Here is a 539,026-nt window from a genome sequence, read left to right as displayed (position 1 = left end):
AACCGATATTCCTTCGGTGCGCAATCCTCACCCAGTTCGACACTATTGTTTCGATCGTGCTACATCGAGGCGATTCTCTACCACTTCGAAGTCTTCGATTCCGGTCGTCGACGAAGGCCTTTGGGCCTACCTAGGACTTGCTTTCTGGCTCATGGAAAGAATCCAATTCAAGAAGTGTCCTCAAAGTGGGTCAAAGTTTCCCCACACCGACCTACATGAGGTGTGCAACCTTTGCCTTTCACCGGAGCACGAGGCCAAAGACTGTTCGGCGTGTACCTCATTCTGCTCCAAGAAAACCATTCGGGACCAACGAGCTCGGAGAACTATGTCTCGCTCGTCATATTGGATCCCCGACGACCTCTTCGAAGATGGCGTCGACCTGCCAGAACACCAGCACGCCGAAGAGAGTATCGAATCCTCAGATGCCGAAGTCTCCGATGTCGAGGACATCACTCCAGCTCAATGGGTCGTAAGTAAGACCGTCGACTCCAACCCCTTCTCGACACCCTCAAAAAAGGCTTCGGTCACACCCTCACCTTCCGGCCCAGGTCACACCGAGACACTGCTTCCTACGCCCCGCCTTCAGGCCCGGCAAAGAATCCCACTAAGCCTTCAGGTGGCTCGGACTCGAGCCAGCCTATTCCCGATGCCAATCTTATACCGACACCGAAGAAAAAGCCATCTTCCTCTACTACGCCGACCGCACCTAAGCACATAGCGCCGAAAACTGGCAGCGGCTCATCGATGCCGAAACAGCACCCGAGCCGAGTAAAAAACCACCCAAAGCGCCAGATTCACACGCGTCTGAGCCAAAAAAACAGGTTCCGGTAAAAGACATTGCAAAAGGGCACACTCCTAAGCCAAAAGACTTTATACCAGCTACTGACTCAGTGCCGAAAAAACCTACGGAGCCGAAAACTTCAACGCCAAAGGATTTGCCCCACTCAGAAGAACTTTTTACACCGCATCCCAATCAGAAAACTCTTGTAAAGGATACTAAAACCGGACAATAGACTCTCAGCTCCAAGAAGAGACCACTTGAGGCGCCAGCACCTCCTCCCCCTCCAAAGAAGGACATTGCAACCTCTCCATTAAGGGTCCCTTATCCACCACCTACCCATATTGTTCCTCCTCCTACACCTCCACCACATCATTCACCTACTAATCCAGATGATGATGTAGACACAGATTCTGATGATATAGGTGGGGGTGCGCACTACCCAGCAGGCACCAATAGTCCTCCTCAGTCACCTAATCCACTGGATGATTACAACTCCCCTGATGTGCCTTACGTCCCACAAGATGATGTATACTGTTATATCCTACATAATTATATAACATGTATTCTAGCCCTGCTGCCTCTAGCTGCTCAGCCAGAGTGTGTCTTGGTCTTAGAATGTTGGTGTGCCTGTGATGCGTGGAATGCCTGGGCGACTGAGTGGGGTGAATGTGGCAGATGGAGATGGGCTGAGCAGCTAGGGAGGCTGCTCCTGGTGGGGCTGGTACCACACTAGGCTGGCTGGAGTCATCTAAGATGTAACCTGATTTGAAGACTGAATAAACAAATATTTAATATACATCCTGGCGTCTTTCCACTAAGGACACAACATTATTTTGGCGACGAGGACAGTCTTGAACCCCAGTGGCTCTTGGTACAGCAAAGCAACTAAGTAACTAAGAAATTAAAGAACTAAAAGAGTAACCAAGAGATCCTACAAGCAACGTCAAGAAAAAACAGAAGGTATTTCCAGGCAAGCCAGCCCCACCAGTGTCCTTCTAATGGACAGCCCCAACGAGCAGTGTCACCACCAACTGACACTTCAGCCTGGGAATACATCTGCAACTGTGAGCTGGTGGAGTAGTGCAACTACAACCTCATCTGGAGTTCCAGCCACTTGGTAATGTACAAGAATGACTGTGAGTTGGATGGGTAACGTCTCTACAACCAGGTGTAGGTGTACCAGCCACATCACGCTAAAGTGTGAAGAGTGCCTTTCAGTAAAGTGACCGAATAATGGTCAAGGTACAGTTTTGGGATGTCCTTTTCAAAAAGTACCAGTTGTTTATGTTCCAGTCACAGCGCTCTACAGAGCCTTCAGTGTCTTTAAGTTTATGGCACTATTTGGGATTCATAGTCTTATAGAAGTAAGATTTTACAATGTGCAATGGCTGCACAGAAATTGTTTGCTGTATGGTGCTTAAATGACAGTTGCAGTAAACTGTAGTGCCTTTTAAACCACAACAAATTTGGAGATCACAGCGGGGACCTCTGCAAAGTCTTGCTGGGCACATTAAATTATTTACAATTGAAAAGATGGGCAGATCTACATAAAGAAAATATTGAAACAATCGATAGTGCAAGAAGGAGCTTGCTAAATTTCGGAGTGCTTGAGATTCATGGAAAGTGGTTTCTCTTTTTAGGAGTGCTGGTGATTTATTCTGTGTACTGCCTCTGTGAACTACTGAGTGAATTTTAAACTGCCGAGTGAGTTTCTAATACCGAGGACATGAGTCTCTCACAGCGGGCGCTGCCTAGTGGATTTCAAACTGCTGTGAGAATTTCAAATACTGGGGGCACGTGTCTCTGACAACGGGCGCAGTCTCCAGCCCCTGCGCTATCTTACCTGCACTCTTCATGTCGTCTTGGATCTGTGTGACGCAGGTGACGGTCTTCTAGTGTTCTGCTTTTTGTTGATGCCGCGTAAGCACAGACGTGCCTGGAGCCATCCGGCGGGACGTCTGCAACGTGCCGCCATCTGTGCGCTGGCGGTGTTCATCGCATTATCCCAACCGCGCTGCCCGATTAACGTCATCCCACACACGGAGCTGTGCTTAGGAGATGGGGGGCTTTCAACTCGGGCCTCATGAAGCATGTGCACTATGCATTTGAATTGTGTCTGGTTTCTTTTCGACACGCTCTTGTGGATTCAAGTAGGTTGGAGGCAGTCTATTTTAGGCATAGTCACTGTATGTCCATTTTTTCGTACAGAGCAGTCATGTCTTTTGGATTACTGTGTAAACTGGTATATGTTACCCGGTTTATTGGTTCGAGGCATGTGGGCTGCTGAATTCATATCTGTGCATAGATCGCCACCTAGTGTTGGGTCTGGATGATTGCACATTGTTGTCCTGGAAGAGTCTTCGAAGTATCACGAGATAGGTGGCTCCTCCCCTGGACTACAGTGCGCATGGGCATCGCCTCCATCCCCAGATTGTTTTTTTCCGCCATTGGGTTCGGATGTGTTTCGGTTCCCTCTGTCGGAACCGATAGTTGTTCAACTTCTACTCGAGACCAAAAGGTCTTTAGGCTGGGCGTCGGTATAGTTGCGTTCGGGTTTCTTCTGACTCTCAGCCCCGATCTCTTGCTGCCCTTCCACGTGCCTTCGGCACGGACGGGCCTACACTACACTCTTGCTATGGAGCGAACTCCGTTTAAGAAGTGCCCGGTGTGTAACTCTAAATACTCACACCTCGATGTGCACCCGGTGTGCAACACCTGCTTGTCGCCGGATCACCGCGAAGACGCCTGCATGGCGTGCTCGAAGTTCCGGAGCAAGAAGACTTTAAAGATTCGTCGAGCCCATAGGCTCCAGGCTCAGTTATCAGCTGCGGCGCCCCCACCAGACGACATTTTTCAGGAATCTGTCGAGGACGAGGACGACGTGCAAGGTTCGGACTCTAATCCCGCATCTGAAGGGGAGACCTACGACGCGGGTGAGGAGAACTTTGCCGAAGTCACCGACGAGGTAGGGGACGACGATCAAGCTTTTACCACGATGGGAGATAGCTCAGAGGAGGAGCATCCCCAAACAGACTCAGGGGTTAGCCCCCTTCATACGGCCCAGGTCGAGGGATCGCCTTCGGGCCTTACCCAAGATCTAACTATGAGTCCTACGTCCCCGCCTCTGGGCCCGGTCACGGACATTTGTGAACCGTCGCTTACTTCGAAGAAAACGAAAGTGAAGCCGACTGGTCCCGCACCCTCGGATGCGAAACCGAAAGCGAAAGTTGAGATGGTCAAGAAGGTTCTGGAGGCGTCAACTTCCAAGAAATTCAAAATGGCCGACTCTAAGAGCCACGCCAAAATGGCCGACCCGAAGCCCTCGGGGTCGGTGCCGAAGGCGAAATCGTCCGACGCGGCCGCATCGGCTTCGAAAGGTGCCGCGGACCCGAAGAAGGCTCCAAGGAAGCGTCAGGGTGACGACGCCCATGGCCATGGGGCATCGGCTCCGAAGAAGGTGGCTGCCGGCGATCAGGCTCTCGACGACGGGGGGTCGCTCGGACCTGTCAAGCCCTCTCCGGCCTTAACGACCAAGGTAGCGGACTCCCTGCAGCGGATCCGAAAGGTCAGTGTGGTTCCCGCTCAGAACGCTGTGGCGCCTAAGCTCCCGCCTAAGCCTGCGAAGGGGCAAACACCAATTCGTTTCACCCTACCACCCAAGACGGCGCCGAAGGCCTTCGCGTCGACACAGGGCGGACACTCGAAGGAGGTACTGACGCCGAAGACTACCTTGGTGCCGTCAAAGCTTCGGCTCCAGCCGCTTGCTGAGGAAGAACGTCGGGAGGTAATCATCGACGCCAACACCGGAAAACTGTCTCTCCTCAAGAGGAAGATCACGACGGAGCCGGCGTTGGAGCATTTCAAGATCCCTCTCAAAAACAAAAGGGACTCTGCAGACTCTTCGACTCTTGTGGAACCTGTGTCCCCACAAGCCCTGGGGCTCTCGCCAACGCATTCCCCCGCAGGCGATGTGGACGAAGAGGATGCCGAGTATACCTATCCGGCGTACTCGGATCCGGAGGAGGAGCGTACCCCTTGGTCAGCCGGAGGCGACACGGAGGACCCACAATCGGGCCAGGACACGCAACTCTTTGCGGCCAAGACGTCCCCGACGGAGGACTCGGCAGCCTTTAATTCTCTGATCGAGCGAGCTGCGGCTAACCACGATGTCGAGCTGCACTCGGACCCGGTGGATGTGGACTTCTTGTTCGACACCTTCTCTGTGGCTGAGAAGACGGTCAAAACGCTGCCGATGCTCAAGGGTGTGCTTAAGCATGCCACGGAAGTCTTCAAAGAGCCCACACGACGCGTGTGGTCAACCCTCGAATAGACAGGAAATATAAGGCGGCGCCGACGGATCCTACCTATATCAGGGGACACTTGCCATTAGACTCCTTGGTTGTTTCCAACGCTCGGAAGAGGGCGAATTCTCAGACGACTGGTGACGCTCCTCCCCTAGACAAGGAGTCCAAGATCTTCGAGGCCTCAGGCAAACGGATTGCTGCACAGGCAGCTAATATCTGGCGAATTTCTAACACCCAAGCCCTGCTTGCACGTTATGATAGGGCCCATTATGACACCTTAGAGGCCATACTGCAACACTTACCTGACCAATACAAGGAGGCAGGGGAGATGCTGATTCAGGAAGGCAAACTCATTACAAATGCATCCATCAAATGTGCACTAGACGTGGCAGAAACAGCCTCCAGGGCTATCAACACCAGTGTGTTGCTTAGACGCCATGCCTGGCTTCGAATTTCGGGGTTCAAGCCCGACATCCAAACTACGATACTGAATCAAACGGTGAATCCTGACCACCTGTTTGGACCAGAGGTGGATGCCACCCTGGAAAAAATGAAAAAAGATACGGAAACTGCCAAATCAATGGGGGCTTTACAAAGTCAGCAGTTTCGGAGTGGTTCCTTTCGCCGCTCAAACTCCAGAGGCACCACAAGGGGGCAGGCATCCCAATCCACCCAGTATTACAAAAGTAACACCCAGACCCCGTACAATAACAAGGGTAGAGGCGGTTACAGAGGCAATAATGTCAAGGGCAGGGGACGTGGAAACAATAGCTCCAGGTCCACCACCACCAACAAGCAGTGACGTCTTGTCACTGCCCCCCGACCATGCAACACCGGTTGGGGGGAGACTTCAGCAGTTCCTGCGGGCGTGGAAGAACATCACCACGGACAGGTGGGTGAGGTCCCTTATCCAGTACGGGTACTGTCTAGAGCTTACTTCCATTCCACCAGACATACCCCCCAAGAAGCCGTCCTATGTCAGGCGAGCATTTGACCTTGTTGCAGCAGGAAGTTCTAGTTATGCTGCAAAAAGGGGCAATAGAGCTCGTTCCATTGCAAGAGCGGGGAACAGGGGTTTACTCCCTCTATTTCCTGATCCCCAAGAAGGACGGATCCCTCAGGCCTATCCTGGACCTCAGGCCCCTAAACTGGTACATACTCTCGGAGCACTTCCATATGCTCACGTTGCAGCAAGTGCTTCCCCTGCTTCAGCAGGGGGATTTTCTGGCTACACTGGATCTGAAAGATGCCTATTTTCATATCCCCCTACATCCTTCCCACAGGAAGTATCTCAGATTCACGATCTTAGACCAGCATTACCAGTTCAAGGTCCTGCCGTTCGGGGTCACCACGGCACCAAGGGTATTTACAAAGTGCCTGGCGACTGTGGCGGCGCATCTCCGTCGCCAAAACGTCCACGTCTTTCCTTACCTGGACGACTGGCTCATTCAGGCAAGGACGGAACAACAGTGCGTGGACCATGTGTCGCGCACCATTCATCTCCTGCACGATCTGGGTTTCTCACTGAACTACCCCAAGTCCCATCTCCAGCCCGCCCACGTGCGGCAGTATCTGGGCGCGACAATCAACACTCTGGCGGCTACCGCACAGCCGAATTCAGTGAGAATCGCCAGTATCCAGGCGCTGATCCAACGATTCAGACCCCAGCACTCGCTTCCAGCGAAGGTGTTCATGCAGTTGATAGGCATGATGGCCTCCTGCATCTCCATTGTCCCGCACGCGAGACTACATATGCGTCCGCTTCAGGAGTGCCTTGCACGTCAGTGGACTCAGGCTCATGGGCAACTGACAGACCTAGTGTTGGTGAGCGGTCGGGCATACAACTCTCTGCATTGGTGGAATCCACAAAACCTTTGCAAGGGCCGACCTTTCCAGGAGCCTGTGCCACAGATTATCCTGACAACGGACGCCTCTCTCCAGGGATGGGGAGCGCATGTGCTCCAATACACGGTGCAGGGACTATGGACACTACAGCAAAGGAGGATGCACATCAATGTGTTGGAACTGATGGCAATCTTCATGGCCTTAAAGGCGTTCAGAGTACATCTGTGCAACAAGGTCGTGTTGATCCGGACGGACAACATGACGGCTATGTACTACATTCAGAAGCAGGGAGGCACACACTCTCCACAGCTGTCTCATCTGGCTCAGAGCATGTGGAAGTGGGCCATTCAGAGGAACATCTTCCTCATGGCAGAGCATCTCCCGGGCAAGGACAATAAAATGGCGGATCTGCTCAGCAGGCACAGCCATCAGATGCACGAGTGGGAGATACATCCATCAGTACTCCAACCGTACTTCCAAAGGTGGGGTCATCCAGAGATAGACCTATTTGCCACAAAGGAGAACGCAAAATGCCAAAGCTTCGCCGCCAGGTTCCCACACCCGCAATCACAGGGCAATGCGATGTGGATGAACTGGTCAGGCAGATTTGCGTACGCTTTTCCCCCAGCACCTCTGATACCGCTGGTGGCACGCAAGCTCAGGCAGCACTCGATGACGCTCATCCTGGTTGCTCCAACGTGGGCTCGCCAACCATGGTACACCACGTTTCTGGAACTCTCCGTGGTACCGCATCAAAGGCTTCATCTCACCCCCAGCCTTCTGACGCAGAGCCATGGCGACATTCAGCACCCAGATCCGCAACAGCTCAACCTGGCGATCTGGCTCCTGAAGTCCTAGAGTTTGGCTACCTCAATCTTCCTCCCAATTGCTTGGACATCATTCGGGAGGCAAGGAAGCCCACTACTAGAGCGTGTTATGCGGCTAAATGGAAGAGGTTTGTCATCTACTGTGCTAACCACAATATTGACCCGCTAGATGCTTCCATTCAAAATATCATCTGTTATCTTTTCCATCTGTATCAATGCAATCTAGCGTACTCTTCCATCCGCATTCACCTGTCTGCTATGGCAGCATACCTCCAGAATAGGCAGCACCTGTCACTCTTTAAGGTCCCTGCTATCAAGGCTTTTCTGGAAGGACTCAAAAGGGTCATTCCACCAAGGACCCCACCAGCTCCAGAATGGAACCTCAATGTGGTTCTTACGAGGCTGATGGGTCCTCCCTTTGAGCCACTGCACTCTTGTGAGCTTCAGTTTCTGACTTGGAAGGTTGCTTTCTTAGTAGCGATTACATCGCTACGGAGGGTTAGCGAGTTGCAGGCGCTTACCATCCAAGAACCTTTCTTCCAGGTACATGCTAACAGGGTGGTGCTCCGCACTAACCCTAAATTCCTACCCAAGGTGGTATCACAATTCCACATTAACCAGACAATCGAATTGCCGGTGTTTTTCCAAAACCCGGAGACACTAGCGGAGCGCATGCTCCACACCCTTGATGTTAAGAGGGCCTTGATGTATTATGTAGACAGGACAAAAGATTTCCGCAAAACCAAACAACTTTTTGTTGCTTTTGCCACTCACCACAAGGGAAACGCAATCTCCAAAGCGGGGATTGCTAGGTGGATAGTAAAGTGCATTCAGATATGTTACGCTAAAGCTAAGCGCACTCTCACTATCCCACTGAGGGCCCACTCCACCAGGAAGTTGGGGGCCTCTATGGCTTTCCTAGGTAACATTCCCTTAGAAGATATCTGTAGAGCAGCCACATGGTCTACCACACATACTTTCACTAAACACTACTGTGTAGACGTACATTCCAAACAGCAGGCAGCTGTTGGTCAGGCTGTTCTAAAAACGCTTTTTCAGACTGCTGCAGCTGGCACGGGCGGCCGCCATTAATGGAGGGACTGCTATGTATTCTATGCACAGATATGAATTCAGCAGCCCACATGCCTCGAACTGCAAATGCTACTTACCAGTATGCATCTGTTCTTGGCATGTAGGGCTGCTGACATTCATATCGCCCACCCTCCTCCCCGGCGCCTGTAGCAGCTGCAGAATTCTTTCATATACATACATATGCTCATAGCATGGTCATCACTCACATTCTTCACTCCATCTCCGCCAATGGCTAAAAACAATCTGGGGATGGAGGCGATGCCCATGCGCACTGTAGTCCAGGGGAGGAGCCACCTATCTCGTGATACTTCGAAGACTCTTCCAGGACAACAATGTGCAATCATCCGGACCCAACACTAGGTGGCGATCTATGCACAGATATGAATGTCAGCAGCCCTACATGCCAAGAACAGATGCATACTGGTAAGTAGCATTTGCATACTCGAGTATTTCCACACCAGTCACTACATAAGTTAATATTCACTTGCTCCTTTGATGTTGAACTGAGGACATCGTTATTGTTTACTCGAGGATTCGCAGTTACAAATGTGCTTTAAGTGGTGTTTATCTCTCTCAATGTTTGCTCTGTTAAGATTATATGTACTCTCACATAATATGTTTTAGTGCATACTTCCACAACATTTAAACTATTGTGGTTGGTGTTGCTCTTCGCTAGGAGAGTGTCTTGGGCTTACAGGGAATGTAACTTTTCACAGGTGTGGTAAATACATGTCTAGCTTTTTGCTTTGTGCTGTTTCTTTTCTCTACTGCAGGGAAAGTGTTTTGTCCCAACTCGGGTGAGAGATCGCTCACCGGCGTGTTCCAGTGTGTCTATTGTAAGGTGTCCAATTGCTCTAGTAGAAATATTTATTAGAGTGTAAGGTGTTTCTTGTACAGCCTTTTTCAGTAGTGTTGCCACAGGTTAAAGTTAGTCTAAGGATGGGCTTTCTTAGTTTAGTTTTTAAAGGGTGGTTTTCACAGTTCCCTTTCCTGAGGGATGGTCGTAGGCTCAGTTTCTCCTACATTAGTGTGTGTATCCTCTTCAAGGGGTTCAGTGCATGGGTCAGTTTCCATTGTGGATGTTTTCAATGGGACAGTGTGTTACTCCTACTCGGGGTTGGTTGTGGGCTCATGTGTCAGTTCCCATTAGTATGTACTTAGGTGATCCCCTACGCGGGGTTGGAGGAGGGTTTGAATCCCTGTTACAGTTGCGCGCAGTACATTGGTACGTACCTTTTTGGTTGGTTGTGTGGGTGACGACCCATTTGTTCTTGTTTCCCTTACTCTTGGGATTGAAGTCGCAGGGTTTTTTATTTTTAGCATTTTTCAATATTATGCTTTTAGCATTTGTGTGGTGGAATATTTACCCATAGCGTAACAGTACTTTATGTTGCAGTGTAAGATTCTAAGTTCTATGTACTGAAATATGTTTGAAATTTTCTCTTTTTAATGGGGATGGGGGATTCTGCTATATATTTGTATTTATCGTATCCATCCTTCCTTTATCGAATGTTTTCTCTTGAGATGTTTTATTGTCATTGCTGCATCCTTGAGATTTGAGATTTGTGCTATTATCATCTTCTTTGATGCTTTGTCCATTTGCTGCATCTTTGGTATTTGTAATGTAATTGTTTTGGACTTAGTCCTCTAGTTTCCTTTTTGTTTTTGTTTAAAGAAAAAGAGGTAATGTTATATCCTACATAATTATATAACATGTATTCTAGCCCTGCTGCCTCTAGCTGCTCAGCCAGAGTGTGTCTGGGTATTAGAATGTTGGTGTGCCTGTGATGCGTGGAATGCCTGGGTGACTGAGTGGGGTGAATGTGGCAGTTGGAGATGGGCTGAGCAGCTAGGGAGGCTGCTTCTGGTGGGGCTGGTACCACACTAGGCTGGCTGGAGTCAACACTGTGTAACTTGATCTGAAGACTGAATAAACAAGTCTTGAATATACATCCTGGCGTCTTTCCACTAAGGGCACAACATATACCCTTCCAGACCTTCCCCACTAGAGGACACTCTAGGGTTTAACCTACTAGTCCAAAGAGCTGCACAATATCACGCACCGATGCAGTAGAGGAGGATTTCCTATGAGACACTTTTGATAACACACAAAGGTCTACTGCCATTTTGCCAATGCTTAAGGGTGTCTTAAAGCACGCAACAGAGGTTTTTAAGGATCCTGTCAGGGCTAGGGTCCTCAATCCTCGCATTGAGAAAAAATATAAAGCTGCCCCTGCAGACCCAGTTTATATTAAAGGCCCAGCCCTATTGGATTCTCTAGCAGTGTCTAATGCACGTAAACGTGCTAATTCCCAGACATCAGGTGAGGCCTCACCACCAGACAAAGAATCTAAGCTCCTTGACGCCTCCGGCAAGCGAACAGCAGCACAAGCAGCTAACATCTGGCGCACTGCCAACACCTAAGCGTTACTGGCAAGATACGACAGGGCACATTGCGACGAACTAGAGTCCATAATGCAGCACCTACCAGACAAATAAAAAAACAGGGCAAATGAACTTATACAGGAAGGTAATAATATCACTAATTCTTCCTTCAGTTGAGCCCTAGACGCTACAGATACCGCCTCAAGGGCAATTAATAACAGCACCCTACTACGTAGACATGCCTGGCTATGTATTTCAGGTTTTAAACCTGAGGTACAAAACTCCATCCTTAATCAGCCATTTGATGAGACACATTTATTTGGCCCAAATGTTGACGTGTCTTTAGAGAAAATGAAAAAAGACACTGATACAGCAAAATCTATGGGAGCCTTGCAGCAGTAAGCTCCCAGACATTCCTTTCATCGCTCATCATACAGAGGCAACACAAGAGGCTACTCCTCAGAAAGTCCCTCCACTTCCTACAAAACCCCTGGTCAATCCACATTCACTAAGGGCTACCAGAGAGGGGGTTACAGGGGTAACAACAATAAAGGCAGAGGCAAAAACAACAACTCCTGCTATGCCTCTATCCCTACTCAATGACTTTCCTCCCCTTCCCCCCCCAACATTTCACTTCTGTGGGGGAAGACTTCAACAATTCTTGCCTGCCTGGATCAACATCACATCAGACCGGTGGGTGCGACAAATTATCCAGTCAGGTTACTGTCTAGAACTAATATCTACCCCCCAAACATACCACCCAAACAGCGTCCAATGTCACAAGAACATCTATCACTGTTAAAGCAAGAAGTAGTATCCCTGCTACAAAAAAGTGCAATAGAACCAGTTCCTCTGCACCAACAAAACAAGGGGGTTTACTTTATATTTTCTGATTCCAAAAAAGGACGGCTCTCTAAGGCCTATTTTAGACTTCAGACGCTAAACGTATATATACAGTCAGACCATTTTCACATGGTCACACTCCAACAAGTCCTTCCGCTCCTGCTGCAAAACGACTTCCTGGCTACTCTAGATCTCAAGGACGCATACTTCCACATTCCCAGTCACAAGGCTCACAGGAAGTACCTCAGATTTGTAATAGACAGGCAGCACTATCAATTCAAAGTACTCCCATTTGGAGTTACAACAGTACCAAGAGTATTCACCAAGTGCTTAGCAGTAGTGGCAGCACATCTACGAAGACAACACATCCATGTCTTCCCGTACCTTGACGACTGGCTCATAAAAGCCAGCTCATACAACCAGTGTGTAGAACACACTCATGCCACCATCCAGCTGCTCCACAACTTGGGGTTCACAATAAACCACACCAAGTCTAATCTACAGCCATCCAAAGTACAAGAGTACCTCGGTGCCACAATAAACGCCTCAACAGCGCTTGCTTATCCCACTCCAGCAAGGATAGCCAGCATGCAAACTCTTCTAACAAAGTTGCAGCTACAACACTCCCTCCCAGCACGAGTGTTCATGCAACTCATAGGGATGATGGCCTCTTGCATCTTCTTAGTACCCCATGCAAGACTTCAGATGCGTCCTCTCTAAGAGTGCTGATCACGTCAATGGAACCAGGCTCAAGGTCACTTAACAGACCTAGTGTTGGTAGACGGTCGGACTCATCACCCTCTGCAGTGGTGGGACACCAAAAACTTTTTCGAGGGACGACCGTCCCTAGAGCCAGTTCCTCAGATAATCTTGACTGCGGACGCATCGCTCTCCGGCTGGGGAGCCCACCTACTGCAACACACCATGCAAGGCAGGTGGACACCACAACAAAAATTACTCCACATCAATCTTCTGGAGTTACTAGCAATATTCCTAGCACTAAAAGCTTTTCAGAAGCAAGTAGCAAACAATGCTGTGTTAGTCCGCACAGACAACATGACAGCAATGTACTACATACAGAAGCAGGGAGGCACACACTCCCTGCAACTCTCTCAACTAGCACAGGACATATGGAGGTGGGCTATACCTCAAAACATATTCCTCCTAGCCCAGCGTTTTCCGGGAGTACAAAATACTATAGCGGATCTGTTAAGTCGTCAAACGCAACAGACCCACAAGTGGGAACTTCATATGCAAGTTCTTCAACCATTCTTTCAGATGTGGGGACAACCTCAAATAGACTTATTTGCCACCCACGAAAACGCAAAATGCTCAAGCTTCGCCGCCAGATATCCTCACCCATTGTCCAAAGGCAATGCGATATGGATGAACTGGTCAAACAAATTTACGTACGCTTTTCCACCTCTACCACTCATGCCACTAGTAGTACGCAAGGTACAGCAGCATTCTCTGACCCTCATCCTATTTGCTCCAACGTGGGCCAGACAGGTGTGGTACACCACACTGCTACAACTGTCTGTAGTGCCGCACCAAAAACTGCACCTGCCTCCACACCTCTTAACACAGAACCGTGGAGAGATCAGACACCCGGACCCAGCTCAGCTCAACCTTGCGATCTGGCTCCTGAAATCCTAGAATTTGGATATCTGAACCTTCCTCCAGACTGCATGAATGTCATTAAAGAAGTTAGACGTCCAGCCACTAGGGCATGTTACGCAGCCAAGTGGAAACGATTGGTAATATATTGTCACAACAACAATATTAATCTCCTAGATCTGTCCATTCAACACATCATAGGATACTTACTGCATCTCCAAAGATGTAACTTAGCCTATATGTCTATTAAACTGCATCTTGCTTCAATAGCAGCATATCTGCAAAACAGACAGCATCTATCTCTGTTCAGAGTGCCTGCCATTAAAGCTTTATGGAAGGCCTTAAAAGAATAATCCCTCCCAGAGTACCACCTCTGCCTGTGTGAAATTTAAACGTAGTTCTCACACGGTTAATGGGACCTCCCTTCGAACCCTTACACAGATGTGAATTACAATTTTTAACGTGGAAAGTTGCTTTCCTAGTAGCTATTACTTCTCTGCGGAGAGTTCGTGAACTACAAGCACTAACAATCCAAGAACCCTTCATGCAAATGCATCAAAATAAGGTAGTACTACGTACTAATCCAAAATTCCTGCCCAAAGTCATTTCCCCATTCCATCTCAATCAATCTGTGGAACTGCCCGTTTTCTTCTCGCAACCACAGTCAGTAGCAGAAAGAGCTCTTCACACATTAGATGTCAAAAGAGCATTGCTATACTACATAGAAAAAACTCAACCTTTTCGTAAGACAAAACAACTTTTTGTGTCTTTCTCACCACCACACAAAGGTAATCCCATTTCAAAATCTGGGATAGCTAGATGGATTGTCAAATGCATACAGATTTGTTACCACAAAGCTAAACGTATGTTATCTGTTCCTCCTAAAGCCCACTCTACAAGAAAAGTAGGGGCTTCAATGGCATTTTTAGGGAACATTCCCCTAGATGACCTCTGCAGAGCAGCTACATGGGCTACACGGCACACATTCACAAAACACTATTGTAGATGTGCAAACAAAACAACAAGCTAATGTGTGCCAGGCTGTTCTCAAAACATTATTCCAAACTACTGCAACAGATAGGGGTGGTCGCCGCTAAGAGTGGGTACTGCTATACAATATATGCACAGTGTGCAATCTGCAGCTCATATGCCTCGAACAGAAAATGCTACTTACCAGTATGCATCTGTTCTTGGCATATAGAGCTGCAGAGTTGCACACGCCCACCCGCCTCCCCGGCTACCCTTGTCTGTTCCAGTATTATCTTAATTAGATACAAATTACATGGGCATCCTTCCTTTTCTTGCAAAGCTCCATCATTTCCCTAATGGCGAAAAACAATCTGGGGATGGAGCCGATGCACATGTGCAATGTGGTCCTAAGGAGGAGGGAGGAGTCACCTATCTCGTGACTTCCAAAGGAACAACAAACTGCAATTATCCGGGCCCAACACTAGGTGGCGATCTATGCACAGTGTGCAGCTCTACATGCCAATAACAGATGCATACTGGTAAGTAGCATTTTCCTTTGTAAAGCACACTAATACCTGTAGGTGTCTAGGTGCTGACTCCCAGAAGGTGGTCCAAGGCAAAAAAATAAACCCGACATCGGTGATGGATGGAAAAAAAGTAGAGAACATTGCTGAGCTAATTGTTAAACACTATGGTAGTGACCCCACCTTCATGGGGTGTCTCCTTGAGCACAGGTGAAATTGCTATGTCTACAGCAAAAACAAAAATACCAATATATGCTTTCTTTACACCTTTTCTTGCTTGAACTTGTTGCTTTTATTTCAACGTTATTTCATGTTGCCTTCCCATTGGAACTTCATATCCCAACATGCATCATGTCTGCATTATATAATACGTTTTCTCCCCTGTAGACACAGCAATTTCACCTGTGCCCAAGGAGACACCCCATGAAGGTGGGGTCGCGACCATAGTGATTATTCATACACTCCTGAGCAGAGAGTGATTCCCAGGAGCACGGCAAAACAGCAGCAAGTATAGTAAAATATAAGCGGAGCATGATCCAACCATTTACTAATTGTTAAACAGCCATGTTTTAAGAGCCTGCGAAAGATAAACAGATTTTTTGAGGTTTTTAGTTTCAGAAGCATCGAATTGCAGACTTTGGCAGTGGCCACTGCAAAGCTCTTGCCTCCCCAGGTAGCTCTTTTGAATGTAGGTACGACCAGATTGGCCTGGGAGGTGGACCTTAAAGTTCTAGATGGGATGTATTGTTGAAAGAGCTGGACCCTCAAGATGAAGGGCCTTAAAGGCTATGCATAGAGACTTGAACACTACCCATTTTTTAACCGGGAGCCAGTGAAGTAAGGGGAGAGACTTGGAGACCAATTTATGTTTTGGTATTCCAAGAAGAAATCTGGCAGCCCCATTTTGGACTATTTGGAGCTTGTCCAGCACTTTCTTGTGGGTGGTCAGAAAAAGCCAATTTTATTAGTCTATTTTAGAAAAGACCAGTACTGTGATCACTGCTTTATGTAGGTCCGGAGGGATGAAAGGGAGAACCTTCCTAAGTGATTTAAACATAAAGAAACACGACAAAGTGATGGCATTGGCGTGCCCCACAAAGGAAAGTTTTCCATCAAATTGGAGTCCAGATTTTTCACTTTGGGAACAGGCGTTGGGAGTGCATCCATTTCCTGAGGCCACCTCTTATGGGACCAAAATGATGGGTGATTGCAAAAAGTAGCACCTCAGTTTTATCTGAGTTCAATTTCAGCCAATTGGACATCTCAACCTTGATCCCTAACATGCAAGTTATGAAAGAATTATGCAGTGTTATCAGGATTTTCTGGGACTGACACTACAATTTGAGTGTTGTCAGCATTAGAGACAACTAAGAAGCCAAGGTTTTTAATCAGAGTGGCTAAGCGAGTCTGTCTTATAGCAATTGAGTCTGAGAGAGCAGACCGGGCATATTTGGCATAATGGTGCATCCTCAGGGATCAGCGTGGGGCCTATACAGAACCGGGCTTTAGAATTAAGATTTAGTAGCTCTTCTCTAGAGTAACAAAAGCCATTGTGGCGCTATGGAGCGAAACAGGTAGGGAGGCTGGTCCTGAGAGCAACCGGAGCACGGACGGGCCCAGATGGGCTTGCCTTTGGTGTGACTTTGGCGCACCAGCGGCGCATCCTCACTGTGGCTCCCATTAAGTAGAGGGAGGGTAAGTCGGTCGCAAGACTACAATGCTGACCAGTCCAAAAGGGTGCCTGTGTGTTTCGGAGAGAGGCGTAACACACCTAATGGCTGTGGGTCAGAGCAGGAGCCCTCTTGCCAGAACAGGTAGGGACCATTTACATTTTCAAGTGTTTTTTTTAAAACCGGGACCTGTTAAAATATCAAGTGGTTGTTTAAAATCCTGAATAGACAATTTAAATATAGGACTCATGCACCCTTCAACATGCGGCAGTGCAGGAGAACACAACACACATAGTGCTGTTAGCATGTGTGGTTGTGGAAACACCTGCTGTATATTCTCCTACCATCAAGTGATGGGTCTGAACATTTGAAACTGACTAAAGATGTTTGAGTCACAAGACCTGCTGTAATTCTTCCTTCTGTCCAGAATACAACAGCATACAGGCTCCACCTCAGATTTTCTTCCTCTCGGATGTTCGGGCTGCGGCTTTGAAGTTGAAGGCTCATACGCATGGATCGCTTTCTTATATTTTTGGTTCTGTTTTGGGATCTCCTACTCCCTCTTTCATCCTAGCGATGAAAACAACGATATTGCTTAGAATTTTTTTTTCCGGTGTCAGTCTTTAACGTCTGAAAAACTTTACCTCACCGCCACCTTGACTTGCTCCTTTCATTCAAGGTTGGTCAAAACTTTCCTCCAGAATGCACCTAGGAGTGTGTTATGGAACTTAAACTATTCTATTTCTGACCTAGGTGCAACACAGAATACCTTAGGGCTTACCACCATGAGGTCTGCAACCTCTGCCTCTCCCTGGAACACAGAGAAGTGTCCTACAGTGCCAGCCTCACCTACCCTTGCAAGAAGACTTGCGGGCACAGGAAGGAGAGAAGGTGTGTCGTGGTGAGCCTTAGCTAGGCCACACAGTGCTAGGGGTTCGCCCTTCTCTGCACAAAGTCCTTAGACCAATAGGAAGAAGTTGGCACGGAAACTGCAATACAAAACAAAGTACTTTATGTAAATGTAAAAAAAATTAAATTGATACTTGTATAGCGCACTACTCACCCACTAGGGTCTCAAGGCGCTTGTACGAATACCGCTTTGGAAACCATCCTGGCTTTCCCTGTGAGGCGTCCACTCCTGGGCCCCCCAAGGTGGGGGCCAGGCATCCTTAGCGTTGTGGGTGCCGTTGTGGAGAATAAGCAAGCTATTGCCCAGAGTTGCAGAGTGGGACTCCATGATTGGAATAGGCACCGAGGCGAGAATTATCAGGTCTGTAGAATTTTGAGCCCAAGACCCGCCGAGGCGGGGAATTGAACCCTTTGCATCAGGGTCTGCCGCTCTAATCATTGAGCCACACTTCTCCACTGAGGTGAAACTACATTCACACAACACCCTTCGGTAGTGTATGAAGTAGCACACTGAACAGAAGGAACATAGACCTTTTATACCCACACAGGGGCTCAAAAGAAGGCGGTACAAGTACAGAAAGAAGGTTTTATGTACATATAAGGTCATACAGAAAATGCACAGTCAACAAGAAGGAGGAGCTAGCAATTGCTAATTCTAGCAAACACATTCGGACAGTTACAGACTAAGAACAGCTGCATGGACAGCTGCAAGCTCAACTGAGCATGTGCAGAGTACAAGAGGCTAAATATAGTTTGTTCACAGGCAGAATACAAGAGCAAACAGTAAGGAAGGAAAGAGCACATGGTGAGCACATGACAGACAAGATGGCTGCCGAATCCAAGATGGCTTCAGCTGAATGCTAACCCCGATCGCTGCCAAATTACAACAGATGACCCTTTTATTTATTTATTTTTTACTTATTTAGGAAGTTTTGTATAGCGCTAGCCAGACCGCAAAGTATCGGAGCTCTTCACATAATTACAAGGCGGTGCAAAAGAAAGCCAAGAAAGCATAGCAAAGTACAATACATTGCAGAGACATTTGAGGTGCACTCCAGGGTAATCCTATCTGATAGTTAAGGAGCGATCAAGGAACAGGATTTTGAGCTGACTCTTGAATTTAGGGAAAGAAGGAATAGTTCTGATGTCGGGGTATAGAGTTCCAAATTTTGGGTGCATTCCCGGCAAAGGACCGATCCTTGGTTTTTTGTTTTCGAGTTTTTAGTGGGATCAGGAGTAGGGTGTTAGAGCTTCTGAGGTTCCTGTTCTGACCCGCTTTTTTAAGTTTGGATGCCAGATATTCAGGTTTGCCAGTGTGAAGGGCTTTGTGGGTGAGGCAGGCTGTTCTAAAGTTTGCCCGCAATTCTATTGGTAACCATTTGAGTTCTTTTAGTGCCGGAGAGATGTGGTCAAATTTCTTTATTCCAGTGACCATTCTGGCAGCCGCGTTGAGGGTTGTTTTCAGAGGAGCCAGATGTATTTAGGGTATTCCGGAGAGGATTGCATTCCCATGGTCAAGCCTTGATAACACCAGTGCTTGGGTGGCTTGTTTGAGATCACTGGGTGGAATGAAAGGTTTTATTTTACTTAGTAGCTTCATATTAAGGAAGGCGCTCTTAGCCGAGATCTTGATGTGTTCATACACAGCATGTAAATAAAAGCACTAGTATTACGCATAGGATGGTCAGTAGCTTCAGGCCCCAGGTAACAAATAGTGTCCAGAACCAGCATGAAAAGGTCCAGGTACCAGTTTCTGTGTGCATTTCTGCCTTAATTTTATGCAGTTTTGAGATTGCATCAAACACTGTAGGAGAGTGATGTGGAATGTAAACACAACAACTGCTGCCGATGATGTGACATGCTCCACCTCTATCAGCCAAAATCACATCAAAAACAATACGATTTTGGAGTGCTACAATCCTTCGAACTTGCAGTTCTTCTGTAATGTTCCCAAGTCCCATAGCTGTCTGATTGGTTACAGCTTCCACAACACGAGTCAATCGTCTTATCTTTCTGCTGTTTAATGCTGCATCCACAAAGGAAAACTAGCCCAAATTGAAATCGACATATTGTTGCAAAGTGGTGTCAGTCTGGGCAACCTCATCAGTACTTGTTGTCCTTTTATATCTGTTCTTAGAGATATCGTTGTACAGCTAAGTCTCGATGATACGATGCAGGTGCCAAAAAATACAGGGAGCAACAAAAAGAACACATAGCATACTCCAGACCATCCAACTGGGAATTGGTATTATCCCTTGTTACCACACACAAAATAAGTATTATGTGAGGATATGAAACTGCTGTTATTGGCACCTTCAATAGTCAAAGTCACAGTACACTCACTTCTCCCCACTGGAATTCTCACAACACTTCCTATACATAAGTCTGCTTTAGCTCTGGTAACACAAATTACAAATGGTCCAGTGTTCTTAATAGTTCTCATATTTGGGAAAACATATGGCATAGAAATGTTCACAGCGCGGTACTCTTTCCATTCCCATTTAGTTCCTTCAGCTTGCGGATTACCATCCTCATCCGGATAACACACTTTATGAAGATGATAATCCTTCCAACTGCCGCTTTCCCTGAAGCAATCAAAAGCGCAAACCAAGCTTAAAAAGAAACAATATGCGAGAAAGGAAGAGGAATAAAATGTGTTCCCCCTTTCTTCTGGTGGGCAGGTATCACCCCACACACCCAACAGTCAATAGTATTTGTGGCATTATGAGTGTGATGCAGCATCTGAATAAATGTATTGTTCAGGTAAGATTGTCGATGCTTCTGCTCATGGTAGGGAAGTGTAAAATAATGATGCTCAACTGGTACTGGAGCGGTGGCAATTAGCAATTGTCAAGCAGGAGCCACTTTCTCAATAAACCAGGTTATAACTGCTATAGCCACCATAGCAACAACAAACCCTACAGCACAAATGATCTTTTTATTATTCATTTTAGCAAAAGTTAATCTCCCTGCAGACATGATCAGTTTGTCGTTCAAAGCAACCGTTGGAGCTCTAAAGTCCTGGGCAGCCGTTGACTTTTTCACCAAGGGTCAAGACGGGTGTCACTATGTAGGACTGATCCCCCCCTTGCCACATCAGTGCTCCGTTTCACCAACTCAGGACGGCTGCTCAACCAGTCTTTTTCAACACTGCAGATTCCTTCCTCAGTCTCAGTTGGTATCGGGATACTACAGGGATCGTGTGGTCTGGGAAGACTCCCTCAGATTCGTCAGGTGAAATAGCGTGGCCTTTCTCCGCTTCCATAATCTCTCGATGGTCGGTCAACACAGCAGGTTCCACCAAGGTAGGCGACACTCACTTGCAGTGAGTGCTATGGACCTGGGGCCTCATTTATGAGGCCTTTCGTCAGTTTTGCGCTGCGGATGCGTCACTTTTTGTGACGCATCGGCGGCGTAAAACATGCGCCTTGTTGCGCTATATCTAAAAAGTGACGCATCTAGGTAGATGTGTCACTTTTTAAACCCCTGCGCCACATTATGCCTGCGTCAGGTATAATGTATGCAAAGGGGGCGTTCCCCCGCAAAAAGCCTCATAATAGTGACGCAGTGAAATCTATGAGATTTCACTGCGTCACTTTTAGGATGCGGTTGCGTCAAAATCTTGCGCCTGCCTCACAGCAGGCGTAAGACTGACGCAAGCCCTTTCACATGGGGCTTTCCCCATGTGAAAGGGCGCATTGCTGGAGTTGCGTCACTTTTGTGACACACTCCAGCAATGCGTCACTTTTGCGCTTACAGATGCGTCAGAAATACTGACGTATCTGTAAGTCCTTGCGACATGATGCGTCATACATTAAATATGACGCATCAATGGTGTCGCAAGGAGTGCGCAGTGAAAAGTGACGCATCGCTGTTTTCACGCAGCGATGCGTCACTTTTCATAAATGAGGCCCCTAGTTCTTTCTTTTTGTCACTCGAACCGCTGTCCTCGTCCCTAGGAGCACCTGCTTTGGTCCTCGCCACCTTGGTTCCAGGCTGTTCGATCTTTCAAAATTCGTGACCATTACATGGTCACCAGGTCGTAGTTCATGGGCCTCATCCGTAGATCTGTCAGGAAGTGCTTCACAAACCTGTTGATGAATAGAGATCAAACTATCAGTCAGCTGTTCCAAGTAATCATTCATCAGAACACATGGTACATCATGTATGGGGCGTGGCTTAGGAACTCGCCAAATATTCATTGGTCTCCCAAATACCACTTCATATGGTGTAAGCCCAGATCGTGAATGTGGCACCGATCTTATGGACAACAATGCAAAGGGGAGTGCATCAGGCCATTTCAAGGACGTGGAAGCCAGTATTTTCGCTAATTTCAATTTCAAACTAATCCTGCTGATTGTTGGTGGTGACTGTTTGATCCCTAATCCTTTCAGGACATGCTCAACAACTTGCCCAATAAAATGAGGTCCGTTGTCACTCAACAAAAGTTTACAAACACCAAATCTAGGGAAAAACTCCTTTAAAAGCACCTTTGCTGTAGTAAGAGCTGTATTATCCTTTGTAGGGTATGCCTCTATCCATTTACTGAAGGCACATACCACCACTAGAACATACTTCAAGTTATTGCAACGTTCAAGTTGGATGTAATCCATTTGCAAAACGTCAAAAGGTGCGGTTGGTGTAGCAAACCCTCCTGTAGGAGTTTGTGTCCCTTTTCCAGGATTATACTGCCAACAGATCAAACAAGTCAAAAAGAGTCAAGTCAAAAGATTTATATAGCGCGCTACATACCCAGAGGGTCTCAAGGCGCTTGAAGAAGGGTGGGGAGTTACTTGTCGAATATCCACGTTTTGAGTTGTTTTCTGAATGCTAGGTGGTTCTGAGTAAGGCGAAGGTCAGTGGGAAGTGAGTTCCAAGTTTTAGCTGCTAGGTAGGAGAAGGATCTACCTCCCATGGTGGTTTTGTTGATGCGGGGTACAGTGGCAAGGGCTTGGTTGGAGGATCGTAGCTGGCGGGAGGGGGTGTAGAAGGATAGTCGTGTGTTGAGGCATTCAGGTCCGATTTCGTAGAGTGCTTTGTGTGCGTGGGTTAGGAGTCGGAAAGTGATCCTCTTATTGACGGGGAGCCAGTGGAGGTTCTTCAGGTGATCAGAGATGTGTTCTTTACGCGGGATGTCTAATATGAGCCTAGCTGAGGCGTTCTGGATGCGTTGTAGTTTTTTCTGGAGTTTTGCGGTGGTGCCGGCGTAGAGGGTGTTTCCGTAGTCCAGTCGGCTCGTGACCAGAGCGTGGGTGACTGTTTTTCTAGTTTCGGTAGGGATCCAGCGAAAGGTTTTTTTGAGCATGCGAAGAATGTTGAAGCAAGATGAAGAAACGGCGTTGACTTGTCTGTTCATCGAGAGTGAGGAATCCAGGATGACGCCCAGGTTCCGTGCGTGGTCCGTCGGGATGGGTGCTTCTCCAAGGGCCTCTGGCCACCAAGAGTCGTCCCAGGCGGAGGGGGAGGAACCTAAGATGAGGACTTCTGTTTTGTCTGAGTTCAGTTTCAGACGGCTGTGCTTCATCCATTCGGCTACTTCTTTCATTCCTTCGTGTAGGTTGGTTTTGGCCGTGTTAGGGTCTCTGGTGAGTGATAGGATCAGTTGAGTGTCGTCGGCGTAGGAGATGATGTTGAGGTTATGTTGGCGTGCGATGGCCGCGAGGGGGCTCATGTAAACGTTGAAGAGGGTGGGACTGAGTGAGGACCCTTGAGGTACGCCGCAGATGACTTCAGTGTCCTCTGACTTGAATGGTGGAAGGCGGACTCTCTGGGTTCTTCCGGAGAGGAACAAGGTGATCCATTCCAGTGCTTTTCCTTGGATTCCGGTGTTTTTGAGGCGCTGTAGAAGGGTGCTATGGCAGACTGTGTCGAAGGCTGCGGAGAGGTCGAGGAGGATGAGGGCGACTGTGTCTCCATTGTCCAGTAGAGTTCGAATGTCGTCTGTTGCTGCGATGAGGGCCGTTTCGGTGCTGTGCTTGGCTCGGAAGCCGGACTGTGAGGAGTCGAGGGATTTGTTGGTTTCGAGGAATGCGGCGAGCTGGTTGTTGACAGCTTTCTCGATGACTTTGGCCGGGAATGGAAGGAGCGAGATAGGGCGATAGTTTTTGAGTTCGGTGGGGTCAGCTGTGGGTTTCTTCAGGAGGGCGCTGAGTTCGGCATGTTTCCAGCTTTCCGGGAAGGTTGCGGAGTTGAGGGAGCAGTTGATGACGTCTCGGAGGTGCGGTGCAATAATGGAGTCTGCTTTGTTAAAGATGTGGTGAGGGCAAGGGTCAGTGGGGGATCCTGAGTGGATAGAGTTCATCAGACGGATGGTGTCCTCAGTGGAGATTGGCTTCCAGTCATTGAGGATGTTCAGGGGGGGTGGGGTTCCTGCAGGGGATAGGGAGGGTTGGTCTCCGGGTTGGTTGTCGAAGCTGTTGTGGATGTCTGCAATTTTGTTGTGGAAGAATGAGGCTAGGGAGTCGCAGAGGGCTTGAGAGGGGGTGATGTCGTTGGAGTTGGCTGAGGGGTTGGTAAATTCCTTGACGATGTTGAATATTTCCTTGCTGTTGTGGGCGTTATTATCTAGACGGTCCTTGAAGGCTGCTTTCTTGGCATTTCGGATTAGTTGGTGGTGTATGCGGGTGGCGTTTTTGAAGGCGTCCTTGGTGCTGGTGGTTGGGTCTTTTTTCCAGGCTTTTTCGAGGGAGCGACAGAGTTTCTTGGATTTCTTAAGGTCATCGTTGAACCAGGAGGCCTTCTTGCTGCCTAGTTTGATTTGTCGTTTTTTCAGTGGTGCTAGGATGTCGGCGCTGTTGGATAACCATTGGGTGAGGTTGGTGGCTGCTTGGTCTGGGTTTGAGGAGTGGGCGGGGGGCTTTTGAAGAAGCGATGAGGAGATCTGGTCGATGGTGATTTTGTTCCAGTTTCTTTGCAGAGTGGATTGTAGACAGGATTGTACTATCCTTTTAGCTGTACCAGCAATTTCTGGATGCTCCCAAACTAGCGTAAGCAATCTCGTTATCGCTAAAGCCCAAACATGTGCCGGCCCATGTCTCATTTGAACCATAGGCTGCAAATAGGCTGCAGGCAATTTCCACTTATTCATCTCTTTATTGCGCCAACAACCCTCATCATCCAACATTCCCTCTTTGGACCATTGCTCAAGTTCTTCTACAGAGGCAGATCTCTGTATGCCTAGTACTTGTCTAGAATCATGCCAACGCTCAGCTTGTGACTTCACTATGTACATAGATGTAGTGCTTTGTTGCATCGCAGTCTCACGAGCTACACGGTCTGCAAAGGCGTCTTATCAATCACTTTCTTGTGAGCGCTACACTTAACAATAGCTATTTTCTTCGGATATGTCAGTGCAATCAAAAGATTATGCACTAATTCTCAGAACATTATCTGCATCCCGTGGGATGTAAGAAAGCCTCTTTCCTTCCAATGTAGGCCAAAATTATGGGCCACTTCAAAAGCATAGCGGCTGTCTGCATAAATGTTCACACACAAATCAGTGCTAAGTTCAGACGCTCGTGTCAAAGCTATTAGCTCAGCTGCTTGAGCCGCCTTCTGTGGTATACGAGCTGTCTCCACCACTGTCTCAAGTGTCGTAATTGCATATCCAATCCAACTGGTAACTTCAACAGGACCCATCAACCCACAGTTCTCCATCTACATCTGAAAGGGGCATATATTGTAAATCAACACGACCCTTTGTCTGTTCCTCAGTAAGGAATGCACAATCATGAGACTCCTGTGACTGAGGCTGAGTCGCTGGATATAGCAACAAGGTAGCTGGGTTTACAGTCGCACATCTCTTCAGGGTAAGGTGAGGGGCCAACAATGTCAATTCATATCCTGTCAAGCGAGCAATAGTCCAGTGTTGCGTCTTGGTTTGATTCAAAAGGGCATCAACCGCATGGGGTACTAGCACCAACAGTTTATGTGACAAAACTATCCCCTCACTCTGGCATATGGACACAACTGTTGCTGCAACTGAACGGAAACACCCAGGCAATGCACGAGCAACAGGATCAAGAACCTCTGAAAAATATGCACAGGGAGGCTGCTTGTCACCGTGTGTCTGTACTAAAACTGACAATGCCCACCCATCTTTCTCGTGTACATAGAGTGTAAAAGCCTTCGTGTAATCTGGAGTGCCTAACACTTCTGCAGAACAAAGAGCTTGTCGTAACTGACGAAAAGCATTGTGGCATTCATCTATCCATGGAAGGGGCACTGGAGTGTCTTTAGTCAAAAGCGCTAGCAGGGGTTTAACAATGTGTTAAAAACCTAATATCCATTGCCTGCAAAATAAAGTCAGACCAATAAATGCACGAACATCTTTCTGAGTAGAAGGCACTAATGTGTCTAAAATTGCTTGAATGCGATCTGTTGTAAGTGCACGCCCCTCCTTAGACAGAAGATGACCTAAGTAGGTAACCTTCGGTCAGCAATATTACAATTTCTTCCATGATTCTTTATGGTGGTGTGTAGCCAGAAAGGAAAGCAAAGACAAAGTACATTTATCACACTGTTCAAGCGTATTAGCTGCCAATAGGATGTCATCGACCTATTGTATTGACGATGCGTACATTTCTATGATACCAAATACATATGTTTTCAGGCCTATAGTCTTCTTTGAGCTACTAAAGGAAGACACCAGCAGAAATCCACAAATTGGCGCACGCTCCATTTTGTGTGTCAGTCAGCTGCAACGTGCAAGCAACGCAAGGCTTTTCCGAGAATAAACATGCCTGCTTCCAGCTAGCTATTGCAAAACCTCACATTTTCAGTAAATCATGTCGACATGACCTGCAGGCCTGGCCGGTCAAGTATGTGCCAAGTCCACGTATACCAGAGGCACAGATTTCACCTTTAGGGGAAAAGCCAAATCTGCTCTTGTAGATGACACGTGGGCAGCAACACCAGGGTATAGACATATTTCGAGCCTTAAAAGGCTATCACACCACATTTGCACTTCACTGATTGGTCCAGCAGGACATAGTCTGATCCAGATTACGTATGCTATGATGCCCATCCTGTGGGGACTTACACCTATAAAATGTCTCTGTTCTGTCATACCAATTGGGCACTCAGTGAGCTTTGCTGAGGTCTCTGTGTGCACGTATATATGATTGCATTCTGATTGGGCTCCCATTAAACCTTGCAAACAAATGTGCTGAGAGCGATTTGTTTATTTCAGTGTTGTCATTGAGCTTTTTATTTTCACAGTTAAATACTGAGCTTTGACAGTATGAGAGCCACTCCTTGAGGCAAAGTGAAAGAATCAAGCTGTTGTTTCAGTGCTTGGCTGTAAATGCTAGGACTCTCAGTATACCCTTGAGGAATTCTACAAAATCTGCACGATCTGTTACTCAAAGTGAAACCGAACAAATATCGGCTATCAGGATGAATAGGAATCGAAAAGAAAGCATTCTACAGGTCTATCACAGTAAATGTAGTTGCTGTTGGAGGAACTAAGGTAAGCAGTGTTGTTATGTCAGAAACCACAGGGTATTGCCGTACTACAATCTTGTTGACTTCTAGAAAATCAGCAATGAATCTGTAAATCCTAGTGTCAGTGTCTTTTTTTTAAATGGGAAGAATAGGACTGTTGCAAACATTATAAGGAACTTCTTCCACAACCCCCACTTTAATCAAATCATGGACAATGCGTATAAGTGCTTCTTCGCCTTCTTGAGAAATGTTATATTGAGGCAATTGTGTCAGTGAAGCGCCCTCCTTGACACTAATATGTACTGGTGGAATAACCATTTGCCCTACATCGGTATCTGAAGTAGCCCACAAAGTACTAGGGAGTGAAGCTAATGCGATGTCCTCTTTCACAAGACATGATCTCTCAATCACGGGGTAGTTGTCATTCAAAATAACACGTACTCCTTTCAGAGAACATCGTATCGTAGCCCTGAAATATTTGGGCATATCAAGACCCACAATATTGTCTGGTGTGTTTGGAGAAAGCAAAAATGGACATGGAGCAGTAAACTTGTCCACATGGAATGCAAGTGGTTGTGACAGTGGGCTAAGGTAAGGTGTTCCATCAAAACCTATCGATGTAATAGTTAAGCCAGACAGGGGAGCCCTTAGAACCAAGGGCTTAGATAAGGAGCCACGAGTAGCTCCTGTATCAACCAGAAACTGATCAGTAAAACCCGAAACATGGCACAACACATTTTAGGTAGGCTCAGAGGCAAAGTTTTTAAGACCTACCGGGATAATATTCTCCAAATTCATTACACATACAACAATATCCCAGAGTCTACACACATATAGAACCATGCGTTCCTCTCCTAGCCAAGGCTGTCTCTATAACCCAAAATATTTGCTGTAACATACGAACCACTCTGGTCTACTGGAACTTCAACTGATTCCTTACACCATCCTAGGCAATCCTATGCATAAGCAGAATCTTTCAAATCAGACGGCATATAATCGGAAATTCGAAATTTATTTCGTCTGTCAAAAGTGTTAAACCCATCCTGTCCACGCATATTAGAATCAACTCTAGCATGATCATCCGTTTCCTCTAGGCCCTGAATATCCTTAGCGATTTCTCGTTTGTCCCCGTCCACGTGGATACTGCTGAGCACGCAGTGCCGGACAATCAGAAGCCCAATGTCCAAATTTCCTACAATACGCACACTGGTCAACAGACAAATTCGAACGAGTATAAGAAGGAAAAGACTAACCAGAAAAAACCACGTCCACCTCTATCATTACCTCTAGACGGCAGACCATACGCCTGAGCCAATATAACCTTCATTTTTAACTCTTTAGTCTTTTTATCCTCACTGCCCTTCGCTTCCAACTCCTGTCGTTCATAATACTGATCCATAGTCAAAAGAGAAACCGGAGAAGAGGTAGAACATGAACTCTGACTTAGGCTACCAGCTATTCGTGGCAACAGGTTGGCAACATATTTATCAACAAACAGATGCCTGCCCGTGTCACCTGTCAATGACTGGCCACTAAAAATTGTGGAATGCCTCCTCAAAGCGTGGAAAGTCCAGTCTATCTTTTTAGGAGGAATAATTGTTTTTAACTTCACTATTATAGCTGCGGGAAGATCTAAAATTAACTGACATGGTTTCAGTGCGGGTTCCCTTTCTACATCCAATCGTTCCAAATCTTTCCATTCCACCCCAAAAGTCGCACAATTATCAACTTTACGAACTGTTCTCCACATATCAGGGGGTAATATCAATCCGAAAAACAGGTCAATATCAGGCAGAGTCATAGTACAAGAGCTAATAGCACACTCAACTTCCTCGTAAAAAGCTGCTGGATTCTTCTGCGGATCAGGTAATGCAGTTTTAAGAGCCATGACATCCGCTCTATTCCAAGCTGTGTAAACCCAATTATAAACAAAATAACCCTTTGCATCAGTAGAATCCTTATCATCACTAGTTCCTGTGCCTCTAGGAGGAACATACAGAGGTCCGGCTTCCCGCATAGGTTTCGCATGAACTATCATAGTCTTATCTGTTCCGGGAGTAGAAGCTCGTGCCATGCTGATCTGAGATGCTTATGCAGCTGCCTCTGCTACCTTTTTCTCCTCTCGCAAACGGACTGCTTCAGCACGTAGTTTAACCAAACATCTGATTGTATCAGCCACCTGAGAGAAGACAAAAAGACCATCACGCATTTGCTTAAAATTGCTTACTACATCATCTGGCTCCAATTCCTCTATGACCTCTGCAGCAAATGTCTCGGTAACATATATCTGTCCCCTTTTCCTGCCAGCTTTTCATTTCGTCTAAATGTTCAGAGGCAGGGGCAACACTACGAACTGCTTTGTGAGCAGCGGACCTAAGCTCAGCTGAACGCTCAGCGGAAAACATAGAACAAGTTTCCTGTGCTTTCTCTTCCTCTGACGGAGAGTCCTCATCTAACTCATAAGGAGCAGACGGACAAGTATACGGAGGTGGAGAACGGTCTAACAAAAGAGAATCATCTTGGGGTGCATTAAGAATCTGATAGAGAGATCGTCGAACAGCATATTGGCCTTTGACCTGTAAATGACGCTCCCTATCTTCTCTCTCTTTAATTTCTTTATTTTTCATTTCTAATGCTTTCACATGAATGCTCTTACGCTGTTCCTTTTCAATCAAGGCTTGCTCGCGCTTCATTCGTTCACGCACTTCTTTCTCCCACATTCGTGCACAGTCAAACATGTCTTGTCTAGACTTTCACTTAAACATACGCTGCTCCACATACTGAATCTTTCGTAAATCAAATGACCCATGCATAGGCCAACGCAACTCAGGATCCTTACGAGTATATTTATTCCATAACGTGCTGTACATTATAGAAGAAATATCATACTTAATATATCTGTCCTTATGGGGGGGCCGGTTGTGCTTCATCAAGTCTCAAACTGGTACCACTACAAAAGCAACACATTCTACGAAGTGTCCTAGAATTAGGCATGCCAAAAATCGTGCAGAATATGCAGTATTATATCCAAAGTAGCACTTAAATTACTCTTGTACGCTGTGCCGTTCAATTCAATCAATTCAAAACAGAGAAATTTCTCCTCAATACCTGCCTATATAAATTGCAATTCATATATCAACTACTCACAAATTCCATATTGGCCAATACAAATTCCAAAAGCCACAGCAAGCGTCGTAAAACAACCTTACCAATCCCAGGCGTCTAGATTCCAACTGCCAAGTTCTTGAATCGACCAAATGGGCACTGCACTGCGAATTAACAGAAGTGATCTCAGTCGAGAACCAGCACCACCTGGATGGTCAGATCAGAAAGAGAAGAAAACCGCCATGGTTTGCCAAAACGCGGGACTCCTCGGGCAATGATCGTCCGTAGCGAGATTCCAATCATTTGTTTCGACCACTCCTTCGGCCATCCAAGTTGCCGATGAGCACTACGTTGGGCGCCAATTTGTCGTGGTGAGCCTCAGCTAGGCCTACCAGTGCTCGGGGTTTGCCCTTCTCTGCACAAAGTCCTTAGACCAATAGGAAGAAGTTGGCACGGAAACTGCAATACAAAATAAAGTACTTTATTAACCTCAAGAGGTGGAACTACATTCACACAGCACCCTTCGGTAGTGTATGAAGTAGCACACTGAACAGAAGGAACATGGACCTTTTATACCCACACAGGGGCTCAAAAGAAGGCGGTACAAGTACAGAAAGAAGGTTTTATGTACATATAAGGTCATACAGAAAATGCACAGTCAACAAGAGGGAAGAGCTAGCAATTGCTAATTCTAGCAAACACATCCTGACAGTTACAGACTTAAGAACAGCTGCAAGCTAAACTGAGCATGTGCAGAGTAGAAGAAGCTAAATATAGTTTGTTCACAGGCAGAATACAAGAGCAAACAACAGTAAGAAAGGACAGAGCACATGGTGAGCACATGGCAGCACATGGCAGTCAAGATGGCTGCCGAATCCAAGTTGGCTTCAGCTGAATGCTAACCCCTATCGCTGCCAAATTACAACATGTGAGTGTGTTACAAAATGCAGAACTGAGAGTTATGGACAATGTTCGGGCTGAAGAGATCTCAAGCACCTTGCAGGAAGAGGCCGGCCCTTCGAACGATCCCCTGGGCCATGGTCAAGAAGAACCCGAGGCCCTCTTCTCCAAGGCATCCAGTGTGGAAGAAGACGTCTAATTCCTGGAGCCAGCACCACAGCAGGATCTAGTCACACACTGCCTGTAAGAGGGTCTCTGCAAAGGCCACTGGGGATATTCCTCCCTCTGATCAAGAACTAAAATAAATCAGGCTACAAGGAAGAGATTGGCATTTGGGGGAAGCCACACATTGGCAAATCACCAACTTGGTGGACCTCCTCTCCAGATAAAACTGGTACAACTGGGAAAAAATGGACGCTCTCATGAAACCTTTCCTGAAGCTCACCACAAAAGGGAGGGAACAGGAGCTGGTCCCAATGGGCAAAGCAAAAAGCAATGCTAATGTACATTGTGCCGCTGATGTGGCAGATTCAATGGCTAGCGAGATTAACACTAGTATCCTCCTTTGTAGGCATGCCTGGCTGGCGGTGTCAAGGTTTATTCCAGAGTGTAACAGAATCTCCTAAATGTAGGACTGAGCATGATTGCTGGGAAGAGGTATGGTGCAGCGACCAGGGCGTCTGACTCCAGAGCACGGGGGCTCAGGGTTCGATCCCCAGCAACAGCGGCAGGTCAGCCAAGCACCATGTGACTCTAGGCAATAGCTCGCTTAGTCTTCCCGACGGCCCCCAGCGCCTTGACACCCCTTGGCAATTGTTTGTGCTTTACAAATACTGGATTTACATTTACATACTGCTGTATTCTGTTCCTAGGTAACCAACCCACAGCAACAAGTGTTCTCATGATGCTTTCTTTTTTGGGTACTAGATTGTGGAACAGCAGCAGAGGGGGCAAGCAGCTGCTGATGGAGGAGGATCTCTAGGGTTGTATGTCAGGGACACATCTTCACAATAAACAGAATATAAAGGATTTGTGCAGCTATGGTGCTTCCAAAAGTAGCGAGCATCTTTTTGGCTCTCAGGTCGATCAAATGCTTGAAACAATCATTGGCAATGCCAATAGGTCTGGCTTATGGAAGTGCCTTTTGTGTCATTGATGAGTTTATGCAATGAATAAGTTATCATACCGGCACTCCAGTACCGGTACTGGACTCTGCACTCATGCATCCATTCATTCATCCACTCACTCATTCTTGCATTCACCCTCTGGCACAATCGCAATAAAACGCACACTGTCATCAACAAATGTAAGATAAAATAATATAAGTTCAAAAAAGAAAATATGATGCTGTCTAAACATGGTGGGCACATGCTTGCAATAACGAACCTAATATAGCATGGGGTGACTGCCTTGCATAGATATTGTACAAAAAAGTTCCAGCATGGCTGCTACATTTGGAAGCAACAGGTTGACATCCTGGACTGCTAAAACAGAGATGCACTATGCACAACTGTATTCCATGATAGCTGTCTGGTTTAGAGGAAGTGGCAGCATGGATGCGACACTGCAAATGAAATGGCCGGCAATGTAGCTACTTGCTAGCAATGACCAGAGAGCTATAGTAGCCTCTTAAGAAAAATTCAAATCAAATGAGCAGAAGCAAAGAAATTAAAAGGGAAGCATAAAAGGAGCACATTTAAAACTAAAGGACAGGCCAACCAGCCCTGACATTGAAGTGCATTCATTGTGAGGTAGATGTGCACATGTGATCAAAAACGTTTGTCATTCACAGGGTAAGAGAGCCAATGACTGATGTGGACTGAACCATTACCCCACACAGGACAATGCCATGGATGGAAGCAGGGTGTAAATGACCCTCAGACAGTTCATATTCCAAGATGATACACAAAGCCTGCCAACCCGTTTCAGCAACCCTCGTCTTTTTTCACACCTACTGCCATGACTTTGTCTCTTTTAACTTCTAATTTTTACTAAACATAAAAGATGGACTAATTGCTGTTTCAATAGTAATGCACCATCTTTGAGTGGTCAACTTTTACCTTAGACAGTAAACAGGTCACTCTGTGTTTATGGAACATACATTATCAAATGGAAAGCATTTACATGAAGAATCTCTATTATTTACAATGCTACTTGCTTGTCTTGACATTACGCCCAAGTGGGCAAACATCATTGGCAGAAATAACCAACACTATTCCCAATCAATTAATGCAAAGTTTCACTCTAGGAAAAACTAAAGCCAAGTTGCAGTTGCCAACCCACTTAAGCAGCAGATTAAAATAGGTTCTCTTTAAATAAGCACAATACATTATATGGGTTCAGCACCTTTCCAATACTCCCTTTAAAATTATAATTGCACTATTTCCAGTCATTTCAAACGTTTGTAGATTTTCCCCATGTCGCCCCTTGTACACAGAACTCCTTCTCTTGTTCAATTTTAAGAATAGGATGCATCTTTTAATTTGTAAATCTCTCTTCAACTTCTCCTTGCAACTCGATCTCTCTAGCTTCATTCATATTTCTACTAATTCTCACTCTTCTCCTAAAAGTCTCTACTAAAACTGTGTTCCACATAACCCTATCTACGCACATTAGGATATTAAATTAATCCAACACTTTTAGTTATAGAACCTAACTCTCTAAATTTAAGAAGTTTCTCTTATTGAAGTTCAACATTTACATCATTTATTTCCTAGAAATCTCGACAAAGAAGAATTGTCACAAAGACACTACACATTAATCCGTAGGAAAGAGGATGTTGGTTCTAGATCGCCCCTTCTGAAACAGAATTAGGCAAGAAAGTACATACATAACAATTGTTCACATTCATGATGCTAAGATACTCCTTTAGCAAACCAGCGTAGGCATTTTTGCTAAAAGTATCCCTAAAAATGCCTCTACCTAACGTTTTTGCAAGAATTATTACTATTAATACTGTGTAAATCAATTCCACATTTGGGAGAAACGTATCTAACTGAGATGTGCAGACTAACCAGAATACCTATCAAAATATTACTATACAAATGGTAAAATATATTCTTAATGCTACACAACAGCTCTTTTTTCATTCAACCATACCTCTGGATAGCCCCTGTCGAAAACAACATGATTCTAAACTGCTAGATAGGGTGTAAAATCCGAAAACTTCAAAATCTTCAAATGTAGTGTTACTAGTAATGTGTTCCATTCTAGAGAATGTTTATGAGAGACCTACTATCTTCAACTGGATCCCTAAGGTACACATTTCTTCTTCGAAAGCAAGAAATTACACTAAAAATAAATAATGTAGGCACTGTTAAAAATAAAATGGTTTTCTCTTCTACACTTAATCAAAAATTATTCAGCCTTGTTTTTCTCAATTTTTATTTCACAATAATTTCATGCAGGCAAACATAAACTGATAGTTTGTCAAATCAATATTTTTGCTCTGGTTGATTTGTGGACTTCAGGTGCTGCACACTTCTTGTTTGGTGTCCCCAATCTTGTAGATCTTCTGGGTACTGGTTGATCTGTCACTGAGATCTGCTTCTGTTTGTTCTGGCTCTGGTTCTGCCACTTCTCCAATTGCTTAAAGGCTTTGGTTTTCCATTGGCACTCCCTACCTCCCTCTCATGCACTCAGGCATAGCATCATCTTGGTGCCCACTTATGACAATGGCTGCATCTTCACTTGCCATTTGATCTATGCCATTTTCGACTGGAACAGCTTATTTACTACTGCCAGTTTAAAAAATGTGAGGTTTTGCTTCCTGATGTGTGTGCTGTTTGTTAATCTTGTGCTTGTTTCACTTGCACAATCTCGTATCTACCCCTCTGGATCCATGTAGCGAACTTGAGTTTGACACTGCGAACCAGGGGTTGGTGCCACCACTTCTTCACCTGCAGTTCACTCTCTTTGTGTGACGCTCATGGATCCGATGTGGGAAGCCGGCACACTTCATAGCAGTATTTGTCACAAGGATCACTTGATAGGATCCACGCCATCTTTAGTCGGGTAGCTCTTGCAAATATAGTTCCTCACCACAGCCCATTCATCGGGTTCTAGGTTGTGGCAGGGTTCTTCTCATGCTGAGGGTGTTATCAACTTCACCTGATGAGAGATAGAGCATACCATCATCAGCCAGACCTTTAAAATAGTCCAGAACAAGATCTTCAGGATTGTTGACAGGTGCAGCTATACCAGGAATCTGCATTACTCTGCCCAGGATCACTCCATGATGTGAGAGGACACTCACTTTATTAGGTCTGCCTCATACGTATTCACAGGAGTGGCAGGGCGATTGACCATTTCAGTGATGTTGAATTGTACACCTTGGACAACTTTAACTTGAGCGTATCATTAATCTCTCAGCCACACCAGATGCTCCTTGTTATAGCTACATTGGAACATTTGTTCTACATTTATTGCCATCCACAAAATTTGCTTTATTTCACTTATAAAGTGACTTCCCTTATCGGACTCTAAGGAAGTTGTCAAACTGTATCTAGGGATCAGTTCCCTCAACAAGAGCTTAGCTTCAGCTAAGCCGTCACACGTTCTCGTTGGGTAGGCTTTCACCCATCTCGAACAAATACAATAACGAACACATAACGCAGTTAAGTACATGAGCGCATTTCCATGGAATCAGCTGCAACCTGATGAAGGGCCCTTCAGACTGGCCAATGTGGCTCAACGTCAAAGCACTCTTTTTACGAATATTCGACTGGTGACGGGTAACACAACGCTGGCAAAAATCTTCAACTACAGCTTTAAAATGAGGATTAGGCCACATTTTCTAAATGTTTGCAACATTCCATCGCGCCCAAAATGTGTGGGTTCAAGAATGAATCTTGACATGTGGTACACAATACAGTTTGGCAAAACATATCTCCCAACAACCAATTTCAAAGGACCACTTTTGTCTTTGGTTCAGCCTGCTGAAACCCACTTTTTCATTTTATCTTCAGGCACATCGGTTTGCAAATTTTTCGATTCCTTCAATGTTTTATTTATTTATGTTTTTTTGAAGTTTTAGAAGTACAAACGACGACAGAATATCTGCATCAACATCATCGTGTATAATCAAAGAGATTGTATAAGTACATGACTTTCATAACAAAAAGAAAATCTCTCCGCTGTACACAGCAAGATGGCCCCACATCGCAGAAGACCTATTCCCCTCTCCCTTTGTGTCCCCATTCTATTTCGATCTCACATGCGCTCGCCATCTCCCTAGAGCTTGTGTGTTATTACATACACTCGCAGGGGATCCCATATGTCACTTGGCCTGGAGGCCAGAAGGAGGAGCTCAGCATATATGAGGGATTGTTCCTGCCACATTATAAGGTCTTGGATCCAGTCCTTAAATTTGGGTGGTTTGCCCCGTCCCCACCTGCAAGCCACCTTTCTTTTTGCCAGCAAGAACCGTAGTGCAGCAAATTTCCTATATGCTGCCTCAATTTCTTCAGTGTACCTCAGCACAGCCAAAATGGGGGACATCGGCAAAGACACCCCTAGCATCTCCCCAAGCGCTTCAAGTTATCATGTCCGTAAGGGACGTCAGAGCACTGCCGTAGTCTACCCCATCATCTCCTTTTTGTCCCGGTTGTTGGTTATTCCTAAGTACTTTACCTCGGTCTGGCACCATACTATAGGGTAATCTAGAGGGTACGGACGGGTAGATATGGTTAGTGGGAACAATTGCGTCTTTGCCCAATTAATTGTGCTTCCCGATATTCCCAACAAAGGCAGTGAATTCCCCTAATATGGGGTTTAAGATCATCTGTCTATGCATATCGATTTCTAAGTGTAACCATGTCATCTTCCCTCTTAAGTGCAGCACAATTCTCAACTGCAACTTCTTTTGGTGCTTGCAACACATTAAGTAGATCCAAATATTTGGCCCCTTCTTAACTGGAGTGCCAGACGACATCATGAAACCCCTTTATTTTATTTATTTATTTTAATTTCTTCTATAGCGCAGGAATCAATCCCGTAAGGGTATCTCCGCGCTTTGCCAGCTAAGAAGATATTAAGTAGAGCAACCTAAAGAATTATGTGGATAGAAATGCTTCCTGGTAGAGAAGAGTTTTTAATGCCTTTCTAAAGGACAGGTAATTTGTGGTTGTTCTTAGGTTAATGGGAAGATTGTTCCAGAGGGCAGGGCCAACAGCAGAGAAAGCACGGTCTCCATGTCTAGTCTTCTTTGTAATGGGAGGTTTTAACAGGGCTTGGTTGCAAGAACGGAGGGACCTGCTGGGCTGGTACAGTACCAAAGACTGGGATAGGTATTTAGGACTTGCTCCATACAGACATTTATGCACCGTACAACAGATTTTAAAGTTGATGCGCTGCCGTATGGGAAGCCAGTGCAGTTCTTTCAGCAGGGGCTTAGAGGGAGTCCTGGCAGGTGCACCCATGACCAGTTATGCTGCTGTATTCTGGACCACCTGCAAACGGCCTACTGCATCTGCGTTGGCTAATGTCAGCAGGCCGTTACAGTAGTCCAGACGACTGGTTACCAAGGCCTGTACAAGTGTCTTTCTACAGGTGGCAGGAAGAAAAGGAAAGACGCGCCTGAGTAGACCAATGGTGTGAAAACATAGACCCGCAATGTGGTTAGTGAGTTCTTTCAGGGTCAGTTTTTGATCCAACTTCACTCCAAGATTTTTAACATGTGGTTTGGGTACAGGTACTGGGCCGAGGTCGAGTGGCCACCAGTCAGGGGACCAAAGGATACTTGCTTTGCCAAAGAGCAAGACCTCTGTCTTTGTAACATTGCACTGGAGGCAGTTCCTCGCCATCCAGTGTGACACCGCTCTCATACCCTCAGCAAAGTTCCCCTTGATTTTGGGGTCAAGGGAGCTGAAAGGGTAGAGGAGCTGGGTGTCGTCAGCGTAGGAAACCGGTATGAACCCATATTTCCGCACAATCTCAGCAAGGGGGGCCACATAGACATTGAACAATGTAGGGCTAAGGCATGAGCCCTGTGGCACCCCCTTCGTGAGCCCCCTTGAGATGGAACGGAAGGGGCCCAGGCTGATAGATTGTGATCTTCCGGATCTTTCACTACAGCTCCCCAAAATCTTGGACCACTTCAAAACTATATTGACTGTCAATGTAGGTGGTAACACTCAATCCAGTGGCTGCGCGGCATGATCTTGTAATACCAGTTTGGTGAAGCGTAATAAATGATGCTTCAGCAATGTATGCTGTTGTATAAACCACTTATGCTTCTGTCAATCTCAGACAAGAACCATCTACAAATAAAAGCAAATCAGTCAATCTGAGTGGTAAATCTTGAATGTCTGGTCTTGGCTTGTCACCAAAACACATATTTACAAAAGAGGGTCCTAGGGAGATAGTATTTAACGACCCCATAGTCCCTGATCCCCAACTGACACTGAAACAACAAAAGAAGGGACTACCGGTCAATGAACATCGAGACAAAAGAGATTGAAGTGAAAATCGAAGGACACAAAGCAATACACATTCAGCCTCACTATGTTGAGATGAATCCCATCAGCCCACCACACTGGCGGAGAATCGTCATCTGGAAATGAAGCTAATTATACGAACAAGTACAGCCCTCACCTCTCCAGGGGGAACCAAGCTGCACTTATTTCACAACTAGTGATTGAACCGGCCAAATGTCAATCTCAGACAGTGGTGCTGATGATTTGCAGTGCAATGAAAAAATAATAATAAATGTGAAAAGTTAAAAATGACTACTGGTCTTGGCTTGTTACAGAATTCGTCTCTTCAATGTAGTCATGGTCACAATCGTCGTCTGTATCTTCCACATCAGGCAATGGAAAACGTGTGGCGGGATTCAGGGTATTGCAACACTGAATTGAAATGGTATCAGGTACAAGGATGATCTGCTAATACTTTGTCAAGTGACTGCTTGTCAGATGCTGAGTTTGAGGACGAGTCAGCAAAATCTCGATTAAATGAGAGACTAGCACAATAAGTGTATAACCCGTCACAATCCCTCCTTCTGCTGAATGGCAGGACGACTAGAAGCAATGCTCCTCCGGCGCTGCGGTGGCTACTGGATCTAATGTAGCATAAAAGTAGGCTATTGGCTGCTTTTACCGGTATACACCCGTTACAACGCAACTTTTACTCCGCACTACCATTACAACGCAGGCATTACAACGCATGACATTACAACGCATTGCGCTGGGGGGCGCTCTAGGATAAGAGGTAAGTTTAATTTACTATCCAACACCTTCCCTAGGGTCCACGGGGACTGGAGTTAGAATAGTAAATTATACTTACCACTATCCAGCACCTCAAAGCGCTATGCGTTGTAATGGTATGCGTTGTAAAAACCGCGTTGTAATGGTATGCGGAGTAAAAGTATGCGTTGTAACGACATACATCCGCTTTTACCATTCATTATGCTGAGTGGGTACTAAAAGTGAGCAACCTTCTCTCTCATGGGAAAATAAATATACTCTATTTCGTGATTAGGCATTCCAAGAGTGGGCGAAGTATAAAAGCTTTGCTTGAGCTCCAAGAAGGTTTTGATGCGTCCATTGGCCCAAGGCGCTCGCCTCACTCTGTAAAGGCTTTGCAACCAGGGAAAAGTTTAGAATCCACTGACAACAGTAGCCAACCATTCTCTGCGCCTGGCACACCTCAGGGCCCGGCCCAAGTAGGCCCCGAGGGGGGACAGCATGAGTAACATGGAATGCACTGAGAGGCCACACCAGTAGCCCTGGATAGAAGCACGTGGCCCAACACACCTGGACACAGTAGAAGAAGACCAGACCACGCACACACAACAGAGCACCATAGATTTCTTAGTCGACAGCAGCGCGAGGGTTGGAGGGGGTACTAGTTTGGGAGTAGGGGGGACAGGAGAATAGCATTGCTAGGAATAGGATCCCTAGTAGCGAACAACGATGAATGGTGAAGAGTACAAACACCAGGAACTATTGTCAACCAGGTCGCGAATACGCTGCGGAACAACCAAGTTATGTACTAATGATGTTTCAATGTATATATACTGATATGCGAAAAGAAATAAAAATGCCAATAAAATCGGTTTAAAAAAAAAAAGTAGCCACCCATTCCCAAAAACAGCCTTCCTTCTTGTTGTCTCATTGGTCGGTTCATTTTAAAAATTGCAGAGGTGCGTTCTGTTGAAGCTGCCTCGCTCTTTTCTCAAGTTTGTGATTGAAGACAGTCACCTCTCGCTGGCAGTATTGCATTTTTGCTACGGATACTTTATAAGCCTTTTCTGCAAGAAGGCTCAGCAGTACTAATGTTTAAGCTTACAAACTTCTTTTGTTTTACCTTTAACCGTGAGGTCATTCATATACTGCACCGTCACTAAATTATAGGACAGACGTAAACTCTCCGAATCTTTCATCAGAATTTGGGAGACAAATGGCCATCTTTAAAGCCCCGTGGAATTTGACATCAGACTATTACTCTAGTTAAGAATTTAAATGCAAAGAGATACTGGCTATTCTCTAGGAAAGGAATTGGGAAAAACGCTTCACGCCACTTGATTATAGACAATAACTCTCCATCCGCAGAGATTTGCAACAAAACGATAGCAGGGGTTGGTACACAGATAACATGGAACTACAGTGCCACAGATGTTCCGCAGGTCCTGTACTGGTCTCCATTTTACACTTGTTTTTTTTTAATTCCCATAATCGTGGAGTTACACAGGTTTCCTAACAGTTCTTTTAAAATGCCAACCTCAGTGATGGGTCCATTCCCACCTCTGCTTCACCAGTACTTCACTTTGATCTGCACTGTTTATCAATCCAGTTTCCTTCCCAGAAAAGTCCCAAACCTTTTCTTTCACTGTGTACCTTAAATCAAGAGGCAAGTCCCCTTTTGTAAGATACAGGACTAACTCCACTCTTGTCTCATTTTAGTTTGAAATCTAGATCCTCATCCTGTGTTTGAGTTTCTTATTCATCCGGTCCAATAAATGACGCAGTTCATTTTGCACAAAAGATTACGACTCAGCAAATTAACAGGACTCGTGTCAAGTCAAGTCAAGTCGGAAATTTGTATAGTGCACTACTCACCCAGAGAGTCTCAAGGCGCTTAAGGGAGAGGGGTTCGCTACTGATCGAACAGCCATGTTTTGAGTTGTTTTCTGAAGGAGAGGTGGTTCTGTGTGAGACGGAGGTGGGTGGGGAGGGAGTTCCATGTCTTGGCCGCCAAGTAGGAGAAGGATTTTCCTCCCATGGTGGCTCTTCGGATGCGTGGAATCGCGGCGAGGGCTTGGTTGGACGATCGTAGTTGGCGGGTGGGGGTGTAAAAGGTCAGGCGAGTGTTGAGGTACTTGGGTCCTAGGTCGTGGAGGGCTTTGTGTGCGTGTGTGAGGAGACGAAACGTGATTCTCTTGTTGACGGAGAGCCAGTGCAGGTCTTACAGGTGACCGGATATGTGGTTATGGCGAGGTATGTCTAGGATGAGTCGAGCGGAGGCGTTCTGAATGCGTTGAAGTCTTTTCTGCAGTTTGGCTGTGGTTCCGGCATAGAGGGTGTTTCCGTAGTCCAGTCGGCTGGTGACGAGTGCTTGGGTGACCGTCTTCCTTGTTTCGGTTGGGATCCAACAGAAGATCTTTCGGAGCATGCGTAGGATGTTAAAACATGATGATGAGACGGCGTTGACTTGTCTGGTCATCGAGAGGGAGGAGTCTAGGATGAATCCCAAGTTGCGAGCATGGTCCGTTGGTTTGGGTGCGATGCCCAGTGCCGGGGGCCACCATGAATCGTCCCAGGCAGAGGGGGATGATCCTAGAAGGAGGACTTCCGTCTTGTCAGAGTTCAGTTTTAGGCGGCTGTTCTTCATCCATTCGGCTACGTCTTTCATCCCTTCGTGTAGGTTGGTTTTGGTGGTGGTTGGGTCGTTGGTGAGGGAGAGGATCAGCTGGGTGTCGTCTGCGTAAGAGATGATGTTGAGGTTGTGTTGGCGTGCGATGGATGCGAGGGGACTCATGTAGACATTGAAGAGGGTGGGTCTGAGTGATGATCCTTGTGGATCGCTCCATATGACTTCGGTGGCCTCTGATCTGAAAGGGGGGAGGCGGACTCTCTGGGTTCTTCCGGCGAGGAACGAGATGATCCAATCCAATGCTTTGTCTTGTATTCCGATGTTCCTGAGGAGTTGTACAATTGTGCGGTGGCAGACTGTGTCGAATGCTGCGGAGAGGTCCAGGAGGATGAGGGCCGCTGTTTCCCCATTGTCGAGCAGTGTTCGGATGTCATCTGTGGCTATGATGAGGGCGGTCTCGGTGCTGTGGTTGGCTCGGAAGCTGGACTGTGAGGGGTCAAGGGAACTGATAGACTCAAGGAAGGCGGCGAGCTGACTGTTGACTGTCTTCTCTATGACTTTGGCGGGAAACGGGAGGAGCGAGATGGGGCGATAGTTTTTAAGTTCGGTGGGGTCAGCTGTCGGTTTTTTCAAGAGGGCGCTGAGCTTGGCATGTTTCCAGCTTTCCGGGAAGGTAGCTGTGTTGAAGGAGCAGTTGATGATGTCCCGGAGTTGGGGTGCTATGACTGAGTCGGACTTGTTGAAGATGTGATGGGGGCATGGGTCGGTTGGCGATCCGGAGTGGATGGAGTTCATCAAGCGGATGGTGTCATCGGTGCTGATCGGGGTCCAGGCGCGGAGGGTGGTGGTGGGGGGCTTCGGTTCAGTGGTGAGGGGAGTAGGCTGGTCGCCAAAGCTGTTATGTATGTCTGCGATCTTGCTGTGGAAGAACGAGGCTAGAGAGTCGCAGAGGTCTTGAGAGGGAGTGATGTCGTTGTTGCAGGCGCTGGGATTGGTGAGTTTTTTGACAATGCTGAAGAGTTCCTTGCTGTTGTGGGCGTTGTTGTCTAGTCGATCCTTGAATGCTGATTTCTTGGTGGTGCGGATCAGCTGGTGGTGTTTGCGGGTGGCGTTCTTGAGGGTGGTCATGCTGTCAGTGGTTGGGTTTCTTCGCCAGGTTTTCTCGAGGGTTCGGCAGTTCTTTTTGGAGTTATTGAGGTCGTCGATGAACTAGGAGGCTTTTTTGCTTCCTGATTTGTTGGGATGGTTTTTCAAGGGTGCTAGTTCGTTGACGTAGTGGGAGATCCATTGTGCGAGATTGATGGCTGCTTGATTTGGGTCTGTTGATATGGCGGGAGGGTTTTGGTTCAGAGATGTGGTGAGTTGGTCGGTGGTAATTTTGTTCCAGCTTCTGTGGGGGACTTGTTGCGGGTGGTGGTGGGTCGTGGTCTTTCTGAAGCTAAAGTGGACGCAGCTGTGGTCAGTCCAGTGGAGTCCAGTGACGTGATTAAAGGAGATGTGCTTGCTGGAGGAGAAGATTGGGTCGAGCGTGTGTCCGGCGTAGTGGGTGGGGGTGTTCACCAATTGTTTGAGTCCGAGATTGGCGAGGTTATCCAGCAGGGTGGTGGTGGTGTTGTCGTTGTTGTTTTCCAGGTGGAAGTTGAGGTCCCCTAGGAGAATGTAGTCATCGGAAGGGAGGGCGTGTGGGATGACAAAGTCAGCAATGTCTTCGTTGAATTGTGTGCGGGGTCCTGGGGGTCTGTAGATGAGGGTGCCTCTGAGTGTGGTCTTGGGGTCGGTGTGTATCTAGAAGTGGAGGTGTTCGGTGGCTATGGGGGTGTCGTCAGAGTTAGTCGAGATGCGGATGGTGTTCTTGTGGACTATGGCGATGCCTCCTCCTGTTTGGTTGATGCGGTCCCTTCGGATGGTCTTGTATCCGTTCGGGATGGCTATCGGGATGTCGGGTGCTGATGAGGCGTTCATCCAGGTTTTCGTGAGAAAGGCGACGTCCGGTGAAGTGGTGTCGAGTAGGTTCCATAGTTCAATGGCGTGTCTGTGGACCGATCGGGTGTTGAGCAGGATGCACTGCAGGTGGTTGTTGTTGGAGCTCTGTTTGCATTTGTGGTTGTAGTGTGGGTCCTGATGCAGCAGAACTTGCAGGATTGGCAGGTGAAGGGTCCATGGGTACTTCCTGGGGCGGCTCGGTGACAGTCATGGGGGCGGCCGGTGTTAAGTGCGGTGAGGGTGGCGGCGTTGTACGTTCGGCGGGAGGGATGGCTTCTGCGGGGGCCAGGGGGTCTGACGCTGGGCGCGGTCCGGGCGTGGACGGGCGTAGACGGGCTTACCTTTGGCGCGCCTTCGGCGCGCATATGGTGCGCCCGCTGCGCGTATGCCGCTCTGACATAAGTGGATAGTGGAGGGGGCGGAGCGAGGGAGGAGCAGCTGTGAGGCGGGAGCAGGGTGGTGAGTGGGGAGGGGATCTGTTGAAGATGCTGTAGGGAGCGGGGGTGGGGCCGCAGGGGAGCAGCGGCAGGTAGCGGGGAGGAGAGACGTGCAGGGTCAACAAAATGGCACCAAACGACAACAAAACAATGCAGGGCGAGATCGGGGGCACAGTCTGGCACAGATACAGGTTAAAGCAGTCTCAATATGATACGATATCACAGTCAGGCACAAATACGATAACACACGCTATCACAGAATGCAGGCGAGATCGGGAGCACAGAATACGATATTACAGGATGCAGGCGAGTTTAAAGCAGTCTCAATATGCTCAATATGATACGATATCACAATCAGGCACAAATACGATACCACACGCTATCACAGGATGCAGGCGAGATCGGGGGCACAGAATACGATATTACAGGAAGCAGGCGAGGTCGGGCACAGATTGGCAGAGATAGATCTCAAAGCAGATGCGAGGATGGCCAGGAGCGGGTGGAGCGACCGGTTCTGACTGGGTCAGGACGGTCACAGCTCTTCACCGCTCGGTTCCTTCCTTATGATCCAGTGGGAGGGAGGAGCAGCTGGGAGGCGGTAGCGGGGTGGCGAGTGGGGAGGGGATCTGTTGAAGATGCTGTAGGGAGCGGGGGTGGGGCCGCAGGGAAGCAGCGGCAGGGAGCGGGGAGCGGGGAGGAGAGACGGGCTGGGTCAACAAAATGGCACCAAACAACAACAAAAACAATGCAGGGCGAGATCGGGGGCACAGTCTGGCACAGATACTGGTTAAAGCAGTCTCAATATGATACAATATCACAGTCAGGCACAAATGCGATACCACACGCTATCACAGGATGCAGGCAAGGTCGGGGGCACAGAATACGATAATACAGGATGCAGGCGAGGTTAAAGCAGTCTCAATATGCTCAATATGATACGATACCACAATCAGACACAAATACGATACCACACGCTATCAAAGGATGCAGGTGAGATCGGGGGCACAGAATACGATATTACAGGAAGCAGGCGAGGTCGGGGGCACAGATTAGCAGAGATAGATCTCAAAGCAGATGCGAGGACGGCCAGGAGCGGGTGGAGCGACCGGTTCTGACTGGGTCAGAACGGTCACAGCTCTTCACTGCTCGGGTCCTTCCTTATGGTCCAGTGGGAGAGAGGAGCAGCTGGGAGGCGGGAGCGGGGTGGCGAGTGGGGAGGGGATCTGTTGAAGATGCTGTAGGGAGCGGGGGTGGGGCCGCAGGGAAGCAGCGGCATGGAGCGGGGAGGAGAGACGGGCTGGGCCAACAAAATGGCACCAAACAACAACAAAACAATGCAGGGCGAGATCGGGGGCACAGTCTGGCACAGATACTGGTTAAAGCAGTCTCAATATGATACGATATTACTGTCAGGCACAAATACGATACCACACGCTATCACAGGATGCAGGCGAGATTGGGGGCACAGAATACGATAATACAGGATGCAGGCGAGGTTAAAGCATTCTCAATATGCTCAATATGATACGATACCACAATCAGGCACGAATACGATACCACACGCTATAACAAGATGCAGGCGAGATCGGGGCACAGAATACGATATTACAGGAAGCAGGCGAGGTCGGGGGCACAGATTAGCAGAGATAGATCTCAAAGCAGATGCGAGGACCCCCTATCTGTAATCTGTTTTTTTGAAATCCCTACAACTTGGACTTCTTTCCCCCAGAGGGATGGGTATCGAACCTTCATCAGTCCACCCGTGCAGCAGGTAGCACCTGTATCGATCAGAAATGATACTGGGGGAATCTTCACCTCAATATGTATATTATGCCCCTCGAGTCTGTCTCTTGGACTGCAGCAGTCATGCAACCTCCACCCCGTCCATCCTCGTGCCTGTGTCTGACTCGATCCAGGAGAAACTCATAGCGTTGCTGCAATTTGCAGAAAAATTACTGCTAATTACTAAAATATTTTGTTAAAAAACCAGGATTCTATTGAGAATGCTGCATTTTATTCTGCATATTATGATTCCTCAGTGGGTCTAAAGGCAGGTTTCCATTGCACTGCCTTTCATTCTGTGTACTCTGGCCAGGAATAATTGACTGTCCAGCCATTCTGAGTCAACTGATTCATTTTTTGAGGAACCATTTGCAACTCATTTTGTACTCTTTCTGAGTTAAATTTACACTCTCGCTTCCATTGTCCAAGCTTTGCACATATGATGTACGCTTAGGTCTACTTTTGATTCTATTATTATTATTTTTGTTATTGTTCATTTGTTGAGTGTGACGTTCACCTGGCAGGCATCTTGGCGCTATCGGGGTTCATCCAAAGGATTCAGGACTGGAATAACCGGTACCAACTCCGTCCTCAATTTATTGAGGATAGAGACATGTTTTTAAGTCTTTGCTGAAACTGAGTAGATTTCTGGCGAGGGAGATGGGCAGCTTATTCCAGGCTTGTGCCGCCTTGACTTGAAAAGCTTCCCCTCCTACCCTGGGTTTCATAAACACGGATACATTTACTAGGTTAGCTGCGTTTGATCTCAGCCCCCTTGCCTGTTTAGAGTAGGTGGATTTATCCTGTAGGGGCCTGGGGCAGATCCATTCCATGCCTTATGGACTATGCACAATGCTTTAAAGATGCCTCTAGCTTTCACTGGTAGGCAGTGCAGTTCTATTAATATTTATTTTGGGGAATCAAACCATGATTTATTCAGAGCTAATTTAGCCGCCAATACCTGTATTCTACAGCCCTTTGAGCAGGTAGTCCGGGATTCCCAGTAAAAGGGCATTACAGTCGTCAAGCCTGCTTAAGATTGTACAATGCACAAGTAGCTTTCTTGCTGGCTGGTGCAGCAGGGGGACCATTTTCCTCCGGTTTCTCACCAGACCCATGGCAGTAGCCACAGTCTTATTGACCTGAGTATCCATCGAGAGTTTCATATCTGTCTGTACTCCTAGGTTTTGCACTGATTCAGCCATGATCAAGTCTGCGGTTTTTGTCCATGGCCAGAAGTTATCTGGAAGTTGGCAGGGAACTTTGTTGGGTGAACAGCATAAGAACCCAGGGGCTCCTTTATGAGCCCTTGCGTCACTTTACGCCGCCGGTGCGTCACTTTTTGTGACCCACCAGCAGCGTATAGAATGCACCATGTTGCGTCATATTTACAAAGTGACGCATCTAGGTAGATGCGTCACTTTGTAAATCCCTGCGCCACATTATACAATTTTCAGGTATAATGTTTGCAGGGTGGGTGTTCTGACGCAAGAAAGTCTTGTTGAAGTCACACAGTGAAATCTATGATACTTCACTGCGTCACTTCTAGGACGCAAATGCGTCAATATCTTACGCCTGCCTCACAGCAGGTGTAAGACAGACGCAGGCACATTTCACATGGGACTTGCCCATGTAAAATGACTCGTTGATGGAGTTACGTCACTTTCGTGACACACTCCAACAAATGCGTAATTTTTGCGCCTACAGGTACATCAGAAATACTGGTGTAGCTGTTACTCCTTGCGACATGATGCGTCATACTGTAAATATGACGCATCCAGCATGTCACAAGGAGGGCGAATTGAAAAGTGACGCATTGCTGTTTTCACGCAGCGATGCATCACTTTTCATAAATGAGGCCCTCAGTTTTGCTGCTGTTGAATTTTAGAGTTTTGTTGCAGAGCCAGTTTGACATTTATAATAGGCAACCGTGGAACTCCTTCAACTGGTTCGGTTCATCATTGTCCAGAGATATAATTAGCTGAGTGTCGTCTGCGTAGTTTATGAATGATAGCCCCAACAATTTTTTCTGAGTTACTAAGGGGCGTAAGTATACATTGAATAGAATGAGGCTTACAGCAGACCCTTGTGTACTCCATGCAGTAGCTCTTTGAATTCTGATCTGAAAGGAGGGAGAGAGATGGCTTGACATTTCTCAGACAGATAGGATTCAACCCGTTTTAGGAAGGTGCATCTACCTCGATTTCCAATTCCGATCAATTGAGTAAAATTTGGTGGTTGACGTTGTCAAACGCCGCTGACAGGTCTAATAAAATCAGGACTGCTGACTGTACCATGTAAACTTGCCTCCGCAGTTAGTTGGTCGCCATTATTAAAGCTGACTCCGTACCATGGGCTGGGCTTAAGCCCATCTATTCAGCTTCGAGTAATTGGTTAGTTTCTAGAAACGTTGCCAGTATTTTACTGGTGGGCTTCTCTACATTCAAAACCGGGTCGGAGAGCTGCGAGTTTGGTCGGAAGTTGCTCGGATCTTGGTTATCCGCTTTTGGTTTCTTTAATATTCTAAGCATTGCCAATGTTGAAGTTATTGACAAAACCTCTACCCTGTGAAACAATATTTTCAGTTTCTATGAATTGAAAATCATTGCTCTGCACACCAGCTCTTTGCATGCCAAGATTTCTGCCTGTAAACAACTCCAAATAAAAACCAGGATCTGATCTATGTGAAACCTTTCTTACCACCTTTCTGGAGAGAAATAGGCTGCACTACCATCAACTTTTCTTTGACTTTTCTCTGTTGTGCATCACAACAATCAATACAAAATGTCACAAACTACACAATCTTTTCAAGAGATTTTGTCTGCCAACACATCACACTTTGCTGAATATGAGAATTAACTTCTGAATGCAAACCCAACACAAACGCTGAGACAAATCCACTAATACCCTTCTTCACGGTGTCTTCAGTCCTGCTATACTGTCATCAATCTCTCATAATATGCATCTATTGATTTTTTTGGCTCCTATGTTGCCCTCTTACTTTCTGACCAATTTATTTCTCTTTATGGAATTTTAATCCTCAGATGTTCATTCACCAGTGTATATTTCTCCATCACAGCAAGAGATGCACTCTGCTGGGGAGTATCTCTTGGAAGCTCTGCATCTGGTCAACCTACTATTCTTTTCACCTCAATCTATATATTTTTAGGAATAATAATCTCAGATAATGCATTCATATCAATCCAAAGCACCTTCACAATTGTAACAATCCTTTCAACCTCTGTATTCCAGTTTTCTGGTTCTTCACTAAGCTTTGAAAAGTCTTTTGTAAATGTCAGAAGATCAGCTCTCATCCATGGAGATCCCGTAACCGCGTAACGCTCAGAATCACTCATCGTGGACTCCTTTGCGTTTTCAGATATGTTTTGTTCCTTTGTTTAACCCTCTTTCTTTGATCAATTCTCTCTAAATCCTTTCAAACTCTCCCACTCATGTGTACTTCTTAAGAAAGCTCTAATATGTGTTCTCGTGCTCACAGCTTTGCATTTCGTCTTGATTCATATCTATTCTACAACTCCTGCATCATTTCTTTTTTATTCATCTGCCAATCCCTCAATCGTTTCATATGTACCACAAACGACTTACTGCTTCTTTACTCAGGAATCTCAATTCTCCCTCATTTTATGATAATATTCTCTCTACACTAATAGTACCATTGACAACTTCTCCAAATTCAACTTTAAGTCTATAAATTTCAATTTCTTTTGTTATTGACGCTCTGTGTGTTAACACTGATTTGCTAGGTCCTCGCAACGAGGTCTCCAGCAACAATCTCCTGGTTCTGCGGTCTTGGTTCATCATGTTACTGAGGTGCTCTTGAATTCAACAAATTATTTAGAAATCCATCCTCATCAGAAGTGTTAGAAAGCGATCAACCTGTCTCTTTTTCAGTTTTAGGTTCATTCATTTCTTTTTGTCTGTTTCTTTAACAGTCGAAGGAACACCGGCTCCCATCCTACCATGTCTTCTCTCCATGCTTTCTTTTGTATATGTCATCTCTCATCCTACCTATTGCTAACTGTGTTTCTAAACTGATCTTCCATCATTTTCTTATGCTCCTTCTCATTGGCCGCATGACCACATTCATTCAATGCCTCCAACTGAGCAGGTCTAGGTTTTGGCTTCTCATTTTTAAATGTGAGAAAGATCGATAACTTAACATGCACAACACACATACATAACACACCTTAAGTATTCAATCTTTCTCACATTAAAAGTGTCATTCGAAGGAAATTGCATATTTTCTTCATCATCAGCAATCGTATTTCAGTCTTTAATCCACAAACAAGAATGAAGTCCTGAATTCAGTTACATGAAATGGGCAGGTGAACCTTCAGGGGGAACCTAATCGCATTCAAAATCATGGAGTTTTCACTCAAAAGTGATAATGACTGCACGTATTACCAATACACGCAACTAACCAATCATAATATGATTTCAAAACGAGACATAAAACATAGGGGCATATTATCAAGGGAGTTTATCTCCGCTTTTTTGGCTTTAAAAGCCAAGAAAGCGGAGATAAAATTATCTCCCTATTACCTAGCTGTCGCTAACACCAGTTAGCGACAGCTAGTAGGAGATGGCGACCATCTTGGGCCCCGCTTTGCATGTCAGTGATATTTATCACTAATGACATGCAAAGTGGGCGTGCCAAGATGTTAGCGACTGGAAACAGTCGCTAACATCGCTATCTCCTATTACCAACTTTTGGAGATATTCGCGCTAAGCGCGATTATCTCCAAAAGCTAACGCCTGCCCTGAGCAGTTCTTAACCATGTTATCCAATGGGAGGTGGATAACATGGCTAAGAGCATTAGCTCGGTAATGCATGAATATCGCTGTCTTTTCAGCGATATTCATGCATTTCGGCCGATTTTTATCGCTTAGGAGATAAACCTTGATAATAGCAAGGTTCCTAAGCGATAAAAATCGCCGCAGCTCGGCGATAAAAATATCACCGCTAAACCAACATAGCGATAATTATCGCTAGTTTTTGGTAATATGCCCCATAATCTATAAACCAAAACAAATGACTACCAGAATTCAGGAAAGGAAATCTAATTTGCAGCATCTGCAGAAAAACAATAAAACACCTTCAATTACACTCAAATAGATTTCTGACCAGCGCTAATCCCTTTATGAGTCAGTGTGTCTGTTTCCTGTGGAGAAAGAAATTCATGACACAAACATAGTTCAATCACAACTCGATCATTATGGACATACAGGACTTCATCCTACAATCTTGACTTGACACCACACACCTTCAACAGACAATTTAATATTTATCTCAGGATTTGGGCTTTTTTAGAATCCACTAACCAACAAATAAAATGAAACCCACATTAAATCACAATATTTTATAAAGCACAATTCAAAACAATTCCAGCTATGACAATGCAACATATATTTAATCTTCACTGCTTTTTGTTGTGAATAAAACACAAATAACATCTGCAGTTTCGCAAGGCAGTCTGCACCACTCTGTGTAATACACTGCGAATAACACACCACCCTATAACAAGCCTTATTTTTACTCACATAAATCAACTGCCTGAAACTTAAAGGGGAGCAGTACATCCACCGGATTCTGGTACCTGAGGCTCCGGTATTCTAACTCTGCCAAGTTAGGGAGTTTGCTAAATCGTCTAGTTTAAAACCAACCAGTTTGCTGAACCATCCTCTGCTACCAAAAGCTGTTGCCACTTTTTGTCATTAAACGGAGAGCCCTAAGCATAAATTAGAAGAAACTCAAGAGAATCCGTGTACCAAAATTCACAGAGCAAAATCCACATTGGAAAATCCACACTGGACAAGGTTCAAGTACAAACCATGATGGTTTATTTAAAATATAGAAATGGGGCAAAAGGCAATGCTTAGGCAATTCAATTCAAAATAATCAAAATGCAAATAAATGTGAATCAGTATTGGCAATGGAAGTTGAGTCCTATTCTGGTTAATAGCCAGAACTAAATATGGTCTAGCACCAAGCAAATAATAAATAAAGAGCAGATAGTCATAGGGCCTGCTCAGTTTAAAGGCAGGAGAAAATCATGAAAACTTTCGGCCTACTTATGCTAATTTAACCACACATTTTATTAAAAACTGAAGGGCATTTTAGGTCTCAGGGCACAAGCAGGGAAACGAGAAAGCACATCTAAAATGTACAGTCTATGACACTGCAAATAAATCTTAGGCCTCCTAATGCCAAGTGTAAAACGCTTCATTATGAAAGTACTACACTCTTACATTATTTCTGTCTCATTTATGTTAATTAAACACATCATTTTATTACTTCTAAATCTGTGCTCTCAAACATATTGTCAATGTTGTGGCCAGCCAATCGAGAAGGGAGTGTCCTCAGGGCCCACCCCACAGGCATATAGCCCATGGGGTCAGGGTGTGCACACCTTGCCCCTTAACATTTTTTAATTCATTTTCAGGACGCGGGGATATTACCTTCTGTAATTGTTGCCACAACATCTTGGTGGGTTAGGGTGCCACCCCGAGCGATTGCCAGCGACGTAGACTTATAGCATGTATCCTCCCATCACCTGTTTTTACATTTATTTTTTAAAGTCAGCCTTGCCTAACCCCACGACTTGGAAGAATGAAAAGCTAGACAGGCCCTGCTGGGTTTTGAACCATTCAGCTGGAAGTTCATGCTGCTATGTTTCTGAAGTGTTTTTGTCAAAGTGCTCTGCAGATCCTTTTAAACAGGCAGTGGCAAGCCCACTTGCATTTCGATTCCAGACTAAAACATTAAAAAAAGGGCTGCTTCACTGAAGACAACCAAAATAAAACTACATTGCTTTCTGTAGACAATGCTATACAATACAGTACTATGTGTTCTGCTTTAGTAACCATATATAATACCTCATTGAAGGATGGTTGTTTTCCGGTTTCATGGAAACATGCCTTTATTAGGCCACTGCTAAAAAGGCTTCAATGGGCCCAAACATATAGAAATTAAGGCCCTATGCATTGCCCACAAGTTAAATACTCAGTCAGACCACATGCTTTGTATCATCTCATCGCACCTTATATTGCCTCAAGAGTATTGCTGTCGAATGATCTCTCCCTCCTTGCAGTCCCCAAAATCTAGCGAGCAAGAGCAGGGGGTCGCTTATTTGGTTGCCTCACTGCCAGACTGTGGGATTATCTTCCTAGACAGGACAGGTCTGACAACAAGTCTCGGGAAGCAACTGAAAACGCACCATTTCAGATAAAGCCTCAGCTCACTCTTACTCACTCTGCTAACTCCTCTGTGTAGCGCCGGGAAGCCCTACCGGGGTAGCTGTTGCGCGATATAAAACCAGCTAACATAACAATGCGTTTATATGATAAGGCACTTAATGCATAATAATTCAGTGCACTTTTGAGGTGTAACAGTATGAGGTCACAGAAATATGCTACTTTGAAGCAGATGCAAAAGTCACTCTGTTAATTTATGTATATTTATAAAGCATTGATAACAACAGGACATTCAGGCAGTTCTACTCTCAAGCCAGACCTAAACATGCTTCAATCTGGAGAGTAACACATGCTGGAAAAGGCTAGTGTGATGATGTGTATGAATGGGGTCCTCTTTTAGGACAAGCATTGGCAAATGTTCATATAAATATAAGCCCCCCGTTGGTCGTTGCACCCGACATGAGTGAAAATGGATAAGACGTTGGACAAATATTCGAGTCTCCACATAGAGTTGAACAACATGATCAGAGCGACAATCTTCAACGGCGGTAACCGCGAATATTTGGGAGGACAGTAAAAACATTTTTCAATAGAGATGGATGACGGACATTTCTGGCAAGCGAATGATGCATTTTTTTATACTGAGCATGAAATTAGCATAAGATTCGGCATATATATTGTGATGCACTGTGGGGAACGTAGTGTAGTTGCACAAAATGGTATGAGTGAGGCTTGGGGAGGAAGTGGGTGGAGTAGGAAGTGGTTAAATCCCAGGTCTGCACACGTGTGAGACGTAATTACTTGCAGCGCGTAACGCGGGTTGAAAGAGGTGAAAGAATGAGCAGGTATGTTAAGCACGAGAACGGGGTTCTATTTCGTTGTATAACCGTGTAAAGATGACATGAAAGTTTGTGTAAAAGGAAGGTAAACATATCATAGTTCTGTTTAGAGGGTGAAATGCACAACAAGGGAAATAGCACCTTTTGAGTAAAACCGCATTAGTTAGGTTTTTTGATGTAATGCTGGTTAAACTTTTACTCAAAGCCTGGTAAAGTGAATTCACTAGGGGTGACAAAGCAGATTGTTTAGGCGGGTGAAGGGTCAACTAAATGAACAGTTTTAATCGAAGTTATGGACTGGGGCAATCGCACGCTTCGTGTATTTATTTGATATTGCCGAGTACTGAATGTTAGACTGCTTGCATTTGAAATGTTTTTTAGAATAAGACTATAAATCAAATATTGATATTATATGTAATTGTCCGTTTACAGTTACCCCTGACGAAGGGCTGGATTTTAGCCCGAAATGCATTGGGTTTGAAAAGAAATAAAAGAATGCTGCTCTGAATCAATCAGTGTATTAGGATCTTATTTCCAAAAGAAGTCTGGATGGACACATGGAAGTATGAGAAGTTTCCGAAATGCAGAACGATAAATATGTGGATTTGATGAATATAATGATAACAGAATGACGAACATTAATGAAGAATTTGCGTAAAATTGTGAAGAGGTCGAATGGTTTAAAATTGAGTTGGATATGGCATCCTCATAAGCAGTGCACCTGGGAGTGGAGCGTGTTACCACGCGCTCCCCATATGCCTTTTCTTCAATCTGGAGAGTAACACATGCTGGAAAAGGCTAGTGGGATGATGTGTATGAATGGGGTCCTCTTTTAGGACAAGCATTGGCAAAGCTAATGGGTTTCACGTTGGTTGACAGTCTTTTGGCTTTCTCAATGCGTATTATGTTTCATCATAGTAATGGAAAACTTTACCATCAGAGAATTTATCTTCAAAAGCCTCCTAGTTGGCCAGCGGGTGCCAGGCGTCACTTCCTCTTTCTTCCCTGGAGCATGGTGTGAGAAGTTGGCCTGATATGTGATGTCCACTATTCTAGTGGGCACCCTGTATCAGTCCAAACAACCCTTATGGTGATGGTTGTAAAGTCAACCTTATAGACCAGCTATCCTAGAGGTACCATGGACAAAGTAGTGTTAGGCTAAAACTTCAGATGGCATGTAAAGCCAGCGGTTTTACCATATGTAATCCCTTGAATACCAAATGAAAGGACACCACACAGGATATATATAAGTCTAACACAACAGCTCTGAACTCTTTATGAGGTCAGAGGCACAAGCACATAACAAGATACTCAATTATCATACAGTAAGTTGCACAATATACAGTAGAGCCCTAGGGGCACTTCAAACCAAATACTAAAATAGTGGTATAAGAACCACGTCACGGACAAAGGATAGGCCTAGGACCTAGGGATTCGCTGGCACTACGCTATACTACCAAAAGATAGGACGCAAGAGGCCCACGGGAGGCGTGTGCAGTGTCTTTACACACACACGAGTTACAATAGAGTTAGAATGGGAACGAAAGAAATGAAAACTAGTTCTTTTAGGACACTTCCGATTGGACTAGGAGAAAGCTAATGAAAACTAGGACACTAGGATAATCAATACCCACAGGAGCACCGGAGTACTGGCGTTACCTCACCCACAGGAAGCGGGTGCAATGGTGTCAAAGTGTGTCGGGTTTCGTCGCTGAATCCTATGGAGACTTGAAGAAAGATGCTGCAGGCGACCAGGAGAGAAGTGTTCGGTTGGATCCAAGGGCGGATCGAGGATGAAGAGTACCTGAAAGCAGAGAGGACAGAGTCTGGGTCAGTAGCCAGTGACCAGGAAGGAACCAGGCGATGTCGCAAAGCAATCAGGTGATGTTGTGAAGCTTGTCTCTGCAGCCACGTGGACCAGGAGGTGTCGACGACAACCAGGAGCTGGGCACGGACTGTCCCACAAAGGATCTCGCTGTCGGCGGTGTCGGCTTCCGGATTGGAGTCAACAAGCCTTGGCTAAAGCAACCCACACAGGAATCAAAGATTGCTTCGGTATCAGACCAGCAAGGTCTGATGTGCTTCTCCTTTTCAAGGAAGCAGGGGCCAGCCTGGAGCAATCAGGCCAGTGGTGGAAAACTGTAGGTTTGTCGACACAGAGACACAGATACAGAGGCCACTAGCCAACGGGTGACTGTGGGGCTCTGTGGTGTCCGTGGGGCGCCCGTGGGGCTCTGTGGTGTCCGTGGGGCTCTGTGGTGTCCTTGGAGCTCTGTGGTGTCCTTGGGCTCCGTGTTGTCCTTGAGGCTCTGTGGTGTCCGTGGGGCTGTGTGGTGTCCTTCGGGCTCTGTGGTGTCCGTGGGGCTCTGTGGTGTCCGTTAGGCTCTGCGGTGTCCTTGGGACTCTGTGGCGCCCGTGGGGCTCTGTGGTTTCTGTGGGGCTCTATGTTGTCCGTGGGGCTCTGTGGCGCCCGTGGGGCTCTGTGGTGTCCGTGGAGCTCTGTGGTGTCCGTGGGGCTCTGTGGCGCCCGTGGGGCTCTGTGGTTTCTGTGGGGCTCTATGTTGTCCGTGGGGCTCTGTGGCGCCCGTGGGGCTCTGTGGTGTCTGAGGGGCTCTGTGGTGTCTGTGGGGCTCTGTGGTGTCCGTGGGGCTCTGTGGTGTCATTTGGGCTCGTGTCCGTGGGGCTCTGTGGTGTCCATGGGACTCTGTGGTGTCCATTGGCTCTGTTGTGTCCGTGGGCTCTGTGGTGTCCGTGGGGCTCTGTGGCGTCCTTCGGGCGCTGTGGTGTCCGTGGGGCTCTGTGGTGTCCTTGGAGCTCTGTGGTGTCCTTGGGCTCCGTGTTGTGCGTGAGGCTCTGTGGTGTCCGTGGGGCTGGCTGGTGTCCTTCGGGCTCTGTGGTGTCCGTGGGGCTCTGTGGTGTCCGTGGGGCTCTGTGGTGTCCGTGGGGCTCTGTGGTGTCCGTTAGGCTCTGCATTGTCCTTGGGACTCTGTGGTGTCCGTGGAGCTCTGTGGCACCTGTGGGGCTCTGTGATGTCCTTGGGCTCAGTGTTGTCCGTGAGGCTCTGTGGTGTCCGTGGGGCTGTGTGGTGTTTTTCGGGCTCTGTGGCGCCCGTGGGGCTCTGTGGTGTCCGTGGAGCTCTGTGGCGCCCGTGGGGCTCTGTGGTTTCTGTGGGGCTCTATGGTGTCCGTGGGGCTCTGTGGCGCCCGTGGGACTCTGTGGTGTCCGTGGAGCTCTGTGGTGTCCCTAGGGCTCTGTGGTGTGATTGCTTTCTTTGTGTAGTCGAAGAAGGCATAGTTTGTTGACAGTATTTAAAATGAAACCCAGAAGAAATAACTGAGCATCCCCCTCCTCTCCCCCGCTCCACACAAGCACTGGTTGGGCCTCAACTGCATCTTCTTGTCTATGAGGTTGATTGGTTTTAAGGAACAGACTCTATGGGGTGAAACACATCCCTTGTTTTTTATCGCATCTAGTCCAGTCTACCACTGAATAGTGGGGCCACCTTCCTGAATTTCTCTCATTAACATTGTTTTCATCTGGTGTTGGTGACGTGTGAATTGTTTACTAAGAACAGCCCCTAACTCATTGTTTTGAACTGCCAGTCCAGGAGTGTAATTGCAGGATGAAGCTGTAGAATGAGCTGAACATGTCACAGAATGAACAGGGGTAGAACACATTCTGATCACGGATCACTAGTGGAATTACTATGGTTTTACAAGGCTCCTTGATGGAGGTGTGAAATGACACAGATGCAAGCAGAAATCACCAGCCCTGAGAACTGGTTTGCTGTGGCTTCCTTTTACAAGTACGTCTCTATGCAGTTCTGTAGACACAGCCTGTGTGTGAGGCGATGCTCTCCACAGGAGGACTGTCTCCAGCCTGGAGCACCCACAACAGAGGCACAAGAAGGCTTGAGCCACCTGCACCCGCTTTTGAACAAACAAAGACAGTGATCAGGAAAGAACCAAAAAGGGTGATTTTAGCTAAAAGGCCCTTCTCACTCTGAACAACAGACTACAGCCGCATTACCCACACCATCTACCAAGTGGCAGCACTACAGAAAGGACCTTATTGAATTCCTATAGGAGTCTTGTCTCCTTTGTCCTCACTTCACTGTCCAGGTCTCCTTCCTCCTACATCTCTTGTGGTACACTTCCACTTTCTGGGAATACAACGTCGCACCCATCCTGTGCCCAGGAACAGGCTCAGGACTTCCACAATTGAACCCACAGGCTTCCATCACTCTGCTTTGCTTATACATACAATGTAAATACTACATTAGCCACATACACAAACACGCACAACATACACTGAAGCTCCCCATTCTCAATGCTCAATTGTTCTCTGACATTCCAAAATCCTTGAGCCTCCTCCTCTGCTCCCCTAAGGTTCGGCCAACCTGCCCCCACATGTCTGCAAGCAACTTCCTCACCCATTTCAGACTCCCATTCAGTTCCACTGATTGTTGTCTCGTCACCACAAAAAAGGAAGTTCTGTCTCATCCTACACTGGCTTATCAATCAATCAATCAATCAATCAATCAATCAATCAATCAATCAATCAATCAATCAGAGGAATTTATAGAGCTCACTACTCACCCGTGAGGGTCTCAAGGCGCTGAGGGGGGGTTGCTACTGCTCGAACAGCCAGGTCTTGAGTTGTTTCCTGAACGAGAGATGGTCTCGGGTCAGCCGTAGGTGGGTGGGGAAGGAGTTCCATGTCTTTGCTACCAGGTAGGAGAAGGATCTTCCTCCGATGGTGGATTTCCGAAAACGTGGGACGGCAGCGAGGGCGAAGCTGGCAGATCGAAGCTGGCGGGTGGGTGTGTAGAATGTGAGGCGGTTGTTGAGGTACTTCGGGCCCATGTCGTGGAGAGCCTTGTGTGCGTGGGTGAGGAGTCTGAACGTGATCCTCTTGTTGATGGGGAGCCAGTGAAGGTCTTTCAGGTGGGCAGTGATGTGACTGCGGCGGGGGATGTCCAGGATGAGTCGTGCTGAGGCGTTCTGGATGCGCTGGAGTCTCTTCCTGAGTTTGGCTGTGGTTCCAGCGTCGAGGATGTTCCCGTAGTCCAGGCGGCTGGTGACGAGGGCCTGGGTGACCGTCTTCCTGGTTTCGGTGGGGATCCATCGGAAGATCTTTCAGAGCATGCGCAGGGTGTTAAAACAGGATGTTGAGACGGCGTTGACTTGCTTGGTCATTGTGAGGGAGGAGTCAAGGATGAAGCCGAGGTTGCGTGCGTGGTCTGTAGCTTTGGGTGCGCTGCCCAGTGCAGGGGGCCACCAGGAGTCGTCCCAGGCAGAGGGGGATGGTCCGAGGATGAAGACTTCCGTCTTGTCTGAGTTCAGTTTCAGACGGCTGATCTTCATCCATTCTGCGACGTCTCTCATTCCTTCCTGGAGGTTGGCTCTGGTGGTGGCGGGGTCGTTGGTGAGGGAGAGGATCAGCTGGGTGTCGTCGGCGTAGTAGATGATGTTGAGGTTGTGTTGGCGGGCGATGGCTGCGAGGGGTCTCATGTAGATGTTGAAGAGGGTGGGGCTGAGTGAGGATCCTTGCAGGACGCCGCAGATGACTTCAGTGGCCGAGGAACGGACCGGGGGGAGGCGGACTCTCTGGGTTCTTCCGGCGAGGAACGAGATGATCCACTCCAGGGCCGCTCCTTGGATTCCGGTGTTGCTGAGGCGCTGTATCAGGGTGCGGTGGCATACGGTGTCGAAGGCTGCTGAGAGGTCAAGGAGGATGAGGGCAGCCTTTTCCCCGTTGTCGAGCAGGGACCTGATGTCATCGGTGGCTGCGATGAGGGCGGTCTCGGTGCTGTGGTTTGCTCTGAAGCCGGACTGTGAAGTGTCGAGGGATCCATTGGTCTCGAGGAAGGCGGAGAGTTGTCTGTTGACGGTCTTCTCGATGACTTTGGCTGGAAAGGGGAGGAGTGAGATAGGGCAAAAGTTCTTCAGGTCCGTGGGGTCTGTGGTGGGTTTCTTGAGGAGGGCGCTCAGCTCGGCATGTTTCCAGCTCTCCGGGAAGGTGGCGGATGTGAAGGAGCTGTTGATGATGTTCCGGAGCTGGGGTGCGATGATGGAGTCGGCTTTGTTGAAGAAGTGGTGCGGGCAGGGGTCGGTTGGGGATCCGGAGTGGATGGTGTTCATCATGCGGGTGGTGTCTTCGGTGCTGACAGGTGTCCAGGTGCAGAGGGTGGTGGTGGGGGGCGCTGGTTCGGTGGTTGGGTGGATGGTCGGTGTGCGGAAGCTGTTAAGTATGTCGGCGATCTTGCTGTGAAAAAATGATGCAAGTGAGTCGCAGAGGTCTTGCGAGGGTGTGATGTCGTTGTTGCGGGCGCTGGGGTTGGAGAGCTCTTTGACGATGCTGAAAAGTTCCTTGCTGTTGTGGGTGTTGTTGTCCAGTCGTTCTCTGAATGTTGTCTTCTTGGTGGTGCGGATCAATTGGTGGTGTTTGCGGGTGGCGTCCTTGAGGGCTGTCATGTTCTCAGCTGTCTGGTCGTGGTGCCAGGCTTTCTCAAGGGTGCGGCAGGTTTTCTTGGAATTTTTGAGGTCGTTGGTAAACCACGAGGCTTTCCTGCTGCCGGGTCTGCTGGGAGGGTTCTTCAGTGGTGCGAGTTCGTCGGTGCAGTTGGCGAGCCACTGTGTGAGGTTGCGGGCTGCCTCGTCGGGGTCCGTTGTGTTGGTGGGCGGGTTCTGGCTGAGGGAGGTGGTGAGCTGGTCGGCGGTGATTTTGCTCCAGCTTCTGCGGGGAACCTGTTGCGGGTGGTGGTGGGTCGTGGTTCTCCTGAAGGTGAAGTGGACGCAGCTGTGATCTGTCCAGTGAAGTCCGGTGGGGTGGCTGAAGGACATGTGCTTGCTGGAGGAGAAGATGGGGTCAAGCGTGTGCCGGCGTAATGGGTGGGGGTGTTCACCAGTTGCTTGAGTCCGAGGTTGGCGAGGTTGGCCAGCAGGGCGGCGGTGTTGCTGTCATTTTAGTTCTCCAGGTGGAAGTTGAGGTCCCCTAGGAGGATGTAGTCTGTGGAGGTGAGGGCGTGTGGGCTGACTAAGTCTGCGATGACTTCGCTAAATTGTGTGCATGGTCCAGGGGGTCTTATCAGCTGGTAACCAGGGCAAACAACCAGCAGCTACATTCTTGACTCCTGGAAGGTACTGAGACATAATAATTGTATTCCATCAAGCTCTCCACCCATCTTTTAATCAGTGGAGTGATATTCTCAATACTTCTGCATCCCAACAACTGGCCAGAGGCCTGGGGTGTGTCCTAAGCACAAATGGCAATCCCTATAAGAAAACTGAAAAATTATGTATCACCCTCATACAAGCCAAAGCCTCCTGTTCAATGACGGAATACTTCTCTTTAGCACCTTTGAGAGAGAGTAAAACAAAGGCTACAAACCTTTCTTCACCATCTTCAACTTTGGACAAGACGGCCCTAAGACCCTTCATTCTGGCATCAGTCATGAGAATAGCCTTTGTAGAGACATCAAAATGACCAAGTGTCTGCATCTTGCCAGTTTAATTCCTAATGAGCTTGAAGGCTTTCTCACAATCTTCAGACCAAGCAAATTGCACATTTTTCTTAAGTTGGAGTCTGATCAGCTGTATTACTGTGGCAACATTGGAAACACTTTTCAAGTAGTACTCCGCAAGCCCAAGAATAACCTTATCATATCTTTGTTGGTCAAAGAAGGTGCCTCAATTATTGCGCTTGCCAGATCTAGCTAATGTCTTCATCCGAAATGGTGTGTCCGAAATATGAAACCGGACGTACTCCAAATTTGCACTTTTCCTTAAGTGTAAGACCACTGTCTCTCAGTCTCATTAACACCTGCTTCAAAATATCTTCATGGCCAAGCTTGTCTGTCCCATACACCAAGTGTCGTCATGGAAAAACATCACTGAATCAATTCCCTTCAACACCTCCTTCATAAACCTTTGGAAGCATACCGCCACTATGCTAACCCAAAAAGTAATCTCATGAACCTAAATGCCGTCACAAATGATTTGAGAACTCTTGAATCCTCATGTAACATCACTTGGTTTTATGCAGCAGAGAGATGCATCACACTAAAGACACAGGTACCCTTGAGCATAGCTAAAGCCTCAGTGACATTTGGCAAGGGCTGGTGATCAACCCAGATGCACTGGTTTAGATCCCTGGGATTCACACACATATTCAGCTTTATACCACTGTCTTTGGTAGCCAGAACCACAGGGGACAGCCATTCTCAAAACTTCCATCTGTAGGAACGTATCTAGCTCCTCTTGCAAGGGCTTTAACATAAGATTAGGTACTCTCCTCACTTTATACAACACAGGCGTAGCATTTTTCTTTTAAATGATCTACTTAAACTCTTATAAGACACCTGAACACCTACCTGACACTTGTCTGTGATCTCCAGTTCCTGCTGACTCCAGCATGATCCAGTGACACCGCTGCTGCCTTTTTAATTTCCTGCTCACCATTTTTCCCGCCAATAGAAACCCCGCCCATCCCAGGACCTACTTAATTCAAGCTCATCTGCACCTGTCTGCGACTGATCCGTGCCCGGGACCATAGACACCTGGACATCCTGCCCCTGAAGATACACAATTAAAACAATGGGGTTGACCCAATGAGTCAAAGGACCTGGGTATCAATTTATATATAGAAACAAAGTGGTCCTTGACACAACTCAAAAAACCAATTGAAGTAAATCTTATTTTTGGAATAGACAGATTAAATCTGTAACTGAGGAGAGGAGATGTATTATTTGCAAAAGACGGTATTAATGCAACAAACCCAACACAAACAAATCAAAAAACAGTTATACTTGATCTCTCTTTTATATAGTAAATTTATTTACATATTCCTAAAATAATTGTTCAAAAGAGAAAACTGCGAGATGCAGTAGGCAAAAGAAAAAGGGGGTGCTCAAGCTAATTGAAGAGAGAAAAAATAGCTCAAAAGACAAAGTTAAGATAATTCTGTACAACTAAAAATAAATTTTTTCCAGTTGAACAACCAAAAGCCTACCCATACACTTATATATACATAGTTTTACCAGACAAAAAGGGGGAACAAGGGCAGGGAAAATTAAAGGTGTAGGCCTTAAAATGATGGGGGCATAATCGTCGACGTTTCGACCCTAGCGCAAAAAAGGGGAAATTCACTGCCTCTGCTGCGGGTCTTCTTCAGGACTGGGGTCAGAAGGGAAGGGCAAGGGGACCTGAAAGGTAATGATATTCAATTAGATTTACTGATTATATAAAAGAATTTCTAATTAATTCAGATAAATTGTGTTGGGTACATTACCGCAAGTAATGTGAAGGGGTCACGTCAACACGACTGGACGGGCCACCTAAAGGGAACAGAAAGACTGACTAAATGCCCATCTCCAAAAGGCACAATCGTCCAGTATCTGTCAAGCCAAATGACAGTTGATTAAATAGACCATGACTCACCTATTAATGATGTATCAATGGATATCCAAGGATGGATTGATAATTGGATGCACAAATTTACTGGGAAATCTGGGTCTTCATATGTATAGTTCTAAACAGAAGAAAAGGGTGCCGAGGGCCACGGATTAATAGTTAGCCACACACCCAATATTCACTCAGCTAGGTAATCGGGGTAAGGACAACAAAAATCACTCACCCATGCCTTTATCCAAAGGTGACTTAACGGAGAGTAAATCGCTCTCCGATACACCATCACCAAGCTCTATGCTCTCAACTCTGGACGCTGAAACAAACTCTGCCACCTCACTGACCCACGCTGGGCGGTAGGAATTTTCATCTGCACCCACTGTCACTTTACCTTCCACAGCACACACAGCATTCTACCAACCAGCCCACCCCAAGCACACCACAGACACCACCTGAACAAAAACACCAACTCTCATGCATCCTACTCCACACACGATCACTGTGCAAGCACACCACCAAGATTTAGCCCCTCAACTCCCCCCTCACACCTGACATCCTCTTCCTCAGTGAGACCTGGTTCAACCCCAATTACACGCCCACCATCGACACTGCAATACTTGAAGGGTACAAGATTATCCACCGCAACCATATCAACAAGCCTGGCGGAGGGATCACCATCATACACAAGGAATCCATCCAATGCACCACCACAAATGAGAACGTCATCCCAGCCATGGAACACCTAAACTTCCAACTTCAAATAGGCAGCAAACCACCATCAGAGGCACTCTCGCCTACTGTCTTCCAGGACCATGGCCAGCCTTCTGCAACTTCATTGCAGCCCTTCATTGCCTGCCTTGCCATACACTCCAACAGTTACATTTTCTTTGGCGACCTCATCTTCCATCTCATTGACTGCAATGACATTAACACTACCAACCTCCTCAACAGCATGAACAACATAGGACTCACTCAATTCTTCCACGACCCCACACACACCGCAGGCCATACACTAGACCCTATTTTCACCTCCAGCGACCGCATCAGGGACAGCCGCACCACGGAATTCACCCGCACCAACCATTCAATTTATTACTTCAACATCACCAGCTCATGGACCTCCGCCCCAATCTGTCCAATGCCCTCCACCGCAGCTGGAGCAAAATCCCAAAGAGCACATGGATCAACGCCCTCAACACCACCCACCCCATCTTCTCTAGAAACCTATACCAGAACGTCAGAAACTTCAACAATTGGATCAACAACTGCCCCAACAGCATTGCTCCCATTGGCAACAACAGTCACAGAAGGTCCACCAAGCAGACTATTTGGTACACTGAACACTTCAGAACTACTAAACAACACTGCAAACTACTGGAAAGGAGATGGAACACAAGCAAGGACATGACCGACAAGACCGCCCTCAATCTCTACCACAGACAGTTGAGAGATGTGAAGAAAAAGGCCTTATCCTCACGCATCCAATCAAGCTCCAATAACAGCAGAGAACTCCTCAACATCATCTAAGAATTCTCCGACCCCTCAGCTGCAACCATCAACATTACCCCCTCACAGGAACTCTGCAACAACGTTGAAAACTTTTTCTACTACAAGATGGCCAACATCTACAGAAACTTCAAACCCCAGCCTAAGCACCTCTTCAAGCAGCACAATGACCTCGCTACCATTACAGACATCCGACAGACCGAATGGAGCTAGCGCACCCCACCGGACACTGCCTCCATCATGAACTCGGTCCACTCAGGGGCCCCTAACAACCTATGCCATCACCACAATTTATTTAAAAAAAAATATTTTTTATGGTTTTCAAAACCAAACAGAAACAACAAAACAGTCGACAGGGTTTAAACCTGATATAATCGTCTACAGAAGGCAAGCGTTATAAAATCAGTCAACAAGAAACATCTAATGCATCAGGTGATGTACATTGTGTGTCGTTCTATAAGTCTCCCGTCCTGGTAGTGGGACAGGACCGAACGCCCTTTGCATCAGCCCTCTATAGTCTGGTCAAGGGAACCTCACCTTCTCCCATTGTTTTGGGGAAGCCCCTGCTTTAGTACATCGTTTTTTCTGCCAACATGCACCAGTCCATATCATTCTTCCAATCATTAACCTCCAGGGACTGTATCGCCCCCTCCCACACTTTCGACTATACTGGTTTTGGCAACTTCTAAGCCAAGGGCCAGCCACAGTTTGCTGTACCTGGGTGCGGGCTCATCCGCCCAGATGTTCAACAAGCAACACTTAGCTGTATTAGGTGTGGGGACCCCCCCTCGCCACATTTTCAACCGCAGTGAAGCCAGAATCAGCCACGTACTCACCACCTTGTTCAATACCTCAATTGCCATGGCCATCTTCCCAAAGGACTGGAAACACACAGAAGTCAATGCCCTACTAAAGTAACCATCGGCAGACCCCAGCGATCTCAACAACTATTGACTGATCTCCCTGCTCTTATTTCCGGCCCAAGTATTAGAAAAAGCCAAAACCAACAACTCTCCTCACAAATGGAACGAAACCTTCTACTCGACTCTTCCCAATCCTGATTCCGCAGCAACCGCAGCACTAAGATAGCTCTCATAGCTACCAACAGCATTGATCGCTTCTCAAATGGAGGAGAGACTGTGGCTCTGATCCATCTAGACCTCTCGACAGGCCATGATACCGTCCCCCACCACAAACTCATCACAAGGCTGCACAACATAAGTAGCCAAGCTGGCCCTCTCAGATGGATCACCTCTTTCCTCACCAGAAGAACCCCAAAAGTCTGCCTTCCCCCTTCACCACCAAACCCAAGGAAATCATCTGTGGAGTACCCTAAGGATCTTCGCTCAGCCCCACCCTCTACAACACTTATATGACACCTCTGGCAAGCATCGCCAAAACCCACGAACTCAACATCAAATCCTGTGCTGACAACTAATCCTCTCCCTCTCCCTCTCTGAAGACAGACAACTTTACTACTGCATGACAGACATTGCTGACTGGATGAAGGACAAATGCCTGAAGCTCAACACGAAATGAAAGAAGTGGCCCAATTAGGGTCACCCGGGTCACTCGCGACCACCTCTTAGCCTTCCAAACAATGAAGAGTTGGTCAGACAGTAGAGAATGCAAACCAAGTTATTTCTTAGTATAGCGCTGCAGTGGATCCCAGTCTGACCAGCCTCGCGAGATGGCTGCCGAGGGACTGACTCCCCCCAACATAACATCAGATATTATACATTTCCAAACATGATGAGAACATGCCCAAACTGGAAATTTCCAGTCAGGCACTAGCAAACAAAGGGGGCACAGATGGATGAGCTACAGTCCTGGGACCGGGTACATGTTATCTTCACTCCAAGGCCATTTCACCCATGCTCGCCATTAGAGTGCAGGTCGGAGGAAGTATATCTAACAGCTAAGGTATGCAATGATAGAGAGTACATTAATTTGTGCAGCTGAAATCGGCCTTGGAGAAACACGAGCAAATGGGCATGGAGACAGTTTTCTGCTGAGGCAAGTAGCACGAGGCAAGAGCTCAGCTTCGATCATGAAACAGAATGGCGGTTACTAATAAAATGGCGCCATGAATGCTAACTAAACACAGAATAAAACATGAGCGAGGAGACAATAACATTTTCAATTCTAACAGACCCTCCTTTTAGCATTCATGCTAAATTGTATTATTGCCATCCGGTAAGGGTCTTTACAATTCTAAAGATAAGCAGGACATTTAATCAGAGGCAATTATTGCTTCCAGAAAGACTAAGATAGAGGTACTGATTTTCAGGGATCCAAAGCTCTCCAAGGGACGCATCCTGGTGGCCCTCTTAACTCAGACCTACTCCTACCTCCACTGACATCACTAGGAACCCAGGAATTGTTCTGGACAACAAGCTAACCATGATGACCAGGCCAATGCAGTCTCCTCCGCATGCTTTTCTAGATATTCAAATGGCTACCCCATAGCTGAAGACGCGCCATCACCCAGTGCCTCATCCCCAGCCGACTGGACTATGGCAACGCTGTCTACTCAGGGATCGCAGTTCGCCTCCGATGACTACAGGCCATACAGAAAGCTACAGCCAGACTCGCCCTGGATGAACCTAGATGAACCCACATCACCCCCTACCTTAGGGAACTGCACTGGCTGCAAGTACAAAAAAGATGCCAGTTCACGTTTCGGACCCATGCACACAAGACCCTAAAGAACTGTGGACCCACCTACTTTAATCACTCCCTGAACTTCTATCAGCCCACCAGACACCTATGCTCCACCTCCCTTTCTCTTACTCTCACCCCGCATTCGACATAGCAGCTGCAGAGGTCGCACCTTCTGCTACCTAGCAGCAAAGACATGGGACGAGCTACATTTTTACCTACAAGCCTCCCCATTTCTTCCAGAGTTACGAAAGTCTTTGAAGACGTGGCTATTCAGCTAATCACCTCGACCCTGCCAGCGCCTGGATATCCGCACAGGTGACAAGAAGTGCTCTACAAATCTACTGACAGATAGACTGATTGATTGGCCAAGTTCATCTCTGAACACCTCAAGAAACTCCTTAACCAATTCCAAGTCAGGGCTGTTACAACTACCTACAAATAATAATTCTTTCACTTTACCATTTCCGTTGTGGTCTCCCTTTCTTCCTTTTCTCCCGTCCCCTGTGATGTACACTACTATTTAATTGACCTTGTTAAATGATTTCCAGTTGAGACATTGTTGTTTTGTTGCAAACTTTACCCGGTCTCTCCTGGGTAAACAGTTCCTCTCCTGTAATTGTTTTTTTTGTCACTTTATGAGTGCCATGGTTATGATGAGAATGTTGGGTGGTGGTTGAGACCGACGGTGAAGGAGTGGACTGTTAACCCCATTGCTGCGGGGCTAATTCCCCTGTGGCGCGGGGGAGGTGGGATGCGAGCGGCAGCATGGTGGCGCTGTGCTTAAGACGAGCTGTGCTCGTCATGGCCACGCCCGCTCAATGGAACGTCCAGCACAGCGGGGGAATTATCTCCGCGTGGGCGTTCCGCGGAGGTCATGACGAGCTCAGGTCGTCATCAGCACAGCACCACCGTGCTGCATGATGAGCTGAGCTCATCATCAGCACGCAAGAGGTTAAAGAAGCAGTGCTGCATGTTGGTGGAATAAAGGTAATGTCTTGGAAAGTACAACTGATATGCTGTTTGAAATTAACATTGGCGACGAGGACCTTTGAGGGGGAGGAGTAGGGCATCCACCAACACCCCTCTGGAATCCTGCCGGGCTGCCTGACTACAAACCAGAGGATTGCCTCCTCCCCCTGAATCCGCCCGTTTCTCTGGTCGAGCACACACACGTTCACTAATCCGGCTCCATTCCGGACTTTGAGCACATTGGATCATCTTAATTCAGACTGATCCAACCTTTGCCCAGACCCCGGGGATTGACGGTCCCCGCCGGGAAATAATTACAGCCCTCATGCTCCTCACTCCAGATTCTCAGTTGTTTTTTGCATAAATTACGCCTCACCCAGACCTGATTATCTCACCCATGGGCCGGACGACTACCATTGATTGTGCTCTCTCTCGGCTGGACCTTTGGCCGCCCTGCATCACTTATTTCTTGCATTCCTCAGCACTATTGTTCAAACTAGTGACCATTGTCCTGAGGATGACCTGAAATTAATCAGGTTGAAACGCCGTTGACTACCCAGCACAGAACTTTGGCGCTGTTGTGGTCAATTTATTGATCCCAAATCTAAAATACTGATTGTATATGATTGTATTATATCATTGACCACTTTGTTATTTGTTCTTACTTTCTCGCCGTTCAGGCTGTTATCTTCTCACCCCTGTGTCACTGCGCCGTCACCTGTCACCAGCACGCCCAGTGCTCACTCGTGTGTTATGGCCACCATACATTTATTGGTACTGTATTGCTGTTACAACTACCTACAAATAAAAATTGTTTCACTTTACCATTTCCGTTGTGGTCCCAATCATAAAGTGAGTCATAGGATAGAATGTAATCACAGACACATCAAAAATGCAGGTTACAAAACCTTGTTTTCCCCATCTGTACCCTTACTCCAACCTCCCTCCCCCACCCCTTCCTGTTTATTTTGCCCCTCTCCCTGCCTGTTATGTTGCAGCCTGCCCCCACCACAGTTTCCCTTCCCCGTCAACCCTTCCAGCCACCAAAAAAACAAATAACAAGGTCAAATACTACTCACATAGGCGAGAGCTATTTGGCTTGGTCAATGTTCCTGAGCTTAAAGTACAGGAAACAAGCATTTGCAATGCAACAGGTCTCGCATTTACGAGTGTTGTAAATGTGATACCTATTGCATTACAAATGCTAGTTTGTAAAAACGCCCATGCAGCGCTTTAACTTTAATATAAGCCGTGCACCTTTCTTTAGACGAGGCGTGTCTAAAGAAAGGGGTGTGGCCGCCATTAAAATGAAAGCGCGGTATGGGGTTACAAAAAAAAAACATTTGTTTTTCAAGTTGACAAACAAATGCTTATTTTGTAAAATGCACCTATGCCGCGCTTTTACTTTTAATGGCGGCCATGCCCCTTTTCTTAGTCTCGGCTCGTTTAAGGAAAGAGACACGGCCAACATTAAAGGTTAAGTGCGACACTTGCGCAATTTAAAAAAAAGAATTACATAAATACTTTTTTTTAAAACATGTAGCTGCGTTGTCGCAGCAAGTAAAGCAAAGGTACGGCTGCCACTATCAGGGGGTGTGCCACACTGTGTAAAAAAAAATAAGGCTATTGCGAGAGAGTGTGTCCTACCTGCAGCAGCAGCCATGCGAAAACTATTAAACAAAATAGTGCTCGCAGGCTGTAATTTAAGCCTACAGAGCAACACCACATGTAAAAGGGATGTCCTCATGAGAGGTTACAAATGAAGACAAGGCGGTACTAGGGAGGGACTAACACGCCTATTAACAAATCAGAAGCCAGCGTTTACGAAGGACAATGACACAAGCCAATAAAAAATATGGGCTCGAGAGTGGCCGGTGCTTCAAGGAACATACCCAAAACAGCTGCCTCGCAGAGCAGCGCGTGCGATGTCCAGGCTCGACCTAGAAAGCGCCATGACGCGGTAAACACTGGCCAGTCGTAGGACGTTTTTTCTTTCGTTTAAGCTGTGCTGCACAGCTTCCCACGCCGCTGTGCAACGTCTAAACAAAGATTAACGACGCTAATCGCTAATAGATCTCGAAGAGGCGGCATCTATTGGCTCGTTTTCTGCATTGCTTCTCAACATTTCCTGTGGGAATTAACCTGGGAAGTCTTTTTCTTGCCCTCTCCGTGACGTTTCACCCCAAAACATTCCAGGAAGGAGCTGAGGTGGATGAAGTTTTCGGGAAATGTTCATGAAGATTCGTCAAACCACGCCAAAGTTATCAGTGAAACCAAACACTGCTCTAACTATGGGACTCTGCCTTGAAGAGAGGAACAGGATTGGGGGGTTCTTAGGCGGGGTTGCACGCGCTGCTGTAAGCCATGTGTGATTGATTCATGACGTCCATGGCACTGTAGACCCGCCTGGCTGCTGGATGAAGGCCTGGGTTGGCCCTGCATTGGCCTCAGCTGCCTCTCGAACCTCCCTTGCCTCAGACTTTCCACAGAGATCCCTCTTCCGAGCCCTATTCCTGCCTTCATGGCCCTCAGACCAGGCCTACCGAAGAGGGCCAGGCAAGGGTAGCAGCTGACCCCACGTGGGCACGTTACTGAACTGCTGTTAAAACGTCAACCTCTATTTAAGTTGTTTATTAACCTTAAAATAGGCGCTATGTTGTTAAAAAAAAATAAGCGCTCTGTCAGGGCTGCTCAGAGCATTCCATGGCTGTCTGTGCGGAGGCAGGGCCCTTTATGACGTCGGTGTGTGCCTGTGACGTCACAGAGGCCGAGAGTGGTCCCGGGCCCCCGGGCAGAGAGTCCCGCGCCAGTGCTGTCTGAGGGGCCGCTGGCTGGAGGTCTGTCCATGAGGGGTCCGTCGGAGTGGACATCAGCATGTGGTCAGCCTGGCTCATCCTCCTCCTGTCCCTGCAGGGCGCCCAGGCCAGGCCAGGGCTGCAGAGGTAGGAAGGGCTGGGGCGGGGGCAGGGAGGCAGCAGGTCGCATCCGAAGGGTGGGGCCACTGCCCGAGGGCTAGAGGTGGGGGTAAGGCGGTCACCAGATACACCCCCGCCCAGGCTGTGTGAGTGTGTGTGAGAGGGCATGAGAGAGTATGTGAGAGGGTGAGAAAGTGTGTGACAAAGAATGTGTGCGAGCGAGATGGGCTGTCTGTGTGGGAGTGTATGTGTGAGAGAGAGTTTGTGTGAGAGTGTGTGTGTGAGCGAGTGCACAAGCGAGTGTGTGAGACAGAGGGGCAGATTTATGAAGGGCTTGCGCCACGTTTAGGCCGCCGTTGCGTGACGCAACGGCACGGAAACGTGGTGCATCCCTGCGCCCTATTTACAATGTGACGCATCTAGGAGATGCGTCACGTTGTACAGTACTGCGCCATGAGGAGGCGTTCCTGCGCAGGGGGGCGTTCCTGCGCAGGAACGCCTCCTGAAAGTGGCTGAGTGAAATATATGAGATTTCACTCAGTCACTTTCAGGGCAATGCTGCGTCAAAACCCTGCGCCTGCTTGAAGCAGGCGTAAGGCTTGAGGCAGCATTGAAAGAATAGGCCCCCCCAGAGCATTGCTGGAGCTGCGTCGCGCTTGCGACGCAACTCTAGCAATGCGCCACATTTCCGGCACAGATGCGTCACGCATCTGTGCCGTTTTTGCCCCATGGTGCCCCGCATCATAAATGCGGCGCACCATGGGTGGCGGAGCTGTGGCGCACTGTGGCGCATGTTAACTGGCGCATCCCTGGGGATGCGCCACTTAACATAAATCTGCCCCAGAGTGTGTAAGAGAAAGTGTGAGAGAGAGAGTGTGTAATAGAGTATGTGTGAGAGACAGGCTGTCTATGTGTGAGAGAGTGTGTGAGAGTATGTGAGAGAGTGTGTGAGAGAGTGTTAGTCTGTAAGAGAGTGTGTGAGAGGGACTGTCTAAGAATGTGTGAGTTTGTGACAGTGTGAGAAAGTGCGTGAGAGAGAATGTGTAATTGAGAGAGGGATCTAAACATATATATATAGAGAGAGAGACGGGCTGTCTGTGTCGGAGTGTGTATGTGTGAGAGTGTGTGATAAAGTGTGTGTGAGAGTCTGTGAGAGAGTGTGTGAGTTAGAGTGTGTAAGAGAGAATGTGTGAGAGAGACAGGCTGTCTGTGTGTGATAGAGTGTGTGGGAAAGAGTGTGTGTGGGAGAGTGTGATGTGTGTGAGAGAGTGTGTGTCTGCAAGAGAGTGTGTGAGAGAGTCTGTAAGAGAGAATGTGTTATAGAGACAGGGGGGCAGATTTACGTTAACTGGCGCTTCCCCAGGGATGCGCCAGTTAATGTACGCCACAGTGCGCCACAGCTCCGCCACCCATGGTGCGCCGCATTTACAATGCGGCGCACCATGGTGCAAGACAGGGAAGATGCGTGACGCATCTTTCGGAGTACGGGCGGCGCATTGCTGGAGTCATGTTGCAAGTGCGACATGACTCCTGCAATGCACAGGGGCCACCCCTACATTGCATGGTGCATAAATTACGCTTGCTTCAAGTAGGCGTAAGGAATTGACGTAGAAAGTGACTCAGTGAAATCTTGTAGATTTCACTGAGTCACTTTCCAGGGGCGTTCCTGCGACGGAACGCCCCCCCTGCACCGGAACGCCTACATGAAACCTGACACAGGTTTCATGTGGTACAGGGCCTTACACCATGACGCATCTCCATAGATGCGTCACGTTGTAAATGCCTCGTAGGGATGCGCCACGTTTATGCCGCCTTGCGTGACGCAACAGCGGCGTAAACGTGGAGCAAGGGCCTCCTAAATCTGCCCCAGGCTGTCTATGTGTTATAGTGTCAGTGTGAGGGAGAGTGTGTGTGAGAGAGATGTGTGATAGAGAAGTGTGAGAATGTATGTGTGAGAGAGACAGGCTGTCTGTGGGTGAGAGTATGTGTGTTGGGTGAGAGCATGTGTGTTAGAGTGTGTGTGCAAGAGAGAGTGTATGTGAGTGTGTGTGAGAGAGAACATGAGAGAGTATGTGAGAGTGTGAGAAAGGGTGAGAGAGAATGTGTGAGTAAGAGACATGCTGTCAATGAAAGTGTATGTGTGTGTGAGAGACAGAGTGTGTGTGAGAGAGTGTGTGAGAAAAGTGTGCAAGAGAGCAGAATGGGTGTGAGAGAGTGCGTGTGAGAGAGACAGAGAGATTGAAGATATGATATTCAAAGTTCACTTTTATAATACTTTAGAATGTGTGTTTGTTTGTCCTTCAGTATTTTTAAACTGTATTTTTTTCTTTTTGTGTTGTATTTTAACAGTGCTTTTCAAATAAGCATTGGCAAGGTCGCTAGCTTAGCACCCTCACATTATTGAGGGAAGACCTTTTGGCTTTGCCAATGCATTTTACTGTAATCAGTTGATTGGTAGTGAAGTGCATGTTTACCCTGTAACAAAGTGTTACAAGGCACAATGTTTCCGCACTGGCACCTCCTATATTACAAACGTCTTATTTACAATCCGGTGGCACCGTCCGTGCGTCACTTTTAATATGGGAAAAAGTGTCTCTAGAACACAGCAGTGCAAATGATTGGGGCCCCTGCAATCTGTGGAGGGTCCCCATAGTCTCATAGACATTCATTAGCTGAATGGGAGGGCCCTTGACGGGTTGGGCCCCGACAGGGGTTTTCCTTCCCCCATCAACCCGCACCGTCAGAGTTGCATTACACCTTTAGGGCCTCATTTACATCAATTCGCTGCAGGGCAGCACTGAGCATCTCTTTGCAGTGCTGCTCTACGTCAAAAGACAGTGCAGGAATGCGCTGTATCTGTGAGACAGGGCGCTTTCCTGTCCTCTTTCACTGCACTGGTGCACAAATGGCTGCCCGGCGCCAAGGCAGGCACCCTGGCACTATGGTGCGAGTGTGCTGCATTGAAATCTGGTTGTTTTTGCTCAGGAAGGGACACCATCCTTCACTAAAACAGCTGTAACGCCGCTCCTTTGGAGGCGCAGGTTTTGACACATTCCAGATGTATGCTATGTTGTGAATCTGGGAACTTGTCAGAAACCATTGCCTTTGAGTGCGAGCACCCAATGCAAAGCACGTGGCACACTCCCCGCGTGCGAGCACCCAATGCAAAGCACGTGGCACACTCCCCGCGTGCGAGCACCCAATGCAAAGTACGTGGCACACTCCCCGCGTGCGAGCACCCAATGCAAAGCACATGGCACACTCCCCGCGTGCGAGCAACCAATGCAAAACACGTGGCACACTCCCCGCGTGCGAGCCCCCAATGCAAAGCACATGGCACACTCCCCGCGTGCGAGCACCCAATGCAAAGCACGTGGCACACTCCCCGCGTGCGAGCACCCAATGCAAAGTACGTGGCACACTCCCCGCATGCGAGCACCCAATGCAAAGCACGTGGGACACTCCCCGCGTGTGAGCACCCAATGCAAAGCACGTGGCACACTCCCCGCGTGCGAACACCCAATGCAAAGCACATGGCACACTCCCCGAGGCATTATGAGACAATGCAGCGCCTTATGCTGCGTTGCCAGACGCCATATCAATAAGCCATAAAAAGCCACTTAGAGTGGCTTTCCGTGGCCTCGTAGATATGATTGAGAGGCCTGCGCCACCAAAGTGTCATTAAAGTGATGCTCTGACGGCGCAGGCAACTTGAAAACGAGGCACTTACGGCCTCATTTACAACAATTTGATGCAGGGCAATGCAGATGATGTGAAGAGCTGTCCTGCATCAAGAGAAAAGGATAAGAATGCGCCCTATCTATGAAATACAGCGCATTCTTGTCCTCTCATGCTGCGCTGGTGCACAAATGGCTGCGTAGTGCCAACGCAGGTCCCCTTGCACCATGGCACAAGGGTGCATGTATTAAAATATGGTTGTTTTTGTGCAGTATGGGACACCTTCCTTCACAACAACGAATGTTACACCCCCCTGGGGTGGTACAGGGTTTTGATGCATTCCCAGATGTGCGCTATGTTGTAAATCTAGAATGTGTCAAAAACCCTGGGTGTTGAGTGGGAACACCCAACGCAAAGTCCATAGCACCCCTCCCCGAGGCAGTGTGAGGCAACGTAGTGACTTACGCTGCGTTACCTTACACTATATCTATGAGGCCATGAAAAGCCACGCAGAGTGGCTCTCTGTGGCCTCGCAGAAATGGGTCGCCTTGCGCGATGCCGGAACGTCAAACCAAATGGTGTTCTGGCGGCGCACTGGGATTGTAAATTAGCCCCTTGGTTTGCAATCCCGTGCCAGCGTTCTCACAGGTAAGAGTTCTGAAAGGTCATCCTTTTTACCACCTGGTTGTGTGAAGAGTGAACCTTAAGAGTGTCCCTTTTAAAGAAGTTATGATGGAAGTTAACGTTCTATAATGTAATTTTGGTAGTTTGGGATAAATCCTAGTAAGGTGACAATGATGTAAGACGGCCGCCATGATATCATTCAACACTCCCATGTTGTGGTTTCAATACCTGTTTTCATAGAAACAAGCGAAGGATGAATCTGATACCAGGTAGGGAGTCCTCATAAAGAATTACTACAATGTTACAAGCTGATGACAGTGGCTACCACCAGGGCCTGTGTGCGGACAGGCGGACAGGCAGACAGGCGCTATCCGCACTGGCAGAAGTATCTTCATTGTTTGCCCTGTAAGGATCTTGTCCAATGCGAGCTGCATAGCGCTGACAGCCTCAGAAGGGCTTGCCTTTGGGGTGCTGCTGACACCTCTAGATAGACCCCAAATGCCCACAGGCGAGGCAGAAAAGCCTCACCCAAGATGGCCGGTGTAATGAAGATGGAAAGCAGACTGAGGCTCAGGTGAAAATACTGCAGACCACCCCCTGTGGAGGTAGACACAACGAACACGCGTATCCTCAGTTCAAATGGAGAACTTAATGCCTCTGCTGCTCTATGAACACCACTTTCTCTGAGAGGCGGGGTCAAAAGTAATTCCCAAATACAAGTTAACATAAAACAACACTGAAGATCTGCTGCCAGCTTCCTGCAGGCACACGGCTCTCTGTTGTCGCAGTATAGCCCCCGCAGCCCTTCTCCTTATAGTAGGAAAGTCCGCCTCATCACCTTTGGCCGAACAATGCACTTGTCCCCAGACCTTATGTGATCAACAGAAAAAAGAGCTTTGTGACTCCCCTCAGAGAGAGGAGGCTTGGCTCCGCCTACATGTTGACCCCTTCAAGTGCTCATGTCATGTCACGCCATGTCATTAGTATTGGAAGGGCGGACATGCCACTGGTGAGGGTCCCCCAACACCTGGAGAAGCAGCTACCCCCCTGCCTGAGGTCTACTTAAAGCTCTATGTCTGAATAGTGCACTCTTGTGGAGAGGAAGCCAGTGGAGGTTTTTAAGATGAGGGATGATGCGAGTGCGGGGTAGGAGGCTGAGTTTGAGTCTGGCTGCTGTGTTTTCGATGACCTAGAGTGTCCAGTTGAGCAGTGTGGGGATTGTGCGTTCACTGACAAAGTCCATCTTGCTGATGATCAGCCCCTGTGTGAGGGTACCTCTAGAGTTCAGCAGAAGCCACCTGAAGTTTTTCTTTGGAGCTTGTAGGTGTGGAAGCAGAAGGAGGCAACCAAGTTTATCTGGCTGGTCACAAAGACTTGCTTGTCAATCTCAATCCTTAAGTTTGTAGTTTTGTTGATGGGTTAGCTGTTCACACTTGTTCGGATGTCCATCTTTCTGAGGTCCAGAGGGAGGTGTCTTTTCCGAAGAGTGACACTTCTTTCTTGTTATAGTTGAGTTTTAGACAGTCTGTCTTCATCCAGTTGGTGACTTCGGATATTCAGGAGGTGAACTTCATCTGGGTGTTGAGGGTGTTAGAGTAGGAGAGAATAAATTGGGCGTTGTCAAGCTATGAGATGATGTTGAGGCCTTGGGCTTGAACAATACTGGCGAGCGGTGTCATGTACACGTTGAAGAGTGTAGGATTGAGCAAGGTTTCTTGGTTGGCTCCGTAGATCTGGTTGGATGCGTAAGAGTTGTAATGGGTCAGGCTGATGGTCTGAGTGCTTTCAGTGAGGATGGAACTGATCCATCGGCGGCCAGTCGATGATTGCTGGTTTTGTGGAGGCGTTGGATGAGCATGGGGAGCGAGTGGGGGTTGAATGCAGAGAGGAGGACAAGAAGGGTGAGTGCTGCATTTCTCCACTGTCCATGACGAGATAGATGTTGTCATTAGCAGCAATGAGGGTTGCTATGGTTGGGTATGAATCGTGACGGGTCCAGGAGGTGGTTGTCATTGAAATGTTCGGCTGGTCTGTTGTTGATGAAACTTTTGCCGGGTAGGGTAGCAAGGAGATTGGTCAGGGCTGGCTCAGGCCTTTGGGTCTGCAGGTGGTTTCTTGATTAGAGGTAGTATGGGGGTGTCTTTCCAGGCATCTGTGAAGGTGGTGGTGTGAGGGTGCCATTGAGTATCGGGGTGATGGCCTCGCAAATGGGTTGAGTCCTTTGGTGAAGATGAAGTGTCGGCATTGGTGTGAGGGGGCTCCTGAGCGGATGGAGCACCTGGTGTCAGCAGTTTCCATGGCGGTGATGGTGGGCCAGCAGCTTGCAGTGGATCCTGGGGGTGCTTGTGTCGTCTGGTTGGAGTTTGGTTAAGTCTAGTTGCGGAGGACAGCTGTAGTTTATGGTCCTGATTTTGTTTCTGAAGTAGTGGGGGAGCTGTGTGCAGAGATCCTGTGATGGGGTGAAGGCCGTGAACTGGCAGCAGCGAAGGAGAATTCTGCAGCACACATAGTAAGACAAAAATGCCTTCAAAGACTTTTTTGTGTGCAGAAGTTGTCCCTTCCTGCACAAAACCAATCATCCCCGCAACGCAGGCACCCTTGCAACAACACAAGGGTGTCTGCGTTGGCGCACAGCTTCTGCTTGCCCGCGGGTGCAGGGGAGGACGGGATTGGGCTGCATCTTGTAGTTATGGTGCCTATCTGCCCTTTTATTTTGACACACAGCAGGGCAGCAGGAAGACTTGTGGCGCTGCGGTGCTTCAAAATATAGTAAATGATGCTCATTTTTTGTTACACAGAATCCCACCAATGACCTTAGTGAAGAGGCCCTTTGGCGGTGGTTACCCCCTCCCTTGCACTGTGATATTTGTTATTTGAACCTCTTAAGAGGGTTGTACACTGCTTGGTCATATGTAATTTTGTACACATTCCTATTTTTTTTACTGTAAGCCAGATGAATGTCTTGTGTGATATCTCATGCTGAATGCAAGATGGCAGTAGAAATGTCTGTAGACCTGATTTGATTATTGGTAAAAATGATGTCAGGTTCAGTAGGTCGATTCAGAAAAGGGGGTGGTAATGAACAGAGTGTCTGAATTAAGCAGACCACTCTTACCCAGTCCAAAGATCAGGGCTTGATCCATCACCGTTTTTTAGCTCACTGCACCATCCCAGCTCAGAACTTGGCTACATGCAAATTAGTCTGTTCCTGTCCCAGTGCATGATGGGAACAGGGCAAACCAAACTACCAAGCCAATTCTTATACTGGGAAGGAGACAAGCTTCCGGGGACAGGTTTCTGGCATTTCAGCCGTTGACGGCCCGGCTTGCTTGAATCCTGATGGTGCAGTGAGCAAGGGACTCATGTCTGAGTATACCCTGCCACACCTATAGTGGCCAAAAACGATTCAGTAAAGGGGGTGGTGATGAATCCGGGCCGAAGACGGCTAAAATGCCAGAAACCGGTCTGCTTTGTTGAATACGTGGTGTGGGCACGGGTCTGAAGGAGACCCTGAGTGGCTGGAGTTCATGACCTTGCGTGTCTTGTCGTCGTTGAGGTTGGACCAGGAGGTCAGGCAGATGGCGCTGGTGGTGTTCACAGGGGAGGTGGAATCTGGCGTAGTCGGGGCTGTTGTGTTGAAGCTGTCGTGGATGTCAGCGATCTTGCAGTGGAAGAAGGTGGCTAGTGAGTTGCACAGTTCTTGTGAGGGCGGGATGTTGTTGGCGTTGGCCCTGGGGTTAGAGAGTTCCTTTACGATGCTGAAGAGCTCTTTGCTGTCATGTGCTTTGTTGTCCAAGCGGTCTTTGAAGGAGGATCTCTTGGCTAATCTGATGAGCTGGTGATGTCTGCGGGTGGCGTACTTGTGGGCTGCGTGGTTGTCCGGTGTGCGTTCGTGGAGCCATATTTTCTCCAGGTTCCGGCATGCGTGTTTGGAGGTCTGGAGCTCGTCTGTGAACCAGGTGGCTCTCTTGCTGGCAAGGCGGGTTGGAGGGTTTCTTGAGCGGGGCTAGGGCATTGGCGCAGTCGTCGATCCACTGTCTGAGGTTGCGGGCTGCGGCGTCTGGGTTGGTGGGGTCGGTGGATGGGTTCTGGGCAAGGGTGAATGTAAATGTAAATGTATTTGAGCTTATATAGCGCACAGCTACCCGCAGTGGGTTTCCCGGCGCTTGCTTAGGGAACCCGTCCTGGTATTCCCCTGTGAGATAACCCCAGCAGGGTATCCACAAGGTGAAAGCCAGCCATCCCGCCGCGAGGGGCCGTTGTGGAGATTAAGCAAGCTATTGCCCAGAGTCGCAGAGTGTGAACTCGTGAGTCGAGAAGGCACCGGAGCGAGAATTATCGAGTCTGTGGAATTTTTTTAGCCCAAGACCCGCCGAGGCGGGGAATTGAACCCTGGTCCAGGGCCGATCTCAGCTTCCGGGTCTGCCGCCTCTAACCCCTGAGCCACACTTCTCCACTCCAAAGGTGGTGATCAGCCGGTCTTCGTGACTTTGCCCCAGCAGCGGCGAGGCAACTGTTGAGTAAGGTGGTGCATGGTTGGTTTCTTGAAGGTGAAATGGATGCAGCGGTGGCCGGTCCAGTGGAGTTCAGTGGTGTGGTCGAAGGCGTTGTGGGTGCCTTTGGAGAAGACTGGGTCCAGCGTGTGGCTGGCGGCGTTGGTGGGTGCGGTGACGAGTTGTTTGAGGCCGAGGTTGGCGAATTTGTCGATCAGGCTGGCAGAGTTGGGGTTGTTGTTGTTCTCGAGGTGGAAGTTAAGGTCCCCGAGGAGGATGTAGTCCGTGGAGGCGAGTGCGTGGGTGATGGCAAGGTCGGCGATGGAGTCGCTGAACTGAGCCCGGGATCCGGGGGGGTCTGTAGATGAGTGTTCTTCTGAGGGTGGTGTTGGGGTCGGTGTGGATCTAGAGGTGCAGGTGTTCGGTGGTGTGGAGGGTGTTGTCTGCGTGGGTGGCGACCTTGACGGTGGACTTGTGTACGATGGCTATTCCTCCTCCAGTTTCGTTGGCGCGCGATTCCTGTGGGTGATCTTTTCCGTCTGGGATGGCTATGGCTATGTCGGGCGCCGAGGAGTCGTTCCACCAGGTCTCGGTCAGGAAGGCCATGTCTGGGGCGGAGGTGTCGAGCAGATCCCAGAGCTTGACGGCGTGTTTGTGTGCGGAGCGTGTGTTGAGGAGTATGCAGCGGAGGTGGTTGGGTCCATTCCTTGGCGGTTTGGTCGCAGGTGCAGCTGCAGGTGCGGCAGGAGAAGGGTCTGTGGGTCCGTTTCTGGGCTGCCTGGAAGCAGGTGTGGTTTTGGCCGGCGTTGAGAGGGTGGAGGCTGCTGGCGTCGTAGTGGAGTATGGTGTTGTGGTGTTCACGGGGTGCAGGGGTTCTGGCGCTGGGCGCGGTCCAGTCATGGACGGGCGCAGACGGGCTTGCCTTAGGCCGCAGCTGGGAGGCGCGTGTCAGGGGATGGTGAATGGGCGCGGGGGAGGTGGGCCGCAGGGGCAGCAGCGGCGGGATTGAGCAGTGCGCACGGGGGGGGGGTGAGGGAAGAACAGCGCCCAGGAATGGGCAGAAAACAAAAACCAAAATGCAGGGCACATGCGCAGGTGGAGCTGCAGCGGGGGGGGCTGAGGGGGGAGAGCTACCTACCTGGAAGGTCAAGACCGGTAGGGAGAAGTAGCATCACTGGAGTCTGTGTATGTTTTGGCAGTGGTCGAGGAGTATGAAAAAACTCTGTTTCACCTGTTGTTGAAGGTCACAGAGAGGAGTCCAAAGTTGAGTAGATGTCCAGGGAAAAAGGATGCATGGAATCAGGGATGCTGGTGGCAGATGAGGAGAGGCAGGTAAGTTCAGTTTTGGGCCGAAGAGATGTCCAGTGGCAGGTTGTTGTTAGGAAGTCTGTGCTTTGTGACCTTCCATGACCAGTGAAAGTGGAAAAAGATGACTGCAACATCAATGAAAATCCAGTGGGAGAATGCGTATGAGGGTGTTATGGTTCAGCATTCTGTTGACTAATAACTTTAATAAGTATTAAAATTCTGTGAAGTATTTGACGCTGAAATTGTTCTAGATAACATTTGAATTAATACCGCGTAATAAGTTGAAAACGTAAAAATTACCACCCATTAGGCATCAATAATGAAAGGTTTTATGAAACAGTCCTTAGGCACTAAAGTTTATAAGTTTTCAGAAAAAAATTTGATCATATGCGTAATAATTCATGAATGCCATATTATTGGAAGCACTTACCTCAGCGGTTATACCATCATATTAGAGAAGCTAAGGGCCATATGTATCAAGCCTTTTGTGAATCGCAAAGGCCCTGCGAATTTCGGCCTTTGCGAATCGCAAACGGCCTTTTTGCATGTTTTAGGATGTATGAAACATTTGCAAAATAAGGAATAGCAAAGTTTTGCGATTCCTTATTTTGCCATAGCATTTAAGGAATCGCAATTTTGCGATTCCTTAAATGCTATGTATGTAGCATTTTTGTGTTGCGAATTATGGTTAAGAATTCGCAAATTACCACCAACTTGTAGTTGATGGTAACTTGCGAATTCTTCAAAAAATGCACAATTTGGCATTTTTTAAGGTGGCATGTGATGCACACACATGCCCATAGGGCATGTATGTGCACCATATGCACACACACATGTACATTTAAGGGGTGCAGCAGGGTGTCTATGAGGCACCCCTGCACCCTTGAAATAATTCTCAAATTGCGATTAGCAAATTGCAATTTCGCAATTTGAGAATTATTTCGCAATCATTCCTATGGGCCTCCTGGCCCATAGGAATGCATTGGGAATTATTCCTTATTTGCGAATTCACAAAATGCGAATTCGCAAATAAGGAAGATTAAGGAATCGCTAAAAAATAGCGATTTTTTTCATACATACCATTTTGCGATTCCTAAATAGCGAGTCCTTAAAAATCGCTATTTAGAAATCGCAAAAGGGTTTGTTGATACATATGGCCCAAAGTCCATAAAATCTCTGCTAATATATAGCATTTTAGGTGTTCATGATAAAACCCTAATAATAAATAAACATACACTCTGATAAGGGTTACCAGTACACTAGGAATAGCATCCCTATACTAAGCACCTACTCATGTTTAGCAGTGTGTTTAGCAGACTGGTCAGATCCTCCCACTTCTACGTCCTGCTGCTAAAGCAACCTACACCAGACCCTCACGACCTCACCCACTACGGCCTATCGGTTACCTACCACATATCAGAAAGATTATGGATGTTCAACTCCAAGATCACAGCAGTGCCGACCATCTCCTGGATGACCACCAGCCAGCCTCCAGATCACGCTGCAGCATGGAGAGCGCCACCACACACATCAAAGATGATGCCCTCTTCACCACACATGAAGATGCCCCTGCCTCCTGATAATGCTGGACCTCTCAGCTCCTTGAACACAGTTGACCATTGCTCCCTTATTCACACCCTGGAGTCACAAATGGGTTTCGCTGCAATGCCCTCCACTGGTTCTCCTATCATTCCAGCCGACAACTGTTTGTTCACATGGGCACCTTCAGATCACAAAATCCCTCCCATGTGTAGAGCGCTCAGGGGTTCATGCTGTCTCCTGAGATCTTCAACCTTTACATGAAGCTGCCCTGTGCTCCACTTACAGATAACAGCATCGCGAGTCACCCATGAGCCAAGGATACACAACTCTTCTTGAAGGTCTCCTCTGCTGCAGACATCCAGTGCCTCAAACACGGCCACTGCCTGGGCATCACACAGACCTGAAGCTCAACCCAACCCAGACAGAACCCCTGTTATTTGCCAAGAACAACCATCAAGATACCTAGCTGAATGACATGAACCTTGATAACTTTGAACCCCAACTCTCACCGAATGCCAAATCACTTGCACTCTCCCTTGACAACAAGGTCCCCCTCAAGGAACACATTGACAAAAAACCAATTAAAAAAACCCACAGCCTGGTACCAACTCTTTCTTCTAAAGAAAGTAAAACTGTTCCTTCCAGAAAGCGGCTTCAGAACTGCTGTTCAAGCCCATGTACTCTTGCATCTGGTTGGTGGTAATGCTGTACGCCGTGTCCTTCCAGATGCCTCACTGACTCCCCTTAGTGGTATCCTGCACAGCACAGCTCAGCTCATCCAGGGGCTGGAGAAATATGATCACATCATCCTGAGGGAACGCCATTGACTCCCTTTGACAGCCTGAAGCATCTTCGCATCTTCAAAACCAGCTGCATCACTTACAAAGCCATCACAGCCTGCACCCCAACGTTTCTTGCAGACAAGCTCATAATCTCCAGGGTCAAACAGGGACAGAAAATAGGCTCATGCTCCAAAATAAAAGTGGTACCACATATCATACTCCTCAAAACACTGGCTGCTGCTTGCAGCCTTGGAACAATGAGAACATCCGTGTGCTCAGTCCTTGTTTGCCAAAAATATGGCTGACCCCTTCTGGTAGCCATGATTCCGCCGACTATGGAACGTCTAAGCAGATAAAGTCCTCCAGGAGGAGTCCCCAAAACGCAAAACCCCAGAGAGAAAAAACCTCTGATGATGACGAGAGACTTCCAAGAGGCCAAATGAGGACAAGATTGGAGGTTGAACCCAGGACTGTAGCAAGACTCAGAGAGGGAAGCATCAGGCAAGCCGAAAGCCAAACACCAGGAAGAAAAGTAAAGGTTCCTGGAAGAGGAAAAACAGGAGCAAGTTCACCAGCAGAGCTTGGAAACACCAGCAGGAGCATGGAAACACCAGCAGGAGCAACTCAAAGAGGAAGACAGTTCTCCTCCTTTTATACCCAAAAAAGAGGAAGTGACATCGAGGAAGAAGTGAGACAGCCATGATGGATAGGGAAATGCTGACAGGAATGAATGATAGGGCCTCCATGATGGATAGGTTTAATAAAAATCCTCCCCCAGGGATTCTGGAAAGGAGAACTACAGAGAGCAGGAAATTGGCCCCAGGTAGAGGCCTCAAGACCACCAGACGGATTAGCAAGGTGACAGTGTCCCGGTTCAACTCCCCAGGCTGCAGACAAGTGCGAAGGGTGTGCCGCTGTGTTAAGTGGGATGCAAGGGAGGCGGTTGGGTGAGCCGCGGAACGATCTGCGATCCGCGGGCTCGAGCAGGCAGCTGAGTCAAGCAGTAGGCGAGGGAGGCGGTCAGGTGTGCCACGCTGTGAGCCGCAATGTGACATCACACCAGTAAATCAGATAGCTAAGAAAGTGGCCTATGTTTTTATTAACCCCTTGCATGCTCATGACAAGCTCAGCTCGTCATGAGCTACAGTGCTCCGGTGCTCATGACGAGCTGAGCTCGTCATGCCCATTAGAACGCTCGCACGCTAGGATAATTCCCCTGCTGTGCTGAACGTTCTATTGAAACGGGTGTGGCTGTGACGAGCTCAGCTCGTCATGAGCACAGGAGCACTGTAGCTCATGACAAGCTGAGCTCGTCATGAGCACCGGGGCGCTGTGCGCGCCCCCCGCCCCTCAGCACAGCAGGAAAATTACCCCAGCAGCCAAGGGGTTAAAAATGGCATATTTTGTTGCATTGCATAGAGAACTGCATAGATTTGAGCTTGCTGCAGACAATGCTTCTTTTACATTGGGGAAACTAACAATAAAAACTGGGCCAGCGGACCATGAACCAGGCACATAAACAGCCACAAAACCGGCCCACACACTGACCTGTCAGATCAGCCCCTTGGTCACTGCCTGGTTTCCCTATAGGACCCTGACCGTCTCCGCTGGCTCTCTGCGCACCTGCAGCCAGGACAACATTACAGTGGGGACTAAGGCGTGTAAAAAAGAAATAAAACAAGACAAAAGGCCATCTGCATCTATGCACCCAGGACCGGGAACAGCATCCTAGTATCGATCAGGACTGCCCCAGGGGCATATTAACAAGGGCATTATCTCTGCTTTTTTGGGCTTTAACGGCCAAAAAAGTGGAGATATTCTTTTCACCCTACTTACAAGTGGATGCCAACATGCATTAGCGCATGTTAGCACCCTTTTACCCGACGCCTCCCTTCGCATCTCTAATGAGATGCAAAGTGGGCATCACTGGGCAGTACAACCTTGTGAATATCGCTGATGTGCACATCGCGATATTTACAAGGCTGCCCCAGCATTTAAGCAGATGCTAGTTTTTGGAAGAAAAACTGTTGTTTCGCCAAAAACTAACATCTGCTAAACTGCAGGCTTACCTATCCCTAACATTGGGGGTGGATTATGCTGGTACGACCACAGGGTCCAATCAGCAAGATTTGATTTATTTGATTTGGGATTTATATAGCGCACGATTGCCCGGGCGGTGTAGGCGATCAGCGGATAGTCAATCTACATCTGGATTATGATAGAGGAATTTAGCTAGCAAATAGCCAGGTTTTCAGTAATTTCCTGAAAGTAAGCAATATCGGGCTGTTCTTGATCTCTGTTGGGAGTAGATTCCACTCTTTCACTGTGCCTAGAATGAAGTTTCTTCCTCCCCAGCGTGCTTTCTTATATTTGGGTGTCTGAAGAAGTCAACTCTGGGATGAACAAAGGTTTCTAACAGGCTGGTACCAAGAAAAATGCTGTCTCAGAAACCTTGGTCCAGTACCCTGCAGAGCCTTGTAAACTAAACAAAGGGATTTGAATTCTGTCCTTTTTATCATGGGAAGCCATTGAAGTTTCCTTAAGCCATGAGCAATAGGCTGGAATTTGGCAATGGTAAGGTTTTCGCCGTTTTGCCGGGAACATCGCTGGAAAACCAGCGATGTTCCCTGCAAAACGGCGATTTCCCCGCTATCGCAGGAATTTTTATCGCCCTGTTAATTACGCTCTACCAGGACGATGAATTCCAGAGATAGACGGTGATAAATAAAATAGCGCTAAGCGAACTTTGCGCTATTTATTGCCGTCCCTTGATGATATGCCCCCAGTGTTGATAACTCAACTCTTTAAAGAATAGTACATCACACTGCATTAACCGTCCACAACTCAGTTTCCTTTCATTGCTCGACTGCCTTTTGGCTAGGCTTGCGCTATAGAAATACCATATAGATACATACATACATCACATATCATGCTTTGGGAACAATGTAGTAGAACATTCAACCGCCGCATCTGGTTTTCCTTACGCGTGGAATGAGTGCACGTAGGAGTCTGGACATGCAGAGGTGCTTCAAAGGTTTGTGGCCGAGGATGAGATTGTCGAGGCGTGCTGGATCAGTGTTAAGTAGTGCCGTTAAAGATGGGTGAGGAGTCTGAAGGGCGCCCATTTGTGTATGAGAAGCCAGCGGAGCTCCTTCAGGTGTGGCGTGAAGTGAGTGCAGCGTAGCGGGTTGAGAGTGATTCTGGCCGCTGAGTTCTGAATGGCCTGCAGCCTTCTGGGGAGTTGTTTGTTGATCCTGGCACAGAGGATGTTCAGTAGTCTACTTCCTTGTGACCATGTTGTGCATGATGGTTTTATTGCTAATTGAGAGATATTTGAAAATCTTCCTCAGTATCATCAGGGTGTGGCAGCGTGAGGCATTGACTGCATTGACTTGTGCCGTCATGTCAAGTTTTTCCGTTGTCCTCTTTACAAGTCGACAAGGTGGGGCATCCCCAAACCCCTACTGAGGTAATGCTAAACATGGTAAAGTCCTGTGCCATGTCTCCCTCCAACATGAGCAATGTCAGGAACCCCAAACACACATCACTAGTAACAACGACTATGCCACATAAGCACCTAGAGTTTTTCTGGTCTGGGATGGGTGCTGTAGGAATGGTTAAAGAGTGTTGCATCATTGTGGGGGGCCCACCGCCTCACAATCAGGCAGTGGATGAAGATGTCTCTTAGAGGAAAGGTAACAACTGGAGTTTTCTTCACACTGCAGGGAGAAGAAGGACGTTCCCGACGACTTCGTTGCCACCCTGGAGAAGGAAGAGCCGCATTTTGGGCTGGTGGATGGTAACTGCTGATGCTCTTACTTTGGTAGTTTTGTCGTTTTTCACTGAGTATTTAAATAATTGTGTTCAGTGTGTGTTTCATGCTTGCTTTCACTGTTTATTGTCATGCTTGGCTATACTGTGTGTTTGCATGCTTGTGTTGTGTTCATTGTGCATGTTCATGCTTTTGTGCACTCTGTTTTCAAGCTTCTGTTCATTGTGTGTTTTCATGCTTATTTTTACTGTGTATGCTCATGTTTGTCTTCACTTTGTATGTGCTTGCTTGTTTTTACTGTGTATTTTCCTGCTTGTGTTAAAATAGTATTTTCATGCATTTGGTGGCCATGCCTTTTCATGCATATATTCACTGTGTGAGATCAGAGAAGAGAAGATCAGAGAAGAGGGTTTTAAGTGAACGGGTTCTATAGGCGCTCTAGCAAAGTGAACGTGAGTATGTATTGCTCAAAAGTATTGGTGCAGGCAGGGAGGGGAGACCCTTGGAAAAAAAAACCCTCAATTAGAGCGCAATAGATACACTCTTACAACATAAATACACAATCCTACGCACTCAAAGAGAATCACAACATCAATGTGTCAGTAAATTCAAATTAGCACAAGAAGAGAGTCTTGTCCAGCGTCGTTTTCATTGGAGGTTCGTGTGTCTCTCCTTTTATTTGATCAGCAGATAGGATAATTTAAGTACAGCCAGCCGACACGTGTTTCGTTGTAGTACTGTACATAAACAGAAACTACAACTCTTCAGGGCTTAATTGCTGAGATGTAAATCCATAGGCCCAGTTCCGGTGATAATTCCAACCCGGAAGGGTAACCTTATGTTGTATGCACACGAAATCAGTCGCCACAGGTTTTCTCAAAATGCACACTGTATACTGCCAATATTCAATCCTTAGGTTCAAAATTATAGCTTGAGTCCGTGTGTCTCCAATGAATAAGAAGATCCGATTTGCAATAAACGTAACCACGGGTGCGTGTGTTACGTGATCCTTTCGGCAGAATCGCCCTCGCGTAACTGGCGTCTCAGACCCGGAAGTGAAACTTCACTCCCGGGTCTGAGATGCCAGTTACGCGAGGGCGATTCTCCTGCAATAGGATGATATCTGGGTTATCAAGATAGGAGGCAGAGCTCCTGGGTATTTGTATCTATTCCTGGGGCCATTTATCTACGTAAGGTGTCCTTTCCAGACCACATCATCAGGTCCCTTTAAGCTGTCTCTCCATAGCTGCCTCAACACCGCCAACCATATCGGGACATTCAATGTGACACATCTAAACCTAGATTCCCATAACAAAGAGAATGTATCTAAAAAAAACAGAGGGTCAAGCAACCTTTTCGATTTATTCTTCCGGTACCCAGCAATGATTTGTATACACATAACCAAAAAAAGAAAAAAAAAACACCCGCTTCCCTGCACGACGCACCTGAAACTGCCTGCCCCCCAACTTTGCAGAGTGCTTGTCATCCCAACCCAACATGATAAACTTAGGTGGTTGGGGCCTTCCTTTCTGCCCACCATGCATCCCCATACCTAATGTAACATGGAGCGCCATCGGATTTGGTAACGTGGGATCAGAGTTCTGTGCTCTGAACAAATAAATGACCCAGCCATAGCCCCCCGCCGTCAGGTGAGGGGAGTGTTTGCTTAGTTTCCAACGCGGCCCCCTCCAGGGTAGATCTGCATCCCACCACCCAGTTATGAAGAACATATCAGCCCCAAGTTCTGACACCAATTCAGCTCCTTTCAATGCAGACATAAGGGTCGTGCATTATTGCTAAAAGTCTCAGCGCAACAGACGATCAGTCCTCCTGCCGCTGCTCAGTCTCACCACCTCGTGTCAGGGCATTTCCCACTGACTGGTTTTCAGCCGTCTCCGAGCCTCTTCTTCGTTACCCACGTCCTGTTCCCCGTTTGGTGCCCTAAAATGGCCTCCATCCCTTGAGCCACTTCTAGGCCTCCTCTGCAGTGATAATGAACTAAGCGTTGCCCTCTGATTCAATGCATAATCTAGCCAGGAAGAGCATAGAATATTTCACCCCTTTCTCTCTGAGGGTCTTTTTCCCTACTAGAAAATTACGCCTTTTTCTCTGGACTCTCAGTGTGAAGTCTGGAAAGAAGATAAGATGTTCATTGTCATTCAGTACTGGTGGAGCAGCTCGGGCCGTTTGGAACACCAAGTCTCAGTCTCGAAAGTGAAAAAGCCAGGCAAGCAGGGGGCGCGGAGGAGCCACAGGTCCTGGATGACCTCCCTGCACTCTGTGAGCCCTCTCTACAGAGAAATACTTGGAGAGTCCCAGAGGCTGGAGATATTTGAGGATAAGGTCCTCCACACACAGGTCTGCAGCTGGTTCCTCTGTGCGTTCAGGGAGCCCTAAAATTCGGATATTATTTCGATGGGATCCACCTTTGAAATCTTCCAGATGCTTCTCCAAGAACTTGTTCGAGGCCTCCAGTTGCTCCACCCGTGTCCTAAGGCACTTCGTGTCTTGCAGTAAAGTCGCCGTTGAGTCTTCCACATCCTTGACTCTTGTTTCCATGTTGCGTAGATCCACCCGCATCTGGGAGACCTCCGTCGTGACAGTGTCAATGTGTGATTCTAGTGCGGTGCAGACTCTTTGTATGGCAGCCATGATATCATGAAGGGATTAAAGGGGCTCCCCTGGAGATTGTGGGGTCTCGGAGGTTGATTGGTCCTGGGAGCTTTCCCGTGTTTCGGGCCCTTTGGTGAGCACACACCTGTCTATTTTTGTTTGATGGGACCCCCATGCGTTCTTTCCACCTATCATGTTGTTGGTGGGGCAGGAGGGTGTCTGTGTGGGGTGGAGGGGGACGGGGGTATTCACTACTGCCTCTCCTTTGGCATCACCAAGGCCTAAGGCAACCTCTCAGGTTTCTCCCCATGTGCCACCTCTCAGGTGTCGTCTTACCATCTCTCACGTTGACAGGGGTGAAGCAGTGTCTTTCTCCTCTTCCTTCTCCATTACCCCAGTAGATGGTGATATCCGGTAGTGTAGATCTGAAGGCCAAGACAAAGACTGCAGAGTACAGGGCACTGTGGGGGCTCAAGTCTTCCCAGCAGAGTACATCTGGCCCTACAGAGTATGATCCGTGCCCCCCCCCCCCCCTTAGCCACACGGGGAGACCATCGGGATGAGGCAAGTCTCGGGTTCCAGGTGTCCCAGCAGTCCCAGAAACAATACTTGCTCACCTCGAGTCAGGCTGGGTCTCGCCATCCAGTAGGCTAAGGCCAGACCCTACTATGACCAGCTGCTGATAAGGGACTCACGTTGTTTACATGGCTCACTTTCCTGTATGTCGGCAGTGGAGGGTTCAGCTTCCTCTGCAAACACCTCCTTGTTCGAGTCTGTGCCTCCCGGCATGCATGGTCGTCCTTGCAGTGTGCAGCTCACAGCCTGAATAGGCAGGGTCGTGGCAATCTCAGTGAGGTCCATAGGCCTGCGGTCCCCGCGCCCATAGGAGGAAATTGGGGCTGCAGCTTCGCCCAAGACACCAGGCCGCTCTGTGACTCTCGCCCCCAGGGTGTCGGAGCAGTAGCTCAGCTGCCTGCACTTGTGCAGCAACACAAACATGGCACCTATCGAAGGAGCGAGACGATGGCGCTCGGATGAATGCATGGATATAGGGGGATTACGGCAGTGGGTCTCAAAGCCACTTCAGAAAGCAGCAATCTTCCTCCACGGTTGGCTACGCCCCTCATTGGTAACATTTGATAATATGTTCAAATACTACTTTTTCTTATCATGTTAAGTTCTACGTTCCCATTTTTCATGGTACTGGAAATGCAGGTAGGCCTCCCAGGGAACTACTTGTAATGCCCGGAGCGTAAATATTTAACTTCCCTTCTTGGAGATTACATTTCCACATTTTATGATAAGCTTTGCTTTCAGAAATGCACACACAATTCAGAATGGCACATTTAAAAATCCTCTCTCTTAACGTTAAGGGTCTCAAACCTCAATAAAACCCAAGACCCTTCTGCAATGGCTAGATGCAAAGCAAATGCATACAGTACTTTTATAAGAAGGCCATTTGTTCATTTGTATAAATGTGACACATATAGGCTGAGATCTCCCTTATACCCTCACTAAAACAGTAGGAGTGCCCATAATATGTGACGTGGCACTCAATTTACTCTTAGCGGAATTCACCAGGCGGCAGACGGCCACAGCCTTTTAATAAAGGGAAAATTAGAAAACAAGAAAATAACTTCTGTGTGTATATATGCCTAAAATGAAAACATAGATGTCTTTATCTCTGGATTATTTCCTCGCATCTCACACTTCACCTGAGGCTTATTGATAGCTAGTGGAAATGTAACGCTATGCTGAATCACGCTGGAGATCGCTCAGGCAAAAATGCTAGAAATATCCATCCTCCACAATCCCTCACACATGTTAAGAAGACTTAAGCCTTGTTGACACATAGGTGTTGATTATGATGTCGTCAGGAAAGCATTGTGACCGAATCGGTTCCCTCAATGCTTTCTGATTGACACAGATCAGGGGAGTCCGAACGAGCGATTTTGATGCATCTGGATGCTTCCGGATACGATTCGGTCAGACTCCTATTGACTTCAATGAGAACCTGTGTTCTGAACGAGAACACAGGCTCCCATTCCAAAAAGGGGTGGTTGAGGAAAATCGTGCCTGCCACACTGACTGACTGATATATTTATAAAACTCACTATTGCCGAGGCGTCTTGGCGCTAAGGTGAGTGAAGACCAGGCAAACGCTCACTGATCTAGAGCTTGGCAAAGAGCCATGTTTTTATCATTTTCCTGAAAAGAGTCCTGTTGGACTGTAGTCGGATCTGTATGGGGAGGGAGTTCCACAATTTGGCCGCTGGGTGTGAGAAACCCTTTCCTCCCCATCTGGCTCTTCTTATCCTAGGGGTACGTACCAGTCCAGCATTGGTGGACCTGAGACAGCGTAGTGGCACATACCGGGGAAATAGGAGATGAATATCCGCAGCTGCTCCTTCATACAAAGCTTTATGCACTAGGCATAGGGCCTTAAACTCCACTCACGACCGAACTGGAAGCCAGTGGAGCTGCTTAATACTAGCAGATGTGGGATGATGCTTGGATAAATCAAGCAGTACCCAAGCAGCCGCATTCTGAAGTGACTGGAGTTTGCTAATCTGCCATATGTCAGCTCTTAAGTATAGTGCATGGCCTGAAAGGGTTGTCCCTTGGCCCGATTCGGAGGTCCCCGGATGAAGGGGGTCGTGCCTCTGCTCCCAAAGTCGGATTTCAACAGCCAATTAATTTCAGAACAACCGATTCGGAAAGGCTGTCCGAATGTGACATCCTAATCGCTCGCCTGGAAATGTGCTTTGTAGAACGCTCCTATTCGGCTCTGTCCGACTTGGTTACTTCCAATGCCTTTTGGAACCGTGTCAGACAGTTCAAATGCTTCCCAGCAATTGTAATCGCTCATCGGGAAACGTGTCCGAGTCGGTAGGAAAGGCGGGTTCCGAAACAGATTTGGACGAATCGAATGCCATTCCGAGCCTTTCCTAACGACATTGTAATCGACCCTTTAGTGTCATTTTCATCCAAATGACAACAGTTAGACATTTTACTCTAAAGTTCATACATAATAAATCAAGAATTAACTACTTATTAGTGCAACATCTGGCCCTGCAAACATTCTCAACTTCCAAAATAGGGGCACAACTACATTCTGATCATGCCCCAGTAGTCCTGACACTGAAAGACTCAATATTCCATAAACTCGCATTCAGTAGAGAAGGGTTCATGACCGAGATGGCTTTTCAAGACCCAGCACTTCGCCATTTCATTAGAGAAGCAATAGAATACTACTTTCAGGAAAATACGGATATCAAAGTTACAATGGACACGTTCTGGGACGCAGTTAAAGCAATGATATGAGGAGAACATATTTCTCATACTTCCATTCTCTTTAAATCGAACAAAGCCAACACATAGACATGGACTGGAACAAAAATGGCACGGCTTAAAAAACAACATACATGATCAGGATCTAGATATATATACAAGGAACTCCAGTCAGTGAGAAGCGTACTGAGGGAATCCTGCGAGGTGAAAGAGCGCGTAGAGTGCTATGAAAAAATCAACAATACTATATAAAAGGCACCAAGGCTGACAGGCTGAGTGACTACTTAAGGGGCATTCTTTTTTCACCACTAGAACAGGAGAATATAGAACAAATGAATGGGCCTTTCTCCCCAGGCGTGGTATCCTAACAAATCTTACTAATAGGTAAGCACCAAAGGGCATATTTACATGTTCTGACGCATCTCTGCAAATCAGTAGGGATGCGCCAGGACAGATGCGTCATGCAATCCTCTCCTTCCGCCATCACAGATGCGCCGCATTTACAATGCAAACAAAACAGGCGATGGACCGAATGTGGATCAATGCCACACATTCACCCCAGTCCAAAGATCTGGGCCCAAATCCATCGTTTTTTTGCACTCCACACCACCCTGGGTTAGACAATGGCGATATGCAAATCAGCTCTGACCCTGTGCCCCATGGGAACAGTCCAGTCCGAACTACAAAAGCCATGTCCTTCCCTTCCTCGAAACCGGTCCGGTCCTCGGATGCTTGATTCCGTTCTGGGAAGGTCATGGCTTTTGTAGTTCGGACTGGACTGTTCCCATGGGGCACAGGGTCAGAGCTGATTTGCATATCGCCATTGTCTAACCCAGGGTGGTGTGGAGTGCAAAAAAACGATGGATTTGGGCCCAGATCTTTGGACTGGGGTGAATGTGTGACATTGATCCACATTCGGTCCATCACCTGTTTTGTTTGCAATTGCCGCCATAAGTGCGCTGGGGATGCCCAGACGTGGGTCCCAGGCACTCCACACCACTGGAGTCAAGCTAGCCGGGCTGATGAGAGGTGTTACCTCGAAACCGGTCCGGTCCTCGGATGCTTGATTCCGTTCTGGGAAGGACATGGCTTTTGTAGTTCGGACTGGACTGTTCCCATGGGGCACAGGGTCAGAGCTGATTTGCATATCGCCATTGTCTAACCCAGGGTGGTGTGGAGTGCAAAAAAACGATGGATTTGGGCCCAGATCTTTGGACTGGGGTGAATGTGTGACATTGATCCACATTCGGTCCATCACCTGTTTTGTTTGCATTTACAATGCGGCGCACCATGGTGCAAGGAAGGGAAGATGCGTGACGCATCTTGTGGCGTATGGGCGGCGCATTGCTGGAGTCGCGTCGCAAGCGCGACACAACTCTTGCAATGCACAGGGTCCACCCATACTCAACGTGGTGCATCACGCCTTACGCCTGCTTCAGGCAGGCGTAAGGATTTGACGCAGCAGTGTCATAAAACTAACTCAGTGAAATCTTGTAGATTTCGCAGCGTCAGTTTTACGGGGCTTTCCTGCGAGGGAACGACCACCCTGCGACAGAACGCCCACATGAAACCTGACGCAGGTTTCATGTGGCGCAGGGCTTTACAACGTGACGCATCTGCCTAGATGCATCAAGTTGTAAATAAGTCGCAAAGTGGCGCATTGTTTACGCCGCTGCTGTGTCACAAAAGTGACGCAACGGTGGCGTAAAAGTGTCGCAAGGGGCTTGTAAATCTGCCCCCAGGTGTTGGTGACTTGAAGGCATCATTTTATTGGGCCTTTAAACACATCATCAGAGAGTCATTGCCAAAAGTCTGCAACAATTTCTTGACATCTTCAACAGACACAAAGAATTTGGTAGAACTAGAAACGATTTTTATTATAAAACCCACCAACGAGATAAAGGACTGTGGATCATATTTACCTATTTATTTATTTAAGAGTTTTATATAGTGCTGGCAAAACCTAAAAGTATCTGAGCACTTTACAGCATTTTTCAAGCATGAACATTCAGTCATGGTACAGTATGCATGCGTTGACGAGGTTCTCATCATTATCAGTATGAGATGGTGAAGTCTAATTGTAAAGTCAGGATTTGAGTCATAATTCAAGCTTTTTGAGGGGTCCGTACATTCCACGGTGGAGATTCCATGGTCGGTTAGTAGTTGTTTCCTGGAGGTGCCGGTTCAGTAGGAATTCTTTTATTTGTCTCTTGAAGCTCATGAAGGAGGGATTGGTTCTGATGTGTACCTGGTGAGAGTTCTGGATTTTGGGAGCATTGCCTCAAAAAGAGCGTGTGAGCACTTTTTGTTTCTGCTTCTTGGGGAGGATAAGAAGAAGGGTGTTGAAGCTTCTTAGATTCCTTGTTTGGCCTGCTTTTGTGAGTTTGGAAAGTAGGTAGTAAAGTTTCATTGTGTGTAAAACTTTGTGGATGAGACCGCAGTTTTGAAACAGCAGCGTGCTTCTACTGGAAGCCCCTTATTAGCGAGGGAGGGTTGTGGTTATATTTCTTTGTTCCAGTAATCATTCTTGCTGCTGTACTTAGAGTGGTTCTCAGGGGGGCAAGGTGTGCTTTTGGTGCACCTGTGAGGGGGGGGGCAATCCTGTAATCTAGTCTAGACAAAACCAGTGCATTTGTGGCAGATGTTTGGTCATTCTTTGTCTGCTGTATTCTGCTGCACACAGAACGAGGAATTTGCATCCATTAATTGTAAAACAATCTTGCCTACAAGTCACTCCATCTCATAAACATGGTGCATCCCTGCCCTTTCAAATTAGCACAGGACAGTGCAACAAAAAGACTTGTGGTGCTGCCCTACGCAAATGTTTTGTAAATGTGGCCCATAGCATTCTGTCACTTGCAGTTTCACTTTTCAAATGTAGGTAAGTCCCAGCATGCTTAGTACTGTTGGCTGAAAAACACCCAATGACATGGGGCCAGTTGACAGCAGAGCCCTCCTTCTCTGCTCTCCTTTCAGTGTTCCTTCCTTCCCTTCATGTTTCCTCACATCCACTCATTCCTTCCCCAGATTACGGCCTTGCTCCAAGATTTCCCAAGCTGCGGAATCGCGCAACAAGGAAGACTGTGGAGGGCCTGGCTCAAGTTGGGAAAAGCAAGCGCGACGAAGCGGACCTGGACGAATACTACTACGATGACCTCCTATGAGAAGTGATGGTAATCCTCTGGTGAAAAGATGTGGCGCGGGCATCAAATATCTTCCAGCTGGACCAGTCCATAGCATCCACCTGGCACCAAGACTGCTCAACGGCCTTCACAGAGGCCAATCGAGGTGTGACCAGGGCCCTGGGCAACAGCATGACCAGCAGGTGCCACGGGCCTCCACGTTGACGAACATGCTCGTATCTGGACAAAGACAGTCACGGGTCCCTGAATTAGACACTTCCCACTGTGACAATTCAAACTCTTGGTAAAAGATGGGAGGCTTGAGACCTCCCCAAATCTATATCATCATCTACATTAAATTACATGAATTAGTTGGTAAACGTACAGTTGATTCTCTGGGTTCAGTGTTCACAAACTTGGGGTTCTGCAATCAAAGTAGGGTGGATTTAAGAAACTTAGGTTCTTTAAAATTAAGTGGTAATGGAAACCCCCCAGATGTGCTGAAGAAGCACTAAGGGTTATATTAACAAGCGGCAGCGAAAAATATCGCGGACCGCTGTTAGCGTTAAAAAATATATCGCCAGCTATCCCTGTTGATAATCGCCATGGTAGCGCATTATTATCTACACTGAGCGCCATGGCGATAAAAAAAAGGGATAGCAGGAATATCGCCGTTTTACATTGAAGAACGCTGGATTTCCAGCGATATTTAATGAAAAACTGCGATAACCTTGGTGATAGTGACTGTGGTGGAAGTCACATAATCCACCTCCCATTACAGGTATGCCTAAATCTGAAAATTAGCAGACTTTAAAAAGCAGCGTTAACCGTGATTAGCGCTGCTTTTTTTTTTATCTCTAAGAGGGATAGTGTGAAGCTTGATAATATGGAAAAATGTCGCTTAGTAACATTTCTCCTATTATTTTGCTCTGGAACGCCCCCTTTGCATCTCATTAAAGATGCAAAGGGAAGCGTAGAGAAAAAGGGTGATAACATGTGACTTTGCATGTTAGCACCCTGTTGTTGCTAGGGAGATAACTTTATCTCAGCTTTTTTGGCTTTTAAAGCTAAAAAAGCGGAGATAAATCCCTTGTTAATATGCCCCTAAGTTATCCATTGCAGGATTCTAAAAGAGTTAAGACAACAGCAGAAGCATCACCTCAGCAGTGGTATCCCTATGGTGAGGAAACTCTTGAGTGTCCTCGGAAGACGAATCCTTCCAACGAGGATTTACCTCCTCCCCCCAAACTTGAGTATTTCCGTCATCACACAACTCTAAAGCAGATCCATAAACCTGAGTACATAACAAAAACAAGAGTCTTGGTACCGCGGCGACATGGCCGAGAAGCAATGACTGGATCCACGAGACATGGGTTCTGCACTTGACCATGTTCTGGTCACCTAGGCAAGTCACTTTGCGTACCTTAGTCCTCTAGTGGTGGAAAAGCTTTTTCAGTCGCAAGTTGCGCTGGGGCAATTTGTGACTTTGCACAAACTGTGCATTTGTGGTAAGTGACCCCAGTTACCATACAGAGTGCGATCATGAGGTTAGATACACCTGGAAATGAATGATCATTTTGTAGGCAGACATAACTGCAAGTCCTGAGCTGAGGACGGGCTAGTGGCCGAGTGACAGGTTATAGGCGCTACCCTACAAAAATGGTTTCATAGACGGCCAGCTCTGAAAAGCCATGTCACGGAATGTATTTGATCTAATGTTTCAAGATGGAAGACCATTTGATGAAAATGAATCATAGAATGTATGTTTGTTAGAACTGCTTTTTCATGTTTTCTAATTGTAATTTATCTTGAAAGTGGGTTGTCTACAGTGGGTTTTCTACATGTACTACTTAGATCTTTTTTCCTTATTATCCCCTAATGTTTCCATAATCTGTAACTAGCAATGCTTTAAATGGGCGGGTACACTCCGGTACGTAGTACCAGCACTTTTTATTTTGGAAGGGAGAGTACGGGCACGTCTCAAGAGAAATGCTATACTTTTAATCGGAGAGTACCGGCACTTCTCAGAAATAAGCAGGTACTCTGCTACAGAGTACCTGCACTTCTAGTTTTTCCATTTCAAGCACTGGTAACTAGGTAATCAAATCACTGTTTGTAAAAAAATACTGCTCTGGCAGGGTCACCTCTCCAATGTCTTACCTCTTTCCACTCCTATTGCCCACCCCATGTTTCTCGTCCAAACTCCTTGTTCTTTAACTTCATCCCTCCACTATTTTTCTTTTTTTTAAATCACTTACTTCAACTAATCTTTAGAAGAGTTGTTCATTTTTCCTTTGCCACCAGCTCCTCTCTTATTAGTTATTTTGTGGATAAATCTTCTGTACTCTATTTACTCCACTAACTGTATCCATACCCTGCTCCCCTCTACATTACCTCAAATATTCTGTTTTAATATAAAAACTGAGGCCCAGATTTACTAAGATTTCATGCAACACAGAAGAGTAAGAAAGGTTGCTGTGCTGCTTGTGTGAAAGGGAGACAGTAGAACAAGATCTAGAACCTTTCTGCTCTCTCCCAATGCTGCCACACTATGGGCTGCCTGGCACCCTTGCGCTGAGGTGCAAGGAGCATTAAGATCAGGAGCGTTATTTGAGCTGGAAGGAGTATCTTCTTGCATAAAACTATCCTTTTAGGCTTATTTCTCTTTTTATGTGTGCTGCAGAATACCACCTGCATCTTGAGCTCAACCCTTGCCCTTCCACTTCTATGTTTGACATCCCCACTCTTCTCTTTGACTGCAACACAGTTCAGAAAAATCAGTAGGCACTCACGCTCAAACTAAACGAGAAAGGGTTCACCCAAGCCCTTCAGCATCCTGGTAGCCAAAGACCACGCTGACATAAGACTGTCCCTTTGCAGACATTAAAAAAATTAAAGGAAAATAGAAAGGAGATGAATATGGATATAGATAGGAGTGTGGACATTGATGTTGGTCTGGATGTGGATGTAGAAATGAATGTAGTTGTAGATGTGGCTGTGAAGATGGGTGTGGATATGGGTCTGGGTGTGGATTTGGGTCTGGATGTGGATGCGGATATTGATGTGGATATAGAAATGGGTGTGGATGTGGAATGGATATAAGTGTTGATATTGATATAGGTATCAATGTAGATTACCTACTGGCGATCGCCAGTAGGTTGTTATAGTTAGGATTGGCTATCATAGGAAATCCGCAACATTCTATTGGGAATAACTCTGGCGCCGGTTGAGGAATTTCCGTGTAATTTTCCAAAATTTTGGCCAGCTCCGCTCCGCTCCTTTCCTAGAAGTTTCGGGGATATTCGTGAAGTGGGGGCTGAGAAAAAAGGGGGGTCCCAAAACGTGTTTTCCCCATGTTAATTTCCATAGGACGGTCTGACAAGTCTACAGCCCGAACCGCTGAATGGAATTACGCCAAACTTGGCAAAATTGTAGGGACTGGTAGGATGTGCCTTTGCTATATTTGCTGAAAATTGCTTCAGTGGTTTTTTTGTAAATTAACTTCAAAAACACATATCTATATGCGCGCTTCGAGCGCTTACAGGTAAGCGTACCAGGGAGCGCACCCGGCGCGCTACGGGAGTGCGCGAGCGGAGCGCACCACTAGGAAAACAGAATTGTAAAATATGTAAAGAATACAGCTCTTTTTTGAGAATTGGAGGTAGTGCTGAAAAGAACTTTTTTTCTTCTTTTTTAAATATTTTTTTATACTTTTTTGAAACGATTTTATATATTTTTTTGTATTTTTTTCAGGGGAAAAACAAAACCAGGGATTCCAAAACTGCTCAAAAGCAGCGGTGTTCCTGTCACTTCATAGCAATGAGTTCAACGCTCTGCTCCCCATAGCAGAGCAGTTCATCACAGTCCACGCATAGAAATTCTATGCCTGCAAAGACCGGCTGCACGTTAGGGATCATTCTTCCATGTAATGTTCCCGAAGCTGTTCCTCCACCAGTGGAGGTGCTGCCGCCATCTCTTCGTGCATTCTCTGCCAGGTCTCTGACACTCTCCCTGGCAAAGTTATTTGGGTGTATCCTTTGGACATGCCTAATTAAGGTGGCATTTCCAAAGCTATATTTCCTATTAGGATTGCCTCTGGATAAGTAGTGCCACATATCTTGCAGGTTACCTTAGCAGCATTAACCTTTTTTTTTCCTTCAGGGATGTCAAAAAATTTCAAAATGAAGTGGTCCTTTGTTTTGTGGTGAGGAGGATCCTCAGGCAAAAAAACATTAGAATCACTGCTGGTTGACTCTTTCAGCCATTGCTGTAGATCAGAAAACTTTGAGAAGCAGATAATGCACAGAACACCCCTTGCTCTCTACAAGTACAAAGCAAAAGTAAGAGAAATGGTTGGGGTTCTCAATATTTGGAAAAAAAATGTTCTGAACCAATGAAAAGTGTTATTTTAAGGTCACATGGCTTGATGCGCTTACGCTACGCGCCCGGAGCACTTCCGGGGCGCTTACGCGGCACGTACGTGGGCGCTTCTTGGAGTGCTTCCGGGGGCGCTTACGCGGCGCGTAGCAGTGACGTTTTGCTCGTTTTTCGGGAATGCGTTTAAAGTTCAAATACGGTTCTTACATATTATAAATAGTACTTTTATATATTATTATTTACTTTTAATACAAAAATTAATTTCTTTTTTCGATCGCTACGCGCTCCGGAGCGCTTCCGGGGCGCTTCCGGGGCGCTTACGCGGCACGTACGTGGGCGCTTCCTGGAGCGCTTCCGGGGGCGCTTATGCGGCGCGTAGCAGTGACGTTTTGCTCGTTTTTTGGGAATGCGTTTAAAGTTCAAATACGGCTCTTAAATATTATAAATAGTACTTTTATATATTATTATTTACTTTTAATACAAAAAGCAATTCTTTTTTTTTGATCGCGATAGGGCGCTCTTGCTGCGCGTACCGGCGCGCGCCCTGGTACGTGTACCGAGAGCGCACCGGTGCACAAATAATAAAAAAAACATATATATGAAAAACATGCAAAAAATAGTTTTGAACAAAAATAGAATTAGGAAATATTTAGAAAAAAATAAAAAAATTAATAGATATAATAATTACCTATCATTAAAAAACAATAATTCACTTAAAAATTGTAGTTTTCAAACTCGTTAAAGTTACGAATTAGCATTTTTAAAAAGTTGCAAATTCACTGAAAAAACCATAGGTTTCACACACGTTATAGTTAGAAATTAGCTTTTAAAAAACCTTTGAAATTCACAGAAAAAAACATAGGTTTCACACATGTTATAGTTAGGAATTAGCTTTTAAAAAACCATAGAAATTCACAGAAAAAAACCATAGGTTTCACAATCGTTATAGTTAGGAATTAGCATTTAAAAAACCTTTGAAATTCCCTGAAAAAACCATAGGTTCACACCAGTTATAGTTAGCTGAACATTTTACTCACACAAAACCATTGAAATTCCCACGTTATAGTTAGTTGGACTCACTATAACTCGCGCGCCCACAATCCACTGCTGATGATGTCACATATTACATCATTCATGACATGGTCAGTGACATCACTGATGACATCTCAAATGACATCACTGATGACATATCCATGTGATAATACGATGCACATCCTCACACTCTAATCTAACCTTTGATACACCCAGTGATAAATACAAACTACCATTATTGAAATTATTGACACACCAATACCAGTAACTACATACGCACTCACTGATTTTGAGGTCTACAAACATCACTCATTCACCCATACAATCACTCATACATACAGTCACTCATCAATAGAACACTATCATATCCACTCATACACCTATACAGACACTCACACATTGACACTCATCCACGGAGTTACTCACACACCTAGTCAGTTATGCAAAGAATCAATCACACTCCCATTTCCTCATCTAAACAGTTATACACACTAAACCTTACTTATTCAAACATACACTAACACATACTTACTCTCTTTTACAATCACTGATACAAGTACACATTGATCCATTCAGCCACTTACGCAATCACAGGCTCCCATGTATAGTCATTTACATATGCCAACTCTCCCAAGCACTATGTTTTACATATGTACTTATTTGGACATGTAGCACTGAGATATCCATTCACTCATGTACATAGTCAACCGCCCATACAGCTGTTTCCACATACACTCCTTAACCCATACACCAAGTGAATCAACTGCTCACACATCTATGCACAGAGTCACACACCTCCCAGGCACTCACACACACACTCAGCCTCACATACAAATACTTAGGCAACCAATCAATAACCCATATAGCCACTCATATAGCTACTGATCAACACATACAGCAGCTTACACAACAACAGACATAATGATGCACACATTCAGACAGTTTAGTCACTAACCCATGCATTCAGTAAGACACATTTAATCACTCACTCATACAGTCAGTCACGCACCTTCTACATCCTTCATCCAGACACTTATACATCCACTCATTCTTCAATATGTAAGACATATTCAAACTTTACAGAAACACACACACTGTATGATGTCATCAGTAATGTCATCAGTGATGTCATTTGAGATGTCATCAGTGATGTCATCAGTGATGTCATTTGAGATGTCATCAGTGATGTCACTGACCATGTCATGAATGATGTAATATGTGACATCATCAGCAGTGGATTGCGGGCGCGCGAGTTATAGTGAGTCCAACTAACTATAACGTGGGAATTTCAATGGTTTTGTGTGAGTAAAATGTTCAGCTAACTATAACTGGTGTGAAACCTATGGTTTTTTCTGTGAATTTCAAAGGTTTTTTAAATGCTAATTCCTAACTATAACGATTGTTCAACCTATGGTTTTTTTCTGTGAATATAGATATGGGTGCGGAGGAGTGTGGCTGCGGATATGGACATAAATGTTGATTTTGATGTAGGTATGGGTATAGATGTAGTTGTGGATGTGGATATAGAAATGGGTGAGGATGTGGAATGGATACAAGTGTTGAGATTGATATAGGTATCAATGTAGATATAGATATGGGTGCGGAGGAGTGTGGCTGTGGATATGGACATAAATGTTGATTTTGATGTAGGTATGGATATAGATGTATTTGTGGATGTGGATATAGATGTAGTTGTGGATGTGGATATGGGTGTGGATGTGGAGATGGATATGTGTTGATATTGATGTAGGTATCGATAAAGATATGGTAGCGGAAGAGTGTGGCTGTGGATATGGATATAAATGTTGATATTGATGTAGGTATGGAATAGATGTTGTTGTGGATGTGGATATAGATGTAGTTGTGGATGTGGATATGGGTGTGGATGTGGAGATGGATATGTGTTGATATTGATGTAGGTATCGATAAAGATATGGTAGCGAAAGAGTGTGGCTGTGGATATGGATATAAATGTTGATATTGATGTAGGTATGGAATAGATGTTGTGGATGTGGATATAGATGTAGTTGTGGATGTGGATATGGGTGTGGATGTGGAGATGGATATGTGTTGATATTGATGTAGGTATGGGTATATATACAGTTTTGGATGTGTGTATTGATGAGTGTAGATATTGATGTAGATATGGATATAGATGTAGTTGTGGATGTAAATATGGATGAGCGTAGATATTGATGTAGGTATGGATGTAAATGCAGTTGTGAATGTGGGTCTGGATGTGGAAATGAATGTAGTTGTAGATGTGGCTGTGGATGTGAATATGGGTGTGGATATGGATGTGTTGATATTGATGGATGTTCAGGTGGAGTTTGGAGCTTTGCTGTTTTCACTAACGCTATCCTTATCTGAAATCATGATTTACTAAGATTGTCAATGGAGATTCTTTCTCCTTTGTCAGTTTTTCCTCTAAGCTATGACCAACTGAAAGAGACACTAGTTACCATTTGTGAATATTATTATTGGTCTGGATGCACCAGTTTGCATATCACTTGTTTTAGTCGATTGGCTTGAAGTTTCGCTAAGATTTTAGGTTCGCGTTTAATAGGTGAGGCCCCGGTGAGGCCCCCTCGCAATGCTGAAAAACGGGCGTCCGCACCCTGGTTTACCGAAGCACTGGTGATCTCACGACGGCAGTGCAAGGTGGCAGAGAGAGCGTGGCGCTCGCAATATAATCCCGCGGCAAAACTGACCTACAGAGCCTCTGTCAAAGCATACCATCGCGACATTCTCATTGAGAAAAGAGGCTATTTTTCTAGGAGAATTGAGACTGCCTCCAATTCTTGCAAGGAGGTATTTGCCATCGCAAGGGAATTTATGGCTCCTCGTGCCTCTCCGACTCAGGTACCCCCTACGGAGGCATGGGTGAGCGCCCTTGCCAATTTTTTTACCTCCAAGATCAAGTTGATTCAGGACTCTTTTCCCTTGAAGGGCCCTGAAGTATCTTACTATTCAGAGGATGGTTCTGCTTTAACAGCGAGTGCAGACCCGGTTCTGGCAGAGTTTCCATCACTTTCAGTATCCTCATCCTTGGACCTGATGGCCTGCCTCAAATCAGGATCACCTCTTGACGCATGCCCGGCCAAATTTTTGGCTAAAATGGCTGAAGTCATTAATCCCATCGTGAATCCTATTTTGAACCGCTCTCTTAGTGAAGGTGTGGTTCCTCAGGCCTGGAAGCAGGCGATGATCATCCCTCTTCTTAAAAAGCCCGGCCTGGATTCGGAGGTGTTGGCTAATTACAGGCCTATTTCGCTTCTGCCCGCCTTTGCGAAGATCCTCGATAAGCACGCGCACATGGTGCTCTCTGATTATTTGGAATCTCATGATTTACTGTACTCCACTCAATCAGGATTCCGCACCAACCTAAGCACCGAAACGGCGCTCCTGGAAGTTTCGGAGGCGATTAAGGAGGTGCTGGATTCAGGTGGCAAAGCGATGCTTGTGATGCTTGATCTGTTGGCGGCCTTTGACACCGCCCCCCATGAGGGTCTCCTCGCCAGACTTTTTGAGATCGGTCTGAGGGGGACGGTGTTCAGCTGGTTTCGATCTTTCTTGGCCGGCCATCGACAAACGGTCTGGGCCTCCTCGAGCTCCGCCGTGATGCCGTCATTGGGTGTCGGAGTCCCTCAGGGCTCAGTGTTGAGCCCAACTCTTTTCAACAACTTTATGACCCCTCTGGCGGCACTGGCGGAGTCTTTCGGGGCCCAGAGCGTTTCCTATGCCGATGATACCCAGCTCCTCTTCACGTGCCAGAAAGGAGCGGATTTTGATGGAGAGAGTATCCAGGGTTGCCTTGGGGCTGTTTTTAACTGGTTCCTGCTTAACAGCCTCAAGTGCAACTCGGATAAATCAGAGGTACATTTTTTCGGCTGCAAGACGGACCCAGACTGGCAGGAATGGTGGCCTGCGAATATGTTTCCTCCTGCAGGCTCCTCCCGGTTAGCCAAGAACCTGGGAATTAAGATAGATAGTGGCCTGACTCTGCAATCCCAGATTCTAGGGCTCACTGGCACATGCTTCGGGCTTCTCCGGATGCTCCGTAAGTTTCTTCCTATACTACCGGAGGAACATAGGAAAATAACGGTTCAGGCCATAATTGGTTCGAGAATGGATTACTCGAACATCCTCTATCTCGGCCTGCCGGAGTATCTGTTACAACGACTACAGGTGGTCCAGAACTCGGCAGCACGGGCCATTTTTGTATTATCCGGCCGTGCTAGAACCTCGGGCCTCCTGCAGTCACTCCATTGGCTCCCTATCCGGAAGCGGATAGTTTTCAAGGCCCTGACCTTGGCTCATAAAGCTCTACATGCTTCGAGAGCAAAATATCTTCAGAAAAGGCTAGCCTTTTATCATCCCGCAAGGTCCCTGAGGTCCGGGTCTTTGTTTCTTGCTATGGTCCCTCGCATAAAAAGAGCACGCATAGGAGGTCGCTCTTTCAGAATGCTGGCCCCGCAGCTGTGGAATACTTTGCCAGTGACACTGCGCAGTACCTCCAATCTGTTGGCGTTCAGGAAGGGCCTTAAAACTTGGCTTTTTACTTTGTAGATATCTGCCATAATGTTAGTTAGGGTTTTTTTCTACTTTTCTGGTTCTTTTCTGTCCGTTATGTTGTGATACAGGTTTACAATAAAGCGCCGGGACACTCTTCGAGTAGCCGTGCGCTATATAAGTCAAAAATAACATAACATAACATAACATAGGGAGATGGGCCTGTAGGACGATCATTCATCTTTGCGTTTCCCCTATTTATGTATAGTAACCAGTGTGGCTACAAGTTGGTTCGAGCGGGAGTCGGCCACTGTCTTCACAGTCTTCAAACATATTTCTGAGATGTGGGGTCAGCTTATCAGGTTTGAGCTTATAAAGCTCGATGGGCAGTCCATTGGCGCCCAAGGCTTTCCCGGACTGTAGACTCCTGATTGCTGTTGCAAGTTCTTCGTTCGTGAACTCACCGTCCAATGAGTCCCATTCTGAGTCTGTCAGCGTGGGTAGAGTGATATCTGCACGAAGCGCAACTGAGTCTTCCTCCGGCAAGTCCGAGCTGCTACGGTATACCATTTTATAATGGTTTGCAAATTTGCAAACAATGTCCTGGGGTTCTGTCAGTACAGTGCCTTGGCTGCTCTTGAGCATCGGGACCAGCCTCTTTGTCCTCTCTTTTTTGCCTAATCAGGCAATACGTTTGCCCGCTTTGTCCCCTTGGTCATACAGTCACTCATCTCGGTCTCTCACTAGGGTTCGGGCCATGTCTACGGCTACAGCTTTGTACTCTGCTATCTTCAGCATTAGTTGGTGATGGGCGTCTTGATTCTTCCCCTTCTCCGCTATCCCCTCAAGTCGGAGGAGATCTTGCTTGAGGCTAGTCATGTCCTTGAGTTTCTCTTTGCACGACCCAGCGATATCCGATAGCTCCTGTCCCCTGATCATTGTCTTAAAAGCCTCCCAGAAGATTGTAGGAGAGTCAACTGAGTTTTTGTTGTCTTGGAAGTACTGATCGAGAGTTTTTGTAAGTGTGTCTTTGATTGTGGCTATTCAGAGATACCACAGGTTTATGGGTGCCACACATCTCACCCTCTTGCCCCGAATGTTAAATGGGCCGTTGCGGAGAGTGGTCCGAGATACCCCTTGCCAAATGTTTGATCTCTCTGACAGTCATGGCCTGTTGTTCGGGCATGAGTATGTAGTCAATTCTGGAGAAAGTTTGGTGAGACCCTGAGTAGTACGTGTAGTGTTTGTGCTCTGGGTGGTGAATTCTCCAGAGATCTGTGAGTCCAAGGGCATCAAGGAACTTGGTGAGACAGTTACTTGCTCTACCAATATCTTGTGGCGGGTGTCGATCTAACTGTCCCGATACACCGGAATTAAAATCCCCTCCCATTACCAGGTGGCCTTCTGGAAGTGTAAGTATAAAGGATCCCATTCTTGAGGGATTGGGTTTGTAAGCCCGGTTGGCTGTAGACTGCTATTAGTATCAGGGTATGACCTTCTCATTGCCCAGAGACCACCGTGTAATGACCCAGTGTGTCAGTCCATGTGTGTTGTATGCTGAACACCAAGGATTGTTTAATAAGAATGCCAACCCCTCTTGAACCTGTAGTAAAGCTTGTGTGCGTCACAAGTGCGTAACCTCACCTATTTAATGCTTTACAAGTATTGCCCACTAAGTGTGCCTCCAGGAGCAGTACGACGTCTGAAGCTTGTTGCTTAAAGTATTGGAGCACAATGCTGCGTTTAATCTTGTCCCACAACCCATTGATGTTCCAGCGGAGGAGCTTAAGACTCCTGTCCCAGTGTGAAGTCATTTATGAAGGGAAGGAGAGCTTGGCTGTGTATCTGTGACATACTATGTGACCCAGACTGGGTGTTGTGTTTGTGTAGTGACCAATAGCGACCCTTCCAACTTCCCGCCACCCAGTACCCCTGAAAACAGCTAACTAAAAAATTAAACATAATAGCCCTGTAGAACTGACCCCCTCTGCCTGCTACCCTGCATTGTAGGTTTGAAACTACCCACATCCCCAACTAGCAGAGCGCCTGTCGCCCAATGAACTGATCAACAATTGCGGGGGATTATAGGGTGACACCGACTCTAGCCATTCGAAGCCCCGCCCCGCCCATCTCAGGAGAGTGTCATTCCGAAGTGCCAGCAGTCCCACAGCGCCAACCCCTTGCATAGGGTCTCTTTCCCTAGTCCCCTTCGGTAAAAATTATACATTACTGTTAGTTGGAGCAGTTCCAGGAGTCTAGCATCATAGGGAGATCAATCAGCCCTCATTGTCAACCAGTGTCCTTGGCCTCACAGATCTCGATCTCCAGGATTGTTGACTTCGCCTATCTGATTCTGACCTCCCATTCATGGAGGGCGGCGAGCGGACATGTGTATCTCTCCAGGTGTCTCCAGAGGTCATCTTTGTCTGTCGCTTGGCCTGCTTGTTCAGCCATGCCTGCACTTCCGACGGGTTCGCGAAGAACCACGTTTTTCCATCAGCTATGATCTTGAGTTTCGCTGGAAAGAACATCATGTACTGAAGGCGTCTGTCACGTAGTACCCTCTTCACCGCATCAAAGGAGCGTCGCTCCTGTTGCAATTTAAGAGTAAAGCCTGGGAAGAACTGCACTGTGGTGTTTTCATAGCGGAGGTCTCCCTGCAACCTTGCTGGCTGCAGGATGGCATCGCGATCTCTATAGTTAAGGATTTTTGCAATGATTGTCTGGGGGCGGCTCATGGTTTCGGCGGTGGGACCGGAGCTCTATGTGCTCGTTCAATCGTGAAGAGTGAGGAAAGTTATTTCGGTTTGAGGTGGTTGAGTATTAGGTCTTCAAGGATGAGGTCCATGCTCAGACCCTCCGATCCCTGCGGGACCCCCACCACTCTGATATTGTTTTGGCGTGCTCGTTCCTCCTGGTCTTCAAGCGGAGAAGTTGATGCACCAACAGTTTTTAATGGTAGACTGGAGCTCTCCCACATTTGCTTCGGTCACTTTAAGTCTGTCCGTTGTTTTGTTCATATCGGTTCGCAGCAGGTTCATTTCAATGAACGCTTTGTCGATTTTTGTCTCAAGTGTTGCGCCAAGGACCTGTATGGCATCCATTATTGATCCGAGGGATGGTTTGGGATCACCAGATTGACCACTTGGGGCCCCATCTAATGGAAGTGGTTGTTTCGGTACAGCGTATTTGTTGAACTTATTTGTTTGCACCGTTGTGGAACCTTTGGGCTTCATTTTGCTGGCACGATTGCCAGTGGCGTTGGATCCTCTGGGCTGCTTTTTCACCATGGTCAGTCCCAGCACTGTCTCCCATGGGGATTGTGGGATTTGAAGAAGGTGGCAGTTACCACTTTCCCTTTGTGGCCGGATAGCTTTTCTGCCCTCTGCATGTCAATAGTGGTGTCTTCTCAGGGGCCTCTTCTCTACCAGGGAGACAGGCCATTCGGCTGTATTCAGCTTCCTGGGTCTTCACTCACCCATGAGGTCACCCCTCCTCCAACACAAAGTCCATGGATAATCGACAGGGCACAGTTATTGGGCATTGGTTTCAGTTCTTGGGGAACTCCACTGTTCTCTTCGCTTTGCAACCCTCTGTTCTGCTTTGGGGGCCACTGCCGCGTGGTGCGATTGAAGTAAGTGACCTAATCAGCATAGTCCGGCTGCGGATATGCTCCTATTTTTCCCTTGGGTCCAGCCCCGGCCCTCCGTCGCTGGTGTCTTAGTGCGGGAGAGAGGCTTGTTATTGGGTCGGTGGAGGTCCCACGCGGGAGGGGAGCGCAGCACACCTCGGAGCGAGGATCGCGCTGTGAGGGTAGGCAGTGTACCCCCGATGTCTGCCTCCAAGTGTACGTGTCGTATGGCTTCTCCGGTGCCTCCTTACAACGAGCACCCGGTATTTTGAGCGGCTTCGTCTTCCACAGGAAAGGAAACGCCCTGTTTTCCAGCAGGTAACGGGAGTGAAGGGGTGGGAGGGGGGACGATGATTCTCGACCCTGAAATCGGCGTTATGCACACAGTCGGGCAGTTCAGGATTGCCGGCTCCGGGGGCAGCCAGTTCGTATCAAGCTCCTAGGAGTCCGGAGAGGGGAGAACCATGCTATCGCCGGCTCCCATCCCCCTCACTGCTGGCAAAATGAGGCGCGCAGATTAGATCTGCGATGGGCCGTTATTGGGGTCAGGGAGGGGGAAGGAATAGTGGGAGGGAGCGCCTGCACGCCCGTACCTTTAATGGATCACTGTTGGGAGGCTTTGCAGGAGGGGATATTTACTCCTTGGACATCGGTTCTTTTGATGGCCTCCGTCGGCTCCTAGCGCCTGGTGACGCAGCCCTGGAATTGGGCGATTGTCCCTCTGTTTTTCCACTGGGTTTTCTGGTGTCGGTTGGGGCAGCCGGTGTTCCACTGGCGCTGCGGGTGGTCCGGCCTTCACAATGTAGGAGTTTTGGCTGATTTTAGGCGTTTTGGGGCATGGCTCTGGCGGAGCTCTTCCTTCAAGCAGCCATCTTTGTCGGCGCCAAGCCACTCCCCTCACGGGTCGTGATCTTGATAAGGCAAAATACTCTTTGCTTCCCCTTAAACATACCTTCTATATAGGAGAGAATAAGTATGGGAGATTTATTAGCTAACAAACGTAGAGCCCAGCGCCAAGCTAAGGATGCTACATCTCTATGTACAAAGGAGGGGGGCCTTTTGGAGGAAGATGTGCCAATTGCCTCTCGCTTCAGGGAAATTACGCTGACCCTTATACAGCGCAGGACCTACCAAAGGCAGCTCATTATTTGCGTAGTGCGAGCATTACTCGCCTGAGAACGGACCAGTCCGCAGGACTTGAACAACCAATTCGAATCAGGTAGGTTATATCAGCCATCTCGAGACATAAGCCCCTTAAATCCCCAGGCATGGATGGCTTCTCTAAGTTGTTTTATAGGACTTTTAACGCCCTGTTAGCCCCCCTCATCACCAGGGTCTTTAACTCATTTAAGGGCCGTGCCACAATCCCAACTTTGATGTTAGACGCCTTGATCGTACTTATCGCTAAATCTGGCAGAGACACAAGGCACTGTGGGTCATATAGGCGGATGTCCTTGCTTAACGTTGATGCTAAGCTCACAAGTATTTTGGCAGCTCGTCTCACCCCATTGATGCCTGGATTTGTGGCCGCAGACCAGGCTGGGTTATCCCCAAGAGACAATGTGCGCTCAACACAAAAATAATCTTACCTCTCCTAGAAAAGGCCCATCAAACCCAGAGGGATGTTATGCTCTTTTCCGCCAAGAAGTCAGTTTGCCTTGTTCACTTGCCATATATGACAACGGTTTTAACACATTTTGGTTTTGGAGAAAGATTTAGGGCCTGGGTTCTGAGCAACTATGGGGAACCACAGGCCTTGGTAAGAGTTATTGGGAGAAGCCCTTCTCCTTTCTCATTCGCGGGGTACGCGGCAGGGGTGTCCTTTGTCACCCATGCTGTTCGCACTTTATATGGAGCCTTATGCTTAGACGGTTAGGGATCACCCTGGTATCACAGGAATGTATTTTGGGGTGAGCAACACTTCATCACATTATATGCGGATAATGTCCTTGTGGCCATTGATAACCCCAGAGAGGCCCTTCCACCTTTTCTAGAGGAACTGAGGGAATTTGGTGAAGCTTCTGGTTTTCATAATAATCTGAACAAATCACAGGCCATGAACCTCTCTCTGTCGCCCGACTCTATAGTCCATATTTGCTCAGAGTCACTAGATCCTGTGTCACCTGGCCCCATTCCCTATCTTGGCATAAAGTTGGTATCTACACCAGATGAAATTAGGACTCTTAACTATTGCACTCTTGATAGGCGAATACGAGCTGACTTGAACCGCTAGTGGCTATATCCTCTCCCTCAACTGGGCCGAATCACGGAGTTGAGGTACTGCTCCCAAGAATTCTCTTTCAGACCCTTCCTCTTCAGCCAATTTAGGGGTTGATAAAATCTTTGCAAACAGCGCTACATCATTTTGTCTGGGCTGATGAATGGCCCGTTATGCAACAGGAATTGAGTTGGTGTCCCCAAAGGGTGGGGGGATTGGGCATTTCAAGTTTGCTTCACTAAGGGAAGTGGTGTGGCGCCGGGGCTAGCGCGACTGACTCCGGAATCTGGGGATCATGGTTCGATCCCCGGCACCGGCGGCAGATTAGCCCAGCACCATGTGACTCTGGGCAATAGCTTGCTTAATCTTCCAGATGGCCCCCAGCGCCTAGAGACCCTTACGGGTGAGTGTGCGTTTTAAAAATGGGGATAATTATAATACTATGTGACGCAACTTCAAAATCTGGTTGAATGATCTCGGGCAGAATCTGAAAAACCTTGGTTATTTAGGGAGTAGACAGTGGCAGGCACCCCACTGTGGAGGATTCCATTCTTGCCCCGTATTCACCGTCCCCCGGGTCTCTATGTGTCTCCAATAACTAGATTGGTCTTGAAGGTGTGGGATAGTCAGACGGCCCAGCATGGCCTCTCATCATTTCCATCTCCCCTTTACCCTGTGGCAGGCAACGCAGATATTTCACCACGTGGCCTTCAAGGTATGGTAGGAGGTGTGTTGCAATTCCTGAGACCAAGAGGTTTCACTATTTGAAAATAAGGCATGGCATATGCATCATCCGGTCAGGAATCTGCATACTGCACCTACCGAGGTATGAAAAGTGGTTCCCCACCAAAGATACAAAAAAACATTTAATTACGGAACTGTACGCTATGTTACTCCACTAGGCCCCCGAATTGACAACCGCAGAACAGGTCAGATGGGAATCGAGACTATGTAGAGAGCTGTCCCCCAAGGATTGGCAGGATATATATCACAGAGCAGGGCATACGGCTAGCAACACTGCCAGCGGGGGAAACTACCATTAACATTTTCCCTTAGTGGTATTTGACCCATGTCCGTCTGCATAGAGGTAACCCAGAGCGTAGCACAGAATGTTGGAGAGAGTGTGGGGCACCTAGGACCCTCTTGCATAGTCTTTGGGACTATTCCCGGCTAGCCCAATTTTGGAGCGAGAATTTAAATGACATCTATACATATTTACAAACTCAATTGCCTAGATTTTCAGCATACATTATTCTAGATCTTCCCAATACACTTACATTTCCACTTTAATCTCGCAGAGCTGACAAATGGGTCTGGCATTGGGGGTGGCACATCAGATGATTACTGTAAATTGGGGAACTGATAGGGTGCCGACTCGCCAGGGTTGGCTTCACCGTATGCGGCATTTGGTGGGGGTGAAGAGGCTCCCTGTGACTCTTAACTGCACAGGGTGATGCTTACAGAGACATTTGGAGGCCATTCATTTTACGTTTTAGTTTAGGGGACTGACCTGTCCTAGGTTTCTCAGATTGTTCTGTTTGACTGGAGCAGAAGCTACACCACCGGGGGGGGGGGGGAATCCCATCTTCGTAATCTTCTGTATGCATGTTGTTATTCATTAACAATCTTCATTATGTGGTGAGTGACCGAGTGGGAGGCATGGGGGAAGGAGGGCGTGGTTGGGATCCATTTAAAATGTGTTTGAAATTTGATAATTCAGGGGACACCCCTCTTAGGAAGCAGACATTGCATTCGCTGAATTTACTGCCACCTTCCTAAGTCAAGTGGCTGCTCTTCTTATGGGAGTTAAATCAGGGTCCCCTTATGACCCCAGCTCCCCCAAGATAATCAACTTGGCACCAGAGATAATAGCAACTAATCTGTATGATATCTTTACCATAATGTTTTCAAAAGGTGTGCTGCCTTCGGTTTGGGAAAAAGCCTCCATCCTCCCTCTTATAAAAAGGCTGAATCAGCTCTACTGACCCCAATAACTATTGGCCTATATAACATCTTCCCCTCGCCGCTAAACTCATTGAAAAATCATGAACACAGAACTATGTAAATGTATCCAAGATAATCATATCCTACACTCGATGCAGTTTGGGTACAGACCAGGACACTGTACATAAACTGCCCTGGTCAAAGAAACGGAAGAGGTAAGGATACCTCTAGACAGAGGGGGTCCTGCTGCCCTTTTTCCCCTTGAACTATCGGCCGCGTTTGGTACGTTGAACTATAAGACCTTGATTCACTGTTTAGCAAATATAGGGATCAAGGATATAGCCCTTTGCCTGCTCACCTTCTTTCTTTCCGATAGGAGACAAGCCCTAGCTCTAGGAAAATTTGAGTCAACACTCTTCTCTCTGCCATGTCCACAGGGATCCTCACTTAGCCCAACTCTCTTTAATCTCTATGTATCTAAGCTGGCCCCACTTATCAAAAGCTTTAATCTGGATCTCACCTCCCACACTTATGACACCCAATTGGTAGTCGCAGCCTTCAAAAGCGATCTGACTGGACCTCAAACATGTCAAGAATGTATCAAAGCAGTCAGCCTCTGGATGAGCAAGCACTGCTTGAAGCTAAACTCAGGGAAAAACAGAGGTGATTTTATTTGGGAACCTCTCTTTTACCGGGTCCCCAACCTGGTGGCCAGTCTTGTTGCCCCCCCAATCCATGTCTCCAAAGCCAAAAATGTGGTGGTATCATTGATGAAAAACTCAATCTCAAAGCCCAAGTCTCATCAGTGAAATCCTCATCCAGTCATACCCTCAGAATAATAACAAAATGTTTAACTTATATCCCAGACAATACCAGGAAAAACTTGATTACTGTTTGGCTCTCTCAAAGTTGAATTATTGTAATAGCCTCTACATGAATCTGAAGGAAACGCATGGCAGTAAACTTCAGTGAGTGCAGAATACCGCAGATAGAATGATTCTGAATCTCCCGAAATTCCATTCTATCTGAAATCTACATTGGCTTCCGAAACGCAGCTGGGTAAAATTCAAAGCCCTCTGCCTTGCAAGCAAACGTCTCTACTATACACAACCAGAATTTCTGAGGCATGCCTTTCCGATGGTACATTCCTAACAGATCCCTGCATTCTGCAAGTTCCAATACCCTAGTGAGTGATCCCCAAAATCAGGAAGCCTAGGGGAGGTAGGAACTTAATATTCAGTACCACAAAAGTTTAGAATAGCCTTCTGGCCCACATCAGAGCCATCTCATCACTTCTCGGTTTTAGTTAGGAGATTAAGACTTGGCTTTTTAAAAACGAAATGCGCCATCTTCAGCATGCACAGGTTCAGTTTGTGTCAAGACACCCTCGGGTATTCGCAAGCTTTATAATTCCTCTTAACATAACATAACATTTGCTATATTAGGAGCGCACTTAGGTGCTATCTCGCTTATGCTACTGACGTTTACTATCTTTGTAAAGCAACAACAAAAACAAATTTGAACCTAAAAGCTGTAAGTCAATAAACCTATTTGGCTAAGTTTTTCACCTGACTGATCAGATCTGCACTTTTAGCTCTGGAAATATATAATTAGTTACACCCATCTGGGTAGCTACCCTCTAGGTGCACACAGTCAAATCTTGGCTGGCACAAAGGTTTGGCCCTTCCATTAGGTCATAAAATTAAGCAATCTGAATCATCGTGCTACTGCTGATACTAGCAGTCATTGTAATATAAACTGTTGTTTTCTTTGATTGCAAAGTGTTTGAAAAGTCTATTGAAATTTACAAAATACCAAATCTATTTCAGGGACTCTACTTCCTGCTAGGTGGTTGGTGCCCTCGGCTACCTGGGCTTTCATAAGAAGCACTAGGGTCTCCTGCTTTTACTCCTTTCTTGGTTTGCATTGTACTCCTCATAAAGTATTACAGAAATACAGTCCTCAGTTCAGAAATGCTTTAAGAGCAAACCTTTTTGTCTTTTGGTTGGAAGCCACTGCTATGTTAATCATGACTCATGAGCCTGAAAAGTACCTATTTCGGTCCAAGGCTAGACATGTAAGTTACAAAATAAGTCAATCTACAGGTTCTCACAAATTGTTGTAGTCAAAAAGAGAAATGGAGAATAAAGGTTATGTATCAAATTGCTAAATATCAATCAAAGTTGAATGTTATGTCTTCACCAAAAGATTTGTGAGAAGCCACCTTGAAGGAACGGAAAGGAGGTGAAATCAGTCACTTTACTCTACTTTGGATTTAAAGACAGCATCTTGTCCAACTAACTTGAAGGAGAAATGAAAGTCAATTACTTTTGTTTTACTAGGTGTGTTTACATTTCTAAAAATGTATTCTGGTCTTGTGCCACCATTCTCAATATTTCAGCTCTTGATGCATGTTATGTTCCATAGATTAGAAGTTGTCATCGGGAAGTTTTGATGTAAATGAAAATATCACAAACACAATTTTTTTTAAATCTTTTAAGTATACCAATGGAAAAATAAATTGCAATGAAAGAATGTATGGTTCTATGTGCATACGGTGAGTACCTTGGCCATGTCACTAGTAAGTAGGATATTAAACAGAATGGTACATTGTAGTATTCTAAATAATAATAATGATTACACTTAGTTGACTCCCTATTTATTACTCATATTTGTCTACCCACCAGGTAATGATTTTTATCTGTAACAGTTCTAACTTTTTTCTCACAACCTCACTTGGATTAACAATGTTAATGCTCACATTCAAATCCACCCTTTCGCATGAATCCCTATAGCCTACGAGCCAAAATTGTAATTCAAATATTGAGAGATCTCTATTTCTGTGTCTGCGAGCCAATATGCCACATGTATTATGGCATGAGTAATGTACCTGAATGATGGCTAATTGACAGAGTATGCTGTTGGGTGAGGAAGTATGTAGCTCTGCAGACATATCTCTTTGGGAAACTTACTTGTAGCAAAGTGTGTACATCTGCAATTGTATTTGTTATCAGTTCATCAATACATTTCCAGAGTGAACCATAAAAGAAATAACGACACAGGACACAGATGCTGCATGAGATGAAATTAGTTTTATACTCTTTTAATAAACAGCACTTCTCATCATTACCAGATAACATGTACACACCTCTCCAGGGCGTCTGATCAGAGTGGGAATGCAGATACATTGGTCTTACAGTCAGGATGCAATAAGAGAGAAGGCAGAGAGGAAAGAATGGGTTTCCGTTCAATTTCTTCTTCACAGTCCATTGACGCTGATGAAAGGGACTGCAGCCTTGCCTTATAAAGCACTTATTGACATGCCAAGCACCTCTTAATAATCTTAGACTCTGATTGTTTGGAAGCAGAACCTCAAGCAGTCTTTATATGTATACTGATCATTATTGTGCCATGTGGAACTCAAATATAAACAAACTGCCAAAGATTCCGAGGAGAATCAGTCATGATCTCTGGCTAGCGATGCTAAGTAAAGGTATTTGAATATGACAGCAATTGTGTCGCCTTTAAGTGGGCATCACTGACCATTAAGTCATACTTCATACTAATATAGATTTCAGCTTTTGATAACACACCCACACAGGCACATATTATATATTAGCAGAGTTATGATGCTGTGATCGGCAATGCTGCAGAAAGGTCCTGCACAATAATTGCTACTCATTCTTTCATCAATGCAACAAAAACCCACCTCTCTCATTCACAAGGAGATGAGGGATTACACTTGCCTACCGCCCTTTCCCAAGAAAGAGAGGGTAGAGGATAGACAGGAATTTACCTTTCAACAGAAACTGAGGTAAGCATTCGACTGGACCTTTGCTTCAGATTGCTGATTTCAGCATTATGACCTTCTCTTAATTTGAAACACTTGTGCCTGTGATCAACGGCGAGTCCAATAAGCACAGTTGGCTTTTCAATGTTGTGCGCGTGGATAACGCCATATTAGTAAGAATAAACGTACTCCAATACATTATGTTATTTCATAGTATTAGAAACAAAAATTGCATTTCTTAACATACATTTGGGTCTTATTTAAACCATAATTTGACATTTTCTTCCAGCATTTAGTGAGGCGGATAGATGCCTCACCCTCCACTTTCTGAGCAGTAACACATTGATATTAGAACTGTCTGCTTACACATCATCGAAGCATCCTATTATTTCCCATGATACTATCACCATCATTCTGTCCCACAAGACTTGTTGTATTGTTTCAATGGGCCTTCCAGTGAATGCTAGTGCTTCACTCCTATACTGCTCCTTTGTTACAACACTGACTCCATCCTAAATAAAAGTGTCATCCTTACCTTATAGAGGAACTTGAAATTCAAATCTCTCTCATTAAGAAACATTTCAAATTCAAGTTTAAAATGCACTGTCCTACAATTCAATTCTATGGGGCTAGTTGTTAAACAGGTTATTTCAATCCAGTTCACTAGGGCTGGTTATGTGTAAATATGCAGCCCCCTTACAATGCAGTCCTGTGGGGGGAGTTAAAGTAGGTAGTCCTTACAATGCCATCCAATAGACGCCTGTAGCGTTTCTCCGCACTGATCAGTAATCAGTTCCATTTTCTCATATGATATGGTCAATGCCATCACATCTGGCCAAAGACCATCACAACTGCATATCTGAACCCCACAATGTGTCTGGTCCGACTCACCGATACTTCAGTCGCAAGGGTTCTGGTGGAAGCGGATTGGCTACAACGGAGCTGGCCCATATGCGGCATCTAATTTAAGTTGCTACCTCCCATGGCATGGAAGCACCTATTTGTGCATCTCCGTGTGCAATGGGGGTACACCTGCAAGGCTCTGCCTTTCTGTTGGCTGTGCATACCGAACACTGGGGTGTCATTTCAGAAGCACCCTCTGGGCAGCATAGGACAGGATGAGGCACCAACATATCACCTGTATGTTCGGCCTTTGACTGCTATCTCCTCCCTGTGCAGGTTCAGGTGTTTTTTCTGTGGTTGCTTGGGATTTTTGTGGGTCTGGGTGGACTGTGGACACTCGGGTGAGGTCCTCACCCTCCCTAGGAGTGAACATTGTGCTTTGCTCTCTTCCAGAGTCCAGGAAGGAAGGATCCAGTGGGCGAGGGGTGCATTTGCCAGCTTCAGAGGCTGGTGCTTGTGCTATATCACCTTTAGGTTTGTTGCACAGACACAGACCTTCCATACGCTCAGATTGCTCCCCTGACCTTGTCCTTCCATTTCTCCAACCCCACATCTTGTGCTGTTGTCCCTTCGATGCCCTCAGCCTTCGCCGTGCTGCATTCACGTAGCATTCATCCTCTTCAGCAGCAGACCACTCCTCAGGCAGCCTCATTCCTCTCTGTAATTCTCTCATGTCACACTGCATGTCTGTCCTGTTCTGCACTCCCAAGCACACCCACTCCATCCCCAAACCCCAGTATCAGCAGTAAAGCCCTCTGCCATGGGCAAAACACCGCAAAGCTCTCAACCAACACAAATTCCGTAATGAATCCCCTCTCCAATGAAACTTTGATTCAGCACCCTCCCCTTTAAAGGTCTCCTACAGCACAATGTACCCAGTAAAGCCTTCTTGCCATCGCATCCCTCTTCCCAGCTCTGGGCCAGTACAACTCTCTCCCAGGTCAACCCTCTCACCATTACATCTCTCCTCCCAGTACTTTCTTCATATACACCAGGACTGCACTGTCCCCAGTACACGCTCTCCTAAGAAATGGCCCTTCACTTAGTTGCATTACTGAGACCAGTAAGATCCCAGACAGCCCTGGCCACAGTGCTAAGACCACCTTCAGCGGGCACCAGTTTAGACCATGACTCCATCACTGACAACGCCATCAGTGAATGCAGGAGCCGAACACAGTGTCGGCTGCTTGAGTTGTATACAATCCAGGTCACAGATACAGCACTGGATGCTTAGTGTGTACAACGCTGGGCACAGGCGCAGCGCTGACAATGACAGCAGTATATACAGGCTCCACTTATAGTACTGAGGCCTCCCTTATTGTAAACAATCCAGGCCACATGGGCAATTCTGGGACAAAGTATGTTGCTATGTACAGGCCGCAGCTGAAATGGTGAGATCACCTTTAGTATATACAGGCCGGCCCACGACCGCAGCGTCGAGGCTGCCTTTAGAGTAAAAATCCCATGCCGCAGCCGTGGCGGTAAGAGCACCTCCAGTGTATAAAATCCACCACGGCCGCAGCACAGAGACTGTCTCCATTACAGATAATATGGACTGTGGGTCCAGCAAAGTAGATTCAGGAAAAATATTTTACATCAGATGTACCAGTAGATCACCAGATGACCGTCCTCCAGACAGTCATTCCCTACTGAGAGACGCAAAGGCTCCCAATCACGCGGTCACCCCCACTGGTCAGCACGTGCGCAGCCACAAGAGACAGCGCCCCTCAATGCGCGCTCACAAGACCCCACGCAGCTCCCAGGGAGGACCGTAGCCGTGAGGCCAGAACCATGTCTGCGGAGGTAAATCCAATGCGGGGTTCTCTCTGCTCCCCTTTCTCTAACCCTTGTTGCCCAGGCCTTCTTAGCACATCTTAGCTTCTCTTCGCTTTACAAGCAGCTCTGTCCATGCACAGCCAGCCACTAGAACACATTACACAGTATGTACATGGACAGGAGCCGAGCACCCCTGCCGTCTGTCCAGCGCCTACTCTAGGTAGATGTCTTCTGTGGGACAGGTGTACTCCACAAACTCCTTGTAGAAGAGCTGGAAGGCCTGTCTGTAAGAAAAGGAGAAGGGAGACACGTCAAGATTGATGCTATGAGGGGAAACTAACATGATTTCACAACAATAAAACCTCGAGAACTGCTGGTGAGAGCATCAAGCCATATAAGCTAATGGGTTTGCTCTGTAATGTCTGAGGAAGAAAGAATCAATGGAGCTATACAAAAATTTAATTCTCGATTTCTAATATACAGCCTCTATGTGACACTCACACATACAGTCACTATGCATAATGTGGCCTAAAATGAAGTTTAATTGGCTAGTAAATGCATCACAAGGGTGAATGAGGAACATTCTACCTACCTGTAACCATTGGTTTGCTGTTTGTTCTCTTTACTTGCAGCGCACTCTCCTACCATGAAGAGTTCACAGTGGATTATTACACCTTGTCTTTCTTGAACCCATTTGTTTTGGCTTCATGCATGACACACATGGCTTGTAATCGTGACACCCTGAAGCTAATGATATATCAGGACTTCATCTCTATCTCAGATTATAGGTATTTTGCCCTAATCTGTCTTTCTGTTGCTTAGCTTGTGTTAACAGCTATCTTTCATGTGTGAATCTGCAACAAAGAAAGCTCCAAGCCAAGAGCGACTGATAAGATAAATGCTACTTACCAGTATGCATCTGTTCTTGGCATGTAGAGCTGCGGATTCACACACTATGCATAGATCGCCATCTGGTGTTGGGCCCGGATGTTTGCAGTTTGTTGTTGTCTTGTTAAAGTCTTTGGAAGTAACGCGATAGGTGACTCTTCCATTGGACAATAGTGCGCATGGGCATTGACTCCATCTTCAGATTGTTTTTTTCCGCCATCAGGCTCAGATGTGTTCCACGCGTTCCAATTCAGTATCGTTACCGAGTTAACTTTCGACACGCAATTCTAACCCAATTCTTCAGTATTGCCTCGATCGCGTTTCCCTTTTGACGCGCATCTCCACAAACTTCTACTTCAGTTTCAGTCGTTGAAGCAGGCCTTCATGGCCTAGCTGCGCCATCAGGCCTTCGTGGCTCATGGAAAGGACTCCCTTCAAAAAATTTCCTCAATGTGGAGCCAAGTTTCCACATGCTGATCTGCATGAGGTGTGCAACCTCTGCCTTTCACCTGAACACAAGGCCAAAGACTGTCCGGCTTGTGTCTCTTTCCACTCCAAGAAAACCTCAGAGATCGTAGATTGCGAAGAAGTATGGCTCGATCATCAACAGCGATGCCGGACGAAATTTTCCCGGAAGGCATCGATGTGCCAGAGCAGGAGCAGATGGAAGAAGGCACCTTCAGCGACTCCAACACAAGCAGTCCGACACCGAAGACATCACCACGGGGCAACGGGTCGTAAGTACTGACGTCGACCCTTCCCCCCGCCTACCCATCCAAAGGCTTTGGTAACACCTTCACCTTCGAGCCTAGGTGCACACTATGACAAAACTTCCCACCTTCGGGCTCGGCAAAGAAGTCCACAATTAAGCCTTCAGGCCACTCGGGACCGAGTCAGCCTTCCGTCGGTGCCAAAACTCCATCATCGGCACCGACCAAAGAGAAACCGAAAGAGAAACCAAAAGACAAACCATTGTCTTCCTCCACTCCGAAGCCTGGTTCTGCACTGGCGCATTTGGCACTGAAACCAAAAGACACTCAAACTTCGGATCCGAAAAAATCCTCGGAACCAAAGAAACCACCGGTTCCGAAACATACATCGGAACCCACAAAACAACCGGTTTCATAAACACCCGACACCTCTGATCCGAAAAAATAATCAGAGCCAACCATGCAACCGGGTCCAAAAACGCCAACCAAACCTTCGGAACACACAAAAACTCCTTAAGCCAAAACAAAGGAGCATAAAACGACTCCAAAGACTGTGCCACATAAGCATCTGGACCCCAAAAAATGGGCACCGAAACACCACGCTTCCGAGGAACAACTTTTTGAACTGATCCTACACTCTGGAAATTGACCCACAAATAGGTCATCTTAGGATTAGTCCTTCCAACAAAAGAAAAATGGACAAACCTACACCATCTCCACTTTTCTTAAAGAAAAGAGACATTGTCACCTCTCCTTTAAAGATCTCTTCTCCACCTTCTCCACAATACATTTCTCCTGTTCCATCTCCAAGACCAATACAATCTCCTCCACCTCCAGATGCTGATGATACCACTGGTGACGAAGGAGATAAGGAAGGAGATAATGAACCTCTAGAAGAGCCTATTCATTACATCCCAAATGATCCATGGGAAAATTATGGCACACCAGATGTTCCTGGTGTACCACAGGAGGATGTCAACCCATCTAGACCATCCCCTCCAGAGGATACTATAGGTTTCACTTAGCTAGTACACAAGGCTGCCCAATACCACGGGGTAAACTTACATACACACCCCATAGAGGAAGACTTCCTCGTGGACATGTTTACAACGTCCCAAAAGTCCACCTCTATTCTACCAATGCTAAAAGGGGTAATTAAACACGCTCCTGAAGTCTTTAAAGACCCCGTAAGGGCTAGAGTCATTAACCCTAGAATAGAGAATCAGTACAAGGCTGCCCCAACTGACCCTACATACATTAGGGGACACCTTCCACTAGATTCCTTAGTTGTTTCCAACGCCAGGAAAAGGGCCAACACTCAAACATCAGGCGACGCTCCACCACCTGACAAAGAGTCAAAACTATTGGACGCATCTGCCAAACGAACAGCGTCACAAGCGGCCAAAATATGGAGGATTGCCAACACACAGGCTTTACTAGCCAGATATTATAGGGCGCACTATAACGAGCTAGAGAAGCTACTACAACACCTTCCAGATGATTATAAGACAAAAGCCCGTGATCTTATACAGGAAGGTAAAATAATAACTAAAACCTCCATTCGCTGTGCTCTAGATGCCGCAGATACAGCCTCCCGAGCCATAAATACCAGTGTCCTTTTATGCAGACATACCTAGCTAAGGATATCAGGGTTGAAACAAGAGGTTCAGACTACCATACTGAACCAACCCTTTGACGAAGAACACTTATTTGGGCATGCGGTGGATTCATCTTTAGAGAAGATGAAAAAAGACACTGACACCGTCAAATCAATGGGAGCCTTGTAATCGCAAGCTCCCAGGGGTTCCTTTCGTCGCTCCTCTTATAGGGGTGCCTATAGAGGCTTCAACACAGATAACGCCTCAACTTCATATAAAAGTCCCACATAAACCTCCTCTACCAGAGGTTATTACAGAGGAGGCTACAGGGGCAATCACAGCAAAGGTAGGGGTAAAACTACCAATACTCGTACTGCCAACACCTCAAAACAATGACTTCCCGTCACTTCCCCCAGATTCTACTCCAGTCGGGGGGACGATTAACCCAGTTCCTACCTGTCTGTAACAATATCACCACAGACAGGTGGGTGAGACAAATGATCCAATCTGGGTATTGCCTGGAGCTCACTGCTACTCCCCCAATACACCACCCAAACAGTGTCCCATGTCAACAGAACATTTACCGCTTCAAAAACAAGAGGTGCTTTCCCTACTGCACAAACATGCAATAGAGCCAGTTCCCTTCACCATCAAAACACAGGAGTTTACTCCCTGTACTTTCTGATTCCTAAACAGGATGGAACCCTGAGGCCCATCTTAGACCTCAGACCATTAAACCTATACATACAATCAGACCATTTCCACATGATGACTCTTCAAAAAATCCTTCCCCTACTCAAACAGGGCGATTTCCTTGCCACTTTAGATCTCAAGGACGCCTACTCCCACATTCCCATTCACCCGGCTCACAGGAAATATCTTCGGTTTGTAGTGGACGTTCAGCACTATGAATTCAAAGTTCTCCATTCGGAGTTACCACAGTACCCAGAATATTCAGAAAATATCGAGCAGTGGTAGCAGCCCATTTAAGAAGACAACACATTCATGTCTTCCCATACTTGGACGATGGGCTCATAAAAGCCAAGTCACATACTCAGTGTGTACGTCATACACACACCACAATCCAACTACTGCACAACTTAGGGTTTACAATAAATCACCCAAAGTCGAACGACCGATAACAGTTATTTCTGTGTGCAGTATGTGTCCACTGCGCATTCCCACATGGTGCACAGACTATAAAGCAGTAACTTTATACACCGTAACTGGTAGTGCGAGTGAATGGAAAGTAAATAATGTTTTTTAGGGATGTATGACGTTAGAACGCATACGTTTACCACGACCTACCATTACAAAGCGGTCGTAACAACGAAAGTTGTTACCACGCATTGCGCTGGGGGGGGGGCGCAAAATTAAATAATTTAATTTACTACTCCAACACCAGTCCCCGTGGATAGTAGGGAAGGTGTTGGGATAGTAAATTAAATCATTTCCTATCCTTGAGCGCCCCCCAGCGCAATGCGTAGTAACAACTTTCGTTGTTACGACCGCGTTGTAATGGTAGGTCGTGGTAACGCGCGCGTTGTAAGTGTTGCATACCGTTTTTTAGAATCTCTGTCTGTCCGATTAAAGCATCTCTACTAACGTGATTATCGATGCTTCGTAAATGTCTACAGAGGACCATGGAGCTGCTCTACAAATGTCAGCAATCAGGATGTTGGCTGGTGTGGCCTTTGTTACTCCCTTATAATGTTTAGGATGTGGTCTAGTGGACCTTGACAAGTATGATGGGCGCATGCAAAGCTTGTTTTGTATGTAGGATACATCTGGCCGTATAGTACAAAGGGGCAGATTTACAAGAACTGACACATCTGCATAGATGCGTCAGTTTCCTTGCGTCACCTCCAAATGTCCTTACGTCACCATGGATGCGCTGTATTTACAATACAGTGCACCATGGCGTAAGAAATTACAGATGCGTCGAAAATTCTGATGCATCTGATGGAGGAAAAGTGATGCAACTCCGGCAATGCGCCAGAGAAGATGAGTAGGTCCCATGTAAAATGCCCTGTGTCAATCAATCCTTACATCTTACGTCGTAGGGAATTTGACGCAGTGAAGGCGTAGAGTGATGCAGTGAAATCTTGTAAATTTCACTGCACCAGTTCTACGTGGCTTTGTAGCATGGGAACGCCTACCCTGCATACATTATACCTAGTGCAGGTATAATGTGAAGCAGGGCTTTACAACGTGAAGCATCTCCCTAGTTGCATCACGTTGTAAATGGGTCGCAACTTTTACGCCGCCACTGCGTCACAAAAGTGATGCAACAGCAGCACAAAGTGACGCAAGAGGTTTGTAAATCTGCCCCAAAATATTTACAGACTCGCCAACTCACACAGTGCCACCATGTGTCACACGAGTTTGTCTCCCTTCACACGGTCACCCGGTGAGGAGCCAAAATCACACGTTGCAGGGTAAACAAGCTGAAAACCACTATAGACTGTGGATTTCCAGCTCCTTTTGAAAGGCTGTAAGCAGCCGAAGTCCATAAAAGGAGTGAAAACACCCCAGGACGTCAGTGACAGCCTGATGACCCTTTTGTTTTTTTTGGGAGTGGGTTGTGCATTTTGGTGAGGGGGAGGGTGCCACCTAGATCTCTGCACCAGGCCCTCCCCCTCAAAAGCCCGAGCCCCTCCTCACACAGTGAAAATATGTTGTAAGTTGGCAGGATGCATTTAGGGCCCAAATTATAAGTTGGCGGTAAGGAAACTCCAGTCGCAACTGAGATGGAGTACCCATCCCGCCAACATTATGGTCTTCTCACTAAATTTCAAAGCCGGCGGACGGTAGTTTTCCGACAGCTCTGAGAACTTTGCTATATCTCAGCAAACCCAATTTAGATGGTAGGACATATAGCTGTTTTTTTACTGTCTGTCACTGCCTGGAAATCCTGGCGGTAAGGGGCAGTGAAAACATAGAAATGCCCCCCATGCCATGAAAGATGACTCCCATGAAGAAGGGGCATTCTTTTTCTTTCAAAAACAAAATCACACTTTGTTTTTTTTTTAGGGAATAAAAAAAAAGTTGTAACTTTACTGTATGGTTCTGTCATGTTTTACGGAGCCTGACGCCACAGTTACAATGCATTGACGGCAGTTCCTGTGAATGTTAGAAATGTCCGCCAGCTTGACGGGCATTTCCTAATTCGTTTGCCAGGACCTCTGCCAGGACGATGGAATCAAGTACTCGGCCACCCTGGCGGAGGATGGCCCGGCCGCCTATAATTAAATTGGGCCCTTAGAGCAGAAAATGTAACACATGACAGCCTTGCTAGCATGAACGATGGGCAAGGAATGTACTGACGTGTTTTATGGACAAGGGAACACTATTGTCTGATTAATGTGAAATGGTGACAGCCTTTGGTTGTGAGTCACTGACTCTACTTAACCAAGTGAAGACCACTGAAGATGCCATCTTTGGAGAGACCTCTAAGGCACAAAGAGTGAGTTGGTGGCCCGGAGACTTTTGAGAACAACTTTTAAATCAGATGAAGGAGTGGGAACTCTTCTAGGTGGGATCACATGTTTTAGACTTTCCATGGAGATCATAGAGGGGTGTAGCTTCAGGGGGTATTTGGGCTGTTACCCCCCCCCCCCTATTACATTTAATAAATGTGCAGGAGATTTCTGTCAGGCATGGTGAGGTGTCACCTGGGATTTTTAAATACTCACTCAGACAAAAACCATCGCACACTCTTCTGTTTTGAAGGTCTTAAAACATGGTTATTTAACAAAATCCTGTGTTTTAAGCACCCCTCACATTCCGCAGTCCTTTCTTTTTCCATTGGTCCTAAAGCCCCCGTGCGCTGCTACGCATATAATGATTAACATGATGTGTCGGAGCGATTGTCAGAAAATCTGAAGCTCACACCCTATCAGTCCTACGGACCAACCTACGCCCCTGGTCATAAGTAGTAACGCCAATGAAATCACACTATCCTTATAGTATGATTGGTTCATACGGAGGTAACGAACTGGCCGGAATTCGTGTCTGAGGTGGTTTATTGTAAATGAGGTGGGACCGCTGCTTGATTGATCCCTCCAGAAAAGCATGAATGATTGGAACGGTAGAGAGTGACACCTCTTTTCGCCTTCGTCCATTCAGAGATGGCGGCCACATGAAGTCTAACTCATGAATGTCAGAGCCATCGCCTTCGGTGCCAAAACCCAAGTACTGCCGCTCCCAAATCCTGAGCGGGGCTCTCCATAGATGGAACTCAACATCATGGCGTAACTGGCCCATTGCTTCTCTTTTCAAGTTTATGACTTACAAACACAACAGTCCAGACACCTTGTATTGTTGTGATCCAATGTGAGTCATAAATTACACCTTGTAGCCATGTTTACCAACAGGTACAAAAAACACAAAGCCGTGCAGAACCTAAAGGACGTTCTGTCCTCCATCCAAAACACAGACAAATCCCAAAACCCCATAAAAACAGTGAGAAACAATCATTCTTTCCAAACTTATTACACACAACGTGGTTCCTCCCTATGGTGGAGTCTGCTGTGTGGTTTGACAAATCTCTGTGATTCTTCAGTGTTTTTGGTCCTTCTTTGGTGTTATTTCTAGTCTCTTCCTGCGCGTACGATATAAATCCAATGGTGGAAAAGAGAGTCTAAAGATGGCGGCCGGCGGTGGGGCACTCTGGGCTTACTATCTATGTCATAATAAGTGACCCTCACTTTACCAATGGTAACACCCTAAAATAATGCTTATTTTCAATTTTTCTGGACTCGACCACTACATGTTGTAATAATGTGTAACAAATTATTGCTGCAAAAACGGAGACTTAACGATGCAATCAAGGGCATATGTAGCTGCAATGTGAGGCCTGCGGGGATTATATGTTCTCTTGTCACCGTCCTGAATAATGCAGCACTTTTTTTAAGGAAAGCCCACTGTGATTTAGGATATTGGTGGGCTGAAACACTGTACCGCTTCCCAGAGACCGCCCCTGGCCTGTGTGCTATGGCGCGTCCGTCTGCTGCCACGTCCATGTGCCGACAGGGCAGCGTTTCCATATTTTGCTACACTGAAGCATCTCTTGATGAGCAAGAAGTCAGTGGAATGAAATGCATCCAATAGGGTGGTATTGACACTAACATTCTAGTCAGTCAAACTGTTTTTGATCTACATGAACTATTTGAAAATGAAATTCGCCCACTACTCTGTGCTGAAAGGCCTCACCGATCCGCAGGTAAAACAGTTACATTTCATAAGAGATACAGTTTGTGAAAGGAGCTGGGAAGGGATTGAAGACGATGGTCGGTAGGAGGAGGTATCTCCTATCAAGTGTAAATTGTATGAGCTTTAAGTGTAACATTATGCTTTAGTAATGTTTCTGTTAATTTACAAGTAGGGTCCATAGGGGCAGGCGGCTGGTGGTTGTAGGGGGAGAAGAGGAAGGGTGGTTTTCCTGTGCTTATGCAATGTATAATAATGAATTCTGATTGTCAAATTCCATATTCAGGTGTTTTGTTTAAACATGCAGTTCTTTTTATGAGCTAAATACATGTTTTTAATTTGAAATTTTCTACCTTAGCCCTAGAATATTTACATTTTGAATTAATAAATCACTTATGTTTGGCGGATTCGATGGATAAAATGTATTCTTTTTATAGCTCTTACTTTTATTATTCAATTGAGCAAGGTCGGACTGAGGCGAGCGGTATCCCCAGGGAGTTCTGCTCCACCAGATCACAAGTGCTCCAGTGCGCCGACACCTGAAATGAAGGACTCTAGGATTGCTATCACTGGTCGGCCACAGAGACCTCTGGGTAGAGGTTGGAGGTGGAGCTGCAGTCTAGCCTCTACCCGACTCCCCTCCAACGCCAACGGAGGAGCACATAAGGATCTGCCTGACCCCCCGATGCTCGCCGGACCCCCCTGCACTCGCGCCCTCCAGCCCCTGAAGACCACGATCTTAGCTTCAGCACCTCTCACAGCAAGTGACAAATCTGGCCCTATTGACACAGGAATTGGCGATGGGCATGCAGAAAAGCGTACAGGATTCTAAGCCCCACATGGTTATTTTACATACTGGGGACCAAAACTCGCAATGGTTGTGCTTAGGGCTGGGGATACTGATCAGAATCAATAGTTGCTGTCTGGTTTTGGCACAGCCTAAATCTGGCCATCTTGTGACAGGCCCGTTACTCTCTGCTTTGTGTTGGTGACTCTTGAATGTGGTTGGTACTAAAGTCTTTGAATCTGCTTGTGGCACTCTCTGAAACTGTATGACAACATCACTGCGTCTTCTCAAGGCGTAGGCAGCTTCCTTGACACGGGTCAATGATGCCGGGACGAGTCCAGGGACTGAAGTTAGGCTTTCTCAGCACCTCAAATGCCACCGGGTGTAGAGGTTGTGAACACACAGTAGACTATCCTTAGTGTATCCTTATGGTATCCTTAGCCCATCATTAGCCCTTCTTGATTCAGGATTCTTGAAACAAGATTCATTAATCTTAGGGCAAGAGGACACTGTGGAGGAAGTCCTGGTGTTAGGCTATTTGCCATCTTCGGGCTTGTTCTGGTCGATTAAGGCCACCTACACACCTTGCAGGACCTTCTGCTGCCAGGCTAGTAAGGCAGTCTAGGGCCACCTACGCACCTTTCAGGACCTTCTTCTGCCAGGCTAGTAAGGCAGACTAAGGCCACCTACGCACCTTTCAGGACCTTCTGCTGCCAGACTAGTAAGGCAGACTAGGGCCACCTACACACCTTTCAGGACCTTCTTCTGCCAGGCTAGTAAGGCAGACTAAGGCCACCTACGCACCTTACAGGACCTTCTGCTGCCAGGCTAGTAAGGCAGACTAGGGCCACCTACACACCTTTCAGGACCTTCTTCTGCCAGGCTAGTAAGGCAGACTAAGGCCACCTACGCACCTTTCAGGACCTTCTGCTGCCAGACTAGTAAGGCAGACTAGGGCCACCTACACACCTTTCAGGGCCTTCTTCTGCCAGGATAGTAAGGCAGACTAAGGCCACCTATGCACCTTGCAGGACCTTCTGCTGCCAGGCTAGTAAGGCAGACTAAGGCCACCTACACACCTTTCAGGACCTTCTGCTGCCAGGCTAGTAAGGCAGTCTAAGGCCACCTACACACCTTTCAGGACCTTCTGCTGCCAGGCTAGTAAGGCAGTCTAAGGCCACCTACGCACCTTGCAGGACCTTCTGCTGCCAGGCTAGTAAGGCAGACTAGGGCCACCTACACACCTTGCAGGACCTTCTGCCAGGCTAGGAAGGCAGACTAGGGCCACCTACACACCTTTCAGGACCTTTTTCTGCCAGGCTGGTAAGGCAGACTAGGGCCACCTACACACCTTGCAGGACCTTCTGCCAGGCTAGTAAGGCAGACTAGGGCCACCTACACACATTACAGGACCTTCTGCTGCCAGGCTAGTAGGGCAGACTAGGGCCACCTACACACCTTTCAGGACCTTCTTCTGCCAGGCTAGTAAGGCAGACTAAGGCCACCTACGCACCTTTCAGGACCTTCTGCTGCCAGACTAGTAAGGCAGACTAGGGCCACCTACACACCTTTCAGGACCTTCTTCTGCCAGGATAGTAAGGCAGACTAAGGCCACCTATGCACCTTGCAGGACCTTCTGCTGCCAGGCTAGTAAGGCAGACTAAGGCCACCTACACACCTTTCAGGACCTTCTGCTTCCAGGCTAGTAAGGCAGTCTAAGGCCACCTACGCACCTTGCAGGACCTTCTGCTGCCCGGCTAGTAAGGCAGACTAGGGCCACCTACACACCTTACAGGACCTTCTGCCAGGCTAGTAAGGCAGACTAGGGCCACCTACACACCTTTCAGGACCTTTTTCTGCCAGGCTAGTAAGGCAGACTAGGGCCACCTACACACCTTGCAGGACCTTCTTCTACCAGGCTAGTAAGGCAGACTAGGGCCACCTGCACACCTTTCAGGACCTTCTGCTGCCAGACTAGTAAGGCAGACTAGGGCCACCTACACACCTTGCAGGACCTTCTACCAGGCTAGTAAGGCAGACTAGGGCCACATACACTCCTTTCAGGACCTTCTGCTGGCAGGCTAGTAAGGCAGTCTAAGGCCACCTACACACCTTTCAGGACCTTCTGCTGCCAGGCTAGTAAGGCAGACTAGGGCCACCTACACACCTTTCAGGACCTTCTTCTGCCAGGCTAGTAAGGCAGACTAAGGCCACCTACGCACCTTTCAGGACCTTCTGCTGCCAGACTAGTAAGGCAGACTAGGGCCACCTACACACCTTTCAGGACCTTCTTCTGCCAGGCTAGTAAGGCAGACTAAGGCCACCTACACACCTTGCAGGACCTTCTGCTGCCAGGCTAGTAAGGCAGACTAAGGCCACCTACACACCTTGCAGGACCTTCTTCTGCCAGCCTAGGAAGGCAGTCTAAGGCCACCTACACACCTTTCAGGACCTTCTGCTGCCAGGCTAGTAAGGCAGACTAGGGCCACCTACACACCTTTCAGGACCTTCTGCTGCCAGACTAGTAAGGCAGACTAGGTCCACCTACGCACCTTTCAGGACCTTCTGCTGCCAGGCTAGTAAGGCAGTCTAAGGCCACCTACACACCTTTCAGAACCTTCTGCTGCCAGGCTAGTAAGGCAGACTAGGGCCACCTACACACCTTTCAGGACCTTCTGCTGCCAGACTAGTAAGGCAGACTAGGTCCACCTACGCACCTTTCAGAACCTTCTTCTGCCAGCCTAGGAAGGCAGTCTAAGGCCACCTACACACCTTTCAGAACCTTCTGCTGCCAGGCTAGTAAGGCAGACTAGGGCCACCTACACACCTTTCAGGACCTTCTGCTGCCAGACTAGTAAGGGAGACTAGGTCCACCTACGCACCTTTCAGAACCTTCTTCTGCCAGCCTAGGAAGGCAGTCTAAGGCCACCTACGCACCTTTCAGGACCTTCTTCTGCCAGGCTAGTAAGGCAGACTAGGGCCACCTTCACACCTTGCAGCAACTTCTGCTGCCAGGCGATTGTATGATTTTACAACACATTCCGTTGTAACGCATGCCTTTACCACGCATGCGTTACAACGGAATGCAGTCACCACGCACATCCTTTATCACGAAAATAACTTTTACACGCATACTTTTACAACGATTTTCGTTGTAAAAGTATGCATGTAAATGGTATTTCCATGTTAACGGATTTTCACCCTAAAAATGAAGTTTTTTATTCTTACTCTCCGCTACACCACCCGCTCATTCCTCCTTACCTCTCCTCTTCCTTGTTTACCCATGGAACGTTGTACGTCATTAAGAGGAAGCGGAAGTGTTTTTCTGTTTCCTCTTAAGACGATGTTCTCCTTCTCATCTTTTTCTTTCACAAACAGGTGCGTCTTTTTCTTTTTAAACCCATGCTTTTATTTTTTGGGGGGAGACCCTCCCAAGCCCCCCCTTTATTTTTTTTTACTTTAGCACACATGCCTTTACTACGTTGTTCGTAGTAAAGGTATGCGTGGTAAAGGCTTCTCGTTGTAACCACGCATGCGTTGTAATGCATGCGTGGTTATGGTGTACGTAGAAACGGCCGCGTTGTAGTGGCCGTTTCCCCTGCCAGGCTAGTAAGGCAGACTAGGGCCACCTACACACCTTTCAGGACCTTCTGCTGCCAGGCTAGTAAGGCAGACTAGGGCCACCTACACACCTTTCAGGACATTCTGCTGCCAGGCTAGTAAGGCAGACTAAGGCCACCTACAAGCCTTATAGGACCTTCTGCTGCCAGACTAGTAAGGCACACCAAGGCCACCTACACATCTAGCAGGACCTTTTACTGCCAGGCTAGCAATGCTGACTAAGGCCACCTACACACCTTTCAGGACCTTCTGCTGCCAGGCTAGTAAGGCAGTCTAAGGCCACCTACGCACCTTGCAGGACCTTCTGCTGCCAGGCTAGTAAGGCAGACTAAGGCCACCTACACACCTTGCAGCAACTTCTGTTGCCAGGCTAGTAAGGCAGACTAGGGCCACCTACACACCTTTCAGGACCTACTTCTGCCAGGCTAGTAAGGCAGACTAAGGCCACCTACGCACCTTTCAGGACCTTCCGCTGCCAGGCTAGTAAGGCAGACTAGGGCCACCTACACACCTTTCAGGATCTTCTTCTGCCAGGCTAGTAAGGCAGACTAGGGCCACCTACACACCTTTCAGGACCTACTTCTGCCAGGCTAGTAAGGCAGTCTAAGGCCACCTACACACCTTTCAGGACCTTCTGCTGCCAGGCTAGTAAGGCAGTCTAAGGCCACCTACACACCTTTCAGGACCTTCTGCTGCCAGGCTAGTAAGGCAGTCTAAGACCACCCAAACACCTTTCAGGACCTTCTGCTGCCAGACTAATAGGGCAGACTAAGACCACCTACACACCTTTCAGGACCTTCTGCTGCCAGGCTAGTAAGGCAGTCTAAGGCCATCTACACACCTTTCAGGACCTTCTGCTGCCAGGCTAGTAAGGCAGTCTAAGACCACCCAAACACCTTTCAGGACCTTCTGCTGCCAGACTAATAGGGCAGACTAAGACCACCTACACACCTTTCAGGACCTTCTGCTGCCAGGCTAGTAAGGCAGTCTAAGGCCATCTACACACCTTTCAGGACCTTCTGCTGCCAGGCTAGTAAGGCAGTCTAAGACCACCCAAACACCTTTCAGGACCTTCTGCTGCCAGACTAATAGGGCAGACTAAGACCACCTACACACCTTTCAGGACCTTCTTCTGCCAGGCTAGTAAGGAAGTCTAAGGCCACCTACACACCTTTCAGGACCTTCTGCTGCCAGGCTAGTAAGGCAGACTAAGACCACCCAAACACCTTTCAGGACCTTCTGCTGCCAGACTAATAGGGCAGACTAAGACCACCTACATGCCTTGCAGGACCTTCTTCTGCCAGGCTAGTAAGGCACATTAAGGCCACGTACGCACACCTTGCAGGACCTTCTGCTGCCAGGCTAGTAGGGCAGACTAAGACCACCTGCACACTTTGCAGGACCTTCTGCTGCCAGGCTAGTAAGGCAGACTAAGGCCACCTACGCACCTTTCAGGACCTTCTGCTGCCAGACTAATAGGGCAGACTAAGACCACCTACATGCCTTGCAGGACCTTCTTCTGCCAGGCTAGTAAGGCACATTAAGGCCACGTACGCACACCTTGCAGGACCTTCTGCTGCCAGGCTAGTAAGGCAGACTAAGGCCACCTACACACCTTGCAGGACCTTCTGCTGTCAGACTAGTAAGGCAGACTAAGACCACCTGCATGCCTTGCAGGACCTTCTTCTGCCAGGCTAGTAAGGCAGACTAAGGCAACCTACACACCTTGCAAGACCTTCTGCTATCAGGCTAGTAGGGCAGCTCAGAATAAAGTTCTGTATCTGCAAGGCGGGTGGGTACCTCACGCAAGCTACGGTGTCCTCAAGACCTCTCAGTCCAACTCTGTGTAAACCATCTGGGCATCTTTGGAGCAGCACCAAACCTGCAAGGAACCACCCAGGTAGTCCACGGACCAGTACAGCCCAGCTACAAAAAGCAAGAGAGATGGTGCTAGCATCTGTAGAATTGCTACCAGTTCACCACAAGCTGCACACTTCAGAGTCGGGAGAGGTTCACGAGAAAACCAGAAGGCATGAAACCTGTGGCACGGAAATGTCAAAAGAAAAGCAAGAGTGAGAAAGACGTGCAGCAAGGAGCAATGTCTTCTATCCCCCCTACAGGCCCATGAAGCAGTGGGGCACAAACAACTGGAATGTACAAGGAATGAAATGGCCAGTGCTGCACATGGAGCTGGCTTCTAAATTAAATATTCCTTTCTAGGCAAAAATGTGCAGTGGGCCTCAGCCCAAGGCTTCCATAGGGCAACAGGAACTGGATTACAAGTAGCATGGGGCTATGAAAGTACCTACCTTGTCTGCTCTGACTACTTACTTTCTACTCACCTCTACATCTCCTCTTCTCCTGTCGTCTCCCGCCTCCCTAGTTTTCAGCACTCTACAGCTGCCTGCTGAGGCCCACAACATCCTCAAAAATAGATTACCAATCATGGAACAGGGTAAAGTCTGGCAAAGCTTCAACCCTCAGAAAATGACAGAACAGGTGTGACTGGTGGCTCGTATTGATACAAATCCACCTGTAGCACGAAGCACACTTTTCTAGCCAGTGACACATGACAGGCCAGGCTCATTTCTTGGGACATAATGGAAAAGACTTGATTAGTGGCACATGATAGGAAAGGTGCACTCATCACTCCTGAGGAGACACGTGTGATCTTTGGCACTTACCCTACTGACTCAGCAAGAGGTTTGGTGGATTCCTCCGAGACAAAGACGTGGCAGGCGAAGCGGTGATCAGCTGGGTGTTTGGTGATGAACCCAAAATATCTGAAGGAAGAGAAAGGAGAAATTATGAGAAAAGGTGGAGTCATGAGAAGAGGCGGAGTCATGAAAAGTTGTGGAGTCATGAGAAATGATCTAGTCAGAAGAAATAGGAGAGTTGTGAGAAGTGGTGGTGTTGTGAGAAGTGGAGAAGGCATGAGAGGAATTAGATTAGTGAGATCAGGTGGAATCATGAGAAGAGGATGAATCATGAGACAAGGAGGAACCATGAGAAGAGAAGGAATCATGAGAAGAGGATGATTCATGAGAAGAGAAGGAATCATGAGAAGAGGATGAATCATGAGACAAGGAGAAATCATGAGAAGAGAAGGAATCATGAGAAGAGGATGAATCATGAGACAAGGAGAAATCATGAGAAGAGGAGGAATCATGAGAAGAGGATGACATGAGACAAGGAGGAATCATGAGAAGAGGGTGAATCATGAGACAAGGAGGAATCATGAGAAGAGGAGGAATCATGAGACAAGGAGAAATCATGAGAAGAGGAGGAATCATGAGAAGAGGATGACATGAGACAAGGATGAATCATGAGACAAGGGGGGATCATGAGAAGAGAAGGAATCATGAGAAGAGGATGAATCATGAGACAAGGAGGAATCATGAGAAGAGAAGGAATCATGAGAAGAGGATGAGTCATGAGACAAGGAGGAATCATGAAAAGAGGAGTCATATATATAGGGCGAGCCATTAGAACATGAGTAGTGATGAGAATGGATGTACTTATGAGATAAAAACCATTAGGGACCGTGGATATCACAGCTTTCCAGCTTGAGGGCATGTGGTGGTCAGAGCACACCAAGACCCGGGGCATGGGGTGGTCAATGCTTTCCACATGTGAAGCCTGGGGCTATCACTTCTTTCTAGTCTTAGGGTCCAGGAAGCCCAGACTCAGGGACAGTGGCTACTGCATCTTTGTGTCTGGGAGCTCAGGCTGGCCTGGTTTTACACAGCAGGAGGCCTGACGTTGTAGAAAGGGTCAGAGCCTGATGGCCCAGGAACAGTTTTTCAGCTTTCATATGTTCTGGTCCCTGGAGGCCATCTGCTCAGATCTAAGAGTCTGGGGCAGTCACAGCTTCAAAGGCTATTGTCCTACAGCTGAGGCCTGAAGCTGTCATGGCTGCAGAGGCTGGAGCCGCAGAACTGGGACAGCCTCAGATTCTGAGCACTACAGCTGTCAGGGTCTCAGAATCCGAGGGCCCAGACCTGCCATGGCCTCAGAACCTCAGACCTTAGAATCTGAGGGCCCAGAGCTGCCACGGCCTCAGAACTTCAGACCTTAGAATCTGAGGGCCCAGAGATGCCAAGGGCTCAGAACCTCACATCTTAGGATCCGAGGGCCCAGAGCTGCCATGACCTCAGAACTTCAGACCTTAGAATCCGAGGGCCCAGAGCTGTCATGACCTCAGAACTTCAGACCTTAGAATCCGAGGGCCCAGAGCTGCCATGACCTCAGAACTTCAGACCTTAGAATCCGAGGGCCCAGAGCTGCCATGACCTCAGAACTTCAGACCTTAGAATCCGAGGGCCCAGAGCTGCCATGGCCTCAGAACTTCAGACCTTAGAACCCGAGGGCCCAGACCTGCCATGGCCTCAGAACATCAGACCTTAGAATCCAAGGTCCCAGACCTGCCACGGCCTCAGAACTTCAGACCTTAGAATCTGAGGGCCCAGAGATGCCAAGGGCTCAGAACCTCACATCTTAGGATCCGAGGGCCCAGAGCTGCCATGACCTCAGAACTTCAGACCTTAGAATCCGAGGGCCCAGAGCTGCCATGACCTCAGAACTTCAGACTTTAGAATCCGAGGGCCCAGACCTGCCATGGCCTCAGAACCTCAGACCTTAGAATCCGAGGGCCCAGACCTGCCACGGCCTCAGAATCTCAGACCTTAGAATCTGAGGGCCCAGAGCTGCCATGGCCTCAGAACTTCAGACCTTAGAATCTGAGGGCCCCGACCTGCCACGGCCTCAGAACTTCAGACCTTAGAATCCGAGGGCCCAGAGATGCCAAGGGCTCAGACCTCACATCTTAGGATCCGAGGGCCCAGACCTGCCAAGGCCTCAGAACTTCAGACCTTAGAATCCGAGGGCCCAGAGCTGCCCTGACCTCAGAACTTCAGACCTTGATAGTCAGAGCTTTACTAAAGGTGGAGAGGGATAGAGAGAGCGAATGTGTGAACCTGCAAAATAACAAAAAAAGGAAAGTAGAGATTGAAAGAGGTACACAGAACATCCTAGATGGTGGCAGAAATGAAAGATGTTATACTGTCTGTAGTTTGGGGCAAGTACCCCCTTTGAACACTTTATTGTATCTGAAGGTGGGAGTGCAGGGGAGTGATGACTGTGCCATCATCACTGAAGCTCCCTCAAGATGCTAAACAATGTTAACCCTAATCGCCCTGTATGAGCTCAAATAAGGATAGAGAGAGCGGAAGGTAGTGAACATTTGTTGATTCTGTTGTCCTTTGTTTAAAAGGGAAAGGGGTTTGACATTTCTCTTAGGAACCCCAGAGCTCAGCATAGTGAAAAGCAACAAGAATCTAACAGCTCAAGAGCAATGAAAAACCTCACAGTTTGTTTCAAGAAATGACAAACAAAACAGCTATGAAGGTTAAAGAAGCACTAAACCCCTTTGACAGAAGGGAGGATGAGAAGGGACCTCAAAAGCAGAAATCACCCCACTCCTTTAAATACGAGGGCTTGTGACCAGAACAGATCACGTCTGAGCTTCATGACTTATCTTGGACTCGGCAGACATGGCCTTAAGCACAGTGTCAACACACAAGTATAGGCACAGGCTGTTCCTACATCAGATCAAAATGGTTCTTGCGTATCTCTGCTCTTTTACCAGAATTTTTTTTTAATGTCTGTTGAAAGATATCTTCTTGTGGTGACTTTTATGATAACGAGGTGGGTTCCTGACTTCTCATCCAATGAAAAGGGCTGGTAACCACATTGCTACAACTGTTGTTTACTATGGAGAGAGAAACTGGCAAGAGCAGAAGTGTGATTGTCGCCAAACAAACAGGTATTGGGACATACTCGATGGGCCTGATTCACAAAGGTAAACTGAGACAAAAGTAACTTTACGACTTTCGGTATTCACAAAGGGCATTTACGAGTAGTAAAGTTAGACTTTGTGAATTGGGCCCAATGTCTTTGAAAAATTAGACTGTGTTGGCTAACACAGTGGAGGGGCGAAAGGCCAAGATAGCTAAAGCGACTGATAAATACAGAAGACCTAAAGATACCAGGAAGGAATGAGTGACAAAGGTATAAAGGAAGCAGAGGAGAAAGAAAATAGAGAAGCAGCTGAAAAACAGACTAGATCATAGGAAGGAAAGAAGATGCTTCTAAAAGGAAACAAGTATTAAAGGAGCCATCAAAAGAAACAGACCCACATGTACGTAGATCTTATCTTGCGAGTTCCTAATAACACATTTTTGTGTTTCACAATTAGGAAATCGCAAACATGTATATACGAATGTGTCCTTTACACATTTAGCGATTCCTAATGGGGTCACAATTGACCGACCTCAACAATATTCATGAGACTGGTCGCAATTTGAGGGCTATTGAGAATCACTAGAAACACCGTGATGGTGGCCTGCAGAGGTCAGCAGACCGCCATATCTGGTTTTACTTTTAAATAAAGAATCGTTTTTGTTTTTGAAATGCAGCCTGTTTTCCTTAAAGGAAAACGAGATGTGTTTCAAAAACATAAAATGAAACATTTCAGTTTAATTTTTAAGAGCAGGCATTGGTCCCTGGGTCCCAAAGAAAAAAGGGTCCCCTTACCGTTTGCGACTGGGTTATCACCTACTTGAAGTAGGTGGTAAAATGTGAATGTTTTGCGACCACATTTCGGTTGTAAAACATTCCAACTACGCCACTGGGAGTCGCTATTATGAAGGGACGCCATTAACACGCCCCTTCCTGATACTGAATCGCTATTCCATTATGTGATGCAGTAACGGGTTACCAAATGACAAAATAGGGTACTGTACATATAAAAAGGCTTTTATATGGTCGCAAACAGCCTGAATCTGTGAATCGGCCCGTTTGAGACAACAAAAAAGCTACGTACATCCGCCCCATAGTGGGTGAAGTGAGAAAGTCGCGAGGTGGAATATTTTGAGAGCGGGACGAGAGAGAAGGGTGGAGACTTACTTGTTGTTTTTGGGATGGTAGCCACAAAAGGAAATGTTCTTTAACTGGAAAAAATGGCTGCACTTGTTCACCTGCTGTAAGAAAAACAAAAAGACAGGGCAGTGAATGAGGGATGTAGGTACCCACACTCTCTCCGACTCAACAATGATTACTCAGAAGCGTCCTCCACACAAGCCCTCCACACCCCAAAAACTCCCCTACATTCTCATGAGTATTAGCACATCTAGCTGTTTTACACAATACTACACTCACAAGGAGAGCTCATCAGAAAGCAGAAGTAAAGACAAGGGAAGCTTTCAGTGGTGGGAAACCAGGCAGGAGAAGGTATGCCATCTATGTATGCATGGGGGGCCAGATGTGTCCCCCGGAGATAGAACACATAACAAATACCCTCCATACACTGGTTCTTTCCCCTCACTCTGGGGGGCATTTACATCACTGTCTAACATCAGATGGGTCATCGTTACCTGAGCAGCCCTTGCAGCACCATTTCCGTTTTGGCCTTCCTATTGAAAAGCTGTTCCTATTGGCAGCGCGGCTGGTGGGGGCTCCACCATCCGGAACACCACAAACCCCTGCCCCAGTGGGTGTTGGTTAGGAGGGGTGGGTGGACGGACTCAGACCTCCCATCACCGCCCACTAGTCATTGCTCCCAGTTGTCTTTGGTTATCACACAATCTCTTCCTCACACAATAATCAGGGGTGGGTTTTAGGGGTTCTGCATAAAGGACTTTGCAAGTTTGAGCAGAACACCAGGTAAGGACACATGTTGCCAAAAAAGATATTTTTCTAGAAATGTGTCCCATAGTGCCTAGAAACAGCAATACCTGAATTGCTTTACTTTAATCTAGACGTAATATTCTCCAAATGCTTTGTCTCCAGGGCAAAGACTCGCACTCCAGGCCAGAGACCGACTCTCCACAGGGAGGCACGTGTACGTATGTATGGACTTATGTGTGTATGTATTTATGTATTGTAGATAGGGTTGAGTGCTAAACTCTACTTTGCTGTCGAAGTTTGCAGAGTTTTCATAGAGCGGAGTTCTGGAAAAAACTCTGTGAACCGCCGCATGGCGGAGTTTTTCTCGCACACAGCTTGCCAATGGTAAGTTGCAGACCACAAGCGAGAAAAATTGAGCGCTAAGACAAGTCCTGGCACAATTTCTCAATGCGGGCGGTCGCAGCAGGTGTCTACCGTTTATGTTCAGAATGCTGCTACTCGATCAGAAAATCAAGCAGCAGAAAGAAACAGCGCCCTCTGTCGCAGCACGTGGTGGTGCTCGCTCTGATTTTACAGTGTGGAACAAGCTCCCGGTGCTAAAAATCTACGAAATTCCCCCACTTCCCAAACTACGAGGATTCTCGCAGAGTTTTTATGTAACTCCGCGGAGAAAAACTCTGTGAGTTCCACCCAACTCTAATTGTAGGTATTTGTGGAGGGGCCAGAATCCCTTCAGCTGCAGAAGTGACTGTCTACATCCCTTGGAGGCTCAGGTAGGAATGCTGCAGGTGCTGCAGCAAACCCTGAGGGAGAAGCTGCCAAATACATCACCAGTGTCCAAGTCTAAAAGAGTATGAAAAACCCTTAATCTGGGTGTATTTTAGGTATAGAAGACATGCATTCATGGTGGGCATATCTTGGTGGGACAAACCATTTTATCCGAGAAGTGCGAGGGGAGCTGGGGAGTGATCTAGATAAAGCGGAATGGGAGAATGGTCCATTCCAGTGTCATCATTTAACCTTTTCTAGTGCGCTCCTTCGGCTATTGCCTCGAGGAGCTACATTCTCCTATCCATCGGACTTACAGTTCATACCATGGATTGGGAGGTCCATGAATAAACTCTGCACTGCAGGCAGGCGGCTAGCCCATCAGAAACAAACCCCATCTGGCACTTCATCCAGTTAACCAGAGGCCTCTGGGTTTGCCTGTGCATCTACTTGCACCCTACGATCCCTAAAACTGGAGGCGCATTGAAGCCTACTGCTCACCCGCGATGCTGCAGCATGTCCACTCATATTCAGGCATTATGCTTTAATTGCAACAAAGAAGCCCATATCCACAGAGAGAACTAAAGACCTGAATGTTTGAATGATCAAACCTCCACGCAGCAGCCAACAGCGCCAGCGCCTCGAGAGCCTTGCGGGTGCTACGCCGCGCTTTATAAATGCATGACTGATTGATTGAAAGCAGTCCAATGCTCCTTATGGACAACACCTATATCTCCTCATATGCAGCCCCCAACTCCATGGGGCCCTGGTCTGTAGCACCCCTCACTTCCAAACCCAGATGAGCACAGAGTCAGGATTGGCTGGTGACAGGGCGCAGGTCCATTAGGAAAATAAACATATCGGGCATACAAAAACATTTACTTTTAGGACCGATGCATCTTACCATGGCTGTACACGGAGAATGTCAATCTTTGGGTGGCAGGTGGGTGTTAAGGGAGTATGGCAGAGAGACTGGGGAAGTTGAAAGGACAGTTGTCAATAGGATCAGAATTGCTGGAGGCCTGGGAATGAAGTGTGACCAGTAACTCTCTCTTGCAGGGAAAGCATGATTAGGTGACTAAACTTGGGTATTCATTTTACATGAGGTGTCTATCTAAGATCTGTACTTTCTTCTTTTGTAAATTAATAAGTGATATGACGTGATTTACAATCAAAGTCATTTCCGTGGGAAAGAATCTGTCAGACTTATCACTGAATGACCGGTTAGTCCAGCTCAACAAGCGATGCACTCGCAGGTCAGCTAGGAGTGATGGCTGCTGCTGGCATAGTGGACAGAGGATTCATCTGGCACACCTGAGACAAGTGCAACACCTTGGGACTTTCACAAAATGTAATGTACCCTAGGGCTTTTGGATGGATCCTTTTACTTCTCTCTCACTATTATAAGACACAGTAGCAACTCTCAAGGAATCCAGAAATGTACAGAACTAAGAGCCAGTGTGTAAAACCAGAGACTGAAAGCAGAACAGGTTCAGGATTAAAGGACTAAACAAAGTGAGCATGTGTGGTGTGCAATGCTTCAGCATTAAAAAAAGCCATATAAAAGGAAAAAAGTAGACAACAACCACATCGCTGACAACATAGAAGGATGATATAACAAGAAGCATCGCCAAAATGAGAGAGCGACACAATTGGTTTTGCCAATGTTTGACTGTCCATGTTAAAAGTATGGAAAGTGACAGCGATAGAACACTCCCGCCATCATACCTCTCCCACGCATCTCGCGCTCTCCCCTTGTTCATCATGCTGCATACCTCGTTCTTAGTGGAAATGGTGAGCCTTACAAGCAGACTTGAATGATATGCCCCTCAGGCGAAAGTTGGCGGGTTAGAGCTGCATTGCGAGCTATGGTACCTAGACTGCAGCCTCATGATCGCCAAGACACCGGGATTATACCTATAAGAGATCAGGCCTTGCCATTGTATTTCCTGTTATCCTCATCAGCTTACACTGCATGTAATGTCTCTGAAAACAACCTAGATTGCATGACACTAATGGACCCCATGTAATGGCACCCGTCCTTTGGCTGCAAAGATTGGGTATAATACTGTGAAGACGACAGCTGATAATGTTATTGAGATATCAATAAAAACATGTTATAAAAAAAAGTATGTAAAGCAATTAAAACATTGCTTCCTATATCTTCAAGATGGCCGCCCCTCGAGAATGATGCAACGCACATTGCATAACACAGTATGACAACCATCTTGAAAGTGTACGAATCAATGCTTGGCTGTTTTTCACTCTTGGCTATTCCAATTCTGGTGGTTTGACATTAGTGACGCAAATGGCCACAACCGCCATGGAGAGTAGCAACCACTAGGAAGTGCGAAAAGACCCAGGGCGTAGTTGAGGCTACTATCTAGAGCCTGGCATGCAATGGAGGAGTGTCAGCAATAAAGGTGCTAGTGGAGAGACTGGGTATCAACCATGAAACCTCAGCCCCCCCTCCGACGCATCTGCCTGCATGGGCAGCTTCTCCCCATTCACAGAGGTAGAAGTTGCAAAAACAATGGGGGAAGCTAAGTCAGGGTCTCCCCTTGACCCCTGTCCCCACTTTGTCTTCGCCCAGATTAATCTGCCCATACGTTACCCAGCTATTCATTAACTTGCTGGATACTGCAGTATTTCCAGAAACATGGAAACAGGCTGAAGTAACCCCCTTCTGAAGAAAGCAGGAACAGACGTGCGTAATCCGTCAAATTACCAACTTATTTCCCAACTGCCGTACCTCTCCAAAGTCATGGAAACATTGGTTAATAGACAGCTGTCGAACTATCTTGAGTCAAACGATCTACTAGACAACTCCCAAACTGCTTTAGAGCCACCAACAGCACGGAAGCAACCCTCCTAGCCGTGTCAGACAATATAAGATCTTTGGTTGACCAAGGGAAAGCCGCCGCCTTGATTTTATTAGACCTATCGGCGGCGTTCGACACTGTCTCACACAATCGCCTACTGGAGATTCTTCATGGAAAAGAAGTTGATGCTAAAGCCCTTCAATGGCTGAGCTCCTTCTTGAATACTAGAATGCAGAGAGTACAAATCAGGGCGTTCTCATTTAAACCAAAACCCATCAGCTACGGTGTTCCACCGGGGGCATCACTGAGCCCCACACTTTTTAATGTCTATGTGTCATCTCTGGCAAAAAATCAGTCAGAAGTGCGGCTTTGGTATCGGCTCCTACGCAGGTGATACTCAACCGCTGCTAACCATTGGAGAACAGCACGAGAACACAAGACTAAAACGGAATAACTGTCTCTCGGAGATGGCAACCTGGATGGCAGAACACGGTCTTTAAACTAAATGCAGGTAAATCTGAAATTTTACTCTTTGGAGGAGCCAAACCTGTCTGGAACACCACCTGGTGGCCCCAGACACTGGGGGATGCCCCAGTTCCAAAGCAATGCAAACAAATCTGGCGGTCCTCATGGACAATACCCTATCCATGCAGAACTATGTGCGGGTTCTCTGTGGAAGAAGCTTCGCGATGTTGAAGCTTCTAAGAAGGCTATTTCCTTGGATCCCCCCAAGAATTTAGGAGAACTGTCACGCAGGCATTACTTACCAGCAGATTGGATTATGGTAATTCACTATTTGTGGGCATGCCAGACTACCTTTTCACACGACTACAGGTGGTGCAAAATGCTGCTGCCAAACTGGGATGTAACAAAGACAGACTCAGCTCATCGTCCGAGTGCCTGAAACTACTTCATTGGCTGCCAATGTGCCAAAGAGAGACATTTTAGCTGTTCAGCTACACAACAAGGCCCTTCACCAACGGGGGCCTTTTATCCTACAGTGGAAAGTTGAATTTTATGTACCCACTAGGTGCTTATCATCCCGGTCCCTAGCTCTATCATGAACAAAACGCATTAGGAAAACAAGAACAGGGGGTCGTAGCTTCTCATACTTGGCAACAAAACCCTGGAATGACCTACCATAAGAACTCCGCCTCACAGAGGACTATCTTGTCTTCAGGAAAAAACTCAAGACTCACTTGTTCTCTGGAAAATAATACTGGCCAAATTCATGAACCAACCAGTTACACACCAGAAGCCCGAGCACAGCACCATGATATCCTCAAATACAAATAAAGAGAACATCCAGGGCATCAGAAAAGCCACTGTCTGGAGCATGGCGCACTGCCACGGAGCATCAGGACGGAGGGTGGAGTGTGGAAGGAGAGAGATTAGGTGAGTCAAGGGAATCAGTAACGAGTGCGAGCACGCGCTGAAAGCCAAGAAATGCACTTCCATGGAGTGCTTAACAAGCGAAAAAATAAAATACAAAAAACAAAAATGTAGTTGTATGATATCAGAAGTAGGAAGCTGCACCCTAGCCAATCAGAGCAAGTCTATAAATGCTCTACTCAGAGGTCAACCACAGAATAGGGAGAAATCCACCTAATAAAGCTCAGGGAATTGAGACTGACAAGAAAGCGATCTTATCACGAGCAAAAGCTGACTTTGTGTGCTACTGTGTACAACAGCACTGTCTGCAACAGACAGCAAGAGCTGTCTGTAGCAAGACTGCAAAAAAGAAAACAAAGGTTATAGCAGCCTGTCAGTAAATTGAAAGGGGTAGGCACAGGATCAAAAAAGCCTGTGGCAGGAGCAAGCCAGAAATTAGAAAAGGAATCTCATCTGCACCCAACCAACTCATCAACGTCATCTCATGACAAAAAAAATATACATAACAGGCATCAAAATGAGAGCAGAAAACATAGTGAGAGCTAACGTGAGACAGCCTAAGGTAGCTGGCAGATGAATGGAGAACCAGCAAGTTCACAACCCTCTGGAAGTCATCCTACTTGCCTACAAAAATAACATTTAACAGAGACAGATCGACCAATGATGGCAGGCACACGTATGAGTGACTAGAGGAAGATCCAGCAAGAACAAGTTCTGGCAAAAAGGAACTTCTAAGGTGTCAGCAGGGCAGTGGTACACAGCAGTAACACGATAAAAGACCCCACCACACCTCTTCAACACTTCGAGTGCTTACCCAGTATGCACGCCAATGAAGAGAACCCTTCCGTTTGTAAGCAGAGCCTACCACTACTCTTCAACACTTCGATTGCTTACCCCAATTACACGCCAATGAAGAGAACCCTTCTATTTGTATGTTGAGCCTACCACTCCTCTTCAATAACACTTTGATTGCTCTCCCCACATACATGCCAATGAAGAGAACCCTTCCGTTTGTAAGCAGAGCCTACCACCCCTTCAACAATTTGATTGTACACCCCACTTACACGCCAATGAAGAGAGCACTTCCGTTTGTAAGCAGAGCCTACCACTACTCTTCAAAACTTCGATCCTTCACCCCACATACATGCCAATGAAGAGAGCACTTCCGTTTGTAAGCAGAGCCTACCACTACTCTTCAAAACTTCGATCCTTCACCCCACATACATGCCAATGAAGAGAACCCTTCCATTTGTAATCAGAGCCTACCACTACTCTTCAGTACTTTGAGTGCTTACCCACATACACACAAATGAAGAGAAGCCTTCCATTTGTAATCAGAACCTCTCCCTCCTCTTCAACACTCCGATTACTCAACCCTCATACACGCCAATAAAGAGAAGCCTTCCATTTGTAATCAGAGCCTATCCCTCCTCTTCAACACTCCGATTACTCAACCCTCATACACGCCAATAAAGAGAAGCCTTCCATTTGTAATCAGAGCCTATCCCTCCTCTTCAACACTCCGATTACTCAACCCTCATACACGCCAATAAAGAGAAGCCTTCCATTTGTAATCAGAGCCTATCCCTCCTCTTCAACACTCCGATTACTCAACCCTCATACACGCCAATAAAGAGAAGCCTTCCATTTGTAATCAGAGCCTATCCCTCCTCTTCAACACTCCGATTACTCAACCCTCATACACGCCAATAAAGAGAAGCCTTCCATTTGTAATCAGAGCCTATCCCTCCTCTTCAACACTCCGATTACTCAACCCTCATACACGCCAATAAAGAGAAGCCTTCCATTTGTAAGCAGAGCCTATCCCTCCTCTTCAACCCTCCGATTACTCAACCCTCATACACGCGAATAAAGAGAAGCCTTCCATTTGTAATCAGAGCCTATCCCTCCTCTTCAACACTCCGATTACTCAACCCTCATACACGCCAATGAAGAGAAGCCTTCCATTTGTAAGCAGAGCCTATCCCTCCTCTTCAACACTCCGATTACTCAACCCTCATACACGCGAATAAAGAGAAGCCTTCCATTTGTAAGCAGAGCCTATCCCTCCTCTTCAACACTCCGATTACTCAACCCTCATACACGCGAATAAAGAGAAGCCTTCCATTTGTAATCAGAGCCTATCCCTCCTCTTCAACACTCCGATTACTCAACCCTCATACACGCCAATGAAGAGAAGCCTTCCATTTGTAAGCAGAGCCTATCCCTCCTCTTCAACACTCCGATTACTCAACCCTCATACACGCCAATAAAGAGAAGCCTTCCATTTGTAAGCAGAGCCTATCCCTCCTCTTCAACACTCCGATTACTCAACCCTCATACACGCGAATAAAGAGAAGCCTTCCATTTGTAATCAGAGCCTATCCCTCCTCTTCAACACTCCGATTACTCAACCCTCATACACGCCAATGAAGAGAAGCCTTCCATTTGTAAGCAGAGCCTATCCCTCCTCTTCAACACTCCGATTACTCAACCCTCATACACGCGAATAAAGAGAAGCCTTCCATTTGTAAGCAGAGCCTATCCCTCCTCTTCAACACTCCGATTACTCAACCCTCATACACGCGAATAAAGAGAAGCCTTCCATTTGTAATCAGAGCCTATCCCTCCTCTTCAACACTCCGATTACTCAACCCTCATACACGCCAATGAAGAGAAGCCTTCCATTTGTAAGCAGAGCCCACCACTCCTCTTCAATACTTTGAGTGCTTACCCACATACACGCCAATAAAGAGAAGCCTTCCATTTGTAATCAGAACCTCTCCCTCCTCTTCAACACTCCGATTACTCAACCCTCATACACGCCAATGAAGAAAAGCCTTCCATTTGTAAGCAGAGCCTATCCCTCATCTTCAACAATTTGATTGCTCACCCACATACACGCCAATGAAGAGAACCCTTCTATTTGTATGTGGAGCCTACCACTACTCTTCAATACTTCGAGTGCTTACTCGACTTACAGGCCAATAATGAGAACCCTTCCATTTGTAAATGAAGCCTACCACTCCTCTTCAACACTTCAATTGCTTACCCCACATACACACCAATGAAGAGAACCCTCCCATTTGTAAGCAGAGCCTACCACTCCTTTTTAAACACTTCAATTGCGCACTCCACATAAACAACAACCAAGTGAGCCCTTCTATTTGTAAACAGAGCCTGCCACTCTCCTACAAACACGCTGCGATGGCTTACCCCACATGATGCAGATAAAGAACACTTCCATTCTCGCTTTACCGTGCCACTTAAGATGCGACACTCCTTGCTGTATAGCGAGGTATAGCTAGGATTACGCTACATAATACCCACACATACATATGTACATACATACCCAACATGAAAGAGAGGACCAAACATCCTGAAAAACTCAGAAGAAATGGAAGGAAAAGGAAACGCAGCTTGGTTCTAAAATCTCATTATTCACAGCAGCCAACCACGGTGCAATTGAATCTCAAATGCGACAAGTTGTTAAGTAGATTCCGGCTTTTGAATGTGAAACAATTTGGTGTACCTTAATCAGAGGATGCAATTATTTAAAGAAATTCTAGCTTAGTACAAATGCCTCCAACACAAGTCAAGTGTTGAATCTTAACTATGAGACTCAAATGACACAGTAACAGAAATGGCAAAATGAAAGGCAGTTTACTGGTCAATTTTTGCAACCGTATGGGAAAGGATGTGTTGATGTCACTGAATCGCCCATGAGAGCCTGTTGACTTTAATATTTTGTTTGATGGTCCAGTATTGTGTTTACAACATTTTCATTGGTATTTTTCCATTAACAGTTTTTTACAATGACAAGGTACAGTTTAAGTAGCAAAACTCTATTACACGGATAGAGCATGACAAGATTTGGTAATAAACTTAAAAAACATAAATGCCATTATCTTTTACCACATCTGACATGACTTAAAGCTCAAGATCAGGAGAAGATTTGGCAGTGAGACACAGACGCTTCCATGAGACATGCCGTCACGTTAATATACATTATGAGATTAATTGCAGAGTCTGTTCTTTGGGATTGAACATCAGTTGAATAACCATGGTTAGTGTTGGAGCGGGTCTGAAGTCGAGCAGGGAATATCGTTACAATTTAATATCATAGCCAAAATATCTTGGACAAACATATTGACAGGTATTAAAGATTTGCTGCACATAACACCATATATATGCATTTTCGATGGTAAATATAGATGTGGAGTTAAGAACAGTAAATCTATACTCCCTAGAAGCACTTACCTTTCGATGTTTTGGCTCCCATATTATAGTCTTATAGCCCGGCGTAGCGGGCTATACCACCTATTAAAGGCCCGCTCCAGCATTCTTTAACAAGGGAGCTGGACTTTAATAGCCATATAGCCCAGCTACGCAGGGCTGTAAGGCTATTAGAATATTCTGCCACTATAGGGCAGAATGTTCTAATAAACCAAACAAAGGCTTCAGGGAGCGCGAGGGGATTGAAATCCCCTTAGGCACCCCGAAGCCTTTGTTTACAGCCAGACTGTGAACAAAGAAACATTGGAATGTTGGAGCTCCGGGCTTATCCCAGCCATTATAAGCCCAGAGCGACTCCATTATTTTCAATGGATCTTCCAAAATTCCAATGTTCTAGTATAGCCTTATAGCCTGCCGTAGCGGGCTATACCGCTATTAAAAGCCCGCTACAGCGTTAAAGGCACGAGCCGAAGGGAAGGGACTTTAACAATGGAGCTGGACTTTAATAGCAGGTATAGCACAGCTGCGAAGAGCTATAAGGGTATTAGAACATTCTTCCACTAGAGGGCAGAATGTTCCTACAAATAAAACAAACGCTTCTCTGAGTTTGTGGGGTTTAAATTCCCTCGGGCTCCGAGAGGCCTTTGAAAACAACATTGGAATGTTGCTTTGCGGGCCTTTACTGGCCAGTGAAATCATGGAGCACTCCATTGTCTTCAATAGAGCCTCCAACATTCCAATGTTCTAACAAAGGATGATGCTATTCCTGCTTATCAGTTCAGACTGCAACCCGTAGTTCTTCATTTTAGGTTTATAGTGTCTCTGTGTATTTAAAATTTAGTTTGTTGGCCCTTGCATTCATGGGGCCAAAGTCTACCTCAAAGGGGTTCAGAAAACCCAACCTACCAATGCCAAAAAGAAAAGCAAAAACATGAAAACATGAAGATGAGAAAACAATATTAAAATCTAAAAACAATCCCACGTATGACAGCAGTTACCAGGAGGGCACATACTTCATGGTAAAACTGACAAATAAAAATTAGCCTACTATCTCAAGGAATTAAATTAATGATGTTAAATACATTGGGGCCATTCACACAGGTCAATTTACACATTAATAAAACTACACGTGTAAATTTACTCATACTTTGGAGTAAATGTACTGCTTTTGATTATTCACTATTTCAGAGTGTGAATTTACTTGAAGGTTTAGACTTACTCTTCACTCTCGAATACCAGGGGGTGGAGCCAAATTTAAAAATGTAAACTTACTGCTTGTAACTTTTCACACATAGGCAGAGATCTCCCCCACCGTGGTGGAGATCTAAACCATCATGGTCGAGATCTACACCGCAATGGTGCAGACCTAGACCACCATGGTGGAGATCCCTGCTCCTGTAGTGGAGATCTAAACCATCATGGTGAAGATCTACACCACAATGGTGCAGACCTAGACCACCATGGTGGAGATCCCTGCTGCTGTGGTGGAGATCTACACCACAATAGTGCAGACCTAGACCGTCATGTTGGAGATCCCTACTGCTATGGAGGAGATCTCCAGAACTGTGGTGGACATATCCCCTACCGTGGTGAGAATCTCTCTGTGGAAATGAATAGGAAAAATTATTAAAGTTCATTCATTAAACAAATATATATAATGTGCTGTAAAATATAAATGTAAAATGAAAATAGGTATTTTTATCTTAGTACTAATAAAATACAATTTTAGAGGATAAAACCTCTTCAAAATAAATGTGTAGGGGTGTGGCCAAGATGGCGTCCGAGTGAGACGCTTTCTCCGGTCTCTCCGGCGCCGGGCCGAACAAAGCCACTTATAGCACGGTCCTGGTGTGGCTGCCCGGGTCCTGTAGGGTGGCGGAGGTGCCCCCAGCACAGCGGAGTGCAGCGGTACCGCTGGAGGAGCGGTGTGACGCTGAGGACGCCTGCCGGGATCCCTAGCCTTTGGGGCCTACGAAGCACCGGCCTCCCGTGATCGGGGAGCCGGCTTGGTGACTGCGGCGCTCGCGGTGCTTGGCGAGGCGCCGCCGGACCGCATCCAGAACCTGCCGGCGGTGGGAGCGGAGCTCCTGCCGGCAGGGAAACGTGCCTGGACTTTGGAGCCCTGTCGGAGAGGACGGCGAGGACGGCCGGGAAGTTGCGGTGACTCCGGCGGCAGGACGGAGGAGGTGCGGTGAGAGCGCCGCGGAGCATCCGGGCACGGCGGGCCACCGGCGGGTGGCGCAGTGCGGAGTGGAGTGGAGCTACACGGGGCCCAGTACTGCTGGGGGAACGAGCAGTGCAAGGACAAGGACGGGGCCCAGCAGCGGTGTCAGCGGGGTGAGTGCTTCCCCAGGGAAGGCGGGAGCGGCCATATTGCCTGGGACGACGGGACCTGGCGCTACACACGGCAGCTGCGGCGCTGCTCTGGGCAGACGGGCGTGGGCTGGCTGGCCATCTGAATTGGTCGCGTGGAGCCACAGTGACCTGCATCGAGATCCACGGCCCAGCGTAGGTGGTGGAGGGCCGTCTGGACCGCCGAACCCGTCAGAGGGACGGATTGCTGGGGCCGGACTGCTGCGCTCTTGCACATGGGAACGTCTGGGTACCTCAGAGCCTGACGCGGTCCCATTATAGTTTCCTTCCTGGAGACCACGACGTGGACGGCGCTGATTGCGGAATGGAGGGTGCCTGCATTGCCCTACCTAGCCCTACCTCCTAATCACACGCAGTTAGTTGTGGGGACCCCCTAACCCCCCCACGTGTGGGCCGCCTGCCTTGGATCTGCCTTCCGCTGAGCCCTGGACAGTGAGGGGGCACAGTTTGAGCTACCTGGAGGGAAGTGTTGCGGCTCGCGGGCCCCACAGGCTCCCATAGCGTCTGCTACCTGTCGGACTGGGGTGGTCTGACCTCCCGGTCTGCGTGCCACCAGCCGAGATGGCTAACGTGTCGCGAAAGGGGGGTCGTCAGGGTAAGGAGGGTGCCTCCAAGTCCTCTCAGCAGCCGGCATCCCCGGGGGCCAGTAGCTCGCAGAAGGTGTCGGACGACGAGGCGCCAGCTACTAAGGCCTTCATGACCGAACTGTTTGCATCCATCAAGGAGGATATTTCTGAGCTCCGGGCTCAATTGGCTTCTGACCTGCGGGAAGTGCGCAGGGACGTGGACGGCATTGGCGAGAGGGTGGCGACCCTGGAAGACCATGATCTGAGCATGGCTAACGATGTGCACCTGCTGCAACAAGATATCATCCGCCTCACCGAACAGAATCTGGACCTGCAGTTGCATACGGAGGACTTGGAAAATCGTTCCAGGAGGAACAACATCCGCATCCGGGCGGTGCCATGGGATGGCGAGGCGGGAGACCTACGTGGCTACGTCCGGGACTTGTTTTTACAGATTTTGGATGAGGAGGAGGTGACGGAGATCGAGATGGACAGAGTACACAGAGTGGGACTGCCTAGGCGCGGTGGGGGTCCCCCTCCTGACATCCTCGTCTGTGTTCATGATTTCCAACTCAAAGAACGTATTCTCCGCAAGGCTAGGGCCATCTCGTCTTTGCAATTCAGGGGCCATGCACCTCAGCTGTACCAGGACTTAGCAGCCTCCACACTGCCGAAGCGGAGGGAGTTCCGTCCGGTGACTTCCTTCTTGAGAGAACGCAACATCTCCTATTCGTGGGGCCACCCCTTCAGGATCATCTTCCGGTGGCAGAATCGGCTGGCACAGATTAACACTCTGCAGGTAGCAAAGGACCTCTTGGGTCTCCAGGATGACCCTCCTTCACAGGGAGCGAATGCCTCGCCGACTCGGAGACGTCGTCGCTCGTCCTCTTGGCATAGGGTGGGAGCCTCCCCAGACCGGCGGCGGCCGGACCGCGCTTCTAGTCAGCAGGAAAGGGTCGACGCAGTGGCCTCGGTGGCCTCAGCCACGCTGGCGGATTCGCAACTCGGCTCTGGAGCGGCTTGATCCACCACGGATTTGACTTGACCAGGTTCGGCGCCGGAGGGACATCGGAGTTCGGTCTGGGGAATGGATGTACTTTTTGGGGAGACACCCCGGACCGTGGCCGAGGGGGTCGATCCTTTGGCACCCCTGCTCCGCTTCCGGTTGGGAAGACCTCTCCGGAACCTTGGACTACTGGACTTGATGAGTATTCTGATTCTCCTTTATGATTTCCAATCCTGTTGTTTGTTGTTCCCTTCCTTATGGGTAAGGTTTGGTGTTGGGGAGGGTGGGGGTTCAGGGGCAGGGAGGCTCCAAGACTTGCACTATGCTTGGTTTACTTGTCTGTTGGGGTGGGGCTGGACTGGGGGTTGTTGGGATCGGTGGGGGGGGACCCGTGACGGGGGGCTGAAGGGGATGTTTGTGGTGTGTTTGCGGCTAAGTGCGTACTCTACTATTGGAACTATTGTACTGCGATGGATCGGGAAACTGCTAGGTGTCTGTTGTCTGAGGGCGGGGCTGAACGAGGGATGGATGGCATTTGGCATACTGAGAGCGACTTCTGGGGTGTATTTCCGTCATGCCGCTTAGTATAGGGTCGTGGAATGTTAAGGGCTTGAATTCGCCACAGAAACGGCAGAGAGTACTGAAGTATGTGATGGATCATCAACTGGATGTGGTTGGGCTACAAGAAACCCACTTGGCTCGGAAGGATGAGTTGAGGCTCCGCCATAGGGCATACCCCATTGTGTACAGGTCCTCCGCAGCTACGAAGCACCGGGGGGTGGCGCTTCTGTTCAGAGCTTCGTTGCAGTTTCAACCGGTAGAGGTCCGACACGACAAGGAGGGCCGTTGGCTGATGGTTAAGGGGCACATTCAGGGCAGGCTGTGTACATTTGTGGTGGTGTATATACCCAATGCGGGTCAGAATAAGTATTTGCAAGAATTGCTGGTAAAGATTGGGGACTTTGCGGGGGGACACCTATTTGTGCTGGGAGACTTTAATCTGGTGTGGGACAGGGACCTCGATAGCTCAGGGGGACGTAGGGCAGACACGGGGGTCTTCTCGGAGGCCACGCAGCAGGGGGTGGGGGAGCTGGGTTTGGCAGACGGATGGCGCTTTTTCCACCCCTCCATGAAAGACTACACATTCTTTTCACATGTACACCACTCTTACTCCCGCTTGGATTACATTTTTCTTAGCCAGTCTCTACGGGGGAACATACTGGATGCCGCCATTCTCCCGATCTCGGTGTCGGACCACGGCCTCTTGGTGCTCACTCTTCGTTGGTCGCCACCCGACACCGCGAACCGGAAGTGGTACTTCCCGGCGTCGGTGGTTAGGGACGAGGTTTCTAACCAGGCCTTGCGCCTGGCCATCCGCGACTTTTTCGATTGCAATCCACCGTCGGATACCTCTCTGGCGACTACGTGGGACGCCTTTAAGGCGACGATCAGGGGAACGTGCTTGGGCCTCAATTCGCAACTTAATACCCTGCGTAGAAAGGAACGGGACGCACTGGAAGCCGAGGTGCTTGAACTCGAGAGGGCTCATAAGCTCAATCCTTCGAGGGTGACCCTACGTCCACTTACGGCGGTTAGGGGCAAACTCAAGGCACATTATGCGAATAGGGCCGAACTTACCCTCTTGCGCCTAGGGCGGCATTCGTACTCTAGTGGCAACAAGGTTGGCAGGCACTTAGCCCGGCAATTGCGGGACAAGAGGGAACGAGAATACATTGGGGGGATCAGAGACTCCACAGGGGCTCTTTGTCATAGTGACGGGGCGAAGGCGGACGTATTTGGCCGCTTTTATGCCGATCTGTATAAGGGCGAGGAGCTGGATGCGACAGCGCAGCGGGAGTTCTTGCAGCGCTTACCGCTTCCGCAAGTCTCCAGGGGGTGGAATGATTTGTTAGAGGCCCCGATCACGAGGGAGGAAGTCCTCTCAGCCATTCAAAAGCTGAAATTGCATAAAGCCCCCGGCCCGGATGGGTACACTGCTGTCTTCTATAAAACCTTCGCGACTGAGGTGTGTGATTTTTTAGTGGCCCTCTTCAATGACATGGCTGCGTCCGGAGTGAATGCCGGGACTTTGGCGGAGGCGGTGATAACGGTCCTGCCGAAGCCAGGGAAGGATCCTGAGCTCTGTTCATCCTTTCGCCCCATAGCCTTACTTAATATCGACGCGAAGTTGTACTCAGCGATCCTAGCAAGTCGTCTTCAGGACTTGTTACCGGCGATTGTTCATCCGGATCAGTCCGGATTTATCAAAGGCCGCCAGACGCACGACAATACGCGCAGGGTGATTCATCTCATCGAGAAGGCGAACAGGTTCCGCATTCCGGCGGTATTGGTGGGCCTTGATGCGGAGAAGGCCTTCGATCGTGTCGACTGGAGCTTTCTCTTTCACACGATGCAGGCGTTTGGGTTCTCCGACAGATTCCTCACTATGGTGCGGGCTAATTTCTGTAGCCCCCGATCGAGGGTGGCGGTGAACGGACACCTGTCGGCATTCTTCCAGCACTCACGAGGTACCAGACAGGGATGCCCCCTCTCTCCCTTATTGTTTGCGCTCAGCATTGAACCCTTGGCGATGGCGATCCGGGAGCATGAGGGGGTGAAGGGCATTCCATTCACTGGGGAGCAGCACAAGATCTCTCTCTTTGCAGATGATGTTCTACTGTCGGTGGCTGACCCCGCTACTTCTCTCCCATGCGTACGGGATATATTGCTGGCCTTCGAGGGTGCGGCCGGCTTTAAGGTGAACTACGGCAAATCTTACGTCCTGAATTTAACCTTATCACATGCCGACGTTGCCCAGGTTAAAACATCGACGCCACTGGCCTGGGCCTCGGGCTCGATACTTTACTTAGGTGTCCACCTCACTCCTACGGTGGGGGGCTTATTTGCAGCCAACTTCCCACCCCTGCTGGCCAAGACGCGGGCTGAACTGGAGAAGTGGAAGCCCAAATTCCTGTCGTGGCTCGGTAGGGTGCATGCCATTAAAATGGTCCTTCTCCCCAAATACTTGTATCTTTTTCAGGGCCTACCGATTCCATTGAGCACTTCCTTTTTTAGACAGCTCCGGACGTTGATCTTGAAATTTATCTGGCAGGGAGGCCGAGCACGGCTGTCGTTTACACTCTTGCGACGGCTGCGAGATGACGGGGGGGTCGGCCTCCCCGATCTACATCTCTACTATAAAGCTGCCCAACTGAGAGTCATGGTAGAATGGTCACAGCAATTTTCCGACAAACATTGGTTGCATATGGACCGGAGCGTGACTGGCCGGTCCATTTGGGATCTGGCCTGGAAACCCAGGCGCGATCGCCCGGTGAACGCGTACATTAGTACGCCCACGGGGACCACACTGAAGGTATGGGACTCCCTGGCGGGGGACGAGCGATGGACGACCTTTCCGTCTCCATTCACTCCGTTACACTTTAACCCAGCGTTCCCGCCGGCACTAGCCGAGGGCCCCTTTGACGCGTGGAGGGAGGGGGGGTGCCGTGCACTGCTCCATCTGTTCCACGGCTCTGAACCCCTGACATTTGAGAATTGCGTGCGAGATTACCAAGTGCTGCCAACCGAAAAATATAGGCATTTACAGCTGCTCCACTGGGCCACATCGCCGGGAGTTCGGGAGGCTGCCACGAGGCCTCCTTCTGAATTTGAGGCCTTTCTGCTGAAAACATCTACCATGAAGGGGGCTATCTCCTTTCTATACCGTTTGTTGCTTCGATCAGCCCTTTCCCCTAGACCGCGCTACATGGAACAATGGGAGGAGATGGTGGGGAGGGACATTACCGACGGAGAATGGACGGCGTTGTGGAAGGACATGACGCAATTTAACCACTCAATTCTCCTGCGGGAGGCTCATTTGAAGACACTCACGCAATGGTATATGGTCCCCGCCCGACTTCATCGTATCTACCCGGCCGTTTCGGATAGATGTTGGAGAGGCTGTGGGCTACTGGGGGACTTCCGCCACATTTGGTGGGATTGCCCGATCATCAAACCCTTTTGGGACGAGATTTTATCCCATATCAAGGATATTTTGCAGTATCCCATCGATAATTCTTTGGCTTTCGTACTCCTGGGCCTGAGGGATCCTGGCCTCGAGCATCAGACTCGCGCGGACAAGAAGATTCTATGGCTTTGCCTTGGCGCTGCCAAGCTCACACTGGCGGCGGCCTGGAAACGCAAGGAGGCACCGGCGATCTCACTTTGGCACGCTAGGCTGTGGAGACTCCTGAGTCTTGAGAGAATGGCGGACATCTTCCTAGGCAACTACAAAAACTTTAAGCACATATGGGGTCCCCTGGTGTCCTTCCTTTCTGCTGGTTTACCCTCGGCAGTGTGCCCGGCATCGTTGAGGACACTACATTTGTTTCAGTTCTAAGTATGTGTGTTGCATGAGTGAGGGGTGAATGAGGCACCGTCACGGGTGGGAAGGGGGGGGGGAGGTGGGAGGGGAGTTGAGTTTAGGTTCCGCTGTTGGGATATTTGTGCTGCTGGGACGAGGCTTAGTTACACGGCTTTGGGACTTTGGAATTTCTACCAGCTGGATCAGGAGTGTTCCCCGCATTGGGGTTACTTAAGAGACTACGTCCCTCCTGCAGATGCTGGAGCATGGACTCTACTTGCTTCTCCTGCATTGCATTATTGCCTCGTCTTGCTTTATTGCTTCCCACTGTGTGGGATCATCTATGCACCCAATGCGGTACCTTTGTTTACTGTTTTTTCTCTGTGTATTGCAAAATAAAAATTTTACAAAAAAAAAAATAAATAAATGTGTACTATATAAATATTTTAAATATATTAATCTATTTAATTAAATTATTTGTTAAACACAATAAAATAATACACTGTACCTATCAATTTTATTTTAAATTAAATTATGTTCAGTAAATGTAATTAAAATTGTGTTTAAATGATGTTAATTATATGTTAACTTTTGAAAAAAGTTTACATTCTTTTAAAAATAAGTTGACTGTTATTTTTAAATTAATAAAATAGTTAATTATGCATTCTGTCACATTTCTAACTAAAAAAATGTATATACACATAATTTTAAAGTTGAAATATTGCAATTATTTCAACATTATTTCCTTTGGGGTGTCCTGTCAAGTCCCTGCCTCCATTATTTTTTATGGTACTGTGTTGCAGTACCTGTAAGTGGCCTTGTGTCCTGCAAGACTTACTCCAAGACTGGGCTGGAGTACATCTGCTACAGTTTTGTGCCTTTAAGGCAGTTGTAACTGGAGAAGTGTAGTTTGTGAATGGCAATGGTCTTACACTTTTGTAGGTGGGCGTTTATATTAGAATGCCCCTCCCTAAACCCCTCTTTACCCCTCCCTAAACTATTTCTTACACCTCCATAAGCCCCTCCCACTTAATAGAAGATATTTCCCATTTTCCTCCACTCCCTCAGTCTCTCCCACCTTTACTACTAAGTAGTAAACTTACATGTAGACAGATCTCAATGGAGGAAATATATGGCAGGGGGAGGGGTAAATTTCCACCTGTAGATTTGTGAATTCCATTTTGTAGTAAGTAAGTAGTACCACTGAAGGACTACTTTGCGTTGTAGAAAACACAGTTTTTGAATCGGGTCCTTTGTGTCGCCAAGGCACACATGTAACCTACTAGGAGAGAGGGCTACTTGATGCTGTGTTTTGCAATGCTCTGTCCGCAGTGACATCCATTTTAGTTAATGCCGTGGCTGCGACCTTTACTAAAACGGAGCTACCGGCACGCAGGGCCACAGAAGAAGCTGTATTTAATAAACAAAGGGGCATGGGCTTACATGTATTACAATGAATGAATGAATGAATGAATGAAAAAACATTTATATAACACACAGGACTGACATTACTAACCCTTGTAGCTGTTGACCTAAAAACTGTCAAGAAATGGCCCAATTAAAACAACAGTATGTATAACTGTTTCCAGAATCATCATGGGCAGTGCATCCCAAATATGCAGATCCTAAATACAAAAACAAGGCCTTGGTCAAATAAGCAGATACTGCTCTGCTCCTTTCTCCCCAGAATTTAGCACAAGTTGAACACTAAAGCACCTTCGAGTCTCATAATGAGCTCAGCTTATTGTGTTTTTATCTAGGAACCTGAATCAATATTACCATTTTATGCCCTTGTACGGCTATAATCAATAATATCCCTATAATGGCATAAGAATCAGATCCATATTTCAGTAAATCGCCTCTGCAGTCCATAACACAGCAGAAGCTACTTCCTTGGATTCCTAGAAAGCACAACGAGTTCTTTCGACACACCAAACCTCCAGCAACCTGGGAAATCCCCACTTGCTTTGTTTTGATTTGTAATAGAACTCCTGCGAGCACTGTAAGAACGGCCAGTTCTTAGTGACATCTTTATTGACGTCTTATGTCCAAACCTTACGTCAAACTCGGCACCTTTCAGGTATAAATATACCAAGGTTGCCTTAAGCAAACACACGGTGGTGGTTCTGGAGCAGAGCAGCTAATCTACTTGCCGAGAGCCCAGCAGACGCGGAGAGCCCACCGTCGCTGCCCCTCCTCTTTGACGTGCTGAGAAAGACGCTGTCTTTTCTCCTGCCGAGAAAATCCAGCTCTGGCGTTTCCAGCCTACCCTTGTGGGTGACTGGGATATCGAGTCCTGAGAGAGAGATACCAGACCTCCTACATTCTATTCCCAAGGTACAGTGCTGACTAAACCCTTAGAGAGAATTCTTGAACCAGATTCTTGGCAAAACCAACTTAACTTAAACTGCTACTTACTTACTCCTTCCCACGTATTAGGCTTAGGTCAGGTACACCGGGGTAGGCGTATTTTAGAAGCACCAGTTGAGCACGTTAGCCAATGTATATATGTATGTATATATTTTATCCATTTTAAAGTGTCTTATGGCTAAGAAACCATATCAATGCTTTTACAGTAATATTTCATAACACTCCTTTTACTGTACGTACTTTATTTTATATTAAGTATTGCAATTGTGGCAATTCATTTCTCTTACATGAGAAGGAAGACTGCTCAATAAATAATACCTATTATTGAAAACGCCCGTCTCTCTATTCTCTGCACTCTGGTGAAACTAAGAATGCACATCTGACTGAGTGAAATAGCTGTCTATTGTTTCACACGACTCTAGAGATGTACTCTTATTCTGGGGGAGCAAAGTTGTCATGTTTATGCGGTTGTCGGAAGCTGAATCCCTTCTTTTCTGAGCCAGGGAAGCTGATCCCTTCCTATTCATTCAAGAAAGTTTCCAGTGACCTCTGAGCTAGCTGGCGCAAACCTAAATTAAGTCTAACATAGTCAGTAGAGACCTAGAAGACCTCAGTCCTACGTCTACACTGCGGTTTATGTTATTCCAATGCGCAGAGCCTATTGGGAAAATAGGAACTACACTACAAGCTCGTCATGAGCCACGGTGCTCGTGTGCTCATAACGAGTGAGCTCGCCATGACCGTTAGGAAGCTCGCATGCTGGCCAATTTCTCCTGCTGTGCGAGCGTTCTAAGGAATGGGTGTGGTCATGACGAGCTCAGCTCGTCATCCGGACACGAGCACCGTGGCTCATGACGAGCTGAGCTCGTCATGAGCACGGTGCCGCTGTGCGCACCCCCCTCACTCCCCAGCACAGCAGGGGAATTTGCCCAGCTGTGAAGAGCACAGATGCAAGTCACACACACTCCTAAAGCTGAGCTGGGCTACCTAGAGCAGTGGTCCTTCACTGGGAGAAGTATGCGCTGTCTGAACATGATAGCACCATCGTCATCCCCACACTGGTGAAAATGCTGAATCATATATAAAGTATACGTAGATATAAAACATGTTCATGATGGCTCCAACAATGTCCGTGCCCTAAGAGGAGGCAGATGGAGGACCGCTCTCCAAAAGAAGCGGGACCCACAAAGAAAGAAACTTTATTCATCATGGGTGATCTAAGGTTTACGTCTCATGGTGCTATTCACGATGGAGCCAAGATTTTTGCCTTCCGCAGTACAGAGATGAGCTTCATAAAAAAATGAGGTCACTGGTCTTTGCTAACCTCTGTGGAAGCTTGGATCGATTTGAAATGACTTTTGTCTTGGCTGCATCGAGTCACAGGTTCCTCATCCTAAACTCAATGACGTCAAGGAGATAGGAGAGACCTTGGCCTCTTCAAGCAAGACCCAAATGGACACAGAGAACGACCACCGTGTGGACCATGGCAGACCGGTCCAGAACGAACAACAGCGACCCGCCGCCGTGATTAAAAATCTCCAGTGTCAACCCAGACTACTATAAGGGCCATCTTGGTGCCTTCACCTGGCCTTCAACCACAAGAATCATGATCAGACATTTATTCTCATGAAAGTGCGTTGGAAATGGCCTCACCGCAATCTTTAACATGAACAGAGAGATGACTGTCCGCTGGTAATGACGGTGAAACAGAAACAAGCACAAGGCAGAACAACGTTGGTCATTTTATGGGGAGGGTGGCTGCTTTTTAATATAAGAATGACTTAAACTCTTGCATCACGCCAAATCATCTAACCTGAGACGAGTTCTATCCAACAAAGGGCGGTGGAATTTAAAATATTGTTTTATGCAAAAAATGGAACCCAACACATATCCAATCCGTTTATGGCATCTCAAAATAGGAGCCGTCTACATACTAAGTTGTTATTTGCAATACCTATATTTTTACGCTTATAAGGCAGAAGTCAATTCTGAGTATTGAAAATAGATAATTGTGGTTAAAACGACAGTTAATTATGCTGAGATATTCAAGATTAACCTGCGTTCTCTTACCATACAGACAAAGAAGTGCTGAAAAGTGGAATAACTTGATCTTTCTCATTCATCAGGAGATGCAATCTAATTCAATGATCCACCGCTGCTTGCAGGGAGGTGTTTTATAAAAATGATTCTCCCTCTACCCTGGGCCCCTTGTTTTTAGAGCGTAAGATACAAACTGGCCAGCATTGCACTATGGGTCACATCTTCACACGTTCCTGTGGTTTCAGAAATGATCCCGTTTTAAATAATAAATCTCCGCAGACATCTTTCATGTTCAATTCAGGACTATGACGGAGGCCTTCAAAGATGGGAAGAGTGGAAATCCTTCTGGCAGATTCTAGAAGGATTTCACCTTCAGAGGCGGGCTGTAGGCATGTTGTGGTGCACCGGTACACCATCACGGTTCTCAACGGCAGCAGCTGGAGGAATCACACCTTTTCCTTGATTCAATGATAGAAATGCCCTGGGAGCCTCCAGCTGCCCAGCTCTAGAGCCCCTTTTCTTGAATCTGAGGCAGTTTTACCAAGGCCGCCAGAAGACAAGGACCTGGAAATAAATGCCCAGTTCATTCTAAGACATTTCTTGATGGCCAGCATACGGTAGGTTTGAGGAGGCAATGCTATAACATAATATATGATCTAAATCCTATGCCTCAACAGGCAGCAAATGAAACAAAAGATAATATATAGCAGAAAGATATAGAATGGGAGGAAATGAGCAAATCTCTTACAAAGTACACTTAGGGGTCTATTAGGATGGCCGGCGGATCGCCACCGCCATACCGGCGGTGGCGATCCGCCCCCCAAATCACCCCGCCGGACGACCTTTTACCCTCTGCCACATTAGCATGGCGGCGGTACAGTGGCGGACGGAAAGACTGTATGCTGCTTTCCCGCCGGGAGGCATGCCTACCAGGCGGAAGAGGCTGTAACATGGTGTAGGAGACTTCAATGCCTTTCCATGGCAGAGACTACGCCATGGAAAGGCATGCAGAGTTTTCTATGGGGAGCAGGGGGCAGCACTTGGGGGGGTATCCTTGGTACCCCCAACATGGGCATGCACAAGGTGGCAGGCACTGCGCGGTGCAATGCACAACATGCATATATTGCATTGTGGCGGACGTTGCTTACAGCACTGCCCGCCACAATCTGATATATGTGGGATGCCACCGCGGCGGTGGCGGCATCCTAATTGTTGGTGCAGGACCACCGCACCACTGGCGGCCGGCCCCAGCACTGCTAGGGTGGTGGGCGGACTGGAGTCCACCCGCCATCCTAATAGACCCCTCAATGCATAGAGCGATCGCACGGCCGCTGTGAGTCTCTTGACAAGGGCTGAAACCCTATTAATGAAGATTATCAGGACAAAGCGGATTACTTTGAGGAACATGCCGTCTTTTTTGTCTAAAGACATTTGATATTTACAATTTCCTTCCTGGTGTTCAAAGGAATAATTCTTTATTTTTTGTTTTTATAGATCACAACTCGAACATGGAGGTAACCGCGCTGAGTGAAACAAGAACAACAATGGGTTAAATAAACCCTGTACATGTGTCCACAAAAAACATAGGACAGCTGGATGCTAACAAGATAATGACGATGTAAAGGGATCAGACTGATCGAGGAACAGAAGGAAGAGAGCGGTGGAGGAAGAACAAAAGAGACAAAGACCTGCTGGGGATGGGATAGAGAGAGGGGAAGACATAAGGTCATCGAAGACATGGAAAACTGCTAATTTAATGTAGAAAGCAGTGGGAGGGACTAAGGTAGAGAGATGAAGAAAGAGGAAGATCATTGGTTGAAAGAGTGAACCAAAAGGGACCACGCAGTGAGAAAGAGAGACTTAAAAGGAAAAGAGGCAGGAGTTTACGTGAAGAGACCGGGCAGTGGTGTTGAAGCAAGATACAGAGATAAGCGGGGGTCATAGTGAGGGATGTTGAGATAGTGGAGTCTGGGGATGATAAAAAAGGGTAAGGTGGACCACGGAGGAGAAGAAATCAGAGGAAAGAATTGCTCCTTGTACCCGGAAGGCTCTGCCACCTCACCTCTCAAGACTACCTTCAGGGACTACCCACATGGGTTGACCCATACACCAAAGAACTCTCCAAGGAGTATACTTTCTAAATTTCCGAGCCGAGATGCTTTTTGTGTGTTTTTGTGTGTGATGCATGGTGCAAGCCAATCTGAAAGAGATGCTCTTGGATACTATCGACCAGTGATGTTGACGAAGAGAATTTGATGCATCGTCAAAGTTCTTAAATCCTCAACGAAGAGTGCACTGATTCACTCTGAATATAGTGAAGACGCGCAACAGATTTCTAAGGCAATCCCAGGTAAACTGGTTGAGGTCGTCTGCCTCTAGAGTCCTGACGTCTGTCCTATTATGGCTGTGCAACTTGAGCTATTATCACACAATAGAGAGGTGGAGGAAAGACTCCTGTACGTCCCTCCAACACAAAACTAGTATATCACAACACGGCACGGTGCTAATACGATAAACCGAAGTATCACAAGGAAGACAATTTGCTAGATTCTAGGAAAGTGTTATATATAGCAGGATTGTGATTAAATGGTAAAGTTATCCTTTATGGAAGAGGATGTCTCACACACATAAAAGTGTCATGCTTCACCATCGGCATCCCCTCCCCACCCTGGTATGATAGTACCACAAGGCTGGACTCGACCTCCTCAAAGACTTCACGGTAGGAGGGAGTTCTTGAATAAAACTACTGGACAAAGCGGGATTCAGATACTCTAAAAATTCCCTAGAGTTCCTTGGTTATCACCTTTATTAATGAGGATTCGAGGTATGTCTAAAAATATTATATCGGTAAGTAGACAACAATGACTCAAACACGTCTTATAATCGCCTGTGCAACCCTTCCTGCACTTCACTTGGAGGATGGCGAGAGCGGGGAATCAAAGGCCTCTCAGTGAGGCAGTGTAGGGCGAAAAAGCTCTGAACTCACACTCAAACAACAGCCTCAATAAATCACCATCCAGCCCAATGCTCGTCATTTTAGAAAAGAAAGTACCTTTAATAATACAGTGGTACAAAGTCCTCAGCTACATAGAAATCAGATTAAGGTTAAATTATCCCATTCCTAGGCTCATGCTGGTATACTGAACCCACCCTGGTGTCCTGATCTGATCTCTCTGGTATACTCCAGTGGCCTGGGTGGCCACCTCGACAAGTCGGGTTAGGCAACAGTAGACAAAGCTGCAGGTTTACTTATTACTCATCTCTTGTTAACCGGTGCATCAGTTAATACAGTTCTTTAGTCCAAAAGAGTCTTACAGATGGGGACATTTCTCAATCGCAGCTTGACTTTGCTCATGTTCACAGCCTGTCAATCTATCCATCTTTCACTATTTGTAGAATGCGGCTAAACATCTGCGAGGGTATCCTGTCCAGCTCTGCAAGCCGTGCCTTGCCTTTAGCTGCTCGGTGGAGGATGTGTCTCGGTGGGCGCTAGAGGTTGTGTGCATAAGCCTATGGGATGGGCATCTTTGGTGGCATCACTTTGACTGCGGCATGGCGGCGTTCCTCCTTCTCTCTCGTGGACCACTTCAGGTACCGGCTTGGGTGCCTGAACGAGTGTCTTCTTGCCTTCAGCAGTTGTCGCCCAGAGTGGGTAATTTTTGGCAAAGTCTGCTTCTGGACTGTGGCAGAGTTTCCTCTTCACTGGTGACAGCTCCTCTGAAGTTGTGCTGTACAATGGTGGCGTGCGGTGTTGTTCCATGTGGAAACGCCGTTACTCGACTAAGATTGTGTATATACATACAGCATCTTGCAGCCATTCATCTGTTTGTTCACAGACTTTGGTCCAAGAAACAAGTACAGGGAATTAACTTTCCTACATTACAGTACCTCTTCTGCAGCAGTAACCATAGATCCAGTACATGGTACTAGGCAGTTGTTCAATACGTTTTATAAGAGTCTTTCCTCACAGCCATAATTATTCTCGTCCTGAAGATGGTCTGATGGACTACAGCCGAACAGACCGAAACGTCGACCACATCCTCTATTGCTAAGAAATTTTGTTATTCTGGAGCAATTTGTATTCTCATTAGAGATTTGTTGCTTATGATTTAATTGGAATAGTTGTGCAGTCATGTATTGTTAGGTCAATTTAATGTTACTTCTTTCCATGACTCTTTGCTGATTTTATTTACTTGTACTCCATTTTCTAACAAAAATATATAAAATAAGATATATTTTTCAAACTACTAGGGTTTCCCGTGTGTTTCATGCTAAGATTTCTTTTTCTTTGATGTTGTCTAATGACACTTTGGCGTTTGTTCCCTTAGGACTAACTCCCTGATTTATCTTTGAATAACAAAAGATCGTTGTGAATCAAATCCCTTGTAGGCTTTGTTTACCATTGATATTACTGCCCAAGCCTCCAAGGGTACATTGGGTTCCCCAAACTGTTGATTGTACAATGGTGGCAGCAGCCCTGGCCTGCACTACGGTGACGCAGGGCTACTCAGACACAGTTCATCACTAGAACCACGGTCGGAATGACAGGTGACCCCTCACCACACAGGTTGATTCCGTGGTCACAGTGGTTCGGTGGCTCCTTCTGGGTTGCCACATCCCATGGGCATAGCTGGGCATCTCCTCCTGGACAGTCATTCTTCCAGCAGGGCCCGGCACTATCGTTCCTTCTCTGAGCTGGGAGGCAACTTTCTCAGCTGTAAGCAGATGCACAGCTCCCCGGGCACGTTGTAGTCTTCAGGTGATGTAAAGTAAAGTAAAGTAAAGTATGAAGTCTTATATAGCGCACGACTTACCCTGGGGCATCTCGGCGCTTGCTTAGGGAACCCGTCCTGGTATTCCCCTGTGAGATAGCCCTGGCAGGGTATCCACAAGGTGAAAGCCAGGCATCCCGCGGCGAGGGGCCGTTGTGGAGATTAAGCAAGCTATTGCCCAGAGTCGCAGAGTGTGAACCCGTGAGCTGAGAAGGCACCGGAGCGAGAATTAACGAGTCCGCGGAATTTTGAGCCCAAGACCCGCCGAGGCGGGGAATTGAACCCTGGTCCCGGACCGAACTCAAGCTCCAGGTCTGCCGCCTCTAACCCCTGAGCCACACTTCTCCACACCATATCCTTGGGAAGACTAGCTGTCAGTCAGATATCAGCCATGGTTCCTCAGTGCTATGAGTGGCATGCCCTTCCGTGGTCCAGAAGAACTTGGAACTGAGACAAAATGGGGCGGCTCGAGTCCCACGTTTATAGTCCAGATGGGGAACGCAGATCCATTGTCTAAGGTCCTGGAATAGGTTTGAGGAGCGTCCCTTTCAAATGCCATTTTCAGCCTGCTGTGCAGACGCAGCCTTTCTGCAACGTGATGGTTCTCACAGCAAATACACATGATGCTCGCTCCACACAGAAGTATCCAAACAAAGGGCACAAGTAAGTGTGAATAACGTGCACCTCACTCCAGCTTTCTAAAAGCAGCAGGGACAGGCAAAAGGGCAGACCCTGCCTAGGTACCTTCCCACCTTTAACAACAGACTCTGCTGCCTTCCCTCTTTACCCCACGACCTAGCACATGGCAGTGCTCAAGAAAATCTACGAGCAATACCCTGCTAAAAGATGCTTGTAGCACTTCTAATGGTAGTCCTGTCTTCATCCTCTCTCACTAGTTTCTGGGTCTCCACCCTCCAACCACAGACATGTAGGGGACACATTTCAACTGACTTGGGAAGCTGTATCCACCCTATATCTTGTGTCCTGCTAAACCAGGGACAATCCAAAATGGATCCTGTGGGCTCAGCCAACACACCCACAGTGCACACAGTTTGACTGTCATGTATGTGGCACACATACACATTGTACACACGCACTCAACATGCACACAGGATGTCAACGCAATGGCTTGGGGGTTACTCTGTGGTGGATCTTGAAGTGATGTGACTCTGAAGTTCTACTTTTATGTAACAACAATCTCAGTCCCCAGTCTAAGATGGAACCCTGTAGGATAAAAATCCAAAAGGCCTGTAGATTCCACATAGGATAAGCGGGCAATAACAATAGTAAACCTATAAGATGACTTTATGATATTAAGCATTAGCCGGAATGATATGACAAGCTACCCAACAGACATCTGCTGGTGAGTGAGCGGTCTTACATTAGTTATAAAGCTTGTCTAGCTCTGTTGACAAAGGTGTTAATCTGTCAAAACATTTTACATTATTACTGGTCACAACCAACGTTGTTTCCTGGCACCCACTTTAGTGGAGTGCCGACTGGGGACCTGGGAGGATAGAGAATGTGAGCTAAAAATGCAAATACACGGGCTTTCAGTTTTCATTTAAAATTCATTTAAATGTATTGTTCTACATCATTATTTTGAAAGTTAGGTCCAGAGGTGAACTCCGAGAGTGGTCACCAGCAGCCCAGAAGAAGGGCAACCGAGAGAGCATGGCCGAAACCATCTCCGTGCTAAGGGCCAGATTTAGAACTTAGTGTATGGGTTACTCCATCACAACGGTGACGAATCCTCGCCCCAAAAATATCAATCCCATAGGATATAATGGGATTCATATTTCGGCAGAAGGGATATCGGACACCGCTGTGATAGAGTAACCCATCCGCCAAGATCTAAATCGGACCATCATTCTCCGTGACAGCCAGAATGTTGTCCTTGAAGAATGAAAGGCTTTGAATGACGGACATCAGAGAGCGGACATCATGAGGCCCAGGTACCCTCTTGCGGGAGGTGGCGATGGGATGGTGCCAGTTTTCATGACTCAAGCTGTTCAGGGAAGGAAACCTGCGTCATCTGAAGACAGCGGCGAGTGGGTTTGGGACAGAGATGACGTGTTTATTGATTTTATTGTAGGGACAACAAAGATGATACTCGTGAGTGAACCTGCATGAAACTGAGATGCTTCACTCACTTGCTTTTACTTTATGTTTCAGACAAGATGTCGCAAGTGAATCATTTGTCGGCAGTTGCACAAGAAGACCATAGATCTGATCTCCAATTCCTTACGTGCGTGAACCTGGGGAAGTCACTTCATATCCGTGCATCAGTTTGGTTATTTTCCTGAATAAGATTGCTTACACTTGACCTAAAGACTGTTTGAAAGCACACTATACATAACTGGGCCTACACATGTACATTACCTGTACAGCTCAGAGTAGAACCAATTGCTGAAGAGGTGTGGGTGTGACAAGACCTTTTGTGACTGTGCAGGTTGGTCTCTGGTTTGTAATGCTGCTGATGGTAAGACTGCCCTGGCAGGTTTTGGCTTACTATTTCTGCTAGTAAGCAAACTTATAGCCATAAGGCGTGGCGGTGTCGGGAGTGGATGCAGGGTTGAGGCAGGTCTTGGTGAGGAAGACGATGTCAGGGGTGAGGGAGGTGATGGTGTCCCAGATTTCAGTGAGTACTCAGATTGCAGAGTAATGGGGCATAAATGCCTGGATCGACAACTGGTGGTCCCCCGCCATCGGAAACCCTCCAACCCCCACGGACCACGTACACAACCTGCGAATCATCCTGGACTCCGAGCTCAAAATGGACTGCAAAATTAACTCCGTCTCGTCTTCCTGCTTCCACACCCTCCGCCCCCTTCGTAAGACCTTCAAATGGATCCCGCTCGAACACAGAAAGACTGTCACTCACACCCTGGTCACCAGCAGACTCGACTACGGCAACGCACTCTATGTCGGAATAAATAAAAACCTCACCCGCAAGCTACAGAACATCCAGAACGAGGCCACAAGACTAGTCCTCAACCTGCCAAAACACTGCCACAGCTCCCAGCACCTGCGCAAACTCCACTGGCTCTCAGCTCTCGAGCCGAGTGGTCGCTCCCCTGCTACTGGTATCGTTGTGTTATTATTGCCTGCATTGTGCCTCACCTGCCGATTTGCATTTTTTCTGATTGCTACATCGCTGTTTTCGCTCTGTTTAATTAGCCTGCTTTGTGCCTCGCCTGCCGCTTTTCACTTTGCCATTTGTAAAAGCGCCGCTTTTACTCTGTTTAATTAGCCTGCATTGTGCCTCGCCTGCCCCCTTTCACCTTGCTGACTGTTAAATCGCCACTTTTGCTCAGTATAGTTAGCGCTATTTTGTCCCTGTTTAACTTTGTAGCGCGTTAGCCCCCAGCGCTCCGCTGCCATTTTGTTTGTTTGTTTGTGCTCATCTTTGTAAACGCGCCCCGCCTCCCAGCTGAGCCGCCCTCCCACAGACTACTTCCAGCGCTCCAACCCCACTTAGCGCTGTGACTCGCTCTCAGCTCTCGAGCCGAGTGGTCGCTCCCCTGCTACTGGTATCGTTGTGTTATTATTGCCTGCATTGTGCCTCACCTGCCGATTTGCATTTTTTCTGATTGCTACATCGCTGTTTTCGCTCTGTTTAATTAGCCTGCTTTGTGCCTCGCCTGCCGCTTTTCACTTTGCCATTTGTAAAAGCGCCGCTTTTACTCTGTTTAATTAGCCTGCATTGTACCTCGCCTGCCCACTTTCACCTTGCTGACTGTTAAATCGCCGCTTTTGCTCAGTATAGTTAGCGCTATTTTGTCCCTGTTTAACTTTGTAGCGCGTTAGCCCCCAGCGCTCCGCTGCCATTTTGTTTGTTTGTTTGTGCTCATCTTTGTAAACGCGCCCCGCCTCCCAGCTGAGCCGCCCTCCCACAGACTACTTCCAGCGCTCCAACCCCACTTAGCGCTGTGACTCGCTCTCAGCTCTCGAGCCGAGTGGTCGCTCCCCTGCTACTGGTATCGTTGTGTTATTATTGCCTGCATTGTGCCTCACCTGCCGATTTGCATTTTTTCTGATTGCTACATCGCTGTTTTCGCTCTGTTTAATTAGCCTGCTTTGTGCCTCGCCTGCCGCTTTTCACTTTGCCATTTGTAAAAGCGCCGCTTTTACTCTGTTTAATTAGCCTGCATTGTACCTCGCCTGCCCCCTTTCACCTTGCTGACTGTTAAATCGCCGCTTTTGCTCAGTATAGTTAGCGCTATTTTGTCCCTGTTTAACTTTGTAGCGCGTTAGCCCCCAGCGCTCCGCTGCCATTTTGTTTGTTTGTTTGTGCTCATCTTTGTAAACGCGCCCCGCCTCCCAGCTGAGCCGCCCTCACCCCTCCCCCCCCCACCATCCATTTATGGCCAATGCCCCCACGCGCAGCGTCCACGCGCTACGGCCACGCCGAAGGTGCGCCAAAGGTAAGCCCGTCTACGCCCGTCCGCGCCTGGACCGCGCCCAGCGCCAGACCCCCTGCCCCTCGCGCTGCCCAGCCCTCCCGCATTACCTATGATGCCGCCGCCCTCCTAGCCCTTAACCCCGGTCGCGCCCCCAACTGCGTTCAAGCCGCTCCTGGACGCACCCATGGACCTTTCTCATGCTACTCCTGCAAATTCAGAGGCACCGACAACATCTCCGCTACAACCACACATCAGACTCCCGACCCCAACCACTTACAATGCATCCTTCTCAACACCCGATCGGTCCACAGGCACGCCATTGACCTATGGAATCTACTAGACACCATTTCTCCGGACATCGCCTTCCTTACGGAAACATGGATGAACGCTTCCTCCGCACCAGACATCACCATTGCCATCCCTGAAGACTATAAGATCACTCGCAAAGACCGCACCATCCACACAGGAGGAGGAATCGCTATCGTCCATAAGAAATCCATCCGCATCTCAACCAGCTCTGACGCCAACCTCGCCAACTCTGAACACCTTCACTTCCAGATCCACATCGACCCCAAAACCACACTCCGAGGCACTCTCCTCTACACACCACCAGGACCCCGCGCAAAATTCAGTGAAGACATCACGGACTTCATCACTCCACACGCGCTCCCCTCCAAAGAATACATCCTTCTGGGAGACCTCAACTTTCACCTTGAAAATATCAACGACCGCAACACCGCCACCCTCATGGACAACCTCGCCAACCTCGGACTTAAACAACTGGTCACTTCCCCCACCCACACCGCAGGTCACACACTCGACCCCATCTTCACATCCAGCAATCATGTCTCCTTCGGCCACACCACGGACCTCCTCTGGACTGACCACAGCTGCGTTCACTTCACCTACAACAAACCAAAACCCAACATCCACCTCCAACCTACCCTGCAAAGAAACTGGAACAAAATCACCACTGACCAAATCTCCGCATCGCTCCTTCAAAACTCCCCAGCCCCCTCTTCTAACGCCAACGAAGCCGCCGCTAACCTCACCCTATGGTTATCCAACACCGCCGACACCTTAGCACCACCGAAAAAACGGCAAAGCAAACCTGGCAGCAAGAAGGCCTCATGGTTCAACGATGATCTCAAGAAGTCCAAGAAACTCTGCCGCTCCCTTGAAAAGGCCTGGAAAAAAGACACAACCACCAGCACCAAGGTCGCCTTCAAAAACGCCACCCGCACTCACCACCAACTGATCCGAAAAGCCAAGAAAACAGCATTCAAGGATCGACTTGACAACAACGCCCACAACAGCAAGGAACTGTTCAACATCGTCAAGGAATTTTCCAATCCCTCGGCCAACTCCAACGACATCACCCCCTCTCAAACCCTCTGCGACTCCCTAGCATCATTTTTCCACAACAAGATTGCGGACATCCACAACAGCTTTGACAACCAACCCGGAAATCAACCCACCCTACCATTTGCTGATCATCTTACCCCCGTGAACATTCTCAACGACTGGAACCCAATCTCCACTGAGGACACCATCCGCCTGATGAATTCAATCCACTCAGGATCCCCCACAGACCCATGCCCTCACCACATCTTCAACAAAGCAGACTCCGTCATAGCTCCGCACCTCAGAGACGTCATCAACTGCTCCTTCAACTCCGCCACCTTCCCGGAAGACTGGAAACACGCTGAACTCACCGCCCTTCTGAAAAAACCAACAGCGGACCCCACCGAACTCAAAAATTACCGCCCCATCTCGCTTCTCCCATTCCCGGCCAAAGTCATCGAGAAAGCTGTCAACAACCAGCTTGCCGCCTTCCTCGAAGATAACAAATCCCTCGACCCCTCACAATCTGGCTTCCGAGCAAAACACAGCACTGAGACCGCCCTCATCGCAGCAACAGACGACATTCGAACGCTACTAGACAACGGAGACACAGTCGCCCTCATCCTCCTCGACCTCTCCGCAGCCTTTGACACAGTCTGCCACAGCACCCTCTTACAACGCCTCTATAACATCGGAATCCAAGGAAAAGCACTTGAATGGATCACCTCGTTCCTCACCGGAAGAACCCAGAGAGTCCGCCTTCCTCCATTCAAGTCCGAGGCCTCTGAAGTCATCTGCGGCGTACCACAAGGATCCTCACTCAGTCCCACCCTCTTCAACGTATATATGAGCCCCCTCGCGGCCATCGCACGCCAACACAACCTCAACATCATCTCTTACGCGGACGACACTCAACTGATCCTCTCTCTCACCAATGACCCCAGCACCGCCAAAACTAACCTACACGAAGGAATGAAAGAAGTTGCCGAATGGATGAAACAAAGCCGTCTGAAACTGAACTCAGACAAAACAGAAGTCCTCATCTTAGGTACATCCCCCTCTGCATGGGACGACTCCTGGTGGCCGGAAGCCCTCGGAAAAGCACCCATCCCGACAGACCACGCACGGAACCTAGGCGTCATCCTGGATTCTTCACTCTCAATGAACAGACAAGTCAGCGCCGTATCTTCTTCCTGCTTCAACATTCTTCGCATGCTCAGAAAAACATTTCGCTGGATTCCCTCCGACACAAGGAAAACAGTCACCCACGCTCTGGTCACGAGCCGACTGGACTACGGAAACACCCTCTACGCGGGTACTACCGCAAAACTCCAGAAGAAACTCCAACGAATCCAAAACACCTCAGCCAGGCTCATATTAGACCTCCCACGCAACGAACACATCTCTGGTCACCTTAAAGACCTCCACTGGCTACCCGTCAATAAGAGGATCACTTTCCGACTACTTACCCACGCACACAAATCACTCTACGACATCGGACCAGACTGCCTCAACTCACGACTGTCCTTCTACACCCCCTCCCGCCAACTACGTTCTTCCAACCAAGCCCTAGCCATTGTACCTCGCATCAACAAGACCACCATGGGAGGCAGATCCTTTTCATACCTGGCTGCTAAAACATGGAACTCACTCCCCGCCTACCTTCGCCTTACCCAAAACCACCTAGCGTTCAGAAAGCAACTTAAAACGTGGATATTTGACAAGTAATTATCCTTCCCTTCCCAAGCGCCTTGAAACCCTCTGGGTATGTAGTGCGCTATACAAATCCTATGACTTGACTTGACTTGACTTGACACTGGCTCCCCGTCAAGGTGAGAATCACTTTCTCACCCACGCAGACAAGGCCCTCAACGGCACCAGACCATCTGACTCATATTCCACGCACCCCAAAGGACCCTATGATCAGCCCTCTCTCCTACGCCGTGGTCCCCTGCACCAGACGACCAGATCCGGAGGCCACTCCTTCTCCTTCCTCGTGGCCAAGGCATGGAACGCCCTTCCGCCCTTCCGCTCCACCTCAGACAGACACATCGTCCCCCATCTTCGCAAGAAACCTCAAGACCTGGCTCTTCGACAGACTCCCTCCTTGATGGAATGGAACCTGCACCTCCCCCCATCTCTAGCGCCTTGAGACTCTTACGGGTGAGTAGTCATGCTTCAACAAACCCCTGGTTGATTGAGCAGTAGGCATTGGAGCTGCCTTGCTGCAGTCAGGGCTTCTCAGCAAAGCACATGCACCAAACGTCGGAACCATTGAATCCTCTGTTACCAAGAAGGATTATTATTGCAATAACACATCATGAATATGGCAATAAAACAGTCTCACAATAGTCTGAACCTAGTTCAAGTTCACTATTAGTGGGTGAACAATCCAACGTTTGGTGAATTCTGCTTTACACTGATAGGAAGTGCCAATATCGAAGGATTAAAATGGAACGTTGCTATGAGTGCTTGGCTGCCGCAAGCCAGTGATTTGTGTGGTAACTGAATGCTGAGCAGGCACAATTTCACATTTCCCCATTTTATACCGAAGCACTAACAGGGATTGCCTGTGCTAGACCCACACAAGTGCCCTGTCACAACGACTGCCCCCTGTTTGCAGAGTGTGCTTTGTCATGATATCACACTCTGATGCACCATCACTAACCCCCCTTACACGTGCTACCTTGTCGTCACTGCAATCTCATTCTGTATAGTCCCACCTTTATTTCTAACCCTCTTTACCCTATTTCTATTTTGCACAGTTACATAAGTGGATTAGGTTAGGACGATATTTCATGTGATTGGATTTTGGCAAGCATGCGTTGCGGCATCTCTAATGGGGTCTCTGCTGCTGAACAGATTAGAATGGAGGCGTCTCAAGCACAGCTAGAGATTGAATCAGATAATTGGGTGGGGAGCCAGCTCCGTGGTGCAATAAGAAGAAAATACATGTCAAGTCTATAGACGCCTCATTATATCTCTAATGCTGGCTATGATGTGCCATGACTGAGGCAGGCTGGGAAATGTAGTTCCAACACTGGAGATATCCCCTAGTGGATTCTCCCGCTTCTAAAAGCTATTACAGGTCTTTGGATGAGTTAATGGGAGCAGATAATGTCTCTAGTGACAAGTTGCCTCTCCGTGCAGGGATCAATGGGCTCAGAAAACTCTACTCTGAGCACTTAAATGATAAAAGCAAAAATCCTCAAGTGTCCCGGACATATCCTTCCGAGGCTCAGCAAATCAATATAAGTCGCTTCCAGCTGCACTGGAGCGCAATACCACATCCGGTGTGCTTGCGTCTGGGCTCTCTGCGCAATCCATACAATTGTATTAATACACTGAGGGGCACATTCATGAGGCTTTCACGCAGCGCAGCTCGGCAAGCCACCCTGCTGCGCTGTATCAAGGTACAAAGGGCAGGAATGTGTCATATGTAACACACTATGACACATTTCTGTCCTTTCCTTGCGCTGTCGCACGTCTGGCTGCCTGGCGCTTATGCCAGCACCCTTGAGCCATGGTGCAAGGGTGTCTGCGTTGTAAGCAGCAATCGTTGGTGTGCAGGAAGAGTACCTTCCTTCGCAGTAACAATCCCCTGAGGCATTTCCCCTTTCTATGTGTGCTGCACAATGCAGCACATATAGAAAGAGGAAGGAGGAGAAACAAAGATATTTCTCCGTGTTACGCCTCTCCTGGGAGGCATAGCATGTTATGGCATCCCCGGGTTTACCTCTGATGGTTAATCCAGCGTTGGATGCGAGGGAACACCCACGCTCCACCCATGGAACGCCTCCCTGGAGCAGAGTAATGCAACGCTACAATATCAAGCCGCAGGAGGTGGCCTGGCGAGGCTCGATCAATTAAACTTGGGAGTTGCGTCGCTCTTGCCCCCGTTGCGTGGCGCAAAGGTGATGCAACTCCCCCATAAATATGCTCCTATGTCACTGCACAGCTCTGCTTATGCATCCAGGCCTTCGTTTATATCGCACTAAAAACATACAGATTGGAGCTAAGAGTTATGCAACGCACTCAAAAAGATCCTTTTAAATATATTTCAAATCCCATCATTTTTAGATAGTGGAGAAAAACTTGTCAACATCATTAAACAAAAATAAAACATAAAATACAAATACATAAAAACAACTCAATGCATATGATCAGTTTTGTGAGGAAGGTGCAAGGCTCACGAAATGTCAACAATGATTTGATGTACAACGATGAGTCGGTGTAGCTCCTTTTCAGTTCTGACCCATATGTCTCTGCACTGCTCCCAGATTACTGACCATCTCACCTAACCGAGGGCTCTTAAACACAGTTTTGCTAATGTTGTCTCTGTTTCTTTTCTAATTAACTAGTCCCCTTATTTCAGGGAGCCCTGAAACCTTTGTTGCCCAGGCACTTTGCAAATTCTTTTTTTATTTAATTTCTGATACTTTACACAACAATAACACAACAAATAACACAATATGTGATAGATTCAGAGGTGTGCAAAAGGGACTAGACAGTGTGTATGTGGGAGCAGGATGGCTCTGGTTGTAGGAAAGGGAGAGATTAAGACGTCGCTAGTAAGGTATGCATGTTCAGAGATTATTGGCTGCCAAAGGAACAATCTTTTGTTTAGTCACTTTTACCGTGTCTGATTAAACAAGAAATATGAAATAACAAAGGTTATCTGTCAGGCATCTCGCTGACTCGATCAGTGCAGGCAAACCCTGTGTCAAGAACAAGAATCTGAATCACACACGTTCAGGAGAATCCTCCCCTTTCCCTCCACGACTGGGGCTCAACAACCCCCTGTTGGTATCTCAAGAGCCGAACCCCAAAAAGTACAAATAAAAAAAGGATCAGGAAGCTTTACCTGAACTGAACAAATACAAGGCCCGATTCACAGAACTATGTTAAGACAAATTCCTAAACTTACTACCATTTACTCATTTTGGTATTCACAGAAGACACTTACTCATTTTGAGTAACAACTTACTCATTTGGTATTCAAGAAATGAGTAAGTGCCTTCAGTGAATACCAAAATGAGTAAGTGCCTTCAGTGAATACCAAATTGAGTAAGTGCCTTCTGTGAATACCAAATTGAGTAAATGACTTCTGTGAATGCCAAATTGAGTAAGTGCCTTCTGTGAATACCAAAATGGTAGTAAGTTTAGGATTTTGTCTTAAGTTAGTTCTGTGAATCGGGCCCGCAGATCACCAGGGACCTGTCCTGAGATCCATTCACTGGCTGCTGGTGGGATCCAGGGCCAAGTTAAAGATTTGAGTTCAAGGACTGGTGGCGAAACAGCCTCATATGCCTATAGAAAGTGGGCCCATTATATATCCAACAGAAGGTAGGATCCAGCCACCCCTTCATAGTCTGCTGAGCATAAATGCGACCTCCAGTTTCTGGGAACACAGACCTCCATAGCCAATTATCCATCATTGAGTGACAACTGGAGCCTTTCCAGCTCATGAAAGAGCTGAAATCATTCCTCTTCAGTCAAGTTCTTAGAACTGGAATCATCTTCCACCCAAAAAACATAAGGTAAGACTGGCCGTGCTGATTCTACTTTCATCAAAGTATCACTGGTTTTACAAGGGGGTTGTTGATCTCTTGATTGATCTCTAGATCCTTAATTCATTCTCCAATTTTCCATCTGATTCCATAAAGGGTTCAATTTTGCAAATGTTCATGAGACTTGGAATATCTGCACCATTGGAACTAATCAGATATAACAATGGCTGTCGTCTTCCTTGACCCTTACCTTTTCATCTGTACAAGTTGATTGCCCCTGCAGCCACCAGAGCTATCATAGCTTAAATGTGACTTACCTGAATCTAAATACATTTAATTTGTATTATTCCTTATTTTACTCATCAAAGTGCAAGAAATAAATACCATGCAGCTTGCACTAAAGCCCGTGCCCTGTATGTAAACACCACTATTATGAAGGCAACTAATAGGTCAAAAATATTGTTCAACACTGTTAAGGAATTAGCAGGTGCTCAAACCACAGCAACTGCCCGTCCATTAAATGAACAACAATGTCAGGATCTCGCCACATTTTTCTCCGAGAAAATTGACAAATTAATCACTGACATCAATAGCAATAAAACACCCCGCAAGATCATGAGGACTTTGTCCCCACAGTCAAAAACACCTTGGATCACTGGCCTCCCATCACAATTGACACACTTAGATCCATTCAAGACAATTAAATCTGGCTCCCCTTGCGACCCTATTCCTATTAAAGTACTGAAACAACTGGATGCCCCCTCTCTGGAAATCATGGTTAACACGCTGAATTCCTCCTTGGAATTCTCTACAGTTCCCGCACTCTGGAAACACGCCATGGTCAGTCCACTACTGAAGAAACCTGCCGCAAACCCAGAGCTGCTATCTAATTACAGGCCCATATCACTTCTTCCCGCCTTTTCCAAATGACTGGAAAGACATGTCCATTCTTCCCTTACTCATTTCACTGAGGAAAACTCCCTTCTCCACCCGTCACAGTCTGGCTTTCAAGCAGGGTTCTCCACAGAGACGGCTCTGCTCGGAGTCACCGAGAATATTCGGAAACTCCTTGACGACGGTCAAACGGTCGCACTCATTCTTATGGACTTGAGTGCGGCCTTTGACCCCAAATCGCACGAAGGCCTACTAACCACACTAAGAAAAAATAGGATCGGTGGTGCTGCTTTAGAGTGGATCAGATCTTTTCTGACCCACCGAACCTTCCAGATCACATCTTCCTCTGCGCATTCTGGAATTTTCAGTGCGCCACACGGAGTGCCCCAGGGCTCTATCCTAAGCAAGCTGTTCTTTAATCTTTACCTTAGACCTTTGGCCGATCTAGCGGCGCGCTCACGACTTACCCTCATGACCTACGCCGACGATTCGCAGATAATTTTTTCTCTGTCAGAATCTAGCCCACTAGCCCCGTCACTTCTCAATCAGGTTCTTCACAACATTTTTAGCTGGATGAGCACCAACCAGCTGAAATTGAACAGAAAACAAACGGAGATCCTCCTGCTGGGTAAACAACGGGACCTATGGAACTCCGTCCATTAACCTTCCCAGATGGGAAACCTCCCACCACCAGCCTCTCAGGTACGCAACCTGGGGTCATTTTGGACAGCTCCCTTTCTATGAAACAACAGGCCAACAGAGTTGCTGGCCTCTGTTTCACAATCATAAAGTGGCTTAAGAAAATCCTGTGGATGCTGCCCACCTGCACCCAAAAAACCGTGGTCAATGCCCTCATTACATCTAGGCTTGACTATAGAAACATCCTGTACCTTGGCTCAAACAAAGCTGTAGTTTGGCGGCTACAACTTGTCCAGAACTCTGCCGCCAGGCTGCTATGCAGAATTCCTAAAACCACCAGTGTGTCAAAATGCCTTCGTGACCTACACTGGCTCAGAGTAGAGAACCAGATTAGATTTAAGGCTCTCAATTACATGTTTAAAATAAAGGCAGGTACGGCACCTAAATACCTGCAAGCTTTAGCCCACCCCTACACTCCCAAAAGCATTTTACGGTCACAATCAGCAGCCAATTTATGTGTACCCAGGTGTAAACTTGCAAGCATGGGAGGGAAATCCTTTGCACAGCTAGGACCTAAGCTCTGGAACGCACTCCCTCCACACATACGCAAAGAAGAAAACTACGCTAGGTTCAGAAAAAACATCAAAACCTGGCTGTTTGAACAATAACTTGAACGACCATGCGAACCTTCTACCTTTTTCTTCTGTGCTGTGTCTCGGCGCTGGGAAACCCTTTTTGGGTAGCTGTGCGCCTTATAAGTGTAAAAAATAAAATAAATAAAATACTCATGTTCTCGTGAGGCTTTACATGTGACCGATAATTCTACTGATCCAGCGGTGACTTCGGTGACTTTCTCCGGTGACCAGCTGTGAACAGCTACTGAACAATCTTCCTTTGTGCTGATGTTATCCATACTCTAAGTCCTCAGAGCTTATGTATATCTCACACTAATCAAATGCACCAATTGCTGAAGTAGACAACAATGTATTTGAGCACAAGAAAACAATGGGCCCGATTCACAAAAGTCATCTCGGACACAATCCTAACTTTACGACTTTCGGTATTCATAGAAGGCATTTAGGAGTACTAAAGTTAGGATTTTGTCTCAGTCAATCTTAAATTTTGGTCTGAAGTTAAACTTAAGACAAACTTAAGTTTAACTGAGACAAAATCCTAGACGTAAAGTTAGGATTTTGTCTTAGATTACTTTTGTGAATGGGGCCCAATGTCTTTAACAGAAATCTGTTTCAGCCTTGATGCAGCCCTGGAAAAAATTGTCAAGTTGAGGGATCGCCAGAAGGTCAAGGTGACCCTGAGACTCTAGTGCTTTTTTATTACATAAAATTATTTTAATCACCCTTACTGTAATCCTGTGACTCAATGTCTGAAAACTCTTGAGCAACTCCTGCCAGAACCTCCAGCCACACACTCTTGAATTTTATCACTAGCAAGAGACAGAGAGCTCTGGGGTTTTCAGTGGATTTGGCTTCGAACTGATTATGGGCCAGATGTACAAAAATTAGGAATTTACAACTTAGCGAAACGCAATTAAGAAATTGCAATTCCTAATGTAAGAAGACTTTGTACTATTAAATATCAGTTTCGAGTGTGTCGCAAATCAACCTAACTCATGAATATTAATGAGGTAGGTTGCTATTTCCTCTCATCAGGAACAATAGCCATCACCTGGATGGTGGCCCGCTGCGTCAGCAGACCACCATATCTCGGATTGCTCTTTATTAAAGCAATCTTTTTTTGTCAAAATCCATCTTGTTTTCCTTAAAGGAAAATGAGATGTGTATAAAAATAGAAAATTAAACTTTAAAGTTTTGTTTTTGAAGAGTAGGCAATGGTTCGTGGGACCACTGCCTGCTCTTCACAAACATTTTTGTTTACATTCTCAAAGAGGAAAGGGTTCTTTGTGAACCCCTACCCATTTCCAAATGTGTTATCATCTGCTTCGGATGTTGATAAAATACGACGGGAATTTAGTTGCAAAACATTAATACATACTAATCAGGAATTGGAAGAGGCGCCCTTGACACGCCCCTTCAAATTACTGATTCGCAAAGCCAAATTGTGATTTGGTAACTTCTAACCTAGTAGCATTTTGGCTTTTGTACATTTCTAAATCTTTTTTTGTAGTCGCAAATGGCCTGATTCTAAGAATTGGGCTATTTGTGACCTACCGAAAAGTTTTGTATATAAGGCCCTTAATGCTTTGTGATTTCCGTTACCCTGGTTCCTTTGATAATATGTTTCTGGAATGCTCTTATTTTAAGGCTTATACTACTACAAAGGAAAAAAAATGTATTTGTATCTCGCCATTTAAAGCCTCTTGGAAGGTGGGTTGGGTTGGGTTGGGGGGTTGGGTGGGCAGAAGGTCATTGGTGACGGGTCTATCACCGGGCTGGTTCCTTACCTTGGCCTGGTCCCTGGGGTCATCCGATACGACTACGATCTTCACTCCACGCATGCTGATCTCCAGGACGCAGCTGGATGGGGGGTTGAAATGAACCGTCAACCTCCGGGAATTGGCAATCTGCAGAATTCAAGGACACCGGCTGGTTATTACCTCTGACATATATCTGGTTTGTGAAGTCAACTAAAGCGGTCGAGCCTAAGCACCCATAGACACAGCACAGGCTTGTGGGTCTCACTAAAGTGGAGTCTAGGAAAGAGGAGAAGGTAAAGCCGAGACGAGGCCCGCGTGTATGCAACACAGGCTTGAGTGACACACTGAAGCAATATGAGCAAGAAGCACAGACTCTTGGGGAGGCGAGGCCAGCGTACTTGAGCGACACACTGAAGCAATATGAGCAGGAAGCACAGACTCTTGGGGAGGAGAGGCCAGCGTACTTCAGCGACACACTGAAGCAATATGAGCAAGAAGCACAGACTCTTGGGGAGGCGAGGCCAGCGTACTTCAGCGACACACTGAAGCAATATGAGCAAGAAGCACAGACTCTTGGGGAGGCGAGGCCAGCGTACTTGAGCGACACACTGAAGCAATGTGGGCAAACAGCACTGACTCTAGGATAAGCGAGGCCAGCATACTCGAGCAACACACAGAAGCAATATGGGCAAGAAGGGTAGGGTCTAGCACAGACGAGGCCCGTGTGTGTGCAACACAGGCTTGAGCAACACACTGAAGAAATATCAGCAAGAAGCACAGACTCTTGGGGAGGCGAGGTCAGCGTATATGAGCGACACACTGAAGGAATAGGGGCAAGAAGCACAGACTCTTGGGGAGGCGAGGTCAGCGTATATGAGCGACACACTGAAGGAATAGGGGCAAGAAGCACAGACTCTTGGGGAGGCGAGGTCAGCGTATATGAGCGACACACTGAAGCAATATGGGCAAGAAGCACAGATTCTATGGGTGGTGAGACCAGCGTACCTGAGCGACACACTGAAGCAATATGACCACAAAGCACAGACTCTTGGGGAGGTGAGGCCAGCGTACTTGAGCGACACACAGAAGCAATATGAGCAAGAAGCACAGACTCTAGGGGGGGTGAGGCCAGCGTACTTGAGCGCGACACAGAAGCAATATGGACAAGAAGCACAGACTTTGGGGGGGGGGTGGTGAGGCCAGCGTACTTGAGCAACACACAGAAGCAATAAGGGCAAGAAGGGTAGGGTCTAGCAGAGACAATGCCCATATGTGTGCAATACAGGCTTGAGCGACACACTGCAGCAGTGTGGGCAAGAAGCACAGACTCAAGGGGAGGCGAGGCCAGCGTGCTTGAGCGACACACTGAAGCAATACGAGCAGGAAGCACAGACTCTAGGATAAGCGAGGCAAGCATACTGGAGCGACACACTGAAGCAATATGAGCAAGAAGCACAGACTCTATGGATGGTGAGACCAGCGTACCTGAGCGACACACTGAAGCAATATGGGCAAGGAGGGTAGGGTTTAGCACAGACGAGGCCAGCATGTATGCAACACAGGCTTGAGCGACACACTGAAGCAATATGAGCAAGGAGGGTGGGATCTAGCAGAGATGAGGCCAGAGTATATGCAGCAAAGGTATGAGAGATACACTGAAGCAATAAGGGCAAGAAGCACAGACTCTAGGGGGGGTGAGACCAGCGTATATGAGCGACACACAGAAGCAATATGAGCAAGAAGCACAGACTCTTGGAGAGGCGAGGTCAGCGTACTTCAGCAACACACTGAAGCAATATGGGCAAGAGAACAAGGTATAGCAAAGCTCAAGGCCGTGTGTATGCAACACAGGCTTGAACAACACATAGAAGAAATATAGGCAAAGAGGGTAGGGCCTAGCCGAGACGAGGCCCATGTGTACGCAACACAGGCTTGAGCGACACACTGAAGCAATATGGTTAAGGAGGGTAGGGTCTAGCAGAGTCGAGGCTCCCATATATGCAGTACTTGCCTGAACAACAGACTGAAGCATAAGGGCAAGAAGGGTAGGGTCTAGTAGAGACGAGGCAGCGTATATGCAACACAGGCTTGAGCGACACATAGAAGCAATATGGGCAAGAAGCACAGATTCTCGTGGAGGCGAGACCAGCGTACTTTAGCGACACTGAAGCAATATGAGCAAGAAGCACAGACTCTATGGGAGGCAAGACCAGCGTACTTGAGCGACATACTGAAGCAATAGGGGCAAGAAGCACAGATTCTGGTGGAGGCGAGACCAGCGTACTTGAGTGACAAGGAAACACTACGAGCAAGAAGCACAGACTCTATGGGAGGCAAGAACAGGGTACTTCAGCAACACACTGTAGCATTATGAGCAAGAAGCACAGACTCTATGGTTGGTGAGACCAGCGTACCTGAGCGACACATTGAAGCAATATGAGCATGAAGCACAGACTCTATGGGTGGTGAGACCAGCGTACCTGAGCGACACACTGAAGCAATATGAGCAAGAAGCGCAGACTCTATGGGTGGTGAGACCAGCGTACCTGAGCGACACACTGAAGCAATATGAGCAAGAAGCACAGACTCTATGGGTGGTGAGACCAGCGTACCTGAGCGACACACTGAAGCAATATGGGCAAGGAGGGTAGGGTCTAGCACAGACGAGGCCTGTGTGTGTGCAACACAGGCTTGAGCAACACACTGAAGAAATATCAGCAAGAAGCACAGACTCTTGGGGAGGCGAGGTCAGCGTATATGAGCAACACACTCAAGCAATATGACCACAAAGCACAGACTCTTGGGGAGGCGAGGCCAGCGTACTTGAGCGACACACAGAAGCAATATGAGCAAGAAGCACAGACTCTAGGGGGGGTGAGGCCAGCGTACTTGAGCGACACACAGAAGCAATATGGGCAAGAAGCACAGATTCTATGGGTGGTGAGACCAGCGTACCTGAGCGACACACTCAAGCAATATGACCACAAAGCACAGACTCTTGGGGAGGCGAGGCCAGCGTACTTGAGCGACACACAGAAGCAATATGAGCAAGAAGCACAGACTCTAGGGGGGGTGAGGCCAGCGTACTTGAGCGACACACAGAAGCAATATGGGCAAGAAGCACAGATTCTATGGGTGGTGAGACCAGCGTACCTGAGCGACACACTGAAGCAATATGACCACAAAGCACAGACTCTTGGGGAGGCGAGGCCAGCGTACTTGAGCGACACACAGAAGCAATATGAGCAAGAAGCACAGACTCTAGGGGGGGGTGAGGCCAGCGTACTTGAGCGACACACAGAAACATTATGGGCAAGAAGCACAGACTCTATGGGTGGTGAGACCAGCGTACCTGAGCGACACACTGAAGCAATATGAGCAAGAAGCACAGACTCTTGGGGAGGCGAGGTCAGCGTACTTCAGCGACACAGAAGCAATATGAGCAAGAAGCACAGACTCTATGGGTGGTGAGACCAGCGTACCTGAGCGACACACTGAAGCAATAAGAGCAAGAAGCACAGACTCTATGGGTGGTGAGACCAGCATACCTGAGCGACACACTGAAGCAATATGAGCAAGAAGCACAGACTCTATGGGTGGTGAGACCAGCGTACCTGAGCGACACACTGAAGCAATATGAGCAAGAAGCACAGACTCTATGGGTGGTGAGACCAGCGTCCTTGAGCGACACACTGAAGCAATATGGGCAAGGAGGGTAGGGTCCAGCACAGACGAGGCCAGAGTATATGCAGCATAGGTATGAGAGATACACTGAAGCAATAGGGGCAAGAAGCACAGACTCTATGGGTGGTGAGACCAGCGTACCTGTGCGACACTCTGAAGCAATATGGGCAAGGAGGGTAGGGTCCAGCACAGACGAGGCCAGAGTATATGCAGCATAGGTATGAGAGATACACTGAAGCAATATGAGCAAGGGGGGTGGGATCTAGCAGAGACGAGGCCAGAGTATATGCAGCAAAGGTATGAGAGATACACTGAGGCAATAGGGGCAAGAAGCACAGACTCTAGGCCAGGTGAGACCAGATAACTTAAGTGACACACTGAAGCAATAGGGGCAAGAAGCACAGGCTCTAGGGGGAGGGGAGGGTGTATGGGAGATGGACAGGCCTCTGTTTAGAGTGGCAGAGTGGGTGAAACATGATGAAATGGAACATGGCTCAGAGCAATCACCAGTGGCTGAGACCAACGCAAGCCTTCTATCCATCCCCTTGTTCTTATACATATACGGGGCAGCAATAAAGCAGTTACATCAGGTACTGTTTAAACGCTCACACTACAGTGCATGAGAGATACTATCCTAATACAGGCGGTGCAAGGAAGAACGGGCCCCTGTATTAAAGTGGTATATTTACAGTGCAAACCTAGTCAAAAAGCATGTGCGGACCGAATTCCTATTGTAGGCGTTGAGGGCAGGAGTTGGGCCTGTGCTGTCTTAATGCAGATGTTACGCAGTAGGGCATGGGAGGTGCTGTCCTAAAGCTGGCAGTAGAAGGGAGGACTAGATCAAGTGCTTTGCTAATGCTGACAGAGCACAGAAGGGCATTGCAGGAGCTGTCCTAATGCAGGCACGACAGGGCAGGAGCAGAGCAAGGGCTGTCCTAAATCTGACACTACACAGTAGGGCACGGCAGGAGCTGTCCTAATGCAGGCACTACAGAGCAGGAATAGAGCAAGGGCTGTCCTAAATCACACACTACACAGAAGGACACAGCAGGATCTGTCCTAATGCAGGCACTACAGGGCAAGACTAGAACAAGGACTGTCCGAAATCTGACACTGCACAGAGGGGCATAGGCGTTGCTGTCCTAAAGCTGGCACTAGAAGGGAGGACTAGATCAAGTTCTTCGCTAATGGTGATGGAGCATAGAAGGGCAAGGGCTGTTCTAAATCTGACACTGCACAGTTTGCCATAGGAGCTCCTGTCCGAATACAGAGATTGCAGAACAGGACTGGAGAAACCACTGTCCTAATGCTGACATCGCACAGTGAGGCATGGGAGGTTCCGTCCGTATGCAGGCACTGTAGAGCAGCCCTAGAGCAAGTGAGGCACTAGTACTCACTACGCAGGACAAATGTATGGAAGGAGCTGTTCTAATACTCACAGTGTAGAAGTAGACAAGAGCAGGCACTATCCTAATACAATAATGCCCAAAGATATGGCAGGAACTGTGCATATGCTAGTGCTGAACTGCAAAACTGGCAAAGACACTATCCTAATGCTGACACTGCAGGGCAGGACTAGCACAGGCACTATCCTAATACTGACACTGCAGGGCAGGACTAGCACAGGCACTATCCTAATGCTGACACTGCAGGCAGGACTAGCACAGGCGCTATCCTAATGCTGACACAGGGCAGGACTAGCACAGGCACTATCCTAATGCTGATACTGCAGACTGGACTAGCACAGGCGCTATTCTACTGCTGACACAGGGAAGGACTAGCACAGGCACTATCCTAATGCTGACACTGCAGGGCAGGACTAGCACGGGTGCTATCCTAATGCTGACACAGGGCAGGACTAGCACAGGCACTATCCTAATGCTGATACTGCAGACTGGACTAGCACAGGCGCTATTCTACTGCTGACACAGGGAAGGACTAGCACAGGCACTATCCTAATGCTGACACTGCAGGGCAGGACTAGCACGGGTGCTATCCTAATGCTGACACTGCAGGGCAGGACTAGCACAGGCACTATCCTAATGCTGACACTGCAGACTGGACTAGCACAGGCGCTATTCTACTGCTGACACAGGGAAGGACTAGCACAGGCACTATCCTAATGCTGACACTGCAGGGAAGGACTAGCACAGGCACTATCCTAATGCTGACACTGCAGGGCAGGACTAGCACAGGCACTATCCTAATGCTGACACTGCAGGGCAGGACTAGAGCAAGTGATGCACTAGTATTCACTACGCAGGACAAATGTATGGAAGGAGCTGTTCTAATACTCACAGTGTAGAAGTAGACAAGAGCAGGCACTATCCTAATACAATAATGCCCAAAGATATGGCAGGAACTGTGCATATGCTAGTGCTGAACTGCAAAACTGGCAAAGACACTATCCTAATGCTGACACTGCAGGGCAGGACTAGCACAGGCACTATCCTAATACTGACACTGCAGGGCAGGACTAGCACAGGCACTATCCTAATGCTGACACTGCAGGGAAGGACTAGCACAGGCACTATCCTAATGCTGACACTGCAGGGCAGGACTAGCACAGGCACTATCCTAATGCTGACACTGCAGGGCAGGACTAGAGCAAGTGATGCACTAGTATTCACTACGCAGGACAAATGTATGGAAGGAGCTGTTCTAATACTCACAGTGTAGAAGTAGACAAGAGCAGGCACTATCCTAATACAATAATGCCCAAAGATATGGCAGGAACTGTGCATATGCTAGTGCTGAACTGCAAAACTGGCAAAGACACTATCCTAATGCTGACACTGCAGGGCAGGACTAGCACAGGCACTATCCTAATACTGACACTGCAGGGCAGGACTAGCACAGGCACTATCCTAATGCTGACACTGCAGGCAGGACTAGCACAGGCACTATCCTAATGCTGACACTGCAGGGCAGGACTAGAGCAAGTGATGCACTAGTATTCACTACGCAGGACAAATGTATGGAAGGAGCTGTTCTAATACTCACAGTGTAGAAGTAGACAAGAGCAGGCACTATCCTAATACAATAATGCCCAAAGATATGGCAGGAACTGTGCATATGCTAGTGCTGAACTGCAAAACTGGCAAAGACACTATCCTAATGCTGACACTGCAGGGCAGGACTAGCACAGGCACTATCCTAATACTGACACTGCAGGGCAGGACTAGCACAGGCACTATCCTAATGCTGACACTGCAGGCAGGACTAGCACAGGCACTATCCTAATGCTGACACTGCAGGGCAGGACTAGAGCAAGTGATGCACTAGTATTCACTACGCAGGACAAATGTATGGAAGGAGCTGTTCTAATACTCACAGTGTAGAAGTAGACAAGAGCAGGCACTATCCTAATACAATAATGCCCAAAGATATGGCAGGAACTGTGCATATGCTAGTGCTGAACTGCAAAACTGGCAAAGACACTATCCTAATGCTGACACTGCAGGGCAGGACTAGCACAGGCACTATCCTAATACTGACACTGCAGGGCAGGACTAGCACAGGCGCTATCCTAATGCTGACACAGGGCAGGACTAACACAGGCACTATCCTAATGCTGATACTGCAGACTGGACTAGCACAGGCGCTATTCTACTGCTGACACAGGGAAGGACTAGCACAGGCACTATCCTAATGCTGACACTGCAGGGCAGGACTAGCACGGGTGCTATCCTAATGCTGACACAGGGCAGGACTAGCACAGGCACTATCCTAATGCTGATACTGCAGACTGGACTAGCACAGGCGCTATTCTACTGCTGACACAGGGAAGGACTAGCACAGGCACTATCCTAATGCTGACACTGCAGGGCAGGACTAGCACGGGTGCTATTCTACTGCTGACACAGGGAAGGACTAGCACAGGCACTATCCTAATGCTGACACTGCAGGGCAGGACTAGCACGGGTGCTATCCTAATGCTGACACTGCAGGGCAGGACTAGCACAGGCACTATCCTAATGCTGACACTGCAGGGCAGGACTAGCACAGGCACTATCCTAATGCTGACACTGCAGGGCAGGACTAGCACAGGCCCTATCCTAATGCTGACACTGCAGGGCAGGACTAGCACAGGCACTATCCTAATGCTGACACTGCAGGGCAGGACTAGCACGGGTGCTATCCTAATGCTGACACTGCAGGACTTGCACAGGCGCTATTCTAATGCTGACACTGCAGGGCAGGACTAGCACAGGCGCTATTCTAAGGCTGACACTGCAGGCAGGACTAGCACAGGCGCTATCCTAATGCTGACACTGCAGGGCAGGACTAGCACGGGTGCTATCCTAATGCTGACACCGCAGGGCAGGACTAGCACAGGCACTATCCTAATGCTGACACTGCAGGGCAGGACTAGCACAGGCACTATCCTAATGCTGACACTGCAGGGCAGGACTAGCACAGGCCCTATCCTAATGCTGACACTGCAGGGCAGGACTAGCACAGGCACTATCCTAATGCTGACACTGCAGGGCAGGACTAGCACGGGTGCTATCCTAATGCTGACACTGCAGGACTTGCACAGGCGCTATTCTAATGCTGACACTGCAGGGCAGGACTAGCACATGCGCTATCCTAATGCTGACACTGCAGGGCAGGACTAGCACGGGTGCTATTCTAATGCGGACACTGCGGGCAGGACTAGCACAGGTGCTATCCTAATGCTGACACTGCAGGGCAGGACTAGCACAGGCACTATCCTAATGCTGACACTGCAGGGCAGGACTAGCACAGGCACTATCCTAATGCTGACACTGCAGGGCAGGACTAGCACAGGCACTATCCTAATACTGACACTGCAGGGCAGGACTAGCACGGGTGCTATCCTAATGCTGACACTGCAGGACTTGCACAGGCGCTATTCTAATGCTGACACTGCAGGGCAGGACTAGCACATGCGCTATCCTAATGCTGACACTGCAGGGCAGGACTAGCACGGGTGCTATTCTAATGCGGACACTGCAGGGCAGGACTAGCACAGGCGCTATTCTAAGGCTGACACTGCAGGCAGGACTAGCACAGGCGCTATCCTAATGCTGACACTGCAGGGCAGGACTAGCACGGGTGCTATTCTAATGCGGACACTGCAGGGCAGGACTAGCACAGGCGCTATTCTAAGGCTGACACTGCAGGCAGGACTAGCACAGGCGCTATCCTAATGCTGACACTGCAGGGCAGGACTAGCACAGGCGCTATTCTAAGGCTGACACTGCAGGCAGGACTAGCACAGGCGCTATCCTAATGCTGACACTGCAGGGCAGGACTAGCACGGGTGCTATTCTAATGCGGACACTGCAGGGCAGGACTAGCACAGGCGCTATTCTAAGGCTGACACTGCAGGCAGGACTAGCACAGGCGCTATCCTAATGCTGACACTGCAGGGCAGGACTAGCACGGGTGCTATTCTAATGCGGACACTGCAGGGCAGGACTAGCACAGGCGCTATTCTAAGGCTGACACTGCAGGCAGGACTAGCACAGGCGCTATCCTAATGCTGACACTGCAGGGCAGGACTAGCACGGGTGCTATTCTAATGCAGACACTGCAGGGCAGGACTAGCACAGGCGCTATTCTAAGGCTGACACTGCAGGCGGGACTAGCACAGGCGCTATCCTAATGCTGACACTGCAGGGCAGGACTATCACAGGCGCTATTCTAATGCTGACACTGCAGGGCAGGACTAGCACAGGCACTATCCTAATGCTGATACAGCAGACTGGACTAGCACAGGCGCTATCCTAATGCAGGCACTAAGCAGAGGAGCTGCTGCTCGTGTTTTTTTCGTACAGGCTCATACAGTAAAGCAGGATAACGGTGGCTGCTGTTGTGTCAGTGCTGACACCCTAGCGAAGGTGCTGCCTTAATGCTGTGAATGCAGTGTATGGCATGAGGTGGGGATCACACTGTAGGGCAGGCACCGCTCATGCAGAAGGCCGTCAGCTCTCCAGCGACACTCAAGTGAATGGCATAGAGTGTGCGGTCCTACCGTCACTGGCACCATAGGCCAGGCCCTGCATTGCCCCACCCTGACCCTGTAGGCACCCCAAAGACTTCATCTATCCTGCAGGGCTCATGTCCTACCTTGCATCCTTAGTTATTACCTTCTGCATCGCGGCACACATCACGTCATTCCCCTTGTGATACGGAACTTGCACGGAGCCCAAAAACTTCACACGGAACTTCTCGACCCAATCGCTGCTCTTTACTGTCGCTGCAAGAGAGAGGTGAGAAGACCATAGTGTAAAGCAGACGTGCCCATATAGAAACGTGTGCATCACTCATGCTTATCCCAGGATTATTCACTGGATTTTATAAAATTTCCATGAAATGCTGGCAAAGCCCAAACTCTAAACAGTCAAGAACTAAGGCATCCATCAAAAGAATATCAATATATGCAACCGCACAGAGGGCTGGATAATCACAATATTTGGAAGAGTATCTTCAGGGGTTTGTAGAACAGTCCTTGGAATATGAGGTAGCCTATTCCTTCTCTGAAAAAAAACTTTTGCAGGCGAAAATTCATGGGATATATTTACAATAAGGTGGCGGTGCGTGGTGTTACTCCAAAAGGAGAAATGCTGCGCTGTGATAGGTTCAAACCCTAGGGATGCACTGTATTCACAAGAATGCGGTGCACCCCTTCGGTACCCCTAGCGCTGGCGCTAAAAAAGCTGCCTAGAGCCAGCGCGGGCACCCAAGCGCCGTTTTGCAATTGCTTATGTGCAGGAAGGGGCCCCTTCCGGCACATAAACAATCTTAACAGGTGATTTGCTATTTCTATGTATGCAGCAGAGTGCAGCTCACCTGGAAAGAGCAATATATGAGGAGAAATAAAACATCTCTCCGTGTATCTCTTGCTTAAGACCAGGTGTTTCCCAGCCTTCTTTTCGGTGCTACCCCAGACCTTATAAATAGGAGGCAGCTCCAAAAAGCAATGGGTGTTGAGGCAGAACACCTACTGCAATAACCATTACCTGCCCCGTTCACGCGAAGTGGTGCGTGAATATGGGCATTATTTACAAGGTGGCATAAGGTGAAGGACTTAAGGCCAACAGAATGTCCCAAAAAGTAACGTTCTAGTGGCGCTACCTCCTTGTAATTATGCCCCTATGTCTCCCTTCCTAGACTGCTGATCTTCTAGTACATGAACAGCCAACTGTGGGAGCCTCACAATCTGAGTCTGTACCCGCCCACACGACTACGGGTAAAAGGGCGGTACACGAAGGGAGGCATGTGATTGGCCGCTTAGCGTCCTGCACATGAACATCTACTGGAAAATTATCAGCAGTGCTGACTCTGACCAAAACAGCACCACAAATTGCACTGAAGACCACAAACCACAGAGGGGAGCAGGTGCACACTTTAATTTCCAAGACGGATGTACATAAACATTGCCTTTGTTGTGGTTTGCCACAGAATATTCACTTTCTAAGAGAAGACCTCACAGCTCTGCTCATGCACAGTTTGGATGTACAACCTGCCTTGGAAGAGGCTGCTGACATTTTTAGTTGTGGACAAAAAGGTGGCCTGATACCTCCAATAGTTCCAGGAGTAAGAGAGTTTCCTGTACAATGACTGAGTTAGCGGCACTGTCCCGAGTGTACAATGACCCTCCGCAGATCCACACACTTCTGCTGAAAGATCTCTTTCATGTGGCAGAAGCAGCTCTCCAGATGAAGCGTCTTCTCCTTGATATATTTACACTCTACAAAGACGCCTCCTTCACACCACAAATGGCGGTGTTCGCGACACTTGGGACAACCATGGAGGAGTAAACTATACATGTCTACCTCCTAGAAATCCCTATTGGGGGCTCTGAATGGTACTGATCAGTTGCTTGTCTTCAGAGATGCTGGTCAAAGCGTCTCATAGTTGTATACTTAGGGGCCGATTTATTTATGGGACGGCCAGCCCGTGATCCACCAGGGGAACGGAGTGAATTACTCCATCCCCCTGGTGGTGGGACCGGCTGCCACATTTATAAATAAATGACTGCGAAGCAGGCGGTCATTTATAATGCATTGGTAGGAAGCGCCGTCATGGCGGTTACTGCCAATGCAGTTCCCTGGTGCAGGGCTGTGATATGCTGATGAAGCTATGCACACAACAGTTTTCCCTTTTTATTTTCAAAAAGAAAACAAACTGGATTTTTTTTAATGAAAATTAAAAAAATGTATTGCTGCCCATGCCACAGGAGCATTATAAGCATTTCATTGTCCCTCACCGTCAGGGTTTGCCTGACCACGACAGACACTAAAAAAACAGGTATATGTCCGCCCACTGTGATTGGGAGGGCCGACATACATTAATTTTTCCGACAGCCCTTACGAGCCGGTTTGGCTATGGGGGTGACGGAGTAGAAGCCACCATGGCCAAACCTATGGTCCTCCCACATCTGAATTGGGCTGGCAGACCATTACATCAGCCGCGAGGATGCTCCGTCATAGTTGTGGTGGAGTATCCTTACCACCAACATATAAATCAGCCCCTTCGTTGTTAAGTGGTTTATAAATGATTTTACAAATACCCTAAATTCTTGTGGAGGGGCCATATTGGGTTAGAACACTCTTCAATTTAATGCAATGGGGGACATCAGAAGGGGGAAATGTTTATTCAGTACCATTAAGACAATCAAGTGAATTGTATTAATGCCACCAGTATCATCCATGTTAAGGTTTCTGACAAAATATGTGATTAATTATAGGGATATTTGTCGAATATGTGACGAAACCTCTTCTCCTTGTTTACTATTCTCAAAAATATGCACTTCACTTGGGCTTCTCGTGAAGAATATCCCAGTGTAAGATGGACGGCCGGCTTCTAATGGAAAGGTGTGGTTCCATAAGCAAGCTTGCTAGTTTTGTACATCTTATATTTCTGTGGACAGCAATTCATGGAAAGCAGCTCAGTACCTGTCATTTGATCTTGCTCCTTGGTGACTTCAATGGCGTAGTATGCAGGAAAGATGCCCCGGTTGCCCGTCCTCATGTTGAAGGCTTCGTACCAAAAGTCTTCAGCCTGCACCTCCACCAGAAGTGGGTCGTCCACCTCCAACTCCAACTCGTCATCGTGGCGGGGGATGAACCTGGAGAGTGTGGGCGAGAGCAGCAGTGAGAGAATCAGGCAGGGTACCAGCGGGTGGACACTGTGGTCCACGTCACAAGTCGTCTCTTGATACCAACAGAAGCTAAGACATGATGCTACGAGACATGGGTCCTTTTGCATGGGGTTTCACCACAAACGTCCCTGGTGGTTGTACCATACTGCTATCATGGCTAGGGGACATGGCGATGGACGCCTGATCGATGAGAGGACCCTACTCTGCCAGGCCGTTGACGGATCCACCAGCCCAGTCCAGCCTACGAGTGGGACCATCAATCTTTCTACATAGTGGCGGCCATGTTGTCAGTCACTGTGTGGGGAAAGTCTAGCCTGTGCAGAGAGCAGATCAGGCTACATTCCACCTACACCTCACAAACACTCATCAGACCCTACACCTCACAAATGCTCATCAGAGCCTACACCTCACGAATGCTCATCAGAGCCTACACCTCACGAATACTCATCAGAGCCTACACCTCACGAATACTCATCAGAGCCTACACCTCACGAATACTCATCAGAGCCTACACCTCACGAATGCTCATCAGAGCCTACACCTCACGAATGCTCATCAGAGCCTACACCTCACGAATGCTCATCAGAGCCTACACCTCACAAACACTCATCAGACCCTACACCTCACAAACGCTCATCAGAGCCTACACCTTACGAATGCTCATCAGAGCCTACACCTCACGAATACTCATCAGAGCCTACACCTCACGAATGCTCATCAGAGCCTACACCTCACAAACACTCATCAGACCCTACACCTCACAAACGCTCATCAGAGCCTACACCTTACGAATGCTCATCAGAGCCTACACCTCACGAATACTCATCAGAGCCTACACCTCATGAATGCTCATCAGAGCCTACACCTTACGAATGCTCATCAGAGCCTACACCTCACGAATACTCATCAGAGCCTACACCTCACGAATGCTCATCAGAGCCTACACCTTACGAATGCTCATCAGAGCCTACACCTCACGAATACTCATCAGAGCCTACACCTTACGAATGCTCATCAGAGCCTACACCTCACGAATGCTCAAGGATGCCTCACACAAAACTAAAGAACTAGAAATGCTCTAGTTAGATCTCAGGAAACCGTTTGCTATGAAACTTTTATTGTAACATATATAATTTTGCAGATACTATGAAGTCTATTTTTGTTGTTCTTGTTATTCTTATGTGTTCCTCTTTGTAACTGTGTTTATGTAAACTGCTAGTATGCAGTGTGAATTTGTGCATTTCCAGAGTACTCAGCTGGGTCATGTTTGTGCTGAGAAAAACGGCAAAGATAAATAACTACCTAGTCAAGACTCTACATCTATGTGCTTTTGAGAAGAGGAACCTTCTGCAGGATTTCAAGAATTGTTCCTCTGATGCAAAGGGTCTACAAAAATGGTATAGAACATCAAGACATGTTCCCATTTTGATCCATTGTTGACATCTGCTGGGATCCTTCATGTGAAGCAGAAGGCTTGGCGGAAGCAGGGGTACGTGTAGTAGTACATTCTTCCTTAGTGAGTGTAAAGTGTGCCCTGAATCAATCTAGTGAACGAGTGACCGAGTGCAGCAGGCTCCAGCCCGGGAATCATTATTTACAAGCGATGGTTCTTCCCAGAGCTGAGGTTCCAGGCCATGGTCATCTTCCAGGGCTTTGCTTGTCTCAGATTCATGACATGGTTCTCATACTGGGTGAAGACCTGAGCAATAACCGGGCACTCACCTGAAGACTGCGCGGTGAGTTTGTTCTCTCTCTTCCCCATTAATGATGCAAGAGAAGAGGCCGAAGGACTCTGCACCTGGATTGGTCAAAGAAGGAAACGTTAGCAACATTCAAAGTTGTAAATGAGGGGTCTGTATGGAAAGGAAACTGGGAGAGAGCAAATGTAGTGTTAGCAGAAAGACTTAACACAATCTTTTCCAGCAGTATACCAAGATGTGAGTACAATGGTGTTCAGAGAACACACGTTCACCCGTGGTTTGCACAAAAACCCAATTCCAGTACAGTACATAGACAACATTTTGTGCCATAGTTTGCTCAAAGATCACATTCTAAGTGTGTCAAAAGAGCACACAAACTCACCCCCAGTTTTCCCACTAGGTATATCCTTCACTACTCTGGCCAACTGCCCTAACCACGTGGTTTATGTAGACAAAACTCATTGCTTTAACCCCTTAAGTGCTGCTGACGGCCAATGGTCGTCAGCAGCGCTACCTCCCCAGTGCTGCGCACGACCATTGAACGTCCATTCAGCACTAGTTCTAATAGACAGCGCAGCACTGGGGAGAAATGTTTACACGCAGCTAAGGTGTTAAATACCCAAAATGCCATTCAGTTGTGCACACAAGGTAATCACTGCAACAAACATTTGCAGTGCACTAAACACTCCACAGGATCACCTGCTGTGCCCCCACTCAATTTGCTCAAAGGAGTCAGACCACCAGTACAACCTGTCTGATCACAGATTCACCCACTACTAATCCACACACCTCTAACTAGTTGTGTATGCCAGGATGCCTGCCACTCCATTCTCATTAATGTATCGTGAGTGCATTCACTGGCAAAACGTTCAACTGCTCCATCCATATATAATAGTGTGCCCAAGTTTATCCAGCGCATGCACAACAACCCTATCCACATGAACACAGCCCAGTTATTCACTCAGACACCAACTGAATATGTTTAATGACTCACACATTCATGCTATTACCAAACACATGCTTCACCAAAATGTTCACAAAATACAGTCCCGTCTGTATCTGTCCCAATATTCTATAAATAAACAACACACTGATCTTCAACAAGTCCACAAATGCCAAAAAATTATGCATGTGCACACGCCCTTGGTCCTATTATGGCACATCCGATAGTGTGGATAAAACACATATATGCATCTGTTTTATTCACAGCAGTCGCAACTAAGGTTGCACACACAGAAACAAAGGGATAGGCACAAACCCAAATATGGAAGAAATCCCATTCAATTGGTTACACCGTTCACATGCCTACCCCTACTATTCCCAACACATCCATTTAGTGTTGGCAGCGACCTACTCTGGATTTATCCACAGGTACCATCCAGTGGAGTACATGGAACACACACTTGTGTCTTTCTCATAGTGTACGTAGACCTCGCGCTCACCAGTAATAATCCAAACACATCCATTGAGCGTACCTGCTCTAGACGTATTCAAAGGTACCATCCAGTAGAGTACTTGGAACACACATTCGTGTCTTACCCGTAGTGTACGTAGACCATACGCTCACCCGTAGTAATCCAAACACACCCATTGAGTAAAGGCCCAACACCTGCTCTAGACGTAGCCAAAGGTAACATTCGGTAGAGTATGTGGTACACACACTTGTGTATTCCTCATATTGTGAGTAGACCACGAACTCACCTCTACTGTTCCCCACATATCCATTTTGCATTGGTCCCACACTTGCTCTAGACGTATCCAAAGGTACCATCCAGTAGAGTACGTGGATCACACATGCGTCTTTCTCATAGTGTACAAAGATCACGCACTCACCACTAATATTCCAAACACATCCACCTGCTCTGACAGTATCTAAAGGTACCATCCAGTGGAATAAGTAGATGAGCAATACCCAATGAGCAATACCCAATGAGCAACACCCAACGAGCAACACCCAAAGAGCAACACCCAACGAGCAACACCCAACGAGCAACACCCAACGAGCAACGCCCATCGAGCAATGCCTATTGAGCAATACCCACTGAGCAACACCCAACGAGCAACACCCAAAGAGCAATGCCCATCGAGCAATGCCCATAGAGCAATGCCCATCGAGCAATGCCCATCGAGCAAAGCCCATCGAGCAAAGCCCATTGAGCAATGCCCATCGAGCAATGCCCATCGAGCAATGCCCATCGAGCAATGCCCATCGAGCAATGCCCAATGAGCAACACCCAAAGAGCAACACCCAAAGAGCAACACCCAACGAGCAATGCCTATTGAGCAATACCCAATGTGCAATAACCAATGAGCAACACCCAACAAGCAAAGCCCAATGAGCAATACCCAATGAGTGCACCTATCACAATCTCAGGCTGGAAAATATGGGTCTTTTTACCCTAGCGATGAGACACCTTCATTGCAAAAAGTTACTTGGGGCAGGTTACGCTGCGCACCAGAACAAGGGATGTCCTGGTGTTGGCTATTCCGCATTCCTCCTGGTAGTAGAGATTTGAACTACCCCTGGTGTCAGCCCTTACACAGTGGAAATACCTGTGGTATGCCTTGAATTCCGTTACACCTCCAACGCTTGTAACTCTAAGCGACAGAGATTAGGCATGTTTGGATGAACACACAGTTTACAAGTAATATTAGAACACCACACTAGACCCTCATGAAGATTTGCGCAGAAGTCAATGAGTTGGCAAAGTCTGTACTCTCGAATCCAGAGACCCCGGACCCGTACAATCATGCGGGGCTGTGGACAGCTGATGCATCCAGGTCGCACCCCACCTTCTTTGAAACGTGGAGGGCAGAATATTCCCCTTTGCGTTCGCTTGCCTGCTCTTTCGTCCTCCTCCCTACCAGCACCATGGCACCAAGGATAGGCAACACTCTATTTTCCCATCTACTTCAAGCACCATTGGCCAATAACGCTGTGCTCTTGGAGGCTGGTAACCGTCTATCTGACGGTGCAACAGAGCTGTAGACACTGCACTCTCCAGCAATCTACAGTTGGTAATCACCACTCTCTACAAACACACTCCAAGGCACAAAATAGTTAGATTTTCTTTCTGAAATGGTTATTCTTATCTGGGTGCACTTCAGTAGACCTACTACATAAAGTGACTACAAAATCTTCTTAGGATAAGCCTAAACTTCTTGCCAAATCTGGAACTTCTGTACTCTCATTACAAGACACACCACCGTAGACCTGAATCTTCGGTGTCTTCATAGAAACACATTCTACAAGGGGACCTGTACGAAGATTCACGGGCTGGTACCACACGTAGTTCTCTAACTGTTCTGCGGTGTGTGATTGGCGCTACAGAGGCATCCCTTTAAAAAGTCCTATAGTGATTGGTTTATTCGGTGGGCTCATACGTGTCAAACACTACAAACCCTTGTACTCGGGCAGGTGCCCTGGTTGGGTGAAGGATCCTCTTCAGATCTTCAAATGCCTGGATCACCCATTCTGTGAGAAGTGATCCATTCCGCACCACCCTCTTGGTGAACATATGCACCCCCAACCACTAGAGGCCGGATCAATGCACAGCAGGTGAATCTACAATGGATTCACACTCCAGAGTCTCTTTGTCTCTGGGTTTATAGATTCCTTTGAGTTATAAGTAAGGCTCCGTGTTTTCAGTTTTTACTGATTTTTACAGATGAAAACAGACAGAAATTCATCTATTTTCCTGACTGTACTTAATTTTTAATATGGATAAATATGGAAAATAGGTTTTATTTTGGACGATTCTCATTACTGTCGATCATGAGTCCTAGGCCAACAGCTGTGCAGATTGACAGGCAGGAAAGCTACAAAAATTACAAAGATTTGTTAATGCAGCTGAAATAACTGCAGCAGTTCAGTGGTTTAAATGTCTGCAATACAAATGATTTCCTAAGACTGTATTATACTTAGGGCTCCCTGTTTTCCGTTTTTACTGATTTTTACAGATACATACAGACAGAAAACATTTATTTTCCTGTCTGTATTTATTTTAAAATGTGGATAAAAACGGATATTTGGGTTATTTTTTGAGCGATTCTAAATGCTATCAATCATGACTACCAGGCCAATAGCTCTGTCGATCTAAAAGAAAGAGGGTTAAAACAATAAGAGAATTTTAGTGAAGAGCCTTAAACAGCAATATATATATGCTTGTATAAGAAAGCATGCACATTTTAATATCACGTCTGTGCATATTTTATCATCTAAGTGTGTTTATATCACTGAAAACGGTCAGTCCTTCAGGCATGAGAGCATATTTATCAGACAAATAAATGTGGAAATATACTCATTTCAGATTCATTTTTTCACCAAACCCAAAATATATATGTTTAAATACAGATAAAATTAGCAAAAAAATAAATATGGATAAATACTGAAGGAAATGCCCAAAAAATAAATACCATAAAACCGGGAGCCCTAATTATACTGTGATTGGCTAAAACCCATTGGACATTCAAGCAAGATAAAACGTTTGTCGATTAAATACATTTGGAACTATACCCACTGCAGCTTCATTTTTTACACTAAGTGCAAACTAAATATGGATAAATACAGATAAAATTGGCAACAAAAAAAATGTACCATCTTCATGTGGGTGCAGTGGACACGTGTCATTTTTAATTTTACAAAAACAGTCTTCCAAAAAAAGGCAACTGTTGCAGGTTTCCGTTAGTTGAGATATCTTGACTGAAAGGGGGGGGGGGGGGATTTGAGAGGGGGGCATGCGACGGCTAAACCGAAAATCGGCCTTCTTGACAGGGTGTCCCCTGCCTGAAAGAAATGCAAACAATTGTAATTGGTTCATCTGCAAATGTAAAGGCTGCTTGGAAGCCGGGGTTGGCTTGAATTGATGGAGCCAGTGCAGCTTTGTACGACAAAGATATATTCTTTTTCAGAGGTATTGTACCAGCTGAGTTCTGGAGTGTGTGCTGTTCATGGACAGCTACAAAAAATGTTTGCTCTCGGTACAGTCTGATTGCCTATTACTAAAATCTATATTTTGAAAACAGTTTTGTCTTTAAACTAAATCTTTTTGACCAATTTGGATCAGCTTAATTTATTCTGTGCTATAATGCCGCACACAGAGGGGCATATTTGCAATGAAATGTCAGAGTGCAGAGCTGCGCCAAATTTGGCAGCGCTGCGCTCCGACATTTCCAAAACGCAGGCATGCGCCACAATTTCAACAATACAACGCACCCCTGTGTTTTCCCTAGCGCTAGCACTAAAATGAGCTCCCTAGTGCCAATGCAGGCACACTTGCACCATAGTGCAAGACACGTGCAAGGGTGCCTGCGTTGCAGAAATAAATGTTTATATGCAGGAAGGTGTCCCTTCCTGCACCAGATCGTGGTTGCCTTAGTCGCCTCACGACTAGACTATTGCAACGCGCTCTACGCGGGCATCAATAAAGACCTGATACAACGCCTGCAGACTGTCCAAAATGCGGCAGCCAGGTTTGTGCTTGATGCACCCAGCTTTTCCTCTGCCACAGCAGCTAGGAAGAGCCTGCCTTGGCTCCCGATTCAGGCCAGGATCTCTTTTAAGATCCTGTGCCTTGTCTATGGGGCCCTGTCTGGCGAAAGCTCTGAAGGCATAAAATCTCTGCTGGTTCCATACGCTCTCAGCAGAAACCTTTGCTCCGCCAGCAAGAATCTTCTGTTTGTCCCTCGGGTTCGCAGAGCCAGGTGGGGAGGAAGGGCCTTTTCCTCCCTAGCCCCTAAACTGTGGAACACCCTCCCCCCTGAACTGAAAGCACAACCCTCTATCTTGCTTTTCAGGAAAGCATTAAAGACGTGGCTCTTCGCCGAGGCATATCTGTAATCTGGCACTTGCCTCCTATATTATAATTATTCTTTGTTAGGCGCCTTGATGGCCGCTGGGCTAAGTTGCGCAATGTAAGATGTCTTTCATTCATTCATTCATTCACTTAAACAATCCAGAATGGCGATTTGCTCCTTCTATGTGAGCGGCATTCTGCAGCACGCATGGAAGTAGTAAATCATCATCATTTAATGATTGTTTATGTGCAGGAGGGGACACCTTCTTGCACATCAACACTCAGTAATGACGTTTTGCACTGTCTAAGGTTACTGCGGAATGCAGCACATATAGAAAAAGCAAAAAAGAGGAGAAATAAAATAATTTCTCCTCGTTTTGCTACTTTAACACCTGCTCTTGCGTGGCGTTAGTTTTTGCAGCTGGCTCAGATTTACACCTTGTTGTAAATCTGGGGCAGTGGGTGTTGTTGTGGAACTCCCACAGCTACACCCATTGCACGCCCCTTTTACGTTAAGGGATGCATGTAAAGGCGCCGTATTTACAAGGCGGCAGTAAGCCACAAAATGTGACTTAACGCCGCTCTGTAAATATGGAGAAGGGCATAGCGCTACCAGAACATCGCTAAAAGTGACGTTATGGTGGTGCCATCACCTTGTAAATATATCCCATAGTGTTTTAAGTCACTTTGTGGGACCTCACAGCTCTAAAATGCAATAGTCCGTATTTCCCACTTAATCAACCAGGAGCTATTAACCAATGGAGGTTTCCTAATTAAAAATACTGCATTTCCTACAGCTGATTAGTTTAGATTGCATTTATTTTTCATTTGCGTTTGCCTTCCTTTATATGCAGTTACCTGAAAGTTACCAGAAAGTGAACATTTTTTTACTTTTTAGTGACTCCTTTGACACATGCCCCCAGGCTTACAGACCCCACCCCCATTTCACAAATCATCACAATTCCACCTGCCATAATGCTATGTATCTTAGGGAGGCCCTCATAGAACCAACGCCATACCAGAAACGAACTTCACTTCCAGTGAATTCACGAAGGTCAGCGCTCTAGTTGCTGATCTACCCCTATAAAATCCTCATGCCGATTCCCGACGCGCAGCGCGCGTGATTAAACTCAGACTATCTGTGTGGCTGAATCTGTAAGCAGGAGCACCTGGTAAAGGGCTCCGTTGATTTCCTATTTGTCTTCTTGAATACCATTTGTTTTTAGACCAGCGCAAAGTATTAGGAGTGTAATTTACGTAGGAGTGCCTGGCAAAGGGCTCCGAGGTTACCACTCTTTGCTTATTTTATTATGCGGTTTAACTCTGTTATTTCACTTGCACAAAGAACTGTTTCAAGTCACTCACCAGTCAACTGCGCTCTTTCCCCAGTCCACCACTGAATATTCAGCTTGAGGGGAGGGAAGCTTACGCGCATACCGGAAACAAACTCCACTTTCGGTGAATTTACGAAGGTTAGCGCTCTAGTTACTGATCTCCTCCTGTATAATACTCATGCCTATCCCGATACGTAGCGGGCGCGCCAAAGGCGTGCCAAAGGCAAGTCCATCTGCGCCCGTCCGCGCCGGGACCGGGCCTAGGGCCACCCCACCTGGCTCTACCACCTCAGCCCTGCCCAACAAGAGAATATAAGCAACTTCAGAACTATCACCTTGCAATAGATGCACACGCCTGCTCTTGCATACAGTTAGGCTCGCTAAAGAATCGCACTTCCACCGTCTGCCCCAATTGTGCATTCAAACTGGAACCCCAGATTATATCTGCCCCTTCTCAGGTTCTCCCCTCGAATTCCTGTCAGGAACACATTCAGGCAGCACTCATAAACGCGCGCTCTTTAGTATAGAATAAATATGAGATATCTGATCTTCTAAAAGACCATGATCTGGATTTACTCTTCATCACGGAAACATGGACCGATCCCTCGTCCGGACCCGACCTTAGCGCTGCTACCCCTAATGGTTACGTAGCTTACAGACAAGACAGACCCATTAAAAAAGGAGGTGGACTAGCGATAATCTATCGCAACAAATACACAGTTAGGATAGAGACCATCCCCGCTCTGGCCTGTGAAGCCCTGAACTTCCTTATCATGCTCACCCACTCCCTACCCTTCAATGGCATCCTGCTTTACCGCCCACCGGGCACCCGGGCAGTTTTTCTCTCCACTCTGAGCATAATGCTTGAGCCCTTAGCAGGCGAACCTTCGTTCACTATCCTAGGTGATTTCAATTTTCACCTAGAAAACCACCTAGATAATGACACTAACTCTCCGATATCAGAACACAAGCAGTAGGCCTCACGCAACTGGTGACAAGCCCCACGCACTCAGCGGGTCATATACTAGACGGCCTGTTCTCCAGTAATCAATCCATCTCCTTAAAGAGCATTCTACCATTGGTCTGGACTGACCACTGTGCTATTCTATTTAATATACAATGAAATAAAAAATATACTTTAATTACCACACCGCACTCACCCACATTTTTTAAGGCTTGGAACAGCATAGATCCTCATCTCCTTAAATCACACTTGCTCTCCACGCAACTAGACCATACACTTGACCCTGACCCCGCCTCATCGAATTACTTAGAATGGTTTCACAACACTTTTAATTTCCTGGTCCCACTAAAAAAAGCTTCCAAAAATCGTCTTTCTCCTTCTGCTCCTTGGTTCTCGGAGGCGCTCAGAATGGAGTAGCAACGATGTAGAAACCTTGAGACACTGGCGGAAAGACTATGGTAATGACGAAAAAATCCGCTACAAAGATGCGCTCTGCAAATATAAATCCATCATAGTGAAGGAGAAAAGTAAATTTTACATTGGACAAATAGAATCCACTCAAGACTCCAACAAACAACTATATCAGGTAGTAGCCAAACTCTCAGGGCAGTTATCCAATCTCTCCATAACCCCCTCGCAATCTCTATGCGGCTCACTGGCTAGCCACTTCTTTGAAAGGTCAACAACATCTATACCAACTTCTCCTCTCGACCCAAGAAAAATGATCAGCTTTCAAATCCTGTCTTCTCTGAACCTTCTCACTCTTTCTTAGAATTTGACAGCATCTCACCAGACCAGATTTCAAACCTTATCTCCACTGTTAAATCAGGATTGGCCAGCGACCCCTGCCCACTCGCAATTTTGAAACCCATCACTGATCTTATAGCACATAGCGTCTCCAACATCTGCAATGCAATGTTCAAAATAGGCCTCTACCCGCTGACATGGAAAAAAGCCATCATCAAGCCTTTGCTCCAAAAACACAGTCTTGACCCTACCGACACAAAAAATTAAAGACCCATCGCCAGCCTCCCATTCCCAGCAAAAATCTTCGAAAAAGTCATGAACTCCCAACTATTTACCTACATCGAGGATAATAACCTCCTGGATGAGACGCAATTCGGTTTCCAGAAGGACAATGGAACCGAGACAGCGCTTATTAAGGCATCAGAGGAGATTAGAGTCATACTGGATCGGGGGGTGCAGCTGTCCTTATTCTGCTGGACCTCTCAGCTGCATTTGACAGGGTCGACCATGCCACCCTGATCGATCGTGTCACAAACATAGGTATCAGACACACAGCCAGAGCCCTCCTGACCTCCTTCCTTACCAACCGCACCCAATCAATGAGTCTTGGGATTTTTAACTCCCTACAATTTGCCCTCCCGTGTGGCGTGCCACAAGAATCATCTTTGAGTCAGACATTGTTTAATATTTATGTGTCGGACCTGGCCAGAATCATCAAAGCTCACGGGATGGGGCTTACGTCCTACGCTGATGACACACAGTTGGTGCTCGCAGTAACGATGGAGGGGCAGTAGCAGCCAATTTCTAGGAAGGCATGTTGGCCATCAGCAGATGGATGGCCCATAACTATGTCCCCACTCGGTCTCTACGCTCATCTGACTGTAATTTCTTGAGAGTGCCCCGCTTTCAGCGAGTTTGTCTGGGAGGCCAGTCGCTTGCTGTTGTCGCAGCTCGGACTTGGAACACCCTACCTCTACCCTTGAGATCGATTGAAAATGTCGTTCCTTTTAAGAAGGCACTCAAAACTTATCTTTTTAGAATTGCCTATTAGCTTTTATAATTCTTTTCCGATGGCCACTTGCTTGTTTTCTTTTTCGCGCCAGGATACTTTGGTAGTAATAGAGCGCGCTATAAAACAGCTAAATAAAATAACTGCCTACAACTCAACTCTGGAAAAACAGAAGTCATGATTTTTGGCAAACTGTCGCCAGGCTGGTCCCCCTCCAGGTGGCCACCAAAATTAGGACCCCCTCCACTACCGGTATCCAAGGTCAGAAACGTGGGCGTTATCTTCGACGACAAGCTGTCCTTTGTACCTCATGTCAACTCAGTGGTCTCTTCATCCTTCCAGAAACTGAGAATGATAAAAAAAGCTCCTACCATTCCTCCCACTCAGCGCTGGAAAGACACTGGTGAGCACTTTAGTCATGTCAACCACAGATTACAGTAATGGTCTCCTCATGAATGCACAGAGCAAAATTCTCAAAAAAACTACAACTAGTCCAGAACTCAGTGGCCAGATTCTTATCAGGAACCCCGAAATACAAACCAATTTTAAAAGTGATCAGACAGTATCACTGGCTTTAAATAAAAAAAACACATTAAATTCAAGGCCCTCTGTATTGCGTACAAGACATCGCGTCACCTCGGACCTCGCTTCTTGAAGGATGCCTTGGGTGCTTACATCCCTAACAGGACTTTACGGTCTTCCACAGCCAACCTACTAAGGGTCCCCCGCACAGAGACAGTCGCATAGGGTGACAGACGATTCACTGTTGCCAGTGCCAAGCTATGGAACTCCCTTCCTATACACATCAAATCTACCCCAACTCTACTTACCTTCAGGAAACTGACAGAAACATGGCTATTCAGCTAATAGTCCATTGTCTCTGGTTTTTTTGCTCGCAGTCCACAGCGCCAAGACACCCACAGGTATTTGCGCGCTTTACAAATCGCCCCAAATTTGTTTTTCACCATGAACTCATTTTCTTAAATTGCCTTCCCTTTCACACAGTAACCTTTTACACACACTTGTGTGCGTGTCAATGTTGGGTTAGTTTTTCTGTAACTGCTTTGCTTACAGATTTGGCTACGCCCAACATTATTACGATTCCTTGTAAAACCCGCACAAGGCCTTGAAACACATTGTGCAAATGTTGTTCTATTTTTCATCGATGGGGCCACATGGCTATCTATAGACCAAAACAATGCTGGCATGCACAGAACTCGCAAGCATGCTTTTCATTATAAATAAACTTGCATTTCCGGCTTTTAGCTAGAAAGCACTTTTGCTGACATTGGCAAGGACTCTCTCCACGCTGACGCTTTGGCCGAGCAGCTTGCTGATTCTCTCTGCGGGGTTGTCCAGTTTGTGACCACGGTGGAGACTTCCAATCTTTCCCATCAGGTAACAGGGGTTGGATCATCAAGTACTGGCATTATAGGCAGCGCACACACACACGCCCTAGACACTTAGGTTAGGGACTGCATAGTAGGAGCACGCCTACATTTCTAGACTGTTTTATGTGCCTGCGTATATCCACTGCATTAGCACGATGGTGGAGCTTTATATTCTGTTCACTGTCTTCATGTTTCTAATCACTTTCATATGTTTCTATTGATTATTGCAGCACATATAATATATAAAAGAATCCTGTTGGTTCAATAAAACATTGAAAACATCCCACTGTGAATTCCTTGTATAATTCTCTGAGAAAAAGAGAGCACAAGTGACTGAGCAAAAGGGTTCTAGATCTGTTATCATGATTCCTGGGGGATCAGGGTTGTCAGGTTCAGTGGTTGCCAGATCCATTCGCTCCCCGTTTAAGTTTAGAGGTGCCTATGGTGGCCCTGTGAGCTGGCTGACCTATAGGACAACACAGGGGGGCACAGAATCAGTCTGGCACCATTCCGACGATAATAATGTACAAAACGCACAGTTCCTACCGTAGGGCGGAAACTGCATGACATGGAACCGCCAACACGTGTTCAGTTCTTATTTGTATGGATTGTCTGAGTAATTCAATCATACCTTCTCAGAGGCCCCTACTTACTTCTAAACTGGAAACGTCCGTGGTGGTAGGTAACATCCTCCTCAGCTGAGTAGGTATCGCTGTAGGCTGTTCAAGCTTGAACTCTTAAAGGATCTAAATCCTTTTGTGTTACCATCTCTGTTATTTATTTCATACATTTTAAATAATGGCTGATAAAGATGAAGGAGCACTTAGCAGAGAACTGCAGACATGCAGTTACTCAGAAGCTATTACAACACGGTCTCGCAGTTGCAGGCGGGCATGTTGTCTTCCTGGTAGAGACTCACAAAGCTTTTAGGACAGAGATGTTCTATTCCTGGGTTACATTCCCGGCTGCACATGCAGCCACACGATTATTTCACACTTACAAAGAAGGTGAAGTTCCAAATAATTATACACAAAGGAAGAAATTAATGTACCTCTCACTTACCAAGAGCATATAAATAGTTTTAATGGTGCCCTCCCAAACACTCCAGAAAACGGTAGACTCGGTCCTCTCAGCAATCAGGGAGAAACATGGCCAGTCTCATACGGACACACACTGCATACTAATGTTGATAACTTAACAGCATCACAGGGGCAAACACTATACAAAGACCTACTAATAATGTACAGATGTCTTACACAGTTCGTTATGTGAACACTAACACTTAATCCTGCTCAAACTGCACCACCATCATTGGTTATCCCGGGCATCAGCAAAACAAACTTTAAATGCTGTCATGGGAAAACTTCCCACCAGACAGAGGAGATTCCGCTCTGGATTGCACAAAGAAAAAGTTAGCTTGGAGCAGAATTTTCCCATTAGGGCCCGCATGAGAAAGACAGCATATTGACAATATGCTTGACAATGGGGATGGCTCCCCCTGCGGAACACTGTGCAAATTGGGGTACAGTCTTCACTGCAGTATATACCATAACACATGATACCCCCTCCCTGGCTGTTTTGCCTGAATTGCTGAAACAGCCCAAGAATGACCAAGAGGCAGCACATGCCCAGGACTTGGGGATGAAACTGATTAACAATTTTGCTGCATTTTTCGCAGTTATGTTAAGGAACATAAAAAGGGAAGCAGCAGCATTGGCTATATGCCAGCGACTACAGGATTTGACTCCTGCACAGCAGGACTACAAATTACCATTTTTTTCAAAGAAACCTATGCTACGCTACGAAGAGATAATTTGGGGGCCAGACCTGGAAAACCACAATTGCAGAGTAATTCTGAAAAGGACGCGACTCTTCAACAAACAAGAAGTGGGACAATAAACAAAAAAACAAAGATAAGACAAAAACACTGGGTGGATCTCCTCAACAGGAAGCCATTATAAAACAATATAATCTCTGAAACCATGATAATATTAGACCACCAGACAGGTATCAGGATACTGATTTACGTTCATCTCATTCCTTTCAGGAGTCATCCGATAAAAGTTCGAAGAAAGGTGGACGTCAGAGAGCAAATTCGAAGAGCACATGAAACAGAAAAAAGGACTCACAATTCCCGTGTCACTTCATAGTTAAACAGGAAGACAAACAGAAACCTTCCAAACCTCAATTCAAAACTAAAGGTAAGACATGCCCCGGATATCGAGGACTCTGCTTCTGAGCGGGGAATGGGCAGTAACAATGGTAGACAGCACAACAGAAGTCACAATAGTTTCCAGGAACATGATGGACTGTCTGGTGGGAGCAGTGCTGAGTGAACACATCACGTGACACTCGGTATCGTTGTGCTGCTTTTGCTCTTGAAATCTGCCTAATTCCAATTGCCTGCTGTGTGCCTCCTTGCCGAGTAGTTCTATTTGCCATTTAATGAATTATATCAGCCGCTTTCACTGTTTGTGCGCGTTTTGACTAGCGCCGAGTTGTTCTATTTGCCATTTAATTAATTATATCAGCCGCTTTCACTGTTTGTGCGCGTTTTGACTAGCGCCGAGTTGTTCTATTTGCCATTTAATTAATTATATCAGCCGCTTTCACTGTTTGTGCGCGTTTTGACTAGCGCGACGCTGTGCTCCCCCCTCCGCCTCCATTTTGTTGTTGTTGTGATCCCTGGAGCCCGCCCCGCCTCCCAGCTGAGCCGCCCTCGCCCCTCCCCCTCCACTATCCATATATGACAGTTCTTCCCGCGCGCAGCGTTCACGCGCAGCGACCGCGCCCAATCCACGCCGAAGGTGCGCCAAAGGTAAGCCCGTCTACGCCCGTCCACGCCTGGCCCGCGCCCAGCGCCAGACCCCCTGGCTCTCGCGCTGCCCAGCCCTCCCGCATTACCTACGATGCCGCCACCCTCCTAGCCCTGAACCCCGGTCGCGCCCCCAACTGCGTCCAAGCCGCTCCTGGACACACCCATGGACCTTTCTCTTGCTACTCCTGCAAATTCATCGGCACCGACAACTCCTCCGCTACAATCACACCACAGATCCACGACCCCAATCACCTACAATGCATCCTTCTCAACACCCGATCGGTCCACAGGCACGCCATTGACCTATGGAATCTACTAGACACCATCTCTCCAGACCTCGCCTTCCTAACGGAAACATGGATGAACGCTTCCTCCGCCCCAGACATCACCATTGCCATCCCTGAAGATTATAAGATCACACGCAAGGACCGTACCGGCCACACAGGAGGAGGAATCGCTATCGTCCATAAAAAATCAATCCGCATCTCAACCAGCTCTGACGCCAACCTCGCCAACTCCGAACACCTTCACTTCCAGATCCACATCGACCCCAAGACCACACTCAGAGGCACCCTCCTCTACAGACCACCAGGACCCCGCGCAAAATTCAGTGAAGACATCACGGACTTCATCACTCCACACGCGCTCCCCTCCAAAGACTACATCCTTCTGGGAGACCTCAACTTTCACCTTGAAAAGATCAACAACCGCAACACCACCACCCTCTTGGACAACCTCGCCAACCTCGGACTTAAACAACTGTTCACTTCCCCCACCCACATCGCAGGTCACACACTCGACCCCATCTTCACCTCCAGCAATCATGTCTCCTTCAGCCACACTACGGATCTCCTCTGGACTGACCACAGCTGCGTTCACTTCACCTACAACAAGCCAAAACACATCAACCACCTCCAACCAACTCTGCAAAGAAACTGGAACAAAATCACCATCGACCAGATCTCCTCATCGCTCCTTCTAAACACCCCAGCACACTCTTCTAACCCAGACCAAGCCGCCGCCAACTTCACCCTATGGTTATCCAACACCGCCGACACCTTAGCACCATTGAAAAAACGCCAAAGCAAACCTGGCAACAAGAAGGCCTCATGGTTCAACGATGATCTTAAGAAGTCCAAGAAACACTGCCGCTCCCTTGAAAAGGCCTGGAAAAAAGACCCAACCACTAGCACCAAGGACGCCTTCAAAAACGCCACCCGCACTCACCACCAACTTATCCGAAAGGCTAAGAAAACAGCATTCAAAGATCGTCTTGACAACAACGCCAACAACAGCAAGGAACTTTTCAACATCGTCAAGGAATTTTCCAATCCCTCGGCCAACTCCAACGACATCACCCCCTCTCAAGCCCTCTGCGACTCCCTAGCCTCATTCTTCCACAACAAGATTGCAGATATCCACAACAGCTTCGACAACCAACCCGGAGACCAACCCACCCAACCATCTGCTGAACACTCTCCCCCCGAGAACACCCTTAATGACTGGAACCCAATCTCCGCTGAGGACACCATCCGCCTGATGAACTCCATCCACTCAGGATCCCCCACAGACCCATGTCCTCACCACATCTTCAACAAAGCAGACTCCGTCATAGCACCGCACCTCCGAGACGTCATCAACTGCTCCTTCAACTCCGCCACCTTCCCGGAAAACTGGAAACACGCGGAACTCACCGCCCTTCTAAAAAAAACCACAGCGGACCCCACCGAACTCAAAAATTACCGCCCCATTTCACTCCTTCCATTCCCGGCCAAAGTCATCGAGAAAGCTGTCAACAACCAACTCGCCGCTTTCCTCGAAGCCAACAAATCCCTCGACTCCTCACAATCTGGCTTCCGAGCAAAACACAGCACTGAGACCGCCCTCATCGCAGCAACAGACGACATTCGAACTCTACTGGACAATGGAGACACAGTCGCCCTCATCCTCCTCGACCTATCTGCAGCTTTCGACACAGTCTGCCACAACATCCTTTTACAACGCCTCAGTAACATCGGAATACAAGGAAAAGCACTTGAATGGATCACCTCGTTCCTCACCGGAAGAACCCAGAGAGTCCGCCTTCCACCATTCAAGTCCGAGGCCACTGAAGTCATCTGTGGCGTACCCCAAGGGTCCTCACTCAGCCCCACCCTCTTCAACGTATACATGAGCCCCCTCGCGGCCATCGCCCGCCAACACAATCTCAACATCATCTCTTACGCGGATGACACTCAACTAATCCTTTCTCTCACCAATGACCCCAACACCGCCAAAACTAACCTACACGAAGGAATGAAAGAAGTTGCCGAATGGATGAAACACAGCCGTCTGAAACTGAACTCAGATAAAACAGAAGTCCTCATCTTAGGCACATCCCCCTCTGCATGGGATGACTCTTGGTGGCCGGAAGCCCTTGGAAAAGCACCCATCCCGACAGACCACGCACGGAACCTAGGCGTCATCCTGGATTCTTCACTCTCAATGAACAGACAAGTCAGCGCTGTATCGTCATCCTGCTTCAACATTCTTCGCATGCTCAAAAAAACATTTCGCTGGATCCCCACCGAAACCAGGAAAACTGTCACCCATGCTCTGGTCACGAGCCGACTGGACTACGGAAACACCCTCTACGCAGGTACCACCGCTAAACTCCAGAAGAAACTCCAACGAATCCAAAACGCCTCAGCCAGAATCATATTAGACATCCCACGCAACGAACACATCTCTGGTCACCTGAAAGACCTCCACTGGCTACCCGTCAATAAGAGAATCACTTTCCGACTACTAACCCACGCACACAAATCACTCTACGACATCGGACCAGAATGCCTCAACTCTCGACTGTCCTTCTACACCCCCTCCCGCCAACTACGCTCTTCCAGCCAAGCCCTCGCCACTGTACCTCGCATCAACAAGACCACCATGGGAGGCAGATCCTTCTCATACCTGGCCGCTAGAACGTGGAACTCACTCCCCACTCACCTTCGCCTTACCCAGAACCACCTAGCATTCAGAAAGCAACTTAAAACGTGGATATTTGACAAGTAATCCTCCTCCCCTTCTTAAGCGCCTTGAGACCCTCTGGGTATGTAGTGCGCTATATAAATTCTTTACTTGACTACTTGACTTGACTTGACCTGATACCAGGGTGTGTCCCACATCGTTTATACGAAATACTACCCCAATAGGAGGGGGACATACTCAGAAACATCAATGTTCTCTTTTGGGAGGACTTAACCTATGGTTGTAATATTCTTTTGGCTGAAAAGGATTGGCAACCTTATTTTGTAAGAGACTGTCCACGCGGGGAACTGGTAAGTTTACCTGCCTTCTCCAACCTTGTTCCAGAATCAGTAAAACATTCATACGCCCGGCATTGGCCATTAGCACTGACTCTAGAGTTATACCGCAACCATGTGGGGTGAGATGACGGTTTCCCTCATCATGAGAGCCCATTGAGGATGACTCCACAGTCTCAGTGAAAGAACCCAATTAAAAATTAAGCTAAAAAACAAATTTGGGAAATCCTCGAACAACTTGAATACTAAGGTGTAATAGAAACGTTCACCTCGTCTATGAGCAACCCTTTGTTTCCAGTAATGAAACTGCACCATTCGTATCATCTACTATTAGATTACAGACACTTAAACACAGCTACTCGCACATTTGCAGTACAAAATGCACAGAGAACAACATTGTGCAGAAGAAATACAAAACAACAATAGATATTGTGAATTGTTTTTTTCTGCCAAACCATAGCACCTGGAAGTAGATGTTTGGCCGTCTTCTGTGCTCTAGGCTCAAAGAGGCAATTCTGCTGATTGCTCCAGGGTTTTAAGAATAGCTTCAGGCTGTTCGCAACCCGAGTAAGAGAACTACTACAAACTTTTATCTGATGGATGAGGACCTTTTTGAACACTTAATCGCATAATTAATGGATTTGCCCACGTGGACTAAAAAAAATTGATACTTGTATAGCGCACTACTCACCCGCAAGGGTCCCAAGGCGCTTGTACGAATACCGCTGTGGAACCCATCCTGGCTTTCCCTGTGAGGCGTCCACTCCTGGGCACCCCCAAGGTGGAGGCCAGGCATCCTTAGCGTTGTGGGGGCCGTTGTGGAGATTAAGCAAGCTATTGCCCAGAGTTGCAGAGTGGGACTCCATGATTGGAAAAGGCACTGAGGCGAGAATTATCAGGTCCGTGGAATTTTGAGCCCAAGACCCGCCGAGGCGGGGAATTGAACCCTGGTCCCGGGCTAGACCTCTGTATCAGGGTCTGCCGCTCTAACCATTGAGCCACACTTCTCCACTCCACAAATTCAATTTAAAAAAATTAAAAAATGCCCATCACAATGTCTTTTTTCTGGGATACAAGCTGTCAAGTGAGGGCAAAAGCCTAGTGATACACTTCCCAGAGAAATGTGCATTGCTTCAACCACCAACTGCATTGAAAATACTACCATCCATAAGAGGATTCCTAAATCTTGGCAGAACATACATCACAGATTACGCAGAATGGGTCAAACCATTCTACGACTTGATAAGTCCATATTTTTTTTGTTTGTACATAATGGACACAGGAACATACAAACATTTTACGTTCCGTACAAGCTGACATGCTAGCTTCCAAACATCTACACACACGTTTGAACACTGCGAACCTAGTGATCCGAGTTATTGCGGGAACATCAGGATCAACGAAGGTGACACGGTACCGAAAGCATATAAGTCACATTTATACACCAATGATGAAATGCTTTTGCATCTGCTGAAAAAATACTCCCAACACTACAGACTGCTGTAGTGAGAGAGTGAGCCTTGACTCAGGGTAAACCCACAATTGCCGTGACCCTGGTGCCGGCCTTAATGGCAGTCACCAAAGCGAGCATTCCAAACGCTAAACCACAAAGCAGACATCAACGATGAATAAAATAGGCTAACTCACTCACTGTAACCGATGTAGACTACAGATTTGATTCTACACTACCAATGCAAGCCTTTCAGCGTTATGAATAAGAATATCCTCTGCCTAATGAAAAATGCCTCTAGATCGCTAAAATTACATCATATATACTGATGAGTCTGCCCAGCCTGCTGTAGGGACAAAGCAACAATACCCAGCTGCATTTCAATCGTAAAAGGCGCATGAGCGACGGAGAACTCCATTCTTAGAAAATCTACACGCAGTAGCTTGTTGAATGCACAGCGCAGCTGGCAGAACCAAAGGCTCTAATACCGGCACTAAGAAATATGGATCATGGATTCCCCACACGTATAGTGTGTGATTCGTATTACTGTATCCAGTCCTACAATGACTACCTACACGATTGTAGCCAGAATGAATTCAGTGATTCAAAGGGTTGCATAATAAAGCACAAGCTGCTTTGGGAGAAGGTGGCAAAGCTCAAAGATTGCTTGCCACTGACTCATGTCACTCATAAATTGAGTCATCAACGAGTTGACGTTCACGTTGCAGGGAATTCCACGGCTGATGAAGCCGCAAAAGCAACAGTTCGTACTGCTGCAGTTGCTGCAATCACTTGTTCTAATACGAGGAAAGACAGAGACATCATGGTGGGTGTCAAAGCTGAAAGCGACGGCACACACCTGCCGAAAGGCTTTCCACTCAAGTACTCCTACAAGTTAAATGCACAAAACATACTCTATGCTCACATTCCTGTAGAGGGGGATAGAGTAATAGCAAACACTGATCGCAGACTGGGGTTGATACTAGCTGCCCATGAGAGTCTGGCCTCTGCACATGCGAGGGTGAAGGCTACAATTTCATTATTGGAGCTGTGCTATTGGTGGCCAGGACTTTACAAACAGACCGTGGACTTTATCCTTAAATGCGACATCTGCCAGCAGATGACGGGTTCCACGGTAGCGTGTCCCCCCCACAGACACCTCTACTGATTTCAAACAAGCTGTCAGTTGTGTTTATTTGGACCACTGCTGCCCCCTACAATCAGATGAGGCTTACCAGTCCATCTTGGTGGCAGTGGATTCCTGCTCTCGATTCCTGTGGGTTTGGCCACAGCGGTTGGCTGACGCCTGAACTGTTATAAAGGATCTGCAAGTCTTTATTGGGACATACGCAATTGGCACATTACATTCCGACCAGCGTCCAGTGTTTATCTCTCTGGCTTACAAAGAGGACATGGGAAGTTTGGGTGTGTCCTTGAGTTATTCCTCACTCTATCATTCTGATGAGAATTCGGTAGTGGAGAGGAAAAAACGTGACTTAACACAGTCGTTAACAGCTAGGGTACTAGGCTCAGGTCACAGTTGGGTCCATTCCCTATATGGACACCAGACAGCACTCTACAACATGCCGAGAACATGCCTAGGTAGTCGGACCCCTCTGAAATCCTCTTTTGGCTAAAGATGTGGGTCTCTGACCTCGACAATACCAGCACAGTGGTGGCAGAAACACCATTTGAAATCAATTAACGTTAGGCTCTTATGCTGTCGTTGTTGAGGTCTCTACAAGCTACAGCTACAGCTTGCTGATATCTCAGCAGGGGTGTCCAGCTCGAGACCAAGACGGGGACTTATATTCATTCCCTTCAAATAACCCGGTTGGATCATTCAGTGTGGGTATTCCTGCCAGTGCACACAAACACACGCCCTAGACAACTTGGGTTAGGGACTACATGGGAAGAGTATGTCCAACTTTTTAAATAGTTTTAAATGCCTGCATATATTCACTGTATTAGCACGATAGTGTAGATTTTTATTCTGTTCACTGTCTTGGTGCTTATAACCACTTTCATCTGCTTCTGCCTATTGATCATCGCAGCTCATGTACTCCATACAAGAATAACATTGGTTCAATAAATATATTGAAGAATGTCCCATTGTGTATTCTCTGTATATTTCTCTGACCAAGAGTGCATGAGTGACTGAGCAAAAGGGTTCTAGACCTGTTACCACAATACCTGAGGGGTCAGGGTTATCATGATCAGTGGTTGCAGAAACCATTTGCTACCCAACAACGTCTAAGGGGGCGTATGGTGGCACTGGGAGCTAGCGGGCCTATAGGACAACATATCCTGAGGAGGTGCATAGAATCAGTCTGGTACCATCCCAAAGGTTATGCTGTCGACAAACAGGCCGTTCCTACCATACGGTGGAAACTACATAACAATAAATATGGCCCTGGTCACTACAGACATACTAGGTCAACCACCACACTTTGAAAAGCTTTGAGAAAAGTAAAGCAATCCTTGCGCCTAAACCACATCTATGCATTGTTAATATACACTCTCATTGCAAGAGTACGAGAGACATAGCCCAGACACACAGCCATCAATGACAGGCCACAGGTCCTTGTTGGTGTGAATGAGTTGTGAACCTGTGCATTTCATTCAGGAGTACCAGGGCACACCTCAGGCAGAATGGCAGGGCTCTTTGGTGTTGTCACTCCATATATTACAGTGTCATCCTTTTGCAAAGTTTGTTTGCAATATCAATGCATAGCACCTTAAAGTAGTTACAGCATATTGTAAATTACATTAATTCTACAAATAATGTCTTGTTTGCTCTCACTTCTCCACTTTTGAGTAGACATTACTTCATCACTGCTAAGCCTTTGCATGGGAGTGGTGTGTTGAAACCGGATTTTACGTGACATGGTGTTTTTAACTACTGGTGGCGCTGAGACGATGCACCTTCTCAGGATGGGAGGTTGTGCATTAAAGTCCCACCTTGGTGTATTCTGAATAAAGAGTTGGGACAGACAGTGAACTTATAACATGACAAGAGTCTTCATAATATGCATCTGTAATATGACTGCTTCATTTGACTGCTCTTTAACTAAAAAAAACATTTCCTGTAGTGCATTTTAGTCAAAACAATGCTATAAAAAGACCCGAAATCACTGCCTTTTTCTTTCTTCTTGCTGCTAAGACATCTGAGCATTTACAACCTAATCAAATTCCTTTTTGCAACATTCTCAGTGCTATTTTCTGTGTGTGTGGTACTTTCAGGACATCGAGGATTGATATTCACGGAGTCTCTTGGACAGCAGTGGATTGAAACTGGATGTAAACATTTTCAGAGCCCCACCCCTTTTGGGTTGCTATGTTAGCGCCTCTCTGCCTCATATGGTAGCGCCTCTCCGCCTCACGGTTAACACGAAAGCTACCCAGGTTTTTCAGCTGAAGGCCGGATCCAGAAGAGCATTCTTCAGCTGCTTTTCTTCAGGACTGGCCGGGGACTCATGATGCTTTCCCCCATTCCTTAATAATCCAGATGTCTTGCACACATCTACAGGCAACATGCAAAGGTGGTTGAGGTGATTCCCTGTTGGAGATCTCAACCCAGGTTCCCTCTGTCACTGGAGCTTCAGTGGACCGTCCGGTGATACTTCCGATGTCTCCTCGCATTTTCCTGAGTCCATGGGGCCTGATGCACGGTCTAGTAGTAGCCGGAAGGTCGAGGTTGGTGGCCCGGAATCTCTCAGGGCATTTGTTGATTTGTCTGGCATTTAAGAAGTTGCTTCCAGGTTTATTGAGGCCTCTTGCGCTAGGGACCTCTAGATCTTATAGATCGGCCTGGCATTGTTGGTACAGCTGCTGTTTGGAAAGGAATCATGAACCTGTTTCAGGGGTATGTAACTGTTACCACGGATTTTTTACAACGCATACCATTACCACGCATACATTTACAACGCAGGTCATTTTACAACGCATACCTTTACAACGCAATACACTACAACGCACATACTATTACAACGCATACCATTACAACGTAAGTATTATTATAGGTAAGTTTATCTTTTTTTAAAACATTTTTTAGTGGTATTTGGTTATGGGGTACAGGGGTATTTTTAGGTTTTAGGGCTGGGTTTGGGTTTTGGGGTACAGGGGTATTTTTAGGTTTTAGGGCTGGGTTTGGGTTTTGGGGTACAGGGGTATTTTTAGGTTTTAGGGCTGGGTTTGGGTTTTGGGGTACAGGGGTATGTTTAGGTTTTAGGGCTGGGTTTGGATTTTGGGGTACAGGAGTATTTTGAGGTTTTAGGGCTGGGTTTGGGTTTTGGGGTACAGGGGTATTTTGAGGTTTTAGGGCTGGGTTTGGGTTTTGGGGTACAGGGGTATTTTTAGGTTTTAGGGCTGGGTTTGGGTTTTGGGGTACAGGGGTATTTTTAATATATATTTACAAATAATAAAATTAAAATTAATTTCATTAATATAATTATTTAATAATTAAATAATGAATAATTTTATTTAAAATATATATCAATATTATATACTTACCTATACTTACGTTGTAATGGTATGCGTTGTAATAGTATCTGCGTTGTAGTGTATTGCGTTGTAAAGGTTTCCGTTGTAAAATGACCTGCGTTGTAAAAAATCCGTGGTAATGGTATGCGTGCTAAAATGCGCGTTGTAACATCATATATCCGTTTCCGGAGATGTGGTGACAGTTCCTACCTTTCTGTCCTCTTTGGTGGCCACCTCCAAGTCTTACAGAACAGTCAACTGCTATTTCATCAGGGCATATTTGGGTAAATGGGAAACCAGTTGGGGAACATCTACTGGTTTGTAGACTCCCGAGAGACATTAGGTTTACTCACCCACCAAAACCTAGATATTCAACGACGTGGCAGGTTAACAAAGTTGTCGCTTTGTTTGAGTCTTGGCCAGATAATAATTATTTGTCCTTCAAACGCTTGTGCTAAGTTGGTTGCACCTTTGTGTCTGGCGTCTTCCAGAAGGGTCTCAGATGTTAGAGCCTTAGATATGCATGAAGTGAGTTTTACACCGGATGGTGTCTAGTACAATATAGCTTGACACACTAAGTGTTCCGTGAAACACATTCATTTTCCTAGGTTTTCCCCACACTCTAAGCTTTTGGAGTATTGTGAGATCCTTTCTGCATATATATATTGCACTAAAGACCTCAGAACAGGGAGGCTGCAGCTTTTGATTTCTTTGCTTAAACCTATTCTTCTGTCTTCCCAAGTAGATGGGTTAAGTATGTTTCGGTTCTCGCTGGAATTGAGATAGATAGTTATGGTGCGCACTCTGTTAGCAGGGCAAGGGCATCTAAAGATTTTTGGGCTGGCTCTAGGTTGGAGGATACCCTGAGGGCTGCAGATTGGCCAAGGGTATCTACATTCTATACTCTTTATTGCAAACCATTCAAGCATGCATCCGCAAAGGTTATTGATTACTTTGAACATGCATAATATGAAGACTCTTGTCCTGTTATAATTGCAGACTCTCCTAGCCAGCTGTGAAGGAGAATCCTGATTTTATTAACGCCAAGAGGCACACATTATCCCTTCCTCTCTTCCCGCCCTGATATATCTTGTGTCTTCATGCGTTAGCTCCACCACCAAGCCAACCCTCGGCGGACTGGGATTGGATGTGACTTTTAGGATTTTCCATGAACTTCTCAAACCGATCATCTTGCCTCGAGGGATGACGCACTTTGGCTGGGACTGGGGATACTTTTGTTCTTTGAGGTGCTCCGGTACATTCATGGACTTTAATACTTTCCTTCTCGTATAAAAAACAAGCATTTGCAATGCAATCAGTCTCGCCTTTGGGGCCTTAAATGTATTTAGCTATGCAGCGCATTAGCCCGGGTGCTGAAAAATCGACTGTTTTTTAACATGGAGGGAAAGTAAGCACCAAACTGCGTGACACGCCAGTTATGGGAATGCATGGAGAGAAATATTGTCATTCAGCGGGAAATGGTATAGTCCAAAGCGCTGTTTTTAATATAAAATCAACGCCTTCAGTGGTCATATCACTGAAAATGCAATATTGAAAAAATATATACTTGTCTACGGGTGCTCGTGGAAGACAATTTCTATGGACTGGAATCTAGAGAATGTTGGAGTGATTCTGGTATTTTACTGACCTCTGCTGGTCATTTTCTATCAGGAAAGTTAAATAGAGGCAATTGCCAGAAAAATTAAAAAAACAAAGTCCCTCAGCAGAAAGCAATTCTGGTATTTAACTGTCCTCTACTAGTCGTTTTCTATCAAGACAGATAAATAGAGGCAGTTGAACAAGCAGAAAGCAATTCTGGTATTTTACTGACCTCTACTGGTCTTTTTCTATCAAGATAGTTGAACAGAACAAAAAGCCCCTAAGCTAACGCAGACAAGTCCTAGGGCTGATCTCCAGAGCCCGCAAAGTACATACACATATAAGTATATACTAAAGTATATACAAGAGGTCTCGAATGCGCAACATAAAAATGGAAGAGGCTGTGATTTTATATCTTCATATTTTTTTGATTTCCTGTTTTACTGAAATGCATTATGGGAAATGTAGGTTTTTTTTTGGTAAAGAGCTGTCCAATAAAGCAGTAAGAGTAGAAATGCAAAATATGCTCCTCTTGTCCATAATAAAATCAGGTCTCTGCTTCACAACTGGCTTGGAGACTCAGCCCTGGTCTGTTGAAGATTGTTACACATCCCAGCAGGGTGTGCTAATAGCCCTGGCATGAAAAGATTCAAGATGTGTTTCTGTTCGGGTTGGTTGTTATTGTTCACATTGATTTACCCTGTTGAAGTAACGCATGTGGTGCAAAATGCTTTGGCTAAAGTGACTTGGATGCCAGATATATGGGGAGTTCTATCATGTGGTTTTACGAAATATTCGACAAAAATGTTTTGTAATATGAAAATAAACATATGTGATATGGATGAATACATAGAACCAACTTTGTAAAACAAATAATATTTTGAAATGATTACTTAAAATTTATTTTATTATACAAAAAACTCAATTTTGCAATAAGTGTGCACAGATCCTCCTGTATCAAATATATAGATTCACAATGCACGTGTGATGCCTGGTGCCAAGGCCTAGTGTCAAGTCCTAGTGTCAAGATTCAGTGCCAGGCCTCGTATCATTGTCTAATGCCAAGGTCTGTGCCAAGGTCTACTGCCAAGGTCTAGTGCAAAGACCTAGTGTCAAGATTTAGTGCCAAGGCCTTGTGACAAAGTCTTGTGTCAAGGCCTCGTGTCAAGGCCTTGTGTCATTGTCTAATGCCAAGGTCTACTGCCAAGGTCTAGTGCAAAGGCCTAGTGTCAAGTCCTCGTGGCAAGGTTTGTGCCAAGGCCTAGTGCCAAGGTCTTCCCAGCGCACCCACGTGAACACTGGAATGATAAATGACACAGTAAATGATCAAAGGAAGATAACTCTAAAAATCAAGAGTGCTCCGCCAAACCCTAGTGGGTCCTTGTAACATCAATACGGTGCATTTCACAGTAGCGATGTGCGGAACACCCACCTTTACATACATCGACTTCACAACACGAACAAATTTAGCATTTAAAGGGGAGTGTAGGTTTACTATTCTTAACTCCCCCAGAGTGCATGCTTACGGGGAAGTGTAGATTTACTATTCTTAACTCCACATCTATTTGCCTTAATAGTTCTTTGGTCGCCAACATTGTGGAGTAATATTAAGCACAGTTTGATATTTACATTTCGATTATATAGTAAAACACTGTCATTCCTTCTCAGTTTTGACAAGGTTAGAGATTCGCAGTGGGTCGCACATGCACCCACCTCATCAATATTCATGAGGTAAGTCACAATTTGCGACGCATTGTGAATGGTTACAATCACAGGGATGGTGGCCTGCTGGGTTCAGCAGACCACCATGTCTGTGATTGCTTTTTAAATAACTCAATATTTTTTTAGTAATGCAGCCCATTTTCCTTAAAGAAAAATGGGATGCATTTCATAAATAAAAATGAAATTCTACTGTGGAATGTAGAGCTGACAATGAGGAAGGTGACAATGCTGTGGAGCGGAGTGGTGAAGGGAGTTCTAGGTGTGAGACATTCTGTTGAATCTGCTGGAGGTTATTGTTCATGACGTCAACTGAGAAGAAACCTGTCAAGAAAACCCAGAGGGATTGCGCCTATTTACTAAAATGTTTGGCGACGAGTTGGTCCTGCGCAGAGGGCAGTAAGGGCAACATAACCGCCACCTCTGGAACGCTGCTATTCACCTTAAAATAGCGCGACAACGTTTTATGACAAGATCCATAATATTTTACATCGTGAACATCAAACTGTACATTTTTATTGCTGTTTCTTGGAAAATTGCAGTAAATAGGCACAATCGTAGCGGGTTTTCTTGACAAGTTTATTCTTAGCTGAAGTCATGAACAGTAACCTACAGCAGATTCTACAGAATGACTCAAACCTCGAACTCCCCTCACCACAGCTTCACCACCTACCTCATTGTCAGTTCTACATTCCACACATCTCCTTCCTTTTAATATTTAGGCAAATAAGACCTAATCAACATCCCATACATAGGTAAATAGTTTCACAGGTAAGAAAAAATTGCATAAGAAATGGAAAACAACATATCAAGAAATCTAAGAACATACCACAAACATAAACAGTAGTGATAAAAACCTCTCAACGTTATCATTTGTAAGAAAGTGTGAACATAAAATAACAAGCATACAACACAGCCTAAATAGTGTCTAGCCTTACTCCTCCTGAGCTACTGACCTTGCACAAATTTCCAAAACTCCATTCTCTCCCATCATCCAGCTTTGCAATTGATCCCTTCACTTGCATCACCTTCTGTGGTTGAAAAAACAGGCTCTCGCCCTTTCTCACAAAACCAGTCTTTCTTTCTACCACCCAATCTCAACTTTTCACATCCAAATTCTTCACACCCTTCTGATTGTCATAATTGAGCTTGTTACAACTCTGAGAATCAGAAACCTTCAATCTCATTTCCCCAGGGTCAGATCAAAACACCTGATCTTTCCCTTGTAGCCACATTGGAGATTTCTTAGTTTCAGGTTCCCTGCCCTTCAAGGCTATGAATGGAGACACACCCGTAACCGAATGAGGCTTCACCCTACAGGCCCACACCATCTTTTGCAATTTAATCTTCCATGTCAATCCATTTGCCAAGGACAATTGGATATTTTCCATAATAACACAATTTACTCTTTCCACTAACCCATTGGCCTGTGGTTGGAACAATGCCACCCTGCCATGTCTGATACCTACATTTGCAAGAAAGTTTGCCATTTCCTACCTAACTGAACCCCATTATCTGTAACTAATACTCTAAGTATTCCTTGTTCTAAGAACACCTCTTTCGAAAACTTCACAAAATGCTAGTAGTAATCTGTCCCATGGAGCTAGGGTCTACAGACAAACAATTTGCTATGGAAATCTGCGGACACAGCCACAAAGTGATCACCCCTTCCAATGTTTTTCTATAGATTCCAAAAAATCTATAGCCACGTTTTCCCTTGGCCGAGCTGGGAGTTCCACACATCCAAAGGTGGTTGTCTAACCACTTTAAATTTATCGCTATTGCTTCAGGCATGGCAATCCCGAACTGCATCGTCCACGGCTCTATCCATTTCTGTCCACCGGAAAGACTGCCTCAACCTCCTTTTTGTAAAACTCCTTCCCAAATGCCCCTCATGGACTATCCTAATCAACCTTGCTCTTAACACACTGGGTGGGACTATGCGATTTCGCCTCAGTAGCTTATCACCTTGGATACTAAACTCATCCTTCACCATAGCATAAGGTTTGACATTATCATTTGATTGATCAAGATCTTTCAAGTCACCTATATTCAGATTCACCAAATCCTCATACTCTTTGTCATTCTCAACAGCCTCTTTCCACTCATCTTGTCCAAGTACAAATTCACCATCAACACAAACTACTTGATCTACCATTACTTGCATAAAGGAAATATTGTCTACTGGCATTCTTGACAAACAGTCAGCAATCATTTTCCTTTTGCCTCGCACATATTCCACCACAAAATTGTAGTCCATAACAGATAACGACCTCCTCGAAATACGAGGTGTCACTTCCTTCCAAACCCCGACCCCACATAAGAATATGTAGAAGGGGTTTATGCTCGTTTTGAGCACAAACGGCAAACCCCACAAATAATACGTGAAGTGATTCATCCCCCAACAACAAGCTAAAGCCTCTTTTTCAATAACAGAATATGACTGTTCTGTACACTGTAGCTGTTGTGACGCAAACCCAATAATCCTCTCCCCTTCCTCAGCAACATTGCTAGCATCAGTTGTCACAATAGTTTTCCTGCAAGGTTCAAAATTACCCAATTTTGGTGCATGAGCATGGGATTGCTTCACCTTAGCAAATGCATCATCACACTCCGGCACCCATTCAAATACAATTCTTTCCTTTAGCAGCACCCTCATAGGTTCTACCACACCTTCAACGTTTGACACAGGAAAGGCCCAGTGCCATGGCTCTCATGAGCACGAGAAGGAAACAATACCATCCAGAGAAGGACAGCTGGACTAGCGGAGAACTTACAAGTGTCTAGCCAAACATTCCCTTTGAAACAGAAATGATTAGGATACCAAATTCTGTTAGAATAAAAAGCTTTCGGATCTGTATATTAAATGGACCCATGTACTATTCTGAATTACTTTGGATTATACTGTAAACTAAGATGATGTATATTTCAATGGAATTGCTTTATCTGGAATGAGATGTCTGAGACATCTCGTAAATCACCATGAATGGGAATCTAGATCTTTCTGTAGCCCTCTTCTATCACCCATGAGGACCAGGGAAACCAAACACTCAGAGGCACGTGTGATGAGGGAGGCTGTGTGTGAGGTACATCACTGTCCCATACATCGAGTCCTCCCACCACCCACCACATCGCCCTGGCAGGCGGTAACTCACTGGATGAACGCGACCGTCCACTCATGAAGACATTAAGGAACTTCTTTGAGAAGGGGATGTCGGCCTCAGGGGATGAGTCCTCCGACGGGCAGACTGAGTCCCTCTTCAGTACGTCCTCCTCATACTCCTCGCCAATGGCCGACTCGTAAGGCGAGGAGACGCAGTTGTCATAGACGGTGCCAGAGTCGCTCTCGTCACTGTAACCTGTGTAGCATTGTTTCAAACTGACCAGCTCCAACTGGACATTTTCATCTACCACAAGAGTGTACTTGACTGAGTCATAGGACAGGGCACTGGTGTCAGAGCTGACCGAGGCCCGCTGGGTGCCGTAGGAGGAACGGTGCCCGTGGCCACCATTGCAAGACACCTTGGCCATGTGGCCCTTTTCCGGCGAGGACAGGTAGTCCAGGACCTCGTCCTCCTCGCTGATGGAAGAGTTGGGTTTCCCTGACATGGACTGATAGTTCGACGTGTCAATGTCCGAGCTGGTGGACATGCGGTTCTCACTAGACTGTGATGGGAAGCGACGTTCCAGCTCCAGGGGGTCAGAGTTCTTTTGCACCGGTGTCAGGTAGATTTCTTCTGTGGCCTCCAGTCGGACATCGGCCTGGTACCGGATGCGGTCGCGATGGGCTTCCGGCACTCTGGTGGGACAGCTTGCACCAGGGTGGTGGTGTGGCTGCTGCTGGGTGTGGTGTTGTTGGTGGTACGTTGGGTGAGGCGGCCGGATGGGCGCTTGGTGCTTCTCGGGGGCTCTGGAAGTTGCGTTGGTTGTGGCCACGGCACTCTGTGTAGCTGCACTGCGGCGGCAGGGGCTGTCTGTGGATGTTCCCCGGTCTTTGGTGGATGCTGCACTGCTCCGGATGTTCCCTTCATCACTTAGGCAAATGTGCTCATGAGGTGAGGACTGCTCCCCTAAAAAGAGGCAAGAAAATAAATTAACTCACTAGTTAAGTCAAGTCTATCCTATATAATTCCTCCTGTTTAGTAGGCACATTTATCAAACTCTCCTTCAGACCAGACACAAAAATACAGAACTAGATGTGGTTGGACTGCTTTCCCTGGAGCGTTGACAAAGGCCGTCGTTAAGAGTTAGGGAATGGAAGAGTTAGTAATGAGAGGGGAAACATTATATGAAAAATAAAAGAGTAGAAAAACCGTAGGCTGGGTGCCTTATTCACAGTGTTTAATTTGAGCCAGTGGTTTCCAGTGTTCGGCACCGGCAATTGATTGTCAACACCGGCACTTATGACAGTCTGCCACATGGTGACGCTGTTTGTTATATTTAAAATAGACCACAATACCAGTTGTTCATTAATTCAAAATACATTGAAAATGACGCCCAAGACATTCTTAAAGCTTTGGGGGCCTGGGATAGTTTTAATTGTCACCCTTGTAGGATTGTGAGGTTAGTAGTTAGGTACTGTCATTAGCAGCGCTAGATAGGGGGCATTGGGCATGCAAGCGGTAGTGATCTCCTGACAAGGGCCCCATCACTTATTGTTTTACAAATTAAGCACTGCTTATTCCCTGGTATTTCCTGGGCTTCAGGATGTTTGTTGCACTGTCTCTGTAGTTTAACTACTTTTGAGGGGATCTCTGTGCAACGGTGGTTGTATCTGTGCCCGGGATGCTCAGTGTAAGAGTCGTTGTGCTAGGGTACCATTTCTGGGGGTACCATTTCATGGGATATTAGTGTAGTACGTAAAGGTGGCTTATGGGGACTCGCAGCCGGGGAATGCTGATTATACATTTTGGGGGGCTCTTTTATTGGTTCCTCTGGGTCCCACATATGCATGGACTGTAAAAGTAAAGAGGGACCACAGATAACGAGCATTTGAGCGCGAGAGGAAGGGGCGACTCAAGAGTGCCCCAGAGGGGGTCTCTCTTCTGGAGGAGCAGCATATGTTTTACTTTGTCTTGTTAAGATGCTTCTTGAAGGCTTGAGGGCCATTTTTGGGAGGGTCCTGTAAGAAATGGTCCAATGGCCTGATTTCTATTGGTCCTGGGGGCTGTGCTTGTGGAGTTCAATGGGTTCCTGAAGTCAATGGCCCTGGGTAATGAGGGGTTACAAGGAAAGTTTGTGGGTATCTCTCGGGCTCTGAGCGATATCAGTGGATGCGGAGTCTTGTTCATGGGGGTGGCGCAGGTTGGATGTTTTGTTTGAAAGGTGTATCTTGGTTCATAAGTGTTGCTTTTCAGTGTGTTCCACTGCCTGGTACTGCGGCCTCTGTGGCCTGTGTGTTATTTTTTGGTATTGAGTGGTGCCTGGATGCCTCTCTGGTCAGAGACCTGCAAAGGCTAAACTTGTGGGTTCCAGGGATTGTTCCTTGAAAGGGTACCATGGGCTGCAAGTGTTGTTAGTGGCGGTCGACTAGTCTGTGAGTGTTTGATGGGGTAGCCTGCCCTATGCTTGCTGTCAGCTGGTTTGTGAGGGCTGTAAGTGTTGTTTGAAGTGTTGCATGGGACACAAATGTTGTTAGTGGAGGTTGACTGGTCTGTGAGTGTTTGATGGGGGTTGCCTGGCCTGTGAGAGCTGTGAGCTGGTTTGTGAGGGCTGTAAGTGTTGTTTGACGTGTTGCATGGGACACAAGTGTTGTTAGCGGAGGTTGACTGGTCTGTGAGTGTTTGATGGGGTTGCCTGGCCTGTGAGAGCAGTGAGCTGGTTTGTGAGGGTTGTAAGTATTGTTTGACGTGTTGCATGGGATACAAGTGTTGTTAGTGGAGGTTGACTGGTCTGTGAGTGTTTGATGGGGTTGCCTGGCCTGCGCATGTTGTGAGCTGGTTTGTGAGGGCAGTAAGTGTTTTGTGACGTGCTACATGGGATACAAGTGTTGTTAGTGGAAGTTGACTGGTCTGTGAGTGTTGAATGCGGTTGCCTGGGCTGCACATGTTGTGAGCTGGTTTGTGAGGGTTGTTTGACTTGTTGCATGGAATGCAAGTGTTGTTAGTGGAAGTCGACTGGTCTGTGAGTGTTTGATGGAGTAGCCTGTTCTGCTTGTGCTGTCAGCTGGTTTGTGAGGGTTATAAGTGTTGTTTGGGATACAAGTGTTGTTAGCGGAGGTTGACTGGTCTGTGAGTGTTTGATGGGGTTGCCTGGCCTGCGCGTGCTGTCAGCTGGTTTGTGAGGGTTGTTTGACGTGTTGCATGGGATACAAGTGTTGTTAGCGGAAGTCAACTGGTCTGTGAGTGTTTGATGGGGTTGCCTGGCCTGCAAATGTTGTGAGCTGGTTTGTGGGGGCTGCAAGTGTTGTTTGACGTGTTGCATGGGATACAAGTGTTGTTAGTGGAAGTCGACTGGTATGTGAGTGTTTTATGGAGTTGCCTGTCCTGCGCGTGCTGTCAGCTGGTTTGTGAGGGGTATAAGTGTTGTTTTACATGTTGTATGATAATGGGATACAAGTGTTGTAAGTGGAAGTCGACTGGTCTGTGAGTGTTTGATGGGGTTGCCTGGCCTGCACATGTTGTGAGCTAGTTTGTGGGGGCAGTAAGTGTTGTGTGACGTGTTGCATGGGATACAAGTGTTGTTAGTGGAAGTCGACTGGTCTGTGAGTGTTTGATGGAGTAGCCTGTCCGGCGTGTGCTGTCAGCTGGTTTGTGGGGGCTGTAAGTGCTGTTTTACGTGTTGTATGATAATGGGATACAAGCGTTGTTAGTGGAAGTCGACTGGTCTGTGAGTGTTTGATGGAGTAGCCTGTCCTGTGTGTGCTGTCAGCTGGTTTGTGAGGGTTGTTTACGTGTCGCATGGAATACAAGTGTTGTTAGTGGAGGTTGACTGGTCTGTGAGTGTTTGATGGGGGTTGCCTGGCCTGTGAGAGCTGTCAGCTGGTTTGTGGGGGCTGTAAGTGTTGTTTGACGTGTTGCATGGGATATAAGTGTTGTTAGTGGAAGTCGACTGGTCTGTGAGTGTTTGATGGAGTAGCCTGCCCTGCGCGTGCTGTCAGCTGGTTTGTGAGGGTTATAAGTGTTGTTTGACGTGTTGCATGGAATACAAGTGTTGTTAGCGGAGTTCGACTGGTCTGTGAGTGTTTGATGGAGTAGCCTGTCCTGCGTGTGCTGTCAGCTGGTTTGTGAGGGTTATAAGTGTTGTTTGGGATACAAGTGTTGTTAGCGGAGGTTGACTTGTCTGTGAGTGTTTGATGGGGTTGCCTGGCCTGCGCGTGCTGTCAGCTGGTTTGTGAGGGTTGTTTGACGTGTTGCATGGGATACAAGTGTTGTTAGCGGAAGTCAACTGGTCTGTGAGTGTTTGATGGGGTTGCCTGGCCTGCAAATGTTGTGAGCTGGTTTGTGGGGGCTGCAAGTGTTGTTTGACGTGTTGCATGGGATACAAGTGTTGTTAGTGGAAGTCGACTGGTATGTGAGTGTTTTATGGAGTTGCCTGTCCTGCGCGTGCTGTCAGCTGGTTTGTGAGGGTTATAAGTGTTGTTTTACATGTTGTATGATAATGGGATACAAGTGTTGTAAGTGGAAGTCGACTGGTCTGTGAGTGTTTGATGGGGTTGCCTGGCCTGCACATGTTGTGAGCTAGTTTGTGGGGGCAGTAAGTGTTGTGTGACGTGTTGCATGGGATACAAGTGTTGTTAGTGGAAGTCGACTGGTCTGTGAGTGTTTGATGGAGTAGCCTGTCCGGCGTGTGCTGTCAGCTGGTTTGTGGGGGCTGTAAGTGCTGTTTTACGTGTTGTATGATAATGGGATACAAGCGTTGTTAGTGGAAGTCGACTGGTCTGTGAGTGTTTGATGGAGTAGCCTGTCCTGTGTGTGCTGTCAGCTGGTTTGTGAGGGTTGTTTACGTGTCGCATGGAATACAAGTGTTGTTAGTGGAGGTTGACTGGTCTGTGAGTGTTTGATGGGGGTTGCCTGGCCTGTGAGAGCTGTCAGCTGGTTTGTGGGGGCTGTAAGTGTTGTTTGACGTGTTGCATGGGATATAAGTGTTGTTAGTGGAAGTCGACTGGTCTGTGAGTGTTTGATGGAGTAGCCTGCCCTGCGCGTGCTGTCAGCTGGTTTGTGAGGGTTATAAGTGTTGTTTGACGTGTTGCATGGAATACAAGTGTTGTTAGCGGAGTTCGACTGGTCTGTGAGTGTTTGATGGAGTAGCCTGTCCTGCGTGTGCTGTCAGCTTGTTTGTGAAGGTTGTTTGACGTGTTGCATAGGATACAAGTGGTGTTAGTGGAGGTCGACTGGTCTGTGAGTGTTTGATGGAGTAGCCTGTCCTGCGTGTGCTGTCAGCTGGTTTGTGAGGGTTATAAGTGTTGTTTTACGTGTTGTATGATAATGGGATACAAGTGTTGTTAGTGGAGGTCGACTCGTCTGTGAGTGTTTGATGGAGTAGCCTGTCCTGTGTGTGCTGTCAGCTGGTTTGTGAGGGATGTTTGACGTGTTGCATGGAATACAAGTGTTGTTAGCGGAGGTTGACTGGTCTGTGAGTGTTTGATGGGGTTGCCTGGCCTGCACATGTTGTGAGCTGGTTTATGGGGGCTGTAAGTGTTGTTTGACGTGGTGCATGGGATACAAGTGTTGTTAGTGGAAGTCGACTGGTCTGTGAGTGTTTGATGGAGTAGCCTGTCCTGCGCGTGCTGTCAGCTGGTTTGTGAGGGTTATAAGTGTTGTTTTACATGTTGTATGATAATGGGATACAAGTGTTGTTAGTAGAAGTCGACTGGTCTGTGAGTGTTTGATGGGGTTGCCTGGCCTGCACATGTTGTGAGCTGGTTTGTGAGGACTGTAAGTGTTGTTTGACGTGTTGCATGGGATACGAGTGTTGTTAGTGGAAGTCGACTGGTCTGTGAGTGTTTGATGGGGTTGCCTGTCCTGCGCGTGCTGTCAGCTGCATTGTGAGGGCTGTACGTGTTGTTTGACGTGTTGTATGATAATGGGATACAAGTGTTGTTAGTGGAAGTCGACTTGTCTGTGAGTGTTTGATGGGGTTGCCTGTCCTGCGCGTGCTGTCAGCTGGTTTGTGAGGGTTGTTTGACGTGTTGCATGGAATACAAGTGTTGTTAGCGTAGGTTGACTGGTCTGTGAGTGTTTGATGGGGTTGCCTGGTCTGCACATGTTGGGAGCTGGTTTGTGAGGACTGTAAGTATTGTTTGACGTGTTGCATGGGATACAAGTGTTATTAGTGGAAGTCAGCTGGTCTGTGAGTGTTGGATGGGGTTGCCTGGCCTGCCTGTGCTGTTGGCTGATTCATGAGGGCTGTTTGACGTGTTGCATGGGATACAAGTGTTTTTAGTAGGAGTCTTGAGGGAATTGGATGTTGTTTTAGGGGATAAAGCTTTATGTGTTGTGTGCAAGAGTTGTGCTGCCTGTGAGCTTTATTTGAGGGGGGCCCAGGGTGGAAGGTGTTGTTAGTGGGGGCATGCATGCTGCCAAGGGCATTAGAAGTGTTCTTTGTGATACATGTGTTGTTGGTTAGAGCCATGTGCACTGTTAGCTTTGTTTTTAGGGGTTCCCAACTCTGCTTGTGTAGCTAGTGAGGGTGTTGTGGGCTGGGAATCCTGTTTGAGGGGTTCCCAGGGCTGCATCTGTTGTTAGTGGAGGGTTTGCATGCTGTGAGTGTTGTTTGAGGGGCTCCCATGGCTGTATATGTTGTAAATGGGGGGTTTGTAGGCTGTGAGTGTTGCATGAGGGGCTTCCAGGGCTGTATCTGTTGTAAGTGGGGGACTTGTAGGCATTGGGTGTGTTTGAGGGGCTCCCAGGGCATTATCTGTTGTTAGTGGGGGGGTTGTAGGCTGTGAGTGGTGCTTAAGGGGCTCCCAGGGCAGTATCTGGTATTAGTGGGGGGTTTGTTGGCTGTGAGTGTTGCTTGAGAGGCTCCCAGGATTGTATCTGTTACTAGTGGGTGGGTTTGTAGGCTGTGGGTGTTGTTTGAGAGGCTCCCAGGGCTGTATCTGTTATTAGTGGTGGGTTTGTAAGCTGTGAGTGTTGCGTGAGGGGCTTCCAGGGCTGTATCTGTTGTAAGTGGGGGACTTGTAGGCATTGGGTGTGTTTGAGGGGCTCCCAGGGCATTATCTGTTGTTAGTGGGGGGGGGGGAGTGTAGGCTGTGAGTAGTGCTTAAGGGGCTCCCAGGGCAGTATCTGTTATTAGTGGGGGGTTTGTTGGCTGTGAGTGTTGCTTGAGGGGCTCCCAGGGCGGCATCTGTTGTTAGTGGGGGGTTTGTGGGCTTTGGGTGTGTTTGAGGGGCTCCCAGGGCGGCATCTGTTATTAGTTGGGGGTTTGTAGGCTGTGAGTGTTGCTTGAGGGGCACCCAGGGCTGCATCTGTTATTAGTGGGGGGTTTGTAGGCCGTGAGTGTTGTTTGAGAGGCTCCTAGGGCTGCATCTGTTATTAGTGGGAGGGTGTGTAGGCTGTGGGTGTTGTTTGAGGGGCTCCCAGGGCAGTATCTGTTGTTCGTGGGGGGTTTGTAAGCTGTGAGTGTTGTTTGAGAGGCTCCCAGGGTTGTATTTGTTATTAGTGGGTGGGTTTGTAGGCTGTGGGTGTTGCTTGAGGGGCTCCCAGGTCTGCATCTGTTATTAGTGGGTGGGGGGGTTGTAGGCTGTGAGTGTTGCTTGAGGGGCTCCCAGGACAGTATCTGTTGTTAGTGGGGGGGGGGGGGGATTGTAGGCTGTGAGTGTTGCTTGAGGGGCTCCCAGGGCGGCATCTGTTATTAGTGGGGGGTTTGTAGGCTGTGGGTGTTGTTTGAGGGGCTCCCAGGGCAGTATCTGTTGTTCGTGGGGGGTTTGCAGGCTGTGGGTGTATTTGAGGGACTTTCAGGGCTGCATCTGTTATTAGTGGGGGGTTTGTAGGCCGTGAGTGTTGTTTGAGAGGCTCCTAGGGCTGCATCTGTTATTAGTGGGAGGGTGTGTAGGCTGTGGGTGTTGTTTGAGGGGCTCCCAGGGCAGTATCTGTTGTTCGTGGGGGGTTTGTAAGCTGTGAGTGTTGTTTGAGAGGCTCCCAGGGTTGTATTTGTTATTAGTGGGTGGGTTTGTAGGCTGTGGGTGTTGCTTGAGGGGCTCCCAGGTCTGCATCTGTTATTAGTGGGTGGGGGGGTTGTAGGCTGTGAGTGTTGCTTGAGGGGCTCCCAGGACAGTATCTGTTGTTAGTGGGGGGGGGGGGGGATTGTAGGCTGTGAGTGTTGCTTGAGGGGCTCCCAGGGCGGCATCTGTTATTAGTGGGGGGTTTGTAGGCTGTGGGTGTTGTTTGAGGGGCTCCCAGGGCAGTATCTGTTGTTCGTGGGGGGTTTGCAGGCTGTGGGTGTATTTGAGGGGCTCCCAGGGCAGTATCTGTTATTAGTGGGGGGTTTGTTGGCTGTGAGTGTTGCTTGAGGGGCTCCCAGGGCGGCATCTGTTGTTAGTGGGGGGTTTGTGGGCTTTGGGTGTGTTTGAGGGGCTCCCAGGGCGGCATCTGTTATTAGTGGGTGGGTTTGTAGGCTGTGAGTGTTGCTTGAGGGGCTCCCAGGGCTGCATCTGTTGTTAGTGGGGGGTTTGTAGGTTGTGGGTGTTGTTTGAGAGGCTCCTAGGGCTGCATTTGTTATTAGTGGGTGGGTGTGTAGGCTGTGGGTGTTGTTTGAGAGGCTCCCAGGGCGGCATCTGTTATTAGTGGGTGGGTTTGTAGGCTGTGAGTGTTGCTTGAGGGGCTCCCAGGGCTGCATCTGTTGTTAGTGGGGGGTTTGTAGGTTGTGGGTGTTGCTTGAGTGAGTTCCATGGGAATCTTGAGTCGTTACAAGGGGGTCTTGTGAGCAGTACGTTTGGATGAAGGGGATTCGAAGGGCTGCATGTGTTGTTAGTGGTGATCGTATGGATTTGAGTGTTCGAGTGGGTACCCACGAACCCATGTGTTATTAGTAGGGGTTATGTTTGGTGCAAGTGTTATTTGAGGCGTCTTCCAAGGATACATGTGATGTTAGCGGGGGTTGCGTGGGCAGTGGCTGTTGTATGAGGGGGGTGCATGATGTGTGAGTGGGGTTGTGCACTATTTGAGGGGGTTATCAGGGGTGTAGGTGTGTTTATAGGGTCAATGGAGCAGTGATAGTTGCTTGTGGCCTTTATAAGGGCTCAGTGTTTTATTAGAGGGACTCTTATGGGCAGTGAGCGCTATTTGCAGGAGCCCAGACTGGCTCTTGCTGTCTTCTCGAGGGGTCCTTTGGTCTGTGACTGGGGGTTTGATTACAAGCATGCTGTCGGCTATGATTGATAGATAGATTTAAGTTTCGGTCATGCTCCTCAGCAACTGGCGGAGAGGGTCTCATAACACACTCTTTTGTTTAAAGATTTTTAGAAGATTTAGACAAACATCAACAATTCTGAACGTGTGAAAAGAATACAGGGCAGAACCCTGAGTCCCAAATCTGGGCATAAAATAATGCTACAATACTACTACAACAGCAGCTTGTACAGCAATGTGAATAATTATACAATCGTAGGAAACAAATAGAAGTGCAAAACACAAGCATGGGGTCAAACTTCACGTCTTGTGTCGCACGTCACATGTGGTTTTCTGGTATTGTTCAGACCACCTATAAGTGAACCTATAACCAATCTTAACAATGCACATAGGATAAGAAGCCAGAAGGATAAAGCGACTGTTGACGACCGCACAATGTGAAGTGGGGAAGCTGGGATTAGAAACGCAGTGATGAATCGCAATTCAGCAAACATGCTGTGCCCTTGAGGAAAGGACATAAAATAGCGGGAGAGCATAGGTTGCTGCCCTCGGTACAGAGATGCCACTCTGCACCCACTCACCAGTCTTGAGTGGCGACGAGGACCGCGACACCCGCTCCTGCCAGCTGTTCTTTTTGCCCAGAGAGTTGTTGTTCAATGTGTCCTGTGGGAAAGAAGAAAGAAGCATTGTCACTAGTCACAGACGAGAAGGAGTCAACAGGCTCATTGTGCCAAGAAGCAATCTCTGTGCTCAGCTTCTCTTCTGTGCGGCTTCCCCAGTGCCATCTCTCTCGTACCAGGCACCATCTTCACCGGCAGGCCTTGCTCCCTCTGCCCACATCACCACAGCCCTACCCTTGTTAACTCTTTGCTACCTCTCCTCACCACAACAAGATGTCTGCTTCAGACTCCAACAACCAGACCACTACTCGTCCCAGCACTTTCACCCAAATCTCTTCTCGCTCCTTCTCACTCAACGAGGTCTCAGGTCAGTCGAGTTGCCTCAAAAATCTCTGCTCATGCCAGCTCCATCAAAGAGACCTTTGACTTGTCAAGAAGGTCTTTGCTGAGCCCATTCATTCTAGAGGACCTCTGCTACCCCAAGTCCAGCAAGATCACTGCTTTGCACTGGCTGCCAGTGACCAGCAGAATAAAATTCAAAGCACTTACGCTAGCGTTCAGATCTCTGCATGGCTCCTGCCCAGAGTATTTGAAAAAACGCCTCCCAAGATATGCCCAAACACGTGCACTTCGGTCCAACTGCCGTGTTCAGCTGGTCGTCCCACGATCGAGAAAGGCTCGACTAGGCGGTCGGACTTTCTCTGCAAACGTCACCTCTCTTTGGAACACTTTACCTCAAGAAATTCAGCAGGCTCCTTCTGAACCTTGCTTCAAGAAGCTGCTGAAAACGTGGCTCTTCACCCAACCCAGCTAGCTTCCTTTTTTCTGCCTCTAGGTCAACTATGCTCCTCTAGCGCCGGGACACCTCCAAGCGAGGTAGCTGTTCGCGCTCTATAAAATGCAGTATTATTATTATTATTATTATTATTATTATCTCTGCTCAGTACAGAATCCCCAATAAGATCTATGCTCAGTTCAGATTCCACAATAGGATCTCTGCTCAGTTCAGATTCCACAATAGGATCTCTGCTCAGTTCAGATTCCACAATAAGATCTCTGCTCAGTACAGAATCCCCAATAAGATCTCTGCTCAGTTCAGATTCCACACTAGGATCTCTGCTCAGTACAGAATCCCCAATAAGATCTCTGCTCAGTTCAGATTCCACAATAGGATCTCTGCTCAGTTCAGATTCCACAATAGGATCTCTGCACGGTTCAGATTCCATAATAAGATCTCTGCTCAGTACAGATTCCACAATAAGATCTCTGCTCAGTACAGATTCCACAATAAGATCTCTGCTCAGTACAGAATCCCCAATAAGATCTCTGCTCAGTTCAGATTCCACAATAGGATCTCTGCTCAGTTCAGATTCCACAATAAGATCTCTGCTCAGTACAGATTCCACAATAAGATCTCTGCTCAGTACAGATTCCACAATAAGATCTCTGCTCAGTTCAGATTCCACAATAGGATCTCTGCTCAGTAAAGATTCCCCAATAAGATCTCTGCTCAGTACAGATTCCCCAATAAGATCTCTGTTCAGTTCAGATTCCCCAATAAGATCTCTGCTCAGTTCAGATTCCACAATAAGATCTCTGTTCAGTTCAGATTCCACAATAAGATCTCTGCTCAGTACAGATTCCACAGTAAGATCTCTGCTCAGTACCGATTCCCCAATAAGATCTCTGTTCAGTTCAGATTCCCCAATAAGATCTCTGCTCAGTTCAGATTCCACAATAAGATCTCTGTTCAGTTCAGATTCCACAATAAGATCTCTGCTCAGTACAGATTCCACAATAAGATCTCTGCTCAGTACAGAATCCCCAATAGGATCTCTGCTCAGTTCAGATTCCACAATAGGATCTCTGCTCAGTACAGATTCCACAATAAGATCTCTGCTCAGTACAGATTCCCCAATAAGATCTCTGTTCAGTTCAGATTCCCCAATAAGATCTCTGCTCAGTTCAGATTCCACAATAGGATCTCTGCTCAGTTCAGATTCCACAATAAGATCTCTGCTCAGTAAAGATTCCACAATAAGATCTCTGCTCAGTACAGATTCCACAATAAGATCTCTGCTCAGTACAGAATCCCCAATAGGATCTCTGCTCAGTTCAGATTCCACAATAGGATCTCTGCTCAGTACAGATTCCCCAATAAGATCTCTGTTCAGTTCAGATTCCCCAATAAGATCTCTACTCAGTTCAGATTCCACAATAAGATCTCTGCTCAGTTCAGATTCCACAATAAGATCTCTGTTCAGTTCAGATTCCCCAATAAGATCTCTGCTCAGTTCAGATTCCCAAATAGGATCTCTGCATGGTTCAGATTCCACAATACGTTCTCTGCTCAGTACAGATTCCACAATAAGATATCTGCTCAGTACAGATTCTATAATAAGATCTCTGCTCAGTACAGATTCCCCAATAAGATCTCTGCTCAGTCAAGATTCCACAATAGGATCTCTGCTCAGTTCAGATTCCACAATAAGATCTCTGCTCAGTACAGATTCCACAATAAGATCTCTGCTCAGTACAGAATCCCCAATAAGATCTCTGCTCAGTTCAGATTCCACAATAGGATCTCTGCTCAGTACAGATTCCACAATAAGATCTCTGTTCAGTTCAGATTCCACAATAAGATCTCTTCTCAGTTCAGAATCCCCAATAAGATCTCTGCTCAGTTCAGATTCCACAATAGGATCTCTGCTCAGTTCAGATTCCCCAATAAGATCTCTGCTCAGTACAGATTCCACAATAAGATCTCTGCTCAGTACAGATTCCACAATAAGATCTCTGCTCAGTTCAGATTCCACAATAAGATCTCTGCTCAGTACAGAATCCCCAATAAGATCTCTGCTCAGTTCAGATTCCACAATAGGATCTCTGCTCAGTACAGATTCCACAATAAGATCTCTGTTCAGTTCAGATTCCACAATAAGATCTCTGCTCAGTACAGAATCCCCAATAAGATCTCTGCTCAGTACAGATTCCACAATAAGATCTCTGCTCAGTACAGATTCCCCAATAAGATCTCTGTTCAGTTCAGATTCCCCAATAAGATCTCTGCTCAGTTCAGATTCCACAATAGGATCTCTGCTCAGTTCAGATTCCACAATAAGATCTCTGCTCAGTAAAGATTCCACAATAAGATCTCTGCTCAGTACAGATTCCACAATAAGATCTCTGCTCAGTTCAGATTCCCCAATAAGATCTCTGCTCAGTACAGATTCCACAATAAGATCTCTGCTCAGTTCAGATTCCACAATAAGATCTCTGCTCAGTACAGAATCCCCAATAAGATCTCTGCTCAGTTCAGACTCCACAATAGGATCTCTGCTCAGTACAGATTCCACATTAAGATCTCTGTTCAGTTCAGATTCCACAATAAGATCTCTGCTCAGTACAGAATCCCCAATAAGATCTCTGCTCAGTTCAGATTCCACAATAGGATCTCTGCTCAGTTCAGATTCCCCAATAAGATCTCTGCCCAGTACAGATTCCACAATAAGATCTCTGCTCAGTACAGATTCCACAATAAGATCTCTGCTCAGTACAGAATCCCCAATAAGATCTCTGCTCAGTTCAGATTCCACAATAGGATCTCTGCTCAGTACAGATTCCACAATAAGATCTCTGCTCAGTTCAGATTCCACAATAAGATCTCTGCTCAGTTCAGATTCCACAATAAGATCTCTGCTCAGTACAGATTCCACAATAAGATCTCTGCTCAGTACAGAATCCCCAACAAGATCTCTGCTCAGTTCAGATTCCACAATAGGATCTCTGCTCAGTACAGATTCCACAATAAGATCTCTGTTCAGTTCAGATTCCCCAATAAGATCTCTGCTCAGTTCAGATTCCACAATAGGATCTCTGCACGGTTCAGATTCCACAATAAGTTCTCTGCTCAGTACAGATTCCACAATAAGATCTCTGCTCAGTTCAGATTCCACAATAGGATCTCTGCATGGTTCAGATTCCACAATACGTTCTCTGCTCAGTACAGATTCCACAATAAGATATCTGCTCAGTACAGATTCTATAATAAGATCTCTGCTCAGTACGGATTCCACAATAAGATCCCTGCCCAGTTCAGATTCCACTATAAGATCTCTACCTCATTTGATAGGACCTCTGCTCCCCCAGGTCCCTCAGCGAGATCTCTGCTCAGCTCAGATTCCACTATAAGATTTATGCTGACACCAACGCACTCAGGGAGATCTCTGATGGATCCCCTTCTCAACACTAGCTCTGCAAGTTGAAGTCTTACAACAAGATCTTTGTTCATCTCAACTCCCTCTTGAGATCTGCCAGGGCAAACGCCCTCCACAACATCTCCGCCATGGCCGGCATCCCTAGAAATCTCATTATTCGAACGCCTGCACAAGAGCTCTACTCACTGGAAATTACTCTTGTCATCTCCTAATTGCAAACACGTTCACATGGTGCCTGCTCAATCCTAACCCTTACGGCCTTCATTGCGTGTAGACCATCAACAAGCCTTGCCCTCACTGCAAAGCCCTACAAGGCCTTTCCTCATTATAATCTCTCACTCCAAGCACATCAAGGGCTCTCTTTAACCCGCACATCCACAAGGCCGGTCCTCGCTCCAAAGCCCTCATGCCCTCTCCTTCCAAACACCATCTTCTTTCACTCAGTGGGAGCCTCACAGAAAGTGCTTGAAATATGCGAAGTTTGAAAGATAAATGGAAGTTGGTGCCAAGAGACCAGGGAAGTACAAAGTAGAGGACGAGGACACCTGAGGATATGATGGTAGAAGGGCAGGATGGAGAAGAGGAAAAACCTGAAATGAGAGGAGGAGAATACTTAAGAATATGAAGGATGGATCATTGAAGGAGGGCAACCTACAATCAGAAAGGGTGGGACACCTGAGAGAAGAAAGGAGGAAAGGCGATAAAGAGGGCGGGAGTGGAGGGCTCAGCAGAGATAAGGAGGGAAGGTGAAGTGGGCACTCTAGGGGAAAAGAAGGGGTAAAGAAGGAGTACACAAAGAGATAAGTGGGAGGATGGGGAGGGCATACCTGAGATAATGAGGGGATAGGTGAAGGGCACATAAGAGAGAAAAAGGGCGAGAGTGAAAGGTAAAATTGAGATACTACAGGTGGAGTCAAGGTTCAAGAGGCGCATACCTAAGAAAATTAAGGAGGGAAAACTTATGAGACATAAGGAGCGTGTAGAGTGCACACGTGAGATAAGGAGGGAGGGTGAAAGAAAGACACCCCCAGGAGGACAAAGGAGGGATACAAGGGAAGAAGACACACATGAGGGAAGAGGGGAAAGAAGGAATACCTGGGAGGAGAGAGGAAAGGTGAGCAGGGCAAAACTGAGGAGGGCAAGACGGATAGAAAGGAGAGTATATCTGAGTAAATGTAAATGTGTTTGTATTTATATAGCGCCTTCTACCCAGAGGTCTCGTAGCGCTGTATTCATACCGCTGTGGAACCCTTCCTGGCTTTCCCCTGAGATGTCCACTCCTGGCCACCCCCAAGGTGAAGCCAGGCATCCAAGCGCTGCTGGGGCCGTTGTGGAGATTAAGCAAGCTATTGCCCAGAGTCACAGAGTGGGACCCATGATTAGAGTGGGCACCGAGGTGAGAATGATCAGGTCCGGGAAATTGAGTCCAAGACCCGCCGAGGCGGGGAATTGAACCCTGGTCCCGGGCCAGACCTCTGCATCAGGGTCTGCCGCCCTAACCATTGAGCCACACTTCTCTGAGTGACGGCGCAAGGATGATCAGGAGGGCCCACCTGAAAGGAAGAGGAAGGTAGGGTGAGGAAAACACATCTGGGATAAGAAAAGAGATGGATGAGAGCCCACCTGAGAGGTTGAATGAATAAGGATAGAAGGTCTGATAGAAGAAGGAACCATTAGGACACACATATGAGGAGGAACTAGGGATGAAGGCGCAGAAGGAAGTTGGAGAGTCAACATCTAAGAATGAACGGAAAGTAGGAAAGAGCTGGAAGAAGAAGTGAGAGGAAGGTAGTCCTGGGAGAGGGGATTTGTGCAGAGATGCATTGCTGCTTGGCATAGTCAGACCAGAGTCAGAGGGAATAAACACCCAGTGCACTCCCGTTCCCTGACAGTGGCTTCCACCCCGTATCAGACCCAGGCCTTCATGGTGCCCCTAGTGGGCCAGTGGGCCAGGCTGCATTGCAGGCAACAGAGTGCCCTCTGGTGTCTGTGGAGCAAGGGCTCCCTTCCTTGCTAGGGGGTGAATGATAAATGAATCAGGAGAATGCTGGTGCTCTGGGATACAGGACTTTTTCACAGTGACATCAACAAAGCTAGCTTTTCTGGAACCCTGCTAGAATTATATACAGCCATGCCTTAAAACCTCCTTTCCTGAAGATATAAGTTCTCTGAATGCAACTTTACACAAATGTAAGAATTAGATGACCTGCAACCACCTCACACTAAACATTCTTAAAATAAACCCCTCTTAATTTCACCCCCCCCCCCCCAAACATTCACTCAACTTTGCAGAGTGGTTGAAACATGTAACATCCCTCAATTGCATCCCTCAGGCCATTAACTCCATGAAATCACTAGGGATAACACTTGACAAGAATTTGAACATGCGGGGACACATCAGCACTGCTACCAGAGTAGCTAATTTCCAAATGAGAATCCTCAGGAAAATGAAACCCTTCCTCCCCTTCGAGGTTCACGCCCTAGTTATCTCCAGGCTGGACTATAAAAATGCATCCCTCTTGGTCCTGCCAAGATCAAAGTTGGCCCCCCTGACGGCTTCACTTAAGTCAGCTGCGAGGCTTATTACCTGATCCAAACCCTACAACCGCATCACACCAGATTTGGGATCTCTACAGCGGCTCCCTCTTGAGGCAAGAATTCAACTAGAAATTGCTATGTACACACTTGAGGGAGGGACCCAAGGTGGATTCTGATATATAAATACATTTTCAAACTAGCTATTGAAGATTATTTTAAAGTTTCCCCAATATAAATTAACTGCCCTTGAAAATCCGAAAGCTCATTGGACAGAGCTCTAATGAACGAGGATGAGACCGTTTTGGGGCATAAACTTTAACCAACACAATTGTTACATTTTCATTAAAAGGTCCCACAATGATCAGTCTGCCTCATTATCTATAAGAGATGGTCCCCAAAGAATATTCCACATTTGGCCTCCATTGCTGATCTTTACCATACAGCGCGTGGAGGAATTGGTTTGTCACGGAAATCAGTGTCTACCGGACCCATGGGCAGGGGGGTCCTCACAGCACAGAATCAGGTCTGAGTTGATAGGTGAGCTGCCAGGCCCAGCCAACAACGCTCCTGTGGACCCCCCGACCACGTGTTTGACTGAACTCTCAGCCAACAGGAAAATGAGTTCTCAAAGACAGAAGCTGCGTCCTTCCAGGGGTCCATCTTGCCCTGAGACGCCAGCAAATTAACAAAAGCAGAAAGTGCAAACAAAAGAGCGCCACCGCATTTAAAAATGGACACTTCAGCGACTCGCTCAAACTCAGACTCACACCTTGCCGATGACCGGCGAAAGACCTACCTTTAATAACTGACCACCAGCTCACCATAAGAGGGCAACTGAGCCTCTGCATCCTGTTTCCAAACACTCAAGATGCTCAAAAAGATTTTCAAATTACATCCTGCAAACACTCACAGCGGCATCACTCAAGCTCTCATCACCAGCAAGGGGACAACGGCAACACACTCTGTGCTGGAAGCAACGTTCAATTGACCAGAGGGCTCCAGACCATACAAAGCTCAGCGGCCAGGCTCACCCTTAGCCTCTCACCCCACACTCACATCACTCGCACCTCAAGGACGTCCACTGGCTCACAATCCACAAACGAGCAGTCTACAAATGACTCACACACACACACACAAAGCTTAGGAAACCGAAACGTTGCCGTGAGGCCCACAAACTTGTTCTCACAGATGCCCTGGCAGGCACTCCACAAACTCTGGATATAGCGGGGTCTATTTACGAGCCAGTTTGCGTCGCTCTTGCACCCACACACCATGGTGCAGGAGCGACGCGGACCGAACATGTGTTTTATGAAGCCACGCAAGGTCACTTTGTGAGGCCCTGAGTGGCTCCATAAATCTGGAGTGAGGCAACGCAGCACAAATCGGTGCGTTGCCTCACTCTGCCCTGCTAAGGTGTTCCATTGCCGTTGCGTGGGTGTTCCCACACAATGCCCATGGTTTTTGACACATGCCCAGATTAACAAGAACTAGTAAACGTGGACAGGTGTCAAAAACATACGCCTTTCCAGGAGAGGCGTCACAGGGAGAAATATCTTTATTTCTCCTTGTAGGAAGCTGGCTCTGATATACTATACCAAAGTAAGGTGTAGTGTGCACAGAGTCCAGGGGATCCCCAGAGGTACAGCGGAGGCTAAATCTGATAATCACTAACAGCTCTCTTTGTGGTAGTGTGAGTGAGCAGTTAGGCTTATCGGGGGGCTGGGTGTTAAGGATTTACTGTATTCACTCAATCAAGGACTGATTACACACAGAATCCAGACCAATTACGTATGAATAAAAATGGTATGCTTGTGTTTTATTTGTAGAACCAAGCAGGACTTGGTACAGGTAGGTAAAATATACTTTTAATTGTAAAACGTCACACAGAAATGCAATTGGGAATAGCTTTGCAATCTTTACAGGTTTGTATATGCTTTAAAAACAGTTTCAATTACATAGAAATTACTTGGATTACTTTTGCATTACTTTTGGATTACATCGACTACTCAGTGATATGCATAGATATCACACAGTGGATCCTACAAAACAAGGTAAGTAAGACTTTTTCATGTATAAGTTACAGTTACTTTTCCCTCATACAAACCACAGGTCAACACAGACAATTTTAGGAACAGAAAACTTGTAACATTGGTTCCTATGAGAAAAAGAGTGTTAAAGGTTTACAGGTAAGTAACCGACTTATAAGTATGAGTTTTGGGGGTTAGGGCTAGACTTCCCCAAGGTCCAGTTAGACACTCAAATTGCACCATCAGCGGTACTGGTGCGGCCGGGTGCAGAGTGCAGAGGCCCAGTGTTAGCCAATGGGGCTAAGTTGGCCTTTGGTTAGGAGCTGTTTACGAGCAGGTCACTTGGGTGTGGGAGCTAAGCTCCTGGGGCTAGGATCAGCACTGCAGAGGCAAACAATAAGCACAGGAGCTGCAGCGGCATGGAGGCGCCCGGGTGCAGAGTGCCAACCGGACGTCGGGAGGCCTGTGGATTTCAATGGAGATCTCCGGTTTGGAAAAGATGCTGCAGACTCAGTCAGAGAGGTGTCCTGGAGGCGGCCACCAGCAGGAGAGGTACTTTGGGATATTGACGGATGCATGGACACCATTGGCTGGGCCACCCAAGGGCGTAGGGCATCGGGCAGGGATGTTTTTTGGCGTTGGGTCTTCTTACCAACTTCGGTCGCGGGCAGGGGGACCCTTCAGGTTGAGGCTACAGGTGTCGGTTTGAGGTTTGAGGGGGGCCGGGAATCACCAGATGCCAGGTCAGGATCGCTGGTAAGACCTCCTCGGGGTGTTGGGCCACTCGAACTAGGGCTGTGGGCGTCCGGTGCAGAGTGATGCAAAATCGCAGAACCATCTAGATCCGGATTCTGTGAGTGAGACTTTGTTGAGCAAATCCGGTGCTCACAGGAGCCACAGTCTTTAAGACGGGTGCAGGGCTGGTCCTCCGGGATCTGGGGGCTGCTGGCTGCAGGACACGCTGGGGTTTCCACTGTAGGCAGGTCGAAGTTGGGACAGGCCATTAGAGCTGGGGCCAAAGAAGTTGGCGTCCTCTTCTTCCTAGGCCAGCATGGCTCTTTGATCCTTCTTTTTTCGTCCTACAATCTAAGCAGGCAAGGTTTGGGGTTTCCCCTAAATACTAAATGTAGGGGTGTTAAAGGGATGTGCAGGTCAGGATCAATTGGTCTCGTCTTTGGGGTGGGTACACACCCTCTAATGCCACCCACCAGTGGGAGGGTTCATGAGCCTATCCCTAATTTGTTTGGTCCCCTCATCTTCAAGATGTATTTGTAAAGTGCACGTTCACCCCTAACGGTATCTTGGCGCTGAATAACAGATGCTTATTTTTACACAACTCAATGGAACTCAGATGTGTGCTTTACCTCGCCTCCCCCACCTGAAGAGTGTTCTCCTCTCCTCCTAACTTGGTTTTCAGGTCGATTTGCCCACACAAAATGGGGGTCAGAACCGGTGGGAACCAGTTGATGGGGGCAGCAAAAGGCAGGAATGGATTACTAAGGCGGCAGGCCTTTGAAGCTTCCCTTTCTTGGACGCAGCCCATCCTGGGGGAGGAGGCATGACACCCCTGGCCAGAATGGGCTTTGCTTCTGGACCCAGAGAGTGGAGGCCCTCTACCTAGGGGTCCAGAAACCTGTCTGGTGGTGGCAAATAGCGGGCAGTAATTCAGGAACCACACCAGGGCTCGTCGCTTTCATGGCGCCATCTCTGAGATGCCCTCTTAGTGAATTTCACATTAAATCCCACACTGGCATCAGTGTGGGGTTACTGTACTGAGAAATGTACTACCAAACTTCCCAGGTTTCAGTAAAGCCATTATGCCACTGTACCCTCATCTGAGGGCTAGTGCACCCCGTTAGAGGGGTGACTTAAATAGGCCTCAGGCAGTGGGGTTGCAGGCATGGCACACAGGGATGTGTGCCATGTCGCCTCTTCACTTTTCTCTACACCAAAACATGCAGCCTGTAATAGCAGTGTGTGGGTGTTAAGGTACAAGACCTCTAAGGGTGGCACAATACGTGCTGCAGCCCTTGGAGGACTTACCTGGTCACAGTGCCATTGATACCCATGCTACCTTTTACAAGGGGCTTACCTGTGGCCAGAGATGTGCCAATTGTGCGTACAAAGGTACAGTTTTGAGGAAAGAACACAGACCCTGGGAACCTGATTGGAAGGGACTCAGGGCACATCTGCAGCCCGCATTGAAAGTGGAATATTCATCTTAGGATTGTTTTTGTGCAGGAAGATGTCCCTTCCTGCACTAAAACAATCCTGCATGCAGCCAAGGCACCTTTGCACCGTGACGCAAGGATCCCTGCATTGGCTGTAAGCTGCCAAAAGGGCCCCAGCGCAGGGGAAAAAGCTGGAATGCGCCATACTGTCTTAAAATGGCACACTCCTGCCCTTTCCCTGTCCTGCATTTCAGAGCAGCAAGGGGACTTGCTGTGCTGCACTGCGTGACAAGTCGGTAAATAGATCCCCACGTGTCATACTGTCCCCCTGTGCGGCCAATCATTTAATTAATCAAACAGGATTTACAAAGCGCGGCTAATCTCCCGCGAGGGTATCCGGGCGCCGAGAACAGAGCTGCGCAGGAGTCCAGTTGGACAGCCAGGTCCCGAGTCCTGTCCTGAATTCCAGAAGAGAGGATTAGGCCAGACGGACTACTTCCTTAGCAAGAGCTTCACAGCGCTTCACTGCAGAGCTGCACCTCACTCTAAACTCACCATGTGGGTGTCAGACTTCCTGCATGCAGATAGGCACTTTGTAAGCAACTGTGACAGCCACTACCTATATATAATAGGGGGTGTTACCTTCTTTCATAACTTACAGCACAAAGAGCCACAATAATGACTATCACATGATAGCCAATCGCTGATATGTTTATTTAGTTTACAGAAATAATTACACATGTGAAAAATTGCAAAACTGAGTACGCAACTGTATGTTGTGTAGTGCTTAAAATATAAGCACATTCACATTTTTAGGTCTCGCCTATCCCATTCCGCAAGGAATGGATAGTCGAGAATTATAGGAGGCAAAAAACGTTCGGAATGGATAGTCGAGAATTATAGGAGGCAAAAAAGTTCTCAAACAATCGGGCGGATTTCAAACAGTTCACGTGAACACAAGCACGCGCATTTCCCCACATCAAAGCCATCAGCCTCCCTCCCACAGGCTTCCCCAGCATGCGCAGTGCGTGCTGGCCTCAATTCTCCTCCCCCCTGATTGCTTTCACTTTCACAGCCACTTCAAAGGGATCCTTCCCGGCCGCTTTTATTTTCTTTCGGCGATGTTCTTGTTCTTTATTGTTGCTACCTTTGTTGCCCCTAGATGGAGGAGTGTCCACTCAACCATATTTCTTGATGCCGCCCTTCAACTGCTTGGCGGATTTATCAACCCGGCGTTGGACCGACATTCATCATAGCTGTCTGTCTCTCCAACAAGTGAGCTTTCCAACTTTAGGGATTTCTGCCGTCCTTCCCCTGTGTAGCGCTTTCCCTGCACCATTGTTGCATACTGCACGTAGAAGTAGAAGCACTGTTTTCATGTATAATGAGCGCTCTTCTTCTTATCTTTCTTCATAGACACCTTGTGACTCTGTGGAGCTGTTGTTTAGATTTTTTATGTGCATCGTATCCATTTCTTCAGTATTGCTGTGTTAATTACTATCTCCTGTCCTTTTTTACCAAACGAACATTACCTGCACCTTGCGGTAAGATGTTGTTTGCATGCACCTTTTTTCTCATGATTCCCCTTATTGTTGAATCCTTTCTTAAGTATTTGCAATCATTCTTTTAGTAGGCCCCTGCCTGGATCTCTTCTTCCATTAGGAAAGCTGTTTGATTGTTTGTTGTGTGATTCCCATCCCCTACCCCCCAACTCCTTCCTCAGCTCTTAATTTGCCTTTCACGCGGCCGCCTAACCCCGCCCCCTCTCCATCATGCAGCATGAGAGCCCGCTCTGCCAAGGCTCCCCTAAAGGGTGGGCCCCCGTCCGTCCTCAGATAACTCCCCTTGCTTATTCAGTCACTGTTTCTGGGCATCTCGCCATCCCCCCCCCCCACACTCCCTGCAATATCCCCTAGGGGGACGCAAAGAATTAGCCTCACTGGGAGTGCCAGTTAGGGTGTCCGTAGCTGTGGTCCTTGGAGCGGGGTTTTTGAGTTTAATCTCGCAATAACTCCTGGGACCTGAAATCAATAGTGCTTTTCTTGTAAGAATACCTCCAGCGGTGCTAAAGGACGATCTCTGAATAACGCCTGACTCAGCACAAGTGTTCCCATGACGGTTCTTTAACACCATGGCCTTGATAACGGGTGGAAAGTGAAATCGGAACTCAAAGTAATGCAGAGTTTACTGCGTTTGATTATCGGGTGTGATAAAACTCTCCAGTGTTGTTATATTCCGTAAAACATACTAGGGTAAAAAAAGCCTGGTGATTGCTCGTCCAAGTGGCATTTGGCGTGCAGGCATCGAGTTATGCATGTTCTGTACTATTTCTGAGATGGAACTCGGAATAGAAGGCATTTACCGGACCCAGCAAATACCTCAAGCCACGGAGTCAGGTTACCTCACAGAAGCACGACTGATGTCACCTCAAGGTGCTGCGCGACCTCAGAGTCAGGTGACACAGGGACCAGTGTGCAGCATCTCTAGCCTGAAGGCAGGGTCGGGCTGGGCTAGAGGGCAATCAGACTGTGCCTGATGGGCTGGTGTGTGGACCTGTTTTATGGCCAGGTGGACCTTTTTTTTGTTGATTTCCCTGATATGGCTTCAAACATTGCCCGCAGCAGGTACAAATGAATGCTGTCTCACAAACCTTGTTTGATGAGTTACCAAAGCGTGCTTGGGAGAGAGCCTACATCATGGTCCCTGGCTTTGTTTCTTAAATCTGTGAAGATTGAGTGTTATAGAGAGACCACTCCAGATCTATTTATTAACTGCAATATCTTTATTGATGCAGGGGAGTGAAAGCTGTTTCTCCCAAAAGTTTATGCAGTGCAGATTACCGGAGGGCACAAGGCGCCAGTGAAACCAATCGTGCTAAAGTCTGGCCAGTCACACCCTCACCACGACTCACTAACCTTCCAGTATTCACCACACCCTCGCTACAATGCCCTACCACTCACTAACACCCCCTCTCACTGCAACACACTCCACTCAAGTACTCACTAAAACGTCACTGAAACACTCCTGAACTCGCTACAATCCTCACTGCAACAAGCTCCCACTCCACCACTCACTAAGACACATAACCGCTGCAGCACTCACTGCAACACTTTCTCCAACTCACTGAATCCTTTACTGCAACCTCTGGTCGAACCTCACCCGCTTCAGTTCCTTTCCAACCCTCATTGCACTCTCCTGGCCTTCCCTCTGCCTGCATCGATCGTCCTACTCCAGCTCACTGCACACTCTTTCCTTATTAAAGCTTGTTACAAATTGTTTAAGTGACCTGGTAACTGACTGTGATGTGATTAGTTATGTACCATTTTATTCTCGCCTCCTCGAATAATAAACAGGGCGGCATGCATGAACACAGCCAATGTTCAGCTCGCTGCTGTCAACGCTGCTCCTTAACAACATAAGAATATATATATAGACTCATGGGTGGGAACGGTTTATTCCATTATGAAGAACAATCAAAAGATGTTCCCCGTTCTCTGTAGTAATATTGAAATTGCCTAGTTTACTTTAATATTTGTTATTATTAAAGATTAGGAGTTCCAAATAAATGCACTGTATCTCACGAGCTATGAACTGGGACAGCTAACCTGTTTGTTTTAGGGACCAACCAGATCTTTATTGAATCTGAATTGTTGGTACTTGCCTTTTTTTTCTGTAGATTGATCTAAAGATTCCGATTCCTCTGTAGCATACGTGGATGTTTAGTGTGACACACCACAATTCCCATCACATAATTACACTCCACATAATACCACTCAACGCAACATAATTCAACTGTACATAACAACACTGTACTCAATAACATGCATGTACCCACCTCACAAACCACTGTCGCATAGCAACAATCCACTTGAATACACTCCAGACTATGCCACATGATTCCAATCTGCATAATTCCATTTAAACACCAGTTTCACATCATACAATTCCACTCCGCATAATTCCATTCCACATAATTCAACACCAAACCAGATCATTCAAAACAATTAGACAATGCCACATGGTCCATTCCACATCATGCCACAAAATTCATCCGCACACCACAAAGAACCATTCCACATAATTACACTTCATGACAGTCCCACTCCACATCATTTCAAAACTCTACCACATAATTACTACCCACATAGTTCCACTCCACACCATGTCATGATTCCACTACACAAATCCACAACTAACCATTCTAATCCAACCCACATTTTCACTCCATATATATCCACTCATAACACATGGGTAAAATGCATTGTCTATTTACAATGCCAGTAGCCTAAACTCTAACAAGGATTTGCAATGCAATAGGTCTCGCATTTGCGAGAGTTTGAGCTGTTGGCATTGTAAATGACAATGCCTTTTATTCACTTGTTTTGAAAACCTGCAACAAGTGCGTAAACAAGCACTTTGTACTTATAGCTCTTGCTTATGAGAAGCAAAGCTGGAAGTCTCTTTTACTGACAGCCTTGCTTCTCGTAAGCAAGGACTATACGTACAAAGTGCATGTGCATGCACCGCTTGCAGGTTTTCAAAACAAATTAATAAAAGGCATTGTCATTTACAATGCCAACAGCTCCAACTCTAGCAAATGCGAGACCTATTGCATTGCAAATGCTTGTTACATTAGTCAATTCCCCTTTCAAACAATTATTGGCAAAGCCAATGGTTCTGGGGTTGACTGACTGTTTGCATTTACCAATGCTTATTTTGTTTCTAAATCGTCCAAGACGTTCTATGACGTATGATAAGAAGCTCTTCAGTTTAACTTTAATCTGAGCTGCAGTCCATCGGCTGAGCTGGGCTCCCTTCTCTGTGCTTCTATAGTGCCGATGGACGCAGACAGACAGCATTTGTGTCTGGCCGTGTTTTCATGAGAAAGCATATTGAGCCCTGACCTCCTTGGCTTTGCCAATGCTTGTTTGGATGCCTGCCCCTCCCCTCCAGCTCTTGCTGCCATCTTGAATGACGTATGAACACCAGATTGCTCTAATAATCAGAAACAGAGCTCCCAAATTGAAAATGACGCATCCTTTCTTCCCGAGACCGAGTGATCTGCGGGAGCCTGGCTGACTCGCTGCTGCCCCCTGCAGGCATGTCGAGGCTTGACCCCGCTGACTCCTCCTTTTGAGGATGGTGAACTAAGCATCTTTGACTTTGGTTCAAAGAAAAACTCAAATTATTAAAATGGTATTCAGTGCTGCTGCCTGCTACATTAAAGCCTGGATTGGCATAATTGTATAGAATGAAAGATACTGGGCAAATGAATATGACACCCGACTCCTTCCCTGCCCCCCCCCCCCCCCCCCTCCCCTCTGCTGAAAGCAATAGCAGTGCAGGAGAAATTAATGCAATATCTGTGCATGGAGCTGTCTGAACCCTTACAGGGGCACACATATTGTTGTGAGGCAGTTTTATAATCGTATAAGACAAGCATTTGCAATGCAATAGGTCTCGCATTAGGAAAGTTTGAGCTATTGGTATTGTAAATGAATTTTTTTAAATTTATGTGTTGGTTTTGAAAATAGCTAAATAAATAGCTTTGTCATTTACAATGCCAATAGTTATAACTTTCGCAAATTTGATGCCTATAGCATTTGTAATGCAACATATGTTCTATTTACGTGACTTAGATGTATTGATATTACAAATAACAATGGCATTTAATTTTTTTAAAGTAATTAATACTTTAATAAAAGTGATTGTAATTTATAATGGCAATAGCTTAAACTTTTGTAAATAACTTTTGCGAAGATTACGCTCAGTGTATTTTATTGTGACGAAAATCCAAGAACAGAAGTGAAATATTAACATCTTTTTGTGACATTTGTAATAAAGCTTGCACCATTGAGAGAACATATTTGAACCAGTTGTTGTTGAATGGTTGCACAGATTGATGCTGGGGTGGTGTTGAGTTGTGCTGTGGTGGTGCTGAGTGATGCTGTAATGGTGCTGAGTGGTGCTGTGGTGGTGCTGAGTGGTGCTGTGGTGGTGCTGAGTGGTGCTGGGATGGTGCTGAGTGGTGCTGTGGTGGTGCTGAGTGATAATGTGGTGGTGCTGAGTGATAATGTGGTGGTGCTGAGTGATGCTGGGATGGTGCTGAGTAATGCTGGGGTGGTGCTGAGCGATGCTGGAGGGGGGCTGAGTGGTGCTGTGGTGGTGCTGAGTGGTGCTGTGGTGGTGCTGAGTGATAATGTGGTGGTGCTGAGTGATGCTGGGGTAGCTCTGAGTGATGATGTGGCGATGCAGAGGGTAGAAAGGCACAAAAAGCAGTCTAACAGAGGGAAGAAGGGCAGAAAAACAAGGTGCCAGTCCAAGGTTCACTTATCACAGACATTTGCTCTGACAGTCACCATGAATTTACACTGCCCTCTGGTGCTGCATGCATTACATATTCAGCTACGGACCATCACCTGCCTTTTTTAGCGTTCATGACATAGCGTCATACATGGGGGTGTTTATATATGTTATAGATATAGCGATCTGAAAAGGCAGTACGTAATATGTTGGCACTTTACAAAATAAACGTAGCAATGAAAGAGAGAGTGTGAGGAGTAAACAGAGCTAAATAGACTGGGACGGAACAGAGAGATGCCGAGAGAAAATAACGAGATGCAGAGAGAGTGTCTGTGTGAATGTGTGATAGAGGGAGGGAGAGAAAAAGAAAAAAACTAAAGACGAGAAAGGTAGAAGGAGAGAGAGACAGGAGAGTACAGAATAGGTAGTGGAAGAGAGAGATGTCAACGGGCAATATGCCGCTTGTAAATAGAGAGGGAAATACATGTGTGATATGCAGGACTGTTCTTTGTCACAAACACATGCTGACAGTGCACACTGCGCAGTTGCTGGTGGAACTCAACCGCTGTATCACGACATCCTGAGGATGTGGATGGACATTAGAAGATGACTAAGAACATTATAAGGCCCTCGGCTGGCTGAGGTGCACACTGTAAGCAAGGAGAGGGCTGGTACCAGTCCAACAGGATGTGAACAAACGTGGCTCACACAAACAACGCTTACTCTAAAGGCGCCAAGATAGTTTCCCGCTGCTCGAGGGTGCTGCTTGCCAGATTGGACAACACCAGTAAAATGACAACAGACTAAGTGCATCTGTGAGCCGAGGCTTCGCTAGTGCAGCTCGCCCATTTTAATAATGCATTATCCTTTAAAGAAAGCAGGTTTGGGCTCAGGGTTATTTTCATTGCAAAACGTGAATACTTTCCGCATAACTATAAACCCGCGCAAGATCATCGAAGAGGAGATGCAAATGAGAAGGCACGGACAACAGGCGGGAGGGCGGGGTAGAGATGGCACGGACAACGGGAGACAGGGCGGGGGAAAAAAAGGCATGGGCAACGGGAGGGAGAGCGGGTGTGGGGTAAAGAAGGCATGGACAAATGCAAACAAGTACCATGTGAGGGAGCAGAGAAACCAAACCGGAAGAGCAGGAAGAGAAGGTGCACCTGGGCATGGTAACAGCAGCAACAAAACACAGAACACGCTTTCAAAACAAGCATTCGTACCATCACTTGCCCTTTTTAGCCTTCATGACATAGCGTCATACATGGTGGTGTTTATATATGTTATAGATATAGAGATCTGAAAAGGCAGTACGTAATATGTTGGCACTTTATAAAATAAACGTAGCTATCATCCAATCATGGGCAAAGAATTCTGTCATCTTTACGCCGGCTGTAATGTTCCAACTGCACATGAGAGGGAGCAATAGCATTATACATACTTCTCAACCCTCTGCGACCTTGATAAGTGACTGTGTTGATCCACAGTGAACGCGCTGTTTTCGTTTCTCATATGAGTTCTTGCTTATCGGATTTACAAGCTGTGTAATGATTCCGTGCAAGGGAACGCTCGAAGCAGCAAAGAACTCGACCTTGAGCCATCGGGACGCCACTTTAGGAAATAGCCGATGACGTACTATCTCCGGAGAACATGATCTGTAATCCTCAACACCACACCAAGCTTTCACAGAGCTGGCTCGGCTCCAGTACTGTTTAAAATGTAATCTGTTCATAGCGACGAGTTTTCAGGTACTCCTGACCCCAGACTACTGTAATACCAATCACAGGTTGTGTAATACCCAGTTCAACTGCGAGCAGGATGAACAAACAACAAGCTCTTGGCATTGCTGTGGGGATGGGTGGAGGAGAAATGCGAGACACGGCCTGGCGGCCGTGAAGTGTGAAGCAGTGGGCGGGGGGAGGAGAAATGCGAGACACGGCCTGGTGAAGCAGTGGGCGGGGGAGCCCTTTGAAGTGAAGCTCTCCGAGGGAAAAGCGCGTGCTTGTGTTCACGTGAACTTTCGGAAATCCGCACGATGGTTTGAGAACGATTTTGCAAACTAAAATTCTCCCCTATCCATTCCTTGCGGAATGGGATAGGCAAGCCCTAATAAACCAGGTACCCCTGAGAAAAGTGAAAATTAAAACCATGAAATAATTTCGTCCCTCTGCCCAGGGCACCTAAGTTGCTTGTGGCGAAGTGTCAATGGATTCCCAGACCAGTGGGGTGTTTCTAATTGGAGAATCACTGGGTCCAGAGCACAGGGGTCTTTGCAGAGTAAGGCTCAAGCACCTGGACACCCTAGCGCATGATTAGAGCGCTATACAAATAGACATGACATAATATAATGGGTGTAAGGGGCTCACAGCCATCCAATGAGGCCAATGAGGTGATTGAAATTGAAGTTACAGGGGGCCCACAGGATCAAATGGTCTTTGGATGGAAGATACATTTATTTATTTATTATGCAATTTGTATCGCGCAAACTAAACCCGAAGGTGTCAAGGCGCCTATCAAAAACAGATCAAAAAGTTTGCAGAGCACCACTACAGGTATACATAGGATAATGAACCCCTTAAGGTGTCTGCGAAGGAACATACATAGCATAAAGAACCCCTCAGGGTGTTTGAATGGAAAATACATAGGATAAAGAGCACCTCAGGGTGTTTGGATGTAAGATACACAGAATAAAGAGCACCTCAGAGTGTTTGGATGGAAGATACAAAGGATAAAGAGCACCTCAGGGTGTTTAGATGGAAGATACACATGATAAAGAGCCTCTCAGGGTGTTTGGATGGAAGATACACAGGATAAGGAGCACCTCAGGGTGTCTGGATGGAAGATACACAGGATAAAGAGTACCTCAGGGCATTTGGACGGAAGATACATAGTATAAAGAGCACCTCAGGGTGTTTGGATGGAAGATACACAGGATAAAGAGCATATCAGGGTGTCTGCGATGGAAGATACATAGGATAAAGTGCACTTCAGGGTGTTTGAAATGGAAGATACATAGGATAAAGAGCACCTCATTCTGTTTGTGATGGAAGATACAAAGGATAAAGAACACCTCAGGGTGTTTGGATGGAAGATAAACAGGATAAAGAGCACCTCAGGGTGTTTGGATAAAAGATACATAGGATAAAGAGCACCTCATTCTGTTTGCGATGGAAGATACAAAGGAGAAAGAGCACCTCAGGGTGTTTGGATGAAATATACACAGGATAAAGAGCACCTCATTCTGTTTGCGTTGGAAGATACAAAGGATAAAGAGCACCTCATTCAGTGTCCGATGGAAGATACATAGGATAAAGAGCACCTCTGGGTGTTTGGGATGAAAGATACATAGGATAAAGAGCACCTCAGGGTGTTTGGATGGAAGATACACAGGATAAAGAGCACCTCAGGGTGTCTGCGATGGAAGACACATAGGATAAAGAGCACCTCAGGGGGTTTTCAAATGGGAGATACATAGGATAAAGAGCACCTCATTCTGTTTGTGATGGAAGATACAAAGAATAACGAGCACCTCAGGGTGTTTGGATGGAAGATACAAAGGATAAAGAGCACCTCATTCTGTTTGCGATGGAAGATACAAAGGATAAAGAGCACCTCAGGGTGTTTGGATGGAAGATACACAGGATAAAGAGCACCTCATTCTGTTTGTGATGGAAGATACAAAGGATAAAGAGCACCTCATTCAGTTTGCGATGGAAGATACATAGAATAAACAGCACCTCTGGGTGTTTGGGATGTAAGATACATAGGATGAAGAGCACCTCAGGGTGTTTGCAGTGGAAGGTACATAGGATAAGGAGCACCTCAGGGTGTCTGCGATGGAAGATACATAGGATAAAGAGCACCTCAGGGTGTTTGCATTGAAGCTACTTAGGATGAAGAGCAACTCAGGGTGTTTGTGATGGAAGATACTATGTATCCTATGTATAAAGTGAATCCATGATTATTTTTTGTGACTGAAGATGGACTATGAAGCAGGCAGTTGGGTTTGGCAGTCGGGGTCCATGTAGCGGAATACGGTCAGCCTTGTGTAGTGAAGCCGGTGGCTGATTGGGCTACCCTGGAAGCCTTTGTAAAAACTTGGTATTGGCTTTATTGGTCCTTCCCAGGCCCTATTAAAACGGGAAACGTATGTAATTGTGGTTGTCAATCGGTATGCCAAGTGGCCAGAAATAAAAGTGGTTGAAAGTATCAAGACAGATGTTTTTGGAAGATGTTTTCTGTGTTTTCTGTAGGGAAGACCTGCCCAAGTATTTGGTTTCAATTAATGGTCTGAACTTCAACCATGAAAACTCTTCTGATTACCTAACTATGTGTGGTGTAGTACACAAAATTAACTCTGTTTATCATCCTGAAGCTAATGGGCAGGTGGAGCGTTTCAATCAACTAATAAAAGAAGTCATTTATTTTGCTATGAGTGGAAAAATTAATTGGACTAAGGTGCTTCAAGGCACTCAATTGGCTTCTAGAACAACACAACACAACACATGACTCGGTGACGTTGTTCTCCATTTAAGTTGAGTGGGTGTTAGCTTGGATCTCTACTGCAGGGCTCGAAAAATCCCTAAAATGGTACTAGTCCTGCAGGACTAGTACCTTGAAAAATCTCGACCTAACTGCAACCTACATGACCTTTGCCTCTAAAAATGTGACAAGATAATAAGATTTAAAGGCATCTTTATTCCTCATTAACTTTATGAGCAATAAAAATGTGTTTAAATCTTGTTATCTTGTCACATTTTCTCAGTTTTCACAGAGGGCAAAAGTTAGTTTGTCTTCCTACTCGCCAGAAAGGGCGAGTAGGACCTAAAAACAGCTTGCCCTCGTTAAATTGAGCTCGCATATGCGAGCGGTCGAGTGGATTTTTCGAGCCCTGTACTGACATGGTTGTTGAAGGAGAAAGTGAAGGGTTTGGATGCGTCTTAAATGGAGAAAGTGTGTGTGAGACGGAAGCTAGAAGAGTACAAGGAGATGGAGTATTACATGGATAGTAGAAGACTTAAATTGTCCTTATCTCTCTCTGCTGAGAGAGAAATTGTTAGTATTAAACATCCTGAAAGGAAAAGGTCTTACTCATCACGGTATGTAGGTTAGTATGACAAAAGTTCTAAACTGAGCAGGTAAGGTGGAAGGTGGAGTGGTATGGAATCTGAATAGAGTAACTGTGTTCACGAGGCAGACCAGGCATGAATTTGGGGGATAAGTCTCCATCTAGGGTGTTTTCTAGTGTGCTTCTTCTGATGGTGTTATTGGTCCTGAGAATGGCTCTAACCTTGCCCGGGTAGTGAGACTATGGAAGATTATTACTCAGAGTGGTTTGGAGTGTGAGATAGTCGCAGTAGTAGGAACAGTTCAGATCCTGTTAAGTTCAATGATTTTGTTATCTCCCATTTAAACTTGTTGTTCTCGATTTATATGCTTAGTTAAGTTTCTGTGTTCCCCAGTGCCACTTACTTGGGTGAATGTGTGTCAGGATTGTGTTATGTTTTGTCTGTTCTGTAAAGCGTGTTGTGTGCTAAGGATGAACTGTTTTATCAGGGAAGGTGTGTGATATGTGTGTTTAAGGAAGAGGAATGTGGAGTGAGAGATGTGTGTTTGAAAGCTGAACAGTTCTTCTAAGGGATAGGAGTCATGTGAGCTGCATTGTCATTTTGTTCTTTTACATTACCTGAATCTGGAAATAAATCATACATGTGCGGTACACCTCATCTTTCCTTTCCCCACATCCGGCAAGAGCCATTTCTCCCCGCCCTGTTGTGCCAAAGGCTCTTATTATTATTATTATTAAGGAGTTTTATATAGCGCTGGCCAGACCCGTGGGTATCAGAGCGCTTTACAACAGATTCAAGGCAGGAATCACACAAAAAGGCATAAGTATACATATTGGTTCATAGGGCCCGGCGTGCTGTGCAACATTGAGGTAAGGAAGTCCTGAGATAACCTCGATGAGTGCAAAATGTCTTGGGCTGATCTCTTGTGCTTTGTTACCAACATGCCTCCTAACTGAGACAGCGAAGAACAAAAGGCAGACTTGGGCACATGAGGATGTGTCAACACAAAGACCGCCCAGATGGCCAGCTCCATTTATTTTAAGCACCTGATTCAGTTATCAAAGGTATTCTCCACATTACTTTCCAAATGAAGAACGCCATAGAATCCTTTCAGAACTGAAGTGAACAACTTGTGTTTTCGGACAGACCATGTTAAACACTCCATCCACATTCTGGCCGTGGGCACAAGGACATTGACCAAAACGGTATCATAGGAAGAGGACCAGTGTAGCGGCTTGAGGCTGTTTTGCCCCAGTTTAATTCACTTAAATGGGTGTGGTCTCTTTAGAGTGACCCTTTTGCCAAAGGGGTATAGTTGAAGATTGTGAAGTGCCCACACTGTAGATAAATACGCACAATAGTGACTTTACACTCCAGGGGCTCAGGGCTCAAGCTCACAACTGTGGCATCCTACCACCTACCAGCCCTGGTACTCGCCAATAACCACACCACACATGGAGTCTAGTTGTACACGTCTTTATTCTGCTGCGCGCTAGTCCGAACTCAACCATCTAAGCCGGTCTTCAACTCATCCCTCCAAAGCTTACATCACAGGCCTACAGTCTACAGCGGGAACCAAAGTGCTCCAGAGTTTCTTTTTTCACAAAACACTACAACAATGAGATGTCTCGCAGCCAGAGAGCTTAGCATGACACCTTCACATGTGCTGTCCTACACCTGTCCCTGCTGTCCTAGGGTAGGGTGGGAGCGGTCAAGTGAAGAGGCACCGCGGCACCTGTTTAAGCTGCGTGAGTGCATTCTTGCAGGATGCTGGTGAGATGGCCACTGGAGACTGACCAGTCTCAGTTGTCCTAAAAAAAGATGCTGCGATGGCTTTGAAGGGAAAGAGACAGTTTCTGATCTCTCCTCTCAAGTTTAACCAATGAACAATTGTCTCTATGTTGTCTCTTAGGAATTCCAGTGTATCTCCACCCAGGAGACATTAGGAGACTCAAAAAGAAAAGATACAAATGCATTTTTTGCAGACTAAGCAATAAGGGCAGTGATGGAGACCCCTTGGAGGGAATAGGCCGAGTGTTCTGAATTTAAGAATTAGTTGAGTCACCATGTAGATGTCTTCAGTTTCATCAGAAACTTGCCGATCAGGTTCCGGGTGGTTGCTGAGCCTTTCTTGACCCTAACAGGGCATCCCCCGTGTCACCCTGTTCAATTTCCTACATTAAGAATAAGTGCACGACCAGTCCTGGCTCATTTGGGACGATCGCTAAGAGGGTAGACCCCAAAATGTTGTGATAACATAACATGTGTATTTGTAAAGCGCATGTTTGCCCGTGGGCACCTTGGTGCTGAATAACAGATGTTTATTGTTACCAAACTCAATAGTACTCATTTGATCAACTTCAGAAGGATGAAAGGCTGAGTGGACCAGCTGGGATATGAACTTGTGGCCCGTAGAGTGGACGCATTAGTGGGGAGAGGTGTGGTGCAGCGGCCAGGGCAGCTGACTTTGGAGCACAGGGTTCATGGTTCGATCCCCGGCTCCGGCGGCAGATCAGCACCATGTGACTCTGGGCAATAGCTCACTTAATTTCCACGACGGCCCCTAGTGCCTTGAGACCCGTAAGGGTGAGTAGTTTGCGCTTTACATATACGAATTTTATTTGTCCACTGAGGCGCCAGACCCGCCCTCACAACGGATGGGTGGCCCTCAGAGCCAGCCTCTCGAGTCCTGCGGCTTGCAGCAGCCTCGGTTATGGGGGGATCTGATAGGTGTCTGCAAAGTCTGAAGTTGTTCAGCCACTGTTGGTTGAAAAGGTACACACTAAGGCCAGTTCTTCGGTTAATCAGGCGGACCGAAACCCTTCAGTGTGGACCTGCAACAAAGTGCTTTAGAGCAGCCAACTTTCAGTAGAGGACGGTTGTTCCCCTGGGTTGACAGGAAGTCCTATTTGCGATGCCAGGTCATCAACAAGAGATGTGTCATTGGATGCTGACGAGGAGAGAACAGAGAGGGAGCCGAGGAGGACGCAGATTTAGACAGATGCCAACATCTGCTGCATGAAACGTCATCACTTCTCGAATCCCGCAGGACTGCGCCAGGGAGGAGCATCCACAGAAGGACCATTCGATGCCCAAGAATGGACAACAGGCGGAGCTGAGGGGACAGGATCGACAAGGGCGCACCACTCTGCTTTTCAAGAGACACATCCGGATGGGTCTGGGGTCATTGGCATCCATGTCGAACCCATGTGTAGAGGTCATGGGAAGGTCAGTCTGAAGCCCAACTTAAGATCACTTAGTGGTGACTAATGTCATCTCTAGGCAAACAATCAGTAGCCTGTCTTGGGATCACAATGTGAGTGCAGGTGACCAGTTGAACAGGCGAGCTTTATGTTCTGCATGTTTTATGTTCTGAGGGTTCGCTGAAGACCCCGCTGAAAAGTGCTGGTACTGCTATTAGTAGTCTAACACCGCTGTGAAGTGTTGGTACTATAGGATTAAGAGTATGGCAGTGCTGCAGAGAAGTTGTAACACTGAGAATAAGTGAAGATGATACACTGGGACCACGCCAACAAACATGGAGGGGCCATCACCATTATCCACAAACAATCAATCCGCTGCACCACCAGCGAAGACGGCACCACATCGATCATGGAATCCCTCAATTTCCAACTCCAATCTGCCGACAATACAACCGTCAAAGGCTAATTAACCCCCAGGACCCCACACCAGCATTTGCAACACCATCACAGACTTCACTGCTCCATTTGCCATTGAATCCGAGCACTACACCTTCCTCAGAGACCTCAATTACCACCTGGATGACCCCACAAGACACAAACTCCGCCAGCCTCCTGGAACGAATGGACAAGATTTGCTTCTCCCAGTTGGTTACAGACCCCACTCACAGAGCAGGACACGCTCTGGAACCTATCTTTATGTATATTCACGTCCAGTAACAATGTCAACATCAAGCCACAACACAGAACTCACCTGGACCAACCACTCCTTTATCTACTTCACAATCACAGGATCACCCGCACCTCCCACAACTCTCCCAGCGTCTCCTTCCACAGCTGGAGCAAAGTGACACAAGCCCAATGGATGAATGTCCTCAACACCTCCCAGCCCCGCATCACAACCAACCTGGTTGTGGTTCCCGGCTGGGAACAGGCAGTCGAGATCTTCAACACTTGGATCACCAAGGCTTCCGAATGAGTTATCCCCATCAAACCAGCCAAAACCTGCAGTTCCACCGAACAAGGCAGCTGGTACACACCAGAACTCAGCACAATGAAAAGCAACTGAGAAGAAGGCACACTAGCAGAAACAATACGAACCAAGCCACCTTCATGTCTGCCCTCAACAAATGCCACCAACGACTCATAGACGCAAAAAAGATGCCCTTGCAGACCGCATTGAGGCAAGTGCCAACCACGCCAAGGAGCTCTTCACCATTGCCCAACAGCCACCATGAACAGGATTCCTCCGGAAGAAGCTGGCACTAAAATGAAGTACATTGTGCAGAGAGTCCAGTCGATCTCTTACTGGTACACAGAGGCAAAAAGTAGATAATGCTAACGCTCTTTTTGTGGTAGTGTGGACGAGCAGTTAAGCTTATCAGAGGGTAGTGCTAAGCATTTGTTGTACTCACAAGAGGCAATAAATGAGACAAACGCTCAAATAAATTAGAGACAAATTTGTAAAAATAACACTGATTTGTAAATAATTTTTCAGAACTTAGTTCTATGGTAAGTATGCTTTAAGTTAGAATTTTTAAAAGTTCACAAATAAGTCACTGTTATGTGCAATTATGCACAATCGAAGTCAATGGGAAAAACTAGAAAAAAGCATATAAAATCACAAAGCGAGTTCTGGCGGCTCACCTTCTGGATTTAGGTAAGTAGCCAGGGCAGGCCCAATGTTCCCGTAGTGGAAGATCCAGAGCATCCTGGATTTGGCTGGGAGCAGGGCGCTGAGGTTATTGGTAGCTGGAGTGCTACAAAGAAGGGGCCACCTGAAAACAAAGAGGGACTTAAAGGTAAGCCCCGGGGGTCCTACTTGACGGAGCGGGTCGCAAGGGCCACAGGACCATGGGAGCATAGCTGGCTCATCGTTACCCAGGCCGAGCGTGCTGGGTGAAGAGTAGATAGGGCAGTCAAACGCCGTGTGTCGAGATGGTCCACGCAGGCAGAGGCAGGCGGGTTGCAGGAATGAATCCGTGAAAGCTGGGTGACTCACAGAGCAGGTCTCAAAGTCCCTCGAAGGATGTCTGCATCCAGGGAAGTTGGAGTTCGGATTGGACTCTTTCTTCTCAGTCTTTGGTGTACATGGTCTGGTTCCCTGGGTATTGGGATGGCTCCGGTAGGTCCTGGTGTCCTCTCACTTGCTGGAGGACAGAACTGACCATCCTGAATTGCTGTACCTCTTCTGGCTTGGGTGCTGCATCTGAGTCACCGGGGAGCAGCAAGGCGATAAACCGGACTTCACGCTTTGGTGGCTGCAGGGGAGTAGCCCCTCTACTCCAAGGGAGGTTCTCTGTAATTGGTCGAAGACTGAAGGTGCTCTAGGGATCTTGGAGGCCTCACGGTTGCAGGACAGGACAGCACACCATGATTGTTGACATATGAAAGCAGCTGGTCCGTCGAAGGGACTGTGGTTCAGTCAAAGAGCCAGGTCTTGAGGTCCTTCCTGAATTGAGGCAGTGACGCTGATTTGCTGAAGTGGAGAGGGAGGGTGTTCCAGGTCTTTGCTGTTAGGTAGGAGAAGGATCTTCCTCCTTCAATGGTCTTGCAGATATGTGGGATGGTAGCCAGGGCCAGTTGGGCGAAGCAGAGGTGGCTGCGTGGAATGTGAGGCGATGGTTAAGGTATGAAGGTCCCGGTTCGTGTAGGGCTTTTTTGGCGTGTGTGAGGAGCTTGAAGGTGGTCCTTTTGCTGACTGGGAGCCAGTGGAGGTCTCACAGGTGTCCGGTGATGTGGCTGCTATGGGGGATGTTGAAGATAAGTCTGGTGGAGGCTTTCTGAATGTTCTGCAGTTATTGAGGAGTTTCTGGGTGATGCAGACGCAGAGTGAATTTCCGTAGTCAATTCTATTGCTGAAGAGTGCATCGGTGACCGTCTTTATGGACTTGGTGGGGATCCACTAGAATATCTTTCGGAGCAGGCGTAGCGTGTGAAAACAGGATGATGAGACGGCGTTGATTAGGCGGCTCACGGTGAGCGGGTGTACAAAATGATGCAGAGGTCTCACTTGTGGTCTGTTGGTGTTGGAGGGTCAAGTGCTGCGGGCCACCAGGAGTCGTCCCAGGTGAAGGAGGTGGAGCCCCTGATGAGGACTATGCTCTTCTCTGAGTTGAGCTCGAGGCAGCTGTTCTTCATATCCAGGTGCAACAGCCTTCAATCCGTTGTTGAAGTTGTTCTTGGCGACTGTGGGTTCATTGGTGAGGGAGAGAATCAACTGGGTGTCATCGAGGTAGGAGACAATGCTGAAGAGAGTCAGGCTCAGGGAAGAGCCATGGGGCACTCCGCAGCTGATCTGTGTGAGGGACGGTGTAGAATACTGCCGAGAGGTCCAGGAGGATGAGGATCTGCAGTTTCGCCTCAGTAGAGGAGGGTGCGGATGTCGTCTGTGGCGGGGAGGAGGGTGGTCTTGGTGCTGTTGTTTCTTCAGAAGATAGATTGGGAGAAGTCCAGGATGTGGTTCACTTTGATGAACTCAGAGAGTTGGGCGTTGGATTTACTCAATGACCTTGGCTGGGAAGGGAAGAAGAGAGATGGATATGAATGGTCTGTCAGGTCGGCAGATGGGTTCTTCAGCAAGGGGATGATATGCGTGTTTCTAGTCTTCCTGGAAGGTTGCAGACGTGATGGAGCAGTTGATGGCGAGGCAGAGTTCGGGGGCGATAGTGGTGCCGGCTGTGTTGAAGATGTGGTGAGGGCAGGGGTCTGAGGGTGCTCAGGAGTGGATGCTCTTCATGACCTTGAGGGTGTAGTCAGTGGTGAGGGGAGTCCAGCACAGCAGGGTCTGTTGGGGTCCATTGTTCAGTGCGATGGTTGCAGGTGGGGTGGGAAGGTCTTGGGTATTGAGGCTGTAAAAGCCGTTGTAGATCTCCTTAATCTTGTGGTGGAAGAAGGTGCTGAGGTTGTTGCAGAGGTCTGGGCAGGGTGGGATGTCTGCTGTCTCTGCTGGGTCTGGCAAATGTTTTGACCACGGCGAGAGATGGTTTACTATTGAGTGGGTTGGTGTTGATCCCTTCTTGTAGGGCTGCTTTCTTTGTTGTTCTAATGAGGTAGAGATGTGTCGTGATAGGGGTCTTGAAGGCTGACTGGTCTTGCTGCTCCTCCATCTCTTCTCGAACCATCTATAGGTGTGCCTAGACTCATGAAGGGTGGGAGCAAAGCAGCTGGCTTTCTTGGGGTGTTGTTTGCCTGGGGCTCTCTTCAGAGGAGCCAGAGTGTTGGCGCAGTTGGAGGTCCATTGGTGGAGGACCAAATATCTTAGGGTACAGGGAAGCCATCATGGTGCTGGGGAACTCGTAATGACAAGTAGCTAGCCCATGTACTCTCTATGGCTTCCCTTTGCACTTACAATATAAAAAATGGCTTAGATATTGTAAGGCATGCTGATATGTCTACACATGGGATATAGTGCACCCTGCCTTAGGGCTTTAAGGCCTGCAGTAGGGGCAACTTACCAATACCTCATGCTGTGTATAAGGGCATGGCACACAGGGCTGTGCCTAAATACATGATAGAATGTACACCCACTTTCTTTCCAAGGTTCATGATTGCTCCAGGCATAACTAATAACCTCCGGCATGCAGACTGGGTTCATTCTCTGCCGCACGGCCATGTGCGTATAAATCCAAGAAGAGTGGAGAGCAATTGCACCCCATTTCCAACCACACAGCGACATCATTCAGTACTCAACAGACTCCATTTTAAATTTGCTCATAGAGAAAGTTAATAAACATTTGAAGAAAACATGGAGTAAAATCGAATAAAATGGATAATCAAATTTAAAATGGAGTATGTTGAGTACTGAAGGTTGTAGCTGTGCAATTGGAATTGGGGCACATTTGCTCTCCACTCTTCTTGGATTTACACATGGCTGTGTGCCATGTTGATTCTTCGGTTTTCACCAAGACACGCAGCCTGCAGTGGCAGTGTGCATTTTCTTGGTGAGGGGTCACTAAGGTGGCACAATTCTTGCAGCAGCCATAGAGGACCCTCTTCAGTACCCAGGCACCACGGGTACCATTCACTAGGGACTTACAGGGGATGCTGAAGTGGTGCCAATCATGGTACAGTTTTTAGGGGAAGAACACTGGTACTAGGAACCTGGCAGCAGGGACGAAGTGCACCTACATTTGAAATCACATCATGCATCAGGCAAAAAGTGGGGGCTCACCATGTCAACAGAGACACTTTCCTACACCCTCCCTCACAGGAACTCTGCCACGATCTTGTAAATAATTTCCACAAGATATCCACCATCAACAGTAACTTTGAGTCTTCACTCCAACGGAAGCCGGCCATGACTAAAATCTCACTGCACGGGAACAGCTCACTACACTGGACATCCCAGACATCTTGAACCATCCACTCAGGAGCATACACCTACCCTTGCCCACACTGCCTCTTCAATCTAGGAAGCAATGAGATCAACCACAAACTCACCACCATTCTCAATGCATCCATCACCACAGCCACCTTGCCCGACACATGAAAACATGCAGAGGTCAAAACTCTTCTACAGAGTCCCTCTGCAGACTACAGTGATCTCCAGAACTACTGCCCCATCTCACTGCTCATATTCTAAGCCAAAGTCCTGGAGAAGGCCATCGACCAACAGCTTACTGAACACCTGGAGAGAAACAACCTGTTAGATGACTCCCAATCAGGTTTCCCAGCTAACCACAGCACTGAGACCGCCCTGATCGCTGACACTGATGACATTCCCACCTTACTCGAGAGAGGGGAATTGGCCTCTCTGCAGCTGTATCCCACCACACAATCAACTGATTGTACCAAATTGGAATCAAGAAAAACGCACTCAGAGGGATTGCATCATTACTCAAGGGACACATGCAGAGAAAACGCCCATCCCCTTCATCTCAGAATCCATGAGCACCAATTACAGCATCCCTCAAGGCTCAGTCCTCAGCTCCACCCACTTCAACCCCTACATGACGCCTCTGGCTGACATTGTCAGAACCCATGATATCAACATCATATCCTACGCCAACGACACTCAGCTCATCCTCTCACTCTCAGGAGATTTATTTATTTATTTAATTATGAGATTTTTAGTGCGCAACTACTACCCTAAGGTGTCTAGGCGCAAGACTAACTTTAACAACTGCATGAACAAGATTACAACCTGGATGAAGGACAACTCTCTGAAGCGCAACATGGACAAGAACTAAGTGCTAATCTTTGGGAACCATGCCTCCCTCTGGAAGGATACCTGGTGGTCTGCTGAACTCGTCCCATCCCTACACCAAAAAACTTTGCCGCAAACTCTGCATTATCCTGGACAGCAAACTCACCATGAAACGCTAGATCAACACCATCTCCTCTGCCTTCTTCCATGTTCTAGCATGCTCCAAAGAATCTTCAAATGGCTCTCCATAAACAAGAGAAAAACGGTTACAAAAACCCTAATAAATAGTTGTCTGGACTACGACAATGCACTGTACACAGAAACCCCCATGGACTTATGAGAAGGCTTGAGACGATTCAGAATTCAGCAGCCAAATTGATCCTCATGCTCCCCAAATGGACCCACATTACCCTGCACCTGAGGAACCTCCACTGGCTTCCAGTACAGAAGAGATGTCAATTCAAACTACTGACACACACCAACAAAGCCATCCACAACAAAGGGCCAGCATACATGAACCACTGCCTGAACTTCCACCAACTATCCAGAAACATGTGCTCCGCCTCTCTCGCCCTTGCACAGGCACTGCACATCGCTCAAACCACAGCGAAAAACGCTCCTTCTCCCACCTCACCGCCCAGTCCTGGAACGCCTGAACATCACCCGCTCTGACGGACTTCATGAAGAGACTCAATACCTAGTTCTTCGACTAGCCCAACAAGCCAGAGTCTGGTTACCTCCACGTGTGATAAGCCATGCTCTACAAGTACTGATTGATTGCATGATTGATTGATAGACTATGGAGCCCTGCCAAGAAGGGCTGGTCCTGCAACACTAAGTATGGCAATACTGCTAAGAATTGCTATCTTACATCCCACTTAAGATAATCTATGTATTGATATAGTTTCCCTACAACTTAAGTGTAGCTATCCCTCAGCCAGTCAGACTCCAACTGACATACCTGGAATGCTAGCTCAACAACTAGAATCTAGAACACAATTACATTTTTTCTTCCAAATGACATAGACATGACATAGCTTGCAAGCATCTAACATTTTCTCATCCTTTATAAATTCAAGGAAGCGTCACAACATTTTCATAGAAATAGATTTACATAAACTCACTTAAGAAGTGTAAACTATAGAAACCATGAAGCCTGGAATGTTTTTAGAGAAAGGTTGGGCCATTTAAAAGGGTACGTCCACAAGGTAGTGCTGAAGTCTGATTCCATACCTGTTCAACACAAGGTACAGAGAATTCCCCCAGCTGCTCGAGCTGCAATTGAGCAGATGTTAGAAGAAATACTTTTAAGTGGAGTGATTGAACCGGTGGAGACGTCCAGATGGATATCTCTGGTTGTAATCACAGAGAGCTCCGATGGGAAGTATAGGTTTTGTGTTGATCTCAGGTCTCTTAACCAGAGTGTGGTAGTAGACTTACCCATTGCCGAACATAAACAAATTAATATTGGCTTTGTGGGGTGGAATGTATTTTTCTAAAATAGATTTGAAATCAAACTGCATGAAGAATCCAAACCTCTTACAGTTTTTATCACCATGGAGGGTACTTTTCAGTTTACACGGATTCCATTTGGTTTATTATGTTTGGCCGCAAGTGTTTTTCAAAGGATGGTGAACGAGGTGAGGTGGTCAAGTGTATGAGCAACATCCTATACTTCCAGGACGACATTCTGATATTTGGTGATTCGATTGAACAGCACAACATGGTCCTCAAGTAGGCTTTGCACAGAATAGTAGAAGCAGGCTTGTCTCTCTGATGTGACAAATGCAAGTTTCTGGTTGACCAAGTGGAATATTTGGGTTACAATATTACTGCAAATGGAGTAAAGCTTAAAGGGAATTTGTTAAATGCAATAGGTTTATCTCCTTCAGCTGTTCATTAGGGTCTTTCCTAGGCCTCATCGAATATTATTCCAAGTTTGTTCAAAGATTTGTTGATAAGACAGAATGCTTTAGGGTACTGTTAAAGAAATGGGTCAGATTTGTGTGTGTGTGTGTGGGGGGGGTGATCATCAGATATGTTTTGATCTCATACAGAAACAAATCTATAGTGCTGGAATCCTAACACCGTTTGACACCAAATTGAAGTCTGGCTTACTGTTGATGCCAGTGCCTCAAGTATCGGGGAAGTTCTCTCACAAATCAATGACAAACATGATAGAACAGCAGCATTTACTTCCAGTACCTTGACCACCCACGAGAGAAATTACTTGGTCATAGAGCGTGAGGCGCTTGCAGCAGCTTGGGGGGCTGAATATTTTTGAACTTACCTGTAGGGAACCAAGATTGTTTTGTGAACAGACCACAAACCGCTAGTAAAGGTTCTGCATCTAGGAGGAGTGCTGCTGAGAAGTGGTAGCACTGTACTCTGAGTATGGCAGCACTGCACAGAAGTGCTGGTACTGTGACACTGAGTATGGCAGCGCTGCACAGAAGTGCTGGTCCTGTAAAACTGGGTATATCAGCATTGCACAGAAGTTCTGGTACTGTAACACTAGGTATGGCACCCTGCTGAGAAGTGCTAGCATTGTAACACTGAGTATAGCAGCCCTGCTGATAGCTGCTAGCACTGTAATACAAAGTATGACTGCATAGAAGTGCGGGTACTGTAACACTGAGTATGGTAGCGCTGCATAGAAGTGCTAGTACTATAGCACTTAGTATGTCAGGCCTAGTGAGAAGTGCTAGTACTATAACACTGAGTATGGCAGCACTCCTGAGAAGTGCTGGTATTGTAATGCAAAGTATGGAATCCCTGCCGCGAAGTGCTAGCACTGTAATACAAACAATGGCAGTGCGTCTGAGAAGTGTTAGCACTATAATATTTTTGTATGGCAGTGCTGCAGAGAAGTGCCAGCACTATAACACCAAAAGTAGCTGAGATGAGATGAGATGTGCAGGCACCATTAGTAGCATAGCAGCAGCTCTGTGAAGTGCTGTCCATATTAGAAGCATAGCAGCTCTGTGAAGTGCCGGCACTATAATACACAGATCTAGGTGGAGAGGCTATCACAGGGTACTAAAGTATATCTCAGCTCAGTAGCCCGTCCGCCGCCTGGCACAATGACCCACTCGCCCCGCTCCTAGCCCCAGTCCTGCTTGGGAACGGTGTCACGCTGAGCTCAACGCCTCAGCGGCCCCCACCCCGGCCTCATGAGGTGAGAATGTATCTTAGCTCAACCTCCTGCCCCCCCACACCCCCTGTTCCTTCTGTTCCCATCTAAGCTCATCAGATCTTAAGCCTTTAAGTCTAGTCACGTTTCTTAAGCCCTGGCAGCCAAGGAGCTGGTCGAGGCCTGTTTAGAACAAGCATTGGCAACGCCCTTAGGTCTGGCCCATGAAACCTTCTTTTAGCCAGGCTGTGCAGCACGCTGCATTTATTTAAAACATGCGACTGCCCACAAAAGGACAGAGACTATTTTTTTCTTTTTATTTGCCGTTCACTGATGGATCAGTAACTAAAAAAAAAGTTGTGTTAAAGCGGCTTTTTAAGAAACAGCACGAAAGTGCTTATTACAAAAAGCATGTGAAACTGATGAGCGGGATGGGGTGGAGCGAGAAGCAGCACAGCAGAGGGGGGGGGGAGAAGTAACATGAGGAGGAAAACGCGAATACCAACAAGCATTGGCATAGCCAATAGGCCTCGCCTTTTGGACCTTATAAGTGTTTGGCCAAGCAGCACCTTACCCTGTGTGCTGTGCCACCAGGGATTGAAGAGCTGTACAATTATTACACACGCGTGTGAAAGAAAGTGCTAACAGTTTTATGGCTAAATATTGTCCGTATTGTTTTTTTTAAAGTTTGATATATGGTAGGAATACCTAATATTTAAGGCTCCCTGCTTTCCGTTTTTACGGATTTTTACAGATAAATACAGACAGGAAAGGTGCTTTCTGTGTGCATTTATTTTTAAAAGTGGATAAATACAGAAAATTTACTTCTTTTTAGTGGCTCTGTGCTGTCTTTGATGAGTTGTAGCCCAACAGCTGAGCAGATGGACAGCACGGGGAATTTAAAAAACAGGATGACATTTGTTTAAATAAAGGCATGTGGCAAAATACATTTGGAGTATAATGGTAATATTTGGAGATGTATAGCTACGCAATATTTGGCAGCTTAAATAGTTAAATCACAACAGACATCAAAGTATGAGTGTGCTTCGATCAGTTAATTACATATGGAAATGTACAGTTTTGCAACTTCATTTATACACACACAAAATAAATATGGATAAATACATATAAAATAGGGAAAAAATAAATATAGATAAATACAGACAGAAATGGTAAAAAAAAAAAAAAATACCATAAAACCGGGAGCCCTACTTATATAATCTGTTTAACGCAGGTTAGCCCCGAGGTACACCTAACGCTACAAAGGGCGAAGTAGGCGCGGGACGATCTCGCATGCGCATTACACCGAGCTAATTGCTGTAACTGGGGTTTGAACGTGTACAGGATCTTAACGGAAATAAAAAGAGGACTAACAGAATTTATATTGCACCACTAAATGATATACACGTAACTGCCTTAATTCGAAAGAGCGTTAGACTAAGGTGTGGTACCAAGGAAAAAATAGAACACGCATCAGGAAGCCACAATGGTCGTGACCAAGAGGGCAGTATGGTTTGGAAACTTGAAAACCGTCTAACTGGACTACATAGAGCAAATTTGAAGCTGTGGAAGGATGCAGCTCATCCAATCAGTGGCAATGCTGAAGAGCTGAATAAACAAGAAAAGGGAGGAAGGTCACTCAATAAGGAACAGGGAAGAGGGGATATGCAAGAAAGCCATTAAATCATGACCACCGGGCGGACCCAATGTCCGCCCTAGGTACTGCATTGTAGACAGCAGGTTTATGACAAGAAAAGCTGAACCTATCTGCAGGTAAGACAAAGCAAGAGATAGAGCACTGAATTCTGGTTTGCATTTTCCAAATTAATTTTCAACATTTTTTGCAAAACAATTTTAGGTTTTGCACGGGGCGATAATCTAGCACTTTAGTTTACTTATTTCAGTTGAAGCAACAACGACCACAGCTCCCAGAAAGCATCACACTATCGAATGGAGGTTAGGCGAGGTCACGGTACTGAGCAGCCCCAGGGTAGGGAAACTTGACATTACTCACCCAGTAGCAGCAGGGAGCCTGCAATGGTCATCTTGAGGAGAAGGTCTGTGCTGCTTCCAGTCGTCTGTATTCCTGCTGAGAAATGCAGCCTCCTGGTCCTTGGTCAGCTGCAGTCTCCCTGACTCTCCGGTAGGTACCGCCTCCCTTGGCTCAGTGGTCAAAGTGCAGGCTCCAACAGTGCCCTCGGCTCTCAGGACAGGTGCAGCCTCCCGCAGTGCCCCCGGCTCTCAGGACAGGTGCAGCCTCCCGCAGTGCCCCCGGCTCTCAGGACAGGTGCAGCCTCCAGCAGTGCCCCCGGCTCTCAGGACAGGTGCAGCCTCCAGCAGCGCCCCCGGCTCTCAGGACAGGTGTAGCCTCCAGCAGTGCCCCCGGCTCTCAGGACAGGTGCAGCCTCCAGCAGCACCCCCGCCTCTCAGGACAGGTGCAGCCTCCAGCAGCACCCCTGCCTCTCAGGACAGGTGCAGCCTCCAGTAGCACCCCTGCCTCTCAGGACAGGTGCAGCCTCCAGCAGCACCCCTGCCTCTCAGGACAGGTGCAGCCTCCAGCAGCACCCCTGCCTCTCAGGACAGGTGCAGCCTCCAGCAGCACCCCTGCCTCTCAGGACAGGTGCAGCCTCCAGCAGTGCCCCTGCCTCTCAGGACAGGTGCAGCCTCCAGCAGCACCCCCGCCTCTCAGGACAGGTGCAGCCTCCAGCAGTGCCCCCGGCTCTCAGGACAGGTGCAGCCTCCCGCAGTGCCCCTGCCTCTCAGGACAGGTGCAGCCTCCAGCAGCACCCCTGCCTCTCAGGACAGGTGCAGCCTCCAGCAGCACCCCTGCCTCTCAGGACAGGTGCAGCCTCCAGCAGCACCCCTGCCTCTCAGGACAGGTGCAGCCTCCAGCAGCACCCCTGCCTCTCAGGACAGGTGCAGCCTCCAGCAGTGCCCCTGCCTCTCAGGACAGGTGCAGCCTCCAGCAGCACCCCTGCCTCTCAGGACAGGTGCAGCCTCCAGCAGCACCCCTGCCTCTCAGGACAGGTGCAGCCTCCAGCAGCACCCCTGCCTCTCAGGACAGGTGCAGCCTCCAGCAGCACCCCTGCCTCTCAGGACAGGTGCAGCCTCCAGCAGTGCCCCTGCCTCTCAGGACAGGTGCAGCCTCCAGCAGCACCCCTGCCTCTCAGGACAGGTGTAGCTCCCAACAGTACCCGCAGCACCCCTGGTTCTTCGGTGAGGTGCAGCCCCCAGCAGCGCCCCTGGTTCTTCCTGAGGTACAGCCCCCAGCAGCGCCCCTGGTGCTTCGGTGAGGTGCAGCCCCCAGCAGCGCCCCTGGTTCTTCAGTGAGGTGCAGCGTCTCCTGGCTCTCGGGCCACATGCAGCCTCTATCAGACCCCATGGACTCTCTCACTAAAGCAAGCTGCCGCCTTAGCAGGCCTCCCTCCACCCTTCAGGTACAATTAATGTCCCTCTGGTGTCACGAGGGCGGGAGCTCCCAGCAGGCAGCCGCTACCTCCCCATAACAGGCAGATCTCCTCTAGAGAGTCCCGAACCGGAGATCGGTGCATTTCACAATCGGCACCAGCTTACAGACTCACTGTTTGAAGATCTCCCAGTTTCTCCCAACATAAAGTGTGGGTACAAAACTCCCTTTCCCAAGAGAAATTGGCATCTCGTACCTAAGCACTTTGGCCAGTCTTGAGAGCAGAAAGCTCTAATGTTATAATCCAAAAGAAGTCCAGAAGTAGGCAAATTGTAGGTTATAACTAGGGGTGCGTGGAATTTACATAGTTGCGCTACGCAAAGCTCCGCAAAACAGTAAAAAATCTCTGCAAGCACGTAGTTCCGCGAACACGCAGAATTGCTTGTTCCGCCCATTCGCAATGCTTTTTTCCTGTTCGCGAACGCTGTTTGCATGCTCAGGGGGAAATATCTTGCAAACACGAATTTTGAAAGCGCGAGCAAGCAAAAAATTCCTTGAAGCCGCGGATCGCGGAATTTTTGGCAATTCTGTGTTCTCCGCGGAACGCTAAATTACCCAAATTCCGCAAATTCTGCGAGCGGAACGGAATTTACTGCCCAGGCCTAGTAATAACAGGATGATTTATTTACGTTAAGTTACAGATAAATATGATGGTAAGTAAGATAGTTGATAGCCCTACCAGGAGCGGCCTCCCTGCTGCTCAGCCTGCACACTCCAACTGACACTCAGCGCATCACCAGGCACCCATGCATTCCATGACATCACCAGGCACCTGTGCATTCGGTGACATCACCAGGCGCCCGTGCACTCCATGACGTCACCAGGCATCCGTGCATTCCATGACATCACCAAACATCCACCATTCCATTCCATGACATCACCAAGCATCCACCATTCCATTTCATGACATCACCAAGCATCCAGCATTCATCCTGGCTGAGCAATGGGAAAGAAGTAGATAAGGAAAAGGAAAGGCAACAGTTAATACCACAACATATCGCCTTTCCTTGTAGAAACAAAAGAGAGAAGCAATGCAAAGAACAAAGTCAATACCTATAACCAGAATGAAGAAAAAGGCGATAGAACCACATGCAGATATGTGGAAATATGAATTTAACCGACTAAAGATAAAACATAGATAGAAGGTTGCAAAATCAATAAATACGTAAATGTCACCAAATAGTAGATATAACATTCATAATATCATAAATGCATTAACACATGAAAAGAGTAGATGGAACAAGACTCCAAGAACTCATAAAACAATAAATAGAACAATACTAAATCAGTAAGTATATAGACATCACCAAATTATAAATAGAACGCTCCTAAGGTCATAAATAGATTAACGGCCAGATTCATGAAACGAAAATTGGCTCGCAAAGGGCCAGATTCTGAAAATCTGGTCCTTTGCGAGCGCAATTTTTGAATTTGGGATTCATCATCCCAAATGCAAAAATCGCTATTGTAGAATTCGCAAATTTGCGAGCAATTGCATTTAAGAAATCTCTATTTGAGATTCCTTAAATGCAATTCATGATACATTTAAAAAATGCGAATTCGCAATTTTAGGCCGCTATTTACCGCGAAGTCAAACCTCGTGGTAAATAGCGGAAACTTAGAAAAATGCACTTAAGTGCATTTTTCTAAGTTGTATGTTACACACACACATGTTCTTGGGACATGTGTGTGCGTAACACCAGCGTCAATGTCATTTCAGGGGTGCAACAGGGTGTCCTTTGGACACCCCTGCACCCTTGAAATCGCAATTTCAAAATGCGAATCGCTAATAGCGATTTGCACATTGATATGTCTTCCCATTCATTCCTATGGGACTTTAGGCCCATAGGAATGAATGGGGAGTTAATCCTTATTTGCGATTAGCAATTAGCTAATCGCAAATAAGGAAGCTGTAGGAATCGCAAAATAAATTGCGATTTGTACATGAATCCCGTATTGCGAGTCTGTAATAGCGATTCCTTAATAATCGCTATTACTGACTCGCAAAACGGGCCTTTGATGAATCTAGCTGTAAATCATTAAAAAAATACATAAACACTACTCCCGAAAGCAATAAATGCCTTAATATCTCTCTCACCCATCCCCTTCCTAACAGAACTAAAGATACAAGCACACCGCATGCACCCACACATACATACCCTGCTGGTACACTATAAACTCTAGGGCACTCAACCCTACAACACAAACACTCCGCTGTACACCTAACAGTACTTCACTTCTCAGGCAACACACCTCAAAGTACACACCCCTACACGCAGCAGTCGGATACACAACTCTGTAACTCAGTATCAAGCACACAACCCCACAAAGCGTCACAGGGACCATGACACTAAACTCAACGAAACTCAGGACCCACATGCAGTACAACACGAGTGGGTTAAAAATCACCGATAGCCTCACTAAATTCCAATTGCATAAATAACAGCACAGTCACAATGAACAAGGCAGCAACATGAGCACAGCTAATAACAGTACACCAGTGGCTAGCAAGTAGAACAAGTGACCTGAAGAAATGAGAAAACAAAGCAATCAGCAGCATGGCCCTGTAAATAAAGATAAACAAGCATATCATGTCCTGACATCACAAAAGCAAACTTCATTATTTCAATAATTAAACAATGCTGAGTAATGCAGAAACATATGAAACTTTCCCATTCTTCACTGCGCCGCACTGGTGAACACGTCACTAAAAACAGCAGAAAGAAGTGAACAAAAAACAGCAGGAAAGAATCAATGTTCTCCAGCAGCCCAGGCACAAAGATGTCAAAGTGCTATTATAATAACTTCTACACCTGGTACACGGACCCCGAGAGGGAAATTAGATCATAGCCAAACTCCATCACCTTCCTAGCGAAGCGTTGCCAAGGAAACTAAAGTTTCACAACCTGCAAAAACCTGCGTGCTCACGTACTCCAGGAAGTCACGAGACCAAAGAAGGCGCGGAAGGAGCACCACGTCGCGTCACGAAATAAATAGAACTAGTTACCTTGCGCTCGCTGCATCGCCAACTCTGCGATGCTGCAAGCGCAAGGTAAATTGTTTTATTTATTTGTTTACTAACTTTACTCCTGGCCGTCGTATGTCAGACTCTACTACCCCCCACCCTGTTCCTACCCCGCCTCGCCGCAGCACTCCCTCTGCGAGCCGCCACTGTATGAAGCGCTACATAAAACATGTGCACGCAGGACCGGACTGGCCGTTGCGGGCACCGGGCAATCCCCCGGTGGGCCGCATGGGTGGGGGCCGTTTTGTTACAGGGCCCTGTAACAAAATCAGCAGAAAACCGGCCCTGGCAAAGAGAGCCGTCGCACCCCCAAACCCCCGGGGTGGAAGGGGGCGGACGGGCACTTTGCCAGGACCGGTTTTGGTTCGCAGGTCGGCCCTGTGTGCACGGAGTAGCTGCTTGGTTGACAATTCAAAAAGTACTTTGGGTCTTGCAAGGACTAGAACAGGACTTTAAGTACATAAACATTAAACAAGCATTTGCAATGCAATAGGTCCTGTATTTGCGAGAGTTTAAGCTATTGGCATTGTAAATGACAATGCCTTTTATTTATATGTTTTGATAACTAACACATAAATAAAAGGCATTGTCACTTACAATGCCAATAGCGTAAACTCTTGTAAATGCGAGACCTATTTCACTTCAAAGAAACGGCCGCCATTGTCCCAGGCTGCGTGGAAAGTGAAAGCCCGCATGGCGCACTGAATGTTTCAGGAAAGCGTGTTGTGCCTGCAGTAGGAGAAACTCAAAATAAAAAAATAGTGTTTCCAGACGTACCGTGTAACTAAAGTAGTAAAAGGGCCGGCACTCATGGGAGGTTACAAATGAAGACAATAAGGTACTAAGGAGGGACTATAAAGCCTAGCAACGAATCAGAAACCTGCATTTACATAGAACAATAACACAAGCCAATGAAAAATATGGGCGGTGCGTCAAGTCCGTACTCGAATACAGCATGCCTCGCAGAAGAGTGCAGCCCAGGCTCGACCTAAAAACAATGCAGTGCAATGCAATGCAACACAATACGTGCAATCTAATACTGACCCACACACTGTGGCTTCAAGAACATGCCACAAAGTAAGTCAACCACAAAATGACAAACCCAACCTGGCTTTGGGCGGTCCTGCTCCATGCCCCCACTAAACTCCTTCAGACGCCATGCCCTTCTTGCCACCCTTACCCTGGGCCCTGGGCATCTGCAGGAAGAGTGTGTGTGTGGTGGTCAGTTTGGATGGGTACTTCACGATGCCACTCCTGACCCCCCATGCGCGCTGACCCCACGCCCTCCTTCTAGGGTTCAAAGCGCTGTGGGAAGAGATTGGTGACAGGGGCTCCTTGGACCAGTACTGCCCCATGCCATCTGTACCCCGTTGCCCCATGCCCTCCTTCTCACTGGGTCAGGGGCACCTGCGGGAAGAGGTTGAGGGGGGTGGTTCTCTTGGGTCTGTACTGCTCCATGATGCCCCCTGTGCCCCATGTGACGACCCCATGCCCCGGGCCCGCCTCACCTGTGCACCTGCGGGAATAGGTGGAAGGTGGTGGGTCTCCATGCCCCCTGTGACCCCATGCCCGGGCTCCTGTGCCCTCATGTGACCCCAAGCCCACATGGCATCCTTCCTGAACCCTCATGTGACCTCGGGCCCCCGTGCCTCCCTCACTGGGTCCTGGGCACCTGGGGAAAGAGGTGGAGGGTGGTGGGTTACTATGCCCCAGGTACCCATATGCCCGACCCCGTGCCCTTATGTGACCCCACGCACCCGTGCCCCCTCACCTGGGTCCGGGGCACCTGCGGGAAGAGGTGGAGGGTGGTGAATCTCTATACCTCTGTGCCCTCATGTGACCCCCACACCCCCGGTACCCGTGCCCCCCGCTCCCCCGTGCCCTCCTCACCTGGGTCCTGGGCACCTGCGGGAAGAGGTGGAGGGTGGTGAGTATCTATGCCCCTGTGCCCTCATGTGACCACCCCCTATGCCCCAGCCCCCGTGCCCCCTTGCCCCCTCACCTGGGTCCGGAGCACCTGCGGGAAGGGGTTGAGGGTGATGGGTCTCTATGCCCCAGGTACCACCCTGTACCCTCATGCCATCATGTGTCGCCCCAGCCCCTGTGCCTCCCGTGCCTCCTCACCTGGGTCCGGGGCACCTGCGGGAAGAGGTTGAGGGTGGTGGGCCTCTATACCCCTGTGCCCTCATGTGACCCCCACGCCCTCGGTACCCGTGCCCCCCGCGCGCCCCTGCCCCCTCACCTGGGTCCTGGGCACCTGCGGGAAGAGGTTGAGGGTGGTGGGCCTCTTGGGCCGGTAATGCTCCATGGCGCGGGGCTCGGTGCGGGGCTCCGGGGGCTCCTCGGGCGGCTCGTCCCCGGCGTCGATCAGGTCCAGCTCCAGCATCTCGGCCTGGATCCGGCCCGCAGCGCCCCCCGCCGGCCGCGGGGGATCCGCCATCACGTGCGCCTGGGGAGAGAGAGGGAAGCGGTCAGCACCAGAGGGGCACAGCATCACATGGGGGGGGCAGAGACTGGCACCCGAGGGAGAGAGTGCAGCGGTCAGAACGAGAGGAGCACAGCATCACAGGGCGGGGCAGAGGCTTACAGCGTGGCCGGGGCGGGGGGGGGGGGGGGGGGGGGGAGAGAGAGAGAGAGAGGGGCAGTGGACAGAGGCACACATCATCACAGGGAGGGGCACAGATTGGCACCAGAGGAGGGGGCAGTGGACAGGACCAGCCTCACAGTGAGGGGGAGGGACAGCCGGGCATCATGGGGAGGAGGGATGGGGTGCTGATGATTCACCCAGCATTCACCCGGGTGGAGGGGGAGGGGGGGGGGTCAGACTACATGACATCACCTGGGAGTCACACTGCATGGGATCGAGGGGGCTGTTTCATGCAGCACTGTAGAGGAAGGGATACAAAGTGACATCAAACGGTGGGGGGGGGGGTTGGGGGGGGGGGGGCAGTGCACTGCATGACACGGGGAGGGTCACAGTACATTCCACCGGGGTGGGGGCAGAAACACTGGGTGGCATGAACTTTGAATAACGCTTTATGGACTGAAGGGGGGCACTGCCAGGGGCGCAACTAGACCCGAACTTTGGAGGGGGGGGGTAACACTCCCAGCCAGGGCTGGCCCTAGCTCTGGTCGCACACGGTGCAACAGTCTTTTTTGGTGCCCCTCCCCCATTTCTTCCACTCACCAGCAAGGCCCCTCGTCTCTCTATAGCACCCTTCTGACAAACATTTCATTTTAATATAGCTCTACCGTAGCTCACTAACACTCAGTTCCGAGATCTGATTGGTACACGCTCTTTGTAGCAGGCACATTAACCCTCTGCGCTGTGCGGGTGGCAGGAGTGTCCATGTGACTGCGCGGTGAACGATGAGACAGTGTGAGAGTAGGGTAAGAGGAGTGACTGCAGGGTGAGTGAGGTGACCATATGGATTTGGGTGCCGATGTAGGTGCAGGGTGGGACGAACGAATGCATGGTTAGTGATGGGCTTGTTTGAGTGAGATTACAGGGTGAGCAGTGGGAGGGACAGGTGAGTGAAGTGTGACATGAGTGCAGAGTGAGTAGTGTGCTTGTGTGCCTGCAGGGTGAGGTACAGGGTGAACAGTGCAAGTACACTCTGAGTGATCATTGTTAGTGCAGGGTGAGCGGGTGAATGGTGTGAGTGCACGGTGATCAGCGTGAGTGCATTGTGAGTGCAGAGTGATCACAATGAGTGCAGGGTGAGCGGGTGAATGGTGTTAGAGCACGGTGATCAGTGTGAGTGCAGAGTGATCATTGTGAGTGCACGGTGATCAGTGTGAGTGCAGAGTGATCATTGTGAGTGCACGGTGATCAGTGTGAGTGCAGAGTGATCATTGTGAGTGCAGGGTGAGCGGGTGAATGGTGTGAGTACATGGAGTTCAGTGTGAGTGCATTGTGGTAGCTCTGAGTGCAGGGTGAGCGTGAAAGTGAAGGGGCGAGAATGAGGAGTGAGTTGTCTGAGTGCACGGTGCATTCCCAGACACTTGAAGTAACTCAGCTTGTTATTGACGTCAGCATAGGGTTTCAGATATAAGTTAAACTATTGCTATTATGGCATTAATCGGAGATCAGGGTGGAAGAAAAACATATTGTGCTCATCCTGCAACAAACTCCCAGTCTTGTGATTAGGGTTGCCACCTCATTATTTTGATGTCCCAGACGGAACAAAAATAAACACCTAAAGCTGTATTTTCAGCACATATCTGTACATACTTCGAACAGAAAATATAAATAGAAAGCACTTTTAAATGTGTTCTAGGGCTGCCTGCATGATCCATGACTGAGAATTAAAGGGGACAAAGACAGAAAAGTCACGTTACGGATGTGGCCTTATGGCTAGAGTGGTCAACCTCAGACCTGGGGAACCAGGTTCGAGTCTCTGCAACGACAAAAAAATGAATGTGTTCATCTGTAATGAAACTGGTGCTCATGTAAAGCGCTCGGATGCCTCGGGTCTAGTTTGCGCTATAAAAAACTGACCAAAGGAATACATACTTTTTTATTTATAACCCTATTTAGTGTCAGGACAGGTGTTTGTGGGCTCTTTAAACAACAATTAGCTGGCATTTTTGGCAACCCCACTTCATCTTCCTTTTGATTAAATGCATTCTCACACTACCGCAGTAAATGTAAAATACAAACGTAAGGACTAGGCAGAGTGGGGGCCCAGGTGTACTGGAACCAGAAAAAAAACACTAAGCCTTGGTAACCAGTTTACAAAGGTATGTAAATATCTTCAAAGACCTGTGAAAAACTCGGGTGTGCTGGAGATAAAACTCCAGACACTGCCCAGCCGAGCCCCCAGCAGTCTGGGATGAGAGACACGGCGGGGGTGGGGGGGAGGGGATGAAGCCCTTTCAGCCCAGTGGGCGTTTTGCACCTGGCATGACGTCAGAGTAGGGGGGGTTAATTTGATGACATCAGTTTGGGTGTCGTTTTTCGAACCGTACGACCTCACTCGTGAGCAGGCAGGGAGACAGCGCCCCCAGGTGGGAGGCAGAGTGAATATTCATATATATTCATTCTGGCGGCAGCGCCCCCCGGCGCTGTCACCCTCATTCACGTTCCCTCTACATCCGGGGCCGCCCGTCACCTTGTATTTATATTATTTGTACGGCTGAAGATACCCCGGGTGTCAGATTCATTCACATTGGGGGAGGCGAGGGCTGGAGGAGGGTCACTGACAGGCGACTGAGCGCTGGTGACAGACTACAGAAACTGAGTGCACCGGGCAGTCAGGGCCGGCTGGAGCGCTGGGGGCGCCCTGTGCGACAATGTCTGTTGGCGCCCCCCAATGACCACCTCTGCCACGGACTCCCTCCCCAACGCCTACATCAGGCAGCACTACAAGGTGTAGTGTAGGAGTGACGTCATCGATACTGGTTGGCAGTGTAGTTTAAGAGTCCTTATTCTGGAAAAGCACAAATTCAGAATTTAAACTGTAACACCATTATTAGGGGTTCTCTTTAATAACAAGAATGCTTTCTACCCAAATGAACCCTTTTGGCAAGATTAGGATAGTGAAAGACTGGCCCCCAAAATATAGCTCTAACATTTACCCTGCAGTTTCCACACAGCTCCTTGATGACAGCTAATAGCTCGATGTTCTATATTAGGATTTTGACTTAGAAACAACAAGTAACAAAAGGAGCTCTCTCACAGAAGCAGTGACCCACTGACCTATTTACAGTACATGCACTTTGTTATCAGCATGGTACACGTTCTTAGCAGCAGGCGTTTTAACCCTCTGCCCTACCTTTGAATGAGTCAAAACTTCCACTAGGCAAACCTCAGGTCTCCTTCCAGGAACAGATAAATAACAGAGTTATCTTGACATTTTAATTGACGCCTACAAAAATTGCTGGAGGCCAGGAAGGCACGTGCCAGCAGGTTGGTGCGTTTAAAATGATAATATTACTTGTAAAAATGACGCCCCCACCCCAAGTCAGCGCCTGGTGTGGTAGCACCGATCGCACCGCCCTAGATCCCGCCATCGGCACAGTGAGAGGCTACTGAGCACTGGTGACAGGCCTGTGCACACAGAGTGCACGATGCACAGTTACAGGCTACTGAGCGCTGGTGACAGGTCTGTGCACACAGAGTGCACGATGCACAGTTACAGGCTACTGAGCGCTGGTGACAGGCCTGTGCACACAGAGTGCACGATGCAGTTACAGGCTACTGAGCGCTGGTGACAGGCCTGTGCACACAGAGTGCACGATGCAGAGTGACAGACTACTGAGAACTGGTGACAGACCTGTGTACACAGAGTGCACGTTGCACAGTTACAGGCTACTGAGCGCTGGTGACAGACCTGTGTAAACAGAGTGCACTGAGGAAATATAAATTTTGGTCATGTTATGTTCCCTATCGTGTACCCCACCGACTCATGTACCAGCTTAAAGTATATGTAACTTCCCTCCTGGATCAGCTATAAAGACGCAAATACATTTGCGTCCAACGTTAACATGTCCACTTTCAGACCCACCCTGAATGGGTTGAATAGTCCGTTCCTAAGTATGCCATGCCAACGTCTTTTTGTGGTGTACTTTCATGTTTTTCAGCTCTGGCTGAGTAGGCCCTGAATTTCTGCCATCAAGCCTTCTCTGGCTTCTGACTCCGAAAGCCTCAGCCCAGGCTGCCTCTGCACCCGTGAACTCTGACTTACTTCCAGCGCGGCCCAGCGCGGCCCATCGCGCTCAGCTCAGCCTGCTGCCTGCCAAGACTGACTTCAACCTTCGAATTATCTGATCTGCTCCTCGAAGATGCATTCCTGCCCACTAGTTTAAGTAAACATTCCCCAGCTGCAGAGCCAAAGGGCCGGCCACGCTGTCTTATGCAAGTAATTCATAGCTCCCGTTACCATGCTACCATGGAAGGCCCAGGCCGCCACGCTTCTCATGCAGACACTCAGACGCTTATACACGCACTCTCAGTCAGTATAGAATAGTTTCTGCCCCAGAGACCTTTTCGCCCAGATAACTCAGTTCCTAAAACATCAGATATCAGATATGATAAAAGCACAAGTTGATCTGACATGCCAGACTTCTGTCTCTTTCCGTCAGTTCAAATGTCAAGTCTCCAGCACCCTCCAGCTTCACGTCAATCACACGTCATGCAGCTGCGCGCGCATCCAAGTTTCCAATTTCTGCTGACATTGCAACATTTCTGTTTAGTGCCACCCACCTGTGACACCTACCTGTGACGTTTCTAGCACACACCTCCAGTTCACGAATAGTCCACGCCTCCTGATTACGTACTAGTAACACGTGGATACTGTTATCTTGTCTTCTCTCAGCTGTTACGCCTACTGTACTGTTTTCTATGACATGAATTGAGTATATAAGCCATGTATTGTCAATGAAAATGCGCTCTATCCCTTCTGACATCCTTGTGGTGGTCAGAATATGATATCCTGGTCATGACCATTCCTTTTCAAGGAATAAAACCCCTAAGAACTCTAACACCACGGACTCTGTCTTCTTTCTTCCGATCTGAGTTATTATTGATTAAGTACTTACCTGCATAGAAATTAAGATGGTAAATTAATTATTTACATCATTTTGGCGCCCGAATAGGGACCCCTCCCCCACCTCACGCGCCGGTAGGTGCGTTGCAAGCTCTGTCCCCTGCCATCAGTTAGAAGGAACTTACGCGTACCGGCAGGATTTCCTGCATCTCCCTCTGGCCCACGGAGGTGACGAAGACTGCGATCAGTGCCCAGACGAGGCGGTGAGGAGTGCGGAGGATCCCGACCAGAGCCTAGCCGAAAGAAGCAAGGTCCGAGGTGTCAAGAGGCCCACCAAGTTTTCCGAAGTTTTCCGAAGTGTCGAGTCGAGTCCAGTCGAGTTTTCCGAGGCCTTCTGTTTTCCGTGCTTCCCGGTGAGTACCATTGCTGGGACGTATCTAGACGGGTTTGGGTACACAAGTCCGGTCTGCACTGTTTGAGACAGTGTATCTGTACTGTTTAGCAGTATATCCGATGATTACAGTTCTTGCACTGTGCTCAGCAGTGTATCTGTACTGTTTAGCAGTACATCCAGTGTAGGGGGGTAGTAATATGTGCCTTTAAATGTTTTTCCATGTAATTAATGTCGTTGTATGAGTGACTGTTTTATTGTGTATTATTATGTTCTTGTATGACTAGCTGTACCCAGTATTAAGTAAGCAAGGATTGAGCATTCAGTACCAAGTAAACAAGATGCCGTTTTTTAACAAGTTAAAGCAGATAGGAACTAGGAAAGGGATACTAGAGGAAGAAATCCCTATCCCCCCTAGGGACACTCCAGGCAACTTTATGTACCATAAGCATGGCATAGATGCCATATTATATCTAGATTTATGGGCCGACTATACTAAACATCTAGACGAAAGACACAGATGGCCCGTTACCGGAACATGGGATGCCGAGTGCATCATGAAGGTAGAAGAAGCATTATGGAAGAAGAAAGCCAGACAATCTCAGAAAGACGCCATCGAATTTTGGCGTAAGGAATCACATAAGCGTGCTGAAAAAGCACTACGTAGAGAAGACAGACTTAAGGAATCAGAAAAAGCCCAAGAAAACGAATTAGTTACTGAGGGGATCCGAGTAAAAATAGAACAAGTAGACCGTGCACGAAACAATCTCGTAAACGGTATGTATCTCGCGGCCGAGGGTTCACCTGAGGCCAGTTCAGAAATACCGAAAAATCTGCCGCCACCATTAGTTCCAACTAAAGTTATGCATAAGACCACTAAAGATATATTCCTGAATTCTTATCTAGAAGATGTAGCACCCGCTTACACCAATCTGCCTGTTCGTGCCCTGCCTACTGACAGGGAAGGGGGTGGTAACCCGCCCCAAGATCATATTCCGCCAATACCACGACAGGTTTCCTCTGTTCCACCAGCCCCACCACTTCCTGCACTTAAAGTTGATCTACCGAAACCACTTCTACCTGATCCTACTAAAAGACAAATTCAAGTTCAGATACAGACTCCGCGGAGAGATAATGCCCAAGCTCCCGCCTCAGGGGGTGCGGCAGGGGGTCTTCAAACACCGCCGTTAACACGCAGGTTACAGCTCGCGGATTTACGGAATCCTTTTGTGTTCAAATCACCTCGCCTTGACGCATTCAAAGAAAATCTTTCAGTTTGCAGATACGATCCAGTGCCTGGTAAAGACGATATAATGATGTTGGCATCACTACGGTTGAGATCTGCTACTGATTTCCTGCTGTGCTATGCAGGAATGAAGGAGCGCCTAGATAGAATATATGAGTTTATTCAGACCGGGAAAGACCCTGACAGTATTCAGGATGCCATGGAGCGTCAGAAAGTTGACGTTCAAGCACAGATACTACGATTTTTCATAAATTGTCTGATAAGAGAACGAGACAGGCCTGGGACAGATCAGAGTGAATTAGATGCACTGAACAAGTGGGGTCAAAACATATCTGAAGGAAAGCACGACAAGGGGACTTGCATAGCCAGTATGTACAAGAAAATTAGAAAAGCAGTGATAGAAATACACCAAAAAGAGAAAGAAAAGGCTTCCTCCGAGGAGGAAGAAGAACCTGAGGAACCAGAACAGATTACAGACACTATAGCATATGTAGGTAAGGGAACTTACCTTAGGAAGGGCATTCGTCCAGAAAGCAAGAGAGTTTTCCTCTCTGCTTTAACCAATCCGAATTCTTCCGAACATCAGTTCCAGGAAACTGATAAAAGGCTCTGAGAGAGAATGGGGTACCACGTACTCAATTCTATGGATGAACAAGAACTAGCCCGGTCCGCCATACTATGGGCCGAAAATCCAGACATGTATAATGATGATACATTAGCGCAGACATTTCTGAACCTCTCCCCAGACGAGCAGAAATTAGCAGGTGTGTATATGATTCAGCACCTCCTCACGAAATACAGAGACCAACATTCTGATCCAGGTCCCTTACATGAAACATTAGAAGCACTACTCATGGATAGGTGGAGAGGCCTAAGTACCAAGTTAATACAAATAATTCTAGAACAACGACATAAATATAACGCTTTCATAAGCCCTGAATATGCTCCCGCTCCGCCCCCAGAAAGGAAAATGTATCACATGCAACGCCTGAGTGGCATTGAAAGTCAGAACCCCTTACGAGAAGTACACCCGGTTATGGGTGAAGATCATATCTTGAAACGTGTGTATGTACACACGCCGCTGACTAAATTAGAGCTGTTAGAAATGAAGAAACTAGTCCCGTGTCATGATAAAGACCCTGCAGGTTTTCACCGAGAGCTTAAAGACATGCTACTGATGGGGGATTACACATATGAGGATATCATGAAAATGTTGAAGGTACTGCTGCCCACGGGCATCTACGAGAAATTAAAGGAAAAGGAATGGGAGGTGGGGGACAAAAAGATTGCATGGGCAGAAATAGAAGACGAAGAGAGTAAACGTGTCCCAGGGGTAGGCCTTGGGGACAAAACTAAAGCATTACCCGGTTTGATAGTACAGGTCTTGCCAAGATTATTGACAACTAGAAAGGAGGATTGGGACGCCATCTCGTCCTGTAGACAGAAACATGATGAAGATACTAGTGACTTCTATTCAAGATTCGAGAAATGTTTCATTATTAATAGTGGCCTCAAACCAAGTAGCGAGTCATATCCGCATCTTTTTGTATCAAAATTAGTCGAGAACTCCCTACCATTAGTTAAGAACCGTGTATACAAGGTTGAAAGTACATGGCAGGCAAATACGCCATCCCAGATGTTACAGATGCTCCAATATCATCAGAACAGAATTAGAGAAGAACAAGATCAGGAACAGAAACGCATGAAAGACACGAAGATGAAAATGTTAGTAGCCCAGACGGTCCCAGCCGACGGTCAGAGAAAGGGTGGGACCCAGACAAGTCACGCTACAGCTCCCGTTAAAGGGACATGTAATTATTGCAAGCAGCCAGGTCACTACGTACATGAGTGTCCAGTCCTGAAACATAACATAGCAACAGGTAAAACTAAAGAGAGACCGCATCCACCTAGACAAGATCAGGTTCAGCAACAGACTTCACAGAGTGTACAGCCCATGCAGAATACACAGCCTATGCATGCTTCATCGCACACAGCACAGACAGTAGCAGTACCACAGCCCACTGCCGCGACTCAACAAGTTTCCCAACAGATGTACCAGTATGCCCAATCTGCTTACCCTGAGTATCAACGATACACTGAAACAGCCTAGAGAGGGAATTTGGCTTGCCTCTTATTGAAATTCCTGTAGATCAAGAAGGTCCTTATGTACACAGTCAAGTATTGGGAAAAGACAGAAAGTTTTTAATTGACACAGGGGCAAGCCGCACAACAATCAGTCACAATGAAGTCCCAGGGGCACCCCTCTCAGGCTCACAGAATGTTTCCCTTGGTTTTTCAGGACAGCCCATTGTAAATGAAGTGTCAGAACCAGTACCCTTGGTTGTGGGTCCATTATCACGAGTTACAGACTTGCTACTTACGAAATCATGGCCAGAAAATCTGTTAGGAATTAAAACATTGAAGGCTCTAGGAGCCATAATATGCTGTTCCCTGGAGGGGGTTAGACTCTTTCTGAGGGATTTCAAGGGTCATTATGTTTTGCGAGAATTCGATGTCAGATTGAAAAATGTACCAGATCACCTGTGGGCAAAAGGCCCAACTGATGTAGGTTGTATACATATCACCCCATACCGTGTTACACTCAAGACAGGAGTTGTACTACCCAGAATCAGACAATACAAGTTACCACCCGATGCTGTAGTGGCTTTACTGGAAATAATTGAGGAGCTCATTGCACAAGGAGTGGTCGTAGAAACCGACTCCAATATCTGTAATTCACCCATCATTCCAATCCTTAAACGTACTGATCCCAATGCACCGCCAGTATATCGGCTGGTGATTGATCTTCGAGAACTGAATAAATGTATTGTACCACAGTACCCTGTGGTCCCCGATATCTCTTCCCTATTGACTGCTATTGATTCAGAAGCAACGTTCTTTACTGTAATTGACCTCAAGAACGCTTTCTTCAGTGTACCTATTGATCCGGAGAGCCAATATCTCTTCGGATTCAGTTTAAATGGACGAAGTTTCAAATTTTCCCGCGCACCTCAAGGATTCACAGAAAGCCCCAGCATCTATAGTCAAGCACTGAAAAGACAACTAGATTGTATTCAAATGCCAGTTAACACCGCTTTACTGCAATACGTCGATGATCTGCTGATCACCGCACGAAGTGAGCCCGAATGTGAAAAAGCATCACTGACAGTTTTACATTTCCTGGCAGACAAGGGACACCAGGTGTCTCCTTCAAAGCTACAATTCTGTGTTCAGCAAGTTGTGTACTTGGGTCACTTGCTGTCCAAAGTGGGGAGACAGCTCACTCCCGATCGCATTCAGTTAATTGTAAATATGCCACGGCCCCAGACACAAAAGGAAGTGCGGGCCATTATAGGCCTCACCTCGTATTGCAGACAATGGATTCCTCAATATGCATTTCTGGCTAAACCACTCATCCAGTTAACGACACAAGAGGCAGCGACTTCGACTGTCCTCCCTTGGACTCAGGAACACACACAAGCCTTTGAAGAATTAAAGAAAGCCTTATGCCAAGCACCAGTTTTAGCGACACCATGTTACAGCAAACCGTTTACACTTTTTGTTACAGAACGTGATGGTACAGCGTTGTCTGTCCTCACTCAAGATCAAGCAGGTTCACATAAGCCTTGCGCTTATTTTTCAAGTACATTGGATTCAGTAGCCCAGGCACTCCCTGCGTGCTTGAAGTCAGTAGCAGAAACAGCGTTAGCAATAAGACAGAGCGATTCAATTGTTTTAGGCCATCAATTAACAGTACAAGTTCCACACTCTGTAGAGGTTCTGTTAAACAGAACCCAGACTCAGCACTTGACTATAGCACGACTGACAGGTTACGAATTGACGCTATTCCAGCCACACATAGAAATCAGACGCTGCAGCATTCTGAACCCCGCAACATTGTTACCCTCAATTATGACAGATCCAGCCCCGCATGATTGTATAGAGATCATTAATGCAGTAACAAAGCCCAGACGAGATTTAACAGATGTTCCACTGACAAATCCAGACCTGACACTTTACGTGGACGGTTCATGCATGAGAACAAATACAGGAGAATTAGTGGCTGCGTATGCAGTGACCACTGAAACTGAAGTTAAAGAAACACACCGTATTGACATACTGTCCGCCCAAGCGGCAGAGCTTATTGCTCTGACCCGAGCCTGTATACTAGCCAAGAACAGAAATGTCAACATATACACTGATTCCCGTTATGCGTTCGGAGTTGTACACGACTTTGGCATGTTATGGCAAGAACGAGGTTTTCTGACCTCGCATGGTGCCAAGATCCAACACGGACCCCTCATTCAAGCACTGTTAGAAGCAATACATCTGCCTTCTGGCATATCCGTCATGAAGTGTAAAGCACATACCAAAGTCACAGACTCTGTTTCCCAGGGTAATGACCTGGCAGACCAGACAGCAAAACATACAGCACTGACTCACACCCAGACAACTGATGTGACAAAGACAATAGTACCGACAAAGTGTATGGCAGTTAAGGATCCCGCTCTAGATGTAATCGATATTCAGACACATGCTACCGCAGATGAAATAAAGAAGTGGACTGAACTAGGAGGGATCCAGACAGATCAAGGTTGGATGACGAAGGGAAAATCTACATGGTTTCTCCCTGACTCTATGGTTCAAGTCATAATAAATACAGCACATAGTCCAGCACATCTAGGAGAAAAGGCGATGTTAGACAGTTTACAAAATCTCTGGAGCAATAAACACTTACGAGCAGCCGCAAAACAGAAAGTGCGTACTTGCATGATCTGTTGTCAGTTTAACCCAGGTAAAAGCGTCCCTGTAGAGCAAGGTGGATTTCATCCTCCCGATCACCCTTTTGAAGTCCTCCAGATGGATTATATCCAGATGAACCGTTGCCGAGGATTTAAATATGTCCTTGTAGTTGTTTGTGCACTTTCCCGTTGGACCGAAGCCTACCCAGTCTCAGATTATACTGCTCCGACCACTGCCAAGCAGCTGGTTCGTGAATTCTTCCCACGGTACGGTTTGCCTCGTGTCGTGTACTCAGATAACGGACAGCCTTTCTCGTCCGAGCTAATGAAGCAAGTTTCTTTACTGCTAGGATACCAGTGGAAATTCCATTGTGTCCGACATCCCGAAGCTGCAGGCCTTGTAGAAAGGCATAACCAGACACTAAAGATCCGCCTTGCAAAAATATGTCAGGAGAAAGGGGTCGACTGGATAGTCGCCCTGCCCGTGGCACTGTTCTATATGAGGATGGTTGCCCATTCGAGGTCAGGACTATCCCCGTACGAAGTGGTCTTTGGTAGACCACCGAATATGTGGGGAACGCCCATTCCGAAGAAAATCACTGATGTTGATTGTAATATGTTGACAGATTACCTTGCCTCCTTGATGTCTGCACTCCAATCATGTCGTTCACAGGTTGCCGCAGCCTTCCCTGACAACACTGATGTAAAGTCACATGATGTCAGTCCAGGTGATCTGATCCTTATAAGGAACTTCGACCGGAAAAGTCCGTTGGAGCCCCGCTGGAAATCGCCGAAGACCGTTCTACTTACCACGAGGACAGCGGTGAAGGTTGAGGGCAGGAAGGGGTGGGTCCACATGAGCCATGTTAAGCTGTGTAATGAACTGAAATCCGACCCAGGCTCATCCACCCCTTCCAAAGACTGTATCGAGCCCAGTGACTTTAAAACTTCCGAACGAGAGAAAACTCCCCAAGAGGAGTACAGACTCAAACTCCGATCTAGCAAGTCAGACAGTTTAATTGTTTAAGTCCTCCCCTAGGTGAATCGGTTAAATAGTTTCTGACATGTATTCCCTAGATCGAGATAGAGAGAGAGAGAGAGAAGTCAAGAAGCGTACATACTGCAAATCACTGCGTAGTCACTGTATAGTGACATTGTTAATAATGTTTTTTCTAAGTTTTCTGATAATAGTTGCAAGTATACTTCTCCCTATCTACTACCCTATTTTCAAGCGTGAACAATCTGCTTACAATGTCTCTGCTGAACATTCTTTTAGCAAGTTACCTCCACATGAACTCTCTTACAGACTTGCGCTGCGCAACAACACATTCATTAGTATGCTACATCATTCCCATCAGACTAACAATGCTACTGACTGCTGGATATGTGGCCGACTCCCTCCCTACCAGAATTACAAGGGAGCTCTGCCCCTTTTTCCGTACCCGTTCACTCACAATGGCTCCTGTGGTGCTTGGTTTAAAATAATTAATTCCTTAGATCCTGATATTGCTGTTTTCGATGGGGGCTGGGTTTGGGGAAACTTGAACTTGGTCCTGCTCGACGTCTGTTACCCTGATAAGGAGGGCCTCCCCACTAGAATAGGAACTGATCTAGAAAATGAAGTATATGGATTAGGTAATTACACAATTAGCCTTATGATTCTTACTGTTGAATCCGAAGCCGCACCAGTTCTACCCGTTATGTCAGTATTACCAGTCACTGGTGAATTATGTATCAGAAAGAAAGGTTCAGTACACTTAGGTCATAGTAAATGCACTACTGTGGTCGAATTCAGTGATCATGGTAAATCGTCCTTTAAAGCTATCAGTCATTCTTATTTTGTTTGTGGTCATACCGCATACATACGCCTACCTCCAGATTGGGATGGTACCTGTTACATTGCATTCCTTCTGCCACCTGTTTTCCTAGCTCCTCCTGATTACCACAGAAACACAAATCTAGTAAAGAATAGACTCAGAAGAGATAGCCCACTTGTCGACTACACAGAAACGGCATGGGAACAGTACACCGATTTTAATAAAGGATTCTTTTTCTTTTTAGGACCTGTTCAAAATAGTAAACTAATACGTAAATTAACTAGAACACTTGAAGCAGTAGTGAATGAAACTGCCTCCGCCCTAGGTAACTTAACCGAAGAGCAGTCCGCCATGCGGGTTGTTGTCCTTCAGAATCGTCTTGTTATTGACGTCATCTTGGCAGATCGAGGTGGAGCTTGTAAGGTCATCGGGTCAAGTTGCTGTGTTTTCATTCCACAAAACGCACCATCTGTATATCAAGCTATTACACGTCTCCATAAAATTGCAAATCAGATACATCAGAATCCAGGCACCTGGACTTGGTCCGGTTGGTTCTGGACAACGTTAACTGCTTGGGGATGGAAGATCCTATCCTTCCTGGGCGCTGGCCTAGTCATAGTATTCAGTTGCTGCCTGTGTCTACAGTGTGGGCCAGCGATTTGTGGACTATGTGCCACATCATGCATTGAACATTCCAGTTTCCTCTCAAACCGTCAAAGAAAGAAAGATGAGCAAATGATGTTGCAAGAACAAACTGATCGATTCATGAGGATCGAGATTTCATGAAGGGTTCGTAGGGAACAAGGAGGGAATGAGGAAATATAAATTTTGGTCATGTTATGTTCCCTATCGTGTACCCCACCGACTCATGTACCAGCTTAAAGTATATGTAACTTCCCTCCTGGATCAGCTATAAAGACGCAAATACATTTGCGTCCAACGTTAACATGTCCACTTTCAGACCCACCCTGAATGGGTTGAATAGTCCGTTCCTAAGTATGCCATGCCAACGTCTTTTTGTGGTGTACTTTCATGTTTTTCAGCTCTGGCTGAGTAGGCCCTGAATTTCTGCCATCAAGCCTTCTCTGGCTTCTGACTCCGAAAGCCTCAGCCCAGGCTGCCTCTGCACCCGTGAACTCTGACTTACTTCCAGCGCGGCCCAGCGCGGCCCATCGCGCTCAGCTCAGCCTGCTGCCTGCCAAGACTGACTTCAACCTTCGAATTATCTGATCTGCTCCTCGAAGATGCATTCCTGCCCACTAGTTTAAGTAAACATTCCCCAGCTGCAGAGCCAAAGGGCCGGCCACGCTGTCTTATGCAAGTAATTCATAGCTCCCGTTACCATGCTACCATGGAAGGCCCAGGCCGCCACGCTTCTCATGCAGACACTCAGACGCTTATACACGCACTCTCAGTCAGTATAGAATAGTTTCTGCCCCAGAGACCTTTTCGCCCAGATAACTCAGTTCCTAAAACATCAGATATCAGATATGATAAAAGCACAAGTTGATCTGACATGCCAGACTTCTGTCTCTTTCCGTCAGTTCAAATGTCAAGTCTCCAGCACCCTCCAGCTTCACGTCAATCACACGTCATGCAGCTGCGCGCGCATCCAAGTTTCCAATTTCTGCTGACATTGCAACATTTCTGTTTAGTGCCACCCACCTGTGACACCTACCTGTGACGTTTCTAGCACACACCTCCAGTTCACGCCTAGTCCACGCCTCCTGATTACGTACTAGTAACACGTGGATACTGTTATCTTGTCTTCTCTCAGCTGTTACGCCTACTGTACTGTTTTCTATGACATGAATTGAGTATATAAGCCATGTATTGTCAATGAAAATGCGCTCTATCCCTTCTGACATCCTTGTGGTGGTCAGAATATGATATCCTGGTCATGACCATTCCTTTTCAAGGAATAAAACCCCTAAGAACTCTAACACCACGGACTCTGTCTTCTTTCTTCCGATCTGAGTTATTATTGATTAAGTACTTACCTGCATAGAAATTAAGATGGTAAATTAATTATTTACATCAGCACGAGGCAGAGTGACAGACTACTGAGCCCTGGTGACAGGCCTGTGTAAACAGAGTGCACGAGGCAGAGTGACAGACTACTGAGCACTGGTGACAGACCCCTGTAAAGAGAGTGCACGAGGCAGAGTGACAGACTACTGAGCACTGGTGACAGACCCGTGTAAACAGAGTGCACGAGGCAGAGTGACAGACTACTGAGCACTGGTGACAGACCAGTGTAAACAGAGTGCACGAGGCAGAGTGACAGACTACTGAGCGCTGGTGACAGACCCCTGTAAACAGAGTGCACGAGGCAGAGTGACAGACTACTGAGCACTGGTGACAGACCCCTGTAAACAGAGTGCACGAGGCAGAGTGACAGACTACTGAGCACTGGTGACAGACCCGTGTAAACAGAGTGCAGGAGGCAGAGTGACAGACTACTGAGCGCCGGTGACAGGCCTGTGTAAACAGAGTGCACGAGGCAGAGTGACAGACTACTGAGCGCCGGTGACAGGCCTGTGTAAACAGAGTGCACGAGGCAGAGTGACAGACTACTGAGCACTGGTGACAGACCTGTGTAAACAGAGTGCACGAGGCAGAGTGACAGACTACTGAGCACTGGTGACAGACCTGTGTAAACAGAGTGCAGGAGGCAGAGTGAAATACTGCTGAGCACTGGTGACAGACCTGTGTAAACAGAGTGCACGAGGCAGAGTGACAGACTACTGAGCACTGGTGACAGGCCTGTGTAAACAGAGTGCACGAGGCAGAGTGACAGACTACTGAGCACTGGTGACAGACCCCTGTAAACAGAGTGCACGAGGCAGAGTGACAGAGTACTGAGCACTGGTGACAGACCCGTGTAAACAGAGTGCACGAGGCAGAGTGACAGACTACTGAGCACTGGTGACAGACCACAGTGTAAACAGAGTGCACGAGGCAGAGTGACAGACTACTGAGCGCTGGTGACAGACCCGTGTAAACAGAGTGCACGAGGCACAGTGACAGACTACTGAGCACTGGTGACAGACCTATATAAACAGAGTGCAGGAGGCAGAGTGACAGACTACTGAGCGCCGGTGACAGGCCTGTGTAAACAGAGTGCACGAGGCAGAGTGAAATACTACTGAGCGCTGGTGACAGACCTGTGTAAACAGAGTGCAGGAGGCAGAGTGACAGACTACTGAGCGCTGGTGACAGACCCGTGTAAACAGAGTGCACGAGGCAGAGTGACAGACTACTGAGCACTGGTGACAGACCTGTGTAAACAGAGTGCACGAGGCAGAGTGAAATACTACTGAGCGCTGGTGACAGACCTGTGTAAACAGAGTGCAGGAGGCAGAGTGACAGACTACTGAGCGCTGGTGACAGACCTATGTAAACAGAGTGCACGAGGCAGAGTGACAGACTACTGAGCACTGGTGACAGACCTGTGTAAACAGAGTGCACGAGGCAGAGTGAAATACTGCTGAGCACTGGTGACAGACCTGTGTAAACAGAGTGCAGGAGGCAGAGTGACAGACTACTGAGCGCTGGTGACAGACCCGTGTAAACAGAGTGCACGAGGCAGAGTGACAGACTACTGAGCACTGGTGACAGACCTATGTAAACAGAGTGCACGATGCACAGTTACAGGCTACTGAGCGCCGGTGACAGGCCTGTGTAAACAGAGTGCACGAGGCAGAGTGAAATACTACTGAGCGCTGGTGACAGACCTGTGTAAACAGAGTGCAGGAGGCAGAGTGACAGACTACTGAGCGCTGGTGACAGACCCGTGTAAACAGAGTGCACGAGGCAGAGTGACAGACTACTGAGCACTGGTGACAGACCTGTGTAAACAGAGTGCACGAGGCAGAGTGAAATACTGCTGAGCACTGGTGACAGACCTGTGTAAACAGAGTGCAGGAGGCAGAGTGACAGACTACTGAGCGCTGGTGACAGACCCGTGTAAACAGAGTGCACGAGGCAGAGTGACAGACTACTGAGCACTTGTGACAGACCTATGTAAACAGAGTGCACGATGCACATTTACTGGCTACTGAGCGCCGGTGACAGGCCTGTGTAAACAGAGTGCACGAGGCAGAGTGACAGACTACTGAGCACTGGTGACAGACCCCTGTAAACAGAGTGCACGAGGCAGAGTGACAGACTACTGAGCACTGGTGACAGACCCGTGTAAACAGAGTGCAGGAGGCAGAGTGACAGACTACTGAGCGCCGGTGACAGGCCTGTGTAAACAGAGTGCACGAGGCAGAGTGACAGACTACTGAGCGCCGGTGACAGGCCTGTGTAAACAGAGTGCACGAGGCAGAGTGACAGACTACTGAGCACTGGTGACAGACCTGTGTAAACAGAGTGCACGAGGCAGAGTGACAGACTACTGAGCACTGGTGACAGACCTGTGTAAACAGAGTGCAGGAGGCAGAGTGAAATACTGCTGAGCACTGGTGACAGACCTGTGTAAACAGAGTGCACGAGGCAGAGTGACAGACTACTGAGCACTGGTGACAGGCCTGTGTAAACAGAGTGCACGAGGCAGAGTGACAGACTACTGAGCACTGGTGACAGACCCCTGTAAACAGAGTGCACGAGGCAGAGTGACAGAGTACTGAGCACTGGTGACAGACCCGTGTAAACAGAGTGCACGAGGCAGAGTGACAGACTACTGAGCACTGGTGACAGACCCGTGTAAACAGAGTGCACGAGGCAGAGTGACAGACTACTGAGCGCTGGTGACAGACCCGTGTAAACAGAGTGCACGAGGCACAGTGACAGACTACTGAGCACTGGTGACAGACCTATATAAACAGAGTGCAGGAGGCAGAGTGACAGACTACTGAGCGCCGGTGACAGGCCTGTGTAAACAGAGTGCACGAGGCAGAGTGAAATACTACTGAGCGCTGGTGACAGACCTGTGTAAACAGAGTGCAGGAGGCAGAGTGACAGACTACTGAGCGCTGGTGACAGACCCGTGTAAACAGAGTGCACGAGGCAGAGTGACAGACTACTGAGCACTGGTGACAGACCTGTGTAAACAGAGTGCACGAGGCAGAGTGAAATACTACTGAGCGCTGGTGACAGACCTGTGTAAACAGAGTGCAGGAGGCAGAGTGACAGACTACTGAGCGCTGGTGACAGACCTATGTAAACAGAGTGCACGAGGCAGAGTGACAGACTACTGAGCACTGGTGACAGACCTGTGTAAACAGAGTGCACGAGGCAGAGTGAAATACTGCTGAGCACTGGTGACAGACCTGTGTAAACAGAGTGCAGGAGGCAGAGTGACAGACTACTGAGCGCTGGTGACAGACCCGTGTAAACAGAGTGCACGAGGCAGAGTGACAGACTACTGAGCACTGGTGACAGACCTATGTAAACAGAGTGCACGATGCACAGTTACAGGCTACTGAGCGCCGGTGACAGGCCTGTGTAAACAGAGTGCACGAGGCAGAGTGAAATACTACTGAGCGCTGGTGACAGACCTGTGTAAACAGAGTGCAGGAGGCAGAGTGACAGACTACTGAGCGCTGGTGACAGACCCGTGTAAACAGAGTGCACGAGGCAGAGTGACAGACTACTGAGCACTGGTGACAGACCTGTGTAAACAGAGTGCACGAGGCAGAGTGAAATACTGCTGAGCACTGGTGACAGACCTGTGTAAACAGAGTGCAGGAGGCAGAGTGACAGACTACTGAGCGCTGGTGACAGACCCGTGTAAACAGAGTGCACGAGGCAGAGTGACAGACTACTGAGCACTTGTGACAGACCTATGTAAACAGAGTGCACGATGCACATTTACTGGCTACTGAGCGCCGGTGACAGGCCTGTGTAAACAGAGTGCACGAGGCAGAGTGACAGACTACTGAGCACTGGTGACAGACCTGTGTAAACAGAGTGCACGAGGCAGAGTGAAATACTGCTGAGCACTGGTGACAGACCTGTGTAAACAGAGTGCAGGAGGCAGAGTGACAGACTACTGAGCGCTGGTGACAGACCCGTGTAAACAGAGTGCACGAGGCAGAGTGACAGACTACTGAGCACTGGTGACAGACCTATGTAAACAGAGTGCACGATGCACAGTTACAGGCTACTGAGCGCCGGTGACAGGCCAGTGTAAACAGAGTGCACGAGGCAGAGTGAAATACTACTGAGCGCTGGTGACAGACCTGTGTAAACAGAGTGCAGGAGGCAGAGTGACAGACTACTGAGCGCTGGTGACAGACCCGTGTAAACAGAGTGCACGAGGCAGAGTGACAGACTACTGAGCACTGGTGACAGACCTGTGTAAACAGAGTGCACGAGGCAGAGTGAAATACTACTGAGCGCTGGTGACAGACCTGTGTAAACAGAGTGCAGGAGGCAGAGTGACAGACTACTGAGCGCTGGTGACAGACCTATGTAAACAGAGTGCACGAGGCAGAGTGACAGACTACTGAGCACTGGTGACAGACCTGTGTAAACAGAGTGCACGAGGCAGAGTGAAATACTGCTGAGCACTGGTGACAGACCTGTGTAAACAGAGTGCAGGAGGCAGAGTGACAGACTACTGAGCGCTGGTGACAGACCCGTGTAAACAGAGTGCACGAGGCAGAGTGACAGACTACTGAGCACTGGTGACAGACCTATGTAAACAGAGTGCACGATGCACAGTTACAGGCTACTGAGCGCCGGTGACAGGCCTGTGTAAACAGAGTGCACGAGGCAGAGTGAAATACTACTGAGCGCTGGTGACAGACCTGTGTAAACAGAGTGCAGGAGGCAGAGTGACAGACTACTGAGCGCTGGTGACAGACCCGTGTAAACAGAGTGCACGAGGCAGAGTGACAGACTACTGAGCACTGGTGACAGACCTGTGTAAACAGAGTGCACGAGGCAGAGTGAAATACTGCTGAGCACTGGTGACAGACCTGTGTAAACAGAGTGCAGGAGGCAGAGTGACAGACTACTGAGCGCTGGTGACAGACCCGTGTAAACAGAGTGCACGAGGCAGAGTGACAGACTACTGAGCACTGGTGACAGACCTATGTAAACAGAGTGCACGATGCACAGTTACAGGCTACTGAGCGCCTGTGACAGGCCTGTGTAAACAGAGTGCACGAGGCAGAGTGAAATACTACTGAGCGCTGGTGACAGACCTGTGTAAACAGAGTGCAGGAGGCAGAGTGACAGACTACTGAGCGCTGGTGACAGACCCGTGTAAACAGAGTGCACGAGGCAGAGTGACAGACTACTGAGCACTGGTGACAGACCTGTGTAAACAGAGCGCACGAGGCAGAGTGAAATACTGCTGAGCACTGGTGACAGACCTGTGTAAACTGAGAGCAGGAGGCAGAGTGACAGACTACTGAGCGCTGGTGACAGACCCGTGTAAACAGAGTGCACGAGGCAGAGTGACAGACTACTGGGCACTGGTGACAGACCTATGCAAACAGAGTGCACGATGCACAGTTACAGGCTACTGAGCGCCGGTGACAGGCCTGTGTAAACAGAGTGCACGAGGCAGAGTGAAATACTAGTGAGCGCTGGTGACAGACCTGTGTAAACAGAGTGCAGCAGGCAGAGTGACAGACTACTGAGCGCTGGTGACAGACCCGTGTAAACAGAGTACACGAGGCAGAGTGACAGACTACTGAGCACTGGTGACAGACCTGTGTAAACAGAGTGCACGAGGCAGAGTGAAATACTGCTGAGCACTGGTGACAGACCTGTGTAAACAGAGTGCACGAGGCAGAGTGAAATACTGCTGAGCACTGGTGACAGACCTGTGTAAACAGAGTGCAGGAGGCAGAGTGACAGACTACTGAGCGCTGGTGACAGACCCGTGTAAACAGAGTGCATGAGGCAGAGTGACAGACTACTGAGCACTGGTGACAGACCTATGTAAACAGAGTGCACGATGCACATTTACAGGCTACTGAGCGCCGGTGACAGGCCTGTGTAAACAGAGTGCACGAGGCAGAGTGAAATACTGCTGAGCACTGGTGACAGAACTGTGCACACAGAGTGCACGATGCACAGTTACAGGCTACTGAGCGCCGGTGACAGGCCTGTGTAAACAGAGTGCACGAGGCAGAGTGAAATACTACTGAGCGCTGGTGACAGACCTGTGTAAACAGAGTGCAGGAGGCAGAGTGACAGACTACTGAGCGCTGGTGACAGACCCGTGTAAACAGAGTGCACGAGGCAGAGTGACAGACTACTGAGCACTGGTGACAGACCTGTGTAAACAGAGTGCACGAGGCAGAGTGAAATACTGCTGAGCACTGGTGACAGACCTGTGTAAACAGAGTGCAGGAGGCAGAGTGACAGACTACTGAGCGCTGGTGACAGACCCGTGTAAACAGAGTGCACGAGGCAGAGTGACAGACTACTGAGCACTGGTGACAGACCTATGTAAACAGAGTGCACAATGCACAGTTACAGGCTACTGAGCGCCGGTGACAGGCCTGTGTAAACAGAGTGCACGAGGCAGAGTGAAATACTACTGAGCGCTGGTGACAGACCTGTGTAAACAGAGTGCAGGAGGCAGAGTGACAGACTACTGAGCGCTGGTGACAGACCCGTGTAAACAGAGTGCACGAGGCAGAGTGACAGACTACTGAGCACTGGTGACAGACCTATGTAAACAGAGTGCACGATGCACAGTTACAGGCTACTGAGCGCCGGTGACAGGCCTGTGTAAACAGAGTGCATGAGGCAGAGTGAAATACTGCTGAGCACTGGTGACAGAACTGTGCACACAGAGTGCACGATGCACAGTTACAGGCTACTGAGCGCTAGTGACAGGCCTGTGTAAACAGAGTGCACGAGGCAGAGTGAAATACTGCTGAGCACTGGTGACAGACCTGTGTAAACAGAGTGCAGGAGGCAGAGTGACAGACTACTGAGCACTGGTAACAGACCTGTGTAAACAGAGTGCACGAGGCAGAGTGAAATACTGCTGATCACTGGTGACAGACCTGTGTAAACAGAGTGCAGGAGGCAGAGTGACAGACTACTGAGCACTGGTGACAGACCAGTGTAAACAGAGTGCATGAGGCAGAGTGAAATACTGCTGAGCACTGGTGACAGACCTGTGCACACAGAGTGCGCAATGCACAGTTACAGGCTACTGAGCGCTGGTGACAGGCCTGTGTAAACAGAGTGCATGAGGCAGAGTGAAATACTGCTGAGCACTGGTGACAGACCTGTGTAAACAGAGTGCACGAGGCAGAGTGAAATACTGCTGAGCACTGGTGACAGACCTGTGTAAACAGAGTGCACGAGGCAGAGTAAAATACTGCTGAGCACTGGTGACAGACCTATGTGAACAGAATGAACAAAGCAGAGTGACAGGCTTCAGAGTGTCTGTGTTGTAAACAGAGTACATGATGCACAGTGAAAGGCTATACATTACTGGTGACAGACTGGTGTAAGCAGAGTGCACTAGGCAGAGTGACAGACTACTGAGTGCTGGTGACAGACCTGTGTAAAAAGACAGTGACAGACTACTTAGCGCATATGATAGACCTGTGTAAACAGAGTGCATGAGGAAGAGTGACAGACTACTGAGCACTGGTGAGAGACCTGTGTAAACAGAGTGCATACGGCACAGTGAGACTAAGAGCTCTGGTGGCAGGCCTATGTAAACAAAGTGCACGAGGCAGAGTGACAGATTACAGAGTGCCTGTGTTAATGGAGTGCACAAGGCAGAGTGACAGTGTTAGACGGGACCTGGAGGGTCGGCCGAGGACAAGGGGAGAGGTCTCCGGGGAGAGCCGTCTCCAGCGATCGTACAGACAAGTAACTTCCCCCCCACAGATGGACACCACACTAGGATAAGATTTAACGTTCTTTATAAGCAATCTTAAGGTACGGTAGAATGGTACAAGGAGGTCTGGACTCAGGGGTCCCCTCGATTATAGTCTCTTGGATGGGAAGGGGGTAGCGGGACAGTCTTATTACCAATGTGGTAGATGCGATGAGATGATGAATAGCTCACAATCCTCGAGCTCGGCGTTCTTGGAGGACGGGCCGCGGCAGCGCCAGCAGGTCCCGACGAAGATGGTAGTTACAACGGGCCGCGGCAGCGCCAGCAGGTCCCGACGAGGATGAAGGTTGCAGAGGGCCGCGGCAGCGCCAGCGGGCTGGACGATAGTTCGCAAGGCAGGGCTGCGGCAGCGCCAGCAGTCCGTCAAGGATGAGTTCTTCTCGGTGTCTCTCGACTCCAGGATACAACTGCCTTCCTGCTCTGGAGCTGCCCCAGTTATAGGTCTGGCGGCCTTTGATGTCCGGACCCTCGCACTTGGAGGTCGGGAGGTCCGGGATGAGGGAGTCCAGACACCCCGCAGGGGGGTGGAGCCAGCACCCGGGGAGGCTGGGGGCGATCGGCACCTGGCGGGGGAGAGCCATCGACACTTCTTCTCTCCCATTGACCTGCCAAGTGGGCCGTTCACCTCCTGGGTGGATGGTGGTGCCGGGATGTCGGGGCCTGGCCAGGCCCAGGGTTGGGGTCGAGCTGAGGCCATGCGGCCTCGTGGCGCAGTATCCAAGATGGCGGCCGGGCTGGGCAATGGTGCTGACGATGGCCCGGGCCCGGGACACAGAGATGTCCGGGGGTAGGAGTCCCGTAGGGGACGGAGTGTGGGTTGCTTCTGGGGGTAGCACCTGAGGAGCCGGGTCCCGGCTCTGTCATGCGGGGAGGGAGCGAGCCCTTCATGTGGCCTGTCCAACATGCGTCCCCCCCAGCTGAAGGCGGGGAGAGTCACCCATCCTCTTGGGGACTCTCCTCGTCGAGGCGGAAAAAGCGTGACAGGCCATCCGCGCTGGCGTGATCCTGGCCAGGGCGGTGCTCCACAGTGAAGTCCATCCCCTGCAGGGAGATGGACCATCGCAAAAGCTTGGGATTTTCCCCCCGCATCTGCATTAGCCATTGCAGGGGGCGATGGTCTGTTTGCACCTGAAAGTGGGTACCGAAGAGGTAGGGCCGGAGCTTCTTGAGGGCCCACACTACTGCAAAGGCCTCCCGCTCGATGGTACTCCAACGCTGTTCTCGGGCCAGCAGGCGTCGGCTGATGAAGGCCACTGGTTGGTCGACTCCCTCGGGGTTCAGCTGGGAGAGGATGGCCCCAATGCCGTGGTCGGAGGCATCAGTCTGGACGATGAACTCCCGGCTGTAGTCGGGAGCCTGGAGCACGGGGGCGGTGCACATGGCGGCCTTCAGCTTCTCGAAGGCCGCTTGACAGTCGGGAGTCCAGTCGACTCTTTTTGGCTGGTTCTTAGATGTAAGTGCCGTGAGTGCCCCACAATGCTGCCATAGTCCTTCACAAACCGTCGGTAGTAGCCGGTGAGCCCCAGGAAGGCCCGAACTTCGGTTTGCGTTACGGGGGGCTGCCAGGACTGGATAGCAGCGATCTTGAGTTGGAGGGGGGCCACCAGACCGCTCCCCACTTGGTGTCCGAGGTAGGTCACGGACCCCTGGCCAATTTGGCATTTGCTGGCCTTGATTGTGAGGCCGGCCTGCTGGAGGGCCTGCAGGACCTCTCGGAGGTGGCGGAGGTGGTCTGACCAGTGGCGGCTGTATACCGCGATATCGTCCAGGTAGGCGGCGCTGAATTCTTCGAGGCCCGCCAATACCTGGTTCACCAGGCGTTGAAAGGTTGCTCGAGCGTTTTTCATGCCGAATGGCATCACCTTGAAATGGTAGTGGCCATCCGGGGTGGAGAAAGCGGATCGTTCTTGGGGCCTGGGTGTGAGGCCGATCTGCCAGTAGCCCGCTGTCAGGTCGAAGATGCTGAGGTAGCGGGCAGCCCCCATGCGGTCGATCAGTTCATCGGCTCGGGGAATGGGGTGAGCGTCGGTTCGGGTGACAGCGTTCAGACCCCTATAGTCAACGCAGAATCGGAGCTCAGGGGTGGTGCCGGGGGCAGCAGCTTTGGGGACCAGCACGACTGGGCTGGCCCAGGGGCTGTCTGAGGGTTCGATGACTCCGAGTGTGAGCATTTTTGATACTTCTTCTTGGATGCAGGCACGTACCCGATCTGGCACGCGGTACGCCCGATGTCTGATGGGGGGACTGTCCCCAGTGTCCACGTCGTGCAAGCGCCAGGGGGTGACCCCTGGGGTTGAGGGAAAATAGGGCTGCGAATTGCAGCAGGAGAGCCCGACAGTCTTGGCGCTGCTCCGAGGTCAGTGCATCGGACAGCCGGACCCCGTCTACTGAACCATCTTTTTCACGGTTCCTCAGTAGGTCAGGGAGGGGCTCGGAGTCTTCTTCCGCCCCACTGTCTGTAGCCATCAGTAGGCTGAGCTCCGAGCGCACAAAGTGGGGTTTGAGTCTGTTGGCGTGGAGGACCCGGAGGGGGTTCCGGGGAGATTCCATGTCGATGAGATAGGTGACGGGGCTCTTGCGCTCGATCACCTTGAAGGGCCCCGTCCACTTATCCTGCAAGGCACAAGGTCCGGTGGGGGACATCACCCATACTTGCTGGCCAGGTACGAACTCTATGGAGGAGGCGTTCTGATCGTACCATTTCTTCATGTCCTCCTGGCTGGCTTCAAGATTGGATTTGGCGATTTCTCGGAATCGTCTGGTCTGATTGCGGAGGGTCAGGAGGTATTTGTAGACGTCTGGAGGGGTTTTCGGGGGGGCCATCTCCCAACCTTCCTTTACTAGGCTGAGGGGCCCTCGAACAGGGTGTCCGTACAAGAGTTCGAAGGGGCGGAAGCCGAGGGACTTCTGAGGGACTTCTCGGTAGGCGAAGAGGAGGCACGGGAGTAGCACATCCCACTGGCGGCGGAGGGGCTCTTCCAACCCCATAATCATTCTCATGAGTGTGCGGTTGAACCGCTCAACCAGTTCGTTTCCTTGCGGGTGATAGGGGGTTGTGAATCGGTAGGTGACCCCGCACTGCTGCCAGAGGGATTTCATGTATTTTGAAATAAAGTTTGTGCCTCGGTCGCTGACGACTTCCCGGGGGAAGCCCACCCGGGAGAAGATCCCCATTAAGGCTCGGCCGACCACCGGGGCTGTTACAGTTCGAAGGGGGATGGCCTCGGGATAGCGGGTGGCATGGTCCACCAGTACCAGGATGAATCGATGCCCTTGCGCTGTTCGGGGGTCCAGGGGCCCCACAATGTCTATTCCCACCTTTTCGAACGGGGTGGTAACCACCGGAAAGGGCTGCAGGGGTGCCTTGAGTTTGCGGCCGCTCTTCCCGCTGGCTTGACAAGTGGGGCAGGACCGGCAGTGATTGAGGACATCATTTCTCATTTTGGGCCAGTAAAAGTGGGTCACTAGGCGTTGGTAGTTTTTGTCCTGACCCAAGTGTCCGGCCAGGGGGACGTCGTGGGCCAAGTTCAACAGGAAGTCTCTAAAACGGAGGGGCACCACCAACACTCGACTGGCCCCCAGCTCGGCGATTCTTTGTTCGCTATACAATAGATCATTGTCCCAATTGATCCAGTGGGCCCCGGAGGCATCTCCCGTGCTCTGGGCTAGTGCTTGCTGTCGTAGTCCCTCGAGGGAGGGACATGTCTTTTGCTCCTGACGGAATTGTTCTGGGGTGGGTCCCCCCTCTTGACGCTACTGAGCCAGGTCTGGGAGGTCCTGGGGCTGAGCGAGTTCTTCTTGCGTTGGTTCCGGGGGGTCGGCGTCCCCCACTGGAGCGATCGGGGGAGGAGGTGCTGGCCATTCTGGTTCTTTTGGTCGGGGGATGGCGCGGGCCGCCATGGACCGGGTGGTTACGCACGCCCACTCCGGGAGGCCCAACATCCCCAGGTGCTCTTTTCTTTCCACGGCGGCCCACGGGGAACTCTCGAGATCGTTCCCCAGGAGACAGTCCACGGGGGCATCATCGCGGACCGTCACCTTCAGCATGCCGGATACTACTCCCCACTCGAAGGGGACGCAGGCCATCCGACACATGCTCTCCGAATTGTCGGCTGAACGGACGGGGCAGAGAATGTTCGGTATTATTTGATCTGGGGTCACCAGGTGACAGCGGACGGCCGTCACACTGGCCCCCGTGTCACGTAGGGCTTCAGCCTTGCGCCCATTTATGTTCACCCACTGACTGTATTTTCTGGTGTTGGCGGGTAGGGGAGCCCGCGGGATCATGTCTCTTCCCCCTAGGCACGCCAGGACCATGGCGGCCGGTTCCCACTCTTGTTGCTCTTGTTCGTATTCCTCCTGTTCTTCGGAGACTAGCCCTTCTCCTAGGGCGGCGGCAGCTACTTGGCGGGGCCTTGGAGTCTGGTTCTGTAGGCAGTTCGGGTCATTGGCGTAGTGACCGACTCGCTGGCACCGATGACACGTGACGTTGGCTCTGAACCCCGGGCGCATCGGGGGGTTGCCCCGACCGGCCGGGGGCGGGGTGCTGGTAGCGGAAGCGGCTGGGACGGTGTCTTTCCCCCGGCCCTGACCTCCTCCTCCTCGGGGATGGTGATGGCCTTGGTTGTTCCTATTCTGCTCGTTCGGGCCACCCCGGCCCACTCGGGTGCTTTCCCATCGGTCAGCCTCGGTGGCGAGCTGCCGTGGATCAGTCAATTTACTGTCGAGGAGGTGCTGCCTGAGCTCGACGAAGCAGTTGTTGGAGAGGTGCTCCCACACAACGAGGTTAAAAAGCTGCTCGTAGGTCGTTACGTTGCTCCCCTTGATCCATCCCTCAAGGGCTCGGCTGAAATAGTTCACATATTCCACCCAAGTTGTACCCGGGATTCGGGTGCAGTCGCGGAACCTCTGGCGGTACATTTCGGGTGTCAGCCCATATCGAGTGAGGAGGGCGGCCTTCATGTGATCATAGGACGTCATTTGATGATCCGGGAGCTGTAACAGGGCATCACGGCCCTCATTGACGAACCTCCCCCATAGACCGGCTCCCCAGTCACTTCGATCGATCCGGTGAGAGGCATGGCGATCTCATAGGCCTTGAACCACTGCTGTATGTCGTTGTTTCGGTAGTATTCTCGGACGACATCTTTGGGAATGTGGACCTTTGGTTCTGTAGCTCCTGGGGTGCGTGGTTGCTCGGGCACCCCCAGGTCCTTGCCTTGCTTACGTAGTTCTATTTCTGCTAGTTTGCGCTCGTGTTCGTATGCCAGTCTTTTTTCTTCGAGCTCTCTTTGTCTTTGTTTTTCTTCCCGCTCTTCTCGGAGCCGTAAGTGTTCTAGGTTCAATTTTTGTTCCGCTAGTTTTAGTTCTCCATCCATTTTGAGCCGTGCCAACTCTAATTCATGCAGTCTGCTTTTTTCTCGCTCTTGGATCTCTTCCCGGGAGAGACCCGTTCTCCTCTCTTCGGCAGGAGTGGTGCTAGTCTCTGGTGTTTCGATGCGTTGGTCCCGGGGACCCGCGGTATTTGCTTCTGCCCACGATTCTAGGGCGTGTTTAAAGTCATCTTTTGTGCTCAGACCGGTGGTAGCAATGCCCAGTTCCATACAAAATTGTTTTAATTCTCGATGGTTGTACTCCTCCAGCTTGTCCATTTGGAATTTCTCCGTAGACCCGCTCTCTTGGGTCGACATTGTGGTTTAGTCGTGGGTTGAGTTGCTTTCTGTACGATTACGCGTTGGTTCGGATCCCGCCGCTGCCACCAATGTTAGACGGGACCTGGAGGGTCGGCCGAGGACAAGGGGAGAGGTCTCCGGGGAGAGCCGTCTCCAGCGATCGTACAGACAAGTAACTTCCCCCCCACAGATGGACACCACACTAGGATAAGATTTAACGTTCTTCATAAGCAATCTTAAGGTACGGTAGAATGGTACAAGGAGGTCTGGACTCAGGGGTCCCCTCGATTATAGTCTCTTGGATGGGAAGGGGGTAGCGGTACAGTCTTATTACCAATGTGGTAGATGCGATGAGATGATGAATAGCTCACAATCCTCGAGCTCGGCGTTCTTGGAGGACGGGCCGCGGCAGCGCCAGCAGGTCCCGGGTAGAGTGAAGGTGGTAACGGTCCGCGGCAGCGCCAGCAGGTCCCGACGAAGATGGTAGTTACAACGGGCAGCGCCAGCAGGTCCCGACGAGGATGAAGGTTGCAGAGGGCCGCGGCAGCGCCAGCGGGCAGGACGATAGTTCGCAAGGCAGGGCTGCGGCAGCGCCAGCAGTCCGTCAAGGATGAGTTCTTCTCGGTGTCTCTCGACTCCAGGATACAACTGCCTTCCTGCTCTTGAGCTGCCCCAGTTATAGGTCTGGCGGCCTTTGATGTCCGGACCCTCGTACTTGGAGGTCGGGAGGTCCGGGATGAGGGAGTCCAGACACCCCGCAGGGGGGTGGAGCCAGCGCCCGGGGAGGCTGCGGGCGATCGGCACCTGGTGGGGGAGAGCCATCGACACTTCTTCTCTCCCATTGACCTGCCAAGTGGGCCGTTCACCTCCTGGGTGGATGGTGGTGCCGGGATGTCGGGGCCTGGCCAGGCCCAGGGTTGGGGTCGAGCTGAGGCCATGCGGCCTCGTGGCGCAGTATCCAAGATGGCGGCCGGGCTGGGCAATGGTGCTGACGATGGCCCGGGCCCGGGACACAGAGATGTCCGGGGGTAGGAGTCCCGTAGGGGACGGAGTGTGGGTTGCTTCTGGGGGTAGCACCTGAGGAGCCGGGTCCCGGCTCTGTCATGCGGGGAGGGAGCGAGCCCTTCATGTGGCCTGTCCAACAGACAGGCTACTGAGCGCCCATGTGAGACCTGTGTTAACAGAGTGCACGAGGCAAAGTGACACGCTACTACAGAGTGCCTGTGTTCACAGAGTGCACGAGGCACAGTGACAGACTACTGAGCTCTGTTGTGAGACCTGTGTTCACAGAGTGCACAAGGCAGAGAGACAGGTTACAGAGTGCCTGTGTTGTAAACAGAGTGTACTGGGCATAGAGAGAGGTTACAGAGTTCCTGTGTTGTAAACAGAGTGCACAGGGCAGAGAGACAGGTTACAGAGTGCCTGTGTTGTAAACAGAGTGTACTGGGCATAGAGAGAGGTTACAGAGTTCCTGTGTTGTAAACAAAGTGCACGGGGCAGAAAGACAGGTTACAGAGTGCCTGTGTTGTAAGCAGAGTGTATGGGGCAGAGAGACAGGTTAGAGAGAGCCTGTGTTGTAAGCAGAGTGTAAGGGGCAGTGAGACAGGTTACAGAGTGCCTGGGTTGTAAACAGAGTGTACTGGGCGTAGAGAGAGGTTACAGAGTTCCTGTGTTGTAAATAGAGTTCACGGGGCAGAGAGACAGGTTACCGAGTGCCTGTGTTGTAAACAGAGTGCACGAGGCGGAGAGAGAGGTTAGACAGTGCCTGTGTTGTAAACAGAGTGCACAAGGCAGACAGAGAGGTTAGAGAGTGCCTGTGTTGTAAACAGAGTGCACGAGGCAGAGAGAGAGGTTAGAGAGTGCCTGTTTTGTAAACAGAGTTTCTCGGGCAGAGAGAGAGGTTAGAGAGTGCCTGTGTTGTAAACTGAGTGTACAGGGCAGAGAGAGAGGTTACAGAGTGCCTGTGTTGTAAACAGAGTGTATGGGGCAGAGAGAAAGGTTACAGAGTGCCTGTGTTGTAAACAGAGAGAGGTTAGTGAGTGCCTATGTTGTAAACAGAGTTTCTCGGGCAGAGAGAGAGGTTAGAGAGTGCCTGTGTTGTAAAGAGAGTGTACGGGGCAGAGAGAGAGGTTAGAGAGTGCCTGTGTTGTAAACAGAGTATACAGGGCAGAGAGAGAGGTTACAGAGTGCCTGTGTTGTAAACAGAGTGTACGGGGCAGAGAGAGAGGTTACAGAGTGCCTGTGTTGTAAACAGAGAGAGGTTACAGAGTGCCTGTGTTGTAAACAGAGAGAGGTTAGAGAGTGCCTGTGTTGTAAACAGAGTTTCTCGGGCAGAGAGAGGTTAGAGAGTGCCCGTGTTGTAAACAGAGTGTACGGGGAGGAGAGAGAGGTTAGAGAGTGCCTGTGTTGTAAACAGAGTGTACAGGACAGAGAGAGAGGTTAGAGAGTGCCTGTGTTGTAAACAGAGTTTCTCGGGCAGAGAGAGAGGTTAGAGAATGCCTGTGTTGTAAACAGAGTGTACGGGGCAGAGAGAGAGGTTACAGAGTGCCAGTGTTGTAAACAGAGAGAGGTTACAGAGTGCCTGTGTTGTAAACAGAGTGTACAAGGCAGGGAGACAGGTTAGAGAGTGCCTGTGTTGTAAGAAGAGTGTACGGGGCAGGGAGACAGGTTACAGAGTGCCTGTGTTGTAAACAGAGAGAGGTTACAGAGTGCCTGTGTTGTAAACAGAGAGAGGTTACAGAGTGCCTGTGTTGTAAACAGAGTTTCTCGGGCAGAGAGAGAGGTTAGAGAGTGCCTGTGTTGTAAAGAGAGTGTACGGGGCAGAGAGAGAGGTTAGAGAGTGCCTGTGTTGTAAACAGAGTGTACAGGGCAGAGAGAGAGGTTACAGAGTGCCTGTGTTGTAAACAGAGTGTACGGGCAGATAGAGAGGTTACAGAGTGCCTGTGTTGTAAACAGAGAGAGGGTAGAGAGTGCCTGTGTTGTAAACAGAGTTTCTCGGGCAGAGAGAGAGGTTAGAGAGTGCCTGTGTTGTAAACAGAGTGTACGGGGCAGAGAGAGAGGTTAGAGAGTGCCTGTGTTGTAAACAGAGTTTCTCGGGCAGAGAGATAGGTTAGAGAGTGCCTGTGTTGTAAACAGAGTGTACGGGGCAGAGAGAGGTTACAGAGTGCCTGTGTTGTAAACAGAGAGAGGTTACAGAGTGCCTGTGTTGTAAACAGAGTGTACAGGGCAGGGAGACAGGTTACAGAGTGCCTGTGTTGTAAGAAGAGTGTACGGGGCAGAGAGACAGGTTACAGAGTGCCTGTGTTGTAAACAGAGAGAGGTTACAGAGTGCCTGTGTTGTAAACAGAGTGTACGGGGCAGAGAGAGAGAGGTTAGCGAGTGCCTGTGTTGTAAACAGAGTGTACGGGGCAGAGAGAGAGGTTAGAGAGTGCCTGTGTTGTAAACAGAGTGTACGGGGCAGAGAGAGAGGTTAGAGAGTGCCTGTGTTGTAAACAGAGTGTACGGGGCAGAGAGAGAGGTTAGAGAGTGCCTGTGTTGTAAACAGAGTTTCTCGGGCAGAGAGATAGGTTAGAGAGTGCCTGTGTTGTAAACAGAGTGTACGGGGCAGAGAGAGGTTACAGAGTGCCTGTGTTGTAAACAGAGAGAGGTTACAGAGTGCCTGTGTTGTAAACAGAGTGTACAGGGCAGGGAGACAGGTTACAGAGTGCCTGTGTTGTAAGAAGAGTGTACGGGGCAGAGAGACAGGTTACAGAGTGCCTGTGTTGTAAACAGAGAGAGGTTACAGAGTGCCTGTGTTGTAAACAGAGTGTACGGGGCAGAGAGAGAGAGGTTAGCGAGTGCCTGTGTTGTAAACAGAGTGTACGGGGCAGAGAGAGAGGTTAGAGAGTGCCTGTGTTGTAAACAGAGTGTACGGGGCAGAGAGAGAGGTTAGAGAGTGCCTGTGTTGTAAACAGAGTGTACGGGGCAGAGAGAGAGGTTAGAGAGTGCCTGTGTTGTAAACAGAGTGTACGGGGCAGAGAGAGAGGTTAGAGAGTGCCTGTGTTGTAAACAGAGTGTACGGGGCAGAGAGAGAGGTTAGAGAGTGCCTGTGTTGTGAGCAGAGTGTACGGGGCAGAGAGACAGGTTAGAGAGTGCCTGTGTTGTAAACAGAGTGTACGAGCAGAGAGAGAGGTTAGAGAGTGCCTGTGTTGTAAACAGAGTGTACGGGGCAGAGAGAGAGGTTAGAGAGTGCGTGTGTTGTAAGCAGAGTGTACGGGGCAGAGAGACAGGTTAGAGAGTGCCTGTGTTGTAAACAGAGTGTACGGGGCAGAGAGAGAGGTTAGAGAGTGCCTGTGTAAGGTAAGCCCGTCTGCGCCCGTCCGTGCCTGGACCGCGCCCAGTGCCAGGACCCCTGGCCCTCGACGACTCCAGCCCACCCGCCTGACGTACAACGCCGCCACCCTCATCGCACTCAACACCGGCCGACCCCCAGGATGCTACCGAGCCACCCCGAGACGCACCCACGGACCCTTCAGCTGCCACGCCTGCAAGTTCACCTGCATCCGGACCTGCCCGGCACCAGCACCTGCCAAGCCGAACACCAGCAGCCACCACCTCAAGTGCATCCTCCTCAACACCCGCTCCGTCCACAGACACGCCATCGAACTCTGGAACCTCCTAGACGCCACAGCCCCTGACGTAGCCTTCATCACGGAGACCTGGATGAACGCCTCTTCTGCGCCCGACATCGCCATCGCCATCCCAGAGGGCTACAAGATCACCCGGAGGGACCGCACCGCCAACCAGATGGGAGGAGGCATCGCCATCATCCACAGGAACACCATCCGAATCACGACCAGCACCGACAACACCCTTACCACTGCCGAACACCTGCATTTCCAGATCCACACCGACCCGAAGACCACCCTCAGAGGCACCCTGATCTACCGACCCCCGGGACCACGCACTCAATTCAGCGAGGACATCGCCGACTTCGTCAGCCCGCACGCCCTCCCCTCCGCTGACTACATCCTCCTGGGGGACCTCAACTTCCACCTGGAGAACAACAACGACCGCAACACCAGCACCCTGCTCGACAACCTCGCCAACCTTGGACTCAAGCAACTGGTGAACACCCCCACCCACCTCGCCGGACACACACTCGACGCTGTCTTCACATCCAGCAAAGACATCGCCTTCAGCCACGCCACAGAACTCCACTGGACGGACCACAGCTGCGTACACTTCACCTTCAAAAGAACGACGATCCACCACCACCAGCAACAGGTTGCCCGCAGAAGCTGGAACAAGATCACAGCTGACCAACTCGCCGCTTCCCTGAGCCAGCACCCTCCTGCCAGCTCAGCGAACCCCAGCCAGGCCGCCGACAACCTCTCAAAGTGGATCAGCAACTGCGCGGACGAACTCGCCCCCCTGAGGACCCCGCCCAGCAGACCCGGCAGCAAGAAAGCCCCATGGTTCACCGACGAACTCAAGAGCTCCAAGAAGAACTGCCGAGCCCTCGAGAAAGTCTGGAGAAAGGAACCTACACCGGACAACCTGACCGCCCTCAAACTTGCCACCCGGATGCACCACCAACTGATCCGCGCCGCCAAGAAAACAGCATTCAAGGACCGGCTGGACAACAACGCACACAACTGCAAGGAACTCTTCAACATCGTGAAAGAGCTCTCCAACCCCAACGCCGGAAACAACGACATCACCCCATCGCAAGACCTCTGCAACTCCCTCGCCTCCTACTTCCACAACAAGATCGAAGACATACACAACAGCTTCAGCACCCAACCGACGCACGCCACGACCACAGCAACACCGCCCACCACCACCCTCCGAGCCTGGACTCCGATCAGCACCGAAGACACCGCCCGCATGATGAACTCCGTCCACTCCGGATCTCCGACCGACCCCTGCCCTCACCACGTCTTCAACAAAGCCGACACTGTCATCGCACCCCACCTGCGGGACATTATCAACACCTCCTTCGACACCGCCACCTTCCCCGAGAGCTGGAAGCACGCCGAACTCAGCGCTCTCCTCAAGAAACCTACAGCAGACCCCACCGAACTCAAGAATTACCGCCCAATCTCGCTACTCCCGTTTCCAGCCAAAGTCATCGAGAAGATCGTCAACAAACAGCTGGCCGCCTTCCTCGAGACGAACGGATCCCTCGACCCCTCGCAGTCCGGCTTCCGAGCCAACCACAGCACCGAGACCGCCCTCATCGCCGCCACCGACGACATCCGAGCCCTGATGGACAACGGAGAAACAGCGGCCCTCATCCTCCTAGACCTCTCGGCGGCCTTCGACACTGTCTGCCACCGCACCCTAGTGCAACGCCTCAGCAACGTCGGAATCCAGGAGAAGGCACTGGAATGGATCGTCTCCTTCCTCGACGGAAGAACACAGAGAGTCCGCCTACCGCCGTACAAGTCAGAAGCCACCGAAGTCATCTGCGGCGTCCCTCAAGGATCCTCGCTGAGCCCTACCCTCTTCAACGTCTACATGAGCCCCCTCGCGGCCATCGCACGCCAACACAACCTCAACATAATCTCCTACGCCGACGACACCCAGCTGATCCTCTCCCTGACCAACGACCCCGCCGCCGCCAGAGCCAACCTGCACGATGGGATGAAGGAGGTAGCCGAGTGGATGACGACCAGCCGCCTGAAACTGAACTCAGACAAGACGGAGGTCCTCATCCTGGGCTCCACGCCCACCGCCTGGGACGACTCCTGGTGGCCCCCCGCCCTGGGCACCGCACCCAAACCGACGAACCACGCACGCAACCTGGGCTTCATCCTGGACTCCTCCCTCTCCATGACCAGACAAGTCAACGCCGTCTCCTCAGCGTGCTTCAACATGCTAAGGAAGATCTTCTGGTGGATCCCCACGGAGACCAGGAAGACCGTCACCCAGGCCCTCGTCACCAGCCGACTGGACTACGGCAACGCCCTCTACGCCGGAACCACCGCCAAGCTCCAGAAGAGACTTCAGCGGATCCAGAACGCCTCAGCCAGACTCATCCTCGACATCCCACGAAACAGCCACATCTCCGGACACCTGAGAGACCTGCATTGGCTCCCCGTCAACAAAAGAATCACCTTCCGTCTCCTCACCCACGCACACAAAGCCCTACACGATCAAGGCCCGAGCTACCTCAACAACCGAGTCACCTTCTACGCTCCCAAACGCCTCCTCCGATCGACCAACCACGCCCTCGCCGCCGTCCCCCTGATCCGAAGAGCGACAACAGGAGGAAAGTCCTTCTCCTACCTGGCCGCCAAGACCTGGAACTCCCTCCCTCCCGACCTGCGCCTGACCCAAGACCACCTCTCCTTCAGGAAGAAGCTCAAGACCTGGCTGTTCGAGCAGTAACGCCCCCCCCCCCTTAGCGCTTTGAGACCCTACGGGTAAGTAGTGCGCTCTATAAATGTCTTGATTGATTGATTGATTGATGTGTTGTAAACAGAGTGTACGGGGCATAGAGAGAGGTTAGAGAGTGCCTGTGTTGTAAGCAGATGCACTAGTGATGTCTAGGCTGGATTAAGGGAATGTGAGACATCTTGGATCAGATAAAGCTGCTACTAAACGACTCCAAGTTGTCTAGAACTCGGAAGCAAGGATGCTGTTTAAGCTGCCAAAAAACACCCCTGCATCAGGGCTTTATGGGAATTACATTGGTTGCCTGTAGGGGAAAGAATTCAATTCAAGAGCCAATGCCACGTGCACAGGCCTAGAGCAGAGACGGGCCCAACTGGCCCAAAGTACAATCAAGAATTGATGAAATGGTATCAGCCGTCTCGGGGGCTGCGGTCCGTGAGTTACACGTGGTCCCTTCAGTGGCGCGTGCACGCGCGGGAGGGCGGGCCTTTCATCCAAGGGCCACAATTATGGACCGAGCTCCCGGATTGGCTGAGAAACTGTCCATCATTAAGGATATTTTGTAAGCAGCTCAAAACATGGTGTTTGAATGCAGCTGCCAAGGAAGATGCCTATTTTGCTTCAGCACAGAGAAAACCCCATAGGGTATCCAAGCACTTTAGGAATTGTTATAATAATAAAAATAACTTCTAATAAAAACAAACAAAATAGCGAGAATGATACTTGTCATGCGACAGAACAATAGAAAACATGACAACATTATGAAGTTATCCTAAGCTAAGGCCTCTTTATTTCAATCCCTGAACCCCTCCTTCCTCTCGGCCAGCTGAGCCAGTTGCAGTCTGCGGCGCCTAGTTTGCGCCTCGCAGAGTCGCCTTGTTTTCATGGCGCTAGCTAGGCACGAGTCGTGTGTACATACACCGCTCTGAACAAGAGTTACACACCTGCTTGTGCTTCGCCATTCTTGACGAGGCATTACAGCATTATTTCAGATGGGTACACACAAAAGACTGGGAACCAGGTATCTGAGCAATACCCTATACTTTCCTTTAAAATATATGTTCCCCACGTACAAAGCTTGAGTATCATTACCTACCAAACACCCTTTGGCTAGATACGGTGACATGCAACAGCGAGAGACAACATACGATACATACAAGAGATGTGTAGGAGCAAGAACCACGTGACTTCCATTTATTACTTGTTTATTTGTTGCAATTCTTGAATTTCAAAATAGCATAACACACTCTGGTGTCTTTGCAAAGACCTTGCAATACAGAGTACTCAGGTCTACTAGAAATAAAACCCCGGGAATACTCAACTGTTGACAAGAACCACCACTCGACTGTCGCCTCTTTATCATGAGATTGAGTCATGCGCATACAACAAGACACGTCCTTCCCGCCAATGGGGACCGGTATTTATAAGTTGCAAAATTTGTCACTAGGGGCACAAAAGGTGGAATGGATACCGCGCAGACGCTGAATATAACTGCTTGTTGAGGTATGTTTTATGAAATTGTTCTCCTTGTTTCCCCAGGGTATGGGCAACAAACAATATCTGTGAAGATGCGTAAGTGAATATAGTTACCTTAATACTTGAAAAGCACCTAAACTTATGACCATTTACTCATTTTGGTATTCACAGAAGGCACTTATTCATTGATGAGTAAGTGCCTTCTGTGAATGCCAAAATGAGCAAGTGCCTTCTGTAAATGCTAAAATGAGTAAGTGCCTTCTGTAAATGCTAAAATGAGTAAGTGCCTTCTGTGAATACCAAAATGGTAGTAAGTTTAGGATTTTGTCTTAAGTTAGTTCTGTGAATCGGGCCCAGGGTCAGCAGTTCCATGTTCTCCCTGGACATCATGTAAGAGTGGTAGACATCTGTAGAGCTTTGCCAACCCTGTAACGTGTGAATATTTGTTCCACTGGCACCCATTGACAGGGAGTTGCAATACTCATTGCTAGATCCTGTGATGGCCCCATGGATTACAGCGATATCCTGTAGCCCCATAAATTCATGTTGGATAATAGTGTGAAGACATAATAATGACATTGACCTGACTGGATTGATCATTACTAAATCAAACATGATCCAAAGAGAGTTAACTTTCTTCTCTGGGATTGAGAACTATAAGACATACATGAATACACAACTATTGGGGGCTTGAGTTCTTCAACGCGCGTTTAGCCACCATTGAAAGCCAGTACGCTTATATTTTATTCAAGTTCAACCAATTGTCATCCGAGCCTGGCTCTCCAGAAAAAAATCCTTCACCACTTTGAGGTCCAAATCAATTTTTTTGACAGATCTCCTACCGCCGAGTTAGTAGAGTGGGGACCTGTCAATACAGGTGTGGGGGGCAGTGCCCCATCAGAGTTGGGGAAGGGAGGAGCCAGGCAGAGTCACAATGGGAATGTGAGTTGGACAACTTCAATATCACCCAAAGCGGACGTGTGCAGTGTGTCTGTGCATGTGCAGTGTGTCTGTGCAAGTGCAGTGTGTCTGCGCATGAACAGTGTGTCTGTGCGTGTGCAGTGTGTCTGCGCATATGACCACAGACACAGGCAGATGCACTGTTCCTGCTTAGCATAGTTTTGCGGGGGACAGTTCGTTTTGTGTGCTTTTAAATTTCACTCTGCCCGCTCTTGCTGCAATTACTGTTACCTCATTGTGGGGGCTTCCTATTACGCCGCGCACCCCGGTCCACCGCGGTTTTTATCGTTTGTGTGGAGGGTTGAGCGGCTCCATTGCTCCTCTGCCGGCTGGCGAGGGGGGCGGGGACAGGGGGTTAGGCGTTCTAGTGAGCCATTATGAACAGCATGCCCTGCTCCACGTGCAGCGGACGCACGCAGCAGACGCACGCAGCGTGCGCGCGCCGCTGGTGCGCCAAAGGCAAGTCCATCTGCGCCCGTCTGCGCCAAGCCTGTGCCAGGGGCCAGGGATGCTGTTCCCCGCTGATAAGTCCCAATCTTGAGTTAAGGTATTCAAGGGGGGGCCTTTTAGAACTAGACAAGACACATTTGTCGCCCTGTGAGCATATTTTAAAGTTGGAAATCCTTTTTCGTAAAGGCCCTCCTCTTGCAGGTCATGCGGCCTAGGGTTCATGGGTGGGGAGGTGAAGAGTGTTTTCACCATCAAAACTAGAGCTATCCCCACGGGGAGGGGGAAGTTGCTTCAGGGCTTTCTTAGTAATTCTAGATCCCTGATTAAAAATAATGTTGCTTTTAAAGATTTTGTTCTTCAACATACACCTGATTGGGTGTTCACCTGAGTGGTCGCTCCCCAGTGTCCTCCTGTGGCATTTGGTATCGTTACTGCTCTGCTGTTGCTAGTCTGCCTAATTATTGCTGCCGCTGTGTGCCTGGCTACCGCTCTGACAAGTCTGCATTTCTGTTTAAAAAATCGCCGCTCTTCTGTATTTAGCGCGTTTCCGCTGTGCTTGGTATCGTTACTGCACTGCTGTTGCTAGTCTGCCTAATTATTGCTGCCGCTGTGTGCCTGATTGCCGCTCTGACAAGTCTGCATTTTTGTTTTTAAAATCGCCGCTTTTCTGTATTCAGCGCGTTTCCGCTGTGCTCCCCCCTCCGCCTCCATTTTGTGTATGTTTTTGTTGTGGTCATCTATAGCCCGCCCCGCCTCCCAGCTGAGACGCCCTCGCCCCTCCCCCTCCACTATCCATTTATGACAGTTGTTCCCGCGCGCAGCGTTCACGCGCAGCGACCGCGCCCAATTCGCGCCGAAGGTGCGCCAAAGGTAAGCCCGTCTACGCCCGTCCGCGCCTGGACCGCGCCCAGCGCCAGACCCCCTGCCCCTCGCGCTGCCCAGCCCTCCCGCATTACCTACGATGCCGCCACCCTACTAGCCCTTAACCCCGATCGCGCCCCCAACTGCGTCCAAGCCGCTCCTGGACACACCCATGGACCTTTCTCTTGCTACTCCTGCAAATACATCGGCAACGACAACTTCTCCGCTACGACCACACCACAGATTCCCGACCCCAACCACCTACAATGCATCCTTCTCAACACCCGATCGGTCCACAGGCACGCCATTGACCTATGGAATCTACTAGACACCATCTCTCCAGACGTCGCCTTCCTAACAGAAACTTGGATGAACGCTCCCTCCGCCCCAGACATCACCATTGCCATCCCAGAAGACTATAAGATCACACGCAAGGACCGTACCGGCCACACAGGAGGAGGAATCACTATCGTCCATAAAAAATCTATCCGCATCTCAACCAGCTCCGACGCCAACCTCGCCAACTCCGAACACCTTCACTTCCAGATTCACATCGACCCCAAGACCACACTCAGAGGCACCCTCCTCTACAGACCACCAGGACCCCGCGCAAAATTCAGTGAAGACATCACGGACTTCATCACTCCACACGCGCTCCCCTCCAAAGAGTACATCCTTCTGGGAGACCTCAACTTTCATCTTGAAAAGAACAACGACCGCAACACCACCACCCTCTTGGACAACCTCGCCAACCTCGGACTTAAACAACAGGTCACTTCCCCCACCCACATCGCAGGCCACACACTCGACCCCATCTTCTCCTCCAGCAAACATGTCTCCTTCAGCCATACTACGGATCTCCTCTGGACTGACCACAGCTGCGTTCACTTCACCTACAACAAGCCAAAACCCATCAACCACCTCCAACCAACTCTGCAAAGAAACTGGAACAAAATCACCATCGACCAGATCTCCTCATCGCTCCTTCTAAACACCCCTGCCCACTCTTCTAACCCAGACCAAGCCGCCGCCAACTTCACCCTATGGCTATCCAACACCGCCGACACCTTAGCACCACTAAAAAAACGTCAAAGCAAACCTGGCAGCAAGAAGGCCTCATGGTTCAACGATGATCTTAAGAAGTCCAAGAAACTCTGCCGCTCCCTTGAAAAGGCCTGGAAAAAAGACCCAACCACCAGCACCAAGGACGCCTTCAAAAACGCCACCCGCATACACCACCAACTAATCCGAAAGGCCAAGAAAACAGCATTCAAGGATCGATTAGACAACAACGCCCACAACAGCAAGGAACTTTTCAACATCGTCAAGGAATTTACCAATCCCTCAGCCAACTCCAACGACATCACCCCCTCTCAAGCCCTCTGCGACTCCCTAGCCTCATTCTTCCACAACAAAATTGCAGACATCCACAACAGCTTAGACAACCAACCCGGAGACCAACCCACACAACCATATGATGAACATTCTCCCCCCCTGAACACCCTTAACGACTGGAACCCAATCTCCACTGAGGACACCATCCGCCTGATGAACTCCATCCACTCAGGATCCCCCACAGACCCATGTCCTCACCACATCTTCAACAAAGCAGACTCCATCATAGCACCACACCTCCGAGACGTCATCAACTGCTCCTTCAACTCCGCCACCTTCCCGGAAAGCTGGAAACACGCCGAACTCACCGCCCTTCTGAAAAAACCCACAGCGGACCCCACCAAACTCAAAAATTACCGCCCCATATCACTCCTCCCTTTCCCGGCCAAAGTCATCGAGAAAGCCGTCAACAACCAGCTCGCCGCTTTCCTCGAAGCCAACAAATCCCTCGACTCCTCACAATCTGGCTTCCGAGCAAAACACAGCACTGAGACCGCCCTCATCGCAGCAACAGACGACATTCGAACTCTACTGGACAATGGAGACACAGTCGCCCTCATCCTCCTCGACCTCTCCGCAGCCTTCGACACAGTCTGCCATAGCACCCTTCTACAACGCCTCAGAAACATCGAAATACAAGGAAAAGCACTTGAATGGATCACCTCGTTCCTCACCGGAAGAACCCAGAAAGTCCGCCTTCCACCATTCAAGTCCGAGGCCTCTGAAGTCATCTGTGGAGTACCACAAGGATCCTCACTCAGTCCCACCCTCTTCAACGTATACATGAGCCCCCTCGCGGCCATCGCACGCCAACACAACCTCAACATCATCTCTTACGCGGATGACACTCAACTGATCCTTTCTCTCACCAATGACCCCAACACCGCCAAAACTAACCTACACGAAGGAATGAAAGAAGTTGCCGAATGGATGAAACACAGCCGTCTGAAACTGAATTCAGATAAAACTGAAGTCCTCATCTTAGGTACATCCCCCTCTGCATGGGACGACTCTTGGTGGCCGGAAGCCCTTGGAAAAGCACCCATCCCGACAGACCATGCACGGAACCTAGGCGTTATCCTGGATTCTTCACTTTCAATGAACAGACAAGTCAGCGCCGTATCCTCATCCTGCTTCAACATTCTTCGCATGCTCAAAAAAACATTTCGTTGGATCCCCACCGAGACCAGAAAAACAGTCACCCATGCTCTGGTCACGAGCCGACTGGACTACGGAAACACCCTCTACGCAGGAACTACCGCTAAACTCCAGAAGAAACTCCAACGAATCCAAAACGCCTCAGCCAGGATCATATTAGACATCCCGCGTAACGAACACATCTCTGGTCACCTGAGAGACCTCCACTGGCTACCCGTCAATAAGAGGATCACTTTCCGACTGCTAACCCACGCACACAAATCACTCTACGACATCGGACCAGAATGCCTCAACTCACGACTGTCCTTCTACACCCCCTCCCGCCAACTGCGTTCTTCCAACCAAGCCCTCGCCACTGTACCTCGCATCAACAAGACAACCATGGGAGGCAGATCCTTCTCATACCTGGCTGCTAAAACATGGAACTCACTCCCCACTTACCTTCGCCTTACCCAGAACCACCTAGCATTCAGAAAGCAACTTAAAACGTGGATATTTGACAAATAATCCTCTTCCCCTCCCTAAGCGCCTTGAGACCCTCTGGGTATGTAGTGCGCTATATAAATTCTCTGACTTGACTTGACTTGACTTTTAAACTGAAACTCGGGCTTGTAAAGGCTATTCTATTTGGTTATTGCCTCACTAGATTGGACAGAGTGGGCGGGTGTGGGGGGGGTCTAGGTATCCTGTTAGGGACATTTTCACTTGTCGGTCCGGAACTCTTACTGTGTTGACCATTTTATACCTTATACTTTTCTATAAACTCGGCCCCTTCGGAAAGTTTCTCTGGGGTCCTTTGCTATAGGCAGCCAGGCCCCAGAGCCGCTTTTAGCTAGGACCTGTGCAATCGGTTAGAGCCCTATTTAGAAAGAAGGAATTTAACTCTTCTCGAGGATTTTAACTTTCATTTAGAAAATAATACACGTCATGACACTCAAACACTCTTGGAATGTATGAATGGTTGTGGTTTTCCACAATTAGTTAAATCTCCCACACACGTGGCAGGCCACACCCCAGATGGGATTTTTTCCAATGATCATAGGATCACGGTGGGAGAGCCCTGTCCGTTAGCTTGGTCAGACCATTATGCTTTTCCTTTTGGAATAAGGGTTTCATCATCTGGTAACTTTCAATCTGTAAATTTGAAAGCTGCTGACAGACGAAATCTCAACCTGATCAGCAACGAAGCGGTTACCAATGCTCTCATGGATTTTCACCTCTCAGAACATCTAACTGCAGATTCGGCCGCTGATCAGCTTTCTAAAAAGCTATTAGCAGTGATGGACACGCTTGTCCCCCAAAAACCTTTCTATTCAGCTAGAAAAAAGCCTTCTGCGCCCTGGTTCTCGGACGATTGCGTAAGTTGAGACGAGTACAGAAGAAAGGAGAGACTTTGGCGTTGGGATCTTGCCCCTTTGGGCAGGGAGTTGCACAAACAATCCCTGAAGGCATAAAGAGCAGCTTTTGTGGAGGAAAAGGGAAGATATTACTCTAATATCACAGAGGATCTTAAATCGCCTAAGGAACTTTTTAACATCTTTAATTCCCTGGTTGTGCCTACGGCCTCTGACTCTGTGGAGCCATCACAGGAGCTTTGCGACAGTCTCTCTCCCTTTTTCTGCTCCAAGATATCTGATATACATGGACAGTTGGAGACTTTAAATCATAACCAGATATCTGGTGCCCTGCCTAACATCTCTCCCATGTATAGCTCGAGCAGTATGACACTTCCTAGTCTATGTGTGTTTCCAAAGTTTACTCCCGAGATAGTTGAGCACCTACTGGAAGGAGTTAAATCGGGGTCGCCCAGGGATCCCTGTCCACTAAAGGTTCTCAAATTGGCAAAAGCGGCACTTATTCCGCATTTTACTACTGGCCTAAATTTAGCCATCTCATTGGGCCAGTACCCTTCGGCTTGGAAGGCAGCAGTGGTTAGGCCATTGTTAAAAAAGCCCTCTTTAGATCCTTCTAATCTAAAAACTGTCCGTCCCATATCCCGGTTGCCATTTCCAGCAAAGATCCTAGAATCCCATTTGAACTTTCACTTGAGTGCCTACTTGAGGGAGCATCACATTCTGGAGGGCTCACAACACGGATTCAGAAGATCGCATAGCACAGAGACTGCCCTCACTTCGGTTCTTGATAATATACGAGTGCAGGTGGATGCAGGACATACCACCCTTCTGATATTATTGGATCTTACTGCTGCATTTGACACCCTGTCTCCCTTGAGATTGGTGGAGCGTCTCAGGGAGATAGGTGTTGGGGGCCTGGCCTTGGACCTGCGTGCCTCTTTTCTGGGTGAGCGGTCTCAAACAGTCAAACTGGGAAGTGTTTATTCGGATGCTGCCCCCCTTGTTTGTGGATGCCTCAGGGCTCCTCTCTGAACCCCACGCTGTTTAATATTTATGTGGCCCCCCTTGCAACGGTGCTGAAATCATTTGGGTTGGAAGTGTGTCCTACACGGACGACACCCAAATATTGGTGTCGATCACGCAGAATGTTAAGAACTCCGCTCAGAATTTCAAAAGCTGCGTGAAAGCAGTCTCGTCAAGGATGGTACAAAACTATAGGTCCTTATTTTTGGGGACAGGACAGGCATCTGGTCTAGGGAGTGGTGGCCTGACTCCTTGGGCACCTGCCCTACTCCTGTTTCACATGGAAAAAACTTGGGAGTGGTGGCGGATGACTCCTTATCTTTGAACTTGCAGGTCTCTAGGACATTGGCCACCTGCTTTGGGCTCATCCGGATTATAAGGAAAATCTCTCAGTTCCTTTCATTTGATGCCCGTAAAAGGGTGGTTGTTGCATTAATATTATCCAGATTGGATTATTGCAACGCCCTTTATTTAGTTATCAATAAAGGGCAGCTGCGTCGATTGCAGCTGGTGCAGAATGCAGCTGCAAGGCTAGTGACGGATCTACCTAGACATCACTCAGTTTCGCCATCTCTTCTTTCGCTGCATCGCAGAATTATGTTTAAGACTCTCTGCCTCACTCATAATGCCTACTACGGCCTGGGACCAGTGGGCATTAAGACGTTATTCCAACATTATGTGCCCTCGAGGAACCTTAGGTCAGCAAAAAAGAATATGCTCATGGTGGCCAGGTTCAAAGGAAGAGATAGGGTGGGAGAGCTTTTTCATTTACTGCCGCCAACGTTTGGAACTCTCTCCCGGCTGATCTTTTGGGGCAACAATCACACACAATTTTCCGAAAGAAGTTAAAGACTTGGCTGTTACCTGTGAAGCTGGTCTGAGGAGATGTTTGTCTGCTTGCTTTCTGGTCTGTATTCAGAGCCTTGATGCCCTTGGGCTAAGTTTGCGCTTTTGAAACCTGCTATTCATTCATTCATTCATTCATTCATTCAGTGTGTCTGTGCAGTGAGTCTGTGCATGTGCAGTGTGTGTGTGAGGCAGAAGTGAGGGCAGGCAGGTGCTACCAAAAGCAGCATTTATGTCCTGCCTCAAAGTGGGCATTCAGCCTGCCTTGATGGGTGATGAGTTTTGCCGCCGGATCCCGTCTTCTCCTTTCATTGGCTGACCCTTCAGCCACTGAGTATAGGAAGCAAGGTCTGGGAGAGCCAGAGCGCAAGGCAGCCACTACTTGTTATGTTATGTTAAAATATTTATAAAGTGCACTGTTAGCTGAAACTCAGGCCTCCTCGTGCTGACAGCAACCCTGTAACATGCCAGGCCTTTGAGAGGTGCCAGTATTGAGTGTTCGCTTGAAGAAGGTGAAACTAGACTGCATTCTAATAGAATCATTCCATAATCTTGGACTTAGTGAGTTAAAAGCCCCAGCAATCTACGTGTTATACTTGGAGCAGAAAAGGATCTACAAAGCGAAGATTACCTCCAGGATGATGTGGAACAATCATTCAGAGTTCCCTGGACCCGACAAAGCGATGTATAATGATCTGAATTTGGTGGAAGGTAGGCGGAGAGCATCCAACTCGCTATGCTCCCGTGCATGCTCTAAAAGTGGCCTCTAAGACACTCATATGGCAGACAGAAAGACAACAAGATGATGGACAGAGCGCTGAAACTTTTCAACCACTCACACCCGCAGTCAAGAAATCTGAGTTTAATCCATCGTTCCTTTGCTCACTCAGCCACCCCAGTTTGGACCCAGCCATATGCAAATCAGCCTTGACCCTGTGCCTCATGGGAACAGTCCAGACCGAATTGCCAAGCCATGTCTTCCCTGGACCGGAAACAAGCTTCCGAGGACCGGTTTCTGGCATTTCAGCCGTCTTCAGCCCGGATTGCTTGAATCCAGTGGCAAAGTGAGCAAGGGACTCACGTCTGAGCATACCCTGCCAAATTATGGCGAACAAAGCGGTACAAAAGGGGGTGGTGATGGACAGAGCATCTGAACCAATCAGACACTCACACCCAGTAAACAGATCTGGGTTTAATCCATCACCGTTCTTTAGCCCACTCTGCCACCCCAGTTCAGACATGGCTATATGCAAATCAGCCTTGACCCTGCTTCTCATGGGAACAGTCCAGCCCAAACTACCTGAAGCAGAGGTGAGGCGGCCATTAGCAGGGCTTTTTGAGATCATGTGGTCAGGGTGTGATGAGCTCCTGGTCATCCTGTGCTGTGATTGGCTGCTGCTGCAGGACGTCAGAAGATGGTTCCTGACATCAGACTCTAAGGGAGACTCGTACGATTCTTCAACACTGGTTTTCAGGTTTCGAATGAAGCTACTGCCTCTCGGATCCGACTGGACATCCACCCAGGCCACAGTGGTATTTTCTCTCACCCCTTTCAAAGCTTCTCCTGCGCATTACCATTGTTTCAATAAACCCTGATGTCCAGTGTGCTGAAGTTGGTTCGTGCAGATGATAAAGAGTAGCGTCTTTGCTTCCCTGTCTCAAGTTGTGAGCCTAAGGTCTGAAGGAGTGAGCTGCTCCTGGGCCCAAATGCAATTTCATGGAATCTCTCTCTTTTTATCTAATTACAGGGACATATTTTGGCCGTCATTGAATTAATCAATCAATGGGGAGATGAGTTGTCCTAATGGCTGGGGCAGTGGACTTCAAATCTGGGGAACCGGGTTCGAGTCTCGGCAACAACGCTCAACATCCTGTGATTCTGGACAAATCACTTAATCTCCCTGTGACTAACAAAAGAAAATGAATGTGTCCTCATGTAACGCAACTGGTGCTTGTGTAAAGCGCTCTGATACCCGATACCTTTGAGTCAAGTTCGCACTATATAAAACTCCGTAAAAAATAAAATCTGCATTTGTATAGTGCAACCCTGTCTCTTCAGGGGTTTCTGGGCGTTGAGGGGTCAAGTCTCCGTCGAAAAGTCTGGTCTTGAGTTTCTTTCTAAAGTTTTTCTGGAAGAGTGCTGTTTGGAGGTGAAGGGGCCGGTCGTTCTAGGTCTTGGTGGCGATGTAGGAGAAGGAGCGCCCCGCTGCGGCAGATGCGGGGGGTGCAAGGGCGAGTGAGGTGGTGCACAGGTGTCTTGTGGGTAGATGGAAGTACAGTTGATGGACTATCCTTGGTCATGTAGAGGTTTGTAGGCGTGCGTGAGGATCTTGAACTGGCATCTCTTCTGGATGGGGAGCAAGCGGAGGTTTCTGAGGTGGGGGCGATGTGGGTCCTTCGGGGGAGGTCCAGAATTAGTCTGGTTCATCTGGACACTATGTGCATGAACCCAAATGTTGTCGTTTATGTAAAACACCTATAACTGCCATCATGGATATCACATGCTTGTTTGCTTACCGTTTACATTGCGTCATTTTGCTTTTTGTCTATGCCTCGCGTTCTAGAAAGAGCGGCAGGTTTGTGTTCACTGAGCTGTGGTTTCAACCATACACAGACCACCTCTGGAGCCGTTAACAGGGGATTTCTTCTTTGGTCTTACACAATGCAACCGGAATAGGAAAATCAATGGATGCTGTAAAAAGTGACATTTGTGGGGCTGCCTTGTTTGTGCACATCGTAAACATTACTGGTATATTGACTGCCAGGTTTCCGCTCTGTACTTCAGGCTAGCTAGATCGCTCATCTCTCTGGCCGGCGCGTGCTTTTCGCTTGCTTCACGACACGTCGCGAGTGTTTTAAATGACACTCAACAAAGGATAAGCCAGGGGATTGCGCGACGTATTACATGTGCAGAGGAGTTGTATGGTACGACGATCCATGTACTTAGGCTTAGATTTATTAAGATTTTATTTCAAGGATGTGTCACTACTATTATGACGCACGCCTGATGCTAAATCTTTTTGGTATTTACTAAGCCACGCAAAGCCAGATTTTAGCGGCTTTGTAAAAAGAAGGGGGTGTAACTCTGCCTTGTGTTACCTTGCATAAGGGATGCATTCCATGGGGGAGCCAGGGCGTTCCTGTGCATTCGCCCATCGGTTTTGGCACAAACCATATTTACTAAAGTAAATACACATGGGTTCGAGCCAGAATGGTGCACGTGCCCATGGCTGGTGTATTTCTCCTTCTTACTTCCTCTTTGCATGTGAACTGCAGTCGGCAGGAGAGGAGTACCCCTCTATGAATAGTTTCTGTGCAGGGACTATTCTTTCCACCCCACTGGCACCTTTGTGTCGTCACGCAAGGGTGCCTGCCTTGGCACTACGCTGCCCAAAGTGTGCCATCCCTTCAAGGGAGTAGATATGGAACATTTCTGCTCTCCCCCTTTGATGCAACGCCGTGCACCAGGTGCGTATTTGTAGTTAATAAGGGCCCTGGTGTTTATTAGATACCACACTAGTCAGCCGCTGAGTGTGGGCTGAAATCCATCCCTCTGAGGTCTATTCTGCATCATATCCTTTGTGTTAGGGGTGGGAGTGATATGTGAAAAGCGCTGGTGGTGCAACACAGTTGCTGTAATCTGTTTTTGGCGTATTGCTGTAAAAGATTGATTCTCTTTGTCTGGTTGGTTGTGTGCACTGGTTGTTCAGCGTAGTTGTAACTTTATACGTCTTGGTTCGTCTGGTTTCATATTCTGTCTTCGACGTTGTACGTTTGTGTTGCACAGTAAGAAACTGCGCTGGACGCCTCTGGTGTGTTTTTAATACGAGGGATGCGTGTTACATTGTGTCTTCTATCACACTCTGTTCTGCCTAGCATGTTGGTGCGCGGAGTGTGCATGTCACCAAGGGTTCAGTGGGGGGTTAAAGGGAAGTCTGGGGCATACCCCTACATGGGGTAGTCTGAGCAGAGGGGTGTGCTGCGCCTTGTCATTTCAGAGGAACCCCCTTACAACCATCTCCGACGGATATATACCATAATTATTTTTTATACCATATATTTATAAATAAATATAATATATACTAATATAATAAAGAGAGAGCCCAAACCTTTGAGGCGGGTAATCTCAGGAACCACTGCACCAATCACAACACCCAATACAGCGTTGGAAAGGGCAGTTGCAGCAGAAGGACATAGGCTGTGCAGACGCCCACCATATACATTTAAAAGGTAAAAGAACCGTGCCAGCAAAGTAGTCCCTTGTGGGCGTGTCTGCGTTGTGCTGTGGGCATGTGCTGGGGGCGTGACAAACGCTGGGGGCGTGTGGTACGTTCCGCCCTTCATGCCATGTCTCATATTGTGTGCTAATCCCACCCTGCTCCCTTTAAATACCCTTGCACCCCATAATTATAACCCACCCTTACTCCTTAAAATACCCCAACACCCTTAAACACTAACTCATCTTAACCCTATAAATATACCCTGTACCCCAAAACCCAAACCTATCCCTAAACCCTAAACATACCCCTGTAGCCCAAAACCCACACCTAGCCCTGAACCTTATAAATACCCCTGTACCCCAAAACCCAAACCTAGCCCTGAACCCTAGAAATACCACTGTACCCCAAAACCCAAACCTACCCCAGAACCCTAAAATACCCCTGTACCCCAACCCCAAAGCTAGCCCTGAACCCTGAAAATACCCCTGTACCCCAAAACCCAAACCTACCCCTGAACCCTAAAAAAATCCCTGTACCCCAAACCTAGCCCTGAACCCTAAAAATAACTCTGTACCCCAAAACCCAAACCTACCTCTGAACCCTAAAATACCCCTGTACCCCAAAACCCAAACCTAGCCCTGAACCCTTAAAATACCCCTGTACCCCAAAAACCCAAACCTAACCCATAACCCTAAAAATACCCCTATACCCCCAAACCTAGCCCTGAACCCTAAAAATACCCCTGTACCCCAAAACACATACCTATCCCTAAACCCTAAAACTACCCCTGTACCCCATAACCCAAAACTATATCTGAATCCTTAAAATACCCAAACACCCCAAAACATATACCTCAGTACCCCAAAACATATACCCCTATACCCATACTTACCTTATCCAAACATTAAAAAACATGCTTTTACCATTCATGCATTTACAACGAATTTCGTTGTAAATGTATGCGTGGTAAAAGCATATAAAATGTAATGCCATGCGTTATAATGGCATTGCGGAGTCATGGTACTTTCGTAATGAAAGTATGCGGAGTGATGGTAAGCGGAAAGAAAGTTGCGGAAAAATGGGTGTTTACCCTCCCCGGTAAGTACATTGGTTCCACGGCGGCCCACATCTCCAGCAACATACTCATATTTTTTCACCACCCATTTGAAAAATGCACAGGTCTCTCTCATTGATGGCCAGCACCGACATACACTTTAAGACACACCTCCCGCCACAAGTTCTAGAAGTGAGAACTTTAGAGCTGGGGAGCTACGTTTGAATCTCGGCATCAGCTCAACATCCTGTGATTCCAGGCAAATCGCTTTGTCTCCCTGTGCCTAACACAAATGAATGTGTTCTTCTGTAATGTAAATTGTGCTCATGCCATGTTGTCGAGTTCGCGCTATATTATATTGCAAGGAAAAATAAAGTAGGGAAACTCGAGTTCACACACTACTGAACGCGCACTCTTAAGTGCATCAGCAGTGCACTGTGAATCGGAGCATTTCACAGGCCTGTCACAGATAAGAAATACTATCAAAACGAAATCCTACAAAACAATATACTACTGGCCGGCAGCAATTCATACCCGGACAACTTCGGGACGGGCTGCTAATATATATATATATATATATATATATATATATATATATATATATATATATATATATATATATATATATATATATATATATATATATATACACAAACACACATGCATACACCCTTCCCATCCCATAATACATATCCAACGTAAACCCTAAAAATATCCCTACCACCTAAAAACCCATCCCGTCCTAAACCCTAAAATGCCCTTGTCACCCCAAAATCATACCCACCCTAAACCCTAAATACCCCTACAGGGGTGTGGAACTTATTAAAATATCTACTTGTCTATGGGCAGGTTGCTTCATAAATCTACTTGTCCTGTAACAAAATCCACTCGTCCCTTTGGTGCCATGTAGTGCTCCCACAAATTATGGCAGCAATCTCATTATATAAGAGCTCTTATATAGCCTCTCTGATTATGCCAGGGCATATCCCATAGTAGTGTTTGAATACTAGTAATCATTTTATGTTGCCACGTTTCCGCAGCTCCACATACTAGGACTGAAGATGGTGGTAAGCATTAGTTCCAGGCTTGGAATGCCCTATTGAGTCTGTGCAAACCTACTAACTTGCATGTTTTAGGGTTTTCAATCTTTCCCATACTGAGAAATGTTGGAAATTTACTCTTGAGTGTGGCATACGTAAACCTTCTTTCAGAGGTGGGAAAAAAAGTAGTTGGAGGGAAAATGAACTTTCAAACATCCAGGTTTTCGCATGAGCAAATGTACACATGCATATTTGCTCATGCTAAAATGCAGTTCACAAATATTTTGTAGAAGTACAATTTCTTGCCCTACTAATGTAAATTCTTGTGAATTCACGAAAGCCATATACCAAAGGTGCACTTTTGAGACTTTCTTTAATAATTGGGCCCCTAATTTGGTCTGGCGTTAACCATGACCTTTTGTGTTTATTAAAATTCTCTGTCTCTCTGAATCGGCTGGCTTCACTGTGAGTGACAGCATTCTGCTCTTTCACAAGGAGCATATTGGTACACAAAGTAGTTTTGTTCAGTACCAGTAACTAATGTGGCAGTGTGTGCTCTTTGAGACCAAAAACAATGTTTGCGTTTGCCAATGTTTGTTATAATGGTGAGGGCCCGGCAGCTCTCACATCAATAAGGTTTTACAAAAGCCATGCCAAAACAAGTCACGCATTACCAAAACTAAAAAGCTGACCACCAATGTCAGACCTACTGGCTTTGCCAAGGCTTGTTTATTTTTGTTTCCCATAATCTTATTGAAACTAGTTACACACATTTTCCAATATGAATATTTTTGGGAAATACTGGCATGCATCAACACATTTTACTAAAGGATGCTGCAAAGAAATGGTACTTGAAATTTTACAGTAGTTTAGCAAAATGTTATTTCCCTACTTTAATTTTTTAGGAATATTTTATATTGAACGCAAATAAAAATTAATCTTGCTTTCAAGCTTCTGAGAATATTTGCATCTAATCAGAGAGCATTCTGTGAGCATCATGCATAGCCTCATGTTGCTAAACTTTTAAACTTTTAAACCTTTTCATACTGGAACCACTGTCAGTAGTGCAGTCAGAACGTACATTAACTTAGAGCGCTCTCCCTAATAATAAAGGCTTTCAATTAATGAACCATAAATACAAGTTTGAACAGCATTAACATAGGCACACAAATATTAACTTAACTGCAGTGAGTGCCCTTCCCTGATCCTTAATGTGGTACTGCAAACTGGCAGCCAAAGGGTTTGTGCTGCAGGGGGTTGGGGATACTTGTCACAAGGACAAAATACACATTAAAAATTGTTGCCCTTGACCCCAAACAATATGTCTTGGGCGTCGGGCTATAGGAATTCCACATCCCTGCCCCTACCACACAAAAATTGGTACCAACCCTAAACTCTAAATCCAAAAAATTCTCTTACCATCCAAAAACCCACACCCACCTTAAACCCTAAAAGATAACCTTGCCCCCAAAATCCCAAACCTACCCTAAACCCTAAAATTATCATTACCACCCAAAAACTCATTCCCACTCCAAACCCTAAGAATAGCCTTGCCATCCAAAAATCCATACCCACCCTAAATCCTAAAAACCCATTAGCACTCAAAAACCCATACTAGCCCTAAACGCAAAAAATACCTTTGCCACCCAAAAACCTATACTAAATCTTAAATCCTAAAATTACCCAGCCACCCCAAAGCCCATACCCACCCTATACCCTAAAAGCCCCCTAGCACTCAAAAACCCATACCCGCAACAAACCCTAAAAATACCCTTGTCACCCAAAAACCCATGCCCACCCTAAACACTAAATTACCCTTGCCACCTAAAACACCAAACCCACCCTAAACCCTAAAAATCCTACAACGCAAAAACCCATATGCTCTTACCCATTCTAAACCCTGAGGGAGAAGTGTGGTCTAGCAGCCAGGGTGGCTGACTCCGGAGCACGCGGCTCACGGTTTGATTGCCGGTGGTAGCAAAGCATTCTGGGCAATAGCTCGCTTAATCTCCCCGACGGCCCCAGTGCCTTCAGACGCTTAGGGGTGATAAGTTTGCGCTTTACAAATACCGGGTTACTTTAAATCCTAACAAAAACCTTTTGCATATTCATATATAAATATATATGCACAGGGCTTTGAGTGGGATGAAAAAACAAGAGGGTCTCTCATAGGGCTTGGCCATTGTAATTACGTGCGTGGCTTAAAACACGTAAAATAAAATTATGTGCTGAGCATAGTGTGCGGCCCCACTGGTATTTGGCTGCGTCTGTCCAGTCATCCAGATATGGAACAAACAAATATGGGGAACCGGGTCCGGGTCTCGGCAATGACGCGCAACATCCTGTGATTCTAGGCAAATCGCTTAATCTCCCCGTGCCTAACAAGAATGAATGTGTCCTCATGTAACGCAACTGATGCTCGTGTAAAGCGCTCTGATACCCAATACCTTTGGGTCAAGTTTGCGCTATATCAAACTCCGTAAAAATGTGTTTTTTTTTAAAAGTAACATTACTCCTACAACAAGCCAGGACTATTGGATTTGTCAATGGTTGTAAATTGCATAAGATAAATAAGGAACAATTGTGACTTTGTTGTATATAATACTGAAATTGCTACTCACTCTTGTGGGTGAGGTTGTGGGTAAGGCTAGAGCACCCTACCTTTGTGCTGAGAAAACAGGTTCGATCCTGACGTCATGTGATTCAAAACAAAAAAATATCTCCTTGTGTAATGTAACTGGTGCTCATGTAAAGCGCTCCATGTTTGCGCTATATAAAACTGAGAAACGAGTCTCTTAGAAGTTACATCAAAGGCAGTGACGGTTTGCACTATGGGCGATGGGGACCTGTCTTGGCACCTGTTTTTAAAAAGCGGTGGGTGCTGAGCAGTGGCAGGGCCCCGCCCACTTAAAGCCCTGTATATACATATTTCTATATATGTATATAAATATATGTGAAAACACAATACCTAAAACACTTAAAACATACATATACTTACCTATGAAACTTTCACAGCGAATATGCCTTTACCACTCATGCCTTTTCGTTGTAAAGGCATGCGTGGTAAAGGAGTATTCGTTTCAAAGTCTTGTGTGGTAAAGACTTGCGTGGTAGTGTTGTATGCGTGGTAAGGCCTGTGTGATAAAGACTTGCGTGGTAGTCACACAGTGTTGTATGCGTGGTAAGGCCTATGTGGTAAAGACTTGCGTGGTAGTGTCGTATGCGTGGTAAGGCCTGTGTGGTAAAGACTTGCGTGGTAGTCACACAGTGTTGTATGCGTGGTAAGGCCTATGTGGTAAAGACTTGCGTGGTAGTGTTGTATGCGTGGTAAGGCCTGTGTGATAAAGACTTGCGTGGTAGTCACACAGTGTTGTATGCGTGATAAGGCCTATGTGGTAAAGACTTGCGTGGTGGTGTCGTATGCGTGGTAAGGCCTGTGTGGTAAAGACTTGCGTGGTAGTGTTGCATGTGTGGTATGGCCTGTGTGGTAAAGACTTGCGTGGTAGTGTTGCATGTGTGGTATGGCCTGTGTGGTAAAGACTTGGGTGGCAGTGTCGCATGCGTGGTAAGGCCTGTGTGATAAAGGCATGCGGGGGGAATGTGTCGCATGCGTTGTAAGGCCTGTGTGGTGAAGACTTGGGTGGTAGTGTCGCATGCGTGGTAAGGCCTGTGTGGTGAAGACTTGGGTGTTAGTGTCGCATGCGTGGTAAGGCCTGTGTGGTAAAGACTTGCGTGGTAGTGTCGTATGCGTGGTAAGGCCTGCGTGGTAAAGGCATGCACGGTTCCGGCTTCGTTGTAAAGTCTGCTCCCGGATCACAACATATTGTTGGTCAGTGTAACACATAGTGCAGTGTTTGGTGCAAGAACATTTTACCTCTGCATCTGAAAGTGAATTTGTGGAGGTGGCTTGCGTTACAATAATGTTTCAGCATGTTTAAGAGGATAGGGCACACGAATAACACAATACTGCAAGAAGATAACACATTACAATAACATAATGCCAAAATAACGCAACAACAAAATAACACAACAACACAACAAACACACTACAACTATATAGCTAACCACTATGCAACACACCGCAGTGTGAAAACAATCCAAATCCTAAAAACATTAACAAACCACCACAAAACCACAACAGACCGAGAGCACAACATGACAACAAAATAACAGACACGAGTCAGTATAGTCGAATAACACCAACACTACATGACAATAACAGAAGACAGCAACACCCCAAAACAAAAGAACACAATGAATAAGCACACAACAGACAATGTAACAAAACACCAACATTATAACACATCAGCATGACGCCATACCATAATATAACAGCAAAATGCCAACAGAACTACAAAATAATAACAAAACAATGCAACAACACAATAGCTGAACATGATGACTGTTTTTGCATTGTCTTGTTATTAGGTCGTCTGGTTGTGTTAGAGTCTATGACCTTCTGTTGGGTTTTTGGGTTTCTGTGTCACATTTTCTTAGTCCTGTGTTTTTTAGGGTGCTCTGTTGCTGTGGTATGTTATTGTGCGTTCATTTGCTGTGGTTTATGCATGTATTGTGCTTTCATTTTATTTTGTGCAGCCATTGTGTTATTATGTTGTGTTCACAGATTTGTGTTCTGTGATGCATTTATATTTCTTTTTTATGCTGCATTGTGTTACTGTTGTGTTCCATTATTGCTGTGCGATGTGGCATTCTTTACAGACTGCAGCAAACAAGTCTCTGTTTGCAGCCAACAGCCTCATAGTGGAAAACAACCATTTCCCACTGCCAAAGGCGGCCCCGCCCCCTCCCAGCCCCTCCCACCGCTCCAGCTCTCCAGCCTCTCAGGACATCACAGCCCCAGGCTCCTGGCACGCGCTATGATGCCTCAAAGTACTAGCTCTCAGGCGAGAGCTGGACTGCAGCTCCCAAGACGAGGCTTGCTTCGATAAGCACTGGCAGCTGCAAAGGGGACGCTTTTCCAAGCACGTCCCAAAGCAGAAGGGTAGGAGGGAGGGCAGGAGTTCGGATCAATCCTGTTAAATGCTTGCACGGGCTAAACAACATGGCGGCTCCTAGGATATACCCACATCATATGTCCACATAGCCAACAACCAACATCAAACATTAACGTAGGCAACATATAAAGACAGCACAACCCAGCATCATGCTCCAACCTACCCACCACAATATCTGAACGTCTTATCTACACACAACCAATAAAACACCAACACATCCACCATTGTACATCCACAAAACCAGCATCATAGTCCAATGAATTCAGCATCATAGACCAACACACCAGCTATCATACAACTCCACACGCAACATCATATGCCAGTGCACACTATCACACGCCAACACAACCAACATCCTACATCCAGACAGCCCTTTATTTGTCTACACACCAACTATCAGCCCAGCTTACCAGGCCTCATATATAAATGTCTAGTATTTTGTAAAGCGCAAACAATTACCCGAAGGTGTCAAGGCGCTGGGGGCCGTCGGGAAGATTAAATGAGCTATTGCCCAGAGTCACAGAACTAACATCTTATGCCAACTTACTAAACATGACATATCCTCAAACCACTACATGGTAACACACTGCTATTGTAAATCATCCAAATCATATGTAAACAAATCCACCGTAATATGCCAATACAATCACCCTCATAAATATATCCATCCAATGCAAAACAGCCACCACCGTGTTACTGACACAACATCATACACAAAAAATACGTATTTGTAAAGCGCAAACTACTCACCCTTACGGGTCTCAAGGTGCTGGGGGCCGTCGTGGAAATTAGGTGAGCTATTGCCCAGAGTCACATGGTGCTGAGCTGAGCTGCCGCCGGAGCCAGGGATCGAACCGTGAACCCTGTGCTCCAAAGTCAGCTGCCCTGGCCGCTGCACAACACCTCTCCACCATTCACAACTGCACACCTACGACTAAATAACCGCACAATCTTCATTACACAAACACACAGACTGATCAGACAATCAAACAGTGACATGTATACTACCTCCTTTAAAGCTTTTATGTTTTCCAGGTGCATGTGTGAGAACTCATCCAATTCAGGGTTTTGCCTTGCATGCTGGGACTTGTAGTTCACATTTTATAATTGGCTAAACTGAACTACAAGTCCCAAAAAATCAAGCAAAAATCTGACAAATTGCACATGGAACTGAAAAACTGCTCTGCACACTCCTACTTCTATACTTCCGCCACCAACTGCCCATACCAACCACAATCACTGCCCATACACACCATTGTATGTCTGACAAACCCAAAATATACACTATACACTCCCATCAGACAACTGAACAGCCAAATTCATAAGGCAACAGCCATCAAGATATGTACATATATCCAACATAAACAATTTCTTATACAGTCACAGTCATACAAATATACATCTGCCACTGTATATTCAAACACTTCTGTGCCTATGTGCACAAATCCATTATCATACAGCGATACACCCACCATAATAGACCAATACAGCGACCAGCATGTACCTGCACAGCCAGCAGTCACAAATGCTTTACAGTACCACGCCAAGAACTTTATCACGATATCATGCACACTTTGAACATTATGAAGGATTCTGTCAAACATATCTAGGTTTAAGCTTTCTCCACCAGTATGAGAGGTGGGAGTTATGGGTGGTGTAGGGCCTAATTTATATGTTGCCATAGAGGCAACTAATTCACAATGGCGACAGTGTTCCCTCCCCGACAACATAGTGGTCTGCCATTTAACCTCTTCCATGCTCATGACGTGCCTCTGCGCCATGGTGCTCGTGACAAGCCCAGCTCGTCATGAGTCACAGTAGAGCTGTGCTCATGACAGCTGGGCTCGTCATAACTGCCGCTGTCAGCCCTTGCGTGATTGATTCCCCACCTATGCAGGCAAATTAATCAGTGGGCGGAGTCGTGACGAGCCCAGCTCGTCATGAGCACAGCTCTACTGTAACTCATGACGAGCTGGGCTCGTCACGAGCACCGTGGCGCCACGGCCCCCCCCCCCCCCCCCCCCTCCGTGGGGTAATTACCCCCGCAGTGAAGGGATTAAATGAGGGTGGCATAAGTTTTAAACCCCTCAGTTGGCCATCGGAGGCAGACTTCTAATTCCACCCTCCTGATTTAAATCAGCAGAATTAGAGGTCAGTTTTCACTGCCCGTCATCGCCAGCAAAACTATGGCAGTAAGGAGCAATGAAAACTGCTAAATGGTTTCTTCACCACGGGAGAGGACCCCCATAGCAAGGGGAGCATTTTCTTCATTATTTTCAAAAAGAAAATCCTGCTTCAGGATTTTCGTTTTGAAGGGAAAAAAAGAAAACAGCTTGGTGCAAGGCTCCGTCATTCTGGCACCTTCGTGACAGCAGTTTCTGCGAATGCTTTAGAAATGAAGTCCAGCATGGCGGCCATTTCTAAATTAGGTAGGCGTCACCTCTAATAGAGCACAGTAGTAATTTACTCCCACCACCCTGGAAGAGAAACGGGCCACCAGACTAAATATAAAGTATGATGGAATGTGACACACGGTAAAGGCATTAGTTTTCGAAATTATATTTTTAATAAATTAAAAGAAATTTCCTAAGAAACATAAAGTTGAAAGGAAGTTAAGTTTGACCAACGTGTTTATAGTGCCTGTGCCCTAAAAACTAAAACATGAGAAAGTCCCACTTTAAGCTGCTATCTTATTTCCTTATATATCATCCAATCACTGCTGTTCTGAAAGAACAGCATTGGCTACTGGTTGAGCAGATAATAAAGTTAAAATCCCCTCCACCATCTTGAAATCACATGCGAGCCAGGACTTAAAAACTATGGTACCAGCTGCAATGTGAGTTCCAGTAATGCCCACCTAATCACAGATGCCAGATTCAAGCGCAAGAACCACAGAGGCTGAATGAGTGAAGGAATGAATGAACCTGATTAGCTCAGACCTTAGAAATCAACAAAAATCTGGCAAATCTAAAAGAAATCAAAAGACAGGGCCATTTAAAGAGTCTTTGTCCCCGATCTGAAAACTGACAGGATCCACCCCACCCTTTCGAAAGGACCGGACCCCTCCAAATGCAGCTGGGACGTCTTTGATGACCCATGTGCAGCTCTCCCATCCCCCCAGACAGCCCCCACCGAGAAGGATCATTCATCAAACGGAAAGTTGGCTCATTAATTACTGGAAATAATTGTGAAATACTCTTCCGCGAAATGAAGCAGCTTTCTGTCACAAGTGAGGATATCGCAACGCGTTAAATAAATGAATATATACACTGTTCACTATGCACCAATGACGTCAGTACTTGGGTTCTTGTCTCACAGAGCAAAGTCTGTCCAATTTATCACCAATAACCCCCCTGTGAGCAGCCTCAGTAACCCCATTCCTCACCCGGTACATCTCTCATATGACATCACTCATGACATGTTAAATGACATAATTTACTTCCATGCCCCACCCGACATAGCACGCCCAGGCCACGCCCTGTGACATCACTCATGACATGTTAAATGACATCATTTACTCCCGTTCCTCCCTAACAGAGCAGGCCCAGGCCACGCCCTGTTTCATCAAATAGCGTCCCCTGTGAGTGCCCTTAATTCCTCACCTTATAAAGTACTACCGGAGTATTACCCATAAACCACATCGGGATTAGGGTAGATAATCAGAATAAAAAAACAAAAGTGAATAACAAAACAACCCGAATTGGACTTGGTGCTCGGCATGTGCAAGTGACACAAAAGGTGGCGACGCAAGCGAAAAATATGTTTTTCTTCAAACTGAGATACATAAAGGCAGGCCAGACTGGGGGCACAAGTGGCCCCCATGCTGGTCCCCTTGACTTGTTTGTAAAGATCTTTACCAAACAATAATATATTATTCTTTAATACCAAGGAAACACAATCTACAATGAATCTTTCATGAGCCGACAGGTCTCTCTCATCTGTACTAAGCAGGGATACAATCATTAAAATAGTGGCTTCTTGCGGGATATTTGTATACAATGCCTCTATATCTAATGTAACTAGAAACTGATTCTCAGGATTAAAAATAAGGCCCTCTACTTGATGAATAATAGCCGTGGTATCTTTAATATAGGCCTTTTGAATTGTCACCAGAGGCTGAAGAAATATGTCAGCATATTTGCTCAATGGTTCAGTCAATGAGCCGATGGTGGAGACAATTGGCCTCGTTGGTGGATTAGTTATGTCCTTATGGACTTTAGGAAGTCCATAAAGTGCTCTGGTTATAGGATTGTCGTTTCTGAGGAAGGCAAGTTCTTCGTCACTGATCACCTCATCCTCTCTTGCCTCACATAATAACCTACTGATGGTCTCTTTCAGAGATAACCATTCGTCTCTGTTAGATGGTATATAGTGGTCCCTGTTATCTAGAAGAGAATGTATCCTATTGTTATAATCAGAGGTATCCATAACAACGATACCACCGCCTTTATCGGCCGGTTTTATCGTCAATGCTGCATTGTTTTCTAATGTACGTAGTGCTAGAGACTCATCTTTGGTCAAATTGTGGTTAGTCCAGTTCTTGTGTTTAAGCAGATCACCCACGCTTTTATCTACGCTTCTCTCAAAAGCATCAATGTCTTTAGACATCATGTTAATACTAGGGGTCCAGGCAGATTTTTTTCTAAGCCCTGATTTATTAGTTTTAATTCGTCTTTCTTTCCCTTCAAAGAAGATTGCTAGCCTAACCTTACGGAAAAAACTTTGCAAATCTCTCTCTAACGAGTATCTGTCTACATTGGAAGTTGTTGTGAATCCTAATCCTTTTTCCAACAAACTAATCTCACTAGCTGACAGACTATAGGTGGAGCGATTAATTATTGGAGCCTTCTTGGTTGCAACTAGTCCCAAGTCTTCTGGCTCCTTGTGCGAGGACGTTGAAGGAACTGAGGTACTTGGTTGTAGTTGCCTCTTCCCCTCCCTCTCCCTCTTGATTGTCCGGAGTTCTGATGACGCTGCTCCAAAAAAGAGAAGGGGATCCACCTCGGGGGGTGTGTAAATGGTTAACGGGAGGCAGCATGTCCTGAAAGGGTACAGAGGACGATGCCTCGATTGAAAGGAACCTGGGGCTGAATTAAGCAGCGAAGACCGGCGTAGACTCGCCACATGGAATTTGAAAAAACTTTCGCATTGCAATTTATTTTGGAGCAACATTGTTCTCGTGATTCACTGTATATATTCAAACACTTTCACACCATGCGCCGTTCATGCTGACCACAATTGTCACTTGTGTCGCCACCTTTGTGCCATTTGCACATGCCGAGCACCAAGTCCAATTCGGGTTGTTTTGTTATTCATTGATGTACAGTGCTGTTACAACTGTGTTTCTTACTTTTCTTTAATTATACGATGCCATGGGCATGTTTCAAAACTAATTGAGTCTCCTTATTTCTGTCCACGTAATGCTTTTTGCATACATGTCTAATCGCCCCTATAGGAATACCAGCCGGGATATTGTTTGTTTATCCTTATTCCTCACCGGCAGATGGGACTCTCCTTGTGGGCACAGCACAAGCCATCTTGGTTCCAGTAGCGCCCCGTTGTGAGCGCCACAACTGCTGTGTTCCTCAGTGGGTGGGCAAAGCTGTCCCTGCAGGTCAGGCCCAGGACACACACCCTGTTTATTCCATGAACTCCACTTAACGCTGCAAAGGTATGTTATTTTATGTTATCTGGATTTGATATAGCGCAAAACGAATCATCCCCTAGGAATATATATGGGCGCTATTGGCTCCCGTGCCTTACCCAGCAGGTGATGCGCTCCCAAGCCGCACACCCCCTTTATCCAAATAATGCCCCAGTGAGTTCAACGACTGCCCCATCTCCTTACCCGGCAGGCGAGACTCTCCTTGAGGGTCAGGCTCAAGCCGCACACCCTCTTTATCCAAATAATGCCCCAGTGAGTTCAACGACTGCCCTATCTCCTTTTCCGGCAGGCGAGACTCTCCTTGAGGGTCAGGCTCAAGCCGCACACCCTCTTTATCCCAATAATGCCCCAGTGAGTTCAACGACTGCCCTATCTCCTTACCCGGCAGGCGAGACTCTCCTTGAGGGTCAGGCTCAAGCCGCACACCCTCTTTATCCCAATAATGCCCCAGTGAGTTCAACGACTGCCCTATCTCCTTACCCGGCAGGCGAGACTCTCCTTGAGGGTCAGGCTCAAGCCGCACACCCTCTTTATCCAAATAATGCCCCAGTGAGTTCAACGACTGCCCCATCTCCTTACCCGGCAGGCGAGACTCTCCTTGAGGGTCAGGCTCAAGCCGCACACCCTCTTTATCCCAATAATGGCCCCTCTGAGTTCAACGACTGACCTATCTCCTTACCCGGCAGGCGAGACTCTCTTTGAGGGTCAGGCTCAAGCCGCACACCCTCTTTATCCAAATAATGCCCCAGTGAGTTCAACGACTGCCCTATCTCCTTACCCGGCAGGCGAGACTCTCCTTGAGGGTCAGACTCAAGCCGCACACCCTCTTTATCCCAATAATGGCCCCCAGTGAGTTCAACGACTGCCCCATTGCTTACCCGGCAGGCGAGACTCTCCTTGCAGGTCAGGCCCAAGCTGCACTCATCTGTGATCTCTGTGATCTCTGAGAAGTCTTCATCCTCAAACTCCTCGAGACTGATGTCATGCGTCAACCTGGAAGAGAAAACCAAAGGTCAGTGCAACCGAAGCAGGTGGGCCTACAAAGTAATGCAAGAGCGCTGACGCAAGAACAGTCCAACATTGAAACAGCGGGGTCTACAGCCCACCCATGGAACAATACTTTAGGAAAGACAGTGGTTCAAGTGGTGGCCACAAAGGGTCCAGAGCAAAAAGTGTGAACCCCAAAAGAGGCACTAGGAATCTCAATTAAACTAGATCATTAATCGTGCTGGGAGCAAAGGAGTAGGGGAACATATTTAGTGTAAAATAGACAGTTTATTTTACAAAAGGTCAGTCGTTTGATTTGGAGCCGCTCCAGTCCAGTCGATTGCTGAGCCGCTGCCAGGAAGGTGCTTGATTCGCGACCTGCGCTCGGATACAAATTCAGACAATGCTTAATTTGTCTTTATTACGCTACACCAAATCAACCGACTGACCTTTTACGGCCCACCACATCAGTGGTATATTCCAACTTCGTCAGTGCAATTAGCTCCTTGGCAACAACGAGATAACACATTGACTAATTACGGTTTTCCACATTAGTGTACTACACCCCTGTACCATAACAGTTCCATTAGTCCCTCAGGCCACACCTAGCCGGCCGGAGGTAGTCCAAGACCACCGAATTCTCAAAGGCTCATTTTATGGCTACAGCCGTCCCACTCAAGAGTCTCCCAGGAACCACGGAAGAGACCGCGCCCGTGACCCTGCCGGGGTCCACTCCCTTTGCCAAATAAGATCTCAGACTGCTCACTATATGTCCTGAAGATGACCTTAAGTTTATAAGATCGAAACGTCATCAACCCTCACAACAGGAACTCCTTCCATTGTTTACATTTACACGGAGGTAAATTTGTCTTGTTTTCAATGCAATGTTATGTCTTTTAAACCACTATCACCTTGTCACATCGCGCCCACTTTTCACTTTTGTGAGCACCTGAATATTACTTAGAGTACTAAGTTTTTACTTGTGTAAGATAAACTATCCATTGCACACGAAATATGTTCCCCTACTTCTGTGCTCTCAGCATGATTAATGATCTAGTTTAATTGAGATTCCTAGTGCCCCTTTTGGGGTTCACACTTTTTGCTCCGGACACTTTGTGGCCACCACTTGCACCACTGTCTTTCCTAAAATATTTGATCACCCCAGGGTCGCATATCGGGGTACCCTTGTTCGCTCATTCCACCCATGGAACTAGGAGGCTCACAAGGGACGCAAGATGGAGCCGTCTGTGTACCAGTAGAGGAGTGGGATGGAGAGGGTGGTTCAGTCTACCATGGGAGCAGGTAAGGCTTCAGGCTCCCCCATGAACATGGGGACTCAGGAGCAATGCTGGGTGGAGACTACTACATAACTGGGGTGTACAGTCAAGAGTGGACGGCGGAAGGGCGTCCATCAATCCATGGAGCAGGGGAGTTACGCTCCACCAGGGACAGGGGGTGGCACAGACTAACTTCAAAGGGGGTATATCCTGCCCAAGGAGATGGAGTGAAGGGGACTACAGGCCAACAGGTGAGCAGTCGAGGATAGGATACAGGCTAACCGTGAGCATGGTGGCCTCAAGCCAAACGCAGGGGTGCGGAAGGAGATGCGGTCCCTATATGGGAGGCGGGTCTGCACTGACCACGAACAGGGAGTGACTATGGATAACATGACAATGGGGAATAACAATAAGCAGAGGCCTCCTGCCCAAGCCAAAGTATTGGGCAACACATTGAGCTTGAAGGAGGGGGAGCTTGAGTCTGTAAACTTCCCACAGTTAAAAGTAGGTCAAAAAACCTATTTACAACAACTGAAAGACATATGCAATAGGTGCAGAATCTATGTCAAAATAACTAAGGTTTTAATTCCTAAAAGAAAAATATTGAACCAATGTGTAAACAAACCCTCTAAAATGTCCCACAAACCCGTAGACATGAAATACTAGAATCAGAGCAAGCATTGGCAATGTCAATATGTCTGGCTTATGACTGAAAGTGCCGTTTGAGTCATTGATGGGTTTAGGTGCTCGCCCATCATACAGACACTCCGTCACTCATCTTTCCACTCAAGCATCCATTCATTTACCCTCTGACACAACTGTAATAAAACACACAAAACTCAACAACATATGCAAGATAAATTAACAAAATACAAGTTAAAAAAAGAAAGAAACCTTACTGCCATCTAAACATGGTGGGCAGACGCCTGCAATAATGAAATGAAGCAGTGGGCGTCCATCATGCAGGGTATTGTCAATAGTCAATTGTTGGTTTTAAAGGTCCAGCATGGCTGCCACATTTACAACCAAAAAGCAGGCCATCTTGAAATGGTAAGACAATGAAAGACTATGAACAGCAGCACTCTATAGGGATCTAAGGCTATAGAGGAAGTGACCACATGAGATGCAGAGCACAGCAGATGAAATGAGCGGCAAGCAAGCGATGACCCGTTAGCACTGATTGGAGAGCTGTAGTATCCTCTTGAGAAACATGTGAGAAGTTGGCCTGGCATATGCTGTCCACTATTCTAGTGGGCACCTTGCACCAGTCCAAACGACCCTTATTGATGATAGGTTTAAGGTCAACCTTATAGAAAGCTATCCTAGTGGTAGCTGTGTAGAGCAGCCTTAACCGATTCCATGCTCATGACGGAGCCGCTCCGTCATGAGCCGCGGTTGCGCTGTGCTCATGATGGAGCGGTTCCGTCATGGCCCTGCCGCCGCGCCTGCGCGGCGCGTTCTATTGAGCGGGCGGGGCCATGACGGAACCGCTCCGTCATGAGCACAGCGCAACCGCGGCTCGTGACGGAGCGGCTCCCCCCTCCCTAGCGCTGCGGCGGAATTGCCGCCGCAGCGAAGGGGTTAAGGCTAAGTCTTCAAAGGAATGTAAATCAGCTTGTTTTCCCACATATAATCTCATGAATGACCCAATGAAAGTTCACCACACAAGGTGTTGGACAGGCCCCAGGCAGGGCTCGCTCCCTCCCCGCATGACGGAGCCTGGACAGCGGCTCTCCAGGTGCTACCCACAGAAGCAACCCGCAACCCGTCCCCTATGGGACGCCTGCCCCCGAACATCTCTGTATCACTGGCCCGGGCCACCGTCAGCACCATTGCCCGGGCCCAGCCGCCATCTTGGACAGTGCACCACGAGGTCGCGTGGCCTCAGCTCGACCCTAACCCTGGGCCTGGCCAGGCCCCGATATCCCGGCACCACCATCCACCCAGGAGGTGAACGGACCAATTGGCAGGTCAATGGGAGAGAGGAGTGTCGATGGCTCTCCGCCGCCAGGTGCCGATCGCCCCCAGTCTCCCCGGGCGCTGGCTCCACCCCCCTGCTGGGTGTCTGGACTCCCTCATCCCGGACCTCCCGACCTCCAAGTGCGAGGGTCCGGACATCAAAGGGCGCCAGACCTATAACTGGGGCAGCTCCAGAGCAGGAAGGCAGTTGTATCCTGGAGTCGAGAGACACTGTGAAGAACTCATCCTTGACGGACTGCTGGCGCTGCCGCAGCCCTGCCTTGTGAACTGTCGTCCTGCCTGCTGGCGCTGCCGCGGCCTTCTGCAACCTTCATCCTCGTCGGGACCTGCTGGCGCCGCCGCGGCCCTTTGCAACCTACGCTCTCGTCGGGACCTGCTGGCGCTGCCGCGGCCCCTTGCAACCACCATCTTCGTCGGGACCTGCTGGCGCTGCCGCGGCCCGTTGCTACCTTCGACCTTCTCGGGACCTTCTGGCGCTGCCGCGGCCCGACCTTCTAGAACGCCGAGCTCGAGGATTGTGAGCTACCCATCATTCCATCTCAACTACCAGATTGGTAACAAGACTGTCCCGCTACCCCCTTTCCCTCCTAGAGACTAGAATTGAGAGGACCCTCGTGTCCTGATCTCCTTGTACCGTCCTACTTTACTTCAGTACTGCTTATAAAGAGCGTTAAACCTTATCTTTGTGTGGTGTCCATCTGTGGGGGGGAAGTTACTTGTCTGTACGATTGCTAGGAGACGGCTCTCCCCGGAAGCCTCTCCCCTTGTCCTCGGCCGACCCTCCAGGTCCCGTCTAACATTGGTGGCCAGCGGCGCGATCCGAACCAACGCGTATTCGTACAGAGAGTAACTCACCCCACGACTAAACCACAATGTCAACCAAAGAGAGCGGATCCACAGAGAAATTCCAGATGGAAAAACTGGAAGATTACAGCCATCGAGAGCTAAAACAATTTTGCATAGAACTAGGCATTGCTACCACCGGTCTGAGCACGAACGAAGACTTCAAACACGCCCTAGAATCTTGAGCAGAAACGGGTGCCGTCAGACCCCGGGACCAAAACGTCGAAGCACCAGAGACAAACACCACTCCGACCGAAGAAAGGAGAGCGGGTCTCTCCTGGGAAGAGATCCAGGAACGAGAAAAAAGCAGACTCCACGAATTAGAGTTGGCACGGCTCAAGTTGGACGGAGAGCTGAAACTAGCGGAACAAAAGATGAACTTGGAACACTTACGGCTCCGAGAAGAGCGGGAAGAAAAGCAAAGACAAAGAGAACTCGAAGAGAAAAAGCTGGCATACGAACACGAGCGCCAACTAGCAGAAATCGAAATGCGAAAACAGAACAAAGAACTAGGGGTGCTCGAGCGACCGCGCACCCCAGGCGCTACGGAACAAAAAGTCCACATCCCCAAAGATGTCGTTCGAGAATACTATCGGAACGACGACATACAACAGTGGTTCAAGGCCTATGAGATCGCCATGACCTCCCACCGGATCGATCAAAGTGACTGGGGAGCTGGTCTATGGGGGAGGTTTGTCATTGAAGGCCGCGATGCCCTGCTACAGCTCCCGGACCATCAGATGACGTCCTATGACCACATGAAGGCCGCCCTCCTCACTCGATATGGGCTCACGCCCGAGATGTACCGCCAGAGGTTCCGCGACTGCACCCGGATCCCGGGTACGACTTGGGTAGAATATGTGAACTATTTCAGCCGAGCCTTCGAGGGATGGATCAAGGGTAGCCGCGTGACCACATACGAGCAACTCTTCAACCTCATTGTGTGGGAGCACCTCTCCAACAACTGCTTTGTCAAGCTCAGGCAGCACCTCCTCGACAGTAAATTGACTGACCCGCGGCAGCTCGCCGCTGAGGCTGACCGATGGGAGAGCACCCGAGTGGCCCGGAGTGGGCCAAACGAGCAGAATCGAACCAACCAAGGTCACCATCGTCCCCGAGGAGGAGGAGGAGGCCAGGGCCGGGGCAGAGATGCCGTCCCGGCCACTCCCGCCAACAACACACCACCCCCGGCTGGTCGGGGAAACCCCCCGATGCGCCCAGGGTTCCGAGCCAACGTTACTTGCCACCGGTGCCAGCGAGTCGGCCACTATGCCAGCGACCCGAATTGCCCCAAGAACCAGACTCCCGGGCCCCGCCAGGTCGCGGCCGCCGCCCTAGGAGAAGAGCAGATCTCCGAAGAGCATGAAGAATACGAGCAGGAGCAGCCCGAGTGGGAACCTGCCGCCATGGTCCTAGCTTGCCTAGGGGGAAAAGACATGATCCCGCGGGTCCCCCTACCCGCCAACACCAGAAAATACAGCCAGTGGGTGAACATAAATGGGCGCAAGGCCGAAGCCCTGCGTGACACAGGGGCCAGTGTGACGGCCGTCCGCTGTCACCTGGTGACCCCAGAACAAATCCTGCCAAACGTTCTTTGCCCCGTCCGATCGGCCGACAATTCTGAGAGCCTGTGTCGGATGGCCTGTGTCCCCTTCGAATGGGGAGGAGTGTCCGGCATGCTAAAAGTGACTGTCCGCGATGATGCCCCCGTGGACTGCCTCCTGGGAAACGATCTTGAGTGTTCCCCGTGGGCGGCCGTTGAAAGAAGAGAACACCTGGGGATGTTGGGCCTCCCGGACTGGGCGTGCGTAACAACCCGGTCCATGGCCGCCCGTGCCATCCCCAGACCCGAAGAACCCGAATGGCCAGCACCTCCTCCCCCGATCACTCCAGAGGAAGACACCGTCCATCCTGACCCCCCAGAACAAACCCAAGAAGAGGCCGCTCAGCCCCAGGACCTTCCAGACCTGGCTCAGTGGCGTCAAGAGGGGGGGCCCACCCAAGAACAATTCCGGCAGGAGCAAAAGACCTGTCCCTCCCTCGAGGGACTCCGACAGCAAGCCCTCGCCCAGAGCGCGGGAGACACCGCAGGGACCCACTGGATCTATTGGGACAATGACCTACTATACAGCGAGCAAAGAATCGCGGAGTTAGGGGCCAGTCGGGTGCTGGTGGTGCCCCTCCGCTTCAGAGACTTCCTTTTGAACTTGGCACATGATGTCCCCCTGGCTGGGCACCTGGGGCAGGACAAAACCTACAACCGCCTGGTAACCCACTTTTACTGGCCAAAGATGAGAAATGACGTCTCCAACCACTGCCGGGCCTGCCCCACCTGCCAGGCCAGCGGAAAGAGCGGCCGAAAACTTAAGGCACCCCTGCAACCATTCCCCGTCGTCACCACCCCGTTCGAAAGGGTGGGAATAGACATTGTGGGGCCCCTAGACCCACGAACAGCACAAGGGCACCGATTCATCCTGGTCCTGGTGGACCACGCCACCCGCTATCCCGAGGCCATTCCCCTTCGAACTGTGACAGCACCAGTGGTAGGCCGAGCCTTGATGGGAATCTTCTCGCGAGTGGGCTTACCCCGGGAGGTCGTCAGCGACCGGGGCACGAACTTTATTTCCAAATATATGAAATCCCTCTGGCAGCAGTGCGGAGTCACCTACCGATTCACAACCCCCTATCACCCGCAAGGAAACGGACTGGTCGAGCGCTTCAATCGCACTCTCAAAGGGATGATCATGGGGCTGGAGGAACCCCTACGCCGCCAGTGGGACGTGCTACTCCCGTGCCTCCTCTTCGCCTACCGAGAAGTCCCCCAGAAGTCCCTCGGTTTCAGCCCCTTCGAACTCCTGTACGGACACCCTGTCCGAGGGCCCCACAGCCTAGTTAAAGAAGAATGGGAAATGGCGCCCCTGAAAACCCCTCCAGACGTCTACAAGTACCTCCTGACCCTCCGCAATCAGACCAGGCGATTCAGGGAGATCGCTAAAGCCAATCTTGAGGCCAGTCAGGAGGACATGAAGAAATGGTACGATCAACATGCCTCCTCCATCGAGTTCAAGCCTGGTCAGCAGGTATGGGTGATGTCCCCCACCGAGCCATGTGCCTTGCAAGGCAAATGGACAGGACCCTTTAAGGTGGTCGAACGCAAGGGCCCTGTCACCTATCTCTTCGACATGGAGTCCCCCCGAAACCCCCCCCGGGTCCTCCACGCCAACAGACTCAAACCACACTTCGTGCGCTCGGAGCTCAGCCTCCTGATGGCTACAGACAGTGGGGCGGAAGAAGACTCCGAGCCCCTCCCTGACCTACTGAGAACCTGTGAGAAAGATGGTTCAGTGGACGGGGTCCGACTCTCCGAGGCCCTGACCCCGGAGCAGCACCAAGACTGTCGGACCCTCCTGCTGCAATTTGCAAACCTGTTTTCCCTCACCCCCGGGGTCACCCCCTGGTGCCTTCACGACGTGGACACCGGGGACAGCCCTCCTATTCGACACCGGGCATACCGAGTACCAGACCGGGTGCGTGCCTGCATCCAAGAAGAGGTCACCAAAATGCTCACCCTCGGAGTCATCGAGCCCTCGGACAGCCCCTGGGCCAGCCCAGTCGTACTGGTCCCCAAAGCGGCTGCCCCGGGCACCACCCCGAGCTCCGGTTCTGCGTCGACTATCGGGGTTTGAACGCTGTCACCCGAACCGACGCTCATCCCATCCCCCGAGCGGATGAACTGGTTGACCGCATGGGGGCTGCCCGCTACCTAAGCATCTTCGACCTGACAGCGGGCTACTGGCAGATCGGTCTCACCCCCAGGGCCCAAGAACGATCCGCTTTCTCCACCCCGGATGGGCACTAAAAGTTCACAGTGATGCAATTCGGTATGAAAAACGCTCCAGCCACTTTTCAAAGACTTGTGAACCAGGTATTGGCGGGCCTCGAAGAATTCAGCGCCGCCTACCTGGACGATATCGCGGTATACAGCCGCCACTGGTCAGACCACCTCTGCCACCTCTGAGACACTCTGTTCATCACCACCCCCTTTTCTAAATCGTTTTTGGCCACTATAGGTGTGGCAGGGTATACTCAGACATGAGTCCCTTTCTCACTGCTCCATCAGGATTCAAGCAAGCCGGGCCGAAGAAGGCTGAAATGCCAGAAACCGGTCCCCGGTAGCTTGTCTCCTTTCTGGTGAAGAATTGGCTTGGTAGTTTAGTCTGCCCTGTTTCCATGATGCACTGGGCCAGGGACAGACTGATTTGCATATAGCCAGGTTCTGAGCTGGGATGGGGCAGTGAGATAAATAACGGTGATGGATCAAGCCCTGATCTTTGGACTGGGTAAGAGTGGTCTGTTTAACTCAGACACTCTGTTCATCACCACCCCCTTTTCTAAATCGTTTTTGGCCACTATAGGTGTGGCAGGGTATACTCAGACATGAGTCCCTTTCTCACTGCTCCATCAGGATTCAAGCAAGCCGGGCCGAAGAAGGCTGAAATGCCAGAAACCGGTCCCCGGTAGCTTGTCTCCTTTCTGGTGAAGAATTGGCTTGGTAGTTTAGTCTGCCCTGTTCCCATGATGCACTGGGCCAGGGACAGACTGATTTGCATATAGCCAGGTTCTGAGCTGGGATGGGGCAGTGAGATAAATAACGGTGATGGATCAAGCCCTGATCTTTGGACTGGGTAAGAGTGGTCTGTTTAACTCAGACACTCTGTTCATCACCACCCCCTTTTCTAAATCGTTTTTGGCCACTATAGGTGTGGCAGGGTATACTCAGACATGAGTCCCTTTCTCACTGCTCCATCAGGATTCAAGCAAGCCGGGCCGAAGAAGGCTGAAATGCCAGAAACCGGTCCCCGGTAGCTTGTCTCCTTTCTGGTGAAGAATTGGCTTGGTAGTTTAGTCTGCCCTGTTCCCATGATGCACTGGGCCAGGGACAGACTGATTTGCATATAGCCAGGTTCTGAGCTGGGATGGGGCAGTGAGATAAATAACGGTGATGGATCAAGCCCTGATCTTTGGACTGGGTAAGAGTGGTCTGTTTAACTCAGACACTCTGTTCATCACCACCCCCTTTTCTAAATCACCTCTGAGAAGTCCTGCAGGCCCTTTAACGAGCCGGCCTCACCATCAAGGCCAGCAAATGCCAAATCGGCCAAGGGTCCGTGACCTACCTCGGACACCAAGTGGGGAGCGGTCTAGTGGCCCCGCTCCAACTCAAGATCGCTGCCATCCAGTCCTGGCAGCCACCCGTCACACAAACCGAGGTACGGGCCTTCTTGGGGCTCACCGGATACTACCGGCGGTTTGTGAAGGACTATGGCAGCATTGTGGGGCCCCTCACGGAACTCACATCCAAGAAACACCAAAAAACAGTCAACTGGACCCCAGACTGTCAAGCGGCCTTCGAGAAGCTGAAGGCCGCCATGTGCACCGCCCCTGTGCTCCAGGCCCCCGACTACAGCCGTGAGTTCATCGTCCAGACTGATGCCTCAGACCATGGCATTGGGGCCGTCCTCTCCCAACTGAACCCCGAGGGAGTCGACCAACCAGTGGCCTTCATCAGCCGACGCCTGCTGGCCTGAGAACAGCGCTGGAGTACCATCGAGCGGGAGGCCTTTGCAGTAGTGTGGGCCCTCAAGAAGCTCCGGCCCTACCTCTTCGGTACCCACTTTCGGGTACAAACAGATCATCGCCCCCTGCAATGGTTAATGCAGATGCGGGGGGAGAATCTAAAACTGTTGCGATGGTCCATCTCCCTGCAGGGGATGGACTTCACTGTGGAGCATCGCCCGGGCCAAGACCACACCAACGCGGATGGCCTGTCACGCTTTTTCCGCCTCGACGAGGAGAGTCCCCAAGAGGATGGGTGACTCTCCCCGCCTTCAGCTGGGGGGGACGCATGTTGGACAGGCCCCAGGCAGGGCTCGCTCCCTCCCCGCATTACGGAGCCCGCACACCGGCTCTCCAGGTGCTACCCACAGAAGCAACCCACAACCCGTCCCCTATGGGACGCCTGCCCCCGAACATCTCTGTATCACTGGCCCGGGCCACCGTCAGCACCATTGCCCGGGCCCAGCCGCCATCTTGGACACTGCACCACGAGGCCGCGTGGCCTCAGCTCGACCCTAACCCTGGGCCTGGCCAGGCCCCGACATCCCGGCACCACCATCCACCCAGGAGGTGAACGGACCACTTGGCAGGTCAATGGGAGAGAGGAGTGTCGATGGCTCTCCCCCGCCAGGTGCTGATCGCCCCCAGCCTCCCCGGGCGCTGGCTCCACCCCCCTGCTGGGTGTCTGGACTCCCTCATCCCGGACCTCCCGACCTCCAAGTGCGAGGGTCCGGATATCAAAGGGCGCCAGACCTATAACTGGGGCAGCTCCAGAGCAGGAAGGCAGTTGTATCCTGGAGTCGAGAGACACTGTGAAGAACTCATCCTTGACGGACTGCTGGCGCTGCCGCAGCCCTGCCTTGTGAACTGTCGTCCTGCCTGCTGGTGCTGCCGCGGCCTTCTGCAACCTTCATCCTCGTCGGGACCTGCTGGCGCCGCCGCGGCCCTTTGCAACCTACGTTCTCGTCGGGACCTGCTGGCGCTGCCGCGGCCCCTTGCAACCACCATCTTCGTCGGGACCTGCTGGCGCTGCCGCGGCCTGTTGCTACCTTCGACCTTCTCGGGACCTGCTGGCGCTGCCGCGGCCCGACCTTCTAGAACGCCGAGCTCGAGGATTGTGAGCTACCCATCATTCCATCTCAACTACCAGATTGGTAACAAGACTGTCCCGTTACCCCCTTTCCCTCCTAGAGACTAGAATCGAGAGGACCCTCGTGTCCTGATCTCCTTGTACCGTCCTACTTTACTTCAGTACTGCTTATAAAGAGCGTTAAACCTTATCTTTGTGTGGTGTCCATCTGTGGGGGGGAAGTTACTTGTCTGTACGATCGCTAGGAGACGGCTCTCCCCGGAAGCCTCTCCCCTTGTCCTCGGCCGACCCTCCAGGTCCCGTCTAACACAAGGTATATATCAAATATATATGTATTTATTCTGAAGACAACCCCTCTAGTCTCTTTATGAGGCTAAAAGTAAAAGTACAATACAAGAACTTTAAATAGCACACAGTAAATAGCACAGTATACTTTTTGCCCTAGGGGCCTCACAAACCATATACGAAAATAGTGGTATAAGAACCACGTGAGGGATAGAAGTCAGGCCTAGAGCCTGTAGAACCACTGGGGCAACCAGGAATTACCCAAGGTAGGGACGCAGGAGACCCACGGGGGACGCGTGCAGTGTCTAAACACAGCCCGAACCACCATTGACTTTCTATCGGAAACAAACAAGTTACAATTTTAAAGATTAAGGACACTTAGAGCTGAACTGCAATGGGACCCTTTTAGACTTAGACACTTCGACAGTCAAGATGCACGGGAGCACAGGGGGACTCTTGTTACCTCACCCAGGGAAGCCAGGTGCACAGGTGTCTTTTGGTGTCGGGTTTCGTCGTCGATTCCAATGGAGAGCTGCGAAGAAGTGCTGCAGGCGATCAGAGGAAAAGTGTCTGGGTGGATCCAAGGGTGGATTTGAGATCTGAAGAAACTGAAAGTAGAGGGGACAGAGTCTGGGTCCCTAGCCAGTGACCAGGAGGGCGACGGGAAGATGCCAGCCGATGTCAGGTGCTTTAAGGTGGAAGAGGTGAAGCTTGCCTCTTCAGCCACGAGGACCAGGAGGCGTCGACAACAACCAGGAGCTGGATTTTAGCTGTCCCACGAAGGATGTCAAGTGCTGCAGCGTCAGAATCTGGATTGGACCCAAAAGCCTCGGCAACAGCAACCCACGCAAGATGACAAGATTGGCTTCGATGCAGACCAGCAAGGCCCGAGGGGCTCACCCTTTGGAGGCGAGTCAGGGCACGTCTGGAGCAACCAGGAAAGCTCAAGAAACAAAGGATTGTCCTTCGTGGAGACCCACTAGCCAACAGACTAGAGATCACGGAGAAGGAAGGACCGGAAATCCAAAGAGCGAGCCCACGGTACATTCGTGGAGTGTAGGCCTCTGAGCTTCGTTGCAAAAGGTGCTCGGGCAGGGGCTTTGAATGCCCAATGCACAACTTCTGGAAACTTCGGGAAGTAGGTGCAGCTGCAAACTCACAGGATGTCCAGGAGGTCCGGTCCCAAGTCTCTCGTATCAGTTACAGTTCTCAGCTCAGCTGGGAACTCGTGTCAGCTTCAGAGATGTCTGGAAGTCTGTGTCCTGTGTCGCAGATTCTTCGGGATCCGGCAGGAGCCTCGAAAATGCAGAGCAGCAAGATGCTTCTTTGGTGCCTGTTTCAACAGGGAGGTCACTCCTTGACCTCAAGGGAGATTCTTCAGTCTTTCAGTTAAAATGAAATGTCGAAGGTCCAAGATTTCTTCTTCAGAGTTTAGTCCAGGGTATCTAAAGTTCTGGGGACTGGGTTCCTATACCTATACCATGTTTAGGGGATGGACTAACTCTAGGGTCCCACCTATGGGAGGACCTGGGAAGGAGGTGGTTACACCCATTCCCCTTTGTCCAGTTTCGCGCCAGAGCTGGGGCTAAGCACCCCAGCAACCGGTTTGAATGCATGGTGCACCTTGTGTGCCCCAGGCAGTGTTTGAAAAGCATTCACTGAATGCAACCCACCCTGCTCCAATACAGTAAAGCCAGTCTGGGGAGGTGCTGGCACCTCCCTGGACAGGAAACCTATTGTCCAGGCCTCCCCTGCCGGAGTTTTGTCCAGCAGCAGGAGGTCAGACTCGTGTCTGTGGAAGCAGCATCCATTTTGTGATGCTGAGGCTCTTTTAAACTTTAATCAGGTATACCAGTGTGCACATGTCTTCTCCCTCTAGAAGGGTGGCATTCTACCCCCGCCGCCAGAACTGGCAGGGGGTAATGTTCCAAAGTGTTTGATACCAAAAACAACATGTTTTGATAAAAACAAACCAAAGTTAGCTTTAACCGCTAGGATTATAATGCACTTAAGAGTATATGGTATGGCTATATCATAGAACAGCTATAAGGAGATATTTCCGAAAGCTGCAGATGGGCTCAGCTCATGCTAGGGCACCCTCTCACACAAAACCAAGCACTCTGCCTTCAGAATTGTCAAGGCCTGCCATAGGAGTGACTTATATGTTAATATATATATATATATATATATACATATATATATATATTACCTACTGGCGTTCGCCAGTAGGTATATATAGTTAGGATTTTTTCCCTATGGGATTTTTGAAAATTCTATGTCTAATAACTTTGGCGTTTGTGGACGGAATCGGCTGAAATTTTCAGGAAAATGGCACATTTTGTTTCTGAGCAGCCCCTGAAAATTTGGTGGGGTTTCGTCAAGGGGGGGCCGAGAAAAAAGGGGGGTCCCAAAACGCGTTTTTCCCATTCATTTTTCCATAGGGCGGTTGGACTCACTTTTAGCTCGAACGGCTGAATGGATTTGCACGAAACTTGGCAAAATTGTAGGGACTGTTAGCCCGATGTGCCTTTGCTAGGTCTCAATATATGTGCTCCAGTAGTTTTTGAGAAATTAACGTTCAAAACAAGATATATATCTGTAACAGCGCTCCGGGCAGCGATCCGGTCCGCTTACTTTTCGCGAAACGGAACTTTGCGCGCAGAAAGCTGATTGGCTCTCCGGTGTCTGTCAACATTCTAAACAGTCCGGAGCGGCCGCCATCTTATCTCTCGGTAGGATCGAGAGAGAAGAAGAGGTGAAAAACGAAGGGGGAATTTATTGAAAGGGGGCAAGGTATACCCCTCTTGACCCCCTAGGAATGTTGTTGGGGTTATTAAAGGGTCCCGTGGGGAAAATAAAAAAAAAAGATTTTTCACGGTAGAAGCGCTTCCCGGGCCGCGAACTGGGCCGCAAACTGGTAGCGAAACGGGAATTCGCCATTTTGTGCTTCGTTAATTAAATTACTAGGTATAAGGGGGTGCGGGAGACGTATCCTAATCCCCTATGTTTCCTGAGGGTGGCTGAGGAGGCTCATATATGTTGATACATCTCTTCCAGCGGCTGTGCGTGAGCTTTTTTTTTTTTTGCTGCGTGACAGTCCGGAGCGGCCGCCATCTTATCTCTCGGTAGGATCGAGAGAGAAGAAGAGGTGAAAAACGAAGGGGGAATTTAATGAAAGGGGGCAAGGTATCCCCCTCTTGACCCCCTAGGAATGTTGTTGGGGTTATTAAAGGGTCCCGTGGGGAAAATAAAAAAAAAAATGGGAAACGGGAATTCGCCATTTTGTGCTTCGTTAATTAAATTACTAGGTATAAGGGGGTGCGGGAGACGTATCCTAATCCCCTATGTTTCATGAGGGTGGCTGAGGAGGCTCATATATGTTGATACATCTCTTCCAGCGGCTGCGCCATCTTGCCTTTTTTCCAATGCCACAATTTTGTCGTGCACGGCAGCCATTTTAGATGCCAGGCTGGTCCCAGGCTATCACCTACCCCTGCGGATGTAGTTTATGGCCCCAGCTGTAGAGAATTCAGACATGCCAATCCTCCCGATTCAGGCGTGAGACTACTGATTTCAGTGCTAGTCTCCCGCCTCCCGATTTCTGCAAGCAAAAACCCGGGGGCATATTACGAACAACTAGCGATAATTTTTGTCTCTAACTTGTTTAGAGACAAAAATTATCGCCGCACATCGGCGACTTTTATCGCAGACAAACCTTGCTATTATCGCAGAAAAGTCAGCGATATTCATGTATTATCGAGCAAATGCTCTTAGCCATGTTATCCACCTCCCATTGGATAACATGGCTAAGAACTGCTCAGGGCAGGTGTTAGATTTTGGAGATATTCGCGCTTAGCGCGAATATCTCCAAAAGTTGGTAATAGGAGATAGCGATGTTAGGGACTGTTTCCAGTCGCTAACATCTTGGCACGCCACTTTGCATGTCATTAGTGATAAGTATCACTGACATGCAAAGCGGGGCCCAAGATGGTCGCTATCTCCTTTTAGCTGTCACTAACTGGTGTTAGCGACAGCTTGGTAATAGGGAGATAATTTTATCTCCACTTTCATGGCTTTTAAAGCCAAAAAAGCGGAGATAAACCCCCTTGATAATATGCCCCACGATTCCTTGGGGGTTTCAGCTGACAGGGCTTGGTATTGTGTTACATGGTAATTTTTCCTGGAAACGTCAGAGGGTCGATGCAGGGGTTCTAGAAGAGGTGATAAACCATTTAAGCCTCATGAACAAGCGCATGGTCTTTTAAAGATTTGTGAAGTACTCGGGGCGGCGGTGTGTGTGTGTGCCCTCTTTCAGGAGTGGGCGGGGGGGCACTGCCAGCAACTTGCCAGGTCAGGTAGTGTTCAACACGTGCATCACCCTTTCTCTGCCTGCTATTGCGCTCCATGCTTCGGAAAGGTAAGAAAAAGAACGTGCATTTGAGTTTGAAATGTCCGATCCTGCAGCAGCACACTTCCAAAGCCCACACATGACAATAACCCGATTCAAGGCCCCATTCACCCGTTTTAAAAAAAATAGATAACACTCCAACAAAGTAAGATTATAAAACTTTATTAACTTTTAACTATAATGAACGGAACAAAAACTGTAAAAACATTTAAACATTTTTCACCCAAAAAGCAACAATGGTCAGAAGCTGTCTTTTGTGCGAATAGTCCCAAGACAGCACAACGTGCAGAGTTCTGGACGGCACCCAGGTGATGTCGCCTGGGTGCCGCACTGGTTTTGGGATCCTACAATGCTGCTCCGAAAATTGGCGTGGGGCGTCCCGGGTGGTGCGGGGGGAGGCCTCGTCAGTAGCGGTCTGTTGTGCGAATAGTCCCAAGGCAGCAGAACGCGCTGAGATGTTGATGGCACCCAGGTGATGTCCAGTTAACTGCCGCACTGGTTTTGGTATCCTACAATGCTGCTCCGAAAATTGGCGTGGGGCGGCCCGGGGGGGGCGTGGGGGAGGCGGCGTGAACGGGCCTCCCCAGGTGGCGGCCATCCAGCTGAGTTGCGCCCGCTCTTGCGGCTACAGCGTCTCGCTCACCATGTTGTTGAGTTGCTCCCACTCTTGCAGTGCAGCGATAGGCGGCTGCAACATGACTCTTAAAATGGCGGACGGCTCTTCGGTTTTGGGCCTGGTCCACTGAAATGGCCCTGGGACACCTTGGAACTCGGACGCTTGCCTGCTAGGGCTTGGGCTCCATTCTCGAAAAGCGTCCCCTCAGCCGTGAAGATTCTACAAAAGTCTTGGGGGCCCCCGACTCCCGCAGGCTTCCGGTGGGGAGCGGCTGCCATGATTGCTCGCGGAATGACCACGACGGAGCGACGAGATGGTGGTGCTCTCATGCTGACGCCAGCTTCAGTCTGAATGATCCAGAAACAAGGTGGGGCTTTCATCGTTTGGGAAAAAAAAATGTTCTAAACCAATGAAAAGTGTTATTTTTAGGTCATATGACCAAGCCTTCCATCTTTAGGAAACCAAAAGTAAAATGAACCAATGAAAAGTTTTATAAACAAGTCACATGACCTGTTATGCGGCATAGGGCTACAAAAAGCGTAGAAAATCCGTTGGCACGTGAGGCGGCGTCAGTAGCGGACCGATGTGCGAATAGGCCGAAGGCAGCACAACGCGTCGAGATCCGGATGGCACCGAGGTGGTGTCCAGCAAATTGCCGCACTGGTGTGGCCATCCTACAATGCTGCGCCGAAAGACGGCGTGTCCAGCTGAGTTGCGGTCACTCTTGCGGTAGAGTGACTCGAACGCGCCGAGATCCGGATGGCACCGAGGTGGTGTCCAGCAAATTGCCGCACTGGTGTGGCCATCCTACAATGCTGCGCCGAAAGACGGCGTGTCCAGCTGAGTTGCGGTCACTGTTGCGGTACAGTGACTCGAACGCGCCGAGATCCGGATGGCACCGAGGTGGTGTCCAGCAAATTGCCGCACTGGTGTGGCCATCCTACAATGCTGCGCCGAAAGACGGCGTGTCCAGCTGAGTTGCGGTCACTCTTGCGGTACAGTGAGTCGAACGCACCGAGATCCGGATGGCCCCGAGGTTGTGTCCAGCAAGTTGCCGCACTGGTGTGGCCATCCTACAATGCTGCGCCGAAAGTCGGCGTGGGGTGCCCCGTTGGCTTATGAGGTGATGTCAGTAGTGGACCGATGTGTGAATAGGTCGGAACCAGCACAAGGCGCCAAGATCCGAATGGCAAGTCCTGGATGTTGAGTGCCTCAGTTGAGAGTTCTGAGAAGTGCTTGTAAGACTGTCTGAAGCTTATTTGCACCTGCTGCAGCTTCACTATTGCCCTGGTGTGGCCAAAGGTCGCACATGACATAGGCGGCCGGCTCCCGAGGTCCGGCGGAACTTTTTTCCTTTTCCTTTCTGCTTCTTTTCCTACAATCCGTTTCATCTGAAGACACGACCAGGTCCCTGAATGTGTGCAGGGGGACGCTATTGATTGAATGAAAATGGCGGCTTGACACAAAGCTGACTCAAGCGTTGCTGTTGATGCTATACAGACAAAAATTGGTTTTCAGTTTGTACATTCTTCAGGATTTTTTTTTCCATCCAAGTCTGATTGAGAGTTTGTAGAAAAATTGCTTCAGATTTTCCACATACTACTCTTCAACATTCTTCCTAAATGTAACAATGTGAAACTCACTAGGAGAACGGCTGTTTCTGTTTCCTTTCAAAATGCTGCCAACAATATTTTCTGAATGGAAGACACCATCTTGTAGCATAAAGGGCCGAAAGGGGTTCTGGTCTGGCCGATGGTTGGTGGAGACATTTTGACTATATCTTGGACCTGCCCGGCCTCGCCCAAAATGGCGCCGGTATAAATGGGACTCGTAACTCCTTGCCCGCAAATGTATATCTAGAAAATGTTATTGTAAGTGGCCCTGTCTTATTTTAATTACAAAATGTACGTCCACCGATTCCGCAACTGTTAGACACCTTTGTTCTTGCAACCTAATGGCCCGCTCGTTACGTTCCTCTACAGTGTAAATGTCTCCTCATCATATACGATTTCAGTTTGCTCCGTGGCCGGCCCACGTGGTTATAGGCCCGTATTTGTATACTGACATTTTCACAATAAAGGTTTTTAAAACAAAACATGGTAGTAGTATTTACATTGGTAAAGTTTTTACTTTTAGTCACTGTTTTCGAATCAGTAAAAGGCAAGTGAAATAAAGCAGTCCAATTACATGACGGATAAAAGGTATAATATGTAGGAACGCAGTAAAGATAAATGGTCAAGGGCAGTTGTGTTTTTCATGTCTGCAACATAAAGTGATCGATAAGAATCTGATAATCAGGCGTATCGGCGACTAAGACAGCAGGCCGAATCTCTTTTACTCAACGGCTCCGTCATGGAAGGAAGAAACGCCCTTTTTCTCGAAAAAGGAATATATTTTACTTGCAAGACAGTTGTAAATTTTCCGGGACAGTACATTAGCCTGGAATATTATAACATATGTTTAAAAAAAAATAATGTTCGAAAACAATAAAAAGCGTAATTTTTAGGTCATATGACCAAGCTTTTCATCATTAAATTAACAAAAGTAAAATGAACCAATGAAAAGTTTTATTAACAAGTCACATGACCTGTTATGCTTACGTTACGCGCTGCGCGCCGCGCCTCGGATCACTTCCGGGTGCGCTAACGCGGCGTGTCATATAACGCATTACGCGACAACGTAGGTCAAGAATATAGTCAAAATGTCTCCACCAACCAGCGTTCGGAACACAACCCCTTTCAGCAGTCCAAAAAGTTCTGTTAAATGACAACAGAGGGGACAGGCAACAAGAACCATCAGTCAAAGAGGGGAGGGCAAGTTCTTCTCTTCCGGGTCATGTTGGGGCGCTACCGGAACTGATCGAATTGGTAGTCTACAGTGTTTCTGGATGTTTCAGACTAAAGCTGGCGTCAGCATGAGAGCACTACCATCTCGTAGCTCCGTCGTGGCCATTCCACGAGCAATCATGGCAGCCGCTCCCCACCAGAAGCCTGCGGGAGTCGGAGGCCCCCAAGACTTTTGTAGAATCTTCACGGCTGAGGGGACGCTTTCGAGAATGGGACCCAAGCCCTATCAGGGAAGCGTCCGAGTTCAAAGGTGTCCCAGGGCCATTTTAGTGGACCAGGCCCAAAACCGAAGAGCCGGCCGCCATTTTGAGAGTCCTGTGGCAGCCGCCTATCGCTGCACCGCAAGAGCGGGAGCAACTCAACTACATGATGAGCGAGACGCTGTAGTCGCAAGAGCGGGCGGTAAACAGCTGAATGGCGGAAGAGGCACAGTGTAGCAAAAGCGGGCGGAATGGGAACTGAAACGGTAAAGGGGCGCCCCACTACAGCGTGTCTTCAGGTCAAACGGATTGTGGGACAAGGTTCAGAATTGAAGAGTCATCAAAAGGCAAAAAGTTCCGCCGGACCCCGGGAGCCGGCCGCCTATGTCGGGGGCGATCTCAGGCTACACCAGTGCTATAAGACTTGGGGAGGGTGTCGGAGCCAAGCGTCTTCTCCGAGTCCATGGCCATCACACCGCCCCTCAGGGGCCTCCGTCTAGCTGTTTAGGAAGGTAACATATCACATTGTTTTCTAATGCAGTCAGGTCCACAAACGACACTCACTTACTTTGAGAATAGTGAAGCTGCAATAGGTGGAAATAAGCTTCAGACAGTGTTACAAGCACTGCTCAGAACTCTTAACTATGGCACCCAACATCCAGAACTTATGCCATTTGAGAATGGCAGTGACATTGAAGCAACTCAGGGACCAAAACCATTAACATACTTTCACGTATGAAAATCTTACTTGGGGAGGGGGCAGGAGCGAAGCGCCCCCTTCCAGTCCGCGCCACCACACCGTATGTTGAAAATCTGAAGCCATCGTTCTACAAAGTCAACCAACCTTGGATTGAAAAATCTAGAAAAATGTACAAACTGTAAACCAGTTTTGGTCTGCATAGCATCAGTAGCAACGCTTGCTATCAGAGTGCATGAGTTTCATGCTCGATCGATTGAGCTAGCCGGATTGGGCAATAAAAAGTATAAAATAGTTATGTAAATAGGTATTTAATAAAATGTTTTACCCTGTTTCTTTGCTGGTGTGTTGTCTATATTTTTAATATTTGCATAGGGTTTGTCGTTATTTTGGGAGGGGTGACGGAGTCGAGCTGTCTTGCAGCCCTCATGGTGTGGAGCTCAGTTCATCTCACTATTTTCGTATTTCTCATGAAGGGTTGTTCCTAATATTTCTATTTTAGCGAGGTCAAAAAGAGATCCAATTAGTGGCCTACTGATTTTGCTCGATTACTTTTATTTTTTTACACGATTTTTCACTATCTGCAAAGACTAAACAGAGTATTGCGACTTTGTGCTTGTTTGTAAATAGAGAATGATCCAAAGAGAACCAATTCTAAAACAGTAAATGCTTGGACAACAATCAATCAAATGGAGAGACAAGCAGGCACGACGGATTACAACGGGGGCAAAGGCCTGCGTTAACTACTCTTCACTATCTGCAAAGAGAGAGTACTACTAAGACAAAAGAGGGGAGGGGGGGTGCAGCGTTCAAAGCACATCAGCGTGCATAAATACGAAAATGTTTTTATCTATCACGTACTTGACATTTTAAAGCTTTTCATATTTGCTATTAAAAAACCAATGAAATTCACAGAAAAAACCATAGGTTATAGTGGATATATAGTTAGGAATTTGCATTTACAAAACCTTGAAAATTCAATGAAAAAACCATTGGTTTTAGGCCATATATAGTTAGGGATTTGCATTTACAAAACCTTATTTTACTCGCATAAAACCATTGAAATTCCATATATAGTTAGATGCGCTAACTATATATCGCGCACCCGCAATCCACTGCTGATGATGTCACATATTACATCATTCATGACATGGTCAGTGACATCACTGATGACATCACTGATGACATCTCAAATGACATCACTGATGACATCTCAAATGACATCACTGATGACATCTCTTTTGACATTACTGATCACATCACTGATGATATAATTCATGTGATAATACAATGAACCTCTTCAGACTCTAATATAACCTTAGATACAATCAGTGTAAACAGACACTCACAGACTGTCACTCATCCATGGAGTTACTCACACACCTAGTCAGTCATGCAAAGAATCATTCACACCTCCATTTTCTCAACTATACAGTTATACAAACTTTACTTATTCAAACATATACTAACACATATTTACTCTCTTATACAATCCCTGATACAAGTTCACAATGATCCATACAGCCACTCACACATTCACTGGCTCTTATGCACAGTTATTTATATATGTCAACTCTCACATGTACTGTGTTTTACATATGTACTTACTTTGACATGTAGCACTGAGATATCCATTCACTCACCAATACACTCATGCAGACAGTCAACCGCCCATACAGCTGTTTCCACATGCACTTTTGAACCCATACATCTAGTGAATCAACTGCTCACACATCTATGCACAGAGTCACACACCTCCCAGCCACCCACACACACACTCAGTCTCCCATACAAATACTTGGGCAACCAATCAATAACCCATATAGTTACTCATATAGCTACTGATCAACACATGCAGCAGTTTACAGAACAACAGACATAATGATGCACAAATTAAGACAGTTTAGTCACTAACCCATGCACTCAGTGAGACACATTAAATCACTCACTCATACAGTCAGTCATGCACCTACTAAATCCTTCATCCAGACTCTTATACATCCACTCATTCTTCAATATGTAAGAACTATTTTAACTTTACAGAAACATACAGTCACTGGGTGTTGTCATCAGTGATGTCATCAGTGATGTCATTTGAGATGTCATCAGTGATGTCATCAGTGATGTCACTGACCATGTCATGAATGATGTAATATGTGACATCATCAGCAGTGGATTGCGGGTGCGCGATATATAGTTAGCGCATCTAACTATATATGGAATTTCAATGGTTTTATGCGAGTAAAATAAGGTTTTGTAAATGCAAATCCCTAACTATATATGGCCTAAAACCAATGGTTTTTTCATTGAATATATATATATATATATATGTATACTATATCTGAGTAAAGGGTGTTTACACCACCATACCCAGGCTGCAAGATGCAGATTTGTGGTGTCATTTTAGAAGGCTGCCCAGGGGTGGCATAATACATTCTTCAGCCCCTGGTAGACCTCTGGTGTACCTATGCCCTGGGTACCTGAGGTACCATATACAGGGACTCACAAGGGTACCCCAGTAACCAATCTGGTATGTACCTAAAGTACATGCAATCCATTTTATAGAGAAAGCAGATGGACTAGGGCCCTGAATAGCAGGGTCCCAGCCCAACTAAGTCGAAAACCAGCAAAACACCAGGCAAAAAGTGGGGGTAACCATATAGTCAGATTCCACCTTCCTACAAAACATTAAAAAGAAAAAGGCCCAGCAAAGAAATGAAAGGGATCTCAAAGCACTGGCAAACCAACTCTGACACTGAAGCACACTCATTATCAAGTAAACGTAATCATGATCAGAAAATGCCCTCATTCACAGTGCAAGAGAGACAATGAGTGGTTGGACTGAACCACTACCCCATGCAGTACACTGCCATGGATGGACACAGAGTGTAATTGACATCTATTTGATATATATATCTATATATTACAAGATCCCGACAGACAACTAGGAAGAGATTCTAACAAGAATTATTCCAGTGCAAGTCTTGTCCCCCCGAGGGTTTGTCAGAGGTGGTACCAAAACAAAAATCCTCCCCATCAAAGGGAATCTATGACATTTCATGTGCCGAATGACTTTAACGTATGCTTTTCAGCATCAATGTTAGGCTTGCTGCCTTTAACCAACTCAGACCCACTGTGTGGATCACAAGCCTTCCCACCAGGCACCCATCAGATGCACTCTAATACAATTATAAATACGTACAAAATACAGGGGGCAAAACAATATAAAATCCCTACCTATAAAGGCTAAAAAAGGATTACTGTAGTGAAAATCTTCTATCCCCATGGCTTGTTCGGGTGGGCCGCCAACACCAAAACTCTTGCCTAGTTTGGTAACCTGCAAGTTTCCATGCTAAATATACCTGCCTATGGGCTTTAGCACCGTGTAATAACAATCAACATTTAACAGCCCATTGCCTTTAACCCCTCCCCTGCTGGTGACGGAACCACTCCGTCATCAGCCGCGGTCGCGCTGTGCTGATGATGGAGCGGTTCCGTCACGGCCCGCTCGTAACGCCTGCGCGGCGCGGATTCTGCGCCTACGCCGAACGTTCCATTGAGCGGGTGGGGCCGTGACGGAACCACTCCGTCATAAGCACAGCGCAACCGCTGCTGGTGACGGAGCGGTTCCGTCACCAGCATGCGCCCGCCGCGCGGCCCCCCCGCCCCCTTAGCACTGCGGCGGAATAGCCGCCGCAGTGAAGGGGTTAACACAAGCTTTTCACAATAAATATGGCCTACTTGCTTTGTCATCATTTTTCATTATAAACAGATCACACCTAAGGAACCTGACATAACGTTTTCCAGGGAACGATAAGGCCTCTAGTCTTTACCACTGACGTCACACTATATACAACCCAGGACGACTGAAGTGCGCCTAAGCGGACACCCAATACATATACTTTTATAATATTACAAATATGCATGAAGTTACAGTTGAGAAGACAATATACACGGCCTCTCAACAGCGCTTAAAAAGAGTCACCAGTGTGAAATTCTACTCCCAGGGTTTGTCCGGATGGGTGACAAGCAGCAAAAGTCTTGCCCACTATGGTAAATAAGTCAGGCCTGCTGCCTTTATAAGAACTTTCCATAATAAAGAAGGAAGACCTGTAACATAACAGTTCTCCGCACATGAAACAAACAGACAGCAGTAATAATACCTCATTGAAGCCTACTGTACAGAGAGGAAGCGCTTCTACAAAGCAACCACCAGGCACAGAGTCACAAAAACTGCAAATCTATACAACATTACAGTTGACAAAAAAAATACTAGTCTTCCTAGTATTCTCAGAGTGCAAATCATCTGTGCCTAAGGTCTGTCAGAGTAATAAACACCAAAACCCCTGAGTACTAAGGTAATCTGTGAGATTCCATGTAACCAAATACCCATCTGTAGGGCTTACTCTAGAATACTAACCATCCACACTTACATGCCTCTTGACTTTAACAAATGCTGTCCACAATAAATATGTCTAGCCTAGTGCATTTATCATAATATTTCAGAATAAACAGATCAGGCCTATAGTCCTGAGCAACGGCTTGCCACTATGACAAACTCATTCCTGCTGTATCGAGTGTAAGCTTTGCCACAAGCCAGAAAGTGCAAACTAAGTGGTCTTTTTAATGGAACTACTATGTTGGTTGGTAGACAAGTGCACAGCTGTGGATCAACTGTTTCTAAGGAAAGGTTCAATCTATAGAGTAGGTGCTCCCAGGTATCGTCCTCTCCCCAATGGACGAGTGATAATCCAGAAAATGAAGTGCTATCAATTGGAAACTGATTGCATCCCTTAGGGCACACTTGTGTTGGGGGGGTCTTTGCCTCCAAAAGTTTTGAAAGAAACAGTATTGACAAGTTTGTTTGTATCTGATTTTGATTTTCAGTGCACTATTTTTGTATTTTTGTATATTTATTGCATGTTTGTAGATCTGTTTTGTTGAAGGAATATACATAGGTTTTCTGATTTGTCGTTTTTTTAGATGCTCCCAGATGAAGGGCAGCAGCCCGAAATGCATTGGAGCAGGAGGAAATAATTATGGATATAATGTTCAACATTGAGTATGTGGAGAAACATATTACAATGACCACATTGGATTCAAAACTTTATTCTTTGAGATACAAACAAACTTTTTAATGGAACCACACAAATTCGGCCCAATCAAATCCTACACTCAGGTGAACCAGCACATGGGTGCAGGCTAAGCTGCTCTCAGTGGTGCTCTGAAAGCTTTTTTTTGTTGATCTCATAAGGTCATCAGCCGAAGCTATGTCGAGCTAGACCTACAAGTCCTTGTAAATGAATGTAGCACTGGGCGTCCCATACCGCTCTCAAACACAAATCTTCCCTCCCAGCTCTAAAGTTAATAATGGAAGGGGAGGGTGCTGGGACTGCAGTGCAGTTCTAATGACTGCCCACCTCGCATCTCTGCTGCTGCCAGGACACACACTGTCTATGATCCAGTTATCAAAGACACTTTAAAAGCATTACAATGACGTGTGTGCCTGTAAATGTTCAAGTACAGCTGGCAGACACACTGCTGCGGGCTCAGGCAGCTGGGTAAATAAACCGAATTATCACAGCTGGGTGGAAAGTACACATCTTCTGCCCTATCAAAATGTACTCCTGGCGACCAACAAGACGGGGTAGCAAAAGGCGCTACCTGAAGGATTCCTGAAAGCTCTTCTTTAGGTTGAGCAGATTACATCCGGGGACAGCTGCACTGTTAAGACAGACTTAACAAGCACTGGCAAAGCCACAAGGTCCGCCATTAAAGAATTAACTATGTTAATATGAAGCATTACAAGTAGATAGCATGGGAACAGATGTGTATTTGTATGAAAAAAAGCTCTGCAGAACATCTTTGGTCTAGATTGAATGGTCAGGTGGCAGTTGCACTTTAAAGCCAGACCTAATACTCCATGTAGATTAATGACTGCCCTCCCACCATCTTTGCTGTTGCCAGAGCAAAAGACCATAAATGCTCTAGTTAACAACATTACAAGGGCACATGTGCATCCCTTAACGTTCAAGGCTTCAAGCTGAAGCAGCTGGATAAATAAATCAATCACAGCTATGTGGAGGCCACGCCCTTTTTCGTGACAGCCACAGCTTCTGCCCAATCAATCATGAACTCCTGGCTCCCGACATATGGGCGGAGCCAAAGCCCTGTTCTCGTAATGATTATCACATAAATGACTGGTAACAACTGCGCTGTCAAGCCTGCCCATAAAAACGAAATATGTAAACAACTAAAATATCCCAAACTAAAAGGTGATGTGATGTAAAGAAACATACATTTTCAGAAAGTGTGTGATTGATAGACCTTGCTCTGTTGCCCTTAGCAATTACAATGAATACGGACAAAAAAAGGGGGGCCAGCTACTAAAACACCAGCACCTTATGGCTTAGATGTCCTACAGTAACCCCAGTACCCACACTACCTACAGACTAAGTAAACACACAGAAGGATCACTGACAAAATATTGTGGTAAAAAACATTGTTGACACAAAATATTGTGTCAAAAATATCATCAAGTTTCGGTGTGATCCGTCAAGCGGGGGCTGAGATGATAGGGGGTCCCAAAATGCAAACTCCCCATGCATTTCCCAAAGACTTCTTTAAGAGAAGTTTTTGCAAAAACTGCTGAACAGAATTACACCAAATTTGACAAAAAACTACATCTCGGTCCGCAGATTGTGCTTGTTGTAATTTGGTGTAAACCCGTTTAATAATTTCTGAAAAATTATGAGTGAAAAATGATTCTATATTTTGACAGCTGGGCTCCCGAGAGTATCCCGAAAGCACAAAAGAAAAAATAGTGCCCTGTGATTTGTCGCGACGTCTGTTTTTCCCGTGAGCCTTCACTCTCTTGCAGGAGCGAGAGGCTCTTTCGAGTCCCACGAGGTCTCTAATTGGCTGGCTATTTCAGTGACATCATTTGAGATGCCATCAGTGATGCCATAGAACATGTTATGAGTGATGTCATATGTGGGGTCATAAGCAGTGCATGGCGGGGGCGCAATTTATAGATAGTGCTGCTAACCATAAGTACTGAGTATCCTTTTTTTTAACTTGAAAACATTAATGTTGTCACTGAGATATTCACCTAACTATAACGTCACTTTAACCTCTGTTTTTTTCAGTGAATATATAAATGAATATCTAGATCTACATATATGTGTGTGTATATATATATATATACATATATATATATATATGTATATATACACACATATATGTATTTAAGTATAGTATCCCTCACGAGCGCTCCTTCTGGAACTGAGGCACCCCAGGGAAGTGGCACACATGCCGGCGGGGCACACATGATCAATGCTGCTGGGCAGCCAAAACGTGTAATGTAATAAACGGATTCTTGCAACACTAACTGGATTAGTCGTATTAGGTCCTGAGAGAACGTTAACTGGTGAACTTTGTTCAGGACACACACACACACACACACATATATATATATTCACTAAAAAAACATAGGTTTCATCCATGTTATAGTTAGCTGGACATTTCTCTCATACAAAACCATTGAAATTCCCCTGGTATAGTTAGTTCAGCTAACTATAACTCGCGCACCCGCAATGCACTGCTGATGACGTCACATATTACATCACTCATGACATGGTCAGTGACACCACTCATCACATTCCCCGTGGCCCAGGCTACCTGCTCCTCCACCCAGCCCACGAAAAGAATCTAGCACTGCATAATCAAATGCTATTGGAACTGATATAATTTTGTTTGCGAAATAACATTTTTGTTTTCCAGGATAATATATATAGACAAGTATCTGGTACAGCGATGGGCTCCTGCTTCGCCCCCAGCTGCGCAAATCTTTTTGTGGGCTGGTGGGAGGAGCAGGTAGCCTGGGCCATGGGGAATGCAATCTGGACAGAAAAGGCAATTGCCTGGTACCGATACATTGACGATCTGTTCCTAATCTGGAATGGTTCTATAGCAGAGGCAGAGGAATACATCAAAATATTAAATGAGAACAACTGCAAACTCAGATTTAGTGGTGATGTCAGTAAGGTAACGGTCAACTATCTGGATCTAAAGGTAAAGGTGAGAGAAAAGAAAATAGTCACCTCTCTTAATAGGAAAACAACTGCGGGCAATAGCGTCCTACATGCCTCTAGTGGGCATCCTAGGAGGCTAGTTAATAGTATCCTCTATGGGGAATTCCTGCAAATTTGCCGCAATTACTCACTTAACAGTGATTTTGAGGAAGCGGCGGACGCATGTACCGCAAGATTCATTGAAAGAGGTTACAAGCCTAACCTCCTTAAAGATGCACGGAACCGAGTTAGCCGTTAACCCAGAGATGTACTATTTGAGAAGAAAGTGAGGATTGAACAAGAGGGTGGAAGGTTTCGTATCATTACCCCATATTCCTCCAATTCTAATAGACTAAGAGCAATCCTACATAAACACTGGCATATCCTAAAAACAGACAACATAATTGGTATGGATATTCCCGGGGCTCCTATGAAAACATTCAAAAAAGTAAGAAACTTAAAGGATCAGTTGGTTCATAGCCACTTAGATCCTATGATAAAAACGAAGGGAACATTGAAAGATGCCAAAGGATTCTTTCCTTGTGGACGCTGTAAGGCATGTGCTTTCAGCAAACGTGTCTTGTCATATGATGTTCGAGGGGTCAAGGGAGGCAAAAGACTGACCAAATTCATGTCCTGACATACTGGCTATGCAGTATACTGTTTGAGCTGCCCTTGCAAAATGAGATACGTAGGCAGTACAATTAATCCAGTCAAATTACGAATATTGGAGCAAATGAGGGCAATTGCGAATAAGGACTTTTCTTACCCCGTTGCCCGCCATTTTGCTATAAAACACCAAAGCAACAGAGCTCTCCTACAGTATTTTTGTTTAGACCCTGTCCTGGAACACAGTAGGGGGGGTAATCGCCTCCTTAAACTTAGGAGATTGGAGTCACGTTATATTGTTGACTTAGAGACGAAGGCCCCGGGAGGTTTCAACATTGGGGAAGAATTGTCTGCATATTTGGGATAAGAGAAAATTATATAGTCTACATTTGTGAACATGCAAACTCTATGGAATTATTAGTATATGAAACTGATCTGAATGTACATGCAGCGTTTTTCTCTCCTCTTTTCTCTCTTTTTTGCTAAATGTACTGTGTTATTGCATAGATGAATTGTGATAATTAGGTTAATCTTGAAATATGGAATGTTTTTATGCGCGGGAATAAGTGAACTGTACAATACATGGTAAACATTTTTGAGGTGGTTTTGTATATATGGGCAACCGTTTGGTTGCCATCGCCGATCCACGGCAAGATCTAGACAAGTTTGAAATCATGTGAATTATGGTTTTTAAAGCATATGAAATTGGTTAAATTTTGACATATGAATGTGAAGGCATTGAACACAATCCTTTAAGATTAGGTTTGTGGTATTATAACTTTATCACCCCAGAATACCATGTAATACCATGTGATCGGGAAGACACATTTTGAAAATTTGGACAGTAGGCAGCATGATTCAGTGCTGCAATTGCCGATCCACTGCGAGATTTAAATATGTGGGAATTATGTGTAAGACTTTGTCACATGCCCCTTTTAAAACTTATTATATTGCAGTATTTATCTGTATTAGAAAAGGAAAAAACATCCTTTAAGATGGCACCCGTATGAGAATACGAAGCTTAGTCCCTTGTTTATGTTAATTCCCGACAGCTCTCGCGCTTTGAAAAATGGTGCCGTGAACTTGCATTCCCTATGACACTGACGAAGGGAACCTTTCCCGAAACGCGTCTGTTGAAATAAAGTTTGGCGTTCGACGCCTTTGTGACCCCGCGAGTGCTGCGTGTCTTTTTGGGCAGGATTCAGAGAGACACCCTTTGGAGCTTGAATATTGGCGAGGTACACCGCCGCGCTGCAGCACCCGCCTTTAGAGCAACTCGCTATCGGTGTAACCTTGGAGCAGAATATATATATATATATATATATATATATATGTCACCAGAAGATCCTTTCGTATAAGAAGAGAACGAAGAGACACCAGGGAGTACTGTAGGAGGGGGCTTGATTACTCGAACAAGGGCATGACGCGTTTCGGCATACTGCCTTTATCAAATGCCAGCTCTCACTCAAACGCTAGCAACAGTCCATATAAATACCTCCAGTCACTCCGCCTTTCATGGTCATCCTGATTGGTCAGGCCGAATCACGTGCAGACCTGTAGTTTAAGTTGTAAACCACAGATCTCAGCATGCACTGCCACTGCATGCAAGGTAAGTGATTCTCCCAACATCGGTGTAGTCCGTAAAAATCAAGTTTGTGTAGGAGCGCTATTTAGAACTGCAGCAGTCGAGGCAATTGAAACAAAGTTCCCCTCCCGAGTCCCCACAACGCCTCAAACCACACAATATATATATATATTGTAAATCCAACAACGTGCTACAACACAATTAATTACTATTAAAAATTAAATAACAAATTCTAAATCACAAGCTATATTTAAAAAAAAAATTTTTTTTATAAATAGTAACAACTTTACTATATCAACTAAAACACATAAAAAAATGTAAAAACAATATTTTAACTGCTACATTATTGAAAATATCAAAGATCAATGTTATTTAAAATGTTGTTACTCACCTCAAAAAACAATATTCTTGTCAACAATATTTGTGTATCACAATATTTAATTTACGATATCTGTCTCCAGATATTTTTAACTCAATATTTTGTCCAAAAATCCGCACAGAACATAATCATACAGCAAACACGTCATTCACCTCCCACTCTCCAGCACAAAAATACCGCCTAAAGCTCGGACTTTACAACTCATGACCATCAAAGAACACACTGCAGCCATCCACGCTCCAGACATAGCACGACTGATCACACAATACAACCCTGACACACTCTTCATCATAGAAACATGGTTCACCCCACACGGGAACATCCTGGACGTTGCATCTCCACAGGCCCCTGCAGCCAACACATTGACTCAGCACGGAAGACAGGATGGGGGTCGCTGCTATCCACAGTCCACTTGGCCTTGCACCTTCACCAACCGAGTTACACGGTAAGTGATTCGGGTTTGTCGCCTGTCAGTGCCATGTCTCTGCATCAAACACCAACTACTTCTGTTTGAAACACAGACCCCACCCTAGGCACAAGAACTTAACCCCTTTGTTGCTCATGACGAGCTCAGCTCGTGATGAGGCACAGTGGAGCTGTGCTGATGACGAGCTGAGCTCGCATTGAACAATGGCTTACAAAGCGTCCCAGCACAGAGGGGGAATTGCTGCAGCAGTGATGGTGTTAATCAATGAAATATGAGACCTGATCGCACCAGCCTCCATTCGGTACTCCTGCGTCATCTTCCTCAGAGACCCTTCCAGTAACCTTAGTGTGCAGTCAATTAAAGGATCCCTCCTCTCACTGCTCAAAGAACACAGGATCAAATCCACCCACCCCGGATACAACATGGGGTAGGATTGGTCACTGCAACACCTTGTCCACCCTCCCTACTACACAGTTGCAATTATACCAACCTTACAAAATGATGCACTCCGCTCAATCAGGAACTTCCCCTAAATACTCTTTAAAATGAACTCAGGGACCTCTCTATCCCCAGCAGCTTTCACTCTATCCTAACACACTGTTCTACAATGTCAATGCGGCCCTAAAAGATACTGTGGCACTCAACACACATTCAAAGCACAGTCTTGCAAACCTAAGCCCTCGGCTCCTTGAAACTTTAAGGCGAACTGTGAAAAGAGAACTTAAGACCCTGAACCACAGCCAGGGCACTGTACAGAAACCTGCCCAAGAAAGAGAGAAGTGGGGTCCTACGGTACTGCCCTACAGGTGAACAGCCATGACAATGTGGGGATTACCCCGCACTGCCATTACAACGCAGGAATTACAACGAAAGTCGTTAAAACGACTTTCGCTGGAGGGCGCTCTTGGATAGGGAAAAGTTTAATTTTCTATCCAACTCCTTCCCTACTGTCAACGTAGGCTGGAGTTGGAATAGAAAATTAAACTATTCCACTATCCAGCGCCCTCCAGCGAAAGTTGTTGTAACGACTTTCGTGGTAATCCCCGCGTTGTAATGGCATGCGTGGTAATACCACACGTTGTCATGTCATACATCCGCCCTACATGCCAGTCGGCATAATGGGTGGTAAGTAAGCACATTGGGTGGAAGAGCGTAAGGTTGTCGGCAGTCCGAGGTGGGAGAGGGGCGATAGCCAGAAACAAGCGGATGAGAGAAGTGGAGAAGCAGGACTCAGAGGCGGTGCAGCCGGAGAGGTGTGTTGAGGGCCGGCGGGGCAGAGCCGTGTGGGGTCACCTTGGGCCGGATGTACAGACACTAGGAATACCAATTTGCTAATTGTGATCCTCTAGGAATCGCGATTAGGAAATCGGTATTCCTAATGTATGAAACTCTTTTGAGTTTCATTAACGATTCCTAGTGGGTCGCAAACAGACCTTCCTATGCATATCAATAAGGCAGGTCGCAGTTTGCAACCCATTAGGAATTGCAGCCATCACAGGGATGGTGGCCTGCTGGGTTCAGCAGACCACCGTCTGGGATTGCTTTTGGAGAAAGCTATTTTTTCTTTTTTTTTAATGCAGCCCAGATGCATTTTAAAAGAAAAAAAATAATCAAACTTTGCAGTTTCGTTTTTTAACATAGGGGAGGGAGTCTCCAAGGGACCCTTCCTCTTTGTGAATAGATTACCACCAGTATCAAACTGGAGATATAGTACTAGTGTTTTGGAACCAGAATCTTATTTATTTATCTATTTACTTATTTATGTATAAAGCGCACCTGAATCTCCCCATCCCCGTCGCCCCCCCCCCCCCCCCCCAAAGGGGTATCTCTGCGCTGTGGACGTGCACAGTATGCCAAGAAAGGGGGCAAAACATCAACACATACCACTCTGATTCGGTATTTGAAAGGGACGCCCTTTCTAAATACAGAATCGATATTTGGTTGCTAACTCAAATTCTGAATTTGCAATTTGTCTATTTTCCATTGTAAAAAACTTGAATCGGCCTCTTGGTACATCTGTCTGCTGGAGCGGCGGACGGCGTGGAGTGAAGCCGAGAGCCGAGCAGGATGAGGGCTGAGATTAGCAGAGGTGATAAAATTAGACACGTGGGAGGAGGTCTCACCGGGGAGGAAGCCGAGGATATCGGATTGGCGGGGGTTGCTATGGTGACATCATCTTTCCCACATGGACCGAGGCAGAGGTGTGGAGAGGGAGGGGCTGAGCATCGCCTCACACACGCACGCGTGCAACAACAGACACATTTGTATTCACTTATTTTTATAAACTGTACAGACAGAGGCACGCGACTGACTGCAGGGCCAGCACATCTGATTAGCCTCCAATTGTAACGCCATGGACTCCAAACCCACGGAAGGATTTCTAACCAAAATACCTGTTACATCCCGTTTGGAGTCACTTTTACTGTCTGAGAGTATGACATCATAGCTACCCGGAAGCCGGGGTGAGGTCATGTTACAGCCTGCCTGCCTCTGCCACTCTATTCACATCTTTAGATGCATCGAGGTAGCTACGAGCGCTGACGGCGGCGGCTGCACGCCGAAGAGAACGGCGCACGCTGCGTATTGAAGCCAAGGATTGATCTTCGAAACCACACGTGACACGGTGATGTCAATTCTCCAATGAGGAATATTGTCCAAAACTTCCAGGAGCACGCCCAGGCCCACTCAATGACGGTAAAGATGGTGACCGTCCTTTGATGCTCTCTAGTCACTGTCCTGACGAAGACCCCAACATGAGGCATGAATAACCCTTAAGCGTACACGGGGGTCGAAACGTAGACTACGCCAACTTAACACACCATAGGACTCAAAGAAAAGAATTGATTTAACCTATGTGTGATGTAACTTGGGAAATTCTATACTACTTTGATTGTAAAGGTGTTTTTTGATTTTAACGCAATGTTCTTAAAAAGTCACACCACCTTTACCCAGTCCCTCACAACTTTTGCACTTCCCTTCCCTTCCTCACTGAGAGCACTCTAAATGTAATGAATTCACAATTACATTAAAGTAATGCTGTTGAATATATGAGACACAATATGTTGAACAAACTACGGAAGTAAATCGTTGCATAAATAAATGCAATTTGAAATTTGAATACTGTATATTCCTTCTTTAGAATTATTCAGTTACATTCGGTGAAATTAACTTGTGGTGTTTGTATGGTGTAATACAGAACTTATTTCGTGAACTAATTGATTTATAACTCGACCCTTCTCTTCTTTGTACAGTACAAATCTTACAACGGCACCTCCACAGAGGGCTGCCCCCAGGTCCTGCAGAGGTAAGGTGATGCCCTGCACGTGACCCCATCTCCTCCAGCCCAGGGTCATTGTGGGGATGGGGGAGGAGGGGGGGGGATGGAGAGGCTGACTGGTTTAGAGTACTCAGGGGCGGCGCTGAATAACAGATGTTTATGTTACCCAACTCAATGGTACTCATTTTATCAACCTCAGACGGATGAAAGGCCAAGTGGTCCTACTGGGATTTGAACCCATGGCCATGAGGTCAAACATAGGGCCCTTTAGTGACGCGTTAGTCCACTAATACCACAAGATCCATCTGGTCAACCATTGAGTTACTAGGAAAAGTGAATGTGGCTGCAGATGGGAGGCGGCTGTCACAGCCAGGAGGCTGAGCCCAGGGGCAAAGCATTGCCAAGATACGTTTCAATGCAGACAGGTGCCAGGGAAACCACATATGCAAATACGACAATACAGTCCATGCACCACACAAAGAATGACCATCAATGTTCACTCTGCAGTGTCCCCTGAGCCTGTGAGACTTCATTCTTCACCCCAGAGAGAAGAAACTGGACTCATCGATACAGGGAGAGCCTGTGCACTGCATAATGACACGTGCCAGGGGCTCACACTTGGGCTCACAAGCAGAAGACAGGGTGAGAGTATTCTGCTTAATTCAGAAACTCTGTCCATCACCACCCCTTGTTGTTAAACACAAGCAGAAGACAGGCAGGTAACCGCTACTGTATGTTATGTTATGTTAATATATTTATTCAATCAATCAATCAATCAGAGTACTTGTAGAGCGCGCTACATACCCGTGAGGGTCTCAAGGCGCTGAAGGGGAGGGGGTGCTGCTACTGCTCGAAGAGCCAGGTCTTGAGGAGTCTTCTGAAGGTGAGTTGGTCTTGGGTCTGCCATATGTGGGAGGGTGTTTCAGGTCTTGGCGGCGGGGTAGGAGAAGGATCTGCCGCTGGAGGTCGTTCATTGGATGCAAGGGACAGCGGCGAGGGCAAGGCTGGCGGAGCGGAGCTGGGGGGTGGAAGAAGCTGAGTCTGCTGTTCAGGTAGGCCGGTCGGCGTTGTGGAGTGCTTTGTGTGCGTGGGTGAGGAGCTTGAAGGTGATCCTCTTGTCGACGGGGAGCCAGTGTAGGTCTCTCAGGTGGGGGGTGATGTGGCTGCAGGGGGGGACGTTGACGATCAGTCGGGCAGAGACGTTTTGGATGCGTTGTAGTCGTAGCAGGTGTTTGGCTGGGATTCAGGGTAGAGTGCGTTGCCGTAGTCCAGTCTGCTGCTGACGAGAGCCTGTGTCACCGTTCTTCTTGTTTCGGTCGGGATCCACTTGTAGATCCTGCCGAGCATGCAGAGGTTGTTGTAGCAGGAGGAGGAGACGGCGTTGACCTGCTTAGACATGGAGAGGGAGGAGTCGAAGATGAATCCTAAATTGCGTGCATGGTCGGTGGGTGTTGGTGCTGTTCCCAGTGTAGTCGGCCACCAGGAGTCGTCCCAGGCTGAGGGGGTGGATTCGAGGATGAGGACCTCCGTCTTCTCCGAGTTCAGTTTCAGACGGCTGCTCCTCATCCAATTGGCGACGGCCTTCATTCCCTCGTGGAGGTTGGTTTTGGCGGTGTGTGGGTCCTTGGTGAGGTAGAGGATGAGCTGGGTGTCGTCAGCGTAGGAGATGGTGTTGAGGTCATGATGGCAGGCCACTTGTGCGAGGGGGGCTATGTAGACGTTGAACAGCGTTGGGCTGAGGGATGAGCCCTGGGGGACGCCGCAGATTATGTCGGTGGCTTCGGATCGGAAGGGTGGAAGGTGGACGCTCTGGGTTCTGCCAGAGAGGAAGTACGTGGCCCAGTCAAGAGCCTTCTCTTGGATTCCGGCTTCTAGGAGGCGTGTCTTTAGAGTGCGATTGCAGACCGTGTCGAAGGCGGCTGACAGGTCCAGGAGGATGAGGGCTGATGTTTCGCCATTGTCTAGTTGGCGCCTAAAGTCGTCTGTGGCGGCGATGAGGGTTGTCTCGGTGCTGTGTTTTCGTCTGAATCCCGACTGGGACGGGTCCAAGATGTTGTTGTCTTCGAGGTGGCGGGCCAGTTGCATGTTGACGATTTTCTCGATGACCTTTGCCAGGAACAGGAGCAGGGAGATGGGCCAGAAGTTCTTGAGGTCCTTGGGGTCCGCTTTGGGCTTTTTGAGGAGGGCGTTGATTTCGGCGTGCTTCCAGCTTTCCGGGAATGCCGCTGTTTCGAAGGGGATGTTGATGACCTTCTGTAGTTGGGGTGTGATGGCTGCGTCTGCTTTGTTGAATACGTGGTGTGGGCTCGGGTCAGACGGAGATCCTGAGGGAATGGAGTTCATGACCTTGCGTGTCTCGTCGTCGTTGACGTTGCACCAGTAGGTCAGGCGGTTGGCTCTGGTGGTGTTCACAGGGGAGGTGGAGTCTGGCGTAGTCGGGCGGTCGTGGTGTTGTAGCTGTCATGAATGTCAGTGATCTTGCGGTGGAAGAAGATGGCTAGTGAGTGGCACAGTTCTTGTGAGGGCGGGATGTCGTTGGCGTTGGCGCTGGGGTTAGAGAGTTCCTTTACGATGCTGAAGAGTTCTTTGCTGTTGTGTGCGTTGTTATCCAAGCGGTCTTTGAAGGAGGATCTCTTAGCTAGTCTGATGAGGTGGTGGTGTCTGCGGGTGGCATCCTTGTGGGCTGCGTGGTTGTCCAGTGTGCGTTCGTGGAGCCATGTCTTCTCCAGCTTCCGGCATGCGCGTTTAGAGGTCTGGAGCTCGTCGGTGAACCAGGTGGCTCTCTTGTTGGCGTGGCTGTTGGAGGGTTTCTTGAGCGGGGCGAGGGTGTTGGCGCAGTCGTTGATCCACTGTCTGAGATTTCGGGCTGCAGCGTCTGGGTTGGTGGGGTCGGTGGGTGGATTCTTGGCGATGGAGGTGATCAGCTGGTCTTTGGTGACTGTGCTCCAGCAGTGGCGAGGCAGCTGTTGGGTGCGGTGGTGCATGGTTGGTTTCTTGAAGGTGAAATGGATGCAGCGGTGCTCGGTCCAGTGGAGTTCGTTGGTGTGGTCTAAGGCGACGTGGGAGCCTGTGGAGAAGACGGGATCCTGTGTGTGTCCGGCGGCGTGGGTGGGTGCGGTGACGAGTTGTCTGAGGCCCAGGTTGGCTAGGTTGTCGATCAGGGTGGCGGAGTTGTCGTCGTCGTTGTTCACGAGGTGGAAGTTCAGGTCCCCGAGGAGGATGTAGTCCGTGAAGGCGAGTGCGTGGGTGCTGGCGAGGTCGGCGATGGAGTCGCTGAACTGAGCCCGGAGTCCGGTGGGTCTGTAGATGTGTGTTCCTCTGAGGGTGGTGTTTGGGTCGGTGTGGATCCAGAAGTGCAGGTTTTCGGTGGTGTTGAGGGTGTCGTCTGCGAGGTGGCGACCTGAGGGTGGACTTGTGGACGATGGCTATTCCTCCTCCGATTCCGTTGGCGCGATCCCTGGGGGTGATCTTGTAGCCGTCCGGGATGGCTATGGCGATGTCGGGCGCCGAGGAGTCGTTCCACCCGGTCTCGGTCAGGAAGGCCACGTCTGGGTCGGAGGTGTCGAGCAGATCCCAGAGCTCGACGGCGTGTTTGCATGCGGAGCAGGTGTTGAGGAGTATGTAGCGGAGGTGGTTAGTCCAGTCCTTGGAAGTTTGGTGGTTCTGTCGCAGGTGAAGCTGCAGGTGTGACAGGAGTAGGTTCCGTGGGTCCTTTTCGGGCGGCCTGGAAGCAGGTGTGGTTTCGGCCGGCGTTGAGTGCGTGGAGGGTGCTGGCGTCGTAGTGGATTCTGGTGTATTGGCGTTCGCGGGGTCCAGGGGTTCTGGTGCTGGGCGTGGTCAAGGCATGAATGGGCGTGGCGCGCGTCCGCCGCGCGGCTGCTTCTCGGCCTGCATACGAGGTGGCTTGGTAGAGAGAAGCAGCTGCGAGGCCAATGGGTGTGCAGGGGGTGCGGGGACACAGGGATGCAGCGGCATGAAAGGGTCGGATCGGGAGCAGCGGGGTGGCGGGGGGAACAGGTGCAGGGAGCAGAGGGGAGGGAAAAATCCAGGAAACAAGGAGGCAGCAAGGAGGCAGGAACCAGGCATTCAGGTGACGAGCAGCGGCATGGGGGCGACCTGCCTGCAAGCAGGGTCAAAGGTCACAAAAAGCACAGAAAGGTCACAAAAAATGGGGGGAAATGAGTGGCACAGAGGCAGAAAGGTCACAAGAAAGGGCAGAAAGGTCACAAAAAACGGGGGGAAATGAGTGGCACAGAGGCAGAAAGGTCACAAGAAAGGGCAGAAAAGGTCACAAACAACGGGGGGAAATGAGTGGCACAGAGGCAGAAAGGTCACAAGAAAGGGCAGAAAGGTCACAAAAGACGGGGGGAAATGAGTGGCACAGAGGGCACAAAGGTCACAAAAAAGGGCAGAAAAGGTCACAATAAACGGGGGGAAAGTGGCACAGAGGCAGAAAGGGGAGTAGAGGCAAGAAAATAAAAACGAGTACAATCAGGGGAGCAAAAGGCAAGAGAACGGGCACAGATAAGAATGCAGCTACAGGGGGTAGACAGGCAACAGCGGTCACAGACACCAAAAGACAGTATGGGCAGTACAGGGAAGGCAGACAGACAGCGACAGTGATACAAACCTAAGGCCTACCACTGGCCACCAGGGATAAGGTGCAGGTGGTAGCCTGCGGGTGGAGGAGGGCCTCAATTTCTACAGCAGGGGCAGCTGGGGCAGGGTCAGGACACACAGGCGGAGCTGTGTGGTGGGGGAGCGACCTACCAGAGAGGTCAAGGGTCGCTCTTATTAATATTATTATTTATTAAGTGCACGAATACACGAAGGTGTCTTGGGTGTGCCTAAATGTGCCAATTAGGCACACCTTAGGGAGGGAAGAACTGAGCATAGACCTCCTTACAATTGAATGGGATGTGTCCTGCCTGCACACAAAGGGCTGCATACCCTCTATAGTTAAGTCTGGAGCCATGGCCAGGAAGGCAGGGCACCAGTGCACTTGAAAGGCATTCTTCTAGAAGATTCTCCACACTTCAAAGGCACAACTGGGCATAAATACTCTTCAGTACACCTCTGGACCTTAGGACTCTGCCAGGAAGAAGGACTGCCGTGCTGCTCAAAGGACTGCTACTCTGCTGGTCTGCTGTACTGTGGTCTCACTGCCTTCTTAGCTGGGAGAAGACAGCAGGACCTGCAACTTCATCCTTGCACGCAGGACACCAGAGTGACTTCAAGGGATAGTGTGCGGGCCTCCTGATCTGAGCCTCAGGGACATAAAAGGCTCCCGAACATCCTGCCCCACCCCCTGGACCCAGCTGAAGTACGTTCCTGGCCCCTAAGTGGTACCTCTAAGGTCCTGGACCGTGGCGTGGGTCAGGGAGCTGTATTTCAGCTTTAGGGCTCTTGGTGACTGTGAACAGGCCCGTTCACATCAAGACCTCCCTGCTCGCACCGTGATTGACTGCAAAGCTCCAGGAGCCGCTTCCTTACTCTACAGCCTCAACCGCTAGTGGGGGCCACCAATGTGAAGCTCCAGCAATGCCCATCCGCCAAGACTACAGGATCTTTAAGCTACAGCACGACCATATGCGACGCCTACTGTGGCAGCCTCCGACAATGCTCTCCCTGCTCCTCGTGGACACCACCACTATGAATGGGACCCGTGGCACTGACTTGAGAAGGTAAACTTCAGCAGCCTAAACTGGTGACTGTAGCTGACCTGTGCTCCATCAGGGGCGGCCTGATATTATGCCTTTGACTCGGTCCAGTGTGACCTGATATCCATAGTTGGCGCTTTTTGGCACTATTTTACCTAAAATCCTTTAAAGAAATTCATAACTCCGGTTCTACTGATTCGATTGTTCTCATTTTGGGGAAAAACTATTACAATGTTTTCTATTTTTCTTAAGTTGGTGTGGGATTCTTGTTGTGTTTTCACTTTATTGCTGTGTTTGTACTACATAAATACTTTACACATTGCCTCTAAGTTAAGCCTGACTACTTTGTGCCAAGCTAACAAAGGGTTGAGCACAGGTTAATTTGGGATTTGCTTGTGGTTCACTATGACAAGGATTGTAGTTGCTGCTGGAGTAGGATTTCTAGTCGCGGTCGGCACAGATCGTGGGTTGCGGGAGGATGTAAACAAAAAAGAAACAAAAAGCGTATCCTTTTGCCGCTTCCTTGTCACATCTCTCCTTCAATAGTCCCCCACTCCGGCTGGAACAGGAAAGACACTCAGGCTCCCCGAAGCCAATCTCAATGCTGCAATGCAACGTTGTGATTGGTCTGAGTGCCGTGGTTTGCTGCTCAGACAGGCAGTGGGAGCCTGGGCAGGTTCTCAACGCAGGCTGTAATACAGCCTGGATGGAGAACATGCAAAGTGTGCATGAATGTTTTGCAGAGTAGACGGCCAGCCAAACATTCACACGCACTTTTGGAGTGCAAACCACTCCTCCCCTGCTCTGAGAGCAGAGCAGCTCTACCCACCCGCACAGCTACTGCAGCAGGACGAAATTAAATGATAACGACGTCAAGTTATTATTATTTTATTTATCCTTTATTTCACTGCCGTAAAGCAGCAGGGCGACGCTCCTCCGCCGTAGCGGAGGAGCCACCACTGAGGATGTCACCCCCCTCAACCAGTAACCTGATTTCTTACAGGTGTGGTATGAAGACAACGGGTGTGCATTCTGGAGCGCACTGTCGGAAAATCTTTACGAAACATGGTGGCGAGCTCAGGTTCATTTATAGGAAGTAGATCTTTAATTTAAATTGGCACTAGAGAGCCACAGACAGGGAGTTTTACAGGTAAACCCAAAAAGAGCACAAACAATGGATGAAAATCGCGTTTTGGTGTCTCGAGTTGTTTTGATTTTATGAGAAAAAAAATCCATACACTTCAGGATTACAAAAAAGTGCTTTATTTGTGTTTAACTGCTGACATATTTTGACACATTTGCACTGCCCATTTACAGGTATTTAGATTTTGTGCTGTTTCAAAAAACTTTCAGGAGTTTGGGAAGCCCAATATACCCTTGGAGGCTTGGGTAATGCAATAATGTAAGGTTAAGAGTGCCTGAAGGGGATTTCGTTTGTAAGGAACTTATATATTTTTTAGAAATACTTAAGAGGTAAGTCCTACCGGAACAAACACCAACGTGTCATTAGACAACAACAATAAATGCAGGTTATCAGCACAAACACACGGGAAATCCTAATAGTATGAGAATATATGTATTTTTATATAGCAGAGATTAAAAAGAGTACAAAAACATGAAACAAATCAGCAATGTATCATGAAAAGAAGTAAAATCAAATTAGCCAAACAATTCATGACAAACATCCATTCCAAAAGATCAGAAAGCGACAAATCTCCACATGAGAATAAACGTCACTAGAGAACAACAAATTTTTCAGGAATAGATGGCAGTGTCGACGTTTCGGTCTTTTTGGCGTCAGTCCATCAGACCATCCTCAGGACAGTAGATATTGCTATAGAGAAGACTCTTCTAAGTAGTAAATCCAGCTTAGAACCTTAACATGGATCTATGGTGCTTTCTTGAACAAGAATCTATGATTGGGACCGTGAATATATCACTGATGCACTACAGAAAAACTTGACATCCTGTAGCCTCTTCTATGTTCCCTATAATCCAGCAAGATAGTCTCACAGTTCACTTTACAAACCCCTTTCTCTTTGTAGCTAGAGAAAAAAAAGTAAACACGAATCTGCATGTTAAAATAATAGGCAGCAGTTTGTCAGAAGACAGAGCCTGAACCTGAGTCTTTGAATGCACAGCAAATGTGACAAGAAAAAAACAAACTCCAGCAGAGTTATTCTGGGGTGCTGCAGCGACCCGCATCCCTACTTCCAGCACCAATGCCCAGTTATCAGGACAAGGGCTGACAACCCGTCCCCGGGTTAGCAATCTTCCCCGGTGCAGCAGCGCCTTGTTCTTCGTGGCGCTTTGCATAGCCCTCCTCGACGCTGGTCACACGTCTGTGGCTACATCCTGCTCTTACCTCTTCAGGTGCCTCGAAGACCAGCTTACGAATGCAGAAGACTCAGGGTGGGAGGACACTGGCCCCTGGGAAGGGGCCGGGCAGGAGGTAAAGCATACATCTCTGTGGCCCTTAGGACTGACACCTTGCTGACCCTGGCTTCAGTGTGCTGTCAGATATCTAGTGAGGAAGCAGGAAGGGCTGTGTGTCCTGGAGTTGTGTGTTCTTGGGTTGTATGGCCAAATCTTAATCTGGTGCAGCCCAGGTTGGACCTGGCACAAGGGCAGTCTACTGCCAGCACTTAAGAGCTCTGCCATCCAGACACTAGTGCCCTGTGATCCCCAGTGCCAGGGCCCACCTTGCCACGTCCAGGACATGGTTTTCCTTTCAAGGGTTCATGTCCCGCTCCAGTCTCCAGCACTCCTCCAGCTCCCCTCCTTTTATCCATCTTGGCCACCCTGGGCTCCTGGGATAAATGCATCGATTAGTAAGAGGAGCAGAAGGATATCATTGACCAACTGATCAATGTATTGATTAGTGTACGAAAGCCGGAAGGGCTGTAGCATGTGCCCCCAGTTCTCCTGGACAGGGAAATGACTAATGCCATCTCTGGTAGAAGGCAGACACTACCCCAGGCACTGAGCAGTCAGCAAACACTGTCTCATCAGAGACCCTTTCCTCAGCTGAATGATTCCTCTCTCGGCCTATTGACAGCTAAACTACCCTTCACTTGCCACAGCCAAAGATGTGCCCCTGGCTTGCCACAGACACCAGAACTATCTCTCACTTACTGCAGTCAACAGAGCTAGATCTTGATCCACTGATTTATCATTATTAGGTCGAGCCTAGCGCAGTGCACATGCGCTGCCTTAGGAGAAGGCCTCTTGGAATCACTTCAATCAATCAATCAGAACACTTGTAAAGCGCACTACTTACCCGTGAGGGTCTCAAGGCGCTGAGGGGAGGGGGTGCCGCTACTGCTCAAAGAGCCAGGTCTTGAGCAGTCTTCTGAAGGCGAGTAGGTCTTGGGTCTGACGTAGGTGGGTAGGGAGGGTGTTCCCGGTCTTGGCGGCGAGGTAGGAGAAGGATCTGCCGCAGCCGGTTGCTCGTTGGATGTGGGGGACATCGGCGAGGGCGAGGCTGGTGGAGCGGAGCTGGCGGGTTGGGTGTAGAAGTTGAGTCTGCTGTTCAGGTAGGCTGGTCCGGCGTTGTGGAGTGCTTTGTGTGCGTGGGTGAGGAGCTTGAAGGGGATCCTCTTGTCAACAGGGAGCCAGTGTAGGTCTCTCAGGTGGGGGTGATGTGGCTGTGGCGGGGGACGTTGACGATCAGTCGGTGGAGGAGTTTTGGATGCGTTGTAGTCGCCGTAGGTGTTTGGCTGGGATTCCTGCGTAGAGTGCGTTGCCGTAGTCCAGTCTGCTGCTGATGAGGGCCTGTGTCACCGTTCTTCTTGTTTCGGTCGGGATCCACTTGTAGATCCTGGGGAGCATGCAGAGGGTATTGTAGCAGGAGGAGGAGACAGCGTTGACCTGTTTAGACATGGAGAGGGAGGAGTCGAGGATGAATCCTAGGTTGCGTGCATGGTTGGTGGGTGTCGGTGCTGTTCCCAGTGTGGTCGGCCACCAGGAGTCGTCCGAGGCTGAGGGGGTGGGTCCGTGGATGAGTACCCCCATCTTGTCCGAGTTCGGCTTCAGACGGCTGTTCTGCATCCAGTCGGGGACGGCCTTCATTCCCTCCTGGAGGTTGGTTTTGGCAGTGTGCGGGTCCTTGGTGAGGGAGAGGATGAGCTGGGTGTCGTCGGCGTAGGAGATGATGTTGAGGTTGTGTTGGCGGGCCACTTGTGCGAGAGGTGCCATGTAGACGTTGAACAGCGTCGGGCTGAGGGATGAGCCCTGGGGGACGCCGCAGATGATGTCGAGGGCCTCGGATCGTAAGGGCGGGAGACAGATGCTTCGGACTTTCTGAAAACTCATGCGTGTGGTGTTCGATTTTCCACACACGCGATTAACCTTTGCGTGTGACATTAAAAAATGAAAGCACACAATTGACCAATGGCGGGTGCATGTCCCACCATTTCTGAAAATGTTTACTCTCAAAGCGTTTAGCTGGTGGGAGCGAGCAGCGGCGCACAGCATGCCATCTGTTGTGGATCATGTTTAATTTCAAGACCTTGCAGCTTTACTTACAAGGCGTCTCCCCTCCACCCCAGCCAAGGGACAGACCTCACCGCCACAAGAGTGCGCGCTTCTATTCCAGCACTCACATTCATGACAATAAGATACTAACAAGGTATCATTCACTACCACCACAGCACCACTAAGCAGCACCTCTGCATCACTCAGCACCACCTAAGCACCAGCACAGCACGATCTAAACACCTCATCACCACATAACAATATTAGCATCAACATACTAACACCTCCTCATCAGTGCACCACCACCACCAGTGCAGCAACAAGTCACCATCAGCACAGCACTACCTCCGCTGCACTGCAGCAACACCTCATTGTCAACACAGCACCATCTCAGCATTAGCACAGCACCACCTCCACATCAGTGCACCACCACCAGTGCAAAACCAGCTCAGCACCTGCACAGCCCCACAAAAGCAGCAATTCAGAACCAACGCAGCACCACTTTAGCATCAATACAGCAACACTTCAACACAGAACAAAAACACCATCACTTGGCATCACATAATCACCAGTTCCGCTACACAACATCGGCATAACTCATCACCACAACATCATTCAGCACCACCTCAGCATCACTCAGTACCACCTATGTATCATTCAGCATCACCTCGGAACCAGCGCACCACTATTTCAGCATTACCTCAATATCATTCCGGATCACCAGAGCTTCACCTCCACCACTGCTTACAATCACCTCAGCATCACTCCACACCACTTCAGTTTGGCATATAAATTTGACATCTATTAATTCTCCACATATAACAATCCACTACTCCTATCTAATTAAAATACTATTTCACAACATCCGCCCTCCCGTTGTTTATGTTCCACACCTAACAATAAAAACGATAACAAAAATAATTACAAGAAGCAAGGAAAAATTGACAGCATTGCATAAACAAATAAACTAGAACACATTTTTTGTATTCATTTTGGTGTTTAGTACAATACTTCAGTTGTATATAATGTTTTTTCGATTAGCGATAAGGTGACAGAAATAGTTATAACACTTTTTTTATTATAACTTATAAATTTTCAACATGCTACACAACATTTACAATGCTCTACAACACATATTAAAAACGTTACCAAAGCCAATAGCTCTGTCAAAACACTTATAACAAGACCTATTGGCTATGCCAATGCTGGTCTATTATCTACATACATCCGACTACTTGGGCCGGGGGACAGTGAACTCAAGAGGACAGTTGATTTGGGGCTACAGCAGTCACACCAGAAGTGACTCCGAAGAGTAACCTGCGTAGAGCCTTAATCCCGACTCACAGACCCTACAGAGATCTTCCAGTGAGTAAACCCACCGGAGCCCCGGGCAGTTGGAGGTACCCGGATTCCACAACCCGGTCTTTGGACACTGGACTTCCCATTTGAATAAATTTGGAAGAATAATCTTTGCCGTGATGTAAGCGAGTGAGTTAAAAGCACGGAGATCATACAGGACCCCCTGTCTTAACTGGCTGAATACAAGATGACAAGATCCACTCTTCTTGAGCCGATACTTCTAAATATATGCCTTCAGTATCATATTTACATATTGTAACTTGCATGTTACTACATTTATTCAGTGAAGTATGGCAAATATTTCATGTGGGGAACCGGGCTTTTGTTGCAGGCACCACCCCACACCACTTGTCCCCGTTTTAGCTACTCTACGCTGATGTTGGACTGTGACCGTGCACAGAGGCCTGCTACCCAGACCCCAGCGCCAGTGCTCCATCCCTACAACAAAGTGTAACTCATTGTGTACACTGCACCCCTCTAAGTCCCTAGTAAATGGTACCGCAGGTGCCCAGGGCATGAGTGCTAAAGAGGATCCCACGCGGGCTCAGCATCTCTTATGCCACGCTAAGGGACCCACATACAAATTCCACACAGACTGCATGTGCAGGCTGCGAGACATGGTGCAAACCAAGAGTAAAAACATGACAGGACACACTTCTGTGTGTCCTCCCCAAGTCACTGCATCTTATATAGGTAAGGCATCCCTACAGCAGGCCTTTGAGCCCTAAGGCAGGGTGCATTATATTTTATGTGAGGACATGTCTGCATGAGGAGATCTGTCCCTGTGATGTCTAGTTCTATCACTAGATATTGCATGTGAGCGGGGAAGCCATCTTAAGGTACGTACTGAGCACTGGTGAAAAGGAGCTCCCTGGCTACATAGTGGCTTAACTGAAACAGATGGTGTTTGGTATCAAACACTTTGTATTGATAAACCCACACTGACTCTAGTAATAGATGTATTAATACATGCACCCAGAGGGCACCTTAGAGGTGCCCTCTGAAACAACTGACATGCTAGTCTTGTGCTGATGGACTGGTCCTAGCCAGCCTGCCATCACAGACGAGTTTCTGATCACCCAGAGGTAAGTGCCTTTGCTTTCAGGAGGCCAGAAACAAAGCCTGCTCGGGCAGAGGGTGTTATGGGTGTTTACATCGTCCCCACCCCCCGCCAACCCCCCCCCCCCCAACAGGATATCCTGCAAATTAGCATTCCAAAGCAGGGGCACCAAAGAGCCCACTGCTTTTGGTATGCAAATCCGGCTTTCCTCACAGGAGGGGATGCCAACCCCGCCTTGTTCAGCAGCCATTTGGCACCAGGACAGGTGGGAAAATTAGCTATGTAGGGTGCGTACTAAACTGCCATGCTGAGCACACCTCTAGGGTGACCAAGACTGACGTGAACACCACTTTAGAAATTCCACAATATTGTGTGTGGTGGATTGAGGAATTCTGGGACAGGGTGATGACCACTACCCAAAGGAAGTGGTCATCTAGGGGGTGTAGTGACCCCAGGGGTAAATAACCCATTGTTTACTTCCCCTGGATCACCGTAACACTCCAACATTGAGAATTTAGGAGACCCCCTAATACCAGGACTTCAGATTTCTTCAAACACAAAAGAAGTGAAATGAGAAGACTGCTGACATGAAACCAACGGGGCATTACTGACTTAGCGCCAACCCTGCCAGCTGCACCTGACCCATGTGGTGATCCCTACTCGTCCTGCCACTTTGCAGACTCCAAGAAACCCAGAGGACTGCCAGTGCTTCCCAATTGCCAAAGAAATTCCCTTTGAGTAGAGGAGCTACTCTCCTACAACCGCAGGCACCAAAGAAGCAAGCCCCGGCACACCAACCTGCCGCCTACGGGGACGACCGACGTAGCAGCCACCCAGAAAGAGGCAGTAATGCTCCTATAGGTTAGATCCATCCTCCCTCCAAGTGTGGGGATGCCAGGACCAACTGGGCCCACACAGTACCAATCCCTGGGCTACTGGACACCTTGCAGCAGCCAATGCTTGTTGTGTCCAATTTGAACACAAACGCTAAGGAAGACAGACTTGCACGTCAAAGGACTTCAAGTTGTGGCCCAGATGTCCTGTTTGTCCCTCTGCAGCAGAAACAAAGGCCAAGTGTGAGTCTCTGTCCACCGCCACCCGAAGCCTTAAAGCATCTATGCACCCACACCCCAGAGCCCGAATCCAGGGGGGGTGACGATGCCAATGGGGTTCCCAGACTCACAAGAGCTAACTTCATCCTTGGGTTTGCCCACACTGGACTTCCAGTCGCTGCTTGCAATCTTTTTCTGCAGGCCTCCCCCAACAACGAGAGACTCCAGCACTGGATCAGATGCTAAAAGACACCCACGCACCCGAGCGCCACCGCTTGAGAAGGGGACCAACGGTGTCTCTATGTGCCCAAGGATCTCAAAGGTCTAGCCCCCAGTGGATTCCCCTGGCACCCGAGCGCCACCGCTTGAGAAGGGGACCAACGGTGTCTCTATGTGCCCAAGGATCTCAAAGGTCTAGACCCAGTGGATTCCCCTGGCACCCGAGCGCCACCGCTTGAGAAGGGGACCAACGGTGTCTCTATGTGCCCAAGGATCTCAAAGGTTTAGCCCCCAGTGGATTCCCCTGGCACCCGAGCGCCACCGCTTGAGAAGGGGACCAACGGTGTCTCTATGTGCCCAAGGATCTCAAAGGTCTAGCCCCCAGTGGATTCCCCTGGCACCCGAGCGCCACCGCTTGAGAAGGGGACCAACGGTGTCTCTATGTGCCCAAGGATCTCAAAGGTCTAGCCCCAGTGGATTCCCCTGGCACCCGAGCGCCACCGCTTGGGAAGGGGACCAACGGTGTCTCTATGTGCCCAAGGATCTCAAAGGTCTAGCCCCCAGTGGATTCCCCTGGCACCCGAGCGCCACTGCTTGAGAAGGGGACCAACGGTGTCTCTATGTGCCCAAGGATCTCAAAGGTCTAGCCCCAGTGGATTCCCCTGGCACCCGAGCTCCACCGCTTGAGAAGGGGACCAACGGTGTCTCTATGTGCCCAAGGATCTCAAAGGTCTAGCCCCAGTGGATTCCCCTGGCACCCGAGCTCCACCGCTTGAGAAGGGGACCAACGGTGTCTCTATGTGCCCAAGGATCTCAAAGGTCTAGCCCCCAGTGGATTCCCCTGGCACCGAGCTCCACCGCTTGAGAAGGGGACCAACGGTGTCTCTATGTGCCCAAGGATCTCAAAGGTCTAGCCCCCAGTGGATTCCCCTGGCACCCGAGCGCCACCGCTTGAGAAGGGGACCAGCGGTGTCTCTATGTGCCCAAGGATCTCAAAGGTCTAGCCCCAGTGAATTCCCCTGGCACCGAGCTCCACCGCTTGAGAAGGGGACCAACGGTGTCTCTATGTGCCCAAGGATCTCAAAGGTCTAGCCCCCAGTGGATTCCCCTGGCACCCGAGCGCCACCGCTTGAGAAGGGGACCAACGGTGTCTCTATGTGCCCAAGGATCTCAAAGGTCTAGCCCCAGTGGATTCCCCTGGCACCGAGCTCCACCGCTTGAGAAGGGGACCAACGGTGTCTCTATGTGCCCAAGGATCTCAAAGGTCTAGCCCCCAGTGGATTCCCCTGGCACCCGAGCGCCACCGCTTGAGAAGGGGACCAACGGTGTCTCTATGTGCCCATGGATCTCAAAGGTCTAGCCCCCAGTGGATTCCCCTGGCACCCGAGCGCCACCGCTTGAGAAGGGGACCAACGGTGTCTCTATGTGCCCAAGGATCTCAAAGGTCTAGCCCCAGTGGATTCCCCTGGCACCCGAACGCCACCGCTTGAGAAGGGGACCAACGGTGTCTCTATGTGCCCAAGGATCTCAAAGGTCTAGCCCCAGTTGATTCCCCTGGCACCGAGCTCCACCGCTTGAGAAGGGGACCAACGGTGTCTCTATGTGCCCAAGGATCTCAAAGGTCTAGCCCCCAGTGGATTCCCCTGGCACCCGAGCGCCACCGCTTGAGAAGGGGACCAACGGTGTCTCTATGTGCCCAATGATCTCAAAGGTCTAGACCCAGTGGATTCCCCTGGCACCCGAGCGCCACCGCTTGAGAAGGGGACCAACGGTGTCTCTATGTGCCCAAGGATCTCAAAGGTCTAGCCCCCAGTGGATTCCCCTGGCACCCGAGCGCCACCGCTTGAGAAGGGGACCAACGGTGTCTCTATGTGCCCAAGGATCTCAAAGGTCTAGCCCCAGTGGATTCCCCTGGCACCGAGCTCCACCGCTTGAGAAGGGGACCAACGGTGTCTCTATGTGCCCATGGATCTCAAAGGTCTAGCCCCCAGTGGATTCCCCTGGCACCCGAGCGCCACCGCTTGAGAAGGGGACCAACGGTGTCTCTATGTGCCCAAGGATCTCAAAGGTCTAGCCCCCAGTGGATTCCCCTGGCACCGAGCTCCACCGCTTGAGAAGGGGACCAACGGTGTCTCTATGTGCCCAAGGATCTCAAAGGTCTAGCCCCAGTGGATTCCCCTGGCACCCGAGCGCCACCGCTTGAGAAGGGGACCAACGGTGTCTCTATGTGCCCAAGGATCTCAAAGGTCTAGCCCCAGTGGATTCCCCTGGCACCGAGCTCCACCGCTTGAGAAGGGGACCAACGGTGTCTCTATGTGCCCAAGGATCTCAAAGGTCTAGCCCCCAGTGGATTCCCCTGGCACCCGAGCGCCACCGCTTGAGAAGGGGACCAACGGTGTCTCTATGTGCCCAAGAATCTCAAAGGTCTAGGCCCCCAGTGGATTCCCCTGGCACCCGAGCGCCACCGCTTGAGAAGGGGACCAACGGTGTCTCTATGTGCCCAAGGATCTCAAAGGTCTAGACCCAGTGGATTCCCCTGGCACCCGAGCGCCACCGCTTGAGAAGGGGACCAACGGTGTCTCTATGAGCCCAAGGATCTCAAAGGTCTAGCCCCCCGTGGATTCCCCTGGCACCCGAGCGCCACCGCTTGAGAAGGGGACCAACGGTGTCTCTATGTGCCTAAGGATCTCAAAGGTCTAGCCCCAGTGGATTCCCCTGGCACCGAGCTCCACCACTTGAGAAGGGGACCAAAGGTGTCTCTATGTGCCCAAGGATCTCAAAGGTCTAGCCCCCGTGGATTCCCCTGGCACCCGAGCGCCACCGCTTGAGAAGGGGACCAACTGTGTCTCTATGTGCCCAAGGATCTCAAAGGTCTAGCCCCAGTGGATTCCCCTGGCACTGAGCTCCACCGCTTGAGAAGGGGACCAACAGTGTCTCTATGTGCCCAAGGATCACAAAGGTCTAGCCCCCAGTGGATTCCCCTGGCACCCGAGCGCCACCGCTTGAGAAGGGGACCAACGGTGTCTCTATGTGCCCAAGGATCTCAAAGGTCTAGGCCCCCAGTGGATTCCCTTGGCACCCGAGCGCCACCGCTTGAGAAGGGGACCAACGGTGTCTTTATGTGCCCAAGGATCTCAAAGGTCTGGCCCCCAGTGGATTCCCCTGGCACCCGAGCGCCACCGCTTGAGAAGGGGACCAACGGTGTCTCTATGTGCCCAAGGATCTCAAAGGTCTAGACCCAGTGGATTCCCCTGGCACCCGAGCGCCACCGCTTGAGAAGGGGACCAACGGTGTCTCTATATGCCCAAGGATCTCAAAGGTCTAGCCCCCAGTGGATTCCCCTGGCACCCGAGCGCCTCCGCTTGAGAAGGGGACCAACGGTGTCTCTATGTGCCCAAGGATCTCAAAGGTCTAGACCCAGTGGATTCCCCTGGCACCCGAGCGCCACCGCTTGAGAAGGGGACCAACGTTGTCTCTATGTGCCCAAGGATCTCAAAGGTCTAGCCCCCCGTGGATTCCCCTGGCACCCGAGCGCCACCGCTTGAGAAGGGGACCAACGGTGTCTCTATGTGCCCAGGGATCTCAAAGGTCTAGCCCCAGTGGATTCCCCTGGCACCGAGCTCCACCGCTTGAGAAGGGGACCAACAGTGTCTCTATGTGCCCAAGGATCACAAAGGTCTAGCCCCCAGTGGATTCCCCTGGCACCCGAGCGCCACCGCTTGAGAAGGGGACCAATGGTGTCCCTATGTGCCCAAGGATCTCAAAGGTCTAGGCCCCCAGTGGATTCCCCTGGCACCCGAGCCCCACCGCTTGAGAAGGGGACCAACGGTGTCTCTATGTGCCCAAGGATCTCAAAGGTCTAGCCCCCAGTGGATTCCCCTGGCACCCGAGCGCCACCGCTTGAGAAGGGGACCAACGGTGTCTCTATGTGCCCAAGGATCTCAAAGGTCTAGCCCCCAGTGGATTCCCCTGGCACCCGAGCGCCACCGCTTGAGAAGGGGACCAACGGTGTCTCTATGTGCCCAAGGATCTCAAAGGTCTAGCCCCAGTGGATTCCCCTGGCACCGAGCTCCACCGCTTGAGAAGGGGACCAACGGTGTCTCTATGTGCCCAAGGATCTCAAAGGTCTAGACCCAGTGGATTCCCCTGGCACCCGAGCGCCACCGCTTGAGAAGGGGACCAACGGTGTCTCTATGTGCCCAAGGATCTCAAAGGTCTAGCCCCCAGTGGATTCCCCTGGCACCCGAGCGCCACCGCTTGAGAAGGGGACCAACGGTGTCTCTATGTGCCCAAGGATCTCAAAGGACTAGCCCCCAGTGGATTCCCCTGGGACCGAGCGCCACCGCTTGAGAAGGGGACCAACGGTGTCTCTATGTGCCCAAGGATCTCAAAGGTCTAGACCCAGTGGATTCCCCTGGCACCGAGCTCCACCGCTTGAGAAGGGGACCAACGGTGTCTCTATGTGCCCATGGATTTCAAAGGTCTAGCCCCCAGTGGATTCCCCTGGCACCGAGCTCCACCGCTTGAGAAGGGGACCAACGGTGTCTCTATGTGCCCAAGGATCTCAAAGGTCTAGCCCCAGTGGATTCCCCTGGCACCCGAGCGCCACCGCTTGAGAAGGGGACCAACGGTGTCTCTATGTGCCCAAGGATCTCAAAGGTCTAGCCCCAGTGGATTCCCCTGTCACCCGAGCTCCACCGCTTGAGAAGGGGACCAACGGCGTCTCTATGTGCCCAAGGATCTCAAAGGTCTAGCCCCCAGTGGATTCCCTTGGCACCCGAGTGCCACCGCTTGAGAAGGGGACCAACGGCGTCTCTATGTGCCCAAGGATCTCAAAGGTCTAGGCCCCCAGTGGATTCCCCTGGCACCCGAGCGCCACAGCTTGAGAAGGGGACCAACGGTGTCTCTATGTGCCCAAGGATCTCAAAGGTCTAGCCCCCAGTGGATTCCCCTGGCACCCGAGCGCCACTGCTTGAGAAGGGGACCAACTGTGTCTCTATGTGCCCAAGGATCTCAAAGGTCTAGCCCCCAGTGGATTCCCCTGGCACCCGAGCGCCACCGCTTGAGAAGGGGACCAACGGTGTCTCTATGTGCCCAAGGATCTCAAAGGTCTAGCCCCAGTGGATTCCCCTGGCACCAAGCTCCACCGCTTGAGAAGGGGACCAACGGTGTCTCTATGTGCCCAAGGATCTCAAAGGTCTAGACCCAGTGGATTCCCCTGGCACCCGAGCGCCACCGCTTGAGAAGGGGACCAACGGTGTCTCTATGTGCCCAAGGATCTCAAAGGTCTAGCCCCCAGTGGATTCCCCTGGCACCCGAGCGCCACCGCTTGAGAAGGGGACCAACGGTGTCTCTATGTGCCCAAGGATCTCAAAGGTCTAGCCCCCAGTGGATTCCCCTGGGACCGAGCGCCACCGCTTGAGAAGGGGACCAATGGTGTCTCTATGTGCCCAAGGATCTCAAAGGTCTAGACCCAGTGGATTCCCCTGGCACCGAGCTCACCGCTTGAGAAGGGGACCAACGGTGTCTCTATGTGCCCATGGATCTCAAAGGTCTAGCCCCCAGTGGATTCCCCTGGCACCGAGCTCCACCGCTTGAGAAGGGGACCAACGGTGTCTCTATGTGCCCTAGGATCTCAAAGGTCTAGCCCCAGTGGATTCCCCTGGCACCCGAGCGCCACCGCTTGAGAAGGGGACCAACGGTGTCTCTATGTGCCCAAGGATCTCAAAGGTCTAGCCCCAGTGGATTCCCCTGGCACCCGAGCTCCACCGCTTGAGAAGGGGACCAACGGCGTCTCTATGTGCCCAAGGATCTCAAAGGTCTAGCCCCAGTGGATTCCCCTGGCACCCGAGCGCCACCGCTTGAGAAGGGGACCAACAGCGTCTCTATGTGCCCAAGGATCTCAAAGGTCTAGCCCCAGTGAATTCCCCTGGCACCGAGCTCCACCGCTTGAGAAGGGGACCAACGGTGTCTCTATGTGCCCAAGGATCTCAAAGGTCTAGCCCCCAGTGGATTCCCCTGGCACCCGAGCGCCACCGCTTGAGAAGGGGACCAACGGTGTCTCTATGTGCCCAAGGATCTCAAAGGTCTAGCCCCAGTGGATTCCCCTGGCACCGAGCTCCACCGCTTGAGAAGGGGACCAACGGTGTCTCTATGTGCCCAAGGATCTCAAAGGTCTAGCCCCCAGTGGATTCCCCTGGCACCCGAGCGCCACCGCTTGAGAAGGGGACCAACGGTGTCTCTATGTGCCCATGGATCTCAAAGGTCTAGCCCCCAGTGGATTCCCCTGGCACCCGAGCGCCACCGCTTGAGAAGGGGACCAACGGTGTCTCTATGTGCCCAAGGATCTCAAAGGTCTAGCCCCCAGTGGATTCCCCTGGCACCCGAGCGGCACCGCTTGAGAAGGGGACCAACGGTGTCTCTATGTGCCCAAGGATCTCAAAGGTCTAGACCCAGTGGATTCCCCTGGCACCCGAGCGCCACCGCTTGAGAAGGGGACCAACGGTGTCTCTATGTGCCCAAGGATCTCAAAGGTCTAGCCCCCAGTGGATTCCCCTGTCACCCGAGCGCCACCGCTTGAGAAGGGGACCAACTGTGTCTCTATGTGCCCAAGGATCTCATAGGTCTAGCCCCAGTGGATTCCCCTGGCACCCGAGCGGCACCGCTTGAGAAGGGGACCAACGGTGTCTCTATGTGCCCAAGGATCTCAAAGGTCTAGCCCCAGTGGATTCCCCTGGCACCCGAACTCCACCGCTTGAGAAGGGGACCAACGGTGTCTCTATGTGCCCAAGGATCTCAAAGGTCTAGCCCCAGTGGATTCCCCTGGCACCCGAGCGCCACCGCTTGAGAAGGGGACCAACGGTGTCTCTATGTGCCCAAGGATCTCAAAGGTCTAGCCCCAGTGGATTCCCCTGGCACCCGAGCGGCACCGCTTGAGAAGGGGACCAACGGTGTCTCTATGTGCCCAAGGATCTCAAAGGTCTAGCCCCAGTGGATTCCCCTGGCACCCGAGCGGCACCGCTTGAGAAGGGGACCAACGGTGTCTCTATGTGCCCAAGGATCTCAAAGGTCTGGCCCCCAGTGGACTCCCCTGGACTGGTTCCCCAGTACCAGCTTGCAGCCTCTTTGTAACTGGATCGTGCTTCCTTTGTAGTGAATGGGACACTTGATGTTGTGACACACCTCTACACCTTGGCGCCCCAAAGCCTCCGGAGGTGACCTGTGGGTGTGGCCTTGGACCTTGCCCCATACTCCCCTTAGGTCCTGGAGAACAGTCCTGTGAGTTGCTGCTAAGCGCAGGACGCAGGACATGTTTTTCCTCCACAGGATAACATTACTGATCCAGAAATCACAGAGTCCATTTATGAAAACTGTAAAAATGTATCTCTGGAAAAGCACCCGATTCCTATGATCTCGGTTTCTAAATTCATATAGAAGTATGTGTTATTTTTATAAATTGGTGTTGGATTTCTTTATTGTGTGGGTGTCTCATTTACTGCCTTTGTGTATGCAATAAATGCTTAAAACTACCCTCTGATATGCATAACTGCTCGCCCACACTGCCACAAAAGAGTTCATTAGGGGTGTCAATTGCGCCCTTGTAATCCTTTTGGGGTTTGCCACGATTCTTTACACAGTGCACCTCTTTTGGTCTTTAGCTCCCTAAATTACATCACAGAAACACTACTGCGCACATTTATGCGCGTACCAACCATGACCAAACCGAACACAGTCTCACTGCTTGCTTGGCACTTACAGATGTTCACCTCCATGAAGTGGACCTCATAAGTGTATTCATTCAGACAAGTCACGCGACATAGACGTTGGCCAAGGCTGAGGCCCTAAACAAACAATGGCAAAGACAACAGATCTGACAACCGAAAGGGCCTCCCCAGTCACTGGTGAGTCTTACAAGCACTCACCCTTTCACTTGTGCGTCCACTCAACACCACACCGACTCACTCCTCATTCGCATGTGCACAACAAAACACACACAAACACTACAAATGCAAGATACATTTAAAAGACTAAAAGTAGCAAAAATGCTACTGCATAACCATGGAAGGCATGTGCTTGTGATCACAAAGACAAAATTAAACATAACACTGCGCTGGCCTATTGTAATACATACAGTATTATTGTTTTAAAATACAAACATGGCGGCCATATTTAGGAGTAACATGTCAGCCATCTTGGAACAGTGAACAAATACACAGGCTTTAGCACAGTGTAATAACAACCCAGCATCAAAGGCACATCTACTTTACAGAATGATCTTCACAATATATAGGTCAGGCCTCCTGTCTTTTCCCATCATTTTCATATTAAACCGATCAGAGCTATTGCACCTGTCATAACGTTTCCCAATCAACCAATCAGGCCTGTAGCAGCGACAAACCACCACAAGCGACTCAGGCCTGCTGCAACAAGGAAACCAGCAAGAAGACAGTCCTAAAATCCCAACTATGTACACAGTGACAGTTGGCAAAACAATACACTGCTCGTCTTAAGAGGGCCCAACACAGATTATCACAGTGGGGTTTTCTAACTTTAGGACAGGGTTAACCAGCATCAAAACCCTTTCTTAATCGGATCATCTGTGAGAACATATCTGTCTCCGGGTTTTTCACACTGGATAATAACAGCCCACCATTAACGGCCTATTGGCCTTGACATATGCTTTTCACAATAATGCTCTCGTGACTCGTGGCTCCAAATACACCCCAACTTGCTGCTACGTCATCTACTCATGACTGGACTCTGGGCCCTGGCCACGAAGAGAAGTCCTGGGAAGCGCCGCCTCCAAAGCCCGAATCCACCGCCCGTGGGTCTGCGAGCTTGTAAATACTACAGGATTCATTTGTTGCAAGAAATGATAAACTCGGTTTGGCTACTGCTGTTGTTATTAGGGTCCGCGTGACCTACAGACATTCAACCTCGGTTTCCTCAGTCTCTGTTTATCTTTGTTTCTCTCTTACTATCTTAGCACCAAGATACCTTTTAGGTGCAGGACAAATCTATTTATTAATTCATTCACAACCCTATTGTAACTTATGCTGTGCGTACATAGCGCGCAACCAGCCATCAGATCGGCCTCGCAGCACATCTGCTGGACAGAGACCACCAAACCCCTCCCAGAGACTGGGCGGGCTTCACACTCAAAGCTGAGGTGCAAACTGCAATACACTGTTTATGAAGGAACATGTATGTATAGCATACATCAGTGTACATTTCCAACAGCATCTAGGCGCTTTTGGATGAAAGTAACAGGGTGATGCATGCATTCATATGTAAACATCGGATCATGTGCACAGTGTGAAGTTATGAATAAATTTACATGTTTGCTCAGCAATGAAACATACATGAAGGAAAGCTGGGTGTGCACGCCCCGTTTATATCTGAAACTCATACAGAGTTAAACACAGTGTTTCGATGCACGTAAAGAAGCGCTATGTATGATCTTGATTTTATTCAGCGCGTGAATGTTGAGGTATGTATTGCAATGCACAGTCAAACCCCCGTTTCTTTTAGTGTCCGCGGGACGTCGCCCCAGCAGCAGCACCGCCCACAAAACCGAAATAAAATAACCATCTTCACAAAGAGACAGGATGAAAAATCTTTAGATTTCATTTGACTTTGTCGCACTCAAACAGCATAAAACGACTTTAAGGGACTGATTTGAGCACTTTTTGTTGATAATTGTGATTCCATTTATATAGTGCCTGCTACCTCTGATTAGGTTTTGAAGCCCTTTCTGGTGGGGAGCACGCTACTCCAGACCCCAAACAGGGTTAGTGGTGAATTAGTACAGGGAAATATGAAATTAATTTGAGATGTGGACACGTGAGTCTGTTATTTGGATTGAAAAGGAATAGTGGAGGGAGGGAAGAGGGAAGGGTCTAGAAAGGTTTTTGGGGAGTTCTTAGTGGGGGCGGGGGGGGGGGAGTAAAGGGGAGATGGAGGGGGTAGAGTCAGAGGGAAGGGTTTAGAAAGGCTTGTTTTGGAGATCTGAGTAGTAAAAGAGGTACGAGATGAGGCAAGGAGGGAAGAGTCTGAAAAAGGTTATTTTGGGGATCATAGTATTAGAATGGGGTACGGGATGAGTCAGAGTGGAGATAAATAATATATTGAGAGAGGTATAGAGTGAGAAATCGGGTATGGAGATGCTGAATTAGAAGTAAAGTAATAAATATAAAGATACATAGGTACATGGAAGGTATATAGGTACAGAGAGATAGATAGATAGATAGATAGATAGATAGATAGATAGATAGATAGATAGATAGATAGATAGATAGATAGATAAACTCAGACTTTCAAGTGTTGCCGTACTTTGAGTAAATATATTTGTTTTTATATATTTTTGTAATTCAATATTGAAACAATTCTAAACAGTTATGTTAAAAGGTTTCCCTATTCATGCAGTCACCTATATACATGTTAAACATAGAATGATATAGCCATAAGAATATGTACATTTTAAAGCAGAAATAACGAATATCTGTATATTTATAAACAGAATGAGTTTGAAACTACAAAGTGCAGCTCGCGATCGCATTTTGTTAAAATAAGGAGCGAACCTCAAAGCTGCCCCTCCATGAGGATGCTGAGAGTTGAGGGGGGGGGGGGGGGGGGCGGTGACCCCGTGACCCTTATTTTTACCTCTCCTCCTCGAGGAAGGTATGGGTGACGCCCCCATCTCTAGACATTCCATGGAGGCTCGTGCACCCCCTGAAACCAGGTACATCCTCAGCCCCCCCAAAAAGGCGTGACTCCGGGGACATAAAGCAAACGCCGACCCCCTCCTAAACTTGGTGGGGGCTATCAGGGTTCGCATAATCTGACCTCCTCTTATATATGAAACCCCAGGGTTGAGTTGTTTGTGGGCGCTGCTGACCCCCCCCCCACCCCCCACCGTTAAGTTAATGATGACGCTCAACTACTGTTTATCGCAGCCCACGTCAGACCCCCCCCTCCACCCCCCGCCCGTCACCCTCTCACCCCTGATCCTCAGATGCTCTCCCGAGCCTACCTCAGACCTTCATCCTACTCAGGCCACAAGAGACCCCCTCATCGCTCGGGCCACCCCTGAACCCACAGTACGACTCCCCGTCTACTGTCCTAGGACAGCCCCCACCCCCCACCTCCCCCACCACTCCCAGTGCAGTGCCCCCACCCCTTACCGTCTACCCCAACCCAGTAACCCCCTCCCCACCGACCATCCCTCTTAGGGTCCCCACAGAGCCTAGAAACCCCAGCCTCCTACCACCTACACCTGCCCCCCCCCCCCATGCGCGGTCACCACCTCCACACAGCCCACCTCAGACCCCATTACACCTTCCCTCCTACCGCCTCCACCCGCTCCTCCCCGGTGCCCCCCATCGCACCTCCCCCCCACAGACCCCAGTACCCCCCTACCATCTCTCCCACTGGTCCTCCAGCCAGCCCTCCTCGTCCTCGCCCGGCTCCATCTCCAGGTGCATGGGAGGGGGGGGGGCGGTGCCAGGCGGAGGCGCCCCTGGGACCTGCTGCGGCGCTCACAGGGCGTGTGTGCAGGGGAGCCGGGAGCGGCGAGCGGGGAGGGCCGTGGAGCGCCGGGAGGGGGAGGGAGGGAAGGCTGAGTGCAGGGCGGCCTGGCACAGGGAGCAGGTCCGATGCAGGCCGGGGGCTGGTGCAGCAGGGCGGGGGCTGAGTGCAGGGCCGGCTGGCACTGAGAGCGGGTCCGATGCAGGCCGGGGCCGGTGCAGAACCCGCAGTAGGTTCAGGTCATGATGCAGGGTGGGGGCGTCATGGTGCAGGCTGGGGGCCGGTGCAGAACCGGTAGCAGGTTCAGGTATGATGCAGGGCGGGGCGGGTGCAGGGTGGGGGCTGACTGTAGAACCGGGGCCGGTGCAGTAACGGGCACTGGATCAGGTCCGATGCAGGCCGGTGCTAGGGTGCAGGACTGGTGGGGCGGGGGGGGGGGGGGGCATGGCGAAACGCTTGGGACTGGGGCTGGATAGTATACTACAGGCCATCGGTGGGGTGAAACTCTGGGGATCGTGCATGTTGTGTGTTTGTATGTTGTATGTATTAATGTATGTATGCATGCATTAATGTATGGTTGTATGTATCTATGCATGCATGTATATATGTATGTATGTTTGCCGAGCTAAAAGGCAGCGGCGCACATGGTGGTGTGTTGTCAGGGGTCTTGGGTCACATAAGTGACTGGCAGCAGACGGTGGGGGGGGGGGGGTCGTTAAGTCTGCGTGGGAAGGGTTTGTCAGGTCTCCACCCCAGCCCCACCATCCCACCCTGGTGGCACCGGTAGTGACGCCCGAGGTCCTCCATACAAAGCTCGCCCAGATCTGAGAGGGGGGGGGGGGGGGGGCGGGGAGGATAGTAAAGTCCTAGGCACAACTCGGTGTGGGGGGGGGGGGGGGGTCACCGTACCTGCCCCGTCGCCCCATAGGTGGCGCATGATGGTGGCATGCAGGAGGGGCTGGGTGCAGGGCACTGGGTGGTATCGGGGCTGGACCCTCCTCAGCCCACCCCTGCCCCTCCACAAGAGGCGCTGTCGGTCCTGTCTGGGAACAGAGCGCTGTTGTCTATTTTCTCTTGGGAGTGGGGGTGGGGGGAGGGGTTCCGCCTCTGCTAGGGTATCATGTTAGCTAGCCCTGCCCACCCCCTCGGCGGGTGGCAGAGATGCTGGCAGTGCCCACAGGCAGCTCTGCTCACACTCCGGCCCGGCAGCCCGTTCTCACTGCAGAGAGGGCATTAAAGATGCATGGAGGCAGCGGTCACAGAGAGTGCAGGGGGGCAGGCAGGGACATGGGGGGGGGGGGAGGCAGAGGGAGACTGGGACAGCCAGACACAGGCATTGACTGCCAGAGACAGCCAGAGGGAGCTAGGGACTGCCAGAGGGAGCTAAGGACAGCCAGGGGGAGCCAGAGACTGCCAGAGGGAGCTAGGGACTGCCAGAGGGAGCCTGAGACTGCCAGAGGGAGCTAAGGAGTGCCAGGGGGAGGGACAGTGTCAGCGGTCACGGGCAAGGAGAGGCAAAGCCGAGGCAAGCAGACACAGTAAGAGAGGGTGCAGGGTCGCCAGTCCCGAGGGAGCAAAGGGCAGAGGGCACTGTCAGGTGCAGGGAGTGACCCCGGTACTGCCAGGGACAGCCTCATATCGTCAGAGTTGAAGAAACGAGACAGCCTCGGAGAAGAGGAGGCAAGGCCAGAGAGAGGCAGATAGGCACAGCAAGAGAGAGGCTGAGAGATGCCAGCGGTCCTGCGAGGTAAGAGGTGCGGGCACTGCCAGGCGCAGACGGTGAGACAGGTGCTGGCACGGAGAGCATCAGACAGTCAGAGATATGAGACATTCACAGACAAGAAGAGGCAACGCCAGAGAGACAGGGGCAGGCACAGCAAGAGAGAGGCAGACAGGCACAGCAAAAAAGAGGCTGAGAGATGTGAGCGGTCCTGGGAGGCAAGAGGTGCGGGCACTGCCAGGCGCAGACGGTGAGACAGGTGCTGCCACGGAGAGCATCACACAGTCAGAGCTATGAGACAGTCACAGACGAGAAGAGGCTATGCCAGAGAGAGGCGGGCTCTGCAAGAGAGAGGATGAGAGATGTGTGACGTCAGCGGTGCAGGTGGAGACCAGAGCTGCGGGCACTGCCAGGTATTGGTTGGGAGACGCCAAGCCATGGACAGCCAGGCACAGCCAGGCAGACGGGCGGAGAGAGCACGCGCACTGGAAATATGTGGAATTTTAGGAATGACTTGGTTGACTGAGTTATGCGGCAAGGACAGGCACATGATAGAATATGCCACACATTCCGTCGCATTACGATCACAATGTTTTGAAATTTTAATGTACTTTGTTACAACAAAATATACTAAAAAAATCCGTCTGACTGGCTACCACGTGAAAGTGAAAAATAGAACTTTTGTTTAAAGTTGTAAACATGGGTGTTGCGCGCATAGAAACAGAACGTGTGTCAGGCCTTTCATGTGGCACTCTCTTCATGCTCAGCGGTGAAACGGACTCACGAGCCTCCCCTGTGCCAGCTCCAACACTTTTATTGGTGCATTCTTGGTGCGTGTGAAGACACGGTCACGAGGGTGTTTTATGTGGACCCTGGACAGCTCTACAGGGCCACTCCGGGAGGGATAGGGGGATTATAATGAATATTCACAGGCGCCCCCCATAAACCTCACATTCCCTGCTCACTCGAAGGAGGACTGCTGATGGGTGCGTAGGGTGACCCTACCACGAACCCACGAATGTCAGAACGTTGTGCCACAGATCCTAGGGTTCCACAGAGCCATCAACCACTCAGAACATTTGTAAAGCGCACTAGTCACCCGTGAGGGTCTCAAGGCGCTGGGGGGCGGGGGGGGGGGGGGGGGGGGGGTTGCCGAGGGAAGATGCTACTGCTTGAATCGCCAGGTCTTGAGCAGTCTTCTGAAGGTTAGTAGGTCCTGGGTCTGCTGTAGGAGGGTGTTGCAGGTCTTGGCGGCGAGGTGGGAGAGAGGTCGCTCTTCGGATGCGGGGGAACGGCGGCAAAGGTGTGGTCGGCGGAGCGGAGCTGGCGGTTGGGGGTGTAGAAGGTGAAGCGTCTGTTGAGGTAGGCTGGTCCGGTGTTGTGGAGTGCTTTGTGAGCGTGGGTGAGAAGCTTGAAGATGATCCTCTTGTTGACGGGGAGCCAGGGAGCCAGTGCAGGTTTCTAAGGTGGGGTGTGATGTGGCTGCGGCGGGGGGGGGGGTCGAGGATCAAGCACGCAGAGGCGTTTTGTATGCATTTTAGTCGTTTCAGGAGTTTGGCCGAGGCTCCTGCGTAGATGGCATTGCCGTAGTCCAGTCTGCTGCTGACGAGGGCCTGGGTGACCGTTCTTCTTGTACGGTCGGGATCCATCTATAGATCTTGCGGAGCATGCGGAGGGTGTTGAAGCAGGAGGATGAGACGGCGTTGACTTGCTTGGTCATGGAGGCTGTTGAGTCGAGGATGAACCCCAGGTTCCGTGCGTGGTTGGTGGGTGATGGTGCTGCTTCCAGTGTGGTCGCCCACCAGAAGTCGTCCCAGGCCGAGTGAGTGGAGCCGAGGATGAGGACTTCTGTCTTGTCCAAGTTCAGCTTCAGACCAGTGTTCTTCATCCACTCAGCGATGGCTTTCATTCCTTCGTGGAGGTTGGTTTTGGCGGCGAGGGGGTTTCCTTGGTGAGGGAGAGGATCAGCTGGGTGTCGTTGGCACAGAAGATGATGCTGAGGTCGTGAGGTCGGGCGACGTGGCCGAGCGGTGCCATGTAGATGATGAACAAAGTCGGGGTGAGGGATGAACTCTGGGGTACGCCGCAGATGATCTGGTGGCTTCGGAATGGAAAGGGGGTGGCGGACGCTCAGGGTTCTGTTGGAGAGGAAGGACCTGGTCCATTCCAGAGCCTTGTCTCGGATCCCAGCGTCGTGGAGGCGTGTGCGTAGGGTGCGGTGGCAGGCGGTGTTGAAGGCAGCTGACAGGTCCAGGAGGATGAGGGCCACGGTTTCGTCGTTGTCCAGCAGGGCCCTGATTTTATCAGTGGCGGTGATGAGGGCAGTTTTGGTGCTGTGGTTGCTGCAGAACCTGGACTGGGACGGGTCCAGGATGCTGTTCTCCTCGAGGTAGCGGGTCAGTTGTCTGTTGACGGTCTTCTCGATGACCTTCACTGGAAACGGGAGCAGGGAAATGGGTCGGCAGTTCTTGAGGTCCTTTGGATCAGCCTTGGGTTTTTTGAGTAAGGCGTTGATCTCAGAGTGCTTCCAGCTGTCTGGAAAGGTTGCGGGTCTCGAAGGAGATGTTGATGGCCTTGCGGAGATGGGGTGCGATGGTGGTGCTGGCTTTGTTGAAGATGTGGTGTGGGCATGGGTCGGACGGAGAGCCGGAGTGGATGTTGTTCATGATTTTGATGGTGTCGTCATCGTTTATGTTGGTCCAGGTGAGCAGGTGGTTGGTGTGGCCGTGGGGCTGGGTGGTCTCTCGGTGGCTGTCGGGGGGGGGGGGTCATGGTGTTGAAGCTGTCGTGGATGTCTGCGATCTTGAGATGGAAGAAGGTGGCAAAGGCGTCTCATAGGCCTTGCGAGGGTGGGATGTTGTTGGTGTTGGAGAGTTCCTTCACGATGTTGAAGAGCTCCTTGCTGTTGTGTGCGTTGTCGTCTAGGCGGTCTTTGAAGGAAGTCTTTTCGGCGGATCTGATTAGGTGATGGTGTCTGTGGGTGGCGTTCTTGTGGGCTGCGTAGCTGTCCAGTGTCTGTTGGCGGTGCCATTTCTTCTCTAGTTTTCGGCAGGTTTGCTTGGAGGCCTGGAGGTCCTCGATGAACCAGCTGGCTTTCTTGTTGGTGTGTCTTTTGGAGGGTTTCTTGATTGGGCAAGAGTGTTGGCACAATCATCGATCCATTGTCTGAGGTTGCGGGCGGCGGTGTCGAGGTCGGTGGAATCTATGGAATCTATGGGTGAGCTTCGGGCGAAGGTGGTGTTGAGCTTGACATCAGTGACTTTTCTCCAGCAGAGGCGAGGGACCCGTTGGGTGCGGTGGTGTGTAGTGGGTTTCTGGAAGGTGAAGTGGATGCAGCGATGGTTGGTCCAATGGAGTTCGGTGGAGTGGCTGAAGGAGACGTGGGGGCTTGTGGAGAAGATGGGGTCAAGCGTGTGGTCGGCAGAGTGGGTGGGTGTTGTAACGAGCTGTCTGAGTCAGAGGTTGTCAATCAAGTTGGTGGAGTTGTTCTTGAGGTGGAAGTTCAGGTCCCCGAGGAGGATGTAGTCTGTTGAGGCGAGGGCGTGTGTGTTGACAAAGTCGGTGATGGAGTCGCTGAACTGTGGCCGGGTCTGGGGAAGTCTGTAGATGAGGATTCCTCTGAGGGTGGTGCTGGGGTCGGTGTGGATCTGGAAGTGCAGGTGTTCAGCAGTGCTGGGGGTGTCGTCGGTGCTGGTCGAGACTCTGAGAGTGTTACTGTGGACAATGGCGATTCCTCCTCCAGTTCCGTTGGTGCGGTCCCTGCGGGTGATCTTGTAGCCGTCAAGTATGGCTATGACGATGTCGGGTGCCCTGGAGGGGTTCATCCAGGTCTCCATCGGGGAGGCGACATCTGGGGAGGTGGAGTTGAGAAGGTCCCAGAGTTTCACGGCATGTTTGCGGGTGGAGCGGGTGTTGAGTAAAATGCATCTGAGGTGGTTGCGTCCTTTCTTGGTGGGTGGATTGGCGGGTTGGATGCTGGTGAAGCTGCACTTCTAGCAAGACAAGGGTCCTTGGGTGCGCTTTGGGGCGGTCATGGCGCAGTTGGGAGATCGTCCGGTGTTGAGTGGGTGGAGGGTGCTGGCATCCTAGCGGTGTCGGGCGTCGTGGCATTCACGGGGGCCAGGGGCTCTGGCGCTGGGCGTGGTCCAGGTGCGGAAGGGTGCAGACGAGCTTGTCTTAGGCGCGTCCGCTGCCTGCGGCCAATGCACAGCCGTGCAGCGGCCGCCATATAATGGGAGGTGAGAGGGAGGAGCAGCTGGGAGGTGGGAGTGGGGCGGCGAATGGGCAAGCAGGGGGCGGGCCGCAGGGGATGCAGCGGCGGGAAACGGAGGGAAGTGCGGGTTACAGAAGGGAAAAGGAGACAAAGCAGTAAAAACAGGTGTAAAACAGAACAAAAAGTCAAAAACAGAAGGTGAAATGCAAATTACATATAACCAACAAGCAGAACAAAAGGTGAAATACAGTTACGTACAAACCGAGCAGAGGCAGGAATACGAGCGCAGCCTTGAACTACCAGCAGCGGCAGCAGCGGGGCTTGGGGCACGGTCGCACAGGTGGTGCTGTGCGGCGTGGGGAGCGGCCTACCTGTAAACAGGATCAAGGGTCGCTCTCAGTGCTTTCTGAAGCATCTCAAATCCCACAATATCTCTTTGGGGTTCGGGCGGTAGGGCTGAGCGCCGAGACTGGCTCGCCCCCAGGCCACCCCTCGTAAAGTGCCTTCCTTCAAGTATTCTCATAGTGACAAGTGCTGTATCGACTCAGGGCACAAGTCCTATAAAAAGAAGTGGGGGACTGACAATATGCAAATGACCCCATGACGTCACGTGCTAATCGTGTCCCGGTGTCTGAATATGACACCGGGACACTTTCATTCAGCATATTTCTGTGGCGCCAAGCTTCTTGGCAGGGGGGACAGCGTCCACCCAGTGAAAAGAATGGGGGGACGCCCTGTACCTGCGTGTACCCCTGACTGGAGCCCTGATCGTACTTGCATTGATATAGCGTCTACTACCCCTGACGAGGCGTCGAAGCGCAAGTGTGGGCTCTGAGTCCTGAGACAGCAGACAGTGTGCAGTTGCCTTGGACCAGCAGCTCCTGTGACTTTGGGGTGAGGGCCTTGAGCACCCCAGCTTCCTGGGTCAGCATCAGTGAGGTGACACCCACCTGCATCGCCATGACGGGAGCCCTGCGTTGCGAGCAGGTAGAGCTCACAGGACACCTTGGAGGGGCATCGGGAAGGGGGGTGGAGGCGTCGGGAAAAGGGGGCTGGCTTGTACTGTGTGCGCGAGACGCACTCTCGCACGGATGGCCAAGCATTCACTGAGTGACATGTTCTCTCATTCACTTGACATGTGTGATGTCATATGCAGCCCACAGCCCTGGCACTGTGCGCGTGCCAACCTCCATGTGCCAAAATCATCAGCATGGAGACAGATGCCACCAACAGGCAGGAAGGAAGCGGCCTCCCATCAAAGGAACCTTCCAGACTCCAGGGCATCGGACAGACAGACAGACAAAAGCCGCCCTCCTCTCCGGACCCGTCCGCTCCTGGCACCGCAGGGGACTTCACTCTGCCAGAAAACCTCAGTCCAGGGGACATTTCTCTGCCAGGAGAAAGCCCTGCCCTGTCCAGCACAAGCCCCCTCACGGTTTACCCTCCGAGAAGACACGAGCTGGTCCACGAGGGGACACTTGTAAAACGTTAACTCCTTCCGCGCGGGCTAAACCCCCCATGGTGCTGGCAGCTTTGCATCCAGCCACCACCTGGGGTCAGGCTGGCCTCAGCTCACGCTGGCGTCACCAGCTGCGCCCTGCTTTGCCAGACCTTGGGCTGCGCACAATAATCAGTCAACACAAAATTTTGTTGGGAAGCAGTTTACTGCAGTTTTATGACATTCAAGGAGTATGCCAACTCGGTGGGTTAACTTACAAGCGATCCAAGGGCAGGCAGCGGTGACGCACCTAAGCTGCCCTGTGCGCCTGATGAGCCAAACTGCACCGCGACCAACCCAAGCGGTGCTACCATTCATGTGGGGTCTATCCCCCTAAATACCATGGACCACCGGCCCATGAATGTATCCAGGCAAGCCCCTGGTGGCTCAAACTTACAACCGCAAGATGGACTAGCAGGGCACCACCGCTTTTAACCAGGGTCCTGCCGTAAAGACTTTTGGGATTTTTACATAATGCACCCCTGTGGTGGTCCTGAAATGGTACACCTCATACCAATTTGGTTTTTTCTTCACCCTGACCAGGTGCCGTGAGCGTGAGGGGTAGGTGTCCCGGCAATCCAGCAGCTGTACAAAGGTTCATCCATCAGACAGCGCTGGCCTCACGGGAGTATGCTGCGAGGCCCATGTCAATTTCCCTTAGGGTCGCCTAATTAGAGCAGGACCCCGTTGCCCTCTTTTACTCCGACCCAGAGAGGTTGTATTTGCTTTTTACTACATGAATGAGCACCTATTCTCTTGTTTTCTTCTTGTGTAGTACTTTGTTGAGGTCCTGACAAATCGCCGGTTGGCGAGAAACATGTTGACCACACCAGGGGGTTGAGTTAGTTTTCTGTATACCTATACGGTCTCTAGCTCCCCCCTCACCCCTTTTAATCAGGGAATCAGCCACGTCAATAAAAGTCATTGTGGACTAATTACCGTTTTTAACATTCACTCACTTTTGCATCGACTACACTTTCCTCCATCCTCACTCACACCCACCATCGGCAAGGAACAAAAGAACCCCGCCAAAAGAGTGCCCTTGGGTACTCCGTCAGACATTGCAGTGCCGGTCTGTCGAGGGGCAGTGAGTCAATGATGATACTGGACACCCTTCAGTCAGGGTGTGTTTCACACCTAATACTCTGGGTGTATGAGGCTCTCTAAGTTCCGACTAGGGAACCCTTCTAGTCCCTTGACGTGTGACATCAACTTTCTTCTGCACTCTGTAGCACTCTCCCCGGGGAACTTTGTACTCTGCTGTAAACCCCTCATACCAATCAGCCTCCGGATCATCCTGTAACTCCAGTGGTAAACAAAGAGGGTGGTCAGTGGATGAGGCCGGTAAGTAGCTGTCCCATAGCCCACTGCACCACAGAAATGACACCACAGAGACGCCGGATGTAGAGGGGACTCCCAGAGGGCGTGGGGAGGTGTCCAATGCGGCACTAAAGGGGCCGCCCTCTCACAGGGCCCAATGCGTGTGCCACGGGGAGCCGCAGACCTACAGTCACAGATACAACACATGCTAACTCAACACCCAGGAGTGCCTGCAACACCACATGTGATTGTGACACATGCTCCTTTCAGGATGAGAGGCTGCACCCTGCAGGTGGCTACGCATTGTGTGGGATCACACCAGGGCTGGACTGGGAACCCAAAGCCGCCTGGCAATTTGTCAGAGCAGCCCCCGGGGGGAGGCACGTAATTGCGAAGCACTGCTGCTTCTTCTTACGGGGGGCCGACCGGCATCCTGGGCACCAGCAGCACAAGCTTCCCTCAGACACACTGGACAGTTGCATTCTGGGTAGCAGCATTGCAAGCTTCCCTCAAACTCTCTGGACAGTTGCATTCTGGGTAGCAGCATTGCAAGCTTCCCTCAAACATACAAACCAATAAAAACCTAGGCAGCTCCAGCAGAGGCTTCCATCAGAAATGCAAACCATGTACATCCTGTGCAGCTGCAGCGCAAGCTTCCTTTAGATGTAGACAATTTCATTTCCTGCTGTAGTTCCTGTTTCCTCCAAAGAACCTTCACAGCAGAGGCCAGATCAGTGAAAGCTTCCCTCACACAGTGACACGGCAAGCAGGAATGGCATGGACATCGGCAGCGGAAGCATCCATTAGAAAGTGTCAGAAAGTGTCGATAAAATGAAAAGGGCATCAGTGCAAGCTTCCCTCACACAGTGGCCTAGCATGGTTAGACGCAGTGCAAACATCCCCCTACAATGAGGGATAAAGAACAGGTAAACTAGAACTGTCCGTCAGGAATGTGCTTCCCTCACACTGTGGTCTAGCAAACAGACGCAGCATGATTAGAAGCCATCAGGAATGCAAGCTTCCCTCACACTGTGCCCGAAGGAAGCAGAATTCTTGGTCAAACGATTCCCCCAGGTACCCCATCTATACTTTCTCCCAAAAATACATAAAGACCCCAACACACCGCCAGGCCGACCTATCGTGTCGGGATGTGACTCGGTGTTGGAGCCGATTTCCAAGTTTGTTGATGTGTTTCTGAAAGAATTTGTTGTTGAAGTACCCTCGTACCTTCGAGATACAATGGAATTTATAAACAAGGTGGAAGGCTTGGAGTTCGACCCCACCTCACAACTTTTGGTCACAATGGACGTTACATCCTTATATACCCAAATCCCACAGCAAGATGGAGTGGATGTAATCGAAATGTATCTGGACACGAGACCCCGTCCCCACAGAATACCCACTGAGCTGATTGCCAAATTTGCATCATTGGCTTTAAAAAAGAACTTCTTTGTGTTTGAGGATGAGATGTTTTTGCAAATTAAGGGCTCAGCGATGGGCTGTCCCTTCGCACCGGAGATGGCAATATTATACATGGCCCAGTACGAAGAAAAATTCGTGTACAATAATAACCCATACAAAGCTCACATCCGACAATGGCTCATATAGATGATGTGTGGTGTATCTGGAACGGTACACCACAGTCTCTGGAAGAATTTCACGACTGGTTGAACAACCGTAATCCGGACATAAAATTCAGCCTGGCATGCGATTCCAAAACCATGCCGTTTTTGGACGTTGAGATCAAATCCACTCCCGAAGGCCTCATGTCATCTCTGTTTCAGATGAAAACTGATAAAAATAACGCCCTACATTACGGAAGCTACCATCCAAAGAGCCTCAAGAATAACCTCCCCTACGGACAATTCCTCAGGGTTAGGAGGAATTGTTCAAGAACGGAAGATTTTGTCACCCATGGTGATGCACTGGTGCAAAAGCTGAAAGAAAGAGGATATCCTAGTAAGCTCTTAAAACATTCTATGAAGAGGGCAAGATGGACACCCAGAGAGCATCTTCTACAGAAGAGAAAGAAAGTACCTACAGAACGCATGGTGTGTGTATCCACCTTTGGACCCCATACAAACCCAGTGCAGAAAATTATCCGGAATAATTGGCATCTAGTAGAAGAAGTCATTCCTGAGATTGGTAAACCACTGTTCGCGCTGAAAAAGAATTGAAGCGTGGCCAGCAGATCTCTTCCACACGCCCCCCAATCAAAAAAGAAACACAGAGTACACTGTTCAATATGAGCCCAGTGAAGGGACACCATAAATGTGGCACTTGCTCGGTGTGCAGCTTAACAATGGAAGGAACACATTTCACAGACGGCAAAAAGCATTGGCGCCATGATGACTTTACAAACTGTAAACCAAGATACGCAATCTATGCCATAGTATGCCCCTGCAAGAAAGTGTACATTGGTAAAACCACACAAGAGGTGCGCCAACGCATAATTCAACACAGATCCAGAATTAACAACAAAGTACTCACAGCGCCACTAGTGTCCCACTTCTTGACAAACAAACATTCGGTCAATGATTTGAAATGGACAATTTTAGCAGCCATCAAAAATATCGCCGGCGCCGGGGCGACCCGGATGCACGATTGGCACAAAAAGAAGCGTATCTCATCTTGAAATTTGACACTGCTATGTCGGGATTAAATGACCTCAATGAACTCAGCAATCTTTAAAATCTTGTATGGTGTATTCTGTAACGTGTACCTGCTGTGGCTTGCTGCTGCTCGTGTGACCTTGTACATGTACTGCAATAAGATCTACCCCTCAGAGTAAAGACATATAAATACCCCTTTGAAACTACGTTTCCCAACATACACCGGGATTGGAGTTTCCTTAAATAAGAGTAGACACGCCTTAAAGGTAACCAAGTGTCTCAATTGCGGTGGAAGATGGATGCCGGACCGAAGCCGTTGTAAATCCGCTCTCAAGTAAGCACTCTGCGAAGTTTTGATCGGTTTTCATGACGATTCAAATATGACATGAATGGGTCCCTAACCGCACGTCCCTTGTGTTCACAGCTCACAGGCCCGTGCAGCGGCTGCCGCCTCCCTGCGTGTGCAGCCGGGTTGAACTCCTTCCGACCATTCAGGTAGGGAGCCTGACAACACCGAGTTTAAAAGTACCTTTAGCGCACTTAGACAGGCAATAATGTTAGGTCTCTCTTTTCCGCAGTGGTCCCCACGGAACCCATAAGATACGAATACCGAAAATAAAAACGATCCGGCTTCCGCCTCCCGCATTTTTCACTCATTAATGAGGTATGTCTTCACAGTAGGGGTTAATCGGTTTAGTACAATTTGGACAGCAAAGCAGCTTCTCAAAATTTTTTTCCATTTCCTTTTATCTGTTTATAGGGAACAGCCTGAATTTCTAATGGCGACCCTCCATCAATAAGGTAAACTGACCACAAGAGTGTATGAGTCTGTTAGAGGTGAGGTCCCAAGAGGCAGCCCCCTTACTGATACCAATTTTTAATTATTATTTCACAGTGACAGCGACCCCCCAGTCCGTGTCCTGAGGAGAACCCGTAGAATCAATTTGGGTTCGAAACGCGTTGACCTTCCTTCCAAGATACAAAACAGACGGGGCTTGATAGGAATTAAATAATACACTTGCAATCATTCAGTCCATCATGTGTTATTCCTAGTCATAGCACCCCATCACGAATTATAATATGTATCTTGTGTCGATATTGACAAGTAGGCGAATGTAACCATCAGTTTGTCCACTTGTTTATTACTATTTTGGACTGGTGTCTCAAAATTAATTCTGCTGAGGCATTGCACAGTTGTCTATGTAATTTTATATGCGACAATTCTTTTGTAAAAATTCTTTGTTTGACATGTTCATATCAGTGTATTGAATGTATGTATGTACTTGTTTAATGGTTCGTGGTTTTTTGATGTCATAAAATATCTTTCTAAATTTTTTTCTATAAAATAAGAATTAATTTAACGTAATGGTTGTCCAACCTAGTAATTGATTTGACTAGGCAATGCATTATCGGTAAATCAACCTGCTCGGCCACTTCTTTTTGTTTACCCTATAGTAGCGGTCCAGGCCGGTCAGTGACAGGACCCAAGCCTTTTTTGTTTTCACTGACAGCAAACAGACAGCATGGTTAGAAGCCATCTGGAATGCAAGCTTCCCTCACACGGTGGCACAGCAAACAGACGCAGCATGGTTAGAAGCCATCAGGAATGCAAGCTTTCCTCACAAGGTGGCCTAGGAAACAGGCACAGGATGGTTAGAAGTCATCAGGAATGCTAGCTTCCCTCACACAGTGGCCTAGCAAACAGACACAGGATGGTTAGAAGCCATCAGGATTGCAAGCTTCCCTCACATAGTGGCCTAGCAAACAGGCACAGCATGTCTAAAAGGCCCCAGGAATGCAAGCTTCCCTCACACGGTGCCACAGCAAACAGACACAGCATGGTTAGAAGCAATCGGGAATGCAAGCTTCCCTCACACGGTGCCACAGCAAACAAACACAGCATGGTTAGAAGCCATTGGGACTGCAAGCTTCCCTCACACAGTGCCACAGCAAACCAATGCAGCATGGTTAGAAGCAATCGGGAATGCAAGCTTCCCTCACACTGTGCCACAGCAAACAGACGCAGCATGGTTAGAAGCCATTGGGAATGCAAGTTTACCTCACATGGTGGCCAAGCAAACAGACAGCCTAGTTAAAAGCCATCAGGAATGCAAGCTTCCCTCACACGGCGGCCAAGCAAGCAGACACAGCCTGGTTAGAAGCCATCAGGAATGCAAGCTTCCCTCACACCGTGCCACAGCAAACAGACGCAGCATGGTTAGAAGCCATCGGGAATGCAAGCTTCCCTCACACGGTGCCACAGCAAACAGACGCAGCATGGTTAGAAGCCATCAGGAGTGCAAGCTTCCCTCACACCGTGCCACAGCAAACAGACGACCTCCTAACCATCAATCATAAAGTAAGTGCTTTATATTAAAACCCAAAGCAGCTTACATAAAACCTCACTAGAAACATAGTCCTGTAAACTAACAGGAGTTGTCCTTGATAGTTTTTAGATCCTACTTGGAAGAGGTACCCCCCATATTCACCAATGTGAGGCGATCTCTTGAATTTCAGGTACATGATTGTTTATTTTAAAAGAAGTATAAAAGTAACAAAAGAGAAGAAGAGGAGTAGGGCCAAGATTTTAATTCGTCATCTCAACTTCATGTTCCAGGTTACACTGTGCCCCAGTGCTCTGATGATAATCCTGCAAGAAACCGCAGGGATTAGAAACGTGTCGGCCTTTTCAATATATCTGCTACATAGGGCGTGCAATTAACTCTATGCTCCAAAATTAGGGTGTATATATGATTTAAGCACCCGTTAGGGGGTAAAAAGAATTGCCCATGTAGTTTTAGGTAACTCAGTGACAATCACCTATTGCTAGGCGAATGGAGTTCTTGTGTTTTTGAAATTAGTAGCTGGTGTATTCCTTTAGAATTAATTGGATAAATTCCGTATGTTATTGTTGTTATTGTATTATTATCATTTCTTTCACTGTATAACTATTGTCACATTGTCTTATTTATGTATGTTGCATACAAATGGTTTTTGGTGAATGCAAGAAGTATTGATTCTCAACAAAATGTAATCTTTATATGTCTTATAAAAAAAAACCTTTTGGTCATTGTTTCGATTCCCGCATAAAATAAAAAAGCGGTTAAATATACAAACCAGGTATTCTCTGTTTCATAAACTAGAACAGCAAACAGACGCAGCAGAAGCCATCAGGAATGCAAGCTACACTCACATGGTGGTCTAGCTAACAAACACAGCATGGTAAAAAGCCATCGGGAATGCAAGCTTCCCTCAAACAGTGGCCAAGCAAACAGGCACAGCATGGTTAGAAGCCATCAAGAATGCAAGCTTCCCTCACAGGGTGGGGGCAAGCAAACAGACAGAGCATGGTTTGAAGCCATCGGGAATGCAAGCTTCCCTCACACAGTGGCCTAGCAAACAGACGCAGCACGGTTAGAAGCCATCAGGAATGCAAGCTTCACTCACACGGTGGCCTAGCAAACAGACGCAGCACAGTTAGAAGCCATCAGGAATGCAAGCTTCCCTCACACGGTGCCACAGCAAACAGACGCAGCATGGTTAGAAGCCATCAGGAATGCAAGGTTCCCTCACATGGTGCCACAGCAAACAGACGCAGCATGGTTAGAAGCCATCAGGAATGCAAGCTTCACTCACACGGTGGCCTAGCAAACAGACGCAGCACGGTTAGAAGCCATCAGGAATGCAAGCTTCCCTCACACGGTGCCACAGCAAACAGACGCAGCATGGTTAGAAGCCATCAGGAATGCAAGCTTCACTCACACGGTGGCCTAGCAAATAGACGCAGCACGGTTAGAAGCCATCAGGAATGCAAGCTTCCCTCACACAGTGCCACAGCAAACAGACAGCATGGTTAGAAGCCATCAGGAATGCAAGCTTCCCTCACACCGTGCCCCAGCAAATAGACGCAGCATGGTTAGAAGCCATTGGGAATGCAAGCTTTCCTCACACGGTGCAACAGCAAACCAATGCAGCATGGTTAGAAGCCATCAGGAATGCAAGATTCCCTCACACGGTGCCACAGCAAATAGACGCAGCACGGTTAGAAGCCATCAGGAATGCAAGCTTCCCTCACACGGTGGCCTAGCAAACAGACGCAGCACGGTTAGAAGCCATCAGGAATGCAAGCTTCCCTCACACAGTGCCACAGCAAACAGACAGCATGGTTAGAAGCCATCAGGAATGCAAGCTTCCCTCACACCGTGCCCCAGCAAATAGACGCAGCATGATTAGAAGCCATCAGGAATGCAAGCTTCCCTCACACGGTGCCACAGCAAACAGACGAAGCATGGTTAGAAGCCATTGGGAATGCAAGCTTTTCTCACATGGTGCAACAGCAAACAGATGCAGCATGGTTAGAAGCAGTGCAAGCCTCCCCCTACAAAGAGGGAGAAAGAACAATTAAGGTGGAAATGAGCAGCAGCAGTGCAAGCTTCTGTGGCACATGGCAATCTGAGCAGATACTCTGCCACCTCCGCTGACCTAGACACCTCCATCCACCCAGCTCGCCCACGGCCCCAGAGGCCCAGGCATCAGGAAGCACTTTGTCAGCAGGCAGACAGCTGACTGGAAGAGTGCTGGCTGGTCCTGAAGTCCCAGGGGCCTCGCCCCTCCAACCGCGAGCCAGGCACTTAGCGAGGCCACAGATGGCATCTCCTGCACCCCCTCTTCACCCAGCTGCTCTACTGTGCCTGGGAAGGCTGTGTGTACCCTCCAGGCAGGGGGTGTGGGCGAGCTGAGCGAACAGCGCAGAACCGCCTCATACGTGCACACTTGGGCAGATTTACAAGCCCCTTGCGCCACTTTTGCGTAATTTTTAACATGGGAAAGTTGACGTAAGGGTGGCGCAAGAGGCTCGTAGATACGCCCCTCACCATCTAGTGGACACAATCATGTGTCGAGGCGTGCGGGTGCACACAGAGCACCAGGGGGCAGAAGCAACAATGACAGCCTGTATGCAATGCTGGCTCGTCTCAGCCAATCAGAATGCTTAGTACAGTGCAAGCTCACTATTGGTCTGCAGCAGTGTCAGGGACATGGAGCACAGGGTGGATCTATTTGTTCGCCCGTCTTGGGCCACTTTTGGGGGTGGAGGCGACCAAACTTATTGCCCAAGTGCCCCCTGACCTGGCCTTCCAGCCGCCTCTTTGGCTCGGGCTCATATTTGCGTGACGGTAATTAACAGGGGTTAACACACTCTGCACATCATTAACGCCAACTATCAATGTAACTACTCACTACCACATCCGGGTCACACTTGTAAACACGAGGGAACGACGCAGCCCTGCTGTTCACAACACCGGCTCTTCAAGCAGACATAACGGCCTGTAGGACGCCAGCGCCGGGACACTGCCGTAGTGGTAGCTGTGCGCGTTACAAATGTTCATTCATTCATTCATTCATTCAGTTTGAAACAAGCTCTCCGTTGGTGAGCGGAAAACCAGCCCCAGGGGCAAACGACAACTTGGGTTCAAGCTTCGCATTCAGTTTTCCAAAGAGTCTCCTCCCCTCAGACCAACCTCTGCCAGGGGGCGGCGCTCTCCTGGCTTTCATGCGACACAAATGCCACATCCATCCTGTAGGAGAGTAGGGTCTGCAATCCTATGATCACCCAGATTTTTTGCTTTTGTTTCACTGGTTTACGACTTTCTCTGGCTGTGGGCCTGACAATCAGACCCACAGCCTGGCTGTTCTCTCTCTAAATTACGACATGTACCCTAGGTGCATTTACCAATTGGTACTGGGCCACCTTATCAGACCCTGTAACTCAGGGCATAGGTGTACCCAGGGCCTACCAGGGGCTGAAGCATGTATTATGCCACCCCTGGCTGGCCTCCTAAATTTGACAAAACTGGCTGCATGACAGCTGGGGCAAAGTTGTGTAATCACCCTTTGCTGTAGATATAGTATACCTATATCTAACCCTAAAAATGGACACACAGATTCCTATCAGTCACTCCTATGGCAGGCCTTAACAATCCTGATGGCAGAATGCTTGGAATCATGTGAGATGGTGCTCTGGCATGAGCTGAGCCTGTCTGCAGCTTGCGGAACCAAGTCCTAATAGCTGTTCCATGATATCGCATACCATATACTCTTAAGTGCATTATAATCCTCGCTGTTAAATGCTATCTTTGGTATTGCTTTATCAAAACATGTCGAGTAAGGTGTCATACGAATTGGAATACTAACCCCTCGTCAATTCTGGCGACGGGGTTAGCATTCCACCCTTCTAGAGGGACGCGACATGTATGTAACTGTGAACCCCGGTTAAAGTTAAACGAAGCCTCAGCTCCACAAAATGGATGCTGCCAACACAGACACGAGTCTGACCTCCTGCTGCTGGGAGTCCTTCCAGCGAGGAGAGCTTGGACAAAGGGTTTCCTGTCCGGGGCGGTGCTAGCACCATCCCAGACAGGGTTTTGTGTATCCTGGGTAGGCAGGGCTTTACAGGAAGGTGACTGCTGAGTGGCACCCCGGTGCTCACTACGCATAGGCCGGTCAGAACCAGTTCCAGGGGCACACCAGCCCCTGGCCTGGGGGAAGTCCGGCATGGGAGAGGGGTGTAACCACCCTCCTCCTAGTCCCACCCATAGGCAGGACCTAGTCACCGGGTTAGCCCCTTTTCTTAGTATAAAGATAGGAGCGGGCCCCCTGTTCAAATTAGATCATCTTTGGAATCAAGACACGACTTTCTGCAAAAGTACTTCAAGATTTCTTCTTCAAGATTCTCCCTTGTGACTAAGGAGTAGTCACCCTGCATCCGCAGACACCATCCTAAGAACACTGCGGTCTGCTGCAAGTCCTTCCTCAGGAATCCGACGACAGAGCTCGACGAGACCCGGCTTCCCTGGCACCTCTGACCTCTACTCACCTCTACAGCCAAGCTGAGAACTGTGAGTGCGACGAGACCTCGAGGGACCGACGATCGCCAAGACTGCACGACTTCTTTACAGCAAGCCCGCCGAGTGTTCCACTGGTGAGTGCTTTGGGGTCCGAGAAGCCCCGACCCTGAGCAGCTCCAGCACCGAAGATCAGCCTCCCAGCATCTCCACGATCTGCGTGGGGCCCTTCTGCTTTTTGCTGCTCACCGCGTTGTTTGGCTACTAGCCGGCTGGCTTGTGGCCTTCTTAACGACGCCCGACGACATCACTGCTGCTGGTCTGGTTGCTCCAGACTGGCCCTTGCTTCCTTCCACAAGAGAAGCACCCCGGACCCTCCTGGCCCACTCCTGACGCCGTTTTAGGTCCACCGCGTGGGCTTGAATTTGCCAAGGCTTTGTTGCCCAATCCTGGGTCCAGCGATGCCAACAGCTTCATCCATCGTGGGACAGCTCGCTCCTCCATCCTGGTCGCCGACAACGCCTCCTGGTCCGTGAGATCTGCAGAGCACAGCGTCACCCACTCACCTAGTCGAGGTGACTACCACCCGGTGCCCTCCTGGTGCCACCTGACTACTGGCTAGTAGTCACGAACTTGGTCCCCTCTGCTTTCAGGTGTCATCTCTCTTCAAGATCCAGGCTTGGATCACTTCGAACTCTCTTCACTGGTCGCCTGCCAGCATCTTTCTCCCAGCTTCCTGGTCCGTCTACGAGGATTCCCGACGTCTTTTGAGACATATGCAGCTGCAGCCCCTGGGCTAGGTAACTTCGGCATTTCGGTGCCCCAGCATAGCCTCACTATCCAAGGGTCAGAATCCACTTTCGTTTTCCTCCTACCAGGTCGGGTTCGCCCGAGAACACTAACTTTGCATTTACTAGCTACCATAGACTTTGTCCCGCATCACGCGTGAGAGTGCACACTCTGCACCTGAGTCCCCTGGGTCTCCTAGAAGTAATCTAACGATTCTATAGTCAAGTCCTAGCGATTCCAAAGCCTATTAGTACTGTACTTACCTGCTAGTAATTTCGCATTCCACTTTCAGAGTATATGGTTTTCCGTGCCCCTCGGGCATTTGTATATACTGTGCTAACTTAAGTATTTTCGTAAGAGTTTTGTTTTGTGCTTAGTACCCTGTCCTCATAAAGAGTACAGGGCTGTTGTGATTTTAATAAATACACTGTTTATTTTCATAACACTTGTGTGGTGTCCTTTCACTTGGTGTTCAAGGGGTATATGTGTGGTATAACAGCTGGCTTAACACGCCCTCTCGAGTCTTTAGCCTTAGACTGCTCGTATCCATGCTACTAGGATAGCTGGTCTATAAGGTTGACTTACAACCAATCATCTATAAGGGTTGTTTGGACTGATACAAAGTGCTCACTAGAATAGTGAACATTATATATCAGGCCAACTTCTCACATTGGTGAGCAGTGGTTGGGATTTGAGCTTGCTGTTGTTCTACCACACGTATCCTAAGAATATCTTGTTGAAAGATCACATAAGTACTGTTAGGTACATATAACTTAGCTTAGAATACTCTGAGTTCTACTGAACCAGCTGTTGCAGCTCCTCAAGGCTTAGCACACCTTGGCTGCAACTCTTAGCAAGGGATCAGTAGGCAAACACATAGTGTAGGTAGGTGCATCACTTACACCACACTAGAAGCATGTCTAACCTCGGAGAGTCTACTGAGACCCCTCTGGTGGTTGAGGACCCTCCACAGGCCTCTTCTAGATATGCAGCCCTTAGTTTCCAGGAGATGAGACAAGTGTGTACCTCCAGGAAGCTAAAACAGGGGTCTAACCCCACAATCCCATTTCCGATTGGTCTCTTAGAGACTTATGATGCTAGAAAGGCTGAGAAACTTCTTAGCTCTTCTCATCCAGAAGGGGACATGCCAGCCCTAGAAGGAACCAGGGGTGACCCAGATCTCATCCATCTCTCAGGTGAGGAGGATGATGATCAGGAGACATCTGGGGATGAGGCAGACAAAGGTCCAGAAGTAGTTAGTCATCTAACTAGGGACAACTTAAGCAGGCATGAGAATGGTACTAGGAGATCCCTGGGACCCCTCTCAGGCCAGCTTAACATTGGGAATGGACGAGTTAGGTCTCTATCAAGAGGCTCTAACAGATCCATTCGAACCAATGGCTCTCAGGCCTCTGCTCTGAGGAGGATGACCTCCCCTCAGAGGAGAATCTATGAAGCCAAGGAAAGGGAAGTCAATCTGAGGATTGAAAGGGAAGAACTTGCCCTGGCCAAAGAAAGACTTGCCTTTGCTAGAGAGCAGGAATTGAGTGGGTCAAAACCCCCTGGTGGCAGCATTGTACCTAGCAATAGGGAAAGGAGTTTTGATACAAAGCACCTGAATAAGATAGTGCCCCCCTTTAAACAAGGATTACTGCTTTGGAGAGGGCCTGCACTGTGCAGGGTGTTCACCAGAGTCAGTGGGCAGCTATCTTGTGGCTCTCCTTTGAAGGTAAAGGTAGAGATAAGCTCCTCACTACTAAAGTGGAGGATGCTAACAATTACCAAGTCCTGAAAAATACACTGATTGATGGGTTTGGCCTAACCACTGAGCAGTACAGGTTGCTGTTCAGGGAGACCCAGAAAACTCAGTCTCAGGATTGGTCTGATTTTGTAGATTGTGCCACTAAGGCTTTGGAGGGCTGGTTGCTGGGTAGTAAGGTTACTGATTATACAGGATTGTACAATTTGCTCATGAGAGAACAAATTTTAAACAATTGTCAGAACCAGTTGTTGCATCAGCATCTTGTTGACTCGGATCTGACCTCTCCCCAAGAATTGGGAAAGAAGGCAGACAGATGGGTCAGAACAAGAGTTAAGCAGAACCAGGGCCAGAATCAAGGTGGCCAGAAGAAAGCAGACCAGAAGGGTAAAGATTCTAAGGGTGAAACTGACCAGAAGTCTTCAACAGGTCCCCAACAACCCAAAGAGGGTGGGGGTCAGGCTCCCCAGAAAAAGAAGAATCAAGAAGGCCAATCTAAAAGGTGGTGCCAATACTGCACAAGTAAAACTCACTGGTTTAGTGAGTGCACCAAGAAAGGAGGAGGGCAGACTCCTGCCACTGCAGCCCCTAAGGTACCTGTGCCCCCTAGTACAGTCAGCAGTGGTAGTGCACCTCCCAAGGGTTTAGTTGGGTTAACCTTGGGTTCTGAGGGGGGTGACAACTTAGTTGGCACACTCACTCAGGCTGTCCTTGTCTGTACAGGGGATGTGGATATGTCCCCTGATATCAGTCCCAATACTTTGGGCAAATACAGACAGACACCTTTCATTAATGGAAAAATGGCTCAGGCCTATAGGGACACTTGTGCCAGTGTCACCATGGTGACACCTAACTTTGTGGACCCTGGACAGATCATGCCAGGTACAGATTTCCTGGTGACCAATGCAAGCAATGTCACTACCAGTCACAGTATGGCAATTGTAGCTTTCTCCTGGGGAGGGGTAACTGGCCAAAAGAAGGTTGTAGTTAGTTCAGACCTACCAGTGGATTGTTTGTTGGGCAATGATTTGGAGTCATCACAATGGTCAGAAGTGGAGCAGAGGACTCACATGGAAATGTTAGGTTTGCCAGCACATGTGTTTGCTGTGACTAGGTCACAGGCCAGAAGATGCCCCACTGAACAGGTGCTGGATCCTGGAAAAATGGACCAGACACCTTCCAAGAAAAAGAGCAGTAGGGTTAAGGCTGTGCCTTCCCCCTTGCCCCAGGTTGTGGATCAAGTCTCAGAGGAGGCTGACCTACAGGAATTGAGGGAAACTGAGCCTAAAGAGTTCGAACTTGATCAAGTTGAATTTCTGGGTTCAGGTGGACCCTCAAGAGAAGACCTGGGGAAGGAACAGTTAGACTGCCCTTCCCTTGAACCCCTCAGACAGCAGGCTGCTGCTGAGGCTGCTGGGAATGCCACAGGTACCCACAAGGTATACTGGGAAGATGGACTCCTGTACACTGAGGCAAGAGACCCCAAGCCTGGCATGGCCCGGAGGCTGGTTATCCCCTTGTCTCAGAGAGGTTTCCTCCTTACCTTGGCCCATGAGATTCCCTTAGCAGGTCACTTAGGCCAGACAAAGACTTGGGACAGGCTTGTCTCACACTTTCACTGGCCTCACATGAATGAGGATACCAAGGAGTTTTGTCGCTCCTGTGTCACTTGCCAAGCCAGTGGTAAGTCAGGTGGCACAACAAAGGCCCCCCTTATACCAATGCCTGTGGTGGGGGTGCCCTTTGAAAGAGTGGGGATTGACATTGTTGGTCCAATGGAACCCCAGACAGCATCAGGGCACAAGTTTATACTGGTGGTAGTGGATCATGCCACCAGGTATCCTGAAGCTATTCCACTTAGGACCACTACAGCACCTGTAGTGGCAAGGGCCCTAGTTGGAGTGTTCTCCAGAGTGGGCTTCCCTAAGGAGGTTGTCTCTGACAGAGGTGCAAACTTCATGTCAAGCTACTTAACTGCTATGTGGAAGGAATGTGGTGTCAACTACAAGTTCACCACACCCTATCACCCACAATGCAATGGGCTTGTTGAAAGGTTCAACAGGACCCTAAAAGGGATGATTCATGGACTACCTGAAAAGCTCAGGCGTAGATGGGATGTCCTGATTCCCTGCCTTCTGTTTGCTTACAGAGAGGTCCCACAAAAGGGGGTTGGCTACAGCCCTTTTGAACTTTTGTATGGGCATCCTGTAAGAGGACCCCTGTGCTTGGTGAAGGAAGGATGGGAGAGACCTCTCAAAAAGCCTGCAACCAGCATAGTGGACTATGTACTTGGTCTCCGCTCCAGGATGGCTGAGTATATGGAGAAGGCATCTGAAAACCTTAAGGCCAGTCAAGAACTCCAAAAAACTTGGCATGACCAAAAGGCTGTCCTGACTGTTTATCAGCCTGGACAGAAGGTGTGGGTGTTGGAGCCAGTGGCCCCAGCAGCACTCAAAGACAAATGGTCTGGGCCCTACACCATTCTTGAGCAAAAGGGAGAGGTCACCTACCTGGTGGACCTTGGAACTCCCAGGAGCCCCCACAGGGTGCTCCACGTCAACAGGCTCAAAGCATATGTCGACAGGAAGGACATGAGCTTGCTCATGGCCATAGATGAGGGACATGAGGAAGAGAGTGACCCTCTCCCAGACCTGCTCACTCAGAATCCTGATGATGGGTCAGTAGATGGTGTTGTCTTTTGTGGCAGCCTCTCTGAGCATCAACAGAAAGACTGTAAACAGGTTCTTCAGTCTTTCAGACATATGTTCTCTCTGACACCCAGTCAGACCAATTGGTGTACCCATGAGGTTGACACTGGGGACAGCTTGCCAGTTAAGAGTAAAATCTACAGGCAGCCTGATCATGTTAGAGACTGCATCAAAACTGAAGTGCAGAAAATGTTGGAGTTGGGAGTCATTGAACCCTCAGATAGCCCTTGGGCTAGTCCAGTAGTTCTAGTGCCAAAACCTCACACCCAGGGTGGTGAGAAAGAGATGAGGTTCTGCATAGACTACAGGGGTCTCAATGCAGTCACTAAGACTGATGCCCACCCAATACCAAGGGCAGATGAGCTTATAGATAGATTGGCTTCTGCCAACTACTTCAGCACATTTGACCTGACAGCTGGGTATTGGCAAATCAGGTTAGCTGAGGATGCCAAGCCCAAGACAGCATTTTCAACCCCTGGTGGGCATTATCAATTTGTGGTAATGCCCTTTGGTCTGAAAAATGCACCTGCCACCTTCCAAAGGTTGGTGAATCATGTCCTCACTGGGCTGGATGACTTCTGTGCAGCATATCTTGATGATATTGCTGTCTTTAGCCCCATCTGGGAGGATCACCTGGTCCACCTGAGGAAAGTGTTAGAGGCTCTGCAAGCAGCAGGCCTCACTATCAAGGCCACCAAGTGCCAGATAGGGCAGACACAGGTTGTATACCTGGGCCACCTTGTAGGTGGAGGCCAGGTTCAGCCACCGGAGAGCAAAATACAGTCAATCAGGGACTGGGCTCCTCCAACCACCCAGACTCAGGTTCGAGCTTTCTTGGGCCTGACTGGTTACTACAGAAAGTTTGTCAGGAACTATGGATCAATTGTGACTCCATTAAATGAACTGACAAGTAAGAAAATGCCAAAAAAGGTTCAGTGGACAGCAGGCTGTCAAAAAGCATTCAATGACCTAAAGCAGGCCATGTGCACAGCACCTATCCTCAAGAGTCCAGACTACTCCAAACCATTCATTGTCCAAACAGATGCTTCTGAGTTGGGTGTGGGAGCTGTTCTATCTCAACTGAATTTTGATGGTCAAGACCAGCCCATTGCTTTTATAAGCAGAAGGCTGACCCCCAGAGAGAAGAATTGGTCAGCTATAGAGAGGGAGGCCTTTGCTGTGGTTTGGGCACTGAAGAAGCTGAGGCCATACTTGTTTGGCACTCACTTCAAGATTCAGACTGACTATAAGCCCCTCTTGTGGCTAAATCAGATGAAGGGTGAAAACCCCAAACTGCTTAGGTGGTCCATTTCCCTACAGGGGATGGACTTTACAGTGGAACATAGACCTGGTACTGATCATGGCAATGCTGATGGGCTCTCCAGATATTTCCACTTAGAACAAGAAGACTCACCTGGTCAAGGTTAGCTTATTGTCCCAAAGTTGGGGGGGGGGGGGGGGGGTCATGTAGGAGAGTAGGGTCTGCAATCCTATGATCACCCAGATTTTTTGCTTTTGTTTCACTGGTTTACGACTTTCTCTGGCTGTGGGCCTGCCAATCAGACCCACAGCCTGGCTGTTCTCTCTCTAAATTACGACATGTACCCTAGGTGCATTTACCAATTGGTACTGGGCCACCTTATCAGACCCTGTAACTCAGGGCATAGGTGTACCCAGGGCCTACCAGGGGCTGAAGCATGTATTATGCCACCCCTGGCTGGCCTCCTAAATTTGACACAACTGGCTGCATGACAGCTGGGGCAAAGTCGTGTAATCACCCTTTGCTGTAGATATAGTATACCTATATCTAACCCTAAAAATGGACACACAGATTCCTATCAGTCACTCCTATGGCAGGCCTTAACAATCCTGAAGGCAGAGTGCTTGGAATCATGTGAGATGGTGCTCTGGCATGAGCTGAGCCTGTCTGCAGCTTGTGGAACCAAGTCCTAATAGCTGTTCCATGATATCGCATACCATATACTCTTAAGTGCATTATAATCCTCGCGGTTAAATGCTATCTTTGGTATTGCTTTATCAAAACATGTCGAGTAAGGTGTCATACGAATTGGAATACTAACCCCTCGCCAATTCTGGCGACGGGGTTAGCATTCCACCCTTCTAGAGGGACGCGACATGTATGTAACTGTGAACCCCGGTTAAAGTTAAACGAAGCCTCAGCTCCACAAAATGGATGCTGCCACCACAGACACGAGTCTGACCTCCTGCTGCTGGGAGTCCTTCCAGCGAGGAGAGCTTGGACAAAGGGTTTCCTGTCCGGGGCGGTGCTAGCACCATCCCAGACAGGGTTTTGTGTATCATGGGTAGGCAGGGCTTTACGGGAAGGTGACTGCTGAGTGGCACCCCGTTGCTCACTACGCATAGGCCGGTCAGAACCAGTTCCAGGGGCACACCAGCCCCTGGCCTGGGGGAAGTCCGGCATGGGAGAGGGGTGTAACCACCCCCCTCCTAGTCCCACCCATAGGCAGGACCTAGTCACCGGGTCAGCCCCTTTTCTTAGTATAAAGATAGGAGCGGGCCCCCTGTTCAAATTAGATCATCTTTGGAATCAAGACACGACTTTCTGCAAAAGTACTTCAAGATTTCTTCTTCAAGATTCTCCCTTGTGACTAAGGAGTAGTCACCCTGCATCCGCAGGCACCATCCTAAGAACACTGCGGTCTGCTGCAAGTCCTTCCTCAGGAATCCGACGACACAGCTCGACGAGACCCGGCTTCCCTGGCACCTCTGACCTCTACTCACCTCTACAGCCAAGCTGAGAACTGTGAGTGCGACGAGACCTCGAGGGACCGACGATCGCCAAGACTGCACGACTTCTTTACAGCAAGCCCGCCGAGTGTTCCACTGGTGAGGGCATTGGGGTCCGAGAAGCCCCGACCCTGAGCAGCTCCAGCACCGAAGATCAGCCTCCCAGCATCTCCACGATCTGCGTGGGGCCCTTCTGCTTTTTGCTGCTCACCGCGTTGTTTGGCTACTAGCCGGCTGGCTTGTGGCCTTTTTAACGACGCCCGACAACATCACTGCTGCTGGTCTGGTTGCTCCAGACTGGCCCTTGCTTCCTTCCACAAGAGAAGCACCCCAGACCCTCCTGGTCCACTCCAGACGCCGTTTTAGGTCCACCGCGTGGCTTGAATTTGCCAAGGCTTTGTTGCCCAATCCTGGGTCCAGCGACGCCGACAGCTTCATCCATCGTGGGACAGCTCGCTGCTCCATCCTGGTCGCCGACAACGCCTCCTGGTCCGTGAGATCCGCAGAGCACAGCGTCACCCACTCACCTAGTCGAGGTGACTACCACCCGGTGCCCTCCTGGTGCCACCTGACTACTGGCTAGTAGTCACGAACTTGGTCCCCTCTGCTTTCAGGTGTCATCTCTCTTCAAGATCCAGGCTTGGATCACTTCGAACTCTCTTCACTGGTCGCCTACCAGCATCTTTCTCCCAGGCTCCTGGTCCGTCTACGAGGATTCCCGACGTCTTTTGAGACATATGCAGCTGCAGCCCCTGGGCTAGGTAACTTCGGCATTTCGGTGCCCCAGCATAGCCTCACTATCCAAGGGTCAGAATCCACTTTCGTTTTCCTCCTACCAGGTCGGGTTCGCCCGAGAACACTAACTTTGCATTTACTAGCTACCATAGACTTTGTCCCGCATCACGCGTGAGAGTGCACACTCTGCACCCGAGTCCCCTGGGTCTCCTAGAAGTAATCTAACGATTCTATAGTCAAGTCCTAGCGATTCCAAAGCCTATTAGTACTGTACTTACCTGCTAGTAATTTCGCATTCCACTTTCAGAGTATATGGTTTTCCGTGCCCCTTGGGCATTTGTATATACTGTGCTAACTTAAGTCTTTTCGTAAGAGTTTTGTTTTGTGCTTAGTACCCTGTCCTCATAAAGAGTACAGGGCTGTTGTGATTTTAATAAATACACTGTTTATTTTCATAACACTTGTGTGGTGTCCTTTCACTTGGTGTTCAAGGGGTATATGTGTGGTATAACAGCTGGCTTAACACGCCCTCTCGAGTCTTTAGTCTTAGACTGCTCGTATCCATGCTACTAGGATAGCTGGTCTATAAGGTTGACTTACAACCAATCATCAATAAGGGTTGTTTGGACTGATACAAAGTGCTCACTAGAATAGTGAACATTATATATCAGGCCAACTTCTCACACATCCATCCGACCTCATCCCTGGGAATCACTCACTTAACGCCTCGGATACTCACTCCCTCACTCCCTCACTCCCTCCCTCCCTCACTCCCTCACTCACTCACTCACTCACTCACTCACTCACTCACTCCCTCACTCACTCACCCACTCACTCACCCACTCACTCACCCCCTCACTCACTCACTACCTCAGTCCCTCACTCACTCCCTCACTCACTCCCTCACTCACTCACTCCCTCACTCACTCCCTCACTCACTCCCTCACTCACTCACTTACTCCCTCCCTCCCTCACTCCCTCACGCACTCACTCCCTCACTCACTCACCCCTCACTCACTCACTCACTCACTCACTCCCTCGCTCACTCACTCCCTCACTCACTCCCTCCCTCATTCCCTCACTATGCCACCAACCCTCAGCGAGGAGTTTGCAGGAGACTATAGCACTTTACAACGCAGATTTTACAAAGCGATACATGCACAACGCGGTCGTTACAACAACCGCGTTGTTACAATGCTGTGCCATCACAACACAAGTCGTGCTAGAGGTGCTGGACTTAGGAATAGTATAATTTACTATTCCAACTCCAGAGTGTGCAACAGTAGGGAAGGAGTTGGAATAGTAAATTAGACTATTCCTTAGTTTAGAGCGCCATCTAGAGCAAGCCGTTGTCACGACTTGCGATGTGGTGGTACTGCGCTGTGAAAACGCGGGCGTTGTAACAACAGTAATGTGTATGTATTACGGTGTAAAATCCGCAATGGAAAGGTTGTTTCCCGTTTGGAGGAGGAACCGCCATCCAGCCTTCGGAACCAGAAACCACAGGCAAGATCAGGGCCCGGTGGTTGCTAGTATACAGCTGCAAACATCTAACACTAAGCAGGCGGACTGCCACTGAGGTACAAAACAACAAACATCCCAGGAAGCAGCAGAACCCTGCAAAAACAGGGAAATACAATACATCAACGTGAACACTTATCAAAAATCACAGCACTACATGACAACATACCAACTCAGAATAAAGTAACACAAAACAGCAACACAACACAGCTGCACAGCAATGCAAAACAACAGAAGTTGTGTTGTGCTTTCCTTCTGTGTCGTTTTTTCTTGTTTTCTTCCGTTTTGCTTGTGTGGTTCTAGCATAGTGATATTTCATTATTTCGTTGTTTTTTGTTGAGAAGCACCGTGTTGTGGTGTATAGTTTGTTGCACTGTTGCACTGCTGTGTTGCTTTAACGTGTTCTGATGCAGTTTATGTGTATTGTGCCATGTCTAGTTGCTATTGTGCTCTTTGTTGTGTCTTATTGTCTTTGTGTTGCAATATTGTGTTATGTTTTGCTATCGTGTTAGGTTATTGTAGTGTTGTGTACCTTCCTTTAAATATCAATACATTGTTGGAAGGTTCTCGTTCACTGCAATACTGTTGTGGGTTCAGTGCACAACAAACACCTGCCAGAGACACTAAAATGCCGCCCGTCCAGCTCTGTACCAGTGAGTTACAACCCTGCCACGCCATGACTGGAGTCACACTGCACAGCTCTTCCCCGGTTGGGTCTGTTTTCAAAGACCCGCCGCTCCTCCGGGTGAGCTGCCCCACAGTGACAGTGGGGCCAGAGTCGGCCAAAGCAGGAGCACATTTCATAAAAAGAATAATTCCGAAAGATGAATACCAAACTATTCCAATGTTACACAGAGTGAAGCCAGCCTGGCCACTGGCTGTCACCAGGGCACTTTTTATATTAAAAAGATGTAATACACGTAATATATAGCACTTGGGTAGCAGAAAAGGATTCTTCTTTCAAACACAAAGGAAAGTGCATCGCATGCACCTGTTTGAGTGTGTGAAAGCACTATTGCTTCTCTTGCACAGTGTGAGAAACCACTAGTGCATCTCTTGCACTAGTTTGAGTTTGTGAAAGCACTAGTGCCTCTATTTCACCTGTTTGAACGTGAGGAAGCACCACTGCATCTCTTGCACCTGTTTGAGTGTAATGACGCACTAGTGCATCGCATGCACCTGTTTGAGTGTGAGAAACCACTAGTGCCTCTCTTGCACAGTGTGAGAAACCACTAGTGCATCTCTTGCACTAGTTTGAGTTTGTGAAAGCACTAGTGCCTCTATTTCACCTGTTTGAACGTGAGGCAGCACCACTGCATCTCTTGCACCTGTTTGAGTGTAATGACGCACTAGTGCATCGCATGCACCTGTTTGAGTGTGAGAAACCACTAGTGCCTCTCTTGCACAGTGTGAGAAACCACTAGTGCATCTCTTGCACTAGTTTGAGTGTGTGAAAGCACTAGTGCCTCTATTGCACCTGTTTGAGTGTGTGGGAGCACTAGTGCATCACACTGCACCTGTTGTTTGACTGTAAGGAAACACCAGTCCATCTCAAGCACCTGTTTTCTGAGTGTAAGGAAGCACTAGTGGATCTCTTGCACCAGTCGACTGATAATAAGGAATCACTAGTGTATTTCTTGTAACAGTTGTTTGATTCAGTGCATCTCTTACACCTTTTGTTTGAGTGTGAGAAAGCACTAGTGCATCTCTTGCACTAGTCTGAGTTTGTGAGCACCTTTTGTTTGAGTATGAGAAAGCACTAGTGCATCTCTTGCACCTTTTCGAGGGTGAGGAAGCCCGTGTGTATCTCTTGCACCAGTTGATTGATAGTAAGGAATCACTAGTGTATTTCTTGTACCAGTTGTTTGCGTGTAAGGAAGTAGCAGTGCATCTCTACACCTTTTGTTTGAGTGTGAGAAAGCACTAGTGTGTCTCTTGCACCTTTTTGAGTGTGAGGAAGCACATACTGCTACTACCACCTGACAGTAATGAGGTCAGGAAAGCTTGCACTACCTATGTGTACACTTTAACTCTCTTGTATGTTAGTGTACATTGATGAACACCTTTCACTATTCAAAGCACAAAAAGGGCTAGGTTGTATCAAGGGCGAGGAGGTAGGGTCATGGTGTAAGGGTGGAGGATGCAGTGTCACGGAGACCACAGAGTGCCAAGGGGGAGCACATGGTGAATGAGATGCAAATACAAGGCAGCTTCTACAGGGTGCACCGGGAGTGTAGGGTTCTGGGGTGCATGGTACGAAGGAGGTTCAGGGTGCCTTGTGGAGTAGCGGGCCTGAGGTGGAGTTGAGTGTGACACACACCTAACATATCACACCTATATTTATGAGGAGTGACCCTTTCACCGCAATGGCACGTGCATTTACTATTTATTCGAACTCCACACGCGCTTTAATACTGGGGTTGGTTATATAAAGTGAACCGAGGCAAATATAACTGCACTTTTAGTTTTTTGATACACTCGCTCGAAAGTAACTAAATCCAGTATGGGTGTGGTCCTCATTGTTCGCGGATCACAGAATGGTGTTTGTCTCACACTGAGTGTTTATCAACACTACATAGTCTCCCTCCCTCTCTCCTCCCCTTCCCTCCCCTCCCCTCCCCGAATACCGGTTTGTATTTTAGGAAGGACCAGCCTTATAAATAGGGCTCCCGGTTTTATGGTATTTATTTTTTCGACATTTCCGTCTGTATTTATCCATATTTATTTTTTGCTCATTTTCTCTGCATTTATCCATTTTTATTTTATGTTTTCTATATAAATGAAGCTGCAATGGATATTTTTCCACATTTATTTGACTGGTAAATGTATACTCGCATTTGAATGACCCAAAGATTTCAGCAGTGTACAGTGCAATAGCGTCATCTGAAAACACTTGCATTGCAGAATAGCATCAATAACTGTAGATTTGCACTTAATTTGGAAATCTGTTGTCTTTTTCACCTCCCCTAGCTCTCAATCTGTACTCCTACTGACCTGTCACTCATGATTGACTGTAGAAAAAATCACCCAAAGAAGATCTATTTTCCGTTTTTTCTGTATTTAAAAATATATACAGACAGGAAAATAAATAGTTTTCTGTCTGTGTTTATCTGTAAAAATCTGTAAAAACGGAACACACTGAGCCCTACTTATAAATAAACATGCTAGGACAAGAAACTAAGGGGAATAAAAGTTAAACAAAATATATATATATAATGATAAAATAAAAATAAAAAGAGTAGGGAATTAAATGTGGTCCACCTCTCCTTCAGAAAACAACTAAAAACCTGGCTATTCGATAAGTAATGCACCCACCCTCCCTCAAGCGCCGTGAGACCCTCTGGGTGAGTAGTGCGCTATACAAATTCCTGAACTTGAACTTGAACTTATTGCATTAGTTATTACTGCCTTTAGACAACTTTTGGGGTACAGGGATACCAGATAGGCACATACATGCACAATTAAGCCACCAGTTGGGAGGGGCACTGCATTTCATCCTTCACAGACCGTCACGCCCCATTCTTCTAAGGTGACGAGCGAGGCTACAGTCTCAGAATGCAAAAAGATCTCACTGAAAACTCAGGTAGTGGTGTACAGGACTGGATCTTAACCTGTGGTCCAGGGACCCCTGAGGGCCAATAAACCCTTCTCAGGGGCCTCACCACTGTTTAGAAAACTAAACAATATGAACAGGTTAATAAGGTGTATATAAACAAAAAAGCAAAAAGTAAAATAAAAAAGTTTAAAACATTCTGTAAATGGGAAGGAATTTGAAACCAGAGTTTGAGAATTCAGTTAGTTTCCTCAGATTGATTGGTGGGAGCAGAGCAGGTGCATCGAACAGAATATAGGGAGGACCCTGGGTGGCCTCAATTGAAGTTAGAAAAGTTGCACATTTCCGATAAAATGTGGATTTGTTTTTATAGTTGTCTGTGAATTAAATAAAATGCTTCATTTATACATGTATTTAATGAGTGCTTGTTTCTGTATTTTTTGTGATTTGTTTTGTGATTCAAATCATCGAAAATACTAGGCCAGGGTCTCCGGCTACCAGTAATGAGCCAGTGGTGGCCCCCGGATTCCAATAAGGATTCAGAGGGGATCCCCGGGTTCCAGTAAAGACTCAGTGGGGGCCCCCGGATTCCAATAATGATTCAGAGGGGAACCCCGGGTTCCAGTAAAGACTCAGTGGGGGCCCCAGGATTCCAATAATGATTCAGAGGGGATCCCCGGGTTCTAGTAAAGCCCCTGTGGGGGGCCCAAGATTCCAATAAGGATTCCGAGGGGGTCCCTGGGTTCCAGTAAAGACCCAGTGGGGGCCCCCAGATTCCAATAATTATTCAGAGGGGATCCCAGGGTTCCAGTAATGACCCAGTGGGGGCTCCCGGATTCCAATAATGATTCCAAGGGGGTCCCCGGGTTCCAGTAAAGACCCAGTGGGGGCCCCCGGATTCCAATAATGATTCAGAGGGGATCCCAGGGTTCCAGTATTGACCCAGTGGGGGCACCCGGATTCCAATAATGATTCAGAGGGGGCCCGTGGGTTCCAGTAAAGACCCAGTGGGGGCCCCCGGATTCCAATAATAATTCAGAGGGGATCCCCGGGTTCCAGTAAAGACCCAGTGGGGGGCCCCAGATTCCAATAAGGATTTCGAGGGGGTCCCTGGGTTCCAGTAAAGACCCAGTGGGGGCCCCCGGATTCCAATAATGATTCAGAGGGGATCCCAGGGTTCCAGTAATGACCCAGTGGGGGCACCCGGATTCCAATAATGATTCAGAGGAGGCCCGTGGGTTCCAGTAAAGACCCAGTGGGGGCCCCCGGATTCCAATAATGATTCAGAGGGGGTCCCTGGGCTCCAGCAATGACCCAGTGAGGGGCCCCAGATTCCAATAAGGATTCCGAGGGGGTCCCTGGGCTCCAGTAATGACCCAGTGGGGGCACCCGGATTCCAATAATGATTCAGAGGGGATCCCTGGGCTCCAGTAAAGACCCAGTGGGGCCCCCCGGATTCCAATAATGATTCAGAGGGGGTCCCCGGGTTCCAGTAATGACCCAGTGGGGGCCCCCAGATTCCAATAAGGATTCCGAGGGGGTCCCTGGGCTCCAGTAATGACCCAGTGGGGGGCCCCAGATTCCAATAAGGATTCCGAGGGGGTCCCTGGGCTCCAGTAATGACCCAGTGGGGGGCCCCAGATTCCAATAATGATTCAGAGGGGATCCACGGGTTCCAGTAATGACCCAGTGGGGGACCCCAGATTCCAATAATGATTCCAAGGGGGGTCCCTGGGTTCCAGTAAAGACCCAGTGGGGGCACCCGGATTCCAATAATGATTCAGAGGGGATCCCCGGGTTCCAGTAATGACCCAGTGGGGGACCCCAGATTCCCATAATGATTCCAAGGGGGGTCCCCGGGTTCCAGTAAAGACCCAGAGGGGCCCCCCGGATTCCAATAATGATTCAGAGGGGGTCCCCGGGTTCCAGTAATGACCCAGTGGGGGCCCCCATATTCCAATAATGATTCCGAGAGGGTCCCCGGGTTCCAGTAAAGATCCAGTGGGGGGCCCCAGATTCCAATAATGACCCAGTGGGTGCCCCCAGATTTCAGTAATGATTCTGAGGGGGTCTTCGGTTCCATTAATGATTAAGTGGGGGTCCACAGAAGTCAAAAGGTTCAGAACCACTGGTCTAAGGTATCAGGCATGACATGAAAGTCACCCACAAAAAGTAACTTAAAAACCCTTGTATATCTGTCTTCTGTTCACTCTTGAATACTAAACATGAGGAAGTGAGAAAGGTGAAGATCTGAAAGTGTTTTAAATCTGGAAACAATACCTGAAGAAAGAAAAAGAGACGGGGGAAGAGACAGAAGGATATTTATGCAACCAATTCGCTATTTGTGGCATAGTAGCAGCAGTAAAGTTGCATCAGTTACAGAAGTAATGCGACATTAGTCATCCTGGGTCAAGTGTGTGCCTTCCAAGCTCAGGGATGCCATTTTTAGGTCTACCTACAAATAGCTTTATCTGTCTGCCAGACCTCCTGTGATAGCAAAAACAGAATACAGAGAGCAGCTTCCAGTATTGATTTGTACAATTATACATGCTTCACTGTGCTCTTGCTTTGGCGAGGGCCTCAAAAAGTGGTCCTTTTCTGCGACGGCAGCGCATTGCTTCCCGACAACAATAGCGCTCAGGCGCGAGTCACCCCAAATGGGGTATCGCGTCCCGCAGTCAACCAAAGAAACTGAACGTAAAATCTAAAACAGAGCTGTTTTTAATGCTTTTCTAAATTTGCTGTATTCAGAGCAGGTTCAGGCAGAAAATGGCAATTTATTCCAGAAGGTGGGAGCCAAGTAAGAGAAGGCCCTTCCATCATATCCAGACTGTCAAATGCATGAGACCAACTAAGTTCCTTATCACAGGAGCGCAACTTCCTAGTGGGGTGATAGCGCTTAAGCCTCTGACGAAGGTGCTGAGAACCATCTCCTGCAGAGCTTTATAGGTTAAACAGCATATTTTTAAAACTATTCTTTTCTTTACTGGCAGCCGGTGTGGAGATTATAAAAGAGGAGGAGAGGCCGTTCTAGGGGGACGGAAACAGATAGCGATGCAGCCTTGGCTCCGGTATGAAACCACATCAGGTACCCAATATTCCCCCACAATAGGCATCACAGCAGCAAGAACAGCGCCACCATGCCCCAGGACAACACCAATTACTAATAATCATATAATCCGAAGTACTGTGTCCTGCATATCGTTTACAATAATATCATCCCGAGTATCATGACCTGAATGTCGTTTACAATAATATCATCCCGAGTATCATGACCTGAATGTCGTTTACAATAATATCATCCCGAGTATCATGACCTGAATGTCGTTTACAATAATATCATCCTGAGTATCATGACCTGAATATCGTTTACAGTAATATCACACCAGGTATTGTGCCCTAAATATCTTTTACAATAATAGAATTGCAAATATCAGGTTGTGAATTTCCGTGGGTAATAATATCTTCCAACGTACTGTGTCCGGAACATCATTTACAATAATTTCATCCCGAGTATCATCATCTGAATATCGTTTACAATAATATCATCCCAGGCATCTTGTCCAGAATATCGTTTACAGTAATATTATTGCAAATATCATGTCCTGAATACTATTGATAATAATATCATCCTTAGTACTGGGTCCTGAATATCGTTTACAATAATATAATTCAGAGTATCGTGACTTAAAAACATTTACAATAATATCATCCCGAGTATCATGACCTGAATGTCGTTTACAATAATATCATCCCGAGTAACATGACCTGAATGTCGTTTACAATAATATCATCCTGAGTATCATTACCTGAATATCGTTTACAGTAATATCATCCCAGGCATCTTGTCCAGAATATCGTTTACAGTAATATTATTGCAAATATCATGTCCTGAATACTATTGATAATAATATCATCCTTAGTACTGGGTCCTGAATATCGTTTACAATAATATAATTCAGAGTATCATGACCTAAGTATCGTTTACAATAATATCATCCAGAGTATCATGACCTGAATGTCGTTTACAATAATATCATCCCGAGTATCATGACCTGAATGTCGTTTACAATAATATCATCCTGAGTATCATGACCTGAATATCGTTTACAGTAATATCACACCAGGTATTGTGCCCTAAATATCTTTTACAATAATAGAATTGCAAATATCAGGTTGTGAATTTCCGTGGGTAATAATATCTTCCAACGTACTGTGTCCGGAACATCATTTACAATAATTTCATCCCGAGTATCATCATCTGAATATCGTTTACAATAATATCATCCCAGGCATCTTGTCCAGAATATCGTTTACAGTAATATTATTGCAAATATCATGTCCTGAATACTATTGATAATAATATCATCCTTAGTACTGGGTCCTGAATATCGTTTACAATAATATAATTCAGAGTATCGTGACTTAAAAACATTTACAATAATATCATCCCGAGTATCATGACCTGAATGTCGTTTACAATAATATCATCCCGAGTAACATGACCTGAATGTCGTTTACAATAATATCATCCTGAGTATCATTACCTGAATATCGTTTACAGTAATATCATCCCAGGCATCTTGTCCAGAATATCGTTTACAGTAATATTATTGCAAATATCATGTCCTGAATACTATTGATAATAATATCATCCTTAGTACTGGGTCCTGAATATCGTTTACAATAATATAATTCAGAGTATCATGACCTAAGTATCGTTTACAATAATATCATCCAGAGTATCATGACCTGAGTATCAGTTACCAAAATATTATCCGTGTATTGTGACCTGAATACTGTTTACAGTAATATCATCCCGAGTAACATGACCTGAATATTGTTTACAATACCATTATCCAGAGTACAATTACCCGAGTATCGTTTACAAAAATATCATCCTTGTATTGAGACATGAATATTGCTGAAAATAATATCAGCCCGAGTATCATAAACTGAATATTGTCTACAATAATATCAATCCAAGGATCATGACCTGGATATCATTTACAGTAATATCATCCTGAGTATCATGACCTGAATACCATTTAAAATAATATCACCCTGAGTACCATGACTAAATAACGTTTACAATAATTTCATTGCAAATATCATGACCTGAATATAGTTTACAATAATATAACCCTAAGCATCATTAACAATAATATCATCCCGAGTATCATGATCAGAATATTGATTACAATAATATCATCTTGAGCCTCATGACCTGAATATCGTTTACAATAATATCATGCTAGTTATCGTGGCCTGAATATTGTTTACAATACTATATTTGCAAGTATCATACCCTGAATATCATTGATAATAATATCATCCAAAGTACTGTGTCCTGAATATCATTTACAATAATATCATCCAGAGTATCGTGACTTAAAAACATTTACAATAAGATCATCACGAGTATCATGACCTGAATGTTGTTTACAATAATACCCTCCTGGGCATCGTGACCTGAGTATCGTTCACAATAATGTCATCCAGAGTATCATGACCTGATTATCATTTACAGTAATATCATCCCAGGTATCGTGTCCTAAATATCTTTAACAATAATATAATTACAAATATCAGGTTCTGACTTTCTGTCGGTTAATAATATCATCCAAAGTATTGTGTCCTGAACATCATTTACAATAATTTCATCCTAAGAATCATGACCTGATTTTCTTTTACAATAGGTCACAATCTGGATGATATTATTGTAATCCATATTCAGATCATGGTACTCGGGATGATATTACTGTAAACCATATTCAGATCATGATACTTGGGATGATATTATTGTAAACCATATTCAGATTATGGTACTCAGAATGATAATATTGTAAACCATATTCAGATCATGATACTTGGGATGATATTATTGTAAACAATATTCAGATCATGGTACTCAGAATGATAATATTGTAAACCATATTCAGATCGTGATACTTGGGATGATATTATTGTAAACAATATTCAGATCATGGTACTCGGGATGATATTATTGTAAACCATATTCAGATCATGATACTCGGGATGATATTATTGAGAACCATATTCAGATCATGATACTTGGGATGATATTATTGTAAACAATATTCAGATCATGGTACTCAGAATGATAATATTGTAAACCATATTCAGATCGTGATACTTGGGATGATATTATTGTAAACAATATTCAGATCATGGTACTCGGGATGATATTATTGTAAACCATATTCAGATCATGATACTCGGGATGATATTATTGAGAACCATATTCAGATCATGATACTTGGGATGATATTATTGTAAACAATATTCAGATCATGGTACTCAGAATGATATTATTGTAAACCATATTTAGATCATCATACTTGGGATGATATTATTGTGAACAATATTCAGATCATGGTACTCGGGATGATATTATTGTAAACCATATTCAGATCATGATACTCGGGATGATATTATTGAGAACCATATTCAGATAATGATACTCAGAATGATATTATTGTAAACCATATTCAGATCATGATATTCGGGATGATATTATTGTAAACAATATTCAGATCATGATACTCAGAATGATATTATTGTAAACCATATTCAGATCATCATACTTGGGATGATATTATTGTAAACAATATTCAGATCATGGTACTCGGGATGATATTATTGTAAACCATATTCAGATCATGATACTCGGGATGATATTATTGAGAACCATATTCAGATAATGATACTTGGGATGATATTATTGTAAACAATATTCAGATCATGATACTCAGAATGATATTATTGTAAACCATATTCAGATCATCATACTTGGGATGATATTATTGTAAACAATATTCAGATCATGGTACTCGGGATGATATTATTGTAAACCATATTCAGATCATGATACTCGGGATGATATTATTGAGAACCATATTCAGATAATGATACTCAGAATGATATTATTGTAAACCATATTCAGATCATGATATTCGGGATGATATTATTGTAAACAATATTCAGATCATGGTACTCAGAATGATAATATTGTAAACCATATTCAGATCATGGCACTCGGATGATAATATTGTAAACCATATCCAGATCATGATACTTGGGATGATATTATTGTAAACAATATTCAGATCATGGTACTCGGGATGATATTATTGAGAACCATATTCAGATCATGATACTTGGGATGATATTATTGTAAACAATATTCAGATCATGGCACTCGGATGATAATATTGTAAACCATATTCAGATCATGATACTTGGGATGATATTATTGTAAACAATATTCAGATCATGGCACTCGGATGATAATATTGTAAACCATATTCAGATCATGATACTTGGGATGATATTATTGTAAACAATATTCAGATCATGGCACTCGGATGATAATATTGTAAACCATATTCAGATCATGATACTTGGGATGATATTATTGTAAACAATATTCAGATCATGATACTCAGAATGATATTATTGTAAACCATATTCAGATCATGATACTTGGGATGATATTATTGTAAACAATATTCAGATCATGATACTCAGAATGATATTATTGTAAACCATATTCAGATCATGATACTTGGGATGATATTATTGTAAACAATATTCAGATCATGGTACTTGGGATGATATTATTGTAAACAATATTCAGATCATGGCACTCGGATGATAATAGTGTAAACCATATTCAGATCATGATACTTGGGATGATATTATTGTAAACAATATTCAGATCATGGCACTCGGATGATAATATTGTAAACCATATTCAGATCATGATACTTGGGATGATATTATTGTAAACAATATTCAGATCATGATACTCAGAATGATATTATTGTAAACCATATTCAGATCATGATACTTGGGATGATATTATTGTAAACAATATTCAGATCATGATACTCAGAATGATATTATTGTAAACCATATTCAGATCATGATACTTGGGATGATATTATTGTAAACAATATTCAGATCATGATACTCAGAATGATAATATTGTAAACCATATTCAGATCATGATACTTGGGATGATATTATTGTAAACAATATTCAGATCATGGTACTCGGGATGATATTATTGTAAACCATATTCAGATCATGATACTCGGGATGATATTATTGAGAACCATATTCAGATCATGATACTTGGGATGATATTATTGTAAACAATATTCAGATCATGGTACTCTGGATGATATTATTGTAAACCATATTCAGATCATGATACTCAGAATGATATTATTGTAAACCATATTCAGATCATCATACTTGGGATGATATTATTGTAAACAATATTCAGATCATGGTACTCGGGATGATATTATTGTAAACCATATTCAGATCATGATACTCGGGATGATATTATTGAGAACCATATTCAGATAATGATATTCAGAATGATATTATTGTAAACCATATTCAGATCATGATATTCGGGATGATATTATTGTAAACAATATTCAGATCATGGTACTCAGAATGATAATATTGTAAACCATATTCAGATCATGGCACTCGGATGATAATATTGTAAACCATATTCAGATCATGATACTTGGGATGATATTATTGTAAACAATATTCAGATCATGGCACTCGGATGATAATATTGTAAACCATATTCAGATCATGATACTTGGGTTGATATTATTGTAAACAATATTCAGATCATGGCACTCGGATGATAATATTGTAAACCATATTCAGATCATGATACTTGGGATGATATTATTGTAAACAATATTCAGATCATGGTACTCTGGATGATATTATTGTAAACCATATTCAGATCATGATACTCAGAATGATATTATTGTAAACCATATTCAGATCATCATACTTGGGATGATATTATTGTAAACAATATTCAGATCATGGTACTCGGGATGATATTATTGTAAACCATATTCAGATCATGATACTCGGGATGATATTATTGAGAACCATATTCAGATAATGATATTCAGAATGATATTATTGTAAACCATATTCAGATCATGATATTCGGGATGATATTATTGTAAACAATATTCAGATCATGGTACTCAGAATGATAATATTGTAAACCATATTCAGATCATGGCACTCGGATGATAATATTGTAAACCATATTCAGATCATGATACTTGGGATGATATTATTGTAAACAATATTCAGATCATGGCACTCGGATGATAATATTGTAAACCATATTCAGATCATGATACTTGGGTTGATATTATTGTAAACAATATTCAGATCATGGCACTCGGATGATAATATTGTAAACCATATTCAGATCATGATACTTGGGATGATATTATTGTAAACAATATTCAGATCATGGCACTCGGATGATAATATTGTAAACCATATTCAGATCATGATACTTGGGATGATATTATTGTAAACAATATTCAGATCATGATACTCAGAATGATATTATTGTAAACCATATTCAGATCATGATACTTGGGATGATATTATTGTAAACAATATTCAGATCATGATACTCAGAATGATATTATTGTAAACCATATTCAGATCATGATACTTGGGATGATATTATTGTAAACAATATTCAGATCATGGTACTTGGGATGATATTATTGTAAACAATATTCAGATCATGGTACTTGGGATGATATTATTGTAAACAATATTCAGATCATGGCACTCGGATGATAATATTGTAAACCATATTCAGATCATGATACTTCGGATGATATTATTGTAAACAATATTCAGATCATGATACTCAGAATGATATTATTGTAAACCATATTCAGATCATGATACTTGGGATGATATTATTGTAAACAATATTCAGAGCATGATACTCAGAATGATATTATTGTAAACCATATTCAGATCATGATACTTGGGATGATATTATTGTAAACAATATTCAGAGCATGATACTCAGAATGATATTATTGTAAACCATATTCAGATCATGATACTTGGGATGATATTATTGTAAACCATATTCAGATCATGATACTCGGGATGATATTATTGTAAACCATATTCAGATCATGATACTCGGGATGATATTATTGAGAACCATATTCAGATCATGATACTTGGGATGATATTATTGTAAACAATATTCAGATCATGGCACTCGGATGATAATATTGTAACCATATTCAGATCATGATACTTGGGATTATATTATTATAAACAATATTCAGATCATGGTACTCAGAATGATAATATTGTAAACCATATTCAGATCATGGCACTCGGATGATAATATTGTAAACCATATTCAGGTCATGATATTTGGGATGCTATTATTGTAAGTGGTATTCAAGTCATGATACTCGGGATGATATTATTGAGAACCATATTCAGATCATGATACTCGGGATGATATTATTGAGAACCATATTCAGATCATGATACTCGGGATGATATTATTGTGACAAATTAGAAAAACATGATTAAAACATTTATAATTATCCCCACAGGGTTGTCTTGACCACCCTGTGGATATAAATATAAATGTTTTAATCATGTTTTTCTAATTTGTGTATTTTGATAAATGTATTGTGATTGAATTGTTGATGGGCATTAGGCACTGTATTAAGAATAATTTACTTATGCCAATGAACTTATATGTTTGTAACAAAAAATCTTTTATACTTTTAATAAATACTGTGCATTGCTATTCCTTATATATACATTGCCGGTGTGCTGTTTCCAGGGAAGGACGATGGGGGATTCCAGCGCTTTTCCAGCGCTTTGCTAGCGCAAGAGACTCTGTGAGGGCTGCAAGGGGTGTGCTGAGGGGAAAAGAACTTTGATTGCAGCAGACGCCGAGGGACTGCGAGGACCAGCAGGCTCTCTTCTCCCCAGCTGCTGCCTCTTCCCTCGGCGTTCCCGCCCTCGCCTGGTCATTATTAATACTTATCGCGGCCCCCGCTCCGCGGGTGCCACTCACGGTGTGCTGTTTCCAGGGAAGGACGACGGGGGATTCCAGCGCTTTTCCAGGGCTTTGCTAGCGCAAGAGACTCTGTGAGGGCTGCGAGGGGTGTGCTGAGGGGAAAGGACTTTGATTGTTCCAGACGCCGAGGGACTGCGAGGACCAGCAGGCTCTCTGCTCCCCAGCTACTGCCTCTTCCCTCGGCGTTCCCGCCCCCCGCCTGGTCATTATTAATACTTATCGCGGCACCCGCTCCGCGGGAGCCACTCACGGTGTGCTGTTTCCAGGGAAGGACGATGGGGGATTCCAGCGCTTTTCCAGCGCTTTGCTAGCGCAAGAGACTCTGTGAGGGCTGCGAGGGGTGTGCTGAGGGGAAAAGGACTTTGATTACACCAGACGCCGAGGGACTGCGAGGACCAGCAGGCTCTCTGCTCCCCAGCTGCTGCCTCTTCCCTCGGCGTTCCCGCCCCCCCGCCTGATCATTATTAATACTTATCGCGGCCCCCGCTCCGCGGGGGCCACTCACGGTGTGCTGTTTCCAGGGAAGGACGACGGGGGATTCCAGTGCTTTTCCAGCGCTTTGCTAGCGCAAGAGACTCTGTGAGAGCTGCGAGAGGTGTGCTGAGGGGAAAAGGACTTTGATTGCACCAGACGCCGAGGGACTGCGAGGACCAGCAGGCTCTCTGCGCCCCAGCTGCTGCCTCTTCCATCGGCGCTCCCGCCCCCGCCTGTAAGGTTTAAATCTCGCCTTTAATCCCGTGACGCGGGACGCGCGCGGGACATAGCCCGGGGCGAAGCCCGGGCAAAGGACGGGCCCTCTAAGGCCCTCATAGGACCGAGGAGGACAGGACGGGCCACCCCCCTTTGGCACCGCAACCAGAGGAAGTACATTGTTTGAACTATACCCATATTACTTCCTGGTCAGTGTATCTGTTTTCCTGAAAGCGATCCTATCGTTATTACATTACCAGGTTGCACCATGTCACGTAAGGGGATCAATAAGAAATCTTCTCAAATACTTGACCCAGGCCAGGGGACCCTTAACTTTACTGTGACCAATCGATCACTACCCACTCTTCATGAAGATGTGAGCGAGTCGCAACAATTGATAGACACCAGGCAATCTCCCCCATTGAACCCTGTTAGCTCACAGAATTTATCTTTTTGGGAGGAAATGAATTCTTTATGTGGCACTAAGTATGCCCCAGTGGCATCCCCATTCCATGCATTTCTTCCCCAATTAGGAAACCATGTGATTTACTCCTACCATCTTTAATAGACAATACCCAAGGTGTTGCCTTGTTTCAGGGCCCTAATGACAAAAGGAAGCATGACGAGATTATTGAAAGTGGGAATCATCTAAACACACCAAAATCGTGCGATGGTCCTATATCGCCAGTCACCAACCCCCCCTTAATTACGGCGGAGAGCGGGACTTATGTAGACCAAGCACTTTTACTGTCTCAGATAGAGTTATTATTTAATTATATCGTATCACCACTGGTAGGAAAAATCAACGCCCTGGGTGATAGAATAACGGGCATGGAGAGAATAATTTTAGCCAATCTCAAACCACCTAATAATGACCCATCCGGCTATCTCCATAACAAAAGAGATAAATACCACAATTAATTCTCCATCCACCCTTAAGAAGGCAATACCCAATGGCTCTGACTTATCCACTACCACAAAAGTTATCTTGCCTACTAATCTAAGTAAATACTCCCAAACTTCTCCACAGCTTCTTAAAAAACCTGCTATACCCAAAGCCGCTCCTAAACCTGGGTTTAATAGGCATATTGCTGCCAGAGAGGATCCAAGTCCAAGTAGCGTAGCATCTATACACTTTCCCCCTGAAGCCGCCCCATTTGTTCTTGTTTTATCAGGAATACGGGCACCCTGCCGTGGGAAATTTGAAAGCCGTCAGGAACTTTTAAATAAGGTCATATTCTGGTTTTCCAAAAACAGACCACTCGCACATGATCATGACGGAGGTGTTAGAAAGGTCGGCTGGCTAGGGTCTCTAACTAAAGATATTAGTGGGGATCTGGTCCTAGTAAAATTTAGAAATAGGAACATTGTCCCCCTTCTACGATCCTACCCACCCCAAAAAGGAGACGGCCCCATATCCGTCTGGGATTTACACGACTTCTACCCAAAGTAAACTATCCATAAATGTTTCTTCTGTTGCCCTGTTGATAAATCAACTTTGCACTTTATGTCCTTTCCATATATATGATTAAGGTTATTTCTAATGTATTGTAAATTTTAAATATGCAAATATGTATTGCGGTTTTATGACAATTTATGTATTTTATATTAGTGTATACTTTTATGACTCCTTTATGGAATCGAATAAAGTTATTTGAATTGAATTGAATACATTGCCTTTGTGGTTCTACTACGTATGAAAGGGCTGCATGAGTGATAGCCAGACTGATTGTGATACAGATAGGAACAGGATTTGAATGAGGTGACCAATCAGAAGAACCCCACTAGAGAATACACAACCCAGGGAAACCCTACTTCTAAGAGAGAGAGAGTCATCTATTCTCAGTGACCATAGAGGGCGAGTTCCCAGCTTTCAGTGACCTTAGACAGAGAGAGTCATCTATTCTCAGTGACCATAGAGGGCGATTTCCCAGCTCTCAGTGACCTTAGAGTAGACAGAGAGAGTCATCTATTCTCAGTGACCATAGAGGGCGAGTTCCCAGCTCTCAGTGACCTTAGAGTAGACAGAGAGAGTCATCTATTCTCAGTGACCATAGAGGGCGAGTTCCCAGCTCTCAGTGACCTTAGAGTAGACAGAGAGAGTCATCTATTCTCAGTGACCATAGAGGGCGAGTTCCCAGCTCTCAGTGACCTTAGACAGAGAGAGTCATCTATTCTCAGTGACCATAGAGGGCGAGTTCCCAGCTCTCAGTGACCTTAGACAGAGAGAGTCATCTATTCACAGTGACCATAGAGGGCGAGTTCCCAGGTCTTAGTGACCTTAGAGTAGGCAGGGAGAGTCGTCTATTCTCGGTGACCATGGAGGGAGCGTTCCCAACTCTCAGTGACCTTAGAAAGAATCACCTAATCTCAATAACTAATTCTCAGCGACCGTAGAAAGAAAGTCTTTGATTCTCCATGACCAACTCTTAGTGACTTTAGAGAGACAGCCATCTATTCTCAAAGACCTTACAGGGTGAGTTCCCAACTCTCAGTGATTTTAGAGAAAAAGTCACCTAATCTCAAAGATTTTAGAGGTTGAGTGCCCAACTGTCAGTGACCTTAGAGATTGCGTCACTTACTCTCAGTGACCTTAGAGCTAGAGTCCCCAACTCTTAGTAACTTTAGACAGTGCATATTTTACTCTTATTAACCACAGAGAGTGAGACCTTTGATAATTAGTCTGCTACTCTTAGTGACTCCACAGGTTGGATCTCCTAATTTTAGTGACTCTCCAAAGTGAGTACCCAACTCTCAGTGAGCCTAGAGGGTCAGTCACCCACTCTCAGTGGTTCTAGAGAGTGAGTCTTTAATTATCAGTGACATAAAAGGCCACATCAGCCACTTTTAGTAGTACTGCATGGCCATAACGCCCACTCTCAATAATCTAAGAGGGTGACCTTATAGGGTGAGTCAGCTACTTTCAGTGACCACAGAGGTCGAGTCACCTACTTTTAGTAATCGAAGAGGGTGAGTCCCCAACTCGCACTAACCTTATAGGGTGAGTCAGCTACTTTCAGTGACCACAGAGGTCGAGTCACCTACTTTTAGTAATCGAAGAGGGAGAGCCCTCCACTCTCACTGACCATATAGGGCGAGTACGCTGCTTTCAGTGACCACAGAGGTTGAGTCACCTACTTGCAATAATTGAAGAGTGTGAGTCTCCCACTCTCACTGACCTTATAGGATGAGTCAGCTGCTTTCAGTGACCACAGAGGTCGAGTCACCTACTTTTAGTAATCGAAGAGGGAGAGCCCTCCACTCTCACTGACCATATAGGGCGAGTACGCTGCTTTCAGTGACCACAGAGGTTGAGTCACCTACTCGCAATAATTGAAGAGTGTGAGTCTCCCACTCTCACTGACCTTATAGGGTGAGTCAGCTACTTTCAGCGACCACAGAGGTCGAGTCACCTACTTTTAGTAATCGTAGAGTGAGAGCCCTCCACTCTCACTGACCTTATAGGGTGAGTCAGCTGGTTTCAGTGACAACAGAGGTCGAGTCACCTGCTCTTAGTAATCGAAGAAGGTGAGCCCCCCTCCCTCACTGACCTTATAGGATGAGTCAGCTGCTATTAGTGACCACAGAGGTCGAGTCACCTACTCTTAGTAATTGAAGAGGGTGAGTCTCCCACTCTCACTGACCTTATAGCATGAGTCAGCTGCTTTCAGTGACCACAGAGGTCGAGTCACCTGCTCTTATTAATCGAAGAGGGTGTGTCCCCCTCCCTCACTGACCTTATAGCTTGAGTCAGCTGCTTTCAGTGACCACAGAGGTCGAGTCACCTGTTCTTAGTAAGCGAGGAGTGTGAGTCCTCAACTCTCACTGACTTTATAGGGTGAGTCAGCTACTTTCAGTGACCACAGATGTCGAGCCACCTACTTTTAGTAATCAAAGAGGGTGAGTCCTCAACTCGCACTGACCTTATAGGGTGAGTAAGCTGCTTTCAGTGACCACAGAGGTCGAGTTACCTACTTTTAGTAATCGAAGAGGGTGAGTCCTCAACTCGCACTGACCTTATAGGGTGAGTCAGCTGGTTTTAGTGACCACAGAGGTCGAGTCACCTACTCGCAATAATTGAAGAGTGCGAGTCTCCCACTCTCACTGACCTTATAGGATGAGTCAGCTGCTTTCAGTGACCACAGAGGTCGAGTCACCTGTTCTTAGTAAGCGAGAAGTGTGAGTCCTCAACTCTCACTGACCTTATAGGGTGGGTCAGCTACTTTCAGTGATCACAGAAGTCGAGTCACCTACTTTTAGTAATCGAAGAAGGTGAGCCCCCCTCCCTCACTGACCTTATAGGGTGAGTCCGCTGCTTTCAGTGACCACAGTGGTCGAGTTACCTACTTTTAGTAATCGAAGAGGGTGAGTCCTCAACTCGCACTGACCTTATAGGGGGAGTCAGCTGCTTTCAGTGACCACAGAGGTCGAGTCACCTGTTCTTAGTAAACGAGGAGTGTGAGTCCTCAACTCGCACTGACCTTATAGGGGGAGTCAGCTGCTTTCAGTGACCACAGAGGTCGAGTCACCTGTTCTTAGTAAACGAGGAGTGTGAGTCCCCAACTCGCACTGACCTTATAGGGGGAGTCAGCTGCTTTCAGTGACCACAGAGGTCGAGTCACCTGTTCTTAGTAATCGAAGAGGGTGAGTCCCCAACTCGCACTGACCTTATAGGGGGAGTCAGCTGCTTTCAGTGACCACAGAGGTCGAGTCACCTGTTCTTAGTAAACGAGGAGTGTGAGTCCCCAACTCGCACTGACCTTATAGGGGGAGTCAGCTGCTTTCAGTGACCACAGAGGTCGAGTCACCTGTTCTTAGTAATCGAAGAGGGTGAGTCCCCAACTCGCACTGACCTTATAGGGTGAGTCAGCTACTTTCAGTGACCACAGAAGTCGAGTTACCTACTTTTAGTAATCGAAGAGGGTGAGTCCCCAACTCGCACTGACCTTATAGGGGGAGTCAGCTGCTTTCAGTGACCACAGAGGTCGAGTCACCTGTTCTTAGTAATCGAAGAGGGTGAGTCCCCAACTCGCACTGACCTTATAGGGTGAGTCAGCTACTTTCAGTGACCACAGAAGTCGAGTTACCTACTTTTAGTAATCGAAGAGGGTGAGTCCCCAACTCGCACTGACCTTATAGGGTGAGTCAGCTACTTTCAGTGACCACAGAAGTCGAGTTACCTACTTTTAGTAATCGAAGAGGGTGAGTCCCCAACTCGCACTGACCTTATAGGGTGAGTCCGCTACTTTCAGTGACCACAGAAGTCGAGTTACCTACTTTTAGTAATCGAAGAGGGTGAGTCCCCAACTCGCACTGACCTTATAGGGGGAGTCAGCTGCTTTCAGTGACCACAGAGGTCGAGTCACCTGTTTTTAGTAATCGAAGAGGGTGAGTCCCCAACTCGCACTGACCTTATAGGGTGAGTCAGCTACTTTCAGTGACCACAGAAGTCGAGTTACCTACTTTTAGTAATTGAAGAAGGTGAGTCCCCAACTCGCACTGTCTTTATAGGGTGAGTCAGTTGCTTTCAGTGACCACAGAGGGCGACTCACCTATTCTTTGTAATCTGCTATCCACTTCCACCTGAAAGTGGAGGTAGGACATCTTCTGTTTGCACAGGAATCATTTCTATCTTTCTACAGTTGCTAAGTAACAGCCGCACCCCCCACCCCTTAATTGTAAAGTGATACTCCCACTCCACTGCATCAGCTGCCAGGCAGGAGGGGCTGGGGGGATGGGGGGCCGGGGAGCTCTCAAGTTTCACAATTCCTTGGCTGAGTGTTTATCTATTTATTATATGTTTACAGTTGTAGACAGTGCCGTCCACGTCAGACAAGACATGGGTTTGCTGTCCCCAGTAAATCCTGGAGGTGCTACTTGGTTTGCAATGATTGGTCCAGTGCCCGAGGAGGGGGGGGGGGACCACAACTCGATCATGTGAGGGGTGGATTCTTTATTATGAGTGTATAATAGAAGCCGCAGAGCCCTCTGGCACCCTCCTTGGTGCTGTTTGTGCTGATTTACAGCACAGGGCAAGTTTCATTCCTAACAAGCATTGGCATAGCCAACAGGTCTTGCCTTTGGGACCTTATAATGTTTGGCCAGAGCTATTGGCTTCTCAATGGGTGTAAGCAATGTTGTAGAGTAACTAGTTCGAGCCAAAGAAACGGAAATCTAACTGGGTATTCAAATGTAAGCTGCCTTTAACTGTTTTTTTTATTCTACTTAATTCTAAGCTGCCATTTAATTCTACTCTAAATGTTGTCCTTTGAAACAAAAATAGGGCGAGAATCCAAAATAAACTATGGAAAACAAACGAGAGGCGGGCAAGAACTACATTTAAACTTAATTATCACGGCTATCTAATTAGTACCCACAATGTCTTGTACCTATGAAACAAGGACACACCTTACCAAGAGCCAAGCATGGCCACCAGAAGGCCGGCCACACTCACCAGAAAGTACTTGGAATCATGCGTGCACGTACCTGACTTCATAGAGTTACGGGGAGTTCTGTAACACGACAGCTCCCTAATCACGCACTGCCCGAATTTGTAATTTAATTAACATACACACTCGGGTCTCTGCACTCACCACTGCAGACTGTCTCACTTACTTTTCAACTCGCAGAGAGTCGACTATGTGAAGCAGGATCAGGCTGCTGCCCGCCTCCTCAGTGAGTCCTGTCCAGTGACAGTGGTCACTTTGTGTCCCTCACGGGGGGAGGGTCATTGATTCACTCCAACTGACTGAACCACGGAGAAACCAAGCAGCACTGGCTTCGAGCGCCATGATTTCCCGCAAACCAATAACCACAACTCCGGCAGCAGGACGTGACGTCCCTGCGGTGCAGACTGTAAGCATAAGTAACGATAATGTTTGGACAGGATGATGAAAGGCAATACAAATTTATACAGTGTTACGTCAGTGATCAATGAAAATTCTTTCACAGGTTTTTTGTTGTGCTTTGACAATTCTTTATTTCTTATATTCTTTTCACAGTTTGGTACAGCCAACGCGTTTCGCCCTAGAGAGGGCTTCTTCAGGGCTGTAAATACATACAATAATGTGTGTTTTAAAAATCAATACTTATATAATAAAAAGCATTTCCAGTGCAGTTAGGGTGACCCAAGTGTTTTAGAAAAAAAAGGAGAGAAGAACAACCAGCCAGGAGGAGTCGTGAAAAGGAAACACAAAAGTGCCACAGACTGTGTTGAATTGTAGAACTAATCCTAAGCTTATAAAAAAAGTTCTTAAGGCAATACAAAGCATAAGTAAGAATAATGATTAGAGCCACGAGGTGAGCATGTTTCTCAGTGCTATCAGAATTATGGACCCTACTCAACACTAACACAACAGAAATTATATTTTCACTTACACACGTGTCGATTGAATCAATATACCAGCTTCCATTTGGAATTATCAGGGCTGTGTCTCGGGCAGACTGTGCTTGCTGTGTGACACAAACATGCTGTGTATTATAAAGATGAATTGGGGGTGCTGCGCAGAAAAAGGGAAATGCAGGAACGTGCATGAAGAGCTGTTTGCAATTAAAAACAAGGAAACAGAAAGAAAAAGAAGAGCAAAGACCTAATGAAATAAAACCGAGGAGCAATTCTACAGGTAACAGAGTCCGTCGCCAGGGACAGGAACCACCCACAGCAAGGTGGGACAAACGATACAATTTAGCCACTGAAAGGAAGGGACTTTCTAAAAGTACACTTACGAACCAATGGGAAGCCAGGGGTGTGATCAATGCCCATAGAGGAGATAATGCAGCTCTTGTAGAGCAGCGCTTGCGCGCTGACTCTAGGTTTGACCTAAAAATCACCACAAGCAGCGTGATGTATCGCGGATCTGCTCCGCAGAATCTCGCTGATTTTGGGGTAAATCCGCAGAACTCAACGGAGTGAAAGTCCGCGTGTTCGGCTTAGGCCTTGTTTTTTTCATGTGCCCTCTGATACGTGAAGTCCGCAGAAACTACGGCAATAGGTTTGGCTTATAACTGAAGGTGTTCCACAGCCACTCGATAAGTCATTATACATGCACTATGTCAGTCATCCCTGCACTCATACGCACGCCCATTCATCCATCCGCTGATTCATTTTTGCATTCAATCATTCTCAATTCCACAATAAAACCCTTATAAACTCCACAAGCAAATGCAAGAAAAATTAAAAGAATGAAAGTGGAAAATGAAAGATGCTGCTGCCTAAATGTTGCAGGCATATACTTAGAAATAAAATTAAACAACGCAGCGTGTGGCCTTTTGGGAATAGTATTGTACAAAGTGCATTTTATTTTAAAATTCCAGCAGGGTCGCTTTGTTAGAAGCATCTTGATATGGCAAAATAGATATATGCGATGCACAATACAATTCTGAGATTGCAGCTCAGTGGACATTGCACGGGCGACCATCTGTACCAAACCAAAATGTCTGATATAATACTTTAAAGCGTGGAGGCCATCTTGAAATGGTAAAACAATGCTCCACTATCTGTAGCACCATCACAAGATGGCTACCAGGTTTAGAAGCAGTGGCCATATTGGATAAGGTGCACTGAAGATGAAATTAGCACTGTCTGGGGAATGGTAGGATGCTCTAAAATACAAGCAAACCAAAAGAAGCAGAACAAGAGATATGAAAGGGGGCCTGTAATGAAAGAAATTAAAAGACTAAAGAACGACCCAGCAACACTGGCGCTGCAGCATACTCAGTGTCACATAAATGCAATATGACCCTGCAAAATGCCATCATTCACAGGGCATTTGGCTCCTGTTGTGCGATGTCATGGGCTGAGGCAGAATGTGAATGACACTCGAACCAACCAATAGCAGAAGAGGGCTAACGGAACGCCTCTCCAGATGATGTATTTGTCTGCTTGTAATTATGTATGTAGCTATGCATGCATGTACGTATGTATGCATGCATGCATGCATGAAAGCGCATGTATTTGTATAAGCATTTTTAGGAGACCCAGGCAAGGATCGTCCCAGGGCCAATCATGGGTTTGTCAGCTGGGTGCCCAACGGCACACCCCCCTCCTCTCAGGCAATCTGTGGCATTCGATCTAACACACCTCTCTTTTACTGGGGTGTAATAGGAGCCCACCTTCCAAGGCGTATTGGCTTTAGTATAGCTGTTCACAATAAATATGTAAGCTCAGATGCTTTCGTTGTAGCTTTTCATAATAAACAGATTACATCTATACATTTTCCCCAATGCACCAATCTTCCCTCTAGCTTTTTTTCCACTCAAATATGTCCACAGTTACAGTTGGCAAAAAAATACACAATTCCACCTTAAATAGGTTGACAAGGATTATCACTGTGCAAGCCATCTACCCCTAGGTTTTTCCCTATCGCCAGCCTCTCTGTGGGTTTTTCCCTATGCCAGCCTCTCTGTAGGGTTTTCCCTATGTCTAGCCTCTCTGTAGGTTTTTCCCTATTGCCAGCCTCTCTGTAGGTTTTTGCCTATGGCTAGGCTCTCTGTAGGTTTTTGCCTATGTCCAGCCTTTCGATAGGTTTTTCCCTATGGCCAGCCTCTCTATAGGTTTTTCCCTATGGCCAGCCTCTCTGTAGGTTTTTGCCTATGGCCAGGCTCTCTATAGGTTTTTCCCTATGGCCAGCCTCTCTATAGGTTTTTCCCTATGGCCAGCCTCTCTGTAGGTTTTTGCCTATGGCCAGGCTCTCTATAGGTTTTTCCCTATGGCCAGCCTTTCTATAGGTGTTTCCCTATGGCCAGCCTCTCTATCTCACCAACCAATCACCCTGAACCACAGAGCCCCCACTAATGACCACACCTCGCTCGTAGTTGGGTTCCAGAGGAGCGCGCTACTCTCCATAAAGTGCTTCAAAGTCCTGTTGGAGGTAGTCGGCACTCCATACCTCCATTACAGTTACAATGACGCAATCACGCCTTCACCTTTAGCTTTTCATCAGAACCCATTCAGGCCTATTGTATTACGTATGGATGTGGTCCAAAACTTGTGTTTTGCTTATGAGAATGTTGCAGTTTTATATCATACTTCCTTGTTGCATCTGGAGCACGGTTATGGGAACACTTCATATTACTGGATTCGTTCCAGATCAGATCATGTGGACTCAGATGCGATAAGGACACGCATCCTTGGACAGTCTGCATTTAGCAAGGAATGGGACGAGGAATCTTGGATAAGAAGGTAATGTTTACATTTCTGAATGTCAATCTTCAATACTCTGAGTCCACATTCCTGGTCTCACTACATACGTAACCACCCTCCTCCCTGAAGTGGGTTTTGGGAGCTTTAACATATCAGGATGTTCTATGGATGTCATTTTCCTTTACATATTAGAGAGAGGGGGGGCCTGTTGGACGTGGCCCTTCTCAGGGGGATTTCCCCAGAACTTTTTGCTTTTTGGCCTCCTGGTTTTCGCCCACTCTCTTTTCCTGACCTTAGAACTTGTTGCTCCTTCCCACTGTACTGCAGCTGGAAAGTGCGTGCACCCTTCCTATACATGCCAGGACAGGGTGCTTACTTGATGAAGTTGAGTGTCGTACCTGTAAGTGCCCGGTGGAAGGGCAAACCACATACCCAGGGCAGGGCCGACACAAGCTAATGGGGGGAGCAGCACTGAGAGTGCCACCCTCCATAAAAGCTTATCAAGAATGCCTCATGCCCAGGAAGGCCACGCTCACTCCGTGGCCAACCCTGAGAGGGCCGATCCCAACCACCACACCAGGGTAGGTGAGGGGTCGAGTAGCTGCATCTGCGTGTGCAATGCTCAGGTAGGGACGAACCCCCATGCGGGTTTTCCCTACCGAGGGGGGGGTCAGCTCTCCTCACGGGGGGCACTTTCATGGTATGACTGATGCCCTTAGTATGCCATAGGGCCGGGGGCACTTTCACGCTTCAAGGCAGCGTGAAAGTGCACCTACCCTTCCTACACGCGTTAAGAAGGGGGTGCTTATTTGTGGTTTATGAACATAGGTCCAGTTTGGCCGTGCAGTCCAGTGTGTGTGCGGACTCGCACCTAGGGTGGTGGTAACCAGGTGCCCAGCCTGCTAGCGCAGCCCAACATGCGTACTGGAACATGTGATGTTGTAGACCCGGAGTCCAGCCTTCCATTGCAGGCGGGTGGGGGGGGGTGCTCATTTACACCAATGATGCCCCTAATTTTGTGGCTGGCCTGTCTATACAGGCTAGGGTGTGCTTTGGTACCAATGGTGCTTTCTGCATGCGTGGCCACTTTGCCCCTGCACACTGATGTGCGTGTTGCCCCTTGAATGTTTTTCAACATGTATCCAGCCTGTCATTGCAGACTGCGGTGCTCTTTGTACCAAAAGTGCTGCTACATATGTGACCAGCCTGCCATTTGAGACAGGTGTGCGTGTTGCACCGATGGTGTGCCTAAACTAGAGTCCAGTTCGCCATTGCAGGCGCACCAGCACTGATGGTGCCTTTAAATACGTGTCCAGTGACAGTCTGACATTACAGGCTGGTGCTGTGGCTGCAACCATGGATTGCAGTGGTTTAGCCTCATTATTTTCCAATTTTGGATTTGTAGGGACCACCCCTTTCCAATGGTAAAGGTGGCTTTGTCAGGATTTGTGTAGAAATGCCACTACTAAAACGTGGGCATTTCTTGCTCTATAACTCTTTTGTGTGTCTTTGTGCTTGGATCCAGTCCACACTAGAGGTTGGCGGAGAACATCTGGGCATTCCCCAGCCATAGCTAAAAAACACTGGCCATGTTGGGGACGCCAGACCTCTCCCATTTGTGGCCTAGATGGAGAGATTGGAGGGAGAGGTTTTGACACTTGGCCTCTGGAGGCAGATCATGGCCCCACTAAAGAACAGGCTCTGCATTCGACAGCCTCGTGGCAGACAGGACTGACATTTAGGGGAGACATGTGTGGTTCAAAGGGAGACACTTTGAACCACCGCAACTTCAAAGTGACACTGCAGTATAACTATGGGTGCCACACTTCAGCAAAGGGTGAGATACGCTTGTGGGGACTTGGGACCTGAGAACCTGGAACTGCGTGGTGCACACTGCCAGAGGACTCTGTTGTGCACAAGGAGGATTCCTGCCATTGAAAGGGACTGCACGCCCATCCTGAATAGTGGCTGGCCTGGGCCGCCGACCTGCTGCTGCGTGGTGACCTGCAGTGTGCTCTTCAAGGGCTGGTCAAGCTTGCCCCCTGTTCTTTGGAGGTCTCAGGAACATCAAAGATCTCCACCGAGAGGGGACCCGCGGGGTATCAGTGACACAGCATTAGGGTTCTGGGTGCATGGGTGTGCAAAGGTGTGCTGTATGTACCTGCCTGACAGCAGTTGCACCGCATAGCGGTGCAGAGTAAGTCTATGTGTGAGAGTGCAGCAGGTGAAGCGCCTGGGATTCATGACATCGGATAGCGCTTTGCAGTATGCATGATTGCTTGCTTGAAAAGCATTACCTGTGACATTGGTTTTACCCGCACAGCCTCGGCCCGCTGTGCTGCTAAAAAGTGGTTTAATTCGGTGTATGCACATATTTTTTATATCCTTGTGCCCCGGGGTGCACTATCTAACTGTTTGGTATTGATTTATAATAGTTTTTAGGGCGGGCCTAGAGTGGACTGCATGAGAGTGCTGGGGGGGATATTGGATCGAATCTTTCCCAAACGTGCATTTTGTTGATGTCATTACAACCCGGCTGGGCCAAGTACTGCTTGAAACATTTCTCATTGTGATTTATGAGCAGAAATACACAATGTTCATGTTATGATGATTATTACTTGTGTGTTGAATATAAACGTTATTTACATACATGGCGTGTGACGCGTCAGCAACCTATTGTGCGTGGCTGCTGTGCCTTTGTTTACACATTGCCTCTGTAGTGAGCCTGACTGCACAGTGCCAAGCTACCAAAGGTGAGCACGGGTTGTACAGGGAGTGTAATCACCCGCTGCTGATGGCAGTAGTAGGTTCTGCCGGGCTGGGGCATCGCCTCAGGTGACCAGAAAGGGCCACTTCCAACAAGGACTAACAAGAAGTAGTTAAAATAAAAGAAGGACACTCTTGGAAGGGTGGTTGTAGGAGGCAGCGCCCCCACAGTGCATTTAGTAAGTACCGGGAAAAGGCATTGGAGTAAAGAAAATTACTTGTAAGTAATCTGGGTATTAGAACCGTACAAAGCAGAGGGCTCACAGGCTCACAGGCCTACAGGCCCGGGGTGTGACTGCAACGATTTCTACAGGCTCAGTCACAGGGTGTTTCTCTGGAAAGGTATGTTATAACTTTATTGCATGATTAATTAAAACCTTTGCAAACAAGTGAAATATTAATTCACAAGATACAGCTTCTCCTTAAAAAAATGTTAAAAGATTACAAATATGTTGTAGTTCGTTAAAATTGCAAAGGAGTAAAAATGTATAGGTAAAATAGTTCTTCTTAGTAAAAAAGATAAGTCAGCATAGGGCTTGTTCTCATTGGCGGATCTACACCAAGAAATTATATTTGTGGAGAGAACGAGTCAGTGAGCTCACAGCCAGGCCATACTAACTGCTGGGAGCTTAGCAGCCAGGGAGGTATTCATAGGACTTAATCAAAGCGCTAGTAGAGACTGTTGTTGACCTTGGCACAAAGGTACGATAGCCATAGGACAAAGGTTGTTGACTTGGGGTTCTACCCGACTTAGCTTAGCGTTCGCTTCCCTCATAAACCGAACAAGGCTGCAGGAAAGACGAATGTTGCTGCCCTCAAAACAGGCCTTTACCGCTTCCCTAAAGGATCAAACCTGACTTGCAATCAGGAGCTGTTTGAGAAACTGTCTCCTTTCCGCTCTCAAGCCATTGCAGATGCATAGTAGATGTATTATATCTTCGTTTAAATTTCCACACAGTCTGCAGCAGTTGGTAGAGGTTGTGCGTTTCTATGGAGGGGGGTGGGGCTTTGCTGGTAGGATTCCCAACCTCAGATGAAGGAACCGTTCTTTTGTTGATCTTGCGAAACCTGTTCCTAGGTATGGTTGGGGCTTTGTTGACACATAGCTCTGAATTACGAACCAGCCATGAGATCTCCTACTAAGGGCAGCTTTGTCTTCTGCGAGAGATGCGATCTTTACTGATTTATTTACCAGGACCTTAAAACTTTTCTGGGATGGGCATAAGTCCCATAGGTCCTGTAAAGCTAACAGCTTGATTGCTGATTGGAGGTATGTCTTCGCTGGGCTTTCATTTCTCTTGGAGATGTCCAACCACAGGTATGAGTTCAATGTGCCCGGCGCGGCCCGCTTTATTTTGAACCAGCAATTGACGTAGGCCCCTTTCCGCGAGATTTCCTGCTTTAGCAGTCCAAATTCTAATCTTATTTGCGCTGGTGAGGTAAATTGCGGAAGATTGAATATTATTCTTAGGGCCTTAGCAACCACAATGTCCAGGGTGACTTCATCTCTACCTCTCATTGCTTCGCTTCCATAGGTGATGGAGGGAAGGAGGCGCGCTCGAAGCACTTCTAGCAAGGGGAGAAGGCTAGGGCCAGTTATTTTTTGCCTGATGTTTTTTAAAGCAACTGCCAATACAGTTCCTTTGCCTTTAATAGAGGGTTTCTATGGGTGTTTCTCTGGAGAGGTTTTCTACACTCTCAGTGTGAGTTTACCAAGATGTATACAGGTCAGGGCATGTCTTTGAAAATGTACATAAGCCCGTTATATGCGTGTACATATATACACCAAAACCAGTCCTGTATTCAATATGGATTTTTACAGGCCCGGATGTATCAATCAGGACTCTTGAAGGCACAGAATGATGACGTCAATCTTTCTATATGTCCAGAGTGAGTCCGTGGAGCTTTACATAGGCCACGGGTGTCTGTGAAGGCTTCTTCGGTCCCAGGTGAGTCTTCTGAGGGTCGCACAGGCCCCGGGCACATCCATGCAGGACAGGCCAACAGCAGGATAGGGGGTAGAAGCTGAGCAGTGGGACAGTGTAGGAAGCTGTGAGCCAGGAGCAGGCCTCGGGCACGCAGAGGGAGGGATTTCGAGTGGGCAGAATGTGTATAAAGGGTGCAGCGGGTATGTCCTGGGAGCAGCAGGTGGGCAAAGTGGACAGCATTGTGTCAAAGTGCAGGAGCGGGCAGCGGGTGTGCAGAGCGAGCATCGGGTGTGCAGGGTGAGCAGTGGGGGTGTAGAGCGATCAGCGGGTGTGGAGAGTAGGCAGCAGGTGTGTAGAGCGAGCAGCGGGTGTGTAGTGCGAGCATCAGGTGTGCAGGGTGAGCAGTGGGGGTGCAGAGAGATCAGCGGGTGTGCAGGGCGAGCAGCGGGTGTGCAGAGCTGGCAGTGTAGTGTATACACTGGTTACCATGCGATACAGCAATCATGAGACACAGGTTAGGATGCAAGGCTTCCTTTATTATTCTGTTGTGCAGCTGGTTACAGGCATGTCCGTCCTGCTTCCTGTCCTGGTCATCTGTGTGTCCTTCCTGTCCCTAACCGGATGTGTTGTCCAGTGACCTGGTCACTGCCCTCATGACCCACAGGGTCCTAATGCAGTCCTGTCAGGTTGCCCTATCTTTCGTGTCATTACAGTCAGCCGGCGTGCAGAGCAGGCAGCTGGTGTGCAGAGCAGGCAGCTGGTGTGCAGGGCAAGCAGCGGGTGTGCAGAGCCATCAGCGGGTGTGCAAAGCGAGCAGCAGGTGTGCAGAGCGATCAGCGGGTGTGCAGAGCATGTAGAGGGTGTGCAGAGCCAGCAGCAGGTGTGTAGATAGCGCAGCGGGTGCGCAGAGCATGAAGCGGGTGTGCAGAGCCAGCAGCAGGTGTGTAGATAGCGCAGCGGGTGTGCAGAGCATGAAGCGGGTGTGCAGAGCGGGCGTCCAGAGTGGTAGTCGGTGTATAGAACAATCAGTGGGTGTGCAGGGTGAGCAGCAGGTGCGCAGAGCGAGCAGTGGGGGTGTAGAGCGATCATCGGGTGTGCAGGGCAAGCAGCGGGTGTGCAGAGCAGGCAGCGGGTGTGTGGAGCGATCAGAGGGTGTGCAGCGCGAGCATCAGGTGTGCAGGGCGAGCAGTGGGAGTGCAGAGCGATCAGCGGGTGTGCAGGGCGAGCAGCAGGTGTGCAGAGCAGGCAGCTGGTGTGCAGGGCAAGCAGCAGGTGTGCAGAGCCATCAGCAGGTGTGCAGAGCGATCAGCGGGTGTGCAGAGCATGTAGAGGGTGTGCAGAGCCAGCAGCAGGTGTGTAGATAGCGCAGCGGGTGTGCAGAGCATGAAGCGGGTGTGCAGAGCGGGCGTCCAGAGTGGTAGTCGGTGTATAGAACAATCAGTGGGTGTGCAGGGTGAGCAGCAGGTGCGCAGAGCGAGCAGTGGGGGTGTAGAGCGATCATCGGGTGTGCAGGGCAAGCAGGGGGTGTGCAGAGCAGGCAGCGGGTGTGTGGAGCGATCAGAGGGTGTGCAGCACGAGCATCAGGTGTGCAGGGCGAGCAGTGGGAGTGCAGAGCGATCAGCGGGTGTGCAGGGCGAGCAGCAGGTGTGCAGAGCCATCAGCAGGTGTGCAGAGCGATCAGCGGGTGTGCAGAGCGATCAGCGGGTGTGCAGAGCGATCAGCGGGTGTTCAGAGCATGTAGAGGGTGTGCAGAGCCAGCAGCGGGTGTGCAGGGCGAGCAGCAGGTGTGCAGAGCAGGCAGCTGGTGTGCAGGGCAAGCAGCAGGTGTGCAGAGCCATCAGCGGGTGTGCAGAGCGAGCAGCAGGTGTGCAGAGCGATCAGCGGGTGTGCAGAGCGATCAGCGGGTGTTCAGAGCATGTAGAGGGTGTGCAGAGCCAGCAGCAGGTGTGTAGATCGCGCAGCGGGTGTGCAGAGCATGAAGTGGGTGTGCAGAGCGGGCAGAGGGTGTGCAGAGTGGGCAGCGGGTGTGCAGGGCGAGCAGTGGGTGTGCACAGCGAGCAGCGCGTGTGAAGAGCGTGTAGCAGGTGTGCAGAGCAAGCAGTGGGTGTGCAGAGGAGCAGTTGGTGTGTGTGCACATCTGGCAGCAGGTGTGTGTGCAGGGCGGGCAGCAGGTGTGCAGAGAGAGCTGAGTGTGTGCATTGCGGGCAGTAGTTGTGCAGAGTGGGCAGCAGATGTGCATCTCGAGGAAAGGATGTACAGAATGAGCCACGGGTGTTTAGAGCCAGTAGCAGGTGTGCAGTGCGGGCAGCAGGTGTGCAGTGCGGGCAGTAGGTGTGCAGAGCGGGCAGCAGATGTGCTGAGGAGCAGCGCGTGTGCAGAGCGGGCAGGAGGTGTGCAGAGAGAGCAGCAGGTGTGCAGAGCAGGCAGCGGGTGTGCAGAGTGGGCAGCGGGTGTGCAGAGCGGTCAGCTGGTGTGCAGAGCGGTCAGCGGGTGTGCAGAGCGGTCAGCGGGTGTGCAGAGCGGTCAGCGGGTGTGCAGAGCCATCAGCGGATGTGCAGAGCAGTCAGCTGGTGTGCAGAGTGAGCACTGGGTGTGCAGGGCGAGCAATGGGTGTGCACAGCAGTCATCGGGAGTGCAGAGCGAGCAGTAGTTTGCAGAATGGTCAGCGGGTGTGCTGGGCATGTAGCAGGTGTGTAGAGCAAGTATCGAGTGTACTGAGAGAGCAGCATCTCTGCGCAGTGGGAAGCCGGTGTGCAGCTCGAGGAAAGGGTGTACAGAGTGAGCCGCGGGTGTTCAGAGCTAGCAGGTGTGCACTGTGGGCAGTGGGTGTGCAGATCAATCAGCGGGTGTGTGCACAGAGCGGGCAGCAGGTGTGCGGAGCGAGCAGTAGGTGTGCAGAGCGTGTAGCAGGTGTGCAGAGCGAGTAGCAGGTGTGCAGAGCGTGTAGCAGGTGTGCAGAGCGTGTAGCAGGTGTGCAGAGCGAGTAGCAGGTGTGCAGAGCGTGTAGCAGGTGTGCAGAGCGAGTAGCAGGTGTGCAGAGCGTGTAGCAGGTGTGCAGAGCGTGTAGCAGGTGTGCAGAGCGAGTAGCAGGTGTGCAGACCGGGCAGCGGGTGTGTGCGCAGAGCGGGCAGTAGGTGTGCAGAGCGAGTAGCAGGTGTGCAGAGCGTGTAGCAGGTGTTCAGAGCGAGTAGCAGGTGTGCAGAGCGAGTAGCAGGTGTGCAGACCGGGCAGCGGGTGTGTGCGCAGAGCGGGCAGTAGGTGTGCAGAGCGAGTAGCAGGTGTGCAGAGCGAGTAGCAGGTGTGCAGACCGGGCAGGAGGTGTGCAGAGCGGGCAGCGGGTGTGCGGAGGATCAGAGGGTGTGCAGTGTGGGCAGTAGGTGTGCAGAGCAGGCAGGAGTTGTCCAGAGGAGCAGTTGGTGTGTGTGCAGAGCATGCAGCAGGAGTTCAGAGCGGGCAGGAGGTGTGCAGAGCGAGTAGCAGGTGTGCAAGGCGGGCAGGAGGTGTGTGTGCAGAGCGAGCAGTAGGTGTGCAGAGCGTGTAGCAGGTGTGCAGAGCGAGTAGCAGGTGTGCAGAGCGAGCAGCAGCTGTGCAGAGCGAGCAGCAGGTGTGCAGAGCGAGCAGCAGGTGTGCAGAGCGAGCAGCAGGTGTGCAGAGCGAGTAGCAGGTGTGCAGAGCGAGTAGCAGGTGTGCAGAGCGAGTAGCAGGTGTGCAGAGCGAGTAGCAGGTGTGCAGAGCGAGCAGTAGGTGTGCAGAGCGAGTAGCAGGTGTGCAGAGCGAGTAGCAGGTGTGCAGAGCGAGCAGCAGCTGTGCAGAGCGAGCAGTAGGTGTGCAGAGCGAGCAGCAGCTGTGCAGAGCGAGTAGCAGGTGTGCAGAGCGAGCAGTAGGTGTGCAGAGCGAGCAGCAGCTGTGCAGAGCGAGTAGCAGGTGTGCAGAGCGAGCAGTAGGTGTGCAGAGCGAGTAGCAGGTGTGCAGAGCGAGTAGCAGGTGTGCAGAGCGAGTAGCAGGTGTGCAGAGCGAGTAGCAGGTGTGCAGAGCGAGCAGTAGGTGTGCAGAGCGAGTAGCAGGTGTGCAGAGCGAGTAGCAGGTGTGCAGACCGGGCAGCGGGTGTGCGGAGGATCAGAGGGTGTGCAGAGCAGGCAGTAGGTGTCCAGAGGAGCAGTTGGTGTGTGTGCAGAGCTTGCAGCAGGAGTGCAGAGTGGGCAGGAGGTGTGCAGAGCCAGCAGCAGGTGTGCAGGGCGGGCAGGAGGTGTGTGTGCAGAGCAGGCAGCAGGTGTGCAGAGCGGGCAGCAGGTGTTACGAACGGGCAGCAGGTGTGTGTGCAGAGCGGGCAGCAGGTATGCAGAATGGGCAACAGGTGTGCAGAGCGGGCATCAGGTGTGCCGAGGAGCAGCAGGTGTGCAGACCTGGCAGGAGATGTGTGTTCAGAGCAGGTATCAGGTGTGCAGAGCAGGCAGCAGGTGTGCAGAGTGGTCAGCAGGTGTGCAGAGTGGGCAGCATGTGTGCAAAGGAGCACCGGTTGTGCAAAGCGGGCAGGGGGTGTGTGTGCATAGTAAGCAGCAGATGTACAAAGAAAGCAGCAGGTGTGCAAAGTGAGCAGCAGGTGTGCAGAGTGAGCAGCAGGTGTGCAGAGTGAGCAGCAGGTGTGAAGAGAGAACAGGAGGTGTGCAGAGTGAGCAGCAGGTGTGCAGAGTGAGCAGCAGGTGTGCAGAGTGAGCAGCAGGTGTGCAGAGTGAGCAGCAGGTGTGCAGAGCAGGCAGCAGGTGTGCAGAGTGAGCAGCAGGTGTGCAGAGTGAGTAGCAGGTGTGAAGAGAGAACAGGAGGTGTGCAGAGTGAGCAGCAGGTGTGCAGAGCAGGCAGCAGGTGTGCAGAGTGGGCAGCAGGTGTGAAGAGAGAGCAGGAGGTGTTCAGAGTGAGCAGCAGGTGTGCAGAGTGAGCAGCAGGTGTGCAGAGTGAGTAGCAGGTGTGAAGAGAGAACAGGAGGTGTGCAGAGTGAGCAGCAGGTGTGCAGAGCAGGCAGCAGGTGTGAAGAGAGAGCAGCAGGTGTGCAGAGAGAGCAGCAGGTGTGCAGAGCAGGCAGCGGGTGTGCAGAGTGGGCAGCGGGTGTGCAGAGCGGTCAGCTGGTGTGCAGAGCGGTCAGCGGGTGTGCAGAGCGGTCAGCGGGTGTGCAGAGCGGTCAGCGGGTGTGCAGAGCGGTCAGCTGGTGTGCAGAGCGGTCAGCGGGTGTGCAGAGCGGTCAGCGGGTGTGCAGAGCGGTCAGCGGGTGTGCAGAGCAGTCAGCTGGTGTGCAGAGCGGTCAGCGGGTGTGCAGAGCGGTCAGCGGGTGTGCAGAGTGGGCAGCGGGTGTGCAGAGCGGTCAGCTGGTGTGCAGAGCGGTCAGCGGGTGTGCAGAGCGGTCAGCGGGTGTGCAGAGCGGTCAGCGGGTGTGCAGAGCAAGCAGTAGGCGTGCAGAGCCATCAGCGGATGTGCAGAGCAGTCAGCTGGTGTGCAGAGTGAGCACTGGGTGTGCAGGGCGAGCAATGGGTGTGCACAGCCGTCATCGGGAGTGCAGAGCGAGCAGTAGTTTGCAGAATGGTCAGCGGGTGTGCTGGGCATGTAGCAGGTGTGTAGAGCAAGTATTGAGTGTACTGAGAGAGCAGCATCTCTGCGCAGTGGGAAGCCGGTGTGCAGCTCGAGGAAAGGGTGTACAGAGTGAGCCGCGGGTGTTCAGAGCTAGCAGGTGTGCACTGTGGGCAGTGGGTGTGCAGATCAATCAGCGGGTGTGTGCACAGAGCGGGCAGCAGGTGTGCAGAGCGAGCAGTAGGTGTGCAGAGCGGGCAGCAGGTGTGCAGAGCGAGCAGTAGGTGTGCAGAGCGAGTAGCAGGTGTGCAGAGCGAGTAGCAGGTGTGCAGACCGGGCAGCGGGTGTGCAGAGGATCAGAGGGTGTGCAGTGTGGGCAGTAGGTGTGCAGAGCAGGCAGTAGGTGTCCAGAGGAGCAGTTGGTGTGTGTGCAGAGCTTGCAGTAGGTATGCAGAGTGGGCAGGAGGTGTGCAGAGCAGGCAGCAGGTGTGCAGGGCGGGCAGGAGGTGTGTGTGCAGAGCAGGCAGCAGGTGTGCAGAGCGGGCAGCAGGTATGCAGAGGATCAGAGGGTGTGCAGTGTGGGCAGGAGGTGTGTGTGCAGAGCAGGCAGCAGGTGTGCAGAGCGGGCAGCAGGTATGCAGAGGATCAGAGGGTGTGCAGTGTGGGCAGTAGGTGTGCAGAGCAGGCAGGAGGTGTGCAGAGCAGGCAGCAGGTGTACCGAACGGGCAGCAGGTGTGTGTGCAGAGCGGGCAGCAGGTGTGCAATGCGGGCATCGGGTGTGCCGAGGAGCAGCAGGTGTGCAGACCTGGCAGGAGGTGTGTGTTCAGAGCAGGTATCAGGTGTGCAGAGCAGGCAGCAGGTGTGCAAAGAGGGCAGCAGGTGTGTGGGCAGAGCAGGCAGCAGGTGTCAGAGTGGGCAAGAGGTGTGTGTGCAGAGCAAGCAGCTGGTGTGCAGAGTGATCAGCAGGTGTGCAGAGGAGCAGCGGGTGTGTGTGTGCAGAGCAGTCAGCATGTGTGCAGAGCGGACAGCAGGTGTGCAGATTGGTCAGCAGATGTGCAGAGTGGGCAGCATGTGTGCAAAGGAGCACCGGTTGTGCAAAGCGGGCAGGGTGTGTGTGTGTGCAAAGTAAGCAGCAGATGTACAAAGAAAGCAGCAGGTGTGCAAAGTGAGCAGCAGGTGTGCAGAGCGGGCAGCAGGTATGCAGAGCGAGCAACAGGTGTGAAGAGAGAGCAGGAGGTGTGCAGAGTGAGCAGCAGGAGTGCAAAGCGAGCAGCAGGTGTGAAGAGAGAGCAGGAGGTGTGCAGAGTGAGCAGTAGGTGTGCAGAGCGAGCAGCAGGTGTGCAGAGTGAGCAGCAGGTGTGAAGAGCGAGCAGCAGGTGTGCAGAGTGAGCAGCAGGTGTGCAGAGTGAGCGACAGGCGTGCAGAGTGAGCAGCAGGTGTGCAGAGTGAGCAGCAGGTGTGCAGAGTGAGCGACAGGCGTGCAGAGCAGGCAGCAGGTGTGCAGAGTGGGCAGCGGGTGCGCAGAGTGGGCAGCAGGTATGCAGGGCTGTCAGCGAATGTGCAGAGCGAGCAGCAGTTGAGAAGAGCGGTCATCGGGTGTGCAGAGCAAGCAGTAGGCGTGCAGAGCCATCAGCCGGTGTGCAGAGCGGTCAGCGGGTGTGCAGAGCGGTCAGCGGGTGTGCAGAGCAAGCAGTAGGCGTGCAGAGCCATCAGCGGGTGTGCAGAGCAGTCAGCTGGTGTGCAGAGCGGTCAGTGGGTGTGCAGAGCAAGCAGTAGGCGTGCAGAGCCATCAGCGGGTGTGCAGAGCGGTCAGCTGATGGGCAGAGAGGTCAGCGGGTGTGCAGAGCAAGCAGTAGGCGTGCAGAGCCATCAGCCGGTGTGCAGAGCGGTCAGCTGGTGTGCAGAGCGGTCAGCGGGTGTGCAGAGCAAGCAGTAGGCGTGCAGAGCAGTCAGCTGGTGTGCAGAGTGAGCACTGGGTGTGCAGGGCGAGCAATGGGTGTGCACAGCAGTCATCGGGAGTGCAGAGCGAGCAGTAGTTTGCAGGAATGTCTGACATAATATCGACAGACAGAATATCTACATACAAAAATATCGAAACAAAAATATCGAAATCAAAAATATCGGAGTCATATCTTCATAAAGGTAAGTACAAAAATATCGAAAAAATAATATCGTAGTACAAAAATATCGAAATTAAAAATATTGTTTTTTTTAATGTAATAATAATAATGTAAAAATAATTTTAAAATACATATAATTTTACAAATATTAAATAAAAATATTAAAACATAATAAAAAAATTAAAACTAATACATATACATTTAAAATAAATTAAAAACTTAATAATTTAATGTAATTTTATTTTTTTTAATTTCCTTTAATTGATTTAATTTAAATTTATTTTATTTTTACCCTGTACGACTGTACCCCAAAAACCCCAAACTGACCCTGAACCCTAAAAATACCCCTTTACCCAAAACTGACCCTGAACCCTAAAAATACCCCTTTACCCAAAAACTGAAAACTGACCCTGAACCCTAAAAATACCCCTTTACCCAAAAACCCAAAACTGACCCTGAACCCTAAAAATACCCCTTTACCCAAAAACTGAAAACTGACCCTGAACCCTAAAAATACCCCTTTCCCCAAAAACTGAAAACTGACCCTGAACCCAAAAAATACCCCTTTACCCAAAAACTGAAAACTGACCCTGAACCCTAAAAATACCCCTTTACCCAAAAACTGAAAACTGACCCTGAACCCTAAAAATACCCCTTTACCCAAAAACTGAAAACTGACCCTGAACCCTAAAAATACTCCTTTACCCAAAATTAATTAATCTTATTTAATTACCAATTAATTATTAATTAACAATAACAATAAAGTAAATATATTAGCAAATTAGCTGTAATTAATTAAATTTAATAATTAATATTTTCCCCAATTAATTAATTAACAATAACAAAAAATTATATATAAAACAATACTCTAATTAATATAATTAACTAATTAATATTAATTAATTACCAATTAATTATTCATTAAAATATGTACAAACTTATATTAATTAATTAACTAATTAATATTAATTAATTACCAATTAATTATTACTTACAAATATTTACAAACATATATTAATTAATTATTATTAAATTACTTCCCACCCTATTCCCCTATAAACCCACAACCCGCTCTGATACTAAAACGCAAAATGTAAACAAATTTACAAATTTTCGAACATACATTACAAAACATGTTTAACAAACATATAAACAACATAATAAAATACATAACACTAAAAAAAATGTCGATATTAGTAAAATTCGATATTAGTAACATACATACCTTAAAAAACGATATTCTGTCTGTCGATATTTTGGACATCGATATTCTGTACTGTCGAAATTAAAACATCGATATTATTGTATATCGATATTTTAATTTCGATATTTTGTCTGCCTACCGTTTGCAGAATGGTCAGCGGGTGTGCTGGGCATGTAGCAGGTGTGTAGAGCAAGTATTGAGTGTACTGAGAGAGCAGCATCTCTGCGCAGTGGGAAGCCGGTGTGCAGCTCGAGGAAAGGGTGTACAGAGTGAGCCGCGGGTGTTCAGAGCTGGCAGGTGTGCACTGTGGGCAGTGGGTGTGCAGATCAGTCAGCGGGTGTGTGCGCAGAGCGAGCAGTAGGTGTGCAGAGCGAGTAGCAGGTGTGCAGAGCGAGCAGTAGGTGTGCAGAGCGAGTAGCAGGTGTGCAGAGCGAGCAGTAGGTGTGCAGAGCGAGCAGTAGGTGTGCAGAGCGAGTAGCAGGTGTGCAGAGCGAGCAGTAGGTGTGCAGAGCGAGTAGCAGGTGTGCAGAGCGAGTAGCAGGTGTGCAGAGCGGGCAGGAGGTGTGCAGAGCGGGCAGCGGGTGTGCGGAGGATCAGAGGGTGTGCAGTGTGGGCAGTAGGTGTGCAGAGCAGGCAGGAGTTGTCCAGAGGAGCAGTTGGTGTGTGTGCAGAGCATGCAGCAGGAGTTCAGAGCGGGCAGGAGGTGTGCAGAGCGAGTAGCAGGTGTGCAGAGCGAGCAGTAGGTGTGCAGAGCGAGCAGTAGGTGTGCAGAGCGAGTAGCAGGTGTGCAGAGCGAGCAGTAGGTGTGCAGAGCGAGCAGTAGGTGTGCAGAGCGAGTAGCAGGTGTGCAGAGCGAGCAGTAGGTGTGCAGAGCGAGTAGCAGGTGTGCAGAGCGAGTAGCAGGTGTGCAGAGCGGGCAGGAGGTGTGCAGAGCGGGCAGCGGGTGTGCGGAGGATCAGAGGGTGTGCAGTGTGGGCAGTAGGTGTGCAGAGCAGGCAGGAGTTGTCCAGAGGAGCAGTTGGTGTGTGTGCAGAGCATGCAGCAGGAGTTCAGAGCGGGCAGGAGGTGTGCAGAGCGAGTAGCAGGTGTGCAGAGCGAGCAGTAGGTGTGCAGAGCGAGCAGTAGGTGTGCAGAGCGAGTAGCAGGTGTGCAGAGCGAGCAGTAGGTGTGCAGAGCGAGCAGTAGGTGTGCAGAGCGAGTAGCAGGTGTGCAGAGCGAGCAGTAGGTGTGCAGAGCGAGTAGCAGGTGTGCAGAGCGAGTAGCAGGTGTGCAGAGCGGGCAGCGGGTGTGCAGAGTGGGCAGCGGGTGTGCAGAGCGGTCAGCTGGTGTGCAGAGCGGTCAGCGGGTGTGCAGAGCGGTCAGCGGGTGTACAGAGCGGTCAGCGGGTGTGCAGAGCGGTCAGCTGGTGTGCAGAGCGGTCAGCGGGTGTGCAGAGCGGTCAGCGGGTGTGCAGAGCGGTCAGCGGGTGTGCAGAGCAGTCAGCTGGTGTGCAGAGCGGTCAGCGGGTGTGCAGAGCGGTCAGCGGGTGTGCAGAGTGGGCAGCGGGTGTGCAGAGCGGTCAGCTGGTGTGCAGAGCGGTCAGCGGGTGTGCAGAGCGGTCAGCGGGTGTGCAGAGCGGTCAGCGGGTGTGCAGAGCGGTCAGCGGGTGTGCAGAGCAAGCAGTAGGCGTGCAGAGCCATCAGCGGATGTGCAGAGCAGTCAGCTGGTGTGCAGAGTGAGCACTGGGTGTGCAGGGCGAGCAATGGGTGTGCACAGCCGTCATCGGGAGTGCAGAGCGAGCAGTAGTTTGCAGAATGGTCAGCGGGTGTGCTGGGCATGTAGCAGGTGTGTAGAGCAAGTATTGAGTGTACTGAGAGAGCAGCATCTCTGCGCAGTGGGAAGCCGGTGTGCAGCTCGAGGAAAGGGTGTACAGAGTGAGCCGCGGGTGTTCAGAGCTAGCAGGTGTGCACTGTGGGCAGTGGGTGTGCAGATCAATCAGCGGGTGTGTGCACAGAGCGGGCAGCAGGTGTGCAGAGCGAGCAGTAGGTGTGCAGAGCGGGCAGCAGGTGTGCAGAGCGAGCAGTAGGTGTGCAGAGCGAGTAGCAGGTGTGCAGAGCGAGTAGCAGGTGTGCAGACCGGGCAGCGGGTGTGCAGAGGATCAGAGGGTGTGCAGTGTGGGCAGTAGGTGTGCAGAGCAGGCAGTAGGTGTCCAGAGGAGCAGTTGGTGTGTGTGCAGAGCTTGCAGTAGGTATGCAGAGTGGGCAGGAGGTGTGCAGAGCAGGCAGCAGGTGTGCAGGGCGGGCAGGAGGTGTGTGTGCAGAGCAGGCAGCAGGTGTGCAGAGCGGGCAGCAGGTATGCAGAGGATCAGAGGGTGTGCAGTGTGGGCAGGAGGTGTGTGTGCAGAGCAGGCAGCAGGTGTGCAGAGCGGGCAGCAGGTATGCAGAGGATCAGAGGGTGTGCAGTGTGGGCAGTAGGTGTACAGAGCAGGCAGGAGGTGTGCAGAGCAGGCAGCAGGTGTACCGAACGGGCAGCAGGTGTGTGTGCAGAGCGGGCAGCAGGTGTGCAATGCGGGCATCGGGTGTGCCGAGGAGCAGCAGGTGTGCAGACCTGGCAGGAGGTGTGTGTTCAGAGCAGGTATCAGGTGTGCAGAGCAGGCAGCAGGTGTGCAAAGAGGGCAGCAGGTGTGTGGGCAGAGCAGGCAGCAGGTGTCAGAGTGGGCAAGAGGTGTGTGTGCAGAGCAAGCAGCTGGTGTGCAGAGTGATCAGCAGGTGTGCAGAGGAGCAGCGGGTGTGTGTGTGCAGAGCAGTCAGCATGTGTGCAGAGCGGACAGCAGGTGTGCAGATTGGTCAGCAGATGTGCAGAGTGGGCAGCATGTGTGCAAAGGAGCACCGGTTGTGCAAAGCGGGCAGGGTGTGTGTGTGTGCAAAGTAAGCAGCAGATGTACAAAGAAAGCAGCAGGTGTGCAAAGTGAGCAGCAGGTGTGCAGAGCGGGCAGCAGGTATGCAGAGCGAGCAACAGGTGTGAAGAGAGAGCAGGAGGTGTGCAGAGTGAGCAGCAGGAGTGCAAAGCGAGCAGCAGGTGTGAAGAGAGAGCAGGAGGTGTGCAGAGTGAGCAGTAGGTGTGCAGAGCGAGCAGCAGGTGTGCAGAGTGAGCAGCAGGTGTGAAGAGCGAGCAGCAGGTGTGCAGAGTGAGCAGCAGGTGTGCAGAGTGAGCGACAGGCGTGCAGAGTGAGCAGCAGGTGTGCAGAGTGAGCAGCAGGTGTGCAGAGTGAGCGACAGGCGTGCAGAGCAGGCAGCAGGTGTGCAGAGTGGGCAGCGGGTGCGCAGAGTGGGCAGCAGGTATGCAGGGCTGTCAGCGAATGTGCAGAGCGAGCAGCAGTTGAGAAGAGCGGTCATCGGGTGTGCAGAGCAAGCAGTAGGCGTGCAGAGCCATCAGCCGGTGTGCAGAGCGGTCAGCGGGTGTGCAGAGCGGTCAGCGGGTGTGCAGAGCAAGCAGTAGGCGTGCAGAGCCATCAGCGGGTGTGCAGAGCAGTCAGCTGGTGTGCAGAGCGGTCAGTGGGTGTGCAGAGCAAGCAGTAGGCGTGCAGAGCCATCAGCGGGTGTGCAGAGCGGTCAGCTGATGGGCAGAGAGGTCAGCGGGTGTGCAGAGCAAGCAGTAGGCGTGCAGAGCCATCAGCCGGTGTGCAGAGCGGTCAGCTGGTGTGCAGAGCGGTCAGCGGGTGTGCAGAGCAAGCAGTAGGCGTGCAGAGCAGTCAGCTGGTGTGCAGAGTGAGCACTGGGTGTGCAGGGCGAGCAATGGGTGTGCACAGCAGTCATCGGGAGTGCAGAGCGAGCAGTAGTTTGCAGGAATGTCTGACATAATATCGACAGACAGAATATCTACATACAAAAATATCGAAACAAAAATATCGAAATCAAAAATATCGGAGTCATATCTTCATAAAGGTAAGTACAAAAATATCGAAAAAATAATATCGTAGTACAAAAATATCGAAATTAAAAATATTGTTTTTTTTAATGTAATAATAATAATGTAAAAATAATTTTAAAATACATATAATTTTACAAATATTAAATAAAAATATTAAAACATAATAAAAAAATTAAAACTAATACATATACATTTAAAATAAATTAAAAACTTAATAATTTAATGTAATTTTATTTTTTTTAATTTCCTTTAATTGATTTAATTTAAATTTATTTTATTTTTACCCTGTACGACTGTACCCCAAAAACCCCAAACTGACCCTGAACCCTAAAAATACCCCTTTACCCAAAACTGACCCTGAACCCTAAAAATACCCCTTTACCCAAAAACTGAAAACTGACCCTGAACCCTAAAAATACCCCTTTACCCAAAAACCCAAAACTGACCCTGAACCCTAAAAATACCCCTTTACCCAAAAACTGAAAACTGACCCTGAACCCTAAAAATACCCCTTTCCCCAAAAACTGAAAACTGACCCTGAACCCAAAAAATACCCCTTTACCCAAAAACTGAAAACTGACCCTGAACCCTAAAAATACCCCTTTACCCAAAAACTGAAAACTGACCCTGAACCCTAAAAATACTCCTTTACCCAAAATTAATTAATCTTATTTAATTACCAATTAATTATTAATTAACAATAACAATAAAGTAAATATATTAGCAAATTAGCTGTAATTAATTACATTTAATAATTAATATTTTCCCCAATTAATTAATTAAAAATAACAAAAAATTATATATAAAAAAATACTCTAATTAATATAATTAACTAATTAATATTAATTAATTACCAATTAATTATTCATTAAAATATGTACAAACTTATATTAATTAATTAACTAATTAATATTAATTAATTACCAATTAATTATTACTTAAAAATATTTACAAACATATATTAATTAATTATTATTAAATTACTTCCCACCCTATTCCCCTATAAACCCACAACCCGCTCTGATACTAAAACGCAAAATGTAAACAAATTTACAAATTTTCGAACATACATTACAAAACATGTTTAACAAACATATAAACAACATAATAAAATACATAACACTAAAAAAAATGTCGATATTAGTAAAATTCGATATTAGTAACATACATACCTTAAAAAACGATATTCTGTCTGTCGATATTTTGGACATCGATATTCTGTACTGTCGAAATTAAAACATCGATATTATTGTATATCGATATTTTAATTTCGATATTTTGTCTGCCTACCGTTTGCAGAATGGTCAGCGGGTGTGCTGGGCATGTAGCAGGTGTGTAGAGCAAGTATTGAGTGTACTGAGAGAGCAGCATCTCTGCGCAGTGGGAAGCCGGTGTGCAGCTCGAGGAAAGGGTGTACAGAGTGAGCCGCGGGTGTTCAGAGCTGGCAGGTGTGCACTGTGGGCAGTGGGTGTGCAGATCAGTCAGCGGGTGTGTGCGCAGAGCGAGCAGTAGGTGTGCAGAGCGAGTAGCAGGTGTGCAGAGCGAGCAGTAGGTGTGCAGAGCGAGTAGCAGGTGTGCAGAGCGAGCAGTAGGTGTGCAGAGCGAGCAGTAGGTGTGCAGAGCGAGTAGCAGGTGTGCAGAGCGAGCAGTAGGTGTGCAGAGCGAGTAGCAGGTGTGCAGAGCGAGTAGCAGGTGTGCAGAGCGGGCAGGAGGTGTGCAGAGCGGGCAGCGGGTGTGCGGAGGATCAGAGGGTGTGCAGTGTGGGCAGTAGGTGTGCAGAGCAGGCAGGAGTTGTCCAGAGGAGCAGTTGGTGTGTGTGCAGAGCATGCAGCAGGAGTTCAGAGCGGGCAGGAGGTGTGCAGAGCGAGTAGCAGGTGTGCAGAGCGAGCAGTAGGTGTGCAGAGCGAGCAGTAGGTGTGCAGAGCGAGTAGCAGGTGTGCAGAGCGAGCAGTAGGTGTGCAGAGCGAGCAGTAGGTGTGCAGAGCGAGTAGCAGGTGTGCAGAGCGAGCAGTAGGTGTGCAGAGCGAGTAGCAGGTGTGCAGAGCGAGTAGCAGGTGTGCAGAGCGGGCAGGAGGTGTGCAGAGCGGGCAGCGGGTGTGCGGAGGATCAGAGGGTGTGCAGTGTGGGCAGTAGGTGTGCAGAGCAGGCAGGAGTTGTCCAGAGGAGCAGTTGGTGTGTGTGCAGAGCATGCAGCAGGAGTTCAGAGCGGGCAGGAGGTGTGCAGAGCGAGTAGCAGGTGTGCAGAGCGAGCAGTAGGTGTGCAGAGCGAGCAGTAGGTGTGCAGAGCGAGTAGCAGGTGTGCAGAGCGAGCAGTAGGTGTGCAGAGCGAGCAGTAGGTGTGCAGAGCGAGTAGCAGGTGTGCAGAGCGAGCAGTAGGTGTGCAGAGCGAGTAGCAGGTGTGCAGAGCGAGTAGCAGGTGTGCAGAGCGGGCAGGAGGTGTGCAGAGCGGGCAGCGGGTGTGCGGAGGATCAGAGGGTGTGCAGTGTGGGCAGTAGGTGTGCAGAGCAGGCAGGAGTTGTCCAGAGGAGCAGTTGGTGTGTGTGCAGAGCATGCAGCAGGAGTTCAGAGCGGGCAGGAGGTGTGCAGAGCAGGCAGCAGGTGTGCAAGGCGGGCAGGAGGTGTGTGTGCAGAGCGAGCAACAGGTGTGCAGAGTAGGCAGCAGGTGTGCAGAGCGAGCAGCAGGTGTGCAGAGCGAGCAGCAGGTGTGCAGAGCGAGCAGCTGGTGTGCAGAGCGAGCAGCAGGTGTGCAGAGCGAGCAGCAGTTGTGCAGAGCAGTCAGCTGGTGTGCAGAGCAGGCAGGAGGTAAGTGTGCAGAGCAGGCAGCAGGTGTGCAGGGCGGGCAGGAGGTGTGTGTGCAGAGCAGGCAGCAGGTGTGCAGGGCGGGCAGGAGGTGTGTGTGCAGAGCAGGCAGCAGGTGTGCAGAGCGGGCAGCAGGTGTGCCGAACGGGCAGCAGGTGTGTGTGCAGAGCGGGCAGCAGGTATGCAGAATGGGCAACAGGTGTGCCGAGGAGCAGCAGGTGTGCAGACCTGGCAGGAGATGTGTGTTCAGAGCAGGTATCAGGTGTGCAGAGCAGGCAGCAGGTGTGCAAGGAGGGCAGCAGGTGTGTGGGCAGAGCAGGCAGCAGGTGTGCAGAATGGGCAAGAGGTGTGTGTGCAGAGCAAGCAGCTGGTGTGCAGAGTGATCAGCAGGTGTGCAGAGGAGCAGCGGGTGTGCAGAGGAGCAGCGGATGTGTGTGCAGAGCAGTCAGCATGTGTGCAGAGCGGACAGCAGGTGTGCAGATTGGTCAGCAGATGTGCAGAGTGGGCAGCATGTGTGCAAAGGAGCACCGGTTGTGCAAAGCGTGCAGGAGGTGTGTGTGCAGAGTGAGCAGCAGATGTACAAAGAAAGCAGCAGGTGTGCAAAGTGAGCAGCAGGTGTGCAGAGCGGGCAGCAGGTATGCAGAGCGAGCAACAGGTGTGAAGAGAGAGCAGGAGGTGTGCAGAGTGAGCAGCAGGAGTGCAAAGTGAGCAGCAGGTGTGCAGAGCGGACAGCAGGTATGCAGAGCGAGCAACAGCTGTGCAGAGAGTACAGAGGGTGTGCAGAGTATGCAGCAGGAGTGCAAAGCGAGCAGCAGGTGTGAAGAGAGAACAGGAGGTGTGCAGAGTGAGCAGCAGGTGTGCAGAGTGAGCAGCAGGTGTGCAGAGTGAGTAGCAGGTGTGCAGAGTGAGCAGCAGGTGTGAAGAGCGAGCAGCAGGTGTGCAGAGTGAGCAGCAGGTGTGCAGAGTGAGCGACAGGCGTGCAGAGTGAGCAGCAGGTGTGCAGAGTGAGCAGCAGGTGTGAAGAGCGAGCGACAGGCGTGCAGAGTGAGCAGCAGGTGTGCAGAGTGAGCGACAGGCGTGCAGAGTGAGCAGCAGGTGTGCAGAGTGAGCAGCAGGTGTGCAGAGTGAGCGACAGATGTGCAGTGTGAGCAGCAGGTGTGCAGAGCAGGCAGCAGGTGTGCAGAGTGGGCAACGGGTGCGTAGAGTGTGTTGCATGTGTGCAGAGTGAGCGACAGGTGTGCAGTGTGAGCAGCAGGTGTGCAGAGTGGGCAGCAGGTGTGCAGAGTGGGCAGGAGGTGCGAGTGCAGAGCAGGCAGTAGGAGTGCAAAGCAAGCAGCAGGTGTGCAGAGTAAGCAGCAGGTGTGCAGAGTGGGCAGCAGGTGTGCAGAGTGGGCAGGAGGTGTGAGTGCAGAGCAAGCAGTAGGAGTGCAAAGCAAGCAGCAGGTGTGCAGAGTAAGCAGCAGGTGTGCAGAGTGGGCAGCAGGTGCGCAGAGTGGGCAGCAGAGCGAGCAGCAGGTGTGCAGAATGGGGAGGAGGTGTGAGTGCAGAGCAGGCAGCAGGTGTGCAGAGCGAGTAGCAGGTGCACAGTGCCAGCAGCAGGTGTGCAGAGTGAGCAGCAGGTGTGCAGAGTGAGCAGCAGGTGTGCAGAGTGAGCAGCAGGAGTGCAAAGCGAGCAGCAGGTGTGAAGAGAGAGCAGGAGGTGTGCGGAGAGAGCAGAGGGTGTGCAGAGCGGGTAGAAAGTGTCCAGAGGAGCAGCGGAAGTGCAAAGCGGGTAGCAGGTGTGTGTGCAGAGCGGGTAGCAGGTGCGCAGAGCAGGCAGCAGGTGTGCAGATCGGGCAGCAGGTATGCATAGCTGGCAGCAGGTGTGCATAGTAGGCAGGAGGTGTGAAGACCAGGCAGCAAGTGTGCAGAGTGGGCAGCAGGTGTGCAGAGCGGGCAGGACGTGTGTGCGCAGAGCTGGCAGCAAGTGTTCAAAGTGGGCAGCAGGTGTGCAGAGCGGGCAGCTGTTGTATATGCAGAATGGAAGCAGGTATGCAGAGCAGGAAAGAGGTGTGTGTGCAGAGCATGCAGCAGGTGTGCAGAGCGGGCAGGAAGTGTGTGCGCAGAGCAGGCAGCAGGTGTTCAAAGCGGATGCGTGGGTCCTCGGCGAGGACGAGGTCGGCTGATCAGAGGTTTCTTTTAAATATGTGGAGGGTGATTCAATCGTTGAGGCATTGGGGTGCGGTGTTGTGTTGGCATTGTAGGTGTGGGTGAATATTTTGAAGGTGAACCTCTTCTCGACGGGGAGCCAATGGAGCTTCCGTAGGTGTTGGCTGATGTGCTCGTGTCGAGGGATACCGAGGACCAGTCTGGCGGCAGTGTTTTATATTGTCTGGAGTTTGCGCAGTAGAGACTAGTTTATGATGGCGTAGAGGGCGTTTCCATAGTCCAGCCTGTTGGTAATGAGTGCATGGGTGACTGTCTTCCTTGATTCGAGGGGGATCCATTTGGAGGATGCGGATGGTGTTAAAACAGCTGGAGGTGATGGCTAATGACCTGTTGGTTCATGAAGAGGGAGGAGTCGAGTACAATGCCGAGGTTTCTGGCGTGATCGGTGGGGGTCAGGGCGCTACCGGGGCGGTGGGTAACCAGGTGTTGTTCTTTCCCTATGGGGTGGCTCCGAAGACGAGGACTTTTGTTCTCTCCGCGTTGAGCTTTAGGCAGCTGTTGCTCATCCAGGCTGCGACGGTTTGCATTCCTTCCTGGAAGTTGAGTCTGGTGGTGGTGGGGTCCTTGGCGAGGGAGAGGACGAGCTGGGTGTCCTCGTGTAGGATACTATGCTGAGGCCGTGCTGTCGGACAATGGCAGCGAGGGGGGGTCATGTATATGTTGAAGAGGGTTGGGCTGAGTGATGATCTCTGGCGGACTCTGCGGTTGATTTCCGTGGGAAGGGTGACAGTCTGATCCTCTGTCTTCTGCCATTGAGGAATGATCGGATCCAGTCGAGGGTGGTTCCTTGTAAGCCAGCGTTGTGTAATCTGGAGGCGAGTGTGCGGTGGGAGACGGTGTCAAAGGCTGCTGAAAGGTCGAGTAAAATCAGGGCTGCGGCGAGGCCTTGGTCAAGGAGGGTGCGTATGTCGTCTGTGGTGGCGAGTAGGGCGGTCTCGCGCTGTGGTTGCTGTGGAATCCTGATTGAGAAGGGTTGAGGGTGGCGTTGTCTTCGATGAACCTGGTCAGTTCTGCGTTGACAGTCTTTTCAGCGACTTTTGCCCTGAAGAGGAGTGAGATGGGCCGGTAGTTCTTGAGTTCAGTGGGATCTGCTGATGGCTTCTTGAGCAGGGGACTGACTTCTGCGTGTTTCTAGCCGTCGAAAAGGTGCTGGTCTCGAAGGTGGTGTTAATCGTAGTTCTGGTACGATGGCGGAGGCGGCTCTGTGGTAGATGTGTGGTGGGCAGGGGTCTGTAGGGGCCCCTGAGTGAATGCTTTTCATGGTCGAGGCGGTTTCTTTGTTGGTGATCAGTGTCCAGGAGGAGATGGTGGGCTGGCTGGCGTTGCACGGGGGATGGCTGCGGGATCAGGCGTATGGTCGTTGAAATTGACGTAGAGGTTTTTGATCTTCTGTTGGAAGTAGGATCCAAGCTTGTTGCAGCGGTCCTGGGAGTGGTGATGTCCGTTGCTTCGCTGCGGGGCTTGGTGAATTCTTGGATGACAGTGAAGAGTTCCTTGAAGTTGGTGGAGTTGGCGAGGATCTTGTTCTGGATGAAACTCCTTTTGGTGGTTCTGATGCGTTGGTGGTATTCCGTCATGGCAACCTTGTAGTTGGTATAGTTTTCCGGTGTCTTGCTGTTTCTCCAGTTCTTTTCCAGGCTTCTACAGGTGCATTTGACGACAGATCAGTAGACATCTCTGTAAACAGATCAATATTCATACAACCACCTATGGACACGGGGGCACACACATACACATATGTATGATTGGGCAGGCATGAATAATGGGACAGACTGATGTATTGATAAAAACCCAGTACCAGGGAGAAGCAAGTCTGAGCTTTGTCTCATCTGCAGTTGGAATCAAAGGAGAAAAAGAGTAGAGTAGGAATGCCCATTCGATCGTTGGCCTCTCCTTGGAGGTCTCCTGTGTTCAATCCCTATCCAATCCCTTGTTTTTTTTAAGAATCCCCTTCATATAGGAATGTAGTGCCACACTCATGACTTTTCCATGGTGGTCTTCTATACAAATGAAATGCAGAGCGCGCGCCTCTCTAGAGTCAGCAGACACTCGGTGTAAGATGGACAATTGTAAGCCACACAGCCCTCAGAACTCCTTCCACAAATCATTGTTTTGTGGTAACATAGTTCAGATATTTTTGGCTGCTAAAAAAAAAAAGAGAGAATGGATTTATCCCAACCTGATTCTTCCTCCGAGAATGATTTATTCGGCACGGGCTGTTAATAGAGACGCATTTTTATTGCAGACTTTTATTGAACCATTTTACTGTGTAAAAGTCACACATAAAAACAAGTTTTAAGGGATGCAGCGCTTCTATTTGACTCACTGTATAGTTTTCTTTACCATTGTAATCAGTGCAAACAAAAAACTAAATGAAATTAGAGAAAAGTGGATGGACCCAGTGCCTAACAGTACTACAGGGTGCGCGGCTCAGTATTTTCCAGTATTGTAAGGGGGTCTGGCAGCCATGCGAACTGGTGAAGTAGGGGTTTAATACCTGGTAGCTCAGGGCAGGGGGACAGTGATTGGTAATAGGCTGTACTATAGGTTACAACACTCAGTATCCAACATAAACTACAAACAAGGCACAGCTGGACGGTGTCCGTTCCGGTGGGGGTTTAGGGGGGTGAAATGTCTTCAGAGCCACCGTTCCAGCCCTTCGCTCTATACGTCACCCGTTCTCAGCGAAGCTGTTAGACGGACCGGGAGGGTCGGCCGAGGATAAGGGGAGAGGTCTCCGGGGAGAGCCGTCTCCAGCGATCGTACAGACAAGTAACTTCCCCCCCACAGACGGATACCACACCAGGATAAGGTTTAACGATACTTTATAAGCAATTCTTTAGGTACGGTAAAATGATACAAGGAGGTCTGGACTCAGGGGTCCCCTCGATTCTGGTTTCTGGATTGGGAAAAGGGGTAGCGGGACAGTCTTGTTACCAATAGATGAAAATAGCTCTCAATCCTCGAGCTCGGCGTTCTAGATGATCGGGCCGCGGCGGAGCCAGCAGGTCCCGAGATGGATGAAGGAAGCGACGGTCCGCGGCGGAGCCAGCAGGTCCCGATGAAGATGGTGGTTACAAACGGTCCGCGGCCACGCCAGCAGGTCCCGACGACGATGAAGGTTACGAAGGTTGCGGCAGCGCCAGCAGGCAGGACGATAGTTCACAAGGCAGGGCTACGGCAGCGCCAGTAGTCCGTCAAGGATGAGTTCTTCTCTGCGTCTCTCGACTCCAGGATACAACTGCCTTCCTGCTCTGGAGCTGCCCCAGTTATAGGGCTGGTGCCCTTTGATGTCCGGACCCTCGCACCTGGAGGTCGGGGGGTCCGGGATGAAGGAGTCCAGACACCCAGCAGGGGGGTGGAGCCAGCGCCCGGGGAGGTTGTGGGCGAGCGGCACCTGGCGGGGGAGAGCCATCGACACCTCTTTCTCCCATTGACCTGCCAAGTAGTCCGCTCACCTCCTGGGTGGATGGTGGTGCCGGGATGTCTGAGGCCTGGCCAGGCCCAGGGTTGGGGTCGATCGGGGGCCACGCGGCCTCGTGGCGGAGTGTCCAAGATGGCGCCCAGGCTGGGCGCGCGGGCCAGTAGTGGATCGGGCCCACGAGGTCGATATGTTCAGAGGCAAGGGTCCCGGAGGGGACGGAAAACGTGAAGTGGTGGTGTGTGACACTTGAGGGACCGGGCTCGGGCCTGGTCGGGCAGAGGGGGAGCGGCCCTTCACGTGGCCTGTCCAACATGCGTCCCCCCCAGCTGAAGGCGGGGAGAGTCACCCATCCTCTTGGGGACTCTCCTCATCGAGGCGGAAAAAACGGGACAGGCCATCCGCGTTGGCGTGATCTGGCCCAGGCCGGTGTTCAACAGTGAAGTCCATCCCTTGTAGGGAGATGGACCAACGTAGTAGTTTTGGGTTCTCCCCCCGCATCTGCATCAGCCACTGCAGGGGTCGATGGTCGGTCTGCACCCGGAAGTGTGTGCCAAAGAGGTAGGGCCGGAGCTTTTTGAGGGCCCATACCACGGCGAAGGCCTCCCTCTCGATGGTGCTCCAGCGTTGTTCTCGAGGTAGGAGTCGCCTGCTGATGAAGGCCACTGGCTGATCAAGGCCTTCGGTGTTCAATTGAGACAGGACCGCCCCAATGCCGTGGTCGGAGGCATCCGTCTGGACGACGAATTCCCGGCTGTAGTCGGGGGCCTGGAGCACAGGGGCGGAGCACATGGCGGCCTTCAGTTGTTCGAAGGCTGTTTGACAATCTGGGGTCCAGTTGACCTTCTTGGGTTGATTTTTGGACGTGAGCTCTGTGAGGGGCCCCACTATGGTACCATAGTCTTTCACGAACCGTCTGTAATAGCCCGTGAGTCCCAGAAAGGCGCGTACCTCGGTCTGGGTGATGGGGGGCTGCCAGGACTGGATGGCGGCAATCTTGAGCTGCAGAGGGGCCACCAGGCCGCTTCCCACCTGGTGTCCGAGGTAGGTTACGGACCCCTGACCAATTTGGCATTTGCTGGCCTTGATCGTGAGGCCAGCTCGCTGAAGGGCCTGTAGCACCGCTCGGAGGTGGTGGAGGTGGTCGGACCAATGGTGGCTGTACACAGCGATGTCGTCTAGGTAGGCGGCGCTGAATCCTTCGAGCCCGGCCAAGACCTGATTGACGAGCCGCTGGAATGTTGCTGGAGCATTCTTCATGCCGAAGGGCATGACCTTGAAATGATAATGGCCATCAGGAGTGGAAAATGCAGATCGCTCTTGGGCCCGGGGTGTGAGGCCGATCTGCCAGTAGCCCGCCGTCAGGTCGAAAATACTGAGGTAGCGGGCAGCTCCCATGCGGTCAATTAGCTCGTCTGCGCGGGGGATGGGGTGTGCGTCCGTTCTGGTGACCGCATTCAAGCCCCGGTAGTCGACGCAGAACCGGAGTTCCGGTGTGGTGCCGGGAGTGGCTGCTTTGGGGACCAGTACTACTGGGCTGGCCCAGGGGCTGCCTGAGGGCTCAATGACCCCGAGTGTGAGCATTTTGGTTACTTCTTCCTGGATGCAGGCCCGTACCCGATCTGGTACGCGGTAGGCCCGGTGGCGGATAGGGGGGCTGTCCCCCGTGTCCACGTCGTGCACACACCAGGAAGTGACACCTGGGGTGAGGGAAAACAGGCCGGCGAACTGCAACAGAAGGCCTCGACATTCTTGGCGTTGTTCCAGGGTGAGGGCCTCCGAGAGTCGGACCCCATCCACGGAGCCATCTTTCTCCCGAGTCCGTAGGAGGTCAGGGAGGGGTTCGGAGTCTTCTTCGGCTCCATTGTCTGTGGCCATCAGGAGGCTGAGTTCTGAACGCACAAAGTGGGGTTTCAGCCTATTAGCGTGGAGGACTCGGAGGGGGTTCCGTGAAGATTCCATGTCGATGAGATAGGTGACAGGACCCTTGCGCTCGACTACTTTGAAGGGCCCCGTCCACTTGTCTTGCAGGGCGCAGGGTTCGGTGGGGGACATCACCCATACCTGTTGTCCAGGTTCAAATTCGATGGAGGAGGCATTTTGGTCATACCACTTTTTCATGTCCTCTTGACTGGCCTCCAAGTTTGCTTTTGCCAGCTCTCTGAACCGTCGGGTCTGGTTGCGGAGGGTTAGGAGGTATTTGAAGACATCTGGAGGGTTCTTTAGAGGGGGCATTTCCCAGCCTTCCTTGACTAGACTGAGAGGCCCCCGTACGGGATGTCCATACAATAATTCAAACGGGCTGAAGCCGAGGGACTTCTGGGGGACCTCTCGATATGCGAAGAGGAGGCACGGCAGCAGCACATCCCACTGGCGACGGAGGGGCTCTTCCAACCCCCCAATCATCCCTTTGAGCGTGCGGTTGAACCGCTCAACGAGTCCGTTTCCTTGAGGGTGATAGGGGGTCGTGAATCGGTAGGTGACCCCACACTGTTGCCAGAGGGACTTCATATATTTGGAAATAAAGTTCGTGCCTCTGTCGCTGACGACTTCTCGGGGGAAGCCCACACGGGAGAAGATCCCCATCAGGGCCCGGCCGACTACCGGGGCTGTCACAGTTCGCAGGGGAACAGCCTCGGGGTAGCTGGTGGCGTGGTCCACCAGTACCAGGATGAACCGATGTCCTTGTTTTGTACGGGGGTCCAGGGGCCCCACAATGTCTATCCCGACCCTCTCGAACGGGGTGGTGACCACGGGAAATGGTTGCAGGGGGGCTTTTAGTTTGCGGCCGCTCTTTCCACTGGCTTGGCACGTGGGGCAAGATCGGCAATGCTGGAGTACATCATTCCTCATTTTGGGCCAGAAGAAGTGGGTCACTAGGCGGCTGTAGGTTTTATCCTGACCCAGGTGTCCAGCCAGGGGGACATCGTGGGCCAGGTTTAGCAAGAAGTCTCTAAAACGGAGGGGCACCACTAGCACTCGGCTGGCCCCCAACTCCGCGATCCTTTGTTCACTGTATAGCAGATCATTGTCCCAGTAGATCCAATGTGTTCCGGAGGTATCCCCTGCGCTCTGGGCGAGGGCTTGTTGGCGGAGTCCCTCGAGGGAGGGACAGGTCTTTTGCTCTTGGCGAAACTGCTCCTGTGTGGGCCCCCCCTCTTGATGCCACTGGTCGAGGCCAGCGAGGTCCGGAGGTTGAGCTGGTTCTGGGGGGACGGCACGGTCGGTGTCTTCGACGGGGGCGACCGGGGGAGGAGGCGCCGGCCATTCGGGTTCCTCTGGTCGGGGATTGGCACGGGCGGCCATGGACCGGGTGGTGACGCACGCCCAGTCCGGGATGCCTAACATCCCCAGGTGTTCTCTTCGTTCTACGGCTGCCCACGGAGAGCTTTAAAGGTCATTTCCCAGGAGGCAGTCTACGGGGGCATCATCTCGGACCGTCACTTTCAACATGCCGGAGACCCCTCCCCATTCGAAAGGGACGCAGGCCATCCGACACAGACTTTCCGAGTTATCGGCTGAACGGACAGGGCAGAGAATGTTTGGTATGAACTGTTCTGGGGTCACCAGGTGACAGCGGACGGCTGTTATACTGGCCCCGGTGTCACGGAGGGCTTCGGCCTGGCGTCCATTGATGCTCACCCATTGGCTGTACTTCCGGGTGTTAGCGGGTAGGGGGACCCGCGGGACCATGTCTTTCCCCGCTAAGCATGCTAAAGCCATGGCGGCTGGCTCCCATTCTTGATGCTCTTGCTCATATTCTTCCTGCTCCTCGGAGATCTGTTCTTCCCCCAGGGCAGCAGCGGCCACTTGGCGGGGTCTTGGGCTCTGGTACTGTGGGCAATTTGGGTCGTTTGCATAGTGGCCGACTCGTTGGCATCGGTGACACGTGACATTGGCTCTGTATCCCGGTCGCGCCGGGGTGCTGCCCCGGTTGGCCGGGGGGGTGGTGCTGGTAGCGGGGGCGACCGGAGCGTTGTCTCTTCCTCGCCCTTGGCCCCCTCCTCCTCCTCAGGGACGGTGCTGACCGTTGTTGTTCCGGTTCTGTTCATAGGATCCATTTCGGCCCACTCTGGTGATTTCCCACCGGTCAGCCTCGGCTGCGAGCTGCCGTGGATCAGTCAATTTGCTGTCGAGGAGGTGCTGCCGGAGCTCAATGAAGCAATTGTTTGATAGATGCTCCCACACCATGAGATTGAAGAGTTGTTCGTAAGTTGTGACATTGCTTCCTTTGATCCAGCCCTCGAAGGCTCGGCTAAAATAGTTCACGTAGTCCACCCAAGTTGTACCCGGGATGCGGGTGCAGTCTCGGAACCTCTGACGGTACATCTCGGGTGTGAGCCCATAGCGGGTGAGGAGGGCAGCTTTCATGTGGTCATAGGAGGTCATCTGATGGTCCGGGAGCTGTAGCAGGGCATCGCGGCCCTCATTGAGGAATCTCCCCCATAGACCGGCTCCCCAGTCGCTTCGATCGATCCGGTGGGCGGTCATAGCGATTTCGTAGGCCTTGAACCATTGCTGGATGTCGTCCTCTCGGAAGTATTCTCGAACGACATCCTTGGGGATGTGTACCTTTTTCTCTGTTGCCCCTGGGGTGCGGGGTTGCTCGGGCACCCCTAATTCTTTGTTCTGCTTGCGTAAGTCTATCTCAGCTAATTTGCGCTCGTGTTCATATGCCAGTCTCTTTTCCTCGAGCTCCCTTTGTCTCTGTTTTTCCTCTCTTTCTTCTCGGAGACGCAGGTGCTCTAAGCTCAGTTTTTGTTCGGCCAACTTAAGTTCAACATCCATTTTGAGCCGGGCCATTTCTAGTTCATGTAGTCGTGTTCTTTCTCGTTCCTGGATCTCGTCTTGCGAGAGACCCGTTCTTCGCTCCTCGGGGGCCGTGGTGTTTTTTTCTACTGCTGCGATGTTTTGGTCGGTGGTTCCAACGGCCCCGGTTTCTGCCCAGGACTCTAGGGCATGCTTGAAATCGTCCTTGGTACTTAGACCGGTGGTAGCGATACCTAGTTCGATGCAGAATTGTTTTAGTTCACGATGGCTGTACTCGTCCAATTTCTTCATCTGAAATTTCTCGGTGGATCCGCTTTCTTTGGTTGTCATCGTGATTTCGTCGTGGGGTGAGCTACTCTCTGTACGATTATGCGGTGATTCGGATCCCACCGCTGCCACCAATGTTAGACGGACCGGGAGGGTCGGCCGAGGATAAGGGGAGAGGTCTCCGGGGAGAGCCGTCTCCAGCGATCGTACAGACAAGTAACTTCCCCCCCACAGACGGATACCACACCAGGATAAGGTTTAACGATACTTTATAAGCAATTCTTTAGGTACGGTAAAATGATACAAGGAGGTCTGGACTCAGGGGTCCCCTCGATTCTGGTTTCTGGATTGGGAAAAGGGGTAGCGGGACAGTCTTGTTACCAATAGATGAAAATAGCTCTCAATCCTCGAGCTCGGCGTTCTAGATGATCGGGCCGCGGCGGAGCCAGCAGGTCCCGAGATGGATGAAGGAAGCGACGGTCCGCGGCGGAGCCAGCAGGTCCCGATGAAGATGGTGGTTACAAACGGTCCGCGGCCACGCCAGCAGGTCCCGACGACGATGAAGGTTACGAAGGTTGCGGCAGCGCCAGCAGGCAGGACGATAGTTCACCAGGCAGGGCTACGGCAGCGCCAGTAGTCCGTCAAGGATGAGTTCTTCTCTGCGTCTCTCGACTCCAGGATACAACTGCCTTCCTGCTCTGGAGCTGCCCCAGTTATAGGGCTGGTGCCCTTTGATGTCCGGACCCTCGCACCTGGAGGTCGGGGGGTCCGGGATGAAGGAGTCCAGACACCCAGCAGGGGGGTGGAGCCAGCGCCCGGGGAGGTTGTGGGCGAGCGGCACCTGGCGGGGGAGAGCCATCGACACCTCTTTCTCCCATTGACCTGCCAAGTAGTCCGCTCACCTCCTGGGTGGATGGTGGTGCCGGGATGTCTGAGGCCTGGCCAGGCCCAGGGTTGGGGTCGATCGGGGGCCACGCGGCCTCGTGGCGGAGTGTCCAAGATGGCGCCCAGGCTGGGCGCGCGGGCCAGTAGTGGATCGGGCCCACGAGGTCGATATGTTCAGAGGCAAGGGTCCCGGAGGGGACGGAAAACGAGAAGTGGTGGTGTGTGACACTTGAGGGACCGGGCTCGGGCCTGGTCGGGCAGAGGGGGAGCGGCCCTTCACGTGGCCTGTCCAACAGAAGCCTTCGCAGGTGTTTGACGTGGGTGGCAGGGTTTGAACAGAGTCAGCCACAGGAGCGAAAAAGACAGTAAAGGAGCCATAACTGAGTAAACATAAACAATAATGCTTGTGAAAAGCACTGTTACCCAATTAAAAAAGAAGTATAAAATCCAGTAATTAAAATGTCATCTGTGTATGGAGATGTGTAATTGGCCGGTACTCGGGGGAGGGCTCAACACAGTAGAGGTGTAGAATTGAAGAGTGACGTTGGTGCTGGCAAATTGGATGCCTATGGGCGGGCTGTAAGCCCACGACGTAGATACAGCATGTTTCATTTCGAGATAGTGCATGGACAATGTCTAGAGGCGATAGCGAAAAAAAGGGAGTCAGGGCAAAGAGAGGAAAGCGAACTAACACCTACCCGACAAAATGGAGAATGAATGTGTGTACAGTTTGAGGGACAGTTTTTTACGACCAAAATTAGACAGATTCAGGACTCCTTTCTTCCGAGACCGACATCTGCTCCTCGCATATTGTCGAATGAGATAGTCCACCAGCCTATCTCTGGTCCGGTTCTGTTGAATTTTCCGCCTCTCATGATTTCCTCATCTTTAGCATTGATGAGGAATCTCAAATCTGGTTCGCCTTGTGATCCCTGCCCGGCAAAATTTTTAGCTAGAATGGCAGATGTTGTGAGCCCCCTAGCTAACCCTATTCTCAACCTTTCCTTGAGTCAGGGGGTTCTGCCTCCATCCTGGAAACAGGCCATGGTGATCCCTCTCCTTAAAAAGCCCAACCTTGCCCCGGAAGCCCCGTCCAACTATCGACCAATTTCGCTCCTTCCTGCACTTACTAAAATCCTCGAGAAGCACGTTCATAGCGTGCTCTCCAACTTCCTGGAGTCGAATGAGCTTCTCCATGCGTCTCAATCGGGCTTTCGATCCAACCTAAGCACCGAGACGGCACTTTTGGAAGTCTCAGAGACTGTGAAGGAGGTGCTGGATGATGGAGGCAGGGTGATGTTAGTCATGTTAGATTTGTCGGCGGCTTTCGACACCGTTCCCCATGAGGATCTCCTCATAAGACTACATGACATCGGTCTAGGGGGACGGTGCTCAATTGGTTTCGTTCCTTCTTAGCCAACCGCAGACAAGCGGTCTGGGCCTCGCCTGGATCTGCCGAAATGCCACCATTGGGAGTCGGAGTTCCTCAGGGCTCAGTTTTGAGCCCTACTTTATTTAACATCCTCATGACCCCTCTGGCGGATTTGGTGGAGTCCTACGGGGCCCGGATCGTCTCTTATGCTGACGACACCCAGCTCCTTTTCACCTGCTGCAAGAGCGAAGAATTCGATGGCAAAAGTATCCGTGAGTGCCTTGGGGCTGTTTTTAACTGGTTTCATCTGAACAGCCTCAAGTGTAACTCGGATAAATCCGAGATACTTTTCTTTGGATGCCCTGTGGAACCGGACTGGCATGGTTGGTGGCCTGCTGACAAGTTCCCTCCAGCCCAGTCCTCTACATGGGCCAAGAACCTGGGAATTAAAATTGACAACGGGCTTTCGCTCAAATCCTAGGTGGCAACCTTGACTGGGACTTGCTTCGGGATTCTCAGGATGCTCCGAAAGTTTTTCCCTCTGCTGTCTGAGGAGCATCGGAGAATAACTGTGCAGGCTCTCATCGGATCCAGATTGGATTATGCCAACATTCTATATCTGGGTCTCCCAGAATACCTTTTACAGCGTATGCAGGTGACCCAGAATGAAGCCTGCACCGTCGAGCCAGTGTTACAAACTTGCTGCAATCCCTCCATTGGCTCCCTATACGGAAGAGGATAATGTTCAAGGCCTTGACATTAGCCCACAAAGCACTGCATGCCACGGGTGCAAAATACCTTCAGAAGAGGCTGGAATTCTATCGGCCGACTCGATCTTTAAGATCGGAGTCTCTAGCTCTTGCTGCAGTTCCCCGTATAAAGAGGCCACGTCTGGGAGGGCGATCTTTCAGATTCGTGGCCCCTCAGTTATGGAACTCCCTACCATTGTCCTTACGTTCCACATCCAATCTGTTAGCCTTTAGGAAGGGTCTGAAGACTTGGTTATTCGCTAGGTAGAGTTCTGTTTTCTTTTCCTTTGTCTTCTTGTTTGCTGTTATGTTCTTCTTTAGTATCTTTTCTGGGTCTGGAGCACAAAGCGCCGGGACACTCCTTTGGAGTAGCCGTTGCGCTATATAAGACCCATTAATAACATAACATAACATAACATACTCACTGAACCTTCTGAGGGTTGCGTAGATCCTCATAGTGTGTATCCAGCATTTCTACAGAGAGACAAATCTGTGTTACAGTTACCGAATACTGACCCTGGACCAGTCAATAAAAGTACTGAATTGAAGACCAAACCGGCAGCCCAAAAAAGTAGGAAATTCAAAGAGGGCCTCAAGAGATGGAAGAGGGGTCATATCACTGCCAAGAAAGGTGGAGGCAACACTAAAGATGATAATCAAGTGATGACCAATGAATTATGCAACCAGGAGCTCAAACCTATTATCGAGGTTGTAAAAACACTTAGGGTCATATTACCAACAACCGACAATAATTATCACTAAGGGCACTTAGTGCTAGGATAAGTATCGCCGGCCATCGCTTGTTTTTATCGCAGAGATAGTGCGCTATCAGCAACGCTTATCTCCAGAGCGATAAAAATAACCGAGAAAGTTGCCAAATGTGCAGTTATCGCTGGGATTCCAGCGATAATCGTACAACGTTTGGAGCTACGTTGCTGATAGGGCACGACATACTTAACCATGATATCCACCTTCCATTGGATATCATGGCTAAGTCAAACTAAAAGCAGGCATAAGGAAAGTAGCTATAACCACGGTTAGCGAACTATTCTTATCGCTATGCTTGTTAGCGTGCTGATTGATAATTGGAGAAATGTTGCTTAGCGACATTCCTCCAGTTATTTTCAGAAGGAACGCCCACTTTGCATTTCATTAGAGATGCAAAGGAAGGCGTAGTGAAAAAGGGTGCTAGCATGCGATTTTGCATGTTAGCACCCTCTTGTTGATAGGGCGATAGTTTTATCTCTCCTTATTTGGCTTTTAAAGCCAAAAAGCGGGGATAAAGCCCTTGCTGATATGCCCCTTTGTCCCCTGCCAGGAACATTTAGCGTACGCAATCAAGTTACCCTACGAGAAGAGCGCTCCCCCAAGATATGGCCGCAGTTTGTGCTTCTGCGCAATTGGTTACAGCATTCTATATTTTCATGGATGTACTCCCTGCGGTATCCCGCTCCGTGCGTCCGAACAGATCTCAACTCCTGGATCTTGATGACGAGATTCCTCCTCGGAGACTAATCACCTCAAGAGATACAAAGTATGTCAACCCTAGATCTTCTAATATTCAGTAGCAGCCCTGTGAGGTCAGGAGTGAGGTGGAATTCTACGGCATGGCAATACCAAAGCTAATCCTCAGAAATATATTGATCATCTGCATATCATGAGCACCAGTATGATTCCCAACTCAAAAGAAACAGAGAAGTCAGCCCAGGCCATTGGGTCATGAAGAGAGGTCCTGCTTTCATTGCAAACCAAAAATCTGAGGACAGCTCTCCACGCCCGACGGGCGGCTGCAAGCTGGATAGGAACATTTGCTTGGAAGTGAAGCTCTCGACTGTTCAAGAAAAGAGGAAAGAAGGACAGTTGTCACACATCTGCCAAGCAGGATTGACTCTGGAACAATACTTCAAGGAGAGGATGCACCGGGGCCTGGCTACCCAAGCCTCTTTATGGTGCTCCTAATACCCAGAGCGCTGGCACCATCAGAACCCTCTGCTTTGTCTTGATCTCACAGTTGCGCGCCTCCTGGGATTATGAATGATAGAAACTTCAGCCGAGCTGCCCAGATCCTGCCATTGGAGCTTCTCTCTTGACATGGAATATTGCAGGTTTGCAGGTGACGTTAGAGGACGAGCCATGGCTATCACTTGGCCAATCCCATGAAATCTGCTGCTTCCAGAAGATGCGGGGGCAGACAGAAGCCTCGCTGAGCTAGCTCCAGAAGAATATCTTAAATTCTCATTTGAAGCAACCAGATCTAACGGAGGCAAAGCACCGAGGGAATCACTACTTGGATCTCCGTGAAGCGGGACTGCAAAGCCACCCAAGATCGCAATGCCACAAAATCTCCTCCATATAAGGTTGACGAAGAAGTTGGACCAACTGCAAATAGTAGACATTATCAATGTTTATCTCCTACGTACCTGGCGTATAGATGAGGATGTCCGTTTCAAACTCGTTGACAAAACACGGCAAGCAATCAGGTTGAATATAGACCGTCCAGCGGAATAAGTAATGGTTATCTGTGAAGATTCCAATATCTCACGGCCAGTGCGTATCTGGGATGATCAAGTTATTGAAGAAGAGGCCTTTCGCAGGGAGCTCTGTAACACTCCGTTGGGGGACGCCTACCCGAATCAGCTGTCCGTCATGGTACCTTTTTTAATGGTGAGTCCATTTCGGATAGTTCTGCAGCATCAAACTTTGCGAAGCAGTAATAGAACAAGATTGATAGACCACATAATTCCTAATAACGATGCCTGGGGTTGGGTTTGGTGGACATGAATATAGTTGGGCGTCCAGAGAGTGATCATGATCCGTTATATTTGGGGTTCAAAGCAGACCTTAAGGATGATAGCCCAGTTTTGTATCCTCCAGAGGTTTTCCCGGCCAACGACAGAAGGGCTACTTCAGGTGGAATGTGGCAGGACTTCTACAGGAAGGCCTTGGCCTCTGGTATACCAGGGAAGATGGAATAGCCGGAGTGTGTAATATTGAGATCCAGGATCCCAAAACAGTATTGGAGCGCCATCTTGCAATGACAGCAGACGCATCTGCGTTTGTTCATCACCCTGAGGTCCACCGCAACTGGCCAGAGGAAGCTCCCAGGAAAAAACGGCACACCAGGTAAGTCCAGCACAAGAAAAACGTTATTGTGCACTTAACAACTAAAGACAACGCGTTTCGGCGTGTAGCTTTTATCAAGTAGCCCCCATTTTGAAATAACATGTATTTAAGTCCTTCACTATTTCTTTTTTCACAAACATAGAAGAAATACTATGGTATACCACTTATATTCTTATTTCTTCTTTTTACCTTTTACACAATTCGCATCATTGTATATTCGGTTTGTACCTATTATTGATGAGGACATCTTTATATACATAACTAACTTCATATGTTTACCTTTACATTTTATGTGCATTTACGATTGAATTCAATGATTTCAGCCTGCACTTTGGTGGTGGTGTATGGGTAATGTAGTCCTCCTAGTGACGCTACACATATTAATCGTAATACATGTTCGTTTCATATAGCAGAATTTTGCATGCGTATGTATTAACACACATAATCAGGAGCTCCCGGTTTACTACCAAATAATAATATATTTGCGACATAGTTAATACATACTGATAATAACACCAAATGTTGGTAGCACATCACATGCTCATTTTTAACCATCAACCATCAATAATACGTACCAACCGAATATACAATGATGCGAATTGTGTAAAAGGTAAAAAGAAGAAATAAGAATATAAGTGGTATACTATAGTATTTCTTCTATGTTTGTGAAAAAAGAAACAGTGAAGGACTCAAATACATGTTATTTCAAAATGGGGGCTACTTGATAAAGGCTACACGCCGAAACGATTCGTCTTTAGATGTTAAGTGCACAATAAATTTTTTCTTGTGCTGGACTTACCTGGTGTGCCGTTTTTTCCTGGGAGCTAATCACGAAGGTGAACAGAAACAGTGGAAGAAATATATTTTTATATATATATATATATATATATATATATATATATATATATATATACTAGCAGCCTGCCCCAGCGTTGCCTGGGGCAGAAGGGGGTTGCGATTGCCATTTGAGGCTTGCGTGCACTCCCGCCCCGGCCACCGCCCGCCACGACATTGTCTGTGTCCCGGACCCTGAGCCTTACCGCAGTTGTTCCGGCCCAACCTCCCGCACCGGCTCCTTCCCGTCCGTGTCGCAGAGCCTTACCTGAGCCGCCGCTCCTCCCCGAGCTCCTCACTTCACCGCCGCTCCTCCTCGTCATCACGTGCGTTGCGGCCAGCGCTACGTCGTGGCCGTCAGCGTCACGGCCGGCGCTACTTTCAGGGGACTACTTTTTTTAAATGTACGTTTTTTTTTATTTTCTATAGCCTATGTCCATCTGCACAATCTGAGGATTACAACAATGTATTGGGTGTGTGGATTGGTGCTGTGGTTCCCGAGTTTACCTTGCCAAAAGGTTTGTGTTCTCTCTTTATAATAGTAGTATAGATATATATATTTGTTTATGTATTTACACATGAACAGTGGGTTACAAAATGTAGGACATCTGGGTAGTTTTATGTGAACTTTCTAACACCGAGTTCGCGTGGCTCTGACGCGCCAGCTGCTGCTTACAGAGTCCATTCTGCGTCTCTAACTCTGAATATACACCTCACAGCACTGGTCTTTTCAGCTTCTTTCTTCTCAGCCCTCATGCGTGCACCTTGGCCCTGAACAGAAGAATACATTTTGTTCTAGATTTTAGGGCGAAAAACCTCCTTGTGCCATTTGTAGAAGCACAAACACATTTAAATAAAAGCACTGCGAACATCCTCCGCACATGCTCTGCCGTTCACGGTAACTGTTTATTGTGAATGACAAGTATTTTCACAAAGTAGAGGGATTTCCGGAATTTTGCAAAGCAATTATCACACAAATTCGCGAAAATGATGCAAATCACGCCGGCGTAACTCTTGCACAAGCCTCGTGCTCACGCATAGCGCCTGGTTCGCCATACCTGATCATTGCTCACACTGGGGTACCTCTCACAATCCCCTTCCTTTTGACACTTTTCCTCCCCTGACACTGAAGCTTGTCTTCTCTCCTCCCACCACACACAGCTCAAACTGCTCACTTTCGGAGGATGTATTGTGTACAAAATCAATACTTAAATTGCTACAGCATTGATTGGCGTTCTTGTCAATCACATATGCTTGCTACCGATTCCTTCCTCTGGTGTTGTTCCCTCCCCTACAGCAGAGCTTCTTTACCATCCTTTTGATTGAATATTTAGTATTCTTCCACAGCTGACATCAAGGAACTACTTTTTTTTAGCACGCTACAGGAGTGCATGTATTTTCTTGCTCTTTGCAGCATGTGTTCCTCCCCCTCACATCCCGCCCACACTCTCTGTGTTGCTCTGTTTATTCTTTGCTTCCCCTATCCAGCCCGACCAATCTCTGCTTTTTCAGTTTTTTTCTCCACCCGCATCCCAGCTCCTCTGTTACTCCCTTGCCACAACTGCTGCTTGGTGGTGTGTGTAGCTTTGCCCCTTTGCCGTAGCTCTCCCGTCTCCTCAGTACTTTTTTTACATTTGTATGATGCACTTTTGCACACTCTTTATAAGGTCGAGCATTCAAGACCTCTTGTATATACTTAAGTATATACTTATATGTGTATGTACTTGGTGGGCTCTGGAGATCAGCCCTAGGACGTGTCTGCTTCCGCTTAGGAACTTTTTTTCTGTTCAACTGCCGCTATTTAACTGTCTTGATAGAAGCTGACCAGTAGAGGTCAGGAAAGTACCAGAATTGCTTTCTGCTGAGGGATTTTATTTTTTGTATTTTTCTGGCAACTGCCTCTATTTAACTTTCGTGATAGAAAACGCCCAGAAGAGGTCAGTAAAATACCAGAATCACTTTAGCATTCTCTAGATTCCAGTGCAGAGAAATTGTCTTCCATGAGCACCCATAAACAATAATATTTTTTTTAAAACTTGTATTTTCTGTGATATGACCACCGAAGGCCCTGATTTTATATTAAAAATAAAGCTTTAGACTATGTTATTTCCCACTGAAAGGCAATATTTCTCTCCATGTGTTCCCATACCTGGCAAGTCACCCAGTTTGGTGATTACTTTCCCTACATGTTAAAGAACAGTAGGTGTTTCAGCACCCAGGATAATGTTCCGCATAGCTAAATACATATAAGGTCCCAAAGGCGAGACTGCTTGCATTGCAAATGCTTGCTTTTTAAGTTACCACTCCAAGATGGCTGTCTGTCATTTTGGAACAGTAAAAGTAAAAAACAAAAATGCCTTGGCAGCATATATTACATGTATGTGCACATTCCTGATCTCGCATATATGCATAATGACGCTGGGTAGATCATTTTCTCTTTTTCTTTTCTCAACAACAAGCACTGGCAAAGCCAAAATATTGTCTAAACTTTAAAAGGTAAGACCTATTGGCTCTGCCAAAGCCTGTTTGCTGACAAGCAGACAGTTGGACCCTGTTCCTAGTCCTCCCGTGAGCGGCACACTCCAAATGTAGGAGAAGTTTGTGTGTGGATCTTACTATGGTGTTGGAAAGTGTTAGAAATCAACAGAATACTGCGTTGTCTCCTCCTGTTACTGCTGCACTGCACCCCTCTCCAACCAGTGATCACGTGACTTCCCTCCTCCTAACTCCTCCCTCAGGACGTCCAGCCTTGGGGTCCAGGTAAAGGGTGTCCTGGGCATGTTTGAGCCATGGCCCAGAACCTCTGCCCTGTGGACCCTACATCACTCCTTGAACCACAGTCCTGCCTGCTCTGTGACCGGAAGCATTGCTTGCACAGGGGCACCGATTACTGATGCAGTGAACTCATGGATGACTCACTGATTATTTAATCTTTTATATTCATAGTCGATTAATTTAAGGGGAATGGATGGACAAGAATAGTGTTATGTTTCTGTCTTTTATACATTTTTAGTGAAATTGATTTTTGTAGTTTAAGATTACTGGATGTAGGGTCCTGAAGTAAAGGTACATATGATATTCCAAAGCACGTGTTGGCCAGTATTATGAAATACATATTTATCTGCATAATGAAGGAATCGAGCAGGTGTCATCTATTTCCTGTCTAAGGAGTGGTGCTTAGTTGTTGTTCAAGGGTGCCCCTAATGAGGGGAAAGGGTACAGACCGTGGCTCACCTTCCTGCACAAAAACAATCACAAGAGGCTGTTCCTCTGCAGCACACACAGAAAAAGGAGAAACAAACACATTTCTCCTTGTTGTGTACGATTCCTAGTAAATCTGGGGTAGTATCAAAAGCCATGGATGTTGCTAGGAACGCCAACAGCAACACCCATTGCCCGCCCCTTTAACACAGAAAACGGAGATGAAGGCAACGATATTTACAAAGCAGGATTTAGCCCCAAAAAGTGGCTTAGTGCTGCCTCATAAATATGGAGCAGGCTCCTGCCCCACCAGAGCGTGACAAAAAGTGACGCGCCAGCTTAAAATAATCCCCGTTGGTTTTGTGCGTAACACATAACGCACAATCTCCCTGTGCCCATGCTCAGAGTCAATTAAACTCCCTGTGCCCCATGCTCAGAGTGACATAAACTACCAGTGCCCATGCTCAGAGGGATTTACACTCCCTGTGCCCATGGTCAGAGTGATTTGCACTCCAAGTCCCCATGCTCAGAGTGATTTACACTCCCTGTGCCCATGCTGTGAGTGATTTACACTCCCTGTGCCTATGCTGTGAGTGATTTACACTCTCTGTGCCCATGATCAGAGTTGTTTACACTCCCTGTGCCCATGCTCAGGGTGATTTACACTCCCTGTGCCCACGCTCAGGGTGATTTACACTCCCTGTGCCCATGATCAGAGTTGTTTACACTCCTTGTGCCCATGCTCAGAGTTATTTACACTCCCTGTGCCCATGCTCAGATTGACTTACACTCCCTGTACCCATGTTCAGAGTGATTTACACTCCATGTGCCCATGATCAGAGTTGTTTACACTCCCTGTGCCCATGCTCAGGATGATTTACACTCCTTGTGCCCATGCTCAAAGTGATTTACACTCCCAGTGCCCATGCTCAGAGTGATTTACAGTCCCTGTACCCATGCTGAGAGTGATTTACACTCCTTGTGCCCATGCTCAGAGTTATTTACACTCCCTGTGCCCATGCTCAGATTGACTTACACTCCCTGTGCCCATGTTCAGAGTGATTTACACTCCATGTGCCCATGACCAGAGTTGTTTACACTCCCTGTGCCCATGCTCAGGATGATTTACACTCCTTGTGCCCATGCTCAAAGTGATTTACACTCCCAGTGCCCATGCTCAGAGTGATTTACAGTCCCTGTACCCATGCTGAGAGTGATTTACACTCCCTGTGCCCATGCTCAGAGATGTGTACACTCCCTGTGCCCATGCTCAGAGTGATTTACAGTCCCTGTACCCATGCTGAGAGTGATTTACACTCCCTGTGCCCATGCTCAGAGTTATTTACACTCCCTGTGCCCATGCTCAGATTGACTTACACTCCCTGTACCCATGTTCAGAGTGATTTACACTCAATGTGCCCATGATCAGAGTTGTTTACACTCCCTGTGCCCATGCTCAGGATGATTTACACTCCTTGTGCCCATGCTCAAAGTGATTTACACTCCCAGTGCCCATGCTCAGAGTGATTTACAGTCCCTGTACCCATGCTGAGAGTGATTTACACTCCCTGTGCCCATGCTCAGAGTTATTTACACTCCCTGTGCCCATGCTCAGATTGACTTACACCCCCTGTACCCATGTTCAGAGTGATTTACACTCCATGTGCCCATGACCAGAGTTGTTTACACTCCCCGTGCCCATGCTCAGGATGATTTATACTCCTTGTGCCCATGCTCAAAGTGATTTACACTCCCAGTGCCCATGCTCAGAGTGATTTACAGTCCCTGTACCCATGCTGAGAGTGATTTACACTCCCTGTGCCCATGCTCAGAGTTATTTACACTCCCTGTGCCCATGCTCAGATTGACTTACACTCCCTGTGCCCATGCTCAGAGTGATTTACACTCCCTGTGCCCATGCTCAGAGATGTGTACACTCCCTGTGCCCATGCTCAGAGTGATTCAAAGTCCCTGTGCCCATGCTCAGATTGACTTGTACTCCCGGTGCCCATGCTCAGAGTGATTTAAACTCTCTGTACTCATGCTCAGAGTGATTTACACTCCTTGTGCCCAATGCTCAGAGTGATTTACACTCCTTGTGCCCATGCTCAAAGTGATTTACACTCCCAGTGCCCATGCTGAGAGTGATTTACAGTCCCTGTACCCATGCTGAGAGTGATTTACACTCCCAGTGCCCATGCTGAGAGTGATTTACAGTCCCTGTGCCCATGCTCAGAGTGATTTACACTCCCAGTGCCCATGCTCAGAGTGATTTACACTCCCTGTGCCCATGCTCAGGGTGATTTACACTCCCTGTGCCCATACTCAGAGTGATTTACACTCCCTGTGCCCATGCTCAGAGTTGTTTACACTCCCTGTGCCCATGCTCAGAGTTGTTTACACTCCCTGTGCCCATGCTCAGAGTTGTTTACACTTCTTGTGCCCATGCTCAGGGTGATTTACACTCCATGTGCCCATGCTCAGAGTGATTTACACTCCAGTGCCCATGCTCAGAGTTGTGTACACTCCCTGTGCCCATGCTCAGAGTTGTTTACAGTCCCTATGCCCATATCAGAGTTGTTTACACTCACTGTGCCTATGCTCAGAGTGATTTACACTCCCTGTGCCCATGCTCAGAGTGATTTAATCTCCCTTTGACCATGCTCAGAGTGATTTACAATTCCCTGTGCCGTGCTCAGATTGTCTTACACTCCCTGTGCCCATGCTCAGAGTGATTTACAATCCCTTTGCCGTGCTCAGATTGTCTTACACTCCCTGTGCCCATGCTCAGAGTGATTTACACTCCCTGTGCCCATGCTCAGGGATGTTTACACTCCCTGTTCCCATGCTCAGAGTGATTTACACTCCAAGTGCCCATGCTCAGAGATGTTTACACTCCCTGTGCCCATGCTCAGAGATGTTTACACTCCTTGTGCCCATGCTCAGAGAGGTTTACACTCCCTGTGCCAATGCTCAGAGTGATTCAAAGTCCCTGTGCCCATACTCAGATTGACTTGTACTCCCTGTGCCCATGCTCAGAGTGATTCAAAGTCCCTGTGCCCATCCTCAGATTGACTTGTACTCCCTGTGCCCATACTGAGAGTGATTTAAACTCCCTGTACCCATGCTCAGATTGATTTACACTCCCTGTGCCCATGATCAGATTGATTTACACTCCCTGTGCCCAAGCTCAGAGTGATTTACACTCCCAGTGCCCATGTTCAGAGTGATTTACACTCCCTGTGCCCATGCTCAGGGTGATTTACACTCCCTGTGCCCATGCTCAGAGTGATTTACACTCCCTGTGCCCCTGCTCAGAGTTGTGTACACTCCCGGTGCCCATGCTCAAAGTTGTTTACACTCCCTGTGCCCATGCTCAGAGTTGTTTACACTCCCTGTGCCCATGCTCAGGGTGATTTTCACTCCCTGTGCCCATGCTCAGAGTGATTTGCACTCCCAGTGCCCATGCTCAGAGTTGTTTACACTCCCTGTGCCCATGCTCAGAGATGTTTATACTCCCTGTACACATGCTGCTCAGAGTGATTTACACTCCCTGTGCCCATGCTCAGAGTGATTTACACTCCCAGTGCCCATGCTCAGAGTTGTTTACACTCCCTGTGCCCATGCTCATAGCTGTTTTCAGTCCCTGTGCCCAAGATCAGAGTTGTTTACACTCCCTGTACCCATGCTCAGAGTGATTTACACTCCCAGTGCCCATGTTCAGAGTGATTTACACTCCCAGTGCCCATGCTCAGAGTTGTTTACACTCCCAGTGCCCATGCTCAGAGTTGTTTACACTCCCTGTACCCATGCTCAGAGTGATTTACACTCCCTCTGCCCATGCTCAGAGTTGTTTACACTCCCTGTGCCCATGCCCAGAGCTGTTTACACTCCCTGTGCCCAAGATCAGAGTTGTTTACACTCCCTGTACTCATGCTCAGATTGATTTACTCTCCCTGTGCCCATGCTCAGAGTGATTTACACTCCCAGTGCCCATGCTCAGAGTGATTTACAGTCCCTGTACCCATGCTGAGAGTGATTTACACTCCTTGTGCCCATGCTCAGAGTTATTTACACTCCCAGTGCCCATGCTCAGAGTGATTTACAGTCCCTGTACCCATGCTGAGAGTGATTTACACTCCTTGTGCCCATGCTCAGAGTTATTTACACTCCCTGTGCCCATGCTCAGATTGACTTACCCTCCCTGTACCCATGTTCAGAGTGATTTACACTCCATGTGCCCATGACCAGAGTTGTTTACACTCCCTGTGCCCATGCTCAGGATGATTTACACTCCTTGTGCCCATGCTCAAAGTGATTTACACTCCCAGTGCCCATGCTCAGAGTGATTACAGTCCCTGTACCCATGCTGAGAGTGATTTACACTCCCTGTGCCCATGCTCAGAGATGTGTACACTCCCTGTGCCCATGCTCAGAGTGATTTACAGTCCCTGTACCCATGCTGAGAGTGATTTACACTCCCTGTGCCCATGCTCATAGTTATTTACACTCCCTGTGCCCATGCTCAGATTGACTTACACTCCCTGTACCCATGTTCAGAGTGATTTACACTCCATGTGCCCATGATCAGAGTTGTTTACACTCCCTGTGCCCATGCTCAGGATGATTTACACTCCTTGTGCCCATGCTCAAAGTGATTTACACTCCCAGTGCCCATGCTCAGAGTGATTTACAGTCCCTGTACCCATGCTGAGAGTGATTTACACTCCTTGCGCCCATGCTCAGAGTTATTTACACTCCCTGTGCCCATGCTCAGATTGACTTACACTCCCTGTACCCATGTTCAGAGTGATTTACACTCCATGTGCCCATGACCAGAGTTGTTTACACTCCCTGTGCCCATGCTCAGGATGATTTACACTCCTTGTGCCCATGCTCAAAGTGATTTACACTCCCAGTGCCCATGCTCAGAGTGATTTACAGTCCCTGTACCCATGCTGAGAGTGATTTACACTCCCTGTGCCCATGCTCAGAGATGTGTACACTCCCTGTGCCCATGCTCAGAGTGATTTACACTCCCTGTGCCCATGCTCAGAGATGTGTACACTCCCTGTGCCCATGCTCAGAGTGATTCAAAGTCCCTGTGCCCATGCTCAGATTGACTTGTACTCCCGGTGCCCATGCTCAGAGTGATTTAAACTCTCTGTACTCATGCTCAGAGTGATTTACACTCCTTGTGCCCAATGCTCAGAGTGATTTACACTCCTTGTGCCCATGCTCAAAGTGATTTACACTCCCAGTGCCCATGCTCAGAGTGATTTACAGTCCCTGTACCCATGCTGAGAGTGATTTACACTCCCAGTGCCCATGCTGAGAGTGATTTACACTCCCAGTGCCCATGCTCAGAGTGATTACAGTCCCTGTACCCATGCTGAGAGTGATTTACACTCCCTGTGCCCATGCTCAGAGATGTGTACACTCCCTGTGCCCATGCTCAGAGTGATTTACAGTCCCTGTACCCATGCTGAGAGTGATTTACACTCCCAGTGCCCATGCTGAGAGTGATTTACACTCCCAGTGCCCATGCTCAGAGTTGTGTACGCTCCCTGTGCCCATGCTGAGAGTGATTTACACTCCCAGTGGCCATGCTCAGAGTGATTTACAGTCCCTGTGCCCATGCTCAGAGTGATTTACACTCCCAGTGCCCATGCTCAGAGTGATTTACACTCCCTGTGCCCATGCTCAGGGTGATTTACACTCCCTGTGCCCATACTCAGAGTGATTTACACTCCCTGTGCCCATGCTCAGAGTGGTTTACACTCCCTGTGCCCATGCTCAGAGTTGTTTACACTCCCTGTGCCCATGCTCAGAGTTGTTTACACTTCTTGTGCCCATGCTCAGGGTGATTTACACTCCATGTGCCCATGCTCAGAGTGATTTACACTCCCAGTGCCCATGCTCAGAGTTGTTTACACTCCCTGTGCCCATGCTCAGAGTTGTTTACAGTCCCTATGCCCATATCAGAGTTGTTTACACTCACTGTGCCTATGCTCAGAGTGATTTACACTCCCTGTGCCCATGCTCAGAGTGATTTAATCTCCCTTTGACCATGCTCAGAGTGATTTACAATTCCCTGTGTCGTGCTCAGATTGTCTTACACTCCCTGTGCCCATGCTCAGAGTGATTTACAATCCCTTTGCCGTGCTCAGATTGTCTTACACTCCCTGTGCCCATGCTCAGAGTGATTTACACTCCCTGTGCCCATGCTCAGAGATGTTTACACTCCCTGTTCCCATGCTCAGAGTGATTTACACTCCAAGTGCCCATGCTCAGATATGTTTACACTCCCTGTGCCCATGCTCAGAGATGTTTACACTCCTTGTGCCCATGCTCAGAGAGGTTTACACTCCCTGTGCCAATGCTCAGAGTGATTCAAAGTCCCTGTGCCCATACTCAGATTGACTTGTACTCCCTGTGCCCATGCTCAGAGTGATTCAAAGTCCCTGTGCCCATCCTCAGATTGACTTGTACTCCCTGTGCCCATACTGAGAGTGATTTAAACTCCCTGTACCCATGCTCAGATTGATTTACACTCCCTGTGCCCAAGCTCAGAGTGATTTACACTCCCAGTGCCCATGTTCAGAGTGATTTACACTCCCTGTGCCCATGCTCAGGGTGATTTACACTCCCTGTGCCCATGCTCAGAGTGATTTACACTCCCTGTGCCCCTGCTCAGAGTTGTGTACACTCCCGGTGCCCATGCTCAAAGTTGTTTACACTCCCTGTGCCCATGCTCAGAGTTGTTTACACTCCCTGTGCCCATGCTCAGGGTGATTTTCACTCCCTGTGCCCATGCTCAGAGTGATTTGGACTCCCAGTGCCCATGCTCAGAGTTGTTTACACTCCCTGTGCCCATGCTCAGAGATGTTTATACTCCCTGTACACATGCTGCTCAGAGTGATTTACACTCCCTGTGCCCATGCTCAGAGTGATTTACACTCCCAGTGCCCATGCTCAGAGTTGTTTACACTCCCTGTGCCCATGCTCATAGCTGTTTTCAGTCCCTGTGCCCAAGATCAGAGTTGTTTACACTCCCTGTACCCATGCTCAGAGTGATTTACACTCCCTGTGCCCATGCTCAGAGTGATTTACACTCCCAGTGCCCATGCTCAGAGTTGTTTACACTCCCTGTGCCCATGCTCAGAGCTGTTTTCAGTCCCTGTGCCCAAGATCAGAGTTGTTTACACTCCCTGTACCCATGCTCAGAGTGATTTACACTCCCTCTGCCCATGCTCAGAGTTGTTTACACTCCCTGTGCCCATGCCCAGAGCTGTTTACACTCCCTGTGCCCAAGATCAGAGTTGTTTACACTCCCTGTACTCATGCTCAGATTGATTTACTCTCCCTGTGCCCATGCTCAGAGTGATTTACACTCCCAGTGCTCATGCTCAGTGTTGTTTACACTCCCTGTGCCCATGCTCAGAGTTGTTTACACTCCCTGTGCCCATGCTCAGAGTGATTTACACTCCCTGTGCCCATGCTCAGAGTGATTTAAGCTCCCAGTGCCCATCCTCAGAGTTGTTTACACTCCCTGTGCCCATGCTCAGAGCTGTGTACAGTCCCTGTGCCCAAGATCAGAGTTGTTTACACTCCCTGTACCCATGCTCAGAGCTGTGTACAGTCCCTGTACCCATGCTCAGGGTGATTTACACTCCCTGTGCCCATGCTCAGAGTGATTTACACTCCCAGTGCCCTTGCTCAGAGTTGTTTACACTCACTGTGCCCATGCTCAGAGCTGTTTTCAGTCCCTGTGCCCAAGATCAGAGTTGTTTACACTCCCTGTACCCATGCTCAGAGTGATTTACACTCCCTGTGCCCATGCTCAGAGTTGTTTGCTCTCCCTGTGCCCATGCTCAGTGCTGTTTACACTCCCTGTGCCCAAGATCAGAGTTGTTTACACTCCCTGTACCCATGCTCAGATTGATTTACACTCCCTGTGCCCATGCTCAGAGTGATTTACACTCCCAGTGCCCATGCTCAGAGTTGTTTACACTCCCTGTGTCCATGCTCAGAGTTGTTTACACTCCCTGTGCCCATGCTCAGAGTTGTTTACACTCCGTGTGCCCATGCTCAGAGTGATTTACACTCCCAGTGCCCATGCTCAGTGGTAATTAAACTCCCTGTGCCCGTACTGAGAGTCAATTAAATTCCCTGTGCCCATGCTCAGAGTGACATAAACTCCCTGTGCCCATGCTCAGAGTGACATAAACTCCCAGTGCCCATGCTCAGAGTGATTTACATTCCCTGTGCCCATGCTGTGAGTGATTTACACTCCCAGTGCCCATGCTCACAGTGATTTACACTCCCTGTGCCCATGCTCAGAGTTGTTTATGCTCCCTGTGCCCATGCTCAGAGTGATTTACACTCCCTGTGCCCATGCTCAGTTGTTTACAATCCCTGTGCCCATGCTGAGAGTGATTTACACTCCCAGTGCCCATGCTCAGTGTGATTTAAACTCCTTGTACCCATGCTCAGAGTGATTTACAGTGCCTGTGCCCATGCCGAGAGTGATTTACACTCCCAGTGCCCATGCTGAGAGAGATTTACACTCCCAGTGCCCATGCTCAGAGTTGTTTACGCTCCCTGTGCCCATGCTGAAAGTGATTTACACTCCCAGTGCCCATGCTCAGAGTGATTTACAGTCCCTGTGCCCATGCTGATAGTGATCTACACTCCCAGTGCCCATGCTCAGAGTGATTTACACTCCCTGTGCCCATGCTCAGGGGGATTTACACTCCCTGTGCCCATGCTCAGAGTGATTTACACTCCCTGTGCCCATGCTCAGAGTGATTTACACTCCCAGTGCCCATGCTCATAGTTGTTTACACTCCCTGTGCCCATGCTCAGAGTTGTTTACACTCTCTGTGCCCATGCTTAGGGTTGTTTACACTCTCTGTGCCCATGCTCAGGGTTGTTTACACTCCCTGTGCCCATGCTCAGGGTGATTTACACTCCCAGTGCCCATGCTCAGAGTGATTTTCACTCCCAGTGCGCATTCTCAGAGTTGTTTACACTCCCTGTGCCCATGCTCATAGTTGTTTACACTCCCTGTGCCCATGCTCAGAGTGATTTACACTCCCAGTGCCCATGCTCAGAGTTGTTTACACTCCCTATGCCCATGCTCAGAGTGATTTACTCTCCCTGTGCCCATGCTCAGAGTGATTTACACTCCCATTGCCCATGCTCAGAGTGATTTACAGCCCCATTGCCCGTGCTCAGAGTGATTTACGCTCCTTGTGCCCAAGCTCGGAGTGATCTACACTCCCTGTGCCCATGCTCAGAGTGATTTACACTCCCTGTGCCCATGCTTAGAGTGAATTAAACTCCCTGTGCCCATGCTCAGAGTCAATTAAACTCCCTGTAACTATGCTCAAAGTGAATTAAACTCCCTGTGCCCAAGCTCAGAGTGAATTAAACTCCCTGTGCATATGCTCAGAGTTGTTTACACTCCCTGTGCCCATGCTCAGAGTGATTTACACTCCCTGTGCCCGTGCTCAGAGTGATTTACACTCCCATTGCCCATGCTCAGAGGGATTTACACTCCCAGTACCCATGCTGTGAGTGATTTACACTCCCTGTGCCCATGCTCAGAGTGATTTACATATCCCTGTGCCCATGCTGAGAGTGATTTACACTCCCTGTGCCCATGCTCAGAGATGTTTACACTCCCTGTGCCCATGCTCAAAGTGATTCAAAGTCCTTGTGCCCATGCTTAGATTGACTTGTACTCCCTGTGCCCATGCTCAGAGTGATTCAAAGTCCCTGTGCCCATGCTTAGATTGACTTGTACTCCCTGTGCCCATGCTCAGAGTGATTTAAACTCCCTGTACCCATGCTCAGATTGATTTACACTCCCTGTGCCCATGATCAGATTGATTTACACTCCCTGTGCCCATGCTCAGAGTGATTTACACTCCCTGTGCCCATGCTCAGGGTGATTTACACTCCCTGTGCCCATGCTCAGAGTTGTGTACACTTCCTGTGCCCATGCTCAGAGTTGTTTACGCTCCCTGTGCCCATGCTCAGAGTTGTTTATACTCCCTGTGCGCATGCTGCTCAGAGTGATTTACACTCCCTGTGCCCATGCTCAGAGTGATTTACACTCCCAGTGCCCATGCTCAGAGTTGTTTACACTCCCTGTGCCCCATGCTCAGAGCTGTTTTCTGTCCCTGTGCCCAAGATCAGAGTTGTTTACACTCCCTGTGCCCATGCTCAGAGTGATTTACACTCCCAGTGCCCATGCACAGAGTTGTTTACACTCCCTGTGCCCATGCTCAGAGTGATTTACACACCCAGTGCCCATGCACAGAGTTGTTTACACTCCCTGTGCCCATGCTCAGAGTGATTTACACTCCCAGTGCCCATCCACAGAGTTGTTTACACTCCCTGTGCCCATGCTTAGAGTGATTTACACTCCCTGTGCCGTGCTCAGATTGATTTACACTCCCTGTGCCCATGCTCAGAGTGATTTACACTCCCAGTGCCCATGCTCAGTGTTGTTTACACTCCCTGTGCCCATGCTCAGAGTTGTTTACACTCCCTGTGCCCATGCTCAGAGTTGTTTACACTCCCTGTGCCCATGCTCAGAGTTGTTTACACTCCCTGTGCCCATGCTCAGAGTGATTTACACTCCCTGTGCCGTGCTCAGATTGATTTACACTCCCAGTGCCCATGCTCAGAGTGATTTACACTCCCTGTGCCCATGCTCAGAGTTATTTACACTCCCAGTACCCATGCTCAGTGTTGTTTACGCTCCCAGTGCCCATGCTCAGTGTTGTTTACTCTCTCTGTACCCATGCTCAGAGTTATTTACACTCCCAGTGCCCATGCTCAGAGTTGTTTACACTCCCTGTGCCCATGCTCAGAGCTGTTTACAGTCCCTGTGCCGAAGATCAGAGTTGTTTACACTCCCTGTGCCCATGCTCAGAGTTGTTTACACTCCCTGTGCCCATGCTCAGAGTTGTTTACACTCCCTGTGCCCATGCTCATAGTGATTTACACTTCCAGTGCCTATGCTCAGAGTTGTTTACACTCCCTGTGCCCATGCTCAGAGTTGTTTACACTCCCTGTGCCCATGCTCAGAGTGATTTACACTCCCAGTGCCCATGCTCAGAGTTGTTTGCACTCCATGTGCCCATGCTCAGAGTTGTTTACTCTCCCTGTGCCCATGCTCAGAGTTGTTTACACTCCCTGTGCCCATGCTCAGAGTTGTTTACACTCCCTGTACCCATGCTCAGAGTGATTTATAGACAGCTCTGTATAAAAGAAGACATGACATACACAGCTCCATCCACAATAACACCTGACATGGACAGCTGCAAATACAACAGGACCTAGAGTGTACAGCTCCATACACAAGTGAACTGGTACAGCTCCATGTCGAAAAAGACCAGACATGTACAGCTCTGTATAGAAGAAGTCATGACACAGACAGCTCCACACACAACAAGGCCTACATGGACAGCTCCATGAACAACAAACCATGAGATGGTCAGCTCCTCCTAGACCTGGCATGCACAGCTCCATTTAGAACAAGGCCTACATGGACAGCTCCATACACGACAGAAGCCGTCTCGGACCGCTGCATATAGAACATGACCTGACCATCTCACAGGGAGAGCCAGGAAGGGTTCCACAGCGTTATACAGCGCCGGGACGCCCCGTTGCTGGGGCAGCTGTGCGCTTTACAAGTATACGACATTTACATTTACCAGGGACGTTTTAAAAATTCTGGGGCCCTGGGCCAAATGTATTTTGGTGGCCCCTGTTTGAAACAGCTTTGTTGTTATGAAGCAGTTTCAGCTCTTTCATGCCCTCTTTGTTCCAATTCTCAATGTATGTGCGCATCTGATATTCAGGGATAGTAAAGTGTATTTTTAGAATTGTAACACATCAGCAGCAGCTCACTAATTAATATAACTGCAAATACTCTGTCACAACCTCCCATTTCTCATTAGTGAGGTCCTGTATTGATCTAAAAAACTATAGATATATGGATGTTGCATGAAACAAACACATTTTGTCTGCAAAATGTCTGTGATAGACATTCACACATTCAAAAGAATGATAGAAACACGCTATTTACAACAATCTGTTCAAAAACTATTTAAAGTCATCAGGGCAAGAGTCTGCAGAGCAGGGTTGGCTCTGTCAGGGGCCCCTGAACGGCTGGGGCCCTGGGCCAGAGCCCACTCTGCCCTTCCCTTCAAGCGTCTCTGGACCTGACCTCAACAGCTCCATTTAGAACAAGAGCGGACGTGGACAGCTCCATACAAAACAAGGCCTGGTATAGACAGCTCCATACAGAACGCGAACCGACGTGGACAGCTCCGGACACATCAAGGGCTGACAGGGACAGCGCCATAGACCGCTTTAGCGACAGAGAGCTCCATGCTCAGAGTAGGCCACCCCTGCACAGCTTCCGCGCACCAGAGGACCAGAGCTCTCATTCATGGTCAGGCCTCCGTTCAGTGAGGCGTCCCCGGCAGCGCCCCCAGCTCCTCGAGGACCGAGGTCTCACCCTAAAAGCATGCAGAGGCTTCAGCGGAAGGATGGACCACCCTGGCAGAGGGCGAGAGCACACACTGGGCAGCGTGGGCAGCGCGCGGCTCTAGCACTCTAGAGGGCCCCGAGGGTCCCCAGGCTGCGCCGGGGCAACCATAGTGTGGGGGGGGGGGGGGGGGGGGGGGCGGTGCTTAGAGAGTATTCATGACAAGAAGAGGAAAGTGTGCACTCAGGGCATTCATGACCGGAAGGATGTATGCGCCCGCAGAGCATATGACTGAGACAGGAAGAGGAAATGTGCACCCAGAGGGCATTAATATCAGGACGGATAACCAGCGGGCATTAATGACAGGAAGGGTATGTGATCATGCACACTGAGGGCATTAATATCAGTACGGATAACCAGCGGGCATTAATGACAGGAAGGGTATGTGATCATGCACACTGAAAGCATTACTAACATTACGGATAACCAGCGGGCATTAATGACGAAGGGTATGTGATCATGCACACTGAGGGCATTAACAACAGGAATGATAACCAGCGGGCAGAGAGCGGGCATTAATGACAGGAAGGGCATGTGATCATGCACACTGAGGGCATTAACAACAGGAATGATAACCAGCGGGCAGAGAGCGGGCATTAATGACAGGAAGGGCATGTGATCATGCACACTGAGGGCATTAACAACAGGAATGATAACCAGCGTGCAGAGAGCGGGCATTAATGACAGGAAGGGTATGTGATCATGCACAATGAGGGCATACGTGATAGAAAGGATAACGACCGTGCACACGAGGGCATTAATGACAGAAAGGATATCAATTGTGCGCACGCAGGGCAATAATAACAGGGAGGACATCGATTGTGCACATATAGGGCTCTAATAACAGGAAGGACATCGATTGTGCACAAAGGAGGTACTAAGAATAGGAAGGGTTATGGGTGTGTAAACATTGCATTCATGACAGGAAGCATAACGAGCGTGCACAGAGCGGGCATTATTGACAGGAAGAATAACATGTGCGCCCCCAGAGGGCCTTAATGTCAAGAAGGATCACACACAGAAGACGTGACTATGAAAGGAAGGAAAGGGTGTGCACACGAGGGGGCATTAATGACCGGACACAAGTCATAACTGACAGGAAGACTAATGGGTGTGCTTGCAGGGGCCGTTAATCACCGGATACTGTGTCTAAAGGCAGAGGGTGCTGCTGGGAAAGAAAGGATGGAGGGCCTCAATAAGAGGAAAGATAACAGGTGGGAGCACAAAAAGCATTAATGCCAGAAAGGATAACAGGTGTGAACGCAGAGGGCATTAACGACAGGAATCATACAGCGTGTGCGCAGATTGTATCAGTGACGAAGCGAGGGCATTATTGACTGGAAGCCAGGCGGGCTCTTCAGAGGGCATTAATTGGGAGCTGTCAGAAGGATAACAGGTGCGCACACGGAGCAGCACCATTGGAGGGGACTCCTTCAGTACTTAATGTAATTCAGACATCCCTTAAAGGGCCGGTGACTGTTTATTAGGGGCACCGAGACTGTACTGATACACGCACGGAGGTCCGGGGCTGTGTGGAGGGCTGTGGGGGCTGCGTGCTCGGCATGTCCTCAGTGCCCCGCGCTGGCAGCAGGCTGCACCGCGAGGGGCGGGAGGCAGCCGACGGCGCTGGTACCCAGAGCCGCGGATGGGGATGCTGTCAGCAGCAGCCCCCTCAGGGGCAGGTGAGGCTGGGGGGGGGTCAGGGTGGGAGGCATCGTTACCTGAAGGTGGGCGGCGAGGCCAGCTGCATCCCCAGGAAGGGCGAGGATCCGGAGCGCGGAGAAGAGCCATTCCCTGGATCCGCCATAGCGGCCGAGACTGGGGGAGGGGCGAGGGGGCGGGCCGGGGCGGGGCCAGTGGGGAGGACATTACATGATGCCTCTGACATACATGTATGACAGGGCCGCGGATAGCAGGCCGCTCATGCAGAGGTGCGGGTGACGTGTTGTACAGGGACCAGAAAGGGTACGGGGGGAGTGGGGTTTGGGGGGGAGTTTTGTGAGGGGGCGGGGGGTACGAGGTGATATCATCAACGAAAGGCAGCTGCCAATCTGCTGAAGAGGAGTGAGTTCATGCAGGGGAGAGGAGTCACTCATTCACTGTAGGAGTGAGTCACTCGCGGAGAGAGGCTGCTGGAAGTGAGTCAATTCATCTAAAGGTAAACGGAGCCGAAAAAAGAAAAGTGGGGGGACGAGCCTCGTTAGGCAGTATGCACGGCAGTGACATCATGGCCTGTGATATCTCAACGCATGACGTCATAGCCCGTGACATCGCACGTGGCATCCCAGGAAGTGACATCACAAGAAGTGACATCAAATATTAAAACCTCATACGTACGTCTAGCAGGTCAATCATGAATACATTTAGGCGCCTTATGAGATTTCACAAATTACATTTTGAGTCAGGCTTGTGCTAAAAAAGTAGCACATCACCGACACAAAATATGGGCCTCAACGAATACCTTTTTTTCTTATAAACTCTGCCATAAATACATTAGCAACAAAGAGAAACATGGCAGTACAGAAGATTGGTTCTGCTTAATTGGTTACAAACTCTGCTTTTTAAAATATGGGTTAAGGCACCTGCTGCAGAGATCTTTATATGCCCAGTAAATCTTAGAGAACAATAATAATGAAAAGATAACTCAGGAGGTTAACACACTTGCTGTAGGGATCTGTGTTTTGTCTAGTTCTGATTTGAATCAAAGTAGCATAGAGGGTTAATATGTCTCCTGCAAAACACATCACATGACACACATATGACAGATTTTTATTTTGTGGAGTTAGGTACGTGGGTTACTGCTCTTAAAACAGAGATGCCTTTGTTACTTGCAGTTCAGAAATTGTAATCCTTCTGAAAGACCACAGTGAGGTATGAAGGACGTGTGACTGCCACAACTTGTAACCCTCGCTGCCTTATGTAACACATTCTGTGCATTGATTTACACACAAACATGATTTATTGTTAATGTTTAATGTGTATGTTACGAAAAGGGCTCTGAGGCCCTGCATTAGGACGGGTAACGCAATAAAAAGAAATAAAAAAGTGGTATTCAAATTGTTATTTGTGTAAATAGTGGGACAGACGAACTCATCTGACGTTCTCACAGTGCCTGCATATCGCTTATATACAGGGATCGAAAAAGTCAAAGGCATGCCTCTCTTAAGAACCTGTGAAGAGGTAACAAGCTGTGTGGCTTTGTTTCCATCCGTTGCATTTACATCTAAGTGTGAAGCTCCAGCCGACGCCCAGCCAGGATAAAGGAACGAAAGGAGGCCTGATGGCCCTTAACTTCAGCCTTTATCTTTGGCCCAGCTGGAGGTAAAAATAACCCCACCACCCCTGCCAGAAACCAGTCCTAGGAAGCTTCAATCCGGTCCAGGGAAGGCATGGCTTGGCAGTTCGGGCTGGACTGTTCCCACGAGGCACAGGGTCAGACTGATTTGCATATGGCCATGTCTGAACTGGGGTGGCAGAGTGGGCTAGAGAACGGTGATGGATTCAACCCAGATCTGTTGACTGGGTGTGAGTGTTTGATTGGTTCAGATGCTCCGTCCATCACCACCCCCTTTTGTACCGCTTTATCTTTGGCCCAGCTGGAGGTACAAATAACCCCACCACCCCTGCACGGTGCTGCTGGGTATGGAAAGCTGACAATGTGCAGGCGCTGCTGAACGTCCCGGTGTCTGAAAATGACAATGAACAAGTTCAGCATATTTCGGTGGTGACCAGCTCCTTGGCTGGGTGGACGGCATCTACCCTGTGAAAATAGTGGGTAGACGCCGCCTACCCGCGTGTACACCCAACTGGTGCGCTGGTAAAGAAAGAGTGAGTTCATTCACAAAAAGATTGTGTTCATTCACTGAAAGAGTGAGTCATTCAATGAAGGAGACTAGCGCAAGCGTATGTAATGAGACTAATGCACAGTGAGTGATTCACTCTGAAGGTAAAAAGCTCATTCATTTGATAGAATACGATCACTCATTCAGTGAATGAGCTTATTCTCTTAAAAGAGTGAGTGATTTCACTGAAACAGACAAGTGCGAGGGATTTAAGAGACTGATAGAGAGGGAGTGATTTCTTGTAACGGTAGATAAGTTAATTCAGAGAAAGAGTGAATTCATTCACTCAAAGAGTGAGTCAGTTAGTGAAAGAGACTACACAAGTGTATGAAATGAAAGAGGCTGATGAAGAGTTATTGAATTTTTCCAAAGAAAAGTGAGTCCATCCAATGGAAAGTGAGTGAGTTCATTCAATGGAAATGAGTGAGTCCATCCAATGGAAATGAGTGAGTTCATCCAATAGAAATGAGTGGATTCATCTAATAGAAATGAGTGAGGCCATCCAATGGAAAGTGAGTGAGTCCATCCAATGGTAATGAGTGAGTTCATTCAATGGAAATGAGTGAGGCCATCCAATGGAAATGAGTGAGTCCATCCAATGGAAATGAATGCGTCCATCCAATGGAAAGTGAGTGAGTTCATTCAATGGAAATGAGTGAGTTCATTCAATGGAAATGAGTGAGTCCATCCAATGGAAATGAGTGAGTTCATCCAATAGAAATGAGTGGATTCATCCAATAGAAATGAGTGAGGCCATCCAATGGAAAGTGAGTGAGTCCATCCAATGGTAATGAGTGAGTTCATTCAATGGAAAAGAGTGAGGCCATCCAATGGAAATGAGTGAGTCCATCCAATGGAAATGAGTGAGTTTATTTAATGGAAATGAGTGAGTCCTTCCAATGGAAATGAGTGAGTTCATCCAATGAAAAAGAATGAGTTCATCCAATGGAAATGAGTGAGTTCATCCAATGGAAATTCACGAGTCCATCCAATGGAAAAGAGTGAGTTCATCCAATGGAAATGAGTGCGTTCATCCAATGGAAATGATGAGTTCATCTAATGGAAATGATTGAGCCTATCCAATGAAAATGAGTGAGTTCATCCAATGGAAATGAGTGAGTTCATCCAATGGAAATGAGTGAGTTTATCCAATGGAAAGTAAGTGAGCCCATCCAATGGAAATGAGTAAGCCCATCCAATGGAAATGAGTGAGTTCATCCAATGGAAATGAGTGAGTTCATCCAATTGAAATGAGTGAGTTCTTCCAATGGAAATGAGTGAGCCCATCCAATGGAAATGAGTGAGCCCATCCAATGGAAATGTGTGAGTTCATCCAATGGAAATGAGTGAGTTCATCCAATGAAAATGAGCGAGTCCATCCAATGGAAATGAGTGAGTTCATCCAATGGAAATGAGCGATTCCTTCCAATGGAAATAAGTGGGTTCATCCAATTGAAATGAGTGAGTCCATGCAATGAAAATGAGTGAGTTCATTCAATGGAAATGAGTGAGTCCATCCAATGGAAACGAGTGAGTCAATCCAATGGAAATGAGCGAGTCCATCCAATGGAAATGAGCGAGTCCATCCAATGGAAATGAGTAAGTTCATCCAACGGAAATGAGTGAGTCCATCCAATGGAAATGAGTGAGTTCATTCAATGGAAATGAGTGAGTTCATCGAATGGAAATGAGTGAGTTCATCCATTGGAAATGAGTGAGTTCATATAATGGAAATTAGTGAGTTCATCGAATGGAAATGAGTGAGTTCATCCAATGGAAAGTGAGTGAGTCCATCCAATAGAAGTGAGCGAGTCCTTCCAATGGAAATGAGTGAGTTCATCCAAAATGAGCGAGTCCATCCAATGGAAAGTGAGCGAGTCCAACGAATGGAAAGTGAGAGAGTCCATCCAATGGGAATGAGTGAGTCCATCCAATTTAAACGAGTGAGTCAATCCAATGGAAATGAGTGAGTTCATCCAATGGAAATGAGTGCGTTCATCCAATGGAAATGATGAGTTCATCCAATGGAAATGAGTGAGCCCATCCAATGGAAATGAGTGAGTTCATCCAATGGAAATGAGTGAGTTCATCCAATGGAAATGAGTGAGTTTATCCAATGGAAAGTGAGTGAGCCCATCCAATGGAAATGAGTGAGCCCATCCAATGGAAATGAGTGAGTTCATCCAATGGAAATGAGTGAGTTCATCCAATTGAAATGAGTGAGTTCATCCAATGGAAATGAGTGAGCCCATCCAATGGAAATGAGTGAGTTCATCCAATGGAAATGAGTGAGTTCATCCATTGGAAATGAGTGAGTTCATATAATGGAAATTAGTGAGTTCATCGAATGGAAATGAGTGAGTTCATCCAATGGAAAGTGAGTGAGTCCATCCAATAGAAGTGTGCGAGTCCTTCCAATGGAAATGAGTGAGTTCATCCAAAATGAGCGAGTCCATTCAATGGAAAGTGAGGGAGTCCATTCAATAGAAAGTGAGTGAGTCAATCCAATGGAAATGAGTGAGTTCATCCAATGGAAATGAGTGCGTTCATCCAATGGAAATGATGAGTTCATCCAATGGAAATGAGTGAGCCCATCCAATGGAAATGAGTGAGCTCATCCAATGGAAATGAGTGAGTTCATCCAATGGAAATGAGTGAGTTTATCCAATGGAAAGTGAGTGAGCCCATCCAATGGAAATGAGTGAGCCCATCCAAAGGAAATGAGTGAGTTCATCAATGGAAATGAGTGAGTTCATCCAATTGAAATGAGTGAGTTTAGCAAATGGAAAGTGAGTGAGCCCGTCCAATGGAAATGAGTGAGCCCATCCAATGGAAATGAGTAAGTTCATCCAATGGAAAAGAATGAGTTCATCCAATGGAAATGAGTGAGTTCATCCAATGGAAATGAGTGAGTCCATCCAATGGAAATGATTGAGTTCATCCAATGGAAATGAGTGCGTTCATCCAATGGAAATGATGAGTTCATCCAATGGAAATGAGTGAGTTTATCAAATGGAAAGTGAGTGAGCCCATCCAATGAAAATGAGTGAGTTCATCTAATGGAAATGAGTGAGTTCATCCAATGGAAATGAGTGAGTTTATCCAATGGAAAGTGAGTGAGCCCATCCAATGGAAATGAGTGAGCCCATCCAATGGAAATGAGTGAGTTAATCCAATTGAAATGAGTGAGTTCATCCAATTGAAATGAGTGAGTTCATCCAATGAAAATGAGCGAGTCCATCCAATGGAAATGAGTGAGTTCATCCAATGGAAATGAGCGATTCCTTCCAATGGAAATAAGTGAGTTCATCCAATGGAAATGAGTGAGTCCATGCAATGCAAATGAGCGAGTTCATTCAATGGAAATGAGTGAGTCCATCCAATGGAAACGAGTGAGTCAATCCAATGGAAATGAGCGAGTCCATCCAATGGAAATGAGCGAGTCCATCCAATGGAAATGAGTAAGTTCATCCAATGGAAATGAGTGAGTCCATCCAATGGAAATGAGTGAGTTCATTCAATGGAAATGAGTGAGTTCATCGAATGGAAATGAGTGAGTTCGTCCATTGGAAAGTGAGTGAGTCCATCCAATAGAAGTGAGCGAGTCCTTCCAATGGAAATGAGTGAGTTCATCCAAAATGAGCGAGTCCATCCAATGGAAAGTTAGCGAGTCCAACGAATGGAAAGTGAGTGAGTCCATCCAATGGGAATGAGTGAGTCCATCCAATTTAAACGAGTGAGTCAATCCAATGGAAATGAGTGAGTTCATCCAATGGAAATGAGTGCGTTCATCCAATGGAAATGATGAGTTCATCCAATGGAAATGAGTGAGCCCATCCAATGGAAATGAGTGAGCCCATCCAATGGAAATGAGTGAGTTCATCCAATGGAAATGAGTGAGTTTATCCAATGGAAAGTAAGTGAGCCCATCCAATGGAAATGAGTGAGCCCATCCAATGGAAATGAGTGAGTTCATCCAATGGAAATGAGTGAGTACATCCAATTGAAATGAGTGAGTTCATCCAATGGAAATGAGTGAGCCCATCCAATGGAAATGAGTGAGTTCATCCAATGGAAATGAGTGAGTTCATCCATTGGAAATGAGTGAGTTCATATAATGGAAATTAGTGAGTTCATCGAATGGAAATGAGTGAGTTCATCCAATGGAAAGTGAGCGATTCCTTCCAATGGAAATAAGTGAGTTCATGCAATGCAAATGAGCGAGTTCATTCAATGGAAATGAGCGAGTCCATCCAATGAAAATGAGTAAGTTCATCCAATGGAAATGAGTGAGTCCAGCCAATGGAAATGAGTGAGTTCATTCAATAGAAATGAGTGAGTTCATCGAATGGAAATGAGTGAGTTCATCCATTGGAAATGAGTGAGTTCATATAATGGAAATTAGTGAGTTCATTGAATGGAAATGAGTGAGTTCATCCAACGGAAAGTGAGTGAGTCCATCCAATAGAAGTGAGCGAGTCCTTCCAATGGAAATGAGTGAGTTCATCCAAAATGAGCGAGTCCATCCAATGGAAAGTTAGCGAGTCCAACGAATGGAAAGTGAGTGAGTCCATCCAATGGGAATGAGTGAGTCCATCTAATTTAAATGAGTGAGTCAATCCAATGGAAATGAGTGAGTTCATCCAATGGAAATGAGTGCGTTCATCCAAGGGAAATGATGAGTTCATCCAATGGAAATGAGTGAGCCCATCCAATGGAAATGAGTGAGTTCATCCAATGGAAATGAGTGAGTTCATCCAATGGAAATGAGTGAGTTTATCCAATGGAAAGTGAGTGAGCCCATCCAATGGAAATGAGTGAGCCCATCCAATGGAAATGAGTGAGTTCATCCAATGGAAATGAGTGAGTTAATCCAATTGAAATGAGTGAGTTGATCCAATTGAAATGAGTGAGTTCATCCAATGGAAATGAGTGAGCCCATCAAATGGAAATGAGAGAGTTCATCCAATGGAAATGAGTAAGTTCATCCATTGGAAATGAGTGAGTTCATATAATGGAAATTAGTGAGTTCATCGAATGGAAATGAGTGAGTTCATCCAATGGAAACGAGTGAGTCAATCCAATGGAAATGATTGAGTTCATCCAATGAAAATGAGTGAGTTCATCCAATGGAAAGTTCATCCAATGGAAATGAGTGAGTTTATCCAATGGAAAGTGAGTGAGCCCATCCAATGGAAATGAGTGAGCCCATCCAATGGAAATGAGTGAGTTCATCCAATGGAAAGTTCATCCAATGGAAATGAGTGAGTTTATCCAATGGAAAGTGAGTGAGCCCATCCAATGGGAATGAGTGAGTCCATCCAATTTAAACGAGTGAGTCAATCCAATGGAAATGAGTGAGTTCATCCAATGGAAATGAGTGCGTTCATCCAATGGAAATGATGAGTTCATCCAATGGAAATGAGTGAGCCCATCCAATGGAAATGATTGAGTTCATCCAATGAAAATGAGTGAGTTCATCCAATGGAAAGTTCATCCAATGGAAATGAGTGAGTTTATCCAATGGAAAGTGAGTGAGCCCATCCAATGGAAAGTGAGTGAGCCCATCCAATGGAAATGAGTGAGCCCATCCAATGGAAATGAGTGAGTTCATCCAATGGAAATGAGTGAGTTCATCCAATTGAAATGAGTGAGTTCATCCAATGGAAATGAGTGAGATCATTCAATGGAAATGAGTGAGTTCATCGAATGGTAATGAGTGAGTTCATCCATTGGAAATGAGTGACTTCATACAATGGAAATGAGTAAGTTCATCCAATGGAAATGAGTGAGTCCATCCAATGGAAATGAGTGAGTTCATTCAATGGAAATGAGTGAGTTCATCGAATGGAAATGAGTGAGTTCATCCATTGGAAATGACAGAGTTCATACAATGGAAATTAGTGAGTTCATCGAATGGAAATGAGTGAGTTCATCCAATGGAAAGTGAGTGAGTCCATCCAATAGAAGTGAGCAAGTCCTTCCAATGGAAATGAGTGAGTTCATCCAAAATGAGCGAGTCCATCCAATGGAAAGTGAGCGAGTCCAACAAATGGAAAGTGAGTGAGTCCCTCCAATGGGAATGAGTGAGTCCATCCAATTTAAACAAGTGAGTCAATCCAATGGGAATGAGTGAGTCCATCCAATTGAAAGTGAGTGAGTCCATCCAATGGGAATGAGTGAGTTCATCCAATGGAAACGATTGAGTTCATCCAATGGAAATGAGTGAGTTCATCCAATGGAAATGAGTGAGTCCATCCAATGGAAAGTGAGTGAGTCCATCCAGGGAAATGAGTGAGTTCATCCAATGGAAACTAGTGAGTGAATCCAATGGAAATGAGTGAGTTCATCCAATGGAAATGAGTGTGCCCATCCAATGGGAATGAGCGAGTCCATCCAATTTAAACAAGTGAGTCAATCCAATGGAAATGAGTGAGTTCATCCAATGGAAATGAGTGAGTCCATCCAATGGAAAGTGAGTGAGTCCATCCAGGGAAATGAGTGAGTTCATCCAATGGAAACTAGCGAGTCAATCCAATGGAAATGAGTGAGTTCATCCAATGGAAATGAGTGAGTCCATCCAATGGAAAGTGAGTGAGTCCATCCAGGGAAATGAGTGAGTTCATCCAATGGAAACTAGTGAGTCAATCCAATGGAAATGAGTTAGTTCATCCAATGGAAATGAGTGAGCCCATCCAATGGAAATGAGTGAGTTCATCCAACGGAAATGAGTGAGTTCATCCAATGGAAATGAGTGAGTCCATCCAATGGAAATGAGTGAGTTCATCCAATGGAAATGAGTGAGTTCATCCAATGGAAATGAGCGAGTCCATCCAATGGAAATGAGTGAGTTCATACAATGGAAATGAGTGAGTCCATCCAATGGAAATGAGTGAGTTCATCAAATGGAAATGAGGAGTTCATCCAATGGAAATGAGTGAGTTCATCTGAAGTACCGAAAAATAAATTACAACCCACCTAGAGCCATACTTACAAATAGCCCAATACCAATTACCAATAATCAGTCAGTTGGCAAGTGTAGAAGGTCCAATCGTTTATTATAACAAACAAACTCTGCCAGGTCTGCCAAGAAGACTGCTGGCACATTTTCAACCCATCACATATATACTGTTACATTTCGAAACCGTTACCTAGAAGGAAAAATACAAGTTGGTACAGGTTGGTGCAGGGGAAAGACCATATATGGGAGACAAAGCGCTCTTGGTTTAGCTCATCTCATTATAGCAAGGTCGTGAGGGTAACTCCCTTCTGCTAGCTCCGAGAGTGTCTGCGCAGCACCCCTAGGAATGTGCTTATCCAGCCTACCCCTGCCTACAACATTGATAGGCCTAACGAGCAGAAGCAGCAGGTTGCTACAGTGGTACTCTTTGTTATCCTCCAAGTCCTCGGGATCAGCGTGATGCAAAATAAGGGCCACCTCCTGATCTATCCAAACCTTGAATGCTGTTATAGCCAAAGGTTAAAGAAGGATCAGGCGAGGGCAATAAAGCCCGCGGGGAAGGGAGGGAACTGCAGGGAAGGAGAACTGAAACGACAAACATAAAGAACGTTGAGCCAGTCGTTTCTCTTTTTTACTACCAGCAAAACACAATGAGACATATCCCAGCTTACTAGCCCCTTTCACCATCTACCTGGAAATAATATGAAAGGCTCGGTAACTGTGGAAGATAAATCTCTTCACCCACGTCCGGTACTAGGACGACTGTGAATAACGCTATTCCCACCTGTAACACATAACGCACAACAAACCTTACACACAGTCCTAATATGGGGCTAGTGGAATGCAGATGAATAGGATGGAAAGTGTACGTACCCCCCCTTTGTTAAAGTCTTAACTGTGAAAGGGACATCATGGAGGAACAGCGTAGTTGGTGCTAATAACGATAATCCAAAAATAATCCAGTGTGGGTTACATCACCCGGTAATTATCACATGTAAAAACAGTACCTTTTTTCCAACGAATCATCAGCAGTCTGTGGGGGCACTTGCATGTGTACCTGATCGTTGGTATCCACGAATCGGAAAACACAATAGTACAGCAGTGCCAAGTTATTCCTATGCCAGGGCAGCAAGGCGCAATTCCCTTGCAGACAGATCGATTACCAAGCCTGGTAACGTCTGTTAGATATGAGTAGCGTTTTCGTCCTCCGCAAGAGCCTTCAAGTCAGGCTCACCAACGGAGGGCAAAGTTGCAATATATTATCAAGCCGTCAGAAAGGGAATGCAGCGAATAGTTGTTCTCCGCATGAGCCAAGGAAAGCTCATCAAACGGAGGGCAATGTCGGGTCAGGAATCCTTTGGTGATAAGAAAACAATCGTCCTCCGCATGAGTCAACCGGACTCGCCAACGGAGGACATAATGCAGGTTTATCGGCAAACTTGCCGATCGCAGAGAACGCTAAGAAACAACAGGAAGCGCTGTCTATAAGCAAGAACAAAGATCTCAGGGAACCGCATCCGCAAAACTTCTCCCTTGGTCCGTGGTTCGAAGAATATCCGACACGGATGACAGGAAGTGGTTCCCCTAAGTAACCTCCCTCAGCATACTGCAAAGGACTCTGGGAGACGTAGTTTTCATGGGGAGAAACAACACAACTCCGCTGTGCTTGTTGCAATTGCGCTCTACCGGGATCATAACAGTACATCCCCCTTCTCATAGAGAGCGCCGCAAAGGCCCAGGACGCAAGGGAAACCACCTATGGTACAAGGATAGCAGACGAGGCGCATGAATCCCAGACGCAGGTTCCCAAGTATTGTCCTCTGCGCCGTAACCCTTCCAAGAGACCAGGTAACGGAGGCCTCGTCCTCACCATTTTGAGTCCAGGATTGCCTCCACTTCATACTCCAATCCATCCTGCACCGCCAGAGGCGGAGGGCGCCGTCGCACAGAGGAAAGATACGGCTTCAGCAAGGACACATGGAACACCGGATGCACCTTCAGGTGCCTTGGGAGCTTCAGCCTCATTGCCACCGGATTGTTACAACGCTCAATAGGGTAAGGGCCGATATAGCGAGGGTTGAACACACTGTGTTTACGAAATCTAATGTTCCGAGTAGACAACCACTACTTGATACAAAGGTCCAGGACGGCGATGCTTGTCCGCCGTGCATTTATACGCTGCTTTGGAAGCAACGAGATTGCCCTGAGCTTTCACCAATGTATCCTTGATATGTAGAACCCTCTTCGCCGCCTCCGGCACCTTATCCTCCTGAACAGGATGCAGAAACGGAAGGAAACGAGGATGGAGCCCGTATGTACAGTAAAAGGGAGATACCTGTGTAGCACTATGAGTAGCGTTGTTATACGCCACCTCAGCCAGCCACAAATAATCTACCCAATTGTCCTTCCCCTGATCCACATAGCATCTCAAAAACTGTTTCAGGGTCTGATTGAGACGCTCCGTCTGTCCATCCATCTGAGGGTGGAAGCTGGTGGACAGTGCTGTCTTGATGTGCAAAGAGGAACACCACGACTTCCAGAACTGCGCGGTGAATTGCGAGCCCCTATCGGAGACGATGACAGCCGGCAACCCATGCAGACCAACGACGTGCACCATCAGTAGATGAGCCAATTGCCCAGCTGTGGGAACTTGTGGGCAGGCGATGAAATGTCCCATCTTCGTCAGGTAGTCGATCACCACCAAGATCGCAGTACACCCCTGGTCTCTAGGTAGGCCCACTACAAAATCCATTGATATACGCTCCCACGGTACCTGAGGTGTGGGCAAAGGCTGCAGCAGCCCTGCAGGGTGACGATGATCCGCCTTGACAGTTGCACAGACCACACACCTTGACACCCATTCGGTGACGTCAGCCCTCAGCGATGGCCACCAACACCTTCGATTGATGTAATTCACCATCTTCTCCACCCCAAGATGACCCGCACTGGGGGAACAATGACACCACTGGTACACCTGTTTCCGAAGGGGAACTGTAGGAACCAAAAGCCATCCTTTATTCACGGGAAAACCACCCAACATCCTCCATTCATTGTGACTACGCAGCCAGGTCCTCCAATAGAAGGTGTTGACACCCCTCCGGATCCCCTCCAAGAATGCATCAGGTTGTATAACACACACCCTTTTCGCTGGATCAATGATGGCTTTCTCCTCCCCAAGCTCAGGAGTTCGAGAAGAGGACTGGCGAGTCAATGCGTCAGCCTTCCTATTGTCCGCCCCAGGCCTGTACGTGATTGTGAAATGATATTCGGAAAAGAAAAGAATCCACCGAAGTTGTCTGGGCGTGAGATGTCTAGCAGCCGTCATGAACTGTGGAGTGGTGTGGCTCACTGGTTAGAGGCGGCAGACCCGAGAGCAGAGAACGGCCCGGGACCAGGGTTCGATTCCCGACGCGGCAGGGTCTTGGACCAGGATCAGCGGACTCGATAATTCTCGCATCGGTGCCTACTCCAACCAGAGATCACACTCGGCAACTCTGGGCATTAGCTTGCCTCATCTCCACAACGGCCCCTCACAAACGCCGGGGATGCCTAGTTTCACCTTGGAGACTCCCAGGAGGGACTATCTCACAGGGAAAGCCAGGACGGGTTCCCCAGTGGTCTATAGCGCTACGAGGCCTGCGGTGCGTGTAGAAGTGCGCTTTACAAGACACACACAATCACAATTACAATTACAACTGGAGGTTACGATGGTCAGTATAGACAGTCACCAGGTGCCTTGCCCCCATCAAGAAATGTCTCCATTCCGTGAATGCTACTTTTATCGCCATAAGCTCCTTCTCTGCGATACAATAATTGCTCTCAGCCCCATTCAGCTTCCGGGACATGTAGGCAACGGGATGCAACTGTCCTGTTTGATCATGTCTCTGTGATAGTACAGCTCCCAAAGCAACATTAGAGGCACCCGCCTCCACAATAAAGGGCTTGTCAGGATTCGGATGAGCAAGTACTGGAGCAGTCACAAAAGCCTCCTTCAAGGCGACAAAAGCTCCATGGGCTACAGAGTCCCAAACAAAAGGTTGAGCCTTTCTCAATAGTCTAGTGATGGGAGCGACTACTTGAGAGAACTGCTGAATGAATCGCCTGTAAAAGTTAGCGAAGCCTTTGAAGCATTGCACATCCTTCACATTTCGCGGAATAGGCCACTCTTTCACCACCTTGATCTTCCATTCGGCCATTTCCTGACCATGGGGGCTGAGCATGACCCCTAGGAATTCCACTGTGGAGACATGAAAGTCACACTTACTCAACTTGCAGTACAGACTGTGCTCCCGCAATATACTCAATACCTTTTGAACATGGTGTACATGGACTTCCACAGAGTTGGAATAAATTAGAATGTTGTCTATGTAGACAACGACGTAACGGTCCAGAATCTCACGAAACACATCATTCAAAAAGTACTGGAACGCCGCAGGGGCATTGCAGAGCCCAAACGGCATCACCAAATACTCGAAGAGCCCATACCTGGTCTTAAAGGCGGTCTTCCACTCATCCCCTTTTCTCATTCTCGCCAAATGATAAGCACCCTTCAAATCTAACTTGGTGTAAATGGTGGCGGTCTTAACCTGTTCCAATAACAAACGAATCAAGGGAAGGGGATATCTGTTCTTGGTTGTCACTGCGTTTAAGGCCCTGAAGTCAACACACACCCTCAACTCCTCATTGGCCTTCGGAATAAAAAAGAGTGGAGAGGCCACCGGGGACGTTGACGGACGTATGAAACCAAGCTTCAAAAGCTTATCCAGATACTCCCTCAAATGCACATTTTCGGGTTCAGTTAAAGCATACAGGCGTCCACAGGGAACCACCGCACCAGGGACCAGATCTATTTGGCAATCATACTGCCTATGTGGAGGGAGGGTTTCTGCTTGTATTTCATCGAAGACCCCTTCATATTCCCTGTATACTTCTGGTAACTGCACCTCTTTTTCAGCTGCCGTGGCCACATACTCAATACAGGCTAATGCCAAAGAAGGCCTTACTGTACCTTTGTAACAATTCTCCCTACAATACGAGGAGTTCAACGTAATGGTGCCAGTCACCCAATCTATTTCAGGATTGTGTTTTTTCAGCCAGGGGATACCTAGAATGACACCGTATTGCGGAGCCTTGATTATGCTGAATGTGGCCCTTTCATTATGACACCCAAACATCATATCCATATCGCCTGTATGGTAACCAACGGGGCCTATGTCTAGCTGTCTCCCATCCACTGCGTATATAACTTCATGTGTCTCTCTAGGTATCAACCCGATCCCAGCTCTCTTTGCTTCCAATGAATCCATGTCAACAATGGCATGCATAGGGATCCATCTAGCCTGTACTAGCAACATAATTTCAATGAACAGATGCTGAGCCCCCGCTATGTCTTTCAGCAGAGAAGGGATGTATTTCTGACTCCAAGGAACCCCTTAGTTCACCTCAGAGTCATCTAGTTTTCCGAAGGTTTTTCAACCGCTGCAGAAACCCCTTTGGAACTGCAGAATTTTAGACATCTGGGGTTTAACAGGGCATTCCCGCCCGAAATGCCCCTTTTTTCTGAAATATAAACAAAGACCATGTTTGCGCCTTAGTTCCTTCTCAGAAGTGGAGAGGGCCGCCCTAACAGCCCCTATATCCATGGGTTCGAAAGCATGGGCTGTGTCCTTATCTGCGGTTTTCGAAGGCCCAGATAAAGGGACTGTTCTTCCCTGAAGTTTAGGATCGCCTTTACTTTCCCTTAATCTGTGATCCAAACGTAATACTAAGTTAATCAAATCCTCGCAGGTGGCTGGCTGGGGGTCTATTTGAGCTATTATATCCTTCATGTCCTCTCGTAATCCTTGATGGAATAAGGAGGCTTGTTTGGCATCAGGCCACTTTGTTTCGGTAACTAGTCTCCTAAATGAATTCAGATAGGTCAATATATCCTGATTTCCCTGTCGCAACTGTAACAACTCCCTATATGCAGTATATGAATCCGCCCTCCGGTCAAATACCTTGATGAACTCATCTTTAAATGCTTCCCAATCGTGTATGACTGGGTCATCCCTATGTATCAGTGGTACTGCCCATTGGGCGGCATCACCGGCCAAGTAAGAGATGAGGAAAGCCACCTTGGCCTGATTAGTAGGAAAGGACCGAGGCTTACAAGAAAAGTGCAGCATCACCTGCGCGAGGAACACTTGTACAGAGCCTGCGTCTCCTTTAAAGCGTTTCGGATTAGCTAAAGGAATGGTGATAGGCATCTCCACTACCACTGGACTTGGTGGTGTGGTACTGGAGGCCCCTGCATTAAATGGGTTCCTCTGGATAGCATCTAATCGGTTGCTGAGATCCGTTGTCTCCTGTCTTGAGGTGATTAGTTCTGACTGAACTAGCACAAGGGCTGCTAACACATCGTCAAAGAGTAGCCATTTTTACATCCACTGATCAGGAGGACGTAAAATCTTGGGTCGGATATTCTGTTATCCTCCAAGTCCTCGGGATCAACTTGATGCAAAATAAGGGCCACCTCCTGATCTATCCAAACCTTGAATGCTGTTATAGCCAAAGGTTAAAGAAGGATCAGGCGAGGGCAATAAAGCCCGCGGGGAAGGGAGGGAACTGCAGGGAAGGAGATCTGAAACGACAAACATAAAGAACGTTGAGTCAGTCCTTTCTCTTTTTCACTACCAGCAAAACACAACAAGACATATCCCAGCTTACTAGCCCCTTTCACCATCTACCTGGAAATAATATGAAAGGCTCGGTAACTGTGGAAGATAAATCTCTTCACCCACGTCCGGGACTAGGACGACTGTGAATAACGCTATTCCCACCTGTAACACATAACGCACAACAAACCTTACACACAGTCCTAATATGGGGCTAGTGGAATGCAGGTGAATAGGATGGAAAGTGTACGTACCCCCCCTTTGTTAAAGTCTTAACTGTGAAAGGGACATCATGGAGGAACAGCGTAGTTGGTGCTAATAACGATAACCCAAAAATAATCCAGTGTGGGTTACATCACCCGGTAATTATCACATGTAAAAACAGTACATTTTTTCCAACGAATCATCAGCAGTCTGTGGGGGCACTTACATGTGTACCTGATCGTTGGTATCCACGAATCGGAAAACACAATAGTACAGCAGTGCCAAGTTATTCCTATGCCAGGGCAGCAAGGCGCAATTCCCTTGCAGACAGACCGGTTACCAAGCCTGGTAACGTCCGTTAGATAGGAGTAGCGTTTTCGTCCTCCGCAAGAGCCTTCAAGTCAGGCTCACCAACAGAGGGCAAAGTTGCAATATATTATCAAGCCGCCAGACAGGGAATGCAGCGAATAGTCGTCCTCCGCGTGAGCCAAGGAAAGCTCATCAAACGGAGGGCAATGTCGGGTCAGGAATCCTTTGGTGGTAAGAAAACAATCGTCCTCCGCATGAGTCAACCGGACTCGCCAACGGAGGACATAATGCAGGTTTATCGGCAAACTTGCCGATCGCAGAGAACGCTAAGAAACAACAGGAAGCGCTGTCTATAAGTAAGAACAAAGATCTCAGGGAACCGCATCCGCAAAACTTCTCCCTTGGTCCGTGGTTCGAAGAATATCCGACACGGATGACAGGAAGTGGTTCCCCTAAGTAACCTCCCTCTGCATACTGCAAAGGACTCTGGGAGACGTAGTTTTCATGGGGAGAAACAACACAACTCCGCTGTGCTTGTTGCAATGGCGCTCTACCGGGATCATAACACTATTTCTCAGGAGAACTGCTTGAGCTAAATGCAATGTCAGGTTTTTGTTAATCTCTCCAGTGAACCAGGCCACAAAATGGCACAGGTCAAGCCAAACAGTACAGAGTATAATTGGGTGCGGAAACATGTAACACAGTGTATACTAATCCCTATGTTATTACATATGGCGTGCGTATTGGTGTTTGTGTCTCTACATTAGCCTGCTAGGTACATCACGCTAATTACTAAAAGTGACTACATATTCTAACTAGGCCTAAATCGAATTCTGGTTCCTTAAACCCTCTTTTTAGCGTGATGTAGCTAATTAAAATGGAAGTACTAATCCTGGAAGACTTCCTCATCAATGGCCATCAGCTCATGAATCTCCTGCTGGAGCATCTAAATCTTGGTAGGGACAGGGGAAGGGACACACAAGGCTGTCACTTTGGTGGCACAATAAGAGAAACAAGCCGGACCACATTGCACACAAAGACCATGGATAAAAATGATACCTGCTGCTCCAGCTACTATCAAAAACAACTTCCAACCCCAAGTTGTCAAGAGCCCCCAGAACCAACCAGAGAGTGACCAGGACCCATTTTCGGTGTGCATTTCAGCTGCAATGCGGTGCAAACTTTGGATAGCCAAGTGAACTGTGGGGGCGGAGTCTGGAATATACACACAGCAGGAGCTGACGATCACTCGGCATGCTCCTCCTCGATCAGCCAGGATGATGTCAAGAACCATCCGGTTCTGGAACAAAACGAGTCTCGTAGCCTGAAGCTCTACGGTAATATTGGTCATGATATTGGTGGTGATATTTATGACGTTCTCTACTATCCTGGACAATCGTCTTATTTCCCTACTATTGAATATGGGCCCCCAGAAAGGGACCAATCCTTTACTAAAGTCTGTGAACTGTTGCAGGGAGGTATCAGTCTGATCAACCTCCGTCATCTCGAGCTGTCTCCGCTGTCTATTGGGAACTGTTCTAGCGTGATGGAGTTGGTGTGTTCTATGATAGTCTGACGGTGCTATGTACACAGGGGGGTACAAGAAGGACAGGTAACACTGACCTGCCCAGCCCCGTGGTAACCAAGTGTAAGCATTTTCCCCGCACACAAAATACACATTTGGTGGTGTCAACAGTGGAGGGCTACTGAATATTTTCATTCTGTAAGTATAATTGCAGATACTGTCACCAACTTGCACATGTCCCATTCCTTGTACACAGAAATCGGAGGAAGTATATGGGAACGGGCATCATACGCTCACTGGTGACGTTTCTAGCAACAAAGTGTTGGAAATACTGCGAATTATTACAGTTAGCAAAATCATAAAGTTCATTGTTTAACCAAGTACTATTTTTATTATCTGTATACAAATTCATACAGGCTTCTGGATCCAACGACGCCTGTCCCCCATTTCCCTCTGGGTCGAATCCTTGGTGTGTTTCAATGTAAACTAGGATCATCCCATAGTCCTTTTCTGTGTATTGTTTGGGATTTTCTACATAGTGGTTGTACATAGCGGAAAACACTTTAAACCATGCTTCACAGCTTCCTAAGTAGGACAAGGGCAGTGAAAGGAACTGGTCATGTTTATGCATAACTGATGGCAAGAGCCCACAAACCCAACAATCGGTAATATTAGTAGCGCTATGAGTCTGATGGAGCATTTCTACAAATACATTCTTTGCGTAAGTCTGGCGATGCCTTTCTTTGTGGGGTGCTAAAGTGAACATGAAGTGTTCAGGCGGGGCAACGGTAGATGGCAGAAGAGTTTGCATGGGATACTTATACTCTAAATATATGAATATACTCATAAAAATAGCTAATATTATTGTTATTACTAACACAAAGGCTACTTTTACATGCGTGGTCCATGTAGAAAACATTGGCTCATAAAATGGCAAATATTGTGGTACAATAGGAAACTCTTCTTCAGGTACAATACGACCAAAAGTGTGCATTCCTAGCTAAAAGTCCAAAACTAAACTCTGGCCTAGCAGTCCGTCCTGCCACAGGGTTCTTCTCCCTGTGTCCGTCAGAGTCTCACAGGCAGACTCCTATCGTTCATTTCAAGAAAACAAAACGTCGTTGTCAAAGGAATCCGATGTACAACCTGGCCGTTCACAAATGTTAGTCTTTCTTTCTGAACAGAGCACAACAAAAGTTCCAGCTCTCAACGGGTTCAGTCCAGTGTCTCGCTCAGTACCTCAGACTCGAAATCTAACAAACCCTGTCTATTCAATCAAGTCTTTCCTTATCTCCTGGCAGTGGTGTCTGAGGCACCAGGATGTTTTCTTGGCCGTAGGTTGTATCGCACATGACCCGGAGCTTCCTGATCAGAAAATAGCAAAGAAGGTACCTTTCCTTCATCAGAGCTTCTGCATACTGGGATATTAAGGGCAATTGCAGGTTCATCTGAGACCGGTTTGCCCGATCCCGTCACTCCTTCTTCTTGCCTTTGCTCTACTTCGCAGGCGTCGGAAAAAGGCACAAATGCAGTGGCTCTCTCGGTTTCCTGGGTCAATATTCCACCAGAGTGTCGCTGTTCATAAGGAAGCAGGAGTGGCAGTCGTTTCAGATGGGAGGCCTGTATCCAGTGCTTCCTCCCACCCACCTTTACAGCTGTCCGGGTCGCGAGCAGGATTTGGTGCGGCTCGGACCACCTCGGAGCCAAGCTGGTGTCCCGTTCAAACTTCTTGACCAGTATCCACTGGCCAGGTTCCAAGCGATGTCCGGGGCCCTCTGGCGGAGGCTGCAGTACAGATGCTACCTGCTGATGAATAGAACAGAGGTCTTTAGTCAACGTATACAGGTAATCGATCAACATAGGATATTCAACATCAGAAAAGGACCGTGGCCTAGGTACCCCCCATATGTTAGCTGGTCGCCCGTAGGTAATCTCATAAGGAGAGAGACTAGAGCGAGAATGAGAAAAAGGACACCATATCATTGCAATCTGAAATGGAGGTCTTTGGTCTATCTCAGCTGGTGAAAGGACCCACTCATAATGCAGGCCATACCTTAGATGGTATTTTCACTAACTTGGAAAATATATCAGTGTCTGATGTCTTGCCTATGGCTTGGTCCGATCATTATTTGGTTTTGGCAACCATTCAAATCAACAAAACCACAACCGCCTCTATATCTCCCTCACAAGAATTGTTCAAGGTCTGGAAAGACATCAGTATCCCCTGCTTTAAGGAGGCGCTACTGAACTCCACTCCCAAATGGGCAACTGATCCAGATACCGTTATTGAACAATATTACACATGGGTAGGCCAGGCGGCTAACAAACTGGTACCTGAAAAAAGAATATCCAGAAACAGAAGTTCCCCCTCAGCCCCTTGGTATACTGAAGAGCTTAAAAAATTGAAACAGCAATGCAGAAATAAAGAAAGAATCTGGAGGAAAAAGTATGATAACGAGGACAAGATAGTGTACAAGGAACTCTTAACTCAATATATACTTCTAATTATAGAGACTAAAAAGAAGTTTTATACTGAGCAAATCGAAAGCGCAAAAAACTCGAACAAAAAGTTTTTCGAAATAACTAAACATCTCGCGGGATGTGCCCCAGACCTCAATCCTCCTTGCTCACAAGAGTTCTGCGATTCATTAGCAGCATTCTTCTTCACTAAAGTAAATGACATATTTTCAGCATTTAACCAAGGCGAAGATCAATGGATCAGGAAAACAAATACCCCTCCTCCAAGTAATACTCTTTCTTGCTTCGCAGAGGTAACAGATGACAATATTCAGGACATGGTGAAAACAATTAAATCCGGATCAGCTCTGGATCCCTGCCCTTTAAACACTCTTCGGTCATTAATAGACGCCGTAATCCCAGCTATTACTCAAATGACCAATCTCATGTTCCGCACAGGAATCTTCCCTAACCAGTTGAAAAAAACCTTACTCAAACCACTCCTGAAGAAACCAGGCTTGGATAAAGCAGAACTTAAAAATTATAGGCCTATAGCGAACCTACCCTTTATCGCCAAGGTAATTGAAAAAGCCATGAACATTCAACTTGCGGGATTCATCGAGCAACAGCATCTGCTCGATGAAACACAATTTGGTTTCCGTAAGTTTCATGGAACGGAAACAGCCCTCATTAAGGCAGCGGATGACATCTGATTAATCAGAGACCAAGGTGGAACTGCATTATTGGTGCTCTTAGATTTATCAGCTGCCTTCGACACGGTTGACCATAAGATCTTAGTCGACCGTGTCGAAATGATGGGCGTGCAAGGCCTAGCAAAAGACTTAATAGCGTCTTTTCTAGCAGAGAGATCCCAGGCAGTCATACTGGGCCAATATGAATCTGCTGAACTATCACTGCCATGTGGGGTACCTCAAGGTTCATCCCTTAGTCCGACACTATTTAATATCTATGTGTCGGACCTCGCTAACACCATCAAAGCGCACGGGATGAACCTTACCTCATATGCGGATGATACTCAGCTGATATTGGCTGTCAGAAATGATGGGGAAACAGTGGCGGAAAATTTCAAGACAGGTATGCTGGCCATTGGAAAATGGATGTCAGCAAACTGCTTGAAATTAAATTCCGACAAAACCGAGGTGGTCACCTTTGGCCACCTCAGCCCTAGTTTGTCCCCCACTTGGTGGCCATCATCTTTCGGAGCTGTACCTGAACCAGTTACGAAAGTGAGAAACTTGGGTGTCATCTTCGATGATAACCTAAATTTCATGGCTCACGACAATCAGACGGCCTCCAATGCCTTCTACAAGCTACGATTGGTAAGGAAGATTCTTCCTTTTCTTCCTACCAATGTGGGAAAGACATTGGTTAGCGCAATGGTCCTATCAGCGTTGGATTACTGCAATGGCTTGTTTGCAGATGCCCAAGTTAAGACAATTAAGAAACTGCAAACAATCCAAAACGCAGCAGCCAGACTTCTCCTCAACATTCCCAAATTCAAACCAATATCCGAATCCTTGAGGAGTCTCCACTGGCTACCTGTTAGGAACCGAATCAAATTTAAGACGTTATGTATCGTCTACAAGGCACTACACCATCAAGCGCCTCAATTCCTGTGCGACCATCTCGTCCCGTACATTCCCACCCGAATGTTACGATCTGCAGGACAGAATGACCTGGTAGTGCCACGGACTAGATTGGTCAATTGGGGAGACAGACGTTTTTTAGCTGCCGCCCCAAGATTATGGAATACGCTCCCACAAACCATAAGATCAAGCCCAAATCTATTGTCCTTCAGGAAGAAATTGAAAACCTGGCTATTCAACCTCTGAAAAACTGCAAAGATCACATAGGAGGGTAAAACAGTACAGCGCCGAGACGCCTGCGGGCAATTGTTCGCGCTTAATAAATGCCAAAAAATAAATAAATGAGGGGTGACTCTTAATGACATGAGGGCCAAGGGCAGGGTGTCAGGCCATTTTAAACCAGTGCTCTCCTGAATTTTAGCCATCTTCAGCTTCAAAATTCCATTGTACTTTCCACGAGCCCTGCTGCCTGGGGGTGTCGGGCTGCGTGGAAATTCTGTCTTATTTGCAATCCATTACAGATATGTCTAACAAGGGCCCCATGGAAGTGCCCCCCATTGTCCGACCAAATCAAACGGGGCAAACCAAAGCGCGGTATGAACTCCTTGATAAGGGCCTTTGCTGTAGCCAAAGCAGTCTCTCTCATTGGGTAGGCATCAACCCATTTACTGAAGACACAGACCACCACTAGCACATATTTTAAATTGTTGACGCGTTCCATGTGGATATAATCCATCTGGAGTACTACAAATGGCAATGTTGGGGGTGCAAAACTTCAACTCAAAACATTTTCTGCCTTCCCCGCGTTGTGTTGCAAACAGACCATACAGTATTGGACCAAACGGACAGCCGTCCTTTGTATGTTAGGGTTATTCCATACTGGGTCTAACAGGGCACAAATTCCTTTAGCTCCAACATGGGCCGGACCGTGGGCCATGGTTACGACGGCTTGCACCAATGCATTGGGTAATAGCCATCTCTGTTTTTCTGTCAAATCAACCCAACAATTATTCTCATCCAATCTCCCCACTTCCTACTCCCATCGCTATAATTCAGCTGGGGTGGCTTCCTTCTGTAGTTCTCTCACGCTTTCTATGGTATTATCAAACAAATCAGATTCCTCCTTCCATCTTGCAGAGGACATTACAAACATGGTCGATATTGTAGACTGGGCCGTTTGTTTGGCAACCTGATCTGCAAAAGCATTCCCCTCGCCCACTTTGTCCACCACTGCCTTATTGGCACTGCATTTTACTATGGCTAGCTTCTTGGGTAAAGTTAGGGCGTCCAATAATTGTAACACCAGGGGACCATTCTGTATTTTCTGACCATGGGAGGTGAGGAAACCCCGCTCCCTCCACAACCGCCAAAAGCTATGGGCTACGCCGAAGGCGTATTGGCTGTCTGTGTAGATGTTAACCTCGAGGCCCTCACTTAATTCACAAGCTCGTAATAATGCCACCAATTCAGCAGCCTTGGCTTATCGATGGGGCACTCGAGATGTTTCAACTACTGTTTTCAAAGTCGTGATTGCATATGCAGCTGTTGTTGTTCCATCTTCTAACTTGAAACAGGACCCATCCACATATAACTCCCCCTGAGGGTCAGATAGAGGAATGCCTGTGAGGTCAATCCTGCCCTTCGTTTCTTCTTCAGTTCGAAATATTCAATCATGTACATCATTTGTAGTTTAATTCGAAGGGAGTGGTAGCAATGTGGCCGGGTTTAACGTGGCACATCGCGTAATCGTAATGTGTGGAGCAAATAGTGTCAATTCATATCCAGTGAGGCGTGCGCTCGTAAGGTGCTGTGTCTTAGTTTTATTTAGCAATGCGTCCACAGCATGCAGCACCGTCACTGTTAGACTAGAATTTAGAACGAGCCCTTCCGACTGCCAGATGGCCACCGCGACACCTGCTGTGGCCCTCAGACAGCTAGGAAGTGCTCTGGTGACATTATCCAATGTGGCCGACAAACAAATCCTTGTGTTGACACTGAAAGCGAGCAACCGTCGACCTCATGCACGTATAGTACAAAGGGTTTACGGTAATCAGGAGTACCCAAGATGCGTGCAGAACAAAGAGCAGATTTTAAAGAGTCAAAAGAATGCTGACATTCATCCGTCCAAGGGAGGGGTTCATGCACATCTTTAGTGGTTAAATGCAACAAAGGTTTAGCAAGAAGAGAAAAGTTAGGTATCCATTAGCGACAGTAAGAGGTGATGCCAAGAAAAGCACGAACTTCACACAGGGTGCGAGGGACAGACATGTTAGAGATGGTAGTAACACACTCAGGAGTCAAACGCCTACCCTCCTTCGAGAGTAGATGACCAAAGCAGGTCACCTCCTGTCGACAGTATTGAAACTTAGACAGGGATACCTTATTACCCTTCACCGCCAGATGGTGTAGTAATTTAACAGTGGCATCCTTACAGCCTTCCTCAGTGTCGGATGCTATCAACAAGTCGTCCACGTACTGCAAGAGCACGTTGCCCTCAGGCAAGACTAGATCGTCCAACAGAGCCATAAGGGCCTGACTATAGATGCTCGGACTCTCAGTATAGACTTGAGGTGCACGACAGAATCTGAAGCTTCGACCAGATTACGAGAAGCCGAAGATCTGTCTGCTATCAGGATGGATAGGGATGCTGAAGAAGGCATTCTTCAGATCAATGACCGAAAAATATTGAGCAGTAGGCGGGATCATCGTAAGGATAGTGGTGATGTTGGTCACCACAGGGTACTGCGGTACTAAAACCTTATTAACTGTCCTTAGATCAATCACAAAACGATAGGCGTCAACATTTCCCTGTGGACCAGAATCAGGACTTTTCTTCAAAATCGGAAGAATCGGGCTTTTACAAATATTGGCAGCTGTCTCCTCAACCACCCCTTTATCAATGAGGTCCTGAATAATCGAGAGCAAAGCCCGCTCACCAGCTGGTGAAATTCTGTACTGTGGTATGCGCGGTAACTTTGCCCCAGGTTTCAACGTGATATGGACGGGTGGGATGTCTAATTTTCCAACGTCCGCATCCCCTGTTACCCATAATGCAGCAGGAATGCTATCGAACTGGGGTGAAGAGGTTCATTTTTAGCAAAACATTGTTTCATGTTGCCGGTGTGGGGTTGTATCGTTAAATAAACCCCATCTGGGGAGCAGCAGATTTTTGCATTCAACTTTTTTAACATATCCAAACCCAATAAATTCTCACCACAATGCGAAGTTAACAGAAAAGGTGATTCAACAGTAGCGGGACCGATAGTGAAGGAGAGGGGTTTAGAGACAGGGCTTACCACTGGAACTCCTGAAAATCCTACAGATACATTATTTTGCCCGGACAGAGCCGCCCCTGGAACCAATGATCGAGCAACTGAACCATTCATTGCCCCCGTGTCAATCAGAAAATTCTCAGAAGTCCCCATCAATTCCCCTCTCACA

The 539,026-nt window shown here is 48.3% G+C and overlaps 1 protein-coding gene across 3 annotated transcripts; it reads right to left on the bottom strand.

The window, feature by feature from the left end:
* Window positions 1-117,761: 117,761 nt before the first annotated feature.
* Window positions 117,762-513,831, bottom strand: MAPK8IP1 (mitogen-activated protein kinase 8 interacting protein 1). Of its 3 annotated transcripts, none has more exons than XM_086959641.1 (12): window positions 513,746-513,831; window positions 344,859-344,973; window positions 281,135-281,341; window positions 237,554-237,635; window positions 227,835-228,749; window positions 198,092-198,167; window positions 196,164-196,336; window positions 193,353-193,462; window positions 183,577-183,696; window positions 140,934-141,007; window positions 136,652-136,750; window positions 117,762-121,436 (listed from the first exon to the last, which is right to left on the bottom strand). In XM_086959641.1, exons 1-12 carry the CDS (start codon window positions 513,829-513,831, stop codon window positions 121,364-121,366), a joined length of 2,130 nt encoding a protein of 709 aa, XP_086815767.1. In that variant the 3' UTR covers window positions 117,762-121,363. The 3 variants fall into 3 exon arrangements, with proteins under 3 accessions (XP_086815767.1, XP_086815771.1, XP_086815768.1); XM_086959645.1 differs by lacking the exon at window positions 513,746-513,831 and adding an exon at window positions 405,436-405,552; XM_086959642.1 differs by lacking the exon at window positions 513,746-513,831 and adding an exon at window positions 404,419-404,922.
* Window positions 513,832-539,026: the final 25,195 nt, after the last annotated feature.

The sequence above is a fragment of the Lissotriton vulgaris genome, chromosome 2_2 (genome assembly GCF_964263255.1).
Source record: "Lissotriton vulgaris chromosome 2_2, aLisVul1.2, whole genome shotgun sequence".
Classification (NCBI taxonomy): Eukaryota; Metazoa; Chordata; class Amphibia; order Caudata; family Salamandridae; genus Lissotriton; species Lissotriton vulgaris.
Note: the sequence above shows the minus strand (reverse complement) of the source record. Positions and strands in the feature narration are given on the sequence as shown.

Excerpts from the sequence above, each read along its gene's own strand:
- MAPK8IP1 (XM_086959641.1), bottom strand. The coding sequence starts at position 513,831 with ATGGCGGATCCAGGGAATGGCTCTTCTCCGCGCTCCGGATCCTCGCCC. Across the intron at positions 344,974-513,745 it reads GCCTCGCCGCCCACCTTCAG|GTTGACGCATGACATCAGTC; the intron begins GTAACGATGCCT and ends TTTCTCTTCCAG. Across the intron at positions 183,697-193,352 it reads TGTGTGCCGCGATGCAGAAG|ATTGCCAATTCCCGGAGGTT; the intron begins GTAATAACTAAG and ends TGAATTCTGCAG.